The 553,707-nt window shown below is 43.8% G+C and overlaps 20 protein-coding genes, 1 long non-coding RNA gene, 1 other non-coding gene and 1 pseudogene across 35 annotated transcripts; 11 read left to right on the top strand and 12 right to left on the bottom strand.

The window, feature by feature from the left end:
• Positions 1–5,614: 5,614 nt before the first annotated feature.
• Positions 5,615–11,552, bottom strand: LOC129832223 (eukaryotic translation initiation factor 3 subunit K). The gene is made up of 8 exons (XM_055896118.1): positions 11,358–11,552; positions 10,877–10,975; positions 8,985–9,105; positions 6,833–6,910; positions 6,469–6,535; positions 6,297–6,374; positions 6,022–6,147; positions 5,615–5,760 (listed from the first exon to the last, which is right to left on the bottom strand). The coding sequence occupies exons 1-8, from the start codon at positions 11,417–11,419 to the stop codon at positions 5,729–5,731; spliced, it is 663 nt and encodes a 220-aa protein (XP_055752093.1). The 5' UTR covers positions 11,420–11,552; the 3' UTR covers positions 5,615–5,728.
• Positions 11,553–14,364: 2,812 nt separating this feature from the next.
• On the top strand, positions 14,365–37,794 carry LOC129832221 (mitogen-activated protein kinase kinase kinase kinase 5-like). Its single transcript, XM_055896116.1, has 31 exons — positions 14,365–14,788; positions 21,398–21,455; positions 22,359–22,449; positions 22,624–22,688; positions 23,452–23,507; positions 23,637–23,684; positions 23,982–24,024; positions 24,135–24,207; positions 24,320–24,451; positions 24,804–24,866; positions 25,004–25,085; positions 26,185–26,301; positions 26,928–27,009; positions 27,180–27,232; positions 27,678–27,739; positions 27,911–27,955; positions 28,071–28,091; positions 32,398–32,443; positions 33,159–33,318; positions 33,521–33,621; positions 33,771–33,812; positions 33,992–34,147; positions 34,392–34,452; positions 34,718–34,820; positions 35,085–35,143; positions 35,347–35,450; positions 35,718–35,895; positions 36,024–36,092; positions 36,256–36,348; positions 36,480–36,603; positions 36,696–37,794. The coding sequence occupies exons 1-31, from the start codon at positions 14,681–14,683 to the stop codon at positions 36,790–36,792; spliced, it is 2,592 nt and encodes an 863-aa protein (XP_055752091.1). The 5' UTR covers positions 14,365–14,680; the 3' UTR covers positions 36,793–37,794.
• Positions 37,795–38,206: 412 nt separating this feature from the next.
• LOC129832222 (WD repeat-containing protein 20-like) lies at positions 38,207–47,206 on the top strand. Its single transcript, XM_055896117.1, has 4 exons — positions 38,207–38,846; positions 39,608–39,790; positions 44,061–45,428; positions 45,630–47,206. The coding sequence occupies exons 1-4, from the start codon at positions 38,454–38,456 to the stop codon at positions 45,675–45,677; spliced, it is 1,992 nt and encodes a 663-aa protein (XP_055752092.1). The 5' UTR covers positions 38,207–38,453; the 3' UTR covers positions 45,678–47,206.
• A 9,424-nt stretch (positions 47,207–56,630) lies between these two features.
• On the top strand, positions 56,631–77,471 carry LOC129832219 (hypoxia-inducible factor 1-alpha-like). 4 transcript variants are annotated; one of them, XM_055896111.1, is made up of 15 exons: positions 56,631–56,789; positions 61,930–62,117; positions 62,302–62,456; positions 63,381–63,465; positions 63,564–63,679; positions 65,526–65,713; positions 67,497–67,603; positions 71,371–71,518; positions 71,655–71,860; positions 72,148–72,287; positions 72,409–72,501; positions 72,643–72,773; positions 75,604–75,715; positions 75,891–76,014; positions 76,207–77,471. In XM_055896111.1, exons 1-15 carry the CDS (start codon positions 56,758–56,760, stop codon positions 76,266–76,268), a joined length of 1,887 nt encoding a protein of 628 aa, XP_055752086.1. In that variant the 5' UTR covers positions 56,631–56,757; the 3' UTR covers positions 76,269–77,471. The 4 variants fall into 4 exon arrangements, with proteins under 4 accessions (XP_055752086.1, XP_055752085.1, XP_055752084.1 ...); XM_055896110.1 differs by having other exon boundaries at positions 62,299–62,456; XM_055896109.1 differs by lacking the exon at positions 56,631–56,789 and adding an exon at positions 59,447–59,786.
• Positions 77,472–78,945: 1,474 nt separating this feature from the next.
• LOC129832220 (sushi domain-containing protein 6-like) lies at positions 78,946–88,134 on the bottom strand. 2 transcript variants are annotated; one of them, XM_055896112.1, is made up of 5 exons: positions 87,836–88,134; positions 85,541–85,647; positions 84,936–85,139; positions 82,888–83,029; positions 78,946–81,158 (listed from the first exon to the last, which is right to left on the bottom strand). In XM_055896112.1, the coding sequence occupies exons 2-5, from the start codon at positions 85,632–85,634 to the stop codon at positions 80,834–80,836; spliced, it is 765 nt and encodes a 254-aa protein (XP_055752087.1). In that variant the 5' UTR covers positions 85,635–85,647; positions 87,836–88,134; the 3' UTR covers positions 78,946–80,833. The 2 variants fall into 2 exon arrangements, with proteins under 2 accessions (XP_055752087.1, XP_055752090.1); XM_055896115.1 differs by having other exon boundaries at positions 78,946–81,155; positions 87,836–88,133.
• A 956-nt stretch (positions 88,135–89,090) lies between these two features.
• LOC129832218 (serine/threonine-protein kinase PAK 4-like) lies at positions 89,091–120,777 on the bottom strand. 2 transcript variants are annotated; one of them, XM_055896107.1, is made up of 10 exons: positions 120,556–120,777; positions 100,337–100,558; positions 99,588–99,811; positions 99,034–99,466; positions 98,448–98,897; positions 98,023–98,156; positions 97,089–97,215; positions 92,978–93,103; positions 92,756–92,890; positions 89,091–92,660 (listed from the first exon to the last, which is right to left on the bottom strand). In XM_055896107.1, the coding sequence occupies exons 2-10, from the start codon at positions 100,535–100,537 to the stop codon at positions 92,505–92,507; spliced, it is 1,986 nt and encodes a 661-aa protein (XP_055752082.1). In that variant the 5' UTR covers positions 100,538–100,558; positions 120,556–120,777; the 3' UTR covers positions 89,091–92,504. The 2 variants fall into 2 exon arrangements, with proteins under 2 accessions (XP_055752082.1, XP_055752081.1); XM_055896106.1 differs by lacking the exon at positions 120,556–120,777 and adding an exon at positions 104,718–105,039.
• Positions 120,778–132,466: 11,689 nt separating this feature from the next.
• Positions 132,467–152,541, bottom strand: LOC129832217 (cell surface glycoprotein 1-like). The gene is made up of 15 exons (XM_055896105.1): positions 152,439–152,541; positions 151,826–151,883; positions 151,377–151,481; positions 148,745–148,906; positions 147,006–147,485; positions 142,809–142,892; positions 142,522–142,689; positions 142,128–142,312; positions 141,306–141,370; positions 140,091–140,211; positions 139,866–140,010; positions 139,193–139,736; positions 138,072–138,962; positions 137,349–137,465; positions 132,467–134,371 (listed from the first exon to the last, which is right to left on the bottom strand). Exons 2-15 carry the CDS (start codon positions 151,826–151,828, stop codon positions 134,367–134,369), a joined length of 3,075 nt encoding a protein of 1,024 aa, XP_055752080.1. The 5' UTR covers positions 151,829–151,883; positions 152,439–152,541; the 3' UTR covers positions 132,467–134,366.
• A 26,144-nt stretch (positions 152,542–178,685) lies between these two features.
• LOC129832216 (SUMO-activating enzyme subunit 1-like) lies at positions 178,686–194,521 on the bottom strand. The gene is made up of 9 exons (XM_055896103.1): positions 194,300–194,521; positions 193,961–194,072; positions 193,392–193,565; positions 183,947–184,092; positions 183,740–183,842; positions 183,532–183,637; positions 181,724–181,868; positions 179,860–179,929; positions 178,686–179,120 (listed from the first exon to the last, which is right to left on the bottom strand). Exons 1-9 carry the CDS (start codon positions 194,398–194,400, stop codon positions 179,028–179,030), a joined length of 1,050 nt encoding a protein of 349 aa, XP_055752078.1. The 5' UTR covers positions 194,401–194,521; the 3' UTR covers positions 178,686–179,027.
• Positions 194,522–197,699: 3,178 nt separating this feature from the next.
• Positions 197,700–215,069, top strand: LOC129832215 (zinc finger CCCH domain-containing protein 4-like). The gene is made up of 14 exons (XM_055896102.1): positions 197,700–198,024; positions 202,858–203,149; positions 203,310–203,417; positions 203,531–203,789; positions 203,908–204,083; positions 204,238–204,322; positions 204,528–204,673; positions 204,800–204,901; positions 205,065–205,176; positions 205,377–205,486; positions 205,600–206,030; positions 206,129–206,418; positions 206,594–206,842; positions 211,930–215,069. The coding sequence occupies exons 1-14, from the start codon at positions 197,945–197,947 to the stop codon at positions 213,594–213,596; spliced, it is 4,107 nt and encodes a 1,368-aa protein (XP_055752077.1). The 5' UTR covers positions 197,700–197,944; the 3' UTR covers positions 213,597–215,069.
• A 9,779-nt stretch (positions 215,070–224,848) lies between these two features.
• On the top strand, positions 224,849–234,139 carry LOC129832214 (cdc42 effector protein 3-like). Its single transcript, XM_055896101.1, has 2 exons — positions 224,849–225,163; positions 232,087–234,139. Exon 2 carries the CDS (start codon positions 232,441–232,443, stop codon positions 233,302–233,304), a length of 864 nt encoding a protein of 287 aa, XP_055752076.1. The 5' UTR covers positions 224,849–225,163; positions 232,087–232,440; the 3' UTR covers positions 233,305–234,139.
• A 3,619-nt stretch (positions 234,140–237,758) lies between these two features.
• Positions 237,759–246,782, top strand: LOC129832213 (general transcription and DNA repair factor IIH helicase subunit XPD-like; annotated as a pseudogene).
• On the bottom strand, positions 246,772–257,736 carry LOC129832212 (kinesin light chain 1-like). Of its 2 annotated transcripts, none has more exons than XM_055896100.1 (12): positions 257,681–257,736; positions 253,670–253,900; positions 253,238–253,468; positions 252,866–252,941; positions 252,384–252,612; positions 252,171–252,258; positions 250,950–251,051; positions 250,005–250,178; positions 249,686–249,785; positions 249,331–249,511; positions 249,177–249,243; positions 246,772–248,981 (listed from the first exon to the last, which is right to left on the bottom strand). In XM_055896100.1, the coding sequence occupies exons 2-12, from the start codon at positions 253,877–253,879 to the stop codon at positions 248,889–248,891; spliced, it is 1,551 nt and encodes a 516-aa protein (XP_055752075.1). In that variant the 5' UTR covers positions 253,880–253,900; positions 257,681–257,736; the 3' UTR covers positions 246,772–248,888. The 2 variants fall into 2 exon arrangements, with proteins under 2 accessions (XP_055752075.1, XP_055752074.1); XM_055896099.1 differs by lacking the exon at positions 257,681–257,736 and adding an exon at positions 257,443–257,671.
• Positions 257,737–291,513: 33,777 nt separating this feature from the next.
• On the top strand, positions 291,514–295,238 carry LOC129832211 (creatine kinase M-type-like). Of its 2 annotated transcripts, none has more exons than XM_055896096.1 (8): positions 291,514–291,593; positions 292,695–292,907; positions 293,170–293,324; positions 293,495–293,627; positions 293,734–293,905; positions 294,053–294,176; positions 294,373–294,562; positions 294,745–295,238. In XM_055896096.1, exons 2-8 carry the CDS (start codon positions 292,718–292,720, stop codon positions 294,921–294,923), a joined length of 1,143 nt encoding a protein of 380 aa, XP_055752071.1. In that variant the 5' UTR covers positions 291,514–291,593; positions 292,695–292,717; the 3' UTR covers positions 294,924–295,238. The 2 variants fall into 2 exon arrangements, with proteins under 2 accessions (XP_055752071.1, XP_055752072.1); XM_055896097.1 differs by having other exon boundaries at positions 291,575–291,593; positions 292,698–292,907.
• A 242-nt stretch (positions 295,239–295,480) lies between these two features.
• LOC129832210 (MAP/microtubule affinity-regulating kinase 4-like) lies at positions 295,481–359,106 on the bottom strand. 4 transcript variants are annotated; one of them, XM_055896095.1, is made up of 19 exons: positions 358,095–359,106; positions 335,354–335,551; positions 334,711–334,764; positions 319,986–320,034; positions 319,352–319,417; positions 317,029–317,099; positions 316,571–316,627; positions 316,133–316,369; positions 314,923–315,042; positions 314,723–314,822; positions 313,906–314,015; positions 313,143–313,326; positions 312,633–312,859; positions 312,349–312,455; positions 306,564–306,833; positions 303,184–303,266; positions 301,535–301,579; positions 301,223–301,271; positions 295,481–298,283 (listed from the first exon to the last, which is right to left on the bottom strand). In XM_055896095.1, exons 1-19 carry the CDS (start codon positions 358,140–358,142, stop codon positions 297,950–297,952), a joined length of 2,409 nt encoding a protein of 802 aa, XP_055752070.1. In that variant the 5' UTR covers positions 358,143–359,106; the 3' UTR covers positions 295,481–297,949. The 4 variants fall into 4 exon arrangements, with proteins under 4 accessions (XP_055752070.1, XP_055752067.1, XP_055752068.1 ...); XM_055896093.1 differs by lacking the exon at positions 301,223–301,271 and having other exon boundaries at positions 298,127–298,283; XM_055896092.1 differs by lacking the exons at positions 301,223–301,271; positions 303,184–303,266.
• Positions 359,107–366,315: 7,209 nt separating this feature from the next.
• Positions 366,316–368,452, top strand: LOC129831551 (leucine-rich repeat-containing protein 15-like). The gene has a single exon (XM_055894912.1). It carries the CDS (start codon positions 366,316–366,318, stop codon positions 368,368–368,370), a length of 2,055 nt encoding a protein of 684 aa, XP_055750887.1. The 3' UTR covers positions 368,371–368,452.
• Positions 368,453–371,121: 2,669 nt separating this feature from the next.
• On the bottom strand, positions 371,122–385,017 carry LOC129832209 (gastrula zinc finger protein XlCGF57.1-like). The gene is made up of 4 exons (XM_055896091.1): positions 384,709–385,017; positions 376,104–376,368; positions 375,894–375,976; positions 371,122–372,876 (listed from the first exon to the last, which is right to left on the bottom strand). The coding sequence occupies exons 1-4, from the start codon at positions 384,853–384,855 to the stop codon at positions 371,467–371,469; spliced, it is 1,905 nt and encodes a 634-aa protein (XP_055752066.1). The 5' UTR covers positions 384,856–385,017; the 3' UTR covers positions 371,122–371,466.
• Positions 385,018–387,965: 2,948 nt separating this feature from the next.
• LOC129832199 (gastrula zinc finger protein XlCGF26.1-like) lies at positions 387,966–391,319 on the bottom strand. Its single transcript, XM_055896080.1, has 5 exons — positions 391,019–391,319; positions 390,441–390,588; positions 390,126–390,196; positions 389,957–390,032; positions 387,966–389,825 (listed from the first exon to the last, which is right to left on the bottom strand). The coding sequence occupies exons 1-5, from the start codon at positions 391,181–391,183 to the stop codon at positions 388,285–388,287; spliced, it is 2,001 nt and encodes a 666-aa protein (XP_055752055.1). The 5' UTR covers positions 391,184–391,319; the 3' UTR covers positions 387,966–388,284.
• A 922-nt stretch (positions 391,320–392,241) lies between these two features.
• On the top strand, positions 392,242–418,397 carry LOC129832205 (protein yippee-like 2). Its single transcript, XM_055896087.1, has 5 exons — positions 392,242–392,615; positions 404,539–404,776; positions 408,448–408,491; positions 408,772–408,880; positions 416,378–418,397. The coding sequence occupies exons 2-5, from the start codon at positions 404,660–404,662 to the stop codon at positions 416,465–416,467; spliced, it is 360 nt and encodes a 119-aa protein (XP_055752062.1). The 5' UTR covers positions 392,242–392,615; positions 404,539–404,659; the 3' UTR covers positions 416,468–418,397.
• Positions 418,398–426,353: 7,956 nt separating this feature from the next.
• LOC129832197 (huntingtin-interacting protein 1-like) lies at positions 426,354–471,477 on the bottom strand. Of its 2 annotated transcripts, none has more exons than XM_055896076.1 (31): positions 471,191–471,477; positions 455,701–455,764; positions 455,030–455,172; positions 453,848–453,904; positions 448,015–448,095; positions 446,987–447,063; positions 446,605–446,666; positions 445,506–445,646; positions 445,149–445,206; positions 444,911–444,986; positions 444,523–444,657; positions 444,113–444,213; positions 443,762–443,834; positions 443,417–443,600; positions 443,152–443,240; positions 442,613–442,729; positions 442,169–442,270; positions 440,689–440,883; positions 440,436–440,583; positions 440,137–440,223; positions 436,467–436,574; positions 436,027–436,163; positions 431,424–431,534; positions 431,202–431,260; positions 430,918–431,011; positions 430,558–430,658; positions 430,218–430,323; positions 429,101–429,224; positions 428,900–428,961; positions 428,688–428,805; positions 426,354–428,562 (listed from the first exon to the last, which is right to left on the bottom strand). In XM_055896076.1, the coding sequence occupies exons 1-31, from the start codon at positions 471,308–471,310 to the stop codon at positions 428,552–428,554; spliced, it is 3,141 nt and encodes a 1,046-aa protein (XP_055752051.1). In that variant the 5' UTR covers positions 471,311–471,477; the 3' UTR covers positions 426,354–428,551. The 2 variants fall into 2 exon arrangements, with proteins under 2 accessions (XP_055752051.1, XP_055752052.1); XM_055896077.1 differs by lacking the exon at positions 471,191–471,477 and adding an exon at positions 464,603–465,075.
• On the bottom strand, positions 439,955–440,070 carry LOC129832592 (small nucleolar RNA SNORA16B/SNORA16A family). The gene has a single exon (XR_008755977.1). It is a non-coding gene; the product is annotated as a small nucleolar RNA SNORA16B/SNORA16A family (small nucleolar RNA).
• A 3,719-nt stretch (positions 471,478–475,196) lies between the features above and the next one.
• On the top strand, positions 475,197–478,366 carry LOC129832203 (B-cell CLL/lymphoma 7 protein family member B-B-like). The gene is made up of 6 exons (XM_055896085.1): positions 475,197–475,444; positions 475,893–475,968; positions 476,097–476,184; positions 476,418–476,588; positions 476,801–476,904; positions 477,063–478,366. The coding sequence occupies exons 1-6, from the start codon at positions 475,353–475,355 to the stop codon at positions 477,132–477,134; spliced, it is 603 nt and encodes a 200-aa protein (XP_055752060.1). The 5' UTR covers positions 475,197–475,352; the 3' UTR covers positions 477,135–478,366.
• A 7,158-nt stretch (positions 478,367–485,524) lies between these two features.
• On the bottom strand, positions 485,525–489,974 carry LOC129832208 (uncharacterized). 2 transcript variants are annotated; one of them, XR_008755889.1, is made up of 4 exons: positions 489,798–489,974; positions 487,331–487,605; positions 487,001–487,127; positions 485,525–486,852 (listed from the first exon to the last, which is right to left on the bottom strand). It is a non-coding gene; the product is annotated as an uncharacterized LOC129832208 (long non-coding RNA). The 2 variants fall into 2 exon arrangements; XR_008755890.1 differs by having other exon boundaries at positions 487,331–487,531.
• Positions 489,975–490,528: 554 nt separating this feature from the next.
• LOC129832194 (tyrosine-protein kinase BAZ1B-like) lies at positions 490,529–517,122 on the top strand. 2 transcript variants are annotated; one of them, XM_055896068.1, is made up of 20 exons: positions 490,529–491,602; positions 493,070–493,186; positions 494,070–494,214; positions 494,374–494,593; positions 496,168–496,289; positions 496,566–496,763; positions 498,228–498,401; positions 498,564–500,091; positions 501,155–501,293; positions 501,531–501,676; positions 504,404–504,518; positions 504,673–504,771; positions 505,476–505,656; positions 505,907–506,092; positions 506,712–506,913; positions 509,930–510,077; positions 510,371–510,489; positions 513,280–513,413; positions 513,976–514,082; positions 514,374–517,122. In XM_055896068.1, the coding sequence occupies exons 1-20, from the start codon at positions 491,484–491,486 to the stop codon at positions 514,975–514,977; spliced, it is 4,803 nt and encodes a 1,600-aa protein (XP_055752043.1). In that variant the 5' UTR covers positions 490,529–491,483; the 3' UTR covers positions 514,978–517,122. The 2 variants fall into 2 exon arrangements, with proteins under 2 accessions (XP_055752043.1, XP_055752044.1); XM_055896069.1 differs by having other exon boundaries at positions 490,531–491,602; positions 506,712–506,859.
• The last annotated feature ends 36,585 nt before the right edge of the window (positions 517,123–553,707 follow it).

The raw sequence follows: 553,707 nt of genomic DNA, 5'->3' as shown, positions 1-553,707 counted from the left end.
GCTAAAAATATCTACTTCTTCCATGGCCTGCATACTTACTAGACCGCGTGTTCCAGTTCCCGCCAATATACAGCAACTTCGCACAGCCATTGAGAGGGCCAACATTCCACAGGTCACAATCAACAGGCTGATGGCGCCAGAGAGGATGGCTGACGTTTTACGTGCTCCTAACCAACTGTGTTATTTTGTTTGTTTTTTAGCGTTGTTTTTAACTTATCTTTTAACTTATTTTGTACATAATGCTGCTGCTACCGTCTCTTATAACCAAAAATAACTTCTGGACATCAGAACAGCGATTACTCACCATAAACCGGTAGAAGCTTTTTCCTTTAACGAGTCCGGCGTAAAGGATATACTGCTTTCCCGGGAACAGGACCAAATCCCTGTCATTTGCGTGAAGAGAAGACGGAGAAAGAGGGGTCGGAGGTCGGGCTGCCTTCTGAGGATTCGTAGGCGAGTGAGTAAACCCCCACTGCAATCCGTTCTATTAGCAAACATGCAAATATTCTAATCGATGACCTACGAGCAAGATTAAACTACCAACAGGACATTAAAAACTGTAATATCTTATGTTTCACCGAGTCGTGGCTGAATGACGACATGAACAACATACAGCTGCCGGGTTTTACACTGTATCAGCAGGATAGAACAGCAGCCTCTGGTAAGACAAGGGGTGGCGGTCTATGTAGATTTGTAAACAACAGCTGGTGCACGATATCTAAAGAAGTCTTGAGGTTTTGCCCACCTGAGGTAGAGTATCTCATGATACGCTGTAGACCACACTATCTACAGAGAGTTTATCTGTATTTTTGTAGCTGTCTATATACCACCACAGACCGATGCTGGCACTAAGACCGCACTTAATGTGCTGTATACCGCCATAAGAAAACGCTCATCCAGAAGTGGCGCCCCTAGTGGCCGGGGACTTTAATGCAGGGACACTTAAATCCAATTTACCAAATTTCCACCAGCATGTGAAATGTGCAACCAGAGGGGGAAAAAACTCTAGACCACCTTTACTCCACACACAGAGACGTGTACAAAGCTATCCCTCGCCCTCCATTTGGCAAATCTGACCATTATTCTATCCTCCTGATTCCCGCTTACAAGCAAAAATTAAAGCAGGAAGCACCAGTGACTCGGTCAAAAAAAACGTGGTTAGATGAAGCAGATGCTTTTTCATAAGGTGAATGCACCAATTTGTAAGTCGCTCTGGATAAGAGCGTCTGCTAAATGACTTAAATGTAAATGCTAAGCTACAAGACTGTTTTGCTAGCACAGACTGGAATATGTTCTGGGATTCTTCCGATGGCATTGAGGAATACACCACATCAGTCACTGGCTTCATCAATAAGTGCATTGATGACGTCGTCCACACAGTGACTGTACGTACATACCTCAACCAGAAGCCATGGATTACAGGCAACATCCGCACTGAGCTAAAGGGTAGAGCAAAGCGTCAATACAGGACTAAGATCGAATCGTACTACACCGGCTTCAACGCTCGTCAGATGTGGCAGTGCTTGCAAACTATTACCGACTACAAAGGGAAGCACAGCCGAGAGCTGCCCAGTGATACGAGCCTACCAGACGAGCTAAATTACTTCTATGCTCGCTTCGAGGCAAGTAACACTGAAGCATGCATGAGAGCATCAACTCTTCTGGACGACTGTGTGATCATGCTCTCCGCAGCCAATGTGTGTAAGACCTTTAAATAGGTCAACATTCACAAGGCCGCAGGGCCAGACGGAGTACCAGGACATGTACTCTGAGCATGTGCTGACCAACTGGCAAGTGTCTTCACTGACATTTCCAAATTCTCCCCGTCTGTAATACCATCATGTTTCAAGCAGACCACCATAGTCCCTGTGCCCAAGAACACTAAGGTAACCTGCCTAAATGACTACCGACCCGTAGCACTTACGTCTGTAGCCATGAAGTGCTTTGAAAGGCTGGTCATGGCTCACATCAACATCATTATCCCATAAACCCTAGACCAGTGGTTCCCAAACTTTTTGTAGTCCCGTACCCATTCAAACATTCAACCTCCAGATGCATACCCCCTCTAGCACCAGGGTCAGCGCACTCTTAAATGTTGTTTTTTTCCGTCATTGTAAGTGTAACAGTATAACTTTAAACCGTCCCCTCGCCCCGACCCGGGCGCGAACCAGGGACCCTCTGCACACATCGACAACAGTCACCCACGAAGCAGCGTTACCCATCGCTCCACAAAAGCCACGGCCCTTGCAAAGCAAGGGGCAACACTACTTAAGTCTCAGAGCAAGTGACGTAACTGATTGAAATGCTACTAGCGCGTACCCACTAACTAGCTAGCCATTTCACATCCGTTACACTCACCCCCCTTTCAACCTCCTCCTTTTCCGCAGCAACCAGTGATCCGGGTCAACAGCATCAATGTAACAGTATAACTTTAAACCGTCCCCTCGCCCCGACCCGGGCGCGAACCAGGGACCCTCTGCACACATCAACAACGGTTGCCCACGAAGCACGGTCGTTACCCATCGCTCCACAAAGGCAGAGGCCCTTGCAAAGCAAGGGGCAACACTACTTAAGTCTCAGAGCAAGTGACGTAACTGATTGAAATGCTACTAGCGCGTACCCACTAACTAGCTAGCCATTTCACATCCGTTACATAAGCCTGCCTCACACAATATAATACATTTATTAAATATAATGAATGTGAGTTGTCACAACCCGGCTCGTGGGAAGTGATAAAGAGCTCTTATAGGACCAGGGCACAAATAATATAATAATCAATAATTGGGGTGGCAGATGGCCTAACGCTGTAACCGCAAGGTTGCTGGATCGAATCCCCGAGCTGACAAGGTAAAAATCTGTTGTTCGCCCCTGAACAAGGCAGCTGTAGGCTGCCATTGTAAATAACAATTTGTTCTTAACTGACTTGCCTAGTTAAATAAAGGTTACATTTAATAATAATAATTTCTTTATTTAGCCATCTTACAACATAAAACTGTTAATCGAAAATGGTGAATAACTCACCACAGGTTAATGAGGGTGTGCTTGAAATGATGCACATAACTCTGCAATGTTGGGTTGTATTGGAGAGAGTCTCAGTCTTAAATAATTTCCCACACAGTCTGTTTTCATGCTAGTGAAGGCCGAAAATCCACTCTCACATAGGTTGCAAAGGGCATCAGTGTCTTAACAGCACGATTTGCCATGGCAGGATACTCTGAGCGGAGCCCAATCCAGCATCTGGCAGTGGCTTCTGATTAAATTCCATTTTCACAGAACCGCTTGTTGCAATTTCATTGAGGCTCTCTTGTTCAGATATCGGTAAGTGGGCTGGAGGCAAGGCATGAAAAGCATAACAAATCCAGTTGTTTGGGTCATCTGTTTCGGGAAAGTACCAGCATAATTGCACACCCAACTCACTCAGGTGCTTCGCTATATCACATTTGACATTGTCCGTAAGCTTGAGGTAATTTGCACATAAAAAAATCTTACAATGACGGAAAGACCTATGTGTTGTCCTTGTTAATGCAGACAGAGAAGAGCGCCAACTTCTTAATCATAGCCTCAATTTTGTCCCGCACGTTGAATATAGTTGCGGAGAGTCCCTGTAGTCCTAGATTCAGATTATTCAGGCGAGAAAAAATATCACCCAGATAGGCCAGTCGTGTGATTAACTCATCATCATGCAAGCGGTCAGACAAGTGAAAATGGTCAGTAAAGAAAACTTTAAGCTTGTCTGTCAATTCAAAATAACATGTCAATACCTTGCCCCTTGATGATGACCAGCGCACTTCTGTATTTTGCAAAAGCGTTACATGGTCGCTGCCCATATCATTGCATAATGCAGAAAATTCACACGAGTTCAGGGGCCTTGCTTTAACAAAGTTAACCATTTTCACTGTAGTGTCCAAAACGTATTTCAAGCTGTCAGGCATTCCCTTGGCAGCAAGAACCTCTCAGTGAATGTTAGTGTACCCAAGTGGCGTTGGGAGCAACTGCTTGCACACATGTTACCACTCCACTATGTCTCCCTGTCATGGCTTTTGCTCTATCAGTACAGATACCAACACATCTTGACCACCATAGTCCATTTGATGTCACAAAGCTGTCCAGTACTTTAAAAATATCCTCTCCTGTTGTCCTGGTTTCCAGAAGAGGATGTTTTCCTTAAATTGACCCCCCATAAACGTAACGGACATATTCCAGGAGCTGTACCAGGCCTGCCACGTCTGTTGACTCATCCAGCTGTAACGCATAGAATTCACTGGCTTGTATGCAAAGCAGTAATTGCTTCAAAACATCTCCTGCCATGTCACTGATGCGTCGTGAAACAGTGTTTGAAGGCATTTGTCTGTATAGTTCTGGCCTTTTCCCCCAGCATTGTCCCAGCCATATCCGCCGCAGCAGAAAGAATTAAGTCCTCCACAATAGTATGGGGCTTGCCTGTCCTAGGTAGCTCACCATATAAGAATCTTCTAGCCCCTTCTTATTAATGGTATCTGTTGCTTTTATACATGTCTTACTACTCAAAAGTCATCTTAATTCTCATTCAAAAAAACGTTGTCTTATTTTTAAATTGTCATGTTTTGTTTCTAAATGTCTGCGCAAGAGTGAAGGTTTCATTGAGTTGTGAGACAGTACTTTTGCACATACACTACTGGTCAAAAGTTTTAGAACACCTACTCATTCAAGGGTTTTTTCTTTATTTTGACAATTTTCTACATTGTAGAATAATAGTGAAGACTTCAAAACTATGAAATAACACATATGGAATCATGAGGTTACCCCCAAAAAATCGAAATATTTTATATTTGAGAATCTTCAAATAGCTACCCTTTGCCTTGATGACAGCTTTGCAGCTGCTTCATGTAGCCAACATATTCTCTAATTTAGAAGACACTGTTGCACAAACAACATGCTGATTTAGGTCTACACAAATCACTGGTATTATTAGGCTATATAGCTAATTAAGCTTACTCTTACTCAGTGCATGTATTAGCTAGCGATTAGCATTAGCGGCTAATAAGATTTAGGAACAACTTGCTAAGAAAAGACAAACTAGCTGTTTGCAGATGTAAGAAACACAAGCTAATCGAATGCTAGTAGATTTATATTAAGACGCAAAGTGACAACTGCATCCTTGTCATCAACAGCGCTGCATTGACCATGCAGCCTGAACACAAGTGTCTCGTGATTGAGGAACATCAAATGTGCTCCTTGAGTGACAGGGGGCGTGGCTAGGTCTGTGTGGAAAGTGGCATAGAGTGGAGAGCGATGACTCAAGTAAGCGAAGTAAACTATAAAAATGGACGTTACACACCGCGTATCACATTTAACAAACCAAACATTAAAATAACGGTATAGAAGGTAATATAAAAAGCCAAAGTGGTCCGTACATCAATACCACTATATCGCAAAAAACGGTATACCGCCCAGCTCTAGTGATACAGACAACAGTGTTCATTTACTGACATGCCAAGTCAAAGATAAAATAGCACTCACATCTTATCACAAGGTAAAAAATACAGTCCTATTTTTGGTAATAATTCCTGGAATGGACGTAAGGTTATCAGACTAGTTCAATGTAATCAGTGAAAAGATCGGCAGACTTCGGGTCTGACTTTGAATGGATAATTAACATTTATTGTAAAAGGTTGGTTTGAGGAATATGTACTGCTGTCTGGCTGATTATTTTTATTGTACATTCTGAGTGTGCAGATGCGTCTGGGTATCACTGAGATGTGGCCATGATGCTGGATACACCTGTGGAAGAGGGACAGAAACAAAGGAAATACAGGAGAGAAAAGGGGGAGATGAATACAGAGGAGCAGGAGAAAAAGGGAAAGAGAGAAAAGAATGTCAACAAAATTGTCTTTGCATGAAAATTCTTAAATCTACACTGACAGGAGGGGGTGTAAGGAAGAAGTTGAACTTTGAAATTCTAAAAGTGACTACAGACGAGACAAAAGCCACTTTCACTGGATACCAGCAAGCAAGACAAAAACACGACAAGGAAACACTCACTCTCAAAGTCAATCTTCTCCACAATGTTCTTGGGCTTGACACTCTCCTCCTGGTTAAAGATGAAGATCTGCCCTTCCTCATTCTCCGTCCACCCGTACTTGCTCATCCACACCTTCACCTGTGTGTCTGTATGGGGAGCAGGAAGGCAATTGCACAGGGGAAAGTGGGATATAACTTACAGATAATTAACACTGTAGAGTCACTGAAAGAAAGGAAAGCAATAGGACAGCACTCTCCAAAAGATATAGTGTACATCATAAATGAATGGCCTTTACCAAGGGGGTCACCCAGCATCTCAGCTAGAAGTCGATGCTCAATGTTCTGGTATGTGATTCCAACCACATGGCAGATAACTGTGGAGAGAGCAGCAGTTAGAAAGGCTATTATCAAGTTTTTATTGCAATATTATAGTCATCAACTAACTTGATTTCCATATGTTCTACTCACACTTTCGCACCGAGTCCTCAAAGCCTGTGATGCCGTCAATGAATTCCCTGTTCTCCTCCAGACTGGACTGAGTGACAGACAAAGGAATGAGTACCATACAATCATACCATTAGGAGTACTGGATCTCTCACTTTATAATAAAGTCCTGATAGGGTTGTCTATTGTTACAGCCATCAATCTCCAGTTAGAGCCACAATGTACAGTCATGTTTAACCTCAATGTTCTGTTTGGAACCATTCCTTCATAATAGAATATGATCCCCAAAATTCTCTGACAATAAGTTGAAAGTTGAGTGAAATGAACAGGGCAAAAAGCAGGTAAAAAAAAAAAAAGAGACAGATAAAGATATGTATTGTGTACATACCCAGAAGGACTGGAAATGGCAGGTCTCCAGGAGGTTCCCCAGGTACAGGATCTGCCTTATGGGGCGCTCCTCCTGCTGCTTTACTGTAGTCAAGGAAAGGCACCACACACACAGCAAACTGGCCACATAATAGACAGTAACGTCCACACCATTACTTCAACACAAACCCCGGTGGGCTTGGGCGGTATCCAGATTGCCATACTTTCATACCAACCTTGTGTAATACTGGGTATTATGTAATACCGGCACTGAACACAGGGGGCGCTGTTTTTCAAACCTCCAGTCTCATCTTTGTGTACTTTTTTTTCTTCTTTTTTTCACCTTTATTTAACCAGGTAGGCAAGTTGAGAACAAGTTCTCATTTACAATTGCGACCTGGCCAAGGTAAAGCAAAGCAGTTCGACACATACAACACAGAGTTACACATGGAGTAAAACAAACATACAGCCAATAATACAGTAGAAAAAAATAAGTATATACAATGTGAGCAAATAAGGTGAGATAAGGGAGGTAAAGGCAAAAAAAAGGTAATGGTGGCGAAGTAAATACAATACAGCAAGTAAAACACTGGAATGGTAGATTTGCAGTGGAAGAATGTGCAAAATAAAGAGAAATAATGGGGTGCAAAGGAGCAAAATAAATAAATACAGTAGGGGGAAAGGTAGTTGTTTGGGCTAATTTATAAATGGGCTATGTACAGGTGCAGTATTCTGTGAGCTGCTCTGACAGCTAGTGCTTAAAGCTAGTGAGGGAGATAAGTGTTTCCAGTTTCAGAGATTTTTGTAGTTCATTCCAGTCATTGGCAGCAGAGAACTGGAAAGAGAGGCGGCCAAAAGAAGAATTGGTTTTGGGGGTGACCAGAGAGATATACCTGCTGGAGCGCGCGCTACAGGTGGGTGTTGCTATGGTGACTAGCGAGCTGAGATAAGGGGGGACTTTACCTAGCAGGGTCTTGTAGATGACCTGGAGCCAGTGGGTTTGGCGACGAGTATGAAGCGAGGGCCAGCCAACGAGAGCGTTGGGGTAGTATATGGGGCTTTGGTGACAAAACAGATGGCACTGTGATAGACTGCATCTAATTTATTGAGTAGGGTATTGGAGGCTATTTTGTAAATGACATCGCCGAAGTCGAGGATCGGTAGGATGGTCAGTTTTACGAGGGTATGTTTGGCAGCATGAGTGAAGGATGCTTTGCTGCGAAATAGGAAGCCAATTCTAGATTTAACTTTGGATTGGAGTTGTTTGATATGAGTCTGAAAGGAGAGTTTACAGTCTAACCAGACACCTAGGTATTTGTAGTTGTCCACATATTCTAAGTCAGAACCGTCCAGAGTAGTGATGTTGGACGGGCGGGCAGGTAGCGATCGGTTGAAGAGCATGCATTTAGTTTTACTTGTATTTAAGAGCAATTGGAGGCCACGGAAGGAGAGTTGTATGGCATTGAAGCTCGTCTGGAGGATTGTTAACACAGTGTCCAAAGAAGGGCCAGAAGTATACAGAATGGTGTCTTCGGCGTAGAGGTGTATCAGAGACTCACCAGCAGCAAGAGCGACATCATTGATGTATACAGAGAAGAGAGTCGGTCCAAGAATTGAACCCTGTGGCACCCCAATAGAGACTGCCAGAGGCCCGGACAACAGGCCCTCCGATTTGACACACTGAATTCTATCAGAGAAGTAGTTGGTGAACCAGGCGAGGCAATCATTTGAGAAACCAAGGCTATTGAGTCTGCCGACGAGGATGTGGTGATTGACAGAGTCGAAAGCCATGGCCAGGTCCTGTAAACAAACATCCCATGACTGGGGACGACCCATAAGCTTCATAATGAAAAAAAGTTGGCAGATGAAATTAAGAACGCAATCTTCTTCATCACCTAACATATTGCACAAGTTGACTGCAAGTATTTACTTAAAAAGTAGCTACAAATATTCAAATAAAATAAAACTTCAAATAAATAGTTTCAACGGAATTGAAAAACCATCCCAGGGCTATTTCCAAATACCACGCAATAAGGTATACCGCAGAGGACTAAATGATTGTCTGTTTTTGAACAAATTATTGTCAATGTTTTTGTTGACAGGGAGTACAAAAATGGACAAACTACACTAGTTGCGGGGTTGATACTAGATTATACTGAGCACCGAAAGGATACGTGTGTCTGGTCAATCATGCACTTGCACAGAGTAAAGTCTGTGTGTGGTAGGTTGGTCAGGGCCTTGAGCAGAATCTGCGACGTCACTGTGACCTGGAAGTAGGCAGGGTTGAACTGGTACCTACAGGAACAAGAACAGCATCTCTGTTATTGATATAGCCATGAGTGGTGTTCTGCTAGCCCATGAATGTACACCTTAAGGTCCTTATGTTATGTTATTTTCAGAGGTAGACTGGCTCTGTCAGCCAAAAACTCCATATAAATGTTAATCGTTTCTCGGTTCTAGAAACATAAACATTGCGATACGGTTCTAGAAACATAAAGCTCTTCACCTTCATATCACATCAAAATAATTTCACAAATGCAAAATATACACTTACTGTACACAGTTTTAACAGTCTTTATCACAGTTGCAGCCAACAGTATTTTTTTATTTACAACACGTTTCTGGCAGCCTTCTTTAGTTACACACAGGTGTTCGGAGCATGCTAGATAGTAGGGATGTGCATCCCTCCCTTACAAGCATGATTCAATACGCATCTAGAGACATGGGCTCCGATACAGGTACGATACTATTTGTTTGAAACAATTTGGTGCTTTTCGATGCAACGCACAAACACATTCATTTTCCATTCTAAATCAATATCTGATACTGATCGAGCTCAGGAGCTGGTTCGGTCTGAGTTGACTTCTCTGAGCTGCCCTGTTTGTGTGTGTGAATGAGGTAGTATGTGCTGACCCATATGGCAGACCGAGCATCTACCACTGTTCATGTAAAAATGACTAAATGTACTGACTTTTTAAATATTTTGTACGGTGAACCTGGCAATCGGAAAGCCCCAATCAGCAGTTGTGCTGATGTGCGATCAGTTCTGTCCACCCGGTAGCCCACACAGCTCCACTGATAAAAAAATATATTTCTACAACGCATTTGGTAACAATGACCCAGCAAATGACATTGGTTGGCCAATTAATAAAGCCTATGATTTAATATCGCAAAAGCCATTTTACAAACATCTGAACGCTGGGGCCTCCCGGGTGGCGCAGTGGTCTAGGGCACTGCATCGCAGTGCTAACTGCGCCACCAGAGTCTCTGGGTTCGCGCCCAGGCTCTGTCGCAGCCGGCCGCGACCGGGAGGTCCGTGGGGCGACGCACAATTGGCATAGCGTCGTCCGGGTAGGGAGGGTTTGGCCGGTAGGGATATCCTTGTCTCATCGCGCTCCAGCGACTCCTGTGGCGGGCCGGGCGCAGTGCGCGCCAGCCAAGGGGGGCCAGGTACACGGTGTTTCCTCCGACACATTGGTGCGGCTGGCTTCCGGGTTGGAGGCGCGCTGTGTTAAAGAAGCAGTACGGCTGGTTGGGTTGTGCTTCGGAGGACGCATGGCTTTCAACCTTCGTCTCTCCCGAGCCCGTATGGGAGTTGTAGCGATGAGACAAGGTAGTAATTACTAGCGATTGGATACCACGAAAATTGGGGAGAAAATGGGATAAAATTTATAAAAAATAAATAAAAAAAACATCTGAACGCTGAAGGTGACTTGCAGATGTAGCCGGGTTTCTTTTGGCAGTGTGGAAACACTAACCTATCAAGGTGTATATCACCCCCCCCCAAAAAAAAAATTGTGTTGACTTCTCGCTGATATGAAAGATAAGGTCCGTGTGCTTCCAAAACCATGCCGCGTGTTAATGTTCTGATAGAGCGCCGGGCTCATAACAAAACTTGCCCATACAGAAGAAGCCTTCGTCCAATGACTTATGTGTAATGGAATTGAGAGTCATCATCAAGGGCTGCTTGCCACCCAGCAGGCAAATCGAACTACATATGTTAACCATTTTGTACTAGCGAAACAAATGTGATAGTAGTCAGACAGTCAGAGGTAGGGTGACTCACAATTTGAGGATAGCCAAATTGGCCTCTAGGTCGTATGCATTCTCTTTAACTTGTGTTTCCACGTAGCGTTCCAACGTTGCAAGGTTCTCTGGGTTGTATCTGTAAGAGATCATAAACAATGTATCATTATGGGCATGTGTTCAACAGATAGCCGACACAGCTAACAAACTACAACAAGTTGAGCAAAAATATGCATAGAGACAATCAAGCTGCATCACAACCAATAAATAACGTTAGCTTAACGTTACAGTTTACCGGTAAAAGCCTGTGTACCTAAATAGTTAACAAGTAGCATTAGGTAAAACAGAGATCTGACACATACACGTCGTCAGATGTTGGATATGTCTAATAAATGACCTCAACAACTAACTGTAACTTTCTATATAATGTCAAACAATCAAATGTAGCTAGCATTACGTAGTAGCAGCAAGCAAACTGAATGGGCTAGCTACGCTAGTATTTGTCAAAGAAGTCTGCATACCTATCAATTCCTCGTAAGAGCTTTCCCACGTTGGCTCTCATCTGCTCGAATGAAGACGCCATTTGGTCCAAACTCGTATTGGGGTCTTTTTGGTGCTAAATTTGAAGAAATCCGCACGTGGACCGAAAAGTGGAAAAGCGAGTGAGTGGAGCAAAAAATGTCTTGGAACGGAAAGGGCTGTGGTGACTTGACGTAAACAGGAAGTTAGTTTACTGACGGACCACTAGTTAGAAACTGCAGAACATGTCGCTGAAATATGCATTGGAGACAGCCTATGATCAACAAATCAGTATGTTTAATTTGTTAACATATAGACGAATGGCCAAATATATGCACTATAATTATCATTGACGAGCGTTTCGAATGACGTGAATACACCGAGGAGCCTGAATGTGATGGTTTTACCAACACTAGACTGAAACCACTTTGGTTCCTGGTTCCTACCCAAACAAAATGACTGCTGCATGGTAAATGTACTGCCTCCTATTGTTGTGATGGAGTATGAACTATTAAGATAAATATATTGGTTGCTGTAAAAACAGTATATTTAGTATTGCTCTCACATTGTAATATGTTCTATAGTTACGGTGTTGTGCTAATTAGCAAATCAAGTTTAATTTGCTTATTTTACCTGAGAACACATTCTCATTTACAGGGGAACAGTTACAGGATGAATGAGTCAATTGTAAACTGGGGATGATTAGGTGATGGTATGATTTAGCCAGGACACCAAGGTTAACACCCCTACTCTTTAGATAAGTGCCATGGGATCTTTAGTGACCACAGAGTCAGGATACCCGTTTAACATCCCATCCAAAATACAGCACCCTACACAGGGTAATGTCCCCAATCACTGCCCCAGGGTATTGGGATTTATTTTTTAGACCAGAGAAAAGGGTGCCTACTACTGGCCCTCCAACACCACTTCCAGCAGCATCTGGTCTCCCATCCAGGACCAAACCTGCATAGCTTCAGAAGCAAGGCAGCAGTGGGATGCAGTGTGGTATGCTACAGGGATCATCAGCTAAATTCAGCAGGGGACAGATTTTTTCTTGAGGGGATGCTCAGGGGGCCGGAACAGCATTACAAATAATTTGTAGACTGTAAGAATCCCAAACAGAAGAATCCCAAACATATTTAATATTTGACTAAAATATAATAATTTCAATCCTTGCTTACATTTGTATACAATCACTTGTATCTCTCTATTATGCGTGGGAATACTTGGGAAAAGATTTCCAAAATGTAAATCATTTGGAGGTGATTTCTGGATGTTTTTACAGTATTTTATGTCCAACAATGAACATTTGCTCAGAAAACCGCGGGTCGCCAGTTGGGGAACACTGTGCTAGTGCATGTGGTATGTGATATAGCCTGTGCCTAATACAACAGTAATCTCTTTTTCAGTGGTGATGTGTGGTTTCTAGGGGACTGCACAAGTGCAAGACATTACTTTATTTTATCTCCAAACCTTTAAATGACATAGGCATCGACTCATCTTTCTGCCTTGAAACTCCATTATAAAGTGACATTTCTATTATCAGTTAGTGCACACTGTCATATGCATATCACAACTAACGCCAAATAGTCTCATTTCAAACCTGATCATCAGCCGTACTATCCCATAGGCCTTAATTGCCCTTTCATTATTTTAATGAAGGTTATCTGTGGTTGCTTGCTATATGCCTATGTCAAACACGAGTGGGTGTTTGTGTGCTATGGCCTTTGACAGACACACTTTGGGCTTTCTTGTATGCTCAGAAACGCACACACACTTTCACACTCATCATCATACGCTGCTGCTACTCTGTTCTTTATTTTACTCATATTATGATCTATCCTGATGCATAGTCACTTAACCCTGCCTTTATGTACATATCTACCTCAAATACCCTGCACAGTGATCTGGTACTGGTACTCCCTGTATATAGTTCCACAGTGATCTGGTACTGGTACTCCCTGTATATAGCTCCACAGTGATCTGGTACTGGTACTCCCTGTATATAGCTCCACAGTGATCTGGTACTGGTACTCCCTGTATATAGCTCCACAGTGATCTGGTACTGGTACTCCCTGTATATAGCTCCACGTTGATCTGGTACTGGTACTTCCTGTATATAGCTCCACAGTGATCTGGTACTGGTACTCTGTATATAGCTCCACAGTGATCTGGTACTGGTACTCCCTGTATATAGCTCCACAGTGATCTGGTACTGGTACTTCCTGTATATAGCTCCACAGTGATCTGGTACTGGTACTTCCTGTATATAGCTCCATTCTTGTGTATTTTATTCCTCTTGTGTTAATTATTATTAGTTTTAACTCTGCATAGTTGGGGAGGGCTCGTAACTAAGCATTTCACGGTCAAGTCTACACCCGTTGTATTTGGCGCATGTGACAACATTTGATTTGTCAATATCATGCTATATAGCCTGCTGTCATTCTAACAACAGTATATGCATATTATTGTACAATGTTTTTAGTGCTCTCAGCAGGTCCAGAAAAGGTTTTCTCTTTTGTTTTCTTACTAATTTCTTATCACCAATACTGGAGCAATGTGATGCCTTTGACTTATGTCCTTTGGTAGTCAGTGAGTCAGAGAATTCAATAAATTAAGTATGCGTCAGAATGTTTTTTTCAAGTTTCCTCATTGGAAGTAATATTTTAGATAACGAACGCTACCACTCTGAAGCATGGTAAATAATGTTTTAGTGTTTAACACTATTCTTGTTTCTCATGTGTATCGACATGCTACTGTTGCTCTACAGGAAGTCAGGCCATTATAAATGGCTCCAAACGAGAGCAGTGTTGCAGATTTGTAGCTCACACCTCTGCAGGCTTGCCCAAGTGACAAGAAAATACCCACACAGAAAACCGAGTAGCGCAGCTGCACGCACGCACGCACACACCGCACACACACACACACACACACACACACACACACACACACACACACACACACACACACACACACACACACACACACACACACACACACACACACACACACACAAATAATGTAAAAATACCAATGGGGAAACTAAGTCTCATTCCCTCTCTCTCTCTCTGACTCTCTTTCATACACTCATACCTTCACAGACATACACCCAACAGGAAATAAAACCAGAGTAAATGTAAATGAGCTTCACTGAGCATGCAACAGAGAGAGAGAAGAAAGAGACCAGAGGGAGGGGGGTCTAAGTGGTGAGTGAAGAAGGAAGGTGAGAGAGAGTGTGGTGTGGTGTTTGTTCGCCTCAGCAGGAACAGCAGTCAGTGGAGGGAGTTTGCGTCTGTGTGTGTGTTTGTGCCATGCCCCAGGAGTAATGGACTCCCAGAACCGGGCTGCACTGGACATCTCCACCCGGAATCCCCAGGAGGACTTTGAGATTCTGCTCCGGGTCGGTGGAGGCACCTATGGCGAAGTTTACAAGGTCAGAGATTAAAACAACTCACAGCCAGAACATTTTCAGAGAGTTTTATGCTACCTTGTTGTAGTGCTTTTAACTTTTTTGTCATGCTTCTAATGGTGGCATGTGTTTCGAATGCCAATAGTCTGATTAACAGTAACATTTTCCATTTAAGATTGTATTTGTGGGGGCAGGCAATGGTTTGATTTCATGTAGGCCTAAATCATGTCTCAAGTAAATTAACCCTGTTGGATTATTTCATTCACATTCTCAGGGAATTTAGTCTTCATTTTTTTTGTAATTCCTGTTAAGTGGTTTTAGAAAAATATATTTTAGATTAACTTTTTTCATATACAGGTTTCCTTTGTCTCTTCATCTTTCACTTTTGGTTAATGAATATGGCCATTTATATTACAAAAGTGTATTACATTAAAGCACACTTGTATCACTCTTGCTTTATCTCAGTTCTGTGGAATATGTTTCCTCAAATAGTGAAAGATTGGCTCATAGCTCACCAGGGAATAGAGGTTGATCTATGTTGTCTTTCTTGAGGTAACTGAGTCCTATACTCTTACCACGAGGTCAGTTGTGTTTACCCCTCACAGCTCAACCCCAGCCAGTTACACTGGGGCTTTGTATGTAGCAGTTTTGTTCATGGGCAGAATGTCTTCTCAGTCAGTAACTGTGTTGGAACAAGACAAATTGTCACTGCTCTGGAGAATTCACTGTCCTAAAGACACATTTATTGTGACCACATTAGATACACAATGTGTCAACCTTGAATCAGGATAGGTGCGTAAAGGATGTGACCATGAAGTGAGTTGGAACATCACATCCATTAAAACAAATACAGGAGCTTAATCATTGATATGCATGGATGTTGGGTCGCAGTATAAAACTGTATCCTGCAGTAACACTTGTTTTCTACAAGTTGCAAGGACACATTCTATCTCTGAGTAAGTCATATTGTCGCCTGTCACAGAACTTTGCAGAAATGCAGTGTGCTTTGCACCTGTTTGAACACCACATGATGAGTGTGCTATTCAGCACCAGCCAGGATCATTTCATTCAGTTGCTATGTGCCTTCTCTGTGTTGGACGCTAATGCTACAGTATAGCATGAATTCAATGTGAAGCACACCGTTTTAACTTTTATTCCATAAGGAACATTTGGTGCAAATTGTGTATCTTATGTGGAATGTATACCCCTTTCCAGGATCCTACAATGTCAATAATGGTATTGTAGAAAAATGACCAAGATTTTACAATATCATGAATGGCCTTACTGAACGAGCATTAGCAGAGTATGCCAGCTGCTATGTTTAGGGGCTTGCCCACTGTACATGTGACTGATGCAAAGTATGAGGGATATGGAGCGCACTTCCTCTCCAGAGAGAAACGGAGGCCATCGATAGATTCTGCTCTATTTCCACAGTACTTTGCATTTGTTCAACAACTTATGGTAGCAATGTCTGCAAACAGTTTTTTCTGCAAAGTGAATAAATACACATTCAAAGCATTGAAGCAACAAGGGCTTTCACAATAATACACTCCCCCACAGGCACATACACACAAGCCGACACATACACACACATAGACACACACACACAAACACACACACTTATCCACTCTCTAAGGCCTATGTGTTGATTCAACAAGCAGACTGAACACTGATGGAGACCTGCAGATGCGGCAGTTTGCTTACCCACAGTGTCAAGGAAACAGAGTGAGCATTTTTTATTTTTTTATTTTACCTTTTTTTAACTAGCATGTGGGGGAGAGGAAGAACATGTTTGGTTTGCATGCTGTCTACGTTAAGTGTTTGGAGGGGCTGGGGTGGGGGCGGTCAAGGAAACAAAAATAACACCAGAAAAATACCTGGACTTCTGCCAATGTTTGTCAATGTCTCATATGTTCATTATCGTGGCAAGTTTTTCTTGTTGGGCAACAATATGAAGCTCAATAATTGAAAGAGCTGTGGGGTTTTATGTGTTGGTAACTTTGTATTTCTGCTTCGGCACACTGTTCTATGAAAGTAGAATACTTTTTTGGGTACACATTTAGCTAAGACTCTTGTTTCAACTTCAACTCCTATCCTCTATCTAGGTTAAATCCATTTGAATTCAATCACTTTTTAATAGCACCCCTTTTGATTTGAACTAAACCTTCCAAACATACAGTATTTGCCCATTGTAGAAGTCGTCATAAAAGTGACTTTTTGGACCTGAATGCCAAAACATTCAAGAAATAAAGGTGCTCAAAGTTGACCTATTTTGTATACCCCACCATACCACGAGACAGTGATCACTGGAAAAGATAAACAGTTGAGATTGATTTCATTTAAAAGCTTACAAACAGGTTTTGTCAAAAGGTTTTATAATTCCTTGAAAAACAGTTTTTTTTTATAACAATTTCATATTTTGATAACCTTAAATGTAAATTTAAAGGATATCTAAAAACACGTAACTCTTTTTTTCTTCTCATATTTGCATATGTTGTAGCTTAGACCCTATTTTACATCATCTGAGGGTTTGTATTGTGTCCGCCATCAGTTGAGGCACAACATGCTCTTGAAAAGAGGGTAGGTGTCATGTTTTGGCTGATAAATGTACTAAAATGGGAATAAAATAGAAATGGTACCACAAAGATGGTTGGAGGTCCACACATCATAGAATGTTGACGTTTTTGGTAATATCTGTTGTTTTAAATAATTACGTCAATCCTCCATAGGAAAGTATTGAAATCCTAGAAATATAGATGATAGAATAGACATTTAAGTTGACATTCGACGGTGGGTGGACCGGCGGCCATCTTTGTGGTAGTAATTAGAAGTAGAAATGTAAATTCTATTTAAATGTCAATGGTGTACCAGCTAAATTGCAGTGGTCTGAAGGGGTAGGTCCATTCTATGAAAAAAAAAAAAAATGATTGAAATAATACCCACCCTGTATTCAAGAGCATTTTGTTTCTCAACCGATGGTGGGCTCAACACAAAAACCTCAGATGATGTAAGGTAGGGTCTAAGCTACTACATATGGAAATATGAAACAAATCTGAGTTCACGTGTTTTTCAATAATTGACACTAAACGAAAATTTGTCATAATCTTCATTTAAAAAATATTTTCCAAGAAGTTCTAAAATAGTTTGACAACCTTGTTAGTAAGCTTTTAAATTATATCAAATTCCACCGTTTATCTTTTCCAGTGATGAAGACATGGATGACTCATAGTATGGTAGGGTATGCCAAATTTGAGCACCTCTATCTCCTGAATATTTTGGAATTCAGGTCCAAAAAGTCACTTTCTGACCACTTCTTCCATGGGCAAATATGTATGGATACTCTCAAAAAGTGGTTGAATTCAAATGGATTTACCCTCTATGGAAGTAGACTTGTTTTGTTTGTAAGCAGGGATCCTACTGATGTGACATTCAGAAGAACTACTTACACAATCTCAAGTTCTCGATGCAATAGAATTTATCCCACAGGCTCAAATGCATTGGCTCATCATGTACCAAACTAAGAAGGACAGGATAAGGTTGAGTTTCAGTCCGAGGCACAATACTTATAATTCTGAAAACAGTGGGTTACTGTAATGTGTCTCTGCCAATAAAATGCACTGACATGCTGTGCCAGGTGCAATATTTGACAACAGGCCAGAAAGTGGAAATAAAGAAGTGAGAGAGTCATTGGTATTTATAGTATCTACACTTCACAAGAAATAGTGTGTGTGTGTGTGTGTGTGTGTGTGTATGTGTGGACGTGTGTGGACTTGTGTGGACGTGTTTAACTGGACTTGTAGAAGTCCCCACAAGAATAGTAAACTATTTTTTTTTTTACCAACTGGGGACATTTTGTTGGTCCCCACAAGGTCAAATGCTATTTCTAGGAAGTTGAGGGTTAACGTTAGAATTAGTGTTAGTGTTAGAATTAGGTTTAGGGTTTGGAGCTAGGGTTAGTTTTAGAGTTAGGAGCTAGGGTTAAGGTTTTTGGGTTAAGGTTAGGGTTAGGCTTAAGGTTAGGGGTTAATGAAAATAGGATTTTGAATGGGACTGAATTGTATGTCCCCACAAGGTTAGCTGCTCAAGACTTACACTGTAATGGTAAATGGTGACAGGTGACCTTCAAGAGTGTCCCTGTGTTTGAACTTTTTGAACTCATAACATAACTTCCTCCCAGTGGTACTTCACAAAGTAGAACTGTAGATGACCTCTTACTTTTTGTTTGGCCAATTTTTTTCTCCCTCACTCTTTCCCAAAGTTTTCAGAGTTAAAGAGATAAATCACAAATCAGTCTAACCTATACAAACATACACACACACAAACTCCTTCGCCCAAAACATCTTCTGCATTCGCCTATTTTTATAGATTTAATTTGAGGGATCATAAGTCACTCATCATTATCGACTGCTGTGCTTCTTAAGACATTTGTCACTTCATCCTCTATGAGTATAAGAGCTGGTGAGTGTCTGCATCTGTGTGGTGTCAATCTGTCAATAATGTCAGTGACGTCACCATGGAAACAGCCTGACTTCGATCACAATGTTTCCAGTGGTCTGTGAGAGGAGCACTGTTTGTTTTGTGGCTTTCCTTCAGTGACCATCTCTCTCCACTCAACCCAGCCCCCCGCCAGCTAACCCCACCCTATTGTCTGCCTACTTTCCACTGTGCACACACAGGGGCTACATTTGAAGTCGGAAGTTTACATCCACTTAGGTTGGAGTCATTAAAACTCGTTTTTCAACCACTCCACAAATTTCTTGTTAACAAACTATAGTTTTGGCAACTTGTTTAGGACATCTACTTTGTGCATGACACAAGTCATTTTTCCAACAATTGTTTACAGACAGATTATAATTCACTGTATCACAATTCCAGTGGGTCAGAATTTTATATACACTACGTTGACTGTGCCTTTAAACAGCTTGGAAAAATCCAGAAAATGATGTCATGGCTTTAGAAGCTTCTGATAGGCTAATTGACATAATTTGAGTCAATTGGAGGTGTACCTGTGGATGTATTTCAAGGCCTACCTTCAAACTCAGTGCCTCTTTGCTTGACATCATGGGAAAATCAAAAGAAATCAGCCAAGACCTCAGAAAAAAATTGTAGACCTCCACAAGTCTGGTTCATCCTTGTGAGCAATTTCCAAACGCCTGAAGGTACCACGTTCATCTGTACAAACAATAGTACGCAAGTATAAACACCATGGGACCACGCAGCCATCATACCGCTCAGGAAGGAGACGCGTTCTGTCTCCTTGAGATGAACGTACTTTGGTGTGAAAAGTGCAAATCAATCCCAGAACAACAGCAAAGGATCTTGTGAAGATGCTGGAGGAAACAGGTACAAAAGTATCTATATCCACAGTAAAACGAGTCCTATATCGACATAACCTGAAAGGCCGCTCAGCAAGGAAGAAGCCACTGCTCCAAAACCACCATAAAAAAAGCCAGACTACGGTTTGCAACTGCACATGGGGACAAAGATCATACTTTTTGCAGAAATGTCCTCTGGTTTGATGAAACAAAAATAGAACTGTTTGGCCATAATGACCATTGCTATGTTTGGAGGAAAAGGGAGGATGCTTGTAAGCCGAGGAACACCATCCCAACCGTGAAGCACGGGGATGGCAACATCATGTTGTGGGGGTGCTTTGCTGCAGGAGGGACTGGTGCACTTCACAAAATAGATGGCATGAGGTGGGGAAATTATGTGGATATATTGAAGCAACATCTCAAGACATCAGTCAGGAAGTTAAAGCTTGGTCGCAAATGGGTCTTCCCATTTGTTGTGGCAAAATGGCTTAAGGACAACAAAGTCAAGGTATTGGAGTGGCCATTACAAAGCCCTGACCTCAATCCTATAGAACATTTGTGGGCAGAACTGAAAAAGTGTGTGCGAACAAGGAGGCCTACAATCCTGACTCAGTTACACCAGCTCTGTCAGGAGGAATGTGACAAAATTCACACAACTTATTGTGGGAAGCTTGTGGAAGGCTACCTGAAACGGTTGACCCAAGTTAAACAATTTAAAGGCAATGCTCCCAAATACTATTTGAGTGTATGTAACTTCTGACCCACTGAGAATGTGATGAAAGAAATAAAAGCTGAAATAAATAATTCTCTCTACTATTATTCTGACATTTCACATTTTTAAAATAGTGGTGATCCTAACTGACCTAAGACAGGGCATTTTTACTAGGATTAAATGTCAGTAATTATGAAAAACTTAGTTTAAATGTATTTGACTAAGGTGTATGTAAACTTCTGACTTCAACTGTAAGTTTAGTGTTGTTGTGTCAACCAACAAACAGGGTCTCACATTGGTGTTCTCTAGTGTATGTCGGGTGTGTGATTGCGCAATGCAGAAGTAAATAGGACAGTCTGGACAGTCCTGGTAGGTGTTTCCTCACAGCAGACCACAGATCTTTTTAGCACAGTAAACAAAACAGTGAACACCACAGTAAAGCTACACCATATCAACTCTCAACAGATAATGAACACAGTTTTTCAAATGAAAGCAATTGCCACATAAACTCATAGACCCAACATGATCTGTCCTGAGGTCAGTGAATCAGGTTATACTCCCCTTCCATAACAAGTCCACTGACTGATGCAGCTGTCTGTTACTCAGGCTCGGAACAAGCAGAACGGGGAGCTGGCGGCCATCAAGGTCATCAAGATGGAGCCAGGTAAAAGAACCTCTCTCTGTTACTACAGATACTAGAGACCACACATGGGCTCAAATCAATTATTTATATGTACACTAGATGACTGATATGGGGCGCTGTGTTGATATGCCTCCATCTTGGTACTCCTCCACGTTGTAAAAAACGTTTTGGAATCTATACAAATGCATGTATTAATGTCTACATTATTTTTTGCCATGTTTATTCTATTACAGACACCTTAATGCATACTTTAAATTAAAGTATGTGAGCTAAACATACACATTAAAAAAATATCTATATATTTTTTATCCTTAAAGTATGATTTTTTGAGATTACTAATGTTACTGTCCCCACTACAACAACAACAAAATACTTAAATACATGTAATTTTGTCCATGAAACATTTAATTGAAATACTGTAGAATTCCATTCAGTCCTATGGAGAACAGCTCCTACTGGGGAGTGCCAAGATGGCCGACCGGTGGCTTCGAAGCCTCTCAATGGCCAATGCAAAGCATCAGCAATCCAGGGTTTATATACATCATTGGTTCAAATACTATTTCATATCTTTCAAATACTTGCAGTGTTTGCTTTAACCTGTCTGGAGTGCCAGGTGGGTGGAGTTTGGTCATTCTATACATTTGTATTGGTTCCATCACAACAGGCACGCTTAATTGAGCACAAATATAGTATTTGAAATTATTTCAAGTAGTATTTGAATCCAGGTCTGAAAGAAACAAACCTTTCAATCCACATTGGTATCAGATTTCCAAGGTAATGCCGTTGTCAAATGTTACCGTTCCACAAAAATTATTGGTTACAAACCAAGATGATGTTATGGTGCTATGTTGTGACATCATCTGGCATCCATATACATTGCAGTGTGGAACATGGTATAAAATGATATGACATTTTCCCACACAGATGAGGACTTCTCAGTAATCCAGCAGGAGATCGTCATAGTGAAGAGCTGCAAGCACCGCAACATTGTGGCCTACTATGGCAGCTATATACGGTGAGTGGGCACTGAGCAGGCCCTACCACACACAGCCACATATCATAGTCTAGTTGGAATGGGATGATACAGACTAATTGGGAATATTATCAGTTGTGATCATGATAAAGTTACTGGGAGTATAAACCTTTAATATGACAGATGTGTGTGTGTGACATGCGTGTGTGTTTCCAGGGCAAACACGCTGTCGATCTGCATGGAGTTCTGTGGAGGAGGCTCTCTCCAGGATGTCTACCATGGTGTGTGTGTGTGTGTGTGTGTATGTGTGCGTGCGTGTGTGTCAGCTTAGGTTGATTTGTGATGTATTAACTGAGAAAACTCTGAGGAGGAAGGTGAAATTGTTAGACTAACAAAAGGTGAGAGGTGATCTACAGTATGTGTGGATGAAAGAGACATAAAGCTGTTTGATCAGGCTTTGACTACAGATCAGTCTCACAACCAGCAGGGTTTTCTCTGTGAAGTACCTCTGGCAGGAAGTTTTGTCACGTTAGCATGTGCACAAAGTTCAAACACAGCAACACTCTTAAAGGTCACCTACACTCTTGTAAAAAAAGGTGCTATCTATAACCTAAAAGGGTTCTTCAACTGTCCCGTTAGGAGAACCTTTTGAAGACTCTTTTGGGCTCCATGTAGAACCCTTTCTACAGAGAGTTCTACATGGAACCAAAAAGGGTTATCCTATGAGGACAGCCGAAGATCCTTTTTGGAACACTTTTTTCTAAGAGTGTATCACCATTTACCATTACGCTGCAAAACCCCTCCGCCCAAAACATCTTCTGGATTCGCCTATTTTCATAGATTTAATTTGAGTGATCATAAGTTACTCATTATCGACTGCTGTGCTTCTTAAGACATTAGTCACATCGTCCTCTAGAGTAGTGTGTGTGTCTGTGTGGGTGTGGGTGTGTGTATGTCGGTGAACTGGAGCAGATTAAGATCTACAACTGTGACAGAGTTTATAAAACAGTGTCCTACTTCACACCCTCTCTTCTCTCCCTCTAGTGACCGGACCTCTCTCTGAGCTTCAGATTGCATTTGTCTGCAGGGAGATGTTGCAGGTTAGAACACTCATATCACACATTACAATATAGCATGGATAACATGTCACTTGGCTGTTTTAGGTAATAGTTTTGATATCTCCAGCTTTGATATCAACACGTTACAGTGTACTAACTGTCTACCTGCAGGGTCTGGATTACTTACATGGCCAGAAGAAGATTCACAGAGATATAAAGGTGAAATGACCAGGGTTGACTCCCTAATCTACTAGGATGAGTTATGCCTCTATAACGGTTATGAATGGCCCATAGGGGCAGGAGCCTATCTCCTGTTTCAGTAGCATGAGGAAACTTGATGTACTAGTACAACTCCTAGACAGGACGCTAGTCTGTCGCTATGGGCCGTTCTGGCTCAGACAAGGCTTGCTTTAAATTATGAGGCAATGTTTGTTATGTTTTCATGCTGTCCAGACAGCATATACTGTACATATTGCTCTGTCATGATCGCTTTTGTCTCTTCGTCCTGTTGTCCAGGGTGCCAACATCCTCCTTAATGACCAAGGAGAGGTGAAGCTAGGTTTGTGACTGTGAAGCCCTAATACACTCATCAGGAAGTAAATAATGACACTGAAATCATAGATTTTTGTCCTCACATTAAATAAGTGACGTATTTATCTGGCTGTTTAGCGGACTTTGGGATTTCGGCACAGATCACGGCTACTCTGGCACGGCGGATGTCCTTCATCGGGACTCCTTACTGGTGAGGTTGAAGGTCAAATGAGTCCCCTCCCTTTGGCTCTTCTTGAGGTTGTATCTGATGTCAGATGGTCTTGATGTTGATGGTAGCGGTTGCGGTTGCCCGTGTCTTCCAGGATGGCGCCAGAGGTGGCTGCCGTGGCGATAAAGGGGGGTTACAATGAGCTGTGTGACGTGTGGTCTGTAGGAATCACTGCTATCGAGCTGGCTGAGCTGCAGCCCCCATTGTTCGATGTGCACCCACTACGGTAATCACACACACACAAACACAAACACACACAAATCATTCCTCTCACAGACACACACACATGCACACACACACCCAACATTCCTTCTTACATTCACACTCCCCGCAGAAAGAATCAAGAGGTTCCTCTTTCTACACCCCCTCATGTTCCAGTTGTATGTACATTCATGCATGCCGTTTACGCACATGCCGTTTACCCACTTTTTTACATTTCATTTCACCTTTATTTATACAGGTAAGTCAATTAAGAACTAATTCTTAGTTAAAATGTCGACCTGTGACGACACACACACACATACACCCACAGACAGACAGACACACAAACCTCACATCAAAGTCTTGTCTTTTCTCAGGGTGCTGTTCCTCATGTCCAAAAGTGGCTACCAACCTCCTAAACTAAAGGAAAAGGCCAAATGGTATGCAGTAAAACCATTACTATCCACCTGAGCTGTGGCAATGATAACTGTATTCTTTAATTCCGTCAATTAATCTACAGTCTGTAATATGCTGTTGGTTAAAACAACAGTGTTTTCTTCCACCACTTTCATGTTAGGTCCTCGATTTTCTATAACTTTGTCAAGGCAATGCTGATCAGGAACACTAAGAAGAGACCCAGTGCCTCAAAGATGCTGACAGTGAGTAAACCTCAAGAAACTCAGAGAATGGCTCTCTTCTCTGCTAGATCTCACTCACTCACCCACCGGTCCTCTTTCTCCTTCCCTCACTTTCTTCAAATGCACTAGCTACAGTAGTGAAAGATCACAGGAGTGCAGCAGAGTAGTCTGTCTGACCTGTACAACAGAGAAGGGGTGAGAAAGGCAGAATCCATCCTGTCTGACTGTTCCCACCCCCTACAACATGAGTTCCAGGTCCTACCCTCTGGCTCCCAGTGTAGATTCCCCACTGTTAAGTCTAACAGGTACAGGCACTCCTTCACCCTTATGGCCATTGCCCTTTTCAATACAGGGAAGAGAAGGAGGTAGGCTAGGGATGATGATGATGTTGAGGATGACGACCGTAATATGTTGTTGATGATGGTGGTGTTGACGCTGATGACGTTGTTGATATGTTGTTGACTAGATGATCTGAAAATGCACTGAGCACTTTAATCATTAGGTGACTTTGGCTTGCTATACTTTTGTGCTGCTGCTAATGTCAGTCACTAGTAGGCCTATTGTATACACTCAGTATACCAAACATTAAGAATATGGTATTGATATTGAGTTGCATCCCCTTTTGCGCTCAGAACAGCCTCAATTATTCAGGGAAAGGTGTCGAAAGAGTTCCACAGGGATGCTGGCCCATGTCCACTCCAATGCTTCCCACAGTTGTGTCAAGTTGGCTGGATGTCCTTTGGGTGGTGGACCATTCCTGAAACACACCGGAAACTGTTGAAGGTGAAAAACCCAGCAGCGTTGCAGTTCATGCCACAAGGCCTAAAAATCCTTCTTTAACCTGTCTCCTCCACTTCATCTACACTGATTGAAGTGGATTTAACAATTGACATCAATAAGGGATCATAGCTTTCACTTGGATTCACCTGGTCAGCCTATGTACACTCAGTGTATGTGTCTTGATGGCTGCCCTATGACTTCATGTACTAGCCCACAAATAAAGTTGAAACTTGAGCTCATCTATTCATCTCTTGTAATCACTGTATGCCTTTTTCTCTCCTTGATTTCCCTCTCTTTCTCTCTCTGTCTCTGTCTGTCTCTCTCTCTCTAATTCCTGCAGCACCTGTTTCTGACCCAGCCGTGTCTGAGACAGGATCTGATCTTGGATCTGCTGGAGAAGCTGCGTCACCCTGAGAAACTGAAGCCCTCGCTGCCATCTGAGGAGGAGGACGTGGAGGTAAGAGCATCACACACATACCCTCCACAATCAAACACACACACTGTAATATCATATAGTAATATACCTTGTATACACAATACACATTAATGATACACATCAATAAACATGATCACACATTGTAAAAGACATGTAAAATGTAAGAATGTGTCACGATCGTCTTGACTTTGAAGAGAGGACCAAAACGCAGCGTGTGAGAAATACATTCTCTTTTTATTAGAGAAGAGCAACGAATGAAACAAAACAACAAACTGACAACCGTGAAGCTATATAAACAAAATGGTGCTGACACTGACCACTACACACTGACATAGACATTAGCTGGTTGTGGGTAATTGTCTATGGCTGCCTTAAATATGGCTCCCAATCAGAGACAACAATAACCAGCTGTCTCTAATTGAGAACCAATTCAGGCAACCATAGACTTTCTTAGACACCTACACTGAACACTAAACCATTTACTCTACTTAACCCCCTAAACCAAACAACACCCTAGACAATACAAAAACACATACTTCACCATGTCACACCCTGACCTAACTAAAATAATAATGAAAACAAAGATAACTAAGGCCAGGGTGTGACAGAATGCAGTACTCATGGCTATATGGTGATATCTCCTATAGGTTGTGGTACCCGGCTCCCTGAGAAGGATTTACTCCATTAACAGACACAACCAGGCAGAGAGAACCAACTCTGACATCAGCTGTGAGATATATATATAATTATTTATTTTTTCCTTTGTGAACCTGTCCAGGAAATGTAATCGGTTGTATAGATGTGCGACTAATCACTGGATGTGTGTGTGTGTGGTGTGGTGTGGTGTGGTGTGGTGTGGTGTGGTGTGGTGTGGTGTGTGTGTGTGTGTGTGTTATCAGTGGAGCAGCTCTACACCAGGAGGCCAGTAAAGACAGCCTCACCAGAAGCAATGGTAAGTGTGTGTGTATGAGTATGTGTGGGCAGTGGTGGAAAAAGTACTCAGTTGTCATACTTAAGTAAAGGTATAGATACCTTAATAGAAAGTTACTCAAGTAAAAGTGAAAGTCAGCCAGTAAAATACTACTCGACTTAAGTAGTACTTTAAAGTATTTTTTACTTAATACATTGCATAAAAAAACATGAGCTGGCGCACACCCAGAATAATGGTTTGTGTCGAGGTGCTGACTAACGGCCAATAAACTATCAAAATAAAGGAGATGTTATACATGGAGTGTGTGACTTTCTTTATTTTGATAGTTTATACTTAATACTTTACACCACTGTACCTGTGGTGGTATCCATGCCTGTTCATCACTGTGCTTCCTAGTCTGGATACAAATGTATGCCTGCGTATCTTATTGATCAGAGTCTTCTGTCATTGTCTTTCTGTACTTCAGGTACGGTCTACAGTGCAGTGGCACACACTGGGATCCACTGGCAGCGACAAGAGCCTAATCAGGTATGGGGATTACTGCTCAGCAAACCAATAACACACTGACTGATGTCTCCGTCATCTTCAAGTCTTCCACTTACAGGACAAATTATCCAATGAGTAATGAGGAGACCACTATTGACTACCGATCTTATCTGGCACTGTGTTGATCTCCTTCCCTTTCTCTCTTCCCCATAGAGACCAATGCATGGACTCAGATGATGACTATGATGACGTGGACATGTAATCATAACGCACACTTGACTATTCATTCATTAGTTTATTGAAATATCTTCAGTTGTACATTTATCTGAGCTGTTTGACAACCCTCTCTCCCTTCTCTCTATCTTCTTTCCAGTCCGACCATCTGCACCAGAAGGTAAGCAAGCCTACTGAGACATACTTCACCCATTCACTCTCATCTGTATTTCTGAGCCCATATTCATGGATCAGCACCACCTCTCTTATCCATTATGATAAAACTGATCCTAGATTAGCACTCCTACTCTGAGACACTTAGTGAATACAGGTCCGGATGTATACTCTTAGAAAGAAGGGTTCCAAAAGGGTTCTTCGGCTTTCCCCAATGGATAACCCTTTTTGTAAAGGGTTCTAGGTGGAACCAAAAAGGGTTCTTCAAAGGGTTCTCTTATGACAAATAACCTTTTTTTCCCTGTGTGTACTGTATTTCTCGGTTGGGATGGAGTGGATGGACTTGGTTAGGTTCTGAACAAATGGAGTAAAAACTCACAGACAACTAGTAAAAAGCTCAAACCAAGTTTATTCACCCACTGGGTCAAACAGCTGTCTTATACACATGTCACGCTTCACATATCACTGTTGTTGACAACACACATAACCAAAATGATTCACAATTGTCTTCCTATTTCCACATAATCTGTCACAGTTCCCCGCCCCAATAGGGCATAAACCAACCTCTCTCCTTATTGCTACTGCTAAGACACACAAATCATGTTCAAACAACGTTTGAATATCTTGGATGGGGCTCTCATCCAGAACTTATAGGCAACCTTTTATCACCATCCACATTCCCACTCACTGACCATGTTTCATCAGCACAGATATTCTCGGATATCTCATATTCTCCATCGTATGCACTTCTGTCCTTTGTCCTTCTACATGGGCTACTTCTCTACAACCTTTCGTACTAGTACACAAGCATGACGATTTATCCATACACACGCACACTCTACGGCCTCACGGCCACCACGGCTGGGACTTTCGTCCCAACTACAGATCTTGCAGGGAAACAACCCCACTAGGGACCTATCCTACACGGAACCTACCCTACACTCTAGTGTCACCCACGGATCTCGCAGAGAACCAGCTCCACTCGGGACCTATCCTTACGGAACCTACCCTACACCGAATATTTACGACTGGTGCCTACTGAATAAACATTTACACAATGAGCCTACTGAATAAACTCAGGCTTTCTAGGTCCGTATCCTATAATTGGTTCAGCCTACGACTCTCATCTTCCCAAGATGTCAGAATGAATGGTAAAAGGTATAGGAACTGTGCCTACCTTGTTTTTAGTACCGGCTCCTGTTTCACTGATTCGGACTCTCTAGTTCGACTGTAAATCGTGGTGAATCCTGCCGACAACGCCAACTGTTATGTTCTAAACAAACAGAGTAAAAACTCACGGACAACTAGTAAAAAGCTCAAACCAAGTTTATTCACCCACTAAGTCAAACAGCTGTAAAGACATGATTACACAAGCACATATATTTATACCCCCCTACTAGGAGTCAACTCCTTGCACATCTAGACAGCCAATACATCTCTATTGCCAGTCAGTGTTATGAAATGTGATATTTTAATTGTATATAACTGCCTTAATGTTGCTGGACCCCAGGAAGAGTAGCTGCTGGGGATCCTTAATAAATACAAATACAAATGGGACAAAATAGACAGAGTGTTAGAGTGTTGACAACGTAAACTATATTTTAGTCTCCAAATGTTTATTGAAAACATAAATACATTTGCACAATGAGCACTTGATGTGTCTCAAATACATCGTTACAGTTGTTGGTTAGCTAGCTAGCGAATTTTTGCCAACCCTTAGGAAAAAAGATTGTGGTCAGAGTGCAGTATAACTGCAGTACGCTACAAATACTGTGTCCAAAATAACACTGTTTTCTTTTGCAGTGTAATTGCAGTTACAGTACAGTATTACTGCAGTTCAACTGCAGTACACTGCAGTTATTCTGCAATTACTGCGTCCAAAATATCACAGTGGACTGCAGTTACTGCACTTTTATTGCAGTTCCAAAACTGCAATCTTTTTTTGTGCTGGATATTAGTATAGACATGTCGTCAGTCAAAACACCTCAAAACAAGACATGGTATCAATAACAAGATACAAAGAGCTGAAATGAGCCGCCTACGATTCCCCACATGGCAGCTTCTTGTAATTGTTGCTAGCTAGCTGACCATTCAGAATGATAACAACGCCCACCTTCTGGACACATTGATGCTCACATCATTTTCATGACATTGTCAGCCGACCCGTCTATATAACAGAGCTAACAGAGCTAACAGACCCGTCTATATAACAGAGCTAACAGGCCCGTCTATATAACAGAGCTAACAGACCCGTCTATATAACAGAGCTAACAGACCCGTCTATATAACAGAGCTAACAGACCCGTCTATATAACAGAGCTAACAGACCCGTCTATATAACAGAGCTAACAGACCCATCTATATAACAGAGCTAACAGACCCGTCTATATAACAGAGCTAACAGAGCCGTTTATATAACAGAGCTAACAGACCCGTCTATATAACAGAGCTAACAGACCCGACTATATAACAGAGCTAACAGAGCTAACAGACCCGTCTATATAACAGAGCTAACAGACCCGTCTATATAACAGAGCTAACAGAGCTAACAGACCTGTCTATATAACAGAGCTAACAGACCCGTCTATATAACAGAGCTAACAGAGCCGTCTATAAAACAGAGCTAACAGAGCCGTCTATATAACAGAGCCGTCTATATAACAGAGCTAACAGACCCGTCTATATAACAGAGCTAACAGACCCGTCTATATAACAGAGCTAACAGACCCGTCTATATAACAGAGCTAACAAACCCGTCTATATAAACAGAGCTAACAGAGCTAACAGACCCGTCTATATAACAGAGCTAACAGACCCGTCTATATAACAGAGCTAACAGACCCGACTATATAACAGAGCTAACAGAGCTAACAGACCCGTCTATATAACAGAGCTAACAGACCTGTCTATATAACAGAGCTAACAGACCCGTCTATATAACAGAGCTAACAGAGCCGTTTATATAACAGAGCTAACAGACCCGTCTATATAACAGAGCTAACAGACCCATCTATATAACAGAGCTAACAGACCCGTCTATATAACAGAGCTAACAGACCCATCTATATAACAGAGCTAACAGAGCTAACAGAGCCGTCTATATAACAGAGCTAACAGAGCCATCTATATAACAGAGCTAACAGAGCCGTCTATATAACAGAGGTAACAGACCCGTCTATATAACAGAGCTAACAGACCCGTATATATAACAGAGCTAACAGAGCTAACAGAGCTAACATACCTGTCTATATAACAGAGCTAACAGAGCTAACAGAGCCGTCTATGTAACAGAGCTAACAGAGCTAACAGACCCGTCTATATAACAGAGCTAACAGAGCTAACAGACCCGTCTATATAACAGAGCTAACAGACCTGTCTATATAACAGAGCTAACAGACCCGTCTATATAACAGAGCTAACAGACCCGTCTATATAACAGAGCTAACAGACCTGTCTATATAACAGAGCTAACAGACCTGTCTATATAACAGAGCTAACAGAGCCGTCTATATAACAGAGCCGTCTATATAACAGAGCTAACAGACCCGTCTATATAACAGAGCTAACAGACCCGTCTATATAACAGAGCTAACAGACCCGTCTATATAACAGAGCTAACAGACCCGTCTATATAACAGAGCTAACAGAGCCGTTTATATAACAGAGCTAACAGACCCGTCTATATAACAGAGCTAACAGACCCGTCTATATAACAGAGCTAACAGAGCTAACAGACCCGTCTATATAACAGAGCTAACATAGCTAACAGACCCGTCTATATAACAGAGCTAACAGAGCTAACAGACCTGTCTATATAACAGAGCTAACAGGGCTAACAGAGCCGTCTATGTAACAGAGCTAACAGAGCTAACAGACCCGTCTATATAACAGAGCTAACAGAGCTAACAGACCCGTCTATATAACAGAGCTAACAGACCCGTCTATATAACAGAGCTAACAGACCCGTCTATATAACAGAGCTAACAGACCCGTCTATATAACAGAGCTAACAGACCCGTCTATATAACAGAGCTAACAGAGCTAACAGACCCGTCTATATAACAGAGCTAACAGAGCTAACAGACCCGTCTATATAACAGAGCTAACAGACCCGTCTATATAACAGAGCTAACAGACCCGTCTATATAACAGAGCTAACAGACCCGTCTATATAACAGAGCTAACAGACCCGTCTATATAACAGAGCTAACAGACCCGTCTATATAACAGAGCTTCATGGGAAAAGAGATCTGAAGATTTGGATGAAAACAACAATCTGAAACACTGAACTATTTCTGTTTCTCCCTGAACAGTGTAACAATCCCACTAGATGACATCCCACCCCCACTCCCTCCTAAGGTAAACAAACACTACATTTTCTAAACTATGGCCATTCGTTACCTCTACATATCCCATGTGTCTATGAATATGGTGTGGACATAGCCTACAGCATAGTTGATAAAAGTCATATTTCCAGTGCTTGACCTCATATGCCTACGCAGTGGTGGAAAAAGTACCCCATTGTCATACTTGAGTAAAAGTAAAGATACCTTAATAGAAAATGACTCAAGTATAAGTCACCCGGTAAAATACTACTTAAGTAAAAGTCAAAGTATTTGGTTTTAAATATACTTAAGTATCAAACGTAAAAGTATAAATCATTTAAAATTCCTTATATTAAGCAAACGAGACAGCACCATTTTCATGTTTTTTTTTTTTTTTTACAGATAGCCAAGGGCACACTCCAACACTCAGACATAATTTACAAACTAATAATTTGTGTTTAGTGAGTCCGCTATTTCAGAGGCAGTAGAGATGACCAGGGATGTTCTCTTGATAAGTGTGTGAATTGGACCATTTTCCTGTCCTGCTAAGCATTCAAAATGTAACGAGTACTTTTGGGAGTCAGGGAAAATGCATGGAGCAAAACGTTTTTTAGGAATGTAGTGAAGTAAAAGTAAAAGTTGGCCAAAATATAAATAGTAAAGTATTGTACAGATACCCCCAAAAAACTACATAAGTAGTACTTTAAAGTATTTTTACTTAAGTACTTTACACCACTGTGCCCACGCAGCCCAAAGTTTGTCCCAGTTCAGAGGAGATTGTGACAGGAGAGGACGAACATGGCCGGACACTTCACTCCCTCTACGCCCCCTCGCCCCTCCTCCGGACCTTTAGTGCCACCCACACACGCCCCGTCCCCCGTCCGCGCTCCCGGCGAAACGTCAACTCTGGTGAGTGTCAGCTCCACTCTTATCCCTATTTGTTACCTACAGTTACCGTTATAGGATCTTCATTTGATAGCCCTGTTGTCCCTTCTGAATTGTATACTGTACCATATACAGTGAATGACCTTTGACCTATGACATTTACCCTGAAGCACATCTTCTCCATGCTCTCTAATGTACAGTAACAACATGATTGTGTCCCCTGTAGACCCTGTTTCCTTCCCATTACACATAACAGACAGACCAGCGGACCTCCAACCACCTGAGCTGCCCCCCAAGAAAGACAGGAGAAGGAGACAGCCCCCCCAGGTATGGATGGGACCAGGAATTAAAACACCATTTCATTTTTTCCTTCTGAGAGGAGGACCAGGAAAACGCATCGCTTGTTGGCTCGCATAAATGTGGATAAACTGATTCCAATATGCATGTTTAGAGTATGTGTCTGTTTTCTATTACAGGATCCAGTTGAATGTGCCAGCCCTGTGCTGAAGAAACCTCCAGTAAGTTTGTCCACCAGTCTCCAAAGCATCTCAGAGTAGCAGTGCTGATCTAGGATCAGTTTAGTTTTGTTTATCATAATGAGTCAGATGATATGGACACGGGGTAACTGATCCTAGATCAGCTCTCCTACACTGAAACAGTTTATGAATATGGGTCCTGTTCTCCACCTCGTCTCTAGGTGTACTTTAAGAAAGTATTCCATGGCTGTCCGTTGAAAGTGAATTGTTCAACGTCGTGGGACCATCCGACAACTAAAGACCACCACCTGATCTTGGGAGCAGACGAGGGGATCTACAGCCTCAACCTGAACAGCTCAGAGGCCACTATGGAGCTGGTGAGAATCTGCTCTAATGTCTTTCTATGTCTGCAGTGAGGCTAGATCTGGTCCCCTGTTGAACGTGTCCTAACGCCCTGAACCAGAGCTACAGTGAAATTAAGCGCATGCTACAGTATGACTGTACAATTCAGTAAAATGGATGTTATAGCTGTAGTATTGCATTTTGCTTTGATATTGTTTGTAATCTCTACCTAACTTGAAAACCCTTGAAATGTTCTCATTGCCCGAATCTCTCCTGCAGCTCTATCCAGGAAAGTGCAGCTGGGTTTACACAATTAGTAATGTCCTCATGTCAATATCAGGTGAGATCTGCAAGCCATAGACATGCTACAACACTAACATCTGTCAAATAAATAGACTGAAATATGTGTGTGTGTGTGTGTGTGTGTGTGTGTGTGTGTGTGTGTGTGTGTGTGTGTGTGTGTGTGTGTGTGTATGTGTGTGTGTGTGTGTGTGTGTATGTGTATGTGTATGTGTATGTGTATGTGTATGTGTGTGTGTGTGTGTGTGTGTGTGTGTGTGTGTGTGTGTGTGTGTGTGTGTGTGTGTGTGTGTTTTCGTCCACAGGTAAGTCATCCCAGCTCCATTCTCACTTACTGAAGGAGCTGTGTGAGCAGGCCCGAAAGGAGCAGCGAATGGTGGCCTTGCCAACCCACAGACTATTGCCTAGGTAACCCTACAACTCATTGCCATATGCTAGTGCTGGGTCTTATTCATCAGTGAACACCGTAGCAAAGCCTTTCCCAACAGAAAAGCAAAACAAGCATTTCTTATTCTTATTTCTTATTAAGTTCAGTAGTAGTCCCACCCGTTTCGGCCCGTTTCCTTCCGCTTCGTTCCTAGTGAATACAACCCTGGTGTTTGTTGATTATAACAATGTATCCCCCTGTAGTTAATATTACGTATCAACATACATTTTCTTTCTTATTTGCAGGAAGTTTGCGGTGTCATGTAAGATACCGGACACCAAAGGCTGCAAGATCTGCTCAGTGGGTGAGAAAAGACAAGTTGAGAAGTTCTGTTTAGCTTGATAAAAAAAGGGTTCAGGCGGTTTAGTCACTGAACTTTAGTTGTAGTATTGTGCTTGTAACACGAGTTGGTTTGAAGTCAAAGTTGATTTAGATCAATGTGTCTGCTAAATGACTGTTATACTAGAATGCTGAGGTCCTCTTCTGTCCCCCCCTTGCTCCGTGCAGCCAGTAACGTGCAGCAGGGCTGTGTGTTCCTGTGCTGTGCCCTGGAGACCAGTGTGGTGCTCCTGCAGTGGTACGAGCCCATGCATAAGTTCATGCTCATCAAGGTGAGTACACACAGGATCCCACAGCATCCCTTCTCACCATCCTGATGCCCACTGTCTTCCTGGGTCTTTCAGTAGGGCACATCGTAGCAAAACAGTTTGCGAAAGAACTTATCGGATAAGTTCAGATAATTGTTCCCTGTTTCACACCGTTTCAAATCGTTTTCTCCCTACTAGAGACAACCCTGTAGTCACGTCTACTGTCACAGCTGACAGACCCTGACTACTTCCCTGACTACTTCGCTGACTATGTGTATTTGTCCCCTGCAGCACTTTGACTTCCCCCTGCCCAGTCCCCTGCATGTGTTTGAGATGATGGTGACACCGCAGCAGGAGTACCCTCTAGTGTGTATTGGGGTACACAAGGGTCCCAGTCCTGAGCAGCCCATTAAACTGGACAACATGAACCTCAACTCCAACACCTCTTGGTTCACCAACACTGGCTTAGGTACTATGAACTGAACACATGCCAGAGCATGCTTGTTTCTATGAACATACAGTTCAATGGAATTGTGAGCTTTGTTCTTAGTTTGGACAATCTTACAGTTGTGTTGTAACTGTGTGTTTGTGTTCCAGAGAGCCGGTGTCCTGACACAGTGCAGGTGAACCAGCTGGACTGTAACACTCTGCTGGTGCTCATTGACAGTAAGTCATGTTGTTAACATCACCATCCTCAGGAAGAGTAGGCTAGTTACACACCAAGTCTGTTTTAACCCCTGAATGACAGTGTCTCTATCAATCTATATGAGGAAAATGAAATGTGTAGGAAGGGCTCATGTGTGTGTGTACCTCTCTCGCCTTTGAATAGATTCAGTACATATTGTGGACCTGGAGGGGGTGCAGAGGAGCCACCGGATAATTCAAGGCGAGACCACTTTCACTTTTGATGTGGAAGATGTAGGTAAGAAGGGGAGGAGTAGAGGAGCCTGGTCATCATGATAAATCATTGTGAGGTTTGAGGGGTGTGGGTATTGGGAGACGGAGGACTTAATGCGTATTCTCTCCATCTGTCCGTCTGTCTGTCTGGTTCAGTGTATTTTGAGAACACTCTGCTGGCTGTGTGGCGTCATGGCTGGCAGAGGAGAGGAGAGGGCCCAGACATACTGCAGGAGATCACAGACCCCAAGAAGACCTTCCGTCTAGTGGGATCAGACCGGTATGTGTGCCTGTATACTTCCATGGGATACACACTCACACACACAATCAAGTAAATATAGTTTTGATTAACACATTAATAACCCCCTGCAGGATAGTTGTCATGGAGACACGGCAGAGTGAGGACAATTCGGGGCTCTGTAACCTGTACATCCTGGAGATTGCGGAGAACTATGTCCCAGTACCTTGAGAACTCTAGCACATGGGACCAATCTCAAGGTAGCACCACTGCAAACACTCCAAGCAGCAGCCATGGCACTGTGTCCATGCCCAACAACACTGCTGTGCTGCTGGTTTAAAGGAGCACAGAGAATTCATCCCTCACAATCTAGGAGCAGATGGAGCGCTTCCACTGCCAGCCCACACAGGCAGTGTGTCCAGACACATATGTGCATTCATTCCTCCACAAATACCTATTTATCCTGTAACAGTACTACAGTACTTGACCTCTGCTGCAACCTGGTCTCAGAGCATTTCGTATTATTCTATATGTGAATCAGATTATTCTGTATGTGAATCAGAGACTCTCCGTTTGGTATGATATGTTATGTTTCGTAATGTATGTATTCATTTATGGATTTCCATCACCCATTTCATATGTTACGAATTACAATTCATATTATATGTTATGAATTTCCAAATGTATAATGTGTTACGAATTTGCGAAAATGTACAATATGTAACGCATTTGCAAAATGTATGATATGTTACGAATTCTAGCTAGGTGGCGAACATTAGCTAGCTTGCTAACATTAGCTAGGCTAGGGGTTAAGGTTAGGGTTAAGTTTAAGAGTTAGGTTAAAGGGTTAAGGTTAGGGTTATGGGAATGGTTAGCTAATGTGCTAAATGGTTGCAAAGTAGCTAAAAAGTAGTAAATCGTTGAAAAGTTGCTAATTAGCTAAAATGATGAAGTTGTCTGTGATGATATTTGAAATAGCAACCTTTGGGTTGATAGATGTTTGCGTTATAAGCCTACCCATCCACCCCACTTTCATTTTTGCCTTATGTAACAATCTGTTTTACGTAACCATACCAAACGTAACATGGCATACTAATTTGAGTGTCCCGGAATTAAGTTTACTATGTTACGTCTACTCTGAGACCAAACTGTATTTTTTCATCCTCAGGCTCACAGACACACTTCCCATCACAATCTATTCAAATAAATGGGGAACATTACCCAATAAAGATCTTCCAAGTCTGATTTATCTTTTCATAATACTGTAATGTCAACAAATGGCCAAATGGTTTCACAGTGCATGAAAGTGTTTTTGGAGTGCCATAAAGTTTAATTGCCCATATACACTATTCTGAATGGAGCTCCCATCTCTCTGAGGTCTGTGCAGACTGCACTGAAGGCCTCCTTCAATTTGTGAGTTGTCCTGATAATCTTATCAGGAGGTTGCTGCAAACTGATGAAAAACCTAGTGAAAACCCTCATTTTAAGTTGAATATTATCTGCTAGTTCATGATGGTCAGCCAGAGGAATGAATACCAACGCTTTAAATCACCTCATTCTACACATCAGTAGCCAAGCTGCAGCTCCTCATTACAGATGTATGGCGACTGCGCAGCGCAGCTCGCCAACACACAAGTATTTGCAGCACTACTCGCACTATTCGATGGGGTGCGCGCCCCTGTGCTGCCGATAACTAGATAACCGTGACCAATGATTTATGACGCTTAAAGAGGGTCTCTCACCTTGTTAACTGAATAGCAGTCTTTTAAAAATGCATTTGAAGACTCATTAATTTCTTGGATCAACAGGCTATGCCCGTCGCTCCCATTTTCATTGTAGTTTCGATAATTATTTCCAGGTCAAAATTTTAGTTTCCTGTGCGGCTTGTTTGTATGCTACTAAAAATGGCCGGTGATGGAGGCGCTCTGAAGGATATCAATGAGATTAAATCCCAGTTCAGGACTAGAGAGGGTTTTTACAAACTGCTGACCCTCTCGGATTCACAACAACGAGGCGGGCTACCTCGGGGTCTGTCCGCAGGTACCACGGTGGGCCCCGGGGTTGGACCGGGTTCGATACCCGGTGGTGGTTTAGGTCTGGTGCAGGGGCCCGGAGGTGCCTCCTCCTCCAATGCCGCAGCCAACTCCTCTCCGGCGGGCTTCCTCCCTCCTGTCAGGGTCTCCATGGTGAAGCTTCAACCGGAGGACCCGAGTGAAGAATCCGAGAGAGTGTGTTTTAACATCGGAAGAGAGCTTTATTTCTACACTTACACAAATATCAAGAAGGTAAATTGAATAACGGCGTTGCAAGTAATGAAGTTTAGTTTATAATACATCTAAGTCATTACTAACGTTAGCCAATTTGCTTTAGTTTGTTGTAAACTCACCTATTTTCTCGGGTGACAGTAGCCGCCATGTCCCAGATTATACTGCTCTAGTGGTGTTAATCCAAATTGCATATCCAGTAAAATCGTGATCACGTTATTTTGAGGCAATCAAGTCGTGCATTCATTATTGTTTTGCTATTTTTTTCATTTATTTAACCTTTATTTAACTAGGCAAGTCAGTTAAGAACAATACATAAAAGAACAACAATTATTTACAATGACGGCCTCCGTAGACCACAGAAAATGTTACATACACGTAAAGGCGTGTAGACGCGCTGGAATGCAACAATGTTACAACATTTCAGAAATACAGTTGCAAGAATGTAGCTGCATTGATGTTGCAAGTAGCGCGTATTTTTTGATAGCAAATGTTTGCATCCGGTTTTACACAACAATCAATCTTAGTTTGTAATGCAAAAAATGCCTCAATGGGAGGGATCTCAATATACAACAGTTATTTCCTCTAATATTCTATACTCATAAAATGTATTTTAAACATGTACCAAATTGAACTTTCACAAAGGGGACAAACACTGAAGTAGAACACAGAAACAGGGAAACATTTTTGAAAAGGTTCTGTTGGATGACCTTATACCTTCACTTGTTCCTTTTAAAAGATGCTTGCTCCTAACTCTCTTCCCCTCTGTGTTGTCTGTGTAGGCTGTGGACCTCAGTAAACCCATAGACAAGCGTATCTACAAGGGCACCCAGCCCACCTGCCATGACTTCAACCAGTACTCTGCCACAACAGACAGTGTGGCCCTCATTGTGGGCTTCTCAGCAGGCCAGGTTCAATACCTGGACCCCATTAAGAAGGAGACAAGCAAGCTCTTCAATGAGGAGGTGCGTCTGTCTGTCTGTGTGTCTTTGTTTTTGTCTGTCTGTCTGTGTGTCTTTGTTTTTGTCTGTCTGTCTGTGTGTCTTTGTTTTTGTCTGTCTGTCTGTGTGTCTTTGTTTTTGTCTGTCTGTGTGTGTCTTTGTTTTTGTCTGTCTGTGTGTGTCTTTTGTGTGTGTGTGTGTGTGTGTGTGTGTGTGTGTGTGTGTGTGTGTGTGTGTGTGTGTGTGTGTGTCTTTTGTGTGTGTCTTTTGTGTGTGTCTTTTGTGTGTGTCTTTTGTGTGTGTCTTTGTTTTTGTCTGTCTGTGTGTGTCTTTGTTTTTGTCTGTCTGTGTGTGTCTTTGTTTTTGTCTGTCTGTGTGTGTCTTTGTTTTTGTCTGTCTGTGTGTGTCTTTGTTTTTGTCTGTCTGTGTGTGTCTTTTGTGTGTGTGTGTGTGTGTGTGTGTGTGTGTGTGTGTGTGTGTGTGTGTGTGTGTGTGTCTTTTGTGTGTGTCTTTTGTGTGTGTCTTTTGTGTGTGTCTTTTGTGTGTGTCTTTGTTTTTGTCTGTCTGTGTGTGTCTTTGTTTTTGTCTGTCTGTGTGTGTCTTTGTTTTTGTCTGTCTGTGTGTGTCTTTTGTGTGTGTGTGTGTGTGTGTGTGTGTGTGTGTGTGTGTGTGTGCGTCTTTTGTTTCTGTCTGTGTGTGTGTGCGTCTTTTGTTTCTGTCTGTGTGTGTGTGCGTCTTTTGTTTCTGTCTGTGTGTGTGTGCGTCTTTTGTTTCTGTCTGTGTGTGTGTGCGTCTTTTGTTTCTGTCTGTGTGTGTGTGCGTCTTTTGTTTCTGTCTGTGTGTGTGTGCGTCTTTGTTTCTGTCTGTGTGTGTGTGCGTCTTTGTTTCTGTCTGTGTGTGTGTGTCGTGTGTGTTTGTTTCTGTCTGTGTGTGTGTGTCGTGTGTGTTTGTTTCTGTCTGTGTGTGTGTGTCGTGTGTGTTTGTTTCTGTCTGTGTGTGTGTGTCGTGTGTCTTTGTTTCTGTCTCTGTGTGTGTCGTGTGTCTTTGTTTCTGTCTCTGTGTGTGTCGTGTGTCTTTGTTTCTGTCTCTGTGTGTGTCGTGTGTCTTTGTTTCTGTCTCTGTGTATGTGTCTGTCTGAGTGTGTCTTTGTGTTTGTGTCTGACTCTGTCTGACTGTCTGTTGGGAGGGGGTTGAGCTATAGCCTATGTCTGTGTTGCCATTTGCTTTATTTCATTGTAATATTTGGAAAACTGCAAATACTTTTTCAAGAATTCTTCTTTTGAAGTACTGCCTGCCTTCTTGGAGAATTATGTTCTTAAAGACCCAATGTAGTCATTTGTATATAAATATCAAATAATTTATGAGTAACAGTTAAGTACTTTACTGTAATACATTTCCATTAAAATGAGGGAAAAAAAATTCTTTAGCAAAAAACATTCTAAAGCAAGAATGTTGCTAGTGAAACTGAAACAAATCTGTTATTGACAGAGAGGTTTGGAGCTGTCTTTGTTATTGGTTTATTAACTAATTTACAGAATGCTGATGTCACCATGGAAATCCAAAACTACTGGAAATGCAAACCTGCTGATTAGAATGTCCTGTGTAGATTGTATTTTTAACCAGCAGATATCAGGACTTAACACTGATAACATTTTTCATCAGCTGTTGTACAATATGATATTAAAAACATAATTTTGACTGCACAGGGACTTTAATTAAATTCAGATGATGGAGTGTGATGATGAGTGATGATAAACAGTACTTCTCTTTGCCTTTGCTTGGTTCCTCCTCTGTCAATGAACCTCCTCCGGAGCACTGGATCTAAATCCGCTCTCTCTGCTGTTCTATCTCTGTCACAGAGCTCAGATATATCAACATGCCTCACTTTTATCATAGGATAACATAGAAAGTGGATAATATAGAAACCATAGAAAGTGGATAACATAGAAACAAGTTGATGATATACAGTGCCCTCTGTTTATTATTGGGACGGTGAAGCATTTTTTTTCTTCTTTTGGCTCGATACTTAAAGTTTGGAAACAATGACCGAGGTTAAAGTGCATACTTTAAATTTGAGGGTATTTTCATCCATATCGGGTGAACCGTTTAGACATTACAGCACTTTTTGTACATCGTCCCTCTATAGGCGAGCAAAACTATTGGGACAAATTCACTTACAGTGGGGAGAACAAGTATTTGATACACTGCCGATTTTGCAGGTTTTCCTACTTACAAAGCATGTAGAGGTCTGTAATTTTTTTATCATAGGTACACTTCAACTGTGAGAGACAGAATCTAAAACAAAAATCCAGAAAATCACATTGTATGATTTTTAAGTAATTAATTTGCATTTTATTGCATGACATAAGTATTTGATCACCTACCAACCAGTAAGAATTCCGGCTCTCACAGACCTGTTAGTTTTTCTTTAAGAAGCCCTCCTGTTCTCCACTCATTACCTGTATTAACTGCACCTGTTTGAACTCGTTACCTGTATAAAAGACAAATGTCCACACACTCAATCAAACAGACTCCAACCTCTCCACAATGGCCAAGACCAGAGAGCTGTGTAAGGACATCGGGGATAAAATTGTAGACCTGCACAATGCTGGGATGGGCTACAGGACAATAGGCAAGCAGCTTGGTGAGAAGGCAACAACTGTTGGCGCAATTATTAGGAAATGGAAGAAGTTCAAGATGACGGTCAATCACCCTCGGTCTGGGGCTCCATGCAAGATCTCACCTCGTGGGGCATCAATGATCATGAGGAAGGTGAGGGATCAGCCCAGAACTACACGGCAGGACCTGGTCAATGACCTGAAGAGAGCTGGGACCACAGTCTCAAAGAAAATCATTAGTAACACACTACGCCGTCATGGATTAAAATCCTGCAGCGCACGCAAGGTCCCCCTGCTCAAGCCAGCGCATGTCCAGGCCCGTCTGAAGTTTGAAAATGACCATCTGGATGATCCAGAGGAAGAATGGGAGAAGATCATGTGGTCTGATGAGACAAAAATAGAGCTTTTTGGTCTAAACTCCACTCGCTGTGTTTGGAGGAAGAAGAAGGATGAGTACAACCCCAAGAACACCATCCCAACCGTGAAGCATGGAGGTGGAAACATCATTCTTTGGGGATGCTTTTCTGCAAAGGGGACAGGATGACTGCACCGTATTGAGGGGAGGATGGATGGGGCCATGTATCGCGAGATCTTGGCCAACAACCTCCTTCCCTCAGTAAGAGCATTGAAGATGGGTCGTGGCTGGGTCTTCCAGCATGACAACGACCTGAAACACACAGCCAGGGCAACTAAAGAGTGGCTCCGTAAGAAGCATCTCAAGGTCCTGGAGTGGCCTAGCCAGTCTCCAGACCTGAACCCAATAGAAAATCTTTGGAGGGAGCTGAAAGTCCGTATTGCCCAGTGACAGCCCCGAAACCTGAAGGATCTGGAGAAGGTCTGTATGGAGGAGTGGGCCAAAATCCCTGCTGCAGTGTGTGCAAACCTGGTCAAGAACTACAGGAAACATATGATCTCTGTAATTGCAAACAAAGGTTTCTGTACCAAATATTAAGTTCCTGCTTTTCTGATGTATCAAATACTTATGTCATGCAATAAAATGCAAATTAATTACTTAAATCATACAATGTGATTTTCTGGATTTTTGTTATAGATTCCGTCTCTCACAGTCGAAGTGTACCTATGATAAAAATTACAGACCTCTACATGCTTTGTAAGTAGGAAAACCTGCAAAACCGGCAGTGTATCCAATACTTGTTCTCCCCCACTGTATGTGTAGTAAAAAGTGTTGTATTTAGTCCCGTATTCATAGCACGCAATGACTACATTAAGCTTGGGCCTCTACACATTTTTTGGATGCATTTGCTGTTCGTTCTGGTTGTGTTTTTATTTCAAATCCAAACTTTGAGTATGGAGCTAAAATAAGAACTAATGGTTCACTGTATGTCTGGTTGTCCGGACAAACCTTAGTCCTGGATTATAATCACTTTGAGTGGAGAATCTCCCTTGAATATGCTTCTTTGTCCAGGACTGTAATCTATGTCTAGGAAGCCGACCCATAGTCTTTCACTCCAGATGTCATTTCATTTAGGCTGTTGTTTTTTAACACTATTTTATGAGGACATATAACCTCTAACAGTTCAGATATTAGTTACAGTTGTCGTGACACCTGGCGTCCTCTTTCAGATAAATCTCTTACCACTGTCACTGAACATAGCATATAAACTTATCAAATGTACCAGTGTTGCTAATATCAAATTCTTCATGTTGCCTTTCAGAGGATGATAGACAAGTCCAAGGTGACCTGTCTGAAATGGCTGCCCAAGTCCGAGAACCTGTTCCTGGCCTCTTACGCCAGTGGCCACCTCTACCTCTACAACGTGGAGCACCCGTGTGGCACCGCCGCCCCGCAGTACTCCCTGCTCCGCCAGGGCGAGGGCTTTGCAGTCTATTCCTGCAAGACGAAGACGCCCCGAAACCCGCTGCTGCGCTGGGCCGTGGGCAATGGAGGCCTCAACGAGTTTGCCTTCTCGCCAGACGGCGTGCATGTGGCGTGTGTGGGCCAGGACGGCTGCCTGCGCGTCTTCCACTTTGACTCCATGGAGCTGCAGGGCGTGATGAAGAGCTACTTCGGCGGCCTGCTGTGCGTCTCCTGGAGCCCTGATGGCAAATACCTGGCCACTGGCGGCGAGGACGACCTGGTGACGGTGTGGTCTTTCGCAGAGAGCCGCGTGGTGGCCCGGGGACACGGCCACAAGTCCTGGGTGAACGTGGTGGCCTTTGACCCCTTCACCACCAGCCTGGAGGACGAAGAGCCCATGGAGCTGAGCGGCAGCGAGGAGGACCTACAGCAGGGGCCGCTGCACTTTGGCCGCGTGCGCACAAGCAGCACGCTGTCACGCCTCTCCCGCCACAGCTCCAAGGGAGGCTCGCCCTCGGTCACCTACCGCTTCGGCTCGGTGGGCCAGGACACCCAGTTCTGCCTGTGGGACCTGACGGATGACGTGCTGTACCCAAGACTGCCCCTGTCCCGTGCCCTCACCAACACCTTCGGCCCCACCATCCCTCCCTCGGTCAGCAGCACCATCAACAACACTACAGGTGGAGGGGTCGTAGGAGGGGTAGAGGGCCACCACCACCCCACCACTAACCCCCACCAGTCACCCCCCATGCCCCTGCCACTCCCCCGCTCCCTGTCGCGCTCCAACTCCCTCCCCCACCCCGCCGTGGCCAACGTCTCTAAGGGCCAGAGCACGACGGAGGGCGGGGGAGGGAGCGGAGGGGGCAACGCCACCCCCTTCAGTATCGGCCGCTTCGCCACGCTCTCCCTGCAGGAGCGTAAATCGGACAAGTCTGGAGGGAGCGGCGTGGGCGGGGAGAAGGAACACAAGCGCTACCATAGCCTGGGCAACATCAGCAAGAGCAACGACAAGATCAACGTAGCGCCACGCAGCAGTCGCCTGGACGCCGCCAAGGTCCTGGGCACCACCCTGTGTCCGCGGATGCACGAGGTGCCCCTGCTGGAGCCCCTGGTGTGTAAGAAGATCGCCCACGAGAGGCTGACCGTGCTGGTGTTCATGGACGACTGCATCATCACCGCGTGCCAGGAGGGCCTCATCTGCACCTGGGCACGGCCGGGTAAAGTGGTGAGTCCTGCGCTCAGTGTCCGTAACGTTATGGTAGCAAAACATCTATCAATGAATAATGCTCTTTAGGCTTTTAGTTTACTAGTTTATACTCCAAGTTATTAGAAAGGACTTGAGGGTATTTATGAATTACTTACCATGAGTCTAAACTTTCTTCCTTCCTTTCTCTCCCTCCCTGATGCTGCCTGCCCCCTCCTCCAGAACTTGACAGCACAGAACGGGAACTCTCCCAGTGGCACGGTAGTATAGCTGGAAGTGGAACTTTGACTCCCCTCTCCCCCACCAAACCACATCATGGCTGAAGAGGGGCCAGCATCTGCACCCTATCATCCCAGTATTGACCCCTGATGTATCCCCTTGCCTCTTCTCAGCCTCTCACCGCTTCTCTTTAGGAAGACTACAAAACAAAAATGGGGACCGTCCCTCTTTTCCCAGAAGCATAGAGAAGGCCGACTCCTCTCCACCCTGCAAACACGAAAGTAATTGTATTTTATTTATTTACCTTATCTCAAGACTGAAGTCATTTATATTGTAAATAATACGAATACTCTATCAATACAGAGGACAAAGAGTATCAAAATATTGACTCAAGTGAGTGGAAAGACATAAAATATTACTATATGAAGATCCTATATTGTACATAGCGACACAGTTAACATTGAATGTCTGCAGTTAGGGACCTGAAGATAGTGTTTTTGTGTGATAGAGGTCCTTGATTTGTCGTCTCTTGAAGCAAACTGGTTTGTCGATGAAGATGGATGCATTTAGGGTCTCCGGCATCAAAGACTTCACCCTTGTGCAGTACAGAGAACAATCTTCCAATGGCTGCTATTGTACTCTTCAGCTGAGGCTGTCCACTCCCAATGATACTTGTTCCTAACATTACTGCACAGTGACACACCGTACGCTTTCAAGCAGTGTAGCATCCATTAGCCTCCATTCCCCCTCACACCTGTAATGCCTCTTGCAAGATTTTGCACATTCAACATTGGTCATTTTAGCCCACAAAAGGAAACTGGAGGCAATTTGTCTTGTGATTTTCCGTTTGTGTTTTGTTAATTGACATGGCTTTTATTTCATGTCATTTTAAGCTACTGTTTCTAACTCTGCTGTATTATTTGTGGATTATTCTGTGTACGTGACATCCATGATATTTTACCAACCTGGATAAATGACAATGATCAGTGGGTCTTGCATCAAACCATTGTTTTACCTAGAAATGATTTAATGTGTGGGGTTTGAGGTTCGGTATGCTGAAAGGCATGCTACTGTCATGAGTCAAAGCTACCGGTGTAATAACACCAGACTAGAAATGGTGGTGGACCAACTAAAATTTGTAGAGAAGAAGTGACTGTGTTTAGGATCTGGCCAGTTAAGATAAGAACACTGTTGATAATGGAATGTACACTGAAGACTACCCATTTTATTAGTATGTGTATGTCCTAATAACAGTTATGTGAAATGGCAAAAGGTGACACTAAAACCATCAACACTAAAATCATTTACTGTACACTGAAGAATACCCTCTGATTGAAGGCCTTTTTCAATACTGCAAGAGAATGGGAACTAACCATTTTATGCCAAGGGAAGAAAACCCTTTCCATTTGTTTTTCTTTTTGACCGTTTACAACAGACCATAGCATGTAATGTCATTTTTTTCAGTGTGCATTATACACACACACTTACACGTGAGGTGGTAAAGTTAGTGGCAAATTATATCACAGTATTAAGTTTGTATATAGGGGGATATGTTATTAAAATTCTAAACCCAAATGCTACATGTTACTCTCAGGCTATAGCCGTCTCATTGATTTGCAATAGGAATATCTGAATCGAATTCTGTTTTTGGTAGTTATAAACTCTCCAAGCTCGTGCACTTTATAATCACAAAATATAGTGCTCTTGTCATCCAATATCTATCTTGTTATCAAAGTTAAGTTTTTCACGACTTTGATAAATTTGCAGCTGTATGACAGAATGCAACTAGTTTCTTTAACATTGAAAACCTGTCATGATTGTTATCATCGTGGGCATCCTTCATGACAAATGTTGAGTCAAAAACATGCCAGAGAATGGTAATTTAAAGAAAGAGCAAAATGTAGACAGATATACTTGCGTTTGACAGAGACAGACAGGCTTGTGTTTGAGTTTGCAATGAGAGTTTTTATTTCACTGAGCTGTAAGATTGAGTCCAGAGAAATGACATTGAATAGGATGAAAACCGTCTCTTGCTCAGACAAGGTAAGCAGAGAAACAAACCACCTTATGCACCCTGACTTTCAGTACAAATTTACATTTACATTTACATTTAAGTCATTTAGCAGACGCTCTTATCCAGAGCGACTTACAAATTGGTGCATTCACCTTATGACATCCATATGACATAGATCTGTCAATACATCTGACTTAGTCGTTATTGTTTGGAAAACACTTCACATTACCTATGCATAACTATAAAGGAGTAACCTATGGAGTAATAAGTAAATACAGTCACGTAGTAATGTTTGGTAACATGTGTATGAAGAATATCATGAAAAGTGTGAAGGTTGCTCACTTTAGCATGTCATTAAGGGACATGCTCCCCTTGTACTGTAAAATAGTTTGCACACCATCCCAAGAATGTTTACGACCACAAATAACTGTAGCGACCCTGTGTTTATAAGCGTGGATATCGACTTTACCACTACCAGCATGCTTTTGTGGCGCAGTTGATGCCATGCACGGCTAAGGTTGAGGGTTCGCCGACCACCGCGGACGAGCTCACTCTCTCTGCCTGTTTCATTACACTACGATCAGAGCCAGCTGCAGATGATCAATTAGGGGGAAATAAGATTTTCAAAATGTAAATGCTATATAATTATATAAAATATATGCAATGCATTTTCCATAAACAAATTTCTGTGCCAATGCCCCAAACAACCAATAAGCAAAGCATAGCATACCCGATTACCGACTTTGGGCTCTTCAAAATCATGGTTTGCGTTTACAACACCAAAATCAAATAGACTATGTCAATCTCGACAAAAATAAAATACATCCCTTCCTACCTTGTACCCAGTATCGAAGGCTTGACAATCTCAGAATTTCAGTTGTTGGTGTTTTGTAGCAGATATCTCTTTCCATTCATCAGTTTGAATGCTGAAAGTATATTAGAGTAGATTGGACGAACGTGCGCAGGTCGGCTATAGGAGACTTCTGAAGTAGCCTAATCAGATTAAAACATGGTACTGGGCACAGCACATCATTTCAACGTGGAGAATTTGGGTAATATTAGGTAGAAACGTTGATTAATCAGATTACAACCTATTTTCACTCAAAAACTGCCAAAAGTTTGTTGAATTGCCAATGTGTTATCACTGCTTTCAACCATATAAAAACACAACCAAATTCCAATGGAAAATCATTGTAAAATGTTGTTTATTTAAGTACAACTGAATGTGTTATCACTGTTCTTGATCTAATAGCACAGCCAAATGACCTGGATTGCAGAAAATTGAGATTACATTAAAGTACATGGTGCAAGTGATCAATGCGTTTTGAGGTTTTATGTAGATTATTATAACAATTGAAGATTTCTACAGACCTGCAGAATTGTGTTTGGTAGTCAGCGCAACCAAATATCAATTTATGAAGGAGATGTATCTTCTGATTGGATAGCTCCATCTGTGCCACTGAGCCTGGCTTTAATTCCAGTTTGTCTACAAATTAATAATTGATATGTTGGATTCACGTCTTCATTTCAACCAAATCTAAATTGAGGAATAGGACTACATTTTAAATGTATTTTAAATACAGTTTGATTTGATTTAATCCTATTATTTAACTTTTATTTTTGGTTGAGATGTGAATCCAACATATTTTATACAAGGTTTGTCTATGTTGAAATTACTTACCACCATGACATAATCCTGTGGTTGAAATGAGTTCTCCTCAAAGCAACAGTTTACGTTGATGACTTTCTTCAAATCCAATGTATTTTCCACATAGATTACAAGTCACAATTCGTTGACAAATTACGTGGAAACAATTTGACTACAATGCATCCCACAGTTGTATTGAGTTGCCTGCATGCCCTTCGGGTGGTGGACCATTCTTGATACACACGGGAAACTGTTGAGTGTGAAGAACCCAGCAGAGTTGCAGTTCTTGACACACTCAAACCGGTGCGCCTTGCGCCTGCTACCATGCTCTGTTCAAAGGCACTTAAATCTTTTGTCTTGCCCATTCACCCTCTGAATGGCACACATACACAATCCATGTCTCAAGGCTTAAAAATCCTTATTTAACCTGTTCCCTCATCTACACTGATTTGAAGTTGATTTAACAAGTGATATCAATAAGGAATCATAGTTTTCACCTGGATTCACCTGGTCAGTCTATGTCATGGAAAGTTGTCAACTTATTAATTTTGTGTATGGTTTCCTAGAATCAAGGGTGGCTCAACTTACCCTTTTAGCCCAACTTATACCACTCTCCCCTCCACCATGGACACATGTCCATTTAATATCAAATGTGGTGTGTCAATCTGTCTGTTATATTTGTTGCTTGTGTGCACCACGCTGTGGGCATTTGTGATGCTCTGGACTGGATACTGGCCCCTTTAGGGATTGGGAGACTGAGGACTGTCATGTTATTCACAGCCCTACAGGGGGCACTCTACTAACCTTCCCCTGGGCAAGGTGAGTCTCACACAAGCTCAAAGTACTTTTCTTTATTTTAAAGGAGTCAAAACAATCAAACACCACATTTGGTCCTTGTAGATACATTTTCAAAAGGGTGAATTAACTATTTGTGAAATTTAGCTGTGGCCAATATTTGAGACACTACCCTCTGTATTATTGGCCAATGTGCAATCATTGGGAAACAAACTGGACGATCTAAGATTAAGACTATCCTACCAACGGGACATTAAAAACTGTAATATCTTATGTTTCACGAGACGTGGCTAAATGACAACACAGATAATATAGAGCTGGCTGGCTTTTCCTTGATTCTGTAGGACAGAGCAGTGACCTCTGGTAAGAGAAGGGGCAGGGGTATGTGTCGATTTGTCAATAACTGCTGGTGCGCAATGTCTAATATTAAAGAAGTCTCAAGGTATTGCTCGCCTGAGGTAAAGTACCTCATGATAAGCTGTAGACCACACTATCTACAGAGAGAGTTCTCATCTATATTATTCATAGCCGTCTTTTTACCACCACAAACCGATGCTGGCACTAAGACTGCACTCAACGAGCTGTATAAAGCCCTAAGCAAACAAGAAAATGCTAATCTAGAAGCGGCGCTCCTAGTGGCAGGCAAACAAATCTTTTTTACCTCATTTCTGCCAGCATGTCACATCTGCAACCAGAGTGAAAAAAACTCTAGACCACCTTTACTCCACACAGAGAGACACATGCAAAGCTCTCCCTCGCCTCCATTTGGCGAATCTGACCATAATTAAACTCAGCAAAAAATGATACGTCCTCTCACTGTCAACCGTTTATTTTCAGCAAACTTAACATGTGTAAATATTTGTATGAACATAACAAGATTCAACAACAGAGACATAAACTGAACAAGTTCCACAGACATGTGACTAACAGAAGTGGAATAATGTGTCCCTGAACAAAGGGGGATAAAAATCAAAAGTAAGTCAGTATCTGGTGTGGCCACCAGCTGCATTAAGTACTGCAGTGCATCTCCTCCTCATGGACTGTACCAGATTTGCCAGTTCTTGTTGTGAGATGTTACTCCACTCTTCCACCAAGGCACCTGCAAGTTCCTGGACATTTCTGGGGGGAATGACCCTAGCCCTCACCAGCCGATCCAACAGGTCCTAAACGTGCTCAATGGGATTGAGATCCGGGCTCTTCGCTGGCAATGGCAGAACACTGACATTCCTGCCTTGCAGGAAATCACACACAGAACGAGCAGTATGGCTGGTGGACTTGTCATGCTGGATGGTCATGTCAGGATGAGCCTGCAGGAAGGGTACCGAAGGAGGATGTCTTCCCTGTAACGCACAGCGTTGAGATTGCCTGCAATGACAACAAGTTCAGTCCGATGATGCTGTGACACACTGCCCCAGACCATGATGGACCCTCCACCTCCAAATCAATCCCACTCCAGAGTACAGGCCTCGGTGTAACGCTCATTCCTTCGACAATAAACGCAAATCCGACCATCACCTCTGGTGAGACAAAACCTGTCAGTGAAGAGCACTTTTTGCTAGTCCTGTCTGGTCCAGCGACGGTGGGTTTGTGCCCATCGGTGACGTTGTTGCCGATGATGTCTGGTGAGGAACTGCCTTACAACAGGCCTACAAGCCCTCAGTCCAGCCTCTCTCAGCCTATTGCGGACAGTCTGAGCATTGATGGAGGGATTGTGTGTTCCTGGTGTAACTCGGGCAGTTGTTGTGGCTATCTTGTTCCTGTCCCGCAGGTGTGATGTTCGGATGTACCGAGTCAGCTCGGTCAGCTGTCCGTCCTGTCTCCCTGTAGCGCTGTCTTAAGCGTCTCACAGTACGGACATTGCAATTTATTGCCCTGGTCACATCTGCAGTCCTCATGCCTCCTTGCAGCATGCCTAAGGCACATTCACACAGATGAGCAGGGACCCTGAGCATCTTTCTTTTGGTGTTTTTCAGAGTCAGTAGAAAGGCCTCTTTAGTGTCCTAAGTTTTCATAACTGTGACCCTAATTGCCTACTGTCCGTAAGCTGTTAGTGTCTTAACGACAGTTCCACAGGTGCATATTCATTAATTGTTCATGGTTTATTGAACAAGCATGGGAAACAGTGTTTTTAAACCCTTTACAATAAAGATCTGTTATTTGGATTTTTATGAATTATCTTTGAAAGACAGGGTCCTGAAAAAGGTAGGTTTCTTTTTTTGCTGAGTTTTCATGTTTCAAACATACCACTGTAGTCCCTGTGCCCAAGAAAGCGAAGGTAACCTGCCCAAATGATTACCTACCCTTAGCACACACGTTGGTAGCCATGAAGTGCTGTGAAAGGCTGGTCATGACTCACATCAACACCATCGTGCCGGAAACCCTAGACCTGCTCCAATTCGCATACTGCTCCAACAGATACACAGATGACACAAACTCAATCGTAATCCACACTGCCCTTTCCCACCTGGACAAAAAGAGAGAATGCTGTTCATTGACTACAGCTTAGTGTTCAACACCATAGTACCCACAGAGCTCATCACTAAGCTAAGGCCCTTGGGACTAAACACCTCCCTCTGCAACTGGATCCTGGACTTCCTAATGGGCAGCCGCCAGGTGGTAAGGGTAAGCAACAACACATCTGCCACGCTGATCCTCAACACTGGGGCCCCTTAAGGGTGCGTGCTTAGTCCCCTCTTGTACTACCTGTTCACCCACGACTGCGTGGTCAAGCATGACTCCAACACCATCATTAAGTTTGCTAACGACACAACAGTGGTAGGCCTGATCACAGACAACGAGGAGGCAGCCTATAGGAGGAGGTCAGAGACCTGGCAGTGTGGTGCCAGGACAACAACCTCTCCCTAAATGTGAGCAAGACAAAGGAGTTGATCGTGGACTATGGGAAAAGGAGGGCCGAACAGGCCCCCATTAACATCGACGGGGTTGAAGTGGAGCGGGTCGATAGTTTCAAGTTCCTTGTTTTTTACGTCACCAACAAACTATCATGGTGCAAACACACCAAGACAGTTGAGAAGAGGGCACGACAACACCTTTTCCCCCTCAGGAGACTGAAAAGATTTGGCATGGGCCCTTAGATTCTCAAAAGGTTTTACAGCTGCACCATTGAGAGCACCCTGACCAGTTGAACCACCGCCTGGTATGGCAACTGCTCGGCATCTGATCGTAAGGTGCCACAGAGGGTAATGCGTACAGCCCAGTACATCACTGGGGCCAAGCTTCCTGACATCCAGGACCTATATACTAGGCGGTGTCAGAGGAAGGCACAAAAATGAAGGCCCAAAAGGGACACCCAAGTCATAGAATGTTTTCTCTGCTACCGCACGGCAAGTGGTACCGGAGTGCCAAGTCTAGGACCAAAAGGCTCCTTAACAGCTTCTACCCCCAAGCCGTAAGACTGCTGAACAATTAATAATATGGCCACCCAGACTATTTACATTGTTAATTATCTATGAAAAGTCATTTTTCAAATTACCTCGACTAACCTGTACTCGCACACATTGACTTGGTACCAGTACCCCCTGTATATAGCCTTGTTATTGTTATGTAATTTTCTTGTTACTTTTTCTTTTTCTTTTCTTTTTTACATTAGTTTATTTAGTAAATATCTTCTTAACTCTATTTCTTGAACTGCATTGTTGGCTTGTAAGTAAGCATTTCAAGGTAAGGTCTACTACACCTGTTGTATTCAGCGCATGTGACAAATAAGATTTGATTTGATCAATGTTCACCAATGCATTCTGCTTTTCGCCACCCAACTCTCTAAGCCAATATGTGGTGGTAGTCAGACAATGATAGCAAAATACCACTGATCCATCCATAGAAGTAGAAGAAGAAATTGGACCGCTCAAGTGGATCAATTTCCCTAAGTCGGTGAACATTGTTGGTCATTGCCTTTCAAAATGTCGACTGCATGTCGACTGCATGGCTACATGTCGACTGCATGAACTTTACAAAAAAACATGTAATCAAAGGTCCTGCAGTTTTTTTATGAAGTCACCTTCAAGTTGCTGCAGTTGCTTCTCACTGGCTGCACCATGCAGACATCAGCCTGGCAAGTGGGAGGCACTATTTGTCAACCAATCATTAGGGTGTTTTTAAATGGTGAATCTCAAACCCGCCCCTCACCCCTGCCAACTAGCAGGGCTCCAGGTCGTCACGTGTTGCTGACGAAACTCTGAGGGTGCCTTCCAGAGAGTGGTGAGGGGATCAATAAACCCATTGGGTGTGTTCGAGCAGTAAGGCTTTAACGCAGCCGACTGTAGACGAAAGTCAACGAGTGAAGTCGGAGGAGGGGCACGGTTTGCCTACAGCAAGAGAGAGACTATAAGGACACTGCTGACCTGCAAAATGACTATCCAAAATCTAAAACTGACCCTTAACTTTAACCTACACTAAAACCTTAACTACTTTGGTCCCAGGGATTATTTTAACTGGTTAAATCCTGTGTAACACCTAGTAATTACATTGTATTTATGTAGATATTATATGTCCTCTGTGGTGCACTAGTGTGTTTATCTTCCCACTTGGATTGCACTTCCAAAAGCTTTAAAATTAGGGCCAAGTTGAGACCCAGACCCGAACCCTAACCTAATTTTTACCAATTCAGAAATGAAATGTAGATTTGCAGGTCAGGAGTGTCCATATAGCCTTTTCCCAACAACAAGGCTCCTAGCAACATGACAGTGTTGCCATTGTTTATAAAAATGTTTCATTGTTTGTAATGTCAAAAATAAACATGGAATAAGCAGCTACAGGGACTTGGAGGCGCTTGCATAAAAAACTGCATGACCTTTGATCACATGGGTTTTGCAAAGTTCATGCAGTTGACATGTTGATGCAAGGCAGGTTTGCAACACACTTTGAAAGGCATGACCACAGACAGAATTGATCAGCTCAAACTCCTCCATATTTTTTTATTTATTTTATTTTACCGTTATTTTACCAGGTAAGTTGACTGAGAACACATTCTCATTTGCAGCAACGACCTGGGGAATAGTTACAGGGGAGAGGAGGGGGATGAATGAGCCAATTGTAAACTGGGGATTATTAGGTGACCATGATGGTTTGAGGGCCAGATTGGGAATTTAGCCAGGACACCGGGGTTAACATATAAAGAATAATGGGCCGTTTGAGCTGATCACTTTTGTCATGTCGGTCACCGGCTTTCAAAGTGTATTACATTATTGGGGGAAAAATTGTCGGACTTGCACCTTCATGTCCACTGCATGAACATAAATCATGTGATCAAAGGTCATGACATTTTGACTGCAGTCGACTGTTAGTTTCTGCAGTTGCTCTTCACCAACTTCATCCTGCAGCCACCAACTGCATTGTGGGAGGCTCTAATTGTCAACCAATCACTATTGTCTTTTTGTTTGACCTACAAAGACTTTTTTTATTTTTATTTTACCGTTATTTTACCAGGTAAGTTGACTGAGAACACGTTCTCATTTGCAGCAACGACCTGGGGAATAGTTACAGGGGAGAGGAGGGGGATGAATGAGCCAATTGTAAACTGGGGATTATTAGGTGACCATGATGGTTTGAGGGCCAGATTGGGAATTTAGCCAGGACACCGGGGTTAACACCCCTACTCTTACGATAAGTGCCATGGGATCTTTAATGACCTCAGAGAGTCAGGACACCCGTTTAACGTCCCATCCGAAAGACGGCACCCTACACAGGGCAGTGTCCCCAATCACTGCCCTGGGGCATTGGGATATTTTTTAGACCAGAGGAAAGAGTGCCTCCTACTGGCCCTCCAACACCACTTCCAGCAGCATCTGGTCTCCCATCCAGGGACTGACCAGGACCAACCCTGCTTAGCTTCAGAAGCAAGCCAGTAGTGGTATGCAGGGTGGTATGCTGCTGGCATGTTACTGAAACAGGAACCAACTTTGCTGCAATTCATGTATACAGTGGATATGTACAAATTCATGTGATATTTGGGACTGTCACTAATTGATTGAACAATGTACACACATTTGATTTCAGTTTGTGCTTGCGTGATATGGAGGTTGGAGGCATGTTTATTTTAACATTATAAAGAAAAACTTTGATAAACAATGACCAGCCATGTCGATCAGAGTCTTGCTGTTGGAAAACCACATTAGTGTCCGGCCATTCGGCTGACACCAAATGCACCTCCCCCCGACTTTACTCCAATTTATTCTACTGTCGTGGCTTCACTCAAACGAGCACAATAGACAAAGTTGTGCCAGGGGTTCGTTCAGTTCGATTGAATGTCTGCTACGTTACGTCATGGTTTGTACTGAACGGCACGTTTCCTCAGAACGTCCTTCAACGTTCTTGAACAGACTTTGAGGTACGTTTGGTGGGTATAGTTTTAAAGCAGTGTGTGACGTATTTAAAGTGCCGGTCCCCAACCCACCATCTCTCCGTTTTTGAACTGGTCGTTTCAGAACCGCACCTTGTCCCTTTAATTGAGCGTTCCAGTACGTTTTTTCTAACTGAACGCATCCCTGTTGTTCATGCGAATCTTCCCTCTCATTGGCTAGAATGTCTGCCAAGGCGGAAGCCAGTCGGGATGAGGCGTTGTTGTTAGAGCTTTCTCGAGTCAAACAGTCTCAGCATAGAATTTAACAATAATAAAACAAATCAGAAGTCTGATCCTTGAAGTTTAAGTGTTTAATATGAAAACGAAGGAAGAGCCTGTTGGACAACGGTAAGACATTTATAAATTAGTTATACATGTGCGTTTTCGGTTTCAATTAAACATCGTCGACATATTACAACTGTTCTCATAGCCTATTGTCTGCCGACTCAAATAACTTGGACATGCGCACGAATGTAGAGATACGAGATATCAAAAAGTAAAATCTATTTTTTTTCAATTTCCCCCCAGTCTTCTCCCAGGGGCGTCATGCACCCAAATCCGAGGGGGCACAAAGTATGTGCATTTTCAAACACCTGAAACGGCTTTTTACTGCAATCTAGGGCCCAAAATCTTGCTTGCCTTTCTGAAGTCTACGAACCTTGCCAGCAGGCATGTGTAGCACATGGGGATGTGTGAAACGTATTCCTCAGCCACTTCAGACTTTAGCTAGTTTTTCAAGTGCCGCTGACTGATAAGGTGTTTTAGGGTGGCGGTCATGTGTGCTAGCAAGGCAGAGGTCCAGAGTTTGAGCCAGGTATGGTCCAAATCGGGATGAAGTGGTACTAGTTAAGCAAGCAACGTGACATCCTTTACACATGCCAGCTAAGATAATTGGACAAGCTAGCTACTCTAACTTGATTGATAGCCTGAAATGGCTTCTTGGTACCAAGTTATGAGGTTGGGATATTGGAAACCTAGCTGGGCTAGCTTAACCCAACTTGATCAAATTGTGGCTAGTAGTATTACAGAGAAATATGTATTTTTTTTACAGGACAAATCTGAGGGGGCCCTTACCCCTGTGCCCACTATGGGCATGACACCTCTGTGTCTCTGCATTTAGATCTTGGCAGTGGAAATTGTGCAACAACTATTAGACAACCTTATTTAAGTATATATTTTACTACATAGTTTTGTTTGAGAGATTCTATATAGTTTAGGATAGGATTGAGCCTATCCAATTCACACATCTCAATATCAACTCATTTTGAGGCAGGATTAAATGAAGAGCCTAGTAAACCTGTAAAGTGTGGGGTTGAAGACGTCATTGACCTTATTCCAGGGGGGTAGAGAGGACAGGGTGGGTATAATTTGTGGAACGTTCCAAAAGGAATTTGTTTAAAAAACTTTGTAAAGTACAAGGTTTCCAACAAACAACGCATACAAAGTAGCATGATCAATTCACCTAGATAACTAGCTGCCGAATAGGCATCAACCCACCACGTAGCTTATTCTTAATGTTTGTCCATAGGCTCCAGAGTGAAGACAGACATTTTTCGGAATAAACGTGGTGAGTGAAAAACTTAATGAAATAGCCCACTCCCTACCCGGTATCTTATTCTGCCGCTATACAACTTTGTATGTGTTGTTTGTTGGCAACCTTGTTATTTACGTTTTTGGAACAGATTCCTGTTGGACCGTTCCACAAATTATACCCACCCGAGAGGACATTTTCCATTGGTTTTCATTCATGTTTCCCAGGTCAAATTGAGACTGCCTACAGTCAGTCTTGCTGTTAGGACTCCAATTGCCATGGGTCACTTCACGTAGCCTACCAATATGCCGGGCGGTGTAAATGCTCTGACGCTGCCCAAATGCTCTATCTAAATATTGATACGCCTCGCTTTCGATCTACGGTTTTGGAACCCTTTGGAGCCTACATTTTATATCGACGATAAATTATTTTCAAAAAGTAAAAGGTTAAAGAGAGGCCTAGTTCAGTCAATCTATATTTGGGTCGATTTACCTTAACCTTGAGATGTCTAAACTGAAGACCCACGGTGACAATATATTTTTAGGAAATTTCAGCTTGCAGTGCAGCATTGCTAACATCGGGTTGGCTGTTTACATTCATGACATTTGACGATGCGGACTGTGGCAGAAGTAATAAATAGATTGTTGTGGATTCTGTCACCAGGGACCTTGAGACACAACTCAAGTTCAGGGTAATTAGACCCAAATATAGATTTTGACTAAACTATGCCTGAACAACACATTTTATAGGGCTCTATCCTGTTCCTGTGGAGGGCTAAAACAGTCACACACACTTTTTTCCCCACAGTGTTGAAGTCGTCAGGCAAGCTCAGTGGGTCAATATTTCATTTCAGTGATTCCCCAACATCTTGTCAACATGTGCACCAAAAAATGTAGCAGATATCTCATACCAATCTGTCTGTATACATGTTTATCCTTAACAAGGCACATGTGTCCTTTAGGTGTCAAAAATCTCTCAAATGTCAACTTGTGTAAAATATTTCCATTAATTCCTGTAATTTATGATAGTATTTGTATGGCCAAAATGGCATTCCTTGATATATACAATCATTTTTTCATTTTGTCTTGAGTGTTTGAGTTTAGGTCAATATATGGTCAAAAACCTCTCCAAATATAATTATGTTTTTAGACATATTCACAAAATATCTTGCACTCTCTTTTGTAAAATCGGTGATACTATCAAGAGCAGTGTGTGGTTTCCTTTTTCCTTCATAATTTCAAAAGCCAACAGTCTGGCTGAGAGGCTCCAGCTCACTCAAATACCCCTCCCCCACTCTAGCTTACCAGCCACTGAGCTATGAAAATCCCAGGAGCAGAAAAGGAGCTGACTCCATTGAACTGACCAATCAGCAGTCAGGGGGCTTGGCAGGCAGTGCACTCTAACCCCTTAAACACAACAACTGTTACTTCAAAAGCAACTAGTGTATTATGGGACCGTATGGGTAAGCTGCAGTATTGCTGTGAGATAGGAGTGTGACGTCTTTGCCTATTTAATCTCAGGGTCTATACAAGACAGGAGATAGAAGCACAATCCTCTATTGACAAACAAAATATTATTTTGCATAGTGTGGGCTGTAGCATTTACTTTTAAATTGTTTGAATAATTGAATAACAATCAATCATGCACAATGCGCGGCCAGTGTTGGAGAAATGCAGAAAACCGCTCATCTGTAGCCCAAACCGTTCAAAACTAAAGACCGGGGCTGTAAATCAAGCTGCTTCACATACACCTAAAATAACTTTGCGGGAGCAGGTGGGAGTCGGACAAGAAGTCAGCGGGAGCGGGTGGACGCGGTATGAAAAGCAGCCTGAGCGGGATATAGAAATCAGTCCCGTACTGTACTGTATTATCTACTGTGGTGTACTTTGATGTCCAAACTTGTGAAACATAGACTTCTATGATTGGTTCAGATTTTGTCTGGACCAACCAAATTTGGTCTTGCTTGGTAACAGAGCTCATTAAAATAATAGCCAGTATGTAGAATAATACCCAAATATGCAAAGGAGGATATAGCATATTATTTTTAATTTTTTTAATTTTTTAAAAATAATTTTCTCCCCTTTTCTCCCCAATTTTCGTGTTATCGAATCGCTAGTAATTACTATCTTGTCTCATCGCTACAACTCCCGTACGGGCTCGGGAGAGACGAAGGTTGAAAACCATGCGTCCTCCGAAGCACAACCCAACCAAGTCGTACTGCTTCTTTAACACAGCGCGCCTCCAACCCGGAAGCCAGCCGCACCAATGTGTCGGAGGAAACACCGTGCACCTGGCCCCCTTGGTTAGCGCGCACTGCGCCCAGCCCGCCACAGGAGTCGCTGGAGCGCGATGAGACAAGGAAATCCCTACCGGCCAAACCCTCCCTAACCCGGACGACGCTAGCCCAATTGTGCGAGACTCTGGTGGCGCAGTTGGCACTGCGATGCAGTGCCCTAGACCACTGCGCCACCCGGGAGGCCAATATTGCATATTTCTATTGTTTTGTGTACCTATTTAGGATACACCATGAAGAGAATGACATTCATATACATAATTATGCATTTCTGTGTTGTACAGATCAGGGACCCATGATGAAATTACATTACCGTATTTCTGTTACCAGGTGTAAATCCACGTTACTTACTGTAGTTCTGCACATACCTTTTGAATCTTTTTGAAAAACGTGGTCACATAAAAAAACGGAGGGAGATTTTATCAAAATTCTGTTACCAAACTTTGTATCTGCACAGTTGTTCCAGTAATGTTTTTTGTTGTTGTAACATTTTCAATGTAAATTGTTAAAGGTAGTCCTTGTGCGTAGAGTTGTATGGTTTGTTAAACTTTGAAATCAATGTTTTTTTGGCATACATTTTAAGTGAAAAATCAAAATTCTTTACCGTGGAAGTGCCCTTATGTTGCCTGTTACTTAGGCTAATACTTTGAGATCACATATCTGACCATATTAAAATCAAACCGAGCACGTTCTGTCACACCCTGGCCAATGACGAAACGCATTACTCTCACTTCATATTACCACAGCTGGTAAGGATCAATTACAGTTATTAAATAATCAATTACATTTTCTTTGGAGTAACACAGATTGTGAGATGCTAAGGGACTGGGAGAACTCCTGAACCGTTTCACCCAGCCTGCAGTCATACATGGAGATACACATTGCTTCTGTTTAAACTTCCTGTGAAAAGCCAGGGGGAAAGAAGTGAGGGCACAATCTCAGAAGCTCTCTGAGACTATAGAGGACAGAGGGACAATGGAGGACACGAGGGGGGGGTCTGTTGATTGGGGTCAGATGCAATAAACGGGTTAACAGAGCCTGCCTGTATCCCCGTGGTGCGAAGGAGGAAGCTAAGGGGAGGGAGGTAAGAGGAGATTAAGGGCTGTGGTTCAGGGAGGATCGTTTCCTTGCCCCCTCGCAGACACAGTGTGAGACTCGGTGAACACTTCAACTACACAAAGAGAAAACAATTTAGGAAATACATTTTTGTTCCATCTGTTTGTATGTGTGAGTTTGAATATTTGCCTATTTGCTTGTTCGGTTATGGAGGTGTGATAGAGTAAAGAGAGGATCAGAGACGTTTGATGAAGAAGAGTAATAAACAATGTTTGAATTTTGTTTGTCTGAGAAGGAAGTGAATATTACACTGTAGATAGTAAGTGGATGTTAATGATCTGGTTTGACTTTGTATACACAATGACTGACTTCACAGAAAAAGTATATTGAAATGTGTGTTGAAAGGGTTTTGGGCGTTTTGTGATTTGTTAGAATTTCGCACATCGGAAAATTGGATTACATTTGTGAACGCAAGAAATCACAAAGGATTTATCTTCATGAACGAACACCTCCTCAGTATGCCTTGCTCCTACACCGCCTTGGTCTGTTCTACTTCTCTTCCTGATTCATCACTTCCTCACCACTCTCTCCCTCTTCCCTGTGTCCAGGTCGAGCACGGCTCAGCGGAAGGTGCGGTCCCGGGACGCGGCGCGCTGCAGGCGGAGTCTGGAGACGGAGCTGTTCTACGAGCTGGCCCATACCCTGCCCCTCCCCCGCAGAGTCTCCGCCGACCTGGACAAGGCCGCCATCATGAGGGTGACGCTCAGCTTCCTTCGCATGCACCACCTCCGCTCAGGTGGGCTTCCATTGGCCAGTCATGTCCGTGTCCTGTGAATGGTTGAGAGCCTACTTTCTGTACTACTTTCCAAGTAATAACCAACTCCCAAGATCGTGGTAGTCTAGACCCTTGAGTCGAAAAGGTGGTGACATGATGTAGGACGTGTGTATTTTCTAATGACGTGGGTTTTATGTCGTAGCAGGGGATACGAGTGAGGAGCGCGTCACAGATGGGGACGAGGACACGATGGATGGGTTCTACCCCCGGGCGTTGGCAGGCTTCATCATGGTGATGACAGAGGAGGGGGATATGATTTACCTGGGTGACAGCGTCGACAAACACCTGGGCATCCAACAGGTACATACAGCCAGCCGCACATGGTCTTGGTAACATCAGGGTCATGGGTTTGATTCCCACTGGGGCGATCCATATGAAAATGGATGCACTTGCTGTTGTAAGTCTCCTTGGATAAAAAGCATCTGCTTAATGGCATATAGTAGTACTATAGTAATATACAGTTCCACTGCTGTTGTGTGATTTTGTTTACAGTCAGTCTGTATCCACGAAGCTCTAATTGAGTATAGTCAAGTAGAATTAATCCGTTATAGACTTACTAGAATGTCGACTGCAGACTTGATACAAAAAGTGGATTCTCCCACTTAACGCATGGCAACGAGTAATGTTAATAATATTCAGTTATTAATATATGTTTTACAACGTTTTTATTCATGGCCTTTGATGAACAATTTGGTTGTCCAATTGGTTAGTTTTATGTTGCATAATTGATTTAACGGTTTGAAATCATGAGGCTTTTTGGTTTTTCAGTGTCTGACGTGAGTTAAAACACACGTGATATGTGTTCTTTATGCATGCTTCCTTTTCTTCCTTCAAAACAGGCTGTGGTCTGAGAGCCCGCAAGTTCTACAGAAAAAAACAAGTCACCCCCCTTCTTAGCTTATCTTTCTTTTTATTATTTGACATGCAGGCTTGCAGTATAATCATAGCCATTACAAATAATCATCCCACAATAGTGAAATGGGAGCTAAAAGTTTATGGTCCCCTAGATTACCCCGCGGAACAAATTTAAAAGTCTAGTTGGTTGGATTACCAAGAAAATGCAGACATCATCATGTTTGTAGAAGTTAGCAAATAGATGCAAGCTACGAAGCACCAGGTGTGATATTCTCAGATTTGCAGTGCAGCTTTTCCTAATCTGCAGTTCATGGAAAAGGCGCCTGTGTGGCATTGTATTGACATGGTTGTATTATTGTTGTTGTCCAGCTGGAGCTGCTGGGCCAGAGTGTGTATGACTTTGTCCACCCATGTGACCAAGAGGAGCTACGGGATCTCCTGGTGCCTAGGCCAGGTGAGACAAACTACCCTTTGTGTGTGTGTGTGTGTTCATCATGCATGCTCACACAGAGCTATAGGCCTAAAGCCTGGGACCTATTCTCTCCATCCCAGGTGTATTCAAGAAGAAACCAGTGCAGCAACACACAGAGATGACCTTCTTTCTCAGGATGAAGAGCACTCTGACTGTTAGAGGGCGCACTGTCAACATAAAGTCTGCCACCTGGAAGGTACGCCCCCCCCCCCCCCCCCCCCCCCCCCCCACACACACACACAGCTGAGCCCTAATGAGCCACCAACACCCCAATCCCCGTACACCTGCGTATTCCACACCTACATAGGGCGTTAGGCTTGGGCTGTATACCGGGGTATTTTGAAATATTCTATATCATCAATACCGTTAACTATTTGTAGCTTGTTTTTTCATAAATGTGAATATTTTTTTTGAAATAAATACCTGCAGTCAACTTGTGCACTAAGTTAATAGATAAAGCAGATCGCGTCCTTCATTTTGCCCGTTTCATTATTTTTTTCATTAAGAAGTCGTTCCCCAAAGCAGTTGATTGAGCAGGTCAAATGTTATGTTGGTTTACAAAGAGCACACTGAGCAAATGGAAGCTTTGTGACATGACGTGAATATCGATTTTCACACTTGAAATGCACAACTAATGCTTGCTAGCAAAATATCTTATAACTATACATTTGACTATCTAAGATGTGCCATATCAATTCTCTTCAGCTCTGCATTTGGTTTGCTAACTTCCTCTCTAGCTAAGTTGCTAGCTTTCAAGATTTACAGCAGAGACGATCAATCCTCTCCTTGATCAAGATCCCCGTTGTCTAATATTTATTTTGTGCATGCAGAAAAATAGTAGCCTTTTGAGTATAACTCTATGAGCTGGGCTGTGTGTTCTTGCGATTCGTTTATGTCCGATTGCGCTTGTTAGCATTTAGCTAGTGTCCGCTATGGAGAGAGAGCGCATACAAGGGGCTGCTATAACGGTAATACCATGTACCCCGCTATGGTACAGGATTGGTATGAAGGGAAAGGTACAACTGACTAGGTATCCCCAACTGAAATGCGTCTTCCGCATTTAACCCAACCCCTCTGAATCAGAAGGTCTGGATATTGGCCAACCCTGTTCGGGCCGTCTTTCACCATTCAGTGAGCTTCATATGTTGCTGTTACCAGTGGCGTTGCTAAGACATTAGCGAAACATCCGAGCTATAAACATGAGATGTGTTTTGGATTCAGAAGGCCAGGACACTTAATCCAGCTGAAAGGTTAGGTAGGACAGTCTGGCTGGCCTAGATATCAGGGATCTGTCTCCATTCTAATGATGAGACGTGGGGATTAACCATATCTCTCTGGTTTATGAGTCTGGTTCTCTATTTAATCCAGCCTGCCACCCTGCCTTACTTTCTTTCCTATTGGAGCGACTATCATTGGTAGCATATATGGTGTCCCCTCACCTTCATTTCTCTCATTTCTGCTTGGCTCAGTGTCCAGCATCGAGAGGTTGATCCAGGGGATTACAGCTTTATTTTTGTTTAATTTCTGTTGTTTTTGGGGAGTACATTTTTTCGACCTTTTAAAAATACTATTTTCCCTAACCTTAACCCCTAAACCTAACCTTAACTTAAAACTCTAAACTCTAAATAGGCTGCCATTTGGGATGGAGCGTTCCTCTTGTATAGAATAATCCTTACATTCCTTTATTTTCTTCTAACACGCCATGTCAAGTCCCACTGTGAATGTTGCTTAACATAGTTATGTCTGCCCTGAATTGTCTCTGCAACAGGAATGGGCAACTAGCGGGCAGCCCGTGGCACAGCCCCCATTTTTTTAAAGGCCCTCGTATCAATTTCCATACAACAAAAAAGCGCGCCAATGCGTCCCCTCATGATGAATTGTGATTGTTTTGGTGCCCCCCACCCCCATCAAAGTTGCCCATCCCTGCTCGACAACATTCACATTGGGACTTATTGGTTGTGTTGCTCATGCATGTGCCCTGTTATGTAAATATGGATAGTCATGGTTATCAAACTAACCTTCCTGCACTCTGTGGCTCCCAGGTGCTGCACTGTACAGGCCACATGCGTGTGTGCTGCAGTGACGAGGACTCGTCACCTCCTGCAGGCAGCTTCATGACGGTGCTGTGTGAGCCCATCCCCCACCCGTCCAGTGTGGAGTTCCCTCTGGACCGCAGTACCTTGCTCACTCGACACAGCATGGACCTGCGCTTCACACACTGCGAGGGCAGGTGAGGCTGAGCAGACACACACACACACAGGGTGAATTCATTGCGCCAATTCTGTAGCAAAACGTTTAGTCTGTTGAAAAACCTTTTGCGACAGAAACCATTTAATCCAAACACTCTTCAACGTGACGTATAAGCTGTTTCATTCTTAAATGGAAGTAGTTCATTTAAATGTGCTAGTTTCCACAAGTTGCCGTTCCAATATGACAAGTCTGAAGTATTGGGCACAAGCTGCACATCTATAAATGATCAATTCTTCCATGCTCTAAAGCAGGGTTTCCCAACCACCCTCCTGGGGGCACCTTTTGGTTTTTGCCCGAGCACTACACAGCTGATACAAATAACCAAGTCATCATCAAGCTTTGATTATTTGAATCAGCTGTGTAGTGTTAGGGGCAAAACACTAAAACGTGCACCCAGGAGGGGGGCCCAGGACCAAGTTTGGGGAAACCCTGGGGCTCCATCCAAATCTTTCCAGAAAGAGACACGACTGAACAACAATTTTCATTTGAGAACAAAACGTAACTCAACAGCATTTGAAGTAAACAGTTTCGGTTGCAAAACGTTTTGCAATAGAATTGGCCGTAATGGATACACCCATGATTAAACGAGACTGAACGCTACACTCACTTTTAGGCTAATACACACATGCACAGCAACAGAAACCTCGCACACAAACACACACCCACATACACACTCTGTAAAGGGGATTGTGAAAGGAATAAAAGCAGGGGTTGGAAACGGTTCAGGGAAAAGAGTGAACTAATTAGAGGGAAGGAAACAGAACCGGAAACGAAAGTGATCTCTAGGGTTTTAGAAAGAGAAAAGTTATTTTAAAATCATGAGAAACGGGTAATAATAGGAATTTATTGATTTTTTTATAAAGAAAAATCAAAAATAATCACTATCTATTATATAATTCTGTTATTCAGTGAAGTTCTGATGCTAGTAATAGCCTAAACACATTCCAAGTCATGCCATGATGTTCAGGACATCAAGCCACCTAAAAGTTCACCCCTCTGTCTCGATCTCTCCCTACCCGTTATATTTTGGTTCCAACCCCTGAATAAAAGAGAAGAGTAGTCGCGGTTATAGTCAATCATAAATTAATTTGGTTTCATACAAGTTTCAACGGGAGACAGCCTCCAGCATAGAAAAGGTCTGCCTGGCCTCCTCGGAGAAGGCCCTTATATCCACTATCAGCAGACAACTGTTCTGTCTTCAAGGTCACTAAATCTTCTGACTCCAACTAAGACCGTAGCCTTAGCCACTGTCGACACAGATTACCAGAAAGTATACCATCAGCACTTAAACAGGTCAAAGGTCTAAGAAGTAAAAGGATATCAGTAGTCAGTTACAACATAATTATAGACTAACAGAAGAAAACTACTTAACCAAACATAGAGTTAACATGGGGGTACATGGCTAATTCCGGCTTCACCTCCCAGAGGAATGCCTCGGTCCACGTCTCTCCGCTTATACAATTATATTTAGAACATATCATTAACAAATCAAGTACAGAAAATCATGAATTAAATATTTTCCCACTACACACAAACAAACAGACCGCTGGAGATGGCCATCCCCATACCATGGGAAAGTTTATAACCATTGTTTGTTGCCTACTCTGTGGGGCTTATTACAATAACTCATAACTTAATCTGCTGGGGTAAATGAATCATTTTCTACCATTCCCTCTTGCAAAACTACCATACTGCATCATCGATGGGTTGTTGACTACAAGCTGACCTCTGACCCCCTCCTTCTGTATCCACTGTGTTGCCAGGGTGGCAGAGCTAGTGGGATACGAGCCAGAAGATCTGATTGGCAAATCTGCCTACGAATTCCATCATGCCCTGGACTCGGATCATGTGACCAAGAGCCTACACATCCGTGAGTCTCTGAGCAGGGTGTGTGTGGATTGTAGGTGGAAGGGCCCGTGCTAAAACATTGGTTTCACCGAGCTAGTCTCCTTTGTAACATTATCATGTGACATATAACAGTTCCGTGAGAGTCAGTGTAACACTGTAAGGCGTTATGCCGGCGAGTGACACATAAGTAAAATGACTCTGTGTGAGTACTGGGGACGACGTGTTGTTGTGACAGCTGTTGTCAGGCGGATTGCTACTGCTCAGCCTTTCCTCCTGAGTGTCTGGGAAGCAGACTGAACAGTAAGGACAGAGGATTGGACAAATACAACTACTGCTAGACTGCGTGAATACATGGGGTGTTTCTCAATTTGCGTACTACTGTGAGAAGCGCTTACACTCCCCCTACTGTGTTGCCTCACGCTGCACCTCCCATTCACTGAAACCTTCTTTCAGCCAGCAAAAATAGAGACGAGACCACACAGGCAAAAATGACCTAAAAGTATTGTTGTGCAAGGTAGATGTCAATTCTTTGTGGGAAGCTAGCTAACAATTGTTTGTGACTATTGGGCTAGCTAACAGTAGTGTCAAGTGCAGCGTCTGTTTGCTCCTCATTACACACCACGGACCAACAAATATTCTTTACATCAACAACATAGGAATCACTACAAAGCTTATAGTATGACCTCTTATACACTATATTAGGCCCAGCCATTGGAACTTTGGTTTTCCTAGATATGGCTACTATATTGTGATCACTACATCCGATGGATCTGGATACTGCTTTAAAGTAAATATGTGCAGCGTTAGTAAAGATGTGATCAATACATGTGGATGATTTCATTCCTGTGCTGTTTGTAACTACCCTGTAGGTTGACTGATAACCTGAACCAGGTTGCAGACACTGGTTACAGTTTGAAGCTTTTTCTTGAGTGGGCAGCTTGATGAAAGCCAGTCCATATTTAAATCACCCAGAAAATATACCTCTCTGTTGATATCGCACACATTATCAAGCATTTTACACATATTATCCAGAGACTGACTGTTAGCACTTGGTGGTCTATAGCAACTTCCCAGCAGAAGGGGCTTTAGGTGAGGCAGATGAACCTGTAGCCATATTACTAGTATTTATATTAACAGTATTTAACATGAGATCCTCTCTAATCTTTACAGGAATGTGGTTCTGAATATAAACAGCAAGACCTCCACCATTGGCATTTCTATATTTTCTATAAAAGTTATAACCTTGTATTGCTACCACTATCGTCAAAGGTATTATCTAAGTGAGTTTCAGAGATAGTCAGAATATAAATGTCATCTGTTACTAGCAAATTATTGATTTCATAAACCTTGTTTCTTAAGCTATGTATGTTAACGTGGGCTATTTTGAGCACTTTTCTTTTGGGATGCTTACTTGTTTTCATTTGTTTACAGGGAAGCTTAGCAGAAGTAGATATGCTCATGTTATTTATATTAGTGCAGGGTGAGCTGCACACAGTGGACTTCCTCCTAGGGCACACCGTCTCAGTGCTAACAGTATAAATCTGGTTCATAGGCACATGATTACTGTATACAATAGCTGTAGGATCAACAGAGGCATTCAGGGCAGTAAGAGGGACAGATTAGGTTACTTACATTGTGTCTACCAACGCCGCTGGTGTAATGTCCATTTGCTGAAGCATTATGACAACTCTGCGACACAATGGTAGGGATTAACTGAGCTGGGCTTGGGTCATTGATAAGTCATTGTCTCAACACAGCCTTATAATGCTGTGAAAGGATCCAGGAACCCAAACGATTTGGGTGGATCCCATCCTCCTTATAAAATGTGTTTGGTTTCCGAAAGGTATCGGAATTGTCAACAAAAGTTACACACATTGAGCTGCAATAATATCACGTAGCCAGTTGTGAAGAGAAAGAATCCTGCTAAAGCGTTCAATACCGCGATTCAGAACCAGATATGATCAGAGAGGCCACAGGGCCAGATATGATCAGAGAGGCCACAGGGCCAGATATGATCAGAGAGGCCACAGGGCCAGATATGATCAGAGAGGCCACAGGGCCAGATATGATCAGAGAGGCCACAGGGCCAGATATGATCAGAGAGGCCACAGGGCCAGATATGATCAGAGAGGCCACAGGGCCAGATATGATCAGAGAGGCCACAGGGCCAGATATGATCAGAGAGGCCACAGGGCCAGATATGATCAGAGAGGCCACAGGGCCAGATATGATCAGAGAGGCCACATGGCCAGATATGATCAGAGAGGCCACAGGGCCAGATATGATCAGAGAGGCCACAGGGCCAGATATGATCAGAGAGGCCACAGGGCCAGATATGATCAGAGAGGCCACAGGGCCAGATATGATCAGAGAGGCCACAGGGCCAGATATGATCAGAGAGGCCACAGGGCCAGATATGATCAGAGAGGCCACAGGGCCAGATATGATCAGAGAGGCCACAGGGCCAGATATGATCAGAGAGGCCACAGGGCCAGATATGATCAGAGAGGCCACAGGGCCAGATATGATCAGAGAGGCCACAGGGCCAGATATGATCAGAGAGGCCACAGGGCCAGATATGATCAGAGAGGCCACAGGGCCAGATATGATCAGAGAGGCCACAGGGCCAGATATGATCAGAGAGGCCACAGGGCCAGATATGATCAGAGAGGCCACAGGGCCAGATATGATCAGAGAGGCCACAGGGCCAGATATGATCAGAGAGGCCACAGGGCCAGATATGATCAGAGAGGCCACAGGGCCAGATATGATCAGAGAGGCCACAGGGCCAGATATGATCAGAGAGGCCACAGGGCCAGATATGATCAGAGAGGCCACAGGGCCAGATATGATCAGAGAGGCCACAGGGCCAGATATGATCAGAGAGGCCACAGGGCCAGATATGATCAGAGAGGCCACAGGGCCAGATATGATCAGAGAGGCCACAGGGCCAGATATGATCAGAGAGGCCACAGGGCCAGATATGATCAGAGAGGCCACAGGGCCAGATATGATCAGAGAGGCCACAGGGCCAGATATGATCAGAGAGGCCACAGGGCCAGATATGATCAGAGAGGCCACAGGGCCAGATATGATCAGAGAGGCCACAGGGCCAGATATGATCAGAGAGGCCACAGGGCCAGATATGATCAGAGAGGCCACAGGGCCAGATATGATCAGAGAGGCCACAGGGCCAGATATGATCAGAGAGGCCACAGGGCCAGATATGATCAGAGAGGCCACAGGGCCAGATATGATCAGAGAGGCCACAGGGCCAGATATGATCAGAGAGGCCACAGGGCCAGATATGATCAGAGAGGCCACAGGGCCAGATATGATCAGAGAGGCCACAGGGCCAGATATGATCAGAGAGGCCACAGGGCCAGATATGATCAGAGAGGCCACAGGGCCAGATATGATCAGAGAGGCCACAGGGCCAGATATGATCAGAGAGGCCACAGGGCCAGATATGATCAGAGAGGCCACAGGGCCAGATATGATCGGTCTTCTATTAGTGTCTAGCAGAGAGTCAGTCAGCTCTTTTACAATCCAGTTTCAACTGTTCAGAGCTGCCCTTCATAATGTCATTAAAACCCACATGGACACCTGACGTGGGACATTCGGGAGCAGCTTAGTAATGTCATTTACTCCACCTCCGGGAAAGGACATTGATTTATGAGCCGTGCTCAGCCTTTTAAGAGTGCTATAGTCAACTTGAAGTGTGCCTGTGGGTGTGTGCGCGTGTTTGTCTGTGTACATTGATATGTCCACTCTTCCCACCCATCCCAGTTCTGTCTAAAGGCCAGGTGTGCACCAGCCAATACCGTTTCCTGGCTAAGAGTGGGGGCTTTGTGTGGGCAGAGACCCAGGCTACAGTCATCTACAACAACAAGACCTCTCAACCAGAGGCTGTGGTCTGTCTTAACTTTATCCTCAGGTAATGCTCCACCACCTCTACTCTCATCTCCTTTTTCATGACACATACGTTCACCCCTTTCCATTTTCCCTACCCTACATAATCTCTTTCTGTCTGTCTCTCTCTGCCTATCTATCGCTCTTCATTTCTCTCTCAGTGTGGTGGAGCAGGCAGATGTGGTGTTCTCAGTAGAGCAGACTGGCTGTGGGCTGAAGAGTGATCCTGTCTCTGAGGCCTCAGAGGAGACCTTGTGTGACAGTGACAACAGCAGCAGTGGAGAGCTCTTCCAACAGCTGAAGGAGAACCCAGAGGACCTCCTCCAACTGGCCCCTGTCTCAGGAGACCCCATCGTACCCGTCACAGGTCATCCTCACACTTTAATTCACACCTTAGTACTGTACCATCTTGTGGTTAGTGTCTCCCCTGAGGTTGGGAGTTTGATCCCCGGGTCGAGTACCAAAAGATTCTAGCGCCTGAGGCGGACCTGCGACAGACTAGTGTACTAGTAGATCAAGCTGCCTCACGTGGCAGCCTCCTGCCCTATGGGCCATTCTGGCTCAGACAGGGCTGGCTTACTACATATTCATTCACTGTCATAAGTGCTCAAAAGACTGTTTATGTTTGCGACTTGTGTGTCTGTGTTTCTGCAGACTTTGCGGAGCTGTCGTTCAGCCTTCCATCAAGCCCTGACTCCGCCCCAGTTTTCCCACAGGACCTGTGCACCCCCGAGCTGTGGACGCTCCTCTCACCCATATTCGACAAGCCCACCTCATCACCAACACCAGCGCTGGTAAGAACTTTAGTTGATTCTTAAATGTCAGTGAGGATACAGTATCTCCTTAGAGTCTATAACATGTGAACCCGGTGTGTTCTCACTGATGAGAAGTCCACTATATATCTGTCCTCGTCAGATCCCCATTGAGGAGCTGCCAATAGAGGATGAGGTGGAGAAGTTGTTTGCCGTCTGTCCAGAAGAGGTCGTGCAGAAGGAAGACCAGCCTGAGGTACATGCAGAACACAGCCGAACACTTAATGATGAGCATAGTTCTTTCCTATTTCTTCAATAAGTCAAACTATTTTGAGAGGGAAATTAGGAAGAAGGAGCCTATACCTGTGATTGAGCAGTCTGTCTCCTGTGCTGGCAGGACATGGAAGTGGTTGATCTGGACATGCTGGCTCCGTATATCTCCATGGATGATGATTTCCTGCTCAGCGTCCAGCTCCCTGAGCCCCTTGACAGCCCCTCCCCAGAGCCCCCCACTGCTACCAGGAAACGGTAAAAATCTATTCTACTCTACTGAACCACTGCTGTCTGGGTCACACCAGTGAGAGAGACGAGACGCCCAGTTGGATTGAGTGTTGGAGTGACAGACAGTGGTGTTGGAGTGACAGACAGTGGTGTTGGAGTGACAGACAGTGGTGTTGGAGTGACAGACAGGGGTGCTGGAGTGACAGACAGGGGTGCTGGAGTGACAGACAGGGGTGCTGGAGTGACAGACAGGGGTGTTGGAGTGACAGACAGGGGTGTTGGAGTGACAGACAGTGGTGTTGGAGTGACAGACAGTGGTGTTGGAGTGACAGACAGTGGTGTTGGAGTGACAGACAGTGGTGTTGGCGTGACAGACAGTGGTGTTGGAGTGACAGACAGTGGTGTTGGAGTGACAGACAGTGGTGTTGGAGTGACAGACAGTGGTGTTGGAGTGACAGACAGTGGTGTTGGAGTGACAGACAGTGGTGTTGGAGTGACAGACGGGGGTGTTGGAGTGACAGACGGGGGTGTTGGAGTGACAGACGGGGGTGTTGGAGTGACAGACGGGGGTGTTGGAGTGACAGACGGGGGTGTTGGAGTGACAGACGGGGGTGTTGGAGTGACAGACGGGGGTGTTTTGGAGTGACAGACGGGGGTGTTTTGGAGTGACAGACGGGGGTGTTTTGGAGTGACAGACGGGGGTGTTTTGGAGTGACAGACGGGGGTGTTTTGGAGTGACAGACAGGGGTGTTTTGGAGTGACAGACAGGGGTGTTTTGGAGTGACAGACAGGGGTGTTTTGGAGTGACAGACAGGGGTGTTTTGGAGTGACAGACAGGGGTGTTTTGGAGTGACAGACAGGGGTGTTTTGGAGTGACAGACAGGGGTGTTTTGGAGTGACAGACAGGGGTGTTTTGGAGTGACAGACAGGGGTGTTTTGGAGTGACAGACAGGGGTGTTTTGGAGTGACAGACAGGGGTGTTTTGGAGTGACAGACAGGGGTGTTTTGGAGTGACAGACAGGGGTGTTTTGGAGTGACAGACAGGGGTGTTTTGGAGTGACAGACAGGGGTGTTTTGGAGTGACAGACAGGGGTGTTTTGGAGTGACAGACAGGGGTGTTTTGGAGTGACAGACAGGGGTGTTTTGGAGTGACAGACAGGGGTGTTTTGGAGTGACAGACAGGGGTGTTTTGGAGTGACAGACAGGGGTGTTTTGGAGTGACAGACAGGGGTGTTTTGGAGTGACAGACAGGGGTGTTTTGGAGTGACAGACAGGGGTGTTTTGGAGTGACAGACAGGGGTGTTTTGGAGTGACAGACAGGGGTGTTTTGGAGTGACAGACAGGGGTGTTTTGGAGTGACAGACAGGGGTGTTTTGGAGTGACAGACAGGGGTGTTTTGGAGTGACAGACAGGGGTGTTTTGGAGTGACAGACAGGGGTGTTTTGGAGTGACAGACAGGGGTGTTTTGGAGTGACAGACAGGGGTGTTTTGGAGTGACAGACAGGGGTGTTTTGGAGTGACAGACCGGGGTGTTTTGGAGTGACAGACCGGGGTGTTTTGGAGTGACAGACCGGGGTGTTTTGGAGTGACAGACCGGGGTGTTTTGGAGTGACAGACCGTGGTGTTGGGTGTTTTGGAGTGACAGACCGTGGTGTTGGGTGTTTTGGAGTGACAGACCGTGGTGTTGGGTGTTTTGGAGTGACAGACAGTGGTGTTGGGTGTTTTGGAGTGACAGACCGTGGTGTTGGGTGTTTTGGAGTGACAGACCGTGGTGTTGGGTGTTTGAGTGACAGACCGTGGTGTTGGGTGTTTGAGTGACAGACCGTGGTGTTGGGTGTTTTGGAGTGACAGACCGTGGTGTTGGGTGTTTTGGAGTGACAGACCGTGGTGTTGGGTGTTTTGGAGTGACAGACAGTGGTGTTGGAGTGACAGACCGTGGTGTTGGGTGTTTTGGAGTGACAGACCGTGGTGTTGGGTGTTTTGGAGTGACAGACAGTGGTGTTGGGTGTTTTGGAGTGACAGACAGTGGTGTTGGGTGTTTTGGAGTGACAGACAGTGGTTTTGGAGTGACAGACCGTGGTGTTGGGTGTTTTGGAGTGACAGACCGTGGTGTTGGAATGACAGACCGTGGTGTTGGGTGTTTCGGAGTGACAGACAGTGGTGTTGGGTGTTTTGGAGTGACAGACCGTGGTGTTGGGTGTTTTGGAGTGACAGACCGTGGTGTTGGGTGTTTTGGAGTGACAGACCGTGGTGTTGGGTGTTTTGGAGTGACAGACCGTGGTGTTGGGTGTTTTGGAGTGACAGACCGTGGTGTTGGGTGTTTTGGAGTGACAGACCGTGGTGTTGGGTGTTTTGGAGTGACAGACCGTGGTGTTGGGTGTTTTGGAGTGACAGACCGTGGTGTTTTGGAGTGACAGACCGTGGTGTTTTGGAGTGACAGACAGTGGTGTTGGAGTGACAGACCGTGGTGTTGGGTGTTTTGGAGTGACAGACAGTGGTGTTGGAGTGACAGACAGTGGTGTTGGAGTGACAGACCGTGGTGTTGGGTGTTTTGGAGTGACAGACAGTGGTGTTGGGTGTTTTGGAGTGACAGACAGTGGTGTTGGGTGTTTTGGAGTGACAGACAGTGGTTTTGGAGTGACAGACCGTGGTGTTGGGTGTTTTGGAGTGACAGACCGTGGTGTTGGAGTGACAGACAGTGGTGTTGGGTGTTTTGGAGTGACAGACAGTGGTTTTGGAGTGACAGACCGTGTTTTGGAGTGACAGACCGTGGTGTTGGAATGACAGACCGTGGTGTTGGGTGTTTTGGAGTGAAAGTGTTGCTGAATGTTAACGTTCCTAACTGTAACTTCCACAGGAGCCATGAGCAGGATGAAGACATGCCCTCCCAGCTGATGAGTCAGGACAAGAGACTGAGACACTCGGTGTCTCCCATCGAGCAGGAACTGCTTCTCAGCTACACCCTACTGGTGAGGAGGGGGTTTAGGGTGGGGTGAGGAAGGGGTTTCAGGTGAGGAAGGGGGTTTAGGGTGGGGTGAGGAGGGGAGGGGAGGGGGTTTAGGGTGAGAGTTGGGGAGGGTGTATGAAATTACTTAATGAACAATGATGTGCTATTAAAGTTGAAACTGTGTGTGTGTGTTTCAGGACTGCCTGGAGGATATAGACAGCCCAGAGTTGGAGCTGGGGCCACACACCCGCAGGCGGAGTCAACTGCTGACGGAAAGGGACCCCATCCTTGGGGAAGCCCAGGGACAATGTGACACTGCAGGTACAAACCCACGGACATGCGTCATGGTACTACTGTATCTTAGGCAAATATTTAGGCTTCATGTGTGGCATTTGCATGCTATGTCATACTGTACCTACCAAATGCACTCTTGCTAATATCTACTGAAATAGGTGATGACCAATCCAACTCAGTTCTCCTCCCCTTCCCCTTCTCTCTCATGTTCTCCCCCAGCCTTGATGAGGGACCTCTTCTTGTGCCGCCCACCTGACCCCCTGACCTCCTCTCTGACTTGAGGAAGCAGCTGCCAATCATCCCCTGCCAGCTGCGGAGTTCTGAGATCATGGCGCCTCAACAGGATTCACACACTCCCCAACCAGACGCGTGCATTCTCTCTGCCAGCGCCTCCAACTCAGACTTCGTCACGCTGGCCAGCTATGTCCACAACAACAACAGCCTACTATGGTTTTCTGCAAGGTGCCAGTAGCTTAAGAAACCTTGTTCCTCCTCTTCTCCCCACTTTGTATGTCTCATGTTCTAGGGGGCAGGTGGCAGTACTAGGTTTAGCCCCCCCTCCCCTCTCATTCAGGGTTGATAAAAGTGTTCTCCTCAGTTCTTGCGAACACTTGTAGACTTTAGTCTAAACACTACACTTGACCCAATGGTGCTTCCAAGGTCAGAACAGACTCAACAAACACACGCACAAATCAAGCTTAAGACACACACGTCCAGTAAATCTGAGAGTGGTGTTTTAGGACACAGCGACGACCCTTCAGTTGGTCTACTGTTCTTCAGTACGGTATGTGGACCTTTGGGTTTATTATTATGATATTATTTTGTAACAAACGCACAACGGTTGTAAGATATTCCAATATTACCTCAGAACGATCGTCTATGGGTCATTTTTATAAGGAAGGATCAAATGAATTACTAACATCCTAAGCCATTGCTATTGACCAGTTGGATGCAGTACTCAGGCAGTTGTTGCGTCAACAGATGAGCTGTATGTCAAGTACTCGACTGCCATCTCTTTCCAACCAAACAGGCAAATTATTTCAGTGGCATCTTTTTACTTAGTATTTTATATACTTTACATGCTAGACTTTAGAAAGAAAAAAAACATGTATTAAATGAATGTTTTGTATGCTCGCTTATGGACTATTATTGTATAAACCGCAGTGTTTTCGTTGCTTTTATCATGTATTTCTAGGTGGTGCAAGATCTTGTGTCATATTCAAGCAGTAATTATTTCTTTTCGGAATATGGTTGCTGTTTTGCAAATTCAGTGGATAAAATATCTGATATACGCCTTTTGAGCATTCATTTCACGTACTGTAGAAATGATTACTTAACATTACTTACTTAACTCTTATTAATTACACCCCCGTTGTTGTCTTTATTATGAATCTATTGTTTAAGAATACGAAAGATAATTGGTTTGAAGCACACAGGATTTATTTTACCTGCATGATTAAATGATCCTATGGTTCATCTTTATAGATTCATCAGAATGTGTTGTTTGTTCGCCCTGTATGATGAAAGAAGCAACATAGCCTTCTCACCTGTACGCTCTGTAGTGTAAACCTTGCCCTCCATATGTTTTTGGGGTGCCATTTGAGCTTTGGTTTTTTAAAGAATGTACTTTGCTTTTCATTACAAAATAATCTTCAATAGCAGGGTGGCATGGGGTTAACCCCCCCCCCCCCCCCCCCCACTTTAGGTGACTCCAATAAAATGATTGAAGTACATTGATCTAATAATTTTTAATAAACAGTGATATAATCTAATGAAGTTAGATCTATACACTTTTTAAAAAATATACCAATAGGGGAGCCGAAAGAGAATTTCTCTCTAATCAAGTGGATTATTTATCAGTTTATAATCAAGTAGTACAATTTATAGTGAGTATGTTTGGCAAAAAGTGTAATTATGCCCACCTATTTCCCTTCAAAATGTGTTTACCTACGGATGGCACATATCAGTCTTACCCCAACCTACCCTATAATGACGTAGGTCTACCACCATTTGTAGTTATGTAATTTACATATCATAATACTAATGTTTATAAATTTGGCTTTTATCATAACTTTCATTTTCAAAGACTAGTGTTTGTCTACTGTTTTGCTTATTATTCACTGAATAGGATATAAATGCACTTTTTATTCAAGAGGATTTAATGTAAAGAAATACTGCCATCTTGTGGTGTTTATGGTAGATTCATATTTTCGTAGTGCAGGTTGCAGCATGTTTCTTTACTTGATATTTAATAATGCTCCTTTGTTTCCCACCAAAAACCCAAGCTAATTTCGGAAACCCAGAACAAAAAAATCTCAGTTATGTTACATGTGTCTGTCCACGAGAGATTAGGTTACTTCTGACCTATTTTTATTAATTTAATGTAAAGTTTATGCAGTACCCCCAGACTAGTTATAAATTGTGTAACGGTGTAGTCTACACATTAGTCGCTCTAAACACAGCACACCATGTGTAAATGGCATCACCTTTAAGTTTGGCTGTGCCAAATAAGTTGAACATGTCATGAACATAACACCCATATGTATAATGGCCACAATAGTTACAAATTAACTGTCACTTTAGAGCAGAGGTGTCAAACATACGGCCCGCGGGCCAGATCCGGCCCACGAGGGGTCCAATCCAGCCCGCGGGTGGTTTGAGTAAAACTTTAAAAAATAATATACAGTATATATTTTTGGGGGGGTGGGGGAAACAAACTCCATATACTTTAAAATGACTAAAACCAAATCTAAACTGTGTAAAATGATAATGGACCTACATTCATAGTTTCTTGACTGTGTCCAGCTCACTAATAATCACAGAAATGAAAGCTAGACAGTCAGGGAGCTTCTTTTTTGCACCATTTTTTTTGCAAATTTTAACGTGGCGAGGAAATAGAAAAAATGTTCACGACTTTCCAGACAGCGTTGAAGACCGAATGCCCCCCCCCCCCCCCCCCCCCCCCCCGCTAAATGAGTTTGACACCCCTGCTTTAGAGGGAAGGTAAAGAATGCTGTGCATGATCCATTTGTGGAAACCCACACTGATGCTGACTAAAACCTGTGGAACTATGTTCTATTACATATCACTTCCTGCTTGAAACTGTTTTATGGGAAAACAACCATAATGCACCAACTGTTTTGTCAATGGGTCTTTCCATTCACTAACTACAACCTCAAAATCAGGGATAAACACACAGTAATTTCTCAACTGATTCCAGTAAATAGGTCAGTATAGTAGTTCTGCATTCCTCATAAGCGGATGTTGTACTTCTCCATTTGGACATAGTTAGCAGGCTTGACAAGTTAAAGTGAGTCTACTCCACTTCCCTCACAGTGCCTTGCCCTGGCCGTCCTGCTTGTACAAAGTTCTGAGTAACATAACAGAAGAATGAGTTGGTCAGAATGTCAGATCCCATGTTACAACTTGGCTAAAACTATACTTTTTATATCATGGATGGTTAGTCCTGCCTATGAATTTGAGAGTGGTTAAATTTCTCAGGCCCATCCTTCAGCTTTTTACTGAAACGGGGTGGCTTATTGTTTCAACTGCTGATTGCCGCTTTAAGCTGAAATTCCCACATAGAACTTTAACTTAATTATTCAACATGAGCTGGTTATTACCGTCATTTGGTGTCCCAAATGGTGCCCTATTCCCTACTTTTTTTACCCCCTTTTTCGTGGTATCCAATTGGTAGTAGTTACTGTCTTGTCTCATCGCTGCAACTCCCGTACGGACTCGGGAGAGGCGAAGGTCGAGAGCCATGCGCCCTCCGAAACACAACCCAACCGCACTGCTTCTTGACACAACGCACATCCAACCCGGAAGCCAGCCGCACCAATGTGTCTGAGGAAACACCGTACACCAAGCAACCTGGTCAGCGTGCACTGCGCCCGGCCCGCCACATGAGTCGCTAGTGCGCGATGAGACAAGGACAAGGATATCCCTGCCGGCCAAACCCTCCCTAACTCGGACGACGCTGGGTCAATTGTGCGCCGCCTCATGGGCCTCCCGGTCGCGGCCGGCTGCGACAGAGCCTGGGCTCGAACCTAGAATCTCTGGTGGCACAACCACTGCGCCACCCGGGAGGCCTATAGTGCCCTACTTTTGACTAGGGCCTATAGGGCTCTGGTCAAAAGTAGGGCACTTTATAGGTAATCGAGTGCCATTTGGGTGCAGACTGTCTCAGATCAACCATGCGATCTACTTTCCTTTGACTAATTCTTCCCAGAGAGCACCATAACTGAGTAAGGAAAAGAGGTTTTACAATTAGAAACAATGTTGAATTTTAGTCTTCTGTGCAATGCAACAATTGCAATATTATGTAAATGTTACATTACATACATTACATTTTTTTCTATTGAAAAGAAAAAGAGAAACAACTACATTCAATGTCTATAACAAATAAGTACATTCTGGGGGTTTCTACCCCCAAGTCTCCCCAAACTGGTCAATAATTCTAAGCAGATAGGGGAGAGGTGCAAGGTGGGAACAGGGTCGGTCTGCTGGTTCCTATATCGACGCTACAACTCTGCCATCATCGCAAATCATAAACCAACAAGAAGGACGTGCAGGTCCCTGTGATGTAACAGTAATGGCATTACCAAAGTCACCTCAACAAATGAGGCTCAGGTCCCATCACTGATGGGATATAAACCATGTCTCCATGGCAGGATACATCTCATAACATTACAAATAGCCAATCAGAACTGGTGTGCTATGTATAAGGTTAAAAGCTGAAAAGAAAGTCGATCCATGCTGGTAGGCTTGAATCCATATAAGTGCCTGAGCACATGATTTTACAAGTCAGTACATCATTGGTGTGTAACACAAATACGCCAGCCACTCAAATGTCCTTGTCATCGGGAAGTGCAACTTGTATGGCCCGCACGTCCACCTCACTCTGACTCTCTCTGGGACGGGATTGGATCTCCTCGTAAGGGGGCGGAAGGATCTCGGGGCTTTGATTGGATTGATGGATAAGGTGACTGGAATCTGATTGGTTGTGAGCTAATGATGGACCTGGAGCCTCCTGGGCCAATAGGAGCTGGGTGGGCCCTATGCAGGGGGGCAGGTGTTGCCCCCAGCTCCCGTAGACAGCCTCCTCATAGGTGGGCAGAGACACAGGCAGGCCATCCACCATCAGATCCATCTGGTCAGAGGAGCGCCTGCTGAACAACAGTAGAGAGATGATCAAATCACTTCACAGACAGCATTCATACAGTGGGTGGATTTACCAACAATCTAACTTGACACTACAGCTATGAAACACCCAGAATTGATGATAAGATGACTATCAAACCACTGAATTTCCTTCATCCTCCTCCACAGTCTTTCAACTTTCACTCATCAGATTATAAAGATGCTTTCATTACAGGATGTGATGCATTTCCAAGCCTCTACTGTACAAAGCCACTACAGCGCTGTAACCACCCAACAGATCAACACACCTGATTCAACCAATCATCAATCGTACACAATGTGTAATGGCGGATGGTTGTAAATCTGAGTCCATAGAGGTGTGCTCAGGTGTTCAGCAAAGTTCTATTTTGGGCCCACTGTTGTTCATTTTGTATATCAACAACATTGGGGATCTTATTGAAACAGCGGATGTTCATTTTTATCCAGATGATACTGTTCTTTATTCAAGTGGTAGTACTTTATCTTTAGCTTTTGAAAATGCCCAAAGAGCATTTAACATCATACAACAGAATCTGTATGATTTAAAGCTGATTCTAAATTCGGGTAAAACAAAATGCATGGTATTTTCAAATGCCAGGCATGTTACAAATCATGTCATTGCTACATTGGCTGGACATACTATAGAGCAAGTTAAAGTGTAGAAATATTTGGGTGTGTGGGTTGATGATAAGCTGAGCTTCACTGTGCATGTAGAGAACTTGATAAGGAAGCTCAAGCTGAAAATAGGATTTTATTACCATTATAAGGCTTGTTTTTCTTTTGAGGCCAGGAAGGAGCTGGTATGATATACATTACTGTCGGTTTTAGATTTTAGTGATGTTATATATATATATAACATCACTAAAATCTAAAACCGACAGTATATCTATATATATATATATATATATCTATATGCAGCCCTCAGCCACTACCCTGAGAGCACTTGATTCAGTGTATCATGCAGCCCTCAGGTTCATTACAAATCAGAAACGTCTAACACATCATTGTGATCTCTACAGCGCTGTTGGCTGGTCGTCATTGACCTTGCGTAGACTTAAACATTGGTATACACTGATTTATAAGGCCATATTGGGTAAAATGCCATTTTATCTCTGTTCTTTTTTAGTCAGGTCAGTAAATAAATATCAATTACGGTCCCATTCTGATTTGCTTCTAACAGTACCAAAAATTAGAACAGGACATGGTAGAAATAGTTTTAGTTACTAAGCTCCGTGATCCTGGAATTCTGTCATGAACATTTTAAAATGTGATGATCTAGTTTCGTTGGTGGAGTTTAAACACTCGATGTATATATCATAGAAGAGTGTAAGGCCAGCTGTTTTAAGTCAAGACGTTTGTGTTTTTAATGTACAATGTTTTTGTTGTGTTTATAGTTTTGTTTAATGTTGTGTTAGTTTAGGTAAGTTGTTTTGTCTGAAACGTTGTTCCCTCTGCTGCTATTGGACCAGGTCTCTCTTGGAAAAGAGATGTTATCTCAATGAGAAAAAACCTGTATAAATAAAGGTAAAATAAAAAAGAAATGAAAAAAATCAAGACCTTGGTTAGCTGAATCAGGTGTGTTAGTCCTGGGCTGGAACAAAACCTACGTACACATGCTCCAGGACCAGGGTTAGTAGTGACAACACCGCTATAGAGGATCCAGTCATATGAATATAGCTGTGTGAGTGACAGGGATAAGAGCCAGTCATTTGTGCCTACCTGTGTGAGTGACAGGGAAAAAGGCGGGACTTGATCACCAAGCAGGCCGTGGTGGTGAGAAGGAATATGGACACTCCCACCGCCGTCGTGGCAACGCTGGGGAGTGAGTGTGCCACCTGGTCCTCATAGTTAACATGTCTGTCTGAGAGAAAACACAACACAAACAATCAACACACACACCCATCAACTACCTACAACACACTTAGCTGTGGTCCAGTGCGTTAGTGTGTGCACTCACTAACGCCCCCGAACGCACACTGTCACCCTGGACCAGAGCTACAACACACTCAACAAATACATTCAGGAAGTACACACGTCATTTAGGTGAAACATGCTACTGATACACATATGGACAGTATAAAACAGGGTCTCTCAAAAGGGAGTCAGTCATGCATCTGCAGGTGTGGTTTCCTATAACCATGACGCACTACATTTCCGTGAGGTTTAATATGGCAGAGGAAAGAGACTGGTTAGTTTGGTGACTTTGCTCACTTCCCGTTTCTTGATGCTGGTTTCCTGCCTCGATGCATCACAGGCCGAAAGAGGAAGCAAGAGGCTCTAAAGTAGCATGTTAAGAATCTGCTATGTCGGCTTTTGCATCTCAGGGGTCATTGACCTCGTGTGGAACTACGGGGTTGGTACCAGAAAGTTACGACAATCAAATCTTAGCACTTAACAGGCCACACACCATCCTGTTAACCACCCTAACACACTGCTCAGCTCTAGTGCCACTCAATGCTCATGTAGGCTATACTCAAGGTCATTGAAACTATAGCACAACAGTCATGGAGTGGTATAGAGTGCATGCTTCCACTTGCCTCTTCCACATTCAATAAGACATGGGTGGGCAATTCCAGTCCTCGAGGGCCTGATTGGTGTCACAGTTTTGCCCCAGTCCCAGCTAACACACCTGACTCCAATAATCACCTAATCATGATCTTCAGTTTAGAATTAGATTAATCAGCTGTGTTTGCTAGGGATGGAGAAAAAGTGTGACGCCAATCAGGCCCTCGAGGACTGGAGTTATCCATCCCTGCAATAAGAGGACGAATGAAGGAGGGTGGTCATTGCATTGCTATTAATCAGCTTATGAGATGACTATGTGGAAGAAAGCCATGTAACATTTAAATCATCAACTCATAACCTCCATGCATGCATATAGCCAACCCGGAATCAGCCAAAGTAATTGTTAGGTGTCTGAGTTAATGCATTTACAAAGGTGGTGAGTGATTGAGTACAGAACCTACCTTAAATCACACTGCAACCTTTGACCTGACTGTAGTTAACCTAACACTTATCTCATATCAGTCACTCATGGACATACTCCACACACACATGCGCTAGACCAGGGATGGGCAACTGGCGACCTCCTTTTTTAGGCCGGCGGATCCATTTCCAAAAATAAATAAGCTGCAATTTCAACATTTGGTTGTGTGCATCAGCAGTTTTTCTCTTGTTATGTCAGTCACTGACAGTCACTCAATTAGCCCATTGAGTGACATTTTTTAGATTGGTAAATTAGTATAGCAGCCAGCTAGCTAAACGTATAGTAATCATGGTCTAATACTGACCAGGGGACCCCCATTGATTTTGTTAGTCACTCTCACTCAGATATCATATTAAAAACTGTTTCTCTCTCCGTCCCACGGCAAAATGAGTAGAATTGCAGGAAATTAACATGTCATTTTTTTCCCAAAAATGTTCAAATCTTCCCTCCGCCCCATGGCAAAACATGTAGAATTGCAGCAAATTATCTTTAAAACTGCAACATTTTATCTACGCCCAATGGCAAAATTGCAAGAAATGAACAATAAAACATCAATGTTTTCTCTCTGCTGCCACTAAAATGTTTTGCTCGCAAAGTGGGGCTCTGACTGCATATGTTGGTATGGATGTAGGTACGCAGACCCCTGATTCACCGCAGCCCCTCATGATGAGTTCAGATTTATTGTTGCCCCCACCCCCATCAAAGTTGCCCATCCCTGCTCTAGTCCATTACACTAGAAGCAAAGGTTTACCCCTCCTCCCACACGGCCGTAGTGACTCACCTGGTGTGGACAGACAGGTGGGCACGCTGGGGATCCATTTGCCGTGGCGGCAGCGCGAGCTGTGCACCTCTTTTGGGATGGTGTAGCCGGGCTCACAGAAGTAGTAGATCAAGCTCTTCTGTGGGAAGCCTCGGCAGGGGGAGGGCTCGCAGTGGAAGCCCCCGTGTTCTGGCACTAGAGGGTGGCTGCAGTTCCCTAGCCTGCCTGCGGATGAGGCATACAGTTTAGTTGTCAGACCTTGTTGTTAAATCTAACCGGCAGTTATTGTATCTCAAAGATCTGTGATTCAGGTTGAAGAGGAAAAAAGCTTTTGGTAGAGAGTTTTTTAATAGATACGGTCGTATGGATGGGGTAAGACAGGTGGAGTCTGGGAGGAGGAGTCTTGCAGGTCTGGGGAGAGGGCTAAGTATCATTGCAGCATGATGCAGGTTGTATGTCCAGATAGCTATATAATTAGCTCTTACAGATGGATTACAGCTTTTGGGTGCAGTGGTGACTGTTTCAACAAGTGCATGGTGGTGCAACTTGGATGCCTAGCAGAGGTGATAACCGGGGTGGGCAGTTGTGGGTGGTTAGGGTGGGTGGTTGGGGAGGGAGACGGGTACCTGTGGCGAGGTCTGGAAGGGCGACCAGGAGAAAGAGCCCGTAGCCCAGAGTGACGTGTCCACACAGCCATAGAGACTCCCGCCGCGCAGACATCAAAACAGTCTTCCTGCAGGTGCAATAAACAGAGGACTCAGTGCCCTGCAGATAGTCACGCACATACATATGCATACAAACAAGCATGCACGCATGTGCACACACACAGTTGCAAAATATCGACAAATATCTAATCATGCACTTGGAAAGCCTCCCCTTTTGCCCTAACAAAATCAGGGGACAGTGGTTCACAGCTGCAGCTACCATAAACACCCACAGCCTGACTCTGAATGAGTGAATCATTCCCCAACCCTGTACCCTTTAATTTCCAGAAACTGGAACTAAACTTGGGTTATTGTTTAACACCGGACATTTATCTACATTACTTATATGACTGGTCGTGTTTTTTTTTTCTTCACCTGGCCCATATTTCCTCTCTTAGCACTGAACTTCACACACAGGTATGGCACAAACACAAATCCCATGGTGGGTTTCGGAGCGCTTTCATATTGGGGGTGCAAGTCATCTCTGGAACAGCAGGGGAGGTCCCTGCCAACACCATGTGTGCCGTTCTCATATAGCCTACAGGTGTAGGATCTTAAATTGAGCCAGTTTGCTACAGCAGGAAAATAACCCTGCAGCAACAGGAAATGTGAATTATTATGTGGATTATAATTAATTGACATTTTTGTAGAGGTTGATACAATTTTCATAAGGGAAAATCCAGTCTGAAATTTCTAAACATTACACATTTCCGAAGCCTTTTTAAACCTCAAACACACTACAAATGTTATATTTCCTGCATTGCTGGAAGGTTCTCCTGCAACAGAGTGAACACATTACTATCCTACACCTGTATCTATCAGGCAGTGAGCTGTGACCACAATGTAGGTGGGTGGCATCTTACTCACCATCTTATTAAAACATGCCTTCTGTTCATGAACAAGCTGTGAAGTATGCCATTAGAAATTGCTCCAGTTCCATTATAAAGCACTACTTTAAAACGCAACACTATAAAATGAAATGTAATAAACATCTATCAATACATTTACTAATGTAGACACAATAAGTTGTCATCAACAAATCTAGTAAAAAATAAACATGTTTTTTTCCTCTGTATGGATTTGGTAACTGTTTGTCTTCTGTGTGCCTGTAATGATTCCCATGTTTGATAGGTTAGTTAGTTAAGCAACAAGGCCAGGGGGGGTGTAGTATATGGCCAATTTACCACGGCTAAGGGCTGTTCTTAAGCACAACGCAAGGCAGAGTAAAAATAAATGTTTTGTCATAACCATGGTATACCGTCCGATATACCCACAGCTTTCAGCCAATCAGCATTCGGGGCTCGAACCACCCAGTTTATAATACTGATTATAAACTGGGTGGTTCGAGCCCTGAATGCTGATTAGCTGAGAGCTGTGGTATATGAGACCGTATACCAGGGGTATGACAAAACATTTATTTCTACTGCTCTAATTACGTTGGTAACCAGTTTATAATAGCAATAAGGCATAGCTAAGGGCTGTGTCCAGGCACTCCACGTTGCAGATCTGCTCTGATTGGCAAACTACTCAGCTGCATCCCTGTGAGATGGTTCTGCAAGTGTCATACATGTATGACATTGACACACAGTAACACTTTTCATGCCATCCCACTCATCCAAGACGTATAGGCAAGTGATCAATTCTAATATGACTCACACTACCTATGTCTTTGTGTTGTTATGTAAAGTGAGGAAATATTAGCAATGGTCATTTTATGCGTCCTATCAAAACACATCCAGGCACAAATTATAAGGAAGGACCTTGTAGACTACGGCAGAATATGGTAAGCAAAGGCTATTGTGTTAATCAAAACCAGGTAGGCTCATAGAAATAAGGCTAGTGTTTGTGGTACGTTCATGACAACCCGACTAAATACCCTACCAGCGCTCGCTGAACATAAATGACAAAAACGGAGCAGAATGCACAGGTGCATAAATCACCAGATATCCCCAAATAAATACAAATGCCAAAGCTGACGCATTTATAACATATCCAGAATACTAATATTAACATTAAAAATCCCAATTTTCTTTAGCAGACTAAACTCAACTCCCAATAATTCAAAATAATATTCCTACAGCCTACATCAACACTCTGTCCTACAGGCTAGCCATATCCTACATATCACATGCTCTTTTATTGGGGTTAAACTTATCTTTAGGCAAGTTTAAAAAAAGACTTGGCTAAAGATAACCTCTCACCAATAAGGCTACTCACCTGTAGAATCTAGATAGGAATATTCCGTCCAAGGACTAGTCCAAGATGGTATAAATCAAAACTTCCCCGTCTGTTTGATATACGATCCGCTCGAGATAAAAATCTAATTTGTTTTATTCGACAAACCTCCTCCAGATGAATGGGGCATATAGCAACAACTGGATCGATTTCTCAGCTGTGTTTTTGACAGGAACAGAGAGACTTATCACAGGCTCCAGTCCCGACTACGCGCGCTGGTGACATTGATCGAGTTAGTTTTGCAGGGTGGGTGGAGTTGCCTCATTTTAGGCCATTCCATTGGTCCTTAAGCGAACTCTCCACCGGGCCATGCAAAACGAACTCAACCACTGTATACAGTGCGTCTTCACACAAACCCCGCCCTGAGCGCGCGTCCGCTGAACCTTGTCATATTCAGTAAATTCGAGCGATATTTCGCAGAACTGTGGAAATTGAACGTTCAGTTCACCGCAGTATAATGAGGGGTCATTGTTTTGGACTACGCTTTTCACAAATCCTCTGTTTACAACACTGTCCCCACCATGGTCGCCTGCTAAGATGAGTGAAGTGAACAAAAAAAGTACACAATGCAAGGCCAGATGATACAGAATCACATCTGACAGAATGACTAGACGGAAGTGCTAAACATATAGTGCGCCAATGCAACAGAATTTAGTTCCTTCGAGATACATTAATATTGTATTATGTAATATTTGACCTTAACATATTTCTCCAATGTATCAGGTTGAGAAATATGAAAATAGACAAACGTCTGGCCGTACCTAAAGACACAATATAACTAACGAACTTATTAGCTATCAACCACCTATAGGACATGGGCTCCAGCCCATACCTTCAAATGTATGTCGATTTAAAACCATACATCATAGCCAAATGTTATCAATCATCAACACCATCATAATCATCCTCACATAACCACAGTCAAAGTCTTTCTATTTAACCCTTATTTAACTAGGCAAGTCATTTAAGAACACATTCTTATTTACAATGACGGCCTACCCCGGCCAAACCTGAACGACGCAGGGCAAATTGTGCGCCGCCCTATGGGACTCCCAATCACAGCCGGATGTGATTCAGCCTGGATTTGAACCAGGGACTGTAGTGACGCCTCTTGCACCGAGGAGCCCAAGATGATTAGTACCATCTGAGACAAAGGCTATTGCTATAACACAACTTTGAAATGGTTGACATCCTCAAATGGTCACACGATACACAATGATAGTGCATGACAAAAAAATACATTTTTAGAAGAACTGTATTTGCCAAAAATATTTAAAATTGCAGTAAAAAATAATAATTACCAGCAGAAATGCAAAAATCCAGGGGAGGTTGGGACTCAAGAAAAACGGTCAACCATCACAAACATGACAATACTGACGCCTAAATGATTTAGCATACAAAAAAGAGTGTAAAGGGATCATACAAACAAGTAGGAGAATTTCACACAAATATATTTCCAAGTAGGCCAGTCAGTAGGTGTCACAGCTCCTAATTGGAATTTGAGCATCCTCTCAACAAACACAAACCAACGATAACAATGAGTTTACTCTGAGGCACTACAGATTCCTGGAGATTTGTAAAATCATGTACATTTGCAATTAACAGCAATTACAAAGAAAGGGAATCATATTGATCATGTTACTTTCTGAAAGTTAAGGCATTAACACACAAAATAACCGGGGAAACTATGTTAAGCCGTTCTAACCTTGACAGGCATTCCATTATGTAGAAGCTACAGGAATGTCAAATACCAACTGCGGAATGTATGTGATTGGTTTCATACCAGCCACTGAAAACTGTAGTTGACGTGAGTGAAACCAATGAGACGATTCAATTCTGTAGTTTGAGGAATGATACGTCTGTTTTTTGTTGTTGTTGCATTCATCGTTACAGTATTTGATAAAAAACACAAAATACCAGTGTTCCATCACTTCACGGTAATGATTAGTTAAGCGATTTAGAAATATACAGTATGCAAAGATGGATTTAATGAGTATCAAAATAGTATTTGTTAGAAAATTAGTTTATCAAAATGCTGCACAAATATAGTTACAAAACTTTGCGAGCAATGAAAAGTGATCAGTTTAGAATATTGTTGAAAAAGCAGACAGTGAATTACTAACTTTGATTGTCATTCTTTCAGCCCATCTTTTCACTCAGTTTTGCAAAACTAAACTGGAAGAACATTTATTTTTATTTTTTTTACACATGGAACACAGACGGATCACATCTTACTCAGGCTTGCCAATCATCATGTCACTTTTAACAGACGTCCACTTGTCTTTCGGAAATATGGAATATTGACAGAATGTTAAAACCGTACAGTAACCTCTGACACATCTAATGAACAACAGTACTTCACAATGTAGTGTTAGTGTCTACTTATGGAGTCTGTTCCGATTTCCTCACTGAAACTCAGAACAGACACATTGGCTACTCTGTTGTGCACTAAGGCCTCGTGGTCTTTGGATGCTCTCTATGGTGAATGTACATATGCTTCTTCGTCTTGCTACTAGAATTGGAGGGGGGAGCGCAGAGAAAAATGAGGACTAACGATGAATAGGGCCCTATAATATCTGTTAGATTTTTTGCCCATATTCTGTTTTTCCAAGTTTCCCTCTGTTTTTTCATGTGTTCGCTCTCAACAAAAAAATCACGTTATAAATAGAAAAACAGCAGCATTTGATGTTCTAAGTCCACCACAATGCTTAAACCACATCAGGAGATCACTTTCGAGGTCTGTGAAAAATCAAAGAAATTTATATTTTTGGCTGTAGTGTACACCAGCCAATAGACATGTCTGGTTATCTGTGTTTCTGTAGCGTGTGATTGCAGTCTGCTGAACAATTATTATTATTATAATTTTTTTTAGAAGACTGTGATTATTAGCATCATTGCTAACGGCTACACAAAGTGGTAGACAAACGTGCACTCAGACAGGGGCATTACCATGCCTTTGCTTCTGAAAGTTTAAGGAAAATACAAATCACTGATGCAATTTGTTAATGTCTTATAATAATCTTGGCTAAAAACTACATTTTCAAATACATTTAGTTGATTTCCTACCAAAGTTCAATAAATGTTTTAATATTATTGAATTCCGTTTAATATCTGGATTTGTGATTCCACCCGCATAGACTTTTGTAGGGCCCTGCATGAAGTGTGTGTGGGTGATTGTGGTGAGTGTTTACTATTTGAGTTTGCATCTGTGGGTCTGTTTTCTGCCATACAGTTCCTGTCATTGCTACATTGTGGATAAGAGTTCAGTTCTAGCATCTGTTGCACACTTTATTTAGCTAAACGCGGATTTTCACCTTGTGTGTCCGTTTCCTGTTCTAATAAGCCCTTAAAGCTGGGATCCTTATCCAAAATGGTGAAAGTCACGTCCATTTGCGATATTACAACAAAGTAGTAACTGCAAACACCCCCCACCTCATTGCACACACGATAGAAGAGGACAATATTTTCTGCTTTGTTTTTTTTACCATGCTGCGCGATGCCTCCTCAGCTCGGCATCAAAAAAATAACGGTGGTGGGGCAGCCGGTGGCACTGTTTCCCCCTACTGCAGATTCCATCTTTAAACACAGAGCCAGTTTGTGGCTCAGCACTACATTCACATAGTCCATAACCATTGTCCAGACTGGCCAGGTCAGGCATTTAAGAAATGAATCATTATAAAAATGACAAAAAATATACTTTCTGTATATACAGGTGTGTGTGTGGGGGGGGGGGGGGGCTTTCATAAGGGTTGTCACTACTATAGACTAACAGCTGAGGTCTACAGCAGCAGATCGAGGGGTTACAGGGAGCACAATCTACATTGCTAAATTCCTGAAGTATAAACACGCCTTTAGAAAAAAAACTGCTGAAACTCTGCCTTGATGTTCAATTTATCATGATATTCTATTAAACACAGGTATATTAAAAGAAACAAATTATCCTGTAATAAAAAATAATTTAAAAAAAACTTAGATATATTGGAATCAACCAGGAGTGCAGCTTCTATCTCAGAACAGTGCTTCAAATCTCACTGTACCCCCCCCCAAAAAATAATCACAAAATAGAGAAAACAAAGCGGATATATCTATGTTACAAGAAAAATAAAGAAAATAATCTAAAACACAACTCCAGTGTCTACTTTTGCTTAGTGTTTGTAACAGGAACCAAGTGTTTACTTTCATTAAAAAAATACTTCGATGCATCATGTGGTAAGAGAAAAGCATGGTCCTCCTTCAGTAGTCTTTTCTGATGTCCTGTCTATTGGAATAGAGTTGAGTCTGGGCCATGTAGTGAGGAAGTCCTGTAGTGTGGAAGCATGGTTCAGCTAGGATGCTAACAGTGTTTTTTGTGAGTCACCCCAGCAGCACTTTCCAAGCCTCATTCTGCACCAAACCGCTCAAGCTTTACATCCTTGTAGTGTCAAAATCTTTTCTCCCACAGGAAAAGGGACAGCGCTCCTTTTCATTTCAAAAGGTTCTTTAAAAAAAATTATTGACCAGTAAAAATGCTAATATGAGCTGGGCAGTGTTTCTCCGCTGCCCCCCCCCCAACCTCCTCGCTCCAGAACAGTGTGAGTCCGAGGTGTGAGCTTGGGGAGTTGAGGGTCCATGTGACACTACTCCTTAGTGGGCGAGAGGTCTCCGCTCGCTCTCATCTCATGCGGTTCTGCCTCATGAGAGGCACAATGCAGGAAGGCGGGCCAGCCTTGCTCAGGAAGGGGTGCTTGAGTAGCTCATTGGCTGAGGCCCTCTGGGTGGGGTCTCGCACCAACAATTTGTCCAGGAAGCCCTTGAGGAGAGGAGAAACCTGGGAAAATAACACCAAAGGATGACTATCAATTTCAAAATGTTGAATAACAGGGCCTTGTGTGAGAGAGAGGCTCTTTGTAGTGTGCCTAGTACCTTGTGTAAGTTCTTGAGTTTGGGTGGTAGGTTGTCACGGATCATCTTCATAGCTTTGAGGGGGGGCTCATTGAAATAGGGGGGCTCTCCGTCCACCATCTCGATCACCATCACCCCCAAGGACCAGATGTCCACCTACGGGGTAGAATATTGATCACACAGTGATCAGCGATAGTTTCGAATTATAATGCATGCACACAGACACAACTAACTGGACATTACCTCAGGCCCATAGGGCAGTCGTGAGATGAGCTCCGGGGCCATCCAGTACGGTGTGCCCACCAGGGACTTGCGCCGCTGGACCTCTTTCGACACCTGGGCGCAGAAGCCAAAGTCTGACAGCTTCACCTGGGATGGGCATAGAGGAAAGGGTCAGAGTTTTTAATGAATTATTTACGGGGGAAAAAACAGGCATTCTTAAAATACTGCCATCTTTACAAATTACTAAATGACAGACTTTTCAGCTGACACGGACGTTGTGTGTTATAGATTGACAGGCTTAACTCTTAACGTACCACAAACATTCCTCTATCTAGCAATGTGCTGCTTTACAGTATTACACATCACAGTAGAACACCTCCCAGCTTTCTGAGAAAACCTTTGCAATGCCTGGGTGGATAAATATCCTGTCTGCCAATGGTGACCTGTCTGCCAATGAAGAACAGGGCTCACTGACTACAGCATGCTTTGAATTGGTAAGGGGAAATGTGAATACACACAAACTCGCGCAAGCACACACACACACTCTTCTGCCGAGAATCAGCTGAGGGTAACTGTCTACACTTCCCCTTGGGTCAACCACAATAGGAGCTAAGCACAGCCCTTAGCATGCCAACCATGACAGCTACAAGTGACTTCAGGGGGCTTCAGGTTGACACTTGAGCTCAATAAAAGATCAAACGGTTGTATCTACAAACTGTTGTCGGGTAACAGAGATCTAAATTAACAGCGTGAGCTTCAAGCCCTCCATTACCTCTCATACTGTATATTACAATACTTTGGGAACAAACATGACTGCAGCAAGTTCCTCTTTTCCCATATCCTAATTTTCACAGCTGGTTTCATATCGTTTCGATATGTAAATGAGATAGCCTGTTATGACTGGGTGGTATGGGGAGGGTTGTCACGATACCAGTAACCCCAATACTCGGAAGTATATCATGACAAAGAAACAAAACATGAATCACACATTCTGTTGGATACACAGAGCCTTCTTTTGTCACTCAGAGTCACATGAGTTATTTTCCAAAGCTAGGCCTATATCACACAATATTTTATATCATACAGCAGGTTTTTCAAGGACCATAGAGGTCAGTCTATTTCGTGTTTTCTTCTTTTGCCATGGAAAATTATCATATCATTGTGTATGAAGCAGGGTTGGGGTGAGTGAGGTGTACATACGCCAGTCTTATAATTGTCTATGAGGGAGGTGGTGATGTAGGGTTGGGGTCAAATAGCAAAAAAAACAACCCACGACTGAAACTTACGTCAATCTCAGATCAATTGTCTGGGGACAAGTTAACCTCCCTTTCATGTAAGAAAGTCATGACCATCATGTTTGACCAATTCTAGTCCCCTTGCTTAGGTTCCTACCTGGGATCATTTTTATATAGAAGTACTGAGAAGCTCAGTTATGGTGACTTTTTGAAAGGACATTCTACTCCAAAATTAATGAAAACATGATGCAGACACCAGCTGAAATATAATTTCTATCGACTAAAATGGGCCCAATAACATATTGGGAAAATGTTAGTTATTTTTAACATATTGGACCATGTCCATATAACCTATGCATGGTCTATATTATCAGATGTGCTATTAGCAAGAAGCATTATCACCTGTAGCCCAACTGATAAAGCATAGTGGCTATAAAATGTACATAGGCTGAAGCATTGGGTTTGTCCTTCTGCATTCACCCTATTGGACACAACATCCTGATTGTTATTAATTATTATTATTTTATTATAAATACATATAAATTAAAATTCACCATTAGTGTCATTGCTCTTGTAAGATGACTATGCCCATTTAAGTGGTCTGTTGCACAGCTGCCCCTAAACCATGCTTGAAACTAAGTGTAAAACTGCATTTGTAAAACTATGCCACGCGCGATTAAAGGAATAGAGAAATAAAAGTGGGAGCAATGTAAAACCGGGATATTAGTCTTAAAAAATAAAAAAGTATAAAATAAAAAAAGGCCAGTACTGCTTTCAAAATACATTTCCCAAAACTGATTTCAAAAGTGTTTCCCGCTATTGCATTAAGAATTGCTGTGCATTGACTGCTTGTCAGAATACGTTTCCCTCCTACGGCTCTCGCAACTTGAATGTACCTCGAGAGGAATATAGTATCTAGCATAGAACACATAAGATCAAGACAACTAGGTACAGTGGGGCAAAAAAGTATTTAGTCAGCCACCAATTGTGCAAGTTCTCCCACTTAAAAAGATGAGAGAGGCCTGTAATTTTCATCATAGGTACACTTCAACTATGACAAACAAAATGAGGGGAAAAAATCCAGAAAATCACATTGTAGGATTTTTTTATGAATTTATTTGTAAATTATGGTGGAAAACAAGTATTTGGTCAATAACAAAAGTTTGTCAATACTTTGTTATATACCCTTTGTTGGCAATGACAGAGGTCAAACGTTTTCTGTAAGTCTTCACAAGGTTTTCACACACTGTTGCTGGTATATTGGCCCATTCCTCCATGCAAATCTCCTCTAGAGCAGTGATGTTTTGGGGCTGTTGCTGGGCAACACGGACTTTCAACTCCCTCCAAAGATGTTCTATGGGGTTGAGATCAGGAGACTGGCTAGGCCACTCCAGGACCTTGAAATGCTTCTTACGAAGCCACTCCTTCGTTGCCCGGGCGGTGTGTTTGGGATCATTGTCATGCTGAAAGACACAGCCACATTTCATCTTCAATGCCCTTGCTGATGGAAGGAGGTTTTCACTCAAAATCTCACGATACATGGCCCCATTCATTCTTTCCTTTACACGGATCAGTCATCCTGGTCCCTTTGCAGAAAAACAGCCCCAAAGCATGATGTTTCCACCCCCATGCTTCACAGTAGGTATGGTGTTCTTTGGATGCAACTCAGCATTCTTTGTCCTCCAAACACGACGAGTTGAGTTTTTACCAAAAAGTTATATTTTGGTGCCATCTGACCATATGACATTCTCCCAATCTTCTTCTGGATCATCTAAATGCTCTCTAGCAAACTTCAGACGGGCCTGGACATGTACTGGCTTAAGCAGGGGGACACGTCTGGCACTGCAGGATTTGAGTCCCTGGCGGCGTAGTGTGTTACTGATGGTAGGCTTTTTTACTTTGGTCCCAGCTCTCTGCAGGTCATTCACTAGGTCCCCCCGTGTGTTTCTGGGATTTTTGCACACCGTTCTTGTGATAATTTTGACCCCACGGGGTGAGATCTTGCGTGGAGCCCCAGATCGAGGGAGATTATCAGTGGTCTTGTATGTCTTCCATTTCCTAATAATTGCTCCCACAGTTGATTTCTTCAAACCAAGCTGCTTACCTATTGCAGATTCAGTCTTCCCAGCCTGGTGCAGGTCTACAATTTTGTTTCTGGTGTCCTTTGACAGCTTTTTGGTCTTGGCCATAGTGGAGTGTGGAGTGTGACTGTTTGAGGTTGTGGACAGGTGTCTTTTATACTGATAACAAGTTCAAACAGGTGCCATTAATACAGGTAACGAGTGGAGGACAGAGGAGCCTCTTAAAGAAGAAGTTACAGGTCTGTGAGAGCCAGAAATCTTGCTTGTAGGTGACCAAATACTTATTTTCCACCATAATTTGCAAATAAATTCATAAAAAATCCTACAATGTGATTTTCTGGATTTTTTTCCCTCATTTTGTCTGTCATAGTTGAAGTGTACCTATGAAGAAAATTACAGGCCTCTCTCATCTTTTTAAGTGGGAGAACTTGCACAATTGGTGGCTGACTAAATACTTTTTTGCCCCACTGTAACTATTCTACTATGGGGTTGTTGTATTTTGTTTTAATTACAATACTACATGGGAAAATAGTAGCAGTGGAAAGTTCCATCCTGAGTGATAAAGTAGAGGCTTTGAATGACTTTGCCAGCCGCTACAATAGGCTACACAGCGCCGTCGGAGCTGAGCGCTGCTGCGGTGCGCATTAAAGAATGTCAGTTCAGTGCACACAGCTTAACAGAGAAAATTAAATATTTGAAAATAAACTTATTTGGGAATATATTTAACAGAACAGACATGGCCCGGCCCACCCCCCATATATGAAGGAAATCCAATGCAGTCCCAGAACTTTAGCCTCTGAATTCAGGTATACGTACTCTGCCGTCGTGGGTGAGCAAGATGGAGTCACTCTTGATGTCCCTGTGGATGACACCCTGGGTGTGCAGCACTGACAGAGCCTTCAGCACAGACAGGCACACTGTGGCTATCTGCTCCTCATTCATCCTGGACACACACAGGTCATTAGCACTCAGAGCTGACAGAGAAATAACATCTCACACTACAGGTTGCATTGCAGTGACATGAGGGTGTAGCCATTCGACACTACCACCTAGTGGTGAAACATAACTAAACAAAAAAACTTAAGAGTGGTTATTTTTTATTTAACTAGGCAAGTCAGTTAAGAACAAATTCTTATTTACAATGAGGGCCTACACCGGCCAAACCCGGGCGAAGCTAGGCCAATTGTGCGCCGTCCTATGGGACACCCAATCACAGCCAGTTGTGATACAGCCGGTACGGCCGGCTGTGATGCAGTGCCTTAGACCGCTGCGCCACTCGGGAGCCCTTACCATTGCTTGCACTGTAAAAACAGCTACGATATGAGCAGTTGAACACTATATGACTAGTATGAAACACAGACATCTTAAATCTAATCACCATAGCCCAGGGCTGCCCATGGCCCTTCCTTGAGATCTACCGTCCTGTAGGTTCAGTCCAAATCTATTTAACACACCTGATTCTGCTCACCAAGACCTTAACTAGCTGAATCAGGTATGTTATGTTAGGGTTGGACTGAAAACCTACAGGACGGTATAGTTCCAGGAAAAGGGTGGGCAGCCCTACCACAGTCTATAGTCCTGCTGGTCAGTTGTCAGAGCAGCAGATCAACGGTCATTGCTATCCGGGATCCTTGGTACATCCAACTCTGACATCACCCATTGAAGTTGAAATTTAAAATAGTTGGGGTTTAGGCTATGGAAATCCCAAGGATGCCAGATAGCACTAAACCGCAGATCAACAGATAAGCACCTGGTGTGTGTGACAATGTCAGTCAGAGCCCCTCCCTCCAGGAACTCCATGACGACCCAGAGTTCATCTCCCACCAGGTAGCTGTTGTACATCTCCACCACGTTGTCATGGTGATAGTCCCGCATGATCACCACCTGAAGAGCACAGGAACCAGCGTTACTAAGGAGACCGTGGGCGATTACACGGCACATGACATCACTCATTACACCACTGCAAAGATATGCATGAACCGCACCCCCCATGCAGGACAAATCTTTCAAACGTTAGCAAATCAGCTCTGTAATAGCCACTATAAAAGATTATGGATCACAAAACTAATAGCTTATAAATTCATTATACCTTATTCCCTGAACATCAAAAATCTTAAAGACCTTCATCATCTCAATTGCATTCTGTTCAAGTCAATACAGGCCGTAAAACCCCACCTCATTGAATAGCAGCTCCCGGCGCTGCTGCTTGCGCAGGTCCATCTTCTTGACAGCCACCAGTTTGCCGGTGCTCTTGACGGTGGCAATGCACACAATGCCGGTGGAGCCCTCTCCGATCTTGATGTAGTGGTCCAGGTAGGTGCGCGGGTCACCCGGGTCCACCACCATCTGCAGCGCGGCACGGAACTGTTCATGGGACACCCGCTGGGGCTCCCTCTGGGGCGATAGGGCCTGCTGTGGTGGTAGGGCAGGGGCCGGGTGGCGGGGAACGGGAGCCTTCTGCTGCTGGTGGCCGTGGGGGGGCTCAGGGCCCAGGACAGGGTGGGAGGTGTGGTGGGGGTCTCCTCGTAGCTGGCCCTTCTGTGGTGCTTTTCCCCCGTCTCGGCTGGAGGCACTAGAAGGACCGTTGTGTGGCGGTGCTTCGTGTGGTCTGGCTGGCTTCAGCTCCTAGAAGGGAGAGAAAATGACACTGTATGAACAACACTTATGTCAGAGGTCTGTTAAAGACATGCGATAGAACATTAGCGGCACTGGTTTCCATATCTCCCAATGTCCTGGTGTTCTCCTAGCAGCCTGTCAGTACCTGGCTGGTGGGGCTCCTTCCTCCTTCACTGTCAGCGCGGGGGTAGGTGTTGAACGGCCTGCTGCTCTGCTGTGCTGTTTTTATCACCCCCTCTGTGACAGGCAGGTTAGGCATACGGATGTTGGGCCCCGAGAGAGGCCTCTTATCCCGGGGCGACTGGGGGCTGCCGTCCCTGCCCGTGTAGCTGGACTTAGGCCTCTTGTCGCTGGGCCCGTCCCTGCGGACTACCTGGTCGTGGTGGTCCAGTGGGTCCATGTCACTGGGCTTTGGCGGGGGAGGGGGTGGGCCGGGACGCTCTCTCTCTCGGTGCCTGCTGCTTGGTTCCTGGCCCCGGGGCTGCTGCTGTGGCCTGCCGTCCTCTCGCTGAGAGCGGGGTACCCGCTGGGGCTGCCGGGGGTCTCCACCAGCTAACTGGTCCGGCCTGGGCCGCTCCCTAGTGCAACAGAGAAACGGTAAACAGGTTACATCTCTCTGGAGTGGTGGAAACATTTCTTCAGAGCCATTTTACAGCTGAGATCTGAATACCCCGTGGGCCCTTACTGCCGACACTGTACCTGTCTCTGATGTCTCCATAGTGATCTGGGTGGTGGTGTGGCCGGTGTGCCAGGTCCCCGTTCTCATGGCCTCCTCCCCCCGAGGACCCGGAGTCTCTGCGGGGCTGGATAGGGGGGCTGCCTCGCCTCAGGGAGTTGGAGCGGGTCACCGACATGGTGTCAAACTCATCCAGCAGCCATGTCAGCGAGCCGTCCACAGCGATCTTACTACCCCGCACTATGGTCTACAGGAGGGAGAGGCAGAGACACCAAGTAAGGATGGGTTGAGATCAGACCAGTCAGGACAAGAGAGACTTCCTGGACTGTCACAGCTTCATTCTGAAAAGAGATATGATGACCGGCAGATTCTATTTTCAGTGATGTCTTTCGCCTTCACTGCATTTATTGTTCAGGAAAGAAGACAATCCTGTTTACTGTTTAGGTTCTGTGGATTCAGACTGTGATCCAAATCTGACGTACAGTAAGCTGAGACAGCTACAGTTCTGTGCCCTTTCCCATGGCCTACACACTGAAGGCAACAAAGCCGAAACGTCTGTGTACGCTATCCCTGATCAAGTGAAAATAACTTTAAAAAACATTGAAATTTAAGTAAGAGTCATGTGACATCTTCGAGTGCATGACTCATTACAGCTTTTTACCATGGCATTCTCTCAAATTACAACAACAGAGAATGCCACTACAGTGAAAATATCACTTCATGTTTGTGACACGCCCCTTTCCTCCCACATCCCATTTTGATGACCCCTGACCTTGCGGGGCTCCACCGTGGTGATGACGGTGACGTCGATGAAGGGCTTGGGCCTCTTGGCCGTGTCCTCGATCAGAGACTGCCATTGCCGCGGCAGCCCCACAAACTTCTGTTCCTGCTCGTCAAAGTCTGTGTGCACGCGGTGCTCGAAGTTGGAGGGCGCCGAGATCTGGACACGGGGCTTCTTCTTCTTAGTGAACATGGCGGCAGCTGGGCATCAGACCTGGAACACAGAGAGGAGAACAGGGATGTATTCAATAGTGCACAGCGTGGTAAACTGTAGCAAAACATTTTGCAAGGAAAAACAGTTTGCAACTAAAAAAACTAGTTTCTTATGTGACAATTCCAGGTGGCTCCCTTCCCTCTACGGTCTGTTTGCTTCCGTTTGTTTCCAAAATAATACACGCCAGGAATGACTTGGGAACAGCGTTAAACACATCAGCAGTTCATCATTGATAATACCAAGGAAGTCCTGTTTCTTTTCAATAGAGCTGAGAGGCTAACGCATGAAAACTTGATCTGTCATGTGGCCACATTGACACACTTCAGACTATAGAGCTGAAAACCTTTTCATGTAGACTGACAATCACACAGTGAATATCCTTTGGCAAATGCACAGAGAGAGAGAGATACAATCAGAGTACACAACTGTGTATGTAACTTCGACAAGTTGACATTAGAATATGACAGTATAATTTATAGGGACATCTCCCATAAAGACAAATACCTTATACAAGTAGCAGCCACTTTCTTCAGAGCCAAAACATTTATTAGTCAGGTAAGTATTACTCCGAGGTGAGCACAAGGCCCCCAGAAAAATGACTTCCCCTTTCCTTCACAAGCACATTTTCCCACTATCTTATTTCTCTACGCTCAAACATTCTGGATTCCTTCTCTTGCTTTAGATAGAGGCAGCTCTCCCTGAATCCAAACACTGTGCTGCCTGCGATATGCTGCCCGTTCGTGTCCACGGTCCAAGACCCACCCAAGCTGCAGGGAAGGGGTGCTTGGCGAGGGGATGAGGGATACCACCTGACTGGCCCAAAAAGCAGAACTGACTCAGTGAGTGTTTGAAGTGTAATGGGATCATCCACCCATCTGCACAAACCTGTACAAAGGGCCAGAGAGGAGGTCAACACGGGCATTCCATTAACTATTTAAAAGCCACCATTGCTGGTCAGAGTTGAACGACTAAGTCAGCATGATGACTAAATCAAATGTAACAAATAAGGCGGCTGCTACTGACAGTACCGGTAGATGATTTATTTGCGTCAAAAAACTGCTAGAGGGGCCTCCCGAGTGACGCAGCGATCTATCACAGATCCGGGTTTGATCCTAGGCTGTAGCACAACCGGCCGTGATCGGGGGTCCCATAGGGAGGTGCACAATTGGCCCAGCGCTGTCCGGGTTAGGGGAGGGTCTTTACTTGGCTCTTCGCGCTCTAGCGAGTCCTGGTGGCGGGCCGGGCGCCGGCAGGCTGACTTCTGTCGTCAGTTGAACGGTGTTTCCTCCAACTCATTGGTGCGGCTGGTTTCCGAATTAAGCGGGCGGGTGTTAAGGAGCGAGGTTTGGCTGGTAATGTTTCGGAGGACCCATGACTCGCCCTTCGCCTCCCGAGCCCATTGGGGAGTTGCAGCGATGAAAAAATAAAAAAGGTTAGATGAGTTTACAAAAACTGACTGAATGGGAAACATACTGAGCAGCAACCACAGAGGCCCACATAACTGAATCTTGCTGACAGACTTGTAAAGTGGTTTGCTGAAGTATTCGGTTGCTCCTATGAAACCCTGCCTTACTGGAGCCAGGCAACAAAAGGGGGAAATAGTTTAACACAGCCAAGGAAAAATGATTATTCAATGTCAGACGTTTTTTTTGGCCAACAGCAACTGCTGAGATGACAAAAACATGTCCAAACTGATATTCAATAATTCTGAGTCAGAGAGACTGACAGAATTGAGTTGCATTATGATCTGGTTGACAACTTGGGTGTCATGAAAACAGCAATAACATGGCATAGGCTTAGGATAAGTGACTGAATGAAAGCGGAAAGCGGAAAGCACCACAAACCACATGGTGGAGCTCAGGCTGTAGCCTGCAGGCAGTGCACCGGTGAGACAGGTTTGAACAGGTGAGGCCCAGCTGTGAGTGACGCAGCAGCAGGTGTAGTAGCACCTCCCCCAGAACACAGACCTCTCTCTTCCGTGTTGTACACTTCCCCCTACAAAGCAGGTAGCAGGGGAAGAGAGATTCAAGTGTCCATGCACTCAGACTAGACAGAGTTACAAGACAGAAAATAAGATGCCCCTGGGAGACCAACAGATGCACACATTTTCAACTATAACTGTGCCAATTTATCATTTCCATTTTCTTCTTCCAGTCTGTCAGGAAAGCGGTCATAAAGCCTAGCTTGTATAACTACCATTCATTGATAATTTCCCTCTGTGTATGAAGAGAGTAGAGCTGCAACCACCCACGCAGTGAAGGAAAAAAACGGTGCCGTCCACGACACACTATCCCGTTTATGGAGTCTCTCACATTAGCATACTATTATGCACCGGTGAGCAGTAAGAAAGGCACTTCAGTGGCAGCGTAGACCCAGATGGGTCATGGCCAAAGAGCTACTGTCTGTCCAAGCACAAGGGGTGGTCCACCAGACTCCAGGCACAGCCATGGGTGTCAACTTTGTGCTGTAGCAACGCAAAACACTTCATTTGAGCTCTGTGATGGGTTAATGCGGGGCTCTCAGTCAAAGTAGTTAACATCAAAACAATTGTGCTCAGGGCAGGGCCACTCTGGAGGAGGATAAACCGTAAGGCATGACTGATGAGGCGGCCATTCAAAAGGTAAGCCCCTCATCATTCAGACTGCACTGTCACCACACAGATCCAGACAACGGCACCTCTAGTCGTCAATTGCCTTATTCTGTTAACTCAAATGGTTTTCCTCTGTCCCATTTACGCATACCATTTTACAAGGACTACACTTGAAGGTTAAAGGATATGTAAACATCTCAAAACCAAAAATAGATTTAGGTGATGACTTATTTCCAGAGAGGCTTTTTAAAGAGAACCTGTATGAGTCATAGCTAATCACTATTCCAAATGCACGCATGTCAAATATAGTAAGAATACACACCTATATTGTATAGTACAACACATGCATGCCTTTGACATGAAAATGAATCAGGTTAACTATTTTCATTGCATTTCTATCGGCAATGTTCAGTGTGTTGCATTCCCTCCTGATTGCAAATGCAGTAGGTTGTGTCATCGCGGACACTATGCAGGGTTCAGAGAGAACAAAATGAGGTCACATCTTCAGGGATTTGTCTCACCTTGTCCTGCATCCCTCTGCCTGTAGCAATCATCATTCTGTCAATTTATCATGATGTAGCTTAGCCTAGATGTTTGTGGGCATGCTCCACTGTCGCACCCTTTCATTTGAAGTTTAGCCTACTGCCCCGTGATGAGTCAGAAATGTTAACTAACAGAATTCTACCCTCTAACTGAGGTTCCCTGATTTAGGAAGTGCAGTGGAAACAGTGTGACCTTGGAGACAACCCAGATTCCAGCCAGAGTGCTTCTTATCAAGACTTGCCTATCTGTTGTTGTTTAACAAGCCTGGTGTTAGGGTGCAACTTGCAGCAAAACAAACGAGGATAGGTCTGTGAGCAATTACGGTAAATGTAGGAATTAAGAAAAGAGTACCAGTTTCCCATCCACAAGCACGTGGGCTACAAGCAGTGACTATACTGACAGTGTCAGATCCAACGAAATAACTACTACACCATTGGTTTCATTACCTTGTTATGCTTTCTTTAGTGTCAAACATTACGTTAGGCTATAGCTTGCAAAAACACTACCAAAAGAGAAACTATGGTCTGAAAAATATCGTTACTTCACGGTGTAGCCAACCTCCCTCAATTTCATGAGCGTAATCCCGTTGTTTCTTATCACTTTGACAGTTGTTTACATGTGAAACAGCACTAGGGAAGTAGTCTCATGATCGTATAGCAAAATAAAACTAAAACAACGAACCAAACGTCAGTTGGGAGAAAATAAATACCAGATTTCCACATGCTGGTGGTAAAGATTATGTGTAGCTTAATGTGTAGTGAGAAATCACTGCGTTTATTACTCATGTAATGGCTGTACATAGAGCATTTGTTGGATTTGACCGCTATAATAACGTGTTTCAAGTTGATTTGAGGCTAATCTTATGAGTGAGTTTTGACCTCAGAAATACAAATATACATTCTGCAGTGGAGATAAACTTCTCACGGTCGAGAAGCATATTATCTTAAATTATATTCGATATTTTGACGTAAGAATGACTATGAAAACAATGATTAACGACAGTAAAACTGCCTTTGATTTACTCACCAGAATGTCTATCCAACGCGATAGAATACACCTGATACCATTTCACGATCACGCATGAGAACAAGGAAGAAAATTAACCCAGGCAGCCTCGCTCTGTGAGGAAAGACTCTCCAAAGTGAGATCAAGAAGTTTTTTCCGCAGCGTTTCAAATAGGTAAAGAGCTGCTGTTAGTGCACACGCCGTATTTATCCAAAATGTACGTTTATGATAAAACGACTTATGAATAACTTCCGAAATAGAACTGTAAACCTCTCAAATCAATGTTGTCGCATTCCGATGGTTTCACTAACGCGGGCCAGTATCATGACGTCACCGGGAAACAGGGGTAAAATGAGAGTCACGTCTGACTCATTCAAATCCCGGAACGCCCACTGCCTGAGGTGTCTGTTCAATGATCAGTCTTGGTCTTCTTACTAGTCATTATGATTGTTATGTAATCTATTATTTGACACGACCAAGCTGAAAGCTTGACCTAGGCACATCAGGGGGAAACAGGAATGTTCAACTGCTGGTAAATACTAATGCAGTCTTATCAATACTTTAACGGCATCTTGTGAAATACCCAGAGTGACTGCTAATTTGAACAGGATTGTCTGCGGATGAACACAAGCAACCAGCGAAGAGAAAGGCCTCGGAACAAAAACAAAACTGTTCATAGTGTAAGCAAATGTTGTCAAATTATAATGTTGAAGCAAATTACTAATCTTTTTGACAAGATCCCATGACTGCCATCATAATGAGTTGCTGCTAATGTGCTGGGGAACACACACATATATATACATATATAAAATATTATTGTCACATACACATATACAAAAGTATGTGGACACTCCTTCAAATGAGTGGATTAGGCTATTTCAGCCACACCCATTGCTGACAGGTGTATACAAATCGAGCACACAGCCATGCAATCTCCATAGACAAACATGGGCAGTAGAATGGCCTTTCTGAAGAGCTTAATGACTTTCAACGTGAAACAGTCATAGGATGCCACCTTTCCAACAAGTCAGTTAATCACATTTCTGCCCTGCTAGAGGTGCCCCAATCAACTAAGTGCTGTTATTGTGAATGGAAACATCTAGGAGCAACAATGGCTTAACTGCGAAGTGTTAGGCCACAAGCTCTGAACGGGACTGCCGAGTGCTGAAGCGCATTAAAAACATCTGTCCTCAGTTGCAACTCTCACTACTGAGTTCCCAACTGCCTCTGGACACAACGTCAGCACAATAACTGTTAGTCTGGAGCTTTATGAAATATACAAGCCTAAGATCACCATGCGCAATGCCAAGGGTCGGCTGGAGTGATGTAAAGCTCGCCACCATTGGACTCTGGAGCAGTGTAAACGCGTTCTCTGGCATGATGAATCACGCTTCACCATCTGGCAGATGGATGCCAGGAGAACGCTACCTGCCCGAGTGCATAGTACCAACTGTAAAGTTTGGTGGAGGAGGAATAATGTTCTGAGGCTGTTTTTCATGGTCCGGGCTAGGTCCCTTAGGTCCAGTGAAGGGAAATCATAATGCAGTTTGGAACTCTGTAGTGAAGCCACTAATTTGAAGGGGTGTCCACACACTTTTGTATATAGTGTATTCAGACCCCTTGACAGTTTGTTACATTACAGCCTTATGCTAAAAATGTATGAATTTGTTTTTTCTTCACACAAAACCCCATAATAACAAAGCAAAAACACATTTTGAGATTTTGGCAAATTTTCAAATATAAAAACAGATACCTTACTGAAATAAGTATTCAGACCCTTTGCTATGAGACTCGAAATTGAGCTCAGGTGCATCCTGTTTCCATTGATCATCCTTGAAGTGTTTCTACAGCTTGATTGGAGTCCACCTGTGGTAAATTCAATTGACTGAACATGATTTGGAAAGGCACACATCTGCCTATATAAAAAGGTCCCACAGTTGACAGTGCATGTCAGAGCAAAAAGCATGCCATCGAAGGAATTGTCCGTAGAGCTCAGAGACAGGATTGTGTCGAGGTACAGATCTGGGGAAGGGTACCAAAAACATTTCTACAGCATTTAAGGTCCCCAAGAACAGTGGACTCCACTCGTAAATGGAAGAAGTTTGGAACCACCAAGACTAACTAGAGCTGGCCCCCCTGGCCCAAAACTGAGCAATCGGGGGATAAGGGCCTTGGTCAGGAAGGTGACCAAGAACCCGATGGTCACTGACAGAACTCCAGAGTTGCTCTGTGGAAATGGGAGAACCCTCTAGAAGGACAACCATCTCTGCAGCACTCCACCAATCAGGCCTGTATGGGAGAGTGGCCAGACAGAAGCCACATGACAGCCCACTTGGAGTTTGCCAAAAGGCACCAAGATTGAGCTCTTTGGCCTAAATGCCAAGCGTCACGTCTGGAGGAAACCTGGCACCATCCCTACGGTGAAGCATGGTGGCAGCATCATGCTGTGGCAATGTTTTTCAGCGGCAGGGACCGGGAGACTAGTCAGAATCGAGGGAAAGATGAACGGAGCAAAGTACAGAGAGATCCTTGATGAAAACCTGCTCCAGGACCTTGGACTGGGGCGAAGGTTCACCTTCCAACAGAAGAACGACCCTAAGCACACAGCCAAGACAACGCAGGAGTGGCTTCGGGAACAAGTCTCAATGTCCATTAGTGGCCCAGCTAGAGCCTGGACTTAAACCCGATCGAACATCTCTGGAGAGTCCTGAAAATACCTGTGCAGCAATGCTACCCACCTAACCTGACAGAGCTTGAGAGGATATGCAGAGAAAAATGGGAGAAACTCCCCAAATACAGGTGTGCCATGCTTGTAGCGTCATACCAAAGAAGACTCGAGGCTGTAATAGCTGTCAAAGGTGCTTCAACAAAGTACTGTGTAAAACATATTAATACTTACGTAAATGTGATCAGTTATTTATTTTTAATAAATTTGCAAAAAATTCTAAACCTGGATTTGCTTTGTCATTGTGGGGTATTGTGTGTAGATTGATGAAGAAAACAATTTAATCAATTTTAGAATAAGGCTGTAACGTAACAAATTGTGGAAAAAGTCAAGGGGTCGGAATACTTTCAGAATGCATTGTATCTAATTTGCATAAAGTAACATTTTCTAAGTTCATAAATTGTTTCATTGTTAAACTCTTCAGTTTTGCATAAGGCATGAAGATCTGTTAATAATATGACCACCCTACCTTAAATTGGGTTAAATTACTGTAATTATGTATTCCGTACTGCCTCATTTGCAAATTAAGTTCCTAATTTGTATAATTCCACTCTGGGTGAGTGGTTTCCTGTTTGCTATTCATTGACTACAGCTCAGCATTCAACACCATAGTACCCTCAAATCTCATCACTAAACTAAGGATCCTGGGACTAAACACCTCCATCTGCAACTGGATCCTGAACTTCCTGACGGGCCGCCCCCTGGTGGTGAAGGTAGGTAGCAACATCTGTCACGCTGATCCTCAACACTGGAGCTCCCCAGGGGTGCGTGCTCAGTCCCCTCCTGTACTCCCTGTTCACCCACGACTGCATGGCCAGGCACGACTCCAACACCATCATTAAGTTTGCAGACGACACAACAGTGGTAGGCCTGATCACCGACAACAACGAGACAGTCTATAAGGAGGTCAGAGACCTGGCCGGGTGGTGCCAGAATAACAACCTATCCCTCAACGTAACCAAGACTAAGGAGATGATTGTGGACTACAGGAAAAGGAGGATGGGACTGTAGTGGAGCAGGTTGAGAGCTTCAAGTTCCTTGGTGTCCACATCAACAACAAACTAGAATGGTCCAAACACACCAAGACAGTCGTGAAGAGGGCACGAAAAAGATTTGGCATGGGTCCTGAGATCCTCAAAAGGTTCTACAGCTGCAACATCGAGAGCATCCTGACTGGTTGCATCACTGCCTGGTACGGCAATTGCTCGGCCTCTGACCGCAAGGCACTACAGAGTGTAGTGCGTATGGCCCAGTACATCACTGGGGCTAAGCTGCCTGCCATCCAGGACCTCTACACCAGGCGGTGTCAGAGAAAGGCCCTAAAAATTGTCAAAGACCCCGGCCACCCCAGTCAGACTGTTCTCTCTACTACCGCATAGCAAGCAGTACCAGAGTGCCAAGTCTAGGACAAAAAGACTTCTCAACAGTTTTAACCCCCAAGCCATAAGACTCCTGAACAGGTAATCAAATGGCTACCCGGACTATTTGCATTGTGTGACCCCCCCAGCCCCTCTTTTACGCTGCTGCTACTCTCTGTTTATCATATGCATAGTCACTTTAACTATACATTCATGTACATACTACCTCAATTGGGCCGACCAACCAGTGCTCCCGCACATTGGCTAACCGGGCAATCTGCATTATGTCCCGCCACCCGCCACCCCCTCTTTTACGCTACTGCTACTCTCTGTTCATCATATATGCATAGTCACTTTAACCATATCTACATGTACATACTACCTCAATCAGCCTATCTAACCGGTGTCTGTATGTAGCCTCGCTACTTTTATAGCCTGTCTTTTTAATGTCGTTTTATTTCTTTACCTACCTATTGTTCACCTAATACCTTTTTTGCACTATTGGTTAGAGCCTGTAAGTTAGCATTTCACTGTAAAGTCTACACCTGTTGTATTCGGCGCACGTGACAACTTTGATTTGAAAATGTAACTTCTGTGTTCTACAGCAACCCTGAAAATGTCATAACAATATTACCACTATCTTAAGATATTGGACTAAATGTGTTGAAATTAAGGATTCAGACAGGTGATTTGGTGCCTTTTTGACAAGGGATTACCATTTACCTGTCCGTGACCTTTTTGACCTTTTCTGATCATGTGAAAATAAGATCTCAGCCATGGTAAATCCTAACCTCAAACTAAAGTGTTCTGTGTTCCTGATAAGCTGCTCTATAACATGGAATACAAAGTATAACACCAGAAAAAACATTATCATTTTGAAGGGGCAATCGTCTACATTGGGTGTACAATTTTCTATTATTTAATCTGCAGTTATTCTTCTGCTATCTATTGTTACCAATAACATTTACATGTTTAAAGTATCTTCTGATTACAATTATTATGTCTCCTCTTAACTAAATGCAATCTATTAGATTCCAAAATGTATGTAGGTATATCTAGCTGTCCGATAACACATTCTGCACTTTGTAAAAACCCAGATTGCATTGAGTAAATGTTGGAAATAGATCTTGGTTTCTTTCTAAACCTAGCAATGTGAATGCAGACGACTCAGGCCAAAAAATATGTGAAGTGAACTGTCAAAAGAGTTGAATCCGCATTTCACACTGCCCTAACACATCTGGACAAGAGGAATACCTATGTAAGAATGCTGTTCATCGACTACAGCTCAGCATTTAACACCTCCAAACTCGTCATTAAGCTTGAGACCATGGGTCTCGACCCCGCCCTGTGCAACTGGGTCCTGGACTTCCTGACGGGCCGCCCCCAGGTGGTGAGGATAGGTAACATCCCCACCCCGCTGATCCTCAACACTGGGGCCCCGCAAGGGTGCGTTCTCAGCCCTCTCCTGTACACCCATGATTGCGTGGTCATGCACGCCTCCAACTCAATCATCAAGTTTGCAGACGACACTACAGTGGTCGGCTTGATTACCAACAATGACGAGACGGCCTATAGGGAGGAGGTGAGGGCCCTCGGAGTGTGGGATCAGGAAAACAACCTCACACTCAATGTCAACAAAACTAAGGAGATGATCGTGGACTTCATGAAACAGCAGAGGGAGCAGCTCCCTATCCACATCGAGGGGACAGTAGTGGAGAAGGTGGAAAGTTTTAGGTTCCTCGGAGTACACATCACGGACAAACTGAAATGGTCCACCCACACAGACAGCGTGGTGAAGAAGGCGCAGCAGGAGGCTGAAGAAATTCAGCTTGTCACCAAAAACACTCACAAACTTTTACAGATGCACAATCGAGAGCATCCTGTCGGGCTGCATCATCGCATGGTATGGCAACTGCTCCGCCCACAACCGTAAGGCTCTCCAGAGGGTAGTGAGGTCTGCACAACGCATCACCGGGGGCAAACTACCTGCCCTCCAGGACACCTACACCACCCGATGTCACAGGAAGGCCAAAATGATCATCACGGACAACAACCACCCGAGCCACTGCCTGTTCACCTCGCTATCATCCAGAAGGCGAGGTCAGTACAGGTGCATCAAAGCGGGGACCGAGAGACTGAAAAACAGCTTCTATCTCAAGGTCATCAGACTGTTAAACAGCCATCACTAACATTGAGTGGCTGCCAACATACTGACTCATCTCTAGCCACTTTTAATAATGGAAAAATTGATGTAATAAATGTATCACTAGCCACTTTAAACAATGCCACTTTATATGTTTACATACCCTACATTTTGTCAGCAGCATACCACCCTGCATACCACTGCTGGCTTGCTTCTGAAGCTAAGCAGGGTTGGTTCTGGTCAGTCCCTGGATGGGAGACCAGATGCTACTGGAAGTGGTGTTGGAGGGCCAGTAGGAGGCACTCTTTCCTCTGGTCTAAAAAAAAAAATATCCCAATGCCCCAGGGCAGTGATTGGGGACACTGCCCTGTGTCGGGTGCAGTCTTTCGGATGGGACGTTAAACGTGTGTCCTGACTCTCTGAGGTCATTAAAGATCCCATGGCACTTATCGTAAGAGTGTTAACCCCGGTGTCCTGGCTAAATTCCCAATCTGGCCCTCAAACCATCACGGTCACCTAATAATCCCCAGTTCACAATTGGCTCATTCATCCCCCTCCTGTCCCCTGTAACTATTCCCCAGGTCGTTGCTGCAAATGAGAATGTGTTCTCAGTCAACTTACCAGGTAAAATAAAGGATAAATTAAAAAAATTACTCATCTCATATGTATATACTGTACTCTATTGCATCTTGCCTATGCCGTTCGGCCATCACTCATTCATATATTTTTATGTACATAGGATAAAGCAATCCTTCTGCCCCCCCCCCCCCCCTCCCCCTTAAAAGATTTAGATGCACTATTGTAAAGTGGCTGTTCCACTGGATGTCATAAGGTGAATGCACCAATTTGTAAGTCGCTCTGGATAAGAGCGTCTGCTAAATGACTTAAATGTAATGTAATGTACATATTCTTATTCATTCCTTTACACTTGTGTGTATAAGGTAGTTGTTGTGAAATTGTTAGGTTAGATTACTTGTTACATATTACTGCATGGTTGGAACTAGAAGCACAAACATTTCGCTACACTCGCATTAACATCTGCTTACCATGTGTATGTGACAAATAAAATTTGATTTAATATATTGTTGTCTCTACCATCTTGCCCTTTGTGCTGTTGTCTTTGCCCAATAATGTTTGTACAATGTTTTGTTGCTACCATGCTGTGTTGTCATGTGTTGCTGCCTTGCTATGTTGTCTTATGTCTCTATGTTGTGTTGTCTCTTGTCGTGATGTGTGTTTTGTCATATTTTATTTTTAATCCCAGCTCCCATCCCCGCAGGAGGCCTTTTGGTAGACTGTCATTGTAAATAAGAATTGGTTCTTAACTGACTTGCCTAGTTAAATAAATAAATGGCATGGGGTAGTGTGGATACAAAGAGAACAGTTCTCTATATGAAAAAAACAACAACAATGCAATGTGAATGGGGCTTGACATGTCAGATACTAACCAATCCAGAAGCTGGGTTCAAACAAAGCCCTTGCTGCCTTAGCCAATCCATGCAGACTTCCAGGTCTGGCTGAGGAATGTGGAAAGGTCAATGATAAGAGGGAATGTGAGCTTCCACTGGGATACGGGTCAGTCGGTTCAAAGTGCTTTGATAGCCAACACTACATTTGAAATAATCTGTCTGTCTGGACTTTGACAGTCAGAGAGAAGGGCCTCCCTAAAATTCTCATAAATACAAGCCGTCACATAGGTCAAGAAAAAGAGAGAACTATGAGATTAATTTCCTAAGCTTCCAGCTTGCAACTCAATAGTCATAATAATTGTTCTCTTTAGTTGAGCCTAAAGCACACTGCAGAGGTTGACAAGCCAGGCTTTCATTGCATAACGACTCGGGTGCTATTCAAACATCTTGTCAAACTACACTAACAAGCATGTTTGACATATCAAGCTATGCTAATTCAGTTGAGAAACAAAACAATGACATTTCAAATTAGGAGAGTTCATGTTAACTGAATCGGTCAATCAAGTTAAAGGTAGAGTCAGCGATTCATTAACAAAACAACAGTATCGGGCTGACCTCCACAACAACTAAGAGGAACAAGAGTGGGGCTAAACTCCTCTGCTGTCTTTGTCCAGCTGCGGTCACGTTGTAGCTTAGTGAAGCGGACCCATACACATGCTCAGCTACTCTGAGTGTGCATAATCTCGCATTGCATTCATTTACAATATCTGCAGCTTGTGGTAACGTCCCACCACGGAGTCTCAATTTTAACATGTGATCGTAACAAAACTGTCCCTTCCACCCAGTCTGTCTGCAGTTGATGCCGAGCCAACCTTAAACAACCCCAAAAGGTTGACTCATACAATGTGATGACAAACTTGCCAGGTGACAAGGAAGAGGAAGTAATGAATTATGCAACTGCTATGAGAGTTGTGTTGCGAGAGATATGTCACAGTATGTAATTGTGCTGCTGGGCCCAGGAACTAGTTGGCTTGACTAGAGTCCTCGGTGTCCTGATTTGTGTCACTTTTGTCCCAGCTAACACACCTAATAATAATCATGACCTTCAGTTTAGAATGCAATTAGTTTAAATCAGCCGTGTTTGCTACAGATGGGGAAAAAGTGACACCACTCTGCCCCTCGAGGACTGGAGTTCCCATTCCATTCCCACTCTAACCCTCCATCTCTTCAGCTCAAACAACAAACCACACAAAGCCTAGCAGCCCATGGAGGGCTGCACCTCAACGTCCACACATCAAAAAGGACCTGGGAGAAATCACAGCAAACAGTAGAGATTAAAAAATAAACCAAACTCTTCAACCAACAGCCTCCAATTTCAAAGAAGCTCCGTTTGGGGGGGTGAACATAGATGTATGAATCTTACACACTGTAATTGGCAAGGTAATGTTTCCGTGCTTAGCCCTGTAATTAGCCTATGGTATGTTACCATCATCAAAACAATTATGAAGTCATACTGTCAAGCACTTGTATGATCACATGTAAATAGAGTTAAAAGTGGGTCCCCTAGGCTAATATCTATCTTGTGCAGAGCAGCTTGTAAAGTTTGGTGTGAAATAGAAAAATAAATGGATGACATTAGTATCAAAATGGCAGTCAACGCCGTCTTTGCTCAGTCTGCACATTCAGTGTAGTATTTTTCATGCGTACAGTGGCAGGGCCTATTCACCGGCAGGAACAAAAACACTGCCTCATTCACTTAGAATATTCCAGGGTTATGCGGCAGGTAGCCTAGTGGTTGGAGCGTTGGGCCAGTAACCGAAAAGTTGCTGGATCTAATCCCCGAGCTGACAAGGTAAAAATCTGTAATTCTGCCCCTGAATAAGGCAGTTAAGCCACTGTTCCCCGGGAGGCCGTCATTGTAAATAAGTATGTGTTCTGACTTGCCTAGTTAAATAAAGGTTAAATAAAATAAATATGCCTGCATAATGCAACAGCACCTTTTTTCTTGTTTTGCAACCACAATTCATTATTATATTCTCTCATTGTGCAACAGTTAAAGCAGAGGGGAAATGTGGCCAGCCCATTACCCACAATCCCCCGCCAAGCTGTGTACACAAGAACTTTCTATTACCAGGCAAGCAGGTCCTAGCTTGATTGTGGACCTCGCTGATTGAAGCGATTACACATTGCAAACATGGAAAACAATTCACTGTGCTGTGTGTAGCCTATAGTCTACTACACTGAGCCTATATTACAGTCAGCATGACCTACACAGACAGGGCTTTGTTTAAGAGAAATAGATGACAAGAGTTTCTTGATGCCATCACTCTTACCCACACAGTGACATATCAGCCTTATCTGAAAACAATGCCAGCCAGCTGCAATCGCTACTTAAAGGAAATATGAAACTGAAATGCAGAGTATGATAATGTGAAGCCAGGGCTGAAGAGATGACCAGTCCACACCACACATTCAGGACTACAGCATAATATCCTCTGATCACTCTCCCCCTCAGTGAGACTAAGTTGATCCGAAGAGAGTGAGGTAGAACTCAGAAAGCGAGACAGGAATGTGCGAGCGAGAGAGAACGAAGCGCCACTGATGAGAAAGTGAGTCCATTAGATTCTGTGTCTTATATAACTATAATCAGAGAGAGAAAGTGAGTTAAAGACTCAACGAGGGATTGACTGTCTAGTTGAAAGTTGGAAAGTGAGACGCCTCCCTGGGTCAGATGAAAGCACTTTAATAGCCAAATAGTGAGGCATGATGTGAAAACACAGCAGTAGCTGTGCTAAAGCCCTTCAAATGAAAAGCTGACTCCACCTTACGCCTGGGGCGGAGGGGAGAGAGAGGGCTCCTAAAAAAATATATAATATGTAGGCCTAGAGGGTGTGGAATAGTAGTGGGAGGAAAAAAAGCAAAGCACATCATTATAGGCTAGCCTACATTACTTTGGTAGCTGAAATGAAAAGATTTCACACATAATGGCCCTGAACATCTGTACATACACTGGAAGTCTGGTTTTAGGACTAGTCTAGGCCCTACATGTTGTGTGGATGAGTTAAACCTGAACATGTTCCTAAGTGGTCTACGAACATGACCAATGAATGCACGTAGGCCGTCCTCTATAAAATCAGCAGTAGAGGCTACTTGATGCCTTCCATTTTTCCCCCGAATCCTCTACTGGAAACGATTTATACAGCTGTGTTTTTCTCCCATATGGAGGCAGCCTTAGGCCTCAGATCAAAAGAACGACAACATGCCGTCCGTGATCATGTGAACCCAGTGTAGCCTCTGATCTAGGGTCTCTCAACTACAACTTCACACTGCCGCCCCACTCCACTCTCTTTTCTCTACTAAAAAGTGGATTTATGCAGGCAGGAAAAAAGGAAAATGAGAAATGGAGTTAATTGAATCCTCCTGGTAGAAAGAGTTACAATTGTAAGCCTAACTATCGGTGAACTGAATGGTCTAGACATAACCACCCCAAAAAAATAAATGTGAGAGCACAGAGCAGTAATAAAATGGCTTTTCTACTAACTACCAGCGGAAGCATAGGCCAGGCGTCCTTTGGTCTCAATTAGAGGTTGACCGATTAATCGGCATGGCCGATTTCAAGTTTTCATAACAATCGGTAATCGGCATTTTTGGACGCCAATTATAGATGATTACGGCCGATTATATTGCATTCCACGAGGAAACTGCGTGGCAGGCTGACCACCTTGTTACGTGAGTGCAGCAAGGAGCCAAGGTTAGTTGCTAGCTAGCATTAAAAACGTATCTTATAAAAAACAATCAATCTTCACATAATCACTAGTTAACTACACATGGTTGATGATATTACTAGGTTAACTAGCTTGTCCTGCATTCCATATAATCAATGCGGTGCCTGTTAATTTATCATCGAATCACAACCTACTTCGCAAAACGGGTGATGATTTAACAAAAGCACAATCGTTGCACAAATGTACCTAACCATAAACATCAATGCCTTTCTTAAAATCAATACACAGAAGTATATATATTTTTTTTTAAACCTGCATATTTAGTTAAAAGAAATTCATGTTAGCAGGCAATATTAACTAGGAATATTGTGTCACTTCTCTTGCGTTCATTGCATGCAGTAAGGGTATATGCAACAGTTTGGGCCGCCTGGCTCGTTGCAAACTAATTTGCCAGAATTTTACATAATTATGACATAACATTGAAGGTTGTGCAATGTAACAGCAATATTTAGACTTAGATTTGCCACCCGTTCGATAAAGAACGGAACGGTTCCCTATTTCACTGAAAGAATAAACGTTTTGTTTTCAAAATGAGAGTTTCCAGATTTTACCATATTAATGACCAAAGGCTCGTATTTCTGTGTTCATTATATTATAATTAAATCTATGATTTGATATTTGATAGAGCAGTCTGACTGAGCGGTGGTAGGCAGCAGCAGGCTTATAAGCATTCATTCAAACTTCACTGCGTTTGCCAGCAGCTCTTAGCAATGCTTGAAGCACAGCACTGTATGACTTCAAGCCTATCAACTCCCGAGATTAGGCTGGCAATACTATAGTGCCTATAAGAACATCCACTAGTCAAGGTATATGAAATACATATGATATAGATACATATGATATGATATAAATAGTCGACGCGTCATAATTCCTATATTAACTACAACCTAAAACTTAACTGGGAATATTGAACCACCAGCATTCATATGTTCTGAGCAAGGAACTTAAACGTTAGCTTTTTACATGGCACATATTGCACTTCTACTTTTTTCTCCAACACTGTGTTTTTGCATTATTTAAACCAAATTGAGCATGTTATATTATTTATTTGAGACTAAATAGATTTTACGTATTATATTAAGTTAAAATAAGTTTTTATTCAGTATTGCTGTAATTGTCATTATTACACACACATATATATTATATATAAAAATAAATAAATCGGCCGATTAATCGGTATTGGCTTTATGTGGTCCTCCAATAATCGGTATCGGTGTAGAAAAATCATAATCGGTCAACCTCTAGTCTCTATGTGATTTAAAGAATTTGTTTCCTATTTTATTTGCTTCCATTCCACAACTCTCAGAATTCATGGGGAAATTAGCCTATGACACACAAAAATGCTTATCAGAAATGTGTTGGTTCTGATAAATAGCCACATATCCCAGTGGTTTTGGGTAAACAAACTAAAAACACTGTTTCTGGACAGCGTGTAGATACCCTGTCAATCTCCTAACACAAAACTGGGAAGAGCTTAATAACTTGACACAGACTAGGTGGGGGAACACACTAGTCATGACTATTCCAAAACCCCTTATCACTGCGTCTGTTGATCTCTAACATCCATCCCTAACAAACAGTGGTGGTACAGAGCTGTTGGGGTGACTGGGTGTAGTGTAGGTATTTGTTTGGGCAGAGTGCAGGGGTTCCATCTGTGTGACCCTCAGCAGCATTCAGACATGCCAGGAATGTGTGGAGTGCCCGGCACTGATCGCACAACCCTGCTTACTTGCACCCCGTCACACCAGCACTAAACATTTATCAGCTGCCAAGTCTCCAAAAGTAAGGATGGAAAGAGAGAGTGGTTGTCTACACTTGACACTTACATGCAACTTCTGCTATCAGAATATGAAGATAGCATTGAAATGTCGCTTTGGGGTGTGATGGGTGTTCAGAGCCGGCTGACCATCTCAGGAGGTGGTCAGGGATGCATTGTGTGCGGATTTCTCCTCAGTCTAGACGCAATCCGGCTACCGAAAGCACATACAGTGGGCGACATCATCAGCACTCCTCCCACAAGTATCCAAAATAAACTCATGTTTTGGGACCAAGAGACACCTTCTCACTATAACGTTATAGGAAATACATACCTAGCGTGTGAGGAACATGTTTGCTGGCCTCAAATGCTAGCCAGCTAGCTAATACTTTGAATAAATACTTTTTGTTTGGCTAGAGTTACGCTAACCAGTTTGCAATCCCTTTAGTGTTATTTGCTAGTTTGCTGGCTAGCTACAAAGATGGCTAGTTAGCTAGAGTAGCTGGCTAGTTAGCTAGAGTAGTTAGCTAATGCCATCAGTTGTTGTGTTATCATATGTTGCCTATTCCACCATTTGTGGAATTCATACTGACATCTGTATATAACACAGGAAAAGGTAATAAGGACACGGTAGACATATTTAAATGTAGCAGCATGAGACGTGCAGAATTCCATGATCAGAACTCTATGATCAGAATACAAAAGCTTCATGAACTGTCAAGTCGAGAGAGAGGAGAGGAGTGTGTGTTCAGGATTAGAGTTGTGACGTAAACTCACCCCATTCCGTACAAATGTGCGCAACCGCAACATTCAAACGAGGCTACAAAGAAAACTAAATGGGACTGTAGCGAATGTGTTGACTTCAAAATCGGGGGTGTGAACTAGGTTTCTATTCAAGCGTTGATCGACATGGTAATGGCTCTATAGTATGAAAGAAAAGTTGAAAAAAACAGACCCTCCGTTACATCGTGACGTGTCATGTCGTAACGTACAGAACGCATAAAGCAACTATTTATGTCTTACAATCTCTCTCCACCAGGTGTAGCACTTCTCTCATTGTTTAAAAACAAGAAATGGACAGTGACGGGGGTAAGGGGGGATACCTAGTCATTTTTTGCGTCATCATTCTCAAAGCCGTTGTTTACTTCATAAATCACTTTAGCGCCGCCCTAAAAACCGACTCAAATTCGACACAAACCTTCAAATAGGTATGTAATGACACATTATATAAACTCTTTATAGTGTTTTATTTACATTTTAGAGGCAATAAGGTGATAAGTTGGACAGATCAAGTGAAAAAAAGCAATTTTCCCACACAACAACTCTCCTTCTCACTATCACGCATTAGTTTTGCTTCCCCACCCGCCATTTTTTTAAAGACCCGACGGGGCTCATTGCCTGCTTGAATTATGCAGAAACGGGCAGCGTTTAGGTCATGTAATTGATTCTGTTGGAAAGGGGAGAAATTGCGCTTTACAATGGTATTGACATTACAGTTGGAAGTATTACGTTTTTGGGGTGCTAAAATAAGGGCAATTGTACGGACCAAGGCGATGTACGAGTTTACATTACAGGGCTAGAGTTCAGGATTTCATAGATGAGATAAATAATAATAATTTGGTGGGTGCTTCCATGTGTACTATTTTACACAAGTACAAATGTGTATTGTGTGAGAATTGGACATTTGTTTTTGCAAATGAGACCTGGTCGGAGAGTGGGGTCACGGCCAGGGATCAGTCATTATTGATTGCGACCCTGGAGCAATTAGGGTTAAGTGCCTTACTCAAGGGCACAGAGATTTTTCACCTAGTCGGCTCGGGGATTCAAACCAGCGAACGGTTACCTGCTGCCTGGTTCTGCTTACAAGAAAGAGTAAATAAGGCCATAATACAAGGCCTGAATTCTTCAGTAGAGCAGAACGCTAGATTAGACTGCAGCTAACATCAAAGGTCTCTGGATAGAACCTCAATTTTGACTTTCCAAACAAAGTAATTGCTCCTCCCGAGTCCAATTTTGTGTTATTGACTGTACTTTAGTTTATCCCACGTGTTCACTTTGTTTTTTTGTCGTACTGCTTTGCTTTATCTTGGCCAGGTCGCAGTTGTAAATGAGAACTTGTTCTCAACTGGCCTACCTGGTAAAATAAAGGTGAAATAAATAAACTACAACACAGACTACACACATCACTTAACTCCCCTAGAGCGTTTGAATAGTTAGATCAAGCTAGCAAAATCATTGTTTCTCAGCATAACAGCTACTTTTATGTATACGGTTTCTACCTATAGCAGTGGATTACTAGCATACTTTAACCAATGTAATGTTTGTTAGTTTACCAGTTGGATTTGTCAACTCACTAAGCTAACTTACAGGTTCTTATTGGCTGATAACGTTAGCTGCTATATTTTTACAATGAAAGAGTAGACTAACGTTAGCTCGTGACTCATTTCACTGAGTTTCAAGACCCAGTATGAATGACTTTATATTGCATAAAGTTACTCTTATTCTAGACAAGTTCGTTTTTGGTTCACTAGCCAAACAAACTCATTCTAGCTAACAACTAGCTAGCTAGTATTAATGGTAGCAAGTTGCTAACGTAGCTAGCTAAACTTAGTTTAGATAGTTAACGTTAAGTCAGTAGGCATAGCTGGATGAATGAAAGACAAATGATTCGTGTCATAATTACCTTAAATTTCCTTCGTGCACCGCTAAAATTGATAAAGTGGATAAATAGTTTATTGATTCGCTTAATAAAAGAAGCTGCCCAAAACTCTGTAATATTAGCCGAAGTCTCACTTTCCCGTCGTCATATTGAGGCTGCTGGTGGTAACACTACATCCGGGGAGCTGCTACGTGCGAGCTCCGTAGCAACCAATACTTCCATGCTTGATTGATTCACTGAATGATTGTATTGTTTCATTGATATGACATCAGGAACTATTAACCTTGTCAAAATCACAGTTGGTTTAACACAAAAAGAAGGGTAATGACTAGGGAGTTCAGCATGGTTGCCCCAAAGCCGTACATTTATACAGTACCAGTCAAAAGTTTAGACACACCTACTCATTCAAGGTTTTTATTTTATTTTACTATTTTCTACATTGTAGAATAATAGTGAATACATAAAAACTATAAAATAACACCTATGGAATTATGTAACCAAAAAAGTGTTAAACAAATCAAAATATATTTTATATTTGAGATTCTTCAAAGTGGCCAACCTTTGCCTTGATGACTCTTGGCATTCTCTCAACCAGCTTCACCTGGAATGCTTTTCCAACTGTCTTGAAGGAGTTCCCACATATGTTGAGCACTTGTTGGCTGCTTTTCCTTCACTCTGTGGTCCAACACATCCCAAATCATCTCAATTGGGTTGATGTCGGATGATTGTGGAGGCCAGGTTATCTGATGCAGCACTCCATCACTTTCCTTCTTGGTCAAATAGCCCTTTCACAGCCTGGAGGTGTTGGGTCATTGTGCTGTTGAATAACAAATGATAGTCCCACTAAGCCCAAACGAGATGTGATGGCGTATCACTGCAGAACTCTGTGGTAGCCATGTTGGTTAAGTGTGCCTTGAATTCTAAATAAATCACAGTGTCACCAGCAAAGCCATCACACCTCCTCCTCCGTGCTTCACGGTGGGAACCACACATGCGAAGGTCATCCATTCACCTACTCTGCGTCTCACAAAGACACAGCGGCTGGATACAAAAATCTCAAATTTGGACTTATCAGACCAAAGGAAAAATTTCCTCCTGTCTAATATATATTGCTCGTGTTTCTTGGCCCAAGCAAATCTCTTCTTCTTGTTGGTTTCCTTTAGTAGTGGTTTCTTTGCAGCAATTTGACCATGAAGGTCTGGTTCACACAATATCCTGTGTAACAGTTGATGTTGAGCTGTGTCTTTTACTTGAACTCCTTTAAGAATTTATTTGGGCTGCAATTTCTGAGATTGGTAACTCTAATGAACTTATCCTCTGCAGCAGAGGTAACTCTGAGTTTTCCTTTCCTGTGGCAGTCCTCATGAGAGCCAGCTTCAGAATAGCTCTTGATGTTTTTTGCGACTGCACTTTAAAAAAACTTTTAAGTTCTTGAAATTTTCCGAATTGACTCACCTTCATGTCTTAAAGAAATGATAGACTGTCATTTCTATTTGCTTATTTGAGCTGTTCTTGCCATAATATGGACTTGGTCTTTTACCAAATAGGGCTATCTTCTGTATACCAACCCTACCTTGTCACAACACAACTGATAGGCACAAACGCATTAACAAGGAAAGAAATTCCACAAATGAACTTTTAACAAGGCACACCTGTTAATTGAAATGTATTCCAGGTGACTACCTCATAAAGCTGGATGAGAGAAAGCCAAGAGTGTGCAAAGCTGTCATCAAGGCAAAGGGTGACCGCTTTGAAGAATCTCAAATATAAAATATATTTTGATTTATTTAACACTTTTTTGGTTACTACATGATTCCATATGTGTTATTTCGTAGTGTTGATGTCTTCACTATTATTCTACAATGTAGAAAATAGTAAAATAAAGAAAACCCCTTGAATGAGTAGCTGTGTCCAAACTTTTGAATGGTACTGTTTATCTAAATATACAGCTACGTATATGTATGTTTATGGGCAAACCATGTTCAATCGAGAATCACCACTGAATATGCTTTTAAATTCAGGGTATGCTACACACCTCAACATAATACCATGGGTATGCTACACCTCAATATAATGGAAGGTAAGCCCTGTAACTCCCCCTCATGGTCCCCTTACCAAAATACAAAGAGCCTACCTGTCATGTGCTTTTAGTTTCACCATAGCGACATATCTCCTCCAATAAGCTGAAAGAGCATGATGATGGTAGTAGAATATATCAACATGTTTTGGAAAAAAAAGGTTAAAGGCTCATTGGCTCATCAGATATGTGAGAGAACAAAGGAAGGGAGGGAGGGACAGTAATGGAGAGTGCTGACAGCCTGGGGGGCCTTTCCATCTAATCAATATGTTATTGGGCACATTGCAATACAGACTGACCCTGCACACTCAATCCACATTCTGGGATGTTATAGTGAGTGTTGATAGAGAGCGAATGTGTCGAGCTCTTCTTCACACCTTGGCACCCCTGCTGACATGATGGATGAACCAGGTGGTCTGATCAAGCGATCTGGTGTGGAAATCTTCCTCCAGGCCATGGAGGAAGGGAAGGTCCAGCTAGCCCACTTCATCCTAGCTGCACTGGGTGAGGCTGCGGTAAATGCCACCATAGAGGAGCAGCAGGGGCTGGCGACAGGCCGCACCCCACTGATGTGTGCCGCAAAACTCCCACGGACCGCAGATCGCACCCATTTCCTGAGGCTGCTCCTAGCTAGGGGGGCGGAGGTGGACCGTAGAGACAGCGAAGGTCGCACCGCCCTCAGCCTGGCCAGCGAATGTGGCCATTTGGATGCCGTCCGCCTCCTAGTCCAGAATGGTGCACACCCAGGCAGCTCAGACAGCCAGGAGAGGACGCCTCTCGCTTATGCCGCCCGCTGTCGCCACAGTGCCGTGGTCAAGTTCCTAGTGAAGGATCTGAAGAGCAGGGGGGAGGAGGGGATGGGGGAGGAGGCTGTGGGGGAAGAGACATGGCTTCTGGGAGAGGAAGAGGAACATGATGATCACTCACTGGAGGATCTCCATGGAGGGGTAGAGGGGGTCAAGAAGACCCAAGAGAACCCCTCAGAGGATGGACCCTCAGCAGTTGAAGCACAGGGTGGGCAGAGAAAGTCTTTGGAGACTGCAGATGTTGAAGGGTCAGGTAGTGGCTATTTCTATCTCAGACTGAGTGCTCCCCCAAAAGACATGGGCTACTTTCTCTGTGAGAACACCGTGGGTGACCTGCTCCTGGTTGACCATGTGATTTGCAACCCTTATGCCCTGGACGAGGAGCCTGGGGGTGAGTGTGTTAGTGGAATGAGCCGTGGCCACTGCTCTACTTGTTCAGCAATGTCCCCACTCCTCCTCCAGTCACTGACTGACCAGGTCATCCAGAACCCTCTGCTCTGCCAGTCAGGAGCCAGAGAGGAGTATGTCTGCCACTCCCAACCCTACCAATCACCACAGGGCTCAGGGGAAACGCCCAGGAGTAGATTAATCTCTAGCTGGCTGAAAAGAGGACACTCCTATAGTATTGACCAGCCTCCCACAGAGGTCAACTCCACCAAACCCTCTAGTAGCTTCTGGAAATGGATGACACCCAGACGAGTGCTGCTGAGCACTGCTGGGCCTGGACCTCACATCCCTCTGACTGACACCTCTCCAGAGTCACACTCAGAAAACAACAATCCCCTACAAGATGAGTCTTCCTCCACCACCTCAGCATTGGAGCCCCACTACACATCTTAAGTCACCATGCTCCAAAACTGGTGCTTTCTTGAGTCACCAAGGACAGCAGATACAGCTGTTACAGATTGGAATAGAAAACTGGCATGATGTAATAGTCCACATTCTCATAATTTATATAACAATGACCCCTAGTGGTGAAACAGGTATCTTCTCCCTTATTAGTATTGTGTTGAAGAGGAATGTTTGATAATGACCACATCTTTTACACATTTTCTAAACTGTAATGAAATATTCATATTATTACCTATATATTAATATCTTTTAGTGTTCTATTAGAGCACAACAATTGCAATTCAGTGTATTGCTATTTTTATGCTATTCTTTTATTAATTGACAATAATAATAGATAATAAAGACAATTCTACCTTTCTAATGACTTGAACTTATTGAATTTCCATTGGTCCAATGGTCTTGAACCCGGAGTGGATATTGTTATCAAGAGAATTCCACACAACCAAACTAAGAACATTGAGGAAATGACACGATTTCTTGTGGAAATTAAACTATAGCAGTTAGTGAGACGGTTAGGGAAAATATCCTATCTTGTTTCTAGTGAATGTAATGAGAGAACATTAGGGCACAGTGCTCCCATTGCAGGATCCCATGGCATCGTAGAGCACCAGTGTCATTTTCTAATCAGTGTTGTTCAGTGTACTGTTTAATATCAAGTACAGCAGCGTAGTTAATACTTCTTTCCCTACACAGAAGGCAGAACTCTCATAGAGCTGAACCTGACAGCAGGACCATGAGGGGAATGTCTGGTGGCAGACTTGTAGAGGTCAGATCCAGTCTGATCCAGCTTAGACAGGTCCCTCAGTTCCCTTCTTAACGACACTTACCTTTGTCAACTTCTGTCAGGAGTGTCCACCCTAATCCACCTTCCCAGTTCCCACTTTGCTTAATCAAAAGTTGGGTGTAAAAAAAAAAAATTTAAGTGTCAACTAACAGGCTTCTTCAGGAGCCATCACGTCACAGCTGTTGAAAAAGTGTGACCTCCTTGGGGCTTTTGATCCATCATGCTGAGTCATACATGGGTGTCGCCTCAGAGCGAGGATATGGAGGCAAAGGCAGCCAGGGAGAAGGAATGGGTCCTGACAACTTTCAGTGCAATTTAATTATTGATTGAAGGAAGTGTTGCAACTCTCTCCCGCTTTCCCCATATGCCTTCGAGACATAGGGAGAGAGTAGTGGGTTACACCGACTGACTGTTCAGTGGTAACAATAATTGTCAATCATAGCTACTGTCATGATGTTTGAAAGCAGTGGGCTAATGGTAGGCTGTGTTTACTTCTCTTAGCAATAGACCACCTGAAGTTTGATAAAACAAAGAAAGATAGACCGGCAATGACAAAAATTGACAAAAGAGGTGCCGATCAAGAGGAGTTTACATAAACACCTGGGGTTCATAGAGGACAAACCGCACTCTTTCATCACTATTGTGAACCATGTAGGATCATAGGAGACGCTTGCCTCATTAAAATACAGAGGCAGATGTAGTGTGCCCAATTCCTGTCCTCCATGGAGCAGTAACAAAAGAAACATCTGCTTGATTCTAATTGATTGGCTTTTGAGAATATCATATTACACACAGAGAATAATGGAATTCAAAACATACATTGTGAATGTTTATGTACTTAGAAACTAAATGTTGTCTATAATGAAAAAGTAAAACAACGGTCACATTTTTGTTATACCACCTATTTAAATTGTACAGGGGGGGGGGGGGGGGGGGGGGGTACAGTGCAACACAATAGATAACAGATAGTCCATAGGGGTGTGTCACAGGCTACAACAGTTTCACTGAAGGTGAATTATTTGTCTATGCTCTGGAGTTACGCGCTAAACTGTCTCTACATTTCTATAGTAAGAGATAATCTGAGTGGATGGGTTAATTGAATAAATGTCCCTCCCTCTGCATCCGAAAAGCTACAGGCAATCACAAGTCTTTAGGCTGTCAACCTCTAATTTGATTCCTCGGTAGGCTAACCTGTATAGTTCAGCAGACTGCTGCAAAAATCCCAATATCCTTCTTCAAATAACGTCTTGCTGTCCCCTCTGTCGCGGTACACCATTGCTGCGTGTGCCTGGGTTGTCTCCAGGTGTCATAAAGCGCATCTAAAAAGTGTCAGGCATTGCGCGGGATATCACCGCGGAGGATAGTCTACGGACCTAACGCAGTCATAACCTTGGCTGGCACATTGTGTTATTGGTTACTGCCGGGATGGTGACATTGTCCGATGCCGGGCTATTGACAGGATCCGGACTCCAAAAGAAAACATAGTAGATTGCCAGAATAAAGGCAGATATTGACACGCATAGGAAATAAGCAATCGCCATCGCCACTTTCACCCAAATCTTTGTGGTTGTGTTGGCATGTTTCACCCGCTTGTCGCCGGTATAGCTCGGCCTCCTGTTCATATCCCCGTTCTGCTTCACCGTGGTAACATGTGTGTTGGCTTTCATCTTGCAATTGTTATATCCTTGTTCTGGCAATGAATGTAGTCTGTTCATGTGGTAGTGTCCAAAGCCTCCAAATGATATCTTCCCCTTTCAAGTCAGGCAGGCATTGTGCTCCTCGTGGGATGATGCTTTAATTAACCCTCTCTATAAACTGGACAGGGCGACTGGAGCCGCGCACCAGAAAAGCTCACAATTTAAAAAGGTTCAAATGGGGCGGGTCAAAAGCTATAAAAGCACATTGATTGGATTATAGTTTCACAGTTAGCAGTTAGCCTACGTCCCAGAAATATGATAGGTGCATTTGCCTATGTTTATCGCACAGACCCCTATCAAAATGTTGTCCATGAGGGTTGTAGATCTAAAAATCAAGTTAAATTTATTTACCAAAATATTAACATAAAAATCTAAAGGGGATTCATTTATTTTATTTTCATATTTCTGGTCTCGTGGATGGTGAAATAGCTGTAAAAGCATCAAACAATATTCTCCCTGGAGCGTTCACATTATAATCCCTACACTCACAAGAGGCGCACAATACGTCAGGCAGCCGTTTGAGGTTGCACTTATTGAACCTTTATTTCACTAGGCAAGTCAGTTAAGAATACATTCTTATTTGCAATGACGGCCTACCAAGAATACATTCTTATTTACAATGACGGCCTACCAAGAATACATTCTTATTTACAATGACAGCCTACCAAGAATACATTCTTATTTACAATGACGGCCTACCAAGAATACATTCTTATTTACAATGATTGCCTACCAAAAGGCAAAAGGCCTCCTGAGGGGAGGGGGGGCTGGGATTAAAAATAAATATATATAGGACAAAACACACATCATGACATAAGAGACACCACAACATTACATAAAGAGAGGCTAAAGACAACAACATAGCAAGGCAGCCACACACCATGGTAGCATCACAACATGGTACAAACATTATTGGGCACAGACAACAGCACAAAGGGCAAGAAGGTAGAGACAACAATACATCATGCAAAGCAGCCACAACTGTCAGTAAAAGTGTCCATGATTGAATCTTTGAATGAAGAGATTGGGATAAAACTGTTCAGTTTGAGTGTTTGTTGCAGCTCGTTCCAGTCACTAGCGGCAGCGAACTGAAAAGACGAGCGACCCTGGGATGTGTGCGATTTGGGGACCTTTAACAGAATGTGACTGGCAGAACGGGTGTTATATGTAGAGGATGAGGGCTGCAGTAGATATCTCATATGGGGGAGTGAGGCCTATCAGGGTTTTATAAATAAGCATCAACTAGTTGGTCTTCCGACAGGTATAAAGAGCTGACCAGTTTACAGAGGAGCATAGAGTGCAGTGATGTGTCCTATAAGGAGCATTTGTGGCAAATCGGATGGCCGAATGGTAAAGAACATCTAGCTGCTCGAGAGCACCCTTACCTGCCAATCTATAAATTATGTCTCCATAATCGATTTATTTTTTTTATTTTTTTTATTTCACCTTTATTTAACCAGGTAGGCAAATTGAGAACACGTTCTCATTTACAATTGCGACCTGGCCAAGATAAAGCAAAGCAGTTCGACACATACAACAACACATAGTTACACATGGAGTAAAACAAACATACAGTCAACAATACAGTGAAAAATAAGTCTATATACAATGTGAGCCAGTGATGTGAGATAAGGGAGGTGAAGGCAAATAATATATATATATATAAATAAAAATATAAAAAAAGGCCATGGTGGCGAAGTAAATACAATATAGCAAGTAAAAAAAACACTGGAATGGTTGGTTTGCAGTGGAAGAAGGTGCAAAGTAGAGATAGAAATAATGGGGTGCAAAGGAGCAAAATAAATAAATACAGTAGGTAAAGAGGTAGTTGTTTGGGCTAAATTATAGATGGGCTATGTACAGGTGCAGTAATCTATGAGCTGCTCTGACAGCTGGTGCTTAAAGCTAGTGAGGGAGATAAGTGTTTCCAGTTTCAGAGATTTTTGTAGTTCGTTCCAGTCATTGGCAGCAGAGAACTGGAAGGAGAGAAAGGAAGAATTGATTTTGGGGGTGACCAGAGAGATATACCTGCTGGAGCGCGTGCTACAGGTAGGTGCTGCTATGGTGACCAGCGAGCTGAGATAAGGGGGGACTTTACCTAGCAGGGTTTTGTAGATGACCTGGAGCCAGTGGGTTTGGCTACGAGTATGAAGCGAGGGCCAGCCAACGAGAGCGTACAGGTCGCAGTGGTGGGTAGTATATGGGGCTTTGGTGACAAAACGGATGGCACTGTGATAGACTGAATCCAATTTATTGAGTAGGGTTTTGGAGGCTATTTTGTAAATGACATCACCGAAGTGATCTAGCATGGTCATCCATCTGAATCAGGGTTAGTTTGGCAGCTGGGGTGAAACAGGAGCGATTACGATAGAGGAAACCAAGTCTGGATTTAACTTTAGCCTGCGGGTTTGATAAGTACTGAGAGAAGGACAGTGTACCATCTAGCCATACTCCCAAGTACTTGTATGAGGTGACTACCTCTAAACCCTCAGAGGTAGTAATCACACATGTGGGGAGAGGGGCATTCTTCTTACCAAACCACATTACCTTTGTTTTGGAGGTGTTCCAAACAAGGTTAAGGGTAGGGAAAGCTTGTTGGACACTAAGAAAGCTTTGTTGTAGAGTAACACAACATCTGGAGAGAGGCCAGCTGAGTACAAGACTGTCATTTGCATATAAATGGATGAGAGACCTTCCTACTGCCTGAGTTATGTTGTTGATGTAAATTGAGAAGAGCGTGGGGCCTAGGATTGAGCCTTGGGGTACTCCCTTGGTGACAGGCAGTGGCTGAGACAGCAGATTTTCTGACTTTGTACACTGCACTCTGAGGTAGTTAGCAAACCAGGCCAGAGACCCCTCAGAGACACCAATACTCTTTAGCTGGCCCACAAGAATGGAATGGTCTACCGTATCAAAGCTTTGGCAAAGCCAATAAAAATTGCAGTACAACATTGCTTAGAATCAAGGGCAATGGTGACATCATTGGCGACCTTTAAGGTTGCAGTGACACATCCATAACCTGAGCAGAAACCAGATTGCATAACCGAGAGAACACTATAGACATCAAGAAAGCCAGTCAGTTGATTATTGACAAGTTTTTCCAACACCTTTGATAAACAGGGCAAAATAGAAATAGGCTTATAACAGCTAGGATCAGCTTGATCTCCCCTTTAAATAAAGGATGAACCGTGGCTGCCTTCCAAGCAATGGGAACCTCCCCAGAAGTAGAGACATGTTAAAAAGGTCAGAGATAGGCTTGGCAATGATAGGGGCAGCAACCTTAAAGAAGAAAGGGTCTAAACCATCTGAGGGTCAAGTTTCAGGAGCTCCTTTAGCACCTCAGACTCAGTGACTGCCTGCAGGGAGAAACTATGTGGCGGGGCAGGGGAAAAAGAGGGAGAAGAGAAGCATCAGGGATAGTCGCATTAGAAGGGGTGGGAGATGAGGAAATGTTGGATGGGCAAGGAGGCATGACTGAGTCAAATAGGAATCCTGACTTAATGAAGTGGTGATTAAAGAGCTCAGCCATGTGCTTATTGTCAGTAACAACCACATCATCAACATTAAGGGACATGGGCAGCTGTGAGGAGGAGGGTTTATTCTCCAGGTCTTTAAAAGTTTTCCAGAACTTCTTGGGGTTAGACCCACAGAGAGAACACTGCTCCTTAAAGTAACTAACTTTGGCCTTCCGGACGAGAGCCAGTCAGCCTGAGTATGTGTGTGCCGAGCCTTTAGCCAAATGCAATTCCTGAGGTGGAGTAACTCTGCAAGATCACTCTAGAACCAGGAGCTGAACCTGTTTTTAAATTCTAATTTTCTTTATGGGGACTTGTCTGTTAACAATACCACTGAAAGTATGAAAAAAATATGAAAAAAAGAAGGTCCAAGCATCTTGGACAGAGGGGATCAAGCTGATTCTATACCATTTTACAGAGGCCAGTTCATGAAGGAAGGCTTGCTAATTAAAGTTTTCTAGCAAGCATCTACGACAAATCAGGACAGGTCGTTTCACTGAGCAGCCATTACAAACACAGGCTGCAAAACAGTGATCACTAAGGTCTTTACAGAAAACACCAGACTGATACCTATCAGGATTATGTGTGAGGTTAACATCGAGGAGACTAGCTTTTTCTGGATGTTTGGAGTCATACCTTGTGGGATTGGTAATAATCTGAGAAAGATTTAGGGAGTCCCATTGTTTCAGGACTTGGTCAAGTGGTTTAATAACCATGTCCCTGTTTAGGTCACCTAGCAGAACAAATTCAGACTTAGTGTAAGGGGCCAGGATAGAGCTTAGTTTAGATAGGGTACAGGCTGATGGAGGACAATAGCACCCAGCAACAGTCAACAAAGTACTATTTGAAGTTTAATGCTTAAAACCAGCAAATTAAATTGTTTGGGGACAGACTTGGTGGAGACAACCGAGCACTGAAGGTAATCCTTGGTAAAGATCGCCACTCCCCCACCTTTGGAAGATCAGTCTTGCCGAAAAAGGTTATAACCAGAAAGGTTAACATCAGTATTCAAAACACTCTTCCTTAACCCCGTCTCAGTAATGACCAACACATCTGGATTGGAGCTGTGAACCCACACTTTCAATTGATCCATTTTAGGTAATACGCTTCTAGTGTTAAAGTGCAGAAAACCCAGGCTTTTACGAGAGCAGAAATCAGCGAAGCAGATATCGGAGCACAAGTCAGAATTGGGGCTAGCAACAGTAGATGGGCCAGGGTGTACATGCACATTTCCAGATATCATCAACAGTAATACAATCAAGGCACGGCATAGGACAGGGAGAGCTCTGCGTAACCAATAGAGTCAGAGTCCGGAGTGTGGGAACAAACAGTCTGTCTCACGGTTGGGTAAAGAAAGTTCGTAGTCAACAAAGCAAATAGCAGAATGCACAAAAAAAAAGACTTGGGGCTAGCCATTAAGTTCCGTCACTCGCTCCAACAATGCGTGTGATGGAGGTGAGCGAAAGCTTGGCAGGGAGGGGGGAGTGTGGTGGGGGTACCTGTACCAGACAGGGGGAGACAGGCCAGGGCAGACGGTGAACAGATAGCCAGGTGGAATCCAAGCAGCAGTGCAGCAGGCAACAGAATTAGGTGTCACTTGGGAAAAACTTTTATTTCTGGAGGCAGATTTCTTGTAGAAAATCCCAGTGAATGATCTTTGAACAGCAGGATGGGGCTTCAAATACTCCTGCCACGTGTTGGTCCCAAAGGCTTCAACACCTTTCACTTCACACCTCAGTGCTAATTGAAGTTATATCTGGTCTGTCCTAGCAGGCCTGGCAGCCTTAACTCAGCATTCAGTCTCCATAAATCAAAATATATCATTGCAATGTACTTTATTTTTATTCTTGGCTTTCAAAATAGCATCAGACCAAACACTACTCACTCAGTTCCAGGTTGGATGGTGTCCTCAGGTCTCTGCTGTTTGTTTGCTAGAGCACCCTCTGTATAGCTTGGAAACAGGAAACCTTGGCAGCAGTAATCTATCTGGTTAATTTTGGCCAAAATTAGGTTGTAGGTTTGGAGTTTTTATCTGGAGCGAAGGCCACGCTGTGGAGGGTAGCATCCTGCATATGTCCCTGACGAAAAACTCATTACTCCAAATCTATCTGTTTGTAAAAAAAACATGTTGAAAATGTGAGAGCTCACATGCAGCCGTCTCTCTCTGCCTCCCCAAGACTATTGTAAATCACAAGAAACATAGAGACCTGACCACCATACATTTATTTGATATGAAAACTAAGAAGCAAAATAAACAGAATACATTTCACGTTGTACATTTGACAGTTGCGCATGAACCAATGAGTTTCCTGCCAAATCACAAATTAATACTTAAAGAAAAAGCTATCAAATGTAATCTTCTGCTTGATAGATTAAAGTGTCAATATCTTGGGATAAAAACTAATTCATGGTAATTAACAGATAAACAAGTCTTGAATTTCAGATCATGCTAGTTTAGATAGGCCAGTTACACTCCACTCCAAAAACAAACCCAAATAATGCAGTTTTATATTCAAACACAGATATTATAGAAGTGCAGGAAAATTTGATGCTTATAATACAATCACTAAGTCATCAGAAACGGAAAAGAATGAGGATATCCAAATGAAAATCACAAAGAACAAAAATAGATGCCTTTATTCCCACACAAAACATTGGAATGTTTAGTTGGAATTGAAAATACTAAACTACATATTGCATTTCCTTGAGTTCTTGATCCATTCAATTCATTTCAACTCTTCATTCCTTTTTAAGAAATACAATTAAAGCATAGTTTAATATCTGTGCTCGTGTTCATTATAGGTGAGCCAGATTGAGTTCATGACCAAGAGTAGGCTAAAAAAGCCAACGAGACTTAAAAATCGAAATAAAATCTTGGTCTGTTGAGGTACATGTTCTGATGCCCCTTGATTTAAACTAGAAAGGCCACTAGCGATCTATCGCAAATGAGAAACGAAAGGAAAGCTTTGGATGGTTATTAACAAATATTGTCAGGGTCACTTTATGCCTGTGCTTGGTTAAGTACAGTGTATCTCACTTAGAAATAAACTAATATCATTTTAACTATACTCCTCTTGGGGTCCCAAATCTAAACCAACTTTGTTACATGATTATTAGGAAACAGAATGTACATTTTTCAATGCCATGGCTTAAATTTGTTCACATGATTTGTTTCATGACAAAATACAACTAAAAAGTATTGAGTTAAGGATAAAGGGGACCAAACCCTACCCATACAAACTCCACAAAGAGAGGGTTTGTGTCGCAAATGGCACCCTATTGCCTCTATAACGCACTACTATTGACCATGGCCCATAGGACTCAAAGGTAGGGCACTATATAGAAATAGAGTGATATTTGGGACACAAACTTAGTGTCCAATAACATTCAAACATTAATTCAGCTTTAACAGGCAAACAGGTGAGGACATTATTGGGTGGGTTGGGGGGGGGGGGGGGGTCTTGGGAATCTTTAAAGTAAGGGCTATTAAAACAAGTGTGGATAAACTGTAGTCAATAAGCTGTCTATATTCAGGGAGGAGAATGCTCTTTCAACTGTTAGCATTCCAAATATGTAATTTTTTTGCCATGTTGAAGAGGCATAACAGTCTCTTTGACCTTCCAAAAGAGGTGGAGTTTAAAAAAAAATGCTAAGGTTGAACAATTGAGGTGAGAGAATTTCATATTTGTGAGTCTTCGCTAATTGTAATAGTTTGATTTGTTAAATCATACACATATATCAAAAAGGTAAAAACAAGTTGGGGCTTTGTTGACTTGACATCACAGTAACATCCTAATTGCCTGCTATAAAACCTAAGCCATTTACCATAGTGGCTCAGATGAATGGCAGTATCACTATTCTATGCAATTTGCAGCTCCTAGTCAAACAGTACAGAACATACGTGGTCTGATTATTGAGGAGAGGGAGATGTTTGGAGGCCAGGTGCCTGGCCACGTCCCTCCAGGATGTCTGTGATGGCAGCTCCAGTCATGGTGCGCGAGGCCCGGTTTCCTTTCTTCTTGTAATTATTTTCTCCCCTCTTTCCTCATCCTACCATCATCTGTGAACCACTAGCACTGAAAAGTCAGTTTCCCAGAGCAGCTCTCAGCCTGTCGATAGAGAACAGAGGGAGTGTGGGGGTCACTGGCTGCAAGCTGGCTTAATCTGCTGTCTGCAACACTGCTAACGCAGCACCACATGCATGGGACAGCATGGCATGGTATGGTAGGGCATGGTCCTGGTCTGGTATTAGCTCTCAGCAGACAAATAAGTACCAATAATTGTCCAAAAATGTATGTAAAACTCATTCATGATATTATAGTACTACGATATATATATATAATATGCATAGATTAACATAACCCAAGCTACTCAACATTGATAGTATGTGTCCAACAACCAAACAGGCCTTTTCTGCAATGCTCATTTGATTGCCTATTCAACGCAGAATTGGGTAACAGTCCCTCTCATGGACCAATATTAGTCTCCCTCAAAAACATCAAAAGAACTCGAAGAGAGGCGGTTTTAATCAATCAGGCTCAGAGTTCAAAAGGGTTTCCATTACATCCACACCATCATGTCGGTCAGACTGCGGCTAATCTCCTCATAAAAGCCTTTCAACGTTAATTGTGCCTCTTCCTGTACTTCACCAATCTCCACCCTCATTAGACTAATCGGATTTGGCGCAGTGAGCGTCTTCATTCAGCCAAAGCATAGACACCCAGGTTTAGTCCAAAATGGCACCCTATTCCCTTTATAGTGCACTACTTTTGACCAGAGCCCTGTAAAAGTAGTGCACTATCAAGGGAATGGGGTGCTGTTTGGGATGTATTCCCAGCCATTAGCTGTGGTGATTACCACCGGAGAAACACTTAAAAGGCTGTAAGGAGAAGCCTAACAATGATGACAAGGACCAGACAACAAGGAAACATTTATCTACTCAGAAGAGCCGTTTACAGACTATGGGAGTTTTCACTACATTAGCTTCAATAACAAAAACAGTCATAACGGTATCATGTTGTGATACAGAGGTACTGCTGTCAATCACCTCATATGTGAAGTCATGGAGTCAGATGGGTGCAATAACCTACAAAAACCAAAACCAAGGGAAAAAAAACAATCCGTGTTGAAGCTATCGGTCTACAACAGAACACTCATAAGGGTTGGGGGACGGATTCTACATTCTAGTACTCACGACTAAACATCTACAAAAATCTAGTCATAGAATCTCACCTTCAAAATGGCAATTTTTGGGGGCATTTAAGCTGCGTTGTCAAAGTGTAGTGCATTGTAGCTCCACAGGGAAATGCTACATTTATTTGTTCTGTGTATCAGTAAATATGCCATCTGGGCTGTTACAGATGAACTCTACTGATGTTTTAAAGAGTATAAAAACTTCAGTCATTAATAAATTATCCACTTCTAAAAAGGCATGTCATTGCTAATTCTTAGCACTCTGCCCTCAGAGACAAAGGGAGTGCGCAATGAATGCACATTATCCTACACATCGTTAAAAAATGATTTATAGAGTGCATTTTATACTGTGCTAATGGGCCACATTTTATCATGTAACTATTAATTTATTATTATTTTTAACTAAGCTCATGAGAAAGCAATAAATGGTTTCTGAAAACATTAAAGCTAGAATCCTTAATTGAAACAATAACAAAGTGGTCACACCGCTTCTGTTTTGGTATCACGCTAAGGGATGGGCCTGGAGAAATGTAACTGCTCTCAAATTCATAGACAGAGCTATGGATGCAGACACTGACCATCCATGATATCGAGATGATCGTTTTAACCATCTTTTGAGGCTATAGTGTTTGTTTACAAACATTGGAGTAAAACAAGCTTATATTTTGGGTTCTCTCATAGAGTATGACAGTTGAACTAAGTTCATGAGGCATTTTTTTTTTTTGTGTGTGTATTTTTTACACAATTTTTCTCCCCAATTTCGTGATATCCAAATTGGTAGTTACAGCCTTGTCCCATCGCTGCTCCCGTACAGACTCGGGAGAGGTGAAGGTCGAGAATGTGTGCCTAACGGCATCTCTAAGTTATACTCTTCAAGAATCAAATGGGCATACGTCATTAACTTATACGTCCAACAATGGATGTGGCAACTAAGTACTCTAGCTTTAAGTGAGAAACACAGGAATCGTTATGTTTGTCATTGAATAGCTTTAAAGAGATGCGGTATTCACCTTCCTAGGAATGTCAAAGTGGAGACTCTGGGAAAGGCTAAATTATGCATTTTGATGACATGAGACAAAATACATAACAAACAGCGCAACATTTTTTTTCCCCAAACACACATTTGTTTGGTGGTTTCAATTGAGTAATGCACTGTTTAAACATGTTCTGTTACCATCCAATGAGTGTCTGGTTCTGGTTAGCATCATTTGCATCATTCCATTTCAGGCGTAGTGAAGTCTAAGCCAAACAGAGGTCAATTTAAGAAGCAGACAGCATGACGAGGAGAAATTAACGGAAGAGCAAATTTGATTATCATCCTTCTCAAGCCACTCTTCATCCATATGTCAGTCATGCGATTAACAAACCCATGAAAAACAGAAAATATATATATGATTCTGCTCATTCGAGGTTGGGGACAGGGTTGGCAGCATGCGTAGTAAATTCATTAACCCACAAAACAAGGAAATGAGAAGGAGAACCAAAAGGAAAAGTGCTCAAGGGGTAAAAAGACAGGGGTTCACACAGTGAAGTGTGGTAGCCATAGTGAAGGGGACGGAGGTTAGTACATTCAGTTCCCCAGGAGGAAACAGCAAGGCGGAGGAGTTTCACAGAGGATTTGGAGAAAAGAGAGGGCTTCAATTGGCCAAAGAATGCCAAGTGATGCAGTGAGTGACAGACGTTGTTTGTGGGGTCATGCCAGTCAGCCAACTTCCGACAGACAGATGGAGAGGACAGAGAGAGGCGAGTGGCAAACAAAGAAAAATAAATAAGAGGGAAAGATAGAGGGAAGCAGGGAGGTACGTTGGTTTGTGTTTTGTGGTTAGTGCTCGGCGGGAGTCAGAGACTTCTTACAGAAAGCCACCGTCTCAAAGTCAGTGATATGAACCGCACCTGAAGATGACTGTTCCGAGGTGTCTGGGGCCATCTCTGGGGCAGTGGCCAGCTCAGACAGGCTCTGGTCATTCTCCAGGACAGGGGCAAGAGTGGCGGCAGGGGTCTCCTCCTCATCTGGGTCAGATGGTACAGGGAAGGAAGAACGAGTCAGACACATTATTTGATTTTTACCACAGCCTTCAAGTGGTCATAAATATAAAAAGTCAATGCTGCTTTGCCTGCATTTATATTCTGTGTGTAATTCAGCCCTATGGGATCTTCTAGTCTCCATTTTAACAAGAAAGGCAGAGTGCAGTCGAAAACATGATATTCATGTGTTTTATATATATTTCTGGAGGCTGGAATAATATTGTGAAATAGTGAAAATTATAATAATGCCCTTTTAGTGTAAGAGCTGTTTGAAAAGACCACCTGCAATTCTGCCTGTTTAGGTGGGATGGAGTTCTGGCCTGCCTGGTGACATCAAGCCAATTAGTTAATAGACCAATAAGAAAGAAAGTTCTAAACCTTTCTACTAATAACAGCTAGTTTTCAGTTTTTCCCTCCCCACTCAGACCACTCACAGACGGTCCTTGCAAAATTCTTTCTTCTTTGCTAAGAAGCTATTTTTTGTTTCTTTTTGACCACTTTAATTGAAAACAATTAGTAAGGTACTTCATTGTTACCCAGAAATGATTTGATATTGAGATAAAAACAGCTGGTTTGCAGTGTGATAACTACCCTCTGTGAGGGTAGCAGGTGTCTCCTGGGCTGGTGGAGTGGTGGTGGTCTCCTCTTTCTCTGGGAGGTCTGTGGGGCTAGCAGGTGTCTCCTGGGCTGGTGGAGTGGTGGTGGTCTCCTCTTTCTCTGGGAGGTCTGTGGGGGTAGCAGGTGTCTCCTGGGCTGGTGGAGTGGTGGTGGTCTCCTCTTTCTCTGGGAGGTCTGTGGGGGTAGCAGGTGTCTCCTGGGCTGGTGGAGTGGTGGTGGTCTCCTCTTTCTCTGGGAGGTCAGTGGAGGTAGCAGGTGTCTCCTGGGCTGGTGGAGTGGTGGTGGTCTCCTCTTTCTCTGGGAGGTCAGTGGGGGTAGCAGGTATCTCCTGGGCTGGTGGAGTGGTGGTGGTCTCCTCTTTCTCTGGGAGGTCAGTGGGGGTAGCAGGTGTCTCCTGGGCTGGTGGAGTGGTGGTGGTCTCCTCTTTCTCTGGGAGGTCTGTGGGGCTAGCAGGTGTCTCCTGGGCTGGTGGAGTGGTGGTGGTCTCCTCTTTCTCTGGGAGGTCTGTGGGGGTAGCAGGTGTCTCCTGGGCTGGTGGAGTGGTGGTGGTCTCCTCTTTCTCTGGGAGGTCAGTGGGGGTAGCAGGTGTCTCCTGGGCTGGTGGAGTGGTGGTGGTCTCCTCTTTCTCTGGGAGGTCAGTGGGGGTAGCAGGTGTCTCCTGGGCTGGTGGAGTGGTGGTGGTCTCCTCTTTCTCTGGGAGGTCTGTGGGGGTAGCAGGTGTCTCCTGGGCTGGTGGAGTGGTGGTGGTCTCCTCTTTCTCTGGGAGGTCAGTGGGGGTAGAGACAAGTTCTAATGATGATGATGATGATACAGGAGTTTTTTCCTGGATCAGAGTCTCCTCCGGTGGAGCAGCAGTGACCACAACTGTGAGTTATAGAGAACGATAGGGGGGGGGTGGGGGGTATGAGTGTGGATAAAGAAAACCCAGAACAGACAACTGACAGAATGCTGAGCATCAAAATACACATATTCTTCTGATCAACTTTGCTGGTTTATCCTGAATTAAAATGGTAGCACATTCAACAGCATGCCAAATGTACGTTATGCTCTTGCAATATAATACAACCGTCAAACCAGTATATAAATATCTGTACCTGTCCGTGTGTCCCTCTCCTTCTCTGGCTCTGCTGGCTTGCTGGGACTGGGGGTTGGGCTGGGGCTGGAGTTGCGGTTGTCTTCTTGGACCTTAACCTGGGCAGGGCTTCCCTCAGTGCTAGGCGGTTTCAGGTGGATCTCCCCCATACTGATCCGGGGGGACTGCATCTCCATCTCCTCCCCCCAGTCTGTGACCGGCTGGTGGCCGTCCAGGGGAGAGAAGGGGCTGAGGGGCTTGGGGCCAGCGTGGGAGTCCTGAGCCTCCTGTTGGGAGGGGATATAGACTTTGGGCCTCGGGGTGCGGTGCTCTTTAGGACTGGCTGCGGAGGGGGGAGTGGAGGGAGGAGATGAGGTGGCGGCGGACTTCCCTGCTGTAGTTTCTGGGCGAGGACCCTTCGTCGGGGACTGTCCGTCTTCCCCTTCCTCATCCCCCTCATCGTCTCCCTCCGAGTCATCAACCCCGTCCATATCATCGTCCTCTTCGTCGCTGGCATCCTCCCACTCATCCTCATCCTCTTCTGCGTCACCACTCTTCTCCTCCATCTAAGAGGGAAAGAAACAGACAAGTCACCTCTTAATGTGGATCATGGAAAGAGATCATGTTCAAAAACAACACAGGCATACATGCGCTTTAACACAGACCCCAGTGTAGGGTAGTGGGAGACGACATACCTTTTTTGATGAGGGAGCTTTGGGCTTCGCTTCCTCCTTCTGAGTCTTCTCCTCCTTCTTGGGTTTGTCTTCCTTCTCTTTCTCCTCGTCCTTCTCCTTCTCCCCGTCCTCCTCCTTCTCCGCCTCCCAGCGGTTATCGTGCATGCTGTCAAAGAGATCCAGTCATTGGAATGGAGAGGAACCAAAACAACAGATGCAGTCAGAGCCTTAGAAGAGAAGCTATACCTGTAGCTCTGTCTCTGTCCTCGTCCCCTCCCCCGCTCTCCACGGCCCCCCTCCCTGGGTCCTCTACCCTGCCCCAGGAAGTCTCCGAACGTGGGAGCCTTGGGAGGCGCCTTCACCTCGTCTGCGGGAAGTAAAGGATGAGGGAGGAAGAGAGTTTAGTTTAGAGGGGTTGGGGTGGAAGACTAGGTTTCAAGACCTTGAAAACAAATTAATGGCAGCCCCAGTACTGACACAGCAGCGCTGCTCTGAAATGGCATCATATTCCCTTTATAGTTAACTACTTTTGACCAGGACCCATAGGGCTCTAGTTAAGAGTAGTGCACTAATAAGGGAATAGGGTGCCATTTGGGGGACACACATTTGTCTATTCGTCACTTTGTTGGGTGGGTTGTAAAGAGCTGCTGAGTTTCGAGGAAGGGATGGAGAAAGACTGAAAGACATAGCAGCTCAGAAACGCCACAGAGCGACAACTGTGAGACAAACACACACGGACACACAGCCAAAGCAAGTGCATTCAATGAGGGAGGCTGGTTCCATCCTCGGGAGAGGATCTAAGGGGCAAGGCATATATTCAGACTACAGACACACTAGTATTCCAGGCTAGGTTGTGCTTGATCAACCCCAGTGGCGGCATTCCATGGTTGTCTAGAAGTCAGACGTGATGTCTAGAATAGGGCTCAGTCCCAAATAGCACCTCTATTACCTATGTAGTTCACTACTTGGGAATCGGATGCCGTTCGGGACACAACCTAACACACGCCAGAATGCGGGGGGGGACACACGGAACACACACCAACTCAGTCCCATGCCATTGGCTAACCTGAGGCCCCGCCGTGAGGCTGCGTGCGGGAGCCACGCCCCCTGGCTGTGGGGAGGACACACAGAGTGACATCACTCACATCACTACACACAGGGCCACCACAACAACACTATCTACCATATACACAGATAATACACTATGTTCATGGGGCCTGGATAAAAGTGTTCTTCAAATGAGAGTGTTGCTCCGACAAAGCATCAACGTGTCTAAGGGAAAGGTTTGAAGTGTTGTTTGTGTGCATGCACTTATACGTGAATGGGTGAACGTGTTTGTTTGGGACAGAGAGGGAGAAAGGGTTGAGTAAAGTCCGCCGTCCTTGTCCGTCAGTGATTGTGGAACAGTGGTAACTAACAACGCCTTGCCATCGGAGTCTGGGGGTCGGGGGTGTGACTTGCCTCTCCTTCTGCCTCCCTGGTCTGGCAGCATGGCCTCTGCAGCAACAGCTGGGTCCTCCTTAAACCTGTGAAAGCGCCACAGGGTCAGACCTTCTCACCCTGTCACACTGCATCACCACTGGACCCGTCAATCCCTACCTGCCACCACCCCCACACCTCTCGCACCTTCTTGCTTTTTGTGCTATTGCGCTGTCTATCTGTCTGATACGTGTAGTTTGTCCTATGCTGCTCTGCATGTGCTCGCAGCTCATCGTTTATCTGTATTCTTAATAACCTGCCGAGGGACATGCGGTTACAAATTAGCCGGCTGGCTAAAACTGGCACTTTTACTGAAACGTTGATGAATGTGCACTGTCCCTGTAAAAATAAAAAATAAACTCAAACGCAACCCCTTCTCACGGCCAAGCCTCTGACCAGCCTCCCCAACATGCACCTGTACGGACCTCCTAATCTCACATGGCCTCATGCTCTCATGGCTAAAGAAGGAGCTAAAGAGAGGATGTGTTGAATGTGATTCACGTTTATCCACTATTATTTAGATATGTGCTAATCCAGACATCTTGCCCCTGTGGTTCTCCCTTTCGGGGCTGCATCTCAGGATGTACAGTAAATTGAACACAACATCTAAAACATCACGTGTGGCATCCGGTAATAATGAGATACTTAGGAGCGGTGTTGTCATTCTTGGGCTTCAGTATGCCCTGTCTGGTTTGGTTCACTGAATGCCTGCTGTTGTGGTGTTTTTGTGAATAAAGCCATGGCTGTCTCCGTGATCAGAGCGTGTCAGTGGTGTTAGCGTTCCTCCTCCAGTCAGTCACTCACAAGCCGTCAGTCTTCTGGGCGTCCCATTCCCGTCTCCACTGGCCTGTGGCGTTCCTGTGCCTGGCCAGACGCTCCTCGTCAATCTCCTCACGCTCCTTCTTCCAGCGGAGGTACTCTGCACGCTCCCGGCCCGTCATAGACATGGTCATATCCATGGAGCCCTTAGGGCCTCCTGGTCTCCGACTCTGTTGGAGAGAGAGAAAGTGTAAAGTAGCAGGATGTAAGAGAGAAGGAAATTAATAGCAGGATGCAGAGAAAATGGAAAGACATTATAGACGGATAAATCAAACTTCGTTCTAATTTTTAATAAAGGAATCGTTTCAACAAAAAGAAGAAGACAAACACAGAACATTTGACCGATCATGTCTTCTACAAAACAGAACAGAGCACTCACTGTCCACTCCTTCTCCAGCTCAGATCCCGTCTTCACATTGTCAAAGTCTACTCCACCCCAGTTTCGGACATGTCGGCGGCTGCCCTCCTTGCGGTCCATGTCCGGGACTGGGCCGGAGCGCCGTGGGTCATCCAGGAAGTTACGGATGGGCTTGTCTCCCTCGGCAGGCTGCAGAAGGATTCCAAAGACAGCACCCTTACATTATCTATTTCAGGTCTTCAACGCTAAACTGTCATCAAATCAACTGATTGTAATCCGATTTTTACAAAATGGCTTCATGTACATACCCTTTGTCCTCTTTCAAACTCTGCAATCTTCTCCATCTCCTCGTTCATCTTCTCAATGTTCTGCCTCCTTTTCTCCTCCCACTCCTACAGAGAGGCACAATATTTTAGAAAGAATAAAGATAATAGAGGACTATGCCATCCCAATTCGCTAAATTTCACACCCATATATTCTAAATCTTGTTCAGTCTTTTTCTTCAATTACTATAGTATGTACTCATCTTCCCATTACTCATGTCATTGCAAAGTAACCAACATCATCATCACCAAGATAAACAGTACAACCATCATTATGGTTATGTGTAGTTAACCGACCCTCTCTGCCCATTCATCACCATTTTACCTGCTGTTGTTTTAGCTGATTAGCTGTTGTTGTCTCATGCGTTGTTGTCTTAGCTAGCTCTCCAAATCAACACCTGTGATTACTTTATGCCTCGATGTATGTCTCTCTCATATGTCAATATGCCTTGTATACTGTTTAAGTTAGTTATCATTGTTTTAGTTTACAATGGAGCCCCTAGTTCCACTCATTATACCTCTGAAACCTCCTTTGTCCCACCTCCCACACATGCGGTGACCTCACCCATTATAACCAGCTTATCCAGAGATACAACCTCTCTTATCATCACTCAGTGCCTGGGCTTACCTCCGCTGTACCCGCACCCCACCATACCCCTGTCTGCACATTATGCCCTGAATCTATTCTACCACGCCCAGAAATCTGCTCCTTTTATTCTTTGTCCCCAACGCTCTAGGCGACCAGTTTTGATAGCCTTTAGCCGCACCCTCATCCTACTCCTCCTCTGTTCCTCAGGTGATGTGGAGGTAAACCCAGGCCCTGCATGTCCCCAGGCACCCTCATTTGTTGACTTCTGTGATCGAAAAAGCCTTCGATTCATGCATGTCAACATCAGAAGCCTCCTCCCTAAGTTTGTTTTACTCACTGCTTTAGGACACTCTGCCAAACCTGATGTCCTTGCCGTGTCTGAATCCTGGCTTAGGAAGGCCACCAACAATTCTGAGATTTCCAACTACAACATTTTCCGTCAAGATAAAACTGCCAAAGGGGGAGGAGTTGCAATCTACTGCAGAGATAGCCTGCAAAGTTCTGTCATACTTTCCAGGTCTATACCCAAACAGTTTGAACTTCTCATTTTTAAAATTAACCTCTCCAGAAATAAGTATCTCACTGTTGCCGTCTGCTATCGACCCCCGTCAGCTCCCAGCTGTGCCCTGGACACCATTTGTGAATTGATCGCCCCCCATCTAGCTTCAGAGTTCGTTCTGTTAGGTGACCTAAACTGGGATATGCTTAACACCCCGGCAGTCCTACAATCTAAGCTAGATGCCCTCAATCTCACACAAATCATCAAGGAACCCACCAGATACAACCCTAAATCTGTAAACATGGGCACCATCATAGACATTATCCTGACCAACTTGCCCTCCAAATACACCTCCGCTGTTTTCAATCAGGATCTCAGCGATCACTGCCTCATTGCCTGTATCCGCTATGGGTCCGCGGTCAAACGACCCCCCCTCATCACTGTCAAACGCTCCCTAAAACACTTCTGCGAGCAGGCCTTTCTAATCAACCTGGCCCGGGTATCCTGGAAGGATATTGATCTCATCCCGTCAGTCAAGGATGCCTGGTCATTCTTTAAAAGTAATTTCCTCACCATCTTAGATGCCCCGTTCAAAAAAATGCAGAACTAAGAAAAGATATAGCCCTTGGTTCACTCCAGACCTGACTGCCCCTGACCAGCACAAAAACATCCTGTGGCGGACTGCAATAGCATTGAATAGTCCCCGTGATATGCAACTGTTCAGGGAAGTCAGGAACCAATACACGCAGTCAGTCAGGAAAGCAAAGGCTAGCTTTTTCAAGCAGAAATTCACATCCTGTAGCTCTAACTCCAAAAAGCTTTGGGACACTGTAAAGTCCATGGAGAACAAGAGCACCTCCTCCCAGCTGCCCACTGCACTGAGGCTAGGTAACACGGTCACCACTGATAATTCCATGATAATCGAAAATTTCAATAAGCATTTCTCAATGGCGGGCCATGCCTTCCTCCTGGCTACTCCAACCCCAGCCAACAGCCCCCCCCCCCCCCCCCCCCCCCGCAGCTACTCGCCCAAGCCTCCCCAGCTTCTCCTTCAACCAAATCCAGACAACAGATGTTCTGAAAGAGCTGCAAAACCTGGACCCGTACAAATCAGCTGGGCTAGACAATCTGGACCCTCTCTTCCTAAAACTATCCGCCGCCATTGTTGCAACCCCTATTACCAGCCTGTTCAACCTCTCTTTCGTATCGTCCGAGATCCCTAAAGATTGGAAAGCTGCCGCGGTCATCCCGCTCTTCAAAGGGGGTGACACCCTAGAACCAAACTGTTACAGACCTATATCCATCCTGCCCTGCCTATCTAAAGTCTTCGAAAGCCAAGTTAATAAACAGATCACTGACCATTTCGAATCCCACCGTACCTTCTCCGCTGTGCAATCCGGCTTCCGAGCCGGTCACGGGTGCACCTCAGCCACGCTCAAGGTACTAAACGATATCATAACCGCCATCGATAAAAGACAGTACTGTGCAGCCGTCTTCATCGACCTGGCCAAGGCTTTCGACTCTGTCAATCACCGTATTCTTATCGGCAGACTCAATAGCCTTGGTTTTTCTAATGACTGCCTCGCCTGGTTCACCAAATACTTTGCAGACAGAGTTCAGTGTGTCAAATCGGAGGGCATGTTGTCCAGACCTCTGGCAGTCTCTATGGGGGAACCACAGGGTTCAATTCTCGGGCCGACTCTTTTCTCTGTAAATATCAATGATGTCGCTCTTGCTGCGGCCGATTCCCTGATCCACCTCTACGCAGACGACACCATTCTGTATAGTTCTGGCACTTCCTTGGACACTGTGCTTACTAACCTCCAAACGAGCTTCAATGCCATACAACACTCCTTCCGTGGCCTCCAACTGCTCTTAAACGCTAGTAAAACCAAATGCATGCTTTTCAACCGTTCGCTGCCCGCTCGACTAGCATCACCACCCTGGACGGTTCCGACCTAGAATATGTGGACAACTATAAATACCTAGGTGTCTGGCTAGACTGTAAACTCTCCTTCCAGACTCATATTAAACATCTCCAATCCAAAATCAAATCTAGAATCGGCTTTCTATTTCGCAACAAAGCCTCCTTCACTCACGCCTCCAAACTTAACCTAGTAAAACTGACTATCCTACCGATCCTCGACTTCGGCGATGTCATCTACAAAATAGCTTCCAATACCCTACTCAGCAAACTGAATGCAGTCTATCACAGTGCCATCCATTTTGTTACCAAATCACCTTATACCACCCACCACTGCGACCTGTATGCTCTAGTCGGCTGGCCCTCGCTACATATTCGTCGCCAGACCCACTGGCTCCAGGTCATCTATAAGTCTATGCTAGGTAAAACTCCGCCTCATCTCAGTTCACTGGTCACGATAACAACACCCAACGTAGTACACGTTCCAGCAGGTATGTCTCACTGATCATCCCCAAAGCCAACACCCCATTTGGCCGCCATTCCTCTGCTGCCAGTGACTGGAACGAATTGCAAAAATCGCTGAAGTTGGAGACTTTTATTTCCCTCACCAACTTTAAACATCAACTATCTGAGCAGCTAACCGATCACTGCAGCTGTACATAGTCCATCTGTAAATAGCCCACCCAATATCCCTACCTCATCCCCATACTGTTTTCATTTGATTTACTTTTCTGCTCTTTTGCACACCAGTATCTCTACTTGCACATCATCATCTGCTCATTTATCACTCCAGTGTTAATCTGCTTAATTGTAATTATTCGCTCCTATGGCCTATTTATTGCCTACCTCCTCATGCCTTTTGTACACACTGTATATAAACTTTCTTTTATCTACTGTGTCATTGACTTGTTTATTGTGTTATTGGCTTGTTTATTGTTTACTCCATGTGTAACTCTGTGTTGTTGTCTGTGTCACACTGCTTTGCTTTATCTTGGCCAGGTCGCAGTTGCAAATGAGAACTTGTTCTCAACTAGCCTACCTGGTTAGATAAAGGTGAAATAAAAAATACAAATAAAAAATGGAGACTATACCCCTGGTAAACCTCAACCTGGCACATCTATAGCAACATTGCCTCGCTAGTTATTAGCTGATATGATTTTGCTCACAGACCTTAGACTTCCTGTCACCACCCTGTGGTCCTCCTCCTTCTCTTTCTCGTCCTCCTCGGCCTCCTCTTCCTCTCCGTCCTCCGCGTGGAGCACGTTCACTGCGGCCAGGCCCCTCTCCTGGCCCCTCCATGACCTGCCCCCTGTCCTCTCGTGGTGGACCCCTGTCCTCTCGTGGTGGACCCCTGTCCTCTCGTGGTGGACCCCTGTCCTCTCGTGGTAGACCCCTGTCCTCTCGTGGTAGACCCCTGTCCTCTCGTGGTGGTCTGTCATGGGCCTGGCGTGGGTCTGCTAGGGGTCTGTCAGGGCGTTGCTCTCTCCTCTCCTGCCGTGGTCCTCCCCCTCTCTGTCCACCCCTGCTGAGCCGCCCGGACGCGGCCCTCCGCGGAGGGCTTTCACCTTGGGCTCTGGGGCCGTCTCCCTCTTCAGAGTCCCGCCTGCCTCGAGGTGGCCCTTGTTTCCAGTCATTGATCACCCGTTTCTCCTGCAGGGAGAACACATGTTTTGATTAGACACGCTTGACCCACTAAAAGACCGGAATAACCCTTGCATACATACAGTGCTATGTTGTCACTCCAAATTCTCAGACACACAACAGATGTCTCTGAAAACAAAAGTCAAAGATATAATATAAGGTGTCAGAAGACTTAGGTGTGCGAACTTTTAACTCTAAAACGTATCCATATCATAACCCATTTAGGGCAATACTACAGCACCCTCAACAAGTCCCTTCTTGTCTGAATGAGTGACCTTTAGTGTGAAGAGTGGATCACAGCTGTAGGGGCCATCTGAGACCAAAACCTCAACAGGCTTTGATTAAAATGCACTCCAGCCTGTCTCTCCAGTCCACAGGAGGCTGATTAAAAAACATACTGTCTGACAGGAGGTGGTATGTACTGGAATTACATTCAAGAGCAGCAATGGCTTGAGAGCATCTCCTTCAGGTAAAAATACAGGGTGCTACCCAAATGGCACCCTATTCCCCCATAGGCTCTGGTCAAAAGTAGTGCATTATGTAGAATATAGGCTGCCATTTGGGACAACCATAGCCAGGGATTTGCATTCACCTCTACCTATGTAGAATGGAATTATATAACTTAGCCATCTGAATATACAGTAGATGTATAATCATCAAGCTGAAGCAGGGGTATAAAGTTGGAACCAGACACAATTTCCATGAGTGGTTTTCCATTTCCATCTCTCTGTTCATGGTGTACGTCATCACTTTCCTGTCTGTGTCAGGTGTACCACTCAGCTAGCATCATTTCACCCAGCTGCTGTAAGATATATGTCCCTCTCAAGTCCACCTCATATCAACATACTGATACCATTAGGTATCACTAATCTCATCCAGCTGCCACAGCAGGGGAATATGAATAGTTTGACTGACCGGAAATTGGATGTGAGCGGGCAAATAGATGGGCACTTGTTAAAGTCTATGAGACTTGTTCTGGTAGAGTCTATCTTTCAGAGCTCAGGGGGTTCTCTCCAAGCAAAGTGTTTGAGAGTGGACATTGTCATGGGTTTGGTATTCTTAAATCATGTTTGTTCAGTTGGCACAAACTGAATAAATATTTTTCAAATGGAAAATGTGTGTTCTTATTGGACAGGTTCAGGTAGTAACTAGTCCATATCTCATTTTTGTGCCTAATGAACATGACTGATTTGGTCATTAGTTAGCTTGGTCTAATATAGCCTGGTACTACAGTATGTGCTGAAACAGAGCCCTCATTCTGGCCTCACCCCTGCAGGTTTGGAGAGGTCTACGGTGACAGTGAAGTTCTCTTTCTCTGTCCTCCATCTGTCTCCCTCTGGCGGGCCATCGTGGGGGCGGCCCTTCCTGGGTGGGTGCGTCTTCACGGCAATCCCCTCTTGCTCCGCCTTCTTTTTGTCCTCTTCTATTTCCTGCAGAAAGATAACAAAACAAAGGTTGGCTGATTAGATAGACTCACAAAAGGCGCATCAGTGTCTCTCCATAACCTGAAAAATCAAGCATGAATACAGGGAGATTCAACAGAAAAGTGACAAATGACCATAATATGAATATCCTGACAGTCAGAAAGCTATTTTGTGATGTGGCTGTGCAATTTACAGTACCAGTCAAAAGTTTGGACACATTCAAGGGTTTCTCTTTATTTTGACTATTTTCTACATTGCAGAATAATAGTGAAGACGACAAAGCTATGAAAGAACACATATGGAATCATGAAGTAACCAAAAAACTAAAGTCAAAACATATTTTATATTATTCAAAGTAGGCACCCTTTGCCAGTGGTGGAAAAAAGTACACAATTGTCATACTATGTGCAAAGGTATAGATACCTTAATAGAAAGTACAAGTGAAAGTCAGCCAGTAAAATACTACTTGAGTAAAAGTCTAAAAGCATTTGGTTTTAAATATACTTAAGTATCAAAAGTAATTTAAAATTCCTTATATTAATAAAAGCAGACAGCACCATTTTCTTGTTTTTAAAATGTATGGACTGCCAGGGGCAGACTCCAACACTGAGACATTATTTACAAAAGATGCATGTGTTTAGTGAGTCCGCCAGAGGCAGTAGGGATGACCACGTGTTCTCTTGATAAGTGCGTCAATTTAACAATTTTCTTGTCCTGCTAAGCATTCAAAATGTAATGAGCACTTTGATTGTCAGGGAAAAGAATTATGGAGTAAAAAGTACAATATTTTTTTTAGGAATGTAGTCAAGTAAACGTTGTCAGAAATATAAATAAAGTAAAGTAAAGTACAGATACCCCAAAAAACTACTTAAGTAGTACTTTAAAGTATTTTTACACCACTGCCCTTTGCCTTGATGACAGCTTTGCACACTCTTGGCATTCTCTCAGTTTCACCTGGAATGCTATTCCAACTGTCTTGAAGGAGTTCCCACATATGCTGAGCACTTGTTGGCTGCTTTTCCTTCACTCTGTGGTCCAACTCATTCTAAACCATCTCAATTGGGTTGAGGTCAGGTGATTGTGGAGGCCAGGTCATCTGATGCAGCACTCCATCACTTTCCTTCTTGGTCAAATAGCCCTTACACAGCATGGAGGTGTTAAGTCATTGTCCTGTTGAAAAACAAATGATAGACCCACTAAGCGCAAACCAGATGGGATGGTGTATCACTGCAGAATGCTGTGGTAGCCATGCTGATTAAGTGTGCCTTGAATTCTAAATAAATCACAGACAGTGTCACCAGCAAAGCACTCCTACACCATCACACATCCTCCTCCATGCTTCACGGTGGGAACCACACATGCGGAGATCATCCGTTCACCTACTCTGCGTCTCACAAAGACACAGCGGTTGGAACCAAAAATCTCATATTTGGACTTATCAGACCAAAGGACAGATTTCCACCTATCTAATGTTTATTGCTCATGTTTCCTGGCCAGAGGCATATCTCTTCTTATTATTGGTGTCCTTTAGTAGTGGTTTCTTTGCAGCAATTCGATCTCCTCTGAACAGTTGATGTTGAGTTGTGTCTGTTACTTGAACTCGGTGAAGCATTTATTTGGGCTGCAATTTCTGAGGCTGGTAACTCTAATGAACATATCCTCTACAGCAGAGGTAACTCTGGGTCTTTCTTTCCTGTGGCAGTCCTCATGAGAGCCAGTTTCATCATAGCGCTTGATGATTTTTGCGACTGCACTTGAAGAATCTTTCAAAGTTCTTGAAATTTTCCAGATTGACTGACCTTCATGTCTTAAAGTAATGATGGACTATCATTTCTCTTTGCTTATTTGAGCTCTTCTTGTCATAATATGGACTTGGTCTTTTACCAAACAGGTCTATCTTCTGTATACCAACCCTACCTTGTCACAACACAACTGATAGGCACAAACGCATTAAGGAAAGAAATTACACAAATGAATTTTTAACAAGGCACACCTGTTAATTGAAATACATTCCAGGTGACCACCTCATGAAGCTGGTTGAGAGAATGCCAAGAGTGTGCAAAGCTGTCATCAAGGCAAAGTGTGGCTACTTTGAAGAATTGTTTATGTTTAACAATTTTTTGGTTACTACATGATTCCATATGTGTTGCTTCATAGTTTTAATGTCTTCACTATTATTCTACAATGTAGAAGACAGTAAAAAAAGTTAAGAAAAACCTTTGAATGAGTAGGTGTGTCCAAACTTTTGAGTGGTACTGTAGCTGTTTGATATAAGCTAATAATATAATAGGGTATATTATTTAGCAGACACTATCTGAAGCAAGTTATTGTGTGTACATACATTTTCGAATGGGTGGCCACAATGGGAATCGTACCCACAATCCTGACATCGCAAGTGCCATGCTCTACCAACTGTGCCACATAGATAATGCTGCTGCTACAACAGGACTATATCTCTGATCCTGTGGGAGCTCACCTGGTACCTCCGGACCAGAGCTTCATTCTTCTTGCGCAGAGCCTCGATCCGTCTGTCAAGCTCTGCATCCTTCTCCTCCTTTGTCTTGAGATCCACCACTGTAGACTGCGAAATGTAAGGTGTATATACATTTAGAATAAGATTCTACAACGGGTTGGTCAAAACAAGCACTATGATTGGTGCTGATCTACGGTACTCGGCTGTGGCCGCAGCACAGCCGTGCTAAAACAGTTGTTTCCCACTGTACAATTGCATGTCATAGTTAACCAACTGATACTAGTATCAGCACAGTTGATTCCCATTATGGTTTGCATTATCACATATTCTCAGAGAAGATATTATGTATGATTATGCAATATTTGAATTAAGACTAAAATAATACATCATCCTAAACTAGTAAATCTGCAAAATTACAACACATAATATATAATTGCATTTCAGAAGCTCACCATGGCCTCTAGCCCGTCCTGATGCGCAGGTGGTGGGCTGAAATCCTGCCTCTTCCAGCTGATGTGGGTTTAAAAAAGGTCTGTGAGAAATTCAGTCTGAAGGGTTGTTTACACAATAACCACTGCGGTGCATAGAAGGGGGGTGCAACTGTGAAACAGCCGTGTGTACCGCATGAACGGAGTACCAGAATTGAATTGGCCACATAATTAAAGACTATTGGTAGCCAATAATTGCATAAAGCGAAGGTGTTGTAGCCTACGTGAATCCATAAATCCTTCATGAGTCCAAGCTGCGTTCTGTGAGAAAGCCTTCTTAAGCGTATTAGTGAGTGTACATAACCTAGAAAGGAGCTTAAAATGACACGCAAACCACATGTTATAGCAAATACCTTACACATTAGCCTCTCTTTACAAATTAAACAAGTAAGTAACCTTGGTTTTAATAGTTTTCTTTAGACACATGTGAGGTATGCACACCACACCGGGCCATGTCTACGCTATCAATAAGGAGTTGAAGCCCCCTGTTGGAAGTAACTGCATTAAAAATATGCAACATTGTTTATGAGGTTGGCGTAAAGATACAAAGTATCACAACACAGTCGAACTAGATTACCTTTATCAAAGCGAGTTGTGTTTACCGACAGTGTGATCAATACAATGTATCAGATCCAGCTCCACGACAATGTGTCCCCATACTAATTTCCTGTAATGCAAATTCAACTTCCTGCCAAATTTGGAACCTTCACAGTTTTTAAAGAGACAGTAAGCATAGCGTGCTATTTCAAACCTGCCTCCACAATGTGGGCTATGTTAACAGATAAATAGTCTATATATCTTGGAAATAAATGAACGGATAGCAGTTTATGTTTGATAATGATTTACATGAGTGAAAATGCATATAGTTTGCCTACATCTGCCAAATCCACAAGGGGGCGACAATGTCTACCAAAAAAGAAATACATCAATAATCCTGCGTTGTCTAGTCTGGTAGTCTACATCTATCAGTTATTATGGTTATTATAAGGGTTCGGGTTATTAGAGTCAGTGGCCTTATAATTAAGATACTTAACTGGATCAGGGACAGGGCAATATAACACCTCCTTCACATTTCAATGCATTCAAATAGATTCTATGAACATATGAGATCTTCTGGCCACATGTTGACAAATATTAATTATGGAAACAAAAAGTGTAATTGTGGTGAAATGGGAATATAACATTTTAAAATAACAATAATGTTTAGGTCTATAACAACTGAAACAATTTGGACAATTAAAACAATTGGTCCTTCCTTATACAGTTTAAAAATAGGTGCATGTGTCACTATCCCCTGAATAGGCAGGCAGACAAATGGAAAACGGATGATGTTAAAACCGAGTGACACAAGCACTTCATTTAGTTACTGACATCCTCTCAACGGCTTCCATGCCACGCACAGTTCCAACCAATCGCTCATTCCCTGCCACTGCTGCCCCTACGCTGTTTCCGGGCAGAAGAGATTTATAAAAGGAAAACAATCCGTGACAGATATGGTATCGCTCTCTCACACGCACGCTCTGTTGTAGGGACGCATAATTCGAGATTACCAATCATCACGTGGTGCATTCAGCAGATTCTTTATGAAGTCTTTTCCAGGGGTGTCATGTACCCCTTAAATCTGAGGGGGCACAAAGTATGTGAGGATGCCTGGAGGCTGGTCCGGAAAGGTGCTATGCCCATAAATTGGAGACTGTTGTATTTTTCAAACACCTGAAACAAAATTTGAGGGGGCACAAAGTACAGGAAGATGGCTGGTGGCTGGTCCGGAGGGGTGCTATTCCCAGTCCATAAATTGGAGACTTTTCCAAACACCCGAAACAGCTTTCTCCTGCAACGGTTCCAAAAGGGTTATTCGGCTGTCCCCATAAGAGAACCCTTTTTTGTTCGGCTCCAGCTAGAACCCTTTTTGGTTCGGTTCCAGGTAGAACCGTTTTGAGCTCCAAGTAGAACCGTCTGTAGAAAGGGTTCTACATGGAACCCAAAAGGTTCTTTAAAGGGTTATTTTTTTAAAGAAACTACATATGCTTCTCTGCATTTCTGCTAAAATCTGTGTAAAAGATTGAAAGGAATGTGAGTATTATTCAGTACATTTAGTTATTGCTTGCTTTTCTAAAATCTATCAACCTTGTCAGCAGGCATGCCAGCTAAGATAGACAAACTAGCTACTCTAACTTGATTGATAGCCTGGAATGCCTTCTTGGTAGCTAGTTATGAAGGTTGTGACATTGGGAACCTATCTGGGCTAGCTAAAGCCAACTTCATAAAATTGCTATGTGGCTAGTAGTATTACAGGACAAATCTGTTTGGGCACCCATGGGAATGACGCCTCTGGTATTTTCTATGGCAGAAATTATGATAAAGGTGCAACAGGTTAGTTAGAGTTGTGTCAAGAAAGTGTAGCCTACAAGAAATTGACAAGAAAGTGTAGCCTACAAAGAAACCGATGAGGTAAAACTTTAAATAACAATAAATCCACCATCTTACTCTCCATGGCTCATGCACTGATGTACTGAACACCAGGATGTAGGCCTATATTGCGTTTACATTTGAGTCATTTAGCAGATGCTCTTATCCAGAGTTATTTACAGTAAGTGCAGTCATCTTAAAAAAGCTAGATGGGACAACCACATATCTCAGTCATAGTAAGTACATTTTTTATCAATAAAGTAGCTATCAGCATAGTCAGTGCAAAACAAAAGTGAGTTGGTCATTTAATCCACTATGATTTTGAGTTTTGTGAGCCCTGCATGGCACATACACAAAATCCCATTGTTAAGCAAAACAAACAATGCATGCAAGATTTGTGTATCAATCATTTTACAAGGCCACAATGGAACTTGATCCTGGTATCACTGTGTCAACACTTCAAGAGAGTGAAGAGGAGAGGAATCAGTTACAGGTTTGTATTGACCGATCTGTTGACACAGACAATGACGTGTGGTCGAATTCTGTTAGAGACCGTACTATTGTTTGTCCACCCACGGTCCAAGACCCTGGACCTGTCACTGAGCGAAAAGGTGTCCTATTACTGCTGTGCAATGGCTACCACCTCTCTGAGATCTGTAAACAGAGCAACCCAACAGAGACCTGGTGATGACCTAATTGTTTTGACAGGCAAACAACGGACCCCTGAGAGCCCATATGGGAATCCATGAGTCTACAGAGGGAGGAAAAAGTGCACTGGTTTGCATTGCTGGGCTGCTGATGAGGAGTATCCAAGATGCCATTTTAATTTAGTTTCTATTGCTAATCCTGGGTTTCAGCCTCGCTAGCGAATGGGAAAGCAGTGTGTGGATCTCATGTGGATTGCAGAAAATGCACATTCCTTCACATTGTGTTCAGCCTTATGATAACAAGGCATTGTAGGACTAAAAGCAGTCAGATGAGGGTACGATGGGAACAGCTGACACCCCTCAGCCACGAGCCATCTGTCCAGGGTCCTGGGTGATGATGATGAGGTAATGGTTGTTCCTGAAGCATCACACCTCTTTATCAGTAAAGCCCTGTTCAAACAGGAGCATCTCTTCACATATTTCATGAATTATCCTACAATGCAACAGGCCCTGTGACCTCAACGTAAAGTCATGTCTGGGTTAGCCTTCATGAACAGTCATAAAAAAGTCACAGTCAATGCTTTTTGTGACATGCATGAGATGGATTCAGAGATACAGTATAAAGGAGGGGTGCAACACTAGAAGAGCACCTGGTCATTTTGCAGTGGTATATCACATTTTAAAGAAAGAAAATGTGTATATCTGTATATGAATATATGAATATATACAGTATATATTTGCATATTTGTTAATCATGAGCTATACTGAATTCACACAGAATTTCAGAATCCATTTAGCTGTTTTGTTTCTGATAGGGCCTAACTGAATTTGGTGTTTGCTGTCAAGGGGGCCAAGGTTTCTTCAACCTTATCCAATATGATTCGACTTTGCTGAATTTACTGCAGAGACTGACATATATATGCACCATTAATTTGGGATGAGAGAGGATGTCATTGGTCCTGTCGATCTTTCTGTTAGCCTACATGTTTCATTTGTTAAGGTGGTTTATGCATCTGTAAAACCAAAACATAGGCTATACATTTTGTACACACAACATACAGGGATAATCAACGAGGGGCTATGAGTTCTTTGGAAAATAATGAACGACATGGAAGGTGTGTTCCGGAGTGGAACTAACCTTCCATGGAGTTTCCAATATATATACACTACCATTCAAAAGTTTGGGGTCACTTAGAAATGTTCTTGTTTTTGAAAGAAAAGCACATTTAAGTCCATTAAAATAACATCAAATTGATCAGAAATACAGTGTAGACATTGTAATGTTGTAAATGACTATTGTAGCTGGAAACGGCAGAATTTTTATGGAATATCTACATAGGCGTACAGAGGCCCATTGTCAGCAACCATCCCTCCTGTGTTCCAATGGCACGTTGTGTTAGCTAATCCAAATGTTTATCATTTTAAAAGGCTAATTGATCATTAGAAAGCCCTTTTGCAATTATGTTAGCACAGCTGAAAACTGTTGTGCTGATTAGACCAGCTGAGTATCTGGAGCATCAGCATTTGTGGGTTCGATTACAGGCTCAAAATGTCCAGAAACAAATACATTTCTTCTGAAACTCATCAGTCTATTCTTGTTCTGAGAAATGAAGGCTATTCCATCCAAGAAATTGCCAAGAAACTGAAGGTCTCGTACAACGCTATATACTACTCTATTCACAAAACAGTGCAAGCTGGCTCTATCCAGAATAGAAAGAGGAGTGGGAGGCCCCGGTGCACAACTGAGCAAGAGGACAAGTACATTAGAGTGTCTAGTTTGAGAAACAGACGCCTCACAAGTCCTCAACTGGCAGCTTCATTAAATAGTACCCGCAAAACACCAGTCTCAACATCAACAGTGAAGAGGTGACTTTGGGATGCTGGCCTTCTAGGCAGAGTTGCAAAGAAAAAGCCATATCTCATACTGGCCAATAAAAAGAAAAGATTAAGATGGGAAAAAGAACACAGACACTGGACAGAGGAACTCTGCCTAAAAGGCCAGCATCCCGGAGTTGCTTCTTCACTGTTGACTTTGAGACTGGTGTTTTGCACGTTGTTTGATTTATGGAACACTAAGATAAATAGTTATCTGGGTCGTATACAGTAATAACTACAGCCATATAATGTTTATATATGGTTGTCATGTATAGTGTCAGACTCTGTTATAGATATACAGTATGCACAGTCTTAGCCTCCACTCTATGGAGACCAATGACTGTAGACAGAACTCTCGGGAAAGCCTGTTTATCACGCCCTGTCTCTTACACAATAGTGTATACCATGGTTGCTACAGTACCCCATGGTAAAGGTGCTACCTGCTGATGGTTTGCTCAGGTCTCAGGTCTGTCTCTCAGCACCTTGCCATTACCTTGTTTGTGGAGGCAGCTGTTTGCCCAGTGCCACCTCAGTGGGCCCAACTACGCCTGTTTAGCAGCCAATTAAGGCAGCAACAATGAAAAGTAATTTGTGAAATTGAGGTGGGGGGGTTCTGCAGTCTCCCATCTGAGTTGAAAAAAATAGGAGAGGGTGTGTGTGTGGGGAGGGGAGGGGGGGGGGGTTGGGAGGATAATGGATGATGTCATTGTGGCAACCCAAACATTGGCTCGTCTTACAATGTGTTAGGAGACGTGCTGTGGCCTTCTGTTTTGGTTACTACTACCAGACTGCTACAAATACACACACACACACACACACACACACACAATACACAATATTACATTGGATTTAAATAGCGCTTTTTGGAGACCCAAAGACGCATAAGACACCTTTAACCTCTGGCCCTCCTACAGAGTTTTGACTAGATGGTATACAGTTTATGTCAGAATTGACATTTCGTTGCAGAATTTGTGCAGCAGGTTAGGATAATTAAAGTTGCAGGTTAGGATAATTTGTTTTAAGGCTAGGAAAAGGGTTAGGATTAGGGTTAGCTCAAGTGCAAAAAATTACAACTTTTTTTATTTTTAATTTAATTTAATTTTTACCCCCTTTTCTCCCCAATTTTCGTGGTATCCAATCGCTAGTAATTACTATCTTGTCTCATCGCTACAACTCCCGTACGGGCTCGGGAGAGACGAAGGTCGAAAGCCATGCGTCCCAAAAATTACAACTTTAGAAGTAAATTTGACATAAACTGTATCATGTCTAGACATGACCCTCCTACAGGGGGGACCTGATGATGATGCACAGAACAGAGGGCATGGGAAAACAACAGGGAGATAACTCAGTACAAAGCAAATTATCTCATTTGCATGCTTGTCACTATCACAAAATTAGTAAATTACCTATTAGGGAGTGTGTATGTGCAGGTAAACAGACAGGGCAAATAAATTAGTGCATGTTGTTGTGTCGCTATCATGCCCTTATTTGAGTTGCATGGCCTCCCTCAAACGATGTGCCCTCGTTTAACGCATGATGCAGCCAAGAATAGAACACCAATCACATGACCAAGGACGTAACTTCATCATCCACCATTAACGGCATCGTCAGTGTGGCACCGCACAGCATACAGCAGCAGCATTATATATTCCAACAATGAAATTGTTGACAGCTTGTTGTCACATTTGATTATGAGGGCTCAGTTCCCGAAAAGCATTCGCTGTGCATCACAGTCGAAATGTTCACTTCGTGTTCTGTATCAGAGCAATAGAGCCCTAGAACAGGATTCACTGATGTGTGAATACATTAATGATTTTGACTGACCAAGTGAGTGGCAAAATTAATAAATCATTCAGCATGAAATTAAATGCTAGGCCATTTGGCTGTTTCTTATCTAAATAGCACACCAAAGACGTTTAATTACTAGAGATGAAATAAAATATGTATGTAATTCATTCATAGATATGCATACAGATAATGTCTAAATTAATTTAACGAGCTGTGTGGCAAGGCGGGGGGAGTTGGTCGAGATTCATGTATATTGTATAGAACTTTTGTTCTGGTCTCTCGCGAGTCGTGTAAATTGACAAGATGCCAAGCAAATTTGCCCATGATGGGATGTTCGCCCGGACATGTACCTGCGAGGGGATTCCCCTTTTTAGCGAAGACATCTGTAATTTCCAGCCGATTAAGCACCGCAACAAAACCCGCACCACGAGCACTCCGCAGCTGAATGGTTGGGGTCAATGGTCGCACAGTCACATGTTTCACATCTGAGGTTAAAGGACAAGACAAGGGGATTTCCAATGCTCAGTTTGTGGTTCTTTTGACTGCGTGTATAGGCTACATTATCATAATTAAACGTGTTAAATGAAGCATATATAAATGAAGCATATATAGACTATAGAGACATAGGCTATAAAATTGAGCCTGCAATGTAACCTAGGCTACAAACCCCTAGATCCTAAATCTGCTAAATGTTTGCAAACAACCACACAAAAAAAGCAAGGCCTTGGGGGGGGGGGGAGGGGGGGGGTCATTTGAAAAGCACATAAAGACTACAATTTAATATCTCTAATCCAATATCAGCAAGCAGGTTGAATATCCCCGGATTAGGCAATTTGTCATAACTGGATTTCAGTGTTTCACAAAACATATCCTAATCCCATATCATAATTTGGACATGTTTTCGTTTACATGGGAGGTCATTTAAGGATTTGATTTCAAACTTATTAAAAGTATTAGCTGCATAGGCCTAGTCATCATTTTGCATTTGGTGTCTTTAATGTAAGGGATTACAAATACCATTTTCAATTGCATCATTGCAATTATCCAAATGAGAAATGGAAAAATATACATTTTAGGGGTAAATCTTATCCTAAAAGTTTTTTTCCCCCCTGCACAACAGGGCAACACGTTTAAATGAGAAATAAACATGATTTTTTTGCAAGTATATTTTTCCCCTATGTGTGATCATAAAAAAATCTGATCTCGAATAACAAGCATGCAATTGATAAAGAAAAGGGGTGCAATAAGCCAATGGGTGACCACCCCTAACAATGTGACAGGTTATGAGTGTCATTCAAGCAATGTGCAACAGGCCTACTCTACAATTGTTCATGTATGTGTCTGTGTTATTGTATCCTACAGCCCATGGTTATAATGAGGTTATAACCAATGACGTCATATATTACGTGTTATAATATGCAATGCAGAGGCACTTTGAACCCTTGTCATAGGCAGTCAATTGTCCTTATACCCCATCTCAACTTCACAACACACCAAAAGAGACAAACATGATTTATATGGTCTGACAAATGCATGCATTGATAATGACGCTGCTGCTGATGATTTACTATGCTGTTGACCATTCAATGTATACATAGGACAGGCTTAAATATATTACAGATTTTTGCACCCATAGGCTCGAGGCACCAGCTACTATCCAACCAGGCTTTGTTGACCGTTAACATAAAAGGTGCAACAGACGTGGTAAACTCACAGGAAAGCAAAAGGGGCGGGAAGGGGGCAGGGTTGGGCAAAAAGGTGTTTTGTTTCTTCCTTGAAAGTCTTGTCCGGGGTATTTAAACTGAGTAGCAGCATGTATCTTGTCGATGTGCATGTCAGGACTTGTTGTAATGCACGGAGGAGAGGGCGTGGCGAAACAGCCACCGCGGGAGTGAAAGCAGAGTAATACCACTATGAAACAGTCTCTCCCCTGTTATCAACATTTGGACCATAGCTCGGTGATAACGTGTTTGATAAGCATCGTTTTCCATGGAATAAAATAAGACTATACGGTTTGAATTGGCTGACTGTTTTGAGAATCGCAGCGGGAAACGTGGAATGTCACAAACTGCAAGTGGACTTTCTTCAACATCCAACGCAAGGACAAGCCGCGAGTCAAACAGCTTGTTGGACATATATTCTGATGTCAACAAGCCATCGACAGTGCCTCAACTACAGACAGATTTACAGTCACGAATCATCAGATAAATCATGTAAGTCTTAAAAGTTAGCAAATATTTTGATGATGCTGGTAGACTTGGCTACAGCTATACTGTACAGCTGAGTTTTGACAGGCTGCTAACGTTAGCTTTCAAGGTCGAGTTGTTAGATATAGCTAGCTACAATAAAAAAGGTGCTATCTAAAACCTCAGAGGGTTTTTCGGCTGTGGATTTAGCTAGCTGTCAAAATAACTTGACACGTCAAATTAGGCTATTATAGCTAGCATGCTACATTGTAATCGTATTGTAGTACTTTCAGAAAATAGTTTTCGAGGCAATCAATGATGTAAGTTAACTATTTAGTATTATGAAAATAAAGGATTCACGTGGTAGGAGTCAGCGGCATGGATGGGTTTTCCTGTAATATAGAAAGTGTGTTTGTGTGAAATTCAAGTGGCATCATCTTGTTGGTTGCTGCTTTCGAAAGCGTTTGTAGTCTCTTGTTTTACACACTTGGCTGTCATGAGTTTGATGTGGGAACTTTGGTGGTTGTGTGGAGAGGAACAGATAAGATAACATATGACAGCAGCCCAGTGATGCATTTCCACGTTCAACTTCGAGATATGGAATTCACGTTTTTATTCCATGTTAAGCGTTTTTTTTTCATCTTCAATTACATGACAGTCACAGACAGTATTTCAACAGCTGGGACAGAGGCAGACCCCTATCGCGTGGAACGGTTTATCCTGCGCAATCACAATCCACCTTCAATGTTTATTTTCCATACTTCATCATTTCCGTGTGAAACGTTTTATGTATTTTGAGTCGGAAAGGAATGATACGACCTGTGTGTTACAACGTAAAAATAATATCAAGCTTTGCAATAGTTAATGGGATGACAGGAGTTTGACAAAAAAATACAATTTTACTACTGACAGAGTTTGGCGCGCTCAGTGATGTGAATGAGCGCGTGTCGACTCGCTGCTTGCTTGGCTGTGGATTTGTTTATAAATAATGATCGCACACACGAGGGCGTAGTTGCTGCCATCTAGCCGCCACATAACATATGGGTTGGTAGGTCAAACTGTCTGTCGAAAAGTCACTGTTTGAAAACATACATGTGCTAAGACAACCTGTATTTCCCGTGAAACAAGGTATTTTAAGCTTATACCTTTAAACACAATTTAATGTACAATTTTGCTTGATATTTGGTTCTGAGGAATTTCTAACTCTGCATTATGAACGACCACAGCACTGAGACCCCTAGGACATAGTTCTTCCTGACATGGTGTATTACCCAATGATGTATATAAACCCTGGATTGCTGATGCTTTGTATTGGTCATTGAGAGGCTTTGAAGCCACCGGTCGGCAATATTTGCTCTCCCAGTAGGAGCTGTCCTCCATCAGTAGCGGTGCATGGGTAAAATCAGTGGTGAAGCCAGAAAAAAAACATAATTTATTACAACCTATGTGTTGTGATAATTGTGTTGTTTGCTCTATAACATGGTAGTTCATATGCCTTGCTACCATGATATATATGATATATAGGTCTAAGGCCGAGACAATAAGAAGACAGTGGCAGAATAATTTCAACTGCACCTTTGTTTAATCATAAAACCGGAGAGCAACCTCTGTCCGGTGAAGTCCACAAAGCATATTGCATGTAACAAACAGTTACATGACCTACAGCATGGTCAAGCAAGTTAATGTTGCCAACATTTTCAGACTATTGATTTAGAACCAGAGAGAGTTACCTCAAGTCCGAAAGTTGGCTTATCTACAGCTTAATTGTTTGCATACCTTTACACACAAACACACACTGCTCATAGTAAAAAGTTCCCCAATATCCACCAGGTGACAACAGTTTGTAAAAGGGGCGATCAGTCATGGCCTATTACAATTTTGTTATGCATTTGTAAACATCAACAGACTGCACCTGGTATGGCCCGCCCCCAGACGGAGAGTGGAGTGGACCACCATGGCCGTGGCAGACAACACAGCTGCAGCATGCAAGTCCAGCGGCCAGACACCTGGCCTGGTGGCAGCAACAACCCTCTCCAGGCTGCATACCACCAGTCCTGCCAACTGCCCTCCAACATGGACACCCAGCCCAGGCAGGGCTCTCCACCCCCCCAGCCCCAGAGAGAAGCCTCCCCACCACCCAGTGCCCATCCACTGGACACCCCCAGAAGAGCAAGCACAGGTAGGTTATTACTACTAGTTGCTGGATACTGTGATGTTTCATATAGTCTATGTTGCTGCTAATACAGAGTTCTTACGCATAGGCCTAAATGGTAAGCCACTGAGGCAGAAACCACGGTCATGTTAGAATAGGATTACAAGTGGTAGCTGTGAATAGCTTACTGCTATGAGGAAATACTAGCATCAAAGGACATCATGCTCACATGCTAGTGCAGTGGCATTGGATGGGAAAGTTCCCCCTCAACTGTATGATGGAATGTGTGAGTCGATCGAAAAGGAAAGTTGATGAAATAGAGATGCATTGACTATGAAGCAATATAATTCAATGTGATTGTTATTATACTTGTAAGACTCGTTGATGTTTGTACATCTAAGTGAAGTTCCTCATCTGCTAATTTTCCACCAAGTAGAAATGGGTTGGCTAGTAGTCATAAAACCGTTGTCATCACGTGTAGGATGTAAATACAAGCAGTGCAGAAAATGTGCCCTTTAAGCATCCTCCCTTATATAGCCTAAACCTGATGATGCTTTACCTAGATTGCCTTTAGTATGAACTTGCTAACTAAGAAGTTGGCTCCTGGCAATGACATGGACCCCAGATAGAAAGCTCTCAACCGAATGTTACACATTTGCTACTGTTTTATTCACTCAGTTTGATCTGGTGTGTCCATGCTTGTGGAAAGAGTAAACAAACCGCTAAACAATTGAGATGGGAACCAATGAGGGGAGGGGCCTGGAAGAAGGCAGTCAGAGTATTGCATCTCGAATAGGAGCTTCACAGTCATTGACAGGTGTGAAAAGTTTAGCCTGTGTTTTGACGGACACAAGCTACAGCATGTGGGTTATTGTCACTGTCATTTACTGCAATGGTAAGTGTGGATTAGGCTATTTTTCTGAATCTTGTCAGAGTAGAGCTCAGGGTTGTACTGATGTGGTGGGGTATTGGTGTGCATGTGAGGATTTTAGGGCTGCCGGCTTTGGTCTTGGGGCTATGGAGTTTCTTAGGAGGTGAGGGAAGCATTTTGAGCATGTGGCTATCTAACTGAAAGGAATAGTTTGGAATAGTATCTCTCTCTGGCGCTCTCTCTCTTTCTGGCTGTAAGTCAAACACTGTGGCTGGGGCATGTCGAGACTTGTCCCCTGCTCATGGCTTCCCATAGAGAGACGTCTGCTCGACTTCCTTCAGCGGGATGTCAGCTCAACAAGCCAGTCAACCATCAATCCTGTCAATGCCCTCCCTGGTTAGAGGCATAGCCTACCCTCTCTCTCCCCCTGTTACCTTCCGCAGGGACCGCCGCTGGTACTACTTGACCATTTCTGTTTCTAATCCCTCTTTTAACCACTCCCCTCCCTTGTGTTTCCTACTTTTGCGCTCTCTGTCTCTCACTGCCTCTTCCCCAGTCCCCGGGCAGACTGGTCCTTCCCCGCCCCTCAGCCTGTCCACCCTATCCCAGCCTAGCCCCTGAATCCATCCGCCAATGGCTTGATTCCAGTTTATAGTTACCCTGGCAACAAGCCAGAGTTCCTCTCCATTCTCTCTCTCTCTCTCTCTCTCTCTCTCTCTCTCTCTCTCTCTCTCTCTCTCTCTCTCTCTCTCTCTCTCTCTCTCTCTCTCTCTCTCTCTCCTCTCGCTGTCTAGTCACCTGCATCTTAAGGATCAGAAAATACTCAGGACAGCGACACAAATCCCGCGGTTGCCAGGAGCCGTGCTTCCTGTGGAGCGTTCTGTCAGGGTTGTGAACAAACACAGTGGGGTTCGGGAGGAAATTGGACGGAAACCATCCATAGAATGGACAGAGCTTTTTTCTTCCACTTCATTTGAAGTGTCTACGAATCTTGACACAGCGCAGCAGTTTATAAGCGGTCACTAAAGCATTTCATTGTACTGTGCACACCCCGTGTAGCCTGTGCATATGACAAATAAAGTTGAGGTGATTTAATTGAAAACGTATTTTCTCGACCACTGTCGGCAGTGACAGTGATGCCCACAGTCATTTCAGTGTCGTCGGTTTGCTTTGCAGTATCAGAGGGTAATAACTAATAACAAATGGGCTTTCTTATCCTCTTCTGAAGCTGTACAGAGTAGACAGGAGTTCCCCCTTGCAACAAACACTGTAGTACACAGACACACGTATTCTAGATTTATTAAGCAGATTAAGAGATTACATTCTAACTTTGAAGGGGAAAATACGGGGTTGACGGCGGCAACCCCCAAGATTTCAAAAAGTCTTCAAGACTAGCCTGAACAGTCTGACAGGGGTGGTGGAGGGAGGTGGGGGGGGGGTGATGCATTGTGAGGGTTGACTTTCAAAAGAGGGTTGCTTTGGGGGGAAGGGGGGGGGGGGGGGGGGGGGGGCACATTTTTACCCAGTAAACAATGGGTCTGTGTTGCTAAGCAGCCTAGCCACCATTAAGAGTGTAGCCTATATGGTTTAGACCAGACAACATGCTTGTTTCTAGACACCTAAGACTCTTATGGAGCCAGAGAAGTGAGGGGGGGGATGTTTTAGATAATATTTTTGTTGCTATACAGACCACAATATACAGGGGCAGCAGGTAGCCTAGTGGTTAGAGCGTTGGGCCAGTAACCGAAAGGTTGCTAGATCGAATCCCCGAACTGACGAGGTAAAAATCTGTCGTTCTGCCCCTGAACAAGGTAGTTAACCCACTGTAGTAGGCTGTCATTGTAAATAAGAATTTGTTCTTAACTGACTTGCCTAGTTAAGTAAAGGTTAAATTAAAAAAATACAGGAGACATGTTTTATGTGCCGGCATGCTATCCACAATCTGCCTCCTACCGAAACTTGACCTGATTCCGCCTGGTCTGTGCTGCCGTTGATATAGGCTAGTTGATGTTGTGTTTCAGAGATGGTCGTGGTGGGCTATGGTGGTCCAGCTGTCTGCCTGAGGCAGTAATGGCACGTGTTGTTTTTTCTCCCCAGACCCAGACAGAGAGCTCCAGGACACCACAGCCAGGGATCCCCTCCCTGACCTGCTGCCCCAGAGAGAGCGCTCTCCCCAGGCTTCTCCCCAGCACAGAGCCCCTGGAGTAGCGGACCCGCGGTTGGACGACGAGGTGGTGGAATTAGTGGCCAACCAGCTCAAGAGAATCGGCGACGATTTGAACGCTACGATCCTCCAGAGAATGGTAAGGACGAATGATCCGTTTATGAGATGGTGTATTGTTTGGTCTGTTCTGATAAATGTGTAGAGGTGTTATCAATTTAAATGTGCATGTGTAAGTCAGTGTGTGTATGTGTGACTGTGTGTGTATATGTGAGTGTGTGTATGTGAGTGTGTGCGCGTGTGTGCATGATTGAGCATGTGTGCATGTGCCAGTGGTGTGAATGGATCAATCTGATATCCATGAGCTGGGAGTGTTGTGACTTTAGTTGAGTTTCCAGTTGTTGGAACTTGATGCCCTTCCCCCTCCCTCCGTTGTCTCTTTACCTCGCTCCCTCCCTCCGTTGTCTCTTTACCTCCCGCCCTCCCTCCGTTGTCTCTTTACCTCCCTCCCTCCCTCTGTTGTCTCTTTACCTCCCTCCCTCCGTTGTTCTTTACCTCCCTCCCCCCGTTGTCTCTTTACCTCCCTCCCTTCCTCTGTTGTCTCTTTACCTCCCTCCCTCCGTTGTCTCTTTACCTCCCTCCCTTCCTCTGTTGTCTCTTTACCTCCCTCCCTCCGTTGTCTCTTTACCTCCCTCCCTCCCTCCGTTGTCTCTTTACCTCCCTCCCTTCCTCCGTTGTCTCTTTACCTCCCTCCCTTCCTCCGTTGTCTCTTTACCTCCCTCCCTCCCTCCGTTGTCTCTTTACCTCCCTCCCTTCCTCCGTTGTCTCTTTACCTCCCTCCCTTCCTCCGTTGTCTCTTTACCTCCCTCCCTCCCTCCGTTGTCTCTTTACCACCCTCCCTCCCTCCGTTGTCTCTTTACCTCCCTCCCTCCGTTGTCTCTTTACCTCCCTCCCTCCCTCCGTTGTCTCTTTACCTCCCTCCCTCCCTCCGTTGTCTCTTTACCACCCTCCCTCCCTCTGTTGTCTCTTTACCTCCCTCCCTCCCTCCCTCCGTTGTCTCTTTACCTCCCTCCCTCCCTCCGTTGTCTCTTTACCTCCCTCCCTCCCTCCCTCCGTTGTCTCTTTACCTCCCTCCCTCTGTTGTCTCTTTACCTCCCTCCCTCCGTTGTCTCTTTACCTCCCTCCCTCCCTCTGTTGTCTCTTTACCTCCCTCCCTCCGTTGTCTCTTTACCTCCCTCCCTCCCTCCGTTGTCTCTTTACCTCCCTCCCTTCCTCCGTTGTCTCTTTACCTCCCTCCCTCCCTCCGTTGTCTCTTTACCACCCTCCCTCCCTCCGTTGTCTCTTTACCTCCCTCCCTCCGTTGTCTCTTTACCTCCCTCCCTCCCTCCGTTGTCTCTTTACCTCCCTCCCTCCCTCCGTTGTCTCTTTACCACTCTCCCTCCCTCTGTTGTCTCTTTACCTCCCTCCCTCCCTCCGTTGTCTCTTTACCTCCCTCCCTCCCTCCGTTGTCTCTTTACCTCCCTCCCTCCCTCCCTCCGTTGTCTCTTTACCTCCCTCCCTTCCTCTGTTGTCTCTTTACCTCCCTCCCTCCGTTGTCTCTTTACCTCCCTCCCTTCCTCTGTTGTCTCTTTACCTCCCTCCCTCCGTTGTCTCTTTACCTCCCTCCCTTCCTCCGTTGTCTCTTTACCTCCCTCCCTCGTTGTCTCTTTACCTCCCTCCCTCCCTCCGTTGTCTCTTTACCTCCCTCCCTCCCTCCGTTGTCTCTTTACCTCCCTCCCTCCCTCCGTTGTCTCTTTACCTCCCTCCCTTCCTCTGTTGTCTCTTTACCTCGCTCCCTCCCTCCGTTGTCTCTTTACCTCCCTCCCTCCGTTGTCTCTTTACCTCCCTCCCTTCCTCCGTTGTCTCTTTACCTCCCTCCCTTCCTCTGTTGTCTCTTTACCTCCCTCCCTCCCTCGTTGTCTCTTTACCTCCCTCCCTCCCTCTGTTGTCTCTTTACCTCCCTCCCTCCCTCCGTTGTCTCTTTACCTCCCTCCCTCCCTCCGTTGTCTCTTTACCTCCCTCCCTTCCTCTGTTGTCTCTTTACCTCCCTCCCTCCCTCCGTTGTCTCTTTACCACCCTCCCTCCCTCCGTTGTCTCTTTACCTCCCTCCCTCCGTTGTCTCTTTACCTCCCTCCCTCCCTCCGTTGTCTCTTTACCTCCCTCCCTCCCTCCGTTGTCTCTTTACCACCCTCCCTCCCTCTGTTGTCTCTTTACCTCCCTCCCTCCCTCCGTTGTCTCTTTACCTCCCTCCCTCCCTCCGTTGTCTCTTTACCTCCCTCCCTCCCTCCCTCCGTTGTCTCTTTACCTCCCTCCCTCTGTTGTCTCTTTACCTCCCTCGTTGTCTCTTTACCTCCCTCCCTCCCTCTGTTGTCTCTTTACCTCCCTCCCTCCCTCCGTTGTCTCTTTACCTCCCTCCCTCCCTCAGTTGTCTCTTTACCTCCCTCCCTTCCTCCGTTGTCTCTTTACCTCCCTCCCTCCCTCCGTTGTCTCTTTACCACCGTCCCTCCCTCCGTTGTCTCTTTACCTCCCTCCCTCCCTCCGTTGTCTCTTTACCTCCCTCCCTCCCTCCGTTGTCTCTTTACCTCCCTCCCTTCCTCCGTTGTCTCTTTACCTCCCTCCCTCCCTCCGTTGTCTCTTTACCACCCTCCCTCCCTCCGTTGTCTCTTTACCTCCCTCCCTCCGTTGTCTCTTTACCTCCCTCCCTCCCTCCGTTGTCTCTTTACCACCCTCCCTCCCTCCGTTGTCTCTTTACCTCCCTCCCTCCCTCCGTTGTCTCTTTACCTCCCTCCCTCCCTCCGTTGTCTCTTTACCTCCCTCCCTCCGTTGTCTCTTTACCACCCTCCCTCCCTCTGTTGTCTCTTTACCTCCCTCCCTCCCTCCGTTGTCTCTTTACCTCCCTCCCTCCCTCCGTTGTCTCTTTACCTCCCTCCCTCCCTCCGTTGTCTCTTTACCTCCCTCCCTCTGTTGTCTCTTTACCTCCCTCCCTCCCTCGTTGTCTCTTTACCTCCCTCCCTCCCTCTGTTGTCTCTTTACCTCCCTCCCTCCCTCCGTTGTCTCTTTACCTCCCTCCCTCCCTCTGTTGTCTCTTTACCTCCCTCCCTCCCTCTGTTGTCTCTTTACCTCCCTCCCTCCCTCCGTTGTCTCTTTACCTCCCTCCCTCCCTCTGTTGTCTCTTTACCTCCCTCCCTCCCTCCGTTGTCTCTTTACCTCCCTCCCTCCCTCCGTTGTCTCTTTACCACCCTCCCTCCCTCTGTTGTCTCTTTACCTCCCTCCCTCCCTCCGTTGTCTCTTTACCTCCCTCCCTCCCTCCCTCCGTTGTCTCTTTACCTCCCTCCCTCTGTTGTCTCTTTACCACCCTCCCTCCCTCCGTTGTCTCTTTACCTCCCTCCCTCCGTTGTCTCTTTACCTCCCTCCCTCCGTTGTCTCTTTACCTCCCTCCCTCCCTCCGTTGTCTCTTTACCTCCCTCCCTCCCTCCGTTGTCTCTTTACCTCCCTCCCTCCCTCCCTCCGTTGTCTCTTTACCTCCCTCCCTTCCTCTGTTGTCTCTTTACCTCCCTCCCTCCCTCCGTTGTCTCTTTACCTCCCTCCCTCCCTCCGTTGTCTCTTTACCTCCCTCCCTCCCTCCCTCCGTTGTCTCTTTACCTCCCTCCCTTCCTCTGTTGTCTCTTTACCTCGCTCCCTCCCTCCGTTGTCTCTTTACCTCCCTCCCTCCGTTGTCTCTTTACCTCCCTCCCTCCGTTGTCTCTTTACCTCCCTCCCTTCCTCCGTTGTCTCTTTACCTCCCTCCCTCCCTCGTTATCTCTTTACCTCCCTCCCTCCCTCTGTTGTCTCTTTACCGCCCTCCCTCCCTCCGTTGTCTCTTTACCTCCCTCCCTCCCTCCGTTGTCTCTTTACCTCCCTCCCTTCCTCCGTTGTCTCTTTACCTCCCTCCCTTCCTCCGTTGTCTCTTTACCTCCCTCCCTCCCTCCGTTGTCTCTTTACCTCCCTCCCTCCCTCCGTTGTCTCTTTACCACCCTCCCTCCCTCCGTTGTCTCTTTACCTCCCTCCCTCCGTTGTCTCTTTACCTCCCTCCCTCCCTCCGTTGTCTCTTTACCTCCCTCCCTCCCTCCGTTGTCTCTTTACCTCCCTCCCTCCCTCCGTTGTCTCTTTACCTCCCTCCCTCCCTCCGTTGTCTCTTTACCTCCCTCCCTCCCTCCGTTGTCTCTTTACCTCCCTCCCTCCCTCTGTTGTCTCTTTACCTCCCTCCCTCCCTCCGTTGTCTCTTTACCTCCCTCCCTCCCTCCGTTGTCTCTTTACCTCCCTCCCTCCCTCCGTTGTCTCTTTACCTCCCTCCCTTCCTCTGTTGTCTCTTTACTTCCCTCCCTCCCTCCGTTGTCTCTTTACCTCCCTCCCTCCCTCCGTTGTCTCTTTACCTCCCTCCCTCCCTCCGTTGTCTCTTTACCTCCCTCCCTCCGTTGTCTCTTTACCACCCTCCCTCCCTCTGTTGTCTCTTTACCTCCCTCCCTCCCTCCGTTGTCTCTTTACCTCCCTCCCTCCCTCCGTTGTCTCTTTACCACCCTCCCTCCCTCTGTTGTCTCTTTACCTCCCTCCCTCCCTCCGTTGTCTCTTTACCACCCTCCCTCCCTCTGTTGTCTCTTTACCTCCCTCCCTCCCTCCGTTGTCTCTTTACCTCCCTCCCTCCGTTGTCTCTTTACCTCCCTCCCTCCCTCCGTTGTCTCTTTACCTCCCTCCCTCCCTCCGTTGTCTCTTTACCTCCCTCCCTCCGTTGTCTCTTTACCTCCCTCCCTCCCCCCGTTGTCTCTTTACCTCCCTCCCTCCCTCTGTTGTCTCTTTACCTCCCTCCCTCCCTCCGTTGTCTCTTTACCTCCCTCCCTCCCTCCGTTGTCTCTTTACTTCCCTCCCTCCCTCCCTCCGTTGTCTCTTTACCTCCCTCCCTTCCTCTGTTGTCTCTTTACCTCCCTCCCTCCCTCCGTTGTCTCTTTACCTCCCTCCCTCCCTCCGTTGTCTCTTTACCTCCCTCCCTTCCTCCGTTGTCTCTTTACCTCCCTCCCTCCCTCCGTTGTCTCTTTACCTCCCTCCCTTCCTCCGTTGTCTCTTTACCTCCCTCCCTCGTTGTCTCTTTACCTCCCTCCCTCCCTCTGTTGTCTCTTTACCTCCCTCCCTCCGTTGTCTCTTTACCTCCCTCCCTTCCTCCGTTGTCTCTTTACCTCCCTCCCTCCCTCCGTTGTCTCTTTACCTCCCTCCCTCCCTCCGTTGTCTCTTTACCTCCCTCCCTTCCTCCGTTGTCTCTTTACCTCCCTCCCTCCCTCCGTTGTCTCTTTACCACCCTCCCTCCCTCTGTTGTCTCTTTACCTCCCTCCCGCCGTTGTCTCTTCACCTCCCTCCCTCCCCCTGGGGGCTCTGCTGGGCTGTATCGCGTGAGGAGCCAGTCAGTGAGGCAGCCGCAGGGGTAAACACAGGCTAATCCCCCCCCCCCCCCCCGGCAACCTGCCTCCCCCTCTGCAGACAAACACAGCTGACGTCACCCTACTCCAGCCCTCAATCACTCACACGGATGCCACTGCCGAGCCGACATTTACTACGCGCACTCGCAGACATAGACACAAATGCTCGCACACACACACACACATAATAAACTGTCAAGTTTATTACAGTATAATAAAGCCCTTGGTCTGTGGAGCAGGTTGGCGATGTATTGTGTGCCCTTGTTAAACTGGCTCTTGCCCTACTGTCTGGTATCAGTGGAAGGACAGTGGATTTTCAGAAACGTGGTTTACAGTGAGGATAGCAAAAAGAACAGGGGCTTCCTGAGCACGAGTAACAACAAAAGGGCACACACACACACACACACACACACACACACACACACACACACACACACACACACACACACACACACACACACACACACACACACACACACACACACACACACACACACACACACACACCCACCCACCCACCCCCCACTCTACTGTTTCTCTTGTTCAGAGTTATTTGTCTGTATCTTGTCTTGTGACCTCCCCAACTGTGCCCCTCTTTCTCTGCATGGTCAGTGGTTTTCTATCTTCTCTTACCCTGTATCCTCCCCTACTCTATTTTTCTCTCTCCCCACCTCTCAATCTCTCCTCTCTTTCTCCCTCCCTCTCTCTCTGAGTCTAAGCGGTAACTCTCTCACTCTCTTTCGTTGTGTATTATAAGCTTTCTGCTAGCATCGCTCTGTCTGTCAGTGTCTGGTTTTGACTACTTCTCTCTGTCTCTTTCCCACATTCTCTCACTCTCTCTCTCACTCTCCTTTTCACTTCTCTCTCTCTCTCACTAAGGAGCAGGGTTATTTTTAGTGAGTGACTCAAAGCAGCTGTTGACAGGCGATGTGCCGCCTCTCCTGGCTCTGTTTTGCAGCCAGTGTCTGTCTGGGACTTCCTAACTCCACCCAGTTGCACGGCATACACACGCACACACACACACACACACACACACACACACACACACACACACACACACACACACACACACACACACACACACACACACACACACACACACACACACACACACACACACACACACACACACACACACACACACACAGACTCACTTGCGGCGAAAGCTCACCTGTTCCAGTAAGGGGATATTAAAGTCCGTTAAAAAGTATAGAATCTAGAAAGTACGAGACTGTGTAGTAGTTGTTGCACAGAGCTTATATCATAATGATAGGATGTTGTGAATTTCTCTTAATGCGGGGAACAGTGGATGCTATCCTATGGCATTTCTAAATGAATCTCATGGTGAAATTGTGGATGTTTGTAAAGACCCAAGCTATTCTAAATAGATCTTAAGAGCTAAGTCAGTTCAGTGTTGTCCAGAATTAGGTCACTTACGTCCGTGTGGTATTACACTGCAATCATCAACAATGTGACCTCTATCCCTTATTTACTGCTGCAGACTGTCAACAAACATTAATTTGAACGAGCATCAAGAATGAAAGGGCAACAGTAAAAGACACAATTGTTTTGGGGCTGACCACAAATTTTCCCTCTCTCTCCTTCTCTCCCTATTTCTCTCTCTCTGTCTCTCTCTCTCTCAGGGTGGCATCCCCCAACGGCATGGCTGGAGAGGCCTGTGTCTAGGAGTCCTCCGTTTCCTCTCGGATACCCTCAGCACTCTGCACCGACTGAGATAAACTGACTCTGGATCGGGATTGGATGCGCCGGAGCTCCCTACTGGACGAATCACAGACTGCTTCAGAATGGACTCAGTCCGCTGGAACGGACGGACCCCTTTTCTTTTGTTTCTTTTGTACATCTTGTGTGTATATATATATATATATTTTTTTTTTTCAATCTCTCGTTGGGACAGGTATTGATGTAGCATTCTGACCCAGGTGGGTCTCCCAGACCGTGTGGGCTTGTGTGTGTGTGTTCCTATCCTTCCTTGTAAACTGTGAAGCACAGTGCTGGGTGTGGTGGCGACGCGAGGGCTTTACTTTGTGAAGAGGCTATGGCTCCTGTATGTGTGTGTACAACTTCTTCCAACTGAGGCTATGCTAGAATGAGCAATTCAACTGCCCTTGACAGTGTGGCTTGATGCGGCTACTGAGGGGCCCGTGTAGAATCCCCTGTAAGTCACACTATGGCCTGAATAATAAGCTTACTTCTGTGATAAGTTATAGCGATATAGTATATGGGATCTGCTGTAGAGACACACTTGCGCTATACAATCATTACTGTCTAGCACTAGGATTTCCTCACTCCAAGAGCTCGGCCTATAGTTTCAGACAAGACCAACTTGACTTGGTAAAAAATGCCAGTACACTCTTAGAAAGAAAGGGTTTCAAAAGGGTTCTTCAGTTGTCCCCATAGGAGAACCATTTTTGGTTCAAGGTTGAACCCTTTTTGGTTCCATGTAGAACCCTTTCCACGGAGGGTTCTACCTGGAACCAAGAAGGGTTCTTCAAAAGGTTCTCCTACGGGGACAGCCGAAGAACCCTTTTAGTTTCTAGATCGCACTTTGTTTTTTTAAAGTGTAGTGGTGTATATAAATTGATATGTTTGCTACTCTTCCGTTCAAACCTGAATACATTTCAATGACTTTTCTATCACTCCCTCCAGAATGGCCTACTCTATCATCGGGACAATCAGCGGTTGGTGTGTGGGACCCTGGATAGAGCAGTGGTTGACACCCTCACACACACATTCCTTACGCACACACACCCACACTGGAACTGAACACTGTATGCGTCAGTTACCAGACCATCACCTCTATTGGAGGCTCTGAGTTGAGCAGTAGCACTGTCGGACAATCCCACTATTATTACCAGTGTTAAATTGTTTGTATATATTTGTTTTGGGAGATGATGGCATGGTTTGGAGGTTGATAGTAGGAGCCAGTAACAAGCCATCATGGTTATTTCGCTGTCTGAAGACCTGTTATTATTGGATGAGAGTCAATGAGCTTTAAAAGTACTTAAATTGTAAGTTCTCTGTTTGTGTTTGAAATCTGCCACGTGTGCAGTTGTTTTTGTCTTTGGACCGACAGTTGGAAGCAGTTAGTGTATTTAAATCCAGTGGATTTGAGATGGTATTTCTGGTTAAAACATGATTTGGATCTGTATCTTTTCATGATTACTAAAGGTGATCAAATGATGATCAAATTGCCCTTAATTGTATGATACATGTATTGTAGTTTGGGAGAAGAAACTGAAGACCTTCATTTATCGTGACGGTAGCCACGTTTTGTAGCATTTTGTTTTGTTTTGAAAAAATGTGTGATAAAATTAAGTTATGTTTACTTTTCATTCCTAATAAAAGATGATTTCAAAATATATTTAAAAGCCAAGAACCAATAAAATGAGGATTGAAAAAGCTGACAGATAAATATCTGACAATAGACTGAACTAACTGGACCCAAGTCAGTTCATCCCCAGTTACACGAAGGATGAACCGTCAACTGTGTTAGAGCATTGATATATGTCTTTGCCAAGGCATTCCATTTAAAAGTGGCGTAGTATGGCTTTTGTCATAACCAGTTTGTACATAAAGTTTTATTTCAATGCGTCCAGGAAAGCAGGCCTTAAGAAACACATAACATTTCTGTAAACCAACTTACTCACTATCATTCCAAAGCATTACAATGGGGAACAAAGTTGGTCTAAATGTCTAGAAAGAGGTCACAACAACAAGCAATGTAGTGATGGAAATCGGTTGAGAACGTTTGCATGTCAGTGGGAGAAACTGAGCCTTCACTGAAGCCAACAGTTTAACCTTGAACCCAAGAGGTTAACACAGTCCCAACTTGCCATGTAAACCTGAATTAGACGTTATGATGGATACAACTGTGATCATCCTATTTTCTGTGTGTTGCCATACTGTATCACTTATGGCCTTAACATTACTGCAGTCTACTTTGTTTTCAGTTCAGGGCTTTTTTTTTTAAGAGCCCCTTTTTGCAGTGGAATTATACTTGTACGCAAAGAACCTGTGAGAATACCCAACCACTTTTTTTTCTGTGAGTGACTGGGCGTCCCCATAGCGTTCTGAGCATGTGTAGTTAATTTCCTGACTGGCTCATGACATCCTGTGGTGTGTGCTGTGGCGTGGTCCACTTCCTGTGGCGACTATGTGACTTCTTGTGGTTCCGTTCTCCAATGCACTCCCTCACAGAGGGACGGCGCTACTGAAGGTACTGTAAAGTAGCTCCGCATTTTTTTGTAATCTCAATCTGTTTCATGCAGTGAAAATGTGCTATTTTTGACTCTTTTTTTGTATTATGAACTTTCTACATGAATTTTTTGTACAGATTTTTTCCTTTTTTACAATAAAGATTTGAAATCTATTCACTTGTTCTGACATGTATTTTTGAGTAAGATTATCAGAGGTTATGATTTTTATTAAAGGCCCAGTGCAGTCAAAAATTTGATTTTTCTGTGTTTTATGTATATTTCCACACTATGAGGTTGGAATAATACTCAGAAATTGTGAAAATTGTGATAATGCCCTTCTAGTTTAAGAGCTGTTTAAAAAGACCGCCCGAAATGTCTGCCTGTTTTGGTGTAATGGATATTTTGCCTGCCAGGTGACATCACCAGACGGTTAATTAGTTAATAGATCAATAAGAAAAATAGTTCCAAACCTGCTTGCCAATAACACCTAGTTTTCAGTTGTCCCCACCCGACTCAGAACACTCCCAGACAGTCCTAGCAAAACATTTCCTTGAGAAATTGCTCTTTGCTAAGATGTGATTTGTTTCTTTCTGACCATTTTAATTGAAAATAATTAGAGTAAGGTACTTAATTGTTACCCAGAAGTGATTTGATATCGAGATAAAAAGGGCTGCGTTTGACCTTCAAAATAAAGATTCTAATAGAATGATATGATCGTCTGTGATAAATATAGTGAGCCTTGGCAGCGCAATGTTAATATAATACAATTACTTTTGTTGGTTCACAAGTACTTTATCCTCATGGCCCTGGATTAAAGAACAATCTCAGGTTATGTTCTTTTACTGGTCTCCTGTTTCTGCTACTTATTATACTGGTAAGATCTTATCACATCAATGAGTCTTTGTAGTCAGTCACCTGATTCCTTGTGGTGGATGAATGGGGGACTGTGATTCAACTGTGGCTAGCGTGTGATGGTCAGTGTGGTGGTCTGGACTGGAGGGGCGTGACAAACAGAAACACTACATGGAGAACATGTCGGGGATTACCAGATAACATGAACACAGAGACATCTTGAGTAACTACACAGTAAGGCAAGCTTAAAACATGTACTTGTGTAATGCTCTGATGTTGGCTGCTAATGATATTATGTGGGAATGTTTGGAGATTGTTGTACTGTAGGCAATGTCCTCTCTATTCTGGAAGGCTTTGTTGTTCTCATAGTTCTAAACACGGCCTAGATTTCACATTGTTTCCAAAACAAGAAGAATGACACCTACTTATAATGAATAAGACCCCCCCGTTGAACACGCAGTCAAGACGTGTTGGAATGAGTCAACAGACAACATCTGGACCAGAGGACCTCACCTGCACTTTGTGCCACATATGAACCAATTGAATCTCTCCGTGTCAGTGGCAGAATGAGGTCCCCATTGTGATTGGTGTCTGGGATGACCGCTTGGATCTTTGCTGCTGTCGGGGGTCTTTACAAAATGAATGACCACACCACAGTGCTGGAGGGGGTAGCTTTTTTTGAGAGTGGGGGATGGGGGGGGGGGGGGGGGTCAGGGAGAGGAGATAAGAGATTTGCTTTAATTAAAAGGAGGTGCTTAAAGCAATGTCAGTAATTAATCCTGCATTTTCCTAATCCCTGGAAAAGAGCAGTGACTCCTTATGGGGCTTAATCAGCCATGGTTTCATTTCAAGGCTCTGGATGTTTTCCTTTTCATGAATCCCCACTGCAGGCGAAAAACAATACATTTATTTTCCACCAAGGTGCTTTTCCCCTCCCCGTTCTCTCTTCAATACATCACAAACAGATACTCAAACGAACATGATAAACTATGTGGAATTTCATGCTGTTTTGTGCCTCTGACTTGAAAAGACTTCTCTGCATGTAGTTTTATGGTCAAGGACAAAAATACTTTTTGGGGAAGAAGCATAATTTACATTGACGTTTCACCATACAGGTTGTCATTCCTCGCAAGGTCGTTAAATGCAATGAATAGTAGTCTACACAGCCAAGAAAACAGTGCCACGTTCAGCATACCTAGAGATGTCCCATGTGGCTCAGTTGGTAGAGCATGGCGCTTGAGGTTGTGAGTTCGACTCCATACGGGGCACCAGTAAATGAGAAGTCAGTCACGTGTCAGTGTCAAAAGCTCACCACTAATTTATCTGATGTACAGTACCAGTCAAACAAGTTGACACACCTACTCATTTAAGGGTTTGTCTTTATCACTTAAAGTAGTGGACTGTTGTTTCTCTGCTTATTTGAGCTGTTCTTGCCATAATATGGACTTGGGTCTTTTACCAAATCTTCTGTATAACAACCCTAACTTGTCACAACACAACTGCTTGGCTCAAACACATTAAGAAGGAAAGAAATTCCACAAATTAACAAGGCATACCTGTTAATTGAAATCCATTTCAGGTGACTACCTCATGAAGCTGGTTGAGAGAATGTCAACAGTGTGCAAAGCTGTCATCAAGGCAAAGGGTAGCTTTGAAGAATCTCAAATATATTTTGATTTAAAACATTTGGTTACTACATGATACTTTATTTAGTAAATATTTTCTTAACTATTTCTTGAACTGCATTGTTGGTTAAGGGCTTGTAAGCATTTCACAGTAATGCATTCAGCACGTGACAAATACAATTTGATTTGATTCCATATCTGTTATTTCAGTTTTGATGTCTTCACTATTATTCCACAAGGTAAAAAATAGTAAAAATAAAGAAAAACCCTCGAATGAGTAGGTGTGTTCAAACTTTTCACTGGTACTGTACATACACTCAGTCTAGGGTGTTCCCACTCCCTCTATATACATACCTACAGACCAATTCTACAGGTCCAACCACCTAATGGAAAAAATCCCTGTATTTTGCTGCTGCAGGGAACTGATACCTGCTCTTTCACCCACATACGGCCATATATCCACTCATTGGAACATATATGATCCACTGCTAGTCAACCATTGAGTCATTCAAAATGTCACTACTTTTCATTTCCAAATAACCCATCAAAGGCAAAAAAAATTGTTCACAATATTTTTTATTACAAAATGTAAAAATACCTCTGCTAGAAACATAAAACGGACAGTCTGACAATAGCAAACAAGAAAATTAGAAATTCCAGAAGGTGTGCTGCAAACACCGTCTATGTGTTGTGTGGGTAGGTATAAAAGGAGATCGTGTATAACGACAAATCCTTTTCGCCTGTTGAAACACTCGTTGAACGTTCAGCTGGAGGTGAATGGTTACACATTGATAAATAGTCTGACTGGAAAAAAGAACGACAAAACTTATTGTGTATGTGAGTGTAGGCCTTAATGTACCATGCACACATCACTCCCTCCTCTGGTGGGAATATGGTCGATCACTTTGGGCCAAAGTAGTCCACCACCCCGCTGCCCTTCATACCGTCAAAGAAGAAGAAGTTCTTGTGCGGTGTGTCTCTCTGGGAAAGAGCCTGTAGAAACAAACAAACAAACAGATGCTAATACCAGCCAACAACACACACTCACAACCTGACCATCTCTCAAACTAAGCCCACCATAGATAAGGATAGCTTTGCTGTGGGAGCTTCACCAGCTTTCCATACATGTGGTGTCTTCTAGTGTCCGCTCCATTGCGTTAGCGTCGGGTGCACTGTCCGTTGTGTGATCGCTTGACTTCACCAAGTGAGATGTCGGGCCGGTTGCAGGCCGTTTCATCCGGTTTCATCACTACATCATATCGTGGAGACAGACAGCCTGGCGCAGTGCCATCATCCTGCTGAGAGGGTTGTCGTCTGTACTGACTGACGTTACCTCTTCTCACCTGGCTCCCTCAACTCTCAAACATAAGTAGGACTGTGACACTTCCCTTATTCTCCAATACTCATGTCATATCCAAAACAGCCACACCATCTGCCTCAATCTCCCCAAAAGCCCCACAGGTCTGAAACATATCAGTGGGTATTTCTGGATTGGACCCAGAATCAAGTGGAGCGGCCTGCTGTCAAGTGTTTAGCTTTCTACCTCCCCAAAATATAACATGGCACCTTTCTCCCCAGTGAAAGCTGCACAACAGTAACTGTGGTGCAGACAGTCTGTGAAGTGTGATGGTTGACACTAGTTTAGAGCCAGGATGGACAGTAAAGTAAGAATGATTTAAAGTCACAGAAACTAATGCAAAGTCAATACAAAAAAAAAAAAATGCCAACCAACCTTGACAACCTCCTGTCCCAGCACTCCTCCCACCACAGCACACACAGGGGCCATCTCAGAGAAGCAGTAGCTGATGACAACCCAAAACAACAACGTGAGTGTCACCAACAGAAACAAACTCTCCAGTTCATAAGGACAAATTAACAATTGTCTTAACTCTGGAAAACTGAAATAGCTCAGAATGGAGCAGCCAGTTACAGATGATCTTTGATACATCTAATAACTACCACCACTGGCAAAACCCCTACAAACGTACGGTGCATTCGGAAAGTATTCAGACCCCTTGACTTTTTCCACATTATTATTCTGAAATGGAATAAATAGTTTCCCCCCCTCAAACTACACACAATAACCCATAATGAAAAAAATAAAACAATTTATAAAAAATAAAACCTTATTTACAAAAGTATTCAGACCCTTTGCTATGAGACTCGAAATTGAGCTCAGGTGCATCAAGTTTCCATTAATCATCCTTAAGATGTTTCTACAACTTGGGTGGAGTCCGCCTGTGGTAAATTCAATTGATTGGACATGATTTGGAAAGGCACACACCTGTCTATATAAGGTCTCACAGTTGAAAGTGCATGTCAGAGCAAAAACCAAGCCATGAGGTCAAAGGAATTGTCCATAGAGCTCTGAGACAGGATTGTGTCGAGGTGCAGATCTGGGGAAGGGTACCAAAACATTTCTGCAGCATTGAAGGTCCCCAAGAACAGAGTGGCCTCCATCATTCTTAAAATGGAAGAAGTTTGGCACCACCAAGACTCCTCCTAGAGCTGGCCGCCCGGCCAAACTGAGCAATCAGGGGAGAAGGGCCTTGGTCAGGGAGGTGACCAAGAACCCAATGGTCACTCTGACAGAGCTCGAGAGTTCCTCTGTAGAGATGGGAGAACCTGCCAGAGGGACAACCATCTCTGAAGCACTCCACCAATCAGGCCTTTATGGTAGTGGCCAGACGGAAGCCACTCCTCAGTAAAAGGCACATGACAACCCACTTGGAGTTTTCCAAAAGGCACCTAAAGGACTGACCATGAGAAACAAGATTCTCTGGTCTGATGAAACCAAGATTGAACTCTTTGGCCTGAATGCCAAGTGCCACATCTGGAGGAAACCTTGCACCATCCCTACGGTGAAGCATGGTGGTGGCAGCATCATGCTGTGGGGATGTTTTTCAGCAGCAGGGACTGGGAAATTAGTCAGGATCAAGGGAAAGATTAACAGAGCAAAGTACAGAGAGATCCTTGATGAAAACCTGCTCCAGAGCGCTCAGGTCCTCAGACTGGGGTGAAGGTTCACCTTCTAAGAGGACAACAACCCTAAGCACACAGCCAAGACTACGCAGGAGTGGCTTTGGGATAAGTCTCTGAATGTCCTTGAGTGGCACAGCCAGAGCCCGGACTTGAACCCGTTCGAACATCTCTAGAGACCCAAAAATAACTGTGCAGCAACGCTCCTCATCCAACCTGACAGAGCTTGAGAGGATCTGCAGAGAAGAATGGGAAAAACTCCCCAAATACAGGTGTGCCAAGCTTGTAGCATCATACCCAAGAAGACTCCAGGCTGAAATTGCTGCCAATGGTACTGAGTAAAGGGTCTGAATACTTATGTAAATGTTATATTGAAGGTTTTTATTTTTAATACACTTGCAAAAAAAAACTGTTTTTGCTTTGTCATTATGGGGTATTGTGTGTAGATTGATTTATTCCATTTTAGAATAAGGCGATAACGTAACTAAATGTGGAAAAAGTCAAGGGGTCTGAATACTTTCCGAATGCACTGTATTACTAACAATCCAGCTTAATATGTGAACGGCTGTCAAGTGATGCACCACGTGGTGAAATCTGGGTTGAATTGAGCCAGTCACCTGACGAAGTCGTGAGGTAGCAGCTCGCTACTCAGCCCCATGGCCTCCAGGACATCATCCCGGATCTGTCTCAAGATCATGGCATCTGCCTCAAAGCTTTCTGGGTGGGGGTCGCGACCTTTGTCTGTACGGAACTTCAGCAGTACTGTGGGAAAGAAGAGAGGAACAAATGGAGAGAACAATAGAAAGAGTGGTGGAGAAGTGCTGGAAACCATAGAAGACACAGAGGAAGCTCTGATTTTATGGGTTACATTGCTTCATATACTGAGCTACGTTTCCATACGACACAGAATATGTTACTAAGGAAATGTTGGTGGAGTTGTGATTCTATCACTTGCTGGAATGACACTGGCTGGCAAAAACAAAAGTACAGAAAAATGGAAATACTTCCAATTACATACTGATCATCTTGTGGAAACAGTGTGCAATCAGATCTTTATCTGTGTTGTACCACAGACGATTGACAGTGGCAATCAACGCACCACAAGTGTTGCGCCAACAAACCTCTTCATCTGATAATGGCTTTGAATGAAGAGCAGTTTTTGATCAGTTTGACAGGGCCGTGATCAGACATCTATGACTCATGTCCTTGTCCTGTCAGCACGCGCCACTAGTACTACACCCATCCTGTGTGAGACAGTGGGCAGATGTGTCAATATGAGCAGGATGTGGTTTGGAGTCGGAATATTACTAAAAGGGAAATAATAAAAAGGGGAGAGATGGACGTACCGTTGCAACGGAGACGTTTTAGATTCTAAACCCCCCTTTAAGCCTGGCAGCTCTACTCCCCTCAGTCTTAAAACAGGTGTCAGAACTTCCTCTCTTTAGCTGTCCATCAAACACATCATAGAGCCCAGTCCGCCCACAGCTATTTCCACTAGAATGACACCTCGCACGCTCGCAAAAAAATAAAATAAATGCATAAATCACCATCACATGAATCATCACCCTCAACTAAATATTCTCTCACCCATTGAATTATCTCAACCTGGCACAATATGTAAGTGTACAAAGACATCTGTGCAAAGTAAACATTGTCTTAAGAGAGTAGTCTGGAACATTCTTGATTAGATTCAAACAGGGATGAACCAAAAACAACACATTCAAAATACATTGACTAAATCAAAGTTGAGGGAAAACAGTCCTGTGCCCCCACCCCTGTGCTGCCTTCCATTCCTCCAGAGGTGTTATGGTTGAATACAGTAAGCTAACCCCCCACCCCTGACCCTCAGAGGAGCTGTAACAGAGGAAGCACGACTTCCTCAAGAGCAGCTCAGTCGAGAGATACCACTACGTCTAGACATAATTATAGAAATCCAAATGCTGTAAGACACCTCTGAAAACGACAAAAACAAACAAATGAACAGCTTCTTTCCTTTCCGGCTGTTATTTTAATATTAGCCAACAACAGGGGCTAGAGTACGCAGCCCTGCGGGTGAAGTGTCGTGGGTGGTGGCTAGCTGTTTGTTTCTCTGTTCTAAAGTCACACACGACTGGCCATGGAGAGCCTGTGATGGAAACAGAGCCATGTTAAGAAGGTCTATGAAACCAGGTGAAGGCTATTAAGGGACCAAATCAGACTAGAAGGAACAGGGTGCAACACTACAACAACCAAAACAGGAAGGGGGGGTATGGTGGTGGGCGATATCATTGGAGCTGCAGGCGCTCACGTGTAGAGGGCATCAATCTATAGCTTCACTGTTATGTATGGCAGAAGACAAAAGACGTGATGGCAGCCAATTAGTGATCTAACTCTCTTTTATCAGATAGATATTTATATCCAATGGCTTTGTGGAAGGAGCAGGTACCATGTAGCAGGAAGTAGTCCACGGGGGTGTGCTTCAGGCTGCTCTTGGCCTTCTCATTGGTCCAATCCACTTCCAGAGCCAGTTTCAAGGAGCAGAAGCAGGCCGTCTGTTCAGTTGGGATAGAGAGAGCGCCAAAGGGAAAGGAACATGAGATCATTAGATGTGGAGGAGGATAACTCTAATTTATATATTATTATACAACGCTCACCTTTTTGATCATGGTGGTCTCATTGGGGACAATCTTAGTTTTTTTGGCCTCAGGTCCATCATTGGAATCCTCTGTTTTGGGCTTGACTACTTTGGGCTTCTCCCTGGACAGGGGCATCAAAACAAGGGACAGATGAGCATAAGTATAACTGGTGAATAATCAAGACAAGTAAATTAGACACACGACAATCACACACACAACACTCACTCAACATAGTTGTGCTCCTGGCCAAGGTCGGAGAACATGTATCCGTGGTAACCGAAGACGTCGCCACAGAAGACCTTGATGTTGTGCTGGACACAGAGTTGGTCCACGCGTACCATCAGATCTCTGGAGCAGCCGGTCAGACACACCTGAGAGGAACAAGGGAGGGCAGGACAAAGTCAGAGAGAGCAGCTAAAACTACAACTCCCATGGTGCTATCTACACTACATGACCAAAAGTATCTGGACACCTGCTCGTCAAACATCTCATTCCAAAATCATGGGCATTAATATGGAGTTGGACCCCCTTTGCTGTCATAACAGCCTCCACTCTTCTGGGAAGGCTTTCTACTAGATGCTGGAATATTGCTGTGGGGACTCCAGCCACAAGAGCATTATCCAGGTTGGGCACTGATGTTTGGCGATTAGGCCTGGCTCATATTCAGAGTTCCAATTCATCCCAAAAGCGTTTGATGGGGTCAGGGATCTGTGCAGGCCAGTCAAGTTCTTCCACGCCGATCTCAACAAACCATTTCTGTATGTACCTCGCTTTGTGCAAGGGGGCATTGTCATGCTGAAACAGGAAAGGGTCTTCCCCAAACTATTGGCAAAAAAATTGGAAGCACAGAATCGACTAGAATGTCATTGTATGCTGTAGCGTTAAGATTTCCCTTCACTGGGACTAAGGGGCCGAGCCCGAACCATGAAAAACAGCCCTAGACCATTATTCCTCCTCCACCAAACTTTACAGTAGGTACTATGCATTGGGGCAGGTAGCGTTCTCCTGGCATCTGCCAAACCCAGATTTGTCAGCGATTCATCACTCCAGAGAACGCATTTCCACTGCTCCAAAGTCCAATGGCGGCGAGCTTTACACCACTCCAGCCGACGCTTGGCACTGCGCATGGTGATCTTAGGCGTGTGTGTGTCTGCTCGGCCATGGAAACCCACTTCATGAAGCTCCCAAGAACAGTTCTTGTGCTAACATTGCTTCCAGAGGCAGTTTGGAACTCGGTAGAGTGTTGCAACTGAGGACAGGCGATTTTTACGCGCAATGTGCTTCAGCGGTCACGTTCCGTGAGCTTGTGTGGCCTACCACTTCACGGCTGAGCCGTTGTTGCTCCTAGACCTTTCCACTTTACAATAACAGCACTTACAGTTGACCGGGGCAATTCTAGCAGGGCAGAAATTTGACGAACTGACTTGTTGGAAAGGTGGCATCCTATGTCGGTGAAAGTTGAAAGTCACTGAGCTCTTCAGGAAGGCCATTCCACTGCTAAAGTTTGTCTATAGAGATTGCATAGTTGTTTGCTCAATTTGATATACCTGTTAGCAACAGGTGTGGCTGAAATAGCTGCATCCACTAATTTGAAGGGATGTCCACAATATTTTTTATTTAACCAGGTAGGCTAGTTGAGAACAAGTTCTCATTTACAACTGCGACCTGGCCAAGATAAAGCAAAGCAGTTCGACACATACAACACAGTTACACATGGAATAAACAAACATACAGTCAATAATACAGTAGGAAAAAAAGTATATATACAGTGTGTGCAAATGAGGTGAGATAAGGAGCAATAAAATAGGCCATTGTGGCGAGGTAATTATGATATAGCAATTAAACACTGGAGTGACAGATGTGCAGAAGATGAATGTGCAAGTAGAGATACTGGGGTGCAAAGGAGAAAAATAAATAAATACAGTATGGGGATGAGGTAGTTGGATGGGCTATTTACAGATGGGCTATGTACAGGTGCAATGATCTGTGAGCTGCTCAGACAGCTGGTGCTTGAAGCTAGTGAGGGAGATAAGTGTTTCCAGCTTCAGAGATTTTTGCAGTTTGTTCCAGTCATTGGCAGCAGAGAACTGGAAGGAGAGGCGGCCAAAGGAGGAATTGGCTTTGGGGGTGATCAGTGAAATATACCTGCTGGAGCGCGTGCTGCGGGTGGGTGCTGCTATGGTGACCAGAGAACTGAGATAAAGCGGGGCATTACCTAATAAAGACTTGTAGATGACCTGGAGTCAGTGGGTTTGGCGACGAGTATGAAGCGACGGCCTGCCAACGAGAGTGTACAGGTCGCAGTGGTGGGTAGTATATGGGGCTTTGGTGACAAAACGGTTGGCACTGTGATAGACTGTATCCAATTTGCTGAGTAGAGTGTTGGAGGCTACTTTGTAAATTACATCGCCGAAGTCGAGGATCGGTAGGATAGTCAGTTTTACGAGGGCTTGTTTGGCAGAATGTTAGAAGGATGCTTTGTTGCGAAATAGGAAGCCGATTCTAGACTTAATTTTGGATTGTAGATGCTTAATGTGAGTCTGGAAGGAGAGTTTACAGTCTAACCAGACACCTAGGTATTTGTAGTTGTCCACATATTCTAGGTCAGAACCATCCAGAGTAGTGATGCTGGACGGGCGGGCAGGTGCGGGCAGCGATCGGTTGAAGAGCATGCATTTAGTTTTACTTGCATTTAAGAGCAGTTGGAGGCCACGGAAGGAGAGTTGTATGGCATTGAAGCTCGTCTGGAGGTTAGTTAGCACGGTGTCCAAAGAAGGGCCAGAAGTATACAGAATGGTGTCGTCTGCGTAGAGGTGGATCAGAGAATCACCAGCAGCAAGAGCAACATCATTGATGTATACAGAGAAGAGTCGGCCGGAGAATCGAACCCTGTGGCACCCCCATAGAGACTGCCAGAGGTCCGGACAACAGGCTGTCAGATTTGACACACTGAACTCTATCAGAGAAGTAGTTGGTGAACCAGGCGAGGAAGTCATTTGAGAAACCAAGGCTGTTTAGTCTGCCGATAAGAATGTGGTGATTGACAAAAGCCTTGGCCAGGTCAAGTCGAAAGCCTTGGCCAGGTCAATGAATACGGCTGCACAGTATTGTCTCTTATCGATGGCAGTTATGATATCATATATGACCTTGAGCGTGGCTGAGGTTCACCCATGACCAGCTCGGAAGCCAGATTGCATAACGGAGAAGGTACGGTGGGAAATGGTCGGTGATCTGTTTGTTAACTTGGCTTTCGAAGGCAGGGTAGGATAGATATAGGTCTGTAGCAGTTTGGGTCTAGAGTGTCTCCCCCTTTGAAGAGGGGGATGACCGCGGCTGCTCTCCAATTCCAATTATACAGTGTACATGTTCATTGAGAGACCTTGCAGGGAATGTGATGACAAAGTACTTGATGATGAGCAAGTAGGCCTAACTCTGCATTTACACGCACACATACACCTTTTGGATAGATTCCACCATAGCCATTCTTAAACAACCTACTCCTTTAGTTAACCCCCTTGAACAACTCACCCACCAGCTTCTACAACAGACACCCCGTCCTTCTGACACAAACCATGTTAAAGTAAACAAAATCTGTTATTCAGTCAAAGAATCAACTAGTTTGTTTTGGCCAGTTTGTTTTATCTGAACAGGGTGTGGAAAAGAAAATGAGCCTTAATAAACAACTGACCCTTGGGCTGGGTCCATCTTATCCTTCAGACCAAACCCAGCACACTCCACACTTGGCTAGAGATAAGGGGCTGTCTGGCAGCTGACTGGCATCTGTCTGTGGCATCGCTGACATGGGTGAGTGGTACACGCTGTTCCCTCCCAGAACACAAAGTACCACAATGTTGGGAGGTGCCAGCATCGAGTTGACTACACACGCCAGTGTTTTTCCAAGGGCAGCTTAATGACGTGTGACTGTATGTTTGAAGTTGTTTTAAATTGCAATGCCCTCAGCTAATGCCCTCATCTAACGCAAGATGGCGCTGATAGAGATGGCAACTTCGCTTCAAGCCCTTCAGAAACTGTGCAGTATTTTTTTTTTTATGTATTATTTATTACATTGTAAGCCCAGAAAACCTTAAGTGTTATTACATACAACCGGGAAGAACTATTGGATATCAGAGAGACGTCAACTTACCAGCACAACGACCAGGAATACGACTTTCCCAAAGCGGATCCTTTGTCTGCACCTCCCAGGTCATTTCAACTGATTCTAGAGGCTGACCCAAAACACCACCGCCGGAGGAGAGGGTGCTGGAGCGGTCTTCTAGTGAGGCTTCGGATGCGCGCACACCACCCACCGCTTCCGAGTATATTACGCACTCATGTCCAGTCCCTAGTTAACAAAGTCGACTCAATTAGGGCAAGAGTTGCTTTCTAAAGAGATATCCGGGATTGTAACATACTCTGTTTCACGAAGACATGGCTAGCTGGGGACATGCTGTCGGAGTCCGTACAGCCAATGGGATATTCAGTGCATCGCGCCGACAGGAACAAACATCTCTCTGGGAAGAAGGGAGGGGTGTATGTTTCATGATTAACAACTCATGGTGTAATTGTAACAACATACAAGAACTCAAGTCCTTTTGTTCACCTGACCTAGAATTCCACACAATTATTAAGGCGGCCGACCGTATTATCTCCCAAGAGAACTCTCCTTGGTTATTGTCACAGCAGTGTATATCCCCCTGCATGCGGATACCAAGACGGTCATCAAGGAACTGCACTGGACTTTATACAAACTGGAAACCATATATTCTGAGGCTGCATGTACTGTAGCTGGGATTAACAAAGCTAATCTGAGAAAAAGGCTACATAGATTCTATCAGCATATCGATTGCAGTACACGAGCGAGTAACACACTCAACCACTGCTACTCCGCGATGCTTACAATGCCCTCCTTCGCCCTCCTTTTGGCAAATCTGACCATGACTCCATCTTGTTGCTCCCCTCCTATAGGTATAAACTAAAACAGGAAGCGCTCGTGCTTAGGTCTATCCAACGCTGGTCTGACCAATCGGACAATTAAAACCTTCCCTAACCAGAAACAGTGGATTGATGGCAGCATTCACGCAAAACTGAAAGCACATACCACCGCATTTAAATCATGGCAAGGCGACTGGAAACATGGCCGAATACAAACAGTGTAGTTATTCCCTCCGTAAGGCAATCAACCAAGCAAAGCGTCAGTACGGAGACAAAGTGGAGTCGCAATTCAACGGCTCAAACACGAGGGTCTACAGACAATCACGGTATACAAAAAGAAAACCAGCCCAGTCGCGGACATTGACGTCTAGCTCCCAGACAAATTAAACAACTTCTTTGTGCGCTTTGAGGACAATACAGTGCCACCGACACGGCCCGCTACCAAAGACTGTGGGCTTTCCTCCTCCTTGGCCGACGTGAGTAAAACATTTAAATGTGTTAAACCTCACAAGGCTGCCGGCCCAGACGGCAACCCTAGGCGCATCCTCAGAGCATGCGCAGACGAGCTGGCTGGTGTGTTTATGGACATATTCAATCAATCCCTATCCAGTCTGCTGTCGTCACATACTTCAAGATGGCCACCATTGTTCCTGTTCCCAAGAAATCTAAAGTAACTGAAATAAATGACTGTCATCATGAAGTGCTTTGAGAGACTAGTCAAGGATCATGTCACCTCCACCCTACCCGTCACCCTAGACCCACTCCAATTTGCTTACCGCCCCAATATGTCCACAGACGATGCAATCGCCATCATACTGCACACTGCCCTAACCCATCTGGACAAGAGGAATACCTATGTAAGAATGCTGTTCATTGACTACAGCTCAGCATTCAACACCATAGTACCCTCCAAACTCATCATTAAGACCCTGGGTCTCGACCCTAACCTGTGCAACTGGACTTCCAGACGGGCCGCCCCAGGTGGTGAAGGTAGGAAACACCACCTCCACTCCGCTGATCCTCAACACTGGGGCCCCACAAGGGTGCGTTCTCAGCCCTCTCCTGTACTCCCTGTTCACCCACGACTGCGTGGACATGCATGCCTCAAACTCAATCAACAAGTTTGCAGACGACACTACAGTGGTAGGCTTGATTACCAACAACGACAAGACAGCCTACAGGGAGGAGGTGAGGGCCCTTGGACTGTGGTGTCAGGAAAATAACCTCTCACTCAACGTCAGCAAAACAAAATAAATGATTGTGGACTTCAGGAAACAGCAAAGGGAGCAGCCCCCCATCCACGTCGACGGGACAGCAGTGGAGAAGTTTTAAGTTCCTCGGTGTACATATCACCGACAAACTGAAATGCTCCACGCACACAGACAGTGTGGTGAAGAAGGCACAACAGCGCCTCTTCAACCTCAGGAGGCTGAAAAAAAATGTGGCTTGTCAACAAAAATCCTCACTAACTTTTACAGGTGCACAATTGAGAGCATCCTGTAGGGCTGTATCACCGCCTGGTACGGCAACTGCACCGCCCACAACCGCAGGTCTCTCCAGAGGGTGGTGCGGTCTGCACAATGCATCACCGACAACACCGATATCACAGGAAGGCAAAAAAGATCATCAAGGACAACAACCACCCAAGCCACTACCTGTTCACCCAGCTTCCATCCAAAAGGCAAAGTCAGTACAGGTGTATCAAAGCTGGGACACACAGATTGAAAAACAGTTCTATCTCAAAGTCATCAGATAGTTAAACAGCCACCACTAGCACAGAGAGGCTGCTGCCTACCTACAGACTAGTCACTTTAATAATGCCACTTCAAAAATGTTTACATATCTCGCATTACTCATCTCATTTGTATATACTGTATCCTTCACCATCTATTCTTTACTATCTATTGCATCTTAGCCGCTCTGTCACTGCTCATCCATATATTTTATACTTATATATTCTTATCCCATTCCTTTACTACATTGTGTGTATTAGGTTTGTGGTGGAATTTGTTAGATATTAGGTTTTGTTGTGGTATTTGTTAGATATTATGTTTTGTTAGATATTACCTGTTAGATACTGCTGCACTATCGGATCTAGAAGCATAAGCATTTCACTACACTCACAAAAACATCTGCTAATCATGTGTATGTGACCAATAACATCTGCTAATCATGTGTATGTGACCAATAACATCTGCTAATCATGTGTATGTGACCAATAACATCTGCTAATCATGTGTATGTGACCAATAACATCTGCTAATCATGTGTATGTGACCAATAACATCTGCTAATCATGTGTATGTGACCAATAACATCTGCTAACCATGTGTATGTGACCAATAAAATTAGATTTGAAGATTGATAGACTAATCATTAATGCTGGGTGCATGCTTGATGATTGAAAAGTCTACCGGAAATCTTCCTTAAACCACACCTCGATAGGAAGGAGGTCTTATGGGGGAAGGGGAACCCTTACAGACTACTATGGAAGTCCTATTGGCTTTAGTTGCCAGCTACAAAAAGGCAAGCCCTCTGCTGTGGCACTGGCAACAAACATTGAGAGAGACCCTGGATGGACATGTTGGGCTACTGCTGCTGGTGTAGTTCATTAGAGTGGATTGGCAGTGGGAACTGAGATTGCTGGCACTGGCAGACCGGAGGGGACAGGGCTTTTTAACAGCCTGGCCAGCCGTACTGTTTGTCCACAGAGCCTCCCACCCTTTGAAGGAGGCGTGCAGCTCGGGCGCCTCCTCCCGATGGCCTCCGGCAAGGGCTTTGTGAAGAGGGACACTGGGCTGGATTGTTTGAGAGGTGAGGGAGAGAGTGAAAAGAAGGAAGCGAGGAAAGGGGGGGGGTATATAGCTTATCTGTACAATGGAACCTAACAACGGAGAATTGGTCTGGTAGGAGGTGAAGGGAGAAGTGAAGTGATAGACATGCAGAGAATGAGTGGTTATGATTGACTCAATGAGAGTACATGAGTGAGAATTGGGAGAGTATACCAGTATGCTGAGTGAAGTAAACGAGAGAGTGAGTTTGTTTGTTGTGGGTGTGAATTGTTGCCTCAAATGATCTCTATAAGACAAAAACACCTGCAAACACTCTCTCGGGATCAAAGTTATAATCCAGACATATCAATCCCTCAGTCCAAAACACAGTGACTAAAAAGAGCAGCCCCTTGTCATGTATTCCAGCAAATTTCAACCAGTTCCAGTTTCCCAATGCTGCGCCACACAGACAAGACAGATCCGTTGCTAGCAGATAAAAGAGTCTTCCAGTCTAAAGTACAGCCCACTCTGCCTCCCCCTCCTCCTGAACTTCCATTAGCACTCCCCCCGGGACGCTTCCGCCGTTTCTCCACCACAGTCAGACTGGCGAAGCGGCTTGTTTGCGCTTTGAAAATCCCTGAGCATCTGATGAGTCTCTTCAAACCCCCGCCCCACTACATGATTCAGAGCAGAGCACTTCAGACAGCTTGCTTTGCAGTGTGTCTGGAACCAAACGCCACAGGAAAGCTAAGTTTCTACTTGTTAGCCGTACAGACATAAGTTAGATAAATGCATTTATCTCCAAACTCGAGGGTCTTTAATGTTTATGCTATTCTTTCCCCTACGGGCACCTGTCAATTCCCTCACTCTGTCAGTGTATAAATTATACTTATATGCATCATATTATGAAGCCCTTTATCATCTTCCAGTAAGATGAACTTGTGGATACCATTTTTATGTTTGAAGGAAGTTGCTTAATAGCATTAGCGCAATTACTGGAAGTCTATGGTAACTGCTAGCATGCTAGGGAGGAGGTAATGCTAATGCTAGTTAGCATTGGCTCATGAAACTACCTTAAACTTCCTTCATATTGGATGCAGAGAAATAAAAGTTGATGAAGTCCATGAGTTCATCTGAGTCTGGGGAAGCAGATAAAGGGCTTCAATTATCTGCAGAAAATAATAAGGGGAAAAAACATGTGCAAAACAGGTGCTATACTAGCATTGGTCTGCTGCAGAGTGTGATACGGTCTGCCCAACGCATCACTGGAGGCACACTGCCTGCCCTCCAGGACACCTACAGCACCCGATGTCACAGGAAGTACCAAAAAGAGCATCAAGGACATCAACCACCCGAACCACTGCCTGTTCACCCCACTACCATCCAGAAGGCGAGGTCAGTACAGGTGCATCAAAGCTGGGACCGAGAGACTGAAAAACAGCTTCTATCTCAAGGCCATCAGACTGTTAAATAGCCATCACCAGGCGGGTACAACCCAGCTACTCAACCCTGCACCTTAGAGGCTGCTGCCCTATATACATAAAATCACTTGCCACTTGAATAATGGAACACTAGTCACTCTAATAATGTTTACATACTGCTTTACTCATCTCATATGTATATACTGTATTCTATTCCACTGTATTTAATCAATGCCACTCTGAAATTGCTCATCCTAATATTTATATATTTTTTAATTCCATTATTTTACTTTAAGATTTGTGTATTATTGTGAATTGTTAGATACTACTGTCCAGTTTGAGCTAGGAAAACAAGCATTCGCTACACACGCAATAACATCTGCTAAATATGTGTATGTGACAAAAAATGTTTGATTTGATTTGCCCAGAGCAACATGTGGTAAGAAGTATGGTGTAAATGCAACACCCAGTGGCCATTTAAGGTAACAAAAAATGATGCACAAAAGTAATCTTGATAATAGGCCGGTCCTGCACTACCGTACTCACTGCCTCAAATTGTAGGAAGAATTCGTCTGGTTTGGTCTCCACCCTGTCTGTGTCTGCCTTCACCTCTACCATGGGGTTGAGGTACTGGGCCCGCTCCAGGGAGGCCTGGGCTCGATTCTGGCCCTGATTACTCACTGGAATCAGGAACTGGGCTCGGCATGACTCCTCCGTCACCTGGGAAGCAAGGGAACAGACATAGTTAGCAATTTGTAGCATTAATTTCTACTGTCCTGCACTTTTCTCAGTGTTTATCCAACCATTATCCTACTTGGGAAGGTTCCCTCTCACCTAGCCTCTGCCGAGTCCCCAAGAACGGAAAGAGCCTGTGACACTACTTCCGCTATTAGATGTTAACAAGGCAAAACTCCATCTGAACTCCTCCTCCACATTTACTGGATTGGTTGGACAGTGTAAAAGAGTACCTCCCCCAACAGTTTTTTCCTTCTCGACAAGACCAGTATATAGTGGATCTAGTTTCAGGTGTTTATTTTACACCTGCTACTTTAGGTTACCTGTTCTGACCTAACTCTGTTACAACCCCCACCCCTCTTTGTTTTGGTGGTATATACCAGTTCGTGGTCCAGCATGGTCAGCCCCTTCACTCCAGCCAGGATTAGATTTTTGGCCACCTCAGCCCCCAGGCCCCTGAGCCCCACCAGGAGCACACGAGACCCCCGCAGTCTGGAACAGAAGCAGATGGCAAAAACCTTAATTAGCTATGTGGCGCCATCATACAATAATGGGTAGAAAGCCTTAAAGACAAAATAGGCATGCCTCGTGCAGATTGATCAATTATGTAAACATCAACATTTTCAGTGTTTTCCAATCCATTCTTGCTGTGGGACCCCATTTTAACCCAGAACGAACAGATCGAATTCAAGCTAGCTAGATGGTTAGCTAATAGCTACCTCTTTTGTGCATCCAGACCCCATAGTCGGATCTGCCGGTCATACTGAGCAGCTTCTTCCTCGCTAATGATAGAATCCTCCTTCTCAATCATGTCTATCATCTCAAACTGGTTTATTTGTCTAGTTTAAAAGTAATGGGATTAATATGCCCCTTTTCAAATTCGGGTAGGGTACCGCTATCGCTGATTTGAACAGACGCTGGAAGATGACGTTATCTTCTTCTTTTTTGGTATTATGGCGGTCCGCAAACAAATGTTCTAGGTGCATGCCGCCATCTACTGTATTGGCTGTGTATCAGCCTACTATGTATCTATTCATTACACTTTATGAAAAAATTATCCTACCACCCATTAAAATATCATCACTATTCCACTACTTTGGTCCTATCTAATCCTGCACCTGGCCAGCAGCCTGGGAGTACGGGACAATGTCGTTCAAAACACCTTGTAACTCTTCTGCAGTACAATCTTGTACGCCCAAGTACTTCTCTGCAGCTGCCACCACAACATCTATCCTCTGTGATTTACATTCCATTCCTGCGGTACAGTTGACCACCATGGCCATGTACGCCAAAAAAACAACCTTACCAAAGCACGTTATTCCTATCACTCTCTATTGACCTCGTCCTACTCACAGGGATCCTCTTAGGATCCGTCACCCTTACAAAAAATATTGCTGTTTTGAAACTGCAGTAAAAGTGCAGTAACTGCAGTCGACTGTAGTATTTTGGACACCGTAATTGCAGAATAACTGCAGTGTCCTGCAGTTGAACTGCTGTTATACTACAAAATCACTGTTATTTTGGACGCAGTATTTGCAGCATACTGCAGTTATAGATGCACAATTGAGATCATCCTGTCGGGCTGTATCACCGCCTGGTACGGCAAATGCACCACCCACAACCGCAGGGCTCTCCAAAGGGTGGTGCGGTCTGCACAACACATCACCGGGGGCAAACTACCTGCCCTCCAGGACACCTACAGCACCCGATGTCACAGGAAGGTCAAAAAGATCATTAAGGACAACAACCACCCGAGCCACTGCCTGTTCACCCACTACCATCCAGAAGGCGAGGTCAGTACTGCTGCACTAAAGCTGGGAGAGAAATTGAAAAATAGCTTCGATCACAAGGCCATCAGACTGTTAAACAGCCATCAATAACACAGAGAGGCTGCTGCCTACATACAGACTTGAAGTCATTGGCCACTCTAACAAATGGATCACTAGTCACTTTATTAATGCCACTTTAATAATGATGTTCACATACCTTGTATTACTCATCCCATATGTATATACTGTATTTTATACCATCTATTGCATCTTGCCTATGCCACTTGGTCATTGCTCATCCATATATTTATATGTACACATTCTTATTCAATCCCTTTACTTAGATTTGTGTGTATTAGGTAGTTGTTGTGGAATTGTTATATTACTTGTTAGATATTGCGGCACTGTCTGAACTAGAAGCACAAGCATTTCGCTACACTCGCGATAACATCTGCTAACCATGCATCTGTGACTAATAAAATTTGATTTGATACTGCCGTTATACTGCACTTTGACAGCAATCTTTTTCCGTAAAGGTGGACTCATCTTCCTCTACTATTCTCTTTAGTGCCTCAGCATATGACACCTGCATTACTCTGATCCTGGCAACCTCAACCTGCCTTTCTCTCAGGGTACACCTCTGATCTCCAGCACCATGGGTACCCCTACTGTTTCCACACACACACACAACCTTTTTCACCGATACTACACAATCCTTTGTCTTATGTCCTCCTGCACACTTCTCACATCTAGGAATATCCCTCCTACACACTACTGTCACATGACCATAAGCTTGAAACCTAAACCAGTAATGGGTTCCGGTCAAAAGCTCTCATGGTATAACTGACACATCCTAACTTGCCTTTATCTGGTAAAAACTCTGCATCAAAACTCAGAAGTACAGACAGTGTCATCTCTGTTTCACCACCCTCTCCACCGGGGGTCTCCGTTGCACCAAACAGTGGGTGTCACAGACACCAGGAATCTTGAACTTCAGTTGAGCCTCCTCAACACTTAACGCCACTCCAGTTATCACTCCTTTCAATGGCACCCTGCTCTGGAGAGGTTAGCAAGTCACAGTTCTTCTCCCCAGTCAGGTGGTGCAGAGTGCACGTTCCTCTGGATGGCAGAAATACAAAAAAATAAACAAGATTCCACTTTCGCTGACCCACCATTCCCCAAACTCTTCTCCACCCAACCTGACACCACATATGAATCACCCAGAAGGCAAGGATCCATTCTCTCCAAAAATCTCACTCCCAAAAACATCCCCAAAAACATCTTTATCGCCATCTGAATGAGGCTCAAACTCTGCGTTCTTCACCGCACCTGCCACCGCAGTTAATTCATCCTCACTAGTCATGTTAAATTTTAGTCTGTAGCACTCAATATTTACTCTTAATATGTTCCATCTTCTTCCTTTTTCCCTGCCCACCTTCTTACCCCCACAGACGTTAGTTTCTTCTGTAGCGAACATAGAGTAGTTTAAGAATTCCGTTTGAGTCGTCAGGCAAGCTTTCTGCATACACAGTCTGAATTAAAGCACTGCCAGAATGTAGAATACAATTGCATTTGGACTTACTCTACCGGTTGTCTGTGTGGTTGGTCCTTATTCGGGTCAAAATCTGAGAAATAATATCCACACGACAGTATTATTCACCTGACCTTTTAGAGCAACGATACAGCCGTTGAGATTTTTCTATCACCTGGCACATGCACAAAACCTTGTAAACACCTGCAAGACTTTGGTTAGTATGCATACATTGCGTGGATGTACTTCCGTCTTGTGCACATCCCTTAGGTGATGAGCAAACAAATCTTGATAGCCATACACAGAGACCCGCGTTTTGAAGTCAATGTAATAATACTTTCCTGTGGATATTTTGTCTCAAATTCTACCAGCAGAACGAAATCAGTGGACAACAGGTAAAGTTCAAAATACGTTTATTCTACATTTTGACTTGTAAAGGGACTGTTTGGATTTTTTTCAACTATATGTGAAGAGAGTGGACCCATTGACACTCAGATTCGTAGAGGTTTGTACTTTATCAAAAGAATAAGCCATCTCCTGATGTTTTTTTTTCTCCACATTCTCTCACTGTAAGACATACAGTGGCAAGAAAAAGTATGTGAACCCTTTGGAAATACCTGGATTTCTGCATAAATTGGTCATAAAATTTGATCTGATCTTCATCTAGGTCACAACAATAGACAAACACAGTCAGCTTAAACTAATAACACATGCCAAAGAGTGATCTTTCACAACTGCTGAACGAAAAATGTTCGGCTATTTCCGTGACAAACGTATGAGAACGTAATGTTTATGTCGTCATATTCGGAATATCCCGCCCCTTCTCTTTGGAGGAGACAGTCAGACATTTTAAGTGGATGAGTTTCATTTTACAGCGCAACTGTAGGACGGAGAATCTCAGGACACAATTTCAACCTATTTCTCTAACAACTGTTAGTGGGGAATTGACTACTATGAACTGAAACTCTTCCTTAAACCATTAACAAGTACTGTAGATCCAAGTTAAGTGACGCATAAGCCAGTAGAGTTGTAATTTTTTTTGCACCTAAATGTAGCTAGAGGAAATGGCTGTGGAAAGCATGACTGTCCATCCAAACTCCCCAACAACAACCAACCACGAACACAGTCTTCTCACTGACGAAAGGTCGAGTAATTCTACAATCATATTTCTATCAAACTATTTATTTGTCCTGTGCTTTTTAGGTATAAAAAGCCCGGGTTTCTTTTTCCTTTTTTTCTTTCAAAGGGATTAAACTCGCCTTTTTCTGGGGAACAAGTACAGAGGTAACGAACGCCATCTTGAAACGTTGCTCAGCGCAAACTGGAAGGTCAAATATGAACCTGGGATCTGTTCAGTTTGAATAAGTATTTCAAGGAGTTATTTTATGAAGAAAAAAGACCATCAGTTCAAATAATCCATCAAAGTTGCATCCCCACCAAAGTAGAGTGAATGAAGAAAAAATATTTTTGCTTGTTAATTGTCCACCATCAACTTAACTAGCAAAAATGTATTTCTGAATAGATTTCAAATTAGCTATATGTCCAAGACGTTTTTGAACACAAAAGCTTTGCAAAATTGCATCGCAAAGACAGCTAGCTAACGTTCCAACTCGCTAGCTAGCTGCCCTCCGTGGAAAAAAAGCCAGTTAGCTAACTATCCGCCAAGCCAATAGGGCGAATTTTAACAGTTTCATAATTAATCATTACATTCTAGGTTTATCAGGTCAGACAAAGACTTGATTGCAATGGATTAATAGTCAGTTGTTGGACATTGGAGGTATTTCCTTTATTAGCACTCATGCTTAAGTAACAAAGTGGCTAACTAGTTACGCTAACTACGCAGTTCATTTTTTGCTAGCTAGCTTGCCAGACCAATCTAGTTAGTAAGCAAAGGCCGCCATTGGGCCTGTCTTTTTTTTTTAGCAACTAGATAGTTGTGTTGAAAGCATTTTGTCATTGGAATTGATGCAGCTGTTCACTTGTCACCCTATATATAGACAGAGCCCTCTTAAATCGGCGAATAAAATGAATTGATTCGATTAGTTAACGTTAGCTACCTATGAAGTTCGCTATTGGTCCACGGGCTAATGTTAACTAAGCCAACTAGCTAGGGATTGATATAACGTTTAATCACTAACAATTAACAAATTGATACATTTCCATGGCGTGAAATTGATCATACTAACTACTCAGCAAAAATGTAACAAACGTGATTGCACAATTGTTTTAGCATGCTCATCCACTTTAATGTTTGTGCCACCCATTTAAAACAAAACAAAAGTTATTACTAGATCTGTACATGAATGGATTTAACATTTTCTTCCTTTGCAAGTTCAGGAAAATTGCCTAATTTCGTGCCCCTATAAAGTTTCTTCTCGGGTCAGACTGCTATATTACTATATTACTTGTTATCCCAAACACCCACCAAATCCCAGCACTGTGTTGAACGTTTGCAAAGCATTTCAGATGTCTAAAAAGTCAAGTAAACCACAAATGTTACCTGATTTCCCTGTCTGTCCCCCCCAACAACCCAAGTTATACCATTTCCACAAACCCTAATAATAAAGTGGGAAGACCACTATTATGTTCCAAAAACTTTTGGGGTGGGAGAAATGGTCATACCAGTGCTTTTGAGTGCAGAATGTGAAGAAAACCTCTCACAGTAAGTACTTCCCATCATTTTGATTAAGGCCCATTGTTTGTAGTTTAATTGATTATTAGGGAACTTTTTGACCTTTTTAATTAAGCTGTAATCTTGTGATGATGCATGAAAAGTATTGTAAAATGTATTTTTAAGTGAAAATGTAAGTTTACATGACTGATTGTATCTAGTACTTTCAGCATTAACTCAGTTTATGCTTTTGGAACTACATAGGGTGTGTCCTGTGCACGCACACAACTTTATAGCAACTGTAAAGGTTGTCTTGTTTGAAGTGTGATTATCCTTAGATTGCATATTATTTATTTTTATTAGGCTATATTTTTGGATTCAAGTGTAACTTTTTTTCTGTTCATAGTTTCTTGGGGTAGAGTAGACTAGAGCCTTATCTAATTGGCAGTAGTGAGTGCTATCATTTCCTGACCCCGCTGTTGTTATTGGAGTGATGCATCCTTTTTTTTGCAAAGTCTTTGATGTGGGCTATTAAACCCAGAGGAAGCTGTTGACAGGTGTTTTGCATTTGCCATTTAACACATTTGTCAGGACATCTAACCAGCCTGACAATATAATTTTTATATACAACTCTTTATTACCGTAATGTTAATAAACCAAAACACCTGTAACCTCAGTTTGAAATAGGCTACTACATAATGTTATAAGAGTAAGTTTAGGTTTGTCTAGGTTTAGGTAAGTCTAGGTTTCGCTAGACCCTAACGTCTCTTTACACAGCGAAATGGTTTGGCATAATCCCAGCCAATGGGAGTGGCACACCTCTGTATAGGTTGGCTTGACTGGCATCTGAACTAAGCAATATCACGATGAAGCGTTTTGCTTGTCCGCAGAATCCTGAATACTTGAACCTGGCAACCCACTAGAGAAAGTGGCAAGGAGTCAGAGCTATGTCAGTAGAGCCTTTGTTCTGTGTACGTGCCCATGTCAGTCCATAGAACCCCCAGCAATGCAAAGTTCTGCGCTCATCAAGAATGGCCTCATTGTGCCTCTTGAAGGACATGAGTGATCTTGATTCAAGGGTTGGCTGTGCTGAGTTAAATTATGTTGACTCCATTGTTTTATGCCAGGTGGTAATACCATGCCATTGACAATGAAGGAAAAAATGTATCAACTTGCAGTTTTAGATGAATTTGGTTTATTTAAGAGTGACTAGATCTATATCTGGTCCCTCTGGCTGAGAGTAAACTTAGGATAACTAAACGTAAGGAGGAGCAGGAGACTTTAGTAAAACCCAGCAACCCTCAGGCCCAGGAGGAAAGTCATGTCCTACATAGGAAGTTAGTATGTTGAGGATGTGGTGTGGACTGTGTTGGTGTGAGTATAAAGAGAGATCAGTCAACATTTATTTGTGTCAATTGGCCTATAGGCCTATGTCCACAGATTGGGTCTGTGTGCTCAGAGTATAGTCTATTCTATAGCCTACATCAAACTCATTGTTTTACTACCAAAACCATTTCTGTGTACTTTGGCCAAAAGTCAGAATTGTAATCTGTATTTGAATAATCAAATAAAGGCCTAACCTGTACCATTTTGAAGTTAGGCTAAACCAGACACTTAAAGCGAGACTGTTACTCAAGCCTGCTCTGATCAGGGTCAGCAAATATCCCTTCACTCTGTAGGCTGGACTCTGGCTATAGAGACGCTTCAAATGGACATAGTGGTTATATCCTACTTATCACCCTCAGGGCGGCGCACAATTGGCCCAGTGTCGTTAGGGTTTGGCCGAGGTATGCCGTCATTGTAAATACAAAATTGTTTTTAGCTGACTTTCCTAGTTAAATAAATAAAAAATACAAATCACCACCACCACACATGCCTTATTGTCACGCCAGTGTATTTCAGTAAATCATGTAATGGCGCGCCTCTGTGGAACTACACCTTGAAAGCTGGCAGGGAGAAAAGGTATCTGTTTCTAATTTAGGCCCAGCTATTCCAGGCCCACATTTAGGCCCAGCTATTCCAGTTTTAATACAGTTTTAACCATTGCAGTTTCCTGTGTAATGTTTGAGATTTGTATTGGTTGGTGGTTAAATATTTTAATCTTCTAAGCAAGCATATTGCATGCTGTTGAGGACTGTTGACAGATGAAATTGACTGATCTTCACTGATAAATAGCAGACTGTTTAAGATCATTTTTGTTATGTAAACACTTTGATCTCCCCGCACAGGAATGACTAGCTCGATTTAGTGATGGGCCTATTGCTTTCAAAATGTCCTTGAAATGAATGTTGATGTTGAATCCACCCTGTATATTGAAGGCCAACGGATTCTGCATGTCCAGCAGTACTGAATCCCCCTCCCCACCAGTTGCATCATCATAGTTGCATCACTCTCAACTTTTCCCAGTCCAAAGAGACAAAACAGTGAAGCTCAAAGTGTACACATTACACACACATGGAAATGTCATACCTATAGCAAAATGCAGAGAAACTTGCTGTTACTGATTGCTGTCCCATATATTAACTGCCATATAATTTGTTTACCACAGACCACACCCACCTTATCCCTGTCCTCCTCACGATAACTCAGCTTGTTTTGACACATATACCACACAGCCTTTACACCCTAGCAGTCCTATCTCCAGCATACAGTCAGTAGGCCTATGTGTTCAATCTAAGAAAAACATGATCTGTCCCTCTGACTCTCAGCAGACACTAGATCCTTTATGTCACCCACAGTAACAGCCAACTGTCAACCCAGTCACCCAAACACTCATAACTCATCAGAATGTTCCAGCAGAGCAGCCTACGTTGTGTCATGGTTTGTGGGTGAACGGTGGTGTGATTAACGTTTGATGAGTTCAGAGAAACAGAGCTCTCAGACATTATCATAGGATAACAACAGCTGATTGGCCCTGAGGATAACCGCATTATCTCCACTGTCAAAACAAACATACAGAAATGCACAAGGAAACGCCGTAATTAGTGACTGAAACCCACAAATTAAATTCTTCACGTTAGAACATGAGGGAAGTGACTCCCTCGGGGTATACAAGTCATCAATGTAGAACGGGTACACCTGAATTTTGCAATGTTACCTCAACCATGAAAAAGGAATGATCCATATTCCCAACCTAGCACTCAGTTGTTAATGCCATTTTATTCCACTTTACCTTTCCCCAGACAAAAAGCTTTGATCCCTTATTGTTATGGTCTGGTGGTGGTGTCTAGGAATGTAATGTTCACCACCCAGGAACCATCCACCTGTCCCATACTGGGAGTCCAAACATGAACTACGCGTTTGAGACCGGAGTGTGGCTTGAACAGCATTTTGATGTCCTGTCTATCTGTTCTCTGTTTGTCACAGACGTGAGGATGGTGAGCTGGAAGAAGGGGAGCTGGAGGATGATGTTGGAGAGGTGGAGGTGGCAGAGGAGCCCAGCACCGGGGGAGGAGGAGAAGATGGAGGTGAAGGTGAAGAAGCAACAGCAGCAGAGGCGGCCCCCCCAGAGAAAATTCACCGTAGCAAAGAGCGCCACGCCAGCGGCGACGAGAAGGATGACGAGAAGGCCCGCCGCCACAAGAGGAAGAGGAAAAAAGAGAGGGAGCGGGAGAAGGAGAAGAGGAGAGCCAAGAAGAGACGCAAATCCAAGCACAAAGTAAGATAGCATGTGTGTGTGTTTCACATCCAGCTCTCATCGTCCTATACAGACCCTTCAGATCAGGGATGTTATTGCTTTCTTACTGTTTAGTCTAAATGTTTCTTCGTACTTTGTCACTCAACCTATCTCTCTTTCTGTGTTGTGTGTGGTGTTACAGCGTCATGCCTCCTCCAGTGATGACCACTCAGACTTTAGCGACGACTCTGACTACAGCCCAAGTGAGAAGAGGAAGTATCGGGACTATAGCCCTACGTACCCCCCTTCTGTAAGTTACCCCATGGCGGCACTCTAAATCACATGATACTTGCTGCAAAGTTGCTAGTCTGTTTGTCACCATGTAATTACAGTGGTCTAACAATGATTTTGTTTCCTACCCAGTCCCTTGGAGGTTACCCACCAGCTCCGTCCTCTGGCCACGGGGGCCCCATGCCTAAGAAGGGCAGCTACGTAAAGATGGACAAGCAAAGCTACGGGGGCTACGGCGATTATGAAGAGGAGAACTACGAGGGAGAGGAGGATGAGGAGATGGGCGATGAAGACTACGATGACTTCACCAAGGAGCTCAACCAGTATCGCAAGGCCAAGGAGGGAGGCAGCGGCGATGGAGGTGGAAGGGGCAACTGTCGCGGGGGCAGAGGTAGAAAAAATGGGGTCAGAGGTGAATTGAACGACCCTTACTAGTTTGCTTGCATGTCCCCGCGTGCCGTGGAGATGCTGACACAAGGTGCTGACTGTTTCTTTTTCTTTCTCCACAGGAGGTAAAGGTCGTATGAAGAACCAGAGAGGTCGAGGAGGCATGAGAGGAGGAGGGCGTGGAGGTAGAGGAAGAGGAGGGAGCAGGGGTCGGGGACGAGGGGGCAAGATGGGCGGAGACAATGAGGACGGAGAAGGGATGATGTATGGAGGAGGAGGAGGAGGAGACGAGATGGAGGTGAGTCAAAGACGGTCATCCTCTGGCCCCAGATGCACAGATCATTTCACATTGTTTATCAATGATACTGGTGTGCTTGCTAAATTATATTGTTTTGGGAAGTATATTGTTTTGTTTCTGAATTGTTCCTCATCCAGTTGATGTTGTGTTCTAGTATGGAGATGATGACTATGACCATATGGGTGAAGATGACTATGATGAATACTCTCAGTACAGGAAGTCCAAAGACCGTGGAAGGGGTGAGTTGGCTGTCAGAATGTGAAGGATTACCACTATTATTCACACTACACAATACTTAGTCATGCTACTGTAATACAGACATGCTAGGTTAGCTGTTCTGATGTCCTTCCTAAGTAAACATGCTTTGCACCCAATCCAAAATGGTTGCCTGTCTTGTTCCATTGTAGCCCACTGATGAAGTGTCTCTCTCTCTGCTCCAACCAGGTGGTAAAGGTGGGCGGGGGCGGGGCCGGGGGAAACAGGGGCGTGGTATGAACCGGGGAGGCCGAGGGAGGAATCGGGGGAGAGGCCGAGGGGGCGGAGACCAGGGTCACGATGAGGACAACAATGGAGACAATGGGGACATGGGGGTGAGAATAAAACCAACTACAACACCTTACAGACCTGCTCGCTCATCTGAATGAATACTCAACCTGTACAAGTTTCTGATAACACACTGAAACTGGTAATGCTTGTTTGCTTGTGTTGTGGTGCAGGATGGAGGAGGAGGCCAGCACAACAAGCACCAGGGGGACAAGCACCAAGACAAGAAAGGGAAAGCCATCTGCAAGTACTACATGGAGGGCCGCTGTACTTGGGTAAGAAGGAAATCATGGAATTTGAGCAGAGATAATGTTCTTGCCAGGCATTCTCAATAGAATGTCAAATCATTCTTCTTCTGACATATGTTACCGTCAACTGCTTTTTAAAATCTTATCCGAACGTGATTTTTATTGTTTTAACGCTTTGCCAACTTTCCAGGGGGAACACTGCAACTTCAGCCACGACATTGAGCTGCCCAAGAAGAAAGAACTCTGCAAGTTCTACATCACCGGCTTCTGCGCGCGGGCTGAAAACTGCCCCTACATGCATGATATCCTTTACCTGCAGTCCACTTTTTATCAGATAGGACATTTCCTATATTTCCTTCAGTGTGTGTTTCCAGCTAGCATAGCTAGAACGGCCATACTAGTTGTCAAGTTTAGTATAGCCTATATCAGTGCTACCCCCGAGACAGTCTTTGAGTGAGTTCAGTCCATCCAGGCCTTCCATAGTTCCTTAACTCCCCAGCACGTGATTTCCCCTGCAAGCTGTTCCACACCACCGGGAGCTGTGTGAATGGAGACGAATGCATGTTCTCCCACGAGCCTCTCACCGACGACACCCAAGACCTGCTAAACAAGGTGAGCCATCCTCAAGTGGATTTAGACACCAATTCTCTCTGTTTCTTTAACTCACTCTCCTCTGTGTTAGTTTGTTAACCCCTTTTGACCACCTTTTCACCTCATGTTTGTAGATGCTGGCGGAGGATGCCGAGGCTGGAGCTGAGGATGAGAAGGAGGTGGAGGAGCTAAAGAAGCAGGGGATCAACCCCCTTCCCAAGCCTCCTCCTGGGGTGGGCCTGCTCCCGACACCGCCCAGACCAGGGCCACCCGACAACTCTGGCCCTGGGGACTTTGGATCTCCTGGACCACCACAGGGCCCCATGTCCCCCAACGGCCTCCCCGGCCCAGGGCCTAACCAAGGGCCCGGTCCCTGTCCTGGTCCCATTCCCGCCTACCCAGACAGTTGCCCCTACCAGGGACCTCCCAACCCCAATGGTCCCGCACCCCCATCCATGGGCCCCCCACCCCCCTGTCCTGGCAATGGAGGGAAGAAGATCCCCTCGTTGTTTGAGATCAAGGTGCACCCCACGGGACAGCTAGCTCAGAAACTAGCTAATCACAGGTGAGCTTTTCACATCCATCCAAACCTATTTATGTGGCTTTTATAGTTTGAGTATGCGCTAGGAACATGGTATAACTCAACGATCTTTCTCTCTGCAGAGGTCAGACCCCAGGAACTGCCACAGGCCAAGCTGGCACCACTGGCCCCCAAGGGCACCCCGGTGGGCCTGGTGGGCCTCCGCCTCGGTTCCCTCCACCTGGCATGATGCCCCCAGACATGTCCATGGGTCCTCCCCCACCCATGGGCCCTGGAGGACCCCCCATGATGCCAGGCTTTGGCCCAGAAGGGGGGCCTATGATGCCCCCCGGACCTCCTCCAGGGGGTAACTTCTTTGATAACTTCTTCAACCAGCAGCAAGACATGAATATGGACGGGGTGGTGGAGGAAGGTGAGCTGAGCTGATATCGTATCACATCATGAACAAAGCATACAATCACTGTTCGCATCAGAGACTAATGTTGGCTCCTCCAATATCATTTCAGATTGAATCTAAACCTGCGCTGTTATGTGTCTCTGAGAGTGTTCTGTATTGTAGTTGTCAACCTTCCTCCTGTACCTTTCAGGTGATCACTTCCAGGGCTTTGGAGGGATGGACGTGAAAGAAGCAAGAGGATCGGGAGGAAACCAGAGCTCCGTGGGAGGCCCCGACGTCCCCGCAAACGGAGGCTCGGCCAATCAGCAGGCGGGGATGGGAGTGCCTGACTTTCTGCCGCCGGCCCAACGCATGCTGTTCATGAGAATTCAGCAGAAACAGCAGGAGGACGAGGAGAGGGCCAGACTTGCCAAGGGGGTAGGAGAGAGGGACGCGGAAGGTACGCTCTATATATATACATATATACACACACATACACACAGACAGACTGTAGACCAGGGGTGGGCAACATGCGTTCAATATTTTTGTTATCCTAAAATTCAAAATCACATATCTAAATGATCCTTGGTATGACCATTTTAAAACAATTTCACATGTTACCTTAGTAGACCCCCCCCAGGGTCATCATGGGCATTCATATGGAGTTTGTACCCTCTTTGGTGCTATAACAGCCTCCACTCTTCTGGGAAGGCTCTCCACTAGATGTAGGAACATTGCTGCGGGACTTGCTTCCATTTAGCCACAAGAGCATTAGTGAGGTCGGACACTGATATTGGGCGATTAGGCCTTGCTCGCAGTCGGTGTTCCAATTTATCCAAAAGGTGTTCGATGGGGTTGAGGTCAGGGCTCTGTGCAGGCCAGTCAAGTTCTTCCACACCGATCTCGACAAACCATTTCTATATAGACCTCACTTTGTGCAAGGGGGCATTGTCATGGTTAAACAGGAAAGGGCCTCCCCCAACTGTTGCCAAAACTGTACAGTTGGCACTATGTATTGGGGCAGGCAGCGTTCTCCTGCCTGGCATCCGTCAAACCCAGATTTGTCCATCGGACTGCCAGATGGTGAAGCGTGATTCATCACTCCAGAGAATGCATTTCCACTGCTCCAGAGTCCAATGGCGGCAAGCTTTAAACATTCCAGCCGACACTTGGCATTGCATATAGTGATCTTAGGCTTGTGTACGGCTGCTTGGCCATGGAATCTCCTTTCATGTAGCTCCCAACGAACAGTTCTTGTGCTGATGTTGCTTCCAGAGGCAGTTTGGAACTTGGTAGTGAACTCGGCGGTTCCGTTCTGTGAGCTTGTGTGGCCTACCACTTCACGGCTGAGCCGTTGTTGCTCCTAGACGTTTCCACTTCACAATAACAGCACTTACAGTTGACCAGTGCAGGTCAGAAATTTGACGAACTGACTTGTAGGAAAGGTGGTATCCTGTGACGATGCCACGTTGAAAGTCTCTTCAGTAAGGCCATTCTACTGCCAATGTTTGTCTATGGAGATTGCTTGGCTGTGTGCTCTGTATTTATACACCTGTCAGCTAGGGCTGGGCATTATGGGTGATATGACGATATATATCGTGTGACGATAGAAAAATGTCTATCGTTTCATATTATGCTCTATCGTTTATTTCGTTGTGTCGCAAATCACACTCTTTACGGCAATATTTTTCGTCAATTGGACGTTGCTTTGCGTGTAGAAGGAAATTTGCAATACAAACAAACATGGAGGAGAGTGAATGTGACACAGAGAACGGAGACCGTACCTAAGAGGGGCTACTTCGGTCGCATGGACGTGGTTTGGGTATGAAAAGTCTGACACGGACCAGAAAACCGCAGGCCGGTCCCGACAACAGGCTCAAACACCACTAACCTCTTTTACCACCTACGGAAGAATCATGTGAAACAGTACGGAGAGAGTCTACGGATGAGACCCAAAAAAGTAGAGTTGAGTGCTCAAAACAAACCACAGACAGACGTTGCAAGAGGCTTTTTCCCACGGCACACCATATGGCAAAGAATCACGAAGATGGAAGGAGATAACAGCTGCCGTTACAACTTACATCTGCAAAGATATGGCCCCAATTTACACAGTTGAGAAACGGGGGTTTTGTGAGTTGGTGCTCAACACTTGACCCAAGGTACCAAATGCAAATGCCTTTTATTTGTTGAGTATAATTCAAAATGTAATAAGAAATAGGCCTTTACGTGTGGTCATTTTATATAAACTATTTATTAATTGAATTGACAGAAAATGTATATATTGTGATATGTATCGTTCTTGGGATATGAAATTAGCTATATTGGGATATGAGATTTTGGCCATATCGCCCAGCCCTACTGTCAGCAACAGGTGTGGCTGAAATAGCCGAATCCACTAATTGGAATCGGTGTCCACATACTTTTGTATATATAGTGTATGTCAAATTATAATAGACCTATACGTTTTCAAATAACTATCCTTTTTCTGGCCTGCAAATTGCTTTTGATGAACAAATTGGTCCGAAAACATTATTGCCCCTGCTTTAGACACTGTATTGATAACTATTATGCTTAGACACTAATATAATGGCAAGCCAGCACAGACAAAAACATAAGTACTTCTACTGGGCCTGGTTAACCTGGCATGACTCCATCTCAATTCTCCATAGACAAAACACACAATTCCCACTGACACCGTATAAACAGTGCATTGGCAGTGCAAACACTGCAAGACTATGCTATATTAATACAGACACCATATAAATACTTGCTCTAGGTCGCACTCACCCGTATAGGCTACGTAGAGCACATAAAGTAGGTTGAGTCGAGTGCATATGCTGTGTAAACCCTGGCTACATCCCTGGCTGCACCATGGTCTAAAGTGTGCTCTATAAAGGGAATAGGGTGCCATTTGGAACGCATATAAAGCTAATGGTATTATTAACAAGTCGTACGGTTTTAGCCTCAAAGAGCTTGCGTAAATTTGGAAAATGTACAGTGTTCCTGTGGCCTTTTGTTTTGTTAGAAATGTATATGTGTCCTGAGGAGGCAGGAAATGTCTGTATGACACCGCTGACCCTCACTTGTAACCCTCGGCAGAGTCAACATCCTCTGGGCTCTGGTTGTGTAATACACTCCCATGGATCGGATTAGTGACTCCGATGGGCCTCTACTCCACTCCGTCGCTAGGTGGAGCTGTTGGTGTGTGAGACTACTAATTATGTTGGGCTCTGACATTGATTTAGGTCAGGATTCCCCAACTGGTGGCCCGTGGGCCAAAGTTTTATTGGGCCCCATAAGTTTTCTGAGATAAAAGACTAAAAACATTAGGAAATCAGCTACAAATTATTTTAATTTTGGATATATCGTGTGAAGTCGTAAATTTACATATACTTAGATTGGAGTCATTAAAACTCGTTTTTCAACCACTCCACAAATTTCTTGTTAACAAACTATAGTTTTGGCAAGTCGGTTAGGACATCTACTTTGTGCATGACACACGTAATTTTTCCAACAATTGTTTACAGACAGATTATTTCAATTATAGTTCACTGTATCACAATTCCAGTGGGTCAGAAGTTTACATACACTAAGTTGACTGTGCCTTTAATCAGCTTGGTAAATTCCAGAAAATTATGTAATGGCTTTAGAAGCTTCTGATAGGCAATTGGAGGTGTACCTGTGGATGTATTTATGACATCATGGGAAAATCAAAAGAAATCAGCCAAGACCTCCGAGAAAAAAATTGTAGGCCTCCACAAGTCTGGTTCATCCTTGGGAGCAATGCCTGAAGGTATCACGCTCATCTGTACAAACAATAGTACGCAAGTATAAACACCATGGGACCACGCAGCCATCATACCACTCAGGAAGGAGACGCGTTCTGTCTCCTAGAGATGAACGTACTTTGGTGCGAAAAGTGCAAATCAATCCCAGAACAACAGCAAAGGACCGTGTGAAGATGCTGGAGGAAACAGGTGCAAACGTATCCACAACAAAAAGAGTCCTATATCGACATAACCTGAAAGGCCGCTCAGCAAGGAAGAAGCCACTGCTCCAAAAGCGCCATAAAAAAGCCAGACTACGGTTTGCAACTGCACATGGGGACAAAGTTCGTACTTTTTGGAGAAATGTCCTCTGGTCTGATGAAACAAAAATAGAAGTGTTTGTCCATTAAGACCATCATTATGTTTGGAGGAAAAAGGGGGGCGCTTGCAAGCCGAAGAACACCATCTCAACCATGAAGCACGGGGGTGGCAGCATCATGTTGTGGGGGTGCTTTGCTGCAGGAGGGACTGGAGGAGGGACAGGAGGGAGGAGGGACTGCCAATGTCAGCAGAGAAACCTTAATGACTTGGAGACATCTGCAAAGAGGAGTGGGACAAAATCCCTCCTGTGATGTGTGCAAACCTGGGGGCCAACTACAAGAAACGTCTGACCTCTGTGATTGCCAACAAGGGTTTTCCCACCAAGTACTAAGTCATGTTTTGCAGAGGGGTCAAATGCTTATTTCCCTCATTAAAATGCAAATCAATTTATAACATTTTTGACATGCGTTTTTCTGGATTGTTTTGTTGTTATTCTGTCTCTCACTGTTCAAATACACCTACCATTAAAATGATAGACTGATCATTTCTTTGTCAGTGGGCAAACGTACAAAATCAGCAGGGGATCAAATACTTTTTTCCATCACTGTATGTAAACTTCCGACTTCAACTGTATGTTCCCAAGTATTCCCACGCATAATAGAGATACATGTGATCGTATACAAATGTTATCAAGGTTTGAAATTATTATGTTTTAGTCAAACATGTTTGGTATTCTTGCAGTCTACAAATGATTTGTAATTGTGTTCCGGTCACCTGACCATCCGCTCAAGAAACAATCAGCCCACGGCTAAATCTAGTTGATGATCTCTGATTTAGGTGGTTTTCGTTAGGGATGTGACAAATTGACAATTTTACTTTACGTTTAAATGGCTTTTTTAAAATCGGTTTTCCATTAAAACAATAAAAAAAATCAAACAATTCCACATCAATGCAGAATAACAATCTTATTACCTTTGTATGGCCACTAGGGAATGGCAATGAAGTTATATCTATCGCAGTCTTATACCCTTGAAAGGGCCTTGGCTAAGGCTATAAGGGGTCAGTCACCAGGCAGACCGTCAGAACCGTGCACTAGGGCTTTATACCTGCAATCAAAAGCTGTATCTCGCAATGGAATGCTGAATCTTGCAATTTCTTTGCTTGTAACATCTTCAAAAGTCAGTAAAGCAGGGCCTGTCATCAATGAAATAGGCTAGGATATTTTACACACTACAGACCGAAGACTGAACACTCAGTCTCATCATTAGCAAAAAGCAGGCGAGCCAGCTGCACTGTGATTTTTAAAAAATTGTGGGGGGGAAACATTCTTCTTAATGTTAAGGTTTTAACGTTTAAATGTTCACACCCCTGGTTTTCAGTGGTTGTGGTTCTACTTTATACCTTACAGACCGTCAGTACGGTTGACTATGTCACTGATTCCTGTTGCTTTATCTTCTAGGTGACTCAGCTAACTGGTACTCCAGTGAGGATGAGGATGGAGGCGGCAGTGTCACATCCATCCTGAAGACGCTCCGCCAGCAGAGCCAGGGGCCCCCCAAACCTGAGGGTCCTCCCAGCGACCCCCGCCTCCAGAAAGGCTCCCCAGCGCACCCCTCCATCCGACCGGCGGACTCCCGTCAGGGGGACCCCCGGCTGGCTCGCGACCCTCGCCTCTCCCGGGCCACAGACTCTGCTCAGGCGTTGGACTCTCCCAACCCCTCCTTGGCCACCATCACCCCTGCAGACCCCCGCCTGGCACGGCTCGCTACCGCCACCCTCACCCCCAAACCAGACGCCCCCCTGGTGTACAAGCCCCCGCCCCTCACGGCTCCCCCTGCAGAGGAGGAGGAGACGGAGAGGGTTCTGAGGGATAAGCCTGTGCCCATCCCCCTGGATCCCCTTATGGGTATGGCCCTGAGGGACCCACGCTCCCAGCTGAGGCAGTTCAGCCACATCAAGAAGGACATTCTCCTGCACATGCCCCCCTACGCTAAGACAGTGACATGGAACCCCGAGGACCTCATCCCTATCCCAATCCCTAAACAGGACCTCCTCCCCCTTCCCCCAGGCATCCCCCCTGTCTCAGCCTTGGACCCCCGCCTCTCACGCAGCCAGCAGCGAATCCATACGGCCCTCCCCCCTACCACACCCATCCCCCCTCCCTCCTTAGAACCCCCAGCCCCCTCCTCCTCCCTCCCAGACTTTGAACTGCTCTCTCGCATCCTCAAGACTGTTAACGCCTCATCCGGCCCCTCCCAGTCATCCCCTTCTCTCCCCCTTGTCCCTCCACCGGCCTTGTTGCCGGCGCCTCCTGCTTTGTTTCCCACCCCTGTCGACAAGCCCGTCGATCCTCGAATGTCCCGCAAAGCCCCCGCTGACCCCCGGCTCCAGCCGCAGAAATCTGTCCTGAAGCAGCCTTCAGAGTCCCCTGTCCCCCCTCTGACGGTCACCCCGGCAGCCCCTCCACCCACCTCCGGCTCCTCCTCCCCCACCATCGCCCCCTACGACCCTCGGCTACTGTCTGCAGGTGGAGTGGGTCGTGGAGGGGGAGCGGGTGTAGCTGGTGGCAGCAGTGTGCTGAGTGGTATCAGTCTTTATGATCCCCGGACTCCTGGTGCAGGTAAACTTGAGGGCCCTGGTGCTGCCACAAACACTACCCCCAGCAGCGGCCCCACAGAGCCCAAACCCAGTGAGGTGGCACCAGCTAAGCCCAAGGCCAAGGAGCCCCTGTTTGTCCGTAAGTCTGCCCTGGACCAGCCGGAGCCAGAGAAGAGCAGCGAGCAGTCCACTGACCGATACAACAGCTATAACCGGCCCAGGCCCAAGCCTGCACCCTCGCCCTCCACCGGGCCCCCCGGAGGTCCTGCTGCCTCTGTCTCCTCCACGGCCGGACAGGGCCCCCCTGGTGGTGCTGAGCAGGCCCCGGCGGGCGTCCACAACCTGCCTGTGTCCTCGCTCTTCAGCATGGTGAAACAGGCCAGCAAGCCCAGCGGGTCCGGCAGCCCTTTTGGTGGGAACAGCCCTGCCCAGCCTGGCGACACCACCACCACCACGGAGCAGGACAATGCTTCTCTGAAGGAGGTTTTCAAAGGCTTTGACCCCACGGCATCACCGTTCTGCCAGTGATATTTGATCCTACCCTGGTCGAACATTGTTTTAGAGACGAACACTGAACGCATCAGCAAGGAGCGCACTGAGGCAGAAGTTGGACTGGCCACAGACTGTGAACGTTTGAACATGTTGCTCAGGCGTCACACCTGCAGTGTTTGCTAATGAGATTCTATAACAGACTTTGGGGCCGGGGAGGGAGGGGGTGTGGGAGGGAGGGATATGTCAGAGTCTGGGAAAGAGCGAACTCTATTTTAAAACAAACAGATGTATAAATACATGTATTCTTTACGAGAGTCCCTCCCTACTTTAAGAGAAAACAATTATAGGACAAGAAAAACGAGTCCACAGATTTAAATGGGCTGTACTTTGTAATTTATGCTCCTCCTAGTCCTGTTCATTTTCCTGTTCATTTGTTTGTAACTCCAGTCTCCAAGCTCTCCCTTTTATCATCCGTTCTGTCCATATCCCACCAACCCGTTCACCTCAATAGCTTCCACTGTGTCGCCGTCAGAAGAATACTTGTCAATCATTGTAGCTTTTCTAGTACAATCACAGGCAAAGATAACACATAGAGAACATTCACTGCCACTCCCTCTGCCTGTTGCGTTATAACAGTACAGTATATTATATATGAATACAACTCTTTTGTTGCTTGATTTGAAGTCATTTCTTTGCACTGTCCGTCTGTTATCTGCCCGTCTTTCCCCTCTGTTGGCTCTCTTCTTTTTTTATATTTGAGCCCTCTGCTCTGTCAGCACTGTTATCTCTAACCTCTTCTGTCTGTCTGTTGTGTGTCGGGGTGAAGCCTATGAATATGTCGGCCATGTTGGTCCCACTACCCCACACACCCCTGCTTGAGGTTCCACTCACACCTCTCTGCCAGTCAGAACTGTGAATTGAAAACCACATAGTCCATCTGTCACACGAGATATGATCATTTTTATTTATTTTTTATACTTATGAGATATCTGCCTCTCCTGTCTCCTCCCTATGTCACATGACAGTTCATTCGAATCATTTGATATTGTAGGTGTGTGTGTGTGTGTGTGTGTGTGTGTGTGTGTGTGTGTGTGTGTGTGTGTGTATATATATATATATATACACACACACATCTATCACACGTGTGTGTTATATATATATATATATATATATATATATATATATATATATATAAAATTAGAAAGAAATACATTTATTTCCCCTGCATTTAAGTGGGATGCAGCCTGTAACCGTGAGAGGAGAAACAGACACTGACATTCTTGTTTTGTTGAAGGTTCAAACAAATAAAATAAACTTAATTCCATAGAGGTATGAAAGCCTGGCTACACAAGCATCTAGTTTTTTCTAGTTTTGTTTTGCCCTTTGCAAAAAGTGACTGTTTTGTAAATTGAACAGTGTCCTGTTTGACGAGAGGTAACATTTTGTAACTGTTCACTGTAGGGGAGGTTGTGAAGTATTTAATAAAGGCGATACGTGATCAACCAGTAACTGACCAGTGTTTCTCGTAGTTTGGTGGGCGGGCAGGCGTCTCTGTGGTAGTATGTCATCATCTTGTCATCCTAGTGTTTCCTGCTAACCATGATCCCTGTGTGACTCATTTCCTTACATCTCTTGGCTCCATTAATCCCAGATCTCTTTAGCTAATGGTGGATGTCCACTGAGGATTTACCCCAGTGTTTTACCCAAAAGGCTCAGACTATTTTGTTTCCATCTACGCGGGCTGGAACCTGTGTCTCACTGGGCCATGGCTCCAGCAGACCTGCTCTGACTTGGAGCCAAGGCAGGTCCCTGGGTACTTTTTAGCTTGCATTTACATACACAGTAACAATGGATAACTGAACTTTAACACCTTCTCACAAAGCAACAGTCTTGAATGATGCAGAGGTTGTTAATGCCCGCCACAAGTCTTTAGTGTCACGCTACTGATGGAAACACATTGGGCTTGTTCGACGTTGCTGGCGACTGCCGACTGACTGATCTACGAAGAACCTTTCATCATAAATAACTACTCATTATTATTTGTACTGTAGATCAGTCAGTCACAATTTACCCATGATACATTACGGTTTTGATACTCAAACACGGCCAAACGCCACGCCCACGAACGTTAGCTTCTTCTTTGCAATGAGTCTGGATCTGAGTACCTCCCTGACCCTTCATCGAATACGAAAACATTCGAGGCCATCTGATTGGTCCAGAAACTGATGGGTTGGGCCAGAGCCCGTACACAAATGGGTAAAGCGCGGTTTGAAAACTCGGCATTGGCTTTGATAGTCTGGTTAGAGACGATCCAATCGCTGATGACTTTGTTTTGTACAACGCCCCTCGTCACCACAAACGACTTCAATGATGGCAGTCTCAGACTAAATTATGTAGCGAATGACAGAGCAGTGGAAGAATTTAGTGTGAGTCATCAGGCTAGGTGACACCCTGGTGTGGAGGTAAGTCTAGATAGGAAACCACCATAATGGTTCCTACCTTACACAGGATCTCAAACAGATGGGTTAAAAACCTGACAATTTATTGTTGGTTTCATATGGTTTAGTGTCACATTGAGTTGCAGGCATGGTTGGCTGCTGAAGAACTTCTAAGAGTGGCTTATTCTTAAAACATGTATGTGAATGTTGAGGTGGTGAGTATTCAGGCCACTGATTCCATACTGTATTGGGAAATTCTTGGGCTGCACCCAGTTCTTTTATGACAGGAATGCCTTTAGTTTTTGGCATTCAGGACAGGGAGTGTTACTTAGGCAAAAACTGCTCATGACTTTCCTCACGATCCCCCTGACGAACAAACGAACAAAGCTGCAACAATACCCCAGGAATGTACGTACCAGAAAAAGATCATTACGAAATCCTACTACAGTAGTGTTTGTTTTTGGTTTTATATTTGATCCTCAGCTAAAGACGAGCCTACTTTGAGTGTCCCCTCCCAAATCATCAGAAATGGTTGCTTTTGGAAACCTTGAAAATATGTGGATTTTCTTTGGGCAGAATCTGAATAGTAGCAAATAGGCCTACCGCTTACAGGCCACGAAGGCAAATAAAGAACACTTTTTAACATAGATCTTTTTTTACCACATCCTCTTAAATCTATATGAAGTGAAGGTACCTGCTCCTGGTGTGTGTGTGTGTGTATATATATATATATTTATATTTATATATATATATATATATATATAGCATCCCTGATCTCCTTAAAGCCCAGTGCAGTCAAAAACGTGAATATCCTGTATTTTACACATATTTCCACACTATGAGGTTGGAATAATACTATGAAAATGATAATGCACTTTTAGTGTACGAGTTGTTTGAAAAGACAGCCTGAAATTTCAGCCTGTTTTGGTGGGATGGAGTTTTGGCCTGCTTGGTGACATCGTCAGGCGGTAAATTAGTTAGTAGACCAATAAAAAAGAGTTCCAATTCTCTCTGCCAATAACAGCTAATTTTCCGTTTTCCCCTCCCTACTCAGACCACTCCCAAACAATCATAGCAAAATTCTTGCTTGAGAAATTGTTCTTTGCTAAGAAGCTGTTTTTGTTTATTTTCAACCATTTTAATTGAAAACGATCACAGTAAGGTAATTCATTATTACCCAGAAATTATTTGATATTGAGATAAAAATGGCTGCATTGGACATTTAATTATGGGTTAAAATAGGTCAGGATTGGAAGGCACCTGGGATTTGTAGTACTGCCACCAGCTGGGGACTCCTTTTGTGTATTCAGTACTCTACTAACATTCCTGCTTGATCACTGATCAACATCAGCTGAATCCTTCTAAACTCCGGTCTGAGCTGCTTTTCTGGTGGAGTCAGCCACAGAAAACATTAACCATCATAAAAAAAGGGTAGTTTCCCAGACACAGATTAAGCCTAATCCTGGACTAAAGAGCATTCTCAATTGAGAATCCTAATTCAAAGCCCTAATAAATCCAGGACTAGGCTTAATCTGTGTCTGGGAAATCGGCCCTTAAAGTTGCACAACATTGTCATGCCATCTTCTTTTCATCTTCTTATGCATCAGATATGCAAACCTTTTCAGGGCCAAACATTGGAGATAATAGGATTTTTTAAATTTGCTCCCATGAACAATGTACTTTATCATTTTCTCAGCATCAGTGACATTATTGTATATTTCAATGAACAGACTGACATCAACCCCTTGGTATGTGTCTGGTGGAGATATGACACAGAGAGCTTTCTGGTGTACACATTGTTGTTGTGTTTGGTGGAGTAGGCCCATGTTGCATGCCAGTGAATGTCTCCCTGTGGGCAATGAATGCACACATCTCAAAATGCTGATAATATCCAAAACAATAAAACAGCCACAGTCTGGAGTGAGTCAAATTATAGAAAAATGTACTGCTCTTGATGTATACATGGGAAGCTTACCCACATGGGGTCAATTGTGTTATTTTGGGGTCGGGTGGGGTGTTGAGGAGGGTTTTTCTATTCCTCCTCTGTGTGAACAGCATGTACCCCTCCAAAGTGTTGTGCCAAACGTCTGGGACCGTCAAGTTTGCAATTCCCGTGGGACTTCAATCCCAGCTTGTACCCCTCCTCCCCATTTCCTCTGCCCTTTGGAAGAATTCCACGCAACACTTGCTTTTCATGAAAATACTCCGGTCTGCGTACGGTAGAGACAACTTTGCTCCTCCACGCCACAGTGACTGTTTAAGAAACTTCAAAACAAAGCTCTGGCTTCCTTTGGAAATAACACAGTGAAACGTCCAGTCCTCTTTAGCAGGCCCCTTCCCCTTGACTCACTACTTTATAGGTTGATGCTTTGAAGTACTAAAATAGTTTATTATGCAGTGATCTATTATGGGTGTTCAGGAACAAATGTTTTACTTTTTTTACTGCCATGAAGCGGATATGGTTTGGATATGGATATGGATATGGTTTGCAGATATGGTTTGTTTTAGCGCCTGTGTTTCATTACAGGCTCTTATGAACTGATAGTCTGAGAAAGTAATATCTATATCAACAGGGAAATAGGATGTAGGTGTTTCTCTACTCTGAACCAAATTGCATTATCATCTACAATACAACCAAGACAAGCGGCACTGATTTAGAGTGATTAAGAAAACAAACGTGTTGTCAATTAATAAGGCCTTTGTCCTCCCCATGCCACCAACATTCAACATCTCCCAATCCTGTTGTGGTCAAAAGCACACAAACTCAGAATCCATCTGTGGAACAGGAGAAAGATTTATTCCAACTGTCTAAAAGTCACCTGTAGTGCCCTTGAGTCGGCACCCAAACTCCAACATGCCTCTCTGCTCCAAAAACAGGTTTTTCAGGGTAGACTTTGGCATGAGAAATTGTGAAAAGGCCCTCTGGGTTCTCACTGTGTGAACTTGCTGCCCCCACTCACTGTGAAGTATTGTGCCCTCCATCCCCTTGGGACTTGGTCACATTCAATGAGCCATGAGCTCTGTTTATTTATCTTACTGCTCAGCTGTAGTGTTTCCCAGGTTCACTTTTAGTAGTGTATGTTTGTTTGTGTGTGTGTGTGTGTGTGTGTGTGTGTGTGTGTATGCGACTTCTATCGAATCAGGTTTAGTACATAATCTTTCCTCCATTAGGTTCAAAATGTTCCAGCCCAATGGACCATCTACCAATCATTGATAAGTAGCCATCCGCCCAGGTTTGGCAGTGTAGTGTTTAGTCCCTTCCTCTCTTTCTTTGTTGTTGACTATTTTGGTTTGTTTGCTCTAGCGTGCCCTTATCCATGACCCACGAATCCACCCTGGCCCTGTCGTGGGGGGACAGAGAGAATGATGGGAAAGGGAGGAGACAGGGATGGCTGGCCTTCCTTAAAGGGAAGTGTGTGTGTGTGTGTGTGTGTGTGTGTGTGTGTGTGTGTGTGTGTGTGTGTGTGTGTGTGTGTGTGTGTGTGTGTGTGAAAGAGTGAGAGTGGGTGGGAAAGAAAAAAGAGAGGGAGAAGAGACAGAGAGTGACTGGCTGTCTAACTGCCTGTGTGTACAGAAGCGTGGAGGACGGCTAGTTTTTCAGCATCCTTCCTTCACCCTCTGCTATTTTCATCTGCCTCTCCCCCTCCTGTTTATTCATTCATTGTTATGTGTTTCACAGGCCTATACACCCAATGAAAAAGTATGTGGAGAAAGTGACCACGAATGAATTTTACAAGTTCATTCAATAAAGCATTCTATAATAAATGTTTATTGTCTCCTTGTTTTATTTTACAGAAATCTTTTAGTTGTTCATCAACAAGACTGTCTGTCTTTTTACAACACATTTTAAATTAGACTGGAAAGAACTGAAATACATCAGTACCAACACATAAGCATTTGGTGGCAATTCTCCTTCCATACCCATTTCTATTGATGCAAAAGTGTACAGTAGTTTTTCACTGTGAGTTTATCACCATAACTGACTTGCACATCCTACTCTAAACTGGGTAGACAGTTGCAGTTGATTTGTGAGTGATTGAGTCAGGGTTACTGCTGCTTCACACTCTGACACTGAGTAGAACTTGACTGCCTGACTATTTCATCTCCTTCCCGCTTTGAGTCATCCTTTCCAAATGGAGCTTCTCAGCCCAATTTCCCCCCCTGAGTTTAGCTGAAGCACTCGGAGTCGTCTATAATGGAAACCACATGACATGAACACACACACATCCCAGAATTCCCAGGATTCCTGCTTGTGAGGTCACTCTGTTGCTCAGCTGTCCATTGTCCATGCCTTTCACTGCCCAAATTCGCTCAATTTAATACTGTATGATTGTCAGTGTTCTCTGATCAACAATGGAGCCCTTGATGGATTTAAGTAGCCATCTGAGACTTTCTACGGGGCCGTGAGGGGAACCAAGATTGGGAGGGGTCATTGTAGCTGTGACCAGGCCCACATAGCCCTATTCAGCTTTGTGCTGTGAGAGCTGGCCAGCTGTTGAACCCACACAGCAAGGAAGGACTGCAGCATATGATAAACCCAGCAGCACAGGCAGAGAAGGTCCACAGCAGACCAGACAGATTAGAGGCAGGGTCGGGGGTGGAGGTGGAGGGTGGAGTGACAGGAACCCCACAACCTTTGAGGGGGTCCTCTTGACTTTACCCCACCCTGTCTGTGTCCCCAATTACTCAACCGTTTTCATAACTATCTCCCGTTTTGTAGAGTGCTTGTACTCTCTTTGATCTATCCACATTTACTATCAGTCTATTGCCCTGGCTTGTGTCATTTCTTAACTTGTGTACAGATTCTCTCAGCACTTCAAAGGCTGGAATTATATGGTGTGTGTGTGTGTGTGTGTGTGTGTGTGTGTGTGTGTGTGTGTGTGTGTGTGTGTGTGTGTGTGTGTGTGTGTGTGTGTGTGTGTGTGTCTATGTTGGAACCTGTAAACAATTCCACTGTCAAGTTCTTGGGTTTAACTTTAATGAGCATTTAAACTACAAGACCATAAAAGTTAAATGAAGATTTATTTTGTATGATGTTTTGGGGTTGTCCTGCCTGCATGTAATTTTACAGTGTGAAGTCAATTTAGTGAAAACAATGTCTGTCTTGCAGACCCGCCCAAAGAGCAATACTGAACGTGAAACAAATATTTCTAATCTACCTTGCACGCATAATGCAAGGACCGCAAATCAGTTATTGCTCTGTTGTCAGTATGACTCCTGAAGACCTAACGTTTCAGACTGGTCTCAGAGCAAAACGTATTATATTTTATTAAAATGAAAGGAGGGAAGTTGGTCGGGGAGATGGGCATATTTTTTTTAATTTTTTTTATTTCACCTTTATTTAACCAGGTAGGCTAGTTGAGAACAAGTTCTCATTTGCAACTGCGACCTGGCCAAGATAAAGCATAGCAGTGTGAACAGACAACAACACAGTTACACATGGAGTAAACAATAGACAAGTCAATAACATGGTAGAAAAAAGAGAATCTATATACAATGTGTGCAAAAGGCATGAGGTAGGCAATAAATCGAATAATTACAATTTAGCAGATTAACACTGGAGTGATAAATCATCAGATGATCATGTGCAAGAAGAGATACTGGTGTGCAAAAGAGCAGAAAAGTAAATAAATAAAAGCAGTATGGGGGTGAGGTAGGTAAATTGGGTGGGTAGTTTACAGATGGACTATGTACAGCTGCAGCGATCGGTTAGCTGCTCGGATAGCAGATTTTTAAAGTTGTTGAGGGAGATAAAAGTCTCCAACTTCAGAGATTTTTGCAATTCGTTCCAGTCGCAGGCAGCAAAGAACTGGAAGGAAAGGCGTCCAAATGAGGTTTTAGCTTTAGGGATGATCAGTGAGATACACCTGCTGGAGCGCGTGCTACGGGTGGGTGTAGCCATCGTGACCAGTGAACTGAGATAAGGCGGCACTTTGCCTAGCATAGCCTTGTAGATGACCTGGAGCCAGTGGGTCTGACGACGAACATGTAGCGAGGGCCAGCCGACTAGGGCATACAGGTCGCAGTGGTGGGTCGTATAAGGTGCTTTAGTAACAAAACGGATGGCACTGTGATAAACTGCATCCAGTTTGCTGAGTAGAGTATTGGAAGCTATTTTGTAGATGACATCGCCGAAGTCGAGGATCGGTAGGATAGTCAGTTTTACTAGGGTAAGTTTGGCGGCGTGAGTGAAGGAGGCTTTGTTCCGGAATAGAAAGCCGACTCTAGATTTGATTTTGGATTGGAGATGTTTGATATGAGTCTGGAAGGAGAGTTTGCAGTCTAGCCAGACATCTAGGTACTTATAGATGTCCACATATTCTAGGTCGGAACCGTCCAGGGTGGTGATGCTAGTCGGGCGTGCGGGTGCAGGCAGCGAACGGTTGAAAAGCATGCAATTGGTTTTACTAGCGTTTAAGAGCAGTTGGAGGCCACGGAAGGAGTGTTGTATGGCATTGAAGCTCGTTTGGAGGTTAGATAGCACAGTGTCCAGGGAAGGGCCGGAAGTATACAGAATGGTGTCGTCTGCGTAGAGGTGGATCAGGGAATCGCCCGCAGCAAGAGCAACATCATTGATGTATACAGAGAAAAGAGTCGGCCCGAGAATTGAACCCTGTGGTACCCCCATAGAGACTGCCAGAGGACCGGACAACATGCCCTCCGATTTGACACACTGAACTCTGTCTGCAAAGTAGTTGGTGAACCAGGCAAGGCAGTCATTAGAAAAACCGAGGCTATTGAGTCTGCCGATAAGAATATGGTGATTGACAGAGTCGAAAGCCTTGGCCAGGTCGATGAAGACGGCTGCACAGTAATGTCTTTTATCGATGGCGGTTATGATATCGTTTAGTACCTTGAGCGTGGCTGAGGTGCACCCGTGACCGGCTCGGAAACCGGATTGCACAGCGGAGAAGGTACGGTGGGATTCGAGATGGTCAGTGATCTGTTTGTTGACTTGGCTTTCGAAGACCTTAGCTAGGCAGGGCAGGATGGATATAGGTCTGTAACAGTTTGGGTCCAGGGTGTCTCCCCCTTTGAAGAGGGGGATGACAGCGGCAGCTTTCCAATCCTTGGGGATCTCAGATGATACGAAGGAGAGGTTGAACAGGCTGGTAATAGGGTGTGCGACAATGGCGGTGGACAGTTTCAGAAATAGGGGGCCCAGATTGTCAAGCCCAGCTGATTTGTATGGGTCCAGGTTTTCCAGCTCTTTCAGAACATCTGCTATCTGGATATGGGTAAAGGAGAAGCTGGGGAGGCTTGGGCGAGTAGCAGCGGGGGGGGGCGGGGCTGTTGGCCAAGGTTGGAGTCGCCAGGTGGAAGGCATGGCCAGCCATTGAGAAATGTTTGTTGAAGTTTTCGATTATCACGGACTTATCAGTGGTGACCGTGTTATCTAGCCTCAGTGCAGTGGGCAGCTGGGAGGAGGTGCTCTTGTTTTCCATGGACTTTACAGTATCCCAGAACTTTTTGGAGTTAGAGCTACAGGATGCAAATTTCTGCTTGAAAAAGCTGGCCTTTGCTTTCCCGACTGACTGCGTGTATTGGTTCCTGACTTCCCTGAACAGTTGCATATCACGGGGGCTCTTCGATGCTATTGCAGTTCGCCACAGGATGTTTTTGTGCTGGTCGAGGGCAGTCAGGTCTGGAGTGAACCAAGGGCTATATCTGTTCTTGGTTCTGCATTTTTTGAATGGAGCATGCTTGTCTAATATGGTGAGGAAGTAACTTTTAAAGAATGACCAGGCATCCTCAACTGACGGGATGAGGTCAATATCCTTCCAGGGTACCCGGGCCAGGTCGATTAGAAAGGCCTGCTCGCAGAAGTGTTTCAGGGAGCGTTTGACAGTGATGAGGGGTGGTCGTTTGACCGTGGACCCGTGGCGGATACAGGCAGTGATCGCTGAGATCTTGATTGAAGACAGCAGAGGTGTATTTGGAGATATATAATATAATGCAAATGTCTAGCATTCCAAAGGTTGCGTGTTGGAATCTCCTCACTGACAACTTTAGCATTTTAGGTAATTAGCAACTTTTCAAATACTTACTACTTTTTTTAGCTTCTTTGCAACTACTTAGCATGTTAGCTAACCCTTCCCCTTCCCCTACACCTAACCTTAACCTTTTAACCTAACTTCTAATCTTAACCCTAACTTTAACCCCTGACCTAATGTAGCATATCACACTAAAGCAGTCGAAGGTAACATATCATATTAAAGCAGTAGAACTTAATATATCATACTACACTGAACAAAAATATAATTGCAGGTCTTTGGACCGTGTCCAACTTTTTGTGCATGGGGTCATCAGATAAAGTCTGGGGAACAGTGCTGTCACATCACTTTCAGAGTTAACCACCGAGCCATTGGATGATTAATTATCTGGCGGGACTGTAGGCCTGCCTAGGTACTTCTTGGCCATCATGACAGTTCCCCAGAGATGGGAAAAGCAATGACAGATCAATTTTAAACACTGACTTTCACAATATCACATACTCAAAACCAGGGTCGCAACTTTCACTGTCCCGCCAGATTCTGAAATTGCATTTTTGTCCCCCCCAGTGTTATAGTTGGAATGTGATACAAAATGAGGCAACGGTGTGATTTAGGACCATGAGGAACCCTCCGAACCGTTAGGTAGGCTGTTTGGAGTGTTTATCTGACTGGATAAAAAATGTAATAAAAAATGATGTCCCCCCCACTCCTAAAACCATAGTTGCGCCCCTGCTCAAAACTATTAGGCCTATGTTTAATTGGTTGGCCCATATGCAGAATGTGCGCATCAACTGTGTTTGTGCTTCACTGAACTTTAAAAACTGCTGTTTAATGCTTAGCCAAAGATTTAATAGTCTGTGTGATGAATTTACTTTTAATTTGTTTTGGAATAATCTGTTGCTGCTTGCTATTTAGTTTACAATACATTACCAAGAGTTAATTGCGCCCAAGAGCGCGCCTCACAGGATCCCCTTTCACTTTCTTCATTCACAACCTTCACCTCCCCTCCCTTTTCCACCCAGACTGTTTGCGAGGCTCCTCGACTCCAGAAACAGTTCGCAGTAAGAGGTTTACCTGTTCTTATACTAACAAGAGAAGCTGACGCCATAACGGTGGACTATAGACAGCTACGTGATTCGTCCTTATGGAAATATAGCTATTCCTGTACAAGGTAGGCAAGTATTATTTACTTCTGTTAGACTATTATTACGAAATTAAAACAGTTATTTTCCAAGTATTTTTGTCACTTGTCTGTTCTGTGTCCGAATATCTCTCACCTAAGTTATAATAATACATCGGTTCTATTTCACCAGCCGGCATGCCTGCAAATTAGAAAACAGTTTTTACCGCTGTTTTTTTTTACTAATACCAAAATCAAAATGTGTGTGAAATGACTTATTCACATGAGATGAGCAGCTTAAATGTGCGTAATTTGGTAACATGGATACAATTCGATATATTGGAACCACTGTCTGCATCTGATTTTATTATGGATCTAACATCTTAAGAAGATTACAAGCTTATATATAACAGGGTTTTCCACTAACAAAACTATCCAGTGTGAGCCACGCGACCCTCACAAAATGAGTCGGTGAGAAGGCCACTTTAAAGTCAGTTGTTTGCTATAAACGTGTTCGTACTTTTGTTTGGGTATATTCCTTATAATCATTTAATACTGTAGCCTACATCGTCACATTATTTACAGCCTTTTATAGTAGCCATCTGTCATACCCTAATCAATGGCCTCTTGAATAAACTCGAACGGCTACTCCTTCAAGCGTGTGTCCTATATGCCTAGGCTTATGCATTGCTCTCTTGGAAAATAATCGCGTTTAAAATAGCCGAGTTGTGTGTGGGGATTATCAGGTCTACAGTGGTAGCCTACCAAATAGTTAACTGGGGGATGTCCGGGAATTGGATGATCTCAGAGCCTAAATATTACATAAGGCTTGTGTCCGTACAACCCACCCACTGGACACAGACGTCAATTCAACGTCTATTCAACATAATTTCAATGACGTGGAAACAACGTTGATTCAACCAGTATGTTCCCAGTGGGCAGGAACAAATGGGTCTGAGTGAGACTCTGTTACTCAAGGTCACAAGAACCTGGGACCTTAATCACGACAATAAATCAGCCTGTCTCGCTGCAAGCACAAGCATTTCGCTACACTCGCATTAACATCTGCTAACCATGTGTACGTGACCAATACAATTTGATTTGATTTGCAATCTAATTTCAAACCCAGAAATCTGTTTTCCACAAACCAGATGACAAATTACATTGGCCATACATTTAGATGCTTACGCATTACCTCATCAACATTGAACGGATTGAATTCACTGCTGGCATGAGTAAATTATACGGTCTAGGTAGGCTACAGAATATACACAGCAATATGCACAACATAGATGAATGATTCTAAAATTGACAGGCAATACATTTGCGCAAAAGCCTGAGTATTCCCTTTTCCAAAAATGTCTGGATAATGTCTTACGCCCACTGCAAAATACACTATTAGCATTATTTAATAGATTGGGCATGGGGTTATTTTGTTGGTCTGGTTATATTGCAAAAACACATTGGTCACCAAAAGAGAGAAAAACTAAGCAAAAGGTCAACCACATTACGCAAAACGCATTCTGATTAGGGGAACCACGTGCCATTAGGATGGCCGAATTAGGAATTTCAGGACAAGGAATGATTCACAATTTCTTAATAGCTACTTTCCTTGGTCGACTAGAGATGTAACAAGGAGTGCGGAACTGTCGCTATAATGGTATAACCTTCTGATACACAAAGCAAATTGAGACCATATGTGGCGGAAAGAAACTACAAACAGATGTTTGACTTGAATAACTATGTTACATATGTGTCCAGGAAAATAATAACAAAATATATCATACATTTTTTTATTTTAAAGGCCCATTGCAGTCAGAAACGTGATTTTCCCGTGTTTTATATATATTTCCACACTATGAGTTTGGAAATATACTTAGAAATTGTGAAAAGGATGATAATGCCATTTTAGTGTAATAGCTGTTTGAAAAGAAAACGTGACATTTCAGCCTGTTTTGGTGGGATGGAGTTTTGGTGACATCACCAGGCGTAAATGAGTTAATTGACCAATAAGAAAGTGAATTCCAAACATTTTTGCCAGCTAGTTTTCAGCTAGTTTTCAGTTTTCCCCTCTCCGCTCAGCCCACTCTCCAAATTCTTGCTTGAGAAATTGCTCTTTGCTAAGAAGATATTTTTGTTTCTTTTTTACCATTTTAATTGAACACAATCCCTGTAAGATACTTCATTGTTACCGAGAAATGATTTGATATTGATAATTTTTTTTAAAAATGGCTGCATTCAACCTTTAAATATCACCATTAATATTTTAATTAACAAGCAATATTTAGGAATATCTGTCACTTCACAGTTGTGATGAGTAAATCAACATTTTTGTCAGTTTTCATCCAACTGTCTTATCAGTAGTCTGTGTGTGTGTATGTATGTATGTGTGTGTGTGTGTGTGTGAGTCTGTGTGTGTGTGTGTGTGTGTGTGTGTGCTTTTGGATAAAATTTCCACTGTGATGGAATTAGTGTAAGTCTGTCATCATAAATAGGTGAGGAGCAGGGCCTGACTGAAGGCCCTAGGGCTCCTGAGTGGCGCAGTGGTCTGAGGCACTGCATCTCAGTGCAAGAGGAGTCACTTCAGTTCCTGGTTCAAATCCAGGTTGAATCACATCCGGCTGTGATTGGGGGTCCCATAGGGCGGGGGGACAATTTTGGCCGGGGTAGGGCGGCATTGTAAATAAGCATTTGTCCTTAACTGACTTGCCTAGTTAAATAAAGGTTCAAAAGAGTGGAGCAGGACATCATTGTCATGCAGTGCCAGGACTGTCAGAATGCATGGGCCAGCACTTTATCCCTATTGTGTTTGACAACCGGCATGTTTATAGATTCACTTCCCTGCATACAATCTGAGACACATGATATAAGGGTGAAATATTGTTTACTTCCAACTCAAGAAGGAAGATTCAATCTCTCTGTCTCAGAGAATAGTAGGCTGTTTGTATCTTATCTGAGGGTGTGTCGCAGAAATGGTATAGTACTTTCACGATCAGCCCCCATCTGATTTCTCTACACAGTGACACAATACCTTGTCACAATGTGGCCAATGACTCTGCGGTCAATTAACACTGTGAAAATCATCACCAACAAGTCTCAACACCTCTCCTCTTACAAAGATCTCAAGCAGCTTTATATGTGAAGCTAATGTGGTAAAATTCACATGACGGTTAGAGATGCCAAGAGTCGACTGGCTGCAGAAGAAAATGTGTAACATTTCAACACATATCAAGTGAGACAATAGTACTATAACTCATACAGGATATGATTCATACACAAATCCCCTCAATTCTTATTAGACATTCACATTGTTTTAACATATAAACACGTGACTCATGATGAAGAAGGTTTTCAGAAGGCGTAAAGTCCTAGGATTGGTGGGGATTCCATTAACTGAGATGATTAACGATAATGTCATCAGCTGAATGCAGTAAGCAGTATCATCAGTAAGTTAGCTTAGAGCACAGCCACGAACTACACTAAATGACCAAAAGTATGTAGACACCTGCTCGTCGAACATCTCATTCCAAAATCATGGGCATTAATATGGAGTTGATCCCCCCCCCTTTGTTGCTATAACAGACCCACTCTTCTGGGAAGACTAGATGTTGGAACATTGCTGCGGGACTTGCTTCCATTCAGCCACAAGAGCATTAGTGAGGTCGGACACTGATATTAGGCAATTAGGCCTGGCTCGCAGTCGGTGTTCCAATTCATCCCAAAGGTATTCGATGGGGTTTAGGTCAGGGCTCTGTGCAGGCCAGTTAAGTAATTTCACACCGATCTCAACAAACCCTTTCTGTATGGACCTTGCTTTGTGCACAAGGGCATTGTCATGCTGAAACAGGAAAGGACCTTCCTCAAACTGTTGCCACAAAGTTGGAAGCACAGAATCATCTAAAATGTCATTGTATACTGTAGAGTTAGGATTTCCCTTCACTGAAACTAAGGGCCCTAGCCTGAAATATGATAAACAGTCCCAGACCATTATTCCTTCTCCACCAAACTTTACAGTAGTGTTTCCTGGCATCTGCCAAACCCAGATTCGTCCGTCGGACTGCCAGATGGTGAAGCTTGATTCATCACTCCAGAGAACGCGTTTGCACTGCTCCAGAGTCCAATTACGGCGAGCTTTACACCATGACATTATACATGGTGATCTTAGGCTTGTGTGCGGCTGCTCGGACATGGAAACCCATTTCATGAATCTCCCGACGAACAGTTCAGCACTCGGGGGCCCAGTTCTGTGAGCTTGTGTGGCCTACCACTTCGCGGCTGAGCCGTTGTTGCTTATAGACGTTTCCACTTCACAATAACAGCAATTACAGTTGGCATGGACAGCTCGAGCAGAGCAGAAATTTGACTGACTTGTTGGAAACGTGGCATCCTATGACGGTTCCACGTTGAAAGTCACTGAGCTTTTCGGTAACGCCATTCGACTGCAAATGTTTGTCTATGGAGATTGCATGGCTGTGTGCTCGATTTTATACACCTGTAAGCAACTGGTGTGGCTATAATAGCCACAACCATTTTTAAAGGGGTGTCCACATAGTTTTGTATCTACAGTGCATTCGGAAAATAATCAGACCCCTTGACTTTTTCCACATTTTGTTACAGCGTTATTCTGAAATTGATTAAATTAAATTAAATTAAATTTCCTCAGCAATCTATGCACAATACCCCATAATGACAAAGCGAAAACAGGTTTTAGGAAATTTTAACAAATGTATTAAAAACAAAAAACATAAATACCTTATTTACATAAGTATTCAGACCCTTTGCTATGAGACTCGAAATTGAGCTCAGGTGCATCCTGTTAACATTGATCATCCTTGAGGTGTTTCTACAACTTAATTGGAGTCCACCTGTGGTAAATTCTATTGATTGGACATGATTTGGAAAAGCACACACCTGTCTATATAAGGTCCCACAGTTGACAGTGCATGTCAGGGCAAAAACCAACCCATGACCCATGAGGTCGAAGGAATTGTCCATAGAGCTCCGAGACAGGATACATTTTTTTTTGTTAATCTTTATTTAACTAGGCAAGTCAGTTAATAACAAATTCTTATTTACAATGCCGGCCTACCCCGGATAACACTGGGCACCGCCCTATGGGACTCCCAATCATGGCCAGATGTGATGCAACCTGGATTCAAACCCGGTACTGCAGTGAGGTCACTTGCATTGAGATGCAGTGTCTTAGACAACTGCGCCACTCGGGAGCCCCCAATTTCCTCAATTTTGTTTAGGCACAGATCTGGAGAAGGGTACCAAACAAATTCTGTAGCATTGAAGGTCCCCAAGTACACAGTGACCTCCATCATTCTTAAATGGAAGAAGTTTGGAACCACCAAGACTCGTCCTAGAGCTGGCCGCCCAGCAAAACTGAGCAATTGGGGGAGAAGGACCTTGGTCAGGGAGGAAACCAAGAATCGGATGTTCACTCTGACAGGGCTCTAGGGATCCTGTGTGGAGAGGGCAGAACCTCCCAGAAGGACAACCATCTCTGCAGCATTCAACCAATTAGGCCTTTATGGTAGTGGCCAGACGGAAATCACTCCTCAGTAAAAGGCACATGGCAGCCTGCTATGAGTTTACCAAAAGGTACCTAACGACTCTCAGACCATGAGAAACAAGATTCTCTGGTCTGATGAAACCAAGATTGAACTCTTTGGCCTGAATGCCAAGTGTCAGGTATGGAGGAAACCTGGCACCATCCCTACGGTGAAGCATGGTGGTGGCAGCATCACGCTGTGGGAATGTTTTTCAGCGGCAGGGACTGGGAGACTTGTCAGGATCGAGGCAAATATGAATGGAGCAAAGTACAGAGAGATCTTTGATGAAAACCTGCTCCAGAGTGCTCAGGACCTCAGACTGGGTGAAGGTTCACCTTCCAACAGGACAACGACCCTAAGCACACAGCCAAGACAACACAGGAGTGGCTTCGGGACAAGTGTCTGAATGTCCTTGAGTGGCCCAGCCAGAACATCTCTGGAGAGACCTGAAAATAGCTGTGCAGCAATGCTCCCAATCCAACCTGACAGAGCTTGAGAGGATCTGCAGAGAAGAATGGGAGAAACTCCCCAAATACAGGTGTGCCAAGCTTGTAGCGTCATACTCAAGGCTGTAATCGCTGTAATCGTGGTCAAAGGTGCTTCAACAAAGTACCGAGTAAAGGGTCTGAATACTTTATGTAAATGTGATATCTGTTCATTTGATTTTTATAAATGAGCAAAAATGTCTACAAAACTTTTTCGCTTTGTCATTATGGGGTATTGTGTGTAGACTGATGAGGAAAAAAACAATTTCATACATTTTAGAATATGGCTGTAACGTAACAAAATGTGGAAATAAGGATGCTATGCAAAAGCCAACAGATCATGATGATCGTGATTTTTTTATGTCTGTTATCCAAATGGACTTTGAAGAAAAAGTCTACAGTTAACATGCATTTAAATGCTTCTTAGTGTAATGTGCATACAGCTCTGGAGAATAAAAGTGTTAGTTTTGTATGTAAAGTGTTAGTTTTGTATGTAAAGTGTTAGTTTTGTTTGGATAATCTCTCTTGCTCCCTCAGTATGTACGCAGCTGTATAATACGCAATGTTTGTCTCAGCAACGGAACTACAAAGAGGCCCTGATAACAGGTTCCCACACAGGGAGACGCACACAAAATCTTTTGAACAAACAACTTCCTTGGCAAATTGTGTTTCCACAAAAGTCTAGGAAGTCTTTGGAATGTGCAATGAATTCCTGAGGGTGTATGATTTAATGTGTGATTCACTGCAACACCCCACACAAACCTCAAATCAGCACACATCATCTGCCATGTTAAACTAAAGGCATTTTGTGCGTTTTCAGCCAGTCCCCCTCAGCAAACACACAGATTCATGAAGTGTTTCCCCTTGTATTTCTGTCCTCTGGCTCCAAGGGTGTAAATCTTTCTCTGTCTTTCTCTCTGTGTCTCCACAGACCTCCAAGCCTAGCGTTTTGATGTCACATTCCCAAAGCAACTGAGCCTCGTCAGAGAATCAGCAGACATAAAGGCAGCCAAAGGATTCTTCATCTTCAGAGAGGCCAAAAGATAAGGAAGAAGGGAGGCATTGAAGCTGGAACACCCACCACCCTTACTGAATAATGGTGACTTTTTGAGAGTGTGTTGATCTCCGGTCAAGGCCTACATGCCACTGTGATCACCAAGAAGTGGACAAAGTAAGGACAAGGATAAACAATAAAAATCACTTTTGTCTGGCATATCATTAAAAGGAGGTGCAAATCTTATCACTGAGAGACGATCCCCTCACAAACTGAATTCTGGGAAACAGAATGCCAGCCAAGACGCCCATGTACTTAAAGACTACCACACCCAAGCGGGGGAAGAAGCTCAAGCCACGAGACGTCTTGTCCAGTGACATGATTAGCCCCCCGCTAGGGGACATGCGCCACAGTGCCCATGTCGGGCCGGAGGGGGAGGGCGACATGTTCGGAGACGTGGGCTTTTTGCAGGGCAAGATGGACATGTTGCCCGCCCTGAATGGCTTACCACGCTCCCACAGTATGGAGAGGCAGCTGGAAGAGGCCTACCCCATGAACGACAAAGGATCCAACCACTCTTGTAACAACCACCGCAACCCCTACCACCACTCCACCAGCATGCTGAAGAGCACCATCTCCATGCCTGTGTTCATCGCCCATGAGCAGGCCCCGCCCAAGCCGCCTCGGCTTCACCTGGAGGACTCGACCCCCCCGTCCCAGCAGCAACAGTACCAACTTCAGCCAAACAACCATAACCAAAACCAGCAGAAGCATTACTCTATTTCTGTGTGTGACCAGGGTGTCGGCTGCTACATGGACCCCTGCCACGACCTTAGCTACTCTGCCTCCTTCAGGCACCTGGTGCCCTCCTCCGGCTCCTTCTCAGAGGTTTCCTCAGAGGACTCCATGTCAGAGAGCTGTGGCCCCCTGGACCCTCGGAGGGGGCTGAGCCTGGATTCAGATGCTGGCCTGAGCAATGAGGACCTGGGGAGCGAGCGGAGTGAGTCACCCACCGTGTGCCCTAGGTTCTCTCCCGGCGTCTCCCGCTCAGAGTCCCTGATGGGCTTGGATCTTGACCTGGGGCCGTCCATCCTGGAGGACGTGCTGAGGATCATGGACCGCTACAAGAGTATTGATGACCGCTGTGAGTTGTGAGCAGCGGTAGGAAGGGGGCTTAGACACCGCTGTGCAGAGAGGTGTCTGGAACACTTTTATTGCCATCCTCCATATAGCCTAATGATGATTGGGCTGGTCCAACAAACAGACAGAGACAGAGGATAGTGCCAGGACTGACGGGCACAAACGCTGGGACTGTGGGACTATATAATATCCAGACTGGATACACAGCAGCTTCAGAACCAACCATTTGTCTTTTGATATTCAGATTCACAATGGTGGAGAGACAATCATTTCTCCCACCCAAATGCTGTCTACATTTTCGCAGACTATCATTTTACATGTTTTTCAGCATTTCACTATTGTTAGGGTTCATAAATCATACTTCACTAACTCCCTAAGTAAGCTCTGTAGTTTTCTGATAGGATGACGTAGTTGCCTAAAAATACAATTCATGTGCTTTTGATATTCTTCCAGGCACATTTTTTTTAAATTCTGTGTGTACCTCTGTGAGGAATTTTACTGTTTTATGTCAGGACAACACTGTCAAGAATGGAGTATTCTATGTATTAGGTTGCCATCTAGTGGCAGGTAATGACACCCAAAATGCAACCGTTTTAGCAGGGCAAAACTGAGGTCAAAATGTTTTTTTGTGCATTAGAATCAAAGTATGAGAAATTTGCAGCTTCTTCAAAATTCTTTAAATATAGTGGGATGACCAGAGAAAGTTCATATTTTGTAACAGCGGTGCAATTTCTGGACTTGCATCAAATCCTTCAACATTTTATTATATTGTGTTGATATATCACAGTGTATTTCAAATTGTTATGTACTGTATATTACTGTAATGTATTAAATAAATATGTAAATTAGATGCTGTACCATCCCTTTTTTATATATAGTACCAGTCAAAAGTTACTCATTCAAGCGTTTTTCTTTATTTTTACTATTTTCTACACAGTAAAATAATAGTGAATACATCAAAACTATGAAATAACACATATGGAATCGTGTGGTAACCAAAAAAGTGTTAAACAAATCAAAATATATTTTATATTTGAGATTCTTCAAAGTAGCCACCCTTGGCCTTGATGACAGCTTTGCACACTCTTGGCATTCTTTCAACCAGATTAATGAGGAATGCTTTTCCAACAGTCTTGGAGGAGTGCCCACATATGCTGAGCACTTATTTGCTGCTTTTCCTTCACTCTGTGGTCTAACTCATCCCAAACCATCTCAATTGGGTTGAGGTCAGGTGATTGTGGAGACCAGGTCATCTGATGCAGCACTCCATCACTCTCCTTCTTGGTCATATAGCCCTTACACAGCCTGGAGGTGTGTTTTGGTTCATTGTCCTGTTGAAAAACAAATGATAGTCCCACAAAGTGCAAACCAGATGGGATGGTGTATCGCTGCAGAATGCTGTGGTAGCCATGCTGGTTAAGTGTGCCTTGAATTCTAAATAAATCACAGTGTCACCAGCAAAGCACCCCCACATCATCACACCTCCTCCATGCTTCACGGTGGGAATCACACGCTGAGATCATCCGCTCACCTACTCTGCGTCTCACACAGACACGACGGTTGGAACCAAAAATCTCAAATTTGGACTCATCAGATCAAAGGACAGATTTCCACCAGTCTAATGTCCATTGCTTGTGTTTCTTGTCCCAAACAAATCTCTTCTTATTATTGGTGTCCTTTGGTAGTGGTTTCTTTGCAGCAAATCGACCTTGAAGGCCTGATTCACGCAGTCTCCTCTGAACAGTTGATGTTGAGATGTGTCTGTTACTTGAACTCTATGAAACATTTATTTGGGCTGTAATCTGAGGTGAAGTTAACTCTAATAAACTTATCCTCTGCAGCAGAGATAACTCTGGGTCTTCCTTTCCTGTGGCAGTCATCATGAGATCCAGTTTCATCATGTTGCTTGATGGTGTTTGCAACTGCACTTGAAGAAACTTTCAAAGTTCTTGAAATTTTCCGGATTGACCTTCTTGTCTTAACGTAATGATGGACTGTCGTTTCCCTTTGCTTATTTGAGCTGGACTTGGTATTTTACCAAATAGGGCTATCTTCTGCATACCACCCTACCTTGTCACAACACAACTGATTGGCTCAAACGCATTAAGAAGGAAAGAAATTCCACAAATGAACTTTTAACAAAGCACACCTGTTAATTGGCGTCCTGAGTGGCACTACATCTCAGCACTAGAGGCGTCACTACAGACCCTGGTTCAATTCCAGACTGTATCACAAGTGGCTGTGATTGGGAGTCCTATAGGGTGGCGCACTATTGGCCCAGTGTTGGCCGAGGTAGGCCATCATTGTAAATAAGAATTTGTTCTTAACTGACTTGCCAAATAAAATCATTGAAATGCATTCCAGGTGACTACCTCATGAAGCTGGTTGAGAGAATACCAAGAGTGTGCAAAGCTGTCATCAAGGCAAAGGGTGGCTACTTTGAAGAATATCAAATATATTTGTTGATCACTTTTTTGGTTACTACATGATTCCATATGTATTAGTTCATAGTTTGGATGTCTTCACTATTATTCGACAATGTAGAAAATAGTAAAAATAAAGAAAAACCCTTGAATGAGTAGGTGTGTCCAAACTTTTGACTGGTACCGTATGCATATTTTTACATTCTTCAGAGGCTGTGCATCTCAACTCTGGGCCGGGGACCCAAAGGGGTACACATTCCCACCCTCATACACCCAACCCCAAATGAGAGGCTTGATGGATCCCCAGGGCCAGGACCAAGAAACACAGCTCAAATAAATATCATTCCTTTCTTAAACTGAAAATAAAGCACCATATTATTTTGCATATGAAATTTCCATAAACACCAAATGAAGGGCTGATCTGATCCATAATTTGCTAAGTGATAACAGAACAGGGAAGATTGTAATTATTATGAAAAAAATTGATTTTGTCTTTGAAATGTGTGGGCCTGTATTGTGTTGTCGATAAATATAATTTCACTAAAAGTGGAATCTGAGGAAACGGCAACTTCTGGCTTATCCTTCCATTTTACATTTACATTTAAGTCATTTAGCAGACGCTCTTATCCAGAGCGACTTACAAATTGGTGCATTCACCTTATGACATCAATATTGAGGTCATCCCACCACACCACCTATTGGGGGAGTGTGGGGTAAATTGAGCCAAACGGGCAAGTTAACCCACCCTTGTTTCTGGGAAACCATACACAAAATTCATAATTTGACCAAATATTTAGGAAAATGTCATAATTTCATAGGCCTGGCCTATGTTAAAAGTGTAAAGAAATGAGGTGTGTTAAAATAAACGTAATATTATGAAAAGATAAAAAAGCGATTGTGTTGAATCGTGTTTGGGAAATAAATATCGACATGTTTTTAAAAAGGTAGTGGTATTTCATTCAGTACAGAAGATTTGTTGGCACGAGCAGCACTGCAGATATTAAGATGAGCGAGATGCAAGACTTAGCTCTCACACAGGCACACACACTATCTGCACATGTGCATGGGTTCACTTCACGCTGTTCACAGCTTGGTAGTCAGGGCACCAAAACAGCAGAGTAGTTGAGCCTGGCGCTTTAACGCTTTTAATTGTTGTGGAAATGTACTAATTTTGCTGTTTCCTTTCTGCATCTACATCATATCGCTGAGTCTAACTTTAATTTACCATGTCCCGGGCTCAACTTACCCCATTCCCGGGTAAGTTGTGCCAAGAGACTACTCTTTTTGGACAAGGTACAGTATGTTTCCAAACTGTAAAGTTTACATGAATTTTGATTATCTCCCGGGATACAAAGGCCTGAAATATATGTAGATATCTTTGTTAGAAATATTACCATATTTCCCTTGATGGAGTGATACTTAATGTAATGTATTTTTCTTATTATCCCACTCTATCTTACATTTAAGTCATTTGTCAAATGAAAAACATAGGCTAACAGTACAGTACCTTTACTACTATTATGACAATACCTTCTGCTCATGTTTAATATAAATATAATGTTCTGTTCAGGTAAATCTTTGTTCTTTTTTTAGTCTGCAGTACCTCAGTTTTTTTTGTTGCTTGGTTTGATGAAGTTCTCTGAACCTCCCTGGCTGGCTGCATGGCATTAGTGGATACCCACACTGCTCTCAGGCAGGTCTGCCGGTTTTGACAAGCAGAAGTATCGTAGGAGGTTAGGAAAATTAACTTGGCAGGTTTAGGACAATTAAGTTAAGGTTAGGAAAAGGGTTAGGGTTAGCTAAAATGCTAAATTATCCCCGACGCGACTCGAAAATATCCAGCCACAACCAGGTATGATCTGAAAACAGTCTTGTTTTCCACAAATGCAATTCATGTCAAAATTGAACTCGATATTTGACTAGTTAGGTCTGATTAAAGAAACGGTACGTACTTCCATTGAGGAACGCATACAAAACCCAATCAGAGAAGACCAAATGACCAGATCACAATTCTGCAACCAATCAGAGAAGCAAAAGGTGGGCCTTTGTGTAGATGGAGAATGTCTGAATAAATCTAACGTGTGGGACATAGCTAGCTAATTGAAGGGTTTTGTTTTTCCAATAAGTTAGCTAGGCATCTATTTATTGTGAAAAATGAAAAAAGTGCCTGACCCAAAGAAGCTGCTTGCTCATCGCTGCAAGACATCCTACCGAAATGAAGTGAATGCTCGTGGCAGAGAGATTCTCAGACAGGGCAAAGTTAGTTAGCTAGCGCACGTAACGTTAGTAAACTTTACTAAATCCGCTCTTTGCTAACATAGCTAGCTGTTGGCTATCATAAGCTAGCTAGTTGGCTAAACTGTAAACATTGCACCATGCAATGTCTGTTGGAACGAACTTAGCCACAGATGAATAGGGGCGTTAGCTAGGTAGTTATAGGTTTCTTTGATTTAGCTAATGGTACGTGCTGTCACAGCTCTGTTTTGGTAGCTAATGTTACCTGGCTAAATGCCCTTACTATTTCACTTACATGCATGTTTCTGTAATACCTTTTTTCTAGGCTCAACATCGAAGGGTTGTTAGTCTATTTTCCTTATGACTACATTTACCCAGAGCAATATTCCTACATGCTGGAACTCAAGAGGACCCTGGATGCCAAGGTAACTAGAGAGACCCAGCAACATGCCAGTTGTTGTAGCTCTATCCTATTGTTATGGCCCTATGCATGATGGTAACACATTGCTTATCCAAAGGGACATGGTGTTCTGGAGATGCCATCGGGAACTGGGAAAACCATCTCTCTTCTGTCATTGATTGTTGCATATCAGCGGGTGAGTCAAGATATGTCAGTTTCTCCGTCAGGACTCCATTGGACCATTTTGACAGTACACTTATACAGTGATCTCTCCTCTCTTTGACAGGAGTATCCCCTTGAAGTCACAAAGCTGATCTACTGTTCTCGAACTGTTCCTGAGATAGAGAAGGTGATCTCTCTCTTCTCCTACACCTTTGTGTGTGCTCCCCTATCCTTGAAGAACATATGTTTCTCATCCCCTTCTCTGATGCCATGTTGCTCCCTTCTCTATCAGGTGGTGGAGGAGTTGAGGAAGCTTACGGAGTTCTATTCTAAGGAGACGGGAGAGAAGAACAACTTCCTGGCTCTGGCGCTCTCCTCTCGAAAAAACCTATGTTTTCACCCTGAGGTAGGCGTGCCAGTAGCACATTTTATAGACCTCAATCAAGGGAGGTCTATGGGCTTAACAATCCCAAGCCTTGAAACATATACAGTATACTGACTGGTGTCTGCCTGTTTGGCATCGCTTTTTACACGTTGAAGGGTATATCCTTGGACGGTTCTGTTTGGGAAGGAGTCGTTTGCATCACCGAGCGGTGCCCAGGAAATAATTAAATCCAATTATTAGATGCTACTACTATCACCCCTCCAAATCAAACATGGATTCCATTATGGGTGTAAACGTTTAAACAAAGTTGGAATCCGTAACATTAAGAAGAAGAAACAAAAAATTCCCCCCACATAATTAAAATCAGTGCAGTTATCACAAAACATAATTTTTTTTGTGGTGTAGCCTAACTAGATGTATATGTCTACAAAGACCTGTGCAATATTGTGTAATTTTTAAATAAAACCAAAGAGGAAGAGACTAACTTTAGGCTACTTTGGTGAATTGGCGAGGCATGCAAGACAAGACATTGAAAGATGCAGATTACCAGATGCTCACGGCTGTCTTTCCCTTGTGCTGGCCTGCCTGTTCTTTCTCTTTGCTAATGACCCGTGTGTGTGTTCGGTCTGTTGCGTGTAGAATATCCTAGTTTAGGCTATTCATGGGACCAATGTCGGCGGGACGGGTATCTTGAGGCCAGTCTTGCCAGCACGGGGTAGGCTACTCTTCGTTTATGAGTGGGTTGGTGTGTTTTTGTCTCATAATATGAAATGACAGTAGGCTTCCAGTATAGCCTATATCGATTACCCTTTTCAGATATAATGGTTAGTGGCCCCTTAAAAGCACCTCTGCTACGACATGTTTGTTTGTCTGTTAGGGTAGGCTACACTACAGCTTTTTAAACGGCGACACAAAACCTTTGGAGACATGAACAGCATTTTATTTGTCTGTAAAGTAATGCCGCTTCTGAAGCGGGACTGACTTCCATCAGTAGGTGACCAGAACAGTCAATCCTAGCCTACCTGCTGCCCACGCGTAGATCATTCTTTCCTAAAAAAATGGTACTTTAAAGTTTGTTAATTATTGCAACTTACCTAGACATTTAGTTGAAAGACAGCACATCTATCCACCCACCATAAATGGCAATGTTTATTGTTGTCAGGGAAACAATGGAATATTATATGCAGGAACAGAATTCTACAACCTGAAAAGGTACAGACGCTTCTGAAAAGTCATCAGTTATCAACATGTTACTGTACTGCGTTCTATGTCTGTAAAGGGTCACGGTAGACAACTTCATTGCCCGGCCCTAGCAGTCAGTACACTGCCGACAGTATATATTCACGATGACACCCACTAACCACGGTCCTGTAACACTCTTCAAACACATTTGTGTGTGGTCAAAATAGCAAATATTTTGTCCATGTCATGGTCCAAATTGCATGATTCTTTGTGTTCAGGTGAGCTCGTTACGCTTTGGGAAGGAGGTGGATGGGGAGTGTCACAGCCTGACAACGTCATACATCCGCGCCCAACGGCACAGCAACCCAAGCCTGCCTTCATGCCGTTTCTATGAGGTCGGGCTTGGGATTGTGACAAAGAGAGTGATCTGGAGACTTCCATGCCTCTGTCTGTCTGACTGACAATCTGCTTTAGGAGTTTGACGCTATGGGAAAGCAGGTGCCCCTCCCAGCTGGAGTCTACAACCTGGATGATATGAAGGACTTTGGGCGGAGGAAAGGCTGGTGCCCCTACTACCTAGCACGCTATTCAGTAAGAATAGCCCTTTGTCATAGCTTCTGATGATTTTCTTTTACAATTGTTTTTGTAGCATGTTATATTTGACAGCATTACTAAAGACGGTACAGTATGAAGATGGGCAGAAACTGATTCTCCAATAGAAATCCCGATCACCCTTTTAGGCAATATACTTTCGATATGAAGTTGTTTTTGATGAAAATGTGTCAGTTTACTTTCACAAGGTTGGAGTAATAACATTTAACTACTTAAGACATTGGCTCGGATCTAGGTTGTGCCTTTTACATTTTGAGAAAATTAACAAGTAAGGAAGAATTTTTCACTTCTCTCATTGACTTCTCAAACCCTAGTCTGCTTGGTCTGTTTCGCATGCGTTCCCGGAAGTCTTGCTATGTTGCACCTCTGGGTTTAGAAACTCTCTGGTATTACTGTATGAAGGAGATGGACAAGTGAGGATGTTTTTCCTTTTTGCTTCTTTCCTTAACACATACAGATCCTCCATGCCAACATCATAGTTTACAGTTACCACTACCTCCTGGATCCAAAGATTGCAGACCTAGTATCAAAGGAGCTCTCCAAGAAATCGGTGGTTGTTTTTGATGAAGCACATAACATCGGTAAGGACATCCACCTGTTTCTTTATAATTTCTTTAAGTTAACCCACTGTTTCAAGCCTCCACAAGCTGATATTCCATCCTCTTCCTCAGACAACGTGTGCATCGACTCCATGAGTGTCAACATCACCAGGAGGACTCTGGACTGCAGTCAGGCCAATGTGGAGACCCTACAGAACACCATTCTCAAGTAAGGTCATCCACTCAGGGGTCTAGTGGAGAGCAGCACTAGATACACTAACATTTTCTGTGTACAAAGGAGAATGTACAAGGAGTCTATAATGAGACCGACTCAACCAGTTTGTTGTTCTTGTCCCAGAAGTGAAGAGTCTTGTGATGTCATCTCAACCGCTTGTCCTCTGCTGTAGGATAAAGGAGACGCAGCCAAACTGAAAGAGGAATACAGACGATTGGTGGAGGGCCTGAAAGAGGCCAACGTTGTCAGGGAGACCGACATTTACATGTCCAATCCCGTGTTGCCAGATGAGATCCTCCAAGGTTAGCCCCCTGGTGTCCAGTCGAAAACAACCCAGTTATTGAGTATTTGTTCATATTTGTATAAATTTATGCTCAAACAGGGTTTCATGTATCTACCTTTCCCTTTCTATATCCTGTTATCCCTCCCCCGCACTGTCTTTTTTTACGTCTTTCCCCCATCCGCCTCCAGAGGCTGTGCCTGGCAGCATCCGCACGGCAGAGCACTTTGTGGGCTTCATGAAGCGTTTCCTGGAGTAGCTGAAGTCCAGGCTGAGGATTCACCATGTAATGCAGGAGAGCGCTCACCAGTTCCTCAAAGACATCTTTCAGAAGGTCTGCATTGACCGCAAGCCCCTCAGGTGACTTCTACAGTACATTTGTGTTAGTTTTGTATAGCCTGGTGCCCTTGGTTGGTGGAGTTTTCCACTTTAGGACCATGGAGATTTCTATTTTAGGACTAATGGAATGGCCCTAACATGTGCAAACTCCGTCCACCAGGGAATGCAAAAGGAATGCTTCTAGACTTAAGACTCCATCGTGGATTATGTCTCTTGGGAACATTGAAATAAGTTTCTAGTAACTCCTCACTCCTTAATTCTTATATGACATATCTATTTGTTTCTCTAGATTCTGTGCCGAGAGGTTGCGTTCATTGCTGAGGACTTTAGAGATAGCAGACATCGCAGACTTCTCAGCCATCACCCTCATCTCCAACTTTGCCACACTGGTCAGCACTTACAGCAAAGGTACTGAACCTCCCTAGGCTGACTGTGTCTATGTTATCTCTACACGGCTACAGCTCTGTGGTTATTTACATTCTTTGTCCGTTCCTTGCCATCTTCCACCCTCAGGATTCACCATCATCATTGAACCCTTTGAAGACCGAACCCCCACCATTGCTAACCCCGTTCTGCACTTCAGGTGCGGTTCATATTTTGTTTCGCCAGCAGAACGGTGTGTTATTGATGGATGAGATGTTGTACCACTGCAAGAGCCAAGGGTGCAATAATCCATTAGGATGCAAGTGAATGACTCATGTATACACTCTGCTTAGTTACTCATTGTGTCATTGGATAGTTTAAATGCATCATAAGAAATGATTTGGCATTCATCTTACCTGGGATCTAGTTGAGAGAAACAGGAACAATTTATATTATATATTGCATAAATCCAGGTCCAGGCATTAATGTAGTTTCAGATATTAAACAGCCTTTTATTTTATGGGCTAGTGCATTAAAAAACACCAACGTATGTCGGTTTACGCTTTTTATCTGGGATCTTCTAACCCTGGCTCTGATCTCCCTTCAGCTGTATGGACCCTTCCATTGCCATCAAGCCTGTGTTTGAGCGCTTCCAGTCTGTCATCATTACGTCAGGGGTAATCACTCTCTCTCTCTCGTTCCTAGATTACCTGTGACCTAGCCACTAATCAGTGATTATAAGCCACCTGCTGATGGTCTAGTCTGTCCAAGATGTGGCCACTCACATTCCAATGCAGTCAGGCTCGGGTGCTATTTGTAAACTTAGTGCTGTATCTTGTCCATGTAGATGTGTTAATGAGGGACACATGCCTTTTCTTTGTTTCTCAGTACTTTATCAGCAGGGCATTCCCCCTTAAATATGCAGCTTTTAATTATTTATTTTTTACCACCATTCAGAATGACAGAGTTCATGCGATGCAAACAAATGTAAAGGAGTATGATAGTTTATATTATTTTGCCTGTAGGTGTCTTCAGCAGTTAGTTCAGGAGTATGATCATCACCTCACGCCATTGATCCCTTGGCTGTGTGTTGGCTCGGCTGTCCTACCCTGCGGCTGTCTACTTCTGACCATGTTTCTACCCACAGACCCTTTCACCGTTGGACATTTACCCCCGAATCCTGGACTTCCGGCCTGTTACCACGGCATCCTTCACCATGACGCTGGCACGCACCTGCCTCTGCCCTCTTGTGAGTAACCTCAGAAACAGTCTACATGATATGACCTGAGTGGTTAATTCAAGCTATGCTGAGCTTCAGAAAGGATGCAAGGGGGTGACACTGAGCTCTTCCTTTTTCAGGTGGTGGGGAGGGGGAACGACCAGGTGGCCATGACCTCCAAGTTTGAGACACGTGAAGATTTTGGTTAGTGATTGTTACATTGTATCAAAATAATTGTAAGCTTAGACTCTGTTCCTTAGTTGTGATAAAACAAAACATTGGAATAAACCTGGTCTGGTTTCTATTTTTCAGCTGTCATCTGTAACTATGGCAACCTGCTGCTGAAAATGTCTGTGATCGTGCCCGATGGCATCGTGGCCTTCTTTACCAGCTACACCTACATGGAGAATATTGTGGTATGAGCAGGTGTGTACACACGGTCCACAAATGGAAGTGAGAATAAATGTTAAGTGAATATCGTGTGGTTCTGTTTGTGCTGTTATGGCAATAGACATAGCTACACTGAAAAAAAATACAAACAACGTGTAAAGTGTTGGTCCCATGTTTCATGAGCTGAAATAAACGATCCCAGACATTTTCCATATGCACAAAAAGCTTATTTCTCTAAAATTGTGTACCTTTTTTTTTACATCCCTGTTAGTGAGTATTTCTCCTTTTCCAAGATAATCCATCCACCTGACAAGTATGGCATATCAAGAAGCTGGGGACCATACAAGGCTACTCTAAAATTCACATTTTATTCACACAAAACAATGCCACAGATGTCTCAAGTTGAGGGAGCGTGCAATAGGCATGCCGACTGCAGGAATGTCCACCAGAGCTGTTGCCAGTGAATTGAATGTTATTTTCTCTACCATAAGCCGCCTCTAACGTCATTTTTGAGAATTTGGCAGTAAGCTCAACCGGCTTCACAACCGCAGACCACGTGTATGGCGTTGTGTGGGCGAGCGGTTTGCTGATGACGTTGTGAACAAAGTGCCCCATGGTGGGGTTATGGTATGGTCAGGCACGAGCTACAGACAACGAAGAGAAATTGCATTTTATCGATGGCAGTTTGAATGCTCAGAGACACCGTGACGAGATCCTGAGGCCCATTGTCGTGACATTCATCCCCACCATCACCTTGTTTCCGCATGGCCCCATGTCGCAAGGATCTGTATACAATTCCTGGAAGCTGAAAATGTCCCATGGCCTGCACACTCACCAGACAGCGTGTTCCAGTTTTCCTGCCATTATCCAGCAACTACGCACAGCCATAGAAGAGGAGTGGGACAACATTCCACAGGCCACAATCAACAGCCTGATGAACTCTATGCGAAGGAGATTTGCCTCATGCAGCGTGACACATGGTCACACCAGATACTAACTGGTTTTCTGATCCACGCCACTACCTTTTTTGATGGGGGGGTGTCTGTGACCAACCAATTATCTGTATTCCCAGTCATGTGAAATCCATAGATTAGGGCCTAATGAATTTATTTCATTGTTGCATGTTGCGTTTTATATTTTTGCTCAGTATACAGTATGTTAGCATTTTATTGGCAGCAGCTAGAATTGTGTCCAATGTTGATATTGGTGATAGATTCCTGAGTTGGAGAAATTTGATTTTTTGAAGGGTAGTAATCTGGAAGTTGAGTAAGCGTTGTCCTCTTGTCCTGTCCCGGTGTGTCTCTGTCTGTAGGGCATCTTGGAGAACGTCCAGAGGAACAAGCTGATCTTCATCGAGACCCCAGACACAGCAGCGACCAGCATGGCTCTGGAGAAATACCAGGAGGTCAGGAGACCCTTTCTTTGATTGTCTTAGGTTGTCTTCTGTCGTTGTGTCTGACCTCTTATCCGTTGTTCCCCAGGCCTGTGAGAACGGCAGAGGAGCCATCCTGCTGTCTGTGGCCAGGGGGAAGGTGTCCGAGGGAATCGACTTTGGTGAGTGTTTTAGTTCCTGTAGTATAGCCTCCTTCAGGCTCATTTGCAAAACAAAATGGCTGTCAAAGTTACAACACAGGTCATGTACAGTGAGTTGTTCATTGTAGTTATTTGAAGAGATGAGTGATGTGGGCCGCATCATCAGGGGCAAGACAGACTACGGCTTGATGATCTTCGCAGACAAGGTGAGGGCCTTTGTAACTTGGTGTGTCAAAAGTTTGAGAGGAATTGTTGGACCGTTTCTTACCACTCTGATCATTGATACAGACTCGATCCTGATAATTTTCTTTTGTCTACAATGTCTACTTAAATAAATGTTTAATGTATTTATAGTTCTGTGTTGGACCCCAGGAAGATTAGCTGACGTTATGGCGTCAGCTAATGGGGATCCTAATAAAAACTAAAAATTCCTTTTGTAATAAAAAATATGAAAGTGGATTTCTGGAAGTTGAAAGCCATAATGCACTGAGCTCACAGCAGGTTGTTCCATAATGCTGTTAGTGATCTAGTTCCTTCACATCAGTATTGAAGAGAATTGGAACAAAGCCTAAGATCCTTTTTCTCTCGTGTTGCAGCGCTATGCCCGGGTTGACAAGCGAGGGAAGCTGCCCCGGTGGATTCAGGAGCACCTCACTGACGGCAGCCTCAACCTGACCATCGACGAGACGGTACAGCTGTCCAAACACTTCCTACGCCAGATGGCCCAGTCCTTCAGACAGGTACTGCACATCACAGTACAGGCACATGTTTAGCAGGTTTCCGAGGTTGTGGAAACAAATGTTATGGAGATGCCTGTCTGACATGTAGAATAAGAAATCACGTCAGATCTATTCATGACATCTCTACCTGCAACGTTCTTCAATGTTTGCCAAGTGAACGTGTCCCAGGTCTCCCCTTAACCCCTACTTTCTCTGAATGCCCCCCCCCCCCCAGGAGGACCAGTTGGGCCTGTCTCTGCTGACACTGGAGCAGCTGCAGTCAGAGGACATGCTGCAAAAGATCGCCCAGATCGCTCACCAAGCCTAAGAGGAAATGTCATCACCCAGTCAAACCCACATCTGTCATACAGACAAGGTCACTGTTTCAATCCTACTGTACATAGAGCAGCTTATATGTTCTTACAAAGTGTATATTTGCATAAGCTTGGAGGCCGAAAAATAAATGTTTACAGTTTCTAGCATGTTTATTTTTGTCTTCTAAATATTTGCACATGTACATCATGATACAGACAAGGCTAGCATGAATACAGTGGATTGAAGAGACTCGATATACTTTATTTGACATTTGTTTATGGTTTCCAGATATAAAATACATTTGTCATTTTCAATAACATTGACAATCTGCAAAGAAAGCTCTCCGTAACAGCAAGAGTTCTACATAAATAAGTAGGATTCTATTTAATCTGTACCGCTGAAGGTCAGCGTTACAGCGTGATTCAAATTTAAAGGCAATGTTCCCGTGTTGGCGAAGACTGCATTCATGGTAAACGCTGCATATGTCGACTCAATTGGAAATGACCTTCTGTATCAAGCGTTTCAGATTGCGCAATAGAAATGATTGATTGCTTTTGTCAGTTTATATCCCCGGTTCTAACATGCATTCTGTGTCCTGATCGGATTGTGCCCCCTTATTTTTTTGACCAGTGTCGACGATTAAAAGGGCATGGCAAAGATTAGAACCTGTGGCCTTCTGGTCCCTATCCCAGTTCTAGTCCACTGCAGCAGCATGAGGGAGGGTGCCACACGTTTCCCACATTTATAAAGCTGTTCAGTCAATTAGTAATTTAGAACGTCAAATGAGAAATGTGAATGGTTAAGGTTGGAAAACAAAAGGCTCATTGGGATTCGAAATGGCGACCTTGTCGCAATCTGCATTTAACGCCTTCAATCCATCTTAATGGGGGTTAACAATCTAGGTTTTCTACATTAGTGACTACTCTACAGCTCTTTCAATGATCACGTGGCAATACCGCCACAATGGATTAACAATCACTTTTTGTGCCTCAAATTGCATATATTTACTCTTGACTTGCTAACATCCTGAATAAGATGCATAGGCTACATCAACAAAATCAAATAATTTTTAAACATGTTCCAGAAGGAATTTAAATTAGAGCTAGCTACCCCCAAAAATGTAAATGTATACCAAACTGAGAAATTTAAAAATAATAGATTACATACAGGCACATACTGTAGTGCTTTTACTTTTGGCCCATCAAAATAGTTTCATTTTATTTAACTAGGCAAGTCAGTTAAGAACAAATTCTTATTTACAAACCCTAACGACGCCCTATGGCACTCCCAATCACGGCTGGTTGTGATACAGCCTGGAATCGAACCAGGGTCTGTAGTGACACCTCTAGCACTGAGATGCAGTGCCTTAGACTGTGCCACTTGGGAGCCCCTTATGCTTTTTATATCTGCTCATAATGAAATCGGCAAAACATAGTTCAAACATTTCACAGAATGCCAAGCCTTAGACAATAATTACATAGCATTCTACAGCTGGACTGGGAAGTAGAGATTTTGCTGTAATATTGTGGACTAAGGAGAGTCCTTTACCATAACCTAATATGGAAGCCAATACACAGATTGTGCATCACATTCACTAGATGTATTAGTAAATCTTTGTTTTAATTGTGCTTGTGCAGATCAGCGTTTTGGAATTAAAATCTAGTGCCAAAAACACGAGAACCGCTGGTAAACATGAACACAAGAAGATAAAATCAGAATGTAACACATTTAAAAAACCATATTGTATAAATAAAGTATTTTTTTCATGCATAGCTACAGTCATTTAGATAATATCCAATAGCTTCAGACACTACCTTAATAGAAATATCAACATGTTCATAATTGTGAACAATCATTTAAGAATTCAAGCATTTCCCTCCTTGTACAGTAAGTCACAACAGAGCATTACTAAATCATTATAAAAAAGCAAAATGGATTGTCATTTCATTTCCAGATTAAACTGGTCTGAAATGGATACAATCTGTGTCACTCAAAACCAGTCCTCATTGCTGTGTGTATCCTAATCTATACCCTAGAACTGGGGCACCAGGGGATGAAACTAGCAGACAGCAGGCAAGGAGTACCAGTGGCCTCCCCCCACTACAACATAGTGCAGTAAACAAACCTCAACTGATAATGGAACAGTGTTCGATTTAAACAGGGAAGGGGGGGAGTGACCCATGTAGGCACAAGAGGCCAATCCACAGACGGAGAGTGGAGTAGGGGTCAGAGCTGTATGAGAGTACTTCCTGGATGTTGGGAGGGGGGCTAGTGTTCAGAGGTGTAGCTGAGGGACCCTCGCCGTGCAAGGCTCTGGGTGCTGGAGCTCAGGGTTCGGTTCTCTGTTAGGTCGCTGGTGCCCTGGAAGAACATACAAAACACTTGACTAGTCTGACCGTATGTGTATAACAATGACATACACAGTACATTGATTTTGATGACACACAGCCAGAGAAATGCCTTAGGATATGAAGCACATAAAATGAAAGGTGATGAATAAACACTAACAATCATATTGTACAGAAATGTGAGAAAAAGCCAGAAACTGATGCTCACCCTTGCCGCTTCTTGACGCTCCCTCGCACCCACGTTCAGCACATTCAGAGAATTAGCCCTTTTCATCCTGCGAGAGAACAAGAAAGAGGGAGTGAGAGTAACAAATTGAACATTTTGAGAGCTAACACATGCAGAATGAGGACTTGGTCTTTACCCAGGAGTCGGAGGGGTGGTATCCTGAGTTCCGACTCCTTTCAGCTTCCTGACCAGCTTCTCGCTGCTCCTGCGTATCGACTCGCGGAGTTTGGTGAACGAGCCGCTGCGCTTCAGACTGCCCAGCCCATCCTGCATGGAGCCCTCCTCTCCCGTGTGGGTGCAGATGTCCCGCACCTCACCTGAGACACCAACATCAGAGGATACACATCAGTGGCATCATTCCAGTAAGATGAGCTATTTACAGTACATATCTGAGATACATTTTTATTCCAATACATACACTCTTTTAGGGTCAAAATGCTAGTGAACCTAGAGAGCAGGTTTCAAAGATCATATTATGACTTTGCTCTCACCATCCACAGATCCAAACTCTTTTTCATGGGCCAGGGTCAGGATCTCTTTATACAGAGCCTCAGCTTGTCTGTACTTCCCTTGTTTCAGGTAACATGAAGCCTGTAGCCAGAAATACAGCAATACTAGAGTCACAAATAGCGCAATCACACCTCAGATAGATAGACACACGCATGCAGCTTGGGTCAATGTCCCCCACTTCTACCCAATTATAGCATATTATACACACAAATAATATGGTATCATCTAGCCCAGTGACCATGCCAACCATGTCCACTCCCCCTTTTTACACCTCCCTCCATCTCCCTCTCCATCCCTCACCAGGTTATTCTTGGTCTTGGCCACGTTGGTGTCGTCGGGGCCCAGCCTGCTCTGGTAGATGTGCAGGGCACGCTCGTAGTACTGCTCCACTTCCTGGTACTTGCCCTGGTTCTGACACAGCAGCGCCAGGTTGTTCAGCTGCTTTGCCACGTCAGGGTGGTCCGTGCCTAACACCTGCCCACGACAACAAGAGAGGAGGGGGGTGACGGGAGATCAACAGGCACGTTTTGGTAATAAGCATTGTTAGGGGTAGCGCATTACAAAGTAACGCGTTACAGTAATTAAATTACTTTTTGCGGTAACGAGTAATATAACAGAGTTACTGATCATTTTTTTTGTTGTTACTTGTGTTATCATTCATTTCCTATTACAGTTACTGATCCAAATAAGTATTTGTGACGGCGCAAAATATATTTTTTAAATCCCCCCGCCCCAGATTCAAATTGTTTTCATCTGACGCCCTCTCACAAAGTTCCTGTTCACGCACGCACACATTGCTGCTAACTGCTTTAGTGAGGGAGATGGAAAATGGTAGAAGCATCTTAAACATTGAGTTTCTCAGCGCGGAAGTACTCCCATTACTTTGATTTGGTAGGATACGATTACAAGAATATAACAGTAAAATGTCAACTGTGTCCAGGCGAGAAACACCTCTCCACTGCTAGAAACACAACATTGTTTACATTGAGTAAGAATGTGCAACGTTTTGGGGTGTGACGCAAAAGTAATATAACAAATTACTTTTCCCAGGGAGTAGTAAGTAATTATTTATTGTTTAAAGAAGTAATGAGTCATAGGTAATATTACTTTTTTTGAGTAACGACCCCAATGTTTTATGTAGTATGGTTGCAGTGCTATGTAGTACAGAATTCTTGCAGAGTTGCCATTGGTCCATCAGAGGGCAGGGTTTCTAGTCACGGTGCTGCTAGGTTACTGCCTCATTACCTTCTCTCTGATCTCCAGGGCTCTCTTACACAGTGGCTCAGCTTCCTTGTACTTCCCTCTCTTTCCATACAGTACAGCAAGATTGTTGAGTGTGGCTGCCACCTATAAACAAATACAGTACTGTTAGTTACATACAGTAATGTAGTGGTAAAAAAAAGGGGGAGGTAAACTCTGATCGCCGGTCGCAGTGAAAAAAGAAACACTTCATATATTTTCATTTCATTTTTCCACAAAAGGTGGGTTACCCTCCACTACACCACTGGTTACATATTGTAGCTGCTTATCCACTGAGCTGGGGAAAGCCATTAGCTATGCATGTTTTAGAGATCTTATTTAGCTGTTTGTCCATTTTGGTGACCCTTAACCTTCACTATAGACTATAGAGCAGGGGTCGGGAACCTATGGCTCCCGAGCCAGGTGTGGCTCTTTTGATGATTGCATCTGGCTCGCAGATTAAAAAAGAAAGAAAGAAAAAAAATTGTGAGAATATTTATTTATTTATTTTTCTCCCCTTTTCACCCCAATTTTCATGGTATCCAATCGCTAGTAATTACTATCTTGTCTCATCACTACAACTCCCGTACGGGCTCGGGAGAGACAAAGGTCGAAAGCCATGCGTCCTCCGAAGCACAACCCAACCAAGCCGCACTGCTTCTTAACACAGCGCGCCTGTGCTCTAGACCACTGCGCCTTAACACAGCGCGCCTGTGCTCTAGACCACTGCGCCACCCGGGAGGCCTATTCTCACTTGTTTTAATCCATCCATCGATTTTTCACTGCTCATGTCCTGTTCAGGGCTGCAGGAGCAATTGTCCATTATTTTAATTAAATGATACTGGCCTACGTTGGCCGTTGCTAGGTAAAACAGGTAAACGCCTCCTTTTGAATCAGTCTGCTCGGTCATTAGCTCAAAGCTAACCCTTTGGCGAAAAGAAAAAAAGATGATGAGTATCGTACATTTCAGGACGAATGGACCGAAGAATTCGCCTTTGTGGAGAGAGCAGGTTCTGCGGTGTGTCTAATTTGCAATGACAAAATTACATCGATGAAACGGTCGAATGTAATGCGGCACTTCGACAAATTCAGAGGCTTATTATACTGACATTTAGTTGAATTCACTTTTAAAATATATTACTCTCACTGAAATAAATTTCCAAATGATTTGCTTTCATGGCTCGCTTAGTCAAAAAGGTTCCCGACCCCTGCTATAGAGGAACATACCGCAGGGTGATCTATGCCCAGGGTCTTCTCCCGGATGGCCAATGCGTCATTCAGGAGGTTCGCCGCCTCTTTGTACTTGTTCTGGTCTCTGCAGAGAAGAGCGAAACAGCCTTTAGCTTTAACACACGGCTAACTTAACTAGCCACACTACGGAAATCCCCCACAGTAAGACCTAGCATCGAGGCTATGCTAGGCTAATGTGGCTCCAATCACCTGTAGACCAGGGCCAGTATGTTGAGCATGGTGGCCACGTCAGGGTGGCTGTGGCCCGAGGACTTCTCCAGGTCCTCCAGGGCCTGTTTGCAGAGGGGCACGGCCACCTCGTAGCGGCCCTGGGAGGCGTACTGGATCACCAGGTTATGAAGGGTCCTCAGGCGGGCCGGGATCTCATAGCCTCCCTGCTGGGCCGCTGCTGCCACACTGCTACCGTGGGGCTGAGATACTGGGGGACAGGAGAGGGAGGTAGAGTCATTCATACAGACACACAAATATACATGAACACAGACATACATGGACACATATGCTCACTGGCAAATATATTGTGAATATACGCATACACAAACAAACACACAGCGAGTGACAGACTATGCAACACAGGGAGACACATCGAGACACCGGCACACATACATGCATAGCTCGTCTGCACAGCAGATAGATAGACAAGAATAGCCGGCTCATTTGACGAGTGCACGTACTCTGTGACTGTTCCTCCTCGTCCGTGGGAAAAAGATCATCTAGGGACTCCTTTGTGGAGCCCGTTCCTTTGTCTTCCTGTCGACATAGTGAACATAACTAGATTTATAGTACAGAGCTGAGGGGAGTAATTATATGAACTTTACAGAGAAACACATATCAACCTGTTCTGATAAGCCACCAACAGCTTAGCTTTAGTCATTACATAAAAGATGAGGCAAACACATGAACCATGTACTAGGTCATATTCATTAGGACACACCGTAGCGAAACATTTCTCATTAGACAAGTTTTGGTTGTTCCTCACTGTATCAGTCTTTTTCCCTTTTGGTGCCTAATGAATATGACCCTGATTGTGGTGTTCTGTGACATACCGGTGGGGGCTCCTCCTGGTCGTACTTGCGGATGCTGCTCATGAACTGCAGGTGTCTGTTCTGCTCCTCCAGGGTGACCACCTCCTGCTCCCTGTCCTGCAGCCTCTGCTGGGCCCCGGCCAGCTCGTCCCTCAGCCACTGGTTCTCCTGGCACAGCCTCCGTACCTGGGTCCGCAGCTTCTGCTTCTCCGCCTCCAGGGAGCCCAGGTGGGCCGACAGAGCCATCATCACCTGGGGAGGAGGAGGGAGAGGGAAAGAAAGATAGAGAGTGAAAGAGAAAGAGAGTGAAGTAGGTGTGCATATATACACATGTACAGATACAACACACCCAAAATACAGCCAAAATACAGCCAAAGGACAACTTCACCCATTATGCGGTCTTCATGCATTCTACTATCTCCATACATTCCCTCATCTCCAGTATGATCCCACCTGTGCCTCTCCCAGGCCCAGCTCTATCCTCTCCAGAGACTGGCGGATGATGCCACTCTTCTCCTGCTCCACACTGCCACTGTCGGCCGCCGGCCGGCCCTCCAGCGCCTTCTGCAGGTCGTCCAGGAGGGTGTGGTTCTCGCCACGAAGCGCCTCCAGGCCCGCTATCACTTGCCGCGTGCTGCACAGAATCTCCTCCCCTGACAACATGGTGCCACTCTCAGCTCAACCCTGGATGGAGAAGGAGGAAGCGGAGGGTTCACCATTTTAAAATACTTGTACATGGTCATATGGACTATATGCTTTTGACTATATGTGTCGAAAGCGTTCCACAGGGATGCTGGCCCATGTTGACTCCAATGCTTCCCACAGTTGTGTCAAGCTGTCCAGATGACCTTTGGAAAGTGGACCATTATTGATACACACAGGAAACTGTTGAGTGTGAAAAACCCAGCAGTGTTCCAGTTCTTAACACAAACCATTGCGCCTGACACTTACTACTTCACCCCCTGAATGGCACACATACACAATCCATGTCTCAAGGCTTAAAAACCCTTCTTTAACCTGTCTCCTCCCCTTCATCTACACAGATTGAAGTGGATTTAACAAGTGACATCAATAAGGGATCATAGCTTTCACCTGGTCAGTCTGTCATGGAAAGAGCAGCTGTTCTTAATGTTTTGTACACTCAGTGTATATGCATGGGACACACAAAGTGAATAAAGGTGTTCAATGGCAGCACGGAATTATCCACTGGTGGTAATATGTCTAATGGCAACACTCCACAGTAAACAATGTTGTGTTGGACTATGACAATGTGCTGGCTAACCAACTAGCTTTACAAATACAACTATCATTTTACCACTGCAAGTACGCTAGAGACTTGTGACTAGTGATTTACAGTAAAATATAGCTGGTACTGAACTGAGATGTCTCACAAACAGCAGCCCCTAGACACGCAAAGACAAACACACAGAGGAGAAAGGAGAGGGGATAAGTCACTTCTAACCAAACTAATAACACACAAGCCTACCATAATGACAATAATCCATTTTATCTGTCCTATAGCTGTTTTGCAAAACAAAACGTCTTATCAGAACATACAATGATGCTCCAAGTTCCGTGCTAAATGCAAAACTACAAGTGTAGTCTATGTTTACCACTGCAGGGGGGTGTCACCAATGACAACAGCATGCTGACCTGACAGCCTGCCAGAGCCGTTGAAACTGTAAAGTGATCTGCCTGGGTATTTTTATGCAAACTTTCATAACCACAATCACTATGCATTCTGGCAACCAAAGGAAACAGTGAATAGCCCATACAGACACCAATGGTACTGTACTGTGTGTAAAACACATCCTGGGACAACGGTGTAATGTTGCTCTGTGAGCCCGAAGGCATAAAGCCTGGAGCCGACTCAAGTCATAACACATGATCTAGTCTACTTCCTGGTCAAGGGGCCTTCATGCCACATTGAGGGGTTGGAGTGGGATGCATAGTACAATGAGAACGGGCCCAGAGAGAATAGGTCTGATCATATGGTTGGAGTGCAGTTCTGACATTCAACCCACAACAATATCAACCCTGACCTGGTACAGATACAAATAAAACATAGTAGTGGGTGTTCTATTTATGGCTGGGTGTTCTATTTCACGGTCCTTGCTCGCTGTGGTAATAACGTGTTGATGCATCTTGCAGCACGGCTACAGGGGATGGCCTCATAAAGAAATAAAAAAAGGTTGACCAGATGGGCAGCCTGAGCATAAAAGACCTCTGATCACCCTTACACCATACCAATATTAATGGGAGTACAGGACAGGAGGTTTGCGCTGTGAAGCCAAGCGCCTAAGAGGAGAAACAGGTGTCTTTGAGGAACAAGAGAGTGAGCTGTGCTGGGCCTGAGCACGAGGCAGCATCAGCATAACACCAAAAAGGCAGGCCAGCTGCAGCAGACCATACATTAACACAAGGATATCGGTTTACTCGTGGCTCCTGGGAGGAGGGCAGCGTATGGCAGTTGTGAACAACAGTGGTCATTGGAATTGATTGGGACTCATGCTGCAGTCAGTTTATAAAGGACCAATAACGGATCTAAAGTTGAAAAGAGTGGTGATCTAATTTCGTATTTGGGTAAATCCATTTGAATTCAATCCCTTTTTGACAGCCTCACTTTTGATGTAAACATACAGTACATTTCCATACATTTCCATACATGGAAGAAGTGGTCAGAAAGTGACTTTTTGAACCTGAACGCTAAAAAATTCAGGAGATAAAAGTACTCAAAGTTGGCCCATTTTGCATACTCCACCATACCTTGAGACATCAATGTCTTCATCACTGGAAAAGATAAACGTTTGAGTTTGAGATAATTTAAAAGCTTACTAATAGTGTTGTCAAACTATACTGAACAAAAATATAAATGCAACTTATAAAGTGTTCATCCCATGTTTCATGAGCTGAGATAAAAGATCCCAGAACTATTCCATAAGCACAAAAAGCTTATTTCTCTCAAATTCTGTGCACAAATTTGTATACATCCCTGTTTGCCAAGATAATCCATCCTTTGCCAAGATAATCCATCCACTTGACAGTATTTCTGTCTATAATAAAGCCCTTTGGTGGGAGAAAATTCATTTTGATTGGCTGGGCCTGGCTCCCCAGTGGTTGGACCTATGCCCTCCCAGGCTGACCCATGGCTGTGCCCCTGCCCAGTCGTGTAATTTATAAACTAGGGCCTAATGAATTTATTTCAATTGACTGATTTCCTTATAAGTAACTCAGTAAAATCTTAGAAATTGTTGCACGTTGAGTTTTTATTTTTGTTCAATATATATAATTATTATTATTATTTTTAAATAATATTTTTCTTTAATTTTAAACATGTAATGTAAATTATCTAAAAACGCATAAACTAAAAATGTTTCTTCATTTTTGCATAGGTTGTAGCTTAGACCCTATTTCACACCATCTGAAGTTTTTGTGTTGTGCCTGAAATTCTATATCATTACAAGTGGTGGTGAGATTCAGGAGCGCCTGATCAATTAAAAGCAATAAATGTGATGACTGAATAGTTAGGCCTACCCGCCTCCCCCAGTATGCTACAAATCAAGCTTACTTTACATACTTTATTGTGTGCAAAATAAATTAGTTAATGTCATGTTTTATGGATGAATAGGCCTATTAAATCGGAATATATAATTTTTATAATGCATTATTTTGTCCTTGACCATTTTATACACTCACGAAGACACTTTGACAGGTCAGTAGACCTAAATAAAAAATAGTGAAACAGTTACGATAGACCTACAGTTACGATAGGCCTACAGAAGAGCATCCTCTATGGGAGAAATGCAACACCTGTCAGAGACAGATAAACAACATGTGCCTGTGTACAGGAGGACTTGTGCCATAGGCTACTACTGTGTCTGCCTTCACGGTTTTATATGGATTACGAATTTGTATAACATTAGACAATAACAACAGATGGTTAGGCCGGTGTATTGTTGTGGCTTTGTCAACGCGTTTAAAATGGTATAGGAAAAAGTATACTGCGTAGGCTACGACAAATAAAGACAAAAATATATTCATCAAAATTATTAATTAATTTTGTCAAATAAATGTATTGATGACATACTATAATCATGCAGAAGAAAATAAAGACCATTGGGATATAATGCAGCCATTGAAACTACAAAAGTATGATCCACATGTCAAAGAACAAATTGATGTTAACACTAACAAGAGTCCTATCAACAAAGTTATTTTTAACCTACTTGCTGCTAATTCCAGGCTTTTGGCGAGTTGTCGACCTCTTTTTGTCACGTATCTCCGATTTTTATTTGGGCTCCCATTATTAAAGTTAATTGGACCGCTCGCGTGAAAACATCCACTATTTGTTTATTATGGGACCAAGATAACGGATAAATTTAGACGACGGCATTAACAGTAGTCCTACAGTAATTCAGTAATCATTCACCTGTTCTTGCGGCTCAGACTCTCATTTCAGCTTACCTGATCAGATCATTCCCACCATGCACCGCGGTAGATGGATGTCATCTCCGTCTGGGGACAAGGCCATCTATCTGTGGGTGCTCTGAACTGCGAGTGACGGGACAAACCAGCACAGACAGGACAGCAAGGCTGAACTGCTCTATTCACATTTAATGTTAAATAAATGCATTAAAAAGTGTATATATTCAAATAATATATGATGTATTTAATATGATATAAATTATATTTATCAATGACAGGCTCTCAATTTATTAGGCTGTAATGGAATGAGATTTTAGTTTTCAAAGTGCTACATACCAGAACTGGTATTCTGATGATATGGACACATTTGTGGTTATTTCTCCATGAAATGCGTTTTTGTTGTGATATTATTTTGGAATATGCTACATGCTTGTGTGCACAGTGTTACTGTTATTGTAAGTAACGAATTGGTATGTGCATAATTAATTTGCTGAGTCAGTGGCTATTGTTCATAAGTCAGTTACATTGTAACCAACACAACACAACACAACACACAAACATGCCCAGTGGCACCACACGTCACTGCATGGTGTTGTATTTATCATGCAGACTACGAAATAGACAGCAATAACAGAAAGGTGGGGGTCGGTGTGTGTGGGACGGGGGTGTGTTCGTGTGGAGTAAAAGGCGTAGTGGAACCCTGAGGGGACTTATTATAACTTGGCAAGTTTTCAACAAAGCAGATTAAAAGGGTGGGATGGGATGGAGGGATGGCCCAGGGAGAATAATAAACATTAGGAGCAGCAGTATTAGTTGAGACAGTGGTGATGGCAGGGTTGTACGAGGCATCAACATTAGTTACAGTAAGAGAGCAATGACTTAATGGCTTAGATATAGGAGTGAAAAAGAGAATGTAAGTAAACTAAAAGGTATTGATGTCTGTGGATATTGGACAACATATCTGATGTGCAGGCCTCTCAGAATGAATGAATTACAACATTCCGGTAAAAATGTTCATTGCAAAGATTAAGGATGCGCAAAAACCAGAAGGAAATCAGGAGGAAAAGACAGAGTGATGAGAAAGATGGCAAGAGCAGGAGCAATCTGAGAAACAAATTGCAAGGCTATAGAGACCAACATGGACTATAGAACACAGTGGCATCTTCTACAGAGATGAAGAGAGAGGGAGACAGAGAGCAGATCACATTGTGGGTTTCTGTAGACAGTTATACGATCCGGGTGATTGATGGTTCAGCTGCTGGGCTTGTGTGGCTACTGAGGCTGACCCATACCCTATAAGGGAAGCCAGGCCTGAGCGCTAGGCCTCACTACTCCCCATGTCAAATCAAATCAAATCAAATTTGATTAGTCACATACACATGATTAGCAGATGTTATTGCGAGTGTAGTGAAATGCTTGTGCTTCTAGTTCTGACAGTGCAGCAATAGTTAACAAGTAATATTTAACAATTCCATAACAAATACCTAATACACAAATCTAAGTAAAGGAATGGAATATATAAATATAAATATATGGATGAGCAATGACAGAGTGCCATAGGCTAAGATGCAATAGCTAGTAAAGAATACAGTATATACATATGAGATGTATAATGCAAGATATGTAAACATTATTAAAGTAGCATTAATAAAGTGACTAGTGTTCTATGTATTAACGTGGCCAATGATTTCAAGTCTGTATGTAGGAGCAGCCTCTCAGTGCTAGTGATGGCTGTTTAACAGTCTGATGGCCTTGAGATAGAAGCTGTTTTTCAGTCTCTCGGTCCCAGCTTTGATGCACCTGTACTGACCTCGCCTTCTGGATAGTAGCGGGGTGAACAGGCAGTGGTTCGGGTGGTTGATGTCCTTGATGCTCTTTTTGGCCTTCCTGTGACATCGGGTGCTGTAGGTGTCCTGGAGTTCAGGTAGTTTGCCCCCGGTGATGCGTTGTGCAGATCGCACCACCCTCTGGAGAGCCCTGCGGTTGTGGGCGGTGCATTTGGCGTACCAGGCCATGATACAGCCCGACAAGATGCTGTCAATTGCGCACCTGTAAAAGTTTGTGAGGGTTTTAGGTGACAAGCCACATTTATTCAGCCTCCTGAGGTTGAAGATGCACTGTTGCGCCTTCTACACCACACTGTCTGCGTGGGTGGACCATTTCAGTTTGTCCGTGATGCGTACGCAGAGGAACTTAAAAATGTCCACCTTCTCCACTGCAGTCCTGTCGATGTGGATAGGGGGGTGCTCCCTCTGCTGTTTCCTGAAGTCCATGATGATCATGTCTTAGGTGAACACTGCTCAGGGGCCAGATCAGGTCACCTGCTTAGCAGCATCAGTGATCCTGCAGTGCACTCTGCACCCAATTCAAAATTCAGTGGCGTGGACCAGAATGTTTATTTGTTTGTCCATCTGTGGCAATATGTTTGCCAGTTGGCCTCATTTTTGACACTTTTGTGATTTCAATCTTATTTAGGTCTGCAAAGGCAATCCTGTTCCCTTTGAGCCAGACCCAGTATGTACAACAACAAAAAACACAAAAAAAGCGAGATGTAATTCATATAATATAAAATGTGAGGTTAATAACAATACAATATTATTCTACATTTATATCTCTGGCAATGTAATAAAGTGCACCCTCCCTTTCTAGTGTGATGTCAATATTAAAAAGAATATATAATGATGCTTATCAAATTATTTCCCAAATGTCAGTGGTTTGAACTGTCCTGGTTTATGCCATGATATCCCGTCATTCCTTTATATAATAACGCGAGCCAGCGTCCATGTAGTCCTGCAGAGTGGAAGGTCCATTCAATATTGGAAGAGGACATTGTGTGTGTGTGTTTTCCCATGGCTCATTGTTTGCAGTGGGGCTTAAGGCTCCAGAAGATATGGGTTTGTGGAAAGCCCGTGTTAATCGCAGGGAATGTGATCAATGCGTCTGTGTCCAGGGGGTTTGGCAAATGGTACAAGCGAACGTTACACCAACTGACGCCCACTGGACAGCTGTCTCTGTGCATACTGGTCATGCCTGAGAGGGGGGAATCATAGGACAGTTGGATAACTGCGTATCAGTCAGTGTATGGAGGTTAGTGTGTGTTTGGAGGTGGGCATTATGCAATGTCTTCGTGGCAACATGTAAAGTAAGTAAGCAATGAAACAAATAATTGGTGACCCTGAGAAATGGAACATGAATGTAAACAAGTGTACATGAACAGGCTAACATAGTGGACACACTGTAGCATGTACATCAGGGGTTCCCAATCATATGTAATTTAAAAAGTATGTAATTAACAGCCAATGTTTACTTTTTTATTTGGGGCTATGGCAGTCAATTGAAAAACCTTCTAGCAGTATTTCTGATTGTCTTCTCAATTAACCATCACATACTTTTAATGTGGAGCAGTCAATTGCAAATTAGTCTGACATAATGTCTCTTATCTCACCACCAGAGTGAGCACATCATCTCTGCTTTCACATCTAACCTGTATCGATATTTGTTTTTATTGCAGACAAAACCATGAATCCAGCTTCACACATACATGAGCTGGTGAAGGGTAGCCTACCATGAGTTTTATGGTGCTTTCTAGACAACTGGGAACTCAGGAAAATACGAGGTCAAATCATGACACCAGTGATCATTAGGTCGGAAAGTCAGAGCTCCAGAAAGATGCCAGAGTTCCCGAGTTGGAATTCCAAGTTGGATGACCGTTCAAAACTATTTTTCCCAGTCAAAGCTCATTTCTTTACAACGTCCCAGCTGTCTTGAACGCACTGAAGTCGGAATTTGAGATTTCCCAGTTCCCAGTTCCGAGTTCTCAGTTGTTTTGAACTCAGCATTTAATACTCAGAGGGAGACGGCAGGGTATTCACTTTGAGTTCCTTTGGCCTGCCCGCCGTCCCATGATAGATGGAGCCATCTGTGCAAAAGCCCACCATTTTTCGTCAATATAGCCACGTAGCACACTGAATATCCCATTTGCCGTTTCATGCTCAGGAATCGTGAGACAGAACAATATATCCACGTGAAAGAGCATCCTCCGACATGTATAGCGAACAAAATTCAATGCATGGGAATCTCGGCCCTCACAGACTACGTCCATTTGGGGAGCATAAGCAGAGGAGTTTGAGTCATTCAGTCAGTTTTCTCGATTGCTAGCAATAGCATACATTCTTCGTTTAACAGTGTTATCTGACAAAGGTATTGATGTGAGTTTCAGTGTATATACAGTACCAGTCAAAAGTTTGGCCACTCATTCCAGGGTTTTTCTTTATTTTTACTATTTTCTAATACTTTAAGACAAGAACTTTGAAAGTTTCTTTAAGTGCAGTCGCAAAAACCATCAATCGCTATGATGAAACTGTCTCTCATGAAGACCGCCACAGGAATGGATGACCCAGAGTTACCTCTGCTGCAGAGGATAAGTTCATTAGAGTTACCAGCCTCAGAAATTACAGCCCAAATAAATGCTTCACAGAGTTGGGGGCAGACCGTCAGGAAGTCTAGGATCCAGTTGCAGAGGGTGGTGTTTAGTCCCAGGGTCCTTAGCTTAGTGATGAGCTTTGAGGGTAGTATGGTGTTGAACCCTGAGCTGTAGGTAATGAATAGCATTCTCACATAGGTGTTCCTTTTGTCCAGGTGGGGAAAGGGCAGTGTGGAGTGCAATAGAGATTGCATCATCTGTGGATCTGTTTGGGCGGTATGCAAATTGGAGTGGGACACCAATAAGAAGAAAATACTTGCAATGGACATTAGATCAGTGGAAATTTGTCCTTTGGTCTAGAGTCCAATTTGTAGACTTTTGGTTCCAACCGCCGTGTCTTTGGGAGACGCTGTGTGTGTGAACGGATGATCTCCGCATGTGTATTTCCCACCGTAAAACATGGAGGAGGAGGTGTTATGGTGTGAGGGTGCTTTGCTGGTGACACTGTCTGTGATTTATTTAGAATTCAAGGCACACTTAACCAGCATGGCTACCACAGCATTCTGCAGCGATACACCATCCCATCTGGTTTGGGCAAAGTGGGACTATAATTTGTTTTCCAACAGGACAATGACTCAACACACCTCCAGGCTGTGTAAGGGCTATTTGACCAAGAAGGAGAGTGATGGAGTGCTGCATCAGATGACCTGGCCTCTACAATCCCCAGACCTCAACCCAATTTAAATGGTTTGGGATGAGTCGGACCGCAGAGTGAAGGAAAAGCAACATACAAGTGCTCAGCATGTGGGAACTCCTTCAAGACTGTTGGAAAAGCATTCCAGGTGAAGCTGGTTGAGAGAATGCCAAGAGTGTGCAAAGCTGCCATCAAGGCAAAGGGTGGCTATTTGAAGAATCTCAAATATAAAATATATAAAAATGTATCACTTTATTTTCGTTACTACATGATTCCATTTGTTATTTCATAGTTTTGATGTCTTCACTACTATTCTACAATGTAGAAAATAGTAAAAATAAAGAAAAACCCTTGAATGAATAGGTGTTCTAAAACTTTTGACCGGTAGTGTATAAACAGTAAACAAAATATATATTTGGAAACAGGTCCATTAAAATAATGACTCTCCGTTTGGGTGTGTTGTGTGTCTGGTGATGAAATTGCATCCATTGAAACCAGAGCCAGTTCAGTCACTTGTGCTGGAGGGGCTAAGTTTAGTGCCACAGTGTAATGTTCTCCGTCCACCAGTGCCAGATTGGCTGATTAAATTGCATCGACTCAGCTGTCAGTCTGTCTGTCTTTCTGTCTATATCAAGTCAGATCTGTATCAAGTCAGATCATCTGCTGTCTCAGCCACTGCCTGTCACCAAGGGAGTAACCCAAGGCTTGATCCTAGGCCCTACACTCTTCTCAAATTACATCAACAACAGCTCCCGAGTGGCGCAGCGGTCTGAGGCGTCACTACAGACCCTGGTTCAATCCCGGGCTGTATCATAACAGACCGTGATCGGGAGTCCCATAGGGAGGCGCACAATTGTCCCAGCGTCGTCCGGGTTAGGGTTTGGCCGGGGTAGGCCGTCTTTGTAAATAAGGATTTGTTCTTAATTAACTGACTTGCCTAGTTAAATAAAGGTTATATAAAAAAATATTATGTACATCAGCAGTTCCCAAAGTAGGGGTCGCCTAATATTAAAATGGGGTCTCAGAGAATTTCCAAAATCCTGAGAGAAAAAACATATAGGGCCTGTACAAAACAATATATATTATAATAGCGGTTCCCAAACTAGGGGTCGCCTGATATGAAAATGGAGTTGCGGGAGAATTTCCAAAAACCTGAAAAATATACAGTACCAGTCAAAAGTTTTGACACACCTACTCATTCCAGGGTTTTTCTTTATTTGTACTATTTTCTACATTGTAGAATACTAGTGAAGACATACAAACTATGAAATAGCACATATGGAATCATGTAGTAACCAAAAAAAGTGCTCAACAACTCAAAATATATTTTATATTTGAGATTCTTCTAAATAGCCACCCTTTGCCTTGATGACAGCTTTGCACACTCTTGGCATTCCCTCGACCAGCTTCACCTGGAATGCTTTTCCAACAGTCTTGAAGGACTTCCCACATTTGCTGAACACGTTGGCTGCTTTTCCTTCACTCCGCGGTCCAACTCATCCCAAACATTCTCAATTGGGTTGAGGTCAGGTGATTGTGGAGGCCAGGTCATCTGATGCAGCACTCCATCACTCTCCTTCTTGGTCAAATAGCCCTTACACAACCTGGAGGTGTGTTGGGTCATTGTCCTGTTGAAAAACAGGACAATGAAAATAGTAAAAATACAAAACATAAAGAAAAACCCTTGAATGAGTAGGTGTTCTAAAACTTTTGACCGGTAGTGTAAGTGCTTGACTCTGTGGATGAATAATATGTTATCCTATTAATACATTGCAATGTGTACTTTCTCAATCACCCTTGGACCAGTCACATATACAGTGCATTCGGAAAGTATTCAGACCCCTTGACTTTTTCCACATTTTGTTATGTTACAGCATTATTCTAAAATTTATAAAACCTTTTTTTTCATGAATCTACACACAATACCCCATAATGACCGAGCAAAAAAAACAAATGAAAATAACTTATTGACATAAGTATTCAGACCCTTTGCTATGAGACTGGAAATTGAGCTCAGGTGCATTCTGTTTCCATTGATCATCCTTGAGATGTTTCTACAACTTGATTGGACTCCACCGGTGGTAAATTCAATTGATTGGACATGATTTGGAAAAGCAAACACCTGTCTATATAAGGTCTCACAGTGGAAAGTGCATGTAAGAGCAAAAACCAAGCCATGAGGTCGAAAGAATTGTTGGTAGAACTCCGAGACAGGATTGTGTCAAGGCACAGATCTGGGGAAGGGTACCAAAACATTTCTGCAGCATTGAAGGTCCCTAAGAACACAGTGGCCTACATGATTTTTAAATGGAAGAAGTTTGGAACCACCAAGAGTCTTCCTAGAGCTGGCCGCCCGGCCAAACTGAGCAATCAGGGGAGAAAGGCCTTGGTCAGGGAGGTGGCCAAGAACCCGATGGTCACTCTGACAAAGCTCCAGAGTTCCTTTGTGGAGATGGGAGAACCTTCCAGAAGGACAACCATCTCTGCAGCACTCAACCACCTCTGTTTATCAACAGCAGGGACTGGGAGACTAGTCGGGATCAAGGGAAAGGTGAACAGAGCAATGTACAGAGAGGTCCTTGATGAAAACATGATCCAGAGAGCTCAGGACCTCAGACTGGGCCGAAGGTTCACCTTCCTCCAACAGGACAACGACCCTAAGCACACAGCCAAGACAACGCAGGAGTGGCTTCAGGACAAGTCTTGAATGTCCTTGAGGGGCCCAGCCAGAGCCCGAACTTGAACCCCATCGAACATCTCTGGAGAGACCTGAAAATAGCTGTGCAGCGACGCTCCCCATCCAACCTGACGGAGCTTGAGAGGATCTGCAGAGAAGAATGGGAGAAACTCCCCAAATACAGGTGTGCCAAGCCTGTAGTGTCATAACCAAGAAGACCAGAGGCTGCAATCGCTACCAAAGGTGCTTCAACAAAGTACTGAGTAAAGGGTCTGAATACTTATGTGATATTTCAGTTTAATATATATTTTTTAATTTGCAAAACTTGTTAAAAACCTGTTTTTGCTTTGTCATTATGGGGTATTGAGTATAGATTGATGAGGGAAAAAAACGATTTAATCAATTTTAGAATATGGCTGTAACATAACAAAATGTGGAAAAAGTCAAGGGGTCTGAATACTTTTCAACTGCACTGTAAACCTGTAGTTTAGCAACCCCCATTCCCTTTGACACATTCTGATGTTGCCATATATTGTTGCCATACCTATTTGATCCTTTTAGATCTAGGCTACCAAGAAGTATCTAGGACAGAGGTATTCAAAGTCGGGGTCCCGACCCCTAGTGGAGGGGAACTGCAGTGGGGTCGCCAATTTAATGTAATTTTTGTATGATTTTTTGGGGGGGTACAGATCGTTGTATTTGACAATATACAAACGTTTTTGAGAAAGATCATTTGAAAATAAATGTAAGTGAGTAAATGTATTTATTGGTTTCTTTTCATTTTGATAAGTAATGAATTTAAAGGTTATTTGTTGATGTAAAAATCTAAATGTATAGACTTTAAGGTTGTGTCATTAGATTTGGTGTGGAGTGGGGTCGTGAGAAATTCTTGATAGCAGGCTCCTAGCTTGCTGCTAATTTTGACCATGGCTGGTAAACTCTGGTGCCGACAGCACGACAATGACATGATATTCCTCAACTCAACCAGAATATTAAATAATGTGTATGAGTCATATATACATTATGTACAAGTCACGTGTACAGTACACATTTCGTACATACATTTTTTAATATAGGGCCCTGAGATGCTTTCCATTGCCATTCACTAACATTTAAACATGTTTTTGAATAGCAACAGCAATCCACACATAATCTGCCAAGGTTATTTTGATTCTGTAATGTGTGAAAGTATTCAAATAGTGATGGTAATGGGAAGCTGCTGTACTGTGGTGAGGCTTTGACACCTCTATGTGAAATTGAATGTTAAACACATTGTAGTGCTTTGCAAATATCTATACGATCTAGTTGTACATGGTACTACAATGCTACCCAATATCTTAGAAGGCATCTGAAATTCAGACAGTGAGACCTTACCTATACAACACCAACCCCCACTTCTCTGCCTAGTCTTTAGAACGCCACTTCAGTCTATTCCACTTTGCAACAAATGCAACATAGTCACATATGTTGATGGTGTCCCATTTCAAAGGCTGGATCTATTTGTAGGGTCTGCAAACTGCTAACACGCTTTTTCTACATAGGTATACATGTTTGACACTGGCCGCTCAGAGGTCAAACCATGTGTGGATTCCAAAGAAGGTGTCACTGTAGCCCAGCGTTAACTTCCTGTCTCATATTCTATGTTTCATGTAGTACAGCCATCATCGCTTCTAGGGGAGTTCTCTGCTCTTTCAGCCTCTTCCAGGTTCTACCCTCTAACCTTCTAGGCTTTCCTCAAAAGTAGCCTATGTAAGAAGCCAATGTATTATCCCTCAGTGCATGTGTAACGGAGTTGGATTTGTATCCTTACTCCCCAGCTTGAAATGTTTACACATGCGCTATCAAATTGCTAGATTTTCGGTAGCGTAGTTGACAAAAACATTTTCAAGACAGAGGTCACATGAGTTTGCGAAGCAGAGTATTCGGGATCACGCCCATTAGCGCTAACTGTTACGCATGCACAGTGACACCTGTTACTCGTGCTTTACTTTCAATAAGCAACAAGCTGGTCGTTGGCGGTCGTACTGACCAATTGTGCTATTTTATGTATTTTTTTTGTGCTGATCATTTCCTAGGACCGAAAAGAGATTCTGAACATCAGAACAGCTATCACTAACCTCAATTTGGACAAGGACTTCTACTTCAATGAGCCAGAGGCGAAAGACATATTGACTATCGCGGACCAGACCCAAATCCCTGACAATCGAAGGAGGAGATAGCGCTATAGAGGCCGACGTGCGGAATACCTGACGAGAGCAAGTCGGAGAGTTGATAATTCGCCTTTACCTTCTGTTCTATTGGCAAACGTGCAATCACTGGAGAATCAACTGGATGAGCTCCGTTTGAGACTATCCTATCAACGTGATCTGAAGAACTTTAATATTCTATGTTTCTCAGAGTAGTGGCTGAACAAGGATATTATAAATATAAATCTAACTGGTTTTCTATACATCGGTAGGACAGTATGGCTGCGTCAGGGAAGCTCAGAGAGGGGGTGTCTCTTTGTTAGCAACAACTGGTCCGTGATCTCTAATATCACAGGTGTCAAACTCATTCCATGGAGGGCCGGGTGGCTGTGGGTTTTCACTCCTCCCTTGTACTTTATTGATGAATTAAGGTCACTAATTAATTGGAAAAAAAAATCCTGCAGACACTAGGCCCAGAGGAAGGGCCAGAGGGGTATCCGGGGTGGCACTGGACACCCCTGCCATCTGATTGGCCAAAATTTTATTTGCTACTGGCAGTTTGATGCTGATTGACATCTCATTTCACCTCTTGTTGAAAGAAGCATTTGTTTTGACGTTTTCAAATCGAGGACGAGAGAATATTAAAGTTGGTTGCGAGATACAGAAGAAGAAGTGAGAATAGTTCCACAGCTCCACGAGCTCTTTTCACGATTGGCGAAAGCATCATATTTGAAGTAAGTTTTAAGGTTTAGCATCAGGTTTAGGTTTCCTGAACAACTTTTACGAAAGTTGAGTCGCTGTGTAAAGTTAATGTTAGACCTTTGGCTCCATTAACAGACAGTTAATCAAATAAGAGAGCTCGGTTCCCAATTTAGCTTAACATTATGTTTACATCTGTGCTAGTAATACACGCATATGTAACTTTCTTAGCCTGCTGTGTTACCTTGACGATGTCTTGGTCTATGCGCTCACTGAAGATCTGGCTATACAACGTCTGGAGATGGTTTTTGAGCGCCTCAAGGCTCACAACCTGAAGTTGGCGCCAAAAAAGTGTAACTTTCTGCAGAGGTCTGTGAAGTTTCTGGGGCATATCATTAGTGCGGATGGTGTAGCTACAGACCCTGAGAAGGTGAGGGCCATTACAGGAGTAACAGAAGCTGATCTGATGGAAGATGGCACTGACATTCCATCTCAGAAGAAATTGAGGTCATTCCTTGGGATGGTGGTGTATTATCAACAGTTCATTGAAGGTTGCTCGACCATTGCAAAGCCTCTCTTTGGATTGACTACTGGACACAAGGCTCCACGCTGGAAAAAGAAGCGACGCTCACCTGTCAGGAAGTTGACGGCTGCCGACTGGACAACAGAATGCAGACAGGCCTTATTCCTGCTAAAGCAAGCCTTACTGGACAGGGTTTTGTTGGCCCACCCCAACTTCGACAAACCCTTTCTACTCTCGGTCGATGCGTCCAGCAACGGCTTAGGTGCTGTGCTGTCCCAGGTGCAGGAACAGGGAGCTACAGCGAGACCTATAGCTTCGCGAGCAAGTCCCTCAGTTATGCGCAGTCGAGGTATCCTGCGCACAGGCTCGAGTTCTTTGCCATGAAATGGGCTATCTGTGACAAGTTCCAAAACTGGCTACGGGGACAGCAGTTCACGGTATGGACGGATAATAATCCCTTGACATACATTCTGACCAAAGCAAAGCTTGATGCTTGTGAACAGAGATGGGTCGCCAAGCTGGCACCGTACGAGTTTGACGTCAAGTACATCCCTGGAAAAATAAATGTTGTTGCAGATGCTTTGAGCAGAGAGCCCTTCGTACGACCCAGTGCACTCCATCGCCTGACAAGGTTCCCGTACGAGACCTTACTAGCTGAAGCTAACGCTGTGCGCACAGACAGAGTGCAAGATGTGTTTCGCTGGTGCAGCCACCCCTTTGACAAAGCCTCTGACTCCAACGAAGTGGTGATTAGCTGCCAGGCTATTATTGACCCCTCATCTGGTGCTTTATCAAGACATGAAGTTGCAGCTGTTCTTCATTCACACAGGTGCTGGGTGGGTGAAGTGGGCTCACATGCACTGCTGTTGCCACAGCTTCCACAGGCTGTTATGCCATCAGAGCAGACCGATGTTGATGTTCTGCCACACGAACTACTGATGAGTAAGCAGTGTGATGACACCGTGATCAGCAGAGTGATCTTCTTTGTGGAGAGGGGGAGAAGACCATCCCGGAGAGAATGTGCCCATGAGAGTGTTGAGGTTTTGTGTCTTCTCAGAAGTTGGGACAAGTTGACCTGAAGATGGGTGTACTGTATCGTATTTCGAAGAATGTGGTTACAAAGAGGAAAACGTATCTGTATGTGGTTCCAGCTTCCATGAAAGCAATGGTGTTGAAGTGTGTCCATGATGAAGCTGGCCACCAGGGCCAACAGAGAACAGTCTACCTGACAAGACAGAGGTTCTTCTGGCATGGCCTGGAGAGAGAGAGGTAAAGGCATATGTGAAGTGCTGCAGGAGATGCGTAGTGAGCAAGACTCCTGATCCGGAAGTAAGAGCTCCTCTTGAGAGCATAACAACTGAGCCTCTTGAACTAGTGTGCATAGACTTTTAGTCTGCAGAATATTCTTCAAAGAAGTCTTTGGATGTGCTCGTTGTTACTGACCACTTTACCAAATTGGCTCATGCCTTCTTGTGTCCGAACCAGTCTGCTAAGTAAGTAGCTCATCAGTTGTGGAACAACTATTTCGGTGTCTACGGGATGCTTCGCCGTATACACTCAGACCAGGGAACCAACTTTGAGAGCGTTTTAATAGCCGAACTATTCAGTGTTGCAGGTGTTCAGAAGTCTCACACCACGCCGTACCATCTGATGGGGAACGGTTCCTGCGAAAGGATGAATAGGACGTTGGGAAACTGTCATGAGAATTTTGTTCTCAATGTTCATAAACTGAACTTCAATTAAAATACTCTGTCTGTTACTAAGAATATGTAAGGTTCTTATTAAAATTAAACAGACAGAGGCCAGTCTACCATAGTCAGCATGTTTATTTACGAGAGCTCTGCCCATCCTTACATGTACATTGGTTTATATACCTCTCATTTCGTCATAACTGTCCCTCCTCCTCTAAGACAATGACAATATACTTCACAAGTCTTCTGCTTCTCATACATTGTCTGCCACCTGTTATACAATCTACTACAATCCCAAGGTCTCTCCCCTCCCTGGGTGGGGACAGAATGTCCTGAAAGGAACACAGTAGTACAGCTTGTCTGTCGATAGCGCCTCTTATAATTTGTTTCACACTTGCACCCTGCTTACATACTAAAAACGAACTAAAAGTCCTTGTTCTAATTCTGACTAAAACTACACACATCAGATTTATAGATTTAGGATTATAATCGATTTCATACAATCATACAGTGACAGGGTATAATTCTGTTAGTTATAGTTCTACGTTAAATGTATACATCATTTAGTCATTATTCATAAAAATCATAACAGAAACATGATCCGAGCCCTGCCGACGAGAGCAAAGCACAGATGGCTTCAGGCTCTGAAGTCCCTCACGTTTGCGTACAATCCACGATTGATCCCCCTCTACGCAGACAACACCATTCTGTATACTTCTGGCCCTTCTTTGGACACTGTTAACTAACCTCCAGATGAGCATCAATGCCATACAACTCTCCTTCCGTGGCCTCCAACTGCTCTTAAATGCAAGTAAAACTAAATCCATGCTCTTCAACCGATTGCTGCCCGCCCGTCCAGCATCACTACTCTTAACGGTTCTGACTTAGAATATGTGGACAACTACAAATACCTAGGTGTCTGGTTAGACTGTAAACTCTCCATCCAGACTCATATTAAGCATCTCCAATCGGCTTCCTATTTCGCAACAAAGCATCCTTCACTCATGCTACCAAACACCCTCGTAAAACTGACTATCCTACCGGTCCTTGACTTCGGTGATGTCATTTACAAAATAGCCTCCAACACTCTACTCAGCAAATTGGATGCAGTCTATCACAGTGCCATCCGTTTCGTCACCAAAGCCCCATATACTACCCACCACTGAGACCGGTATGCTCTTGTTGGCTGGCCCTGGCTTCATATTCGTTGCCAAACCCACTGGCTCCAGGTCATCTATAAATCCTTGCTAGGTAAAGCCCCGCCTTATCTCAGCTCACTAGTCACCATAGCAGCACCCACCCATAGCACGCGCTCCAGCAGGTATATTTCACTGGTCGCCCCCAAAGCCAATTCCTAATTTGGCCGCCTTTCCTTCCAGTTCTCTGCGGCTAATGACTGGAATGAATTGCAAAAATCACTGAAGCTGGAGACTCATATCTCCCTCACTATCTTTAAGCATCAGCTATCAGAGCAGCTCACAGATCATTGCACCTGTATGATCAGCAGGTCACATGACCAAGGAGCTATTGAAATTGTAAATTTGGAAAAATGTATGTAAAATCTTTTGAGATGAAAATGGACAAACTAAAGTGTGTGTAATATAGAAGGGTAGGGGGGGGGTCAAAAATCGACAAAAAAAGTGTGTTCAATGTGTGTCTATGCCATCGGGTTAGCTACAACCAGGGTTGAAGGTTTTAGGAGTAATGGTTGAAGAGCTATTGAAATTAGAAACATTTGATTTGTCACTATGCTGACCATTCCTAACTGCTGTTGGTGAACTACAGGCGAATTGTAACGTTCGTCGTCTAAAGATGAGGAATCATCGGACCAAAGCGCAGCGTGGTAAGTGTTCATGTTAATTTATTAAAACAGAACACTAAACAAAATAACAAAGAGAATGAACGAAACTAAACAGTCCTGTCAGGTGCAGCAACACAAAACACAGGTGGGAAAAGGCTACCTAAGTATGGTTCTCAGAGACAACGATAGACAGCTGCCTCTGATTGAGAACCACACCCGGCCAAACCCACAGAAAGAGAAAACATAGAACACAAAACATAGAATGCCCACCCTAACTCACGCCCTGACCAAACCAAAATAGAGACATAAAAAGGATATCTAAGGTCAGGGCGTGACACGAATATCCAACCTGAAACTCTTTACCTCGGCGATTTTTAGGCACAGTTATGATAATGGTGATTTGAGATTGGACTAAAATGTGGGTAATTGGATGCTTCGATGCAACCATAGACTGATTTATTTTTGCATCGGGTCAATTAAACATGAAAAGGGAGAGATCAGACTTCTTATTAAAGAAGCACAAACAGGCAGATCAGGTGCAAACAGACACCAGCCCTTGCATCACCACTGGACCCCAGAGCAGCTCCCTACCTGAGGCTAGTCAGAGTCCGTGTGGTCAGACTTCACAAGGACCCAGTCTACCACCACCAGGTCAGTTCAGATTTTAAGTTTAGCTTCAGCTTGTAATAGATGATTTTGTCAGATTAAGCCTCACTTTAAAATGTTGGTTGATGATTCATGTGTGTTCTTGTTTTGATGGCTGTGACATTTTTATTGTGATTATACACTAATGGTTCTTGTGTTATTTTAATGTAATAGATGTATCAAGGGATGACACAGAGACCTCTGAGCACGACAGTGAGCCAGAGCTGCCAGTAGATGTCATCGAGACCCTCCCAACTGCATCAAGCACCAGATATGCTGTTCCAAAAGGACCCAATGGTAGGCCAGGCCTATACTTTAAACTACACATTTTAGTTAGCAGCTGTTAGTATCTAATCTTGTGGATCCCTTATTTATACATTTCCATAGAGATATGACACATTATTTAACGTGCATTTCAGACATTTCAAGATCCAGAGAAGAGGGTCCTGTATAGCCGTGTTTGAAAACATTTCCCAGAAATCAGCATGGTACTAGGAAAAGGGCTTTCAACAGCAGTACTTACATTAACTCAAAATATAGAGCAGAGAGGTCATCGAGAGTCTGATGACTCTCACAACAAGGGTAATGTTTTGACAATCTTAGAAGAAATAGCAAAGCATGACCTTCTCATAGAGAAAAGGATGAATGCATGTGGCAATGCTAAGTACACAAGCCACCAAATCCAGAACAAAGTTCTTGAGGGTTTAGCTGAGATGGTACAAAGTTAAATAATAAGAGAAGTAAAAGAAAGTGAAGTATTTAGTATAATTGCAGATGAAACTAAAGATTTAAGGAAAAAATAACAAATGTCTTTACCTGTGAGGTACTATTACAATGGGGCCATCCACGAAAGCTTTTTACAATTTCAGTCAGCTGAAAGCTTAGATGCAGCAGGACTCACAGAAATGATAGTTGATTTCCTTGAAAAATATGGTCTGGACTACAGAAATAATCTTGTGGGGCAAGGCTATGACGGTGCATCTGTCATGAGCGGAAAGCATTCTGGTGTGTCTGCACGGATTAAAAACAGTGCAAGATTTGTATTTGATGTGCACTGTAAAGCACATTGTTTGAATTTGGTTCTTGTCGATGCTGTAAAATCAGTGCCTGAGGCAGTTCACTTTTTTGCTCTCCTGCAGAAGCTTTATAACTTTGTATCTGGCTCGTACGTTCATCTCAAGTGGCTTGCAGTTCAGAAGGAGCTGTATCCACAGCAGCAGCCCAGGGAACTACAGAGACTTACGGATGTAAGGTGGGCATGCAGATACATGGCATGCCGTAATCTGAGGGACAGGCTTCCAGCAGTTCTGAGAGTGCTACAGGATATCACAGGCAAGGGGCTTTCTTTTTCAGATAGATTTACATTTCATAGGGCTTTTGGTTACCTTTTGTTAAGTGCTTGGTGATGCCAAATGTCTTTCTGACATGCTCCAATCAAGCTCTCTTGACCTAGCAAGGGCTGTGGACCTAGTAGGTGCCCTTACAGACACATTACAGGACTACAGAGGTGAGGGTTACTTTGGAGAACTATGGAAAGAGGTTGAGGAGACCGTCTACTCTCCTTGACTTTGTTGTGTTTCTAGAACCTTATAAAGAGGTCTTTCATGAACTATTTCAACTTCGTAAGATTTCTGTTGTTACACCAGTCAGCAGTGTGTCTTACGAGAGAAGCTTCTCAGCTTTAAAACTGATTAAAACCCACCTTAGGACAACAATGGTTGATGACAGGTTAAGTCACCTCGGAATTCTCAGTGTTGAGTCAAGGAGGGCACGCTCCCTCAACATGGATGAGTTTGTGAAACATTTTGCCAGTTCTCACCAGAACCACAGAATTATGCTGTTTTAAATCTACCTAGGATAATTTGGCACTTAGGCGGTCCTTCTGGTCATGATTAAAACCTGCACTGTGTACTAACTAATACACTGACATTCTAAAATTACAAATACAAAGGTTATCATGTCACACAGATTTAATTTGGTTTTGATTAGGCCAATTCCAAAACTTTTCTTTGCTATTAGTTAACATAATATATATGAGCATAAATGTGATACTGTAAATTTGTAATTTTGATGGCCACCAAAATTATTTTATTTTTCAAGTCCATGTCAAATTGCAGTGTTTTTATGTAAATGTACTTTTTTGTAAATAAACGATGCAATTTATGTAACACACAAATGCTATCTTATCTCCTTGGTTGAGCTTAATTTTCTGAAAATATTTTGGATGTTCAACACTTAGACCCAGATTATATATTAATGACAACAGAGTGACCCAAGTCTCTCCAATGTGTATGTGAAATTGAGCTGCAGTTCTGAGGTAGAGACACTGACTATTCATAGTATGTGAAAGAATTCTAGTGGAGTAACCCTTTTAGACCACACTATCTGCTACATTGAAGAACTCCGGGGTTAAGTGAATTATCACTTCTACCTCTAATCAGCAATCATAGGATTCATTCATGCTCTTTAGATGCCAGGTAAGGGTTACACACTCATTTTCTGTCATGGTCTATGGACCCCCTGGGGTTGCCTTTGCCACCCCATGTATAATACTCTAGTTCCGCCACTGACTAGGCCCTACATCAAATTAATTTGACACCCCTGCCTAATTTTAAGGAAGTCTAGAGGTTCTGCTCCCTGAGTTAGAATGATCATCTGTAGACCACACTATTTATTTATTAAATATAGTTTATCTATATTTTTTGTAGCTGTCTATTTACCACCACAAACCGACGCTAGCACTAAGACGGCACTTAACGAGTTGTATAGGGCCATAAGCAACCAAGAAAATGCTCACCCAAAGGCGGCACTCTTAGTGGCTGGTGACTTTAATACAAAGCTCTTCCTTGTCCTCCATTTGGCAAATCTGACTATAACTCTATCCTCCTGATTCTTGCTTACAAGCAAATACTCAATCAGTGTCAGTATCAGCTGCAGGACTGTTTCGCTAGCACAGACTGGAATATGTTCCGGGATTCATCCGATGGCATTGGGGAGTTTAACACATCAGCCACCAGCTTCATTAATAAGTGCATCGACGACGTCCCCACAGTGACCGTGCGTACATATCCCAACCAGAAGCCATGGATTACAGGAAACCTCCGCACTGAGCTAAAGGCTAGAGCTGCCGCTTTCAATGAGCGGGACACTAATCTGAACACTTATAAGAAATCCCGCTATGCCCTCCGACTAACCATCAAACAGGAAAAGTGTCAATACAGGACCAAGATTGAATCCTACTACAATGGCTCTGACACTCGTCAAATGTGGCAGGGCTTGCAAACTATTCAGATTAAAAAGGGAAATCCAACTGCAAGCTGTCCAGTGACGTGAGCCTACCAGATGAGCTAAATACCTTCTATGCCCGCGTCGAGGCTAGTAACACTGAACTATGCGTGAGAACAACAGCTGTTCCGGGCGACTGTGTGATCACGCTCTCCGTAGCCGATGTGAGTAAGACCTTTAAACGGGTTAACATTCACAAGGCCGCAGCTCTAAACCAGTTAGTGCCAGAGGAAGGCCCTAAAAGTTGTCAAAGACTCCAGCCACTCAAGTCATAGACTGTTCTCTCTGCTACTGCCGATGCATCAAGTCTGGAACCAACAGGACCCTGAACAGCTTCTACCCCCAAGCTATAAGACTGCTAAATAGTTAACCAATACCTAACCAGAATATCTGCATTGACCCTTTTTGTACTAATCTCTTTTGACTCATCACATAAGCTGCTGTTACTGTCTTTTATCTATCCCTTTGCCTAGTCACTTTATCCCTACCTATATGTACATACATATCTACTTCAACTACCTCGTACCCCTGCACATCGTCTCGGTACTGGTGCCCTGTGCATATAGCCAAGTTATCGTTACTCACTGTGCATTTATTCCTTGTGTTATTAGTTTAAACAAAATGTTCTATTTGATTTGTAAAGCAATATTTTCACAATTGCATGCAATGATAGATCATTAGGATTTAGGATTTCATTAGGATCCCCATAAGTTGTTGTAAAAGCAGCAGCTACTCTTTCTGGGGTCAACACAAAACATGACATAATGCAGAACAATAATAGACAAGAACAGCCGAAGGGCAGTGCTACATGGAAGGGTGTTCCATGTAGCCATGGCTCTATACAATAATGTGTGTTACCTTAAATTAGTTTTGGACCTGGGGACTATGATGTTAGCAACTGTCACTCCACCAACATATTTCACTCTTCACACATAGCAGCAGTTGAACACTTCGTCACATACAAAACTACATAAATACTTTGTTGTGCACACATACGTACACACACACACACACACACACATACATGGTACACCAGAGGCGGCTAGTGGGAGGAGCTATAGGAGGACGGGCTCATTGTAATGGCTGGAATGGAATCAATGGAATGGTACCAAACACATCAAACAACTGTTACGTCCATCGTCAGAATGAGACCAAAGCGCAGCGTGGAAAGTGTACATCTTAATTTATTTTAGAATGAACACCAAAAAAAAACAATGAATGAACACTGCCAGCCCAGACAGTTGGAGCCAGAGAGAGGATAAAGTGGCAGGCTAAATTGACAGTGGCCCAGAGTGCGTCCCTCTGTCTCCTCTTTTCCTTCTCTATCGTCTCCTCAGTGAATCCTCACCAAGCAGAACCTGGCTTCACACCAGCACAGATACAAGCAGGACCTGTCTGGTCTGGCTTCTGGTCTGGCCTCACACCAGCAAAGAGACAAGCAGAACCTGTCTGGTCTGGCCTCACACCAGCACAGAGACAAGCAGAACCTGTCTGGTCTGGCCTCACACCAGCACAGAGACAAGCAGAACCTGTCTGGTCTGGCTTCAAACCAGCACAGAGACAAGCAGGGCCCAGGCACCCTGGTGGAGAGACCAACATGTGTCATGGAGGCCTCAGCTGGCAGAGCAGGTGTGTAGACGTAATGCAGAATAACACAGGAATAGTAAGAACATAAAACCTATGCATGGACAGTGTTCAGCATGTAGGTTTATTTTGTTCTACACGGTCAAAACTGAAAAGACAAAACTACAAATATCAAGACCGTGACAAATTAAATGACTGATTGAATGTGTTTTATTGATTGGTTGATGAAAATTTGAAAAGGGAACCTCAAATAAGCTGCAGAAGTGAGTGGTGCCCAACATGCAGTCATGGTAATGCTGTTGACCATGGTGCATTAATCATGGAGGGATTTATGGGGTTGACAGGGGCACACGGAAGGGGCATGGGGACATGGACAGAGACTAATTTGGTCAGTCATATTAGGGGAGGATAGGCACGGCACAGCTCTGAAACTGGACCCTGAGCATTGGCTTAGAGTAGGGGTGTCAAACTCATTTTGCCCCGGAGGCCACATTAGGTCTTCAACAAGGTCTGGAGGGCTGAACTGAAAATATGTTATATTTCCTCGCCGTCAAAATTAGCAAAAAATTGTCCTCTATCAATCGTTTTTGTCATTTCCAATGCTCCCTGACTGTCTAGCTTCATTTCTGTGATTATTAGTGAACTGGACGCAGTCAAGAAACTATGAATGTAGGTCCATTATCGTTTTACACAGTTTAGATTTGGTTTTAGTAATTTCCTTTTTTATTTTTATTTTTTTAACTCAAACCATCCGTTTGACACACCTGACTTATAGTCAGGGCACTGAGAGTACCTTCCCCTATTCTCACTGCACATACATACATGTACACATGCACACACAGACTTAAACCTGTCTAGTTGCTTCTCTGCTGTTCCTTTCAACAACAAAGGGTTGAGAGCAGGGGTTCCCAAACCTTTCCCCCAGGGTCCCCTTTTCCCCATTTATATGTATGTATGTAAATGTAGGTATTATCCCTCTAGTTCTCTTTCCATCCCCTCCTGGAGGACCTGAGCCCTAGGATCATGCCTCAGCACTACCTGGCCTGATGACTCCTGGCTGTCCCCAGTTGACCTGCTCGTGCTGCTGCTCCAGTTTCAACTGTTCTGCCTGCCGCTAAGGAACCCTGACTTGTTCACTGGACGTGCTACCTTGTTCCGGGCCTGCTGTGTTCGACTCTCTCTCTCTACCTCACCTGCTGTTTCGACCTCTGAATGCTCGGCTATGAAAAGTCAATTGACATTTACTCCTGAGGTACTGACCTGTTGCACCCTCTACAACCACTTATTATTATTTGACCCTGCTGGTCATCTATGAAAATTTGAACATCTTGAAGAACAATCTGGCCTTAAATGGCCATGTACTTCTAGGGAGTTTTCCCTAGCCACCGTGCTTCTACATTTACATTGCTTGCTGTTTGGAGTTTTAGGCTGGGTTTCCGTATAGCACTTTGTGACTTTACATCTCTTCTGATGTAAAAAAAGGGATTTATAAATACATTTGATTGATTAATTGAGATAGCCTATATTAAATACACCACCAGCTTGATTTAGTTTCATTTGAGGGACCTAGGAGACTGTTGTTTTGAAGCTCATTTCCTGCAATTCTACGTAGTTTAACAAGACTCATGACTATTTAATAATAATAATAATGGATAAGGAAATTAAAGTCTAGACCAGATTTCCCGACACTATATACACATAAGTATGTGGACACCCTTTCAAATGAGTGGATTCGTCCATTTCAGCCACACCTGTTGCTGACAGGTGTATGAAATCGAGGACACAGCCATGCAATCTCTATAGACAAACATTGGCAGTAGAATGGTCTTACTGAAAAGCTCAGTCACTTTCAACGTGGCACCGTCATAGGATGCCACCTTTCCGACAAGTCAGTTCGTCAAATTTCTGCCCTGCTAGAGCTGCCCTGGTCAACTGTCAGTGCTGTTTTTGTGAAGTGGAAACATCTAGGAGCTACAGCCGTGAAGGGGTAGGTCACACAAGCTCACAGAACGGGACCGTCGAATGCTGAACGCATAACAATTGTAACGCATAACAATTGTCTGTCACACTCACTACCGAGTTCCAAACTGCCTCTGGAAGCAATTTCAGCACAAGAACTGTTCGTCGGGAACGTCTTGAAATGGGTTTCCATGGCCGAGCAGCCACACACAAGCCTAAGGTCACCATGCGCAATGCCAAGCAGCTGGAGGGGTGTAAAGCTTGCCGCCATTGGACTCTGGAGCAGTGGAAACGCGTACTCTGGAATGATGAATCACGCTTCACCATCTGGCAGTCCGAAGGACGAATCAGGGCTTGGCGGATGTCTGGAGAACACTACCTGCCCGAATGCATAGTGCCAACTGTAATGTTTGGTGGAGGAGGAATAATGGTGTGGGGCTGTTTTTCATGGTCCATGCTAGGCCCCTTAGCTCCAGTGAAGGGAAATCTGTGCTTCCAACTTTGTGGCAACAGTTTGGGGCCATTTCCTGTTTCACCGGTGCACAAAGCGAGGTCCATACTGTAATGGTTTGTCGAGATCGGTGTGGAAAAACTTGACTGGCCTGCACAGAGCTCTAACCTCAACCCTATCGAACACCTTTGGGATGAATTGGAACACCTACTGCGAGCCAGGCCTAATCGTCCAAAATCAGTGCCCAACCTCACTAATGCTCTTGCGGCTGAATGGAAGCAAGTCCCCGCAGCAATGTTCCAACATCTAGTGGAAAGCCTTCCCAGAAGAGTGGAGGCTGTTTATTACAGCTCCATATTAATGCCCATGATTTTGGATTGCGATTTTCGACGATTGCGATTCGACGAGACGAATTTATATGAACCCTCAATTTAATTATACATATTTTATTTAACAGAAAGTGAATAGATCAAATTGATAGCGACAGAGTCACACATTGTATAAGATTACTTCCCAAGCAGAGTCAAATTTCTTTGACTCCTTGCCTCTGGAAATTCATAGTTCAGCTTCATAATGACAAACCAAAGATATTCCCATGTGTATCAGAGTCGCATATTCCTTGTACCACATAGAATAGCAAGCTTGAAACATATTGCAGAGACACATTCCACTTCCCTCATTAAGAAATATGAACCTGGTCATTGAGTCATCACACATTTGGTTATTACATTGCTATGACCGGGACCCCTCAGTAGCGTTGCAATAGAAAACCCCTGAGCACGTCAAGAAGTACTAAGCTTAGCTTCTCTTGGCTGCCCTCTACTTTGCATAATGGGAGGGATTAGTAGTGTTTGCGTCACACCCATCAACAATTTTATTGTCACATGGGCTCTCTTTGATTTAATATCAGTAATTGCACTACTGATATGTAATAGATCTCAGACACAAGGCACCTGCAACATCTCATCCTCCTGCTGAACACTTCAAAATAATGTTATATAAAACCACTGGCTGGCATCTATTGCCAATTTCCTTTTTGTATTATGTAAGGTTCATTTTCCATACAAGACTGAATTTTGACCGAATTTTGTAATGATCAACTTAATAATACTTTTGATAATATATACTGAAGGAGGCTTGTGCACAAGGTCTTGACAATCAACCTCTATCCCTCTTACCGTCTCTAAATCTGCTTCAGCAAACTTTGGTTGTAGACAGTAGATGCTTTCAATTAAAACTTATGCTGTACTTCCAACCAAAGAAAGACACCTTCTTCTTCTTCTGTGTGTGCATGTTTGTTATGACTATCACCCCATGGGGACACAGTATTTTTCTTTGGCAGGGCCCTGGCATGCTGCTAGAAATAGACACGAAGGCATATATTATCTAGCACAGTTGGGAGATGTGTCCTGACAGAATGGTTGGCACAAAAGCTAAGGGTGGCCAGCGTGGATTTGTGAGTAAGGCACACTGAAGTGTGGGACTTTCATCCTTTTGTGTGCCCAATCTACAGCAACAGCTCTGCTAGTGTGTTGGACTTTTTGGCATCGTTTTTTATTTAACTAGGCAAGTCAGTTAAGAACAAATTCTTATTTACAATGACGGCCTAGGAACAGTGGGTTAACTGCCTTGTTCAGGGGCAGAACAACAGATTTTTACCTTGGCAGCTCGGGGATTCAATCTAGCAACCTTTCGGTTACTGGCCCAACGCTCTAACCTCTAGGCTACCTGCCACCCCTAGTCATCTAGTGATTCATGCCAAAGCTCAGTATTACAGTTGTAGTTCTCACTATTCTTATCTGATAATAGAGACAAAAGAAGATGCCCCCCTCCTGAGCCCGTCTGTACAAAACCAACGATAACCATTAAAGCCAAAAAGTGGTAACGTTCGCCAACTAGGTTGTGTCAAGGTATAAAGACAGTGGAATGTTCTGTACTGGCATCCCTGATTCAACTGGATGGGAATATGGAGGATACTGCGAAGAGAGACAAAGGAAAAGAGGGAGACTAGTAAAAATATCTGCAAATATAAGATATAATTTCTGATAGAATCACATCATCTTCACCAACATTTGGACCTTGACAATTCTTGATATTAAGCACTTGTTTGTTAAATTCACCCAAAATAGGCTTGTTTACATCAGACTAACATTGTGCCACTTGTTCATTCCATCTAATCATTGAGCTGGGAGACACAGTGCCGCTGTGCGGATGACTTGTTTTAAACTATCTCCTCGTTTAAACAATCAACCTCTGTGAAGACCAATTGCTCTGAATCCAAGTGGAGTGTGTCACACAGTTCCAGTTTGTGGTTGATATTGTCAGATACTGTTTATGTTATGCTCTATGAAGTGGCTTTCTCCTCTTTGGGTCTCCATCTCTCTCAAGGGACCACAACCATATTCCTATGCAAAATCATATTACTTTGACTGATTCAAATTAGGACCAAGGGGGTGGGAATACACACTAAACACACTACAGATGAATGAGAGGGAGCTCCAATGACTGTAGGGGAGAACTCCCATGAAATCCCACAACTAGTAATATAATATATGCCATTTAGCAGACGCTTTTAGACAAACTCAGCAAAAAAAAGAAACGTCCTCTCACTGTCAACTGCGTTTACTTTCAGCAAACTTAACATGTGTAAATATTTCTATGAACATAACAAGATTCAACAACTGAGACATGGGGGGACAAAATGGTGCCGTAGAGGCAACACTGTGTTTCAGCGAGCTCCCATGGCATTCGTAAATTTATATTTTTTCATTAATCTCCTAGTTTGAAAAAGTGGTAGAATTGGCTAAATAAGTTTTCCTACAATGAGTCTTGACGGCTATTTCTAAAAAAAAAACGACAACATGCCCAACAGAACTACTAAGAACTCGACCAAAACCACCATCCCTGTAGATGTGCAGGAGGAGCTAGCTTACGTTAGCGAAGCTAACACCATTGCGGATTCTGGCACAATGGACCTGGTGATTCAAAAGATGACGGATAACATTACTAAAGTGATCGATGTTAAGATAAGATTAGAACGGTCTTGGAAGCAATAGCAGGCCATTCAGCTGAACTACAGAGGGTTGTCAAACGTGTTGATGAGGCGGAAGGAAGAATTGCTACAGTGGAAGCTTCAACTACATCTATGGACACTAAGATAAAAGCACTTGAGAAACAGGTGCGCAAAATGGCGGAGCACATTGACCACTTGGATAATCGAGGACGCAGATGCAATATTCGTGTTGTGGGACTCCCGGAAAATTCTGAAGGGACACATTCAGTAATTTTTTTGGAGGGATGGATCCCTGACTACCTACAAATGGACACTAAGGCTGGTCGTGTGAAGCTGGACAGAGCCCATCGCTCTCAAGCACCGATACCCGGTCCCAACCAGCGCCCACGGCCAGTGGTTATAAAGTTCCACAACTTCACCGACAAGCAGCGCGTCATGGATGCGGCTAGAAACATCGGCTCTGACGGTAGTCAACGTAAAGGTCCAAAGGTCTCATTCTTCAATGATTATTCCACAGCGGTTGTACGAAGACGCAAAGGGTTTGATGAGGCGAAGGCTCGACTCAAGAGAATGAAGATGGACTACGCACTGCTGTACCCGGCCACATTGAAGATTATGGTCAACGGATCGCCTAAGAAACTCTACACACCTGAAGAGGCTGCTGCGCTTATTGACTCTCTCGGGTAAATAACTTTAAGCTGCATCTCCGCAGCATTGGATAACTTTTTTATTTGATTTGAATCTGATCATGAAACAGTGGTTGAGTTCTCACGTGCTCCGGTTCAGTAATATTCGTGTTTTTATTATTTTTCTTGCTAAAGTAACTATAGCTCAGGCTGAGATATGGGTGAATCTATATTGGTGCCCAGGCTTGGTTTTAGGTGGAAGAGCCTCAATCTCCTATTGATTTTCATTTCCATATATATAAAGGATGAGGCTATTGAGTGGCAATGCAGACTTAAGAGTCTACATTGGAAAGTTGAAATCCCCTGCATGTTAGCTAGTGGGAAAACCCCCTTTTGGATCTTTACGTGTTTAATTTTTGGGTTTAGTATAGTTCGAGTTCAGGGTTCATATCGTTTGGTTATGCTCGGTGAGATAGAAGAGAGTTCAACACATGGAAAAAGGTACCACCCCATTTTTACAGTAGGATTCAGTCTGGATATTGAATGGTCAAAGTGCAATGGCAGGTAACAGACATGTACATGGAACATTAGAGGGAGCCATAACCCCATTAAAAGGAAGAAGGTACTGTATTTTTTTGAAAAAAGAAAAAATTGATATATATATTGCCCTGTTGTAAGAAACTCATTTGGATGACAAGGAGCATCTGAAATTACAACAAGGGGGGTTTGGTCAATTGTTTTTCTCATCATTTACATCCAGAAGTAGAGGTGTAGCAATTCTTGTGAAAAAGAACTTACCACTTAATGTCTTGAATTGTGTGAAATATAAATTTGGTCGCTTTGTTATAATTAATGGTACTTTACAAGGGCAGAACATCTCCATAATGAATATTTACTTCCCCCCTGCCCACCCCCCTGATTTCCTCACTAAGGTATTTCTAGACTTTTCAGAATTAAACTCAGACACTGCAGTGGTTGGAGGAGATTTTAATTTTTTGTTGAACCCCCTTATTGACAAGTTTCCCAGCTGTATAGCTTCACTCTCTCCTCAAGCTAATTCACTTAAAGCTATTTGTGATGATCTGGGGTATGTTGATGTTTGGAGAACTTTTCATCCCTCCAACAGAGAGTTCACTTTTTTCTCTGCACCTCATGGATGTCAGACTAGAATAGATTACTTTTTATGCCCAGGACATCTTTGCAGTCTGTTTTATCCGCTAGGATAGGAAGCATAGTCATGTCTGATCATGCAGAGGTGATCCTGGACATAAAACTCAACGGAGTATTCAATCTGTCAAGACATTGGAGGTTGAATACAACCATCCTTAAAGACCATACATTCACATCATATTTTATTACAGAGTTTAAAGCATTTTACTCTATTAACTCTCAATCAACAGATAACCCCTCGCTCCTTTGGGAAACCTGTAAAGCGTATGCCAGGGGTCTGATTATGTCATACACAGCCACTAAGAGGCGGAAAAAGTGTGAAAAGCAAAACACGTTAGAGGGTGAATTAGGAACTAAAGAGAAGGACTATATTAAAACTCCCACTCCTGCCCTATTAAAGGAAATATCAGTTCTTAGATCAACGTTGGACTCTCTCCTAACACAGGACGCTGAAAAGAAAATGAGATTTGTCAGGCAAAAGCTATATGAACATGGCGATAAGCCAGGAAAGTACTTGGCGTACCTAGCTAAAAAGAGAGCTGACTCACAGTCAATTGCTACTATTACTGATTCTGACGGCAATCATTCATATGAAAATAAATTGATAAATGACTCATTTAAGAAATTTTATGCAAATCTTTATGCCTCAGAACTGCCAAATGATGCACCCAAATTAATGGAGAACTTATTTTCTAAGATTGAGCTCTCTACTATCTCCGAAGAACAGAGGTCTCTCCTTAATGCCCCTATTACCGAGGAAGAGATAATGTTCGCAATTAAGAATCTGCAAAATGCTAAGGCCCCAGGACCAGACGGGTTTTGTAGTGAGTTGTCACGTTCCTGACCTATTTCTGTTAGTTTGTTGTATGTGTTAGTTGGTCAGGACGTGAGTTTGGGTGGGCATTCTATGTTTTCTGTTTCTATGTTGGTTTAAGGGTTGCCTGGTATGGCTCTTAATTAGAGGCAGGTGTTTGGCGTTTTCCTCTAATTGATAGTCATATTTAGGTAGGTTGTTTCACAGTGTTCGTTGTGGGTGGTTGTCTCCTGTGTCAGTGTTTTGTCGCACCATACGGGACTGTTCGGTTTGTTTTGTACATCGTCATTTTGTGTAGTCTATTTTCCCTGTTCGTGCGTTCTTCGTGTTTAATGTAAGTTCGTCGTCCAGGTCTGTCTACTCCGTTTGTTGTTTTGTTAGTTTATAGTGAAGTTCGTGTTTTCATCTTTTCTTTAAATAAATTATGTATTCACAACCCGCTGCGCCTTGGTTCAATCACTACTCCTCCTCTTCGGTTGTAGAGGAGGAGGAGAACCGTAACATGAGTTCTATAAAGAGTTCCATGGCCTAATCCTTGAGCCATTGCGTGATATGTTTAACCACTCATTTTCAAATGACCAGCTCCCTCAAACGCTGAGGGAAGCCAACATATCACTTATTCTCAAAAAGGGAAAATGTCCAGAGTCTTGTTCCTCGTACAGTCTGAATGTGGATAGAAAATTGCTTTCTAAAATTCTAGCCACAAGATTTTTTTTTTTTTTTTTTTTAACACCTTTATTTAACTAGGCAAGTCAGTTAAGAACAAATTCTTATTTTCAATGACGGCCTAGGAACAGTGGGTTAACTGCCTGTTCAGGGGCAGAACGACAGATTTGTACCTTGTCAGCTCGGGGATTTGAACTTGCAACCTTCCGGTTACTAGTCCAACGCTCTAACCACTAGGCTACCCTGCCGCCCCAGCAGATTAGAGGACTCACTGCCACTAATTGTGAAAGGAGACCAAACTGGCTTCATAAAGGGCCGTAAGTCATGCAACAATGTCAGGCGGCTTCTTAATGTAATTCAAGCCTACCAACAAAGTGCTAGGGATGGTCTTGTGCTCTCCCTAGATGCTGAGAAAGCATTTGATCGGGTGGAGTGGTCTTACCTATTCTTTGCTCTAAATAAATTTGGTCGAGGGGACAACTTTTATATAATGGGTGAAAGTTTTATATGATGATCCTCAGGCTGCTGTCCTTAATAATGGGCTAAGGTCAAATAGCTTCTCTATATACAGAGGTACCAGACAGGGCTGTCCTTTGTCCCCTCTCCTATTTGCACTCGTTATGGAACCACTGGCCAAGGCCATCAGAGGGTTCTTTGCTATACGCCTGCTATACAGGGGCTGCTCATTGGTGATGTTCACCATAAAATAAGCTTGTATGCTGATGATGTCCTGATATTCGTCTCTAGTCCCGAGACTTCAACTACATCTCTTATTAATATTATTGAATTATTCAGCGAATTCTCAGGCTACAAGATTAACTTAACTAAATCAGAGGCTATGCCACTTGGTAACCTTCACTCTGTACCTAATAGTTCTCCCCCCTTCCCTTTTAAATGGTCTCCTTCAGGTTTTACATATCTGGGTATATTTGTAACTCCTAAATTCCAGCAAATGTACAAAGCCAATTGTGTTCCCTTGTTTGATACAATAAGACAGGATCTGGAGCGCTGGTACTCTCTCACGATTTCTTGGTTGGGTAGAATATCCCTCTTGAAAATGAACATTTTACCTAGACTACTTTACCCAATCCAAATGATCCCAGTATTACTCTCCAATAAGGTAATAAAGGATGTAAATGGATGGCTAAGTTCCTTCATATGGAGTAAACGCAAGCCAAGACTTAATATGGCAATATTGCAGCTGCCAAGTTCTACGGGGGGCTTGGATCTGTCCAATATCAGGTTCTATCAGTGGTGTGCCCACCTATGTTATATTTCTGATTGGATCACAAACGATGACTCCTCTATTTGGTTAGACATTGAGACTTCACTTTCAAAATACCCCTTACAGGATCTTTTATTTTTCAGAAGTTTCAAGTCTGTAGAAGATCACTGCAATAATCCTATTACACTTAACACACTCAAAGTATGGAGGTCAGTTCAGCGCTTCCTGGGAAGGTCCAAACTAACCTCTGCTCTTACCCAAATTCTTAACAACCCAGATTTTGGTCCAGGATTGCTGGATGCTGGCTTTAACTTTTGGCTTAATAAGGGCATATGCAGACTAAATGACTTATTTGCTGATAAGATTTTATTGTCATTTGAGCAGATGGTGGAGAAATATCGACTCCCAAAGCATGACTTTTTCCGCTTCCTACAAGTAAGACATTATATTGTGAAGCGCACCACCTTAATTGGTAACCCTGATATGTCTGTCATTGAAAGAATGCTTTTTTTTCCACAAAGGAAAATGTCTGTAAGTCTGTTTTATGATGCTTTAAGGTCCTTTTCTGCTGTCGACACACAGAGGGTGAAACAAGTGTGGGAGAAAGAATTGTCTGTTACTATTGACGAAGAGATGTGGGAGAACATTTGGAGATATGCAAAAACAATATCTATACGTAATCGTACTAGAGCAAATCAATTAAGAATAATACACAGATTGCATATATCCCCAAATCACAGACATGCTTTTAGCCCCTCTTCCTCTTCTCCTTAGTGTCTTAAATGCAAAACTAATACAGGCACCCTAACACATTGTTTATGGTCATGTACCAAAATACAAAGATACTGGTCTGGTGCTCTGCAAGAAACTGAAAAGATCCTAGGGGTTGATCTAGAATTGGACCCAGTTTCTTTACTGTTGGGTCTCCCTAGTAGGCATGTTACTTCTGTGAGTAAGAGGAGGCTTTACAACATCCTTACCTTTGCAGCGAGGAAAAACATCCTTTTACAGTGGATTAGTGATAAGGTTCCTTCTATTAAAGATTGGCATAAGACACTATTTGAATGGGTGCCTCTGGAATATTTGACATGTACATTGCATTCTAAAACAGATCAGTTCTACAAAGTGTGGGAACCCTATCTAAATTACCTAGAACCTGAGGTATCAGCTATTATGCTGCAAGGATTCTCTTAGAATGGTGGTGATCTATGTATTTCAGAATTACACTGTACATTCCATGTGTCGAACCTAAATTCTTAGTTTAAACTGAGCTTTTTTGTTTAATTTCTGTTTGTAAGTTTGTTTAAAATGTATGTATTGAGAGACGCAATGATGGGGATGGGTGAGAGAAGAGGGGAGAGGAAAATGGTGTGTATGTATGTATGTATGTGTATGTATATGTATACATATATATATGCGCAGGTATGTGTAAGTGAGTGCTGTTTTTTTTGTTGCTTTGTCTCTGTTGTTGCATCTCTTAATATGGGTGAAAATTGTGAAATTCCAATAAAAATACTGTTTAAAATAAATAAATAAATAAATAACTGAGACATAAACTGAACAAGTTTCACGGACATGTAACTAACAGAAATTGAATAATGTGTCCCTGAACAAAGGGGGGGGGGGGGGGTCAAACCCAAAAGTAACAGTCAGTATCTGGTGTGGCCACCAGCTACATTAAGTACTGCAGTGCATCTCCTCCTCATGGACTGCACCAGATTTGCCAGTTCTTGCTGTGAGATGTTACCCCACTCTTCCACCAAGGCAACTGCAAGTTCCCGGACATTTCTGGGGGGGAATGGCCCTAGCCCTCTGACCCAATAGGTCCCAGACGTGCTCAATGGGATTGAGATCCGTGTTCTTCACTGGTCATGGCAGAACACTGACATTCCTGTCTTGCAGGAAATCACGCACAGAACGAGCAGTATTGCTGGTGGTGTCACGACTTCCGCCGACTATCGGCGGTCGACGTCACCGGTCTTCTAGCCATCGCCGATCCACCTTTAATTTTCCATTTGTTTTGTCTTGTTTTTCCACACACCTGGTTTACATTCCCTCATTACTTGTCGTGTATATAACCCTCTGTTCCCCCCATGTCTGTGTGTGAAATTGTTTGTTGTAAAATGTTTGTGCACTCTGACTGGTTCGCAACGGGTTATTTTGTACCCATATTTTGTTGTTCTGGGTGCCGTTGATTTTTTCTTATTAAACTGCTCTGGTTATTACCCAGTTCTGCTCTCCTGCGCCTGACTTCCCTGCAGCCAGTCACGCACCTCTTACAGGTGGCCTTGTCATGCTGGAGGGTCATGTCCAGATGAGCCTGCAGGAAGGGTACCACATGAGGGAGGAGGATGTCTTCCCTGTAACGCACAGCGTTGAGATTGCTTGCAATGACAACAAGCGCAGTCCAATGATGCTGTGACACACCGCCGTCGCTGGACCAGACAGGACTGGCAAAAAGTACTCTTCACTGACGAGTCGCGGTTTTGTCTCACCAGGGGGGATGGTCGGATTCGCGTTTATCGTCGAAGGATGAGCATTACAGGTGGAGGACCATGACGGATCCGCCACCTCCAAATCAATCTCACTCCAGAGTACAGGCCTCGGTGTAACGCTATTTCCTTCGACGATAAAAGGCAATCTGACCATCCCCACTGGTGAGACAAAACTGCGACTCGTCAGTGAAGAGCACTTTTTGCCAGTCCTGTCTGGTCCAGCGATGGTGGGTTTGTGCCCATAGGCGACGTTGTTGCTGGTGATGTCTGGTGAGGACCTGCCTTACAACAGGCCTACAAGCCCTCAGTCCAGCCTCTCTCAGCCTATTGTGGACAGTCTGAGCACTGATGGAGGGATTGTGCGTTCCTGGTGTAACTCGGGCAGTTGTTGTTGTCATCCTGTACCTGTCCTGCAGGTGTGATGTTCGGATGTACCTATCCTGTGCAGGTGTTGTTACACGTGGTCTGCCACTGCCAGGACGATCAGCTGTCCGTCCTGTCTCCCTGTAGCGCTGTCTTAGGCTTCTCAAAGTACGGACATTGCAATTTATTGCCCTGGCCACATCTGCAGTCCTCATGCCTCATTGCAGCATGCCTAAGACACGTTCACGCAGATGAGCAGGGACCCTGGGCATCTTTCTTTTTGGTGTTTTTCAGAGTCAGCAGAAAGGCCTCTTTAGTGTACTAAGTTTTCATAACTGACCTTAATTGCCTACCGTCTGTAAGTTGTTAATTTCTTAACGACCGTTCCACAGGTGCATGTTCATTAATTGTATATGGTTCATTGAACAAGCATGGGAAACATTGTTTAAACCCTTTACACTGAAGATCTGTGAAGTTATTTGTTTTTTTCAAATGATCTTTTAAAGACAGGGACCTGAAAAAGGGACCTTTCTTTTTTTGCTAAGTTTAGTAGTTATTTGTTCCCTAGGATCCCTCAATCTCTCAGTGTGAACACTTACATAAGTGTCCACGGAGAAAGTGTCTTTTTACAACTGTCGCTTTACTTCAACTGTGTTTTTCAACCCCCCCCCCCACCTCAACTAGCTATTAAGAGGAGGAGGGGGACGTTGCCGTTCAGGGGGTAGGCACAGCTGTTGTACCGTCTCGGGTGTTGTGATGTAAGTTCTTGCCTTTTAGAAACTCAACTGGACATCAGGGATTGTGGCTAACCAATCGATTGAGAGAATTCAGAGACAAACCAGCCAATGGGTGCAAAGGTCTGGGTATATAAGCTAAGGTCTAACACCTGTCAAAGTTGGGCAACCCCTATATTGGCTTTGGTGGATCCCAGGAACATTACCTCCTTATTTTCTTCTGTGCAGGTAAACCTACTAGGCGGCGAGCTTCTGGAAAATGGTTTTAAGTAGAAATTAGGAGAACTCCTGAAAAACAGCACAAAAAGAAAAGAGGAATTTTAAACAAATACTTTAGGCAATTGAAACCTCTCCGTCGCTGCACCATTTGGAATCCTGAAATCGGTTATTCTTGTTTTTTGCATTGGACCCCTCTTCAGTTTGTTGCAGCGTTTCCTAAAATGGAAGATATATTACTACTTATGGGTTTTTACTCATCATCCTCTTGAGTGCAAACTGTAACTTTGTTAAACGTTTTGTCGGTAAAAGAGAGCACTGGTTTGAAAACAGCAATGATCACTAACGGCTGTTGTAGAGGAGGGATAGTCCCAGGACAGCGGCTGGTTGATTTGTTACCAGTGGTGATCTATAGATGACACCGAGTCATTTTAGATATTTTGCAGAAAAAAACATGCAATGTGAAGTATCGAATTTCTATAATGTCTGCAATTGTTCCTCAGCATGTTTGTAGTTCTGATGTTTTTATTCTGAGATCCTATTCATTCTGATATGAAGGTCAGTTGTGCTAATGACCGGAGAATGAATCAAGTCAGTCTCTGGAACTCTCTGGTACCGCCTACTGGGGGGTAGCCAGACATGGCTCCAGTGGTGGTGTTTCCCTTGAAGGAATGGAAAGGTGGCTTGCATGCCAGTGTCAAGAGTATAGCCACAGCAAGAGGGTGTAGGGTGGATAGCCTGGTCTAAAAATACCTTCTTTTGCTAAGTGCATAAAAGCACGTAGATTACACCCCTGTCACTCTCTGTGGAAATATGAGGCGGTGGCTGGAGGGGGCCAGGAGACTGATAGATAAGACACTAGGAGACTCATTACTACAAAACCCAAAAGATGGTAAATTTAGTGGAATTTGTTGCATTGTTAGGCCATTGCTAGGACAATTCCTTGTGATTGTTTTTCTGAAAACCCATCATGCTCTCTTTTACAAATTGTGGCACAATTCTGTTGCTAGATATTGTTCTTTCACCATTCTTGAATATTTAGTTGGGAGGGCTTTCAATACTGTGTGCCAGATCATCCTACATATATTCACACTCCCCCCCCCCTCCTTTTAGCAGGACAAAAGAGAGCTGCAATCATGACGAAGAACTGCCATAATGACTATAAGATGAAATTCTCAGAGGATGAGGAGTTCCCAGACCTCTCCCTGCACAACAACCACATGGCCAAGGTGCTGAACAAGGACATGTACAAAAAGCTGAGGAGCAAGTCTACCCCCTCCGGTTTCACCCTGGACGACTGCACCCAGACCGGTGTGGACAACCCTGGTAAGACTCGGAAGCACACACACAGGAAGACACGTCAGGGCCCTGTGAGGCCACAGGATAGGCATGCCCTGATCAGCTCTGATTGATGGCTTGTAAGGGCACCTCAAAGCAAAATATTCTTAGTGATATTAACTGATAAACTATTGGCATGAAAAATGAGACTGTTGCTCGTGGACTTTGTTGATAGTGCACTTTGTTGTTAGCCTGCTACATGTAGTTTTCCTGTGGTAATAGTTCTCACTTATTCTCTTTCTGTCTGCAGGACACCCCTTCATCATGACCGTCGGCTGCGTTGCTGGTGATGAAGAGTGCTACGAAGTCTTTAAGGATATGTTCGACCCAATCATCTCCGACCGTCACGGAGGCTACAAGCCCACCGACAAGCACAAGACCGACCTGAACTTCGAGAACCTGAAGGTGAGTGAAGAAAGTGGTCATGACAATCACATTTCTACATTGGCGTTGCTCCTTTTGCAAGCTTGATTTTTAAAGCTAATATATAAAGCTGCAGTGGACTGTGGTGACTAGACAGCATTTGAATGAGTTATATGTCTAGAGTGAAATATCATTAATTTCCCCGTTTGCAGGGAGGTGATGATCTTGACCCCGCCTACGTCCTGTCCAGCCGTGTGCGTACCGGACGCAGCATCAAGGGATACACCCTGCCCCCCCACAACAGCCGTGGCGAGCGCAGAATGGTTGAGAAACTGTCCATCGAGGGTGAGTGTCTGAGCACTCAGTAAAATCAGCACTATAAACCAGGGTCAGCTGTGCTGCCTTGGAGCACGACCATGTCAATCTCATGTGTATGTCTTTCTCCCCTCAGCCCTGGCCACACTGGATGGTGAGTTCAAGGGAAAGTACTACCCCCTGAACGCCATGACCGATGCCGAGCAGGATCAGCTGATCGCCGACCACTTCTTGTTTGACAAGCCCGTCTCCCCCTTGCTGCTGTCCGCTGGTATGGCCCGTGACTGGCCAGACGCAAGAGGAATCTGGTAAGTTCCCAGGACACAGGACACAGGCCCATACCAATACCCGAACCAAAACAATACCATTTGTGAAACCAGATAATGTATGTACAGTATGTCCCACGGTGTATCATAGTGGTGTGTCATGTAATACGTACTCCTTCCTTTCTGAAGGCACAACGATGCCAAGAGCTTCTTGGTCTGGGTGAACGAGGAGGATCACCTGCGTGTCATCTCCATGGAGAAGGGAGGCAACATGAAGGAGGTCTTCAGACGCTTCTGCGTTGGTCTACAGAAGGTACGCTTGCCACAGAGCCTACAGGACTGACACACTGTCAATACCTAGATTGTTATTTATTGCTCGTTCACAACGATGGCAGCTGGCTTTTCTTATAGTCAGTAGTCGAACACACATCACTTTCGGTTGGCTATTCTCACCTGAAAACACACTCACCAGAACGTTCTCGTCTCCTGTCTTTCTCCACCTTATGCAGATTGAGGCGGTCTTCAAGAAGCACAACCACGGCTTCATGTGGAACGAGCATCTCGGCTACGTGCTGACCTGCCCCTCCAACCTGGGAACTGGCCTGCGCGGTGGAGTGCACGTCAAGCTGCCCAAGCTGAGCACACACGCCAAGTTTGAGGAGATCCTGACCAGGCTGCGTCTGCAGAAGCGCGGCACAGGTACGAGCTACTCTTAAACTCACTTTACTGTCTTAATGCAATAGTCCATAGAATGTAACTACATTGCCATTACATATGGATCTCTGAGGTGACTAGCCAAGCCATATTTAACCTGACATGTACATCATTGAGTACCAGTGTAGAGGATTATGAAGATTCAGCTTTGACCTCTTTGCCTGCAGGTGGTGTGGACACGGCCTCCGTGGGTGGAATCTTTGACATCTCCAACGCTGATCGTCTGGGCTCCTCAGAGGTGCAGCAAGTGCAGATGGTCGTGGATGGCGTCAAGCTCATGGTGGAGATGGAGAAGAAGCTGGAGAAGGGAGAGGCCATCGATGGCATGATCCCTGCCCAGAAGTAAAGCGGTACTTGTGTTTCAGTGTTTTTTGTATCATAAAAACGACTAGTCTTTTCGTTACGCGGGCAGGAGACTGCCTCCCTGGACTTTTCCTAAAGACACTCCACTCTGATCCAACTTTTATTTCCATCCTTCATTCTTTCTCTTCATCATTTCTTTTTCTCCTTCCTACGGTCACTTTCCACCTCTCCCGCTCTTTCCTGGGATCAAAGTACCATCGCATAGTCTGGTGCCATGGGCCATGCATCTAATCTTGAAATCATTTTTTTTGTTGTAAAATGTATTGAGCAAATAAAACAAGGCCCAGTTAACAATCAACCCCACTGTCTGATGTATGGTCTCGAAACACACGGTGCATGCACATACACACTCACACACACTCAGTGGGCGCACACCCACACTAAGTGCGCGCACACACACACACCACGTGCACACGCTACAGCAGCCTCGTAAATGCCCTAAAACCATGGTACAATAAACAAAACATATAACATGACCAATCTGTAATCTATTGACACCACATCAACCCCACTGAGAACAAAAATAAACCTGATCCAAAATTTGAAAGGAGAATTTATTTTTGCTTCATACAATTTTCCTCGGGAGACATGCAGGACTGCAGGTCAGTAATTTCCATAGTTGCACCCCGTTTTATCGATAACAGCGACTGCTTCAAACGCACAACTACTTCCTACTCTTGAAGCATGGTCCTAAGCTTTTAGCAATACAGATGGGAATTGTTGGGAAGAGAGGTGCTATTTTGGGCAAAGTTGTAAAAGAATTGCCCTAAATCACAGCTTTCACATTTTAAGACATTTGTGGCCACCTGTTGCAACTAAAAACTCCCATGATTCCTTGCAACGGGCAAACTGAATTCATAGCAGTGTCATGGATTACTATGTAATACTGCCATACACGTGTGCAATACACATTTTGCCAAAAGGAATAAGGTGGAAAATGGTGGAGTTTGAAAACAACTGAAGATTTGTGAGTGTGTTGGGCAGGCAGTCCAGTGTGGGCAGGCTGGCGAAGATGGTCAGGGGTGTCACAGGTTACGGAATATAACTGGGATGTTACATACTGTAGAAATGTCATACTGGAACAGTGACAAACACATTCTGTACTGAGAACATCGTCCACTGCTGATGAATCTTTGAGCCATTTAAAGACCAGACAGACTTTCAGCAAACAAGAAAGGTTGAGGAACATTCAGCGACACCAACAGTCTGAGCTGAGAAAATAGAAACATGGTTCTGAGATCTAAACTAGAAGAGCTCACTGCACCAACTGGGAATGAAGTTCTGGCATGTCTGCTGCTGTGACCCACTGCCAGGCGACAAGGATCATTACTGTTTATTGGTGCAAACCAAAGCCAGTGACAAACAGTCAAGGCCTGAGTGAGTGACTATCTACCTGACTTGGATCTATTGTGAGGAGCTTGGGAGCGTGCTTCATTTATAGAAGAGTGTCAGGGTTGATTTCAACAACATCACCCAGGGTCACATTCTAAACTACCAACCTCACTCTCATACGTCACTCAGGAATACAGAAGGCTGATTGGTTACCAGAAGGGAAGCGGCTACATAACGCCTGTTTTGCTGACCAATTGAAATACTGAATGCAATTCAACAAGCGTTGCTGTAGTTGTTATAGTCTGTGTGATCAATTATACTATTTTCTTTTTGAGCAGAAAATTAGTAATTGATTTAATTCTCTTTTACACAAAAAAGTGATCCATTGTGATTCCTTGAAATGTGACAACCGACATTCCCCAACATTATACTAAACACCGCTTATATCAAATCATGTTTGGAATCTTGGCCTGGTGGATGTGCTGTACCATTTAAGAGGAAATACAATTGAAGAGGTGATATTGCTAAACCAAAAGTGCTACCAGAAGAACGTGTAGAATGCCTGTGTACATTACCTGCTGAAACGTAGAAAATCAAAGGGTTAGTGGCTCAGAAGAGCAGTCATCGCCTATTCCGTTTCGGACATTGAAGTCAGACAGCTTTGCTCATTGGTAACCAACATACCGGTATATACAAAACACAAAATGAAACTTGACGAGAGTAGCAGAGGGGTCTTACAGAATTGAGCAGAAGCGATGGATGGGCAGAAGAATCTGGCATTTTGTTTTACAGCATCGTTTTTGTTGTTGTCCGTCTCTGCATTTCTGCATGTCTCCCTATATAGCAGGGGTGTCAAACATACGGCCCGCGGGCAGGATTTGGTGCGCGAGGGGGTCCAATCTGGCCCGCGGGTTTGAGTAAAACAAAACAGAACAATGGTATACTTTAAAATGACTACAACCAAATTGAAACTGTGTAGAAATGATAAGATAATGGACCTACATTCATACAGTTTATTGACTGTCCAACTTGTTAATAATCTCCCAAATAAAGCTAGACAGTCAGGGAGCATTATCATTTAAAAAAACTATGGATAGAGGATTATTTTTGGAAAATTGACGGCGAAGAAATATAACACATTTTCAGTGCGGCCCTCCGGATCTTGTTGAAGACCGAATGCGGCCTCCAGGGCAAAATGAGTTTGACACCCCTGCTCTATAGCCCAGAGTTCTGTCTAGGAAAGGGCTGGTCCCTTGTTTCTTAAATATGCATTCAGTCTGCGTCAATCACTCATTGAAGCGAAAAAAATAAAAACTAAATAAAAATACCTTTTAAATAGCAGCTGTTAAAAAGGAACGACAACAAATATAATCATAACGACATTGACGAAAAATATCTTCATCTGCAAATATGGAATTATAAAATAACTGCTTGACTCCGTAGATTCACATAATATTGAGGTGCCTTAGCAGGGTTTGTGGGTCATAGGTCTGTGAGTGGCGGGCCCGGACCATCCACGCCTGTGCGTCTGTATGTCCGTGTGGCACCTGAAGCGGGTCTTTGGCGGGGGTGAGGCGAGGTTGGCAGTGGGGGTAGCGGGATCTGCCCGTCTCCTTCTCCCGCCCCCTCGGTCAGTCTGTCCAGTGTAGAAGCCCTCTGCCCCACCCCCTGTCGCCCTCAGAGCTCCAGCTCCTTGGACACTTTTGTGGCGATGTCCCGGAAGGCGAGCGGCGCCCCCCACAGCCGTTTGAAGCGCACACCGCTGGTCTCGGCGGGGCCTGCGGGCAGCTGGCACACCTCAGCCTCGAAGGCCACGCGTGAGCCAGCCGCCCCGTGGGTGCAGGAGAGCAGGAAGGGCCCAGCCAGGTGGACCTGGCAGCCGCAGCCCTGGGCCGCCTCGCGCAGCGCCAGCACCACCTCCGCTGGGTCCCGCGGGCTCCGCACCCTCACATCCCAGCCGCATCGGGGGGTCCGGGGCTCTGCCGCTTTTTGATGCCCAGGTAGATGGCGACTGCAGGGGCAAAGTGGGTGGGGAGTGGGGGAGTGAGTGGGGGTGAGAGATTGAATGACAGAAGAGGATGCAGGTGGAGTGTGGGTGAGACGATGCATTAATGTGGGTGAGTGGAAGGGAAGAAGGGGACAGGGGAGAAATAGATTAGTATCAAATAGGGTTTGGTTTAACAGCCACTACTCTTAATTTATCAACAGCAATAGAAATCCATTAAAATAGATAACAAGGCCATTAGAAATGAAAGTATATAAAATGTTTTTAACAGTCTTTGCTGAAGAGTGGATGTAGCATCCACACCACACACAAGCTGCATCGCCATCTTAAAATGCTGCCATAATTTAGACAATTCTAGAAAAATACATCTGTGGTGCACAATTCAGAGGATACCAGAGTGCAATAAAATGAAATATTAGGCAGCAACACAAGTTAGGCAAGTCAACAACACAATTTTACCTTTTTGAGGACACGTGTTCTTCAAGGCAACAACATTCTAAGTGATGCTGCACCATCATTCCTAATTCATTAGATCAGGCTACAGTCATGCCCCACTCAATGATGTATGCTTGGTGCATTCAGAAAGTATTCAGATCCCTTGACTTTTTCCAAATTTTGCTACATTACAGCCTTATTCTAAAATTGATTAAATAGTCCCCCATCAATCTACACACAATACCCCATGACAAAGCAAAACATTTTTTTTTTACTGTTTGCAAATGCATTAAAATTAAAAACGGAAATATCACATTTACATAAGTACTCAGACCCTTTGTCAGTGATTACAGCCTGGAGTCCTCTTGGGTATGACGCTACAACCTTGGCACACCTGTATTTGGGGAGTTTCTCTCATTCTTTTTCGCAGATCCTCTCAAGCTCTATCAGGTTAGGTGGGGAGCGTCGCTGCACAGCTACTTTCAGGTCTCTCCAGAGATGATAGATCGGGTTCAAGTCCGGGCTCTGGCTGGGCCACTCAAGGACATTCAGAGACTTGTCCCGAAGACACTCCTGCGTTGTCTTGGCTGTGTGCTTAGGGTCGTTGTCATGTTGGAAGGTGAACCTTCGCCCCAGTCTGAGGTCCTGAGCGCTCTGGAGCAGGTTTTCATCAAGGATCTCTCTGTACTTTGCTCGGTTCATCTTTCCCTCAATACTGACTAGTCTCCCAGTCCCTGCCGCTGAAAAACATCCCCACAGCATGATGCTGCAACCACCATGCTTCACTGTAGGGATGGTGCAAGGTTTCCTCCAGATGTGACGCTTGGCATTCAGGTCAAAGAGTTCAATCTTGATTTCATCAGACCAGAGAATCTTGTTTCTCATGGTCTGAGAGTCATTTAGGTGCCTCTTGGCAAACCAAGTGGGCTGTCATATACCTTTTACTGAGGAGTGGCTTCCATCTGGCCACTCTACCATAAAGGCCTGATTGGTGGAGTGCTGCAGAGATGGTTGTCTTTCTGGAAGGTTCTCCCATCTCCAGAGAAACTCTGAAGCTCTGTCAGAGTGACGATCGGGTTCTTGGTCACCTCCCTGACCAAGGCCCTTCTCCCCCGATTGCTCAGTTTGGCCGGGCAGCCAGCTCTAGGAAGAGTCTTGGTGGTTCCAAACTTCTTCTTTCATTTAAGAATGATGTAGACCACTGTGTTCTTGGGGACCTTCAATAAATACTGCAGATATCTTTTGGTCCCCTTCCCCAGATCTGTGCCTTGACACAATCCTGTCTCGGAGCTCTACGGACAATTCCTTCGACCTCATGGTTTGGTTTTTGCTCTGACATGCGCTGTCAACTGTGGGACCTTATATAGACAGGTGTGTGCCTTTCCAAATCATGTCCAATCAATTGAATTTACCACAGGTAGACTCCAATCAAGATGTAGAAAAATCGAAATGATGATCAATGGAAACAGGATGCACTTGACCTCAATTTTGAGTCTACCAATTTTGAGCAAAGTGTCTGAATACTTATGTTTATAAGGTATTTCTGTTTTTTTGTTTTAATAAATTAGCAAACATTTCTAAAAACCTGTTTTCGCATTGTCATTATGGGGTATTGTGTGTCGATTGATGAGGGGAAAAAATGATTTGATACATTTTAGCTGTAACATAACAAAATGTGGGAAAGGGTAAGGGGTTTGAATACCTTCCGAATGCACTGTATATTCTGGTCATTACAATAGTACTTCTGGAGGTGTCTTTGGATGGCAGGGTTGTGGTCAATTCCATTTCAATTCAGTAAGTTCAGAAATGAAACCAAATTCCAATTCTAATTTTAAAAAATCATTGAAAAGCATTGAAGAAAATTGGAATTTCAGTGTACTTCCTGAATTGAAATGAAATTGAACCCAGCCCTGGTGGTTTGCACAGCTAATTTAAGTTGGGATTGATTTACATTTTAAAGCAGAAATGTTTCTTTGGAATGCTGTCCTGGTGGGTCACAGAATCAGCTTGAGATGGTATCTTACCTTGCTCAGTCACAAGCTAGCAAAAACACATCTGCTGTGTAAGTAGGTGTAGGTTTAGGGGTGGACATAGCCAGGATCCCAAAAACTAGTACTAGTACTACTCTTGGAAACCTAGGCAAGTTCAACAGCATGACTTACCAACTATACGCACACACCATCACCACCAACCCAACACCTAAGACTGGAAGTTATGAAATGGAAGCTACGTAAGTATTCTGCATGTCTACATTATGGGTATTTATTAATTTATTCAAATAATTTGAGTAAGTGAGAATGAGGTTCATGTCAAAGGATGGGGAGTTTAAATTGTTATTATCACACACTGAGGAGCCTACTTCTTAAAACGCACAAGGATCCTACTTCAGAAAATAATTAGAGAGGCACTCAATCACAGGCATCTAGCACAGGGTACCACATCTACTATCTACGAGTCACACCAAGGGCATTTAGAGCTAATGCTGCAATGACCCATGCTCTGAGCTTTACCTGCTGGTTTTAACCAGAGACTGTCTGACCAGAGACTGTGCAGCCGAGGCTACATTGTGAGGGAGAGAATAGAAATGCCTTTAGTACTACTGGTCCTGGAGCTGTCATACTGCCCAATGGTGGGCAGACATGGAGTGATAAAGAATGTCTTTGATTGATATTCATCACAACTAACTAACTGCTCTGGGGTCAGTTTTGCGTGATCATTGTATGATCATAATGAATGTGGTTACAACTGGGTTTGGGGAAACTGATCTTGGGCCAGTAATTAAAGAGGTTCACAGTGGGACATACTGTATTGTATACACTCACCTTGTGACCGGAGATCTGCAGACTCTCTCAGGTTCGTCTGTGACCCTCAAGAGGAAGACAAAGGTGCGTGTTAGGAATGAATCAGCCAATAGAGAAATATCCCTTAATCCCTCCCCTTCCTATTCCAATCCTTCCCTCAGCAAGGCAACATCAACAACAACACCAACTCAACAACACCATCAACCCATCAGAGCCAGAGTGACATCAACCTTCCGAAATGCAAGGAAATGAAATAAATAAATCATACACTTTGAAGCCACACTAGAAAGGTATTTTAGAGGAAAGGGCTGGGGGCAGGTTTGGGTGTCTGCCAAGAGACTAGAAAGCTTCTACTGCTTGCAATGCGTGACATAACTGGGCAACTTGTGCTGTGATGTATTTTAAGTGGGTTTGTAGAACATGTGTACCATAAATTCAGACAAAAAGCATATGAAAGCACATGGTGTTCGCCCAATGTCTACTACCACTAAAGTATGGACAGGTTTTGAGATGTCCCATTACACATCCATCTAACACACACAAGGGGGCGCTGCTGTTCAAGCACCACAAAGAGTGTCGCCCATGTTCGTAACCTTCCCATTTCAAATGTCATCCCCAAGAACCTGGCAAACCACATGCCATTCCAGAAACTTGGCGTTTCTTGAAAGGACTAGAGCTTTTATTCTAGACAATCTCCATCTAACAGGATAGTGGAGAGATCTGAGCTGTCGAGTGTCTTAAAACAAACCTGCCAGTGGGATAGCGTCTGGGCTACCATGTTGGGTCAAATCTCTCTCTGGGAGAGAGGGAGTGAGTGGAGCCCATGGTGAGTGGAGAGTAGTGGAGAGGGAGGATAAGGAATGACAAGCCTGTGCCTCTGGCTGGGACTGTGAAGAGGATCCCGTTAAGAGGGGGGATAAAGGCTCTATTAAGCAACTAATCCTGGTTTAAAGTGTCAGCGATGCTAAGGACGCATGGCAGCAGCTCCTTACAAACAAAACTCTACCAATCTGTACCTCCTTGGCTTTGTGATACCGTTGTGTTGTGGCAAAGAGGTAGGTAGGCTTAACCAAAAACACTGAAACAGCTTCACAGTACTGGCTCTGAGACTGATGGTGTTTTAACAATGCGAGGAATATATGGAGTTCATTAAATGAGTCACCGTCTCACAACTGCGTTCAAAAGTACAACTGGACGGCATACAACTGCACAATGAGTGGTGAGGTCATCAGGGTGAGGTGCACCCTAAAGCTTTAGGAGAAGGTAAAGAACAGCCCTTAGAGTTCAAAGTCACATCAGACCCCTTTGATTTTCAAAGATAAGAATAAAGAAATGTTCCATGTCCAATCATGTATTATTGTTTGAAGTGCCACAATCAGTTGGTAGATATCCATACAATAATAAATCCATTAACCAATTGCCTTTAATTGAACTGAAAATACAAGAAGAATGTATAAGCCTGCGCTCATTTTAAAAGCCTTTGGAAAGCAGGGTCCTTTCTGGCTGTTGTTCTGTTGTTGTCAAGGGTATGCTGTGTCACCTGTGGCCTCTAGGGTGCGCTCTTGTACTGAACCCAGAAAACAGACAGGGTGAGGGGTACTGGCAGACAGGCAGACAGACTGACAGGCAGGCAGAGAGAAGGAGCCAGAAACATGGGAAGAAGAACTTACTAACTGTTTTTGATCCCTGCGGAAGAGTGCAGCCCGAGACGGACTTGTTTGAGTTGGGACGCTTAGAGGGGTCAAGATTGACCCTACGAGGAAGAAGAGAGAGAAATAAAGAGAACGAGAGAGACAGAGAAATAGAGAGACAGAGAAAGAAAGACAGAGAGAGAAAGAGATATGGATAAAGGGGAAAAAAGAAGGATAAAAGTTTGCAGCTGATTGGCAAGGAAAAGTAAAGTTAACAAGGAAAAGTAAAGTTAACAAGGAAAAGTAAAGTTAACAAGGAAGAGTAAAGTTAACAAGGAAAAGTCAAGTTAACAAGGAAGAGTAAAGTTAACAAGGAAGAGTAAAGTTAACAAGGAAGAGTAAAGTTAACAAGGAAAAGTAAAGTTAACAAGGAAAAGTAAAGTTAACAAGGAAAAGTAAAGTTAACAAGGAAAAGTAAAGTTAACAAGGAAGAGTAAAGTTAACAAGGAAAAGTAAAGTTAACAAGGAAAAGTAAAGTTAACAAGGAAAAGTAAAGTTAACAAGGAAAAGTAAAGTTCACAAGGAAAAGTAAAGTTAACAAGGAAAAGTAAAGTTAACAAGGAAAAGTAAAGTTCACAAGGAAAAGTAAAGTTAACAAGGAAAAGTAAAGTTAACAAGGAAAAGTAAAGTTAACAAGGAAAAGTAAAGTTAACAAGGAAAAGTAAAGTTAACAAGGAAAAGTCAAGTTCACAAGGAAAAGTAAAGTTAACAAGGAAAAGTAAAGTTAACAAGGAAAAGTCAAGTTAACAAGGAAAAGTAAAGTTAACAAGGAAAAGTAAAGTTCACAAGGAAAAGTAAAGTTAACAAGGAAAAGTAAAGTTAACAAGGAAAAGTAAAGTTAACAAGGAAAAGTAAAGTTAACAAGGAAAAGTAAAGTTAACAAGGAAGAGTAAAGTTAACAAGGAAAAGTAAAGTTAACAAGGAAAAGCAAAGTAGTTAAGAAACATGAAGTACCTCCCCAAAAAACAGCCAAGACCAAGAGAGAGAGAGGGTGTAGTAGGAAGTAGGGAGATGTGAACTAGGTAAGTGGGGGGTTTGAAGCCAAGAGAGAGAGAGAGTGTAGTAGGAAGTAGGGAGATGTGAACTAGGTAAGTGGGGGGTTTGAAGCCAAGAGAGAGAGAGAGAGTGTAGTAGGAAGTAGGGAGATGTGAACTAGGTAAGTGGGGGGTTTGAAGCCAAGAGAGAGAGAGAGTGTAGTAGGAAGTAGGGAGATGTGAACTAGGTAAGTGGGGGGTTTGAAGCCAAGAGAGAGAGAGTGTAGTAGGAAGTAGGGAGATGTGAACTAGGTAAGTGGGGGGTTTGAAGCCAAGAGAGAGAGAGAGGGTGTAGTAGGAAGTAGGGAGGTGTGAACTAGGTAAGTGGGGGGTTTGAAGCCAAGAGAGAGAGAGAGAGTAGTAGGAAGTAGGGAGGTGTGAACTAGGTAAGTGGGGGGTTTGAAGCCAAGAGAGAGAGAGAGAGTGTAGTAGGAAGTAGGGAGGTGTGAACTAGGTAAGTGGGGGGTTTGAAGCCAAGAGAGAGAGAGAGTGTAGTAGGAAGTAGGGAGATGTGAACTAGGTAAGTGGGGGGTTTGAAGCCAAGAGAGAGAGAGAGTGTAGTAGGAAGTAGGGAGATGTGAACTAGGTAAGTGGGGGGTTTGAAGCCAAGAGAGAGAGAGAGTGTAGTAGGAAGTAGGGAGATGTGAACTAGGTAAGTGGGGGGTTTGAAGACTGTGGTTAATAGAGGAGGAAGTAAGCCTGAGTAAAGTCAATGCAGATTAAGGAGAGAGTGAGAGAGGGAGACGTCAGAAGCATTTCGGACCCTCCAGCAGTGTAAGTCTGAGTACCGATGGCCAGACACACACACCTTACTGACTCCGCTGTGTCTCTAGGGATAAGATGAATGTCCTCCATATTGAGGAAGTCACTGTCACCTGTCTTGGGCTTTGTGTGCCTTCCTCTACAGTTGCCTAACTATATTGTCCTTAACACACTATCTCACACTGTAGCCTACACGCTAGAGTTCTTCACGGATCCGAATACCTGAGACCCGATCCAGGACCTGAGCGGTTCCGGATCAAGAATTCAAAATTATGTCACGGGTCTGGGTCGGATCTGATTGTCACGGGTATGTGTCATTTTAACTGACTTTTCCAGAAGGACCCATACAGACCCAAACGCGACTGCTACAGTAATTGTATAATTGATGCTGCTACTCTTTGCTTTTCACGAGAGGAGCATGTGTAAGCTTGTTGTTGGTCAATCATAAGTCATCAAAGCGACAATAGGCTATAGTCATAGAGCCTCTGTTCGGGACGAAGGTTAGGAAATATCTAATCAATGGAAGATGGAATTAAAATGATGAATTTAAAAATTAAAGGAGAAGGATATGCTACAACGACCAAGAGCCAACAGGTAGGCAGCTAATTTATATTCTGAATGGAGTTGTTGTTGTTTGTAACTGTGGGACGAGAAAGAGCATGCAACACCAATTTTGGATGATAAATAACCTAGCTATGGAAGCTATTAGTCTACTATAGCGCGAGTCGGCTTGGTTGGTTGCCGTTTCTCTCCTCTCCCTCCCTCCTCCCTGTTCCCGTGTCACTCACTCACACTCACAGTAGCCTACACACAGCACGACCCCTGCTAGAGCGTCACCTCTCTCTACCTCCTCGCTTTATCACTTCCGGTTAATAAAGTAGGTTAAAAATTGACTTTTCTGCTGCTTCTTTCACTTGGATCGGACCGGGTCTGGATCCGACCAGGTCTATACGAAAAGGGTCTAGTTGTCCTCGGGTCCGTTCGGAACGGGTCTCTTTATTTGAAAAATGTATTTTTGCATTTCGGAACGCGTCTAACTTGTTGGACCCATACAGGCCTCTACTACACGCTAGTCTCATTTATGCTATCAGGCCTGATTGTCTCCATCAGTGCACACAGATGAGCAGTTTACTGGGCTTCGCTAAACAAAGAGCTCCTCAGATTTTCACACTTAAAATAACACGGGGGCGTAACAGGAGCAAACGCTCACAGTAATCCTTGTCCTTGCTAGACCGTAGTATGATCTTTATTTGATCTAATTGCTTAAACGGCAGTCGCTATCCCTGACGAGTGTTGAATTTCACAATGTCGCGCGCAGCATCGTATAATTAGAACTAACATCTATTAGAATCCTCCCAATTTCACGCTGCCTGTCCCTTTCAGCTGTTTAGACAAGGATTGCTTACACTTCTGATGTTTCTACTGAAATTCCTTCAATATCCGTCAACAGGGTTCAAGCTAAGAATTCTACCCTCACTATTGACTAACCTAGAAGTGTTTTCATACTTATACTAGGGGGCTAAAGCTGAGGCCTTCCTCACACTCCCTTCACTCTCCTCTTACCTGCGGGTGAGCTTGGAGGTGAGCTTGCTGAACAGGTTGGAGGTGGCGCGGGTACGTGCGTGGGGCAGGGGGCTGGCGTCGTGGGACAGAGTGGGGGAGGTGGGGGGGGCGTGGGAGGGAGGCCGCCGGTCCCTCAGCTGGCCCCCGTGGAAGGTGCTGCGAATGCTGGAGCCCCGGGTGAGGCGGGAGCCCGAAGAGGAGGAGGTCCCCGAGGCCCCAGCGATGCTGTGGGTGGAGGGTGAGGCCGGGGGCAGCCGGTGGGACATGGAGCTGAGAGAGGAGAGAGCAGAAAGGACAAAACAATCAGATCATCATCCCGTTCATCCATCACTCAATCATTAACAGTGAGGTGCTCAGTTCATAATGTATTATTATTTTTTTTAACCTTTATTTAACCTTTATTGAACCAGGAAAAGCCCATTGAGACCCAGAGTCTCTTTATCAAGGGAGACCTGGCCAAGAAGGCAGCAACAATCAATACATGACATAAATAAAACATACAACAATACAATACAACAACATGATCCAGCCTAAAAAAAGCATTTGCACAGGGCATCTCATTGTTCTAATGTATCGTTGAGACAAACGATCTGAGCCAGAAAGGCTTTAGCTGGAGTTAGTTTGGATCTGGCAGAGGGATGGTGAACCTTTACAGAGTCCCAGGGTAGGAGCTTCCACTTGTGTTGGCTTTCAGCAGACAGAGAGAGAAGGCTGGTGAGGCCAAATCAGAACTGGGCCTTTGGTGGAAACAGACTGTGAGGGGGAGAGGGGGATCAGGGAGGAGGAGGGAAGGACAGACTGGAAAGGGGGATGTGGGAGGGGTGTGACTGGTATGCTGGTAAAAAGTGAGAAAAGAAAAGTGAGCATAGAAATAGAAAGGAAAAGAGAGAAAAAGAGAGGGTGAGAGATAGAGAGAGGGTGAGAATTACAGAGAGAGGGTGAGAGTTACAGAGAGAGAGAGGGTGAGAGTTACAGAGAGAGGGTGAGAGTTACAGAGAGAGAGAGGGTGAGCGGTACAGAGAGAGAGTGAGAGTTACAGAGAGAGGGTGAGAGTTACAGAGAGAGAGAGTTACAGAGAATGGGTGAGCGTTACAGAGAGAGAGAGGGTTAGAGTTACAGAGAGAGAAGGTGAGAGTTACAGAGAGAGAGAGGGTGAGAGTTACAGAGAGAGAGAGGGTGAGCGGTACAGAGAGAGAGTGAGCGTTACAGAGAGAGAGGGTGAGAGTTACAGAGAGAAGGTGAGAATTACAGAGAGAGAGAGGGTGAGAGTTACAGAGAGAGAGGGTGAGAGTTACAGAGAGAGAGGGTGAGAATTACAGAGAGAGAGAGGGTGAGAGTTACAGAGAGAGGGTGAGAATTACAGAGAGAGAGGGTGAGAGTTACAGAGAGAGAGGGTGAGCATTACAGAGAGAGGATGAGAGTTACAGAGAGAGAGGGTGAGAGTTACAGAGAGAGATGGTGAGAGTTACAGAGAGAGAGAGGGTGAGAGTTACAGAGAGAGGGTGAGCATTACAGAGAGAGAGGGTGAGAGATACAGAGAGAGAGAGGGTGAGAGTTACAGAGAGAGGATGAGAGTTACAGAGAGAGAGGGTGAGAGTTACAGAGAGAGATGGTGAGAGATACAGAGAGAGCGGGTGAGAGAGGGTGAGAGATAGAGAGAGACTTCTGTATGTGTAATGTTTACTGTTAATTTGTATTGTTTATTTCACTTTTGTATAATATCTACCTCACTTGCTTTGGCAATGTTAACACATGTTTCCCATGCCAATAAAGCCCCTTGAATTGAATTGAATTGAATTGAGAGAGGGTGAGCGTTACAGAGAGAGGGTGAGAATTACAGAGAGAGAGAGGGTGAGAGTTACAGAGAGAGAGGGTGAGAGATATAGATAGTGGGTGAGAGATATAGATAGTATGTGAGAGATAGAGAGAGAGGGTGAGAGATTGAGAGAGAGGGTGAGAGATAGAGAGAGGGGTGAGAGATCGAGAGAGTGGTTGAGAGATAGAGAGAGTGGGTGAGAGATTGAGAGAGAGGGTGAGAGATAGAGAGAGAGGGTGAGATATACAGAGAGAGAGGGTGAGAGATAGTGGGTGAGAGATAGAGAGAGAGGGTGAGAGATATAGAGAGAGGGAGAGAGTTACAGAGAGAGAGGGGGAGAGATACAGAGAGAAAGGTTGAGAGATACAGAGAGAGAGGGTGAGAGATAGAGAGAGAGAGGGTGAGAGATAGAGAGAGAGGGTGAGAGATACAGAGAGTGGGTGAGAGATACAGAGGGTGAGAGATAGAGAGAGAGGGTGAGAGATAGAGAGAGAGGGTGAGAGATACAGAGGGGTGTGAGATAGAAAGAAAGGGTGAGAGATTGAGAGAGAGGGTGAGAGATAGAGAGAGAGGGAGCGATACAAAGAGAGAAGGTGAGAGATACAGAGAGAGAGGGTGAGAGATGGAGAGAGAGAGGGTGAGTGAGAGAGAGAGGGTGAGAGAGAGAGAGAGGGTGAGAGATAGAGAGAGAGATACAGAGAGAAGGTGGGTGAGAGAGAGGGTGAGAGACAGATAGAGTGGGTGAGATATAGAGAGAGTTGGTGAGAGATAGAGAGAGAGGGTGAGAGATAGAGAGCGAGGGTGAGAGATAGAGAGAGAGGGTGATAGATACAGAGAGAGGGTGAGAGATACAGAGAGGGGTGCGAGATAGAGAGAGTGGTTGAGAGATAGAGAGAGAGGGTGAGAGATTGAGAGAGAGGGTGAGTGAGGGAGAGGGTGAGTGTGAGAGATAGAGAGGGTGAGAGATAGAGAGAAGGTGGGTGAGAGATAGAGAGAGTGGGTGAGATATAGAGAGAGTGGGTGAGAGATAGAGAGAGTGGGTGAGATATAGAGAGAGTGGGTGAGAGATAGAGAGAGTGGGTGAGATGTAGAGAGAGTGGGTGAGAGATAGAGAGAGAGGATGAGAGAGAGAGAGAGGACTTGAGGGAGAGGGCTTGAGGGAGAGCGACAGACTGAAAATGAAGATTTCAGCCATCTGCTTGGAGGCTTACGGACGTACAGCAGTAGCCCCCTCTCCTTCCCCATGCCCCCTTAACCCTGCATCATTTCATCCACCTGGCAGAGCTCCCCTCCCCTCGTCCCCTTGGCCCGCTCCCTACAGTTCTCCCTGTTGGCCTGGGGCCGCTTTACTTAACGCTCTAAATAACCAGAGCTCTGATAGACAGACACACACCCACAGGGAGAGGGGCCGAGTAGGGCAGACACATTAGAGTCCTTTGGTTGATTTGTAGCCGTTTCAGAGCACAATCATTTACCCTCAACCTGAGCCCCAAAGCAAAAGAGACCAGGGGCAGGAACTGAAAATGTGTAGAATGTAATGCATGATTATGTAATACATAGCATGTAATTGTATGACAGCATGCAGGTCTGTATGAGCACGATTATTGTGTCTGTCTCCGAGTGTGTTGGTTTGTGTATTTTGCCATTGTGTGTATGCGGTGGTGTATTTGTTTGTGCGGCTGCACTGTGTGTGCTCTAGCACGTGTGTGTCCCGTCAGCCCGTCTAGTGTGGCATTGCATTGACAGGGCCTAGAAGGCGGTTGCAGTGCATTGCAAGGCCTAGAAGGCGGTTGCAGTACACTGACAGGGCCTAGAAGGCAGTTGCAGTGCATTGACAGGGCCTAGAAGGCAGTTGCAGTGCATTGACAGGGCCTAGAAGGCGGTTGCAGTGCATTGACAGGGCCTAGAAGGCGGTTGCAGTACACTGACAGGGCCTAGAAGGCAGTTGCAGTGCATTGACAGGGCCTAGAAGGCGGTTGCAGTGCATTGACAGGGCCTAGAAGGCAGTTGCAGTGCATTGACAGGGCCTAGAAGGCGGTTGCATTGCATTGACAGAGCCTAGAAGGCGGATGCAGTGCATTGACAGGGCCTAGAAGGCAGTTGCAGTGCATTGACAGGGCCTAGAAGGCAGTTGCAGTGCATTGACAGGGCCTAGAAGGCAGTTGCAGTGCATTGACAGGGCCTAGAAGGCAGTTGCAGTGCATTGACAGGGCCTAGAAGGCAGTTGCAGTGCATTGACAGAGCCTAGAAGGTGGTTGCAGTGCATTCACAGAGCCTAGAAGGTGGTTGCATTGCATTGACAGAGCCTAGAAGGTGGTTGCAGTGCATTCACAGAGCCTAGAAGGTGGATGCAGTGCATTGCAGGGCCTAGAAGGCGGTTGCATTGCATTGACAGAGCCTAGAAGGCAGTTGCAGTGCATTGACAGGGGCTAGAAGGCGGATGCAGTGCATTGACAGGGCCTAGAAGGCAGTTGCAGTGCATTGACAGGGCCTAGAAGGCGGTTGCATTGCATTGACAGAGCCTAGAAGGTGGTTGCAGTGCATTGACAGGGCCTAGAAGGTGGTTGCATTGCATTGACAGGGCCTAGAAGGCGGATGCAGTGCATTGACAGAGCCTAGAAGGCAGTTGCAGTGCATTGACAGGGGCTAGAAGGCAGTTGCAGTGCATTGACAGAGCCTAGAAGGCAGTTGCAGTGCATTGACAGGGCCTAGAAGGCGGATGCATTGCATTGACAGGGGCTAGAAGGCAGTTGCAGTGCATTGACAGGGGCTAGAAGGCAGTTGCAGTGCATTGACAGGGCCTAGAAGGCAGTTGCAGTGCATTGACAGGGGCTAGAAGGCAGTTGCAGTGCATTGACAGAGCCTAGAAGGCAGTTGCAGTGCATTGACAGGGCCTAGAAGGTGGTTGCAGTGCATTCACAGAGCCTAGAAGGTGGTTGCAGTGCATTCACAGAGCCTAGAAGGTGGTTGCAGTGCATTCACAGAGCCTAGAAGGTGGTTGCAGTGCATTCACAGAGCCTAGAAGGTGGTTGCAGTGCATTCACAGAGCCTAGAAGGCAGTTGCAGTGCATTGACAGAGCCTAGAAGGCAGTTGCAGTGCATTGACAGAGCCTAGAAGGCAGTTGCAGTGCATTGACAGGGGCTAGAAGGCAGTTGCAGTGCATTGACAGAGCCTAGAAGGTGGTTGCAGTGCATTCACAGAGCCTAGAAGGTGGTTGCAGTGCATTCACAGAGCCTAGAAGGTGGTTGCAGTGCATTCACAGAGCCTAGAAGGCAGTTGCAGTGCATTGACAGAGCCTAGAAGGCAGTTGCAGTGCATTGACAGGGGCTAGAAGGCAGTTGCAGTGCATTGACAGGGGCTAGAAGGCAGTTGCAGTGCATTGACAGGGCCTAGAAGGCGGTTGCAGTGCATTGACAGGGGCTAGAAGGCAGTTGCAGTGCATTGACAGGGGCTAGAAGGCAGTTGCAGTGCATTGACAGGGGCTAGAAGGCAGTTGCAGTGCATTGACAGAGCCTAGAAGGCAGTTGCAGTGCATTGACAGGGGCTAGAAGGCAGTTGCAGTGCATTGACAGGGGCTAGAAGGCAGTTGCAGTGCATTGACAGGGGCTAGAAGGCAGTTGCAGTGCATTGACAGAGCCTAGAAGGCGGATGCATTGCATTGACAGGGCCTAGAAGGCGGTTGCTGGTCAAGGCCTGCCACCGCTCCCCCAGTGCTAGGACCGTAGGTCACATGATAACCACCACCTTCTGGCACATACCAGTAAGCTCTTTATCCCCTAGTCAAGAGACGTAATGAATGTAATACACACGAAACCACCTCTCCAGTACAGTCAGAACACACAGGTTATGTAGGCACACAATGTTGACAAAGTCAATGTATCCCTGCTATTATTCTCAAGGACTCAACAAATGTAGAAGCACATGTACAACGCTCAAACACAAACACGAAACCCAAACGCTCTGCTCACCTGTTCTCCTTGCCGTTCTGCAGCAGGGAGGGCCTGTCTGTGCTGTTCCGGTCCGTGGTGCACACGTACGTGTTCCGGCGGATCATGGCACTTGCTGGGACGTTGTTCTGGAAGGCAGGGAGAATGACAGTTAGATAACACATTCACTGTGATTTGGTGAAATTCAGAAAGAGCCTGGAACATGGCCTATGTGTGTGTGTGTGTGTGTGTGTGTGTGTGTGTGTGTGTGTGTGTGTGTGTGTGTGTGTGTGTGTGTGTGTGTGTGTGTGTGTGTGTGTGTTCACCGTGGCGGTGTTAATCTCCTTGCGGCGGTCGGGGATCTCTGACTGGTTGGGGTTGTTGGCGCTGCTGACCATGGGGCTGGAGGGGGGTTGGATGGAACGGCTGCCCACCACGCTGCTGCTGACCTTCCGGGACGCCATGCGCCCCCCCTCCTCCTTCAGCTCCCTGTCTGCCCCCGCCACGCTGCTGGGGCTACGCTTGGGGTGGGATGGGGGCGCTGCTGGACCGCCTGCACAACAGGCAGACAGGGCAGAGGATACGACATGAGAATCAAAGTCTGGTCCTGTGTGGCACAGTTGGTAGAGCAAGGCACTTGTAAAACCAAGATTGTGGGTTTGAATTCTGCTGGGGCCACCCATATGTACATTTCTGCATGGACTACTGTAAGTCGTTTGGGATAAACAGCATGTTATGATATTATAGACTGCACAAATTATAAAGATCTCACACACGACCGGTGACCTCACAATAGGGTGCATTTTGGGACGCAGACTAAGAGACAGCCCACTCACAGAAGTCACTGTGCCTCCTGCGGGGGTGGTAGGTGGAGGCGCTGCGCTGGGTGGTCTTGCTGTGGGAGGAGGAGGCGGAGGTGGTGGAGGAGGTGGATTGTTTACTGGTGCCGTTGGTAACGGTGCTGGGCCGTACCCGCGCCAGGCTCAGACTGCTGGTTGACCGAGACTCACTGCCCTCCACCTGACACACACACAAAGAGAAACACACACGTTAGGATCAGGACTCAGGTGATTGTGGACAGTGTGAACACACAGGCATGACACGCACACGTATTGTAGCAGACTGGCACGCCAGGTGTTCCCCTGGGATTTGTATTAGCAGCGGTGGCTAAGGTAGCGGAGGGGGATTTCTGTGTAGAACGACTGTGAGAAGGTCACTTCTGGTGACTTTTTAAAAGGACATTCTACTCTAAAATGCATGGAAATGAAATGATGTTGACACCATCTGAAATGTAACTGGTGGCGCCACTGCACTGTAAGGAGATGAGGAGGAGCAAGCGGTGGCTCTCATTCACACCACTGCTTGCTCTGTTTCCTACAAATATACTGATCTTAAAGGGATAGTGCCAGACTTTGGCAATTAATTCCCCAAATCTCAACCTATCCCTTTAAGAGCGTGTCTCGGCAGAAATATATATACAAAAAAACTCAACATTTTAGGGGGAACACTGAGAAGGCAGACGGGCAACACAGAAAGCCTTAATGATGAAGGATTTTCTCTCTCTCCCACACACACACACGTTGTCTCGTTGTGCGTCACCTCATTCATGCGTCCCAGTAACAGGTAGGTGGCGGTGAGCTCGTTGTACTTCCGAGTGGTCAGAGCGTCCTTGATGTCGTCACGGGTGTAACCCATCCCCACCATCACCTCTGAAGGCGAGCGGAGAGATGAGGGACGTTAGACAGAGATACAGGCTCAAAGAAAGAAGAGGAAGGCCGTGTCCCAAATAGTACCCTATTCCCTACAATAGTGCACTACTACTACTACTACTCCCAGGGGCCAGTGCACTACTACTACTACTACTCCCAGGGGCCAGTGCACTACTACTACTACAACTCTCAGGGGCCAGTGCACTACTACTACTACTACTCCCAGGGGTCAGTGCACTACTACTACTACTACTCCCAGGGGCCAGTGCACTACTACTACTACTACTCCCAGGGGTCAGTGCACTACTACTGCTACTACTCCCAGGGGTCAGTGCACTACTACTACTACTACTCCCAGGGGCCAGTGCACTACTACTACTACTACTACTACTCCCAGGGGCCAGTGCACTACTACTACTACTACTACTACTACTCCCAGGGGCCAGTGCACTACTACTACTACTACTACTACTCCCAGGGGCCAGTGCACTACTACTACTACTACTACTACTCCCAGGGGCCAGTGCACTACTACTACTACTACTCCCAGGGGCCAGTGCACTACTACTACTACTACTCCCAGGGGCCAGTGCACTACTACTACTACTACTCCCAGGGGCCAGTGCACTAAAAATGGAATACGGTGCAATTTGGGAAGAATACGATATGTAGGTAGGGAGTAGAGGGGAGATAGAGAGGTATTTCACCGATGCGGCTGCCATCATTATGGTCCTCCAGGGGCTCTATATGAGGCTTCAGTTCTTCTCCGTCGTAGCCAGAGTTAATCCACTTGTCGTTCATGATTTGCTAATCAGGGATAAAACGATGTGTTAAAGAGTGCACAAACAGGGTGTGAGTGGTTGCGTGTACTGTAAAGATGAGTGCCGCCTGCCGTTGCCCTCCTCACCTCCAGGGTGCAGCGTTTGGTGGGGTTGAGCACCAGGAACCTGCGCAGGATGCCCTCGCAGTCGGTGGACATGTAGAAGGGCACGCGGTACTTCCCCCGCAGAACACGCTCCCGCAGCTCCTGGGGAACAACACATACAGATAACGTTACACAAAACGTGCACACAACGTTATATAACGTTACACAAAAACATGAGACATAATAATGGCAAAGGGACTAAAAGACAACGTGTCCCTTCTCTTGATTAACTGAACATGAAAATAAAATGTGAACATGAACATCAAGGCGGTGACCCGTTCCTGTAGGTTCATGCTCTACAACATTCGCAGAGTACGACCCTGCCTCACACAGGAAGCGGCGCAGGTCCTAATCCAGGCACTTGTCATCTCCCGTCTGGATTACTGCAACTCGCTGTTGGCTGGGCTCCCTGCCTGTGCCATTAAACCCCTACAACTCATCCAGAACGCCGCAGCCCGTCTGGTGTTCAACCTTCCCAAGTTCTCTCACGTCACCCCGCTCCTCCGCTCTCTCCACTGGCTTCCAGTTGAAGCTCGCATCCACTACAAGACCATGGTGCTTGCCTACGGAGCTGTGAGGGGAACGGCACCTCCGTACCTTCAGGCTCTGATCAGGCCCTACACCCAAACAAGGGCACTGCGTTCATCCACCTCTGGCCTGCTCGCCTCCCTACGTCTGAGGAAGTACAGTTCCCGCTCAGCCCAGTCAAAACTGTTCGCTGCTCTGGCACCCCAATGGTGGAACAAACTCCCTCACGACGCCAGGACAGCGGAGTCAATCACCACCTTCCGGAGACACCCCACCTCTTTAAGGAATACCTAGGATAGGATAAAGTAATCCTTCTAACCCCCCCCTTAAAAGATTTAGATGCACTATTGTAAAGTGGTTGTTCCACTGGATATCATAAGGTGAATGCACCAATTTGTAAGTCGCTCTGGATAAGAGCGTCTGCTAAATGACTTAAATGTAAATTACTTAAATTATGAAGTAATCAGCACGAAACCCTTCAGTACCACAAGCAGCATTAGTATCCAAAATGTCACATTTGGCACCATATTCCCCATATAGTACACAACTTTTGACCACACCATATGGGCCCGGGCCAAAAGTGGTGCCCTATTTAGGGAATAGAGTGCCATTTCAGACTCAGACAAAGTAAAGGCCATTTGGCTGCGCTGCGGGGGTGTCTTGCCTTGAGGTTCTGCCCGTCGAAGGGCAGTGATCCGCTGACCAGCGTATAGAGGATGACCCCCAGGCTCCAGATGTCCACCTCAGGCCCGTCGTACTTCTTCCCCTGGAACAGCTCCGGTGCGGCATAGGGAGGGGAGCCACAGAATGTGTCCAGCTTGTTGCCCATGGTGAACTCGTTACTGAAGCCAAAGTCTGCGATTTTGATGTTGGACTCGGCATCCAGCAAGAGGTTCTCAGCCTGCAGAGACGGGTGAAGATAGCGCAGCTTTTAAGGACTGAGAGTCTGTTCAGTTCAGGCTGAGTCTGTATGCTCATTTCAGGAAAGAGATTATCAGTGTTTGACATTTTTTTTATGTATTGATAATGGTATACTTAATATCAATGAGTGGTTGTCATTTTGGACAATGAAAAGGGGTTCAGGTCTGAACCGGTCACGTACTTTAAGGTCCCTGTGAACAATGTTCTTCAGGTGACAGTAGTGTACAGCAGACACAATCTAGATAGATAGATATAGATATATATAGAGAGAGGGGGAGGAGGGGAGGGGGGGGGGGGAGCATGAGAGACAGAGAAAGAAGGGGAGTGAGACAAGCTACAGCAAAAAAAGCCAAACACATAGACTGACACATACAAACTTATAATAAAGCTTGCAATGTAATTCAGGCCAACTTAGCACCATTCACTGGGTTCTGTTGTGATGATACATTTTTGTGGTCCCGTGTGGCTCAGTTGGTAGAGCATGGCGCTTGCAACGCCAGGGTTGTGGGTTCAATTCCCACGGGGGGACCAGGGTTCAATTCCCACGGGGGGACCAGGATGAATATGTATGAACTTTCCAATTTGTAAGTCGCTCTGGATAAGAGTGTCTGTTAAATGTAATTTTTGGTCATATCTCACCTGACGGAATTTGGCCCGCGCCTCTTTCTCTTTCATTCTCCCATGGGACACGAGGTAGTCAAACACTTCACCTGAGGGAGAGAGAAACAAACCACATCAACAGACAGAGAATCAGGCTTACAACACCGTCTGGTTGAATACAGTGTGTAATCGAGGCACTTATACTGTATATTAGTTGATTCATAACCCGCAGACCCCACGGTTATATCCGCGGGGCGGGTGGGTAAATGGTCATGAAATATTGAGTGGATGAATGTATAAATGTATCGTTCTTGTGCAAATCATATCTAGAGGCTACATTAAGGTTTTTCTTTCCTTATTTTTATCTGGCGAAAGCATGCAGACTAAGCTTTAGCGCCTAACTGTACGCTCACCGGATACACGGCAATCGCCAAATGCTTTTGGGAACATGAGCAGAAAAAGTTAACTTCGGTCCACTGAGGCAAAAATGACAATGTCAGGGTTTAATTCAATAAGAGAAAAGCTGCGAAATGGAAAGTTGAAAATAAATCGAAGGGAGGGCCAGAGCAGTAGTCTAATGTTGAGGGAAGATTTGGTGAAGTGGTAAGACGATAGCAGTGTTATGTTATGTGTGATGATTGTGAGGCGCTATACAAATTCAACAGTCACAAGACGGGGACTTCCAAATGGCCAGTCAAGGGAACTACTGTTCAGATGGGTTAAACGGAATAGTAGTCTGAAACCTGGACCCTGACTGTAGGTCTACAACCTCTCACATAGCCCAATATAACACTAACGCTTGCAAAATGAAGCATTTCTTGCAGTAAAATGATACACCAAATGTACATTTTGACTCTGTAATATTATTTCTTTCTTTCAGCATCTTGAGAGAATGAATGCGGGGTTAGGGTCTGTAAAGGGACTATATTTATCAGCATCATAAAAGCTGATAGTAGCCTATTTCAACCACAAAAAATATGCATCCAAGCCGAACTGAAATCTTATCAGAAACATGTCGGGTCGAAATGTTCTTACATTTTCTTAAAACCGGTTAAATCTTTCCCTTTTCCACAAATGTATTTATTGCATTTTCTCTCCGGCGAGTGCGCGGGAGAAGCAGCAATGAAAGAGAACACTTTACCGATATCAACTAGATTGAAGCATCCACTCTATTGATTTATGACGTCATTCTGGTGAGCAGGGTTTATTTAGTCTTCCAGGGCAACAAGTAACGACAGAAGAGAAGCTGCATTTATCTAATTATAGAAGTTGTTAAAAGTCGACTAACAAATAGCCGGCCAAAATGTTGGAAATTATAAGCAGAGACATAGGCCTATCTAAAAAGGCCTGCTCCCCCCAAAAATAGCTCCACCATCTCTGACTGCACTGCAGATTTTCTATATTAGCGTATTAGGGTCGGGTGTGTGCCTCAGATTTTTACTTTACCAGATGGGTTATTAGCTATTGCGGTTGGTTGAACAAACAGCTAACCCGCGCACCACTAATATATAGTGTATTCATTAAAGTTCTATAATATAATTATATTGTATTTATATGATGTACACATTAAGTGAGTGAAAAGAAATTGCAATGTAAGAATATGAAGAGAGAATATATATATATATCTTTAAATATGCTTTATTGTCGCATACACCGGATAGGTACAGTGAAATGTGTTGTTTTACAGGGTCAGCCATAATAGTACGGCGCCCCCTAAGCCAAAGGAGAGCATACGCAGCAGTAGCATCATCAGGGAGATGGATTATTAAATTGAGCCTGATCTGGGATCAGTATCTTCATCATTGAGCCTATAGGGCCTCATTCATCTCAGTGATCCCTGGCCTAATGGTTGACTTTGCATGGGCATGTCTACATGTCTGTGACCCATGCATGTGTCTGGGAATATATGGTGGTGGTGTGAGAGAGTTGAAAGAGAGAGAGAGAGAGAGAGAGAGTGACTGAATGAATGAATGTATGAGTGTGTGTTGTGTTTTTGTACAGTACATGCTTCATGCTAGAGGACACATCCACTGGGAGAAAAGCAGCGAGGTTGAGATCAGGAGGGGGCACATGCTTGGCTATTAGTTCCTTAATTGGCAAGAAACAGAATGGGAGGAAAAATTGACAAACAAGCGGAGTGGGGATTAGAAGAGGGAGGGGACACAAGCAAAGAGAATAATAGACAGAAAGTGAACATGAAGGAAGGGGAGAGAAAAGGAGAGTGCAGAGGGAGGGAGGAGGGCGGTCAGAGGACAATCGATGGGTCAGCGGTACTGGGAAAGCGTGAGGGAAGGGGGGAGAGAAAAGAGATGAGAGAGAAATGGAGGAGCGTGTAGGGATTGAGGGGAGTTACTCTGCTCACCCCCACTGGCGTACTCCATTATCAGATAGAGTGTATTCTCCGTCTCGATCACCTCAAACAGCTGCACTGTAACACACAAACATACATAGACACCTCAGTATAGTGGCACAGACAAACAACACACACAGTTGCACAAAGTGATTTACTGTGTGTTCCTTAGAACAGGGAGATGTGCCGTAAATGCACAACAGTATGGTACAGCAGTTTATGTTTCAGCTGCATGCAGTATTAAATGTGACCGTGTGCATTATAAAAAAATGGAGGAAGTCTACTTGTCCTGGCTTTACATGAGCGACTGCACCCTATTGCCTTTATAGTGCACTATGTTTGACCAGGGCCCATAGGGAATATGGTGCTATTTGGGACACAGTCTCTGGCCATTACAGGGGCAGCACGAGGGGATCTGGGCATCCCTCAGTGAGACTGTACCCTCCTGGAAAGGAGGATCATTTTGAGCTCAGTGGGGGACTATTATCCATATCACAAGTCCTGACTCCTGCTCAGCAGCTGTATTGACAGTGAAGGGGAACATTGCGTGAGGATGGGTGTTAGGCTGATGATGTTCTGGGGTCGGGTATGCCCTGCGGCACTACACCCTGGAAGCTGGGAAGATTAGTATAGCCGAGGCACTTACCGATATTTGGGTGGTTGAGGCCTTTCATGATGCGTACCTCTCTGAAGAGCTGGAGGAAAGAGAGAGAGAAGAAGCGAGTTAAAAGAATGTTATTTCATTATTCAAGTCTTCACAGCCACACTGATATATACAGCGTATGTGAAGATAGGCATGAAAGTGGGGGATGATCAAAATTCCTGATTCATAATATAAGAACTAAACATCAGACAGGCGGATAGGAGGAGGTTAGCCCGCCTCCACCCCTGTCACTCATTTATTCATTCATAAATAAGCTCAGCTGCTTGTCGGAAAATGGACACACCTCCCCCTCCAATACTAGCTGGCTTCCTGCTAATTAGAGAGTGGACCACTCCAGGGACAGCCTGACTAGACAGAGCGCCTCTCCCCCTGGGCAGAGCCTCTCTCCCCACAGGGCTCCCTCATCCATCATGGAGGTGCTGCTGCTTTTAGCCTCTTCTCTTTCTAGAAATAGTGGGGGCGTCACACCACATAGTCGCTGCAACGGTGGTGCGGCACGGGCACTGTCTGCCGCTGCTGTGTGTGATTCAACGCCTTGTGGTTATGAGGTGACACACAATCGTATTTACACACACACACGGCCCTCCCTCGAACACATTCATAAGCCTCCTTTCCTGGTTGTGACATCTGCTGTGAGTGGGGAAACGAGGAGCGCTGATGGCATACATATAAGCATCTTGGGGATAATTATAGTGTATGTGTGCACCAGCCCATAGAGTCCTCTCTTTGAACTGTATATGGTAAGACTGGGTGACGAGGCATCGGCTTGCTCTGACCAGGTAAAAGGGAATCAGTGAGAGACGGGGTTACAAGGGCTGGGTTTGTGGAAAGGGGAATACTTCAATAAAGACAGAAATAGAGGCAAACAAAAGTTAGATTTCACAATGAATGAGTGAGCAAAAGCAAGAGAAGGAAGGAGAGTAAGGGAGAAAGACAGGAAGGATAGAGAAAGAAACACACACAATGGATGGAATGTGCTGATCGTTGTGTGAGAAGGTGGCCAGCTTTCTTAGAAGTTCGAGCCCATTCTTCCAAAACATAGAGCGTCACCTGGGGAGCTGTGTCTCACCCCCTCTGTCCCTCTCTCTTTCACTCACTCTCTGGAGCCCCCCCCCACCCCTCTCTGTCACCCCCACCCCATGCCTCTCTCTCAGCCCCCCCACCCCATGCCTCTCTCAGCCACCCCCCACCCCATGCATCTCTCTCAGCCCCCCCACCCCATGCCTCTCTCTCAGCCCCCCCACCCCATGCCTCTCTCAGCCACCCCCACCCCATGCCTCTCTCTCAGCCACCCCCACCCCATGCTCTCTCTCAGCCCCCCCACCCCATGCTCTCTCTCAGCCCCCCCACCCCATGCCTCTCTCTCAACTACCCCCATCCCATGCCTCTCTCTCAGCCACCCCGACCCCATGCCTCTCTCTCAGCAATCCCCACCCCATGCTCTCTCTCAGCCACCCCACCCCATGCTCTCTCTCAGCCCCCCCACCCCATGCTCTCTCTCAGCCCCCCCCACCCCATGCCTCTCTCTCAGCCACCCCCACCCCATCCCTCTCTCTCAGCCCCCCTATGCTCTACCCCGTGATTCTGGCCTTCTGCGGCAGCTTTCAAACAAGATATCTGTACACAGAGGGTGGCAAGAGTAAAGTTGTTAGGATGATATTTTGGATTGCCTTGAGGACAGAGGGAAACAGAGAGAAGGAAACTGAGAATGATTCAAATGTGTATGCCTCAGGGACTGTGCAAGCAAATTACTCATTTCTCAAATAAACAGAACGGGCTGGTTGGTGTGCAGTGCCCTTGTAAGGTGGGGTCAGTGCACGCACGCACGCACTTACGCACGCGCACACACACATTCCCATGTAGCCAGACAGAGGCATAGTTTTTGGCCCGTTGGAGCACATAAGCATACCTACTGAGGTGAAGCGCTTTCAAAACAGCCAGTGTTTCTCAGTTCAGACCAAATAAATATCTATAAATAATACAAGGAAAAATATCTAGGGATATGGCCAGGGGGGTAAGTCAAAAATTTGAACATAGATGATGATTATTTTTTGCTTTTGCTTGTTTGTGGTGTTACTTACAAGGGGAAAGTTCTACCAAGCATGACTGTCTACTTCCTGGTAGTGATGTAATAATACAAGAAGGATGTCGTAATAATTAGTGTTGCCGGAGGCGATGGATTACCCAACCTGCAGCATGGACAGACTCCATGTAGCGCCTATCGTTGGAACAATAGCCACACTCTCCCTTTCGTGCTGTTGCACTTTAAAAGGACCTACCTAGACCAGTATGGAGACATGCTTACAGAAAAACACAGAGTATGTGATGCAGCACAAGATATTGATCGGTTTGTCACTGGGCCACATGATGTTGAAGCAGGCGGTGTCCACAGTCCTATTTTTGTTCACCAAGTACAACTTCAAGAAGAGGGCTAGTTTATGTGTTGTTGTAATGTCTTGTGCATTTGTATCCATAACACCTGCACTGAATGCAAATATTTATCAAGACCCAACAAATATACTATGGACTATAGGCTAGTGATACATGACTGTAGGATATAGACTAGTGGTACATGACTGTAGGATATAGGCTAGTGATACATGACTGTAGGATATAGGCTAGTGATACATGACTGTAGGATATAGGCTAGTGATACATGACTGTAGGATATAGGCTAGTGATACATGACTGTAGGATATAGGCTAGTGATACATGACTGTAGGATATAGGCTAGTGGTACATGACTGTAGGATATAGGCTAGTGATACATGACTGTAGGATATAGGCTAGTGGTACATGACTGTAGGATATAGGCTAGTGGTACATGACTGTAGGATATAGGCTAGTGATACATGACTGTCGGATATAGGCTAGTGATACATGACTGTCGGATATAGGCTAGTGATACATGACTGTCGGATATAGGCTAGTGATACATGACTGTCGGATATAGGCTAGTGATACATGACTGTCGGATATAGGCTAGTGATACATGACTGTCGGATATAGGCTAGTGATACATGACTGTCGGATATAGGCTAGTGATACATGACTGTCGGATATAGGCTAGTGATACATGACTGTAGGATATAGGCTAGTGATACATGACTGTAGGATATAGGCTAGTGATACATGACCGTAGGATATAGGCTAGTGGTACATGACTGTAGGATATAGGCTAGTGATACATGACTGTAGGATATAGGCTAGTGGTACATGACTGTAGGATATAGGCTAGTGATACATGACTGTAGGATATAGGCGAGTGGTACATGACTGTAGGATATAGGCTAGTGATACATGACTGTAGGATATAGGCTAGTGGTACATGACTGTAGGATATAGGCTAGTGATACATGACTGTAGGATATAGGCTAGTGATACATGACTGTAGGATATAGGCTAGTGATACATGACTGTAGGATATAGGCTAGTGATACATGACTGTCGGATATAGGCTAGTGATACATGACTGTCGGATATAGGCTAGTGATACATGACTGTCGGATATAGGCTAGTGATACATGACTGTCGGATATAGGCTAGTGATACATGACTGTCGGATATAGGCTAGTGATACATGACTGTCGGATATAGGCTAGTGATACATGACTGTCGGATATAGGCTAGTGATACATGACTGTCGGATATAGGCTAGTGATACATGACTGTCGGATATAGGCTAGTGATACATGACTGTCGGATATAGGCTAGTGATACATGACTGTCGGATATAGGCTAGTGATACATGACTGTCGGATATAGGCTAGTGATACATGACTGTCGGATATAGGCTAGTGATACATGACTGTCGGATATAGGCTAGTGATACATGACTGTCGGATATAGGCTAGTGATACATGACTGTCGGATATAGGCTAGTGATACATGACTGTCGGATATAGGCTAGTGAGATTAAACACTGTACAGAGAAACCTAGTTCTTGAAAAACTATTTAAAGGCAGAAAATCGGACTCACTGTTTCCCTTGTTATACATTTTTCCAATGCCAAAGTACAGGGCAGCTGGACGCAACCATAAATCTGATGGTGTACATGTGTCCCGTCCCGTACAGACACACCGAGAGAATCAGCCTGTGTGAAGCAGACATGTTACATAGTAATGCGGCTAATGTGGACCAGGGCTACTGTGAGTGCCACATAGAGTACACAAGTATACATTCAGTGTCCACAAACACACATCAGTGACATGATGCAGCTCCATGCGTGAACATACAATCCAAATCAAACACACATCCCTTGAGACTGTCTGTAATTGAATTGAGGAGAGCAGAGCGCATCAGCTGTTCACCTGAGCTCTAAAGAAAAATAATCAGATAAGCCCGTCTCTCCTCTCCTCTCCCGCCACCCCTTAATCTTTTTCTCTTCCGTCATATCCCCCTCCCTTCTATTTAGCACTTTCTCCCTCTCTCGTACGCCCATAAATGACTTCCTGGTCCATTCCCTTGGCAATGGCCCAACGTCACTGTTGCCATGCCAACCCATGTCAGACTCTATAGTCCTAGTCTCATCCCCAGGCAAGTGTCTTCCCAGGGGAGCTTCCGCCCCACCCCTGCCCAACCATGCCCTGTATTGCCTGCCACCCTCAGCACATGACTGGCCAAGGGAACGGACAGCCCATCAACAGTGTGCATCTGTCTAATGCAGTCCTCCCTCCCTCCTCCACCCTCTCTCCCCGTCTCATCCCTGCACATCCCTCTCACCCTGTACATCACACCGGAAGCCAATCTCGCTCTGAAGCAGAAAGCACAGAGAGAGCACAAAAGGGCAGAATTAATCAACCTCTGAGCTCCCTCTGGTTTTTCTTCTCTGTTTTGCATGGGGATTTGCACAAAGCAGCTTACTAAGTTGCCTCTCTCTCGTACTCTCTGTGTGTCATTGTGAGTCGAGGTTACCGTTGGGTCAGTCAGCGGTGGACACAGGCGGTTGTTGAACACAAGGCAGTGTTTTTGTCTGTGTGCCTCACTCTGACCAGTTAATCCAGGCCTTGTGTCTGAGCTCTGGCCTGAACAATCCCACGCATAGTTGCACTCACACACGGGAAAAATATGCCTGCATAGGACACACACATATACACTCGCTTTACCCACACACAGACATTTTACACAACCACATTACGCACGCACAGTCACACACCCCTCATCCCCCTGACCACACTGTCACGTGACCAGAGAGAGACAACGAGAGAGAGAGAGCGATAGAGGTAAACGGAACACACAGGCTCCCCTCTCAAACGACTCAGCAGAGCCACTGAATAACCTGCTCTGTCTCTGAAAGAGACGTCTATCCACGCCAAGGGCCAAGCAAGCCATCGCCCATGAATGACTGCTCCCTCCCTCCCTGCATAACGATAACATCTGATGCAAGTGCCACCGCCAACACTGCCCCTAATCCCCCCACCCCCCAACCTAACCAACAGAATACCCCTCCCTCCCTGCCCTAACCCTCTCTCCCCATACACCCCAACCCCATCCCCCCTTCAGGTCCCTGTGGGACCCAGGTTGCTCCTCTGGGAAAGGGGGTGTGATTATGCAGAAGGGAGCCCTTTCATGTTGGACATGGTGGATCATGGCGTTTCAAGGCACCGGCTGTTGTCAACATGGCCCCTCAACAGAGACCATGGTGATGAGGAGCAGACCCGGAGCTTCCTCGTTACAAGCCGATCTAAAACTAGTGCTTAGTTCTACCACGGGGGGCAGACAGATGGCCCCAGCAGGGGCAGCCTCAGGGGCCAGGGCTCAGGTGAGGCGTCCCCAGGGGCCAGGACTACAGGTGCTTCCACCCGAATTGAGTTTGCCCTGTGTAGCACCCTGTGTAGCACCTGTGTAGCATGATGGTAGATTGGGCTCAAAGTTCAAACACACACTGGTGACTGTTTGTGGCCAAATTGGTATAGCATAATTCCAGCCTCAGCTACAATTTACCTTCAAGTGTTTGAATGATTCATGGACAGTAATAATAAACAATAGTTTATTTCAGGAATTCACCTCATGTTTGTTTGACCATAGTTTAGGATTGAATGTCCTATCATGTAACTGTTAACACTGAGAAGCTGACAGAGTCAAATCCACACAGAGCATGAGGTAGTACAACCTTTACTGTTTGGCAAGAAGCAATAAAGCACATCCAAGTCACATGCCTATCCAGAACTACAGCAACTGGCTTAAATTGTTTCCTGTAAAGGGTAGCAACAACAGTCATTAGATCCCAAAGAGAGAAGACAAAACAATCCATGTCTGCCTCACAAAATGGCACCCTATTCCCATAAGGCTCTGGTCTAAAGTAGTGTACTTTATACGGAATGGAGCTCTGGTCTAAAGTAGTGTACTATATAGGGAATAGAGCTCTGGTCTAAAGTAGTGTACTATATATGGAATAGAGCTCTGGTCTAAAGTAGTGTACTATATAGGGAATAGGGCTCTGGTCTAAAGTAGTGTACAAAACTCAGGACCCTGTCTTTCAAAGATATTTCATAAAAATCCAAATAACTTCACAGATCTTCATTGTAAAGGGTTTAAACACTGTTTCCCATGCTTGTTCAATGAAGCATAAACAATTAATGAACATGCAGCTGTGGAACGGTCGTTAAGACCGTTAAGGTCACAGTTATGAAAACGTAGGACACTAAAGAGGCCTTTCTACTGACTCTGAAAAAAGCAAAAGAAAGATGCCCAGGGTCCCTGCTCATCTGCGTGAACAAGCCTTAGGCATGCTGCAAAGAGGCACGAGGACTGCAGATGTGGCCAGGGCAATAAATTGCAATGCCCGTACTGTGAGACGCCTAAGACAGCGCTACAGGGAGACAGGACGGACAGCTGATCGTACTCGCAGTGGCAGCCAACATGGCAGACCACAACACCTGCACAGGGTCGGTACATCCAAACATCACACCTGCGGAATAGTTACACAAAGAGTTACACTAAGAACGCACAATCCCTCCATCAGTGCTCAGACTGTCCGCAATAGGCTGAGAGAGGCTGGACTGAGGGCTTGTAGGCCTGTTGTAAGGCAGGTCCTCACCAGACATCACCGGCAACAACGTCACCTGTGGGCACAAACCCACCGTCGCTGGACCAGACAGGACTGGCAAAAAGTGCTCTTCACTGACGAGTCGCGGTTTTGTCTCACCAGGGGTGATGATCAGATTCGCATTTATCGTTGAAGGAATGAGCGTTACACCGAGGCCTGTACTCTGGAGTAGAATCGATTTGGAGGTGGAGGGTCTGTCATGGTCTGGGGCGGTGTGTCCATCATCGGACTGAGCTTGTTGTCATTGCAGGCAATCTCAACGCTGTGCGTTACAGGGAAGACATCCTCCTCCCTCATGTGGTACCCTTCCTGCATGTTTATCCTGAAATAACCCTCCAGCATGACAATGCCTCCAGCCATACTGCTCATTCTGTGCGTGATTTCCTGCAAGACAGGACTGTCAGTGTTCTGCCATGGCCAGCGAAGAGCCTGGATCTCAATCCCATTGAGCATGTCTGGGACCTGTCGGATCGGAGGGTGAGGGCTTGGGCCATTCCCCCCAGAAATGTCCGGGAACTTGCAGGTGCCTTGGTGGAAGAGTGGGGTAACATCTCACAGCAAGAAATGACAAATCTGGTGCAGTCCATGAGGAGGAGATGCACTGCAGTACTTAATGCAGCTGGTGGCCACACCAGATACTGACTGTTACTTTTGATTTTGACCCCCCCTTTGTTCAGCGACACATTATTCCATTTCTGTTAGTCACATGTCTGTGGAACTTGTTCAGTTTATGTCTCAGTTGTTGAATCTTGTTATATTCATACAAATATTTGCACATGTTAAGTTTGCTGAAAATAAACGCAGTTGACAGTGAGAGGACGTTTCTTTTTTTGTTTATATAGGGAATAGGGTGCCATTTGGAACGCACTCTTAGGCAGCAACTCAGAAACTGGATTACTGCACATATTCTGACCCATGCATGAACAGAATGAAAACCACTCTTCCCATCATCCTTCAACAGTGTGGGAAAATATCCTGCTCCCTCAGTATTAATTCCTTTAATATCTTAATGATACACACTACCCACTGATAAACAAACATACTGTCAGGCAGCGTCCTTATGCCTTTCTCTAGAACACACACACACACACACACACCAACGTGTGCACGCACACACACACACGGTCTGTGCTCTTTGGTTCTGCCTCATCTCATGGTCGCTTGCTTTCTCAGGATCCCAGCTCCAGTGCCCAGGCCCCCTGGAGGACCCCACCTCCTCTGGGTTCGGCTGTCCCCATTGTTTGTCTGTCTGGAATGCTGCTCCTGGCTGAAGGGGCCTGATAGAGGGATAACCCCCCCCCCCCCCCCTCAAAGTAGCATCAGACTCTTTTGAAGGGGCACTACATGGTGAAGGATTACCCCCCATACCCACACACAGACTCTCACACAGGCTCTCACAGACAGACTTATGCACACTCTTGACAGTGACGAAGCTTGAGAAAATCGTGACAACATCCAGACCAGAGAGAGAGGTGGAAGATGAGGGGAATAGGGGGTACAGAGAGAGGCTGTAGGGTGGGTGAGGTGTGAGGGACAGAAGTGACGTGAAGGATGACAGAGACAGGGTTTAAAGTTAAAGGGCCTATTGTGGAATAGATCGGAGGTTGGGACTGGGAATGAGTGGGAGGTAGAGTGAGGGGTGGGGTAGGAAGGAGACAAACATAGGTGGTGGGAGGTAGTATTTAGGGGTATGAGATAGATATGCATGGGGTTAGTTAGTGGTTGGGGGTGTTTCAGATACATCAGGCAGTTGTTTTAGGATGGGTGCAAGTGTCTGTCCTGCTCAGTGTGTATCAGCTGCTGGGGATCCCCCATGGTCTCCCGAGACTGAGTGACTTTGGGGGGGGCGGTGGGCCAACATGAAGCATTGCTGCTGCAGCCCTGCTGTCACCGTCAGATTAAAGCCTGCAGACTGCAGCCAGATTACCCCAAGTGTTCTGCAGCAGTGCAGCTGACTGGTGGGGGGCGGAGCCTGGGCCCTTACATCACCTGCCACCGCTTGGGCGTGGGACGCTAGCTACTGTGGGGGGCCCAGCCTCCAGAAAAACACCAGAGAATACATCTGTGGTTACTCTGCAGTGCCTGAAGAGAGGTGATGAGAGAAGGGAGGGAGGGAAAGATAGACAGAAACTGGAAATAAAGTGGGTTAGGTGACATATAGAGAGGGAGAGGAGGTCAGAGAGTGGGGTGAGAGAAGGAGGGCGAGAAAAAGACAGGGTGGGAGAGGGGAATGTTGCAATACAAAAGAGAGCAGGATAGGGAGGGACACAGTGTGGGTGGAGAGAGAGAGAGAGAGAGAGAGAGAGAGAGAGAGAGAGAGAGAGAGAGAGAGAGAGAGAGAGAGAGAGAGAGAGAGAGAGAGAGAGAGAGAGAGAGAGAGAGAGAGAGAGAGAGTCACCTGGTGCTCTGGTCTAGTGTGTCCTGAATGGGAGGAGAATAGTGCTGACAGGACAACTGTCTGCCGTTGCGCTACTGCAGCAGTCTCCATCCACCAGCGCACCTCTGCATGCAGAGATCACAAACCACCCCCGTTCCCCTCCCTCCCGGCATCCATCCCCAGTCCCCACTAGGAAACCACTCAACACTAGGGGTGCATCGTTAATGGCACTCTACTCTCGATGTAGGCTCATAGGGCTCTGGACAAAAGTTGTGCACTATATAGGGAATAGGATGCCATTTGGGATGCAGACTGGAACAGCTGGCATTTATAAGTTATATTCTCCAAGAATCAATGGCTATATCATTACTTTCAAAGTCCAAAATGGATGTACCAATCGAGATTGCCCCTTTAACTCTATGGTGGCCACTTCATCACTGAAAACTTACGATGGGAGTTTCTTGCAAGCAATAACAAAAGGTCTACGAATATGTTTACTTTACAGGATGTCTGCAAAGCAATAGTAGCTAACTAATTGTGAACAGTATAATTTGCTGTGGCTGGTGCCAGCCATATCTTTATCCGCGGGAGGCAAATAATACCTTAAACAGAGCCACAATCGATAGCAGCGTGTTTTATATTGATGTAATTGTCCTAAGTAAAAGCCTGCTCCTGTTGTGCTGACAACGAGGCTAAAGTTTGGTCAGCAGATGACGCTTTGATACAAATATGTGCACCGGACACAGATCACCTCGTCAGATGCCTGTGACAAGATGGTTGATCAAAACATGTTCGCCTAGCAACAGGGAAGCATGAGTGTGATGTCATCTGCATCAATTCTCACATTGGAGGCATGAATGCGTTGCCATGCTCATACAAAGCCTACAGCGGTCTCTAGAGGAGCCATCATCAGCATGTATGGACCCTCTCAGTAGCAAGTGGACTGATTATGGCGGGTGACTGGGGTTGATTATGACGGGTGACTGGGGTTGATTATGATGGGTGACTGGGGTTGATTATAATGGGTGACTGGGGTTGCATCTCAAATGGTACCCTATTCCCTATATAGTGTAAAGGGACACTGTAACGCTCATCAGAAGGATGAGACCAAGGTGCATCGTGGTACGTGTTCATGCTTCTTTATTAAAACCGAACACCAAACAAAACAACAAAAGAACAACGAACGGCACGTCTTGAAGGTTACACAGAGCTAACAAAAAACAACATCCCACAACCTAAAGTGGCAAAACAGGCTGCCTAAGTATGATTCCCAATCAGAGACAACGATAGTCAGCTGTCCCTGATTGAGAACCATACCCGGCCAAAACATAGAAACATAAATCATAGAAACAAAGAACATAGAATGCCCACCCAAATCACACCCTGACCAAACCAAATAGAGACATAAAAAGTCTCTCTAAGGTCAGGGCGTGATAGTACCCCCCCCAAAGGTGCGGACTCCGGCCGCAAAACCTGAACCTATAGGGGAGGGTCTGGGTGGGCATCTATCCGCAGTGGCGGCTCTGGTGCGGGACGTAGACCCCGCTCCACCTCTGGCTCACCCCACTTTGGTGGCGCCTCTGGTGCGGGGGACCCTCATTGCCAACCCCGGACTGGGGACCCTCGTAGCGGGCCCCGGACTGGGGACCCTCGCTGCCGGCCCCGGACTGGGGACCCTCGCTGCCGGCCCCGGACTGGGGACCCTCGTTGTGGGCCCCGGACTGGGGACTGTCGCTGGAGGCTCCGGACTGGAGACCGTCGCTGGAGGCTCCGGACTGGAGACCGTCGCTGGAGACTCCGGACATGGGACCCTTGTTCCGGGCCCCGGACTGGGGACCGTCGCTGGAGGCTCCGGACTGGAGAACGTCGCAGGAGGCTCCGGACTGGAGGCCATTGCTGGAGGCTTCATGCCATGGATCATCACTGGAGGCTTCGTGCCATGGATCATCACTGGAGGCTTCGTGCCATGGATCATCACTGGACCGTAGAGACGCACTGGAGGTCTGGAGAGCAGAGCTGGCACAACCCCTCCTGGCTGGATGCTCACCCTAGCCCGGGAACTGCGGGGCGTTGGCACAGGACGCACTGGGCTGTGAGAGCGCACCGGAGACACTGTGCGTAGAGCCGGCGCAGGATATACTGGGCCGAGGAGGCGCACTGGAGGTCTGGAGCGTAGAGCTGGCACCACCCTTCCTGGCTGGATGCTCACCCTAGCCCGGCAACTGCGGGGTGCTGGCACAGGACGTACTGGGCTGTGGACACGCACCGGAGACACAATGCGCAGAGCCGGCGCAGGATATCCTGGACCGAAGAGACGCACTGGAGGCCAGATGCGCTGAGCCGGCACCATTCGTCCTGGCTGGATGCCCACTCTAGCCCGGCCGATGCGGGGAGCTGGAATATAGCGCACCGGGCTATGAGTGCGCACTGGAGACACACTGCGCCGAGCCGCATAACATGGGGCCTGACTAGTCACACTCTCCCCACGGTAAGCACGAGGAGTTGGCTCAGGTCTCCAACCTGACTCAGCCAATCTCCTCGTGTGCCCCCCCCAAAAAAGTTTTTTTGGAGTGGCTTCTTGGGCTTTCGTGCTAGCCGTGTCCCCTCGTAACCCCTCGTAACGTCATCTGCCCCTTTCTAGCTGCCCCCGCCTTCATAGCTGCTTCCACCTGTTCCCATGGGAGACGATCCCTTCCGACCAGGATCTCCTCCCACGTCCAGGATCCTTTGCCGTCCAGGATGTCCTCCCATGTCCAGTCCTCCTTACCACGCTGCTTGGTCCGTTTGTGGTGGGATGTTCTGTAACGCCCGTCGGAAGGATGAGACCAAGGTGCAGCGTGGTATGTGATCCTGCTTCTTTATTAAAACTGAACACCAAACAAAACAACAAAAGAACAACGACCGGCACATCTTGAAGGCTACACAGAGCTAACAAAAAACAACAACCCAAAACCTACGGTGGCAAAACATGCTGCCTAAGTATGAATGCCAATCAGAGACAACGATAGACAGCTGTCCCTGATTGAGAACCATACCTGGCCAAAACATAGAAACACAAATCATAGAAATAAAGAACATAGAATGCTCACCCAAATCACACCCTGACCAAACCAAATAGAGACATAAAAAGACTCTCTAAGGTCAGGGCGTGACAGACGCACAATGGGAATAAGCCTGTGTATGTGTGGTCAAACCAAGCTCAAGCCTGCTGTTCAATTGCCTCAAAATGATGAGGGACACTCATACACAATTCAATACATGTCTCTGTCCTCCATTGGTTTTGTCTGAAGAAAGCGTACTACAGTCATATGAAGTCGGGCCAGCATACTAACCTTAATACAGCTATGCTATGCAATGTATCTATACATAGGCTCTGTCCCCCTACTTTGATTCTGAAATCACCATCACCCACTAATGAAGTTGTCATTTTTGCAGATTAAGTGTTTGAGCTAGTAATGTATCAATATTTCTTGTTTCTAAATTAGCTATGACATAGCCAATGAAAATATAGCACACCTTTGGATTTCACCCACAATTCAAAATCAAATAGTTTTGACCTTTTGGAAGTTTTTATGGAGTGATCTTCTCTTCTCCTCTTCGGCCATGCAGTGCGCCTCGCACATGTCATTACTCTCGTCTTTATGAAATGATCAACTTTATCCTGTATATCTAAGAAAGTTACCATATACTTTGCATTCAGAAAGTATTCAGACCCCTTGACTTTTTCCACAGTTTGTTACGTTACAGCCTTATTCGGAAATTGATTTAATAATCCCCCCCCCTAATTAATATATACACAATACCCCATAATGACAAAGTGAAAACAGTTTTTTTTTTATGTTTGCAAATGTATTAAAAATAAAAAACAGAAATATTCAGACACTTTGCTATGAGGCTCAAAATTGAGTTTAGGTGCATTCTGTTTCCATTGATAATCCTTTAGATGTTCCTACAACTTGATTGAAGCCCACCTGTGGTAAATTCAATTGACTGGACATGATTTGGAAAGGCACACACCTGTCTATATAAGGTTCCACAGTTGATAGTGCATGTCAGAGCAAAAACCAAGCCATGATGTCGAAGGAATTGTCCATAGAGCTCCAAGACAGGATTGAGTCGAGGCACAGATCTGGGGAAGGGTACCAAAATATTTCTGCAGCATTAAAGGTCCCCAAGAACACAGTGGCCTCCATCATTCTTAAATCGTTAAATGGAAGAAGTTTGGAACCACCAAGACTCTTCCTAGAGGTGGACGTTCGGCCAAACTGAGCAATCGGGGGAGAAGGGCCTTGGTCAGGAAGGTGACCAACAACCCGATGGTCACTCTGACAGAGCTCCAGAGTTCCTCTGTGGAGATGGGAGAACCCTCCAGAAGGACAACCATCTCTACAGCACTCCACCAGTCAGGCATTTATGGTAGAGTGGTCAGACAGAAGCCACTTCTCAGTAAAAGTGACATGACAGCCCACTTGGAGTTTGCCAAAAGACACCTAAAGAACTCTCAGACCATGAGAAACAAGATTATCTGGTCTGATGAAACCAAGATTGAACTCTTTGGCCTGAATGCCAATCGTCACGTCTGGAGGAAACCTGGCACCATCCCTACAGTGAAGCATGGTGGTGGCAGCATCATACTGTGGGGATGGTTTTCAGCTGCAGGGACTGGGAGACTAGTCAGGATCGAGGGAAAGATGAATGGAGCAAAGTACAGAGAGATCCTTAATGAAAATCTGCTGCAATGCTCAGGACCTCAGACTGGAGCGAGGGTTCACCTTCCAACAGGACAACGACCCTAAGCACACAGCCAAGACAATAGAGGAGTAGCTTTGGGACAAGTCTCTGAATGTCGAGGTCAAAGGTTAGGCCATTGAATCTTCACACCGTCTCACTGGCCAAATGTCCACCAAAACAAGTACACAGGAGTCCACTTCCTGTCACAGTATATTGATTTTAACCTAGTTGTTTAACCTAGATACTAGCCTAGGTGTTGAGCAAGTTATCAGCTGTGTAGGGAGAGAGCGCAGACAGAGTGCAGGTCAGCATAATATAGTTAATATTGAAACAAAAACAATGACGTTAGGAAGGTTGCATTCAAGCTGATAAATTCTGCTCCTAACCATCACTGTCTCAAATGACATGAAGGTTATGGTTCTCTTGATGCCTCTTGATGCTGTTTGTGTCTTGTAAAACTGTGTGACGTCGCATTCTTTTTCGGCCTCGTTGCCAGACAAGACTTTTATTCTCCAAACCGCTTCTCATGACATGGACACAACAGCACTCACCTTCTGTAGGCTGGTCGGGTTGAGTTGATTTTTGTCAATGATCTTTATTGCAACCTGAAAAGTCGAGAGACAAATCATTACGATCAGTGATATCAAAACAGTGATATATGAAAGGGCATTTTAATAGATCCCAAAGCTCAAACTCTAAAACAAACCAACAAGCTATAATTCCCCATAAGTGGCTTAACAGCGTGGTTTGTCTCGGTCAAAGTGTGAGTGAGACTAAGACTGTAAATGTATATGGTTCACTACACACTGCTCTCCACATGATCCCATTCCATGTTATTAGGTTGAACTTTTAACAACCCTGTGGAATTATGCACCTAAAAATGTGGGCTTTATGGGCTAACGTTACATTATGTTTACAACTACACTGGCCTTAAAAGTCATGACAGACTTGAAGAACAAACCCAGTCTTGTTCTTTCCAAAAGGTTCTCTAAAACTACAGCTACCATCCATCCCTCCCACATGTTCCATGCTCTCACCACAACCAACCTGTCAAATGGCCTATTACAAACCTCATTGGCCGTGTGCACTATTCCTACCAGCCTAACCCCATTCTTCAGTCAAGTATCCAATTCTCTACCCCAGCCTCACCCCTCAGTCTAGCCCATCCACACCACCAGCCCAGTCCAGTCTCACCTCTTTGCCCGTCAAGATGTGCCTGGCCAGCTTGACCTTGGCGAAGTTGCCCTTGCCGATGGTCTTGAGCAGACGGTAGTTGCCGATGTGCGGCTGCTCGTCCGAACACGAGGCGATAGAGTTCCGGCATCGTGCTCCGAGTGATCTGCTTGACCAACCAGTGCTCTTCTCCGAGCGACTCGTCGAGAGAGAGGTATGCTGGGAAAAGATAAAGGGGTCATAAACAAAATGCAAAATCATCTAGCTGCATCGCATCTTGACATCAATGGTGTGAAATCACATTCTCTGCCAATAGATGATTCTAGAAATCATACAAGCGATTTAAGCAGATATCAGCTAAGAAATTATGGTGAACTAGAACCCCCAAATGTCTACACGTCTGAAACTACCAAAGCCAACATTTATAGAGGGCTTAGTGGAATGGAATTGTTAATGTCGAGTGTTGAGTGGCCATGAGTAATTCATCAAGGTCTGTTGTGAAAAACCTGTTAATGCTATTAGAGAAAGCTATTGGGCTGACAGTAAATACTGAGCAGTGCCAAGCTAGCTAACAGGCTAACACATTAACACGTATGGGTTAGCAGTGGCTCATGAGGCCTATGGAAGCCAAGGAAGGCAGCTAATCTCATTCCACCCCACATTGCTGGCATTCTTCACATGCATGCTCCTCTGAGGTCATAAAATAGAGACGGGTGGCATGGTGCAACTCAGCATCTCCTAATCGATCTGCTCTGGAATGCCCGACACCACACTGTAGCGTACGGCGAGCTGCGTTCGCACGCCAACGCGACAAGGCGGCTCAACATTCCTCCTACACGGTGCCCTGGCTCGATGGGTTACCCATCGCAGCATGTTCCAAGTCGACAAAGCATAAACGGACAGTTTGGATAACACAATCTATGACAGCATTTGGTTGAATCATTTCAAATCCCTAACGACGTTTAGAGAATAGTTTGGAATCGAGTCACAGCATGGTGTTCCTGAAGCAACAGTGTCATTTCAGAGAAATTACACTTCCCGACGTAGTATCAATAATGACCTTATGATACAGTGCCAATGCAGAAGCATTAAGAAAAAGAGAGGGAGGAGAGAAGGGAGAAGTGGAGGGACGAGGTAAAACTATTTCTAATCAACTGAATAATTTAGGCGAGGTGTGGTGAGGGAAGGGAAATGTGGGGCCCCTTATGGAATAGGGCAGGAGAGATGGTGGTTTCTAAGATATGGCCTTTTTCCTTTCCTAGTGACTTTACCGTGACCTTATTTGAAAAGATCACATTGTTCAAGCTAAAGCGGGGAGGAAAAGTCGCTGAGGAAAGAGGATTGAGTTTGAATGAAATATAAAGCATGAATGAAGTAACATTTTAAGGATTTATTTATCCATATTTATTGAGGAACTCACTACAATGAAGATAATGATGATTTTGTGATATTTAAATCGTGTTAAGCCAATGCTTCAGAAAACGTCCCGAAATTAGTTTAAACTGTCAAACCACATCATTATATTTAGGCGGAGTTATGATGACATTAATCAACAACGTTGCCTCTACATGCTTGGCTAAAGAAGGTAGGTAAGGACTGATAGAGCGTCCTTCCCTTGTTCAATACATTTGAAAGCGGTTTTCCTTGCTACCTGTCAAAAACTTCCAGCCTCAAATGACAATTCGAATGCACCCAGAGAGATAGACGGTGAGATTGAAAAGAGATGCAGGTGGGGTGAGGCCCACGATCTCATCAGTAGCCCTAAGCACAACTAGTTCCCAGCTTCACACCACAGCCATGTGGTAGGCTAGCACAGGGAAGGCATAGTGTATAATAGAGGTCAACCGATTAATCGGAATGGCCGATTAATCGGGACCGATTTCAAGTTTTCATAACAATCGGAAATCGGTATTTTGGGCGCCGATTTGCCGATTTTTTTTTACACCTTCATTCAATCTTTATTTAACTAGGCAAGTCAGTTAAGAACACATTCTTATTTTCAATGACGGCCTAGGAACGTTCTGCCTCGTTTAGGGGCAGAACATTGCACTCCACGAGGAGCCTGCCTGTTAGCGAATGCAGTAAGCTAAGGTAAGTTGCTAGCTAGCATTAAACTTATCTTATAAAAAACAATCAATCAATGACTGTCATTGCTCCAATGTGTACTTAACCATAAACATCAATGCCTTTCTTAAAATCAATACACAAGTATATATTTTTAAACCTGCATATTTAGCTAAAAGAAATCCAGGTTAACAGGCAATATTAACCAGGTGAAATTGTGTCATTTCTCTTGCGTTCATTGCACGCAGAGTCAGGGTATATGCAACAGTTTGGGCCGCCTGGCTCTTTGCGAACTAATTTGCTAGAACCTTACGTAATTATGACAACATTGAAGGTTGTGCAATGTAACAGGAATATTTAGACTCATGGATGCCACCCGTTAGATAAAATACGGAACGGAATAAACGTTTTGTTTTCGAGGTGATAGTTTCCGGATTAGTCAAAGGTATATGGTTTAGAGAGAAATAGTCGACACATTATAATTCCTGTAATAACTTGCGGCTGAATTTGAAAGGGGTTCCTTCGTTATTTTACCGTTCATGTCTTCCATAGAGAATGTCTTGATCTACTTCAAATAAGGTCTGTGTTTCGTGCAGGCTTAAACCGCCTCGAGGTTTTGATTCCCGTGTAAATCTCACTAGGATAAGGTAACGTTTGTCAACATATTTTCATAAATCCACTCTACAATTTTTTTTAATCTTCGCTTATATTTAGCCAATATTGATCAGAGTTACCTTGTCCTATGGATATCTACAGTTATAAAATTGGCACGGTGATGTATGTAACAGTCCTGACCTATTTATGTTAGTTTTTATGTGTTTTTGGTCAGGGCATGTGTTTTGGGTGGGCAGTCTATGTTACCTGTTTCTATGTTGGTTTCGGTTTGCCTGGTATGGCTCTTGATTAGAGGCAGGTGGTTTGCATTTTCCTCTAATCAAGAGTCATATTTAGGTAGGGCATTATCACTGTGTGTTTGTGGGTGATTGTCTCCTGTGATGTTTCGTGTTGTTCGATGTATTCACTTTTGGAGCTGTTTGGCTGTTCGTTCGTTTTGATGTACGTTCCTGTTCGTGAGTTTACGTTTGTTGATGTGAGTTTATGTTCAGGTTCCGTTGTACGTCGTTTTCTTATTTTGTAGTTTGTTAAAGTGTTTTGTTTTATTTAGTCTACGTCGTATTTGAAATAAAATGGCTTATTTCCCTGACTCCGCATTTTGGTCCGAAGATCCTTCTCTCCTCACCTCATCCGAGGATGAGGAAAGCGACAGCTATTACAGAATCACCCACCAAAATACAGAGACCAAGCGGTATGGGAATGCTCGACGGAGCAACAAGGACTTTTGGACTTGGGAGGAGATCCTGTCTGGTAGAGGACCCTGGGCGCAAACTGGAGACTATCGCTGCTCTCGTGAGAAGAGTGAGGCAGCCACAGCCCAGGAGCGCTGGTATGAGGAGGCAGCTAGGAGACGTGGATGGAAGACGGAGAATCAAGCTCGTAACCGGAATTATGAGGGGACTCGTCTTGCACGGAAGCCCGAAAAGCCCGTGAGTAACTCCCAAAAATTTCTTGGGGGGGGGCTAAAGGGTAGTGGGCCAAGGGCAGGTAGGAGACCTGCGCCCACTTCCCAGGCTAACCGTGGAGAGCGGGAGTACGGGCAGACACCGTGTTACGCAGTAGAGCGCACGGTGTCTCCTGTACGTGTGCATAGGCCGGTGCGGGTTATTCCACCTCCCCGCACTGGTAGGGCGAGATTGGGCATTGAGCCAGGTGTCATGAGGCCGGCTCAACGCGTCTGGTCTCCAGTGCGTCTCCTCGGGCCGGCATACATGGCACCTGCCTTACGCAGGGTTTCCCCGGTTCGCCTACACAGCCCGGTGCGGGTTATTCCACCTCCCCGTACTGGGTGGGCGACCGGGAGCATTCAACCAGGTAAGGTTGGGCAGGCTCAATGCTCAAGAGAGCCAGTACGCCTGCACGGTCCGGTATTTCCGGCGCCACCTCCCCGCCCCAGCCTAGTACCTACAGTGCCTATATTACGCACTAGGCTACCAGTGCATTTCCAGAGCCCTGTTCCTCCTCCACGCACTCTCCCTATAGTGCGTGTATCCAGTTCGGTGCCTCCAGTTCCGGCCCCACGCACTAAGCCACCTGTGCGTCTCCCAAGTCCTGTACACACTGTCACTTCTCCCCGTACTAGTCCTGAGGTGCGTGCCCTCAGCCAGGTGCCACCAGTGCCGGTACCACGCACCAGGTATAGAGTACGCTTTGAGAGTTCAGTGTGCCCTGTCTCTGCTCCACGCACTAGTAGGAAGGTGCTTATCATTAGCCCGGTACCTCCAGTTCCGGCACCACGCACCAGGTCTACAGTGCGCCGTATCCGGCCAGAGCCATCCGTCTCCCCAGCGCCATCTGAGCCATCCGTCTCCCCAGCGCCATCTGAGCCATCCGTCTCCCCAGCGCCATCTGAGCCATCCGTCTCCCCAGCGCCATCTGAGCCATCCGTCTCCCCAGCGCCATCTGAGTCATCCGTCTGCCAGGAGCCTGCAAAGCCGCCCGTCTGCCATGAGCATGCAAAGCCGCCCGTCTGCCATGAGCCTACAGAGCCATCCGCCAGACAGGAGCCGCTAGAGCCGTCAGCCAGACAGGAGCCGCTAGAGCCGCCCGCCAGACAGGATCTGCCAGAGCCGCCAACCAGACAGGATCTGCCAGAGCCGCCAACCAGACAGGATCTGCCAGAGCCGCCAACCAGACAGGATCTGCCAGAGCCGCCAATCAGACAGGATCTGCCAGAGCCGCCAGCGAGCCATGAGCAGCCAGAGCCGTCAGAGAGCCATGAGCAGCCAGAGCCGTCAGAGAGCCATGAGCAGCCAGAGCCGTCAGAGAGCCATGAGCAGCCAGAGCCGTCAAAGAGCCATGAGCAGCCAGAGCCGTCAGTGAGCCATGAGCAGCCAGAGCCGTCAGAGAGCCATGAGCAGCCAGAGCCGTCAGAGAGCCATGAGCGTCGAGAGCCGTCAGCCTGCCATGAGCGTCGAGAGCCGTCAGCCTGCCATGAGCGTCGAGAGCCGTCAGCCTGCCATGAGCGTCGAGAGCCGTCAGCCTGCCATGAGCGTAGAGAGCCGTCAGTCTGCCATGAGCGTCGAGAGCCGTCAGCCTGCATGGACCTGCCAGAGCCGTCCAAACAGGACCTGCCAGAGTCCTTCAGCCGGGATCTGCCCCTTGTCCCGGTGTTGCCCCTTGTCCCGGTGCTGCCCCTTGTCCCGGTGCTGCCCCTTGTCCCGGTGTTGCCCCTTGTCCCGGTGCTGCCCCTTGTCCCGGTGCTGCCCTTTGTCCCGGTGCTGCCCCTTGTCCCGGTGCTGCCCCTTATTCCAGTGATGGTCCTTATCTTGGTGCTGCCCCTTGTTCTGGTGCTGCCCCTTGTCCCGGTGCTACCCCTTGTCCCGGTGCTGCCCCTTGTCCTGGTGCTAGCTGTTTATTTAGGGGAAGGTAGTGTTAGGGTGGGCATTAGAAGGGGTAGAAAGAAGAGGGGAGTGACTATGGTGGTGCGGGGACAGCGTCCTGAACCGGAACCACCACCGTGGTCAACTGCCCACCCGGACCCTCCCCTGGACTTTGTGCTGGTGCGCCCGGCGTTCGCACCTTGGGGGGGGGGTACTGTAACAGTCCTGACCTATTTATGTTAGTTTTTATGTGTTTTTGGTCAGGGCATGTGTTTTGGGTGGGCAGTCTATGTTACCTGTTTCTATGTTGGTTTCGGTTTGCCTGGTATGGCTCTTGATTAGAGGCAGGTGGTTTGCATTTTCCTCTAATCAAGAGTCATATTTAGGTAGGGCATTATCACTGTGTGTTTGTGGGTGATTGTCTCCTTTGATGTTTCGTGTTGTTCGATGTATTCACTTTTGGAGCTGTTTGGCTGTTCGTTCGTTTTGATGTACGTTCCTGTTCGTGAGTTTACGTTTGTTGATGTGAGTTTATGTTCAGGTTCCGTTGTACGTCGTTTTCTTATTTTGTAGTTTGTTAAAGTGTTTTGTTTTATTTAGTCTACGTCGTATTTGAAATAAAATGGCTTATTTCCCTGACTCCGCATTTTGGTCCGAAGATCCTTCTCTCCTCACCTCATCCGAGGATGAGGAAAGCGACAGCTATTACAGATGTAAGCCTACACGAAACACAGACCTTATTTTAAGTGAATCTAAAAATATCCTATGGAATAAATGAAGGAACCGCTTTTCAGATTTTGCTAGGTGTCATGGGAATTATGACTTTGTTTTCAACATTCATCACAGGTAACTCTATTTTTATTCAAACAGTTGATTATTTGTCTCCTAAGCAGACTCTTCAGTATCATTGTCACTTCAGAGCTGTGTGCGTGTGTGTATTTATGTATTATATTATGTTAAAATAAAAGTGTTCAGCAAAAAAGCATTCAGTATTGTTGCAATTGTCATTATTACAAAAATGTGTGTGTGTATAATATATACAGTATATATATATATATATAAATTCTTTTTTACATTTTTATAAATCGGACGATTAATCGGTATCGGCTTTTTTTGTCCTCCAATAATCGGTATCGGCATTGAAAAATCATAATCGGTCGACCTCTAGTGTATAATAATGCATACTGTATAACCTTCAGACAGAATAGTGCACCCTAACTCCCAGGAAAGATCCCGCTGCCTGACTGAGACAGTCTTTCTTTAAAACACACGCGTAGAGACACCAACACACACACGCGCACACAGTATACTATCATAAATATGCAATGCACACGCAAGCGCATAAGCCTTAACCCCAGATCAGCACATCAGGTGAAACAGAGCATTTGGTGCTGCATCAGACTACTCTTGGCAGAGCCCTTTCATCCCTTCCCCATCCCTCTCTCTCTCCCACCCTGCCGCAGTCAGGTTTATCACTCCTCTCATCCACCTGTTCCCATGTCGTGTCCCTCGCTCGTTCGCTCCCACAGGAAAGAGGAGAGCTCCTATTGGGCATCGCCTTCGACCGAGCCCCTATGTCCCGCCTGCATCCCCATCTCACTGGGTGTGACTAGCCCTCAGTTAGCCCTCTCCCCTTCATCTCCCCCAAAACAAATCAATTAGTCTCCCTCTCCTCTCCTCTCCACACCCGACCCCGATCCCCTTGTGTCTAGTGTTGCTTACTTCTCTAATTTTCAGCCAACCTCACAATCTGGGTTCTCTTCTCACCCCTTTCCATTTGACCCTTTCAAGGAGAGCCCATCGATTCTCACTCTCTCCGTCCAATTGCCACGTCAATGTATTCAGATAGTGGGATGAAGTCTGAGGGCAGAGGGCTGAGTACGAGATGGAGTCGCTGATAGAGAGACTAGAGAGACATGAATGTGTGTTGTAGCAGTTCAACAGAGCAGGGTCACAGACAGGTCTTGGAGGTGAAACTGAACACCACAACAACAAAAAACGTGAACAAGAAAAAAACAAGTGACTCTATGCATGTGATTTTTACTTGTTTGTTGCAACAACAATGTTCTGTGTGGGCCATGAGGACCCTGGAGGGCGAAAGCCAGAATAATCAAGTGTGAGAGATTGGATCCGTTTGAGTGTAAACAATAGGGAATGCATAGAATCGCAAATGTTCCACAAAATAACATTCAAGCAGCTGAAATAAATGGAAGGTCCTGCTGGGTCAAACCATAATTAGTCATAGTCAACTAGAGAAAGAGATACAGGTTATGTCATAGCACACAACTATAACTACAACAACAGGAGGTGTGATATGATAACACCAGTACACCCAACAAGTATGCCATTCTCTCACTCTCTCTCCACCATCTTCTTCTAAAGGGGTGGCAGGTAGCCTAGTGGTTAGAGCATTGGGCCAGTAACCGAAAGGTTGCTAGATCGAATCCCTGAGCTGACAAGGTACAAATCTGTCATTCTGCCCCTGAACAAGGCTCAACCCACTGTACCTATGCCATCATTGTAAATAAGAATTTGTTCTTAACTGACTTGCATAGTTAAATAAAGGTTAAATAAATAAATTAAAGGAAGTACAGAGCTGGTAAACAGAGAAAGAATTTCAGGGTCAAGGCTACACCTCCTAAAGAGGAAAGTTGTCATGACCCAGTCATGTAATGGCAGCCTGGAGGCACACTCAGTTTCCTGTGCATCACTGGGTGAGGCCATCCCTGAAATACTAGGTCTGTATGGCAACCTACAAGTTATGTATAAAAGCCTGTAGCATAGGTTAGCATGATTGCTAACCTATATAAGTCATTCTAATAGACTACATGGCAATCTCTACCACTGTAGTCAAATGTGAACCGCTTCTGTCTGAGTAAGGCTGGTTTGTGTCTATCTTTGCATCGGATCACATGACTGGTGTGCGGCAAAACAATAGGAGGGTTGAGGATGGGTCAAGGTTACAACATCCTGTCCTTACACAATGGCCTCCCCCCCATGACTTCCTCTCTCTGCCTGTGATGACAGTTTTTCAGGCTGGATATGTCCACAGAGTAGAATCTCACTGTAGCCTCAATAAAAATATGATGGTATAGGAAGTGTTACCAATGACAGAATCTATGTCCCTTGTACAAATGTGGATAGTTGGAATGTCTCTGTTCATAAATGTCTGATATATAGCCTCGCTAGCACCCATCTACAGGAAGTTGTGACCGTAGCCAGCGTCACTTACTGTCCTGAAGAGCACATGACATGCCACACTGTCACATGTCATACAACTGTGCAGTGTTTCCTAGACTGGTTGACAAAGAAATCCAGCTTGGTTAAAAAACAAAGTGTGAATAGGACAGCGTCCAAAACATATTATCCCAATAGAACCAACATTAGGCTACTTTATTCATTTGCACCAAGCTACTAGCTACATTCGGACAGATCTTTTGCTATGTCGTGCAGAGGTCAGACTCTGAGCTGGTAAACTGTAGTTTCTTCTGCCAGTATCAATCCTCTTCAATAACATTTCAGTACATTTTCAAATAAAACTTGCTTTGCTGTTAATCCAGAGCATTTACTGAACTTTTGGAAAATCCTGTTGTGTTGGTTGAGGGCAGATTAGTTTGCAGCAATGACCTAACATGCTCTATTCTTTGGGAGTCCCAGACAGTCTGCTCAGCTGCCTGCCTGTGAATTCTACAGCATGACTCATGACTGAATGAATTCTCCTCAGTCAGTCCAGTCGGTAAACTACCACTGGGGTTTTTACCAAAACCATGAGCAACACAGCTGAGAAGCCACTAGGGATAATGGCTTCAGAACACTAGAGACACAGCCACTGCAGCCGGTGTGGTTCACAGCACAAGTCTCACTTTGGCGTCAAACAAAACCTTGAAATGTAAAGACCATATGCTTATGGCAAAGAACAATACAGCAGGAAAGGTCCATCCCTCAGGGCTTGGAACCTAACCAATACAATGTTAGAAGAAGAACCGAAGATGTGGATGTTGATTAAGACAGCCCCCCGCACCTCTCTGATTCAGAGGGGTTGGGTTAAATGCGCAAGACAAATTTCAGTTGAAGGCATTCAGCTGTACATCTGACTAGGTATCCCCCTTTCCTTTCCCTAAAGCTATCGTCAGGATCATTCAATCCTAAGTATATCTCAGCAACCGAAGAGGTGAGAAGTCTTTCCTAAAGGTATTTGTATGAAGAGCAGAAGAGAATGCGGGTAAAACATGAGTAACTTAACAATCTGCCTCTAAGAGTGCCTGAAGCTTTCTCGTTCAGTACTTCTTCAACAAATATGTTCTAGAACAAAATGGCCTTACACAGACCGACAGACAGACAGACAGACAGAGTGTATCTCACTTTCAAAGCAGGAAATGTTCCATCTCTCATAGGATAAGCCTCTATAAAAACTAAGCGAATAACAGATACAAATCTGGTCATGTTGTATTAGTAACAGGTTTGGGGAGTTGCACTCACTGTCATTTAACCCATTAATTAAGAGTGACAGGGCAGACTCCCTCCTTCCTTTGAAGTTAATTTGTATCATTGCAACATGTCTAATAATCCCCCACACTCATAGGCATGTGCTAGTGCACACAAACACACATCACCAACGGCAGATGAAAGGAGGGAACTGAACTCTACCAGCAAGCACTACTGCTTATTTATGTTGCTTTATTTATTCCTGTGTCAGATATCCCTCCCTCTTTCTCTCATCCTCTAGTGGACACAGAATCAGGGCGCCATGGCTCTCTGGTTTCCCACACATACGACACACAAACCAAACACACACGAGTTCTCAGTCAGGTTCTCTAATCGATGTATCTTAGAAGCCTGAAATGAATTTAAATGATGCTCTTATCCAAAGCCACTTACAGTGCACTGCACAGCCTATACAGTTCATCTATACGGCACTGCCATATGAAACAGCCTAAACACCAGCAAGAACACAGGAGCACTGGCTCAGAGAAACAGGGCCATTAGTCTTCAATAGGAAAGTAAATTTTACAACAGTGTGCAACGTGTGAAACCAGAACATAACAAACTGCTTTCACTAGACTGGCCTAACACTGTAAGCCTACCATATCGCTTAGCTTTTGCAATTGTGCTCTGGTCATAACCCCACACAGGAGGCACATACCTATCTGACCTTCTGCTGAAGACCCAAACATTCTTGATTGTGTACAGGACCTCGCTTAGTTTCATACATGAACAAGGCAGATGGCCCATGGGCAACTCAAGCACAGATTAAAAAGTAATGAATGGCTCCATAGGGTCTGCTGGGGCTAAGTAGCAGGACTAAGGGCAGAGATATAGCGTCATTAACTGCCCTAGATTAGCCTGTAGAGCAGATTCACTGTCCCAGTCTCCCTCTGTTTACATAAAGTCTCACAGTGGCTAGACAGAAGAGGTTTGCATAATCTGCCAGATCATGTTTTCGCAATTGACACTTCTGCTTCCATTTCCCTCTCCACTTCATATTTTTTGTTGTTGTTGTACTTATTACCCATTTTTCTCCCCAATTTTGTGAAATCCAATTGGTAGTTACAGTGTTGTCCCATCGCTGAAACTCCCGTACGGACTTGGGAGAGGCGAAGGTCGAGAGCCATGCGTTCACCAAAAAACACGGCCCTGCCAAGCCGTACTGCTTCTTGACACACTGCTCACTTAACCCGGAAGCCAGCCGCACCAATGCGTCTGAGGAAACACCATACAACTGGCGACCGAAATCAGTGTGCATGCGCCCGGGCGCGATGGGACAAGGACATCTTGGCCGGTCAAGCCATCCCCTAACCGGGACGAAACTGGGACAATAGTACGCCGCCTCATGGGTCTCCCGGTCGCGGCCGGCTAAGACACAGCCTGAGATCGAATGCAGGTCTGTAGTGACACCTCTAGCACTGCCTTAGACCGCTGCGCCACTCGGGAGGCCCCTCCACTTCACTTTTGCAGAATCTCTGTGCAGTGCTGTGACATGTCATACGACGTTTCCAACATCAACAGACGCTCCACGCCGAGGCCAGGGGAGGACGAGCAGTACTGTGCAGTGAAACTAGCTAGGCTTATGTAAACAGGATAGATCCTACCACATTCTATGAGTCCACTATAATTTGTTGTATTAAACTAGGCATGAAATGAAACTAGGACTCATGACTCTACCATCTACTGCAGGGATCATCAACTAGATTCAGCCGCGGGCCAATTTTTGCTTGAGCGGATGGTCAGGGGACCGGAACATAATGAAATAAATATTTTTTGACTGCAAATTGACCACAAGAAGCCTCAACAGATATAATATTTGATTAAAACATAATCATTTCAAACCTTGATTACATTTGGGAACATTGTCCGACGTAGGGTGCCGTCTTTCGGATGGGACGTTAAAACAGGTGTCCTGATTCTATGTTCATTAAAGATGGCTCTTACTGTAAGAGTAGGGGTTTTCACCCCAGTGTTCATGGCCACCTACTCACCCCCCTCATTCCTAATAGGTATATATATCACTCCTCACCTCTCCACCTGATAGCTGATGTGTGGTGAGCGTTCTGTCACAAAAATGGTCGGCGTTCATCACTGAGGTGGGTGCTACACATTTCCCCCCCTCAGTTGGTAGAAAAGTGCTATATAAATCCAATCAATTATTATTATTGGTATACGATCAAATATGTCTCTATTATGCATGGGAATACTTGGGAAAAGATTTCCAAAATTAAAATCACTTGGGAGCTGATTTCCTGGTGTTTTACAGTCTGTTATATCCAACAATGAAAATGTGAAACAAATAACGAGTAGCGGTCGAACACAGGAGTGGAATGCTCTAGCGCAGCCTAGTCGCTCTGGAAAGCGACAGTAGGCCCAGGTGAAACAGATGTCTTATGCATCGCTAGGTAACCCACTCAGCTAGGGCTGGGCAATATGGACAAAATATCACATCACAATATGTTTCACGGTATGGCGGTATCTTAAGTTTCTGAATATTACAAGATCTTAATAAGTTCTATAAGTAGTGAATAACTCTAGAAAGGCCACACATTATTTCGAAGTGATTTTATTGGTCTTTCTTGGTTCTGGTTCTTTTCTTGGTTTCTTGGTTCTTTTATTGGTCTTTCTTGGTTTTATACTCAACCAAACTAGGACAACTTTGACAGTGAAATAGTGAAATTTGTAGAACTTTGCATTTATTTAGCATTGTTTCAAAATACCTTTATAGACGGTATTGTAAAAATCCATACCGGTAAACTAGTCTCCACGATATACAGTATCGCCCAGCCCTTTACTCAGCCCTATAGACACACAGGTAAAGTGACACCAGAGGGCAGCGGTTACGTAACAGTGCAGGGAGCTGTGTGCTAATGTTCTTGAAGCAATTCAAATAGACTCCTGTCCTGACAGCTTTCCAAATAAACCAGTTCAACACAACCAAAAACTGGCCTGATACTTAGGCTTACTTCGTCATATAAATGGGAGTAAATCAAGTTCATTTCTACTAGATGATAGTCATCTTTACCAAGATGAGCAGGTCATGTATAGCCCACCATTGATACGAGGTTCTGTTCAATGCAATTCAACAGACTGTGAACATTCCTACGTGACCTGCATGGCTCCAATGGGATTTGAGGAGTCCTTTCCATTTAGAGACGGCCAAATCATGAATCCATCAACACAAGGCCACACAATGGCTCTGTTCTGTGCCACCAGGAAAAACCTGTTCATTCATTCAGACCTGCATCTGGTTGCATTATACTGGAATGTGAATTATTTGCAAAGCGGCCATAAACTATTGACAGGTAAATACAACAAAAGGTTTATATGCAAAATGTATGACTAAGAGTTTGTTCACAATATGGAGGGTTATTTGTATATCGGCCGAATTTGCAAGCTGAGCTGGATAAGAAATGTATAGAGGTAAGTAAAGGTACTGATCAAAACAACATAAACGAGGCCTACATGGGCTCCATTCATGGGACTGGCTGGGCAACTGGAGAGTGAGAGTAAAGGTCCCTCTACCAGATAGTGCTGATAGAAGCGAGAGAATGAGGGGCATACAGAGGATGTCACAATGCAGAGGGGTGCGAATCTGTATCAGCGCAAAGACAGCATTAGTGGCCTGACTCATAACGATTTGGATCCCTGGGACATGCTGGAGCGGGAGGTGCGAAGCAAGTGCGATTATGAAAATCTCAAATCTGGATGACTAATGTGTGCCACCATGTGTGTTGTTAGGTTTATTTTTCGAGTTATGATGATAGGGAGATAATATTCCATTGAATAAGCATCATTAGCCTGACCTACATAACGAATTCCTTTGCTTTACAGACATGGAATTACAATGATTAGGCTTACACAGATTGATGTACAAGGATAAAGGAAGACGTCTTACACAAGGGCACAACACAAGTGAAACCCCACTTGGAGTTTGAACATCATGTCACCTTCTGGTTAGTAGTCTACTTCAATGTGTAGGCCTATAATCTATTCTAGCAGAAAAACTCATGTGAATATTGAAAATGGTGGTTGTATCAACTGTTTACTGAGCCAAATATGCTACCCTCAAGAAATTCTTCATTTTAGGCCAACAGCCTCACAGGTCTGGTTTGTTGTTACCAATGATTTACCAAAATCTTAAGTATATCGAAGCCCCGTCCCACCCTACTGTGCACATATCCTGATACACTACGTCAACCTCCATGCAACACATTTTCACTCTCCCACACACCCCCAGGCTGTCCCAGGGAACGAGACCGAGGAAGACGATACAATCTAAAATAATTTTAATTACAGATGGGGCTTTCTGGGAGGTACGGCGCGAGCAACATGTTAGGAGGAGACCGGTGTGGGCTTTCTCATTTTATGCCACCACCTTTCACTCAGCATAGATGTCGAACTGGGAGGAAAGTGGACTGGGAAGCAAAACACTCCTGGGTTTCCATGGAGAGATTTCAAACAAGAGGAGTGTGTGACCCAGTTGACTCCAAGAGCAGGTCAATCATTTTGATCCCTGGCATGCAACATTTCTGTCACATAAAGGACAACCAACATGTGGTTTTTGTTAGCTTCTCTAGGATAGGGGGCAGCATTTTCACGTTTGGATGAAAAGCATACCCAAATTCAACTGCCAGCTACTCATCCCCAGAGGATAAGATATGCATATAGTTAGTATATTTGGATAGAAAACACTCTGAAGTTTCTAAAACAGTTTGAATCATGTCTGTGAGTATAACAGAACTTATTTAGCAGGCGAAACCCCGAGGACAAACCATTCAGATTTTTTTTTTTAGGTCACTCTCTTTTCAATGAGTTTTCATTGGGAAACCAGATTTCTAATCGACCTGCTTGCAGTTCCTACCGCTTCCACTGGATGTCAACAGTCTTGAGAAATTGTTTGAGGTTATTCCTTTGTGTAATGAAGAAGTACGGCCATCTTGAACGAGAGTCACATTAAGTGTCCTGTTAGATAGAAGCGAGTGAGCAGAACGCTGGCTATAGTTGGTTTTAATCCTGTATTGAACACAGATCATCCCGTCTTCAATTTTATCGATTATTACCGTTAAAAAATACCTCAAGTTGTATTACAAAAGTAGTTTGAATTTTTTTGGCAAAGTTTACAGGTAACCTTTGAGATGTTTGAGCAATTTGGAAGCAGTGTTTTTCTGGATCAAACGCACCAAATAAATGGACATTTTGGATATATATTGACGGAATTAATCGAACAAAAGGACCATTTGTGATGTTTATGGGACATATTAGAGTGCCAACAACAGAAGCTCGTCAAAGGTAAGGCATGATTTATATTTTATTTCTGCGTTTTGTGTCGCACCTGCAGGGTTGAAATATGCTTTTCTCTCTTTGTTTACTATTGTGCTATCCTCAGATAATAGCATTGTTTGCTTTCGCCGAAAAGCCTATTTGAATTTTGACATGTTGGCTGGATTCATAACCAGTGTAGCTTTAATTTGGTAACTTTTTTTCTTTCTAATTTGGTAACTTTCTTTTTTTTTGTGATTTAATGAAAGTTAGATTTTTATAGTAATTTTCATAGTAATTAATTTGAATTCGGCGCTCTGCATTTTCTCTGGCTTTTTGCCAAGTGAGACAGTAGCGTCCCGCCTAAACTCAGATTTTTGGATATAAATATGAACTTTACCGAACAAAACATACATGTATTGTGTAACATGAAGTCCTATGAGTGTCATCTGATGAAGATCATCAAAGGTTAGTGATTAATTTTATCTCTATTTCTGCTCTTTGTTACTCCTCTCGTTGGCTGGAAAAATGGCTGTGTTTTCTGTGGCTATCTACTGACCTAACATAATCGTTTGGTGTGCTTTCGCCGTAAATACTTTTTGAAATCAGACATGTTGGCTGGATTCACAACAAGTGTAGCTTTAATTTGGTGTCATTCATGTGTGATTTCATGAAAGTTAGATTTTTATAGTAATATACTTGAATTTGGCGCTCTGGATTTTTACTGGCTTTTGGCCAAGTGGGACGGTAGCGTCCCACATATCCTAGAGAAGTTAAAGGGCCAGTGCAGAAGAGAATTGGATTTCCCTGTGTTTTACATACAGTTGAAGTCGAAAGTGTACATACACTTAGGTTGGAGTCATTAAAACTCATTTTTCAACCACTCCACAAATTTCCTGTTAACAAACTATAGTTTTGGCAAGTCAGTTAGGACATCTACTTCGTGCATGACACAAACAGGTGTCCGTTTCTCAAACTAGACACTCTAATGTACTTCTCTTGCTCAGTTGTGCACCGGGGCCCCCACTCCTCGTTCTATTCTGGTTGTGAAAGTAGTACACAGCGCTGTACAAGATCTTCAATTTCTTGGCAATTTCTCGCATGGAATAGCCTTCATTTCTCAGAACAAGAATAGATTGACAAGTTTCAGAAGAAAGGTCTTGTTTCTAGCCATTTTGAGCGTGTAATCGGACCAACAAATGCCGATGTACCAGATACTCAACTAGTCTAAAGAAGGCCAGTTCTATTGCTTCTTTAATCAGAACAACAGTTTTCAGCTGTGCAAACATAATTGAAAAAGGGTCTTCTAATGATCAATTAGCCTTTTAAAATTATAAACTTGGATTAGCTAACACAACGTGCCATGTAAAATGTATATATGTTCGGAACTTTTGTGAAATAGCACAGTTACAAATAGAAATCAAACTGGATGGACATCAGAAATAGAGGAAGGACTAAGAACAAACAAGAGAGAACTATTGTAAGGTAGACCGTGTCTGTAAAATGTGTATAAGATGTATAAATTAAAGGTAAAAACAGAAATGTTTATCAGTTTACTCCAATTGGGGGATCGGTGGTAGGGTTTGCGGGGAATAATAATAAAGGTATATTCTTTAAAAAAGTATGTATGTCTAAATAGGTATGTGTATGTATATATGTGTATATGTATGCATATGTGTATGGATATATATATTTAACCCCAAAAATATGGGGTATTGGAAATGATGCAGACAATTACATTGGAAGCAACATTCTTTCCGCAATATTAAGCTGATCCACCCCTAAAAATAAAAATAAAAAATAAAATAAAAAACACAACGTGCCATTGGAACACAGGAGTGATGGTTGCTGCATTAATCACACCTCCTCCTCCATGCTTCACGATGGGAACCACACATGCAGAGATCATCCGTTCACCTACTTTGCGTCTCACAAAGACACGACGGTTGGAACCACAAATCTCAAATTTGGACCCATCAGACCAAATGACAGATTTCCACCAGTCTAATGTCCATTGCTCGTATTTTCAGGTCGATCGGGTTCAATACCAGGCTCTGGCTGGGCCACTCAAGGATCTCTCTGTACTTTGCTCTATTTGTTTTTCCCTCGATCCTGACTAGTCTCCCAGTCCCTGCCGCTGAAAAACATCCCCACAGCATGATGCTGCCACCACCTTGCTTCACAGTAGGGATGGGGCCAAAGAGTTCAAGCTTGTTTCTCATGGTCTGAGAGTCTTTATGTGCCTTTTGGAAAACTCCAAGTGGGCTGTCATGTGCCTTTTACTGAGGAGTGGCTTCTGTCTGGCCACTCTACCATACAGGCCTGATTGGTGGAGTGCTGCAGAGATGTTTGTCCTTCTGGAAGGTTCTCCCATCTCCACAGAGGAACTCTGGAGCTCTCTCGGAGTGACCATCAGGTCCCTGGTCAACTCCCTGACCAAGGCCCTTCTCCCCTGATTGCTCAGTTTAGCCAGGTGACTGGCTCAAGTAAGAGACTTAGTGGTCCAAACTTCTTCCATTTAAGAATGATGGAGGCTTCTGTGTCCTTGGGGACCGTCAATGACACAGATTTTTTTGGGGGACCCTTGGGGGACCCTGCCTCAACACAATCGTGTCTCAGAGCTCTACAGACAATTCCCTTTGACCTGATGGCTTGGTTTTTGCTCTGACACACACTGTCAACTGTGGGACCTTATATAGACAGATGTGTGCCTTTCCAAATCATGTTCAATCAATTGAATTTATCACAGGTGTACTCCAATCAAGTTGTAGAAACATCTCAAGGATGATCAATGGGAACAGGATGCACTTGAGCTCAATTTCGAGTCTCATAGCAAAGGGTCTGAATACTTACAGTTGAAGTCGGAAGTTTACATACACCTTAGCCAAATACATTTAAACTCAGTTTTTTCACAATCCCTGACATTTAATCCTAGTAAAAAATTCCCTGTTTTAGGTCAGTTAGGATCACCACTTTATTTTAAGAATGTGAAATGTCATAATAATAGTAGAGAGAATTATTTACTTCAGCTATTATTTCTTTCACCATATTCCCAGTGGGTCAGAAGTTTACATACACTCAATTAGTATTTGGTAGCATTGCCTTTCAATTGTTGAACTTGGGTCAAACGGTTCAGGTAGCCTTACACAAGCTTCCTACAATAAGTTGGTTGAATTTTGGCCCATTCCTCTTGACAGAGCTGGTGTAACTGAGTCAGGTTTGTAGGCCTCCTTGCTCACACACGCTTTTTCAGTTCTGCCCACAAATGTTCTATTGGATGAGGTCAGGGCTTTGTGATGGCCACTCAAATACCTTGACTTTGATGTCCTTAAGCCATTTTCCACAACTTTGGAAGTATGCTTGGTGTCATTGTCCACTTGGAAGACCCATTTGCGACCAAGCTTTAACTTCCTGACTGATGTCTTGAGATGTTGCTTTAATGTATCCACATAATTTTTCCTCCTCATGATGCCATCTATTTTGTGAAGTGCACCAGTCCCTCCTGCAGCAAAGCACCCCCACAACATGATGTTGCCACCCCAGTGCTTCACGGTTGGGATGGTGTTCTTCGGCTTGCAAGCCTCCCCCTTATTCCTCCAAACATTCCTCCAAAAAGTGTGATCTTTGTCCCCATGTGCAGTTGCAAACCATAGTCTGGCTTTTTTATGCCGCTTTTGGAGCAGTGGCTTCTTCCTTGCTCAGCTGCTTTTCAGGTTATGTCGATATAGGACTCGTTTTACTGTGGATATAGATACTTTTGTACCTGTTTCATCCAGCATCTTCACAAGGTCCTTTGCTGTTGTTCTGGGATTGATTTGCACTTTTTGCACCTAAGTACTTTCATCTCTAGGAAACAGAACGCCTCTCCTTCCTGAGCAATATGACGGCTGCGTGGTCCCATGGTGTTTATACTTGCGTACCATTGTTTGTACTGATGAACGTGGTACCTTCAGGCGTTTGGAAATTGCTCCCAATGATGAATTAGGCTTGTGGAGGTCTACACATTTTTGTTCTGAGGTCTTTGCTGATTTCTTTTGATTTTCCCATGATGTCAAGCAAAGAGGCACTGAGTTTGAAGGCAGGCCTTGAAATACATCCACAGGTACACCTCCAATTGACTCAAATGATGTCAATTAGCCTATCAGAAGCTTCTAAAGCCATGACATAATTTTCTGGAATTTTCCAAACTGGTTAAAGGCACAGTCAACTTAGTGTATGCAAACTTCTGACCCACTGGAATTGTGATACAGTGAATTATAAGTGAAATAATCTGTCTGTAAACAATTGCTGGAAAAATTACTTGTGTCACGCACAAAGTAGATGTCCTAAACGACTTGCCAAAACTATAGTTTGTTCACAAGAAATTTGTAGAAATTTGTAGAAAACTAGTTTTAATGACTCCAACCTAAGTGTTTGTAAACTCCCGACTTCAACTGTACATGCATAATTGCATTTGTGGTCACTTTTGATAATGGTGTTTTCCGCTAATGGAACATTCATGCTTACGGACTACTACCATGTGTGCATTGCTGCGCTTCTAATGTGAAGAAATAGCCTAATAGTTTATTAACATTTTAAGCAAACCGTTCTGATCCGTTGCGTCAGCCACATTGCATAACAAAGTTGTTTTGATGCTAGTGGTTGTAATAATTTGGGATCTATCGCATCCCACAACCGTACCAGGCTATGTTTGGAGAAAAAAATTCTCGCACAGAATAGAATAGGTCGATTTCTGTACTATGGGGGATAGTAGATTGACATAGGCTAGTGCTTTTGCTGTTCGTTAGGCCTACTCATCTTCTTGGCTGACGAAAAGTAAATGTGGACAGTTCTTCAAATATTTTCAATATGCACCTCGGGATTGTATAAGTACACGTGCAGTTGTATCCCCGATGTGTCTGTCTTAACTTGTAGCCTGTGTGAAAGACCCGATCACATGACGGAAAGCCGTGTGAGTGATAGACGCTTCGGATTGCACAGCACACTCAGGGAGAAGGGCAAAACGCAACACTCCGGGTTGCAAAAGGCATGGATTTTTTAGGGTGCATTACGGCCATCAAGGGGAATGCCACCGTGAAATTCAAGGCATTATGAAGTCCTTGTCAAATTGCGAATGAGACTATTGGAGTGTGTACAGCATGCGCAAAAAGAAGTTGCTTTCGAGCAACTTCTTTCAAATCATTCGTCTCATCATGCAGCCTCACAATGTATTAAAAATCAAAACATATAGACCAACGTTTGTAGAACAACTAAAGTTACATTAATAACTCTAAATGAAGCATATAGGAGTACCTATTTCTTTCTTAACCACTCAACACAGAATAGCCGCATGAGTGCACTCCCTCAAATCGTTTTGAGAAAATGTTTCTATTTTATTCAGCTTTGTATTCTTCATACTATAAATAATAAAACATAATGTCATGGAATTATAAGCAAATTTTGTCTGCTAAATGAACTAGTGTAGCCCACAACCATTTGGCAAAGCCACATAAGGACAAGTATGCTATTCTTTTTTCTGAAATAGACTTTTCATAGTTTTCTTTAAACTGCATTGTTGGTTAAGGGACTGCCTGTAAGTAAGCATTTCACTTTAATCCCAAAGACAGTTTTAAAGAAGCATGATATGAAGAAAATGTAGTCAAAACAAAATCAAATGCTATTTGTCACATGCGCCAAATACAGGTGTATTGTATTCGGCGCATGTGACAAATAGCATTTGATTTTGTTTTGACTACATTTTCTTCACATCATGCTTCTTTAAAACTGTCTTTGGGATTACAGACTAGGACAAGCAAGGACAGATTGAAGATGTCACACTTGCCAACTGGTCTGCGCATGCTTTGAGAATATGCCCTGATATTCCGTCTAGCCTGGCAGCCTTGCGAGTGTTAACCTGTTTAAAAGTTTTACTTACTTCAGCCACGGAGAGCGAGATCACACAGTCATTTGGAACAACAGGGGCTTTCACACAAGACTCTGTGTTGTATTCCTCGAAGCGAGCATAGAGGTTGTAATTAAGAGAATCATGTTATCAAAAATGTACTCTCGTCTAGTCACTTGATGTGATGTAAACAAAACAATGGAAGTCCTTCTGGAAGTTTCTGAAAAGGACGACAAGAATGTCTCTAAGATTTCTATGCCCTTTCTTTTAATAAATATTTTTGAAAAACAATGTAAGCTCACGCCATGTATTGTAGTAGCGTAATATTATCCTAATTTAGCCCTGCACCCACACCAATCAACCAACATCCTGACATGCCCTAATATTATGGATGAGGGTGGGCACAGCAAGGTTAGACAGACCCTACACCTCTCCGATATATCCACCTGTCAAAAATGCTTTGTCAATTCAACTCAAATGCTTTTGTAGTGAATCTATCTGCCTTTGAGGGTGTCACACTTGCATGCCATTCCTTCCTGGAAGGACCAAGTCAGTGGCATGATAATGTGAGACCTGCTTAGATATAGGATTTTAATGGATATTTATTATAGCAGAGGATGATCAACAAATAAAAGCAACAACAATCAGCAGACTGTAATATGCTATGTGGGCATGGCCTAATATAATTGTCTATCTATCTATTGTTCGTCTATGTAAATAAAGAAATAAACTGGGGCCTGTCCAATGTTGTGATCAAAATACAGGGTGGATTTCCACACTTCTAAAAGTGTCTGGCCGAGGATCACTGTCAATAAACATATAAAACGGTCTAGCTTTAAAGGGAAAGGGGGATACCTAGTCAGATGTACAACTGAATGCCTTCAATTGAAATGTGTCTTGCGCATTTAACCCAACCCCTCTGAATCAGAGAGGTGCGGGGGGCTGTCTTAATCAACATCCACGTCTTTAAATGCCAGTCATCCGTCAAGAAGGTCTGTGCAAAACTGGTGAGCTACTTGTCCTTTAAGCTCTGTTATTCTACACCATACCGTACTGAGCAGACTAGACTCAAGCCAAACATCCCCTTCATGATTGACTGGAATAAGAAGAGGTATAGAGTTTTTCGATGATGATTAACGGAATGTTCTCTTTTCACCATTCCTAAAAAAAGTGTGTGAAGCAAACAATGAAACCAAAGTGACATATCTGTGCCTGGGAGACTGTATACAAACCTGCCACTGCATTAGCTAGGCCACATGTGTGTCACATTGAATTGACATATTATTACATAATGGTATGACAGTGTTATAGATGTATCATTATTGATTTCCAGATTTTCTAGGCACAGCATGTGCTCTCTCAAAATGATGTATTATGGGTTATTCTGTTCACTTGAACAACATGTACAGAGTGAATGAATGATGGTTTTAACAGCAGTGCAAATAGGCTACAGCCAGCCAGCAATCAATGATTGTATCTGCTTTATGCATCCTCCTGTCATTTTTAAGTACGTTGATATGTCACCTAGCTTGATTCCATGCCACTGTTCCGTTCATTTAAAGGGTGTAATGCACATGACAGTCAGACCTCTACAAAAGATGATATAAGATATTAAAATGTATTAAATACTTACGAGGTCCGATTTCCGCTCGTTCCCAGGTAGTGCTGCACGAGAAGACATTGTCCCTGAGGTATCCTTTCTATTAGGCTACTTGGTTTTTATGTAGGTAACAGTTATATACAGGATTATATTCTACCGAGGATAACAGTCGACATTGGCCGCTCCAGTGTTCCAAGGCAATAGACGCCTTCCCTACCGGCAACCCCAGGTTCGAGAGCAGTGAGACAGAATTGTATCCTCAAATACTCATTTTCATTGTAAAAAGGCAACACCGAACACGACAATATACAGACAATTTTCTAGAAAACTGTCTGGATAGCCTTCTAGGCTATCCACTTCATGTTTGGTTGATTCATGTGAAGAAAGGCATCAATGATATACCTCATTCTGGAAATAAAATGAACCCAAAATATGTTTCTTGTCACTATCGCACCATTACTATACTAAAACATTTTTTTGAAAGCAATTCTGTTTCCAGTGATGAATGTGGGTGTATGTCAGGAACAGAGCAGTTTGTTAGATCCGATAAAAAAAACAATTGAAAAAACAAAAAACATTGGTCAGGTAGTCTGCGCGTACCACGACCATGGGTGGATGTCTGTCGTTGAAAAATATGTATTTTTTGGGGGGGTGTCAAATGATGCTCGCAAAACCAACCACTCCCAAGGCAAAACACAGAACGACTTAAGCCTAATTGTCAGCCCACATTTCATAGTTGATTAATAAAGAATTAACCGTCAAAAGAAACAATACGACATGACAATTGCGGATAGAGCACCGGCGAATGTACCGTTACCCCCTTTCTCTTTTCTGCACGTGATGGACCACTTCCTGAAAAAGTAGCTGTCGAATAACACTCAACGTTCGAAAAATGATTTAACTTTGACTCCCGCAGATATCCTACATAACTATCGGTTGAAACATTTGCCTACAGAAAACGGCATCACCAAACTGTATGACAAGGGCAAAAGGGAAGAACGTCAAGAGAAATAATAGGCAGGACTGCGTCGGAGGCTCAGTAACACACCCTTCCCCCATATTCTTAAAGAGACAATCCCCCCATTCATTCATATGTAGAACAACAGTTACCAGCACCAGCCACACGTCAATCACGGTAGCAAGCAATATTCTGCACAGTAATGTCATCACTTGACGCTGCAGACAGCATCTCTTGGGCATTTGACAACAGGGGCGACAGGGCCCTGTCTGTAGAATACACACTTTAACAAAGCAACAAACTACTGCACTTTTATGTAATTTTCTCTCCACTTGTAATTTATATTGTTGTGAGAACAAACCATCTGTTCTCTGGTGTATATAATGTATATGTTTTAATCTATCTATATTGTGGGTGATGACAGCAGAAGCACATCACCAAAGACTATAGTCTCACCTGTACAAATCGGACACGAGGGGGTCGGGCCCATGAACACCTCATTCTGCTGTGGTCCCAGGGCACTTGGTATTTTGTTATTGAGATAGGCATATAGTGAATGTTGTTTTAGCGCTTTTCTTGGTTTCGCATGGGTGATAGAGCAGTATGAGAGCACAGAAGAGCGTGTGTGAAAGTGAGTCACTATTGAGAAACAGTGTGAACCTGACAAGTTCCACACGTCAAACTCTCTCTAATCAGCATCTAGTCCCTCAGCATCATTAGGCAGTCATTTGGGACCAAATCATTTGGGAACCACTTTATGTGGAATTTTCAATACTCCTAATGGAGTATGTGCGAAGGCAGGTAAAGTGTGGGCGTCAGATGGTGTTGCTCTTTCCATGTACCATGGAGAGAGCCTAGACATGATTGTAAGTGATGTGTGCACACGGAGCGGGTCAGGGTGATCGACCAGGGCCCAGCCCCACCACTGCAACCCTGGTTGACCCTGAGGTACGGAACACAAACCACCTCCAGTCAGGTCCGCTGTACAACAGAGCCTCCACTGTCTGACTCAAGACTCTTGGCAGATCTGATTTGATATAGCTTCATAAATTAATAGTATTAGTACTGTATTAATAATCCATTAGTAGCCTATTCATTCCAAACATGTTACCTTACAACTTCAGCTGAGAGAGTATTGAACCATGTGAACTATTTGGCTTCTACATTATTATTAAAAAACATGCATACTCAGTGTAGACCTATATATCACATGGCAACATGAACAGTATCAGCTGTTATCCAAAATGCTTTACATATCCTCAGAGGCTGGTTGTTTCTGCGCTGACACAAATGGAGGAGAGTTACAAACTACTGCAACTTCTCTCTATTCCAGTTGACCTACTGTATTTCAGACCTAGTCATCTCAATGCTCTAATTACAGCTGTTGGTAGGCAGTACCACGGCCAACCCCCCTTGCCTCCCACTGCATTAATCTCTAATCTGGCAGAGATTATGAGGTCTAGAGGCACATTGGAGGCTATGCTCTGCCCTTGATCAAGTGTCTGTCCAATCCTGACTGTCCCTGAACCCCAGGATGTTGTTGTTCAAAGTTTACAAATACCTTTTTTGTGAACAAAATCAGGCAATAGAATCATTATATTTGATGAGACTTGGCTGTAATTCGGCTTGAAGATGGCTTGAAGATGTTGTCCAACTGTTAATTTGAATGCAAATTGTTAAAGGAATCAAATGGATACAAATAAAGACCATTGATTGTATACATTATGGTTTTCAAGAGTATATGGGCAACAGAATAATGCGTTGGTTAGGTTAACATTGAAATAGGCAAGATTGGCATTTTTTGAAATTATTTTTCTAATATCTCATGTATAATTATCATAGTTTTGCTTGTTATTTTTACCTTGTTGATTGACATTTTTAAATAACATCTTGTTAGTGAGAAGTTGCAATGTCATCCTGTTTGCTCTCTGTGCTGTGTTGCACATTGTGTTACGTTATAGAGGGCCACCTAGTGGAGTAGTAGCCTCATCATGGCCAGAGGCATCCTTATAACTGTTGTGATGGCGTCATCTTGTGGTTGTCAATGATTCTGTTTTCTTTTACTTGTTATGTGGTGGCAGTGTTCTGTTGCATCGTCAGCAAACCCCCTTTTTAACATTTTAATTGTGACATGGTGATCGCCTGCTGCTTTGAGCCCGAAAACCCTCTTCCATTTGTGTAGTCTATATAAGAGAGAGGGTAGAGTGCAGCATCAGGTAGTCAAAATACTTCCAGTCTCCGAACTGGTGTGAGTTTGAACTGGAACCACAGGGAGGCCTATTCAAAACAGCCGGTGAAGCACATTGGCCTACAGTAGTTTAATCTTTCATCCTTGTTTCAAGTTTCAGCATTTAGATTAGACCTCTTGCCACATTTTGGGTCACAAATTGAATAGTCCCACTCTCTACCATTAACTTTTATGTCTGCATCTATTATGAGATCAACTTGATTACAAAATGCTTAAAAGGGTGAAAAAGACAAGAGCCACTCGAAAAAGAGCCTGGAAAGACATCTTACAAAAAGGTCTCACTTTCATCTTGCATAGCCTTACTTGCCATGCTTCAAGGCTCTCAGATATACGCTTGGTGATTGAAACTGATACATTATAGAAGGAAAAAATAAATAGGAAGTGAACCAGCTAAACAGACCATTGCTGCGTTCTCTCTCTATCTTTCTCTCTTACTCTCTCTATCTCTCTTTCTCGCTTACTCTCTCTCTCTCTTACTTACACTTCCCACGAGCCGGGTTGTGACAAACTCACACTCATTCTTATGTTTAATGAATGTATCCTATAGTGTGTGTGTGGCAGGCTTCTCTCTCTCTTACTCTCTCTCTCTCACTCTCTCTCTGTCTTACTCTCTCGCTCTCTTACTCTCTCTTCCTTTCTCTCTTCCTCTCGCTCTCTCTGCACACTACATTACTATGTTATAATAAAGTATCAGATAATTGTTTACAAATAGTATATTTTCCATCAAAATGTGTGTGCCTTTTGCATTTTCTACATCAGTGGTTCCCAAACTTTTTAAAGTCCCATACCCCTTCAAACATTCAACCTCCAGCTGCGTACCCCCTCTAGCACCAGTGTCAGCGCACTCTCAAATGTAATTTTTTGCCATCATTGTAAGCCTGCCACACACACACTATAGGATACATACATTAAACATAAGAATGAGTCTGAGTTTGTCACAACCCGGCTCGTGGGAAGTGACAAAGAGCTCTTATAGGACCAGGGCACAAATAATAATATAATAATAATCAATAATTTTGCTCTTTACTTAGCCATCTTATATATAAAACCTTATTTTTTCATCAAAAATTGTGAATAAATCACCACAGGTTAATGAGAAGGGTGTGCTTGAAAGGATGCACATAACTCTGCAATGTTGGGTTGTATTGGAGAGAGTTTCAGTCTTTTTCCACACACAGTCTGTGCTTGTATTTAGTTTTCATGCTAGTGAGGGCCAAGAATCCACTCTCATATAGGTACGTGGTTGCAAAGGGCATCAGTGTCATAACAGCGCAATTTGCCAAGGCAGTAAGATCTACACCTGTTGTATTTGGCGCATGTGACTAATACAATTTGATTTGATTTGAGAGCAGTCCAATCCAGAAATCTGTCAGTGGCTTCTGATTAAATTAAATTTTTCACAGAACCACTTGTTGCAATTTCAATGAAGCTCTCTTGTTCAGATATCAGTAAGTGGACTGGAGGCAGGGCATGAAAGGGATAATGAATCCAGTTGTTTGTGTCATCCGTTTCGGGAAAGTACCTGCGTAATTGCACACCCAAATCACTCAGGTGCTTCGCTATGTCACATTTGACATAGCGAAGCTTAAGCTTGAGTCATTTGCACACAAAAAATCATACAATGATGGAAAGACCTGTGTGTTGTCCTTGATAATTCAGACAGAGAAGAGCTCCAACTTCTTAATCATAGCCTCAATTTTGTCCCACACATTGAATATAGTTGCAGACAGCACTTCTGTATGTTGTAAAATCATTCCATGGTCGCTGCCCATATCATTGCATAGTGCAGAAAATATACTAGAGTTCAAGGGCCCTGCTTTAACAAAGTTAACCATTTTCACTGTAGTTTCCAAAACGTCTTTCAAGCTGTCAGGCATTCCCTTGGCAGCAAGATCCTCTCGGTGGATGCTGCAGTGTACCCAAGTAGCGTCGGGAGCAACTGCTTGCATGCGCATTACCACTCCACTGTCTCCCTGTCATGGCTTTTGCGCCATCAGTACAGATACCAACACATCTTGACCACCAAAGTCCATTTTATGTCACAAAGCTGTCCAGTACTTTAAAAATATCCTCTCCTGTTGTGCTGGTTTCCAGTGATTTGCAGAAGAGGATGTCTTCCTTAATTGACCCCCCATAAACGTAACGGACATATACCAGGAGCTGTGCCAGGCCCGCCACATCTGTTGACTCATCCAGCTGTAATGCATAGAATTCACTGGCTTGTATGCGAAGTAATTGTTTCAAAACATCCCCTGCCATGTCACTGATGCGTCGTGAAACAGTGTTGTTTGATGAAGGCATTGTCTGTATAGTTTTTTTTGGCCTTTCCTCCAGCATTGTCCCAGCCATATCCGCAGCAGCAGGAAGAATTAGTCCTCCACAATAGTATGGGGCTTGCCTGTCCTAGCCACTCGGTAGCTTATAAGACGCTTCTAGCCCCTTCTTATTAATGGTATCTGTTACTTTTATGCATATCTTACTACTCGAAAGTCACCTTAATTCTCGCTCAAAAACTCCCGTGGCGTATTTTTCAAATTGGCATGTTTTGTTTCTAAATGTCTGCGCAAGAGTGAAGGTTTCATTAAGTTGTGAGATAGTACTTTTGCACATATAACACACTGTGGCTGAGGAAAGGCACTACTCCCAATATAAGTGAATCCCAAATCAATGTAGTTCTCATCATATTTGCGCCTTTCAATGGTCCAACGTCCCTGTCTGTTGTTCAGTGCATTCCTGGGTAAGGGGGCAGTAGCTCTCCGGCTCCATCAGATTCACAACTGTCAATGTCAATGCTAGCTGGGCTAACAACTAATGTAGAATTACTGATGCTAGCATTGGATGTGCTCGTGGAAGCAGAACAACTTGTGTCGTCGACAGGTGCAGGTGTAGTACTGATGGTAGTAGCAGTACTACCAGTAGAGCTGGTATGTGTCTCTATGGATGCCTTACTTTTTTTAACCATTTATTCCTTTTCGAGCAAACGGAATGAGCAGCAGCTACGTTTGGCTACATAAATTCCCGCGAGAGAGTAACGGTTAATGTGATTGGATGTTAATTATTTGACTAGTCTACCTGTATTTGACATTGTGTTGTTATTTCGCTGAGCACTAGATACTTTCATTTTATTTTTGGCAGTAAAACGAGGCTACTCAGGTGAGAAAAAAACCTCACCCAGATGTATAGCTCCGTTGGAAAATATAAATGGACTGTTTGAAAATTTTATTTTTTTTAATTTTTTTTAAATGAACTTGTGAATCACATTTTTACTTGGCGTACCCTGACGGCATTGCGCGTACCCCAGTTTGGGAATACCTGTTCTACATTATCAAACACAGCAAGATATTATCAGAATACTTTACCATAGACACAGACTAGACTGATTGCAGTGCAGTCACAGACGAAGCTTTGAAGTGGTTTATTTCATTTTCTTGGTACTGACATGCATCTCTCACCTCTAGACACATGCTTAGCTTTCTGTGGTAATCAAATATGAGACTGATCTGATGTCACAGATAGGGGCTCTAAAACCACAACATTTGTGCTGACAAATTGTAATATTCTGAAAAAAAGTTTACGACATCTAAAACCCTCACCTATAAAAGCAAGTGCCTTTCACAATTTATGACTTCACTACAATCACATGCAGCACAAATCTCTCCTCCTCAAAGGTAAGTTGACTTATGATTGGTGAATATCATTTTTGGTTAAATATTTGTATGCAACTGTGCATTTACTCTTACTTTCAAAGTGAGAATGAAATGCATGCACATATTTTACACTCTTGTCATTACTAAAATATGATAAACATGCAAGTCCCTAAAGGGGCAATTGGCCTTGCTACATCCATTTTTAGACTTTAAAATTAATGATATTATACCCATTGATTCTTGAAGAATATAACTTATGGATGCCTCATTAGCTTAGTTCAACTGTCGTACCCCATCAGAACCAAAAATATAAGCTTGTTTTACTCCTTTGTTAGTAAACATTGTACTTGTAAACTAACAATGTAAAGCCTCAAAACATGGTTTAAACTATACTTTTCCTTGTATCCATAGCTATGTCCATGAATTTGAGTGTTACATTTCTGCAGCCCCATCCCTCAGCTTTTAACCAAAAGAGTGGCGGGGTGTCGCTTGTTATTGTTTGAACTGCAGGTTGACCCTTAAATCTCAAAAGTTTTAACTGATGGAATTTTACATAAGGGAATCTACTGTAAAGACAGATTGTGTCACTCACAAGCAATCCGTTGGGTCCCATTTTATAATAAGTGACAGGGAAACTATATATTTGTTAAGTTGGAATAAGTTGGAAAGCAGTGTAATTATATTGTAGTCATTGCTATACAGTACTGATATGTTTATAGACAAACCTTTAATTTGGCTCTATACTCCGCCATTTTGGATTTGTGATCAAATGTTTTCATTCAGTACAGTATTTATGTACAATACAGAATGTCACATTTCATTTGAGCGTAAAATCTGTTTTATCGTTTAGAAATGAAAGCACTTTATGTATCTTGGACTCACTTTTATTGTAAATGTAGATGCTACCATAAATATCATACCCCCCCCCCCCCCCCCCCCCAAAAAAAAAGGTTAGCATGTTTTGAGGGCATGATCTTTTTGCACCTGTAACTTTTTCATTCATCATTATTCATTCATAATCACGTTAACATCCACATGAATGTAGAAGTGTTCTGAAACAGATTATATTCTCATTTACAATAAAAGTGATTCCGAAATGACACAATACATTATTTACCATTAATTTCTATTGGGCACAACATAATCTGAAACACAACCAAAACAAATTGCAAATGCATCCAACAAGTTTGTAGTGTCGCAAGATTTTCACATAATTAACAAGACATTGTACTGAATATCCAAAGAAAGGAACAATGAAATCGCATAGATTACATTGACACGGTTGAGCAGGATGCGTACTGGTAAACAGGAATTATGTCACAACAGAAGTTTCATATATTTGTTTCAGATCTCACATTGACCCAATTTCTTTTCCTGTCATATCAACATTAGTTCCTCGCAATGTTGGTGAGTTTAAGCACAGTCATCATGGCCCTCATCTCAGTAGCTGCTACCTGTCCTGCCTCACCATGTGAATGTCTGGACAACATCACAGTCAGCTGCCCGGACAAGAGGCTGAAGAAGTTCCCTAACCTCCCAGATGGTACTGAGGAGCTTTATATGGCCCACAACCTGATCCAGGCATTCCCCACCAGTGGACTGGAGCAGCTGCAGTTTCTGGATCTCACCAAGAACTGTCTCAATGTCTCCTTGACTTCCAACTTAATCTGGCCCAACATGAGCAGCCTGGTCAAGCTGTTTCTCAGGGGTAATTACCTGGGTTCATTGGGCCCTGGGCAGCTCCAAGGCCTCTCAGCACTCACCTTCCTGGACCTCAGTGAGAACAACATGGAGGCACTGCAACCAGGATCCCTACAAGGCCTTGGTCAATTAAAGACACTCATTCTAACACTGAACCAGATCAACAGCCTGCAGTACGGGGCACTGGGTGGAGCCCCGGCACTCACTGACCTTCACCTGAGCAGCAACAGTATCGTGGAGTTCGAGGAAGGGGTGTTTGAGAACTCATCCAAATTGGTAAAGCTGATTTTGTCTAAGAACAACTTGGTTAGTATTGGGAATGGCACATTCAGTGGAGCAGTTAACCTGAGTCATCTGGACCTCAGTGGAAACAGGTTAGATTCTGTGCCCATTGCTGCCCTGAAGGATGTGTCACAGCTGCACAGCTTGTACCTCCAGAAGAACAGCATCACCTTTTTACCAGAAGATGCTTTCTCTGAGCTCAGCCATCTAAGGATTTTGGTTTTAAATAATAACCACCTGAGCATAATGGCGAAGGACTCATTGAGCGGTCTAGCCCATCTCGGTCAATTGGATCTGAGCTACAATAACCTCCAATCCCTCCCTTCTGAAGTGTTTCAATATCTAGGCAAACTGGAGCTCCTGGATCTCTACCACAACAGGCTTACATACCTTCCAGAGAACCTGTTTCACAACCTTCCCCTGCTGAGAGAGCTGCAACTTGACAGCAACAAGATCTCATACATACCACCAGGGCTCTTTCACATGGTGTCTAAGCTAAGGGAACTCCAGCTGGACAACAATCAGATAGTTGACCTCCACAATGCCTTGTTCTCCAGACTGAGCAGGCTACGGACACTCTACCTGGACAACAACGCAATAAGCAAGATTCCCAGAGGCCTATTCCACAAGACCAAGAGCCTCAGGGAGCTACAGTTGAACAATAACCACATCAGGTCTCTCCCTAAGTCCATCTTCCATGGTCTGGCTAAACTCCACTCCCTGAAGCTTTTCAATAACCGTCTCACAGCTCTCAAACCTGAGCTGTTTTCTACCCTTGGAAACCTGAGAGAGCTCCTGCTGAATGAAAACCTGATCGAAGATCTTCCCACAGGCGTATTTTCTGAACTTCGCAGCCTCAAGATGCTGGATTTGGATAACAACCGCCTCTCAGCACTGACTCCTGCAGGCTTTGATGGGTTAGGTACACTAAAGGAGCTTCATCTCAGCTTCAATCAGCTCCGTGATCTCCCATATGCAACCTTCTACTCCCTGAATGACCTACGTAGACTCCTTCTCCAGAACAACCGCTTGGTGGCCTTGCACCCTCAAGTCTTCGCACCCCTGGCCGACTTACAGGAGCTTGACTTAGACAACAACCAGATAGAACAGCTACACCCTGACATGTTTCAAGGCCCTCACCGTCTCCAGAAACTTCACCTGAAATCAAACCGCCTCAGTACTCTTTTGAATGAGACACTGGAGCCTTTGGAGAGCCTGAAGGTCCTCCACCTGGAGGGGAACCCCTGGGACTGCTCTTGCAGATCACCCATCCTGTACATCAGTAACTGGATAATCAACAACGCCCAGACGTTACAGGACGAACCCATGTGTTCCACACTCAACCGACCCATTTCACAGCCTGCACACGTTTTAAAGCCCTGTGTGAGCTTTGCATGCTTCCCCAGACACCAACTTCCCCTAAAGATGCTGACAGTGCTTACAGCTTGGGTTCTAGCTAGCGGTTTTCTTTGACATACTTTTGCAGTTTCAGCATTTTGGTTTTCTTTCTTGTTTTCATGCAACTGCAACTGTCTATTGCACATGCATTGTAAAGAGTAAGTGATGTAGTGTAAAGATTAAAATACCATGGAATGGTGTTAAATATTTTATTGAAAATTCATGCTTTTCTTTGAAGTAAAACAAATAATTTCATTTAATATCTTGATAATTTACAATATCTGCCATGTGTGATCTTGATGTGAATTAGACTAGGAGTGTTGTTCAGAATTAATCAACTTGAGGCATTTACTCTATAATCTATGACTAAACGCCCATCCATGGATACAAAACATACTCTTTCCAACTCAAGACATGCAGTCGCACACTCAGAGATACAACTGCTTGTTCTTCTAAATGCCACTAGACATCACTGCGTACCCACTGTGCAGATTCAAAGATACATTAACCTACAAGTGCTGAGGGGCATTACTGCTGAGCATTCATGAGTGAGCCTTGAGTCAACCTTTTGAGGTTGAATGTGATTAACCCTAAATGGAAAGAAATTTAGGAAACTGTGGAACACAGGGTCAGGTCAGGCTCCTGACAGCGGAACACAAGGTTTGGTCCCTCACCTCCTGCACTGCATTCTAGGTGGGGTGCTGCTGAAGAGTGGTTGGGTGGCAAGGAAGTGCCCCTTAATATATATATGACAAGTTCTCTGCTATTATGTGCATGGAGTACATCAGAGAACGTTGGGGGAAATAATTAAAGATCTTCACTCTTGGTGAGTTTGGTCTAAACATAGACATTATGCCATACCCATCAATGTGACTGACAGGCAACATATGTAGACTTGTGATTTTCAGGAATGAGGATTAGAGGGAAGGATGACCATAGATGGGTGCGAGGCAGACCACCATAACCACATATTAAATGAATTAATCAATGTGAAGTGTGCAACAATATTAGGAACATCTTTCATTGATTACCCTATGACGATTTGCATATTTGAAGTGCCCAAAGCAGTGCTTCTCAATTATTTTCTGTTACCCTAGGAAGAAGTAAACATTTTGCCGCAACTGTAAATAGTATAATTTGTCTATAAAATTGTTATAGGTACACCTCTGCATAACATTGTATCCTTATGGGTTGGTTCCTCTCTAGGTTTCTTCCTAGGTTTTGGCCTTTCTAGGGAGTTTTTCCTAGCCACCGTGCTTCTACACCTGCATTGCTTGCTGTTTGGGGTTTTAGGCTGGGTTTCTGTACAGCACTTCGAGATATTAGCTGATGTACGAAGGGCTATATAAAATAAACTTGATTTGATTTGATTTATTAACATTAAAGAAAACAAAAAAAGAAAGAAATATAGATCAACTTACAACAAAGAATAACTTTATTAATTGTTTTTTAGTCTGTAACAGAAAAGACTTAAAGTGCATCACTTTGCCTGAAAAAATAAATAAAATTCAAGCCTTATTTAAACTGCATTTCTTTTGGACCATTAGATACTGAAAAATAAAATATCAATAAATAATAAATTCAAATTGATCAGCAACATTAACTCAGGAGCACAATATATGAAACACTTTAACTTATAAAACAAAAATGAATAAAAAAATTTGTGCTGATTTTTTTTTATCAAAATGAGGAATTCAGGATTAACGGCTACAATGAGAACGTTTTGCAAAGCGGGACGATTGTTGGCAATATTCGGCACGTTTTCGCTGAAAAAACTCAAGCGGCTTATCAGCGTGATTGGGGTGTAATGTCTTTACGTGACGCCTTCGTTTATTTGGCTTCATGCTGTCTGCTGCCAATATTTTTAGACACAGTAAACATACCGGTCTTTTCTCCTCTCCCACCGTAGTCACAGTGAAGCCAAGCGCTACATACGCGTCGTCATATTTCCTCGTCTTAGCTTTCGGGAGACGTACGTTTGTCTCATTATCTCCGTCTCTCTCCGCCTTTCTTTTCATCCCTGTTAAATATTTTTCCATGGTGTCTCTTAAGGGTTTGTTATCTGCACTTCATATCTCCTGCTCTGTGCTCTTGTTCGGTGCAAAAAAAAGCATGTTCCCCCAGGGTCACACGCGCCCCCCTTGGCATCGAGCCCCACTATTTGAGAAGGACTGGCCCAAGGTAACCTAACATGAATTATGAATATGCAGGCATAATACAGAACCATTTCATTCTACCATAGCACATGAACTTCTATTAGTGCTGAAGATAATCATCTTCTGGTCACATGTACACTTCCTTTGACATCATCCACAGTGTTGCCTTGGCTTATTCATAGATTTTTTAAACTTGTTTGGTTCCATTCAGGACACTGGCTCACATCTACTTTTCTCTTGGAAGGGAAGAGAGCGTTGCACAGTTCTATCATAGTGACATTGGCTGAGGTATGGCTTGGGAACACAGTTGCTGGTAATGCAGACATGTAGATGGACGGCACACCACAAGTCCACAGTCAAGAATCTGTTCACGGAGGAATTCATGTATCGACACAATTCTAATTCATTCATGTGAAATGGATGATCTGCTATATCGGTGCCAAAAATGGACTGAAATACAGGTTTATTTTCCTGTTGTTTCTCCTTGTTACGTAATATCCATACGAGTCTGTTATCAGTCTCATCTGAGGCACTTCATACAAGGCGCCATAGAGGGACACCAACCTATAGGCACCTGATAATTTGCATTAATGTTATGTTGCAGCTGTTAGAGGAACTATATGCACGGATAGCAACAACAAACACACACATCAACACACCCACAAATGACTCATTTCAGGAGTTTTATTTACCATTGGCACACAAATTATGAGATAACAACAGTAATAAAAGGTACACAAGACAAGAAAGGTTACAGATGTACATCCTTCTCAAATAAATTAGGCTCTGCTTCATTGAACAGTTACTGGACCACCAGCCAATCCACTCAAAGTATGTCTACCCCAGAAAGGCAACTGGTTATACAAATTTAAAAACTTTGAAAAAGGCTTTTTTGGCAACCAATCTAAATCGGTACACTTCATATGTTAGTAGACCTATAAATGCATTTTTAATGCCGAGACAATTGTTCAAACCAAGTGTGGTCCATCGCAATACGAGGCTATGCCTATTGGTTTTAGATATAGTAGCACTTGTGATCTTTCAGATTCCTCAGGTAGGAAAAACTCTTCCCGCATTTGTCGCACATGAATAGTTTCTCCCCTGTGTGGATTTGTTTGTGGGCTTTGAGGCTATTGCCCTGGTTGAAGCTCCTCCCACAGAGGTCACAGCTAAAAGGCTTCTCTCCAGTATGTATCCGCTGGTGCCTGTTGAGGTTCCCAGTGTTGCTGAAACATTTCCCACACGTTCCACAGCTGAAAGGTTTCTCCCCAGTATGGACTGCCTGGTGGGTTTTCAGGCTGCTGTGTTGAGTGAACATCCTTCCACACACGTCACAGGTGAACGGTCTCTCCCCAGTGTGAGTTTTCATGTGTATGTTCAGGTAGCTGACCGACTTGAAGCTCTTGTTGCATAGGCCACAGCTGTGCGGCTTCTCCATAGTGTGGAGTTGCTGGTGCGATTTGAGGTGAGTGAGTGAACTGAGACTACTACCGCACACTGAGCAAATACAAGGCAGCTCTGCTGTGTGAGCCTGAAGGTGTGTTTTGAAAGAGTTGACGCAAGCCAGTACTGTCCCACACACCACACAGAGGAAGGCGTTCTCTCCTGCATGGGTTCTTTGGTGCATTTTCAGTGCACTTCTTTGAATGAAACACTTCCCACACGTCTCACAGGTAAATGGCCTCTCTCCTGTGTGGATCCGCTGGTGTCCTTTCAGAGTGTCTGCCTGGTTGAAGCTTTTCCCGCACGTATCGCAACGGAACGGTTTCTCGCCAGTGTGTATACGCTTGTGCCTGTGGAGATTTCCTGGAATGCTGAAACTCTTCTTGCAGATCTCACAGCTGTATTTCCTCTCTCCCGTGTGGACGATCTGGTGCATCTTGAGACCGTGGGCCCGGTTAAAGCTCTTGCCACATTCGTCGCAGCGGAACGGTCTCAACCCTGCATGGAGTCTCTGGTGATTCTTGAGCAGCTGCTTTAGGGTGAAAGCTTTACCACAATCGCCACAGGTGTGTGGTCGATCTCCTGTGTGAAGCAGCTGGTGTGCATCCAAACTGCGTTTAAAGGAAAAACCTCTACCGCACTGTTTGCAGTTAAAAGGTTTCTCCGCTGCTGCATGGATCGCCTGGTGAGCTTTCAGCTGGATCAGTTTGCTGAATGTCTTCCTGCAGTGCTTGCAGCTAAGATATTTCTCCTTTTTGGGCCTTGCCCGACGAGCCCCAGTGATCTTTGGCTTTCTCAAATGCTTTGGCCCTGCGGCGCCGCCTCTGTCTTTTGGGTCCTCTGAGGGGTTCTCTGGGTCACTCAACTCCTGGGCTTGGCTCTCTAAAAAAGAACTTGGGTCTGAGGTGCTGCTGTACAGGTAATCTTCTAAGCCTTCTTCTTTGATAATAACTGACTCGATCGTGTGCTCCATGTTGGAGTGCTGAGATGAGAGGGAAAGTGATTTAATGGAACGCAGGTTTAGAGTCCCATCTATATCCATCTACAGTACCAGTCAACAGTTTGGACACACCTACTCATTCAAGGGTTTTTCTTTATTTTTACTATTTTCTACATTGGATGTCTTCACTATTATTCTACAAGCTATGAACTAACACATATGGAATTATGTAGTAAGCGAAAAAAGTGTTAAACAAACCCAAATATACTTTACTTTTGAGATTCTTCAAAGTAGCCACCCTTTGCCTTGATGACAGCTTTGTACACTCTTGGCATTCTCTCAACCAGCTTCATGAGGACCCTGGAATGCATTTCAATTAACAGGTGTGCCTTGTTAAAAGTTAATTGTGGAATTCCTTTCCTTCTTAATGCGTTTGAGCCAATAAGTTGTGTTGTGACAAGGTAGGGGTGATATACATAAGATGGCCCTATTTGGTAAAAGACCAGGTCCATATTATGGCAAGAACAGCTCAAATAAGCAAAGAGAAACGACAGTCCAACATTACATTAAGATTTGAAGGTCAGTCAATGCGGAAAATCTCAAGAACTTTGAAAGTTTCTTCAAGTGCAGTCGCAAAAAAAATCAAGCGCTATGATGAAACTGGCTCTCTTGAGGACCGCTGGAGAGCTGCATCAGATGACCTGACCTCCACAATCACCCGATCTCAACCCAATTGGACCGCAGAGTGAAGGAAAAGCAGCCAACAAGGGCTCAGCATGTGGGAACTCCTTCAAGACTCTTGGAAAAGCATTACAGGTGAAGCTGGTTGAGAGAATGCCAAGAGTGTGCAAAGCAGTTATCAAGGCAAAGAGTTGCTAATTTGAAGAATCTCAAATATATTTTGATTTGTTTTACACTTTTTTGGTTACTACATGATTCCATAGGTATTATTTCATAGTTTTGATGTCTTCACTATTATTCTACAATGTAGAAAATAGTAAAATAAAGAAAAACCTTTGAATGAGTAGGTGTGTCAAAACGTTTCACTGGTACTGCATATCTATACCTACAGTGGGGCAAAAAAAGTATTTAGTCAGCCACCAATTGTGCAAGTTCTCCCACTTAAAAAGATGAGAGAGGCCTGTAATTTTCATCATAGGTACACTTCAACTATGACAGACAAAATGAGAAAATAAAATCCAGAAAATCACATTGTAGGATTTTTTATGAATTTATTTGCAAATTATGGTGGAAAATAAGTATTTGGTCACCTACAAACAAGCAAGATTTCTGGCTCTCACAGACCTGTAACTTCTTCTTTAAGAGGCTCCTCTGTCCTCCACTCTTTACCTGTATTAATGACACCTGTTTGAACTTGTTATCAGTATAAAAGACACCTGTCCACAACCTCAAACAGTCACACTCCAAACTCCACTATGGCCAAGACCAAAGAGCTGTCAAAGGACACCAGAAACAAAATTGTAGACCTGCACCAGGCTGGGAAGACTGAATCTGCAATAGGTAAGCAGCTTGGTTTGAAGAAATCAACTGTGGGAGCAATTATTAGGAAATGGAAGACATACAAGACCACTGATAATCTCCCTCGATCTGGGGCTCCACGCAAGATCTCACCCCGTGGGGTCAAAATGATCACAAGAACGGTGAGCAAAAATCCCAGAACCACACGGGGGGACCTAGTGAATGACCTGCAGAGAGCTGGGACCAAAGTAAAAAAGCCTACCATCAGTAACACACTACGCCGTCAGGGACTAAAATCCTGCAGTGCCAGACGTGTCCCCCTGCTTAAGCCAGTACATGTCCAGGCCCGTCTGAAGTTTGCTAGAGAGAATTTGGATGATCCAGAAGAAGATTGGGAGAATGTCATATGGTCAGATGAAACCAAAATATAACTTTTTGGTAAAAACTCAACTCGTCGTGTTTGGAGGACAAAGAATGCTGAGTTGCATCCAAAGAACGCCATACCTACTGTGAAGCATGGGGGTGGAAACATCATGCTTTGGGGCTGTTTTTACATTTACATTTAAGTCATTTAGCAGACGCTCTTATCCAGAGCGACTTACAAGTACATACATTCATACTTTTTTTTGTACTGGCCCCCCGTGGGAATCGAACCCACAATCCTGGCATTGCAAGCACCATGCTCTACCAACTGAGCTACACGGGACCCCAAAGGGACCAGGACGACTGATCCGTGTAAAGGAAAGAATGAATGGGGCCATGTATCGTGAGATTTTGAGTGAAAACCTCCTTCCATCAGCAAGGGCATTGAAGATTAAACGTGGCTGGGTCTTTCAGCATGACAATGATCCCAAACACACCGCCCGGGCAACGAAGGAGTGGCATTTCAAGGTCCTGGAGTGGCCTAGCCAGTCTCCAGATCTCAACCCCATAGAAAATCTTTGGAGGGAGTTGAAAGTCCGTGTTGCCCAGCAACAGCCCCAAAACATCACTGCTCTAGAGGAGATCTGCATGGAGGAATGGGCCAAAATACCAGCAACAGTGTGTGAAAACCTTGTGAAGACTTACAGAAAATGTTTGACCTCTGTCATTGCCAACAAAGGGTATATAACAAAGTATTGAGAAACTTTTGTTATTGACCAAATACTTATTTTCCACCATAATTTGCAAATAAATTCATAAAAAATCCTACAATGTGATTTTCTGGATTTTTTCTCTCTCATTTTGTCTGTCATAGCTGAAGTGTACCTATGATGAAAATTACAGGCCTCTCTCAAAATTTTAAGTGGGAGAACTTGCACAATTGGTGGCTGACTAAATACTTTTTTGCCCCACTGTATATATCTCTATATCCATATAATATTATAAAACAACAGAACTCTTCACAAAGGGATAAAATGCTTCTTCTTGTACTCACTTCCAATAATTAAATACAATTGGTAACTACCTGGTACCAAATGGTGTATAATGATACAGACAGGTAAATAGGTTATTACTTTCTGTACCCCCTAGTAATTCCAGACAGCTTTCCAAGATCTAAACTTCCCACAGAATATTGTCAGTTAGGCAAATAAGCCTACCTCGTTTACAGTTGAGGGAAGTCTCCCTTTCCACAGGTGGAGGATGGGGGATCGTTTCACTTCTGCATCACCAGCGCATACGCCTGAAAAATATTGCAGTCAAAATCAAAAAGGTTTATATTGAATTTAAAAGCACTGGTTTTAGTAACAGTGTACCAAAGCACTCTAAAACCAGATTGATGGCTTATCTGAAATAATGCTAACTCTCACCTGGTTGTGTGCCTTTTAACTGGTGGATGATCTTGACTTCACTGCAGCAGCCATTGGCTGATGTGTTCTCTTGTCCTCCACTCCCTTCTAAGACAGTCCTCAGTTTGGTCTCAACCGCATCTAGCCTCTTCTTCAAGTCCTCATTCTCAGTTTGACTCCGAGACACTTCCAGATGCAGAACGGAGGAGCACTCGTTGAATAGCTTGCAGATTTGGTCCACAGCCTCCTTTGCCAGTATCTCCATGAATGAGGTCAACTGGGTAAACTGAGTAAAAAGAGCAAAAGCAAGTTTAGGGCATACAGAACAAACTTCAGTTTACTTAACTAGCTAGCTACCATTATAAACGTCTCTGACAAGTATTTCTGGCGATTATGATAAATGCTTGCAGATCTAAAATATACAAACATGTTTCCAGTTGAGCCAACCCTGTGGCAAGTACTAGCGTAATGGATTAGCTCAATTAACAAGACGTAGAACACATACCCTAGGTCAGGGATGGGTAGCCTAAAACCCCAAAGCTGAATTTCATTTAATTGAGCGTTTTGATCAGGAAAGTTTCCTCTCACGACCTCTACAAGCCAGAAAGTTGAAATGATATTTTAACGTTACCGGTTGTCTGTGCGGTTGGTCCTTTTGCAGGTAGGAATGTGAGATAATATATCCACAGGAAAGTATAATTAAATCAACTTTTCAAAGCGCTGGTAGTGTGTTCAGATTTATCACATGAAGCATGCGCAGAACCATGTAAACACATTCATGAGCTTGGCAAGTATGCATTATCATCTAGTGCTCATACATCAGGTGATAGAAATCCGAACGCACTACCAAAGCTTTGAAAAGTTGATTTAATTATACTACATTCCTACCTGCAAAAGGACCAACCACACAGACAACCGGTAAAGTAAGTTAAAATGTAATTTTATTTCACATTCCGGTTTGTAGAGGTTATGAGAGGAAACTTTACTGATCCAAACACTCATTTACGCCCGATGCTGAATTGAATGAAAATCAAATGTCAGGTCTCCAGGCTAAGGCTGGGCCGGCACCAGAACGAATCAGTTGGCGGGCATTCGATTCCCATAGGGAGCATGTTGTTTTTTCATGGGACCTCCTAGAACCGCTGGGCCTTGAGGGATCCCCCCTTCAAGCTAACGAGCAGTCATTCTGACTGCAACATTCTAGCAAAGTAATTAATACATTTCATATACACTATCGCAAAAAGAATCATTTGGTTGTGTCCATGAAAGTCTTAGGTAACAGAATGAACACATTTTGTTTTCAAATAACACAAAAGCATTTATTAGTTTGTTACTGTAGGATACATTTCTACACAAAATTAAATAATTTAAAAAACGCACAAGGTTTCAGTCAATTGTACATGGAGTGCCTTTGTTATAACTATGAAAAAGAAAGCATGTGTTGGAACGAAAGTAACAGATCATTTTTTATAACCAAATAAAAATACCCCAACCACCGACACGCACTGCCAGCAACATATGCGGTGGAATGATGAAAACATCAGTAGCCTAAACATCATTATAAGCGTCAGGTGTGCTTGATAAATAGTGAACATCTGCACAAAACCAATAATGGCTTTTTAATGAATATAAGTGTTGATATGACAGCAGTCAAAAAGTCAATAATTGTCAGCTCGTGCTTACATGGTGTGCGTCTCCACACAATGGCATCAGCTAGAGCATGCACATAAACAACGAAAGCTGATGAGTTTGTTGCAAATGTTTTATAGGAACTGCTCTCTGTTACAAAGTTTTGTGCTGATATCAGATGTCATCAATATGAATTTCTACCCCACCATCAGTCATTTTCATTCAAATTTGGTAGCAACGATAACACAGCATGTCCATCCATTTGTCTTGGTCTTCTTGCCATTGTATATGATGCACGCCCTCACTGACTGTTTACTCCAAGTAGGCCAGAGTAGACTGATAGGACCGCTTGGATTCGCTGGACCGATTATAATTAGGATAGATCAATACAATGGCCTGCCCTGATCTTCATTCACAATTGGTGATTACATAATTATGCATTGTCCGTGTCCCCTCACTCACCGATTCTCCCCATCATACTTTACTTCATTTATTTGATCTGTTGTGATAAGTGTGAAATTAGTTGTGGTATAGTTTAGGCTCAGTTGAGGCAATCATCGGGGTGATTATCAAGTGGACAAAGCACCTTCAACTATTGGGAGGGGCGCAGGCCATACCGTCGGGAGGAGAGGCAACAGTGGAAACCACTTAAAAAGACATGTCCTCCTAAAACTGTTTATAATACCAGTTCTGTTTGTGATATGATTCGAACAATGACAGTGAGTTTTATAGACTTAAGGAAAAGTCAAGGATGGAGAGGGGCATGACTTTAAAAATGACAGAGTAATAAAACATTTTTCTTAATTCATGAGCAGTCCAAATGACTTTATTTTTTATTTTATTTAACCTTTATTTAACCAGGTAGGCAAGTTGAGAACAAGTTCTCATTTACAATTGCGACCTGGCCAAGATAAAGCAAAGCAGTTTCACACCTTCAACAGAGTTACACATGGAGTAAAACAAACATACAGTCAATAATACAGTAGAAAAATAAATCTATATACAATGTGAGCAAATGAGGTGAGATAAGGGAGGTAAAGGCAAAAAAAGGCCATGGTGGCGAGGTAAATACAATATAACAAGTAAAACACTGGAACGGTAGATTTGCAGTGGAAGAATGTGCAAAGTAGAAATAGAAAGAATGGGGTGCAAAGGAGCAAAATAAATAAATACAGTAGGGGAAGGTGTAGTTGTTTGGGCTAAATTATAGATGGGCTATGTACAGGTGCAGTAATCTGTGAGTTGCTCTGACAGCTGGTGCTTAAAGCTAGTGAGGGAGATAAGTGTTTCCAGTTTCAGAGATTTTTGTAGTTCGTTCCAGTCATTGGCAGCAGAGAACTGGAAGGAAAGCAGCCAAAGGGGGAATTGGCTTAGGGGGTGACGAGAGATATACCTGCTGGAGCGCTTGCTACAGGTGGGTGCTGCTATGGTGACCAGAGCGCTGAGATAAGGAGGGACTTTACCTAGCAGGGTCTTGTAGATGACCTGGAGCCAGTGGGTTTGGCGATGAGTATGAAGCGAGGGCCAGCCAACGAGAGCGTACAGGGCGCAGTGGTGGGTAGTATATGGGGCTTTGGTGACAAAATAGATGGCACTGTGACAGACTGCATCCAATTTATTGAGTAGGGTTTTGGAGGCTATTTTGTAAATGACATCGCCGAAGTCGAGGATCGGTAGGATGGTCAGTTGTACGAGGGTATGTTTGGCAGCATGAGTGAAGGATGCTTTGTTGTGAAATAGGAAGCCAATTCTAGATATAACTTTGGATTGGAGATGTTTGATGTGAGTCTGGAAGGAGAGTTTACAATCTAACCAGACACCTAGGTATTTGTAGTTGTTCACATATTCGAGGTAAGAACCGTCCAGAGTAGTGATGCTGGACGGGCGGTCAGGTGCAGGCAGCAATCGGTTGAAGAGCATGCATTTAGTTTTACTTGTATTTAAGAGCAGTTGGAGGCCACGGAAGGAGAGTTGTATGGCATTGAAGCTCGTCTGGCGGGTTGTTAACACAGTGTCCAAAGAAGGGTCAGAAGTATACAGAATGGTGTTGTCTGCGTAGAGGTGGATCAGAGACTCACCAGCAGCAAGAGCGACATCATTGATGTGTACAGAGAAGAGAGTCGGCTCAAGAATTGAACCCTGTGGCACCCCCATAGAGACTGCCAGAGGCCCGGACAACAGGCCCTCCGATTTGACACACTGAACTCTATCAGAGAAGTAGTTGGTGAACCAGGCGAGGCAGTCATTTGAGAAACCAAGGCTATTGAGTCTGCCGATGAGGATGTGGTGATTGACAGAGTCGAAAGCCTTGGCCAGGTCGATGAATACGGCTGCACAGTATTGTTTCTTATCGATGGCGGTTAAGATATCGCTTAGGACCTTGAGCGTGGCTGAGGTGTACCCATGACCAGCTCTGAAACCAGATTGCATAGCGGAGAAGGTGTGGTGGGATTCGAAATGGTCGGTAATCGGTTTGTTGACTTGGCTTTCGAAGACCTTAGAAAGGCAGGGTAGGATAGATATAGGTCTGTAGCAGTTTGGGTCAAGAGTGTACCTCCCTTTGAAGGGAGGGATGACCGCAGCTGCTTTCCAATCTTTGGGAATCTCAGACGACACAAGATGTTGAACAGGCTAGTAATAGGGGTTGCAACAATTTCGGCAGATAATTTTTAGAAAGAAAGGGTCCAGATTGTCTAGCTCGGCTGATTTGTAGGGGTCCAGATTTTGCAGCTCTTTCAGAACATCAGCTGACTGGATTTGGGAGAAGGAGAAATGGGGAAGGCTTGGGCAAGTTGCTGTGGGGGATGCAGTGCTGTTGCCCGGGGTAGGGGTAGCTAGGTGGAAAGCATGGCCAGCCATAGAAAAATGCATATTGAAATTCTCAATTATAGTGGATTTATCGGTGGTGACAGAGTTTCCTATCCTCAGTGCAGTGGGCAGCTGGGAGGAGGTGCTCTTATTCTCCATGTACTTTACAGTGTCCCAGAACTTTTTTGAGTTTGTGTTGGAGGAAGCAAATTTCTGCTTAAAAAAAGCTAGCCTTGGCTTTTCTAACTGCCTGTGTATATTGGTTTCTAACTTCCCTCAAAAGTTGCATATCACGGCTATTCGATGCTAATGCAGAACGCCACAGGATGTTTTTGTGTTGGTTAAAAGGGCAGTCAGGTCTGGAGAGAACCAAGGGCTATATCTGTTCCTGGTTCTAAATTTCTTGAATGGGGCATGCTTATTTAAGATGGTGAGGAAGGCATTAAAAAAAAATAACCAGGCATCCTTTACTGACGGGATGAGGTCAATATCCTTCCAGGATACCAGGGCCAGGTCGATTAGAAAGGCCTGCTCACTGAAGTGTTTCAGGGAGCATTTGACAGTGATGAGTGGAGGTCGTTTGACCGCTGACCCATTACGGATGCAGGCACTTCTAGTGTGGGTTTATAGTAAAGACATAATTTAAACTGTAAAAATGTATTACCTTTCAATGTGGCATGAACACAACCAGTCTTGCTTTCATCTGATTGTCAAACAATATCTTCGCACGTTTGTCCAAAAATAATTCCAGCATCCGAACAGTGTACCCGCCAACTACCCTTAAATTTGCAAGTGTCTGAAACTACCATTTCACCCAAGAAAGCACCCGAGCAACTGAAAAAGCACCCCCGTCTAAATTGGCTATATCATCAAAATGTATGAAAAACATTTAAGTTTAGCAGCATGGCTATGGTAAGGGCTAGACTTTAAAATCACATTTTAAGAAGAGAAATTGTAGAACCAGGCAGGGATTATGACTTTGTGGCTGTGGTAACTAATGACGACCAGGCACAGCTCAATGTTGCCGGGATGTCACGTGTCCTACTTATGTCAACCTAATCATTACGAAACTTGATCCCAAATATCCCTCTCGCTTCGCCTCTTCGGGGACGGACAACTCCAGTCCTCTGGGCCTGTTTGGTGACACTTTTGCCCCAGCCCCTACTAACACACCCGACTCCAATAATCAACTAATCATGGTCTTTAGTTTAGAATGTACCCCAAAGGCTGTCACATGGCGATACTGATGGTTTCATCTTACCATCCAAAACGCATTGTATTCAGCCGCAATACACTTGTATCCCCGTGGATCGGTTCATACTTAAAACAGTCTTAATTAATCTGCAAAGGCATGAGTTATAGATCTATCATTCTCATTGATCTGTCATTCTCATTGAAAGAAAGCATAAGAAGCGGTAGATCTGTTCTATGTGAGCTATTTCTATGTTTCCCGTGCTTTAGTTTCGTTTTTGCGTCTTGTAAACCAGCTACAAACAGCTGTAAATACCAGTGGTGGAAAAAGTACCCAATTGTCATCCTTGAGTAAAAGTAAAGATTAACCTCTACGGGATCGCTTCCCCCCCAGTACGATAGTTGAGCTAACGTAGGCTAATGCGATTAGCATGATGTTGTAAGTAACAAGAACATTTCCTAGAACATAGACATATCTGATATTGGCAGAAAGCTTAAATTCTTGTTACTCTAACTGCACGGTCCAATTTACAGTAGCTATTACAGTTAAATAATACCATGCTATTGTTTGAGGAGAGTGAACAATTATGAACTTGAAAACGTATTAATAAACCAAATTAGGCACATTTGGGCAGTCTTGATACAACATTTTGAACAGATATGAAATGGTTCATTGGATCAGTCTAAAATGTTGCAAGTACACTACTGCCATCTAGTGTCCAAAATCTAAATTGCATCTGGGCTGGAATAATACATTATGGCCTTTCTCTTGCATTTCAAACATGGCACAAAAAAACATGTTTTTTTCTTTGTATCATCTTTGACCAGATCTAATCTGTTATATTCTCCTAAACTATTTTCACAAACTTCAAAGTGTTTACTTTCAAATGGTATCAAGAATATGCATATCCTTGCTTCAGGTCCTGAGCTACAGGCAGTTAGATTTGGGCATCTCATTTTAGGCGAAAATTGAAAGAGGGGTTTTAATAGAAAATTACTCAAGTAAAAGTCACACAGTAAAATACTACTTGAGTAAAACTCTAAAACCATTTGGTTTTAAATATACTTAAGTATCAAAAGGTAAAAGTCATTTCAAACTGCTTATATTAAGCAAACCAGACTACACAATTTTTTGTTGCAAATTGTTTAGTGATAGTCAGGGGTAGGGGCGCAACTTTGATTATACTTACTTACTGACTTTATTGTCCCCATGGGGAAATTTTGTTGCAGTGTCATGTACACGTTTAAAGTGGCCTTTAAATACAAAACAAAATTGACAATACAACTTTCATAACAGTTACGTACCAATAAAAATAATAATGAGACATAAAATATTTTAAAAAAGAAAAGACTAGCCTGCTGGCCTTACGGAGTCAATGGGAACATTCGCCCGAGCTACATTCTGCCGGCTGGCTGCGACAGAGCCTGGGCTCAAACCCAGAGTCTCTGGTGGCACAGCTAGCACTGCGATGCAGTGCCTTAGACCACTGCGCCATGCAGGATGCGTAACTGTATATTTTTTTGTCCAAAAGGAAAAGGCATGCTGGCGCAAAAGGATAGCATCTACATTTTGCGACAGATACAGCGTTTACGGATACTACCGTAAAGCCCACCTCATAGGCTATCTAGCTAGCTTTGTTTGACCCCGATTGGTGCTTATTTGAGAAAGATACTGTAGATCAAATAAAGGCCGGCCGCGTCATCGGCGTGCCATGAAGGCGTCGCTCTCTGACCAAATTTGGTGTCCTATAGGATATACTACACCCTTAATGATATAGTGAATTCTGGTTACGTTCTAGGATCTGAGGAATACATATGAACGTGATTTGACTGGTTGAAACAGCATTTAGGGTTAGATTTTCACAGATTCCTTTCTTTGCAAATTGAACGAGTGGAAATACAAACTCGATCGTGCATGCTACATGGACCTTTTTAGGATATGAAAAAGGATTTTATCTAACAAAACGACACTTAATGTTATCTCTGGGACCCTTTGAATGATAAATCAAAGCAAGATTTCAGAGTGTAAGTACACAATTCACCTTCAGAGGTGAATTTATCAAACCTATCGCTGTGAAAAAAATGTGTTTTGTTAGGAGCTCTCCTCAAACAATAGCTTGGCATTTGTTAGTAGTAATAGCTACTGTAAATTGGACAGTACAGTTATATTAACGAACTTCAAGCTTTCAGCCAATATAAGACACTTATATGTACCAACATTTGTTGTTTCTCTAAAAACTGTGATCGACACACAAGGCGCTGCATGATTTACAACTGTCCCGTTAATGAACGCCGATCCCTAAATCCAGTCAGATAAAACACTCCAAACAGCTTACCCGACCGCATGGTCCTAAAACACACCGTTGCCTAGTTTTGTATCACATTCCACTTATAAAACTGTGTGTGTGGGGGGGGGGGGGGGTCAAAATGCAAAAGTCCCCCCATCCCCAGTGAAAATTGCACCCCAGGCCAGGGGCACACTCCAATACTCAGAAATAATTTTCTTTGGGAATATAGTGAAGTAAAAGTTGTCAAAAAATATAAATTGTAAAGTACAGATACCCCAAAAAACTACTTAAGTAGTACTTTAAAGTATTTTTACTTAAGTACTTTACACCACTGGTAAATACAATATTTTGGTTATGGAAGAGATTTCACAGCGGTTTAGATGGTACAATGATTCTCTACAAACAAGCAAGTACAGTCTATACTTAATTGTTTTGTCACAAACTAAAACTAGGCTAAAACTAAAACTAGAATTTCAGAAACTATGAAATGGCGGAGCGATTTCTGCATAGCGCAGAACCAAACTGAACGAAATGGGTAGATCTCCTCTTGAATTTGTCCAATAGAAACTCTCGTATACATTTTCCGTTTGGAGTAAACGGTTTCGGCGTAATGATTGCGCCCCAGAGTGGAGTGGAGGCTGCAACGTCGGTGCAATGAACTAGCGGGCTAGTTTACAAAATGCCTTACTTTACACAATCAGCAGATATACCTGTTCGTTTGGGGCTTCACTCGCGTTATCTCCCGTTGTTGGTACTTCAGACGAGGCAGAACCCTCGATAACTTTGCTAATTTCTGTAACAGTCGCTCTAACCATTATCTCCAAAATGGAGCCAATCTGTCCTTGCAAAACTGACATTTTTGTCAAAATCACAACGCACTTACAAATCTTCGTAAATACGCGCTATTGGCCAAGTAGGCTTAGCGCTATGTCACGTTAGCTACAAAATAAGTGTCGCTAGTGCTGTTAGCAGTGTTGTTGTCCGACTGACCTAAAACAACTCGACCGGCATAGGTCACATGTTCTTCCGGGTCGAGGCATGGGTTTTTAGTGGTTTCTACTAGTTACTGCAACCACAAAGTCAGAGTGGCTTTATCATAAAAATTCATTAAAACAAACATTTGCTTTTTGGTCTTAATTTTAGGTTAGGGTTAGGCATTGAGTTAGCAGTGTGGTTAAGTTTAAAAACCCAAGAAGATAAATTGTACAAATGGGTGGGGTTTATGACTTTGTGGCTGTGGTATGTCGTGACAACCGTTTTTAGTCTTTCAAAATAAAAGTAACTTTGTTTTCACTTATAAATTAGCTATATGGGAAAGAGTGATGTTTGGTGCCAAATGTACTGGTAGATTGTGATTATTGTGTTACAGAATATTTCGTACACTACAAAAATCGCAGAAATCATTACAAAGAAATGCATCAAAAAGTCATCAGTCATCACCAACGGAAATTTTTATTTTGACATAAGTGAAATGTACTTGCACATCCAAAGAATCCAGGGATTGCTTTGCAGGTGTGTAGGGAACGTTAATGTAGGTTAGGGACAGATCGAAATTTACTGGGGGGGATGGGATGGTCCAACTCAAGATGTCATAAAAAAATGATGCACCTCCCTCCCCAACATTAAACTTTTTTTTTTCACATGAGCCTCCACTTGTACTGTAAAATAAATGGAAAACCCTCCCCCTTCATAGAATTTACCCAAAAGAATGTTTACGACCAAAATTAACAATAACTGTAGCGACCATGTCTTTATAAATGTGGATATAACATGCTTTTGTGGCACTGTCAATGCCACACAGGGCTAGGAGCCTGAAGGTTGAGGGTTCGCCGACCACCGCAGACGAGACTCTCCCTGCCTGTTTTATTACTTCACAATCAGAGAGGGCTGCAGACAATGATCAGCAAGGGGAAAATCAGATGTACATTTTGATGCCATATTTATAATTTTATAAAACCTGTACAACAAATTTTCCAACCAACAGGTTTCTGTGCCAATGCACCACACAACCAATAAACAAAGTATACCGCTGACTACTTAGAGCACTTCAATATCATGGTTTGCGTTTTCAACACCAAAATAAATAGATTATGTCAATCTCAACAAACGGAAAATACATCCCTCCCTACCTTGTAGGCTTACCCAGTATTGAAGGCTTGGCTTGACAATCTCCGAATTTCTTTAAACTTGGTGTTTTGTAACAGATGTCTCTTTTCAATTCATCAGTTGGCTGCTGCACAGTTTGGATTGATTGATTCATTTTATTAGTCAGTTAAAATAATACATACAGTGCATTCGGAAAGGATTCAGACCCCTTGACCTTTTCAAAATGTTGTTACATTACAGCCTTATTCTAAAATGGATTGAATAGTTTCTTTCCCCGTCATTAATCGACACACGATACCACATAATGACAAAGCAAATACATGTTTTTAGAAATTTTTGCAAATATATTACAAATAAAAAACTGAAACATCACATTTACATGAGTATTCACACCCTTTACTCAATACTTTGTTGAAGCACCTTTGGCAGCGATTACAGCCTCGGGTCTTCTTGGGTATGACGCTACAAGCTTGGCACACCTGTATTTGAGGAGTTTCTCCCATTCTTCTCTACAGATCCTCTCAAACTCTGTCAAATTGGATGGGGAGCATCGCTGCACAGCTATTTGCAGGTCTCTCCAGAGATTTTCGATCGGGTTCAAGTTCGGGCTCTGGCTGGGCCACTCATGAACATTCAGAGACTTGTCCCGAAGCCACTCCTGCATTGTCTTGGCTGTGCTTAGGGTCGTTGTCCTGTTGAAAGGTGAACCTTCACCCCAATCTGAGGTCCTGAGCAATCTGGAGCAAGTTTTCATCAAGGATCTCTCTGTACTTTGTTCGGTTCATCTTTCCCTCAATCCTGACTAGTCTCCCAATCCCTGCTGCTGAAAAACTTCCACACAGCATGATGCTGCCACCACCATGCTTCACCGTAGAGATGTCGCCAGGTTTCCTCCAGATGTGACGCTTGGCATTCAGGCAAAAGAGTTCCATCTTGGTTTCATCAGACCAGAGAATCCAGAGGTCCAAGTCCTTTAGGTGCCTTTTGGCAAACTCCAAACTTTTGGCAAACTCCATGTGCCTTTTACTGAGGAGCAGCTTCCGCCTGGCCACTCTACCATAAAAGCCTGATTGGTGGAGTGCTGCAGAGATGGTTGTCCTCCTGGAAGGTTCTTCCATCTCCAGAGAGGAAATCTGTTAAGAGTGACCATCGGGTTCTTGGTCACCTGCCTGACCAAGATTGAGTAAGTGGACAGGTGTCTTTTATACAGGTAATGAGTTCAAACAAGTGCAGTTAATACAGGTAATGGGTGGAGAACAGGAGGGCTTCTTAAAGAAAAACTAACAGGTCTGTGAGAGCCGGAATTCTTACTGGTTGGTAGGTGATCAAATACTTATGTCATGCAATAAAATGCAAATTAATTACTTAAAAATCATACAATGTTATTTTCTGGATTTTTGTTTTAGATTCTGTCTCTCACAGTTGAAGTGTACCTATGATAAAAAATTACAGACCTCTACATGCTTTGTAAGTAGGAAAACCTGCAAAATCGGCAGTGTATCAAATACTTGTTCTCCCCACTGTAGGAGTAACTCTGGTAGACCTGAAATAGATCTCCTCACCTCAAGTTGAACTGTCAGTCAGTTGGAGCTCCGGGGCGCACTGCCTTCATATCATAGGCTTGCAGTAGCTAAGGCGTAATTATAGCCACATCATACCAAACCTTCACAAACATTTTAAGTTTATTAGTGTACTATCAAATGTTCTTCCACAAGCCATTGTCTATAGGGAAAATACATGCAGAAGAGCGAATGTAAACCAGGGAGAACCCCCCCCCCCCCGCCAAAAAAACACACTACCCTCCCCTTTGCCCAATAAAAATCCCCACAACCCTCCCCAAAGCAAAAAAAGAAAATTGACAACCCCCCCCTTATTTTGGACCACCCCTCCCCCCTGTACATTTCTATCTGCCATTTCTATCAAAAAGCTTATGCAATTTGATAAAAAGTGCAAAAGAAGTTTTGCTACAAAAAATTAACTTGGAATGATAATACTGAGACCATGTCATCTCCCTGCTCAACAAATGCCCAGATATCAGTTTACAGCATCATCAACCCTAAAACTAACAGACTTCATTTTTAATGCCCACTCTCTTAATAAAAGTTGATCCTTACTTGTCAACCATGTAGGCACCCCAAACTACAAATGTTGTGATACAATCCTCACAGTGCTGCAAATGGTTATCTATTGACACACTTGTGTTCCTTGAAATTTCTTACATAGGCAAAGCTTTTTCCACAATTGTCACATGAGTATGGCTTTTCTGCTTTGTGGACCTGCATGTGAGCTTTGACATTATTAGCTTGGCTGAACATTTTCCCACATACTTCACAGCTAAAGGGCCTCTCTCCTGTATGAACACGCATATGCCTTTTAAGGTTACCGCTGATACGGAAGGTCATCCCACAAGTTTCACATGTGTAAGGTTTCTCGCCAGTGTGAATTCGTTCATGTAGTCGAAGACTATTTGGCAAACTGAAGCTCTTCCCACACACGCTGCACATGTGAGACTTCTCTCCAGTGTGAACTTTCTGATGTATAACACAAGCAGCTCGCTGGGTGAAGGTTTTCCCACATGTAGAGCAAACAAACGGCTTCTCACCTGTGTGAAGCAGCTGGTGTATTTTAAGCGTCCCAATGGAGCTGTAGCACTTCCCACATATCTCACAACTTTGTGGTTTCCTCTGCTTGTCCTTCTTTTCATCATCCATGTGTGTCTGCTGGTGGTTTCTCAGAGCGTAATTGTATACAAACGTTCTTCCACAAATGTCACACATAAAGGGCTTCAGTCCTTCGTGTACCTGCATATGTCCTTTGAGGGTGCTGGATTGGTTGAACTGCTTTCCACACACCTTACAGCTGAACGGTTTAGTCCCTGTGTGAATCAGACTGTGTCTTTTAAGGTTGACCTCGTGACCAAAACTGCTTCCGCATATCTCACATTTAAATGCCTTCAGTCCTGTGTGCACTACCTGGTGAGATTTCAATGCCCGCTCAGTCATGAAACCCTTTTGACACTGAGCACATCTAAATGGCTTGTCGAGGGAGTGTGTTCTCTTATGTGTCGTGAGATAACTGGATTGTGCAAAACTCTTTCCACACATAGTGCAGCTATATGGTTTTTCACCTGTGTGAATTCTCTGGTGCACCATAAGACTGTTTCTTGTTGTGAAACCCTGTCCACAAGTCAGACAGTTGAATGGTTTTGCCTCTGAATGAACAAACTCGTGGGACTTTAGTGCTCTCTCCTCACGGAACGTCTTTCCGCAAACGGTGCAGCCAAAAGTCCTCCCTTTTGAGTGACCCAAGACATGCTTGTTGAGAGAAGTTAAGTATATAAACTTCTTTCCACATTGGCCACAACAGAAAGGCTTCTCTCCCGTGTGAACTCGCTTGTGCTGTTTCAGCAAGCTGCTCAGATGAAAACGCCTCCCACACTGGTCACAGTTAAAGGATTTCTTCCTTTTGGGAAAGATCTGCTTTGTTCTGGGGCTGCTGCGCTCTGTATTTTCTGTTACATCAGCAGATGAAACTTCTTCATTTGTTCCATTGCCCTCTGTTTTGATCAGTGTGCCATCAGTGAGAGCATCATGGATGTGTTCAACGCCAATTTCCAGGTCTCTTGATGTGGGCTCTGTTTTTTCTTCCTCTCGGTCTCCTGCAGGGGGGTCAATGTCTGTGCCTGAACTCTCTCTGCGTGCATTATCAACATCTGCAGGACCTAAGGACAAATAGAGTGCAAACACAAAGAACGCCCCATAAACCTCTGGTTAATAGCAAAATAAGCATGTAAATACAGTTGAGATGTATACTGAGCAGAATTACTGAGATAACACAATCAAAGAGTTTAACCCTCTCCACTGGTTGATGTCGCATTGATTCCTGAGATATCACACTCCTTGATGGAACAGTGGATTGAGTCATCCTCCTGCCAACAGACAAATACACACACAGTAAAAACAGACTTACTATTACAATGATTTCTCATTTGGCATGTTTTGATGAAATACAATCTACCCACCTCACAGTCTTCCTCTGATGATGCAGAGGTCTCCCCATCTTTCATTGCACTGGCAGGAGACACAACATAACCTAAAAGAGAAATAGAAATAAGTGTAATTATTTCAACCCGGTTTCTCTTTCATATGAAACCAGATTAATATGTTTACATAGTACCGTTTATCTAATGCTCTGCATGGTATTCTAACTATTTAGATTTTAATGTTGTATTTCAGATTTTTATAATCTGAGATTTCCTGTGGATTTCAGACACACTCCCAACTAACCAAACTGATTACTCTTGGTCAACACAGAATTACTCTTTTTCAGATCTCACCCTTTTCCAGTGGTGTCACCATTAATTCCAGCTTATTCTTCAGGGTCTCATTTTCATTTTGTAGAATTGTAGTACACTCTGTGAATAACCTACATAACTTTCGAATGGCTTCCTTCATCAACAGGTGCATAATGGAGACAAGCCGTGCCTGATGGAAATGGGAAGAAAATCATGGCGAAGCAATATTAGGCTACCTAATATCACAACCACATCATGACCTGATCTCCCAGTTTGATCCTAAAAAACTAAAGCCCATCTCCAACCGTTTGATCCTAATAAACAACACCCCATAACCCAGTTTGATCTTTAGTGTGTTATCTGGGGGGTGACATCAACTAGGGGCATCTAGTAAAGCAGTGGTTCCAAACCAGTTTGGGCTGTTGGCCATCATACCAGTGAGTGTCGAGTCCTCATGACCCCTGAAGTTAGGACTTGGCCAGTGAAATGTATTAACTGAGCATCGGAACGTTAAGATGTAAGGCTAATGAACAATTAGCTATCTTGGAATAGGCTACATTAGGTACTGTTATGCAAACTGAGTCCAAACTAGTTAACTGGCTATGTAGGAAGACACCCACCCCTGTGTTGACATTTTGATCACCATCATCTCCAGTGCAAGTTATTTCACTACATGATGCCATGATTGACGCTTCATGCTCAACTCTGCACATTTCTGCCACGGACGCTTCAACAACAATAGCCAAAATTGAAGTTGCTTGTGATTGAAATGACTCGTAATCCATTGAAATTGTGTCCTCAATCTAATACTAAAATTAACAATTTTGTTCGACTTCTTTAGTTCCAGTAAGATAGCTAGTTGAATCAAAAGTTAATTGATGGCCCCTTTGCACGTCTCAACAGACAAAAATGGCAGCCTTGGTACTTCTAGAACGCCTCTAATACGTCATATATAGACTTCTTGTGCCATTTTCCAGTTTCAAAATAAAAGTCCAACAAGTGAGATAATTGGAAATGTACATTTGAGTAATTTAGCAGACGCTCTTAGAGCGATTTACATGAGCAAATTGGGTTAAGTGCCTTGCTCAGCCGCACATCGACATATTTTTCACCTAGTCAGCTCGGGGATTCGAACGTTTCGGTTACTGGCCCAACGCTCTTAACCGCTAGGCTTTATATCCCACTAACATCCGAATATATGGTATGTTACAACAATCCCCAGACATCAGTCAGTAAAGATTTCAAACAGGATCTAAAGAATAAAATATACAACAATAAGGCATATTCAACAGAAAAAGCCCGCATCTATGTCTCGTGTCTATCAGGATTGCGGCTAAATTACCATTAAACTCAGGTGAAGTTCATAGATGTTGACGCCATGTGGAAATAAATTATATTGTTTCTATCAAACAGCACGTCACTAAGTATAAACATCAGATGGTGCTGATCTGCTTCCACGCACAACCTTTACATTCACCTCATTTGTCTTGAGTGTGGTTTAAAACCACCACTAGGAGGCAGCAATCAGTTACATTAAGATCGGAAACTAACTATCCGTTTTGCACGTTTTGGTTTTTGCCCAAGCACAACACAGCTGATTCAAAAACCAAATCACGTGCACCCAGGGGAGACCCCAGGACCGAGTTTGGGAAACCCTGAAGTAGGATGCAAGGAGAGTCCACCAAATGTCAAAACAAGTCATATGAAGGGTTAATCTTTGATCAAAAGTTGAGTTGTTGAAGTCCATAGTCCATTGCTGTGCTTATTCTGCCTATTTACATAATTTCAACACAATTTCTGAATGATATAGCTTTCCTCAGCAAATTATTTAATTAATACAGGTCTGTCTCTGTCTCTGTCCTAAAACTGAAAGAACTGCAGGTAGCCAGCCTAACATTACGAACAAGAGTATTGGTTGCTCCTGTCTATTCATAACCAATAAGCGCAGTGTTGCTATGCATTATCGCTGTATTGGTTGGTGGACACGGCTGTCAATTTGTCTCCAGACGAAGTACAGTGTGGTTCTGTGCAATTACATCAAACTCGGTCTGTGCACCGCGCGCTTGAAAGCTTTGCGTCTGCACGACTTGCCAGGCTGGAGAGGAAATTTACCTCGAAAGGAATGCGAAGAAGGTTTTAGGTTTGGCATTGCTACGAGGAAAAACGAGGAGGTGCGACTTTTTAAGTGATCAACATATATTTTTCTTCTATTCAAAGGTAAATCTATGTAAATCATTGCCATAACGTTATATATATATATATATATATATATTATACACACATTTGTGTTATAATGGGGAATCGTTTGCTGTCATAATAATTCTTAAATTAAATTTCAGTTGCATAATGAAATGTTTGACCATTATGGTTGAATAGGCTTTTATAATTGAATTGCCCAATGCGGTTCAGAATGTTGCAAGCTGGTTGTTTATGTTGCGGGCATGGATGGGATGGCAAGGTCTGCAGTGGAGCTGGTTGTTATTATTATTACACGTTACGCGTGGCCTGATACTGCACCACCAGCAGTCGCAGGCAGGAATACGGTATGGGAGAATCGAGCGCATTAACATAATCCAGCCTGCTGACAATGTCAATATCATCATATACAGTGGAGTAGCGAAAATTCCGAGCAAAACAAAAAAGTGTTGTACAAATCAAAATATATTTTATATTTGAGGTTCTTCAAAGTAGCCAACCTTTGCCGTGATGACAGCTTTGCACACTCTTGGCATTCTCTCAACTAGCTTCATGAGGTAGTCACCTGGAATGCATTTCAATTAACAGGTGTGCCTTGTTAAAATTTAATTTGTGGAATTTCTTTCCTTCTTAATGTGCTTGAGCCAATCAGTTGTGTGTTGACAAGGTAGGGTTGGTATACAGAAGATAGCCCTATTTGGTAAAAGACCAAGTCCATATTATGGCAAGAACAGCTCAAATATTTTATTAAATTTTTTATTTCAGCTTTATTTATCCAGGTAGGCCAGTTGAAAACAGGTTCTCATTTACAACTGCGACCTGGCCAAGATAAATCAATGTACAGTGTGTGCAAATGTAGAAGAGGGAGGTAGGCAATAAATAGACCATAGAGGCAAAATATTTACAATTTAGCATTAACACTGGAGTGATGGATGCGCAGATGATGATGTGCAAGTAGAGATACTTACCCTCTTGCTCTTTTGCACCCCAGTAATAATATGGGTGTGTGCTATTTACAGATTGTCTGTGTACAGGTACAGGATCGAAGCTGCTCTGACAGCTGATGCTTAAAGTTAGAGAGGGAGATATAAGACTCCAGCTTCAGTGATTTTTGCAATTTGTTCCAGTCATTGGCAGCAGAGAACTGGAAGGAAAGGTGGCCAAAGGAAGTGTTGGCTTTGGGGATGACCAGTGAAATATACCTGCTGGTGCGAGTGCTACGAGTGGGTGTTGCTATGGTGACCAGTGAGTTGAGATAAGGCAGGGCATTACCTAGCATAGACTTATAGATGACCTGGAGCCTGTGAGTTTGGCGACGAATATGTAGTGAGGGCCAGCTAACGAGAGCGTACAGGTCGCTTTAGTGGCAAAACGGATGGCACTGTGACAAACTACATGCAATTTGCTGAGTAGAGTGTTGGAGGCTATTTTGTAAATGACATCGCCAAAGTCAAGGATCGGTAAGATAGTCTGTTTTACGAGGGTATGTTTGGCAGCATGAGTGAAGGAGGCTTTGTTGCGAAATAGGAAGACGATTCTAGATTTAATTTTGGATTGGAAATGCTTAATGTGAGTCTGGAAGGAGAGTTTACAGTCTAACCAGACACCTAGGTATTTGTAGTTGTCCACATATTCTAAGTCAGAACCGTCCAGAGTAGTGATGCTAGTCGGGCGGGAGTGGCAGCAATCGGTTGAAGAGCATTAAAAGCAGTTGAAGGCCTCAATGAGTGTTGTATGGCATTGAAGCTTGTTTGGAGGTTTGTTAGCACAGTGTCCAAAGAAGGGCCAGAAGTATACAGAATGGTGTCCTCTGCGTAGAGGTGGATCAGAGAATCACCAGCAGCAAGAGCGTCATCATTGATATATATAGAGAAAAGAGTCAGCCCGAGAATTGAACCTTGTGGCACCCCCATAGAGACTGCTAGAGGTCCGGACATCAGGCCCTCCGATTTAACACACTGAACTCTATCTGAGAAGTAGTTGGTGAACCAGGTGAGGCAGTCATTTGAGAAACCAAGGCTATTGAGTCTGCCGATAAGAGTGCGGTGATTGACAGAGTCAAAAGCCTTGGCCAGGTCGATGAAGACGGCTGCACAGTACTGTCTTTTATCGATGGCGGTTATGATATCGTTTAGGACCTTGAGCGTGGCTGAGGTGCACCCATGACCAGCTCGGAAACCAGATTGCATAGTGGAGAAGGTACGGTGGGATTCAAAATGGTCGGTGATCTGTTTGTTAACTTGACTTTCGAAGATTTTAGAAAGGCAGGGCAGGATGGATATAGGTCTATAACAGTTTGGGTCTGGAGTGTCTCCCCCTTTGAAGAGGGGGATGACCGCGGCAGCTTTTCAATCATTGGGGATCTCAGATGATACGAAAGAGAGGTTGAATAGTCTAGTAATAGGGGTTGCAACAATTTTGGCAAATAATTTTAGAAAGATAGGGTCCAGATTGTCTAGCCCAGCTGACTTGTAGGGATCCAGATTTTTTAGCTCTTTCAGAACATAAGCTGTCTGGATTTGGGTGAAGGAGAAGCGGGAGGGGGGGGGGGGGCATGGGAAAGTTGCTTCAGGGGGTGCTGAGATGTTGGCCCGGGTAGGGGTAGCCAGGTGGAAAGTATGGCCAGCCGTAGAAAAATGCTTATTGAAATGATCAATTATCGGAGATTTATGGGTGGTGATAATGTTTCCTAGCCTCAGTGCAGTGGGCAGCTGGGAGTAGGTGCTCTTAATGTACAGACAAGGGTATGGTAGGATGTGAATACAGTGCAGGTAAACCTAGGCATTGAGTGACGATGAGAGAGGTTTTGTCTCGAGACACCATTTAAACCAGGTGAGCTCACCGAATGTGTGGGAGGTGGAATAAAAAGGCTAGCTAAGGCATATTGAGCAGGGCTGGAGGCTCTACAGTGAAATAAGACAATAATAACTAACCAAAACAGCAATGGACAAGGCATATTTACATTAGGGAGAGGCATGCGTAGCCGAGTGATCATAGGGTCCAGTGAGTAGCTAGGGGAGCTGGAGACACGGCGATTCAGACAGCTAGCGGGCTGGGGCTAGCAGAAGGGCCTTAGGGGGACGTCGCGACGGAAGAGTCTGTTGGAACCCCCTCAGACGTTTTTTTCGGCAGACCAGTTGTGATGGATCGGCGGGGCTCCATGTCGGCAGTAAACGGGTCCAGGCCAATTGGCAAAATAGGTATTGTAGCCCAAGAAATTGGCTGATGAACCTCTTCAGCTATCCTGGAGGTGGACCTAGCTCGGGGCTAGCTCCAGGCTAACTGGTGCTTGCTTCGGGACAGAGATGTTAGCCAGGAGTAGCCACTCGGATAGCAGCTATCTAGCTGCGATGATCCAGTGTAAAGGTTCAGAGCTTGTGGTAGGAATCCGGAGATGTGGAGATGTGGTAGAGAAGAAGCAGTCCGATATGCTCTAGACAGCTAGTGGGCAGCGGATAGCAAGCTAGCAGATGGGCCTTCAGGGGATGTCGCGACGGAGGATCCCGTTGAAACCCCCTCGGGCGGATTACGTTGGTAGACCAGTCGTGATGGATCGGCGGGGCTCCGTGTCGGCAGTAAAAGGGTCCAGGCCAATTGACAAAATAGGTATTGTAGCCCAAGAAGTGGCTGATGGACCTCTTCAGCTAGCCGGGAGATAGGCCTAGCACGAGGCTAGCTCCAGGCTAACTGGTGCATGCTTCGGGACGGAGTCGTTAGCCAGGAGTAGCCACTCGGATAGCAGCTAGCTAGCTGCGATGATCCAGGTGAAAAGGTTCAGAGTTTGCGGTAGGAATCTAGAGATGTAGAGAAAAAGCAGTCCGATTATGCTCTGGGTTGAATCGCACTGTGCAGACTGGCAGGGGTTGACCGGGCTGAGGCTAGCTGATGACCGCTAGCAGTGGCTAACTGACTACTAGCTAGTAGCTAGTTAGCTGGCTAGCTTCTGTTGGGGGTTCCGATTCTAAAGTATAAAAAATAGCAGATCCATACCACATTGGGTGAGGCGGGTTGCAGGAGAGTATGTTGAAGTTGAGGTTAAAAATATAAAAAATATATACGAAATATATATGAAGAAAAAATAAGATATATACACGGGACAAGACAAGACAAAGACTGCTACGCCATGTTGGATTGCAAATAAGCAAAGAGAAATGACAGGCCGTCATTACTTTAAGACATGAAGGTCAGTCAATCCGGAAAATTTCAAGAACTTCGAAAGTTTCTTCAAGTGCATTCGCAAAAACCATCAAGTGCTATGATGAAATTAGCTCTCACGAAGTCTGCCACAGGAAAGGAAAACCCAGAGTTACCTTTGCTGCAGAGGAAGTTCATTAGAGTTAACTGCACCTCAGATTGCAGCCCAAATAAATGCTTCACAGAGTTCAAGTAACAGACACATCTCAACATCAACTGTTCAGAGGAGACTGCGTGAATCAGGCCTTCATGGGGTCGATTTGCTGCACAGAAACCACTACTAAAGGGCACCCATAAGAAGAATAGACTTGCTTGGGCCAAGAAACACGAGCGATGGACATTAGACCGGTGGAAATCTTTGGTCTGATGAGTCCAAATTAGAGATTTTTGGTTCCAACCACCATGTCTTTGTCATACGCAGAGTATGTGAATGGATGATCTCTGCATGTGTGGTTCCCACCATGAAGCATAGAGGAGGAGGTGTGATGGTGTGGGGGTGCTTTGCTGGTGACACTGTCTGATTTATTTAGAATTCAAGGCACACTTAACCAGCATTGCTACCACAGCATTCTGCAGGGATACGCCATCCCATTTGATGTATGCTTAGTGGGACTATCATTTGTTTTTCAACAGGACAATGTAAGGGCTATTAGACTAAGAAGGAGAGTGATGGTGCTGCATCAGATGACCTGGCCTCCACAATCACCCGACCTCAACCCAATTGAGATGGTTTGGGATGAGTTGGACCGCAGAGTGAAGGAAAAGCAGCCAACAAGTGCACAGCATATGTGGGAACTTCTTCAAGACTGCTGGAAAAGCATTCCTCATGAAGCTGGTTGAGAGAATGCCAAGAGTGTGCAAAGCTGTCATCAAGGCAAAGGGTGACTACTTTGAAAAATCTCATATGTTTTGATTTGTTTAACACTTTTTTTGGTTACTGATTCCATATGTGTTATTTCATAGTTTGATGTCTTCACTATTATTCTACATTGTAGTAAATAGTAAAATAAAGAAAAGAAAACCCTTGAATGAGTAGGTGTGTCCAAACTTTTGACTGGTACTGTATGTCCGCCCCTCGAAGGCTCATACAGATCAAATAAGGGAAAACCCCAATAACTGTCCACCCTCAAGATCAAATAAGAGGATTTGAGATTCGGTCTGTTGCAGTCAGTGATGTAGCACATCACTATGCTGTCTATTGCCCCTGAAACAACAAGAGAGAGAGAGAGAGAGGAAACTACATAAAGCCTCCCATTGGAGCTGTGTGCTCTGAAGGACAGCTACAGTAGGGCCCCAAATACAATGACTCACGCCCCCCCCCCCCCCCCCCCCCCCCCCCCCCCCCCCGGCTGCTATCATTGTCCCTCTGACTGTTCGACTGCAGCAGCAGCTCCTCTCCGGTTACATAAGCAAGGTTGTTGTTGTGATACCAGGGAGGACCTTTGGCTGGTAAGTGATGTGGCATGTAGTGTGGCACCCTGACTATACCAATACCAGTCAGCTCAGCACATCAGCCTTCAGAGGCGAAGCAGTGAGGCAGACAGAAACAGGAAAGATGATGATGAGGATGTGTCAGGAAAACACGCTGGCAGTTTTTGCAAGCTCAGACAGCTCTGGCGGATCCTATCCCTGTTATATTTGGAGAATTATTTGACAGGGAGAGAATTTGTGTCTTGGTTAGTCTTTAGGCTTATTCTTAGCTGTCTTAGATTTTCTTCTGTGGTATAAAACAAAGAGGCTTTGGTGCAAAGCAGGGTAGGCCTCTACTTGTTGTGCTGTGTTGTTGTAGTGGCTGCATTTAGTCTACAAACAAATGCTGGGTCTTGAAAGAGATCCTTTTCTAGATGGGCGCATCAAAAGATAATCTGGTGTTTGAAAATTAGTGAAGGATTCTTCAATGTGTCGGTCATCCTCTCACCTAAGAAACAACAGGTGCAACTCATGTTGAGTTGAAGAATAAAATGTTAGATACAAGTGAATATACAGTGCATTCGGAAGGTATTCAGACTCCTTGACCTTTTCCACATTTTGTTACGTTACAGCCTTATTCTAAAATTGATGAAATCGTTTTTCCCCCCTCATCAATCTACACACAATACCCCATAATGACAAAGCAAAAACAGGTTTTTAGAAATGTTTGGAAATGTATTATAAAAAATAAAAAAAATGAAATATCACATTTACCCTTTACTCAGTTCTTTGCTAAAGCACCTTTGGCAGCAATTACAGCCTTGAGTCTTCTTGGGTATGACACTACAAGCTTGGCACATCTGTATTTGGGGAGTTTCTTCCATTCTTCTCTGCAGATCCTCTCAAGCTCTGTCAGGTTTGATGGGGAGCGTCACTGCATAGCTATTTTCAGATCTCTCCAGAGATGTTCAAGTCCGGGCTCTGGCTGGGCTACTCAAGTACATTCTGAGACTTGTCCTGAAGCCACTCCAGCGTTGTCTTGCCTGTGTGCTTAGAGCTCTGAGGGCTCTGGAGCAGGTTTTCATCAAGGATCTCTTTGTACTTTGCTTGGTTCATCTTTCTCTCAATCCTGACTAGTCTCCCAGTCCCTACTGCTGAAAAACATCCCCACAGCCAGGGTTGGGTAGGTTACTTTCTAAATGTAATCCGTTAGTTACTAGTTACCTGTCCAAAATTGTAATTTGTAACGTAACTTTTGGATTACCCAAACTCAGTAACTTAATCTGATTGCATTCAGTTACTTTTAAATTACTTTCCCCTTAAGAGGCATTAGAAGAAGACAAAAATGTATGTTACCAATTGAACTAAATCTATTGCAGGTTAAATCAATGTTAAAGTTTACATAGCTGGCCATATATGGAAGTTCCATTTTACTTCATTGGTTGATTATGTAGGCTTCTTCTAACCCATCACTTTCTACTAGATATAATAATACGATTTAAATTATATCTTTACATTAAAAAACGAAGTCTATCAGAATTCCAGTCATTCCAGTAAATGTTTTACCCCTTGATCTTCAAGAATAGGACTTGGAAATATGGAAGTATAGATTATGCAAATTGTTTTACCTGAGCATGACCCCAAAACTAAGGAATTATTAGCCAGCCCAACTATGTTGTTTATGATTTTGTTGTCATGGAGGACTGATTGGGCTCATTGATTCGAGTTGAAAAATAAATGCTGCGCTCAAGGAATAGCATGCTTTAAGCACTACTGAAAAGTGCCATTTACATGTGAAAAATGAATGCCATATGCTGCATTTGCTATAGGCCTATTGTTTACCTTTTTGTTGGTGACACTTTGATATCTTGATAATATGCAGCTGTTTAGAGGGCAAATCCACAGATAAAACAATAACAAAACGGCTGTCCTGCCTCTGTTTTGGTAAAACGCTGAGGGATGGGCCTAGAGAAATGTAACCAGGACTGACCATCCATGGTATCAACATTATTGTTTGAACCATGTTATGATGCTATACAGTGTTTGTTTACATTTACAATGTTTACAAACATTGAAGAAAACAATCTTATATTTGGGGTTCTCATGGAGTGTGACATTTGAACTCATGAGGCATTTATACGTTATATTCTTCAAGAATCAATAAAATCAATCAATACAGTACCAGTCAAAAGTTTGGACACCTACTCATGCAAGAGTTTTTCTTTATTTTTTTACTATTTTCCACATTGTAGAATAATAGTGAAGACATCAAAAGTATGAAATAACATATGGAATCACGTAGTAACCAAAAATGCTTAAACAAATCAAAATATATTTTACATTTGATATTCATCAAAGTAGCCACCCTCTGCCTCTATGACAGCGTTGCACACTTTTGTCATTCTCTCAACCAGCTTCACCTGGAATGCTTTTCCAACAGTCTTAAATGTGTTCCCAAAGGTGTTCCCATATGCTGAGCACTAGTTGGCTGCTTTTCCTTCACTCTGTAGTCCAACTCAACCCAAACCATTTCAATTGGGTTGAGGTCAGGTGATTGTGGAGGCCAGGTCATCTGATGCAACACCATCACTCTCCTTCTTGGTCGAATAGCCCTTACACAGCCTGGAGGTGTGTTGTGTCATTGTCCTGTTGAAAAACAAATGACAGTGTCACCAGCAAAGCACCATCACACCTCCTCCTCGATGCTTCACGATGGGAACCACACATTCGGAGATCATCCGATCACCTACTCTGCGTCTCACAAAATGTGCGAGTTTGAGTGTGTCAATTAGGCCTATGGATTTATTTGTTTTATCAGCAAGAATTAGATTGAGCAATAAAAGCCTTACTTTTATTACATAGGCTGGGATCCGCACTATGCAGCTGTTGCGAGAGCGCATTTTTCACTGGCTGGCCACTGGTTTCAAAAACAATGATTGATAGGCAGCTTAAACTTCTTGAATTCAACAATTATTGGGTTCAAATACACATTTAGATTTGTGAACAGCCATCGACAACAACCATAATCTGTAAGGCGCAAATAGCTAAATGAGAAAGCAGCAGTGTGATTCAAATCAATGCGCTATGTAGATATCAATAATAAGTGATATCCATATCGCCGTAGACTACACCCCTGCTGTCATCCTTACCTCCAAGCGTATTTTCAAATTGAATAATCTTTGGATGCCGACAGCAGTCGCACCATTGGAAGACACAGCTTGGATTGTAGCCTACAAAAGCCTATTCCTGCTCTTTTCCCACAATCCATCAAACACATTTGGTGTGTCATCATAGTGGTCTCTGACTTATGGTCAGACTCGCTCATGTTGAACAAATTTATACTTGCACATTTTTCAATGCTGATTTGAATGTCATTTTGAAAACAGAGAAGTGACATTTTTTGTTGTTGTTGCAAACATCCTTTCTGAATTTAAAAGTAATCCTCGAAGTCATCATCTAGTTTTTCAAAAGTATCTATAATCCGATTACAATATTTTTGCTGGTAAAGTAACGGATTACATTTTTTAAATGTTTTATCCCTTACATGTAACGGATTATATGTAATCCGTTACTCCCCAACCCTGCCCACAGAATGATACTGGCACCATTCAGGCCAAAGAGTTCAATCTTGGTTTCACAAGACCAAAGAATCTTGCTTCTCATGGTCTGAGAGTCCTTTAGGTGCCTTTTGGCAAACTCCAAGTGGGCTGTCATGTTCCTTTTACTGGGGAGTGGCTTCCATCTGGCCACTCTACCATAAAGGCCTGATTGGTGGAGTGCTGCAGAGATGGTTGTCCTTCTGGAAGGTTCTCCCATCACAGAGGAACTCTGCAGCTCTGTCAGTGACCATTGGGTTCTTGGTCACCTCCCTGACCAAGGCCCTTCTCCCGTGATGACCCAGTTTGGCCGGGCGACCAGCTCTAGGAAGAGTTTTGGTGGTTCCAAACTTCTTCCTTTTTAAAAATGATAGAGGCCACTGTGTTCTTGGGGACCTTCAATGCTGCAGACATTTTTATGTACCCTTCCCCAGATCTGTGCCTCGACACAATCCTGTCTCGGAGCTCTACGCACAATTCCTTCGACCTTATGACTTGGTTTTTGCTCTGACATGCAACGTCAACTGTGGGACCTTATATCAACAAATGATCTGGAATATCTTGGGAAGATTTGCATTGTCTTGTCTGAGGACAATAGGATTGTTGCTTTTGATAAGGTCACAAAGGAAGTCAAAGGTGTGCACGGCTTCCTCCTTGTCTTCGTTGAGTGGCAGCCAGGAGAGCCAATAGGGAAGGATCCTTTTGACGTTTGCACACTCAGGCCTGAATCTCATGACCTTGCCCACGGCTGAGATGCAGTTCTCTGTGGCGTTGACGTTCTCCTTGACCTTGGAGTCTGGAGACTGTGTGCCTTTCCAAATCATGTCCAATCAAGTAAATTTACCACAGGTAGACTCCAATCAAGTTGTAGAAACATCGCAAGGATGATCAATGGAGACAGGATGCACCTAAGCTCAATTTTGAGAGTCTCATAGCAAAAGGTCTGAATACTTGTTTTATTTTTAATACATTTGCAAACATTTCTAAAAACCTGTTTTCACTTTGTCATTATGGGGTATTGTGTGTAGATGGATGAGGGAAAAAATGATTTAATAAGGCTGTAACGTAACAAAATGTGAAAAAGTAAACGGGACTGAATAATTTCCGAATGCATTGTATTCACCTGCTATTTCTATATCTGTTACTCTCTTTCTATACATATGTTACATGGAGATGTAATATCTCTTAAAGCTGAGAGACCTGGACAAATCATTTTCCATATCTGAGTCGAGGATAGAAGATCATTACTAATGGAGATGATTTGGAAGGCTAATGTGATTGTGAGACTCAGCTCTCATTTCATCTCTCAAGTTACTGACTTGCATTGGAAAAGCTTGGGAATGGATCCTTTGAATGGAAAGTGGGAAAGTGAGTCAAAAGGCAGTGACATGAGGTTTCTCTTTCACAATACTTTATTTCCCCATAACAACATACTATATCAACACTGCTGTTGTAAGTGTGTGTTTCTATGTGTGTGCGGGAGTGATATCCCCATGAGACAGAAATAGACCTAGATAATCAAACGACCCGTTACAGAGTGTGGTTGACTTGTCATCTATTAGCCACGGAACATATTGGATTCATAGAGTACATCACTGCTTTGATGTAAACTGTAACTAAATATATTGGAGCTGCATTTAGCTCCATATTTCAAGATAATGTCAGGGCAGGCCTTGAACCAGCTAGTTGACAGATACAAATGTCTCTCTCTAAGACTGTTTGACTAGATGAACCTCATTACACCCAGGGTTTACTGCAGGGTTGGTGTCAATTCAGGAAGTTCCCATTCCAATTTTCATTAATGCGTTTCAGTTAGGTAAATGTGGAATTGGAATTTATAGTTTACTTCCTGAATTGACTGAATTTAAATGGAATTGACCACAAGCCTGGTTTAGAGTAACAACCTGTTCCTAATTGGAGTCTATGGAGATTGTGGAGATTACTTGGATCTGTGCTAAGCTGTGCTTTAGCCTTATCCTCACATTTTTGTCCTAAAATGACAGAGAGAAAGGAAAGGCTTTGGTGTTAAAGTATGTGTGTGTGCGTGTGTGTCTGTGTGTACGCAAGACCTCTGAGTGGTCTCTTTATGCCCTGGTCCCACACTGTTGGCTCAGAGGCAGAAGCCTACAGAGAAAACAAGGGCATGTCTTAAAGGCTTATAGCACACAGCCTTTCCCCTACAAGCCTCTTTGTGTTAACAGTCTAGAGTGAAATAATTTTAAAGCTACTGTCTCTCAGTATAATACAAGGATCATGATATCACCGTCTATGCTTGTTGACATTTGTCATCTATCATAGGCTACACACACATTCATGTTATGTAATGCTCCACTGCAAAGTCATTTGCCTACTGTACTTCATATGCAGAGAACATATGGAGGCAAACAGATTTTCATATTTTACAGACAATGATATGTATTATGCAGCAATATAAAGTTATCCCTGTGTGATCTCATATATAAAAAAATCCAAGGCACTCAAGTTAAAATGTCTTTATATTCACACACGGATTATCCTGGACCCAGATCTGTTTGTGCTGTGTTGCCAACAACCTACACAGGGATTATCCTGGACCCAGATCTGTTTGTGCTGTGTTGCCAACAACCTACACAGGGATTATCCTGGACCCAGATCTGTTTGTGCTGTGTTGCCAACAACCTGGGATTAGGTCAAAAACAACAACAAGGTTTCGACTATAGACCACCTTTATCAGAGTGTGTTTCTCCTGTGCTCCGCTCCACCAGGTGTGTGCCTCCCGCCCCGCCCCCCACCACGGCCCTCACCTGTGTATTGCGGTGCTTCCCCTGCGAGCCTAGCTGGGCCGGCAGCCCTTTCCTGCACCGCCCCCCCACCCCACCCCACCCGATGGTCAGGATGACGCGCTCCAAGACCTTCCAGGCCTACCTGCCCAGCTGCCACCGAACCTACAGCTGCATCCACTGCAGAGCGCACCTGGCCAACCACGACGAGCTCATCTCCAAGGTGAATACTGACTGTTTAACATACCGACCACAACCGTTCATCCCCTAATGACACCGCTTGCTCTAAAAGTGTTTCCCTCGATCTATTCCACATTTCCTTTAAAGAGCCACTGAACATGGCGATTGGCACATATGTTTTTCTGTTGCACATTAGAAAAACTATATTTCAGTCCTGGATGTGTGTTTCCTGACCGATTCCGCATTTGGTTAATGATGTTTGTCCCCAGCCTATTTTACTTTCCTCAAAATCCCCAGAATGAATCTGAGATAACTCAAGAAATATGTAATTCGTTTTGACATTTTTGCAGAGGATATTTTAGTCACGCAATTTTAGATCTAACTAAGGTGTTTGGTGCAGTATTTCTCAAGTAAAAACATGATTGATGTGTTGTCTTATGTAAACAGTTGGATCTGCTGGGCAGGTCTGCCTCACTGTCTATGCTATTGGATTGAGAGAAATCACCGCAGCTGTTCACCCAATGTTAGTGGGCAAATGGACATCGTCATTTACCCGTTGTGACTCACGAATGTTCCAAACTAAATTTTAGACAAGACTTATCCTATTTACACTTTCTAGTACATTTTTACACTAGAATAACTGTTTCTGATATCCGTTTTCAAAGGGATTTGTTGCTTTATAAAGGCAGTCATATTTTAAAGCCCAGCACTAACACAACTGGGTGGTGTTCATTAGGGCATGCAGCGGAAAACATTTAAAAAATGTTTTATAACAGAAAATAAGAGTATTCTTGACAAATCCAGGTAGACACTCCCTATTTCAGTCCGTTTACTCCTGTTTTGTGCCGAATAATTTGACCCTGAATCTACTAATCAAGGGTTTGGTGATAAATTGAATCCGGTATGTAAAGGAAACACTGCCCTAATATGCAAGTCATTCCCAAGAGAGAGCATGAGAGAACATGCTACTGTTAGGCTCTAGGGCTTACCTCAGAAAAAACATTGTAGACCTCCACAAGTCTGGTTCATCCTTGGGAGCAATTTCCAAACGCCTGAAGGTACCACGTTCATCTGTACAATCAATAGTACGCAAGTATAAACACCATGGGACCACGCAGCCGTCATACCGCTCAGGAAGGAGACGCGTTCTGTCTCCTAGAGATGAACGTACTTTGGTTCAAAAAGTGCAAATCAATCCCAGAACAGCAAAGGACCTTGTGAAGATGCTGGAGGAAACAGGTACAAAAGTATCTATATCCACAGTAAAACAAGTCCTATATCGACATAACCTGAAAGGCCGCTCAGCAAGGAAGAAGCAACTGCTCCAAAACCGCCATAAAATAGCCAGACTACGGTTTGCAACTGCACATGGGGACAAAGATTGTACTTTTTGGAGAAATGTCCTCTGGTCTGATTAAACAAAAATAGAACTGTTTGGCCATAATGACCATTGTTATGTTTGGAGGAAAAATGGGGAGGCTTGCAAGCCGAAGAACACCATCCCAACCGTGAAGCACGGGGGTGGCAGCATCATGTTGTGAGGGTGCTTTCCTGCAGGAGGGGCTGGTGCACTTCACAAAATAGATGGCATCATGTGGAAGGAAAATTATGTGGATATATTGAAGCAACATCTCAAGACATCAGTCAGGAAGTTAAAGCTTGGTCGCAAATGGGTCTTCCAAGTGGACAATGACACCAAGCATACTTCCAAAGTTGTGGAAAATGGCTTAAGGACATCAAAGTCAAGGTATTTGAGTGGCCATCACAAAGCCCTGACCTCAATCCTATAGAACATTTGTGGGCAGAACTGAAAAAGTGTGTGTGAGCAAGGAGGCCTACAAACCTGACTACACCAGCTCTGTCAGGAGGAAGGGGCCAAAATTCACCCAACTTATTGTGGAAGGCGCCAGAGTCTCCCGTCAGAGCCTCCCGTCTGTCCGGCGCCGCCGGAGTCTCCCGTCTGTCTGGCGCCGCCAGAGAAGCCCGCCAGTCAGGAGCCGCCAGAGCCGCCCGCCAGTCAGGAGCCGCCAGAGCCGCCCGCCAGTCAGGAGCCGCCAGAGCCGCCCGCCAGTCAGGAGCCGCCAGAGCCGCCCGCCAGTCAGGAGCCGCCAGAGCCGCCCGCCAGTCAGGAGCCGCCAGAGCCGCCCGCCAGTCAGGAGCCGCCAGAGCCGCCCGCCAGTCCGGAGACGCCCGCCAGTCCGGAGACGCCCGCCAGTCCGGAGACGCACGCCAGTCCGGAGACGCCCTTCAATCCGGAGCCGCCCTTCAATCCGGAGCCGCCCTTCAGTCCGGAGCCGCCCTTCAGTCCGGAGCCGCCCCTCAGTCCGGAGCCGCCCCTCAGTCCGGAGCCGCCCCTCAGTCCTGAGCCGCCCCTCAGTCCTGAGCTAGCCCTCAGTCCTGAGCTAGCCCTCAGTCCGGAGCTAGCCCTCAGTCCGGAGCTGCCCCTCAGTCCGGAGCTGCCCCTCAGTCCGGAGCTGCCCCTCAGTCCGGAGCTGCCCCTCAGTCCAGAGGCGCTCCTCAGTCCAGTGGGGCCCTTTAGTAGGGTTGCCAGTCCTAGGTCGACGGCGAGGGTCGCCGCTCTAAAGACACAACTGAAGCGGACTAAGACTATGTTGGAGTGGGGTCCACGTCTAGTGCCAGAGCCGCCACCGCGGACAGATGCCCACCCAGACCCTCCCCTATAGGTTCAGGTTTTGCGGCCAGAGTCCGCACCTTGGGGGGAGGGGGTACTGTCACGTTCTGACTTTAGTTCTTTTGTTATTTCTTTGTTTTAGTATGGTCAGGGCGTGAGTTGGGTGGGTGATCTATGTTTGTGTTTCTATGTTGGTTTTTTCATTTGGCCTGGTATGATTCTCAATCAGAGGCAGGTGTCGTTAGTTGTCTCTGATTGAGAATCATACTTAGGTAGCCTTTTTTCACCTGGGTTTCGTGGGTGGTTGTCTTCCGTGTTTCGGTTTTCGTTTGTTCAATTTATTGTTTTGTATTTCAGTGTTCAGTTTGTTCTATTAAAGTTTCATCATGAACACTTACCACGCTGTGCTTTGGTCCTCCTCTCTTTCTCCAGACAAAGATCGTTACATTCTTACCCTGTGGGAATGTGATGAAAGAAATAAAAGCTTAAATAAATCATTCTCTCTACAATTATTCTGACATTTCACATTCGTAAAATAAAGTGGTGATCCTAATTGACCTAAAACAGGGAAATTTTACTTGGATTAAACGTCAGGAATTGTGAAAAACTGAGTTGAAATGTATTTGGCTAAGGTGTATGTAAACTTCTGACTTCAACTGTATATGTGCCCTCTGTTCGCCATTGTCTTATCGGTTATTGTTCCCATGTCCGCTGGTCTTGTGAGTACATGTGTTTTGTTGTTTTGGCTTTCGTGCTGCGTGTATTGTGTACTCGTTATTACGGGTCTCGTCCCGTGTGTTGTTATTACGGGTCTTGTCCCGTGTATGTATTAGAGGTTTTACCTCGCTCTTTTGTTTGGGTTACATCCCTGTGTTTTTGTATACGTGTTTGTTTTGGGCTTCATCCCCGTGCCTTTTCATGGCGTGGAGTATTAAAACCCCCTATTACGTATTCCTGCTCCTATCTTCAATCATTTATACAACGTGACAGCGAAGCTGAAACAAAAACTCCAGATTGTGGCTTTAATGCTGACTGCTGAGGATACTCCTCCTTTTTAACCTACTTATCTTCTTCTCCTGCAGTCTTTCCAGGGGAGCCAAGGCAGAGCTTATCTGTTCAACTCAGTGTGAGTATCACTGTGTCTACACGTAGTTACAGTACAGCCATGATCCAGTCCTTAGCCTGTGAGCACAATCACAATAAGTATGAAATGAAGATGCTCATTCCTACTGTATGAACATGGTCCCTATCTAGCTCAGTATGAAGTGCATTCTGGGTAATATTATCTAGTGTGTGAGTGGGCGTGTTATGACTCAGTATAGACAGGCAACCTTTACGAATTGAACAGCTTATGAGCTATCTCTCTCTCTCTCTCTTCTCTCTCTCTCTCTCTCTCGCTCTCTCAGGGTGAACGTGGGGTGTGGGCCGGCGGAAGAGAGAGTGTTGCTCACGGGGCTCCATGCTGTGGCAGATATCTACTGTGAGAACTGCAAGACAACTCTGGGTTGGAAATATGTGAGTGTAAGAGTGTGCACATGTCGGGGGGGGGGGGGGGGGGGGGTGTAGAACAATGGCAGATACTGTATCTAGAGTGGCAGATGCTGTATCTAGAGTTAGAGAGGATAGGCATTGGCACGTTATTACCTTCATTAGTAATACCTTTATTACCTTATTAGATCGTTGTAGGATTGAAACACTAAACTAATAAAGGTTTTGGAACAATTGAGTGTGCAGGCCCTACTTCACTCTTCATGTTATCTTATTGACATGGATGAGTTTTGGTTTTAATTTTGGACCATGAGACTATTTTGGACCCATCATTCCTAACATCAGTGTAACATTACAGTACATAGGCTGACTCATAGGGATTCCTTGCAGTCCCATTCTTGATCTAAGGGGCATATTTCTCATGATGTAGGCCTATACATTTTCTAAGTACTCAACCAACCAAACTTGACCCCCTTCTCCTAGTTCAGAGATGGTGGTCATTCATGATGGACCAGAGCTGGGCTGTCCACACTGAGATAACTGTAGTGATTCACGACCAGTTTGACCAGCAACAAGAACAACTGCTTATCCAATCACAAATTAGACAAAGGGTTAGAATCCATTCAAAAAAAAATCTGTTTTTATGTATACAGAATAAGTAGGCCCTATAAATAATGTAGCCTATATATAATGTAGCCTATATATATATATATACATAATGTAGCCTATATAAACTCAGCAAAAAAAGAAACGTCCTCTCACTGTCAACTGCGTTCATTTTCAGCAAACTTAACAAAATATTTGTGTAAATATTTGTATGAACATAAGATTCAACAACTGAGACGTAAACTGAACAAGTTCCACAGACATGTGACTAACAGAAATTGAATAATGTGTCCCTGAACAAAGGGGGGGTCAAAATCAAAAGTAACAGTCAGAATCTGGTGTGGCCACCAGCTGCATTAAGTACTGCAGAGCATCTCCTCCTCATGGATTGCATCAGATTTGCCAGTTCTTGCTGTGAGATGTTACCTCACTCTTCCACCAAGGCACCTGCAAGTTCCTGGACATTTCTGGGGGGAATGGCCTATATACTGTATAATGTAGCCTATATATAATGTAGCCTATATACTGTATAATGTAGCCTATATATAATGTAGCCTATATATAATGTAGCCTTTATATATACTGTATAATGTAGCCTATATACAGTATAATGTTGCCTATATATACTGTGAAATGTAGCCTATATATAATGTAGCCTATATACAGTATACTGTAGCCTATATACAGTATAATGTAGCCTATATACAGTATAATGTAGCCTATATACAGTAATGTTGCCAATATATAATTTAGCCAATATACAGTATAATGTAGCCTATATATGTATTTATTTTATTTTACCTTTATTTAACTAAGTAAGTCAGTTGAAAACAAATTCTTATTTTCAATGACAGGCTAGGAACAGTGGGTTAATTGCCTTGTTCAGGGGGTTAACTGCCTTGTTCGGTGATTCGATCTTTCGGTTACTAGTCCAACGCTCTAACCACTAGGCTACCTGCTGCCCTAGTATATACTGTATAATGTAGCCTATATAAAGTATAATGTAGCCTATACATAATGTAGCAAATGAATAAACTAGCCTATGTACAGTATAATGTAGCCAATTTATAATGTAGCCTATATACTGTATAATGTACCCCATATATAATGTAGCCTATATACTGTATAATGTAGCCTATATACTGTATAGTGTAGCCTTTATATAATGTAGCCTATATACTGTATAATGTACCTGTCACGTTCCTGACCTGTTTTCTGTTGTTTTGTATGTGTGTGATGGTCAGGGCGTGAGTTTTGGGTGGGCAGTCTATGTTTTCTGTTTCTATGTTGGTTTTGGGTTGCCTGGTATGGCTCTTAATTAGAGGCAGGTGTTTTGCGTTTTCCTCTAATTGAGAGTCATATTAAGGTAGGTTGTTCTCACTGTTTGTTTGTGGGTGATTGTCGCTGTGTCTGTGTTTGTTGCACCACACGGTACTGTCTCGTCTCGTTCGTTCGTTCGGTCGTTCCTGTTCATGTGTTCTTCGTTTCATGTAAGTTCGTAGTTTAGGTCTGTCTAGTTCGTTTTGTTATTTTGTAAAATTAGTCAAGTGTATTTCGTGTCTGTTCTTCGTCTTGAAATAAAGTCATTATGTATTCATCACCCGCTGCGCCTTGGTCTACTAACTCACCGAAAGACAGTTGTTACAGTACCCTATATATAATGTAGCCTATATACTGTATAATGTAGCCAATATACAATGTAGCCTATATATAATGTAGCCTATATACAGTATAATGTAGCCTATATATAATGTAGCCTATATATAATCTGGCCTATATACTGTATAATGAAGCCTTAATATAATGTAGCCTATGTATCATGTAGCCTATATACTGTATACTGTAGCCTATATATAATGTACCCTATATACAATTTAGCCTATATACTGTATAATGTACCCCATATATAATGTAGCCTATATACTGTATAATGTAGCCTATATACTGTATAGTGTAGCCTTTATATAATGTAGCCTATATACTGTATAATGTACCCTATATATAATGTAGCCTATATACTATATAATGTAGCCTATATATAATGTAGCCTAGATACTATATAATGTAGCCTATATATAATGTTACCTTAATGCTGTATAATGTTCCCTATATATAATTTAGCCTATATAAAATGTATCCTATATACTGTATAGTGTAGCCTATACATAATGTAGCCTATATACTGTATTATGTAGGCTATATATAATGTAGCCTATATATATATATATCATCTGGTCAATATACTGTATGTTGTAGCCTATGTACTGTATAATGTAGTCTATATATAATGTAGCCTATATATAATGTAGCCTATATACTGTATAATGTAGCCTATATATATATAATGTAGCCTATATATAATCTGGCCTATATACTGTATAATGTAGCCTATATAGAATGTAGCCTATATAATGTAGCCAATATATAATGTAGCCTATATATAATGTAGCCTATATTTTGTATAATGTAGCCTATATACTGTATAATGTAGCCTATATACTGTATAATTTAGCCTATATATAATGTAGCCTATATACTGTATAATGTAGCCTATATATAATCTGGCCTATATACTGTATAATGAAGCCTATATATAATGTAGCCTATGTATCATGTAGCCTATATACTGTATAATGTAACCTATATATAGTGTAGCCTATATACTGTATAATTTAGCCTATATATTATGTAGCCAATATATAATCTGGCCTATATACTGTATAATGTAGCCTATGTATCATGTAGCCTATATACTGTATAATGTAGCCTATATATAATGTAGCATATATACTGTATAATGTAGCCTATATAGAGTTGAAGTCAGAAGTTTACATACACTTAGGTTGGAGTCATTAAAACTAGTTGTTCAACCACTCCACACATTTCTTGTTAACAAACTATAGTTTTGGCAAGTCGGTTAGGACATCTACTTTGTGCATGACACAAGTAATTTTTCCAACAATTGTTTACAGACAGATTATTTCACTTATAATTCACTGTATCACAATTCCAATGGGTCAGAAGTTTACATACATTAAGTTGACTATGCCTTTAAACAGCTTGGAAAATTCCAGAAAATTATGTCATGGCTTTAGGAGCTTCTGATAGGCTTATTGACATCATTGGAGTCAATTGGAGTTGTACCTGTGGATGTATTTCAAGGCCGACCTTCAAACTGAGTGCCTCTTTTCTTGACATCATGGGAAAATCTAAAAAAATCAGCCAAGACCTCAGAATAAAAATTGTAGCCTTCACACAAGTCTGGTTCATCCTTGAGTGAAATTTCCAAACGCCTGAAGGTACCATGTTCATCTGTTCAAACGCAAGTATAAACACCATGGGACCACGCAGCCGTCATACCGCACAGGAAGGAGATGCGTTCTGTCTCCTAGAGATGAACATACTTTGGTGCGAAAAGTGCAAATCAATCCCAGAACAGCAGCAAAGACCCTGTGAAGATACTGGAGGAAACAGGTACAAAAGTATCTATATCCACAGTAAAACAAGTCCTATATCGACATAACCTGTAAGGCCGCTTAACAAGGAAGAAGCCACTGCTCCAAAACCGCCATAAAAAAGCCAGACTACAGTTTGCAACTGCACATGGGGAAAAATATTGTACTTTTTGGAGAAATGTCCTCTGGTCTGATGAAACAAAAATAGAACTGTTTGGCCATAATGACCATTGTTATGTTTGGAGGAAAAATGGGGAGGCTTGCAAGCCGAAGAACACCATCCCAACCGTGAAGCACGGGGGTGGCAGCATCATGTTGTGAGGGTGCTTTCCTGCAGGATGGGCTGGTGCACTTCACAAAATAGATGGCATCATGTGGAAGGAAAATTATGTGGATATATTGAAGCAACATCTCAAGACATCAGTCAGGAAGTTAAAGCTTGGTCGCAAATGGGTCTTCCAAGTGGACAATGACACCAAGCATACTTCCAAAGTTGTGGAAAATGGCTTAAGGACATCAAAGTCAAGGTATTTGAGTGGCCATCACAAAGCCCTGACCTCATCCAATAGAACATTTGTGGGCAGAACTGAAAAAGCGTGTGCGAGCAAGGAGGCCTACAAACCTGACTCAGTTACACCAGCTCTGTCAAGAGGAATGGGACAAAATTCACCCAACTTATTGTGGGAATTTGAGCTATTTTAGTGCACGTATAATATAGCCTATATATAATGTAGCCTAGGTATTGTGTAGCCTGTATATAATGTAGCCTATATATAATGTATATTGTAGCCTATATATAATGTAGCCTGTATATATGTGGCCTATGTACAGTATAATGTAGCCTGTATATATAATGTAGCTTATATACGGTATAATGTAGCCTATATACTGTATATTTTAGCCAATATATAATGTTGCCTAAATATAATGTACCATATACATAATGTAGCCAATATATAATGTAGCCTATATACAGTGTAATGTAGCCTATATATATTGTAGCTTATATACAGTATAATGTAGCCAATATATAATGTAGTTTATGTAGCCAATATATAATGTAGCCTATATACAGTGTAATGTAGCCTATATATATTGTAGCTTATATACAGTATAATGTAGCCAATATATAATGTAGTTTATGTAGCCAATATATAATGTACAGTATGTACAGTATAATGTGGCCTAAATATAATTTAGCCTATATACTGTATAATGTAGCCAATATATAATGTAGCCAATGTATGTGTGTGTGTATATATATATAATGTAGCCTATATACTGTATAATGTAGCCTATATCTATTGTAGTGTATATATAATGTAGCCTATATCTAATGTAGTGTGTATATCTAATGTAGCCTATATATAATGTAGTGTGTATATCTAATGTAGCCTATATATAATGTAGTGTATATCTAATGTAGCCTATATATAATGTAGTGTGTATATCTAATGTAGCCTATATATAATGTAGTGTATATCTAATGTAGCCTATATATAATGTAGTGTATATATCAGTAGTGGTTTCTTTGCAGCAGTTAGACCATGAAGGCCTGATTCACACAGTATCCTCTGAACAGCTGATGTTGAGATGTGTCTGTTACTTGAACTCTGAAGCATTTATTTGGGCTGCAATCTGAAGTGCAGTTAACTCTAATGAACTTATCCTCTGCAGCAGAGGTAATTCTGGGTCTTCCTTTCCTGTGGCGGTCCTCATGAGAGCTAGATTCATCATAGAGCTTGATGGTGTTTGCAACTGCACTCAAACTTTTAAAGTTCTTGAAATTTTCCGGATTGACTGACCTTCATGTCTTGAAGTAATGATGGACTGTCGTTTCTCTTTGCTTATTTGAGTTGTTGCCATAATATGGACTTGGTCTTTTACCAAATAGGGCTATCTCCTGTATACCACCCTTACCTTGTCACAACACAACTGATTGGCTCAAATGCATTAAGAAGGAAAGAAATTCCACAAATAACTTTTAACAAGGCACAACTGTTAATTGAAATGCATTCCAGGTGACTACCTCATGAAGCTGGTTGAGAGAATGCCAAGGGTGTTCAAAAATATATTTTGATTTGTTTAACACTTTTTTAGTAACTATATGATTCCATATGTGTTATTTCATAGTTTTGGTATTTTCGCTATTATTCTACAATGTAGAAAATAGTAAAAATAAAGAAAAACCCTTGAATGAGTAGGTGTGTTCAAACTTTTGACTGGTACTGTATATCTATGATATAGTGAAACACTGAAATATAATTGTGCCTCCATGTTCAGTACTTAGTAAAGGTGATATTTCTAGCAGCAGGTCAATGTGGAACACACAGCCGCTCCACACACCAGCTGTCCCGTTTATCAGCATGGCTTTATGCCCGGTTGTCACTGCCATTTCCCCCGTCAGACCTGTGTGTGTGTGTGTGTGTGTGTGTGTGTGGGGGGGGGGGGTTATGACTCACACACCTCACACGGCTGCCCAGATATAACGGTAGCGGGACAAGGCCATTAATATCTCTGAAATGGTTGTTTCTACACCGCCGTCCAAGTTCCACAGACGCCTGACCTAGTAGACTTCCAGACTGTGTAACCTGATAGCTCCTCTCTCTGCTTGAATAGGCAAGACTAAACAGGATATTGAGATGTACAGTAAAACACATTTGACTACATTTGTAATCTGCAGTAGCCTACAGCACTTTCTGCAATGCTCCATTATATAAAGTGGTTCAGAGGTGAAATCAGAGTACAATGGCAATGAGTGTGAAGTCTCTCATCCTGGAAAAGCCTAATCTTCTCTCCCCTTCCTCCTTCTCTCTCCCCTTACCCTTTCTCTGTATCCCCTTTTCCTCCATCACTCCCCCCTTTTCTCTCCTCTCCCTCTCTTCTTCTACAGTTATACCATCTATTGCACCTTGCCTATGCCGCTCGGCCATCACTCATCTACATTTACATTACATTTAAGTCATTTAGCAGACGCTCTTATCCAGAGCGACTTACAAATTGGAAAGTTCATACATATTCATCCTGGTCCCCCCGTGGGAATTGAACCCTGGTCCCCCCGTGGGAAATGAACCCACAACCCTGGCGTTGCAAGCGCCATGCTCTACCAACTGAGCCACACGGGATCTATATATTTATGTACATATTCTCATTCACCCCTTTAGATTTGTGTGTATTAGGTAGTTGTTGGTTATTGTTAGATTACTTGTTAGATATTACTGCACTGTAGGAGCTAGAAGCACAAGCATTTCGCTACACTCGCATTAACATCTGCTAACCATGTGTGACCAATAAAATTTGATTTGATTCTCTCTCCCCTTTCCCTCTATCCCTCTCCTTTCCCTACTTCTCTCTTCCCTTTCCCTCCTTCTCTCTCCCCTTTCCCTTCTCCTCCCTCCCCCTATCCCTCCCTTCCTCTTTCTCCTCCCTCTGTCTCTTCCAACACCCTGACACTCCCCTACAGGAGCATGCCTTTGAGAGCAGTCAGAAGTACAAGGAGGGGAAGTTCATCATCGAGCTGGCCCACATGATCAAGGACAACGGCTGGGACTGAAAGACGAAGCGTCATCCGTGACTCGGTTTGGGGTTGAATGGGGGTGGATGGGAGGGAAGGAGGTGAGTGCGTGGGTGAGTGTGTGACTTTGATTTACCATGGACCTCTGTCCTCCCCTCCTGATGACACACCAGCAGCCTCCAGGGTGGAGGTAGTAGGGGAGTATGTGTGTGAGGCTGTAGTAGCAGCCTGGCCTGCCCCTCTGGGCTCTGTGTGTGTCTGGACTGGAGGAGGATGTCATTGGGAATGGATGGACACCACCAGACACACAATGGCAAGCAAACACACACACACGCACGTGCATACATACACACATAAACAGACACACACACACACACACACACACACACACACACACACACACACACACACACACACACACACACACACACACACACACACACACACACACACACACACACACACACACACACACACACACAAACACAAACAGCCATGCATGTCCCAGACCAACATCCCAGCCTGATGGGTAGCTCTTTAGATAGAGAGCCAGGCCAAGGCCAGTGTTGTTGTGTACTATCTATGTTAGGGCTGGTTGACCTGCAGTGTGAGGAGAGACCAGGCCCTGGCAGGGTCAGTAGCCTTGGGTTAAACAGCTGATGGGAGCCCTCGTCTGTATGTGAATGAGATGGCCTAAGATGATTATCCCCAAATCCAGCTGATCTGATCCACCCAAGGCCGTGCCAGCTGGGACAGTGAAGAGGCCTGGTGTTAAGGTTTGGCACTGAGGACTGTGAGGGCTGGGCGGGGGAAGGGTTGAGGGGAGGCGAGTCAGGGAGAGGGCAGGTCCTGATTCTGGATTCTATTCCACCCTGGTTGTGGGGTTGTAGGTACAGCTGGTTGCACAGCCGTGTGATCCACTCCAGGTCTTACCGGCAGCAGTTTTTGTTGTGAGAGTCAGGATGATAGGGAGTGTGAAAGGATTCAAGGATACGTCTAAACTCTGAGAAGTATCTGATCAGTCAGTGCTTGGCTTTCACCCTCATCCGTAGATGCCTGAAATCATGTCTTGTGATGTTTGGATACTTCATGTGTTGTGTCTGATGTAAGTTAAGATACATCTACCATCACCACTTTGGATTAAAATTGAACTATAGAGTTAAACATCTTTGACTTTTGAAACTCTGACTTGAACAGGCTTGGAGATTTGGTTCTAGTGTTTTGGCCTGGTATGGTAACTGAAAGCAGTTGGGATGTGGAGGCCTTTAGGAGATGCTCTTATGAAGTTCTGAAAGCTTGACGTTCTGAAGCTTTCTTTCAGTCTGGGATGATCATAGCAGTTCATAGATTGTTACACACACTCTAACTTACTACCTGGCCCTCACTTAAAACACTGAACAGCAAAGCTGTACAGTAGACGTGTGGATTTTTCTCAACATTAGCCAACTAAGCAACACAACTAATCAAACTAATCTCCCTGGTATCCACGGTAACTGACTGGCATTCCAGAATTCCAATCAGAGGCTGTAGAAATCCCTAGCACAACCAAAGAACACACCCATCTACAATAAATTGACCAAACACAAGATACATTTTTTTTGCTTGGGTCAAAGTGTTGCAAAACATGGGGTTGAGAATTGTTATGGATAGCCTTTCTGTGATATAATGCATTATGATTTTTGTAAATGACAGATCTTAAAATATACATATATTATAATTTATGTCAATCTCTGTGTTACTAAATGTAAATAGTAATATGTAATGTCTCTTATATATGATCGTCATGATTATGAATATTATTTGGATTCTTGCCATGCTTTCTCTGGTATATCCCTCGTCGGTTGAACAATATTTACTACTTTTTTACTCTTTGAAAATGTTTCAATTTTAGTGTCTTTTGTAAAGGAGGAGATAGGAGTGACAATATCATTGGAACTTGGTCAATTAAAGCATCACCTTGGTACCTGTATTGGGTGTGTTCTGTGTGCTATGTTGGTCTTGGATATACAACACCATAATGTATCAATTATCAGGGTCAATGTTCTTCTGTATAGAACGGAATATGATAGTGACGTAGAATATGATAGTGAAGTAGAATATGATAGTGACGTAGGCTGAAGACAGACGAGATCTATATATACAGCCATTTGCAATAGCCTACATCTTGTATACATATGCTAATATGGATTAAGTAATTTTTTCCCCCCTCATCAATCTACACACAATTCCCCATAATAACAAGGCAAAACATTTTTTTTAACATTTTTGCTAATTTATAAAAAAAATAAAACTGATATCACATTTACATAAGTATTCAGACCCTTTACTCAGTACTTTGTTGAAGCACCTTTGGCAGCAACTACAACATCGAGTCTTCTTGGGTATGACGCTACAAGCTTGTCACACCTGTATTTGTGGAGTTTCTCCCATTCTTCTCTGCAGATCCTCTATCAGGTTGGATGGGGAGTGTCGCTGCACGGCTATTTTCAGGTCTCTCCAGAGATGTTTGACTGGGTTCAAGTCTGGCTGGGCTACTCAAGGACATTCAGAGACTTGTCCCGAAGCCACTCCTGCGTTGTCTTGGCTGTGTGCTTAGGGTCGTTGTCCTGTTGGAAGGTGAACTGTCACCCCAGTCTGAGGTCCTGAGCACTCTTTAGCAAGTTTTCATCAAGGATCTCTGTACTTTGCTCCGTTCATCTTTCCCTCGATCTTGACAAGTCTTCCAGTCCCTGCCGCTGAAAAACATCCCAACAGAATGATGCTGCCACCACCATGCTTCACTGTAGGGATGGTGCCAGGTTTCCTCCAGACGTGACGCTTGGCATTCAGGCCAAAGAGTTCAATCTTGGAGAATTTTGTTTCTCATTGTCTGAGAATCGTTTAGGTGCCTTTTGGCAAACTCCAAGCCGGCTGTCATGTGCCTTTTACTGAGGAGTGGCTTCCGTCTGGCCACTCTACCATAAAAGCCTGATTGGTGGAGTGCTGCAGAGATGGTTGTCCTTCTGGAAGGTTCTCCCATCTCCACAGAAGAACTCTGTCAGAGTGACCATCGGGTTCTTGGTCACCTCCCTGACCAAGGCCCTTCTCCCCCGATTGCTCAGTTTGGCTGGGCAGCCAGCTCTAAATTTGGTGATTCCATTCTTCTTTCATGTAAGAATGATGGAGACCACTGTGTTCTTAGGGACCTTCAATAAATACTGCAGAAATGTTTTGATAACCTTCCCCAGATCTGTGCCTCAACACAATCCTGTCTCTGAGCTCTATTGACAATTCCTTTGACATCAGGGCTTGGTTTTTGCTCTGACATGCACTGCCAACTGTGGGACCTTATATAGACAGATGTGTGCCTTTCCAAATCATGTCCAATCAATTGAATTTACCACAGGTGGATTCCAGTCAAGTTGTAGAAACATCTCAAGGATGATTAATGGAAACAGGATGCACCTGAGCTCAAATTCGAATCTCATACCAAAGCGTCTGAATATTTATGGAAATAAGGTATCTGTTTTTTTGTAATACATATGCAAAAATTTCTAACCTGTTTTCGCATTGTCATTATCGGGTATTGCGTGTAGATTGATGAGGGAAAAAATTATTTAATACATTTTTGAATGGCTGTAACAAACTGTGGAAAAAGTCAAGGGGTCTGAATAATTTTCGAAAGCACTGTACATACATATAAATAGTGGAAAAACAAAATGGCAGCTTCACCTTATCTATAGCAGCTCTTGAGGACTGATTATACATCACCACTTCTAGCCTCATCAAAAACAAATGTGATCATTATTTTAGCTCGAAACCCATGCTGTTTTCGTTGGGAGGGAAACAGATTTCAGGAGAGAGTGTGTGGGCTGATGTCACACCTGCAATTTGTCTGTTTTCTGCATCTCTCTTATCTATCCCTATGCTTTTCCTCCCTCCCGTCTCCCTCTTCTTCTTTCACTATCTTCTCCCTCGCCTCTCTCTCTCGCTTTCCTATCATTCGCTCGTTCTCCTTCCCCTTCAACCCCTCTCCCAAGTGAGGAGGTTTCCAGTGGATGCTTGGTGCCAGCCTGAGAGGGGGCTCTGCTGCATGGACAGTCCACCTCCCTCTTAGATCATTGCAGCAGATGTTGCTGTGTATTTGGCCAGTTCTCTTAGCAACCGCACAGGCTCTATTTTGTGGAGCTGTGGCACATTGGTAGGAGCTGGTGTCGTGCACCGTCTGTCTGTCTGTCTGGACCTGGCCTTTACTCCCAGCCTCAGACCAACGGGCCATGAATATGGCGTTGTGAAACAGTTACTCTGTACTACGAATAAAGTAAGAAAGAAAGCATTTGCTTCTCCCAAGTGCTTCAGTTTAACCTGTGGCTGCATTCAACTATTGCCCCAAAACTGTTATGAAAGTATGTACTCACAGAGCCGTCGTGAAGGTACTGTGTTGCCTACTACACATACTGTACCACCTGATTACAGAAAGAGGATGCACACACCTAAAGAGGTTGAATGAATGATTGGACTTGTTCATTCATATCATTGTGTGATCATCACCTCCCCCGATCCTCCCATCAGCTTTCTTATGAACAGACTTCGGCCGACCCAGAGGGCGAGTTAGGACTCACTTCTTGACATTTCTCTGCTCCTACTGTTTCCCTGCCCCGGCCTGAGGACAGAAACCAACCAACCCACACAGACTGACTGTCTATAGCAGGGAAAGAAGAGAAACACAATGAATGCAGTTTACACTCCTACTTAATTCATGGCCTTGCTTGTGTCTTTTAGCCATACAAGGCTTCATGACAAACCCACAAGCGTCAAATCATCTTTCTGTGAACAGATTGAGAAACAACACTCAAACGGTCCTATGCCTGTGAACTGTGACTATAGCTGGGAACTTTCCCCCTGTTCTTAAAGATGTATGTTCTTTATTGGGAGTTTATAAAAAGGAACAGCAACACTGCTTTCCTAGCTGTTTAAGGGTATATTGGTGTGATATCTCACCATAAGGTCACCGGGGACTCGGCTAACCTCTAAAAGCTGTCCAATGAACAGGAGGCACTCTGTCTCAGTCTGTGTTGGTGAAACATCATCGCCCCTGAGAAAGCAGTATCATTTGCCGTTTTGTTTGTTTGCTTTCAAGAACCACAGCCCTTAGAGGAGAGACCGAGAAAAGGAAAGCTCTTTATTTTATTGTCCAGTGACCACATGTCTGTATCAGTCTCTTAAAGAGATACTTGGGGATTTTGGCATTGATGCCCTTTATCTACGTCCCCAGTCAGATGAACTTGTGAATACCATTTCTATGTCTGTGTCCAGTATGAAGGAAGTTAGCTTGCGAAACTGCCTCTAACGCTTACTAGCGTTAGCATAATGACTGGTGTTCAACGTGCAAGGCAAGCGAAAACAATGTAAGCAAAGGCCTCCAGTGAGGCAGGCTGGGTTTGATCATAGTTTATTGTTCCTATGGCTGACACCCTTATTCACACAAACATTGAACAGTGATTACATTCACATGGCCTGGCTTCACATTAAGAGTCCTTAACAATAAGGGCTCCTTTTTAGAGCTTTAACCCTGTAAAGGCACACAAAGACTATAGCTCCTCCTGGCTCCAAGTAGATGAAAAGGTCAACTCCACACTAAAGTCTTGTGATCTGGGTAGACCCAATACTTTTTCCTGGTCAGGTCATGTGGTCAAAAAAAAAACCTACCCGACTGATAACAGATCACACGCATTCTATAAATGACCTAGCATGTGATGGTTTGTTAGAATCCATCTCATATTGTGATTCTGCACATGCTGTTATGGGCATCGTTCTACTGTTATTGTCCAGTTTTCCCTCAGTGGAATATATTGTTTCCCCTCCTATATCCAAAGCACTATGCATCAGAACCACAGTCACTATCCGATAAATAAAATGACAATGTAAAGGACCCAGACCTTGTTTACTTCAGCTGAATAAAAAAAACAACCCTGTCAAGATTAACATCTGTGATGAGAGCAACCGGGGGGCTGTAGTGTGTCTGAATGGATGTGTTGTTTGTTTGGGATGTGGGGGTGGGGTCCGTCCAGGCCTCATGACGAGAACCTCAGTCATCGGAGTATAGGGAGAGAGAGGCTGCTCTCTGCCAGGGGACCTGATGGAGCCTAGTGCCTGCTCAGCTCCCAACCAACCGCAGGGAACTAAAAATAGCTCAGCCTCACTTGGAGCCATGGAATCACTCCTCCCCTCCCTGCTTGTAATGGATTAGAGAGGACACAACACGGCAAAAGCCTACAACACAAATCAGCCAAACAACAGCCGAGCAAACAGCATCCTCCACATTGTTGTACAGGACATTGATAATGAACAATTGGAAATAAATGAATACATTGGGTAAACTCTGGTTAATGTAAAAAAAGAAAGAAAAGGAATACAGACACTGTGGTGTGTGTGTGTGTGGTCAGATGTCTTCGCCGGGTGCTCAGGTCTGGTCTCAGTTAGGAAGAGACCCCAACACAGATCACCCATAGCTGAGGCCAACAGTACAGTACAGCATAGGGGGGAAGGAATGTTTACCTCTAGTTGCTCAGAAACACCCACAGAGAGAGGACAACATGTAGGGCCTGACACCTGTTCACAATGAAGACTGAAATAAATAAACCAGCATGCTCTCCTGGCACCAAATCAGAGAAAATGGACAGAAACAGGGAGGGACTAAATGAGAAACGTTTGCCTTTGCATTCTGTTGAGAAATGCTTTCCGTTGCGTACCCTAATGAACACAACTCTGTTGTGTTCGATTAGCAACAAATGGTGGGATTCACTGGTACACTGTACGGCTGTCTGTGTATGCAGTATAGAAGTGTGTGTGGCAGATTGAAAACAGGCCCAGGAGTTACTGTAGGGTCTAATCCCTCTAGATTAGAGTTTGCTGTAACTTCCACATTTATCTCAGATTATACAGATTGATTCACGCTCAATTTCCACTTTGAAAATGTATATTTTTAGATTGTATGTGCGAGCGTGTGAAAGGGACTCATATACACATGTAGAATTAGGTCTTCCCTCCAGGACTGAAGGGGGCTGAGGGTTCTATGGAATTGCAGTGATATCCAGATTGAGATACTGTAGGACTTCCTTGCCATGCAGTCTACCAAGAAAATAAACAAAGCAACAACAAAGAAACGTCCCTTTTTCAGGACCCTGTCTTTCAAAGATAATTCGTAAAAATCCCAAATAACTTCACAGATCTTCATTGTAAAGGGTTTAAACACTGTTTCCCATGCTTGTTCACTGAACCATAAACAATTAATGAACATGCACCTGTGGAACGGTCGTTAAGACACTAACAGCTTACAGACGGTAGGCAATTAAGGTCACAGTTATGAAAACTTAGGACACTAAAGAGGCTTTTCTACTGACTCCGAAAAACACCAAAAGAAAGATGCCCAGGGTCCCTGCTCATCTGCGTGAACGTGCCTTAGGCATGCTGCAAGGAGGCATGAGGACTGCAGATGTGGCCAGGGCAATAAATTACAATGTCCATACTGTGAGATGCCTAAGACAGCGCTACAGGGAGACAGGATGGACAGCTGATCGTCCTCGCAGTGGCAGACCACGTGTATCAACACCTGCTCAGGATCGGTACATCCGAACATCACACCTGCAGGACAGGTACAGGATGGCAACAACAATTGCTGGAGTTACACCAGGAAGCCACAATCCCTCCATCAGTGCTCAGACTGTCCGCAATAGGCTGAGAGAGGCTGGACTGAGGGCTTGTAGGCCTGTTGAAAGAAACGTCCTCACCAGACATCACCGGTAACAACCTATGGGCACAAGGTCGCCTATGGGCACAAACCCACCGTCGCTGGACCAGACAGGACTGGCAAAAAATGCTCTTCACTAACGAGTTGCGGTTTTGTCTCACCAGGGGAGATGGTCGGATTCGCGTTTATCATCGAAGGAATGAGCGTTACACCGAGGCCTGTACTCTGGAGCGGAATCGATTTGGAGGTGGAGGGTCCGTCATGGTCTGGGGCGGTGTGTCACAGCATCATCGGACTGAACTTGTTGTCATTGCAGGCAATCTCAACGCTGTGCGTTACAGGGAAGACATCCTCCTTCCTCATGTGGTACCCTTCCTGCAGGCTCATCCTGACATGACCCTCCAGCATGACAATACCTCCAGTCATACTGCTCATTCTGTGGGTGATTTCCTGCAAGACAGGAATGTCAGTGTTCTGCCATGTCCAGCGAAGAGCCAGGATCTCAATCCCATTGAGCACGTCTGGGACCTGTTGGATCGGAGGGTGAGGGCTAGGGCCATTCCCTCCAGAAATGTCCGGGAACTTGCAGGTGCCTTGGTGGAAGAGTGGGGTAACATCTCACAGCAAGAAATGGCAAATCTTGTGCAGTCCATGAGGAGGAGATGCACTGCAGTACTTAATGCAGCTGGTGGCCACACCAGATACCGACTGTTACTTTTGATTTTGACCCCCCCTTTGTTCAGGTACACATGATTCCATTTATGTTAGTCACATGTCTGTGGAACTTGTTCAGTTTATGTCTCAGTTGTTGAATCTTATGTTCATACAAATATTTACACATGTTAAGTTCGCTGAAAATAAACGCAGTTGACAGTGAGAGGACGTTTATTTTTTTGCTGAGTTTATAATGAAGGGCTATCAGATTAGGATAGACTGATCATTACGCTGGATACTGGGGTCTATTTCATGATGGGAAACGTTCAGAATGTTGCAGACAGAAACATAATGAATACAGCAGACACGATTCCCTGTTCTACATAACAGGCAACCCCACAGAAGCCTTGTGTTACAATAAGGAGCGGTGTTCAAAGAATGCAGAAGACAAAAGCTAAACGGCTGTACATAACTTTTACCAACAGTGTACTTACTTGGGCATTGATGTTGACAGCAATGTCCTATACAGACGTCAAGGAATTGACTTTAATCAGGTACGACTCTCTGTATTTGTAAACAGGTCTTTCTTTAATGAGTGGAAAAGACAGCGGGATATTGGTGCATTAGTCTACTCTCAGATCAATTGGAGAGAGTTAAATGGACCACAACTTTGTTTTCCATGCAATAAATCAAATCAATACTCTCCACAAAGGCTCTAGCCGAACATTGAAATAGGTTATGTTCTTTCTCCAGTCCAGGCATGACGTAATCTTATTGTGTATACTACAGTATAGCAGTAACAATGGTAGGAATGGAACTGTGTAAATACTACTATTCAATACTGTGCTGAATAGATTGAGTGATATGAAAGACATGGTTTGACACAATGTAATTGTTTTGTGGTATTGTGGGCTCCCTCACATAGTAGAAACCTTATTATTGAGAAGAGGGAGACATTTTTCCACAACACTAATAAATAGTGGGTTAATATAACTACTACCCCCTCTCGCGCCATCTACCTTTAGTCCCATTGTCTTGAGATTGAACAACACAATGTTCCGGCCACAACTAATCACACTTATATAACAGTATTACTGTACATCTCACACAGAAGGAATTTTGGTAATCTTCCTACATTTAAACAACTATTAAATGTTAGACATTAATCCACGCTAGACAGTACCTAACAGTACAGAGACAGATATCCATCCTACAGCTCCTGTATCAATCACAATGATTAAAAGGGTCATAATAATTATCCCCATTTTCCCTAGCGCATTACATCTCATAGAATCCTTAGAAAGAGTACATGATGAGATAACCCGCCCCATTCCTCTCGTAGGACGCTATCTGGAAATAGCCTACGAGTCTCTCACTTAATCATTTGAATGATACATTTTCCTAATCACTTAAGGGTTCATGAATTAAACATGAACTAATTAAATATTCATGAACATTTCAAGGACTTTGAAAAAATTGCAGCAGCTTGAACAGTCCTCATTGAAGTGAGCAAAATAACTAAACAAACAAGCTTTGGTCATATTAATGAGTTGAAATATTTATTTCAAAAACTGAAAAAAGAAAACAAACCCACATACATAGTTTTTAGTATATCATAAAAAGACATTATTTCAAATGTTATTTTGAGTACTGTTTTTCTCATTGACTACAGTGAGCGGCAGTTTGAAAGGCTGGCTGAGCTGGTTGGACTACAGACACAAACCAAAGGGTGAGAGGTTAATAACCAGGAAGTAGTGACGGAAGTACACCGCTAAATCGCCATTAAATACCCAGTGTCACAACTTTTTATATAAAACAGCCAAAAGCAGAGCAGAATATTAAAAACTCAAAGGGCATTAAGACACACAGGAAGACAAACTCAAAGAGCATCACACACAGAGAAAGTATGCTATGATTAAACCAGATCTGGGTCCAAATAGGATTCATACATTTTTGAATTGCATTGCTTTTCATTGAGCCTGACTGGAGTGCCAGGTGGGCGTGTTTGAAGCACATTTGGGACTATTTCATTGGTTCCATTGCGCCAGGCAAGCTCAAGAGCAGCTAAAGTATTTCAAAAGGAAAACAAATACTGGATGACCCCCTACTAACCTAACTCATTGTGTACTCGACAACATACGATGTTCCCATTTCTTTTCATAAAGCCAGATTGAAGAGCACTAGTGTCCACTGGCAAGAGAGAGGTGGAGGAGAATTCATGACAGTCTCTGTAATGTAGTAGCTCTGCTGTGGAACACTGCCCTCTTGTGGCAATGTAACTTATTGGACAGGTCTAGGTATACCCTCCCTGTTTCAGTTTTCTTCTGTTTGGTGCCTAATGAACATGGCCCAGGTGTTATTGCTATTGTAGACAGATGGTGACGGAAGTTGTCGGTTTCTCTGTCTAGGCTTTACAGCTACGTCGTCTGGGGAAGCTGATAAGAACCCAGCAGTGTGGGTGTGTAGGGCTGCATTCCAATTCCCTGCCTTTCTGCGTATTACTTGCTTACTCCACCATATTTCTTACACCATCTTTCTTAAGTCCATTCCTTTCAAATCAATGAGGGGGAGACCCTGGAGTAAAAATTGTAAATGATCAGACAGCAGCTTATGGAAGTCCATTTTCCAGCTACGTTACAGAGACCAGGAAGCTCAGAGCCACACAGCCAATCAACGGTCCAGCATGATCAGGGTCGTGTTCAATAGGACACAGCGTAGGATACAGTTTTGCAAAGGAAAACAAAAAAGTGTTTCTTATTGGACACGTTCAGGTAGTACCTTTTAGATTCACTCCGTTTTCTTCCGTGGTGTGCCTAATGAACACAACCAGGGGTTCAAAGCAGCCCCAGAGCATCACACACCACTTCAACTTCAGCAGCAGTCCTCTCTGGCTGGTCAGACACACCACACTAGTATCTTTAGAGAACCTAAACCCCATTCATTTCAACAGACAGAGCTCACTTCAGGGCCAGATCTATTTCTAGTGTATCATCAGGGTAGCTGGGTGTATAAACAGTCAACTCTAATAATAATAATAACAACAACAACAGTCATCATGGTCTTTAAACCAGGAGGCGAAAAGGCAAAGGTCTGTATCTCGGTGGGCGTATAGCTCAGACGGGGTTTGGGTTAGAGAGGTAAAAGCTCACAGTGAGAGGAAAAAGAGGACCCAGGAGAAAAGAAAACTGGCGAGGGCAACAACTCTTCGACTTAGAATAACAACGCAACAACTGTTTAGTGGGAGAAAAACACGCGCGCCTGTTTTCGTTGCACTGATGAGACATTGGGTGGGCAAGGGGTGGGGTCTAACTGACAATCAGTCAAGTCTCCCTCTGTAGAGGGATTGGCCCTTGTGCAATGCATTGTAGGATGTCTGGTTGTGAAGAACTTGTGCTCGTGGTGGGTCGCTCCACACACACACTAGTGGTGCTCCCACTAGGACAAAACGAACCGTTGGTAGAAGACAAAGGATCCATCAGCAGGTATGCTATTCCTCAACAGTCGAGGGGGAGGGGCCAGGGAGGTAGACAATCCATCCCTCGTCACTTTCCCTCCTCATCACTGTCCCATTGGAAGCCACCGGGAGCTAGAGGAGCATTTTTAAAAAAGCACCTTTTTATTTGGCTTTCATAAAAATAAAAAAAATAGGAAGAGAAAGACTGAAGAGTGTATAAATGGGGCAAGAGGCAGAGCGAGAGAGAAGTCATTCTTGTGGTTGAAGGAGTGGTGGGGAACAGACCTCAACCTGTACCTGTGAGGAGAGTAGAGGGATATTAGACTGGGCTTCAACACAACCAAAAGGCCAAAAATAAATCACACAACCGCTATTTCTGCCATAGTGCCTCTGAGTAAACATGTTGAGACACACATACGCACCTTCATCCTCCTCCCCCCAGCCCTCGGCCACCCCAGCCAGCTCGTAGTGCTTCTTCCTTAGCTCTCCTAGACGCTCTCGCTCCTTCTGCAGCTTTGTCTCCAGCTCTAGAACCGAAACCTGACAACACACACAAAAACACGGTTTACTTAGACCTGTAACACACACACACACACACACACACACACACTCAGCCACCCCACATTTCTCTTACCTGTGAGTCCATCTCCTGCCTCTTGATCTGAGTGAGGGTCATACTGGAGAAATCCATGGTGTCTGAAGCACACAGTCATAGGAGAGAGAGAGGGGGGAAAGGAGGGAGAGAGAGAGAAAGAAATTCAGCATTCAGTCACAATACATGTCATGTTGATCTCTCACTGTAAATCCATGGCCACACTAATGTTAATCCACTCACCTTTCTCCTCGATCTGGGACTTCCCGGACTTGGTGGAGGCTACAACTCCGGCGGTGGCCTGTGTGACCCCTTTGGATGCCAGCTTCAGGCGGCCCAGGTTGGCGTTGTCTTTGTCTGCCTTCACCTGCCCAACAGACCAGAGAATGGCTGGGTTACCAACACGAATGGGTCATGGGTGTGTCTTAAACACATGTAGAGATATGGTTGACACACCAAATGATGAGAGAGATGTAGGTTGGCATATGTACATCCAGTTGTGAGTGAGTGTCTCACGCACACATGCACAGTTTCAGTTACCACATGGTAAAGTGGGTGGGGTTTTATCCTGCCTGTTTGGCCCTGTCCGGGGGTATCGTCGGACAGGGCCACAGTGTCTCCCGACCCCTCCTGTCTCAGCCTCCAGTATTTATGCTGCAATAGTTTGTGTCAGGGGGCTAGGGTCAGTCTGTTATATCTGGAGTATTTCTCCTGTCTTATCCGGTGTCCTGTGTGAATTTAAGTATGCTCCCTCTAATTCTCTCTCTTTCTCGGAGGACCTGAGCCCTAGGACCATGCCTCAGGACTACCTGGCCTGATGACACCTTGCTGTCCCCAGTCCACCTGGTCATGCTGCTGCTCCAGTTTCAACTGTTCTGCCTGCGGCTATGGAACCCTGACCTGTTCACTGAACGTGCTACCTTGTCCCGGCCCTGCTGTTTTGGACTCTCTCTCTACCGCACCTGCTGTCTCTAACGCTGAATGATCGGCTATGAAAAGCCAACTGACATTTACTCCTGAGGTGCTGACCTGTTGCACCCTCTACAACCACTGTGATTATTATTATCTGACCCTGCTGGTCATCTATGAACGTTTGAACATCTTGGCCATGTTCTGTTATAATCTCCACCCGGCACAGCCAGAAGAGGGCTGGCCACCCCTCAGAGCCTGGTTCCTCTCTAGGTTTTGGCCTTTCTAGGGAGTTTTTCCTAGCCACTGTGCTTCTAACATCTGCATTACTTGCTGTTTGGGGTTTTAGGCTGGGTTTCTGTACAGCACTTTGTGATATCGGCTGATGTAAAAAGGGCTTTATAAATACATTTGATTGATTGATATCATTACACAAGAAGTACCGTCTCACCTTGGATGCGGCCACCAGTTGTGCAGTGCTGGCTGCAATCTCATGCGAACACACCATCAGCTCCTCGTACTTGCCCTTGCCCTGCACCACAAGGTCTGCTGCATCTCTATGGGAAACATTACGCAGAGCATTATGGGTAATCTAGTACATCATGCTACTATTTCAACGGTTATAGGCTATACAGTAGGGGCTGGAGTCATGTAGTCAGGAAAAACCTCTGGCCTAAATGAGTGTATTCCAGAATACCATGGTGTTGTGGAGTAGTAACAACACTGCTGTAACAGGGCTCCGGTGCAGTAATACAACGTTACGTTAGAAGAAAAAGTGTGATACTACTTACACCATGACTGTGGCACCCCAGCCCACGGCTTTGGAGGCTGAGATCAGGCCTTCAGTCCAGCGAGAGTTCTTGACATAGAACTCCTTCATGGATGCTGCCCCCTGGTGGAACGAATATATTATATTGGAATACACACTGAGTGCGCAAAACATTAGGAACACTGAAGTTTCCCCCTCCATGTCAATGAGGGGGAAGCAGCAGTGGGCGCACTGAGCAGAAGCTATATAGGCAACAAAGAGGGCAGCAGCTAAATTTAAAAAATACAGCACATGCGCATAAATCTCTGCAAGTCAGCCACTCCGTCCGTATATTATATTATTATACATTATGATGCACATATGATAGGCTTCTGTTTCTCACCCTGCCACTATCCACGATGTCCCTTTGCAGATCTTTGGAAGACAGAACGAGCTCTTTGATGGCCTGCATCAGGTCTGTACAGGAGGCCAGGATCCTATGGGGGGCGATAGAGGACACATTCGTTCGGCAGCTCCACATCTTGATCTGAAACGTTTCACTCATTTGAAAGTTATGTGATTCTCAAAGACAGGGTCGTGTTCATTAGGGCACGCCATGGAAACGTTTTAAAAGGGGACGAAAAAAAATAATATGCTTTTCTTACTGGACATGTCCAGGAGACTCACCTCTCGTTGACCTCCATCTTAACCCCTGTGTCGACTGCACGCGACTTGTTGAGCATATCCTGTCAATGTAATAGAACAAATAGAGGAAATTAGACACCTTTTGGTTGATACTACTGTAAAATGAAACCAGATGGTTCTTTTCACACACACACATTTCTGTTTTTGTCTGGATCCTCCTTGGTGATGATGGTGACACACGCACACACAAATTGAGCTGGTTACCTCTATCCTGGCGGCTGCTGACTCCACGGCGGCTGATGTGGCAGCCATTTCCTGCTCCACCAGATCTCCCAGCTCCCCCTGCTGCAGCTCCAGACCCTGAGGACGCAGTTTCTACAGACCAGAGAGACGTCGAGAGAAAAAGTGTGGGGGAGCTGACCTTTGCCTGAAGGTCAACTTCTAGTGTTGTGATTTCCCCTCCACGGGTCACATACTTTGTTGAAAGAATAAGAAGCACTGAGACTCATCCTATCATGATGACATCCCCTGGTTTAAATGTGCACAAATAGGCATTATGAAGACGTTGAGGTTCTCAGAATGATTGCAGGGTGTGGACTTCCACTAAATTTAGTAGACCTATGTCACAACCATGTCAGAGAATTTCACAACCATGGCAGATCAGCACTAATTCTTCTTATAAAGCATTAAATCATAAAACTTCCAAGTGACATGGCAAGCGAGAGCCCATGGCTAAGCCATAAAACAAACAAACAGTGGTGGACGCCAGTCCCCAACAAATGCTGGGACCTAACCAGTGGCGTAGTAACATTTTTCTAGGTGCCGCGTCGCAAAATAAATGTATGACGTCACTGTTTCTCAATCAAAGTTTGTACGGACGTAGACCATTGAATAATACCATTTTAAAATATGCAGAAATGCATCATCTGCCTATACCAACACATATTGGCTCAAATACATACTGTCAATTGTGAATGATAATTCCTCTGGTTTTATCGGCTGCATATGCATGCCAACCATTTGATCTCAATCAGTTTCATGGGAATATGAATTTAGATCTTCTACTGTTTGAGCAAATATACGAGCAGATTGTGTTAACGTGCTACAGCATACACTATACATACAAAAGTATGTTGAAACCCCTTCAAATTAGTGGATTCGGCTATTTCAGTCACACCCATTGCGGACAGGTGTATAAAAATCGAGCACATAGCCACGTAATCGCTATAGACACATTGGCAGTAGAATGGCATTACTGAAAAGCTCAGTGACTTTCAAAGCTCGTCAAATGTTTGCCCTGCTAGAGCTGCCCCGGTCAACTGTAAGTGCTGTTATTGTGAAGTGTAAACTTCTAGGAGTAACAACGGCTCAGCCACAAAGTGGTAGGCCACACAAGCTCACAGAGCGGGACCATCGAGTGCCGAAGCCCATAGCACGTAAAAATCATATGTCCTCGTTTGCAACACTCACTACAGAGTTCCAAACTGCCTCTGGAAGCAACATCAGCACAATAACTGTTCGTTTCCATGGCCAAGCAGCCGCACACAAGCCCAAGATCACCATGTGCAATGCCAAGCGTTGGCTGGAGTGGTGTAAACCTCAACAATACCTGCCCCAATGCATAGTGCCACCTGTAAAGTTTGGTGGAGGAGGAATACTGGTCTGGGGCTGTTTTTCATGGTACGGCCTAGGCCCCTTAGTTCCAGTAAAGGGAAATCTTAACCCTACAGCATACAATGACATTCTAGAAGATTCTGCACTTCCAAGTTTGAGGCAACAGTTTGGGGAAGGCCCTTCCCTGTTTCAGCATGACAATGCACCCGTGCACAATGCGAGGTCCATACAGAAATTATTTGTCGAGATCGGTGTGGAAGAACTTGACTGGCCTGCACAGAGCCCTGACCTCAACCCCATCAAACACCTTTGGAATGAATTGGAACGCCTACTGCGAGCCAGGCTTAGTTGTCCAAAATCAGTGCCCGACCTCACTAATGCTCACGGCTGAATGGAAGCAAGTCCCGCAGCTATGTTCCAACATCTAGTGGAAAGCCTTCCCAGAAGAGTGGACGCTGTTATAGAAGCAAAGGAGAGACCAACTCCATATTAATGCCCATGATGTTGAGATGAGCTGTTGGACGAGCAGGTGTCCACATACTTTTGGTTATGTAATGTAGCTGTATTTTGTTTCAATTAACAAAACCATTCAGTAAAATCATCCTAAAATGTAATAAGAAATGACATGTTGTTTTTGGTCTAACACTAACGTTAAACTATGCTATTAAATTGGGTCTGTTGTGTAGAATACTAATTAATCATTAAGTGATCTTGCCAAAACATTTATTAACCTTTGATCTAAACTTTATTAAACAACCCCAATTCTGAGTAGGGGTTGTTTAATAAAGTGCTCCGGTGCGGTACGGCAGCACTAGAACCCTGGACCTAACATTTTCTGGAACTTACACGTACGGGAAAGAAAACAACCCCCCCCCCCCCTCATTATTACCAAGACAATAAACATGGGATCAGCAGTTTCAGCAGAATAGCAGAGTTTGCTCCTCATCTCAATAACAGTAACTGATTGAGTAAGTACTGTTGTGACATACCAAAATTCTTCTATAAAATGGTGAGTTGGAGACGAGATTTGTACTCCTGATCATCCAGATTCCAGCATCCTCCAGCTAAGATTCTAGCTACACCAACATTCACCATGGACAGAAAAGGCCTGGTCTGCTCTGTCCTCCTGTTGCTGTCCCTGCTCCAAGTATCTTCAGCCATCATCAGAGAACTCCAATCAATCAATGAACTGAGAACCATAGAGTTTAGCCACAGCTATCCACGTCACGGTCTCAAGCTGCTCTACTGGTTCGCTCAACAGCTGACCATCCATGCCCGCACAGACGCCATTTCTGTTGGTTTCAACGCCGGCTGGAATATGGCTTCCATTCCTTTGGGAACACAGAGAGGCTACTCCCAGCAATTAATTTGACCACACGACTCTACTTTGCGGTGGGCAACCTCAATACAATAAGCAACCCCGGTGCTAGCAGCCTGCCAAATGATGTTTATGATAACAGACAACCCTTTACTCCCGAGAAGAACATGATCGGATCATTGTTAAGATCCCCTATGACCGGATCATTGTTAAGATCCCCTATGACCGGATCATTGTTAAGATCCCCTATGACCGGCTCATTGTTAAGATCCCCTATGACCGGCTCATTGTTAAGATCCCCTATGACCGGATCGTTGTTAAGATCCCCTATGACCGGCTCGTTGTTAAGATCCCCTATGACCGGCTCGTTGTTAAGATCCCCTATGACCGGCTCGTTGTTAAGATCCCCTATGACCGGCTCGTTGTTAAGATCCCCTATGACCGGCTCGTTGTTAAGATCCCCTATGACCGGCTCGTTGTTAAGATCCCCTATGACCGGCTCGTTGTTAAGATCCCCTATGACCGGATCGTTGTTAAGATCCCCTATGACCGGATCGTTGTTAAGATCCCCTATGACCGGATCATTGTTAAGATCCCCTATGACCGGATCATTGTTAAGATCCCCTATGACCGGATCATTGTTAAGATCCCCTATGACCGGATCATTGTTAAGATCCCCTATGACCGGATCATTGTTAAGATCCCCTATGACCGGATCATTGTTAAGATCCCCTATGACCGGATCATTGTTAAGATCCCCTATGACCGGATCATTGTTAAGATCCCCTATGACCGGATCATTGTTAAGATCCCCTATGACCGGATCATTGTTAAGATCCCCTATGACCGGATCATTGTTAAGATCCCCTATGACCGGATCATTGTTAAGATCCCCTATGACCGGATCATTGTTAAGATCCCCTATGACCGGATCATTGTTAAGATCCCCTATGACCGGATCATTGTTAAGATCCCCTATGACCGGATCATTGTTAAGATCCCCTATGACCGGATCATTGTTAAGATCCCCTATGACCGGATCATTGTTAAGATCCCCTATGACCGGATCATTGTTAAGATCCCCTATGACCGGATCATTGTTAAGATCCCCTATGACCGGATCATTGTTAAGATCCCCTATGACCGGCTCATTGTTAAGATCCCCTATGACCGGCTCATTGTTAAGATCCCCTATGACCGGCTCATTGTTAAGATCCCCTATGACCGGCTCATTGTTAAGATCCCCTATGACCGGCTCATTGTTAAGATCCCCTATGACCGGATCATTGTTAAGATCCCCTATGACCGGATCATTGTTAAGATCCCCTATGACCGGATCATTGTTAAGATCCCCTATGACCGGATCATTGTGGAAGACGTGTACATAACGCAGCACCAAGCGACAGCCATCCGGGGAGACAAATTCTACGACCAGGCAAATACCTACAAGATCAGTGTCGGCCTCATGAGAGAGATAGGCAGACAGAAATATCACAGCTTTTTTGCGAGCGGCAGGTTATGTTGCTAGAAACCAGGGCTGAAAGCAGATTGATAAGAAATCTTTTGAACATGTAGTCAAATTGTGATTGTTTGACTGTTCTTTTTCAATTGTGATTCTTCTGATGAGATGCCAAGTGTTTAATGACAGCCTTATTGCTTACTTTCTGTAGTTCACTTTAAGATCAACTGGACATGTAGCCTATTCTAGTTTATACATGAATCCCTCCGTCCCTGCAGCCTGACTGAGGTTTTCATCAGTATCAACGTAAGTAACCTCCTCCTCCCTTTAACTCGCTAGTAATTGTGTAATAATCTCATGTTTTCATGAAATCAAATGACTGTAATTTGCACCTAAACTGTACTATGTACTCACATTTACTCTTAAGAATAAAGCAATAACAACAAAACTTGTATGACCATGAAGACTGGACTGACCTCTGCGGTGGCCAGGATGCCATCCAGTGCTGCCCTCAACGTTGCGCTGTCTGCCGTGGCCAGGCTTTCCTGCTCCTTCATCTGACCCAGCAGGGCCAGGGCTTCAGCCCCACACGCCTTCACACTGTCTGACAACGCTGTGGAAAGAGAGGGGGGACAGAGAGGACGGTCAGAGATGCACACACAGTACAGAGACTTAGAGGAACTGGGTGGCTAACTGCTATCCTGGTCCTTAATCTGTAGGGAACCAGGTAGGGAACCAGGCTATCGTTGCCTGTCTGCGCATTATCAGTACTTCTCGAACAGATGCATATAGGGACGTAGTGGTTTTTATAAAACATGGATCAAATCAAACTTTATTTAAAATCATGGAGCATTCCTGTCCTGGATGTGTGAGTGCACATTTCAGTTGAGAAGACACAGGGACAGCTCACACTCACCGTCCGCTTGCTCCACTGGCACCATGTGAGAGGTGGCACTGCCCTGAACAATGGTGTCGCCCACCAGGTGGGCAAGATGGGTCACTGCCCGCACCAGCTCCGACACACCTGGAGAACCAAGGGTCAAACTGATATAAAGTCTATATACAAATCAACTGGATATGCTACTTTTATATGAAGTACTTGAAGGCTGTAATGCTGAAAAACACTGTATTTGAATATAAATAAGCATTTTACCACAGCACCAGTCAAAAGTTTGGACACACCTACTCATTACAGGATTTTTCTTTATTTTTACTATTTTAGAATAATAGTGAAGACATCAAAACTATGAAATAACACATATGGAATCATGTAGTCACAAAAAAAGTGTTAAACAAATAAAAATATATTTTAGACTCTTCAAAGTAGCCACCCTTTGCCTTGATGACAGCTTTGCACACTCTTGACATGTCACGCCCTGACCGTAGAGAGCTTTTTATGGCTCTATTTTGGTTTGGTCATGTTGTGATTTGGGTGGGGATTCTATGTTCATTTTCTATGTTTTGTATTTCTTTGTGTTTGGCCTGGTGTGGTTCTCAATCAGAGGCAGCTGTCTATCGTTGTCTCTGATTGAGAATCATACTTAGGCAGCTTTTTCCCACCTGTGTTTTGTGGGTAGTTGTTTTCTGTTTTGTGTCTGCACCAGACAGAACTGTTTCGTGTCGTTCCATTTTGTCTCAAGTGTTCAGTTTAAATAAATAATCATGAACACTTACCACGCTGCGCTTTGGTCCGATCCTTCTTCCTCCGACGACCGTTGCATGGCATTCTCTCAACCAGCAATGATTGTCCCACTAAGCGCAAACCAGATGGGATGGCATATCACTGCAGAATGCTGTGGTAACCATGCTGGTTAAGTGTGCCTTGAATTCTAAATAAATCACTGACAGTGTCACCAGCAAAGCACCCCCACACCATCACACCTCCTCCTCCATGCTTCACGGTGGGAACCACACATGGAGGTTCACCTACTCTGCGTCTCACAAAGTCACGGCAGTTGAGTCCAAATTTGAGATTTTTGGTTCCATCAGACCAACGGACAGATTTCCACCAGTCTAATGTCCATTGCTCATGTTCCTTGGCCCAAGCAAGTCTCTTATTATTGGTGTCCTTCAGTAGTGGTTTCTTTGCAGCAATTCAACCAAGAAGGCCTGATTCACGCAGCCTCCTCCTGACAGTTGATGTTGAGATGTGTCTGTTACTTGAACTCTGTGAAGCATTTATTTGGGCTGCAATCTCTGAGGCTGGTAACTCTAATGAACTTATCCTCTGTAGCAGAGGTAACTCTGGGTCTTCCTTTCCTGCTGCGGCCCTCATGAGAGCCAGTTTCATAATAGCGCTTGATGGTGTTTGCGACTACACTTGAAGAAACATTCAAACTTTCCGAATTGACTGACCTTCATATCTTAAAGATGGACTGTCATTTCTCTTTGCTTATTTGAGCTGTTCTTGCCACAATATGGACTTGGTCTTTTACCAAATAGGGCTATCTTCTGTATACCAACTCTACCTTGTCACAACACAACTGATTGGCTCAAACGCATTAAGGAAAGAAATTCCACAAATTAACTTTAAACACGGCACACCTGTTAATTGAAATGCATTCCAGGTGACTACCTCATGAAGCTGGTTGAGAGAATGCCAAGAGTGTGCATAGCTGTCATCAAGGCAAAGGGTAGCTACTTTGAAGAATCTAACATATATTTGATTTGTTTAACACTGTTTTGGTTACTACATGATTCCATATGTGTTATTTCATAGTTTTGATGTCTTCACTATTACTGTTGTAGAAAATAGTAAAAATAAAGAAAAACCCTTGAATGAGTAGGTGTGTCCAAACTTTTGACTGGTACTGTATATATACACTGCTCAAAAAAATAAAGGGAACACTTAAAAAACACAATGTAACTCCAAGTCAATCACACTTCTGTGAAATCAAACTGTCCACTTAGGAAGCAACACTGATTGACAATAAATTTCACATGCTGTTGTGCAAATGGAATAGACAAAAGGTGGAAATTATAGACAATTAGCAAGACACCCCCCAAAACAGGAGTGATTCTGCAGGTGGTGACCACAGACCACTTCTCAGTTCCTATGCTTCCTGGCTGATGTTTTGGTCACTTTTGAATGCTGGCGGTGCTCTCACTCTAGTGGTAGCATGAGACGGAGTCTACAACCCACACAAGTGGCTCAGGTAGTGCAGTTCATCCAGGATGGCACATCAATGCGAACTGTGGCAAAAAGGTTTGCTGTGTCTGTCAGCGTAGTGTCCAGAGCATGCAGGCACTACCAGGAGACAGGCCAGTACATCAGGAGACGTGGAGGAGGCCGTAGGAGGGCAACAACCCAGCAGCAGGACCGCTACCTCCGCCTTTGTGCAAGGAGGTGCACTGCCAGCGCCCTGCAAAATGACCTCCAGCAGGCCACAAATGTGCATGTGTCTGCTCAAACGGTCAGAAACAGACTCCACGAGGGTGGTATGAGGGCCCGACGTCCACAGGTGGGGGTTGTGCTTACAGCCCAACACCGTGCAGGACGTTTGGCATTTGCCAGAGAACACCAAGATTGGCAAATTCGCCACTGGCGCCCTGTGCTCTTCACAGATGAAAGCAGGTTCACACTGAGCACATGAGCACATGTGACAGACGTGACAGAGTCTGGAGACGCCGTGGAGAACATTCTGCTGCCTGCAACATCCTCCAGCATGACCGGTTTGGCGATGGGTCAGTCATGGTGTGGGGTGGCATTTCTTTGTGGGGCCGCACAGCCCTCCATGTGCTCGCCAGAGGTAGCCTGACTGCCATTAGGTACCGAGATGAGATCCTCAGACCCCTTGTGAGACCATATGCTGACACATGCACATTTGTGGCCTGCTGGAGGTCATTTTGCAGGGCTCTGGCAGTGCACCTCCTTGCACTAAGGCGGAGGTACCGGTCCTGCTGCTGGGTTGTTGCCCTCCTACGGCCTCCTCCACGTCTCCTGATGTACTGGCCTGTCTCCTGGTAGCGCCTGCATGCTCTTGACACCACGCTGACAGACACAGCAAACCTTTTTGCCACAGTTCGCATTGATGTGCCGTCCTGGATGAACTGCACTACCTGAGCCACTTGTGTGGGTTGTAGACTCCGTCTCATGCTACCACTAGAGTGAGAGCACCGCCAGCATTCAAAAGTGACCAAAACATCAGCCAGGAAGCATAGGAACTGAGAAGTGGTCTGTGGTCACCACCTGCAGAATCACTCCTGTTTTGGGGGGTGTCTGGCTAATTGCCTATAATTTCCACCTTTTGTCTATTCCATTTGCACAACAGCATGTGAAATTTATTGTCAATCAGTGTTGCTTCCTAAGTGGACAGTTTGATTTCACAGAAGTGTGATTGACTTGGAGTTACATTGTGTTGTTTAAGTGTTCCCTTTATTTTTTTGAGCAGTGTATATATATACACATGTCCTTCCCGTTAATGTTGCCGAGTTAATTACTGTCAAACTGCACAGAGACCGTCGGTGGCTACCTTTTGACCTGCTACACAAGAACCACGACGGCTTCAATAGGTGCCTGAAAGTAGATTGTGTGTGTGATGGCACAATGCTGTCTAAGGGAGTGAGGGAGAAGATCTGCGTCTGACCTGTGTTGTCTGCCAGGTAGCCGTCTCTGGCAGAGTGAAGTCTGTCCATACAGTCCCGAGATGCCTGACACCTGGACGCCAGGTAGTCTACACACAACGAGGGTACACAGTGAGGGGGAGGCATCTTCCACCATACAAACACACCACTATGAGGGGACATCATCCTACATCACACACACACACACACACAGCACGGGTTTCACAATGTAGCATCATCTCAGACGGTCGGACGGACAGACAGGAACAAAGCTGGAGTCAGGTGTGCATAAGACAGAGGTTGGAGAGGGTTAGGGGCTGACCTGCAGAGCTGGTGCAGCTGATGTGTGCTGGGTCGTCAAGCTGGGCCAGTGAGTCCTGGACTATCCTCTCTGCCTCCTCCACAGCCCCCTGTAGGGTGGACCAGCGGGCTGCCACCAGCTGGCTCTCCAGGGCCTGCTCCCTGCTCTCCTATCCACACAGGGTCAGTGTGAGAATCAGATATCACACACGCTCACTGACAGGCTGAAACACAGGCGCAGACGCACACAAACAGCTACCTCCCCTGAAACACACCTTCTCATTGAGCTGGTTCTGTAGGGCCTCGGCAGTCTTCACTCCACTTTCCCTCTCACTGGCCAGGCTGCTCTGAACACGCTCTAGCTCCTCCCCAAGGCCTGCAAGCTCCTCCTCTTTCTTCAACAAGGATCCCGCTAGCGCCACCTTCTCCGATTCCACAGTCGAGAGCTGCGAACTGAGCTCCTCACTCGACTGAGATTGAGAGACAGAGAGAAGGAAAGTGAGTGAATTGTCAATTGTCAAAGATCCCAGCCACCCCAGTCATAGACTGTTCTCTCTGCTACCTCATGGCAAGCGGTACCGGACCGCCAAGTCTTGGACCAAAAGGCTCCTTAACAGCTTCTACCCCCAAGTCATAAGACTCCTGAATAGGTAATCAAATGGCTACCGGGACTATTTGCATTTTGTCCCACCCCCCAGCCCCTTTTACGCTGCTGCTACTCTCTGTTTATCATGTATGCATAGTCACTTTAACTATACATTCATGTACATACTACCTCAATTAGCCCGACTAACCGGTGCCCCCGCACATTGGCTACCCGGACTATCTGCATTGTGTCCCACCCACCACCCGCCCCCTCTTTTACGCTATTGCTGCTCTCTGTTTATCATATATGCATAGTCACTTTAACCATACCTACATGTACATACTACCTCAATCAGCCTGACTAACCGGTGCCTGTATATAGCCTCGCTACTGTTATTGCCTCGCTACTGTATATAGTCTTTTACCGTTGTTTTTATTTCTTTACTTTGTTCACCCAATGCCTATTTTTTACTTAAAAATTGCACTGTTGGTTAGGGCCTGTAAGTAAGCATTTCACTATAAGGTCTACACCTGTTGTATTCGGCGCACGTGACAAATTAACTTTGATTTGAGTGGGGGGGAAGAGAAGAAACAGTATGATACAGTATTTTAGGATCGTACCTATCCCTGTGTTTACCTGCTGAAATTAACACCAAGGCACACACACTATACACTCCTAATACCACCTTTTTAATGGTGACTACGCCCTAAGTGCTATGAGATATGGATATGACAACTGCCATTCTTCTACTCTCCCTCGCCTGTTTGTGGGCACCCTCCTGAGCATGCGAACAGGAATGTGAATGAGAAAGGGGAAGAAAGAGTTTGTAAGTGAAATGTGTGACAGAGTATGTGTGTGAGGACAGGAGGGAGTGGTTGTGTGAGGGAGAATGAGAAAAGAAGGGGGTAGGGCGAGAGAGAAGTGAGTGTGTTTATTCAGAAATAGGGTTGACAGGAGTGAAGAGTGGTAGGCCTACACACTGTCGGGATCACGCTCCACACAACCCCCTCTCCACACACACACACAGATGGGCAGAAGAGTAACATGGAGTTGGGGAATGTAAAGATAGAAGACAGAGTAAAGACGATGTGAAGGTGTCAGGGTGAGGTCAAGTGGAGTAGAGTGGACTGTACTGTTGGGTGAGTGTTTTTGGCTAGAGAGTTGGCCACCTGTTGGGACGAGGCCATGGTGCTTTTCAGGGTGTCTAGCTCCGCCCTGCTGGAGATCAGCTCCCTCTGCAGCTCCTGCAGCTGCTCCACCTGTTCCTGCTCCTGAAGGGGGACAGAGGCGGGAGAGATGGAGAAAGGAGGGGGAGAGGGAACAGAGAGCGATGTGGGGGAAGAGAGATGTCATCTGCTGGGTCTCCATCCCTACATGTACAGCAAGGCATCTCAGTTACACAACGAGATAGAGAGAGAAGGTTTAAATGTAGTGTAGTATAAAGAAGTTAAGTATATTACATTTGAAGTCATCTGTGTCCATGAAAGCGAGTGAGAGAGGGGGAAAAGAGAGCGAGAGAGGGGGAAAGAGAGAGAGAGAGAGAAACGGTTGAGAGGGAGAGAAAACAAAGAGGGCGATACAGTATTTCAGGACAGTGTGTGCCTTGCCCTCACCCGTCTCTCCGCGGCCTCCTGGGCAGCCTTGACCTTCTCCTGCATCTCTCTCCTCACGCTGTCCACCTCGTCCTGAGCCGCCCGCGCCACCGTCATCTGACGAGTCACCTCCGCATTCTAAAGCCACAAACAGAAAAACACAAGACGTTTTAGGGGAGGGAAGAGCTTTTAGAATTACAAACAAGAAATCTGGAGGAAACGTGTGAGCATTGCTGCTAGAAGTGTATTCTCCATAGAAATGTTGTAGTACAGAATGGATAGGGGGTCCCTGTTCACACCCTACTCCTGGCCCCTCTCCCTGGCCCAAACACCTCTGATGTTTGCAGATTGCTAAGTTGGAAGCAATATGGTGAAATCTCCACCACTACACTGTTCATACTTAACCAGACCCTTCAGATCTGCAAACAAGGGTTCGGGCCAAGGGTTCGGGACAAGGGAGAGGGAGCAAAAGGGCACTGGCTGAGAGGGGTAGGAGTCAGCCTGCACCATAAGTCTGAGGGTTGAGGTTCTTCGATCGTAAGGGGTCTGGATGGGCCTACCTTCCTCAGCAGGTCAGCGTGACTCTGCACCAGCTCTGTGTACTTCTCCTTCAGCTTGACGTAGCGCTGCTCGTTGGCCACCGCTTTCCCTGAGACACACGGACAGACAGCGCTGTTACTGTCACAACAGTCAGAGGGCTGAACACACGTAAACTAACAAAACACATGTCAAGTGGTATAGATTGGTACTGGAGTGTCGGATGGTAGTGGGTAACTGCTAGAAGGTGGAGTTGTGCAGATGTGCCCGGGTTGTTTCTGGACTCACTCTCGATCTCGGTGAGGCTTCGCTGCTCTTTCTCCGTGTCCTCTTTGACCCGGCGCAGGTCGTCAAGCTCCGCCCTCAGGAACTCGCTCTCTCCCAATGCCTGCATCCTCAGGTGGCTCTGCTCTGCTAGCTCCGCCTCCAGCTCATTGACCCGCCCGCGCAGCGCCTGGCACAGACGCCCACTCTGAGAGAAAGAGGCAGAGCGAGAGATGGAAAGTGAGAGGAGGGACAGAATGTTATGGTTCAACAGTGTGTAAACACACTGCCTCAGAAGTTCAGGTTATTATGGAGAACTGGCTCTGTAGTGGCTCAAGTGCCTCATTAAACCTCCTCCCCCCTCCTCACCTCCAATCTGAAAGACTCCAGTTCCTCCCTGAGGGCCTGGATCTCCCGTGTCAGCTGCTCGATCAGGCGGTCCCTAATGGAAACAGGACAGGACAAGGTCGTGTTCATTAGGCAAAGAAACGGTAGAAAACGGGCCAAAACAGAAAAAGGACTAACTGGACGTGGCCAATGATAAAAGCATATTTTCTGTTGCAAAACGTTTTGGTACGGGTGTGCCCAGGCCATACCTCAGCTGCAGGGCTTTCAGTTTGTCACACAGTTCAGACCAATCTATACAGACAAAGGATATCCTACAAATGTCAAATTCGGTCATCCAGAGTGCAGCCAGTTTGGTTCTGTTGTCTTTCTTACTTGTCATCCTTGCGCATCCCGTTCTGATTGTTGAAATTGAAGGGGTCCGTGGCGGCGGACGTGCCAAAGAGGTCGTCGAACCTGGGCTCTACCTCAGCAACCTAGTCGGAACCAACACAGCAAGACAGACAGTCAGCCAGCCAGCCAGTCGTTCTATAGGCTTTAGGTTTCATTAGGTTAAGTTGACAGACACAGATATTGTACAACTAAGACTGAGCACAGAAGTGGCACCGTTTGTAACATGCCATATTCTGTAAAAAAAAAAAATATATATATATATATTACATGCCACAGGAATGGGATAAGTTTGAGTCACCGAGCGCACATAATTCATCTTTCACACACAATATGGCATGTTACAAACGGCGCCCTATAAGAAAGAAGTAATGGGACATGTTCCGATGCGCTACCGGCTGGACGGGGACGTCGGTATCCACCAGGTCCACCATGTGTTCCGTCTCGGGGGAGGACGACTCAGCCGGGATGACTACCACCGGACTGATGTGCTCCGACAACGCCGACGCCCGCAGGAAGTTAGGTGGGTTCTGACAGCAGAGAGAGAGAGAGGGAGAGAGACACACACACAATTAATCAAATTGTATTTATATAGCACTTAACCCAAGTAGCTGAACAGCAACCTGGGCCCAAATTCCTCAAGAGGAAGCAAGGGCAACAGAGAAAATGGGAGACGACGTGCATGTGCATGGGTGTGAGCGTATGTGAATGATACAGTATTTACTTGATAATACACAGCAGAGATCCTGTCTAATCTACAGGCTAGTTCAGGAGGACTCTTACCTCGGGTAACTGTGGGATCTGAATGAGCCTCTTGAAGTACTGCAGGTTACTGGAGCGGTAGAACAGACTCTTCAGCCTAGCAGAGACAACACACACACTGATGAAACACTCCGCCTTCATCATCACACCTTCAGCACTGCAGGCGATAGAGCACTATGCGCCCTGGTCAAAACTAGTGCACCATATAGGGAATAGGGTGCTATTTGGGACGCTATCCATGACTTGTGCGTGAACTCACTTCTTGAACTGCTCCTGGAAGCGGTCTCGGTGGCCCTGGAGTGTGTCAGCAGGAAGGCCTGGAACAGACAAGCAAACAGATCAGAGTTTTGGAATGTGTGTGTGTGTGTGTGTGTGTGTGTGTGAAACTACTGAAAATGTGTGTGTACTACAGTGCGTGTGTACTAAGGTTTTAGCCATTTCCTAACCCCATGATATGACCAGGAAAAGTATGTGAATGATGTGCCCTTGGAATAGCCACAGGTTTTCTGGGACGGTCACAGGAAAAACTGTTGGCCCTAGATTAGTAGTCAAGTATGAGGTATTCAGGCTGTCACTCTGCTATTTGTCCAGCGGGGGGCGTGTGTGTTGGACTCACAGGAGTGCAGCTTGAAGAGCAGCTTGACGGTGTAGTCGTACAGGTGGCTGCTGTCCAGGATGACCTGGATCAGGGGAGCCAGGCGACACTGGCCCGCCGCTGTCACCGACACAGACCGTGACATGTCCAGGGAGCTGAACACTGCAAGGGAGGACACACAAACATATCTGTAATCATCTCGCTCTATTACTCTCTCACACACATACACACACTAGTGACTGTCACACACACAAAAAAAGGCACACACTGTTTGTGCACGCAGGTGGTTAGGAACCGCTGTTCTAGACTGAATCAACCAATGAATATGTACTCCAACAGTATCGCTTTCTTCCTCTCTCATTACAGCTCTCTTTCAGTCCCTCCATCGCCTTTGCACTCCCTCCCTCCCGTTCTGATGCCAGTCCCTACAGACCCAGTCGTTCCCTCCACACAGAGGTGTGGTTTCCTGTGCAGCCAAACCCAGACACACACGCCTCTCAGCTCCTGGGTGACGTGATGCTTTAGCCCGCAAAACATCTCTCCTGATGGGAGGCAAAGTGTGTGTGTGTGTATGATGGATGAGAGGAGGAGGAGGAGACAGGGTAGAAATTTGTCCTACTGAGTGTTGGAGGAAATGGAGGAAGAAGGGCACCATTGTTGAGATAGATGGAAGATGTGTGTTTTACTTTGTGAAGAGTTTATAGTGGCCGAGAGACAGGAGAGTACTCTGTTTTAATGTTCATACTAGTTTACTACTTTCAATTAAGCAATTTATTGGGCACACATTCTAAGTGGTATGCTAGTGTGGATATTGGGACGTAACCTATGAAGCCAAAACCAGGGTTATGTTCATTAGACACCAAATGGAAGAGAATGGACAAGAACAGAAAGGGACTACCTGGACTTGTCAAATAAGAAACACTCATGTTTGTTTTCTGTTGCAAAACTTTTTCCGTTGACTGCGCGGATGAACATGACCCTGACATATAAAAGCTAGAACCAGATGGTTGTGTGTGAACACTGAGGGCCATGTTATGTCACAACATCTTTAGATAAGCGTGGTTGCAGAGGAGAGATGGAGAGAGAGAGAGAAAGAGAGAGAGAGACAGGAATAGCTTACCACCAAGGAATAGGTTGAGCTCACACTCCAGGTAGTCGAACATCTCTACTGTCAACTGGAAGCTGTAGTGAGAGGACACACACAAACACACAGAGGGGTTGGATTGGAGTGTTCACAGCATGTACAAAGAGGAGTAGCCTACACATCAAACATACAGAGGCTGTAAGACCTATGTAGCAATGAACCAGAGTTGGTTTGTCTACATATAACAAGAGTCATATGCTATAGAGTATCTAATAGAAGGCAATAACCAATACATTCTGCATTTTCAACACTTGTAATCATAATTAAAAGGGAACATTGGGGATATATTAGAATATGTATCATTATAGATCCAGCCCTCTGTGGTTTGGTGAAAACAACAAAGGCAAGCGACACTCACAAGTTGTTGACGTCGTTCTCTCCCGCCTCGTCAAGCTGCCTGTTTGACATCTGAAGGTTGCCGGGAAAACGGGGATTCTGGGAGGAGAGAGAAGAACGAGTCATATCAGAACGGGCTGAATCTCAATTGTATTTTCCTGCTCCCACGTCTCATTTCTCCTTGCGTCCTTCTCAAAACGTATCGGAGGAGAAGATTTGAGGGGAGAACCTCAGAACCTTGCCAGCAGCATACCACCCTGCATACCACTGCTGGCTTGCTTCTGAAGCTAAGCAGGGTTGGTCCTGGTCAGTCCCTGGATGGGAGACCAGATGCTGCTGGAAGTGGTGTTGGAGGGCCAGTAGGAGGCACTCTTTCCTCTGGTCTAAAAAAAATAAATAATAATATCCCAATGCCCCAGGGCAGTGATTGGGGACACTGCCCTGTGTAGGGTGCCGTCTTTCGGATGGGACGTTAAACGGGTGTCCTGACTCTCTGAGGTCATTAAAGATCCCATGGCACTTATCGTAAGAGTAGGGGTGTTAACCCCGGTGTCCTGGCTAAATTCCCAATCTGGCCCTCAAACCATCATGGTCACCTAATAATCCCCAGTTTACAATTGGCTCATTCATCCCCCTCCTCTCCCCTGTAACTCATCCCCAGGTCGTTGCTGCAAATGAGAACGTGTTCTCAGTCAACTTACCTGGTTAAATAAATAAAAGATCTTCTGCTCCAATGTGCTTTGAGAAGGAGACGAGGATTCAAAGAAATACAATTGAGATTTAACCTCGTTTTTTTTCTCACTTCAGTAGGCATCTCCATCTCCAGGAACAATGACTAAAACCCCAAGAGCAACACCAAGTCTGCTGCCTGCAGTATTTCACTGAGCTTAGCTATCTATTAACTACTGATTAGTTTTAGAAAAGTGTTTCTGTGTGAGGAATATCCTTAGAGAAGTGTATATGCGAGAGACCGAGAGAGAGAGAAAGACAGACAGACAGACAAGGGAGACTGGTCTGCCTGTCGTTCATACAGGCTGGGGCACTACTCACTTTGACGTGGAACTCCATCTTGGTGATAAGCAGTTTGAGGTAGATGCTGCACAACTTCCCATATCCTTCACTCAGGTGACCCTGAGGGCAGAGGGGGAAAGGGGAACAGATGGAGTCAGAGGCCTGAGAGAGCGACCAGATCAAAGTGAGATAGACATGGTCTTCTCCAGGGCCTTGGGAGAGTTCCAAAGAAGTCGCTAGTTGCTGACATTGCAGAAGGTATTTTATCATTAAATAAAATGTATCTGCAATGTCTTGCACTGTATGAGTGTAGGCCTGTGTGTGTATGTGTGTGTGTGTTAGTGGTACGCAGGTCAGCTTGTCGTTCTCTTGCACCCGCTCGCGATTGCTAACCCATCCGCAACCGCCCGACTATATGTGATAACGTGAAAACTTGAGGCCCACACCTGACCCTAACCTAATAAAGCAAATCAGTCAGAGACGGCAAAAACGATTTGACAGGGGATGCAGGATTTGTTTTGCCTGATTTATACATATTTCTGCTTGTAATTGTTATAATCTATAATTAGATACATTAAGCTTCTCTTCTGTCATTAAATGTTGGCCTAGAAGACTAAATAAACTCTTGCTCACCAGAATAATGTAATAAGTCGATAGAATGAATGTTTGAATCTAGTTGACATCGGTAAAGTTCTCTTTGTCATCGCTGCTCCTTTCATGGAGCAAAGACGTTTAAAGACCGGGGAGAAATTGAAATAATAATTATTATTTTAAACGGGAAAGATGTTCTGTACATCAGTTTGACCGGTTGTAAGGAAATAGAAAGCTGTGAAAACAACCCAACATGTTTCTGATAAGTTTTCAGTTCGGCTTGGATGCATATTTGTGTGGTTGAAATACTAAATTAGCTTTTATGACGCTGATCAGAATCACCTTTATTTGCCAAGTACATTTACACATACTCAGAATTGTACTTGGTAATATGGTTCTGCTAGTGAAAGACAACATTTAGAGACAGAATACAGACAACCGATTTTAAACACATTATATACAACTTTATTTAAAGATATATACCGTCTGTAGAGGGGCTAAATGCACATTCACATTCTCTCAAGATGCTCAAAGATCTAAATCTTGTTCCCCAGTCAAAATGTTGCCTACAATTGGTGTATCATTTTACTGTAAGTAATGATTAATTCTGCAGGAGTTCATATTAAGGCTGTGAGATGTTATAGACCTACAGTCAGTGTCCAGATTTCAGTTACTATTGAACCCATCTGAAACATAGGTTACAGTTCCCTTGACATGCCATAGGCCTATGGCGTGCGTACAGTCAGGCCCTAAAGTTAGGCTCATGCACTAATGCCAGATAGCCTAAAATAATGAAATAAACATTTGATATAGCCTATAGAATGATACATATGGATTTTTTAAGGTATTTGTTTTCTCTTTATTCAACCACACAATATTTCATGACCCTAAACACACCCGCCCGCAGATATAACCACGGTGACTGTGGGTTATGAGTCAACCCCATGCATCACTAGTGTGCATGTGTGTGTGTCAAAATGAATAGCCAGCTATAAAGTAAATTGCTTCTTCTCACTTCCCTTTCTTTGGGCCCTTAGTGTGTTGTCACAACAGGAAGGAAGCAGTACTGACTGGTCATCAAGGTCACTCTCCCAGAGTCCTAGTATATTTTGTACCATCAGTACCACCAAGAGAGACCCAACTAAGTGTACTTTCAGGAAAAGGTTACTTGTCAGCATTAGCCCCTACTGCTCCCCCGTCCATCTGCTCACTGAATGCCTGGGCAGTAAACGGTTTGGCTTTTCCACTGTACTGCTGCAACCCAGAGGCAACTCTTTTGTTGAAATGTGGTTATTTCATGTAAACGTTTTACGTATGTCAAATGAACAGTCCTACATCAATCCTTTAACTGGATGGAAACATTTGTTTCAGTCCACAGTCAGCCCTCCAAAAGAGTGTAAAGATGTTGTCTATACACAGTAGCACCATTAGGATACCATAACAACAGTGTGTTTGTTGTTGAGTCGGACTCAGGTTTAGCAGGACCACATTGCTGTGTGACTGTCACCTATTAGAATGTTTGTCACTCAGATGGCGATACTAACTGACAGCAGACCGGCATGGACGCACCACACTGATATTGCGTTGAGGGGAAATAATGAGGGTGATCAGGATTTTACCCCCCAGTCAATGTACAGTAAATGACATGCGTGTTCTAAAAATCACACCATATTCCCTATATTAGGATTGTCCCCAACTAATAAAAAACATATTGGTAGACCGAAAGTTTGTTAATCGTATATTTTTCCATATATAGACACACCCTATGTGTTTTTTTATAAAATCAACTACACTGAACTAAAGTATAAACGCAACATGTAAAGTGTTGGTCCCATGTTCCATGAGCTAAAATAAAAGATTCATGAATTTTTCCATACGCACAAAAAGCTTATTTCTCTCAAATGTTCTGCACAAATTTGTTTACATCTCTGTTAGTGAACATTTCTCCTTTGCCAAGATAATCCATCCACTTGATAGGTGTGGCATATCAAGAAGTTGATTCAACAGCATCACCATTACACAGGTGCTGGGGACAATAACAGGCCACTTTAAAATGTGCAGTTGTCACACAACACAATGCCAAAGATGTCTCAAGTTGAGGGAGCGCGCAATTGGCATGCTGACTGCAGGAATGTCCCCCAGAGCTGTTGCCAGATAATTGAATGTTAATTTATCTACCATAAGCCGCCTCCAACATCGTTTTAGAGAATTTGGCAGTACGTCCAACCGACCTCACAACCACAGACCACGTGTAATCCCGCCAGCCCAGGACCTCCACATCAGGCTTCTTCACCTGTGAGATCGTCTGAGACCAGCCTCCCAGACAGCTGATGAAACTGAGGAGTATTTCTGTCTGTAATAAAGCCCTTTTGTGGGGAAAAACTCATTCTGATTGGCTGGGCCTATGAACTCCCAGGCCCACCCATGGCTGCGCTCCTGCCCAGTCATGTGAAATCCATCGATTAGGGCCTAATGACTGATTTGCTTATATGAAATGAAACATGTTGCATTGATATTTTTGTTCAGTACATATGCATTGAGCTTGTCTGATGCTTTAAGCACACTGTTTGATGAAATGAGACACAAATGACTCAAAAAGGGAGCCAGAGATCAAGATAACCAGAAGAAAGAAACCTTAACTTGATGCAACCATCCTCCTCCCGCTCCTGCTGGCTTCGCATATTCTGCCATTATTATCCTGAATTGGTCATTAATAGGCTACACGAGGAGGCAACAACCTGTTTCATGTGGAATGCCAATTTATCTGTGTGCCAGTTATGGTTTTCATATGCACATGTGTGGAAGAGTTTAATTTAATTTATAATAACGTCTTCGTATATCAAAATCATTGTAATGTGGTTAATCAAAATTCTATCTAAATGAAAATGATACAAACCTAAAAAAGTAACTTCTATTGCAATTGCCACCTATGTAAAAATAGCCTACATAAAGCCAACAAATAAAAACATTGCAGCCTGCAGGTCGAAAATATCCTGTTGAAAATAAATATCCTATGAATCACATTGGCTATGCATGGCCTGCCTGCAACGAGCTTGAAACATTATATCAACTATTAACTTGGGTCTAGGGCTGTTGCGGTGACCGTATTACTGACACACATGAAGGCAGTCAAATTTCAATGTGTCCGTTTAGTCAAGGCTTCTCCAAGCTCTGATGCTGCCGATGGTCATAAGTAGCCTACCAAACTTGCTAACTGCCTGATACCCAGCACCCTATTGTTCCTCTAATCACTCTGGCATCAATGCAAATGTGATCAAAAATCTAATCAAACACTTCATGACAGCCCATGAGCTCATGTTGTGCAAAATTTTCATAGGCCATGCAATTGCGCAAGAAAACAGAGGTATGGCCTCTATTAAAAAGAGGAGGATCCCATCAGCTTTCTAAAGGCTAGGCCTACTATATTTATTCCTCAACTTTCCTAATACTATAGCCTACCTGGCTGGGGTAAAAATTACAACAAAAGAAAATACATGGGAAAAGCGGTCCTCCATTCGCTATTTAAGTGCATAGATGACATGTATTTTTTCCATGCCCCTGTTTCAGGATAAGTGCATGACAAATTTCACACATGTATTATTTAGTATATGTAAAAACAATATTAAATCAAGAATAGCCTGATGGGGGACAATATTAGCCTATCACTTGTAAATGATACATTATCACTTGTGAATTATGACCAGCGTAAGGCAAGAGACAATGCCTTTTTTCCCCTCGACTTTTTCAAATCATAGTCACAAACCTCATGTAGCCTAGCCCATAGGTTTGTATCATAACTTAAGCCAAATAGTTGTAATAAGTTAAGCACATTAATCTGTTTTACAAGGGGTGTAGAGCCTAACTGGCATACATAAGCAGCGCGTGAGCTTTAAGAATGCACCTTTATAATAAAAGCATTACATGCATAGTCACATTTGCGGTCACTTTTGATAATGGTGTTTTCCTGCTAATGGAACATCTGTGCTTATAGCCCACTGCCGTGTGCGCATTGCTGCACTTATGTGTTAATATAATAGTTTACCAACATTTTAAGCTAAATGTTCTGATCTGTTGCGTCAGCCAAATTGTGTAAAAAAAAAAAAATTATGCTAGTGGTTGTATGTATTAACTTGGGATCTATCGCATCCCACAACTGTCCCAGACTATGTTTGGAATATTTATTTCTCGCACAGAATAGGTCAACTTTTGTACTATGGGGGATAGTAGATTGACATAGGCTAGTGCTTTTGCTGTTTGTTAGGCCTACTCATCTTGTTGGCTGATGAAAAGTAAATTAACAGTACTTCCAATATCTTCAATATGCACCTCGGAATTGGATAAGGACACACGCAGTTGCGTCCCCGATGTGTTTGTCTTCACTTGTAGCCTGTGAGGAAAGACTCAATCACGTGATGGAGAGCCATGTGAGTGAGAGATGCTTCGGAGCGCGCAGCACTCTGGGTCAAGGGCACAACGGCCACTGGCCGCAAAAGGCATGGATTGTTTTAGGATGCATTACGGCTACACAATGGGATGCCGCCGTGAAATTTGAGGCATTATCAAGTGCTTGTCAAATTGTGAATGAGAGACTGATGTATTTTGTACAGCTTGTGCAAAAAACAAAGCAGAGCTCATGCCTTTCAAGCGACTTTTTTCAAATCACCATTAGTCGCATCAATGTGTGTGCACTATAGAATTGTAGAGTTACATTATAGAATAGTAGTGAAGACATCAAAACTATGAAATAACACATATTGAATCATGTAGTAACCAAAAAACTGTTAAACAAAATCAAAGTATATTTTATAGGGTGGCTACTTGGATTTTTAAAAAAACACTTTTTGGGTTACTACATGATTCCATTTGTGTTATTTCATAGTTTTGATGTCTTCACTATTATTCTACAACGTAGAAAATATTTATTTTTAATTTAAAAACCTTGAATGAGTAGGTGTGTCCAAACTTGACTGGTACTGTACATATATTTGCTAATGCTCGACTAAATAAAAACGTTGGTCGGTCGACCAAACAATCGACCAGTCGACTAACTGGGGTCAGCCCTACCCTATATAGTGCACTACTTCTGACCAGAGCCCACATGGGCCTCTTGTCAAACTTAGTGCAGCATAGGATGCAATTTCCAACGTAGCCAATGTGTCCATGCAGCCCGCCGGTTAAGAGTGGTAGACATGATGACTGGGGCTCAGAGTTTCTCCTGGTCTGGTTGGGAAGGGCCTTAGGACCGTAATGCCAACCATCAGTGCTGTGTTCTGATCCTTACCCACATTCTACTCATGTCACTCAGGTCAGCCTTGTTCCTCATCGAGTCCTTTATCACCTGAACACACAGAGACAGAAAGAACATTTAGACAAGGCTGAAACCACAAGCCCAAAGTTCAGAATCTTACTGATACAACAGAGAGAGCACTACACGTGAAGTTGTACTGTATGCATTGTGTGGGTGTGTTCTAGAAGGCAAGTGTGTTGGGCAATTGCCTGGGTGCTCAGAAGTGAATGAATGTGTATGGGGGTGCTGATCATTTGCATGGTGCATGATGCTAGTTCTTGGAGGTAGTAGCTACTGTGACTAAACTGGTGGTTGTCATCTCACTGTACAGTAGGATACATTAATAGAAGTAGAGGCTATGTAGCCTGATATCCAGATCTGTTTGCGTTTGGCATGACAACGCAATACGACTTGGCAAGGCAGCACATACAGATCTTAGACCAGACTAATGGCTATTCTGAATTAAGTGCAAATCTTAAATTACATTCCCTATGGGCCGGGTTCTTGGACACAGATTACGCCTAGTCCTGGATTTAAAAGCATGGTCAATGGAGAATCTCCATCTAAAAATCGGTTTTAGTCCAGGACTAAACTTAATCTGTTTCCGGGAAACCACCCCTATATTTAGTCGACCTAAACCTTAATTTACCAGGAAAATTAACTGAAAACACATTCTCATTTACAGCAATGACCTTGGAAAGAGATGCAGGGGAGAGGACAGGAGAGGGGTTGAAATTAGCCAATTGGAAACTGGGGATGAGGAGGGCCAGATTAGGAATTAAGACAGGGCGACCAGGGTTAACACCCCTAGTCTTGGGATAAGTGTTGTGGGATCTTAGTGATCACAGAGCGTCAGAGTCTCCCATTCTAGCCCTACCCTGCTTGGCTTCAAACCAAATCCAGCAGAGTAATAAACAGGGAATATTGTATCATTCGAGACTTCTTGAGCACAAGTCTATGGAGAGATGGGCATGTCCCTGGCGTGCAGTATGTTCAGGGTTGTGTTCATTAGGGACCAAAAGAAAACGTAGTGAAACAGGGAGGAACTAACTAGTCTTGTCCAATAATAAATGCTCATTTCTGTTTTCTGCTGCAAAATATTTTCTATTGCACGCCTTACAGATCGCGACACAGGTGTGTGTCCCATCATGGCTGTGGTGGTGGGTTCAGACTTACGTTGGGATGGCCGTCTCGCAGCAGCTTGTGGAAGACGTGGCAAAACTTCCAGCAGAGCACCGCATTGCTGGAGAGCGGTAGCCGGTTGACCGCCGCCCAGAAAGTGTGGGCGCCCTTCTCATGGTGGGTCCCCAAGATACAGGGTGAGACAGACCAGTCAAGGAGAAACACAAGGGAGATGCACACATACTCTGACGAACGCTGCTGGGGGGGGGGGGGGTTAACATAGAGGTGTTTTGCTTGCCTATTCAACTTCCATTGTTCTCTCAAGAGGGGCTGAAAATCTCCCACACATCTCACAAAGACCGTTACAGAGCAGTCTGTCTCTCGGTTTCACACACACACACACACACACACACACACACACACACACACACACACACACACACACACAGAGGTCCCGGCAGACATCAGGGTCACGTTCCATTATTGTTTTGTTTTGCACGAACACAACCCTGAGTCATGAAGGAACAAGAGCTTGCACAAACACATGGGAGTCAACATAAACACAGCTCTCCTTTCTCTATAGTCAGAGAAAAACAGATTATATCTAACACACACACACACACACACACAACCACTATGCACACTGTGCAACTAACATCGACACTGCACACACAGTGCCACACACACACACACAGGTGACACACCCGGCTCCACAAAGAGGATATTCCTGGCATGCTTCTCTTTGACGGCGACCTCCTGCGTGTTGATGGCCTTGTTGATGCTCACAGCCTGTGCAGAGGAGGAAGAGGAGAGGAAGAGAGAGGAAAGAGAAAAGCATTGCACTGATTGGTGTTCTCACACTCATCACTCGAGGAAGACACACGCCACACACTCAGAATTCTCTCTTTTTATATGAATTATCAGATGCCAAAGTGAATTACAATTAGTTACACATACAGTAGGCTACAGGTCTATGTGGACCATGATGTGTCAATCAAAGCCTAACCCTGATGTTTCCAACACCATACTCTAACTGAACCATTGGAACACACACACACACGGCGACTATAAAAATATATGAATATATCAGTAACAAAGAGAATATTTGTAGCCTACTTATACTGAATATTCAAGAACGCAATCCTCAGTAAACTGGCACCGTGTGGGCTTCACTTGGGGTGGTGGTAGCCTACCTCCAGTCGAGAGGTTTAAACAAACAGGGCTGAGCAAATGCCAAGGACAAACACACACACACACACACACACACACACACACACACACATCACAACCCCATCAGCCATATGTCAGGTAAACATCTGATTCCTCTCTCACACACACACACACACACACACACACACACAAAGCCTAGTGCTTTCATACAATGGGCCCCAATAAAATACCACCAGCCACACAGAAGAAGAATTATTTCACTTCAGGGTTGTCATTTTTCAATTTAGGAGACATTCTTTTAACTTATGTGTAAAGAGCCACATAATTTTTCCCTTTTAGTGATAGGCCTATTTTGAGTATCCCTTTGAGGCCTATTAGGAGTATCCCTTTGAGGCCTATTAGGAGTATCCCTTTCAGGCCTATTAGGAGTATCCCTTTCAGGCCTATTTGGAGTATCCCTTTCAGGCCTATTTGGAGTATCCCTTTCAGGCCTATTTGGAGTATCCCTTTCAGGCCTATTTGGAGTATCCCTTTCAGGCCTATTTGGAGTATCCCTTTCAGGCCTATTTGGAGTATCCCTTTCAGGCCTATTTGGAGTATCCCTTTCAGGCCTATTTGGAGTATCCCTTTCAGGCCTATTTGATCTCGGCCTCCATCTGAGAGGAAAAGCAGCCCCTCTATGCACCTCCAACTCTTCTCTGAGCCTTTAAATCAGTGATTGGCAACTTTGATGGGGGGCACAAAAAAATCTGAACTTATCATAAGGGGCCACAGTGGCTCGCGGGTCTACGTAACCACATCCATACCCACACATGCAGTCAGAGCCGGCCCTAGTCTTTTGGGGCCCTTAGCTACATTTTGTTACGGGGCCCCCTACCTTGAAAAAAACATTTGCGGCCCCCCACAGAGGAGATAACGTTTTTGAGTTAATTTCCTGCAATTCTACACATGTTGCCAAGGGGCAAAAAGAAAATGTGGCAGTTTTAAAGCAAGTTTGATGCAATTCTATACATTTTGCCACGGGGCGGCCAGAATTTTTTGCAATTGTTATGCTTGTTTCCTGCAATTCTACACATTTTTGCTCTGACTTATGTCATGTTAATATGATATCTGAGTGAGAGCGACTTACAAAATCAGAACGGGGGCCGCCCCCGGTCCATAATTCGACCATGATTACGACAAGTTTAGATAACTGGCCAGACTAACTTAGCAATCAAACATGGGCTGGCATGGGCTAATTGAGTGACTATCATTGACTGACATAAGAGAAAAACTGCTGATGCACATCCACATTTTGAAATTGCACCTGGTGTATTCTACTATTCTAGCTCTCAACAGGTGAGACCCCGACTGAATTCCTAAAACTTATTTTTTCTCCGTTTTTAGAAATTGATCTGTGGGCCTACAAAAGGGGGGTGGGGCCATCAGTTGCCCGTCTCTGCTTTAAATGAATACCTGTGTCACATCTAGCATGTTGTCCGATAAAGAACAGTGATATTGAAGTCTGAAGTGGAGTGGCTGGAGGGACATGAAGGGACATGAATAATCTCACTTCCCCCAGATGTCCTGAGTCCTCTCTGGGAAGGGAAGCAGAGGGTGATAAATCATCACAGGTCCACTTCACTGGTGGTTCACTGGGAGCGCAGGCAGTGCGTTGGTCTCACACGAAGGAATAACTTGCTGACCATGGCATTCTGAGGAATAACCTAGGAGTAGTGCACTACAGAGTCATGCTTGATTGGTGATTATTTAGACACCTTCTTCATTCGGACATGTAGATTGTTTCTATAATGATCAAATCAACAAAACTTTATACACACACTAGGGATGCAAGAGTCATGATAAGAGTAGACAAAATAGCCTGTTTCTGCCTTTTTCTCTCAGCCTCATTACAAATGGCATATTCACAGCTCAAGGTGACAAAGACGGGCTTTGTATTGACAAGATCGATTCACAGGGTGACTGTCTAATTAAGTCACAGCTGTGCCTTCTGAAGAGGAGAAGGAGGACAAGGATAAAGAGAGGAATGCAGAGCTGGCCAACATCTCTCAACACACACTGCTCCCTGGTTCAAATTCCACTCCATCCATGTCTCTGTGCTTAGCTTGTAGCCCTGCAGAGGATGAACCACAAAACATGCTCAGCTCTACTAGCCATGCCTTCGATCATTAAACATACATGCAGGGTTGATATGAACACTGGTGCTACAGGTGGAACACCTGTTGCTACATAATCAAGCACAAGCCAAGAGATTTGTGTGTATGCCATCATGTCAACACTGCACACAGAGCCATATATCTGACCAAAGTATCCTGTGCCTTCCTCTGTGTTTACTGACAACGACAGGCAAGCGAATGTGTGACCTTTTCAAGTGTCACCATTGTTTGTCTGAGAATCTACTGCGGGAAGGATGAGACGTATTGAAAACAGCTCAGCAGGAATCTGGACAAAGGACAATAGCTCATATCTGGATTTAACTTGCAAATACAGTTCAACACATTCAGCATCTTCTTTACTGAACAAAAAAACCGCAACAATTTCAAAGATTTTACTGAGTTCATAAGGAAATCGGTCAATTGAAATAAAAATAATTAGGCCCTAATGTATGGATTTCACATGAATGGGAATACAGACATGCATTTGTTGATCACAGATATATTTTAAAAAGCTAGGGGTGTGGATAAAAAAAATTAACTGTCGGTATCTGGTGTGACCACCATTTGCATCAGAGCGACATCTCCTTTGCATAAAGTTGATTAGGCAGTTGATTGTGGCCTGTGAAATGTTGTCCCATTCCTCTTAGAATGGCTGTGCGAAGTTGCTGGATATTGGCGGGAACAGGAACACACTGTCGTACACGTTGAGTATGCAGGCCATGGAAGAAATTATATATTTTCAGCATCCAGGGATTGTGTACAGATCCTTGCAACATGGGGCCGTGCATTATGCTGAAACATGGGGTGATGGCGGCAGATGAATGGCGCGACAACGGGCCTCAGGATCTCGTCACGTTATCTCCATGCATTCAAATTGCCATCGATAAAATGCAATTGATGTTAGTAGCCTATGCCTGCCCATACCATAACCCCAAGGCCATCACTGTTCACAACGTTGACATCAACAAACTGCTCGCGCACACAACGCCATACAGGGTCTGCGGTTGTGAGGCCAGTTGGACAAACTGTCAAATTCTCTAAAACGACATTGGAGGCAGCTTATGGTAGAGACATGAACATTCATTTATCTGGCAACAGCTCTGGTGGACATGCCTGCAGTCAGCATGCCAAATGGGTTGTGTGACAAAACTGCACATTTTAGAGTGACCTTTTATTGTCCCTAGCACAAGGTGCATCTGTGTAATGATCATGCTGTTTAATCAGCTTCTTGATATGCCACACCTGTCAGGTGGATGGATTATCTTGGCAAAGGAGAAATTCTCACTAACCGGGATGTAAACAAATTTGTGCCAAAAAAAATTGTGAAATACAAAATGGCACATTTCTGGGATATATTATTTCAGCTCATGAAACATGGGACCAAAACTTTCCATGTTGCGTTTATATTTTTGTTCAGTGTAAAAATAGCACTACCATTACATTTCAGTCATAACCCCACACCATTTCTTCCCGTAAAAAAAAAACGTTCAAAAGTCCAAGGAACGATGGAAGGCTCCCAGCACTTGTGCAAGCAGTTCCCACACAGGAACGACCCAATTAGTCCACAGAGCGACTTTGTCGTCTGTCTGAAAGAGAGTGCCAGCTGCCCAGGACTCCTGGCAAGCCAATGGGACTAGAAGCTGGAGCGGCTCGCTGGCATAGACAGGCCTATTGACTCGTCTCGTCGCAGCATGGGCAGCCGATGAAGTGAGATGATGACTGCTAGAAAATTGAATTAGGAGGTGAGAAACAGACTGTGGTGGTGGGTGTGTTGCGGTTGGGGAGATTAGACAGAGGATGAGGCTTGCCTCACAGACAGACTAGTCTGGACTGAGCCCACCTATGTAATGCACAGAGAACTCTAGAGGCCTCTCCTATCGCCATTGATATGCTAGTCCTCGCCTGGCTGTGTGGCAGTGACACTGTCAAGAAACAAACCCTAAATGGCCTGCACACTTGTTGAGCTTAAAGGATAAATGCAAGCAATATGGTGAAAGCTCCAACCAGCCTATCAGAAGACAAGGTGGAGGAATTACCATACTGCTTAAACCTATCAGATCCTTTGAGATCTACAAGAGTGCCCAGGCTTTAGGAGTGGATTGGGATTCAGTATGGGCCTGTCTTGTCTAGTACTGAGCAGGACATAGCCGGTGCCTTAAAAGCCGCCCAGTCAGTGCCTGTTTAATAACGCAGCGATCTCTCATTGATGAGTCATTTTCCCAAAGAAAGCATTTGAATAATGGTTTTGACTGCAGACATATCGGTACTAGGACACTAGATGATTATGACGACAACGCAGTATATTTTTATCACTACTCTAGAAAACCGGATGAAGAGCAGAATAAAGTTGATGGTTGAAAACATCTGCATTTAGAGATAGCACCCTCTACTCCTGTGCAACAAAAAGTTGGATCGATTGAATCAATCAATTAATGCAATCAATCCAATCAAAATAATAGTCTAAATTAAAGGAGCCTGGGTTCTCACGAGTTTGGCGAGCTTCTATCCTTACATGACCTACATGTCTGACAGGGAAGAAGAGTGCTTTTTGGTTAGTGGTCTTGATAGATAGCGTTTTAGATGATCTGCTGTTCACGCAGTGCTGAAACCACACCAGAACACAAGCAGGGGCCAAGCAGCACAAACTATTCCCACAGTGCTTTTATCAGGCACCGTGGACTGGAGATGCACGGCAGGCTGCTGCGCTGGTACTGCTAAGACTTGCCCACCGCCTCAAGAGGAATGGGTAAACAGGGAAGGATGGGGGGAGGGAATGAAAACAGGAAATATGGATGGCTGCCTGTGAATGCGTCGCCACTGTACACAGAGGTGCTGTGGTGGGGAGAGGGTCAGTGGGTCTGGGGAGGTGGTAGAGAGCAGGGGGAGAGGGGTGCTCAGTCAGGCTTGCTGTCTTGGCACACCCCGTCCAGCCCATTTCCTGCCTGTCGAAAAATGCACCCAGCCCCTCCACTATTCCTCAGGCCTAGTACCCGGTGCCAACCCAAACAGACCTCACAGCTCCCCTTTTATAATGTTTCCTTTGCCAGCATCTTCCAGGTGGCCCCAATGGTCAACTGGACATAGGTAGGGGGGTAAAAGTTTTAAACTAAGGTCACGCACGCACACAATTTGTAGCTGTTTGAGACCAATAGTGCTCTCCTGCTGACAAGGACTGCTTTAGATGGACATTTTGAAATAACTAAAAACACCTACTAGCCACTTCCTGAAAAGTTACTCACTTCACATTACGTCACAGTAATGAAAAAACAACAGTCATCATACTATGCACTTAAAAACACACCTTTTTAGGAAGCAAATGTGAAAACTGAAAACCAAGTATATTACTAACGTCCCTCAAAGCAACAAGTTATAAAAGCCACAGAGCGTAAGAGTGAGAGGGTTTAGGTTATATTATTTCTTCAGGTTGGAACTCCACCCCTTTTAAAAGGTCAGCACACTGAAAATGGCCCTCTGTGTTACTTGTTTCGGTAAAGGAGCATTTTACAAATTTGCTCACATTTCTGACGTCGATTTCCACTCCCATGGAACACTCACTCTACACCTCTAAGAGCCTGGCACGGTAGGGAAAGGAAACAAGACAATCCCTCCAGCATGGCCACTCTTCCTGTCTATGTGAACAGAGCCAACATGGATTAGACCAGGGTTGTCTTCATTAGGGCACACCGTAGCAAAATGTTTTGCAACAGAAATTGAGTGTTCTCATTGGACAAGTTTGGATAGCCCCTCCCCATTTAAGTAAAGAGTTTTTCCTGGTCAGGTCATGTGCTCAGAAGAAAAACGCAGGACCTTACTCAGGACCAAAGTATGACAAAATACTGTGAATATACTGTCCAGAATCAAACTGGTAGGCCTAAATATTTTGTACACTGAATAGGTATATACTACTGTATTGTCGCCCTACTTCTCATTGACTCTTGTCTTTTAAGACTCCATTATCAAATCAAATGTATTTATATAGCCCTTCTTAGATCCGCTGATTTCTTAAAGTGGTGTACAGAAACCCAGCCTAAAACCCCAAACAGCAAACAATTCAGCTGTATTAGCACGGTGGCTAGGAAAACTCCCTAGAAAGGCCAAAACCTAGGAAGAAACCTAGAGAGGAACCAGGCTATGAGGGGTGGCCAGTCCTCTTCTGGCTGTACCGGGTGGAGATTATAACAGAACATGGCCAAGATGTTCAAATGTTCATAGATGACCAGCATGGTCAAATAATAATAATCACAGTAGTTGTCGAAGGTGCAACAGGTCAGCACCTCAGGAGTAAATGTCAGTTGGCTTTTCATAGCCGATCATTGAGAGTATCTCTACCGCTCCTGCTGTCTCTAGAGTTGAAAACAGCAGGTCTGGGGCAGGTAGCACGTCCAGTGAACAGGTCAGGGTTCCATAGCCGCAGGCAGAACAGTTGAAACTGGAGCAGCAGCACGGCCAGGTGGATTATCAGTTCAAAACCGCCAGCATTGAGCTAGTCAAAGTCTATAACCTCACCGACAGCAGGCTTTTGTTCATGTGGGGCTTGGGCTGGAAGACGGCAGGTGGTTGAAGAGACATACTGGCCGGAGTGTGGACCCTGGCTAGTATTATAAAAACCTAAACCCAATGGTCCATTTACGAGCCTCCTTTGACAAGACAGCTTTCTGCAACCTCCTGTGAGGGAGGCCTCCTATCTGCTTTGTGTAACTAGTGGAGCTAACTTCCTGAAGAAGTGCTGATGCCATAAAAGTACTGTAAAAGGGCAAGCACATCAGCCGCTGAATTAGTTTGTGGTTTCTCTATGGACATTTGCACTAATTTACCTTGATAAAGACACTATGACACTGTAGAAATTTTTTCTTACAAGACTAGGTTTTAGTTCATCTTAACAACAATAGTGGACCCTCTGAGAACAATTCGATATCTGCTTTTGATTCTTGCATCTGCCAAGACTGTTGATGTTTTCATATCGTTGTCTCTCAGTGCATGACATAAATAACCAAAGCAGAGGAGTCTGAGCTAAGAGGACACTGACAGGCAGGTGGCAGGCAGGCCTTTATCTTCCTCTGGCCGAGAGAGAGGAACTTGTCTCAGAGAGCAGCCTTGAGGCTTCGTCTGTTTGATCCAGAGCGGTGAACATCGCTCCAATAACATATTTATAACGTGACTTTGATCAACCTGTGTTGCTTCCAAGAACAACGGAGGAACGTATTCCATCACAACCAGTGTTTGCCTCAAACAAACTGTTGTGTGTGCTCAACGGTTACCTCCACAGCAATGAGATTTCAGGAGGAGCACAAAGCACCTTCCCCCACCCCTTTATACAGAGCTAGAGTAGCCTACTACACCATGTTGGCACTAAAAGGGCAGTTTTGGTGCTTTGGCCCTGCTAGTGCACCTGCTCTGGAACTCTCACACCAAGTCCAGCCAGTGTTGAACTGACCCTGAGGGGATTTCTCAAGTGGGGATTCCCCTATTCACAGATTACTAAATCAATGCTCTCCATCTGCTGTTGTAGGCCATTCATGATCAATCATTCAAAACAGCATGCATAGCCTCTATCACTATCAGCCATGATATTTGCAATGACACTCATGATGTAACAAAAATGTGATGGTTGTCTATCAATAAGAGGGATTATTAGTCCGAACTAATCATGTATGGTTTGTAACGATATATTTTATGTCCCTGGTGGTTAGTAAAATATTTGAAATGTATTGTGCAATCCAACCTATTTCGTAGATATGCTGCTGTCTCTAGTAGCCTTATAGAAAGTATTTAACTGACCCATGACACGCATTGCAAAGTAGCTGGGCTACCATAAATCTGACTGATCGCTTTCCTCCAAGAAAACAACACTACAGTCAGATAGCTCGTTGATATTCTAGTCACCGTGAAAAACGTGCGCGTGCTTACGTTATCTAATGACCATAGAAAACGGGCCAATGTGAGAAAATAAGGGGGAAACATCCGATCAGTCGGGGTAAATTCATTAGCAAACTATAGCCCAATACATGTACACTAGTTATAGCCTACACTAAAACATGCATCAGACTGGAGTCTGGACTATCCTATAACAATCCATAGCATACACGGCTAACTTAAAAAACACCACTCGATACAGTTGCATGATCAGCAAATTATTTAGAGCGACCATGAACATATATCCCGACTGCAGTATCCTAACTTGTAATTTCCTAAATAAACAATCCCGGTAACAAATTAGTACACTCTCACCCCGAACACAAATATTTGTTGCGCCTTTTTAACAATGTTCACTGGAAAAATAAATCGATATCTGGAAACCTACCATTTTACTAAGATCCATAGTCCCAGAAAAATGCAGGGTGGCTGTGAGCTCAAAGACGAATCCGGTCGATGGCAATACTTCGACAGAATAGTCTACAACTGGGAAATTAGAAATCTGGAATCGCTTATGAGGTAGACGGTAGAGTGTGGTGGAGTGGACCCGTTAACTCAACATGTGTCCCGTTTTGATATTAAATGCTCTCCAATTCCTTTCCTTCCGTGTCCCTTCTCCCGGTCCTACGTGCTCAGTTAACAGTGGGGGCTACCAGCCACAGCATCCGACTGTCGAGAAGCGGAACAGAACTGTCTAGAAAACGACAACCTACCCCTAGATTAGGCTACACACGGGAACATCTCCCTCTCGTGTATTTTTTTAAAATATATGTTTCATAAAATTGTAGATTGCAAAATTAAAAAATATATTTCTAAACAGGACGGCAGGTGGTTCTAAACATCGATAATTGAATATCTGTCTGGGGATTTTGTGTAAACAACAGCGTGCTCTCTCTGTGAAACAATAGGTGCAGACTGGGGATGGCACAAACCCCCGCCCAAACTAACTTCGTACCTCACCATGTAACAAATGTACTATCCTGAAAAAATATCAAATACATGATGAGAAGGTGAGACACCATACCAGCGCGGCTCGGGCACACTGCAAATCATCATGATGGTAAACAATGTAACTTTCCACAACCAGTGCAACAGTGTAACAAATAATCTGTGATTTGGGTACTACTTACATGTGGCCATAACATTACTCTCTGATGTAGGCCTTTGGTTTATCGGCCATATTGAAATCGGATGTGCTATACGAAAAGGGTAGCCTACAGTAGCATAATTGAAGTTAAGTCGCTGTCAATATCAAAGTTATACGGTGACACTGCAAAAAGGAGCCGTTTTCAGTCTTCAACTATGCTGAGGCAATGTGGTTATAAACTTTAGTTTACATCAGACTAATTTTAGGTAAATAGTGCCCTCCTCTGGTTACTCTCAGACAGAGGTTTATATCATAATCGTGAAATTATTGCACTGTCTGGAATCTTCACAAAAACATTTAACAGCTCAGATAATTTCAGATAGCTAAAAAAAACTACTTTGACAATGCACAAACAAGTCAATATTAGACTATGCATATCATTCTTTAGTAATAACCTCAGCAATTTGGTACCGAACACATGAAATTAAGTATTCTTTCTGAATTCATTGTGCGTCATGCATGAAAAGCACATTAACAATTAAAGTTACAATTATTATTATTACTAGGGCCAAGTGAGGAGCATAGTCCACGGTAATCAATATGTGACCCATTCTCCTGCTGGCAGACTGGCCCTACACACAAACAGACTGTCTTCAGACAAAGCCTGCTCTTCACCACAGTCTCTTCACTTCCTGGTACGGTGTGGGCCAATGGTGTGGGTGGACCCATCGAGCACGGCTCTATGGAGAGGCTGCAATTCTCACATACACTACTCTAGGCCTTTATGAGTATCATGTTTATATTGTAGTCAGTTGTAGAATATTGATTGTAAAATATTGATTGTTTGAACAACTGAGTTTGTCTTTTCGTCTGGGTCCCCGTACATTAATTCCGCCTTAGTGATGGTGGTGCCGAGCACACACAATCACACCACACACGCCAAGTTAAGGGTGAAAGCCTCTCTGTCTCAATTCTGTGGGCAAAGTTCATATAAATGGCCTTGAACACAGCTGAGACAAAACCGCTCCAGAACAAAAATCTACTTACTGGTATGTCACAACGACATTTAATCGCTGAGTAGGCCCTTCTATCCAGTTGGCCAGACATTAGGTCATAGTTAAATAAAGGTTAAAAAAATATATATATTATATATCACTACTGTGTGTGAACAGTATCCACTAAGCTATAATGGATTTCCCCAATTATGAAGTCAGAAAGTTAGATCTAAAATCACAAGTATTATTGTAATGATGAACTAAAAGTCAATAATACAAATGTAGGTCCTTGTGATGATGTAACCTAAGCATCCAATGTCCAATCAACTTTCTTTAGGTTTTAAAATATCTAATCCATCCAAATTAAAGCCAGAGTTAATGCCATTTTGATCTCATTTCAGCACTTTGTTCCAATGGCTGACCTGCCACTCATATCCAGGACTTTTTAATCTACAGCCGGTGCAATGAAGTCACAGGCCAGTGCCTGCTGTTTTTGCTGCCTCAGTGGTTTTAATGGGCCCGGGCCGCTTTCGCTCTCCCTTTGCATGCGTGCGTGTGTGTAACTACCCCTCTCCAACTCACCCTAGTTATAATGACAGGGTACAAGCACAGGGTGGGGGTAATTTATAAAGGCAGGAAGAGAAAGGAAGACCAAGAGTGTGTGTAACAGAGAGAGATTAGAGAGTTCTTGTCTGGGTCCGCCATGCTGTGCTGCTTGTGCCCAAGGGACATGGTCGTGGATCCTCCTCCAAATTCCACAGCTGCCAGGGCACCACAGTGCTCCACTAAAGGGGGCACAGGCAGTGGGGTAGGCAGCATTGATTACCAGATAGAGAGAGGCTGTGGCACTGCTATCTCTTAGTCAAACTAAGGTACATCATCTAAGAAGCAAACTGTTAACATCCTCAAAAAGTGTCAGAGTGACTCTCATACTCTCAAAAAGCACAAGTGGATTGACACCCACCATCTCAGATTGTTCTGAAAGTTTCTGTTGTTAGAAACAGATAAGATTAGCATTCCTGCAACATAATTTAGTTAAAATATAATTAAAGAAATGAAGCTAATTGATTGCACCTAAATTGGCAATTTTAATATATAGGATTCATATAATATTCAAAATAAATATAGTACCTGACATCTGATTTGGACCAAACCTTTTTCTAACAATGAGTAAGATATGAGGAATCCAAATAAATTGTCACTCACAGACCCTCCATGCCAATCCCCAACAACAAGTATACAGTATCAGTTCTCTATGTCTGACATGTAGTATGGTACTACAGCTCAGAGTATTGTTTCTACATCCTATGTAATGTATTCCCAGTGAATTTGGTGATGTTCCCCCCCTGTTCAGTGAAATTATTCATTGAATTTGTTCATTGAATTTGTTTATGTCCCATCCTACGTCCTGATATTACCAGGTTCTGGCCACTAGATGGCACTGTTCAAGGTGATTGCTCAATGTTAAAGGGATCGTTAACCAAAATTACATATTGGTTTCCTTACCCTGTAAGCAGTCTATTGAGAAGGTATGACAGCAATCCATGTGTTGGTTTTGTTGTCCACTGTTTCAAATGCTTTTTTTTTGCAAAAAAGTTAGAAATGGTACCTATATTAGCCTTTTCACACGCCATGCTACTTGTCAGACATAGAGAACTGATTGGTGTGGGGTTTAGGCGTTCCGTGGGGTGCTTTTGACAATTTCTTTGGATTCTTTGAATATTATATTAATCCTATAAATTAAAATGGCCAATTTGGGTGCAATCAATTAGCTTAATTTCTCAGAGATCTAATTAGATTTCAACCAAATAATGTTGCAGGAATGCTAGTCTTATCTGTTTCTAACAGAAACAATTTCAGAACAATCTGAGATGGTGGGTGTCATGGCTTGCTGAAATGACAAGAAACGAACCGTACTGACTATCCAGAGGCAGCCTGCCTTGGAGAGCTGTGGGATGCAGGAGACAGGCAGGAAGAATCTGGATCTAAATTTAGGACTTAATTATGTAAGCCACATTGCTGTGTGGTGGAGTCACTCTCGGGATGTATCCCACAATAGAAAGCCCAGTCTGGGAGCTGGGAGACCCAGGAGAGGTTCTAACGTGGGGTGCCAGGCTGAACGGAAGTAGCTTTCTCACAGACTCAGCCATGTTTCTCTCATTTCAGACCACTATCCAGACAGACACGCTGTCATTGTAGCAGGCAGTCCTTAGCTATGGTTATAACAGATTTTTACCATGTCAGCTCTGGGATTTGATCCAGCAATCTTTCGGTTACTGGCCCAACGCTCCTACCCGCCAGGCTACCTGCAAAGTCGGGCCTGTCATTCCAGAAGAGAAAGAGTTGGATAGCAGCTCTCCCCTGGAAGTTAAATGGTTAATTAAAGTGGTACGGTGTTCAAGTGGAGGTGGACTGTTGAAACGACTAAAATAGTTTCTCTCAAGCTGGTCATTGAGGTCTTTTTTAACAACTGTGCCGTTACGTTTCATGACCGATGGGAAACCGTTACGTAGCAGTACAACTGCGACTCCAGAGAGAGGCATGGCAGTCCTTCATAAACAAGCACACTGTAGATTCATCCATCTCCAATTAGAGAGGACACTACTTATTTCAGGTCTCTAAACATGTCATTACATGCATGCTGTATGTGTTATCTGGGCCTGGGCGAGGTATTTTTATAACTCTGCGGACAAAATGAAGTAGTGAGTACTCTGAATCTGAACACACCCTTGTTGTTTACCCGACTCTCGTGCTCTAAGAATCACCGAGATAGGAGCCCTGGGATGCATGACTTCACCCTTACCACGATCAGTCTACTCTAGAGACTTGTTCTGTGTCAATGCACATTTCTATACACCATGAAACTCTTATGGTCATTGGTGTAACAACACAAACAGATCTGGGACCAGTCTAGATTGTATTAGAGTTCTTGTGCCTGAACAGAGGTCTTAGAGCAGAGCCACTGGTGGTTTTGGGACAGTAGTGAAAGCCAGCAGATTCAGGCAGATCCAAGCCACAACAGATCAGATTAACTCGGGGCTAATCCCTGTATTAAAGCACAAACAAGATTTCATTGATTCTTCCCTCCGCTGCGGAACAGCTTTAGGACTGCCGTCAAAAATCAACCATAACAAAAACTACTGCTACAACCAGATTAGGAATCGTATCTGATTTGAGCAATTTTGAGAGGAATGTGGTGTGATAGATGAAAGCCTACATTTACACATTTAGCCTAAAATCAATGTCACAGTCACAGCACACTATGACTAGAAGAGACAGCAAAACTCTGCTCTCTGGATCAATCTTCAGTCCCGCAAATGAGTGCTCAAAAGCTCATTGGCTAATTTGGCAGTGGTTGTAGTAGAAGATTGGAAAAGCAAGTTGCATCTGCTGCTAAAAAAAACAACCCCAGCAGAGCAGGGTAATTTAAAAGGCTTGATTCATTTGACCTACTTTTTGACTACCCCCCCATCTGGGAAGAGACTGCCAAGCAGGAAGTGTCTTGTCCACGCTGCTCGGCAGCGTGCATGAAAAATGAGCATGCGTTTTTCTGGACTACAGCTCTTGAGTAACAGCCTGTCAGCTATATGGGATATAGAATTCAAAGTACATTTAAACCATTAAATGGGCAATCTGCAGTCGCTGCATCCCATTTTTTATTTATAAATGAATTATATGTACCCATTGATTCTAGTAGAATATAACTTAGAAATGCCTCATGAGCTTAGTTTAACTGTCCTACCCCATCAGAACACAAAATATAAGCTTGCTTTACTCCAATGTTTGTAAACAAAGTAAATGTAAACAAACACTATATAGCCTCAAAACATGATTAAAACAAAAATGTTGATTTCATGGATGGTCAGTCCTTGCATCCATAGCTCTGTCTATGAATTTGAGTCGTTACAGCCCATCCCTCAACTTTTTACCGAAACACTTACTGTTTTAACTGCGGATTGCCCATTTAAAGGGCATCAACAAACAGTGCTGCTCAGTCCCACCCTTTCTTCAAACTTATTTCCCTGGATAAAAGCAACAATGATAGTCCCACCCAGTTCTCTCTCACACACCCCAGTTTGTAGGCTGATTGTACTTTCCAGAACCCATCACAATATCTCCCAGGCCATTGGTTCTAGTGCTGTGTCCAGGATGCACTAAAAGGCATTTTATTGCAGTTCGATACATGGTAGTGGTTTTATGGATAGTCCAGGCAGACACATACGGCATTTTGCCTCTCTCTCCAAAGTTGTGGGCGTCACCTCTCCTGAGATATGGTAAATCAGACCTCTGTTCTTTATCAGGCAGAAATTCTCAAATAACTAAATCTGTGCTCTTAGGACTGACCTATTTCAACAGATTTTGATCTTGCACTGAAGACCCAACAATGATGTCATGTCTCTATAATCTTTGCAATATCAATTTTGTGACACTACTTTTTTTAATCTAGTAGAAGCTATTTGAGGCACAGCTATCAAACATTCGTATCAAATATGTTACCCGCTGCTAAGAAAAAGGGATGATGATGTTGGCTTGCTGTTGTGTGGTGGTATTATAGTACTACATTGTATTACCAACATCGTAAACAATGCATTCCTGTAAACACTCGCTCATTTAGGTCAAGTTGGCGCGCACACACACACCTTCGCGCATAGATCATGAGCAATGTTCACAGAAAATTCCATGGAAATCCGAACCTGCGAGGCAGCACCAATCACTCAAGCTGATAAACCATGGCATGTCCGCAAGTTCACGCTGAACGGATCATTGCCAACTTCAATGCAACGGACGGTTCCAACTCGAAGCTTCACCATAACTATTATAATATCTTAACATTTCTTAGTCCCTTCTAATTCTGTACAAGAAATAGTGAATTCCCACTAAACAAGTGCTTTACCTGACCGCGTTCAAAGTTCTCCTTTTCAAGTTCTAAACTGTTGGCACCACCGGTCCGACGAATCAGCGCTTTGGGAATTGGGTTCGGTACTTGCTGCATGGAGCTCTTCACTCGGTCCATTGTGTCTCTTTAGAATTTCCACTGAAAAATAATATTTCTACAAAGATATCGTCAAATTATTCATAAAATTGGACACTAATAGTTCCGGCAGTCGACAAATTCAGGAGGTCATTTCGCCTGTCCACTGCGTCTCCCTCTGTAGACGATGTCATGTTTTTAAGCTGCGTTCGTAACCAAGTAGGAGGTGGGAATTTACTAGTTGTGAAGTCGTAAATTAATTCATGTGCTTTGAATACGTTGAGAAACGCTCATGCCCAACAAGCTGTGTAAACCATAAACTCAAACTACAGCTATCTTGTAAACAAATGATAGTGTTCAGAAAACATATTAATAGATTGCTTTTTATTTGTTTTTTGCATGTAACTGCCAAAATGCTGTTATCAAGGTCATTTTCTTAGTAGTTGACGTCAGAGGTCAGCATGTGGGAGAAATGGGTGCTCAGTATGATGACGAGTTTCCCACTAGTAATGATCAATTGGAGAGCCGTTCAAGCTGATTTTTCCCAGTCGTATGTAGTAAATTCCCATTTCCCACTTGGTTAAGAACGCAGCATTAAGCCTGATGTACAGTGAGGTTGCTGGTTGCACTAAGCTGATTTTAAAATATAATCCCAATGCTCTCATGTTGATTACCTTTCTCCCTATGCAGTCTAAATCAGCTTTTTTGCAAATGTGCTGCACTGTTTTGACACTGATGAACTAGGGCAATAGTTGCCCAAACCATAGAGATAGATAGAGAACTTATTTTTGTATCTGTGCTATTATAGCGTCTCTGACAGCATGGGCAGTGCCATTGAGGCTATCTCCATTTTGAAGTAGTCAATTTCCTTCTTCACGATTGGCTAAACCTTCCTGATGACCCGGTTGGACATGACTCCAGCAGTGTCACCAGAAGGGATCCGCCAATGAAGTTGGAAGTCCAACCTGGACTTAGAGGTCAACATAACATAATACATGTAAATCCGGGACACGCCAATGTAACATTTTGAATGGTAGGTATTCATTTGTGGATGTCCGTCAACCATGTCGTGTGATATGTTACAAATTACAATTTGTATGATATGTTACGAATTGTAATTCACACAATATGTTACAAATCTGCCAAACGTAAGATATGTTTCAAATTTCAATTTGTTGTGGCTAACATTAGCTAAGTTAGGGGTTAAGGTTAGGGTTAAGGTTAGGAGTTAGGTAAAATGGTTAATGTTAGGGTTAGCTAACATGCTGAGTAGGTGTAAAGTAGCAAAAAATATATAATTAGTTGCAAAGCTGCTAATTATCTAAAAAGATAAAGTTGTCCGTGATGAGATTCGTACAGGCAACCTTTCGGTTCCTAGACGTTCACTAGATCTTTGCGTTATACCTTCTGTCTTATTTAACCGTTGCACTAATTTGAGTATCCCGGATTCACATTTACTATGTTACGTCTAGTCTATGAGACCAGACTGGAAAGTCCCAGCCAGTTGACTACATTAAAATTGTGGAAGCCCTCAATTGCGCTGCCCATGCTAACATAGTATTTTGGCCACTAGAGGTCTCTATCATTCTCTATGGCCCAGATGCAACTGTCACAGACTCCTCCCAGAAATGTCAACGACTGGCTAGAATTCTGCTGGTGCCCATCTACATCAATATTATGGGACCATTATTGATTTTGATATGATGCGCAATTACGCATGATTGAAGGCACATGATAGCGGTTGGGTTGTTGGTACAGACTTTATCACCATAATGTAAATATAGAAAAGTCCATGTTATGACTGTAGGCCTACAGTCAGTGACTAATTGAGTTTTTGCTACAATAGCCTACACAATAGAAATGCCTGTGGCCTATTCATTTTTGATTCAGAGTAAACAATTAATCTCCAGAACTAAATTAATAATATGGTGGTTATAATATGGTCTAATAATATGTGTTTTTATGGATATGGTTATAATATGTTATTATATTGGTCACAGGAGCTTGCAGGTCACCAGTCCACTCCTGTGGGCCTCGAATTAGATAATTTCCATGGTTTCTGCTGGCCTCTCATATTTGATAGCTGGCAAGAGGCTGGTTTTCTTTACAGTACTTTGACAGTAGTGTGTGTGAACAGTGTGTGTCCATCATCTTAAAAATATCTAACAGAATCAGAATTGCAAGATTTGGGTTTTCAAAAATTCAAGGAGCGGGACACTAACCCGGATGCTTATAAGAAATACAGCTTTGCCCTCCAACGAACTATCAAACAGGCATAGCTTCAATACAGGACTAAGATCGAATCCTACTTCACCGGCTCTGAAGCTCATTGGATGTGGCAGGGCTTGCAAACTATCACAGATAAACCAGCCAGCCAGAGGAGCTAAATGCATGGGCACTCAGATCTTCAAAAAGTTCTACACCTGCACCACTGAAAGCATCTTGACTGGATGCATTACCGCTTCGTATGGCAACTGCTTGGCATCCGACTGCAAGACGCTACAGAGTGTTGTGCGTACGGCCCAGTACATCACTGGGGCCAAGCTCTATGCCATTCAGGACCTCTATACCAGGCGGTGTCCGAGGAAGGACCTAAAAATGGTCAAAGACTCCAGCCACCCAAATCATAGTGTTCTCTCTGCTACCGCATGGCAAGCGGTACTTATACACCAAGTCTGGAACCAACAGGACCCTGAACAGCTTCTACCCCCAAGCCATAAAACTGCTAAATAGTTAGTTTAACCAAATAGCTACCTGGACTGTCTGCATTGACCCTTTTTGCACTAACTTTTTGACTCATCATATACACTGCTGCTACAGTTTACTATCAGTCACTTTATTCCTAGTTATATGTATACAGTATCTACATATGCTATCTACCTCCATTACCTCGTACCCCTGCACATCGACCCTTGTATATAGCCAAGTTATCATTTCTCATTGTGCATCTACTTTTGTTATTATGCGTTTTACTTTTCTATTATATCTCTATTTTCTTTCTCTCTGCATTGTTGGGAAGGGCCTGTAAGTAAGCATTTCACTATTAGTCCACACCTGTTGTTTTCAAAGCAAGTGAGGAATACAATTTGATTTGATCTGCCTGGGTGAAATGTAAAATGAGGTGTGTTTGATTGAGTTTGGAGGATTTTTCCGTTGGTTCCGTTTTGCCAATCAAACTAAATCAAGCACAGAATCCAGGTTAGCTCTGCTGCTACGCTGTTCTGGGTCTTTTCTATAGCTAGTTGAGGTAATTAGCCACAGCTATAAGATCAGAATACATAAAGGTTACACAAAATATCTCACCCTGCTGATTGAGTCTGCCAATCAATATTTGTTTGCTCCAGTGCTTGACTTGGGCAGGAGCTTACCGGAACTGAGTACCAGCACCTAAAATGTTCTACTGCTTCAGTTCCTGCACCTCTGATATAATATTGGCTTAAAACTATTGCAGAGTTCCTGCACATAAATATAAACAGTAACGGCACACAAAATGAGTACTGGCACCAATTTCAGTCCAAGTCAAGCACTGGTTCGCTCAATTGAACTGAGATTACAAATGCATGCCATATCAGTTTTTATTGGTCAGTGCTACCCTCTGCAAGACATAAAAATAACATATTTGGCCATATGATTGATAGTAGGCAGGGAGGGAGCTCCAGCTGTGCATAATTGGATCTAATCACTCCCTCTCTATTGTAGTTTCTTCACCCTCCTCACTTCCTCTCATACCCAAGGATTATTAACCCTTTCAATCTGATAGTGAATTTTGTAAATCCTTTATAAACCAACTTCGTAAAATCAACACTATATCCAGTTTGATTCATTACATTTATGTCATTTATGGGGGTTAAAATATCAAGATATCCATCATTTCCATCATAACAACCTATTATTTTACTGTCAATGGTAATGTGATGACGTCGTATCAAAGATGATGGGGAGGATGAAGAAAACAGACAAACCAACCACTAGGAAAAGGGAATGGGTGTTAAAACCTCGCGAGAATATTAGTATATTGGAGGAGTAAGCACACTGCAAGATTGGAGTTGCAAGAAAAGACATCTCCAAAAAGTAACAACTAAAGATGTCCGGACGGTCAGGTCGCGCGGAGACACGAAGTCGTGCTAAAGATGACATTAAAAAGGTGCTGGCAGCAATTGAAAAAGTGCGTAAATGGTAAGTAAAACCGCGGGGATTATGTAAATGAAATGTAAACATCTGCAACGCCACACAACAAACTTCACTCGGAAAATATTAGAAGGGTTGGCGAGTGACTGAAACAACAGCCAATGGAGAGACGAACCTGCCGAAGCCCGGCAATTCAATGGGCAGGACTAACGGAATTGTTCAGTCTGTCAAAATGGCTACACTTGTCCACATGTTGTTACAACGTTACGCATTCTGATATAACTGTGACCCACATTGAAAATATCCGTTGTCCATCTGAGCAGTTTCCCTCAGCGAGGTTCAGGAATATTAGACAAAAAAATGCACTTGCACATAGGCTATTTGCATAGCCTAGCTCTGTGCATAGCCACCAGTAAATGAGCAGAATCTTTGGTTCATGCTTTTTATTACTGAATGTAGTAAATCTAGTCTCTGTTCTATTACATTTCATTTTCAGGGAGAAGAAGTGGGTAACTGTGGGAGACACATCCCTACGCATATTCAAGTGGGTGCCTGTGACAGACACTAAACAGGTTTGGTATCTAATAATAGATGACTGCATCAGACCATCCTATGGTTCATGAATTTAATGAGTTTGTGTACAGAACAGCCTTACCACTCTGGCTCTATTTTACTCTCTCTTTCTTTTTTTCTCTTTCAGATATACCGGAGCAAATCCATAACTGGAGAGGTTCGAGGTCTAAAAGATGTGGTGTTGGAAAACACCAGCTCTACCATGGATTTCCTAGGTGAGGCACTGACTGACTGAGAAGCACAAGCAGTTTGGAGCAGGTTTTAAATAACTGCAACACTCTATATAACAGGGTTGGGGGCAATTCCATGGAAATTCACTGAATGCAGTTAAAATCGAAATGCAGATAAAAAATTTGACATACTTTTTAATTGGAATTTAAATTGACCTCAATTGAAAATGATATTGGTCTGAAACCATTCAAGAATGCTCCTGTTCTTGTCACCGCAGATGAATGCAGCAACCAGAGTTTCCTGTCTGATGTCTACCAGCCCAAAATGGACAGCAGCAGCTCAAGCTCCCAGCACCCCAGCGAGGCAGTCAGTCCTCTTCCTCACACCACAACACTCCGCGCGGCCGAAGATGCTCAACCACCCATGCTGGGCCAGGAGAGTGTGGACGGTACAGTTGGCTTAGCATACTACACCATCACATTGCACAGTGCACCCATGTAGGGCCAGGAGCTTTTCCAGACCCTGTAACCTGACTAGGAAAAACTCTGGGCCCTAGCTATTATGTCACTCTTGTAACTGAGGTATACTATATTGGCTATATTACAGTTAATATCTCAATGCCTTTTAAGTGTTTCACTCAGTCTTTCACTCTATATGCAGAGCCATCCCAGCCAGCACATGAAGTTGCTGATGAGCCTCCCACATTGATCAAGGAAGACCTGGTTTTGCCCCTTGGTGTCCGAGTAAGAGTTCCATGCACAGAGGTAAGTCATTTCTATAGTAATAAAGGATATGACAATTTTTATCAGTGTTAAAAAAAATAGCTGCAAAAAAGTTGTGATTGGTCATTGCTTAAGCTCTTAATAATAACGTTAAAGAAATCACTACAATCAATTTATTTAAATACCAACATTTCTAACAGGAAGAAGAGGAGGAATCAGGAGCCCCTCCACTGAAGAAAATTTGCACTGAAAGAAAATCTGTACTGAGATAACTAGTTGATTGGACGGAACATGCATGCAACCCATGCACTCTATTGAAGGCTTCAAATGGGACATACGAGTAACTGCCAAAATAATGAAAACACTTGAGTAAATGAGGGATACAAAGTATATTGAAAGCAGGTGTTTCCACCCAGGTGTGGTTCCTGAGTTAATTAAGAAATTAACATCCCATTGTGCTTAGGGTCATGTATAAAAATGCCGGGCAGGCCATTATTATGGCCATTATTTTGGCTTTCATGGATATGCCCCCATAGTATGACAAAACACCAAATTATGCATTTTTTTGTGGAAGAATGGTCCTTCCTCCGATAAATTTCCAGACACTTGTAGAAACTATGCCAAGGTGCATTGAAGCTATTCTGGCTCGTGGCGGCCCAACGCCCTATTAAGACACTTTATGTAGGTGTTTACTTTATTTTGGCAGTTATCTCTACATACGTTATCATAAAATATGCATTTCTGTTAATCAAGTCACTACAAATGGAATACATTTAAAAAGAAAGTTGGAAGTTATTATTTTAAGTTAAGTTGTTTTTTAAAATACTATTTTACTTTCTCAGCTTTGAAAGTAATTTTAAGCCGTTTAATGCGTTACACTGTACATAGTTGTGCTCAAAAAAAGTGCCTATCGCTCTGAAATATACACTATATATTTATTTTCTGTCAGACAAGTGTCTCATTTGTTATGCTATTCGTAGAAATTGCACAGATCTAAATAATAATGGCCCCTATTCAATCAAATCGGTTTGTTTATTCTGAGGGATGAAGTTGAGCATATCTTAATAAATATTCTGTTGAGTTTCTTTTGTTTCACACTGTTAGCGCTGTTTTGTTAAATACATTTATCCAAGCAGCACAGGAAGTATGAGGGGAAACTCATTCCGGTCACTGGATTTGATTGAATATGGGCTGAAGTTTTTGGAATATTTTTTTACATTTGTACTTCGCTTTGCAAATACGATTAGACAACTGTTTGTCATGTCTATCCTTTTTGATATACTCTTATCTTGCTTGTTAAATTTTCATAGGGCATTAGATGTGACTGGTATAGCATGAGTTTGAATGGTGAACGAGGTTGAAAAGTAGTTAAAGAGCTTGTATTGTAATTCAGAGATTATTTCTTATGGTCAGGTGGGTCATGCTCTCAAGTGTTTATTTTCTGCTGCAAAAGTGATGCACATGCTGGAATATACCCTGCTCCATAGTAAAATATGGTTGTTGATATTGTGTTTTCTTTTTGCAGTGTTTTGCATCATTTGACTCCCACACTCTCTCAAATAATTATCCAACATGTTTTTTTCACCACATAGGATGACCACTTGACTTGGTTGCATCGTATCTTTCATGGAAATGATCAGATTGCAAATCCATGGCCTTGGGCCCTCAATTTATACATAGAAAGCTTGGGCCGTGACTGGCCATCCGTCTCCAGACTTAGCACTGTGGGTTTTTTAAGCAGTCCATTAAATAAAATCATGACACTAGAGATGCTAGAATTATTCTTGATTGAATGTTAAAATCCATGGGAAGTAAGTAACTCATCACTATAAGACAGTGGTTCCTAAACTTTTTATAGAGCCGTACCCCTTCCAACATTCAACCTCCAGCTGCATACCCCCTCTAGCACCAGGGTCAGCGCACTCTCAAATATAGTTTTTTGCCATCATTGTAAGCCTGCCACACACACACACTATACGATACATTTTATTAAACATAAGAATGACTGAGTATTTGTCACAACCTGGCTTGTGGGAAGTGACGAAGAGCTCTTATAGGACCAGGGCACAAATAATAATAATAATTTTGCTCTTTACTTAGCTATCTTACATATAAAACCTTATTTGTTCTTCAAAAATTGTGAATAACTCACCACAGGTTAATGAGAAGGGTGTGCTTGAAAGGATGCACAAAACTGCAATGTTGGGCTGTATTGGAGAGAGTTGGCTGAGAATTCACTCTCACATAGGTAGGTGGTTGCAAAGGGCATCAGTGTCTTAACAGCCAATTTGCCAAGGCAGGATACTCTTGAGTGCAGCCCAATCCAGAAATCTGGCAGTAGTTTCTGATTAAATTCAATTTTCACAGAACCGCTTGTTGCAATTTTGATGAGGCTGTCTTGTTCAGGTATCAGTAAGTGGACTGGAGGCAGGGCATGTAAGGTATAACGAATCTAGAGTTGTTTGTGTCATCCGTTTCGGGGAAGTACCTGCGTAATTGCGCACCCAACTCACTCAGGTGCTTCGCTATTTCACATTTGACATTGTCCGTAAGCTTGAGTTCATCTGCGCACAAAAAAATCATACAATGATGGAAAGACCTGTGTGTTGTCCTTGTTGATGCAGACAGAGAAGAGCTCCAACTTCTTAATCATAGCCTCAATTTTGTCCCGCACATTGAATATAGTTGCAGAGAGTCCCTGTAATCCTAGATTCAGATCATTCAGGCAAGAGAAAAAACATCACCCAGAAAGGCCAGTCGTGTGAGAAACTCGTCATCATGCAAGCGGTCAGACAAGTGAAAATTATGGTCAGTAAAGAAAACTTTAAGCTCGTCTCTCAATTTAAAAAAACGTGTCAATACTTTGCACCTTAATAACCAGCGCACTTCTGTATGTTGTAAAAGCGTTACATGGTCGCTGCCCATATCATTGCATAATGCAGAAAATACATCAGAGTTCAGGGGCCTTGCTTTAACAAAGTTAACCATTTTCACTGTAGTTTCCAAAACGTCTTTCAAGCTGTCAGGCATTCCCTTGGCAGCAAGAGCCTCTCGGTGGATGCTGCAGTGTACCCAAGTAGCGTCGGGAGCAACTGCTTGCACGTGCATTACCACTCCGCTATGTCTCCCTGTCATGGCTTTTGCGCCATCAGTACAGATACCAACACATCTTGACCACCGAAGCCCATTTGATGTCACAAAGCTGTCCAGTACTTTAAAAATATCCTCTCCTGTTGTGCTGGTTTCCAGTGGTTTGCAGAAGAGGATGTCTTCCTTAATTGACCCCCCATAAACGTAACGGACATATACCAGGAGCTGTGCCAGGCCCGCCACATCTGTTGACTCATCCAGCTGTAATGCATAGAATTCACTGTGAAACGGTGTTGTTTGATGGAGGCATTGTCTGTATCGTTTTTTTTGGCCTTTTCCCCCAGCATTGTCCCAACCATATCCGCGGCAGCAGGAGGAATTAAGTCCTCCAAAATAGTATGGGGCTTGCCTGTCATAGCCACTTGGTAAGTTATAAGACGCTTCTAGCCCCTTTTTATTAATGGTATCTGTTGCTTTGTTGTTTTGTTTCTAAATGTCTGCGCAAGAGTGGTTTCATTAAGTTGTGAGATAGTACTTTTGCACATGTGCAACACACTGTGGCGGAGAAAAGGCACTACTCCCAATATAAGTGAACCCCAAATCAATGTAGTTCTCATCATATTTGCTCTTCTTCGAGGGTCCAACGTCCCCGTCTGTTGTTCAGCGCTTTCCCGGGTAAGGGGGCAGTAGCTCTTCGGCTGCATCAGATTCACAACTGTCAGTGTCAATGCTAGCTGGGCTAACAACAAATGTAGAATTACTGATGCTAGCATTGGATGTGCTCGTGGAAGCAGAACAACTTGTGTTGTCGACAGGTGCAGTACTGATGGTAGTAGCAGTACTACCAGTAGAGCTGGTATGTGTCTCTATGGATGCGGGCCTTACTTTTTTTAACCATTAATCAATTTTCGAGCAAACGAAATGAGCAGCAGCTATGTTTGGCTACATACAGACTGTTAGTGGAATTCCCGCGAGAGTGTAAGGGTTAATGTGATTGGATGTTAATTATTTGACTAGGCTACCTGTATTTGACATTGTGTTGTTATTTCGCTGAACACTAGATGGTTGATTTTTATTTTTGGCAGTGAAACGAGGCTACTCAGGCGAGAAAAAAACATCACCCGTTGGAAAATCTAAATGGACTGTTTGAAAAGGTGAAGAAGATTTTTGGGGGGGGAATACCTGCATAGGAATAATTTAATTTCAGTATAAATTGTTGTAAAAATGCGATTGTAGTGTTTTCATTATTTGTAAATAATACAATTTCCCTGTCATACTACACATTTTCATCATAGGACATATTTAATTGCTTGTAATTGAATGTAAAGGAATAGTTCACTCAAAATATAACCAAAAGTGGATTATAGGGGAATAAGGTGACTTTTCAAAATTCTAATGCACACAATATGTCTTCAGACAGGGATACTAAATGTAAAGGGAAATTATGTATTAAAAAAACATGTTTCTTTCTTTTTCTGGGGGGGGGCAACAATGTCAATATATTTGAGTTATGGGGGTACCCAGCCCACTCAAGCAACAGAGCCCCACAGTGGATGCATCATAATACCCATAAAACCTAGCGGTCAAACATGGAAATGGTTCCAAACCTTTTTTTCACCATTCATTTTTCCCCATAGGGCATTTTATATTCCGCTCTATGTACTCTCAGATTTGAAAATGCTAATTAGAATCAAAGTAGACATCATGCAAGACTACAAATCCCTACAAGCTCCTGCACTTCATTACTAGCTGACACATTTTCTGTCAGCTAGCTAGCTCCTACCCAAAACAAAATATATTTTGAACATTTTAATTTACTGTTAGATATTTTATATAACTAATATTTGTTGTCTTATTTATGCATTTGGTCTTGTACAGAATACTATCCTAGTAGCAGTCAGATATTTACAATGTGCCATGAATACTATGCTATTTTTTTTGCAAAGAAGCTAGCTAGCTAGCTACCTAAATGATGCTAGCAACATTCCCTTATTTTACCAGATCCTTTTCTCCTTCAGCCAGTGGAGGTCTATATTTAATCCTTTATCATTTCTGCCAACTAAATGAATGAGGAGATATCTATTTAAATTCATGGTGTCAGAATGCACGTCTGTATTAAAGCAATTCAGAACTAACTTGTGAACATGTTCTGTTAAGTCTTGCCGATTCAAAGCCAGATCAACTTTTTGCAGAATTTAAACATAATCAGGAATTACTAAGCATATTTATTTGACAGGAAGGCTCCTAGTCTCCCATCAATCACGTCAAACACCTGAACTCCAACAATGACATTGTTTTAAAGAAATCAAAAGTGTAAACAATGCATACATACAGTATGCCTTTCATACATAACATACTGTATAAACATCCGACTTGAAGTAAAGATTAAATTATTTATTAATCAATGCTACAAACCTGGGATGTCGCTGTCACGTTCCTGACCTGTTTTCTGTTGTTTTGTATGTGTGTGGTGGTCAGGGCGTGAGTTTTGGGTGGGCAGTCTATGTTTTCCGTTTCTATGTTGGTTTTGGGTTGCCTGGTATGGCTCTTAATTAGAGGCAGGTGTTTTGCGTTTTCCTCTAATTGAGAGTCATATTAAGGTAGGAGGTTCTCACTGTTTGTTTGTGGGTGATTGTCACTGTGTCTGTGTTTGTTGCACCACACGGTACTGTCTCGTCTCGGTCGTTCGGTCGTTCCTGTGTATGTGTTCCTCGTTTCATGTAAGTTCATAGTTTAGGTCTGTCTAGTTCGTTTTGTTGTTTTGTAAAATTATTCAAGTGTTCTTCGTGTGTTTAGTTTTGTCTTGTTAAATAAAGTTCATTATGTATTCACAACCCGCTGCGCCTTGGTCAACTCACTCACCGAAAGAGAGCCGTTACAGAATCACCCACCAAACCCAGATCAAGCAGCGGGTTAACGGACAACAACGACAGCAGCAGTGGGAAAAGGAGGATTGGACATGGGAAGAGATCCTGGACGGTAAAGGACCCTGGGCAGAGCCAGTGGAGTGTCGCCGCCCCAAAGCGGAGCTGGAGGCATCGAAAGCGGAGAGGCGACGTTATGAGGAGGCAGCACGGAAGCAAGGCTGGAAGCCCGCAAGTACTACCCTAAAATTTCTTGGGGGGGGGCTAAGAGGTAGTGGGCCGAGGGCAGGTAGGAGACCTGCGCCCACTTCCCAGGCTAACCGTGGAGAGCGGGAGTACGGGCAGACGCCGTGTTACGCAGTAGAGCGCACGGTGTCTCCTGTACGGGTGCATAGCCCAGTGCGGGTTATTCCACCTCCCCGCACTGGTAGGGCTAGATTGGGCATTGAGCCAAATGTCATGAGGCCGGCCCTACATATCTGGCCACCAGTACGTCTCCTTGGGCCGGCTTACATGGCACCAGCCTTACGCATGGTGTCCCCGGTTCGCCAACACAGCCCAGTGCGGGTTATTCCACCTCCCCGCACTGGACGGGCTACGGGGAGCATGCAACCAGGTAAGGTTGGGCAGGCTCAGTGCTCAAGGGAGCCAATACGCCTGCACGGTCCGGTATTTCCGGCGCTACCTCCTCGCCCCAGCCCAGTACCACCAGTGCCTACACCACGCACCAGGCTTCCAGTGCGTTTTAAGAGCCCTGTTCCTCCTCCACGCACTCTCCCTATGGTGCGTGTCTCCAGCCCAGTGCCTCCAGTTCCGGCACCACGCACTAAGCCATCTGTGCGTCTCCAGAGCCCTGTACGCACTGTTCCTTCTCCCCGCACTCGCCCTGAGGTGCGTGCCCTCAGCCCGGTACCTCCAGTTCCGGTACCACGCACCAGGCCTATAGTGCGCTTCGAGAGGTCAGTGTGCCCTGTTCCTGCTCCCCGCACTAGCCTTGAAGTGCGTGCCGTCATCCCGGTACCTCCAGTTCCGGCACCACGCACCAGGCCTACTGTGCGCCTCAGCAGGGCAGAGTCGGCCGTCTGCCCAACGCCTTCTGCACTGTCTGTCTGCCCAGCGCCGTCTGAGCCATCTGTCTGCCCAGCGCCGTCTGAGCCATCTGTCTGCCCAGCGCCGTCTGAGCCATCTGTCTGCCCAGCGCAGTCTGAGCCATCTGTCTGTCCAGCGCCGTCTGAGCCATCTGTCTGCCCAGCGCCGTCTGAGCCATCCGTCTGCCCAGCGCCGTCTGAGCCATCCGTCTGCCCAGCGCCGTCTGAGCCATCCGTCTGCCCAGCGCCGTCTGAGCCATCCGTCTGCCCAGCGCCGTCTGAGCCATCCGTCTGCCCAGCGCCGTCTGAGCCATCCGTCTGCACAGCGCCTTCTGAGCCATCCGTCTGCACAGCGCCTTCTGAGCCATCCGTCTGTCCCGAGCCATTAGAGCCGTCCGTCAGTCAGGAGCCGCTAGAGCCGTCCGTCAGTCAGGAGCCGCTAGAGCCGTCCGTCAGTCAGGAGCCGCCAGAGCCGTCCGTCAGTCAGGAGCCGCCAGAGCCGCCAGCCAGTCAGGAGCCGCCAGAGCCGCCAGCCAGTCAGGAGCCGCCAGAGCCGCCAGCCAGTCAGGAGCCGCCAGAGCCGCCAGCCAGTCACGAGCCGCCAGAGCCGCCAGCCAGTCAGGAGCTGCCCTACAGTCAGGAGCTGCCTTACAGTCATGAGCTGCCCTACAGTCATGAGCTGCCCTACAGTCATGAGCTGCCTTACAGTCATGAGCTGCCTTACAGTCATGAGCTGCCCTACAGTCAGGAGCTGTCCCTCAGCCAGGACCTGCCAGAGTCCCTCAGCCAGGACCTGCCAGAGTCCCTCAGCCAGGACCTGCCAGAGTCCCTCAGCCAGGACCTGCCAGAGTCCCTCAGCCAGGACCTGCCAGAGTCCCTCAGCCAGGACCTGCCAGAGTCCCTCAGCCAGGACCTGCCAGAGTCCCTCAGCCAGGACCTGCCGCCCCTTATCCCGGTGCTGCCCCTTATCCCGGTGCTGCCCCTTCATTTAGGTGGTTTTAGTTGGAGGGTGGTCATTGGGAGGGGAATACAGAAGCGGGGAGTGACTATGGTGGTGTGGGGACAGCGTCCGGAGCCTGAGCCACCACCGTGGTCAGATGCCCACCCAGACCCTCCCCTGGACTTTGTGCTGGTGCGCCCGGCGTTCGCACCTTGAGGGGGGGGTTCTGTCACGTTCCTGACCTGTTTTCTGTTGTTATGTGTGTGGTGGTCAGGGCGTGAGTTTTGGGTGGGCAGTCTATGTTTTCCGTTTCTATGTTGGTTTTGGGTTGCCTGGTATGGCTCTTAATTAGAGGCAGGTGTTTTGCGTTTTCCTCTAATTGAGAGTCATATTAAGGTAGGAGGTTCTCACTGTTTGTTTGTGGGTGATTGTCACTGTGTCTGTGTTTGTTGCACCACACGGTACTGTCTCGTCTCGTTCGTTCGGTCGTTCCTGTGTATGTGTTCCTCGTTTCATGTAAGTTCATAGTTTAGGTCTGTCTAGTTCGTTTTGTTGTTTTGTAAAATTATTCAAGTGTTCTTCGTGTGTTTAGTTTCGTCTTGTTAAATAAAGTTCATTATGTATTCACAACCCGCTGCGCCTTGGTCAACTCACTCACCGAAAGAGAGCCGTTACAGTCGCAGAGCACCATATGAACTATTATTACAATCAGAGAGACACAGATTCTTCTGATTTTCCATTTTAGGAATTAGACCAGCACAAATAACACAACATGTAAGACAGCATATTGTGATTTTTGGTGGGTGAGTTACAAATGGAGAAACAACTGGATGTGTAAGGTAGGTTATTATAAAATACTAGGTCAACTCCAGCAGAATGAGAAACAAAACAAGGAAGCCATGCCTAAACACAGCTATATCAACACCTATCTTGTCAATTGAATGTTGCTGCTGTCAATTTACCACTGCATTCAGTCTGAACCCCAGAATACACAGGACAGCTTTACACAGGTGAAAAAAAAGTAGCAAAAACAGTACACCACAAAACTTTTAAACGTGTTACTGAGTCTAGATGCTATCAAATCAGAAGAAGAACAAGTTAAGGAAGCAACTAATGCCGGTTTGCCTAAGGCTGATGCCGTGCAGGTGTTTGTACACATGCATATACACACACTCTCATTAAAATAAATGCATACAAGAACACACACATACATGTAATAGTGCCAGACATGCACACAAACATATACAGTTGGCATTGCTGTTATGATTTTAGTTGTCCTTGATGTCCTTTGTTTAACTTTTCTTTTTTTCATTGTTGTTTGCTGTTTTCTTCTGTCTTTTTCTTTTTTCTCTTTAGTTCATTCTCTTGGTTGTTGGTGCATTGAGGGGTTCTTGGGGGTGGGGAATGGAATTAATTTTATTTTTAAGTTTTTATTCGGGGGGGGGGGGGGACTGTGGGAGGGGTCTCGAATGGTTGAGGGACAGTTATTGGTTGGGGAACTGTGGGGGGGGGTCTTGGATTGTTCGGGTTCAGTTTTTTGGCTTGGTGGGAAATCTGTCAACGTGCCCTTGAGCAGGGCATTGACCCTGGATGCTTCTCAGGGCATTGACCCTGAGTTGCTCTGAATGGGAGACTGTTGGATGACTGGTATGATGTAGTTGTTGAGCGGCTTCACTGCAACTATATTGTATGTTTCGGATATAAAAAAAATATAAAAAATTTAATTAAGGAAGCAGCATAGGGAAAATGGGTGACGGTAAGGTGGGTTTATAGAGATAAGATGGAGAGTTCCAAAATGTTAGAAGTTGAGGGACCATGGGGCATAAAAGTCAGTGTGGAATAAGGGGTAGGTAGAGGAATGGTTGGCTGTGGAATAAACATAAAATGGGGTGCTGGTGTTCTTCTACACCCCTTTTAAATCAGTCACAAATATCCGGCCCATGTCTAGTCATTCTCGGGGTCTCAGAGTGTCCCTCAATGTCATTCAAATCTTGGTCATCGTGTGTCTCTGAATCACAACATTAAAGACGATGAGTGATCACAGGATTTCCACAAATTGAGCCATACACAATACAATTTAAGCATTGAGGACAGCGTTTTGTTAACAACCTGGTGGTTTACACTATGTCTATGTGTGAATGATGGAAGAATCTTACCCCAGCTGTAGGTCCATTTCAGTGTGTGTGGTCACTTAGACCTACACATCAACCAGTACTGGGACCATTGGAGACTTGGAATGCTTGCTCTCAAAGTGCTGCTTGTATGTCTTCGGGTCTGCATCTACTGTATAAAGGTGAAGTACAAAATGGAGGAAGTTAACAATCTGTGGCTTAGATTTTATTCAAAGTTAACATAAATTATAAACTAAGCAATAAGATGCAACAAACCACAAAAAAAATGAAAGACTGTACCACACAGGCCAGTACAATAGCCTACACATAGAGAGTAACCTAAAAGCACATACAGTACCAACCAATACTACTCACCTGACAAGACAGGGCAGGTGTGGACCAGTGCTGCCTTGGCTGCAGTCTTCTCCCTTCTTCTTAACATCCGCCGCCTTGGTATCAGTCAACAAGTTCAGCTGTACCCATAGTACAGAATAATGACTTAAAGAGGTGGACGGCTCCAGATATGAATAGCAGGAGTGTGTACAGTATACACTTTTGTTCCAGCCCAGCTTATACCTGATTACAAATCAAGGAGCACAGTGTTCCAGGTTGAAACAGATTACCTAGTTGAGAGATGACACACATTGGTTCTGGAATAGAAAAGGTTCAAATAAGGTTTGCAATTGGCATCAATAACATGACAGTAATTTTACCAAAAAACAAACAGACATGTGAATACCAATTTATTTAAAACCCACCATAGCAGGTATGACTAAATAAGGTTACATAACCATGCCTACTAGCTATACTAATGATCTGCTGTCCAGAGGGTAACAGCAAACAGATGTAGTAAAGTAGTAAAGTAGGCACACTGTTGACTCAAGAGAGAATGATAATCAATCAGTCCATCTCTGAAACCTCACAAAAAGCCAGACCAAAATAATACTGCTAGCTAGGGCAGCTACAAGTCAATAAGTACTTGAAGTAGGCTACCCATCCCTCACACACATTCACAAACAAACATTATCCAGAACACCTAGTTTCACCATCTAAGTTCGCTAGTTAGTTAACTACAGGTTTATATATTGATAAAATCAAAGAAGAATATGCATAGCCATCCCGAGACAACTCCAATAGAAAGTGTTTTTTTCTCAAAGATGCCCGGGATGTCACGTGTCCTACTTATATCAGTACACTCGTAACAACTTAAGCATTACAAAACTTTTATTAGATCAAATAAATCTCACGTAGCAAATAACCATTATTTTTGTTGTTGAGCTAATTCGACACTCTGTTATTGACCTCCATACAAAAACTCCTTACTTGGTGGGCAAAACAATGAAAAAACAACCACCGGCTTAGACAGATTTTCCGCTGAGTTTGGCCTCTCTCTTCCTCTGATAAAAGTCACCTTGTCTGAGAGAGATTTACAGTTATCAAAGCGTCACATCAGGGTAAGCCTACACGAAACACAGCCCTTATTTGAAGTGTTTCTAAAATCCCCCATGGGGAAAATGAATGGTTGAAAATCGATTCTAACCATTTCCAAGTTTGACCGTTAGGTTTTATGAGTATTATGGTGGTACTCTATTCAAATCCTGATTATGGTACTAACTGTAAATACATTATTTACAGTGGCTGCTGGAATTTTACAGTATGGCAGAAGCTGCTATCCACATGCTGTTACAGTATAATATATTTATTATTTTGATGACATATCCCGATAAAAGAAAATATTCAAAAGGTCTAGAGTGCCATCTGCATACTCCACTAACAGTGGCCGTGTTCAAGAGCATCAAGACCATGATGTAACATGTGTAAACTGTGACTGACTGACTACTGATCTACAAATAATATTGAGTATTTATTTAGGATGCAAGCCAGGTGATTTGTAGATCAGTCAGTCTCGACTCGCCTTTTAAGTCGGCTGCAATAGAGCTCGCCACCTTGAAGTCCTAAAACCCGGAAATTAGCTACCTCAGGTTCGTTCAGGCATCCATATGGGAAAAATGAATGGCAAAATAATAGGGTTTTGGAATAAACGCACAAAAATAAGGTCTGAGTGTAACACTGGTTTAGGAGATTTTATACGTTTTGAAGCCTTTATGTGCTTTACGCGTTTTTTAAATTAAATAAATTCTTCAAAATTCACAAAAAGTGACTGATGACGACTATCTCCCAAGCCTGTGTTTACCACAGACCTTATATAGAGAAATAGTAATGGTGTCTTTTCGTAGGAACTAACTACGGCATGGTTCGTTGGAGAAAGCCTATAAGGAAAATGAAAGCCGTTTTTGTACGGTTTTTGGTAGACAGGTTTAGGAGAGCTTATACATTTTGTTCTATGAGATAATCTTCATCAGCTAACGTAACTTTTTGTGAATTTTGAAGAATTTATGTAATAATAAAAAACACATCATCACATAAATACTTCATGATTCAAAAAGTTCATGTTAACTCACTGCTGTTATATCATAGAACAAAACGTATAAGATCTCCTAAACCTGTGTTAACCTCAGACCTTAATTTCGCGTTAATTCCAAAACCCTATTCTTTCACCATTCATTTTTCTCACACGAAGGCTGAACCAAAGATGGTTTAGTATGAAGATATGTAGAAATGCTTCTCCAATAGAAATTCCTGATCACGCTTGTAGGCGATGTCCTGGCGACGTTAGTTTGCTAAATGTATGCGCAAAAAACACGTAATCTGTTCTAACGGTCGTCTCGCTACGAACTGCGCATGTGCAAACTGTCAACTCAAAGGCACAAAAACGTGTCAGTTTGTCACTTTTCGGAGATTGGAGTAATAACATGTTCAGCTACTTAAAGAATTGACTCACATCTAGGTTGTTTCTTTAGATTCTTTAGATAGAAAATGAATAACTATGAAAGAATTGTCCACTTCTCTCATTCAGTTCTCAAACCCCAAACCCAGGTCTGGTCTCCCGAGTCTACTTCGCAAACGTTCCCGGAAGTCTCGCAATGTGTGGCCTTCTGGGTTTAGAAAATGTGGCTGAACGAACCAGAGATAACTAATTTCCGGGTTTTAGGACTACAACAAAGATTTTTATAACTAACCTAAGACAGACCACAGCCGGTCGTTTCCAATGGGAACAAATTAGTCATAGTGGGCAGAACATGCGAGAAGGGGGCAGAGCCAAACACGAGTTAGCGAGATTACTCACTGCCTTATTTATTAATATTCGTACAGCCCCCGTAGCTAAACCACACCCCTAACATGATATAAGCATTGGTTAAAGGTCGGGTAGTGACAAATGACAGACATTTGAAATAATGTGTTGACACAACAGCGGCAAATCAAAGTATACTAGCTATGAAACGGTTTTCATCACATTTAATTCTAGAGGAGGGCACCATTTTGAAATAAGGTTGGAAACAATAGAGCTCGCCAGCTTGTAGTCACAGATTGAACAATGGAGCCAGGTATTTCACCGGATGTATAAATGTGAAGCATCCGGTTTGCGTATCCACTCACTACCAAATATGGGGATGAGAGAAAGCCTAGTCGCCGGCAATGGGAGAACATGGAGCGAGATGGATTTTGGCCGACATTTTGCTAATTTTCTCCCCGATCGAACGTTTGATCTCAATACAGTTTTCTATTCCAAAAACTAAAATCTGTTACGAACAGAGTGAACTAAGTTTAGTAAAATGTACCCGTTGCAAAGGTTGTAAAAAAAATGCGTTGTTTATAAGTAGTACAATGGCGAATTGAGTTATGGCACACGCGCATTTCACAGAGTAGGCGTTTCCTAACGGAAATATGCAAATGATAGCTAGAACGCGCCAATAAGATCACTCTTTGTTAGACCAATCGAAAGAGAGAGGGGCGGGATAACTCTATACGACGCTGTTTGCCTTCTGGGGAAACTGAGTTTTGGGGTTGTGCAGTATTTTGCCGGGCGGAAACTCCCGCCATTTTTCCAACCCAGTAATTAATCTCTTGCATATTCAATTAAGTTATTACAACCCTTTACTATCATTGTAACAACTTAAACTTTCAAGGACGGACACTGCGAGTCTAAAAAAAAAAATCGCTCCATGAGAGAAGGCCTAGTCTTTGGAGACCGGAGTGGAGAGCGCGCCAGACCCCCTGACGAGAACCTCCGCTGTTGCCGCGAGTTCGAGAATCCTGTCAGCTCGCCTCTCCATCCTCCTTTGGGACAAGCTAGTAGAAGTTTCTCCGGATAGCCTACCAGAAGAGTCCATTATCATTGCACATTTTTAAACATATGTTTTTGTAAAGTTTGTGTTGATAAACAATGACACAACTACCGGCGAACAGAACAAGGATGCGATTTGACTGCTAGCAAGAAGTGCTGTGTTATTGTTTGCGAGGATTTAGCCGACTTGCTAGGTTAGCTAGCTAGATGCTACACGTTGAATGCTCCTGGAATATTTTTGGATACTTGACTACATGCTAAGGCCATATTGTCATATTTTGCGTAGTTTTGTGGTAGGAGTTAAATTTTTTAAGACGTCATCGCTGCCGTTTCGTATTCAGGATGGCACCACTGCTGGGCCGGAAACCCTACCCGCTGGTTAAGCCGCTAGCCGAGCCGCCAGGCCCAGAGGAGGAGGTCTACATAATCGAACACACCAAGGAGGCCTTCAGGAACAAAGAGTATCCTTTCACATTATGGCAAAGCCAACTCAGTTCGCCAGCTAGCTAACTGACTGTCAAAGCAAAACCATTATGCACACTTATCGGAACATCGAGTTTTGTGTCAGTGTTTTAAATGTTGTTCAGCTTCTGAATATTAATAATAGCTAAATAGCTAATGTTAGCTATGTCGAATTTGTTGTGCTTCTTTTGGATTGTTTTCCCTATCGTAATATGCCCATAGTCACTCACTGTTATTTCGTAGTCAAAGTTGTGCTCTCTTTAAAACTAGTTAACTGTTAACTAGACAAACCGTAACGTTAGCTAAGTACTACTAAAGTTACTAATATTACTTGAGAATTGCGCTATCTAGCTGATCTATGCATAACTGGTTTGGGTGATTCTCACGGTCTGAGTTTGTCATGCCGTCTTGGTGGCGCGTTTACTAGCATGGCTAGCTAACTTTACAGGGTAGACTGAAGAACAAGCAGATTATGTCACGTCAGTTCTGACACTAGCTCATGATCAAATCGGACGGATTTGACTTGCAGATCAAACTGTAAAGTTTGACTTGTTGGAAATACCACGGTTGTAATATGACTTGTAAGAAAAGGCAAACGTGTTCGTGACATGAATCAATTTCCAATCAAGTGTAACCGGTGCATGGCCGCCAGGCATGCCCGATTGATATACTAATGCATCGTTCAGGTTGCTCAGCGGTGTAATAAAAATGCAGTTCAATGCATTGTTTTGAGGTCCCCTAGCCTTACTACCAATAGATACAGAAGTATGTTGGTGCCCCACGTGAGTTTGACATGTATTGCTCCTTGAGGCTGCATAACTCACTAGGCCAACATCCCCACATTTGTCTGGTTCTCTCATGTTGGCCTAGTGAGTTATGCAGCCTCAAGGAGCAATACATGTCAAACTCACTCTAGTCTAAAGGTACAGTACAATAACCTTATCTGATAAACAGCAAATTACGAGCCACCTGTAAACAAACCCTAATACTACTACTATCCCAGTGCAAAGCCCCATCAACCCAAACGTTTGTGCTCTGCATTTTGTCAGTCAGTGCAATATAATAAGTAAAGTTTGTACTGCTTAACATCTAGTTATAGATGCCAAAGTCCTAATGATATCAGGATGTGATTTAACACATTGCTTAGTCCCTACAGAGAAGAAGACTTGTCAGATTTAGTTTCAGCTGGAGCACAGTGTTTCTGGGGATTATCCTGCACTTTGGCTCTGTTATGAAAGGATCCAGAATGTATGCTTGGTGTGGGACGTCCCTCGCATCCGGCCTTTTAATTATTGAGATCAATTGCTCCTAACATGATTCATTAATTATGAATGGGGGGTCTCTCTGGATATGCCGTAGAGCTAACTGAGTCAAGTGACTAAGTGGATGTTCCTATCCTGTGTCCTAGTACTCACACTATGTGATTGAGGGGAATATATGTTGTTATCCTGATGAAATGGCTACAGCGAGTATGAGGCGCGCCTGCAGAGATACGCCGAACGCATCTGGACATGCAAGAGCACCGGCAGCAACCAGCTCACACACAAGGAGGCCTGGGAGGAGGAGCAAGAAGTCACTGAACTGTGAGTAACAAGCAAGTCTAACTTGAGCGACATTACGACCGCTAACAGAAATGCTCTGTTTCAAAAGAAATGTAAATCATCATTACATGCAGAGGCTAAAAAGATCAGTGCAGCTCCGTCTGTAGCACACACTGCTCACTGACTCCAGTTGAAGGTGACATGATTTACAGCTGTGTTATTGGATGTTCCCCGTGCGCCTCCTTCCTTTCTATTTGCAGGACGTATGGATTGAGTCATCCATGAATCTAGTGATAAGAGTGTGGCCCCTGTTTAGAAACAACCCCTAGGCACTTGTGTGCATCTGAAAGGATTGGATTAGGGATTGTTTATAGACAAGGTCTAGGTTCTCTCATTTGATACGTGTCCAGATTGGCTGCTGTGGCATTGAGCCCTGCGCTGTGGGAGGACAGTAAGCTTTGAGTTCTGTGTGTACACGAATGACCTCAGAGCAGTGCCACAGCCAGGCTGTGCTCCTCCGGCACCCTCAGCGCAGGCCAGGCAGGATCAGCAGCCGTATTTAAAGATGTCTATTTATACCAGGCAGGGAAGCCAGGGTTTGAATTGGCTCCCCCTCTTGGAGAAGTGGTTGTGTACAGATAGGACAGGCATTGGTGGTCCTAGCAGTCTGTGTTTCATCGAGGAATGTTCATTTGTATGTATTCCTTGGATTGGACTTATCCATGCATGTTTATGAATTATGGAAAGCAGGTGACTCAATTAGTGAAATAGCAATAGTCACACTAAGCCATCATCTGTCAAAATTATTCGAGTGAAAGTGCACCAATAAACCCAAATCAGTTAATGTAAGAAGACTGTTTATTGCTGGCATTTTCTATTGAGTGTTAGATAAATGAGATGTTTGACATGAGTGATTTATTTCCAGGCTTCAAGAAGAGTACCCGCTATGGTTCGAGAAGCCAGTCTTGGAGATGGTTCACCACAACACGGTCTCCCTGGATAAGCTGGTGGACCAGGCCTGGGTGGAGATCCTCACCAAGTACGCCGTAGACGAGGAGTGTGACTTTCTGGTGATGTTCTTTTATTTTGGTCGAATGCTGTGGATGTTTGTTTTCATGTGGTGAGATAGTAGTCAGTGAAGGATGGAAGAAATACTGTTAATGGAAATATGTTGATAGAAAATGAAATAGCTTTTAGCCCCCTCCACCTATTCATTTTGTTTTTTTTAGGTGGGGAAGGAAAAGAGTTTGCGGGTTAAGGTCGTGAAGATACACCCGCTTGAGGGGAACGCTGAGGGGGAGACGTCAGAGAAGAAGCTAGAGGGAGCCTGCGACTCTCCTTCCAGCGACAAGGAGAATGCAAGCCAGGAGAACCAGAAGAAGGAACAACAGCTGCCCAGAGAGGAGGAGAGCCCCAGGGAGACTAGGGAAAGCAGGCGAGAGAGCCTCAGTGAGTACTACACCTATGGGACATGTTGCGCTAACAAATACAATTATTAGATTTTGTGTAACCTACACCAAAATTCACCACAGTAGGTGTGTGAACGTTTAAACTAAATTGGGATCCTTGACGTTAAGGAAAATCCCAAACCATTTTTTTTTTTTTTTTTTTTCAACAAAATGTTAATTGCAGTGCAGTTACAGTGGTGTTAGGTACTTAAGTAAAAATACCTTTGGGGGGGCTATCAGTACTTTACTATTTATATTTTTGACTGATTTTACTTCACTACATTCCTTAAGAAAATATTGTACTTTTTACTCCATATATTTACCTTGACACCCAAAGGCACTCGTTACACTTTGAATGCTTAGCAGGACAGGAATATAGTCAAATTCACGCACTTATCAATCGAACATCCCTGGTTAGCTCTACTGCCTCTGATCTGGCGGACTCACTAAACATACATGCTTCGTTTTGTAAATGATGTCTGAATGTTGGAGTATGCCCGTGGCGTTCCCCTCAATTTAAAAAAAAACAAGAAAATGGTTGCATCTGGTTTGCTTAATATAAGGAATTTGAAATAAAAGTATATTTGGGTTACTTTTATGTGAAATCATTTTTTTTTTATTAAGGTTTCTTTACTTTTACTCAAGTATGACAGTTTGGTTCTTTTTCCACCATTGTGCAGTTATCACAACCTATTATTTTCTGTGTTATAGCCATAACTAGACGATAGGCTATAAAGGCCTGGGGAAAGTTGTGTAATTTTAAAGGTAGACTCGGCGACATGAAGTAGATGCGGAAAGTAAACAGCATAGTGGGTCAATTTATGCAACAACTAAGAGTTTGAGCGCAAGGGTCTACTTCTCCACTGTTCTTGGAAGCACGGCAACTAATCAGTCTCCTCCGTTACAAAAATGCTGAGTCTTAGAAGTCGATTCCGCTCGAAAATGGGGGTTGACGTGCAAGCAGTCAAGGAATCAATTATTTTGGTGTCGACTCGCCACCACTAAGTCATCGTCGATAAGTTGGGGGGGGGGGGGATATGGCAGAGAGAGGCAAGTGACAGCTACAAAGTCTTGTATGGCAATACTTTGAGGAGGTAATGTAAACTTTGCGAGGAGGAATTAAGGTAAAGTAATGGTAGTACAGGTGCAATGCTTAACTATCTGAAAGAGACGGACCATGAGACACAAACTGCTTTCTAATGCAAAAAATAAAAAACATCTCAGTTTAAACCATGTGTCAAACTCATTCCATTAAGGGCCGAGTGACTGCGGGTTTTCACTCCTCCCTTGTTACTTGATTGATTGAATTTAAGGTCACTGATTAGTAAAGCAACTTCCCTCAACTGGTTGTCTAGGTCTTAATTGAAACCAAAAACCATCAGTTTTGACACATCCCTAAAATACAGCACATGGAGCTTTAAGATGTGTGCTAGTTCAGAGACAATTTTTTACATATTAAAGAGATTTGTCAAATGGACAAATTTGTACATGTAAAAATAGCATAGAATCCACACAGGCCTGATCCCCAAAAATTCACATTCACAAAAAATATACTGTGTGCTTGTTTGTCATTAGGTGACCGAGCACGGCGCTCGCCCAGGAAAACTCCCACCGCTATGAAGGAGGAGAAGAAGAGATGGGTGATGCCAAAGTTCCTGCCACACAAGTATGACGTGAAGCTGATCAGCGAGGATAAGGTTGGTGTCCTCTCCACTGCTTTAAAATGTCTATGGTTCACTTCCGACCATCAAGTGCACATGTTTTATGTAACTGGGTCGTGTTCATTGGTTACACAATGGGAAAAAATGGATTGGAACAGGAATGGGCTACCTAAACTTGTCGAATACGAAATGCACATTTTTGTTTTCCATTACCAAATAGATTTAAAATATTTTCCATTGCATGCTGTAATCAACACAACACTGGGGTCTATGTATGTAATTTATATACATTTTTAAACGCTACACAAACAGGTCATCAGTGATGTCCCAGTGGACAGCCTCTTCCGGACTGAGCGCCCTCCAACCAAGGAGATCATGCGCTACTTCATCCGCCACTATGCACTCCGGCTTGGGATGGGAGAGACGGCCCCCTGGGTGGTGGAGGATGAACTGGTGAAGAAGTTCAACTTGCCCAGCAAATTCAGCGACTTCCTCCTGGATCCACACAAGGTAAACCTAGATTTATATGGGGTTTTAACTTTATTTTTTGTCCACAAACCTCCACATAATCTCCTGTTGATATAGGAGCTCTGGATTATGTGATGGACGTGTAGATAAAATACAACAGTGAGACAAAACAGCGTCATACATTGCCTTTAGAAAGTATTCATACCCCGTGACTTATTCTACTTTTTGTTCTTACAGCCTGAATTGAAATATAAAATGTATTTAAATTTTACCCTTCTACACACAATACCCCATAATGACAGTGAAAACATGTTTTTAGAGGTTTTTGCTAATTTATTGAAAATTAATTACAGAAATATCAAATTTTTAAATTAGTTTTCACACCCCCTGAGTCAATACTTTGTATAAGAACGTTTGGCAGCGACTATAGCTGAGAGTCTTTCTGGGTTAGTCTCTAAGAGCTTTCCACACCTGGATTGTGCCCATTTATTATTTTGTAAATTATTCAAGCTCTGTCGAATTGGTTGTTGATCATTGCTAGACAACAATATTCAGGTCTTGCCATTGATTTTCAAGTAGATTTAAGTCAACTAAATTGTTCACTCAGGAACATTCCCTGTCTTCTTGGTGAGCAGTTCCAGTATAGATTTGGCCTTGTGTTTTAGGTTATTGTCCTACTGAAAGGTGAATTAATCTCCTAGTGTCTGGTGGAAAGCAGACTAAATCTCTAAAGATTTTGTCTGTGGTTAACTCCAATCTGTCTATTTATTTATTTTTATCCTGAAAATCTCCCCAGTCCTTAAAGATTACAAGCATACCCATAACATGATGTAGCCGCTGCTATGCTTGCAAATATGCAGAGGCTTACTCAGTAATATGTTTGGGGCAAATCCAGTACTTTGTATTCAGGACAAAAAAGTTAATTGCTTTGTCAATTTTTTTTGCAGTATTACTTCAGTGCCTTGTTGCAAACAGGATGCATGTTTTGGAATATATATATATTTTTTTGCACAGGCTTCCTTTTCACTCTGTCAATTACGTTAGTATTTTGGAGCAACTACAATATTGATCTATCCTCAGTGTTCTCCATTGATTGGCCTCATAGAGAAATCCATGACCGGTTTCCTTCCTCTTGAACAACTGAGTTGGGAAGGATGCCTTTATCTTCGTAGTGATAACTATTGATACACCATGAAAAGTGTAATTAATGACTTCATCATGGTCAAAGGGATATTCGATGTCTGCTTTTTTTTTACCCATCTACCAATAGGTGCCCTCCCTGGTCTTTGTGGTTGAATCTGTTTGAAATGTACTGCTCGACTGAGGGACCTTACAGATTGTGTGTGTGGGGTACAGAGATGAGGTAGTCATTTAAAAAATGTTCAACACTATTATTTCAGAGTCCATGCTACTTAAGTCAAGGGGTATGAATACTTTCTGAAGGCACTGTTTTTATATAACATTTGTTTTTTAAATATGTGACTAATAGTTTTGTTTGCCTTCTAGTTTTTCACAGAGAATCCAGTCTCAGCCAAGCGCAAGAGCCTGAGCTCAACAGAGGGCAAACCCAGTAAGAAGCTGAAGACCTCGAACACCCCGGGAGGAGGGAATTCGGGGAACGAGAAGAAAAATGATTCTCTCGGCATGCCTCTGAGCCCTACAATCTGGGGCCACATGCAGGTTTCTCAAATTTTATACATGCTGATGTAATCTCATTTGCACATATCTTTAGGTGGCTTAGAGGTTTTCTAAAGAATCAGAGGATTTGTTAAATGTTCAATTGAATTTGCATATTTAGTCTTTCAATGGATTGAATCAATAAAGCATCCATTTATATTGTAGATGAAAATGAATGGCTCGCCTCTGAAGGTAAAGAACTCCGGTACCCCCAAGAAAAGAGAGGGTGGGGCTTCTGTACTCTCCTCCCCCAAATCCAGCAAAAAACCTGGAGACAAATCTGCTACTGGCAAAAAGACCCCCGGCAAGAGCGGCCAGAAGGCATCGTTCAAAAAGGATGAAAAGGGTGGAGGCGCCAAGAAGCCCAAGATGAAGCAAATGACTCTGTTGGACTTGGCCAAGAGCCCTCATTCCGCTGGAAGCCCCAAGAAGAGAGCCCGGAGCACCGGCCCAGGGACCCCCAAGCTTGGCAAGCCCCTGCACCCCATGGCCCTGCACCTGCTGCGCTACTACAAGGAGCACAAGGGCAAGGAGGACAAGAGGAACGCCATGTCCTGTCTCATATCCAAGGCGGCCAAGGCCCTCTCGCCTGAGGACCGGGGTCGGCTTCCTGAGGAGCTCTGCGATCTTGTCCTGAAGCGCTGGGAGTTGCTGGAGCACAAGAAGAAATGGGCGGCCATGAGCGAGGAGGAGAAGCGGGACGTGATGAGGAAGAAGCGTGAGGAGATCAAGGAGAAGCTCCGGGAGAAGACTAAGGAGCGTCGGGAGAAGGAGCTGCAGGTGCGCCGTGAGCAGCAGCGCCGCTATGAGGACCTAGAAATCGAGGGCGGCAAGGCACTGCCTGTCTTCAAGCTGGTCGACATGCCAGAGGGCTTGCCCAACTCCCTGTTCGGAGATGTGGCCATGGTGGCGGACTTCCTCAACTGCTACGCGGGCCTGCTAATGCCCGATGACCAGTACCCGGTGACGGCAGTGGCCTTGATGGAGGCTCTGGCCGGGGAGAAGGCAGGTTTCCTTTACCTGAACCGTGTGCTGGTGGTGCTGCTGCAGACCCTGCTGCAGGACGAGCTGGCTGAGGGCTACAGCGAGCTGGACATGCCCCTGTCGGAGATCCCCCTCACCCTCCACTCTGTCTCTGAGCTGGTGCGCCTGTGCCTGCGGCCGTGCGACGCCCACGGCGATGACTCGGGCCAGGGCTCCGGGGGGGATGATTGGGGCACCCTAGGGGGCTTCGACCAGGTGGTAAGTAGCGAGTTCCTTGAGCGGCTGGAGTTGGTGGAGGTGTTTGAGTTGACGTCGATGGAGAAGGCCAGCCTGCTGGTGGCACTGTCTCACCGCATCCTCATGACCTACTCGGTGGAGGACCACGTGGACTCCATGCAGCAGCGCTCGGCCGAGCTGTGGAAGGAGAGGCTGGCCTCGCTCAAGGAGGTCAACGACCGCAAGCGGGCTGAGAAGCAACGACTCAAGGAACAAGCTGATGTCAAAGTCGAGGAGGCTGCCAGTGGCGACTCGCCGTCAGCCGCCACCAAGGTGGAGAAGAAGAAAGAGGGTAGCACCAAGAAAGAGGTGAAGGTGAAAGCAGAGTCGGTGGCCGCGGAGCCGGAAGACATGATCAGTACGGTTAAGAGTAGGAGGCTGATGTCCATCCAGGCCAAGAAGGAAAAGGAGGAGCATGACAGACAGAACAAAGGTAAGGACATCTGGACATGTTGTAGATCATTAGACTGGGCCAGTTTTCCTTATGTCACGTGGTGAGGAAATACTCCTATCATTAGGCAACAGTAAACATGTCGTCCCCATGAATGATGCAGCGCCCCTTTGAGCCAATCAGTGTAATTTTGAAAAAGCCAGGTCTCTATGGCAAGACACATCATTCACTCAAGTTTTGTCAAAATTCGGCCAGTGGTGTTTTGAGTTTGTGTGGGTTAGCTAGACTCCTGTGCCAGAGCATGTGTGCCAAATTTAATCACTGAGTCAAACAGATCAAGAAATAGAAATGTGTTTGTTATATCGCCACCGTGTGGTCGATATGAATGTTCTTGCATATGTTGTTTCTTGAGTGTTTTCAACATGTGTACCAAATGTTGTTACAATATGAATATCTTTGACGGATTTATATGCATTTGTGCCAGACCACGCACACATTAATGTTTATTGGTCAATAGCGGCCATGTTTTTAGGTACTAGTCTGGAAAATATTGCGTTGAGACCTTTGTCCATAGATGCCACATCCATAGATGCCACAAGTTTCATGCAAATTGGTCATTCGGTGCCAGAAGAGTAGCGGGGAACTCTTTTTGAATTTATAAAATAAATAAAAAATGGTGGAAATTTCATCATGTCTGACCTTATGAGTCTGAGGCAAATATGTTCCTTGTGAGGAGAGGGACCTATGTTCCAAATGTCATGATTGTAGATCAAACGGTGAGGGGCTTGACCTTTCAAAGTTTGCATTTTCAATCTGTTACAGCGCCATTATCTGGCCAATCTGTAATTTTGTAAATGCCAGATCTCTATGGTAAGACTCATCTTCAACACAAGTTTAGTTAAAATCGGGCCAATGCTGTCAGAAGTCTCGTGTGACTAACGTATTAACAGACGGAGACAGATCCACAGTCCTCTCTGCGATTTTCATTGTGGGGGGCTATGGTTGATGGCTATGGTTGAGTCCATAGTTGCTTAGGTGATTTATGCAATGGGAATGCTCTGTTATGAACGAGTGCCGGCTCAAATTCTGTTTTGTCTCCCCTCAGAGCGCATGGAGAAAGAGGCAGAGGAGGAGCGTGTCCGCAAGCAGAAGGCTGCAGCGGAGAGGGCCTTCCAGGACGGCATCACCAAAGCCAAACTGGTGCTGAGGAGAATCCCACTGGGAACTGATCGAAACCATAACAGGTCAGCACACACACTTCAATGGTTCACAATATGTTTAGGTGTTCTATTTACAGTTGACTCTTGATACATGCACATAGTGCTCTGGTTTGGTGCATTCATCCTCAACGGTCCCAAGACGTTGGATATATAAGGAATCAACAACTATGTAAACCGTTTTACCACATACAGTTGATTCAGGTCACTGTTGGTGTATATTACCATTGGTATTGACCCGCCAACTCTTTGTCTATGTGTTAGGTACTGGCTGTTTTCTGATGTTGTGCCTGGCCTGTACATAGAGAAGGGCTGGGTGCACGACAGCATTGACTACAGTTACACCCTCCCCCTGGAAGAGGCTACAGTCGAGCCTGAGGACGAGGAGGCTACCAAAGAGGAGACTGATGGTAAGTTAGTACACTGTCATCACAGCTGAGAGTCTGCAAACCTTAGTACTAGTACACCGTATCCTCTTCACTAGCTATGTTTAGTGCCTCATGTCCCAGAAGAGTAAAGAAATACAATTGATATATATAGCTGTGAGCACATGACAGAAAGGACACACAAGATCAGTTGAATAACAAAACAAGCACTCGATCATGTAGGAACTATTGTGGAATCATGAGTCTAAATACAAACTGGATTGCAGATTTTGAGCATAAGCGTTACATATGCAAAGAATGAGTTGCAATAGTTTCCTTGTTTTAGATGTCAATACGAAATTCAGTGTGGTTTATCTTAAGGACATCCATGATAGCGATGACAAGTTGATGGTCCAATGTGGAGTGGATTTATACTGGTTTTAAATGGACACATCAAATAACTTAGCCGTCTTTTGACCATTTCCGTAGTTTTTCTCAAACTATGATAAGACTTGTACCATGTAATTTGGTTCTATTGGTCATGAGAAAAAGATTTTGGTAATATTTTTAGCTCCCAGGATATGTGCTAATTTGCATCTACTGGTATAGTGTGGCAATCTTTGAATACATCAACTTTATTTTATTAAACTCTTTAGACTATTGTGATGAGTCAAAAGACCAAAATGTGAGTAAATCTGACGTAGTCCCTGAGGTTTTTTTTTAATGATTATTTTGAGCATTAGCGTTACATAGTCAAAAGGTGAATTGTTACTAGTTTCCTTATTTCTTAAGATATCAGTGCCAAACTTAGTTTCAAGTTGCTAGGCCATTGTGGAGTGGATTTACAAAGGATTTCAATGGACACGTAAAATCTGCTTTCCTTATTTATTAATGACTCAGCCATCTCTTAACCTAAGTCAAAGTCGGGGTGTGTGGTGGACCTCATCTCTGCGCTCACATCCAACCTGGATCTGTGTTTTGTTTTAATGCAGACAAGAGCACTAAATCCAGCTTCACACAGATATGAGCTGGCAAAGGGTGCCATAGGTTTTATGGTCAAATCATGACTTCAAATCATGACTTCAGTGACCTTCAGGTCAGAAAGTGTGAGTTCTAGAAAGAGGCCTGAGATTCTGAGTTGGGTGGCTGTTCAAAACAATTTATCCTAGTCTGAGCTATTTTTTTTACATGTTCCCAGCTGTCTTGAACACCCTGAAGTTGGAGATTTCCGAGTTTTGAACGCGGCATTAATGCTCAAAATGAGACGGCAGGGTATTCTCTTTGAGTCAGGAGCCTAAACACCTGCATGCTTGTGTTAAGTTCGTTCAGTTTCCCAAATATGTCTGTTACGTAAGCAAGGAGACACATTTTATTTTCATAGAAAGTCACCAAAGTTATTTTTTTTTATATATCCATTGTGAATGACAATGGTTCCTCTCAATGTGAAAAATCTCCCATGCCCCCATTTTTATATCAGGTGACTCCTAGTTTGGGAATCGCTGTCTTAACTTAGTTTGAGAAAAGCTAAGGGATTGGTTATGTCATGCAAATCCTGGAAAAGAAATGGAATATTTTTTTCGTTTTCCCATCAACTTCTCCGTTGCTCACAGAGAGATTATTGTCGACATTGCAGCAGCAGTTAGGCCTATATATAGCCTATAAAATATGACAGAGAACAGACTAACTAGGTAGCCAATTAAAATGTATATTGTACCCTGTAGTTAACTGTTTAGCTGTTGTTAGCATGTATGTTTTCGTCATTTTCCAAAAAACTTTCCGACCTTTGTGAATAAGGCCATATAAAGTTGATTAATTTAAACCATTATTTTTTACAACACACAATTCACTTCGCCATTGTATTAGTTGGGATTTGGTTCAATTGTGATGAATCAAAAATAATAATTTGCGAATCGAGAACAGTAAATTATAGGGTGTTAAAAAGATTAGCTGTAGCTTTTCTTTTGGATTATGTGGCTTCAACTTGTTTTGTAAATACTTCCAGTTGATTTGGGCATCCAATGTATGGGACATGACAAATCAATAGGTGCTAGTTAGCCTGTTAACCAACCAACCAACCCCCCGTTGGTTGGTTAAGTGCCTTCCACAACGACAGGAGATGCTACATGGGATCAGAGAGCAGCCTCTGTGTCAATACCACATTACACATACTTTTTTAATATGCAGAAGTTATGAAATTCCATCTGTCAAAAATGTGTATGAACCCTGAAGTTAAGAGAGGCCTACGTACTGAATTTGAGTTTTTATTCTTCAAAATTTCCAAAATGGAGGAAAATCGACCTGAGTGACCTTATGGGCCCTTGAGGCAAATTTTGTTCAGCATGTAAAAGACGCCTACATACAAAGTTTAGTCTCTAGGTCAAACAGGGCGACTGATATGAGGTTTTAAGTGAGACCGCTTATAACAGTACCATTCTTTTCTAAATTACTCATGGCCCTGTAGTTTCTGTATGGCAACTTAGGAAGAAAGAAAAATTGCGTTATTTGACCATGTCAAGAAAGAAATAAGAATTCAGAGAATAACATAATAATCACGACTTCTGTGAAACCTATAATATAATTTCTTGATATTATTAGTTGTAGTAGTTGCAGCGTTAAACCTGGTTCGTATTCATTAGGTCACACCGTAGAAAAACCTGGTGCAACAGGAAAAACAAAAATAAGCTATTCTTATTGGTCAAGTTCAGAGAGTCCCTCACTTTCTTTGCCTTTGTGCCTACTGAACACGACCCTGTTCTGTTTCTGATCCTGCAGATGTCGAGGAGGACGGTGGCAGTCTAGATGGTGCTCTAAGCGAGGGAGCCCATCAGGGGGCGCTAGCCGCCATCTGCATCGAGACCACCACTCCCAACCAGGGACAGAACCTCTGGTAAGAAACTCACTGACAGATGATCATTGGTTGACTTGATAACTAAACAGATTTTTCGTTCAATAACAATGTTTAAACGATACTTACACCAGAGAGCATATGATTATATTTGTGCTATGATATACTATGTGTTTACACCACGCTTGTGTTGAAGGTTTGTGTGTGATGCTCCACGGGAACTCGATGACCTGGTGGAGAGCCTCCACGCACAGGGTGTGAGAGAGAGTGAGCTGAAGACCAAGCTGCAAGTCAGGTGAGGAGACGTTTGCCTTATATTCTACATACCGAGCCACTGCCTGTTCACCCCGCTATCAACCAGAAGGTGAGGTCAGTACAGGTGCATCAAAGCGGGGACCGAGAGACTGAAAAACAGCTTCTATCTCAAGGCCATCAGACTGTTAAACAGCCATCACTAACATTGAGTGGCTGCTGCCAACATACTGACTCATCTCTTGCCACTTTAATAATAAAAAATTAGATGTAATAAATGTATCTCTAGCCACTTTAAACAATGCCACTTTATATAATGATTACATACCCTACATTACTCATATGTATGTACTGTACTCTATACCATATACTGCATCTTACCTATGCCGTTCGGCCATTGCTCATCCATATATTTTTTTTGTACATATTCTTATTAATTCCTTTACACTTGTGTTTTATAAGGTAGTTGTTGTGAAATTGTTAGATACTACTGCATGGTCGGAACTAGAAGCACAAGCATTTCACTACACCCGCATTAACATCTGCTAACCATGTGTGTGTGACAAATAAAATGTGATTTGACCCTCCACCAATTAATTCACTCACCTAATGACTGCTTTGTGAGCGACGCCCCACTTTATCTTGTCCTATTTATGCAAATGGCCCAGCGTTTTTCCTGGTTAGGTCACATGGATCAGGTATATGTGTGTGAGTTAGTGTGACTGACTGGGTGTTGTACGCTGACAGGTACCAGGACATCCTCCACTCTATCAACCTGACCCGCAAGGGGAACCCGGGGCTGAGGAGCTGTGACGGCCACCAGGAGCTGCTTAAGTACCTGCGCAGCGACGTCATCGAGGTGGCCTCGCGCCTCCAGAAAGGCGGCCTGGGCTACATGGACGACAGCATGGATGAGTTTGAGAGAAAGGTAACTATTTATTCATACAATCAGTTGACATGTTTGGAATCAGGAGTTTATCCTGATCGCATATCTGGTCAGGTCATATAGGCAGGAGTAAACTAATGGCCATACATATTATTTTGTATCTACAAACCTTTCAAGATTTTCCTCAATGCCCATTTACCTGTATTTGTCTTTGGGCCATACACATCCAGCAGAGTATGTCCTCTGAACTTGACCATTCCCCTCTGACCCCTGTCTGTCTCTGTGTGTTCAGGTGCGTGACCTGGAGAACCTAAAGGACTTTGGGGAGTGCGTCATCACCCTCCAGGCCTGTGTCATCAAGAAATTCCTGCAGGGCTTCATGGCCCCCAAGCAGAAGAAGAAGAAGAAGCAGGAAGGTGAGGAGAGCAGGAAAACTGAGGAGGTGGATGAGGAGAAGAAGCTGGCGGAGGAGGCAAGGGTGAGTAATACCTATTTTAGACAGAACATGGTATGTTACCTGTAATTTAAAACAAGGCAACCCCTTTTTAAACAGCCCCTTTTTTACCACTTTCTTGCAAGTAGCTCGGGCAGCGGTCTAAGGCACTGAATCTCAGTGCTATAGGCGTCACTATAGTTTGAATCCAGGCTGTATCACAACCGGCCGTGACCTATCGGTCCCGTAGGGCGGTGCACAATTGGCCCTGCGTCGTCCGGGTTTGGCTGGTGTAGGCCATCATTGTATATAAGAATTTGTTCTTAATTAACTCACGCTCCCCAGTTAAATATATATTTTTTTAAATAATCCCTTTTATACATCTCAGTGCGTAACCGGCAATTGGAAGAGGGATGATTAAACCATAGGGCCTGTTTGCAATTCAAACTAGGAAGGTGTTAAACAGTAGTGTTATTGAATTTACTTGCATAAAACAGATATTTTCTCGCAGACCCATTGCCAGTTTTTTGGTTACAGGGTCTGAAAATACAGGTTTCATGACTAGGTCTCGAGGTGATGCAGGTGTCAAATGTTTTGAAGTGCACCTTAAACACACTTTTCTGTAAAAATCAATACAATTAAAAAAGTTGTAATATGTCTGCAGGTGGCGACGGCAGTAGAGAAATGGAAGACGGCGATCCGCGAGGCCCAGACCTTTTCCCGGATGCACGTGCTGCTGGGCATGCTGGACGCCTGCATCAAGTGGGACATGTCGGCAGAGAACGCACGCTGCAAGGTGTGCCGCAGGAAAGGTGGGGGATCCTCAACGTCCTGGAGCTGTATGAGGGAGTCCGAAACTGAAGAGGGTATTTTAAAATGGTGTCAATGGAAAGGACCAATTAGTAAGAAACAATTACAGATAGTGTCCTTAAAGTGGATCTAGTTTTAACAAGTCGATCAGAGGTAAATAAAAACTTAAAATAAGGGGGGGGGGGGTGTTGGTTGCACATCGTGCCCCAAGGTCTCGTCAAGAAAACCTTTCTCAGTATTGAGTCATCTATACCAGCGTTTCCCGAACTCAGTCCTGGGGGCCCCCAAACAAGTTTTTTGCCTTAGCACTACACAGCTGATTCAAATAATCAAAGCACGCTGGTGAGTTGGTTATTTGAATCAGCTGTGTAGTGCTAGTGCAAAAAAACAAAATATGCACCCAGGGGGGACCCCAGTACCAAGTTTCGTTAAACCCTGATTTACAATAAAAGCATTTGACTGTCATTTTCTGCCTGTTGGAGATCCACCTGAGTAAGGTGCTGTGAAGACTTCGGCTATCCACAAATCACCTTGCATTCCACTAAAGCCGGAGTGTCCACCTGGCCCACGAGGTGGTTTGAGTAAAACAAACCACAGTATAAACAAACATTTTAGGGGTTTGCTGGCCCCTGCACTAATGGAATCTTTGCAGTAAAAATGAGCAAATCTGTTCATGGCCTTCGAGTCAAACCTCTCGAACATGCAGAAAGACATGATTGACTAATGTATAGAATCTTTGAATGACTGAAGTGAAGTTGCTATGTGACGTTATCAGCTACAGTTGAAGTCAGAAGTTTACATACACTTAGGTTGGAGTCATTAACTTGTGTTTCATCCACAAATTCCTTGTTTACAAACTACAGTTTTGTCAAGTCAGTTAGGACGTCTACTTTGTGCATGACACAAGTAATTTTTCCAACAATTGTTTACAGACAGATTATTTCACTTCTAATTCACTGTATCACAATTCCAATGGGTCAAAAGTTGACTGTGCCTTTTTTTAAACAGCTTGGAAAACTCCAGAAAATGATGTCATGGCTTTAGAAGCTTCTGATAGGCTAATTTACATAATTTGAGTCAATTGAAGGTGTACCTGTGGATGTATTTCAAGGCCTACCTTCAAACTCAGTGCCTCTTTGCACATCATAGGAAAATCAAAAGAAATCATCCAAGACCTCAGAAAAAAGATTGTAGACCTCCACAAGTCTGGTTCATCCTTGGGAGCAATTTCCAAACGCCTGAAGGTAGCACGTTCATCTGTACAATCAATAGTACGCAAGTATAAACACCATGGGACCACGCAGCCGTCACCCGGCTCAGGAAGGAGACGCGTTTTGTCTCCTAGAGATGAATGTACTTTGGTGCGAAAAAGTTCAAATCATTCCCAGAACAAAAGCAAAGAACCTTGTGAAGATGCTGGAGGGAACAGGTACACAAGTATCTATATCCACAGTTAAACGAGTCCTATATCGACATAACCTGAAAGGCCGCTCAGCAAGGAAGAAGCCACTGCTCCAAAACCGCCATAAAGCCAGACTATGGTTTGCAACTGCACATGGGGACAAAGATCATACTTTTTGGATAAATATCCTCTGGTCTGATGAAACAAAAATAGAACTGTTTGGCCATAATGACCATTGTTATGTTTGGAGGAAAAAGGGTTATGCTTGCAAGCCGAAGAACACCATCCCAACTGTGAAGCACGGCCGTGGCAGCATCAAAGCATGGCCAAAAATTTGTGGGCAGAACTGAAAAAGCGTGTGTGAGCAAGGAGGTCTACAAACCTGACTCAGTTACACCAGCTTTGTCAGGAGGAATGGGCCAAAATGTACCCAACTTATTGTGGGAAGCTTGTGGAAGGCTACCTGAAACATTTGACCCAAGTTAAACAATTTAAAGGCAACGCTACCAAATACTAATTGAGTGTATGTTCCCAGTGGGAATTCATTCCCACTGGGAATGTGATGAAAGAAATAAAAGCTGAAATAAATCATTCTCTCTATTGTTCTTACAAATCCCATTCTTAAAATAAAGTGGTGATCCTAACTGACCTAAGACAGAGAATTTTTACTTGGATTAAATGTCAGGAATTGTTTAAAAAAAAAAAAAATCCTGAGTTTAAATGTATTTGGCTAAGGTGTATGTAAACTTCTGACTTCAACTGTATGTGTTGATCTTTGCTCTAGTAAATGTATTACCTTGATTTTTAACCAGTTACATTATTGGAACCCATTCTCTCTTCCAATAACAGCCTGTACTCTCTCCAGGGACAGGGCTGAGGCCTCCTGTCCTCGTGCTGCGGGACATGGTTAGCCCCAGTCCCAGGCAGGGCAGATGGATGAGCCCAGAGCAGGGACAGAGTAGTGTCAGACAGGTGCAGGTGTACCACATGCTGCCACACAGCCACACTACAGGTGAACTAGCAGTAAGATACTACAGTATAAGGCCCTGTATAAGTATTGAGGTAATATAATTACTATAAGTAGAAGTACAATACCCAAGGCCCTGTGTGACAACACACTGCTCCCTCCTATCCATGTTGCTGTTTTGACATTAGCAGAGATGGTGTAGTGGAAACCTACCCAGTGATTTCAGGTTAGACATGGCTTGTAACCTTATCTTGAACTACAAATATTTGGGAATGAGAGACATTATATAGGTTCTAAATGATTTTGATGAATCCTTGTTTTGGTGGAGGCAATGGGTGTGCCCTTATCCCTGGGGATTTGACCAACTGTCTCATTGTAAATTGGGCCCTAGCCAAATGAACTTCGATGTGTGATGGCAGCTTCTTGGTCCAATCCCGTATCATCCCCTACTCCTTGTAGGTGTGGGTCCTGGGTTGTGAGGCATGCAGCGCGGATATGGTTTGTTTGCTCAGTTGTAGGTTTTGCACGCACACTCCATACAGAGAGGCTTCTCCTTATTTAATATTTTACATGAATAACTTTTGCTGGTCTTAGTGACTTTAGACAATTAAATATGTATGTATAGAGTTAATGACAGTGTAGGCCTAAACTATTTACTAAGTCTGCGATGATGATGATTTTCTCTCCTCCATCCTTCCTTCAGGTGAGGATGACAAGCTCATCCTGTGTGACGACTGCAACAAGGCCTTCCACCTGTTCTGTCTGCGCCCCGCCCTCTACCGCATCCCGCAGGGGGAGTGGCTGTGTCCCGCCTGCCAGCCCGCCGTGCAAAGACGCTGCTCCCGCGGAAGGTAGGGTTCACACGATAACACACAACACCTCACAGGTGGATTAAAGACTTAGCTGTGTCTAAACATTCTGGTTCTTCGTCAAACATGACAATTAACCTGTTTCAATCTAAAGGTGGTACTGTAGAAGCCACTTTGAAGATACTCAAGTGTTTTATTTTGACTCCACTGATGAGCCCCTAAATCAGCCCCTAGTTTCAAATGTTCTTCCAAAATTACGGCGTGTAAAGAAAATCCTGTTTTGCTATTGGATGAACGCTCTTTAACAGAATGCTGATGGCTACTTGTTGTTCCAGAAACTACAATGAGGACACTGAGGAAGAGGAGGATTCTGAGGACGAAGAGGAGTCTGAATCCGAGGACTCTGATGAAGAGGACAAGGAGGATAATGATTACAAGGCCGTGGGCCACAGCTGTGAGTATTATTGACCCCAGTAGGGACCCTTACTTACCATTACCCAATGTAACAGTACTGAGTCTTGCGAGTCTTGCCAATAGATTTTCAAGTAGATTTAAGTCAAAACTGTAACTTGGCCACCAAGGAACATTCACTGTCTTCTTGGTAAGCAACTCCAGTGTAGATTTGACCTTGTGTTGTAGGTTATTGTCCTGCTGAAAGGTGAATTTCTCTCCCACTGTCTGGTGTAAAGCAGACTGAAGGTTTTTCTTTGGGATTTGCCTTGTCTTAGCTCATTCCATTTCTTTTTATCTTGAAAAACTCCCCAGTCTTTTCAGATATCAAGCATACCATGATGCAACCACCACCATGCTTGAAAATGAGGCAGTTACTTAGTGACGTGTTGGATTTGCCCCAACCATGAGGCTTTTCATTTAGGCCAAACGGTGTATTCTTTTGGTGTGATAATAAAGGATGCATGTTTTGGAATATTTGTATTATGTATATTTGTATTCTTCTTTTCACTCTGTCATTTAGGTCATTATTTCGGCGTCAAATTCACGCTGCTTTATTGGCATGAAAATTGTGTCAATATTGCCAAAGTAACAATGTATACATTGTAATAAAATTATAATAATTAAAATGGTAGCAAATAATAATAATACAAAATTAAATACAAAAAATAACAACAATATATTAGAAATGTAATCACTACAATGTTGTTGATCCATCCTCAGTTTTCTCCCATCTCAGCCACCTCTGGTTTAAAATCACCTACTGCCTCATGGTGACATCCCTGAGCAGTTTTCTTCCTGTCCTGCAGCTCAGAAGGACGACTATCTTTGATGTGTCTGGGTGGCTTAATACATAATCCCGTGCATAATTATTAACTTGACCATGCTTAAAGAGCTATTTTAAAGTCTGGTTTGTTATTGTTAACCATTTACCAATCACTGCCTGTTTTCATGAGTTGAATCTGTGCTTGAAATTCAGTACTTAACCGAGGGACCTACAGATGTACAGTGCCTTCAGAAAGTATTCCCACCCCGTCTTCCATTTTGTGGTTACAGCCTCAATTTTAAAATTGATTACATTTAGATTTGTCACTGGCCTACACACACAACACCCTATGTCAAAGTGGAATTATGTTTTTAGACATTTTTACAAATGAAAAGCTAAAATGCCTTGAGTCAGATGTTCAGCACTTTTATGGCTAGCCTAAATACCTCCAGGAGTAAAAAAAAAAATTGCATGGACTCACTCTGTGTTCAATAATAGTGTTTAACAGGATTTTTCTTATGAAAGCATCTCTGTACTCCACACACACAATTATCTGTAATGTCAAGCAGTGAATTTCAACCACAAAGGCCAGGGAGAGTTTCCGATGCCTTTCAAAGAAGGGCACCTATTGGAAGGTAGGTAAAAACAAAAAGAAGGTAGACATTGAATATCCCTTTGAGGATGGTGAAGTTATTAATTACACTTTGGATGGTGTATTAATACACCCAGTTACCACAAAGATACAGGCATCCTTCCTAACTCAGTTGCCGTAGAGGAAGGAAACTCCTCAGGGATTGCACTGAGGCCATTGGTGACTTTCAAACAGTTTAATGGCTGTGATCGGAGAAACTGAGGATGTATCAACATTGTATTTACTAAATAATACTAACCTAATTGACAGAGTGAAAAGGACGCATGTACGGAATACAAATAGTCCAAAACATGCTTCCTGTTTGCAACAAGGCAGTAATACTTCAAAAAATGGCAAAGCAATTAACATTTTGTCCTGAATACAAAGTGTTATGTTTGTGGGAAATACAATACAACACATTACTGAGTACCGCTCCATATTTTTGCGCATATTGGTAGCTGCAACATGTTATGGGTATGCTTGTAATTGTTAAGGGCTGGAGTTTTTCAGGATAAACCCCCCCCCCCCCCCCCCCCCCTGCACACACAATGTAGTTAATCACAGTCAAAATCCTAGCGGTAAACCTGGGTCAGTCTGCTTTCCACCAGACACTGGGAGATGAATTAACCTAAAACACAAGGTCAAATCTTCACTGGAGTCGCTTACCAAGAAGACAGGGAATATTCCTGAGTGGACAAGTTAGTTTTGACTTAAAGGGCCTTAGTGGGAAGGGCCTGTCGTGTAGCAGGGGTTTTACATATATACTAGGGCCCAGACTTTCTCCTACCCTGACCAGAGAGAACTGAACAGGCCGAACAATGTACACGTTTCTATTTTACGGATGCAGAGAAAGATGCGAATGACAGGAATGTTGTGCAGTATTCTGAGCTCATTCTCTCCCCTCTTCATTGTCTGAGTGTCGTCCCCTCTTTTTGATCTGGTGGGCTTTTCACCCCCGGCTTGGCTGACGGTATGTGGCAGAGTGATCCTCTGTGAGTTTAGGCCTGCACGTAAGGTAACCACACACAATTGGGTTTGGACGACCTGTGGTTATAGTGCTGCCGTAGCAGGTCGGTTTTTACCCTGCAGATCTGGCAACATAACATTGCAAACCAAACTGTGAGCAAGGATTCGGCCCAGTGCATTTTGAGGTCTCTTGACTTCACATAGCTCCCTCCCTCTGAGAAGTTGGGCTTGTTGATGAGCCTAGTCGGCCAGAGATCTGTTTTAGGATGTTTATTAAAATATATTTTTTTTAAATCTGAGTCTTTCAGCATTTTACTTGTGATTTATAGCTTCATCCCTATTCTTACAGTTCATACAGGTACAACAAATGGCTGATTTTTAAATGTTTTTCTGATGGTGTGTATATTTAACTGGACTCTTCTGTTTCCCAGTGAGATCAAGGAAGAAGACAAAAAACTCTAAAGCATTGAAGGCGTCCAGTAAGGCGTCTAAGAAGCACTCTCCCCCCAGTAAACCCAGCAAACAGAGGGCCTCCCCTAGCAGTCCTGCAGACATCGACGAGCTGGTGAGAACACACACACCCTATGGCTCATGGTTAGAAAGACTGGTCTGACCTCCCAAGTGGTGCAGCGGGCTAAGGCGTTAATACAGACCCGGGTTCGATTCCAGGCTGTGTCGCAGCCGGCCCGTGACCGGGAGACCCATGCGGCGGTGCACAATTGGCCCAGCATCGTCCGGGTTAGGGGAAGGTTTGGCCGGCCTGGATGTCTTCGTCCCATCGTTCTCTAGCGACTCCTTGTGGTGGGCCGGCCACATGCATGCTGACACGGTCGCCAGATGTACGGTGTTTCCTCCGACACATTGGTGCGGCTGGCTTCTGGGTTTAAGCGAGCAGTGTGTCAAGAAGCAGTGCGGCTTGGCAGGGTCGTGTTTCGGAGGACGCATGGCTCTCGACCTTCGCCTCTCCCGAGTCTGCATGGGAGTTCCAGCGATGGGACAAGTCTGTAAATACCAAAAAAGTGCAAATAAAATGGACTTTGGTGACTCACGCACTGGTGCAAGCCAGCTTCTATGCAGATAACTTGACCCCTTGCCAACACTAATATGGTGTGTTTGGTTTGCTGCAGGTGCGTCAGAGCTCAAAGGAAGGGGTGCGTCGGCAGGCCCTGGAGCTGGAGAGGAGCGAGGAGATCCTGCAAAAACTGGTCAAATTCCGCTACAGCTGGCCGTTCAGGTGAGACTGATGCACTACTATTCTGCATGCCAGTTAAACATTTGTGAAGCTGGGAAATGCCTCCTGAAAGTGTTTCAAATATGGCTTGACTAGCACAACTAACTTTGGACTTATACTCCTATCTCAATGTAACAACATACATTGACACTAACTATATAGATATCAGACAGTTGATTAGATGCATGTTCAGTGTAGGTGTCCATGTGAATTCCATGGAAATAGTATCAAGATATTTAGATCTGAGACAGTAGACCTGACCTCTAACCTCCCCGTCTTCGCTCCTCGCTCCAGAGAGCCGGTGTCAGTAGAGGAGGCGGAGGACTACTTTGACATCATCTCCAGCCCCATGGACTTCCAGACCATGCAGGCCAAGTTCAGCGAGGGCCAGTACCGCCACGCCCAGGACTTCCTGGAGGACGTCAAGCTGGTGTTCTCCAACGCCGAGGAGTACAACCAGAGTGGCAGCTCGGTGCTCTCCTGCATGGCCAAGACGGAGCAGAGCTTCACCCAGCTGCTCCACAAGCTGCTTCCCGGCCTTGGCTACCTGCGCCGGCACCAGCGGAAGAGAGTCAGTCGGACCGCTCAGGACGAGGAGGAAGAGGAGACGCCCAAGGTTCGGAAGATGCAGAATGGGAAAGGCAAGGTGGGTCGGCCCAGGAAAGCAGTGGTGGAGCAGAGGAGAAAGGAAGCGGAGGCGAGCGAGGAAGAGGGCAGCGTGAAGAGGAAGAGCAAGCGGGCGGCGACAACGTCCAGCCGGCGAGACTACCGAGAGCAAGAGAGTGATGGCGAGGAGGGCGACAACCAGAGAACTCGGCAGCGGGGGGGCCATGGTGGGGATAGTGACGAGGAGAACGGGGCCAGCCACCGACATTCCAAGCGGCAAAAACGTTCATAATGAAGTCCACGGTGCTTCTTGTGTTTGTCTTTTCAAATTTCTGCCCCTAAAATGAAAACCGAACACCCCTCCCAATTCTGAGGAAATGGGACTCAACTTCTCAGATGGAGTTTTTTGTGTTTTTGGTTATGTTAATATTTTTGAGTAAAAAAAGAAACTGATTTATATTTGTAATGCGATTTAAATATTTGGGGACTTTTTTTCAAACAGACATTTACATCTAAGACGAGAGGATTTGTCAGAGCTTTTTGAGAATTTTTATTTATCCCCCCACACCTTACATTCTGGTCATCCTCCCAGGTTTAAAGTTGTAATTTAGCTTCTGTGCGGCTTGGGCTGTGAGGGATGGGATGTTAACCGTTTTCCAGGAAATACCTAATTTATGTTGATGTACAGTCATCATTCTCTGGTTTTGCTTTTTGGCATGACTAAACACTGGCCTTTGAGCAACCCAGCTTTGCGAGGGCACCAAAGCCCTTGGTGTATATGTCTGAGTTCTTCCTTCAGGCTACGCACCAACTGCCTAGCCATCATTCTGCCTAAGCATTTGAACCATACAGATAATCCAGGTTTTTACATATGCAATTCAGTTTCCTGTGTTGACAATGAAAATACCTATTGTAAAAATAACGGTACATTTTAACCCCCTCTTTCTCCAGAGGACTCTGTTCTTGTTGCAGCAACACATGTTTATCTGCAGTGTCTCATTCCTGGTCCACCGCGTTGCCCGACCTTTCACCTCCAGAATGTCCTCAAGTTCAGTAGATGATTCCCCTTAAACTCCGCCCTGTAGTTTTCTCCCTGTAAAGCTAGGGCTGCCTTTTGTTTTCATATACCTACTGTGGTAGGGCTCTACTGTCTCATTGACATTATAGGCATTTATTATTTTAAACCAGTGTTTAAACCACAAATCCAAGCATAGCCATGGTCTAAATGCATGGAAATGTGTTTTGTTGACTTGAACGTGGATTTCTATGATTTGTTTTGTTGCACATTTTGGCTGAATTTGATTCAAAGGAAGTGTATGAAATACTTGCGAGCGATAACCACTTCCTCCCTCAAAGATTTGTCAGCGGTCATCATTATGCCATGTCATCAATACAAGGTCTGGTTAGGTTCTAGTCCGATGTAGGCAATCTGTGTGAGGGTTCGTGGACCATGAGCCGGGTTGTTCGGTTCAAATCCTTCAGGTTATTACCATTGCTTCAAACTCCTTATTGTGTATGTTTCCATTCATTAGCACCAGGTGGTGCTATACTCCTGCACTTTTAACCAGCATAGTGCAAGTTATGGTCCATTGAGAACCTCTTGTCTTGTTCATATCCTTTCCTTAAACAACCTCATGCACATTCTACTGTGGAGTAGGTGTTTAAAAAAACTTCCCTCTAGCTAGTGTGTGTACCATAATCGAACCTTGGAGAGCGCTAAGGTCCTTGGAGTAATTCTCAGATGGGGTGTTGTGGTATCTATTTACAGAACACCGGTTAGGTAGTCAGACAATGCAGATGTCTTGACTATGACCTGTCCTGTATGTGCAGTTCTATGCAGTATGTTAGTGCTTTTCTAACACTACTGTCATTGAATCGTCGAGCCTACGATCTGATTTTAATTTGGTTCTTATCATTTGGGCCGTTTTAAAAAGCGCTTTGAGTTTTTTTTTTTTTTTTTTTTTTTTTTTTGTACTACTCGAATCTTGTATCTGAGATTTGAAATGTAATTGTTGGCTGTTCAATTACATTGAATATTTAGATGGAAGAGCAGATCTAAAGAATTGCAAAAGTGACTGCCCTCCTCAGTAAAATTCCTGTTGTAAATACTTTCTTTCTTTCCGGAGGAACAAAAAAAGTATTTTACACTTTAAAAAAAATAATATTTATAGTCGCAACTGGGGTCGGGATTGGTTGGACAGGTGTGGGGCTCACAAGTAAAGAATCCCCCACCCCCCCCCACCACATTTTTTTGAAAGGATATTGGTTTGAAGTTTAGATCTCCCCTTTGCTTTGTTTTGAGGTTTATAGTATTTCCCCCAGCCATCACTGCCAATGGTAAGCCTGATAGAGAATAGCCAGTGGGGAGGAGTTAGCCATGGGATCGCAGGCTGACGTATGTTTTCTTTACTTTTTAATAAAACATCATACAATGGTATCGCTTTCTACTGTCTTGCTTATTTCTGTCGTCTTTATTCTTTGTTGTTGGTTTACCTTCCTTGGTTGATTGCACTGATTCTAAGTTGTCTGCTTAATGACTGAAATGTTGATAAAGGTCCTATGCAATTGTAAAAGATGGTTACAACCCAGTACATGTATGCTTAGTGGAGAAATTAGTTTGAAGATGCCATGCGGAATTAAAACTGCTTCCAGTCATCTGAGGGGGGACAACTTTGCCTGAAAAACTGTCCTATTAAGGAAGCTTTTGTGGAGTCAAGTGAAACTGTCTTGAGTTTGTAGGGTTTCTTTGCCTTGTCGTGACGGCTGGAACACTGACGTGGGGGCTTCAGCAGTCTGCTGTCGGTCTCTGGTCCGATCTCATTGGGCCTGCACTCTCTCACACGGAGAAGCATGCCGTTATTTTAATTACAGACACTTGTGTTGTTCTTGGACCTCCGGTGGCACCAGGTAATTATCCCTAGTCACTTGCGAGGCACACAGACTCCAGACTTTCCACTGCTGCATGGAGGGAGGGAGAGGGCCTGCGGCAGGGAGGGGATGGTGGGGAGAGGGGCTGCTATGGAGTAGTTAAGGAAGTGGCAGCTCCTCAGTTTCTAGTTGGAGACTCAAGAATGGTTAACCATACAGGGAATTATCCAGACAAAAGGTCATTTTGTACTCATCGTTGATACTATATCCAAATTGTTTGAGTGTATAGCCAGTACACATTATTTGACCTCTGTCCCAGTGCTTATGAGGACCACTGTTGATATGCTTCAAGTATTCTGTATCTGGTATGGCTCATCATGGCTTCTGTTTATATTCAAGACGGGTTGTCCAACCTCCCTAAATCTTTTGGGATGTGTCAGTGGATCTGAAACTCCCTTACAAAGGTTAGCTCGTTCCTCTGTCCTCATCCAGTGCACTGCGTTTCAGCCATGGAATACCTTCAGCCATATTCACTCTAATCTCAGGAGACCTATGGCAACCCGTCTGTCTAGAGAGACTATACTCTGTCTGGTCAGGCCAGTCCAATTGGTGTACACTTGAGTCTGCTCACTGGTGTGGGTGTGGGTCCACTCTACACCTCTTCTGAGCATCTTGGTATGATGACAAGTCCTGTGATTCCTCAGAAGAGCCAAACTGACCAAACTCAGATGGAATGTACTATACCTGAAGACACTAGTTTTTTTTGTAAATTAGCCAAGATGAAACTTTGAAAAGAAGTTTATGCTCAGACAGACCGCATGCTCATTTCTAAACCCAGTGTCTTCTACAGACCTCTTCCAGCAATGAGAGGATGTAGCAAACAAACACTGTAGCCTACAGCTCTGTTACCTTTAGGTAGGTTGACCATGATGTGACCTGGGCAGGGAACATTTTTAGGCTCTAATATTATAGGCTATATAACTAGAATAGAGTCCAGAGTTTTCCCTGTGTTAGGTCACTCCAGGCCCTACCTGTAGAAAACATTTAGTCAGACTCAGCATAACATTGCAATGACCAGGTGTTTGCCCTGTAGGGATACTGTGTAGGTTGGGGTTTCACTCCACGGGGTGTTATTAAACTGATAACGGATGTCAACATGACCCCTTTTATAAAGTACAGTCAGAACAATGTTCTCCATCTGAAAGTGTGACTACACCATTATGTCATCGGGGCAAAAGGTAAAGCAAACTGTACCTCCTAAAGTATGGAAACACACTAGCAGGGCTTCAAGCTGCAGACATCAGGGAATCTAAAGTTTTACACAGCTTGTCATGTTCATTTGGGCACGCAATGGATTAAAAAAATGTTTTATTACTTTTTGCAACAAAGTGAAACCTAGTGTTTCTTATTAGTCAAGAACAGGTAGTCTTTTCCTTTTTCAGTCTGTTTTCTTCCGTTTGGTGCCTAATGAACAATACCCAGGTTTAACGAGGCAGATATCACCATCGTCAAGCAAACACTCGCCACGTGCAGAGTCACCTTTGACCCAGCAAATATTGGCCCACAACTTCTGTCCAAGGTCTTACTCAGTGCAGAGGGCATTTCGCAGCAGCAAACAAACATATTTCATAGGTGAATCCACAGGGGATTTTGTGAGTATGTTTGTGTGTATGTCATATGGCTGTGGTGTGGGTACCAATCTTCATATAAGGGCTGGTGATGAAACGTTTTCTCTGGAACAAAGTCAACAGACAAGAAAAATCCTGACAGCCTGACTAGGCAGACTGAGCCACAGAACCATACAGAGGGACAAAAATGACCTGAAAACGACTGACAGAACCAACTCCCAAGACCTCTATCAGCAACATCAATGCACCCAATTAAATCCCCTTCTCCCTTTCAATGCGAGCTCAGATGATTACTAATGCATTATTCACGAAACAGCCCTCTACTCCAAACTCCTTTACCCCAAATTTCTCGACAGAAGTGCATCCTCCTCTCCTTTGATGATAAAAAAACTCCAGCATGCAGAAATAGAGAAGTTCTGAGGCTGAGATTCGTCCTGGGGAAAGATGGGGAGATCACCCCGATGGGAGTCTGCTCTCTGCTCTCCTCCCTCCTTCCTTCCCTCATCCCAGATTAGTTCAAACTCACCCAGCATTTGCATCACTGATTTATGCACTGCTGCGACTGGATCTGGAAATAGACAATTTTATTCGTATGCTTCGTAAACAACAGGTGTAGACGAACAGTGAAATGCTTATTTACGGGCACTTCCCAACAATGCAGAGAGAAAGAAAATAGAGAAATAATAGAAAAGTAAAACACATAACATAAGTATTAATACACAATGAGTAACAATAACTTGGCTATATACACAGGGTACCAGTACCGAGTCGATGTGCAGGGGTACGAGATAGTTGAGGTAGATATGTACATATAACTAGGAATAAAGTGACAGATAATTAACAGCCTACATCAGATCAGACAGACTTGGACTGCTTACTGGCTGAATCCATTTTGATTTCTATTTGAGAGGTTGAGCGGAGTGTTCAAGTGATCCACTCCTGACCTGGAGGTGCTGTGGTTTTTACTGGTTTTACTTGTTACATCCTGGCACTTTGATCATTTGGCGACGCTTTTTAGCCATGTTACATGTTACAGCTGTTGTATTGGCAGGATTAGAATAGCAGTTCAGGTTGCTATTGAAAGCCTGTCTAATGTGTGAAAACAAATGACAGTCATTTCAATACAGTTTTTAGACTAGTATCTTCACTTGTCAAAGGGTTCCTGTTCTACAACTTTTTCCCTGTGTTTCACTCATATGACAGTACGCGTGTCATGAGAAGCACATCTAGTCTTCAGCATAGTCTTCATCTTACTTGTCTGCTGATTTAGTTCCTGAGTTAAACTAATCTTGAGTTAAGTACCCCCAGCCATTTCACCTATTTGGTCTGTGAATCAACTAATCCTGGATGATTAGTTGAACAGTTGAATCAGATATGTTGGTGGTACTGAAGTAGATCAAAGTGGAATGGCTAGAGGTGCTTGAGGAGGTTTGGGACACATTGCTTTAGCCCAACACACTGCCTCTTCCCCCTGCCAATTTCCCAGGCGGTGTTTCATGGGCAAAGAAAACCAAAGAATTCAATAACCCCGTTTATACCTGGTGCTAACATGGGTCGTTGATCCAGATCTAGTCTACATTCTAATTGTACCCACATTTCCAGAAATATGTCTACACATGGTATTAAAATGTTTCTGTTATCCTGTCCACTGTGTCTGCATTGTCACCAGATTTCCTGGTCCCTTCCTTTGTGTAAATTATTTCACAGCTATTCTTTCAGAATAATATTTATTGTAAGACACATTTTGATGTAATTAGTCAATGGTGCCACCTGTCAATTATTTTAGAGTTCGGAATAATGATGATTTACTGGTTTCTCTGTCCAGATCGGTCTACACTTGTAACATATCCAGACACAATGTGTGTCTGACTACCTCCCGAGGTGGACATGATTACAATCAGATCACAATGTGTCTTTTCATTGTCTACACCTGTCTAAAATTGTGGGCACAATCACAATAAGGAAAAGATCAGGACAAAGGACGCAAGTTAGAACCAGGTATAAACGGGGCTATTGAGACAGTTCTTTAGGCAGTTCAGAAATATTGGCTCCAATTTTTCCTATCATCAATTAAGCCTGTTCTCCGGCCAGGGGTGTTGACTTAGGCTGATCACTGCACATTAGACTGCTCAGCACTAAGAGGAACCAGCTGGCTGCCAATAGGCCACAGTCAGTCACACACACACTAGACCTTTTTTGTACCGCAAATGAAGGAATGCTCAACCACCCCAAACCTAAAGAAAAAACAGTTATTTCATGAGAGTTATTCTTTATGTTAAGATGAACATGGTTCTCCATTGTGGCGTGTTGAACATTACATGCCAGCTCGATGTAGAACTGAAATCAACTGCCAGCCAATATAGGCTTTGGAAACAGTGAGGTGGTTGGTCAGTGATGATTTTGATGGCTAGTGATGTTTTTTTTCAGGTCTACCTGCAGCTAAGTTCGATACCTCAGTCTTCATTTTCTCTGTCGTCACACTTCATCATGACTTTCCTTGTTCTGGTAATAATACATTTCCTGTGTAGTTGGTCTGCTCTGCATCTGTTCTTGTTTACAGGCCAGAGAAGAGCCTCATTAAGGCTGACACACCGCTGGGCGGATGTGTCCAGAAAGTACCTATTAGTGTCTCCAGACTGCAGGCCAGAGCCACAGTCACACTAGGCCAGGTGCTCATCAACACCGTTTGGCCTCTAGCTCTATTACACCATGCCAGGCCCTTCAGCACCAACAGGGAACATGGCCAGTATTGTTGTCCAGCTGCAGGGTGTCAGGGATAGGGCTGCATTTCTCTTGTTAGGTCAAGTGTGTGTGTGTGTGTGTGTGTGTGTGTGTGTGTGTGTGTGTGTGTGTGTGTGTGTGTGTGACAGAGACATTTCAGAGTGATACCCTGAGAAAGAGGGCACTCTGAGACAAAGCCCTCAGTGAAGCCTGTGAGAGGAATTCCACAAGTGTTTTCAGTTTGAAGTGTCACAAAATAGTTCCTTGGGAGGGAAACAGAGGGGGGAGACAGAAGGGAAGGAGGGATTAGCAGTACCCCCTGCACTCTCATGAACTGCGGTCCTGCTCACACACACACAGTGTAACCGACAGCACTATCTAACACTCACACAGTGTGTGACACGCAACACAACCAAACACTCTTCCAGGCGCTCTGCTGCTAAAACAAACGGCCACGAGGGAGCCGGGAACTCTGCAGCCACAAAATGCTGCAGCAGAGGTGGAAGTGATCCTCATGATTTACTCTTAACACAGGGGCCCCCCAGGGGTGTGTCCTCAGCCCTCTGTCGTTCACCCACGACTGAGTGACTTTTCAAAACACCAACTCCATCAAGTTTGCTGGCGACACTACGGTTGTAGGCCTGATAACCAACAACAACGTGTCAGCCTATATGTAACGGATGTGAAATGGCTATCTAGTTAGCGGTGGTGCGCGCTAATAGCCTTTCAATCGGTGACGTCACTTGCTCTGAGACCTTGAAGTAGTGGTTCCCCTCGCTCGGCAAGGGCCGCGGCCTTTGTGGAGCGATGGGTAATGATGCTTCGTGGGTGGCTGTTGTTGATGTGTGCAGAGGGTCCCGGGTTCGCGCGAGGGGATGGACGTAAAGTTATACTGTTACATATAGGGAGGAGGTAATTGACCTGGCATTGTGGTGCCAGGACAGGACAACAACTTCTCTGTCAACGTCACGAAAACAAAGGAGTTGATTGTTGACTTCAGGAAGCAGAGGGAACATGCCCCAATCCACATCAACCAGACTGCAGTAGAGAGAGTCAGCAGTTTTAAGTTCCTCTGCGTTCACATCACAGAGGACTTTGGCATGGACCAACAACTCCACCACTCTTGTCAAGGGCGCACAACAGTGTCTCTACTTCCTAAGGCGGCTGATGAAATTCAGCATGCCACCCCGCGTCCTCCAAATGCTACTGCTGCACCATCGAGAGCATCCTGACCGGTTGCATCACGGCCTGGTACGGGAAATGCTCCGTCCACGACCCCAAGGCCCTCCAGCGGGTGGAGAAGACAGCCCAGTACATCACTGGGACCGTACTCCCACCCACCTAGGACATCTACTGGAAACGCTGCCTGAGGGAGGCCCGCAGCATCATTGAGGACCCCTCACACCCCAGCCACGAGCTGTTCACTCCCTTACCGTCGGGCAGACGGTATCAGAGCATGATGTCTGATAACAACAGGCTCAGAGACAGTTTCTATCTACAAGCCATCAGACTGCTGAACACTTCAACTGGACTGACCACCTGCTCTGATCCTCCGCAACTTAGCACACATGCACTCACTCATGCACACACCCACACAGACAAACACACACACACACACATATACATTCATGCTATACACACATCACAACTGCTGCTACCAGACTCATATTATGATTGCTAAATACTGCACAATTTAAACACATTGCCCCCCAACCCCCCTTCCACAAAACACGTGTTAATATTGGATTTTAAATTGGACCGTCTTTATTATACTAATGCTAAAATGTTTATTTCATTCTACTGAGTCATTTACTTCATTCGTATTCCTATCTTTTATTATTTATTATTGTTGTTGCATTGTCGAGAAGGAACCTGCACGTAAGCAGGTTCCACAAGAGTTATATACCATGTACGTCCCGTACATACAACTAATACAACTTGAAACTTGAAGTGAGGGGAGGCTGAGGCCTGGGGTGTTTACACAGAGTGGCTAGAGAGAGAGCGGGAAATGCCACAGGAACATAATCCCCATGTTTGCCTTACCCTCGTTAATCCGACAAACGACACAGCGAGCAGATTGCCTTACAGAGAAAGCTGGCACTTCGATATTTATCTTCACTAAGGCAAACATCTGGCCTGCCGGGTCCACTTTCTCTGTGAGGAAGGAATGAGGGGGTAGTGGGGTGGCGATCCACTCGGCCAATTTATTTTGGGTGTTAAGTTTTCATTCAAAGTGAAAGTGATGCCGGGCAGTGAGACTGGGTCTTTGTTCCCCCCTGGGTCCCATTTGTGTGGAGGGACAGAGGGGCATGAGGAGAAGTTTGTGTGTGTACGTCTGTGTGCGGTGAGGAACGGGGTATTACACGGAAGGTGCTGATGGTGTGAAACTTCTCTCCTTGTTGTTTGTTTTCATTATCGGTCAGGCGAAGCGGAACACCTTGGGTCACAGACAAGGCCCAATAACGCCCTCCTCTCCCCTCACTGGGAGTAGGATATGTTACTATCTTGTTAAATTGGAATCATGGCCAGCCCATTCTTCACTCATCCTTCATAGGTTTGAACTGTAAGTGAACATTTTACTCAAAATATCTTCACAAGAGTGAGACCTGTAATAGTATTACTAATGTACCCTATTTCACTTCTTGTCCCCTATTTCACTGCTTTTCCAGATCAAATGAATCACAGGATTAAAATAACTTCAGTTTGTTTGTATTTAGTAAGCAAAGGTAGCTGTACAGTACAGCAGGTGTTTATTGTACTCTCGTCAGAGGTGCTTGAATCACCTGTCTCCCCTGTGATCACCTGGCCAACGTGGCCCTATTGACAGATGAAGAGTGTGTGAGAGTGAACAGGCCCTCTGTGTTACCTGGCTCAGTGAATGGTCTGAGAAGATGATCTTACCTGGCCATGTCACCTTCGCGTCAGCGACTCAGTTCAGACGGCGAACGTATCGTGTGTTACCTGGCCATGCTAACGGCGTGAGAGGATGTTAATTGGCCAAGAGGCGCCATCCTAGCCCCCGCTGGCGTCAGAGCCAGGAGACGTGGCATAAAGCCTACATAAAGCCTAGACCTCCAGACGCGGTGGGTCCAGAGAACCAGAGTGTCTGCCCGCTGTCTGGCTACCTCCCCTGGACAGGGCTCCTGTCGCCTGGCTGCGGAGGGCCACTCAACCGGGGTGGATATTCTTTCCTGCACATCTGCTGTGCATTAGCCGGAGCTCCGCCATTCAAAGGGTCCTTTATGGAGCCGTCAGCAGCCCCTCTGACTGTCCTATGAAAACACACACACACACACACTAGAAGGGTTGCTCACACCTCTTGAAAAACCCTCCTTTTTCTTTTACAGGAATCTGACCTCCTGCAGGACACAACAGCTGCAGCCCTTTTTTTAATGAATCGCCCGTGTTTAGTTCTGTTGTGTAGGAGGTGGGAGTCCAGGGGTGGTTAATACTCAGTTACACGCCTTAATGGTTTTCTTTCTGATTGAAGTCTTCTATCTGCCGAGAGCACACTCAGGATTAGTTTAAGGAGAGGTTTTGGGCTAAAAGATGTAGGCCTATATAGGGTGTTTAATGGTATAGAACAGAGAACATAATGCAGAGCATGTCTAGTGGAACAGCTATACTCCACTGGTTGGTTTGATTGGTACAGGGGGGTGACGCTCAGCCCCCCTCCCCTTTGGCCCTCCTTCTTTCCACCTGGGTTGTGCTTAATTAAGTAGGCCCCCCACCTCTCCAGTCCCCATTCTGCCCTCCCTGTGTTGGGGGGTTGGGGTTGGAGTGATTGGGGGGTTGGTATTGTTGTGGTGGGGGAGGTCGCTCTCCTTACACCCCTCTATAAAGCTACCAGCCGCTTCACAATGGGCCAGAGAACACAATAGGCCTATAGGCCTCCAGGGCCAGTGGGCATAATCACTCGTGTGTGTGTGTGTGTGTGTGTGTGTGTGTGTGTGTGTGTGTGTGCGTGCGTGCGTGCGTGCGTGCGTGCGTGCGTGCGTGCGTGTGTGTGTGAGAGAGAGAGAGAGAGAGAGAGAGATCACACCACTGCTGAAAACCCTTCAGTACTCCTCAGTTCATTCATCTGTCAATCAATTGCAATGCATTGTTCTTTCTGGTTTGTTAGCGACACTGCTGGGTCAGCGTGCCAAGGTAATGTTTATTTATTTTACCAGGTAAGTTGACTGAGAACACATTCTCATTTACAGCAACGACCTGGGGAATAGTTACAGGGGAGAGGAGATGAATCAGCCAATTGTAAGCTTGGGATGATTATGTGGCCATGATGGTACAGTATGAAGACCAGATTGGGAATTTAGGCAGGACACCGGGGTTAACACCCCTACGATAAGTGCCATGGGATCTTTAGTGACCACAGAGAGTCAGGACACCCGTCCCATCCAAAACAAAAGACAGCACCCTACTCAGGGCAATGTCCCCAATCACTGCCCTGGGGAATAAAACAACAATTTCACCAGAGGAAAGGGTGCCTCCTACTGGCCCTCCAAGACCACTTCCAGCAGCATCTGGTCTCCCATCCAGGACCAACCCTGCTTAGCTTCAAAAGCAAGCCAGCAGTGGTATGCAGGGTGGTATGCTGCTGACCTAAGTTATCAGGTAGTTTTTCTGGTGGTACTGAAAAGGCTCTGACTGAAATAATGTTCCTTGGAATGCATAAATATGAAACAGCACTCAGAGATTAAAAAATTCTAATCAAAGTGTGGAGTGAATTCAATGGCAGAGGAACTTGGAAGATTTTAGTCTACCCTGGGGAGAGGAGGAAGGCTGTGTTGGGCTGGCTTTCTAAGAGGAACACAGACCCGTGTGGGGAGCCTTTGATGGCTGAGCGTGACATGAGTATTTTTTGGGACAGGGTAACAGTGTGACAGCCACACTCGCCAGCCAACAGAGATGCAAGCAGCTCTCATCCTCTTCACCTACCTCACACACCTGCCAGCCTCACACACCTGCCATTTTGAAACGATGTGTCATGTTGTTTCCTGGGATTAGGAGGTAAGGGTCCGTTAGTGTGACAGACAGGGTTGTGTTCTCGCATTTGAAAGTAATGGGGACAAACAGAGAGAGGTGTAAAGTGCAGGCAGACATACGAAGCAGGGTAGTGGAGAGAGGCGTGCAGGGTGAAGACAGACTCACATCCTGGCCTTTACACTTCCCTTCTCCTTTTCAGTGTTTCTATAAAGCAGGTCGTAATGCAGCATGGGTTTGTGTTCTTTGTTGCTGTTGTTGATTTTGTTGTCTTTTGTAGTTTCTACTCTCTTTATCTCCTCTCAAAAGAGACTCTATAGTACTGGCGATTAAAGGGGTGCTGCCTAGCAACCGATTCAAAATGGCAGCTACCAAAGAGGTGCTCTCTCTCTCTCAAATGCCTGACCTACATAATCCCAAGCCTCTGATCGATGGCGCAACACGACAACACAATGAAAGGGGCAACATTATTCTTTAACCCTCAAACAAATGCTTGCCATTGCTAGCCTCCACCCAGAGTCACTGCACCCCGGGTCATATCAAAGGATGAGTTTAAATCTAAAAAGAGGATGAGTATAAGCAACACTGAAATTAAATAAACATGAAATTAAATCAATGTATCTGAGAAGAAGGCAAAGCCGATTATGATCCCGGCGATGCTGTTAGCTTATTAGCGGCTACACAGCAAGAGAGGCGGACCCTCCCTTTGTTCTCTAACTCATCCACCAGTCCAGAGGCAGGAGAAAAAGGGATGAGGTGCGTTTAGAGTTCTGTCTGATTTACTGATCACAGATTATTCATTTTTTTAAATATGAAATTCCAACTAATTACAATAATGGAGTTGTCTGTTCCAAATCCAACTTAACTGCTGTCTGTGGTAAATGTTCCTGTAAGCTCTTTGTACTGATCCTTACCGGATCAGTACAATTTCTCATATTGACACCAAATGTGATTGTACCATTGGTATGCATGTCTCAAGTGTTGATGGTTGGGATGACAGGGATGAGGATCAGAGATGCCGGTTGAGACTGAGGCTTCTTGTGATGTGAAGATATCAGGGCTTTCAGATGTGAAAAGGCACATGATATGATACATCACTGGCAAGCCAGCAAATGACAGCGATGAAGACATTACATTATGAGTTATGATTGCTCATACCTATCGTGTAGTTGGAAAAACAACATCATGTTTTAAAGACATAGATGGTTTGGGTAACCATCTGTTATAACAGAGATATTAGCTCTGTGTCACAACAATATTCTTTATTTAACTAGGCAAGTCAGTTAAGAACACATTTTTATTTACGATGATGGCCTAGCCCAGCCAAACCCTAACGATGCTGGGTCAATTGTGCACCGTCCGATGGGACTCCCAATCACGGCCAGTTGTGATACAGCCTAGAATAGAACCAGGGTCTGTAGTGATGCCTCTAGCACTGAGATGCAGAGCCTTGGACCGCTGCGCCACTCAGGAGCCCCATCATTGCTGCTTACTAAATAGCTCATGATTGTCTGAAATGTTTATGAAATTCCAAGGCATTGAAAAATATACAGCAGATAATGAATGCTCTAAATCTTTGGGTTTTCCTCGGATTTAATTTAATTTACATGGTAAATATTATCGCAATTTTCAGCAATGGACCTTCTTCAGCAATTCTGCTCTTTTTTCAACCCAGGCTATAATAAGGTTATTCTTTCACACTAGTCTCTTTATCAGAAGTTTAGGCTTGGTTTTTGTTGGTTGTATGTACTGTATATCTGAAAATGTTTATGTTTTTGTATGTGTATCAAATAGTTATAACTGTGTGTGTGCTGGTTAGTGAATGTGTGTGTGTGCTGGTAAGAGAGAGCCAGAGAGACGGTGTTGAACTGGCAGCCCAGTGGGAGGCCAGTAGTGAAGGGTCTGAGCTGTGTGAACTCTGCTGCTGCTCTCAGACAGGGAGCCCAGTAGGAGGCCGGTAGTGAAGGGTCTGAGCTGTGTGAACTCTGCTGCTGCTCTCAGACTGAAGCATTTTCATGGAAAGCATCTCTTTGGGGCCTGCAGGTTTTCAATGCACTCATTTACACATCAAAACCGCCCAGGAAAGGGATAGTACTGAGAGGGAGTGGGGGAGGGCAGAGGAGGGACAGCAGCAGGGTAATGAAGGATGCTTTCTCCCCCGCACCCCCCGAGGGGTAGGCAGGTTTAGGGCCAGGAGGGAGGGGCATCAGTGCCATAACGATCACCTCTCTAATCAGACGCATGACCAGACAGCCGGATTTCTATTCACACCGACCACCCAGACAATCACATAGACAATGTCAGCTCAGTAGTCCCTTAACTTTTAATAAACCCACCTCGAAAATAAATCCAATTCACCCAGCCTAAACAGTTAATGTAATACTCCACTGTGTGATAAATCAACCTCCTCCCACACAAAAACAAACCAGATACAGACTCCTATGTCATGCTTCTCCAGTCTGAGTCAATACACTGTAGGGATCCGGAGAGAGTAGCTAGAGACAAAGACAAGATAAAGTATGTTGAAGTCCCCTCTAACTTTTTCAGATAGGTGCAGAGACAGACAGACACTGAGTCCATTCTGTCTCACAGACTGTAGTTAGAGAAGGATACCTCCTCAAGGTTAACCCCCTGAGCCTTGTGGTTGAAAAAACAGTGCCTTGGCCAAGCAAAATCTTTCGACCAAAACCAAGATTACTCACTCTTGAAGTTGAGCATTTCTGTTAAAAAAAGGGTGTGGGGATTCTTTCCATGGTCGTGCTGATTGGCTGGCACAGGTTCTAGAGGGCTGACCTCAGGAGTGTGTGTGAAGGGCAGGTGTTACCAGAGGTGTGTGTTTTGCTCTATATATGAAGTAGAGTTCGAAGCAGTCGGCACGTCGGATGATTTTTTACCCGATTCCTCGGATTAATCTTGAATTTTTCATCAACTGACTTTCTACCACCTGGTTTGTATTTAAATTCAGCTTTACACTGTTGGCCACAGGTATGGTGCCCCACAGGACACACAGCCCAAACAAACTCTGTTTTAGCTATTCTGGGCCCAGCCCCATACTCCCTTCCCCCTCCCTTCCATCTACATAGAAGTTCAGTAGTGTTGTGAGTCTGAACAAGTTTTTCCTCTGGAGATAGAACAGAACAGCTAGAAAATTCCCAAACTACTGGCACTAAAATATACAGACAGCATTCAATCCTGGAACAAGCCCCATTGAACAAGGTTTATAAACAACAAAGTTTGCAAAAGCTCCCTGTTACTGCAATCACTTGTCTTTGGGGATTCGTTTTCTCTGTCCAGCCACACAAATAAATCAAGTGCCTCCATATTTCCTTACTCAACCCTTGTCCTCCGCACACTGCAGTTCCTATCTAATCACAGAAAACACAGGTGGGACTGGCTTTCTTAGATGTTTTTAAGAGCAAGTGTTTCACCTCACTGGGTCATGTCACAGAGCGTAAACCAGAGTGGAAGCCAGCAGCTCTTTCAACCGTACGCGAACAGATGTATGTGGATTTAACTCCAGTTACTGTGTCCCAGCGACATGTTCCAAAGAAAACTCACACTCACTTTTAATAGTTAAATGTGGTTGGCGATGTCAAGACTTCAGCTCTCTTTGCCAAGCAATGGACAATGTCTACAATGTCCATGCAAGGAAAACACAGAGGTTAACCCCCATCTCCCTCCTTACATTTGCGAACACACACACACACACACACACACACACACACACACACACACACACACACACACACACACACACACACACACACACACACACACACACACACACACACACACACACACACACACACACACACACACACACACACACACACACACTATAATAGATTACAATATATACTACTCTGTTCTGCAACGATTGTGATGAGTAAATTCCTTTAGTTTCGACATGCCACAATCTTCTGAATTTGAATGCAGTTGTTAAGTTTTTATAATCTTGAAGTTGATGGTATCTAACAAAGGTTAAATGAAAACCCCAAAACAACACAACCGTCTACAAAGCTTGACAAAATCTAAACGTTAAAGTGAGCAGCAGTCTGATGATGTAAATGTAACTCCTGGTCCTCACATCTTTCCATGCCATCACCCCATATGTTGCCTGACACAGAACACAATTACACAAACAAAATAAACAATTACATTTACTGTCAAACACCATACATCCCAGCAAGCCTTACAGTGAAAAAGCTGGTCTCTTATATTCGTGTGTGCTTATAATTGACATTGACACCCTAATTGTGTGTGTGTAATCTATAGGCCTACTGAACAGTTGCTGCCAGAATAAGGCTTTGATGTCCCAAATTCAGAGACAAAACCATGCAACCAATGACCAATATGTAGGATGTATTATGAAATTTGTGAAACTTTTTGGTCAAATACAAATCTTCAATTAAATTCTGCCCAATTTAGATCTAAAGCGCTGGACTAGTGCTGAGATCTAGTTGGCCTACTTCAAATTCCTCCTCCTGGATCAAAGTGCCGTATATTTGCATGGGGATCAAACAGAGCGGAGGAGAGGGAGAGGGCACAATAGTGGTTCGGGGAAAGGATTAGCACACCCATTAATTAAATATATTTTTCTGTGAACAGCTCCCGCATTTTAAAGGGGTACTTCGGGATTTTTTGCAATGAAGCCCTGTATCTAATTCCCCAGAGTAAAATTAACTCTTGGATACGCCTACCATTTGTATGTCTCTGCCTGCAGTTTGAAGGAAGTTTCTAACAAGCGTTAGCACACACGCAATGGCTGGACGTCTATGGTAACTGCTAGCATGCTAGTAGATACCATAGACTTCCAGTCATTGCGCTAACGCTAGTTAGCATTGGCTCACAAAACTGCCTCAAATGTCCTTCATACTGGATGCCGAGACATAATGGTATCCACAAGTTCATCTGACTCTAGGGAAGTAGATAAAGGGCTTCATTGCCAAAATCCCGAAGTATCTCTTTAAAGATGATGACCCGAACATTGAGACTACTTACCATGGATTGTCACTCTATTCATCTCCAATTCTCTTTGCAGAATAGTGTGTCGATATTGCTTCCAGGATGTAGCCTAAAGTATATGCAGCCCATGCAGTTGGCGAGCGATTCTCACTGTAGAAAATTGTGCCAAAGCAAGAGAGGTAATTAAGGACCAAATGGTCGACAGGAAAATAAATAACAAATGTTGGCCTTATTGTCCTGTGATCAATGTATTCAAAGAGGATACAACATTGTAGTGAGAAGAGATGGGTGTATTAGGCTACAAAAGTAAGGAATATAAAATGTTGTATTTATCCTTATATTGTATATTAAGAAAAATGCTCCAAAGGATTACAGTTGATTTTTGCATGTTGACATTACCATAGGAATCAGGCCACCTTTAATTTGCAAAATAATTAACCCTACTACAGTCTACTTCACCCAAAAGAGAATGAACCCTACCACAGTCTACTTCACCCAAAAGAGAATGAACCCTACAACAGTCTACTTCACCCAAAAGAGAATGAACCCTACTACAGTCTACTTCACCTAAAAGAGAATGAACCCTAATACAGTCTACTTCACCCAAAAGAGAATGAACCCTACTACAGTCTACTACACCTAAAAGAGAATGAACCCTAATACAGTCTACTTCACCCAAAAGAGAATGAACCCTACTACAGTCTACTACACCTAAAAGAGAATGAACCCTAATACAGTCTACTTCACCCAAAAGAGAATGAACCCTACTACAGTCTACTTCACCTAAAAGAGAATGAACCCTACTACAGTCTACTTCACCTAAAAGAGAATGAACCATACTACAGTCTACTACACCTAAAAGAGAATGAACCCTACTACAGTCTACTTCACCTAAAAGAGAATGAACCCTAATACAGTCTACTTCACCCAAAAGAGAATGAACCCTACTACAGTCTACTACACCTAAAAGAGAATGAACCCTAATACAGTCTACTTCACCCAAAAGAGAATGAACCCTACTACAGTATACTACACCTAAAAGAGAATGAACCCTAATACAGTCTACTTCACCCAAAAGCGAATGAACCCTACTACAGTCTAATTCACCTAAAAGAGAATGAACTCTACTACAGTCTACTTCACCTAAAAGAGAATGAACCCTACTACAGTCTACTTCACCCAAAAGAGAATGAACCCTACTACAGTCTACTACACCTAAAAGAGAATGAACCCTACTACAGTCTACTTCACCTAAAAGAGAATGAACCCTACTACAGTCTACTACACCTAAAAGAGAATGAACCCTACTACAGTCTACTACACCTAAAAGAGAATGAACCCTATTACAGTCTACTTCACCTAAAAGAGAATGAACCCTACTACAGTCTACTTCACCCAAAAGAGAATGAACCCTACTACAGTCTACTACACCCAAAAGAGAATGAACCCTACTACAGTCTACTTCACCCAAAAGAGAATGAACCCTACTACAGTCTACTTCACCTAAAAGAGAATGAACCCTACTACAGTCTACTTCACCCAAAAGAGAATGAACCCTACTACAGTCTACTTCAACCAAAAGAGAATGAACCCTACTACAGTCTACTTCACCTAAAAGAGAATGAACCCTACTACAGTCTACTTCACCCAAAAGAGAATGAACCCTACTACAGTCTACTTCACCAAAAAGAGAATGAACCCTACTACAGTCTACTTCACCTAAAAGAGAATTAACCCTACTACAGTCTACTACACCTAAAAGAGAATGAACCCTACTACAGTCTACTTCACCTAAAAGAGAATGAACCCTACTACAGTCTACTTCACCCAAAAGAGAATGAACCCTACTACAGTCTACTACACCCAAAAGAGAATGAACCCTACTACAGTCTACTTCACCCAAAAGAGAATGAACCCTACTACAGTCTACTTCACCTAAAAGAGAATGAACCCTACTACAGTCTACTTCACCTAAAAGAGAATGAACCCTACTACAGTCTACTTCACCTAAAAGAGAATGAACCCTACTACAGTCTACTTCACCCAAAAGAGAATGAACCTTACTACAGTCTACTACACCTAAAAGAGAATGAACCCTACTACAGTCTACTTCACCTAAAAGAGAATGAACCCTACTACAGTCTACTACACCTAAAAGAGAATGAACCCTACTACAGTCTACTACACCTGAAAGAGAATGAACCCTACTACAGTCTACTTCACCTAAAAGAGAATGAACCCTACTACAGTCTTCTTCACCCAAAAGAGAATGAACCCTACTACAGTCTACTTCACCTAAAAGAGAATGAACCCTACTACAGTCTACTTCACCCAAAAGAGAATGAACCCTACTACAGTCTACTTCACCCAAAAGAGAATGAACCCTACTACAGTCTACTTCACCTAAAAGAGAATGAACCCTACTACAGTCTACTTCACCCAAAAGAGAATGAACCCTACTACAGTCTACTTCACCAAAAAGAGAATGAACCCTACTACAGTCTACTTCACCCAAAAGAGAATGAACCCTACTACAGTCTACTTCACCTAAAAGAGAATGAACCCTACTACAGTCTACTACACCCAAAAGAGAATGAACCCTACTACAGTCTACTTTACCTAAAAGAGAATGAACCCTACTACAGTCTACTTCACCTAAAAGAGAATGAACTCTACTACAGTCTACTTCAACTAAAAGAGAATGAACCCTACTACAGTCTACTACACCCAAAAGAGAATGAACCACACTACAGTCTACTTCACGTAAAAGAGAATGAACCCTACTACAGTCTACTTCACCCAAAAGAGAATGAACCATACTAGAGTCTACTTCACCCAAAAGAGAATGAACCCTACTACAGTCTACTAAACCTAAAAGAGAATGAACCCTACTACAGTCTACTACACCTAAAAGAGAATGAACCCTATTACAGTCTACTTCACCTAAAAGAGAATGAACCCTACTACAGTCTACTTCACCCAAAAGAGAATGAACCCTACTACAGTCTACTACACCCAAAAGAGAATGAACCCTACTACAGTCTACTTCACCCAAAAGAGAATGAACCCCACTACAGTCTACTTCACCTAAAAGAGAATGAACCCTACTACAGTCTACTTCACCCAAAAGAGAATGAACCCTACTACAGTCTACTTCTCCCAAAAGAGAATGAACCCTACTACAGTCTACTTCACCTAAAAGAGAATGAACCCTACTACAGTCTACTTCACCCAAAAGAGAATGAACCCTACTACAGTCTACTTCACCCAAAAGAGAATGAACCCTACTACAGTCTACCTCACCCAAAAGAGAATGAACCCTACTACAGTCTACTTCACCCAAAAGAGAATGAACCCTACTACAGTCTACTACACCTAAAAGAGAATGAACCCTACTACAGTCTACTTCACCCAAAAGAGAATGAACCCTACTACAGTCTACTTCACCTAAAAGATAATTAACCCTACTACAGTCTACTACACCTAAAAGAGAATGAACCCTACTACAGTCTACTTCACCTAAAAGAGAATGAACCCTACTACAGTCTACTTCACCTAAAAGAGAATGAACCCTACTACAGTCTACTTCACCCAAAAGAGAATGAACCATACTACAGTCTACTACACCTAAAAGAGAATGAACCCTACTACAGTCTACTTCACCTAAAAGAGAATGAACCCTACTACAGTCTACTACACCTAAAAGAGAATGAACCCTACTACAGTCTACTACACCTAAAAGAGAATGAACCCTATTACAGTCTACTTCACCCAAAAGAGAATGAACCCTACTACAGTCTACTTCACCCAAAAGAGAATGAACCCTACTACAGTCTACTTCACCTAAAAGAGAATGAACCCTACTACAGTCTACTTCACCCAAAAGAGAATGAACCCTACTACAGTCTACTTCACCCAAAAGAGAATGAACCCTACTACAGTCTACTTCACCTAAAAGAGAATGAACCCTACTACAGTCTACTTCACCCAAAAGAGAATGAACCCTACTACAGTCTACTTCACCAAAAAGAGAATGAACCCTACTACAGTCTACTTCACCCAAAAGAGAATGAACCCTACTACAGTCTACTTCACCTAAAAGAGAATGAACCCTACTACAGTCTACTTCACCTAAAAGAGAATGAACCCTACTACAGTCTACTACACCCAAAAGAGAATGAACCCTACTACAGTCTACTTTACCTAAAAGAGAATGAACCCTACTACAGTCTACTTCACCTAAAAGAGAATGAACTCTACTACAGTCTACTTCACCTAAAAGAGAATGAACCCTACTACAGTCTACTTCACCTAAAAGAGAATGAACCGTACTACAGTCTACTTCACCTAAAAGAGAATGAACCCTACTACAGTCTACTTCACCTAAAAGAGAATGAACCGTACTACAGTCTACTTCACCTAAAAGAGAATGAACCCTACTACAGTCTACTACACCCAAAAGAGAATGAACCATACTACAGTCTACTTCACGTAAAAGAGAATGAACCCTACTACAGTCTACTTCACCCAAAAGAGAATGAACCATACTACAGTCTACTTCACCCAAAAGAGAATGAACCCTACTACAGTCTACTAAACCCAAAAGAGAATGAACCCTACTACAGTCTACTTCACCTAAAAGAGAATGAACTCTACTACAGTCTACTTCACCTAAAAGAGAATGAACCCTACTACAGTCTACTTCACCCAAAAGAGAATGAACCCTACTACAGTCTACTTCACTCAAAAGAGAATGAACCCTACTACAGTCTACTTCACCTAAAAGAGAATGAACCCTACTACAGTCTACTTCACCCAAAAGAGAATGAACCCTACTACAGTCTACTTCACCAAAAAGAGAATGAACCCTACTACAGTCTACTTCACCCAAAAGAGAATGAACCCTACTACAGTCTACTTCACCTAAAAGAGAATGAACCCTACTACAGTCTACTACACCCAAAAGAGAATGAACCCTACTACAGTCTACTTTACCTAAAAGAGAATGAACCCTACTACAGTCTACTTCACCTAAAAGAGAATGAACTCTACTACAGTCTACTTCACCTAAAAGAGAATGAACCCTACTACAGTCTACTACACCCAAAAGAGAATGAACCACACTACAGTCTACTTCACGTAAAAGAGAATGAACCCTACTACAGTCTACTTCACCCAAAAGAGAATGAACCATACTAGAGTCTACTTCACCCAAAAGAGAATGAACCCTACTACAGTCTACTAAACCTAAAAGAGAATGAACCCTACTACAGTCTACTACACCTAAAAGAGAATGAACCCTATTACAGTCTACTTCACCTAAAAGAGAATGAACCCTACTACAGTCTACTTCACCCAAAAGAGAATGAACCCTACTACAGTCTACTACACCCAAAAGAGAATGAACCCTACTACAGTCTACTTCACCCAAAAGAGAATGAACCCCACTACAGTCTACTTCACCTAAAAGAGAATGAACCCTACTACAGTCTACTTCACCCAAAAGAGAATGAACCCTACTACAGTCTACTTCACCCAAAAGAGAATGAACCCTACTACAGTCTACTTCACCTAAAAGAGAATGAACCCTACTACAGTCTACTTCACCCAAAAGAGAATGAACCCTACTACAGTCTACTTCACCCAAAAGAGAATGAACCCTACTACAGTCTACTACACCTAAAAGAGAATGAACCCTACTACAGTCTACTTCACCCAAAAGAGAATGAACCCTACTACAGTCTACTACACCTAAAAGAGAATGAACCCTACTACAGTCTACTTCACCCGAAAGAGAATGAACCCTACTACAGTCTACTTCACCCAAAAGAGAATGAACCCTACTACAGTCTACTTCACCTAAAAGATAATTAACCCTACTAAAGTCTACTACACCTAAAAGAGAATGAACCCTACTACAGTCTACTTCACCTAAAAGAGAATGAACCCTACTACAGTCTACTTCACCTAAAAGAGAATGAACCCTACTACAGTCTACTTCACCCAAAAGAGAATGAACCCTACTACAGTCTACTTCACCTAAAAGAGAATGAACTCTACTACAGTCTACTTCACCTAAAAGAGAATGAACCCTACTACAGTCTACTTCACCTAAAAGAGAATGAACCGTACTACAGTCTACTTCACCTAAAAGAGAATGAACCCTACTACAGTCTACTTCACCTAAAAGAGAATGAACCGTACTACAGTCTACTTCACCTAAAAGAGAATGAACCCTACTACAGTCTACTACACCCAAAAGAGAATGAACCATACTACAGTCTACTTCACGTAAAAGAGAATGAACCCTACTACAGTCTACTTCACCCAAAAGAGAATGAACCATACTACAGTCTACTTCACCCAAAAGAGAATGAACCCTACTACAGTCTACTAAACCCAAAAGAGAATGAACCCTACTACAGTCTACTTCACCTAAAAGAGAATGAACTCTACTACAGTCTACTTCACCTAAAAGAGAATGAACCCTACTACAGTCTACTTCACCCAAAAGAGAATGAACCCTACTACAGTCTACTTCACTCAAAAGAGAATGAACCCTACTACAGTCTACTTCACCTAAAAGAGAATGAACCCTACTACAGTCTACTTCACCCAAAAGAGAATGAACCCTACTACAGTCTACTTCACCAAAAAGAGAATGAACCCTACTACAGTCTACTTCACCCAAAAGAGAATGAACCCTACTACAGTCTACTTCACCTAAAAGAGAATGAACCCTACTACAGTCTACTACACCCAAAAGAGAATGAACCCTACTACAGTCTACTTTACCTAAAAGAGAATGAACCCTACTACAGTCTACTTCACCTAAAAGAGAATGAACTCTACTACAGTCTACTTCACCTAAAAGAGAATGAACCCTACTACAGTCTACTACACCCAAAAGAGAATGAACCACACTACAGTCTACTTCACGTAAAAGAGAATGAACCCTACTACAGTCTACTTCACCCAAAAGAGAATGAACCATACTAGAGTCTACTTCACCCAAAAGAGAATGAACCCTACTACAGTCTACTAAACCTAAAAGAGAATGAACCCTACTACAGTCTACTACACCTAAAAGAGAATGAACCCTATTACAGTCTACTTCACCTAAAAGAGAATGAACCCTACTACAGTCTACTTCACCCAAAAGAGAATGAACCCTACTACAGTCTACTACACCCAAAAGAGAATGAACCCTACTACAGTCTACTTCACCCAAAAGAGAATGAACCCCACTACAGTCTACTTCACCTAAAAGAGAATGAACCCTACTACAGTCTACTTCACCCAAAAGAGAATGAACCCTACTACAGTCTACTTCACCCAAAAGAGAATGAACCCTACTACAGTCTACTTCACCTAAAAGAGAATGAACCTTACTACAGTCTACTTCACCCAAAAGAGAATGAACCCTACTACAGTCTACTTCACCCAAAAGAGAATGAACCCTACTACAGTCTACTACACCTAAAAGAGAATGAACCCTACTACAGTCTACTTCACCCAAAAGAGAATGAACCCTACTACAGTCTACTACACCTAAAAGAGAATGAACCCTACTACAGTCTACTTCACCCGAAAGAGAATGAACCCTACTACAGTCTTCTTCACCCAAAAGAGAATGAACCCTACTACAGTCTACTTCACCTAAAAGATAATTAACCCTACTAAAGTCTACTACACCTAAAAGAGAATGAACCCTACTACAGTCTACTTCACCTAAAAGAGAATGAACCCTACTACAGTCTACTTCACCTAAAAGAGAATGAACCCTACTACAGTCTACTTCACCCAAAAGAGAATGAACCCTACTACAGTCTACTACACCCAAAAGAGAATGAACCCTACTACAGTCTACTTCACCCAAAAGAGAATGAACCCTACTACAGTCTACTTCGCCTAAAAGAGAATGAACCCTACTACAGTCTACTTCACCTAAAAGAGAATGAACCCTACTACAGTCTACTACACCTAAAAGAGAATGAACCCTACTACAGTCTACTTAACCCAAAAGAGAATGAACCATACTACAGTCTACTACACCTAAAAGAGAATGAACCCTACTACAGTCTACTACACCTAAAAGAGAATGAACCCTATTACAGTCTACTACACCTAAAAGAGAATGAACCCTACTACAGTCTACTACACCTAAAAGAGAATGAACCCTATTACAGTCTACTTCACCCAAAAGAGAATGAACCCTACTACAGTCTACTTCACCCAAAAGAGAATGAACCCTACTACAGTCTACTTCACCTAAAAGAGAATGAACCCTACTACAGTCTACTTCACCCAAAAGAGAATGAACCCTACTACAGTCTACTTCACCCAAAAGAGAATGAACCCTACTACAGTCTACTTCACCTAAAAGAGAATGAAACCTACTACAGTCTACTTCACCCAAAAGAGAATGAACCCTACTACAGTCTACTTCACCAAAAAGAGAATGAACCCTACTACAGTCTACTTCACCTAAAAGAGAATGAACTCTACTACAGTCTACTTCACCTAAAAGAGAATGAACCCTACTACAGTCTACTTCACCTAAAAGAGAATGAACCGTACTACAGTCTACTTCACCTAAAAGAGAATGAACCCTACTACAGTCTACTACACCCAAAAGAGAATGAACCATACTACAGTCTACTTCACGTAAAAGAGAATGAACCCTACTACAGTCTACTTCACCCAAAAGAGAATGAACCATACTACAGTCTACTTCACCCAAAAGAGAATGAACCCTACTACAGTCTACTAAACCCAAAAGAGAATGAACCCTACTACAGTCTACTTCACCTAAAAGAGAATGAACTCTACTACAGTCTACTTCACCTAAAAGAGAATGAACCCTACTACAGTCTACTTCACCTAAAAGAGAATGAACCGTACTACAGTCTACTTCACCTAAAAGAGAATGAACCCATCTACAGTCTACTTCACCTAAAAGAGAATGAACCCTACTACAGTCTACTACACCTAAAAGAGAATGAACCCTACTACAGTCTACTACACCTAAAAGAGAACGAACCCTATTACAGTCTACTTCACCTAAAAGAGAATGAACCCTACTACAGTCTACTTCACCCAAAAGAGAATGAACCCTACTACAGTCTACTACACCCAAAAGAGAATGAACCCTACTACAGTCTACTTCACCCAAAAGAGAATGAACCCTACTACAGTCTACTTCACCTAAAAGAGAATGAACCCTACTACAGTCTACTTCACCCAAAAGAGAATGAACCCTACTACAGTCTACTTCACCTAAAAGAGAATGAACCCTACTACAGTCTACTTCACCCAAAAGAGAATGAACCCTACTACAGTCTACTTCACCAAAAAGAGAATGAACCCTACTACAGTCTACTTCACCCAAAAGAGAATGAACCCTACTACAGTCTACTTCACCTAAAAGAGAATGAACCCTACTACAGTCTACTACACCCAAAAGAGAATGAACCCTACTACAGTCTACTTTACCTAAAAGAGAATGAACCCTACTACAGTCTACTTCACCTAAAAGAGAATGAACCGTACTACAGTCTACTTCACCTAAAAGAGAATGAACCCTACTACAGTCTACTACACCCAAAAGAGAATGAACCATACTACAGTCTACTTCACCCAAAAGAGAATGAACCCTACTACAGTCTACTTCACCCAAAAGAGAATGAACCATACTACAGTCTACTTCACCCAAAAGAGAATGAACCCTACTACAGTCTACTACACCTAAAAGAGAATGAACCCTACTACAGTCTACTTCACCTAAAAGAGAATGAACCCTGCTACAGTCTACTTCACCTAAAAGAGAATGAACCCTACTACAGTCTACTTCACTTAAGAGAGAATGAACCCTACTACAGTCTACTTCACCCAAAAGAGAATGAACCCTACTACAGTTTCCTTCACCCAAAAGAGAATGAACCCTACTACAGTCTACTTCACCTAAAAGAGAATGAACCCTACTACAGTCTACTTCACCCAAAAGAGAATGAACCCTACTACAGTCTACTACACCCAAAAGAGAATGAACCCTACTACAGTCTACTTCACCCAAAAGAGAATGAACCCTACTACAGTCTACCTCACCCAAAAGAGAATGAACCCTACTACAGTCTACTTCACCTAAAAGAGAATGAACCCTACTACAGTCTACTTCACCTAAAAGAGAATGAACCCTACTACAGTCTACTACACCTAAAAGAGAATGAACCCTACTACAGTCTACTACACCTAAAAGAGAATGAACCCTATTACAGTCTACTTCACCCAAAAGAGAATGAACCCTACTACAGTCTACTTCACCCAAAAGAGAATGAACCCTACTACAGTCTACTTCACCTAAAAGAGAATGAACCCTACTACAGTCTACTTCACCCAAAAGAGAATGAACCCTACTACAGTCTACTTCACCCAAAAGAGAATGAACCCTACTACAGTCTACTTCACCTAAAAGAGAATGAACCCTACTACAGTCTACTTCACCCAAAAGAGAATGAACCCTACTACAGTCTACTTCACCAAAAAGAGAATGAACCCTACTACAGTCTACTTCACCCAAAAGAGAATGAACCCTACTACAGTCTACTTCACCTAAAAGAGAATGAACCCTACTACAGTCTACTACACCCAAAAGAGAATGAACCCTACTACAGTCTACTTCACCTAAAAGAGAATGAACCCTACTACAGTCTACTACACCTAAAAGAGAATGAACCCTACTACAGTCTACTTCACCCAAAAGAGAATGAACCCTACTACAGTCTACTTCACCTAAAAGAGAATGAACCCTACTACAGTCTACTTCACCCAAAAGAGAATGAACCCTACTACAGTCTACTTCACCCAAAAGAGAATGAACCCTACTACAGTCTACTTCACCTAAAAGAGAATGAACCCTACTACAGTCTACTTCACCCAAAAGAGAATGAACCCTACTACAGTCTACTTCACCCAAAAGAGAATGAACCCTAGTACAGTCTACCTCACCCAAAAGAGAATGAACCCTACTACAGTCTACTTCACCCAAAAGAGAATGAACCCTACTACAGTCTACTACACCTAAAAGAGAATGAACCCTACTACAGTCTACTTCACCCAAAAGAGAATGAACCCTACTACAGTCTACTTCACCCAAAAGAGAATGAACCCTACTACAGTCTACTTCACCTAAAAGATAATTAACCCTACTACAGTCTACTACACCTAAAAGAGAATGAACCCTACTACAGTCTACTTCACCTAAAAGAGAATGAACCCTACTACAGTCTACTTCACCTAAAAGAGAATGAACCCTACTACAGTCTACTTCACCCAAAAGAGAATGAACCCTACTACAGTCTACTACACCCAAAAGAGAATGAACCCTACTACAGTCTACTTCACCCAAAAGAGAATGAACCCTACTACAGTCTACTTCGCCTAAAAGAGAATGAACCCTACTACAGTCTACTTCACCTAAAAGAGAATGAACCCTACTACAGTCTACTTCACCTAAAAGAGAATGAACCCTACTACAGTCTACTTCACCCAAAAGAGAATGAACCATACTACAGTCTACTACACCTAAAAGAGAATGAACCCTACTACAGTCTACTTCACCTAAAAGAGAATGAACCCTACTACAGTCTACTACACCTAAAAGAGAATGAACCCTACTACAGTCTACTACACCTAAAAGAGAATGAACCCTATTACAGTCTACTTCACCCAAAAGAGAATGAACCCTACTACAGTCTACTTCACCCAAAAGAGAATGAACCCTACTACAGTCTACTTCACCTAAAAGAGAATGAACCCTACTACAGTCTACTTCACCCAAAAGAGAATGAACCCTACTACAGTCTACTTCACCCAAAAGAGAATGAACCCTACTACAGTCTACTTCACCTAAAAGAGAATGAACCCTACTACAGTCTACTTCACCCAAAAGAGAATGAACCCTACTACAGTCTACTTCACCAAAAAGAGAATGAACCCTACTACAGTCTACTTCACCCAAAAGAGAATGAACCCTACTACAGTCTACTTCACCTAAAAGAGAATGAACCCTACTACAGTCTACTACACCCAAAAGAGAATGAACCCTACTACAGTCTACTTTACCTAAAAGAGAATGAACCCTACTACAGTCTACTTCACCTAAAAGAGAATGAACTCTACTACAGTCTACTTCACCTAAAAGAGAATGAACCCTACTACAGTCTACTTCACCTAAAAGAGAATGAACCGTACTACAGTCTACTTCACCTAAAAGAGAATGAACCCTACTACAGTCTACTACACCCAAAAGAGAATGAACCATACTACAGTCTACTTCACGTAAAAGAGAATGAACCCTACTACAGTCTACTTCACCCAAAAGAGAATGAACCATACTACAGTCTACTTCACCCAAAAGAGAATGAACCCTACTACAGTCTACTAAACCCAAAAGAGAATGAACCCTACTACAGTCTACTTCACCTAAAAGAGAATGAACTCTACTACAGTCTACTTCACCTAAAAGAGAATGAACCCTACTACAGTCTACTTCACCTAAAAGAGAATGAACCCTACTACAGTCTACTTCACCTAAAAGAGAATGAACCCTACTACAGTCTACTTCACCTAAAAGAGAATGAACCCTACTACAGTCTACTACACCTAAAAGAGAATGAACCCTACTACAGTCTACTACACCTAAAAGAGAACGAACCCTATTACAGTCTACTTCACCTAAAAGAGAATGAACCCTACTACAGTCTACTTCACCCAAAAGAGAATGAACCCTACTACAGTCTACTACACCCAAAAGAGAATGAACCCTACTACAGTCTACTTCACCCAAAAGAGAATGAACCCTACTACAGTCTACTTCACCTAAAAGAGAATGAACCCTACTACAGTCTACTTCACCCAAAAGAGAATGAACCCTACTACAGTCTACTTCACCTAAAAGAGAATGAACCCTACTACAGTCTACTTCACCCAAAAGAGAATGAACCATACTACAGTCTACTACACCTAAAAGAGAATGAACCCTACTACAGTCTACTTCACCTAAAAGAGAATGAACCCTACTACAGTCTACTACACCTAAAAGAGAATGAACCCTACTACAGTCTACTACACCTAAAAGAGAATGAACCCTATTACAGTCTACTTCACCCAAAAGAGAATGAACCCTACTACAGTCTACTTCACCCAAAAGAGAATGAACCCTACTACAGTCTACTTCACCTAAAAGAGAATGAACCCTACTACAGTCTACTTCACCCAAAAGAGAATGAACCCTACTACAGTCTACTTCACCCAAAAGAGAATGAACCCTACTACAGTCTACTTCACCTAAAAGAGAATGAACCCTACTACAGTCTACTTCACCCAAAAGAGAATGAACCCTACTACAGTCTACTTCACCAAAAAGAGAATGAACCCTACTACAGTCTACTTCACCCAAAAGAGAATGAACCCTACTACAGTCTACTTCACCTAAAAGAGAATGAACCCTACTACAGTCTACTACACCCAAAAGAGAATGAACCCTACTACAGTCTACTTCACCTAAAAGAGAATGAACCCTACTACAGTCTACTTCACCCAAAAGAGAATGAACCCTACTACAGTCTACTTCACCTAAAAGAGAATGAACCCTACTACAGTCTACTTCACCCAAAAGAGAATGAACCCTACTACAGTCTACTTCACCCAAAAGAGAATGAACCGTACTACAGTCTACTTCACCTAAAAGAGAATGAACCCTACTACAGTCTACTTCACCCAAAAGAGAATGAACCCTACTACAGTCTACTTCATCCAAAAGAGAATGAACCCTAGTACAGTCTACCTCACCCAAAAGAGAATGAACCCTACTACAGTCTACTTCACCCAAAAGAGAATGAACCCTACTACAGTCTACTACACCCAAAAGAGAATGAACCCTACTACAGTCTACTTCACCCAAAAGAGAATGAACCCTACTACAGTCTACTTCACCTAAAAGATAATTAACCCTACTACAGTCTACTACACCTAAAAGAGAATGAACCCTACTACAGTCTACTTCACCTAAAAGAGAATGAACCCTACTACAGTCTACTTCACCTAAAAGAGAATGAACCCTACTACAGTCTACTTCACCCAAAAGAGAATGAACCCTACTACAGTCTACTACACCCAAAAGAGAATGAACCCTACTACAGTCTACTTCACCCAAAAGAGAATGAACCCTACTACAGTCTACTTCGCCTAAAAGAGAATGAACCCTACTACAGTCTACTTCACCTAAAAGAGAATGAACCCTACTACAGTCTACTTAACCCAAAAGAGAATGTACCATACTACAGTCTACTACACCTAAAAGAGAATGAACCCTACTACAGTCTACTTCACCTAAAAGAGAATGAACCCTACTACAGTCTACTACACCTAAAAGAGAATGAACCCTACTACAGTCTACTACACCTAAAAGAGAATGAACCCTATTACAGTCTACTTCACCCAAAAGAGAATGAACCCTACTACAGTCTACTTCACCCAAAAGAGAATGAACCCTACTACAGTCTACTTCACCTAAAAGAGAATGAACCCTACTACAGTCTACTTCACCCAAAAGAGAATGAACCCTACTACAGTCTACTTCACCCAAAAGAGAATGAACCCTACTACAGTCTACTTCACCTAAAAGAGAATGAACCCTACTACAGTCTACTTCACCCAAAAGAGAATGAACCCTACTACAGTCTACTTCACCAAAAAGAAAATGAACCCTACTACAGTCTACTTCACCCAAAAGAGAATGAACCCTACTACAGTCTACTTCACCTAAAAGAGAATGAACCCTACTACAGTCTACTACACCCAAAAGAGAATGAACCCTACTACAGTCTACTTTACCTAAAAGAGAATGAACCCTACTACAGTCTACTTCACCTAAAAGAGAATGAACTCTACTACAGTCTACTTCACCTAAAAGAGAATGAACCCTACTACAGTCTACTTCACCTAAAAGAGAATGAACCGTACTACAGTCTACTTCACCTAAAAGAGAATGAACCCTACTACAGTCTACTACACCCAAAAGAGAATGAACCATAACACAGTCTACTTCACGTAAAAGAGAATGAACCCTACTACAGTCTACTTCACCCAAAAGAGAATGAACCCTACTACAGTCTACTACACCCAAAAGAGAATGAACCCTACTACAGTCTACTTCACCCAAAAGAGAATGAACCCTACTACAGTCTACCTCACCCAAAAGAGAATGAACCCTACTACAGTCTACTTCACCTAAAAGAGAATGAACCCTACTACAGTCTACTTCACCTAAAAGAGAATGAACCCTACTACAGTCTACTACACCTAAAAGAGAATGAACCCTACTACAGTCTACTACACCTAAAAGAGAATGAACCCTATTACAGTCTACTTCACCCAAAAGAGAATGAACCCTACTACAGTCTACTTCACCCAAAAGAGAATGAACCCTACTACAGTCTACTTCACCTAAAAGAGAATGAACCCTACTACAGTCTACTTCACCCAAAAGAGAATGAACCCTACTACAGTCTACTTCACCCAAAAGAGAATGAACCCTACTACAGTCTACTTCACCTAAAAGAGAATGAACCCTACTACAGTCTACTTCACCCAAAAGAGAATGAACCCTACTACAGTCTACTTCACCAAAAAGAGAATGAACCCTACTACAGTCTACTTCACCCAAAAGAGAATGAACCCTACTACAGTCTACTTCACCTAAAAGAGAATGAACCCTACTACAGTCTACTACACCCAAAAGAGAATGAACCCTACTACAGTCTACTTCACCTAAAAGAGAATGAACCCTACTACAGTCTACTACACCTAAAAGAGAATGAACCCTACTACAGTCTACTTCACCCAAAAGAGAATGAACCCTACTACAGTCTACTTCACCTAAAAGAGAATGAACCCTACTACAGTCTACTTCACCCAAAAGAGAATGAACCCTACTACAGTCTACTTCACCCAAAAGAGAATGAACCCTACTACAGTCTACTTCACCTAAAAGAGAATGAACCCTACTACAGTCTACTTCACCCAAAAGAGAATGAACCCTACTACAGTCTACTTCACCCAAAAGAGAATGAACCCTAGTACAGTCTACCTCACCCAAAAGAGAATGAACCCTACTACAGTCTACTTCACCCAAAAGAGAATGAACCCTACTACAGTCTACTACACCTAAAAGAGAATGAACCCTACTACAGTCTACTTCACCCAAAAGAGAATGAACCCTACTACAGTCTACTTCACCCAAAAGAGAATGAACCCTACTACAGTCTACTTCACCTAAAAGATAATTAACCCTACTACAGTCTACTACACCTAAAAGAGAATGAACCCTACTACAGTCTACTTCACCTAAAAGAGAATGAACCCTACTACAGTCTACTTCACCTAAAAGAGAATGAACCCTACTACAGTCTACTTCACCCAAAAGAGAATGAACCCTACTACAGTCTACTACACCCAAAAGAGAATGAACCCTACTACAGTCTACTTCACCCAAAAGAGAATGAACCCTACTACAGTCTACTTCGCCTAAAAGAGAATGAACCCTACTACAGTCTACTTCACCTAAAAGAGAATGAACCCTACTACAGTCTACTTCACCTAAAAGAGAATGAACCCTACTACAGTCTACTTCACCCAAAAGAGAATGAACCATACTACAGTCTACTACACCTAAAAGAGAATGAACCCTACTACAGTCTACTTCACCTAAAAGAGAATGAACCCTACTACAGTCTACTACACCTAAAAGAGAATGAACCCTACTACAGTCTACTACACCTAAAAGAGAATGAACCCTATTACAGTCTACTTCACCCAAAAGAGAATGAACCCTACTACAGTCTACTTCACCCAAAAGAGAATGAACCCTACTACAGTCTACTTCACCTAAAAGAGAATGAACCCTACTACAGTCTACTTCACCCAAAAGAGAATGAACCCTACTACAGTCTACTTCACCCAAAAGAGAATGAACCCTACTACAGTCTACTTCACCTAAAAGAGAATGAACCCTACTACAGTCTACTTCACCCAAAAGAGAATGAACCCTACTACAGTCTACTTCATCCAAAAGAGAATGAACCCTAGTACAGTCTACCTCACCCAAAAGAGAATGAACCCTACTACAGTCTACTTCACCCAAAAGAGAATGAACCCTACTACAGTCTACTACACCTAAAAGAGAATGAACCCTACTACAGTCTACTTCACCCAAAAGAGAATGAACCCTACTACAGTCTACTTCACCCAAAAGAGAATGAACCCTACTACAGTCTACTTCACCTAAAAGATAATTAACCCTACTACAGTCTACTACACCTAAAAGAGAATGAACCCTACTACAGTCTACTTCACCTAAAAGAGAATGAACCCTACTACAGTCTACTTCACCTAAAAGAGAATGAACCCTACTACAGTCTACTTCACCCAAAAGAGAATGAACCCTACTACAGTCTACTACACCCAAAAGAGAATGAACCCTACTACAGTCTACTTCACCCAAAAGAGAATGAACCCTACTACAGTCTACTTCGCCTAAAAGAGAATGAACCCTACTACAGTCTACTTCACCTAAAAGAGAATGAACCCTACTACAGTCTACTTCACCTAAAAGAGAATGAACCCTACTACAGTCTACTTAACCCAAAAGAGAATGAACCATACTACAGTCTACTACACCTAAAAGAGAATGAACCCTACTACAGTCTACTTCACCTAAAAGAGAATGAACCCTACTACAGTCTACTACACCTAAAAGAGAATGAACCCTACTACAGTCTACTACACCTAAAAGAGAATGAACCCTATTACAGTCTACTTCACCCAAAAGAGAATGAACCCTACTACAGTCTACTTCACCCAAAAGAGAATGAACCCTACTACAGTCTACTTCACCTAAAAGAGAATGAACCCTACTACAGTCTACTTCACCCAAAAGAGAATGAACCCTACTACAGTCTACTTCACCCAAAAGAGAATGAACCCTACTACAGTCTACTTCACCTAAAAGAGAATGAACCCTACTACAGTCTACTTCACCCAAAAGAGAATGAACCCTACTACAGTCTACTTCACCAAAAAGAAAATGAACCCTACTACAGTCTACTTCACCCAAAAGAGAATGAACCCTACTACAGTCTACTTCACCTAAAAGAGAATGAACCCTACTACAGTCTACTACACCCAAAAGAGAATGAACCCTACTACAGTCTACTTTACCTAAAAGAGAATGAACCCTACTACAGTCTACTTCACCTAAAAGAGAATGAACTCTACTACAGTCTACTTCACCTAAAAGAGAATGAACCCTACTACAGTCTACTTCACCTAAAAGAGAATGAACCGTACTACAGTCTACTTCACCTAAAAGAGAATGAACCCTACTACAGTCTACTACACCCAAAAGAGAATGAACCATACTACAGTCTACTTCACGTAAAAGAGAATGAACCCTACTACAGTCTACTTCACCCAAAAGAGAATGAACCATACTACAGTCTACTTCACCAAAAAGAGAATGAACCCTACTACAGTCTACTAAACCCAAAAGAGAATGAACCCTACTACAGTCTACTTCACCTAAAAGAGAATGAACTCTACTACAGTCTACTTCACCTAAAAGAGAATGAACCCTACTACAGTCTACTTCACCTAAAAGAGAATGAACCCTACTACAGTCTACTTCACCTAAAAGAGAATGAACCCTACTACAGTCTACTTCACCTAAAAGAGAATGAACCCTACTACAGTCTACTACACCTAAAAGAGAATGAACCCTACTACAGTCTACTACACCTAAAAGAGAACGAACCCTATTACAGTCTACTTCACCTAAAAGAGAATGAACCCTACTACAGTCTACTTCACCCAAAAGAGAATGAACCCTACTACAGTCTACTACACCCAAAAGAGAATGAACCCTACTACAGTCTACTTCACCCAAAAGAGAATGAACCCTACTACAGTCTACTTCACCTAAAAGAGAATGAACCCTACTACAGTCTACTTCACCCAAAAGAGAATGAACCCTACTACAGTCTACTTCACCCAAAAGAGAATGAACCCTACTACAGTCTACTTCACCTAAAAGAGAATGAACCCTACTACAGTCTACTTCACCCAAAAGAGAAGGAACCCTACTACAGTCTACTTCACCAAAAAGAGAATGAACCCTACTACAGTCTACTTCACCCAAAAGAGAATGAACCCTACTACAGTCTACTTCACCTAAAAGAGAATGAACCCTACTACAGTCTACTACACCCAAAAGAGAATGAACCCTACTACAGTCTACTACACCCAAAAGAGAATGAACCCTACTACAGTCTACTTCACCCAAAAGAGAATGAACCCTACTACAGTCTACTTCACCTAAAAGAGAATGAACCCTACTACAGTCTACTTCACCTAAAAGAGAATGAACCCTACTACAGTCTACTTCACCTAAAAGAGAATGAACCCTACTACAGTCTACTTCACCTAAAAGAGAATGAACCCTACTACAGTCTACTTCACCCAAAAGAGAATGAACCATACTACAGTCTACTACACCTAAAAGAGAATGAACCCTACTACAGTCTACTTCACCTAAAAGAGAATGAACCCTACTACAGTCTACTACACCTAAAAGAGAATGAACCCTACTACAGTCTACTACACCTAAAAGAGAATGAACCCTACTACAGTCTACTTCACCTAAAAGAGAATGAACTCTACTACAGTCTACTTCACCTAAAAGAGAATGAACCCTACTACAGTCTACTTCACCTAAAAGAGAATGAACCCTACTACAGTCTACTTCACCTAAAAGAGAATGAACCCTACTACAGTCTACTACACCCAAAAGAGAATGAACCCTACTACAGTCTACTTCACCTAAAAGAGAATGAACCCTGCTACAGTCTACTTCACCTAAAAGAGAATGAACCCTACTACAGTCTACTTCACTTAAGAGAGAATGAACCCTACTACAGTCTACTTCACCCAAAAGAGAATGAACCCTACTACAGTCTACTTCACCCAAAAGAGAATGAACCCTACTACAGTCTACTTCACCTAAAAGAGAATGAACCCTACTACAGTCTACTTCACCCAAAAGAGAATTAACCCTACTACAGTCTACTACACCCAAAAGAGAATGAACCCTACTACAGTCTACTTCACCCAAAAGAGAATGAACCCTACTACAGTCTACTACACCTAAAAGAGAATGAACCCTACTACAGTCTACTTCACCCAAAAGAGAATGAACCCTACTACAGTCTACTTCACCCAAAAGAGAATGAACCCTACTACAGTCTACTTCACCTAAAAGAGAATTAACCCTACTACAGTCTACTACACCTAAAAGAGAATGAACCCTACTACAGTCTACTTCACCTAAAAGAGAATGAACCCTACTACAGTCTACTTCACCTAAAAGAGAATGAACCCTACTACAGTCTACTTCACCCAAAAGAGAATGAACCCTACTACAGTCTACTACACCCAAAATAGAATGAACCCTACTACAGTCTACTTCACCCAAAAGAGAATGAACACTACTACAGTCTACTTCACCTAAAAGAGAATGAACCCTACTACAGTCTACTTCACCTAAAAGAGAATGAACCATACTACAGTCTACTTCACCTAAAAGAGAATGAACCCTACTACAGTCTACTTCACCTAAAAGAGAATGAACCCTACTACAGTCTACTTCACCCAAAAGAGAATGAACCATACTACAGTCTACTACACCTAAAAGAGAATAAACCCTACTACAGTCTACTTCACCTAAAAGAGAATGAACCCTACTACAGTCTACTACACCTAAAAGAGAATGAACCCTACTACAGTCTACTACACCCAAAAGAGAATGAACCCTACTACAGTCTACTTTACCTAAAAGAGAATGAACCCTACTACAGTCTACTTCACCTAAAAGAGAATGAACTCTACTACAGTCTACTTCACCTAAAAGAGAATGAACCCTACTACAGTCTACTTCACCTAAAAGAGAATGAACCGTACTACAGTCTACTTCACCCAAAAGAGAATGAACCCTACTACAGTCTACTTCACCCAAAAGAGAATGAACCATACTACAGTCTACTTCACGTAAAAGAGAATGAACCCTACTACAGTCTACTTCACCCAAAAGAGAATGAACCATACTACAGTCTACTTCACCCAAAAGAGAATGAACCCTACTACAGTCTACTACACCCAAAAGAGAATGAACCCTACTACAGTCTACTTCACCTAAAAGAGAATGAACCCTGCTACAGTCTACTTCACCTAAAAGAGAATGAACCCTACTACAGTCTACTTCACTTAAGAGAGAATGAACCCTACTACAGTCTACTTCACCCAAAAGAGAATGAACCCGACTACAGTCTACTTCACCCAAAAGAGAATGAACCCTACTACAGTCTACTTCACCTAAAAGAGAATGAACCCTACTACAGTCTACTTCACCCAAAAGAGAATGAACCCTACTACAGTCTACTTCACCCAAAAGAGAATGAACCCTACTACAGTCTACCTCACCCAAAAGAGAATGAACCCTACTACAGTCTACTTCACCCAAAAGAGAATGAACCCTACTACAGTCTACTACACCTAAAAGAGAATGAACCCTACTACAGTCTACTTCACCCAAAAGAGAATGAACCCTACTACAGTCTACTTCACCCAAAAGAGAATGAAACCTACTACAGTCTACTTCACCTAAAAGAGAATTAACCCTACTACAGTCTACTACACCTAAAAGAGAATGAACCCTACTACAGTCTACTTCACCTAAAAGAGAATGA

This window comes from Salvelinus fontinalis, chromosome 33, assembly GCF_029448725.1.
Source record: "Salvelinus fontinalis isolate EN_2023a chromosome 33, ASM2944872v1, whole genome shotgun sequence".
In the NCBI taxonomy this organism is placed as follows: Eukaryota; Metazoa; Chordata; class Actinopteri; order Salmoniformes; family Salmonidae; genus Salvelinus; species Salvelinus fontinalis.
The sequence above is the reverse complement of the archived record's forward strand: the minus strand, read 5'-3'. Positions and strand labels throughout refer to the sequence as shown.

Bases quoted from the DNA above. Each gene is read 5' to 3' on its own strand.
- LOC129832199 (XM_055896080.1), bottom strand. From the start codon at position 391,183: ATGGATTACGAGTCATTTCAATCACAAGCAACTTCAATTTTGGCTATT. The intron at 390,589-391,018 runs GTGGGTGTCTTC...CATTTCCATCAG, and splicing joins ATCAAAATGTCAACACAGGG to GCACGGCTTGTCTCCATTAT. The intron at 390,197-390,440 runs GTGAGATCTGAA...TTTCTCTTTTAG, and splicing joins GGTGACACCACTGGAAAAGG to GTTATGTTGTGTCTCCTGCC.
- LOC129832211 (XM_055896096.1), top strand. From the start codon at position 292,718: ATGACGAAGAACTGCCATAATGACTATAAGATGAAATTCTCAGAGGAT. The intron at 293,325-293,494 runs GTGAGTGAAGAA...CCCCGTTTGCAG, and splicing joins TGAACTTCGAGAACCTGAAG to GGAGGTGATGATCTTGACCC. The intron at 293,906-294,052 runs GTAAGTTCCCAG...TCCTTTCTGAAG, and splicing joins CCAGACGCAAGAGGAATCTG to GCACAACGATGCCAAGAGCT.
- LOC129832209 (XM_055896091.1), bottom strand. From the start codon at position 384,855: ATGTCAGTTTTGCAAGGACAGATTGGCTCCATTTTGGAGATAATGGTT. The intron at 375,977-376,103 runs GTGAGAGTTAGC...AATATTTTTCAG, and splicing joins GTTAAAAGGCACACAACCAG to GCGTATGCGCTGGTGATGCA. The intron at 372,877-375,893 runs GTAGGCTTATTT...CTCTCATCTCAG, and splicing joins TTCCCTCAACTGTAAACGAG to CACTCCAACATGGAGCACAC.
- LOC129832214 (XM_055896101.1), top strand. From the start codon at position 232,441: ATGCCAGCCAAGACGCCCATGTACTTAAAGACTACCACACCCAAGCGG.
- LOC129832203 (XM_055896085.1), top strand. From the start codon at position 475,353: ATGTCCGGACGGTCAGGTCGCGCGGAGACACGAAGTCGTGCTAAAGAT. The intron at 476,185-476,417 runs GTGAGGCACTGA...TTGTCACCGCAG, and splicing joins CTCTACCATGGATTTCCTAG to ATGAATGCAGCAACCAGAGT. The intron at 476,905-477,062 runs GTAAGTCATTTC...CATTTCTAACAG, and splicing joins TAAGAGTTCCATGCACAGAG to GAAGAAGAGGAGGAATCAGG.
- LOC129832197 (XM_055896076.1), bottom strand. From the start codon at position 471,310: ATGGACCGAGTGAAGAGCTCCATGCAGCAAGTACCGAACCCAATTCCC. The intron at 455,173-455,700 runs ATATCCTCTTTG...GGTCTGTCTCAC, and splicing joins CAAAGAGAAGCATGCCAGGA to CCTGTATCTTGGGGACCCAC. The intron at 436,575-440,136 runs GTCAGACGCAGA...TTGGTTCTCCAG, and splicing joins CTACCTGGCAGACAACACAG to GTGTGTCGGAGCTGGTGCGG.
- LOC129832223 (XM_055896118.1), bottom strand. From the start codon at position 11,419: ATGGCGTCTTCATTCGAGCAGATGAGAGCCAACGTGGGAAAGCTCTTA. The intron at 10,976-11,357 runs GTATGCAGACTT...GATCTCTTACAG, and splicing joins CTCTTACGAGGAATTGATAG to ATACAACCCAGAGAACCTTG. The intron at 5,761-6,021 runs GTGAGTGTTTCC...CCTCTTCCACAG, and splicing joins GGAGAAGATTGACTTTGAGA to GTGTATCCAGCATCATGGCC.
- LOC129832218 (XM_055896107.1), bottom strand. From the start codon at position 100,537: ATGTTCACTAAGAAGAAGAAGCCCCGTGTCCAGATCTCGGCGCCCTCC. The intron at 97,216-98,022 runs GTGCTTATCTGT...GTGTGTGTCCAG, and splicing joins GACATTGTCACACACACCAG to GATGAATGAGGAGCAGATAG. The intron at 92,891-92,977 runs GTAATGTCCAGT...TCTACCCCGTAG, and splicing joins GACTGCCCTATGGGCCTGAG to GTGGACATCTGGTCCTTGGG.
- LOC129832220 (XM_055896112.1), bottom strand. From the start codon at position 85,634: ATGTCTGCGCGGCGGGAGTCTCTATGGCTGTGTGGACACGTCACTCTG. The intron at 83,030-84,935 runs GTGAGTCACTAC...GTTTTCTCTCAG, and splicing joins CACCTGTCTGTCCACACCAG to ACAGACATGTTAACTATGAG. The intron at 81,159-82,887 runs GTAGGCACAAAT...ACTGTTGTTCAG, and splicing joins TTTCCCTGTCACTCACACAG to CAGGCGCTCCTCTGACCAGA.
- LOC129832194 (XM_055896068.1), top strand. From the start codon at position 491,484: ATGGCACCACTGCTGGGCCGGAAACCCTACCCGCTGGTTAAGCCGCTA. The intron at 494,215-494,373 runs GTGATGTTCTTT...TGTTTTTTTTAG, and splicing joins ACGAGGAGTGTGACTTTCTG to GTGGGGAAGGAAAAGAGTTT. The intron at 504,772-505,475 runs GTGAGGAGACGT...GTACGCTGACAG, and splicing joins AAGACCAAGCTGCAAGTCAG to GTACCAGGACATCCTCCACT.
- LOC129832215 (XM_055896102.1), top strand. From the start codon at position 197,945: ATGGCTGTGGAAAGCATGACTGTCCATCCAAACTCCCCAACAACAACC. The intron at 203,790-203,907 runs GTAGAAAAAATG...CTTTCTCCACAG, and splicing joins CAACTGTCGCGGGGGCAGAG to GAGGTAAAGGTCGTATGAAG. The intron at 204,902-205,064 runs GTAAGAAGGAAA...CCAACTTTCCAG, and splicing joins TGGAGGGCCGCTGTACTTGG to GGGGAACACTGCAACTTCAG.
- LOC129832210 (XM_055896095.1), bottom strand. From the start codon at position 358,142: ATGTCTTCTCGTGCAGCACTACCTGGGAACGAGCGGAAATCGGACCTC. The intron at 316,628-317,028 runs GTGAGATATGAC...CTATCTATCTAG, and splicing joins CGCGGGCCAAATTCCGTCAG to ATTGTGTCTGCTGTACACTA. The intron at 312,860-313,142 runs GTGAGTGGGCTG...CCTGTTGTGCAG, and splicing joins CAGGAGGCACAGTGACTTCT to GCGGTCCAGCAGCGCCCCCA.
- LOC129831551 (XM_055894912.1), top strand. From the start codon at position 366,316: ATGTTGGTGAGTTTAAGCACAGTCATCATGGCCCTCATCTCAGTAGCT.
- LOC129832219 (XM_055896108.1), top strand. From the start codon at position 59,614: ATGCACAATGCGCGGCCAGTGTTGGAGAAATGCAGAAAACCGCTCATC. The intron at 63,466-63,563 runs GTGAGACAAACT...TCTCCATCCCAG, and splicing joins TCTCCTGGTGCCTAGGCCAG to GTGTATTCAAGAAGAAACCA. The intron at 75,716-75,890 runs GTGAGGAGGGGG...TGTGTGTTTCAG, and splicing joins TTCTCAGCTACACCCTACTG to GACTGCCTGGAGGATATAGA.
- LOC129832216 (XM_055896103.1), bottom strand. From the start codon at position 194,400: ATGATAGACATGATTGAGAAGGAGGATTCTATCATTAGCGAGGAAGAA. The intron at 193,566-193,960 runs GTATATACCACC...CTTGCTTCCCAG, and splicing joins CCATGCTGGACCACGAACTG to GTGACGGAGGAGTCATGCCG. The intron at 183,638-183,739 runs GTGAGCGTTGTA...CCAACTGAACAG, and splicing joins AGACCACCATGATCAAAAAG to ACGGCCTGCTTCTGCTCCTT.
- LOC129832221 (XM_055896116.1), top strand. From the start codon at position 14,681: ATGGACTCCCAGAACCGGGCTGCACTGGACATCTCCACCCGGAATCCC. The intron at 24,208-24,319 runs GTGAGGTTGAAG...CGTGTCTTCCAG, and splicing joins TTCATCGGGACTCCTTACTG to GATGGCGCCAGAGGTGGCTG. The intron at 33,319-33,520 runs GTGAGTGTCAGC...TGTCCCCTGTAG, and splicing joins CCGGCGAAACGTCAACTCTG to ACCCTGTTTCCTTCCCATTA.
- LOC129832205 (XM_055896087.1), top strand. From the start codon at position 404,660: ATGGTCAGGATGACGCGCTCCAAGACCTTCCAGGCCTACCTGCCCAGC. The intron at 408,492-408,771 runs GTGAGTATCACT...TCGCTCTCTCAG, and splicing joins GCTTATCTGTTCAACTCAGT to GGTGAACGTGGGGTGTGGGC. The intron at 408,881-416,377 runs GTGAGTGTAAGA...ACTCCCCTACAG, and splicing joins CAACTCTGGGTTGGAAATAT to GAGCATGCCTTTGAGAGCAG.
- LOC129832217 (XM_055896105.1), bottom strand. The intron at 142,690-142,808 runs GTATGTACATGA...ATCCTTCTGCAG, and splicing joins AGTTTGAAAGAGGACAAAGG to CCTGCCGAGGGAGACAAGCC. The intron at 138,963-139,192 runs GTACAGATATTT...TATAACTCACAG, and splicing joins GGAGAGGGACACACGGACAG to TTGTGGTCACTGCTGCTCCA.
- LOC129832222 (XM_055896117.1), top strand. From the start codon at position 38,454: ATGCTACTAAAAATGGCCGGTGATGGAGGCGCTCTGAAGGATATCAAT. The intron at 39,791-44,060 runs GTGCGTCTGTCT...GTTGCCTTTCAG, and splicing joins GCAAGCTCTTCAATGAGGAG to AGGATGATAGACAAGTCCAA. The intron at 45,429-45,629 runs GTGAGTCCTGCG...CCCCTCCTCCAG, and splicing joins GGGCACGGCCGGGTAAAGTG to AACTTGACAGCACAGAACGG.
- LOC129832212 (XM_055896100.1), bottom strand. From the start codon at position 253,879: ATGTTGTCAGGGGAGGAGATTCTGTGCAGCACGCGGCAAGTGATAGCG. The intron at 251,052-252,170 runs GTATGTTCCTCT...ATTTGTTTATAG, and splicing joins TGGGCATAGATCACCCTGCG to GTGGCAGCCACACTCAACAA. The intron at 249,786-250,004 runs GTGAGGGATGGA...TTCTGGCTACAG, and splicing joins CCAAGACCAAGAATAACCTG to GCTTCATGTTACCTGAAACA.